The 514,126-nt window shown below is 39.8% G+C and overlaps 11 protein-coding genes across 17 annotated transcripts; 5 read left to right on the plus strand and 6 right to left on the minus strand.

Moving 5' to 3' along the window:
* Positions 1-588: 588 nt before the first annotated feature.
* Positions 589-19,635, plus strand: LOC127582050 (torsin-1A-like). Its single transcript, XM_052037011.1, has 5 exons — positions 589-770; positions 10,264-10,529; positions 11,826-12,001; positions 14,586-14,713; positions 16,830-19,635. The coding sequence occupies exons 1-5, from the start codon at positions 620-622 to the stop codon at positions 17,072-17,074; spliced, it is 966 nt and encodes a 321-aa protein (XP_051892971.1). The 5' UTR covers positions 589-619; the 3' UTR covers positions 17,075-19,635.
* Positions 19,636-35,352: 15,717 nt separating this feature from the next.
* LOC127582276 (tetratricopeptide repeat protein 16-like) lies at positions 35,353-44,821 on the minus strand. Its single transcript, XM_052037447.1, has 4 exons — positions 44,644-44,821; positions 43,354-43,568; positions 40,954-41,201; positions 35,353-35,498 (listed from the first exon to the last, which is right to left on the minus strand). The coding sequence occupies exons 1-4, from the start codon at positions 44,794-44,796 to the stop codon at positions 35,353-35,355; spliced, it is 762 nt and encodes a 253-aa protein (XP_051893407.1). The 5' UTR covers positions 44,797-44,821.
* A 1,021-nt stretch (positions 44,822-45,842) lies between these two features.
* On the minus strand, positions 45,843-52,616 carry LOC127582281 (tetratricopeptide repeat protein 16-like). Its single transcript, XM_052037457.1, has 5 exons — positions 52,336-52,616; positions 49,508-49,689; positions 48,799-48,889; positions 47,897-48,040; positions 45,843-45,947 (listed from the first exon to the last, which is right to left on the minus strand). The coding sequence occupies exons 2-5, from the start codon at positions 49,675-49,677 to the stop codon at positions 45,843-45,845; spliced, it is 510 nt and encodes a 169-aa protein (XP_051893417.1). The 5' UTR covers positions 49,678-49,689; positions 52,336-52,616.
* On the plus strand, positions 52,189-71,073 carry LOC127582282 (carboxypeptidase D-like). The gene is made up of 10 exons (XM_052037458.1): positions 52,189-52,301; positions 53,040-53,148; positions 54,540-54,756; positions 55,150-55,247; positions 57,659-57,831; positions 59,613-59,797; positions 63,778-63,933; positions 65,339-65,491; positions 66,924-67,072; positions 70,957-71,073. The coding sequence occupies exons 1-10, from the start codon at positions 52,189-52,191 to the stop codon at positions 71,071-71,073; spliced, it is 1,470 nt and encodes a 489-aa protein (XP_051893418.1).
* A 16,440-nt stretch (positions 71,074-87,513) lies between these two features.
* On the minus strand, positions 87,514-103,301 carry spaca9 (sperm acrosome associated 9). The gene is made up of 3 exons (XM_052037459.1): positions 103,158-103,301; positions 100,593-100,795; positions 87,514-87,847 (listed from the first exon to the last, which is right to left on the minus strand). Exons 1-3 carry the CDS (start codon positions 103,299-103,301, stop codon positions 87,514-87,516), a joined length of 681 nt encoding a protein of 226 aa, XP_051893419.1.
* Positions 103,302-114,563: 11,262 nt separating this feature from the next.
* On the plus strand, positions 114,564-227,303 carry ak8 (adenylate kinase 8). Of its 3 annotated transcripts, none has more exons than XM_052037060.1 (13): positions 114,564-114,765; positions 118,584-118,668; positions 121,403-121,452; positions 124,483-124,596; positions 129,072-129,140; positions 156,046-156,127; positions 162,535-162,606; positions 164,202-164,402; positions 166,941-167,072; positions 181,557-181,646; positions 189,990-190,131; positions 213,289-213,369; positions 227,001-227,303. In XM_052037060.1, exons 1-13 carry the CDS (start codon positions 114,682-114,684, stop codon positions 227,245-227,247), a joined length of 1,449 nt encoding a protein of 482 aa, XP_051893020.1. In that variant the 5' UTR covers positions 114,564-114,681; the 3' UTR covers positions 227,248-227,303. The 3 variants fall into 3 exon arrangements, with proteins under 3 accessions (XP_051893020.1, XP_051893021.1, XP_051893022.1); XM_052037061.1 differs by lacking the exon at positions 227,001-227,303 and adding an exon at positions 217,353-217,478; XM_052037062.1 differs by lacking the exons at positions 114,564-114,765; positions 118,584-118,668; positions 121,403-121,452; positions 156,046-156,127.
* Positions 227,304-237,397: 10,094 nt separating this feature from the next.
* On the minus strand, positions 237,398-256,057 carry gtf3c4 (general transcription factor IIIC, polypeptide 4). The gene is made up of 5 exons (XM_052037074.1): positions 255,673-256,057; positions 250,040-251,854; positions 241,360-241,490; positions 240,436-240,524; positions 237,398-239,111 (listed from the first exon to the last, which is right to left on the minus strand). The coding sequence occupies exons 1-5, from the start codon at positions 255,946-255,948 to the stop codon at positions 239,047-239,049; spliced, it is 2,376 nt and encodes a 791-aa protein (XP_051893034.1). The 5' UTR covers positions 255,949-256,057; the 3' UTR covers positions 237,398-239,046.
* Positions 256,058-256,122: 65 nt separating this feature from the next.
* ddx31 (DEAD (Asp-Glu-Ala-Asp) box polypeptide 31) lies at positions 256,123-342,171 on the plus strand. The gene is made up of 20 exons (XM_052037075.1): positions 256,123-256,649; positions 261,287-261,552; positions 262,713-262,791; positions 264,022-264,065; positions 264,737-264,807; positions 266,722-266,786; positions 270,270-270,314; positions 271,954-271,995; positions 273,281-273,345; positions 273,480-273,599; positions 274,222-274,328; positions 275,036-275,268; positions 275,600-275,776; positions 277,307-277,366; positions 290,380-290,430; positions 296,382-296,521; positions 304,401-304,479; positions 314,438-314,546; positions 320,376-320,559; positions 341,785-342,171. Exons 1-20 carry the CDS (start codon positions 256,548-256,550, stop codon positions 341,939-341,941), a joined length of 2,196 nt encoding a protein of 731 aa, XP_051893035.1. The 5' UTR covers positions 256,123-256,547; the 3' UTR covers positions 341,942-342,171.
* An 8,725-nt stretch (positions 342,172-350,896) lies between these two features.
* Positions 350,897-362,480, minus strand: barhl1a (BarH-like homeobox 1a). Its single transcript, XM_052037094.1, has 3 exons — positions 361,755-362,480; positions 357,148-357,370; positions 350,897-352,628 (listed from the first exon to the last, which is right to left on the minus strand). The coding sequence occupies exons 1-3, from the start codon at positions 362,203-362,205 to the stop codon at positions 352,337-352,339; spliced, it is 966 nt and encodes a 321-aa protein (XP_051893054.1). The 5' UTR covers positions 362,206-362,480; the 3' UTR covers positions 350,897-352,336.
* Positions 362,481-378,421: 15,941 nt separating this feature from the next.
* cfap77 (cilia and flagella associated protein 77) lies at positions 378,422-488,588 on the minus strand. Its single transcript, XM_052037239.1, has 7 exons — positions 488,463-488,588; positions 487,953-488,174; positions 425,522-425,621; positions 422,595-422,814; positions 400,357-400,462; positions 399,139-399,240; positions 378,422-379,639 (listed from the first exon to the last, which is right to left on the minus strand). The coding sequence occupies exons 2-7, from the start codon at positions 488,034-488,036 to the stop codon at positions 379,517-379,519; spliced, it is 735 nt and encodes a 244-aa protein (XP_051893199.1). The 5' UTR covers positions 488,037-488,174; positions 488,463-488,588; the 3' UTR covers positions 378,422-379,516.
* Positions 488,589-488,661: 73 nt separating this feature from the next.
* Positions 488,662-506,018, plus strand: LOC127582064 (transcription termination factor 1-like). 5 transcript variants are annotated; one of them, XM_052037041.1, is made up of 10 exons: positions 488,662-488,699; positions 489,573-491,472; positions 493,599-493,784; positions 494,062-494,140; positions 497,074-497,204; positions 498,052-498,280; positions 500,836-500,922; positions 502,028-502,093; positions 502,462-502,547; positions 505,362-506,018. In XM_052037041.1, the coding sequence occupies exons 2-10, from the start codon at positions 489,639-489,641 to the stop codon at positions 505,586-505,588; spliced, it is 2,925 nt and encodes a 974-aa protein (XP_051893001.1). In that variant the 5' UTR covers positions 488,662-488,699; positions 489,573-489,638; the 3' UTR covers positions 505,589-506,018. The 5 variants fall into 5 exon arrangements, with proteins under 5 accessions (XP_051893001.1, XP_051893002.1, XP_051892998.1 ...); XM_052037042.1 differs by having other exon boundaries at positions 488,699-488,932; positions 489,568-491,472; XM_052037038.1 differs by having other exon boundaries at positions 488,699-488,932.
* The last annotated feature ends 8,108 nt before the right edge of the window (positions 506,019-514,126 follow it).

The following is a 514,126-nucleotide window of genomic DNA, read 5'->3' on the forward strand; positions in this document are numbered from 1 at the left end:
GGAGGGGGGTGAGGAAGGAAGGGGGAGGGAGGGAGGGGGTGACGAGGAAGGGAGGGGAGAGGGAGGGGGTGGGGAGTGGGAGAGCGCTGGGAGGGGGGATGGGGAGAGTGCCGGTAGGGGAGGGGAGGTGGGGGAGAGGGAGGTGCCAGGAGGGGGGGGTGAGGAGGGAAGGGGAGGGAAGGGGGAGGGAGGGAAGGGGAGGTGGGGAGAGAGAGGGAGGTGCCAGGAGGGAGGGGGTGAGGAGCGAGGGAGGGGAGAGGAGGGGGTGGGGAGTGGGAGGGGGAGGGGGGAGAGGGGAGAGGGGAGGGGGAGGGGGGAGGGGAGAGGGGGAGGGGAGAGGGGGGAGGGGGGAGAGGGGGGGAGGGAGGGGGAGGGGGGAGGGAGGGGAGGGAGGGGAGGGGGGAGGGGGAGGGAGGGAGGGGAGGGGGGAGGGGAGGGGAGGGGGAGGGGAGGGGGGGAGGGAGGGGAGGGGAGGAGGGAGGGGCGGGGCGCCGGGTACAACCCACCCCCAAGTTCCGCATTCTTGTCATTTTGCTACATTACGATTATGACGTCGTAGAAAGCGACAGCCCGCGGTTGCGCATGCGTATTGGGCGGCGCGAAGTCAACTTGCAGGGCGATGGAGTTGGGGAAATGGGCGCTGGGTCTCTGGGGCTTTTGCTTCCCTTTTGTTCCCGGTTTCCTCTGCTGGGAGATCACCTTTCCCTTCCGATCCATGTACTGTCAGCTGTCGGACTCCTGCGCCTGCGCCTTCCAGGCTCAGCTGGACAGTAAGTAACCTTTTAAGTTCCAAGGGCTTGTGACCGAGAGGGACACCGTCAGCCACTGACAGCTGCTGGAGGGACATCTGGAACGTAAATACTTTGGTCCTTCAGTTATTACATTTTATTTATGTGAAAATGTAATGATTTTTAGAGACGTATTTTTACAAAATGTGATGAAGCAGTTTAATCTTCTCTTTAGTGAAAATAAGTACTTATGCCACTCTCAAGAAAACCATTCTTTGGGGGGCTTAGTTTGGCAGAAACTTAAATCTGATATATAAATAATATGACCGTAAGAACAGTTTAAAGGCTGATTATTCATAGGTGAGTGACTTGTCTCTTGATTCCCTAGAGGTTTTCCACCATCTTCAAGGAAAAGTTAGGAATGTGATGAAATAGGCTCCATTTACCTGGATGGGTATTGCACTAACAGTGTTCAAGGAGCTCAACAATGTTTGGACCATAACACTCCATCCATCACCTCAGACTCCGTTATTAACACCAAGGCTGTCCTGCGTACCGTCTACAAGATGCACTGCGGCAATTCACTAAACTTCTCAGAACGCCTCACAAATCTGTCACTTCTACCTTTGACAGTGTGGTCAGGGCTGTGGAATGCTCCTCCTGCAAGATGTGGGAAGTCAGGGAACCTCACGGTCTCCCTGATGCACCCACTTGCAGCTCCTGACAGACCAGGTGAAGGAACTGGACCTGGAGTTGGTTGTACTCAGGATCATCTGGGAATCTGAGAACATCATTGATGAGAGTTTTAGTGAGATGGTCACATCTCAGATGCAGGCTACAGATAGATGGGTGACCACCAGGAGAAGTAAGTGGAGTAGGCAGACAGAACAGGGTTCCCTTGTGGCCATTCCCCTCACTAACAGGTATACCCCTTTGGATACTGTTGGGAGGGATGACCTTTCAGAGGCCAGCACCAGAAGCCGGGTCAGTGACACTGTGTCGGCTCTGAGGCAAAGAAGGCAAGGGTGAAGTCAGGCAGAGTGATAGTGGTGGGGGACTCAATAGTAAGGGGCGCATATAAGTGTTTCTGTGGCCACATTCAAGACTCCAGGATGGTGTGTTGCCTTCCTGGTGCCAGGGTCAAGTGTGTCTCACAGCAGGTGTAGGACATCCTGAGAGGGGAGGGTGAGCGGCCAGAGGTCGTGGTCCGTATAGATACCAAAGACATAGGCAGGAATAGGGATGAGGTCCTGCAAAATGATTTTAGGGAACTAGGTAGAAAGTTAAAAAGCAGGACTTCCAGGGTTGTAATCTCAGGATTACCGCCCATGCCATGAGTTAGTGAGTTGAGAAATAGACACATAGTACAGTTCAATACATGGCTAAGGAGCTGGTGCAGGAAGGAGGGCCTCAGATTTATGGATCATTGGGCTCTCTTCCAGGGCAGGTAGGAACCTGTACGAACAAGATGGTTTGCATTGGAACTGGAGGGGGACCAATATCCTCGCCGGGAGGTTTGCTAGTGCTACTCAGGTGGGTTTAAACTAGAGTGGCGGGGGGATGGCCACAGCAGCAGGGCAACAGGTGGTAGGGTTGAGGGCAAGAAAACTGGTATGACAAGTAAGATTGACAGGAAGGGACAGGTTAATAGACATGGTGGGACTGATGGGCTAAAGTTGTTTATTTCAATGCTAGGAGTACTATGGATAAGGAGAATGAACTTAGAGCTCAGATCAGTACATGGAATTATGATGTTGTTGCCGTTACAGGCACCTGGATGTGTGAGGGACAAGACTGGCTGCTCAACGTTCCTGGGTTTAGCTGTTTTAGAGGGGGGACAAAAGAGGTGGAGGGGCTGCACTACTGGTAAGGGACAATGTCACAGCAGTACTGAGAGAGGACATACTGGAGGGTTCATCCACAGGGGCAATTTGGGTAGAGCTCAGAAATAGGATAGGCAATTACGCTGATGGGATTATACCATGGGCCTCCCAACAGCCACTGAGAGGTGGAGGAACAGTATGTAGACAGATTATGGAAAGGTGCAGAAACAACAGGTTGGTCATAGTGGGGGACTTTAACTTCCCTAGTATTTATTGGAACTTCCTTAATACAAGAAGCTGAGATGGGGTGGGATTTCTTCAGTGCATCCAAGAGGGGTTCTTGAAACAGTCTGTGGAGAGTCCAACTGGAGGAGAACACATACTGGACCTAGTTTTGGGAAATGAGCCAGTCCAGGTGACAGACCTGATAGTGGGTGAACATTCTGGGAATAGTGACCACAACTCAGTATGTTTTAAGATAGTTATGAGTAAAAATAAAATTGGATCTTGTGGGAAGGTACTAAACTGGGGGAGGGCAAACTACGGCAGGATAAGACAGGAGCCAAGGGGCAGTGATTGGGAGCAGCTGCTGCCTGAAGAGTCCACATCTGACATGTGGAAGTTGTTTAAGGAACAGCTAATCAGAGTTCAGGATTGGCTTGTGGTAAGGACAAGGATGGTAAACTAAGGGAACCTTGGGTGACCTGAGGGGTTCTAAACTTAATCAGGAAGAAAAAGGAAGCATACATAAGGTTCAGGAAGCTAAAAACCAGACTTGGCCCTTGTGAAATAGCAGGGAAGTGCTCAAGCAGGCGATTAGGAAGGCCATGAAATGTCCTTGGCAGGCAAGGTCAAGGATAATCCCAAGGCATGTTATACTTGTATTAAGAAAAAGAGGATAATTAACGAGAGGGTAGGTCCATTGAGGGATAAAGGAGAGAATTTATGCTTGGAATCAGAGCAAGTGGCTAAGGTACTAAATGAATACTTTGCATCGGTATTTACCAAGGACAAGAAATTGGACAGTGAAAACAGAGTGGGGCATGCTAATGTGCTGGGACATTTTGAGATTAAGGAGGAGGTAGTGCTGGGTTTTCTGAAAAAGTATTAAGGTGGATAAATCCCCAGGGCTTGATGGCATATATCCCAGAATATTGAAAGACACAAGTGAAGAGATTGCTGGGGCTTTGACCAGGATCTTTGTGTCCTCACTAGCAACAGGCGAGGTCCCGGAGGACTGGAGAGTAGCAAATGTTGTGCCTTTGTTCAAGAAGGGAAATAGGGATAATCCAGGTAATTATGGGCCAGTGAGCCTCACGTCAGTGTTAGGGAAGATATTGGAGAGGATACTGAGGGATAGGATTGATGCACATTTGGAAAGGCATGGCCTGCTTAGGGACAGTCAGCATGGCTTTGTGTGGGGCAGGTCATGTCTTACAAACTTGATTGAGGATCTTAAGGAGGTGACAAAGGTGCTTGATGAGGGTAAGGCATTGGGTGTTATCTACATGGACTTTACCAAGGCATTTGACAAGGTCCCTCATGGTAGATTGATTCAGAAGATAAAGATGCATGGGATCCAGGGTAAATTGCAAGTTTGGATTCGGAACTGGCTTGCCCATAGAAGACAGGGAGTAGGGGTGGGAGGCTGGAGGTCTGTGACCAGTGGTGTTCAGCAAGGATTGGTGCTGGGACCCCTGTTGTTCATTATATATATGTATCAATGATTTGGATGAAAATGTAGATGGGTGGATTAGCAAGTTTGCAGATGACACCAAGGCTGGTGAAGTTGTGGATGGTGTAAAGGGCTATAAAAGAATACAGCGGGATATAGATCAGTTACAGATATGGGCAGAGGAGTGACAGGTGGAGTTTAATCCGGGCAAGTGTGAGGTATAGCACTTTGGGAGGTCAAATGAAAGGAGAAAGTATACAGTTAATGGCAGGCCCCTTAGTAGCATTGAGATATCTTGGGGTCCTGGTCCATATTCACTGAAAGTGGCCATACAAGTGGATAAGGTGTTAAAGAAGGCATATGGCATGCTTGCCTTCATTGGGAGGGGTGTTGAGTATTAGAGTAAGGAAGTCATGCTGCAGCTGTATAAAAGATTAGTCAGACCACACTTGGAATATTGTGTGCAGTTCTGGTCGCCCCAGTATAGGAAGGATGTGGAGACTGTGGAAAAGGTGCAGAAGTGGTTTACCAGGATGCTGCCTGGATTAGGGGGTATGAGCTATAAGAACAGGTTGAACAAACTTGGGTTGTTCTTCACAGCGTCAGAGGCTGAGGGGAGACCTGATAGAGGTTTTTAAAATGATGAGCGGCATAGCTAGGGTAGACAGTCAGAATCTGTTCCCCAAGGTAGAAATGTCAAACACCAGAGGACATGCTTTTAAGGTTAGAGGCGGGAAGTTGGGGACTTTAAAGGTGACGTGAGGGGCAAGTTATTCAAGCAGAGAGTGGTGGGTGCCTGGAATGGGTTACCAGGGATAGTAGTGGAATCAGACAGTTTGGTGGAGCTTAAGAGGCTTTTAGGTAGACACATGGAGAGATATGGATGATACACAGGAGGAGGACATTTAGTATAAATCAGCATCAAGGTCGGCACAACATTGTGGGCCGAATGGCCTGTCTGGTGCTGTACTAACACCAAGAATAGCTGGTGCATGGGACTGTCACCCACGTCACACACCATCGTGACTTTTGGGAATATTGGCTGCTCCTTCAATAACCTGCAGGAAATTCCTACAACTCCCTTCCTAAGAGCATTTTGAAAGTAGTTTTGCCACCAGAACTGGAATGGTTCAAAGATTAAATCCACCACCATCTTCTGAAGATCAGTAGGGATGGGCGATGAATGCTGGCCTTGTTTGCAATGCTTAAATAAATAATAATTGTAAGTATTTGCATGCAAATTTATTTTCCAAGGATGCTTTGATAGTTTCTATGCAGGGACCAGATTTATTAGATTTTATTTCAGACATTGAACCCCAAGCTGAATTATCTCATCTATTCTAAATTCTGTATATACATTTTCTCCTTAACAATTTTGACCCATTTCAGCCAGACTTGAAGCCCTGCTACTGAAACCCATTGTCATTCTTTGGTTACCTCTGAAGACAGCCTGATGCAGGGTCTCGTCCTGAAACGTTGACCTATACCTTTTGCCTCCACAAATGCTGCTTGACCTGCAGAGTTCTTCCAGTGCTTTGTCTTTAATTACCTCTCAGTGGCATTTTGGTAAAACGTAGAACATAGAACGGTACAGCCCAGAATGTTGTGCTGACCTTTAAACCTCGCCTAAGACTATCTAACCCCTTCCTCCCACATATCCCTCTATTTTAAATTCCTCCATATGCTTATCTAGTAATCTCTTGAATTTGACCAATGTACCTGCCTCCACCACCGCCCCAGGCAGCACATTCCATGCCCCAACCACTCTCTGGGTAAAAAACTTTCCTCTGAGATCTCCCTTGAACTTCCCACCCATTACTTTAAAGCCATGTCCTCTTGTATTGAGTATTGATGCCCTGGGAAAGAGGCGCTGTCTGTCCACTCTATCTATTCCTCTTAATATTTTGTATACTTCTTTCATGTCTCCTCTCATCCTCCTTCTCTCCAAAGAGTAAAGCCCTAGCTCCCTTAGTCTCTCCTCATAATGCATACTCTCTAAACCAGGCAGCATCCTGGTAAATCTCCTCTGCACCCTTTCCAACGCTTCCACATCCTTCCTATAATGAGGCGACCAGAACTGGACACTACTCCAAGTGTGGTCTAACCAGAGTTTTATAGAGCTGCATCATTACCTCGCGGCTCTTAAACTCGATCCCTCGACTTATGAAAGCCAACACCCCATAAAGAGGTCTCAAATCTGCCACTTTCCCTAAACTGCAATTATACAAAATAACTTTAAACTGGTGCCTCCACAATGGTATTTGATAATGAATTAAGGAACGGCATTAGTATATCCATGCCAGGATGGTCTGTGTTTTGAAGAACTCGCACGTGACGATGTTATTGAACTTTTCAATAGTAGATGTCAGAGGACTGGAAGAAATAGTATTAAAACAAATAAAAAGTGAATGTTTATAATCAATTAAACTTGCATAGATAGTAGAGGCCTGGTATGAGTTCATGTCTGTGAGAAGGACGCTTCCCTTTATAAGTTTCCACACTAGGTCACAACTTGTTTGTGCTCAACAACTATTTCTAGCAATGTCAGCATAGCCCAGAAAACTGTTTGAAATTCTTTAGAGGAGTTATTACTGGAGCAAGGTCAGGGGCCTCGGTGTAGTAAAGTTCAGCTTATTAAAAGGTGGAGTTGGTGTCATTAACCCCTTTTGTTTAATTAACTGCATTCAGAAATTAGCTGGATACCTAAGAGCAAGATGGATGTCCTGGGTCAGGACCCTGGGCTGCGAGACATCCATGGGCAACCCATCCTCTTGCAATTGGATGGGTGAATTAGTTTGTCTAAATCTGAGATTGATTAGTCTTTCCAGGCTGTGAAATTGACCACAAAAGCAGGTATACAGACCAGAAGCTAAGGGAAGAAGGGAATTGGGTAGTAAGTCAATTTAGAGCTACTCAAGATGAATCTCAGGTGAGCCTATGCTCACACTTTCACTGGTCTGAAAGCATGACCAAGATTCTGTCAGCTGCCAACATTGAGCTGCCCTACTGCATGTTAACCACCTGACTCCGCATGTTGTGGATCATTTGTCCACCTTATGTAATTGTATTCCGATATTTATGGTAGCTGTTATACACTATCCACAGTCCTGAAATATGTAACATGATATTGTTGAACCTTGTTGGAATTGAAATCTATCAGAGGAACATGCTGTAGCAGTAACCATGGTCAACTGATTTCAAATCTCCTTGATTCAGTTGATAACATACAACCATGGAGTGGCAGTGGTAGAGGATTAGATAATAAGTGGAAGGGGTACCAGTCACGCTGAGTGCTTTGTTCTGAATACTGTCTGGAGTTCTGAGTGCTCTTGTTGGTATTCCATCAAATTCCTGGCTTGAGCAGTAGTTGGTGATTTCATTTTAAGGTTAACACTGTAGATCCAATTAAACTGCTGGTCAATGCCTAACATCAATACATTAATGGTGAGAAGTTCAGTCATTCTGGTGCTGTTTAAGGTCAGGAATAGTTAGCAGTAAAGCTTGGGTTGTTTACCAGCCAGTACTTATGTAGTACAAAATTTCATTACCTTAAAACAACTTTGCATTGATTAATGAACTGGCTTAGAGCACTGCTTTGAAGAAATCTTGTAGCGATGAATTGGAGCTCCAATGATTGGCAGTCTGGCAACCACAAGATTTACCTCTGACGTCACTTCAGCTTTCGGCAACTTTGTCCTTTGTCTCTTATTGACCTTGGGAATGATACGTATCCTTGGTACTATACTCGTCAAATATTTTGATCTTGAGAACAGCTATTTCCCTATTCTAGAATTCAGCTCTTGCTGAGTCGTTTCTGAATCTGAGCCAGGGTAAATTCCAGAGGCTGTCAGGGAGATTGGTGAGTGGCTGTTACTCACTTTTACTGATGATTGAGAGAACACAAATGGAATGGTAATTTGCTGGGCTAAATTTATTACTTATTTGTTCATAAGGCGTTCCTAGGCACCTTATCACATTGTCCTTTTGTTGCTAATGTCATAGCTTCACTAGAACAGCTCAGCCTGGAGAATGAGTAACTGTTGTGTAGGTCCCAGGCGAGATGTTGTCAGGGCTTGCAGTCTGCGCTGTGTCTACTTAATGCCTGGCGTGCAAAATTAATAGGGTGGGCATTCTGATCTGGCTAGCTGGGGAAACTGAGAAGGAGGTCAAGATATTTAGCATGTTTGTCTGAAAACCATGGATTCTTGGCCATGATAGAAGATATTCAGGGAGTTCCTGCCTCCTATTGTTTCTTTGGTTGTTGCACTATTCTTGGCTGGCTCCTTCCTTGCGTTGATTCATTCACTACCTGGTGCAAGGCCAGTCCTTCTGGACTTGGCTATCTCAGTGGTGGTATCACGAGCTGTTCTTTGTGGTGGGCATTCTTTACCCTTGCTTCTCCTGCTTTCTCCAAATGATGACCAACGTGAAGTAGACTGATTCGTCAGCCATATTGGGGGTGTCGGGTGGGGGCAGTATTATTTGTGCTGAATCCACAGGGGTTTGTGGGATCCAAAATCAATTTTGAGCTGTCCAGGGCCAAGCTGACAATAGATCAGTGCACCCTTGCCTCTCAGGGGGACCAGGGAGACAACAGGGGTGCTGATCAGAAAACAGCATCCTGTAGATTGGACTGCATGACCACTCTCCCAAACTGGGATCCAGTCCAAAATATCAGTGCAGAGAGAACAACAGGGCAGAAATTTCATAAGCCTTGCCTTGTTGAAACTTGATGCAACGTTGATTCACTGATGTTAATCCAGTTTGTTCCTCATATTTGTCAATAGCAGCAATTACTTACAACTAATGTGTTTGCAAGATCTACTTGGTGGCAATTCAAATCTGGTCACAAGGAGTGGGAGTGGAGTTGTGTGCAGGCCAGACTCGGTGGGAGCTATGGCTCTTCTCCCTTCAGAACATTAGAACATTTCACTCTCATTTTCCAGACATGGGGTCAGAAAGTCCTCTGACGTGTTCATGTGGTGTTTTCAAGCAAAGGGGAGTTTAGAAGCCTTGTAGTTAATGTGTGTTCTTTGATGTCTGCACAACTTGGCCAAACCATTTCCTTCGTTACATGTTATTCTACTGTAGAAGTATAGAATCTAGGCAGTGTGCTCCCAGCTGACCTTTACACAGTACACTTCCAGCACAGTATACTGCACAGTGATTAGAAACAATAAACCTTGTCCCCAATCCCAAGGGCATTGAAACTGATTATAACAAAATTCTTCAGCATAGATCTGAATTAAACCTGGACTCTGCAACTACTCACTAGATAAGCTGCCTGAGCCAGATGGAAATTTTGTTTTGTTCAAAATAATCTTTGTGTCTGTAAATTCTTCAACCTCTGAGGTTTATTAGGATAATGATGAAATGGTATAAATACAGTTTCTTGTGAAATGCACTCATTCTAATACACCACAACGCATCTTCATGAATGTAAAAATGAGGAAAAGTAGCTTTTTTTTATGGACAAAATAATGGAGAGTAACAATGGAATGTAGTACAGTAGCATAACCACTGTCTCAGACCTTCAGTGACTCAGGTTCATTTCTGACCTCCGGTGCTATTTGTATGGAGTTTGCACATTCTCCCTGTGACTGTATGGGTTTCTTCTAGGTGCTCGGGTTTCCTCCCACGTCCCAAAGACGTGCTGCTCAGTAGATTAATTGGCTACTGTAAATTGCCTCTAGTGTGTAGGTAAGTGGTAGAATTGGGGAAGTTGACTGGAACGTAGGGAAAGTAAAATGGATTTAGTGGGGGCTTAAGTGTAAGTGGGTGCTCGATGGTCAGTGTGGACGTGGTGGGACACAGGGCCTGGTTCTTTACTGTATGGCTCGTGTTTGGAGGTTTGGGATCCTGTAACTCCATCCATGGCTGTGCCAGATGTACACAATCCAAATTCACTGTTAATTTTTCACCAGATGTGTTTTCTTTGAGTAAATAAATTGTTAATAGTGACATGGATTAGCAAAATATATTAAAAAAAAATGGCCTCACGATTTAACATCCTTTGTGAACCCTTCTTCCCTCCTAGATCTGGAACTTGATCTGTATCGTCATGTATATGGGCAGCATTTAGCCAGAGAGGTGATTGTCAGTGCCATTAGACAGTTTACAGAAAACCATGCACCAGTGAAGCCACTTGTGTTATCGTTCCATGGCTGGTCGGGGACTGGGAAAAGCTACGTCACCTCATTGTTGATGAGGAATTTGTACCGGGAAGGAATGAAAAGTTCTTACGTGCACCAGTTTGTACCCACCTTACACTTTCCTCATGCCAGCCAGGTCCATACGTACAAGGTAAGGCATTTCTTGCATGCAAGGATTGTAATACATTTATTACCGGTCATTACAGCCAAAGTAGTCAGATTCTTGGGATGGTAATCTTTGGTGTGATATTGGCAGTGTCCCTCTGTATTTCCTACTCTCATGCTGCAGTAGACTCTGTACCAGTGAGAAGTGAAAATTGTGTTGTATGGGTCCAAGTAATTAATTTGTCTGGCTGCTGTCCCAGTCCTGCACTGTGCTGCTTAAGGCCCTGTTGTCTTGGAGGCTCAGGACAACGTGATCTAACCTCCCCCGCAGTGCTTCAAAAGAAGCATTGCACAACGAATAACATCATCCTGAGCGCGATTGTGTTGGTGAACAAAGCTCATCGACACTAAGTTGAATTTCAGGAGTGGCTGGAAACAACCTAGAAATGTCATTTCCATGTCTTGCTACAGAAAAGGGAAAATCAGTTTCCTATTGCTGAAAAATACTCCAGACACATTGGTGTTAATGGTGATGTGTTTTCTTGCTAATTCCTTGCTTGGCTTCCCCTGAACTTTGTAACTAGTGGTAGGTGTAAACCTCGAAGCTGCCTTTGTCATTCAATGTGATCGTGGCCAGTCGGGCCTGGAGCAAAGGGGAGTCGATCACTGCTTTGGATACAGTCAATGGTTTTGCCGAAACAGCTCCCTGGGTTGGAGAATTCCAAGGGTTCCTGATAGAAGAATTTCCTCCTCATCTCTGCCAAACTGATCATCCCTTATTCTGAAACAATGCCCCCTGGTTCTAGACTCCTGCATGAGGGGCAACAACATGTTTCAGCATCTACCTTCAACTTCAACCAGCTCATGCTTTCCCTCTGTAGAGTTTGGTAATTATCAATTGACAATCAAGCTTTAAATTTGCTTGATTACTGTTTCTGTTGCAATCTAAGTGCAACATCACTGTGAAAGTCCAGTCCCACATGGACTGCATGTAGTGCCAATGGTATAGCATTCCAGAGTGGAGATGTTTGGGTAATCTCCCTGTCAATCAAATAATGACCATACTGCAATAAGTATCTGAGATTGATTTTATGTGCATATTTTATATGTAACTATCCTTCACTTACTGCATTCCCTTACTTTGCTTCAATGGGAGAATTTTCTGTAGTTTCTGTCCTTTTTGTTCTTTAAGCTGACTTGGTTTTCTGAGAAACTTGACCCAGTTTACTGTATGTTCAGCTGTTTGCAGTGAGTCATGTTCCCTGCCCCAGCTCTTGCTCATTGGCTGGTGCAATGTCGTTAATAAATGCTTTGCTTCATTTTATACTCCTTGTCCTTTCAGGAGCGGTTGAAAACTTGGATCAGCGGTAACCTGAGTGACTGCAGTAGATCAGTGTTTATATTTGATGAAATGGATAAAATGCACCCTGGTTTAATTGACGCTATCAAACCCTTCTTAGGACACTCACATGTTCTGTATGGAACAAATTATCGGAAGGCAATATTTATTTTTATAAGGTTAGTAATGTGAGCTTACAGTAACCTAATATTGACAATATTCTAAGGCACAGATGAAAGCAATTAACCTTTTTATTACCTTTAAGGGATCAATCTGGTCGTTCCTTAACCTTCCCATTCCTAAAGAAAGAGCACCATCTTTTCCTAGTGTTTATTTCCTCTGGAATAATTCCTATAAACATTTTATGCACCTTCACCAGTGCTTCTCCATTACTTTTTTATGGTATTTAGCAGAACTGTGCATGGTATCCGTTATAACAGCTGCTGCATAATGTGTAAACCCTGCAGCGGATGCAGGCAAAAGGTGGGTAACTATAGGCCAGTTAGCTTAATGTCTGTAGTCGGGAAAATGCTTGAAGCTATCATTAAGGAAGAAATAGCAAGACATCTGGATAGAAGTGGTTCCACCAGGCAGACGCAGCATGGATTCAGGAAGGGCAGGTCCTGTTTGACAAACTTACTGGAGTCCTTTGAGGATATAATGAGCACAGTGGATAGAGGGGAACAGGTGGATGTTGTATCCTTGGATTTCCAGAAGGAATTTGACAAGGTGCTGCATAAAAGACTTATCCATAAGAAAAGGCTGCATGGAGTCGAGGGTAACGATTAAGCATGGATAGGGGATTGGTTAACCAATAGAAGGCAGAGAGTTGGGGTAAATGGGTGTTTCTCTGGTTGGCAATCAGTGGTGAGCAGGGTGCCGCAGGGGGCGGTGCTGGGCCTGCAACTGTTCGCGATATACATTAACCATTTGGAAGAGGGGACTGAGTGTAGCGTATCGTTTGCTGATGACACTAAATTGAGTGGAAAAGCAAATTGTGCAGAGGATGCGGAGAGATATAGATAGGTTAAGTGAGTGGGCGAGGGTCTGGCAGATGGAGTACAATGTTGGTAAATGTGAGGTCATCCATTTTGGAAGGTAAAATAGAAGATCAGATTATTATTTAAATGGTGGAAGACTGCAGCATGCTGTTGTGCAGAGGGACTTAGGAGTGCTGGTGCATGAATCGCAAAAGGTTGGCCTGCAGATGCAACAGGTTATCAAGAAGGCAAATGGAATGTTGGCCTTCATTGTGGAGGGATTGAATTAAGAGCAGGGAGGTTACGCTGCAACTGTAGAGGGTACTGGTGAGGCTGCACCCGGAGTACTGCGTGCAGTTCTGGTCTCCTCACTTGAAAAGATATACTGACTTTGGAGGCGGTGCAGAGGAGGTTCACCAGGTTGATTCCAGAGGTGAGGGGGTTAGCCTATGAGGAGAGATTGTTGCCTGGGACTATACTTGCTGGAATTCAGAAGAATGAGAGGGGATCTTATAGAAACATATAAAATTATAATAAATAAGATAGAGGCGGGAAAGTTGTCTCCACTGGTAGGTGAGACTAGAACTAGGGGACATAGCCTCAAGGTTTGGGGGAATAGATTTAGGACGGAGATGAGGAGAAACTGCTTTTCCCAGAGAGCAGTGAATCTGTGGTATTCTCTGCCCAGGGAGGCAGTAGAGGCTACCTCATTAAATATATTTAAGACACAGTTAGATAGATTTTTGCACAGTGGGGGAATTAAGGGTTATGGGGAAAAGGCAGGTAGGTCGATCTGAGTCCACAGCCAGATCAGCCATGATTTATTGAATGGCGGAGCAGGCTCGACAGACTTGATGGCCTCCTCCTGCTCCTGTTTCTTAGGTTCTTAATGTTCTTGTGTTTATATGCTGATGTATTGCTGCAGTACTTTGGAATTCCTTGGTGGTGAGACCAAGAGCTCAGACTTGCTTGACCACATCCCAATCCCTTCACCACAAGGGAGAAAGGCAAACTGGAGGAAGATTCCACGCTTTTCCCAACTCGTGGCTTGCAGGGCATTTCTGAGAGTTAACCATAAATTGGTGAAAAATAACTTCCGTGTGTAGCACCTCTCACATCCCGGGGACATGTCAAAGTGGTTTACATCTTGAAGTCTTGTTATTCACCCACTGTACCGCAGAAAACATGGCATTGAACAGCACCCTCCGGGTGATGACGTCCAGATAATCCGCGCCGTTCCTGATGTTGGTTGTAGGATGAGTACAGGCCAAGCATCTGAGGAGAACTTCCCCATTCTTACCGTTTGTTGTCTTGGTGGTGGAAAGATGGGAGGAAATAGACAATCAAGAACAGATAGGATGCAAGATAAAACACAACCAATATTAAAAACTAATGATTGTTGATGTATTCCTATGATAATTCAAGATATTGTCTTCATAAACTGAATGCATTTGCAAATTGCCAGGTCAGATACTGAATATGATTTTAAATATTACATTTGAAACATGAACCTGGTTGCAGAGGATTGGAGACTTCTCAGGGTCATGGGGTACTTCAGCGCTCTTTCACCTCCATTCTGTCTTTTTGGGCTCATTCACTCTTCATTTACCAAATATCTCGGAGAACCTGTTCAATGAGATTGTGATTTATGACCGAGGGCCACGTATCTGGCCTTTTCCCCATATCCCTTAACACCCCGATTAATGAAGCTGACTTCTTTGCCATGAAAAGCTGATGAGAGAGTGCACTCGCCTCACTGTGTGTGATTGTGTCTTGTAACCAGCAATGCAGGAGGTGAGCAGATCAATCAGGTGGCGCTGGAGTTTTGGAAGAATCGCAAGGACCGGGAAGAAATTCAGTTGGAAGATTTGGAGTCCAACATCTCCAGAGCCGTTTTCAACAACAAAAATAGTAAGTCTTTACATAAAAGGGCATTTGACCTCCTTGAGCTCTATCATTAACTCTGAGAAAGTCACATGGTCATACGGATACAGGTCTTCGGTCCACTGCCTGTGCTGGCCTTCAAGCACACATTTACACTAATCCCACACTAACCCATTTTATTCCTCCTGCATACTCATTAACTTCCTTTGGGGAAGAGAGTTCCAAAGATCAATGATCCATTGAGGAGAGAAATTTGGCTTCATCTGTGTTAAGTGTGTGATCCTTTATTTTCAAACAGTGAGCCTTAGTTCTCCCACAAGGTAAAACTTTCTCTCTATCTCCACCCTGTGAAGACCCCTCAAGATATAGTGACGTCTTCTAAATTACAGCAGATATAAGCCTAGCCTGTCCTATCAGAATGTTTACCAGACTGATACCTGGAATAGGCAAGTTGTCCATGGGATAGAATGTGGGGGAGAAATGGGTAGAATAAAGGAAATATCTCTGATGGGTGGGACCAAATGAGTTAATGTTGCAATTAGAATCGGAGTTTGCTGCTATAATCTGTGATGTTTGTTTAAAAAGGCAAGATTTTGGGACGTGCCCATCAGGACAGACCATACTCATAGAAATAGAACAATTGATCCAAAATAATGAGGGTAGAAATGGCCAGTTCTGATACTGACAGAAAGGAATGAGTTACCTAAAGATGGAGAATTCCTTATTGAGTCCGGAAGGCTGTGACGTGCCCAGATGGAAGCTGAGATGCTGTTTCTTAAACTTGCAGTGGTCCTTGTTGTAAACCACAAGATCAACCCTCCTCCACCTCTGCTCCTGAAAACCAACTTGTTTTTGCCCTTTCTCTGTTCTGATGAAGGGTCCTGGACCAGAAACATTAACTGTTTCTCTCTCCACGGTCGCTGCCTGATCTGCTGAATCTTTCCGGCATTTTCTCATTTTATTTTAGATTTCCAGCGGTTGCTGTTTTTTTTGTGATTTCCTTTTTAATATAAATATTTAATCAAATTTGTCATTTCTGCTTTCACACTCTCATAACTGTCTGAATTTAAGTTTAATAAAATACAAGTATTTGTCCTATTTTCTCCCTCAAACCAAATGTAAAATTCAATCATGTTCCAATTGCTACTATCTAGGCATATCTCCATGATGATGTCGTTAACTAATCCTATTTCATTGCACAATACCAGGTTGAGTCTAGGTCCAGTACAGTATAGTATATACAGTATTGTATAGCCTGCTGTCTGGTTGGCACCAGCATGTGTTGTTTTCTGAAAAAACTAGCCCGAAAATATTCTATGAACTTGTCGATCTGATTTCTCTGGTGTATATGTAGGTAAATATCCCCCCATGATTATCACCGTACCTTTTTAACAATCTCCCATCGTTTCTTCCTTTGCATGTCATTACTGTGCATCATTCCACAAGTGAATATTTCTTTTTACTTGGATGGTGATGGGAAAAATACTTCTACAACCTGATTTCCTGCTCACAGATTTTTCTATTCACAAAGACCATCATTTATTAACTGAGCCATTCATTCACGTTTTCCTAGCTTCCTGTCCTTCCTAAATGTCACGAAAACTTTGGTATCCATGTCCCAATTTAGATATCTTTATTGGTCACATGTACATCAAAACACACAGTGAAATGCATCTTTTGCGTAGTGTGCTGGGGGCAGCCCGCAAGTGTCGCTATGCTTCCGGCGCCAACATAGCATGCCCACAACTTCCTAACCTGTACATCTTTGGAATGTGGGAGGAAACCGTAGCACCCGGAGGAAACCCACGCAGACACAGGGAGAACATACAAACTCCTTACGGACAGCGGCGGGAATTGAATCTGGGTCGCTGGCGCTGTAAAGCATTACGCTGACCGCTACACTCATGGTTCTCGAATCATATTTATTGTCACTTGCACTGTCAGATCAATTGGTTTGTTTCAAGTGCTGTGTGTATTTAGGTACAAAGCCTTTGGTTTCGACCTTTTTCTTTAACCTGTAGCTTTTCTACTATTTTACGCTTGAAACATGACTGATTTACTCATAGACGCTGTAATTGGTGTAATGGATTTCTTTTCAGTCTTGTTGTTGGCTACTTTAATATGTACCTGTGTTTGTTTCCAGGTGGGTTCTGGAACTCTGACATAATAAACGAAGAGCTTGTCGATTATTTTGTACCATTTCTACCCCTGAAACAGAAACATGTCAAGGAATGTGTGAGGAGTGAGATGTCTTCCAGGGGAATAGAACTCAGAAATGAAATAATCGCAGAAGTGGTGAACTCTATGAACTTTATCCCAGAGGATGAGAGATTATTTTCTAAAACTGGCTGCAAGACTGTATCTGCCAAGTTGGACTTTAGCTTGTAAGGAATGTTGTTTGAGGGTTCGTGGGAGTCCATTTGTATTTCAGTGAGCGCCTTTGTTTCCTGGCCAATTAAAAAGGGAAGACCAGGTAACACTTGCTAGACTAAATAATTTGCTGATTTATGTTTAACTTTTGAATTAATGTCCTGTTTTAAGGACTTAATTTCTTAGTTTCAAAGGAAGATAATTTAATTTACGGGACTTTTTAAAAAAATAATTATTTAATATATCAAATTGTTTAATTGATTCAGGATAAGAAATTAAAATTGGAATATCTTGTGTCATTAAAAATCTGGGGTGCAATTTACGTGAAATGTATCCTGAATCAGGTTTTCGGGAATGGATGATGAAAGGTGGACTCACCCCTGTCCCCAGGATGTTCTGATGTGCTGTCCAATAAATGAGATGCATTTAAGATGAAGTTAGGCAGGCAGACGTGGCTGTCAGGTCATCTAGAGCCTTGATTGCCTGCATTAAGCAAAATGGCACTGCTCTTCAGGAGGACAGACTGAATACACATCCAGATAAACAGTTAAAGAGAGAAGCGCATCTGCTGTAAATCTGAAACAAACTGGGCTTCCTGAGGAATTTAGTTTAAATCTTTGTGTAAGAGTCTATTTGTATATCAGTGAGACTGTATGGGGGAGAATCTATTCACTGTAGCTGGTTTAAGTAATTTGATTTATTCCTAGCGTTAAGATTGATGTCCTGTTTTGGAGACATCATTTATTGCTCCAGAAGGTAGCTAGAACACGACAAACAAAGTTGAAAGCAAACATCAGGCCATTCAACATCTGGACAAGCAGCAGGCTAGTTTTGCATGTCATCTTGACCAGATAACCTTTCCCTCAGAAATGGTGGTTGAATTGTACCACATTAAGGTGGCATGAGATGTTGTAGGTGCACTTGGACAGGCTGGGAGATGCTTGGATGCAGAGCCGTTCCCTCTGACTTGTACTGCCCAAATCTCACAATGGACAGAGGCTGTGATCTCTGGCCATTGCCACAAGATTGTGGGCGTCCCAGGGTAGGAACAGTCCCACTGACTCGGTGACTCAGCCCACTGCTCCAGAATCCATTTCTCAAGTCACTAGAAGGGAAGTGTATTCTCCTGGAGGGCAGGTAGGAAAGGTGGAAGGTACGAGGTTTGATTTAGCATTGCTTAAAAATTGAGAATCTGGCAGCCAGATCATTGAGCATAGAAAAACCCGCAGGCTGCACAGAGACTATTTAATAACCTGAGCGTTGAAATAATTTGAGCATTTTGGGCAGGTGTAATTACTTTTATGTGGTCAGTCATCTGTGTCCATGCTGAAAGTGGATGTGGAGATCGAATATGAAGGATTTCTATCCTGTAAATTGAGGAAATCTGACGTCTGCTAATGGATGTCAGATCTTTAATTGCCCAGTGGCTTCTAACCATCTGTACCACTGAGGTGTAATCTGGAAAGTGTTTTCATGTGTTTCACACTGCTGATTGAGGGGGGCAGAGTTCCTTACTTTGACTGGGTGTGGGGTACGATGTAGAGACTGGTCGGGGCTTCCCTGGCACTTCACAAAAGGGATTGAAAGCTGAGCAGGAATAATGGGAGAGACTGGAAGAGGGAAGGATTGAAGAGTGTGGTTTTGGGAGGCCTTTTGAAGATCGAGCAGCATCGTGCGAACCACTCCCACAGAACTTGCTGCCTTTCCAAGAAACTGTAAAACAAATTGTCACGTGTTGTTTTTTTCTCCACTCAACCAGTAAAAACGGGAAGATCCAGTTGTGTATTTGTGTCTGACTGCTCTGTAAGGCATTGTGATGCTTTGACTGAAATTGGTCATAACACATACTCCCAGCCATTAGTTCTCAATCAGATGGACTTTATATTGTAAAATGTGAAATAAAAACATGTTTCCACCCAGTATTGGCACACCAAGAGTGCGGCTCACACTGGCAGTTCAAGGTGCTTATTTTAAAATTGCAATTTTGTTGAAATAATGATCTTCAGTATATTTGTGTGGGCACCCTAACCTTAGGCAATGGCACATGATAGTGCACACCCCTGAATTCTGGCTGAAGAGGATTCTCCTTCCACTTCTCTCTTGGCTTCTTCATGGAGTGGATATGTTTTCTCTTGCCACAACATGGCAGGCAGAATCTTTCCCAACCAAAACCAGTCAGATTAATTTTCCTTTAAAGTAGTGATGAAAGCATTTGGTGACGAGTGCAGTAAATTATGTAATAATCTCAATGTGATTATTCAGAATTGGTGCTCATGACTCAGATCCAAACCTGGATGTCTGCTTTTTTTGCAAATTGACGACTTCTGTGCCATAAAATAGTAAAAAATCAAATCTGAATGTATATTCACTCTGGTATGTTGTATGTTTGTAATCTCTGAAACAGTTCTGTTTAATACTTTCATGTTTCAAATTCTTTATATTTTGAATGGGCCTATGCTAACAGCAGAAAGCAGTAAAAGCTGAGCATCTTCTGACCTAGTATTAACATGTTTACAACATTTATAAGTAATTTTTAAATTATCAGTGTGCAATACATTTTTTATAAAATTATTCAAATGGAAGTTTGTTTTATTTTTATTCAGAACCATGTACAAGAATTTGTACAATTTTTAACTCTACAAGTTGAAGGGGGACCTTACAGAAGGTTATAAAATCATGAGGGGCGTAGATAATGTGGATGGTCAGTCTTTTTCCTAGGGTCTAAAACTAGAGAACGTAGCTTTAAGGTGAGAGGGGAAAGATTTAAAAGAAACCTGAGGGGCAACTTTTTCGTACACAAGCTGTAGAGGCGAGTACAATTACAATGTTTAAAAGACATTTAGACAGGTACATGGGTAGAAAAGGTTTAGAGGCCAAAGCAGGCAAATGGGACTAGCTGGGATAGATATCTTGGTTGGTATGGATGAGTTGGGCCAAAGTTATTCCATTCTGTATAACTTTATAACTCTAATCTTGTTTCACAACTGGAGTGAGAATCTGGACTGGAATTTTTGGAGTCGTTAGTTCTTGGTTCCCTTTGTGGTCTGGCACATGAATGGGGGAAGATATGATAATGGCTTAAGTCTCAGCAGGTCAGGCAGCATCTGTGGAGAGAGAAAGAGTCAATGCTTCAGGTCAATAACCCCTCATCAGAACTGGGAAAATGAGAAAACAAGCATGTTTTAGTTGCAGAGAGTGGGAGGGTGGAGAGAACAAAAGGATTGTCCACGAGATGGTGGAGACCAAGATTGACCAGGTAACATTACTTCTGGTGCCAGAGGGTAGAGAGGGAACAGAAGGAAAAGAACTGGAGATGCAGAATAATTTTGTTGGAAATCTGAAACAAAATTTGTTTGTTGTATCATGCAGTTCTGGCCACCCCACTACAGGAAGGTTGCTCTGGCAGACAGGGTGAAAGAGAATCCCAAGGGTTTCTATAGCTATATTAAGTGCAAAAGGGTAGCGAGGGACAAAATTGGTTCTCTTGAAGATCAGCATGGTTATTTATGCATGGAGCCGAGAGAGATAGGGGAGATAGTAAATGAATTTTTTTGCATCCATATTTACTCTAGAGACACACAGAGACTATAGAACTGAGGCAAAAGAGTGGTGAGGTCATGGACTGTAATATGGAAGAGGAGGTTCTGGCTGTCTTGAGGCAAATTAAGGTGGATAAATCCCCAGGACCTTGTGGGAGGCTAGTGCAGAAATTGCAGGGGCTCTGGCAGAGATATTTAAAATGTCCTAAGCCATGGGTGAGGTGCCAGAGGACTGGAAGGTAGCTCATGTTCTTCCATTTTTCAAGAAAGGCTCTATGAACAAGCTGGCAAATTGTAGGCTGGTGAGCTTGACATCAGTCGTGGGTAAATTATTGGAAGGCATTCCAAGGGACAGGATATATAAGTGTTTGGATAGACAGGGCCTGATTAGGGATAGTCGACATAGCTTTGTGTGTGGTAGGTCATGTCCAGCCAATCTTATAGAGTTTTTCGAGGAGGTAATCAAGAAAGTCGATGAGCGAAAGGCAGGGGATGTTGTCTGCATGGACTTTAGCAAGGCCTTTGACAAAGTCCTGCATGGGAAGCTGGTCCAGAAGGTTAAGTGGCTTGGCATTCAGGATGAAGTAGCCAATTGGATTCAACATTGGCTTAGCGGGAGAAGCCAGAGACTGGTAGTGGATGGTTGTCTCTCTGACTGGAGGCCTGTGACTAACGGTGTGCCGCAGGGATCGGTGCTGGGGCCCATTGTTGTTTATCATCTACATTAATGATTTAGATGATAATGTGGTAAACTAGATCAGCAAGTTTGTAAACGACACCAAGACTGGGGGCGTAGTGGACAGTGAGGAAGGCCATCAAAGCTTGCAAAGTGATCTTGACCAGCGAGGAAAGTCGGCTGAAAAATGGCAGATGGAATTTAATGCAGACAAGTGTGAGGTGTTGCACTTTGGGAGGACAAACCAACGTAGGACTTGCACAGTGAATGGTAGGGTTCTGAGGTGTGTGGTAGGACAGAGGGAGTTGCGAATACAGATCTATAGTTCCTTGAAAGTGGCATCACAGGTAGATAAGGTCATAAAGAGGGCTTTTGTCACATTGGCCTTCGTAAATCAGGGCACTGAGTACAGGAGTTGGGACGTTTATGTTGAAGTTGTACAAGATGTTGGTGAGGCTGTTCTGGTCGCCTACCCACAGGAAAGATGTCAATAAGCTTGAAAGAGTGCAGAGAAAATTTACATGGATGTTGCCAGGACTTGTGGACCTGAGTTATAGGGAAAGGTTGAATAGGTTAGGACTTTATTCCCTGGAGTGCAGGAGGATGAGGGGAGATCTTTTAGAGGTATACAAAATTATGAGGGGTATAGATGCATGCAGGCTTTTTCCCCCTCAGGTTGGGTGAGACTAGAACTAGAGGACATAGGTTTAGGATGAAAGGTGAAATATACAAGGGGAATCTGAGGGGAAACTTCTTCGCACAGAGGGTGGTGCGAGTGTGGAACAAGCTGCCAGTGGAAGTGGTAGATACAGGTTTCATTGTACCACTTAAGAGAAGTTTGGATAGGTACATGGATGGGAGGGGTTTGGAGGGATATGGTCCTGGTGCAGGTAGATGGGACTAGGCAGAAGATTGGGTCGGCATGGACTAGATGGGCTGAAGGGCCTGTTTTCTGCTGTAGTACTCTATGACACTATGTGGCGGCTTTGGAGAGGGTTCAGAGGAGGTTTATCAGGATACTGTCCAGATTATGTGGTATTAACTATAAGGAGAGATTGAACAAACTTGGATTGTTTTTTCTGGAGCTTTGGAGGCTGAGGGACCAGATAGAAGTTCATAAGATTACGAGAGGCGCAGATAAAGTAGACGTCAGAATCTTTTACCCAGGGTAGAAATGTCGAATACTATAGGGCATAGCTTTAAGGTGAGAGGGGGAAAGTTTAAAGGGGATGCGTGGGACATGTTTTTGTTTACACAGAGAGAAGTAGGTGTCTGGAACTGACTGGCAGGGGTAGTGGTGGAAGCAAATACAATATTGGCGTTCAAGAGACTTAGATAAGCACACGAATATGCAGAGAACGGAGGGATATGGACCATGTGCAGGCAGAAGGGATTAGTTTCATTTGGCATCATGCTCGGTCGAAGGGCCTGTTCCTGTGCTGTACTGTTCTATGTAAAAGGGAAAAAAAGGAAGTCTCTGCATCTCACATTCCAACGTCCTTTTGTTTTCTCCCACTAATTGCTGGCACTGATTGGTACCTGGACAATGTTGGTCTCCAGCCCAAGACATTCCCTCCATCCTCCCTGCATTCTCTCCATCCTCCCTGCATTCTCTCCATCCTCCCGTTCTCTGCAACTTAAAACATGCTTGGTTTCTCTCGCTTCCAGTTCAGTTGAAGGTTTGTTGATGTGAATTGTTAACTGTTTCTCTCTCCATGAACGCTGCCTGACCTGCCAAGAGTTCCTGGCGTTTTTTGTTTTTGTGTCAGATTTCTAGCATCTGCAGTTTTTTTACTTCAGTAGCTGAAAGAGTCGACCTGCTGACACACAGTGTATTAATGAACATTAATAAACTGCCCCACTGTTTGCACAACTTGGAAGGGAGGACTGGTATGTCCAAAGCACTTTTTGCATCTTTCACAGGAAGTCCCAAGACACTCCAGAGCAAGCAGCGTACTTTTTGAATTGTGGTGATTGTTGAAGGAAATGTGGCTGCCAATTCGCAAACAGCAAGCTTCTGCCAACAGGGCCATGAAATTCTGCCGCTGATTATTTGGTTCCTCAGCACAGTATTGAATGATTAGGCTAGTTTGGAGAGGGTAGGGAAACCCTTCTGAAGATAAGTATTGCCAATCTGTAATAGAGGCAGGTGGGAAATTGGGGGTGCTGGGACTGGATTTGTTTGGGAACAGGAATATACCAACCTCTACTGAGCATGGAACCTTGCATTTTATGACCATCCATAATAAAGACTTGTAGATCCTTGTGATCTTGTTAGAAGATCTGCTTCATGTTTCTTGTTTTGCTGCTAACCAGTCTGTTGCTTTCAGACTTAAAAGGAAATTTGCTGCAACTTATAAACAGCTTTTTAAACTTAAGACTCCAGGTCAACGGCTGACTTATTTAACATAAAGTTACAGAGTGGAAGAAATGTGACAGAAACGGCAGCAAATTCTCGTAATAGTTTCTCCAGGGAAAAAAATGCAGTTAGTGGAGGATAGTTATATACTAATGAAGTGCATAAAATCAACCTGTCACTGTAAAGACACCAACTTTGATTGACAATGGAATTATCTCCACTTCGGTGGGGAATAGCATGAACACTGTAACAGATAAGCCTTTACCTGCAACAGATAACAGATATTGTGAGTTGAATGTCCCAGCAATACAAATGCACTCAATATTCAATGTTTATCCAAAATGTATTTTCCTGCAATTGCAGAGAGATTTATCATTTATCATTGGATACTGGACTTCTGTAGCTGTTTGGAGAATTTCTTTGGGAGGACAGTTTTGAAATTAAGGAACTATAGAATTAATTTGCGAGTTTACACTGCACACCAGCCAGTGCTAGAGGTAGATTAAATAGCCACTTTCATTAAGTTGTATAACTGAGTTAAGCTTGGGTGTGTTTAAATCTTGGTTAGTTGAAACATTCCCTATGCCACTTGTCTTACTACTTATTTTAATACATTGCACTGTTTGGTCAGTAGTGTAATTCTGTGAATGTTAAACGCACACTTAGTTTGTGTTGGGAACATTTTATGTTACCATTCTATTAAGTGGGCAAAACTGAATTGACTGGAATCAGGAGAAGGTGCTCAAGTCCCTCCTGCATAAAGGGAGCCAAATTTCCTCCATTTGTATGGTTTTCCTTGAGATGCATCTTCTGAAGTCTGGGAGGCATTTTCTGTCAGCTTTAGTACCATCCTAAGTCTTGGTCTGTTGACCAGTAGGGGTTTCCTCTTGTGAAGGGATTTCTTGATTTCTTGAGTTATCTACATTAAAGGAAATTGTAACATATGTTAACAGTAGATACAAGCCACTGATCCTGCACATTAAAACTTCTGTCCATTTGGAAATGCAGGATCTAAAAATCCACTTATATATCCAGCCAGTTTTCCAAGGACCAGCTGGCTCTGCATTATCTCTCGAGCTGATGTCAGCCTTTCAGTGTTGGCTTCAATGGAACTCCCCACTAGCTGAACTTACATGGAGAAGTGGACCAAATCCAGATGTTGATGGGGAACTGTGAAGATCATTACAACTACCTCCTCTCCTGATATCCTCTATCCAGACAGGCTTCAACGGACGGCCATTGGGACCCAAATAGGGGGCCCAGATTTATTGCCACAGCTGAGATACACTGGCTGAATGTGGACCAGCAACTGAACACAACATCTTCTGATCTGGGTGCAGCAGAGCAGAAGAGGGCACCATTTGACCTCTTGGGTCTCCTCCAACTTTTTCAAAAGGTAACACAGATCCCATCTCCCAGCTCTTTTACTTTATCCTCCCAATTTTTCCTCCAGTTGTTATCCAGTTCCCTTTTGAAAGTTGTCATTGAGTCTTTAGTCATCACCCTATCAAGCAGTGCTTTCCAAATCCTAACATAATGACGCATAAAAACATTTCTTCCTGTGTCACGTCTGGATCTTTAGTCAATCACCTTCAATCCGTACACTATCATGACTGATTTTTCAATATATGGACACTATTTCTCTTAACTTGCCCCATAAAATCCTTAGGCTTTAGATGATTTTACCTTAAAGGAAACAGGAACAGGAGTAGGCCACTCAGCACCTCAAGTTTGCCCACAATTCAGTATGATCATATCGCCTTGGATATCCTGGTAGGGGCAGGCACGGTAGTGTGGCGGTTAGTGTAACTGTTCTACAGCGCCAGCAACCAGAGTTCAATTCCGGCCGCTGTCTGTAAGGAGTTTGTACGTTCTCCCTGTGACTGCGTGGGTTTCCTCCGAGTGCTCTGGTTTCCTCGCACATTCCAAAGACATATGGGTTAGGAAATTGTGGGCGTGCTATGTTGGCGCCGGAAGTGTGGCGACACTTGCGGGCAGCCCCCAGAACACTCTACGCGAACAAGCATTTCACTGTGTGTTTCAATATACATTTGACTAACAATCTTAATCTATAAAGAATCTCTTTTGCCCCCTCTCCAGTTCTTCACATTCTTTCTAATGCCTGGTGCTGGGAAATGGAACCACACATTGGCTACTATACTCTAGCATTGTTCTCACAGTTAATAAGCTTTTCTTGGAAAATTATAACGTTTGTACAATTGGTAAGAATGTTTCTCAAAGAAAAATTGTCCAAATTGTAATTTTTACCATATTTCTCCGGGCTATAATTTCTTCATAAAGGTCTTTTTCGTTTATGCAGGGCTCAAAGCCACAGGCTGCTTTCAGTCTCTCTCTGTCTGTGTCAATTATCTCATTGCTCCGGGCTTTTGGTTGTTTTCGAAAAGGATGTCTGCAAGGTAAACAGAAGTGCAAATTAATTTACTTCATCTCCAATTTAATTATGGTTTAGTTAGTAGTAATTGTCTTTTGGCTTTCTATTTCATACCATATGAATTAACCTTCAGTGATCAAGTTTGGACATACTGTATGTTAACAATGAAGTTTGAACTTCAGTCTGTTCTAAATGAGCAAATCTAAATGAAAATAGTGTAAAATATGCATTTTTGTCTCAGAATATTGTGAGCTTAACAACCTATTGCGTGAAAAAATTTAAAAGGATTCGAACTTGCATTGCAACCCAAACTAAATGACACACTTTCCTATCAAATACCCCATGTGATTTTCCCTACAGTTCTGGGTGTTGCTCAATTATAATCTGTTTTAGTACTTATAGTAAAATAAATCTCTGCAATTGCTTCCTAATCTGCAAAATTAGCTACTCAAACTCAAAATGAGATACCAGCATTGACATTATGGATCGAATGGCCTCCTGTATTGTAAATGTTCTGCAAACTTGACTATTCAATCCAAGCACTGGTATTTCACAGAGGACACACAAGAGACGGCAGATGTTGGAATCTGGAGCAACAGACAAAAAGCTGGAGGCACTCAATGGGTCAGGCAGCATCCGTGGAGGGAAATGGACAGTTGACGTTTGGGGTCGAGATAATGATCTGTTTTAGTGATGGTGTTTGAGGGAGATACATTAGCTAAGGCACTCCTGCGCTCATCCCACAGTGCTGCTGGATCCTATATATTCACCTGCGATGGCACATGATGTCTTGGTTTAACGCCTCTGCTTTGAAAGACTTGCTGAGATGTTTAATCTCAGCTCCCTGGAGTGGGCCTGAAAGATCATTATCACATTGGTGTTTGTGGGAGCTTGCTGTGCACAAATTGGTTGCCATTGGGTGAAAGGCACTTCACTGGAAGTGAAGTGTTTGGGACATTCCTTTTATTTGGTGTCAGACTTGCCCCCAGAACACTGCGATACATCCAAATGGACATCTCAATGTGGAATTGAGAAACTGTTGCATTGAACGTGCATTAATAACGAGGCCTGTCTGGGTTTCTTGGATCCCATTATCCATTCAAAAATTGCAGGGAATAATCCCAAAGTCAAGGAGTGGTAGGAGTCATACAGCACAGAAACAAGTCCTTCAGCCAACCAATAAACTTGCTAGCTCATTATCCTTCATATATTTTGAATTTGATTAAATTGATTATTCCTGCAGATCTTTCTTAAGTGAAATTATATAATCATAGTCAAATAAGATGGAAGTTTCTTATGATTCACAAATGGCTGTGGCACAGAAGGAGTCAATTTAGACCATCATCTATGCTGACTCCACTTTGAAGAATCCCATCAGTCCATTTTTCTCCTGCTTTTCCTCATAACCTTACAAATTATTCTCTCTCAAGTACCTATCCAATTCCCTTCGGAAAGCCCTGATTGATTGTTTCCACTAGTCCTACAGGCAGAGTTCCTAATTGTAACAACTCACTGAATAATTAATTCAACATGCTGAAGAGATTAGATAAAACTGCTTCAAGTGAAATAATTCTTCTAGGTAAACAAGTGACTCAGCATGGCAAAAAAAATCCTGTTTTCTGCTTCTCCCCATGTTGTCTCTGTTCAGATACCAATTATGAAACTGAACACTATAGCATTGCCTTCAACTTCTTCCAAGGTAGCAAATCTAGTTTTAAAGTCCATTGTTGTGTGGGAATTCTGAGCTTGGTGGCACATTCATTGAGAAACCTGATCCATGATCTAAGATTGCTCCCATTGCACAGCTAACTGAGGAAGGTGCAAGATGATAGTCAGGAACTCCAGTTAACAGCTGTGAACATCTGCCAGTTGTGTGGATTGTTCCTTTGAGGAGAAATAAAATGCTGGAAGCAATCACAATGTCAGGCAGCATGTGTGGAACAAGAAACACTGTTAACGTTTCAAGTCAAAGGGCCTTCATCAGAACTGGGAAAGTGAGCAAATGAGTGAGATTTAGTTTGCAGGTGGAGTGGGGATGGAGAGGGCGAAGGGAATACCTCTGATCGGGAGTGGCCAAGAGTTGTCCAGGTAAACCTAATGCTTATGGAGCCGTCTGGTTAACAGAATAAGGAGGACAATTAGATAGAGAAAACAAACGAAAGGGATATGTTGAAACTGTGAAATCAGACTGTAGCAAAAAAACAAACTGCTGAAGAAACTCAGTGGATCATGCAGCATCTGTGGAGGAAAACGGACAGTCAATATTTCAAGATAAGATCTCTTTATTAGTCACATGTACATCAAAACACACAGTGAAATACATCTTTTTGCATAGTGTTCTGGGGGCAGCCCGCAAGTGTCGCCACACTTCCGGCGCCAACATAGCATGCCCACAACTTCCTAACCCGTACGTCTTTGGAATGTGGGAGGAAACCGGAGCACCCGGAGGAAACCCACGCAGACATGGGGAGGACGTACAAACTCCTTACAGACAGCGGCCGGATTTGAACCCAGGTCGCTGGCGCTGTAAAGCGTTACGCTAATCGCTACGCTACCATGTCGGACCAACCTGAAATGTCGACTGTCCATTTCTGTCCATGGATGCTACGTGACCCACTGAGTTCCTCCTACACTTTGGTTTTTTGCTCCAGATTCCAGCACTTGCAGTCTCTTGTGTTTCCGAACCTAAGGCCTAGAGGTGGATGATCTTACAGCAGAACAGGCCAGTTCTGATACAAAATGAAAACATTGTTGAATTCATTGTAGAATCCTGGCTGCAGTGTCCCTTGGCAGAAGCTGAGCTGTTGCTCCCTTTGGCTTATGTTGGAACTCTTTGGAAGTGCAGTAGACCACAGAGTGATAAAATGACAGGCAGCTGGAAACTCAGGTTATCCTGGCAGATTGAACAGGGGTGTTCTGTAAAACAGTCACCAAATCTGTGTTTGGTATCTCCATTGTAAAGAATACTCTGTTCTTTTATCTCATCCCTCCCCACCATCCAGGGACTGAAGCAGCCCTCCCACACGAAGCAGTGATTCACTTGCATTTCCAACCTGTATAATGCATTCAGTGCTCACATTCTGGTCTCCTTTACAATGGAGAAACCAATACAGATTGGGTGACTGCTTTGCAAATTACTTCAGTTTAGACTGCAAAGGCCACCCTGACCTCCAATTTGGCTGTCACTTTAATTCTCCATCCCACTCCCGCTCTGATCTCTCTGTCTGTGGCCTCCTATTGCAGTTCCAATGAAGATGAACATAAGCTTGCCGAGCAGCAAGTCATCTTCTGCAGGCACATGGCAGACATCAGGACTTAATGTTGAATTCAACAACTGCAGATAACTCCCTTTTTCTGTTTATATCAGACGTGGCCAGCTCTGCTGTAAGGTTTTCCATCTGTAATGTTATTTCAGTTTTTTTTCTCTCCATAGATATGTCTGACGTGCTGGACATACAGTATGCAGCATTCTCTTTTTGGTTTCAGCAATGGGTCAGATCTGCATCTCATAACCTTAACTTGTCTGTTTTACTTTCTCTCATTAATCCATTAACCTGATAGCTCTGTAAGCTTCAGCTTCACCTAGGTAACCCTGCCATCACCCTATTAGAGGCATTCCCCTTGTCTTATCCAACCCAATCAAATTATCCAACATAATAAGATACAAGATATTTATTTATTAGTCACATGTACATTGAAACACACAGTGAAATGCATCTTTTTGCGTTACTGAGAATGTGCTGGGGGCAGCCCGCAAGTGTCGCCACGCTCTGGCGCCAACATAGCATGCCCACAACTTCCTAATCCGTACGTCTTTGGAATGTGGGAGGAAACCAGAGCACCCGGAGGAAACCCACACAGTCACAGGTCGTACGTACAAACTCCTTACGGACAGTGGCGGGAATTGAACCCGAGTCGCTGGTGCTGTAATAGCATTACGCTAACTGCTATGCTACCGTGCCGCCTTCAAAGAGCCCACCCACCCCAGTCATTTTCTCTTCTCCCCCTTCCATCTGGCAGAAGATACAAAAGCCTGAAATCACGTACCACCAGACTCAAGGACAGCTTCTATCCCGCTGTTATAAGACTATTCAACGGTCCCCTAGTTACAATAAGATGGACTCTTGACCTTACAATCTACCTCGTTATGGGATTGCACCTTATTGTCTGACTGCACTGCACTTTCTCTGTAACTGTAAACTTGCATTCTGTTGTTGTTTTCCCTTGTACTACCTCAATCCACTGTTGTAATGAAATGATCTGTATGGAGGGTATGCAAGACAAGTTTTTCACTGTACCACGGTACATGTGACAATAATAAACCAATTTACCTTCCCCTACCCCCTTACAACCCAAATCTGAGTGGTTTTCTCACTTTTCCAGTTCTGCTGAAGGGTCTAAGACCTGAAATGTTTCTCTTTCCACAGATGCTGCCTGATCAGCACATTCTGCTTTCATTTCACATTTCCAGCATCTATAGTTTTTTGATTTTCAATTTCTTTGATGAGAATACTGCAGGGGACATTGCAAACTAAGCTTGGCTGGTTTTCAAACTACAAAAGATTGCAGGGTAAATGAAGAAATGAAAAACTTGAGGAGGTTCCCAGCTTTGAGATTATAGTTTGAACGAATTTGAATGGAGATGAGTCCGATGCACTGCAGGAACATAAGGAACTTATCTGGAACTTTGAAATAACATCGGTCTACTTGTAATTATTCTAAAAGCCAGCAGCTTACCTCTGCTGAAGCACTTTCGAGATTAAAGGTGCAGCAGCTTGGAGGCTCACATTTAACTTTGATCTTGCAGATTCCACAATCTTACTGGCCATAATCTCATCCATGGATTTTCCAGGGAATAGATGTGTTAGAAGAGGAATAATCTAAACAGAAGGAAGCAGAGAGGAATTAATGAACTTACTGTCAGAACGTCACAGGAATAGATTCAAATAAAGGAACAATTTTGACCTTCTTACTTAAAAGTGCGTACATTTAGGAGTACAGAGAAGATCCACCAGACTAGTTCCTGGGATGGCAAATCTGTCACGAGGAGAAACAGAGTAGGCTAGGCCGCTATTTAGATTTTAGAATAAGAGGTTACCTCATTAAAACATACACAACTCCTGGACAGGTTGATATGGATACTAACTTTTTAAAAAAGCTAGTAAATAAATTATAATCTTTTTGGCGATTTCAATGAGATATTATTGAATGATAAGAAGTGTGTAAGTGTATTCTGGGTCTGTGGGTTCTGAGCTGGATTATGAGGCCAATGTGGAACCCACAGACTCTTCCACAGATGGGGCAGGAGGTGGCTGACGAGGTGGGTGGGTGGGTACAGTAAATCTCCAATAATCCGACACACCAGGGACATGGTAGTGCTGGATTTGAAGATTTTCTGGACTATTGGATGTTATTTCTGTTACTAGCTCGACATCCTTTTAAATCACCTTTTTTTTGGATGTTACACACAGTATTTTACAGGGAACCAGGTAAGAAGAGATGAAGCACTGGAAACAGGGCCCAGGTAAGTGGAAAGGGGGCTCGGGAACTCAGACACAGGTGAATGGAAAGGTGGAAACCAGGGCCCTGGTGTGTTAGAGGGAGCACAGGAACCTGGGCCCCAGTGTGTGGAAAGGCAGTGTGGCAAACATTACCTGGTGAGCCAGATTCCAAATGATCAAGATTTGCAAATAGTTGGAGAGCGGATTATGTAGTTTGTGAGGTGCTATACCTCTTCCACTGCTTATGCAGGGATTTTGCATGCTCCCAATGCATGGCCTGGAAGTTCTCAATACCATCCCAAATACTGTCATGGGACAGACGTTCCCAGGAGTCAGCGCGGATGTTGCATTTCATCAAGGAGGCTTTAAGCACATCTTTGAAGCTTTTTCTACGTCAACATACAGAGCGCTGGGGAACTCAGCAGGTCAAGCAGCATTTGATACCAAGTTCCTCCAGCACTTTGTGTGTTGCTCCAGGGTCCAGCATCTGCGGTCTCCTTTTTCTATGTCAGCCTGGTAATCTCCCCCCAGGACAGAGCTCGGAATACAGTTCCTATTTCGGGAGTCCAATGTCTACCCGGTGAGGCCAACTGAGAGGAACCAAGTCCTTGGTGCTGTGGGTGATGACCTGGGAGAGGATGCTGACGTTGGTTCACTCATCCTTTGAGTGGATCTAGAGGATTTTTGCGGAGAAAGCATTGGTGATATTTTTCCAGTGCCTTCGGATGCTTGCTGTCGGTAGTCCGTGTCTCAGAAACACGCAAGAGTTCAAGTATCGCTGCATGAGATTTGTGCCAGGTCTGAGGTCTACATCTTCGCCACATCCCTCTCTCATGAACCCTCAGGATCTTACATGTTTTAATCAAGTTGCTTCTCACTCTTCTAAATACCAGCTGATTTGTGTAGCCTGAAACTCATTAGACAACTCACCCTTTCCAGGAATCAGTCCAGTAACCCTCCTTTGAATTGCTTCCCATGAACATAGAACACTACAGCACAGTACAGGCCCTTTGGCCCACAATGTTGTGCTGACATTTTATCCTGCTCTAAGATCTACTAACCCTTCCCTCCCACATAGCCCCCTATTTTTCTATCATTCACGGGTCTATCTAAGAGTCTCTTAAATATCCCTAATGTATCTTCCCCCAAAACCTCTGCAAGCAGTGCGTTCCACGCACCCACCACTCTATGTGTAAAAAAACTTACCCCTGACATAATGAAACCATGCTATACATATGGGTCTGCAGTTCACTATCTGTCTGAAGGCTGGGGGAACACTCAGGAGCGCAGTACTGCACTGGAGCATCCACTAGGAGACTGTTCCCTGGTCCTGTAGTAAGGCTGGAGCCTCTAACCTACTGATTCAGAGCTGAGGACGCTCAAGAATGGGGAAGCTCTCCTGATGCACTGTGGCAATATTCATTCCTCAATCAACCTCATTAAAGAAACCAATTATCTGGTGGCCATCACATTGCGACTTGTGGAGGATCTTTCTGTTGCCGCACTCTCTGGATTACAACGGTGTCCACTCTTCAAATAAAAGTGTAGTCCATTGGCCCTCAGAAGCTTAGGGGACACCCACGAGCCATGAAATTGCACAGAGAGACATCTAAGGCAATGTTAACAAGCTACTTAATGATTTGGTTTAGAGTAAATGGGATGTATTAGATCTGACCTGAATTCTTACCTGTTTGTTTCTTATGTCCAACAATAAAGACATGACTGCATCTTCCTGTGAACCAGAGACGTGCCTCAGTACCTCACGTGTTTTAGCCCTATGAAGATAGTACTGAGACATGTATGGATTGCCCTCAATGGCAGTCGTAAATCGCTCCTCAGCCTGCTGATACTTCCTGGCCCAAAATAAACAAAGGGGAATCTAATCAGTTTAACACAAGATGCCCAATCTGCTGATCTTTATTCTTGTTCTCATACACAATGAAACATTTGTCAGAGTGAGAAGACGGGGGGGTTTATTGTTCAGTATGGGGCAAGCAACATCTGATTTTAAACGGCACAGTTTGTAGTTTCTCAGTGATGTGTGCAGATCTAATTGTTGGATTCGTGTCAGGTTTTCTGTTGTGTGTGTATTGCTGAATGTGAGGCAGCTCATGTTCCTAGAGGTGGGACCTCAACTCGTAGGAAGCCTTTTTACTGTTTCTTCCTACCACAAAGTCAGCTGTTGCTCCGTAGTGAGCATTCTTGCCTCAGAGTGAGGAGCACGCGGGTTCAAATCCCACTCCTGAGCATTTAGACTGATGGGCCAGTGTGGTACTGAGGGAGTGCTGCACTGTCAGAGATGCCATCCATTGGATGAGAAATTAAAATTGAGGCCTCGTGTGCTCTCTGAAGTGGATGTAAAAGATCCCACCACTAAAGCAGTCCGGTTGGAAACCGATGGTGAATTTTTCGCCACTGCAGATGCAGGAAGCTCCTGGGTCGGGAAGAGCAGAGACGGAAAGAAAGGCAGGGATAGTTCTTCTTAGAGTCCCACACAATGATTATTCTTGAACCAACGTACCTTAAAAATATCAGATTATGGGCAGCCCACTGGTACAGCTGTACAGCTGCTGTCTTACAACTCCTATGAACCGGATTCAATCCTGACCTCGGGTGCTCTCTGTGTGCACTGTGAGTGCATGGGATTCCTTTGCTGCTGGGTCGGTTAATTGCCCCTAGTGTAGGTGAGCGGTAAAATCTGGGGGGAAGTCTTTGGGAATGATGGGAGAACTAGCAGGGGAATGGGATTGAAGGGATTGTTCTGAGTGCCAACGTAGGCTTGATGGGCCAAATGGCCTCCTTCCATGTCGTAAGGAAATGAAGAAAATATGGGTTTTTATTATATTGTGATTTGTGGGAATTCCCATGTACAATAGCTATCATTTCCTACATTAGGACAGTGACTACACATCAATTTTACTATGCTGATTGCAAAGCACTTTGGGATATTCTGAAATGAATGTAAATTTACATTTGCATATATTTTTGAGAAGTTCTAATCACTTACTCAAAAATATCTGGTATTCTCTAAGAACTTCTACTGAAGTCTGTAGAAATCTGACCTGTGTTAGAGCCAGACAGTTTATCACTTCATCTCTGGTAAACTTCCTGCAAAAGTGTGACATCAGTGGCTAACCTAATTGTTGGAGGCCTCGGACAAAACATGTGTGACTGGACAGATGGTGTGTAACAGAGACGGAGTGTGACGCAAAAGCACCCAAAATGTTTAGGCCAAGGCAATACAGAGGTCCTTTCTCCACGAGCTCCCACCACTGCAGCAGAAGTGAATCAGAGAGAGTAGTGAGTGGTGGGGATCAGGAGGGTCATTTTGATGGTGAGGTCACCAGGGGTCAGGTGGTTGATTTTGGCTGGTTAATGAACAGGTTGGGGAAAGTCAGGCAGTTGATTGGGGAGACTGAGGGGATCAGGGAGAGGATGTGGGGCAATTCATAATGACAGAAAGTCAAGGAAGTCACTGACCTGGAGGGAAACAGACAGCTGGCAGCCCAGGTTAGGCTCTTCACTTAATGCTGAAACTGGCCTCAACCCACCCATTAAACCCAGCTCCAATGTTCTTGCAAGCATTGTATGTGTGCACCGGAAGCCATGGACTCTATGGTCTCCTTGCACTGGTGTGTCACCCGAACGGTAGTGATGCCAACAATATCTGCTCCAACCTGAAAATGTTCCTCCGAGCCCCAAAGTATGGGCTCTCCTGCCTTTTACTGATAGATTTACATTACAAGGAGATCAAAACTGCACATTGGTCTTACTAACTCCATGTCACCCGGTCGCCTGATTGCCACAATCGGCAACAGTAAACAATACCTTACCTATTCTGGTGGTCCAAAAGTCCCTTCTCATTGTTTATTGCCGCAATCCGAATCTGAATGCGCCAGTCCTCAGGATCCAACTCCTGAGCTTGTTCATAATCTAACAGTGCAAAGTCCAGATTACATTGCTTGAGGAAACAATCTGAAGCAAATTGAACCAGACACCTCATTAAGAAAAGTACTTTGACATAATCGAATTACATTTACCTTTAGATGCATGTAGTAATAAAAACTCTACTTCACACATTCCTTATATTGTCAAGAATAAACAAAGAAGATGGACTCACTCTACGTAACTGTTAGTGTAATACATTTTGACTAGTTTTATAACTTGTGGGGAGAAAACACTGAATCTCCTCTCAATGGTTAATAGTGGGAACCTTATTAGCCAATATGGAAGGAAAAGAGCTGATGATGACATGCTATCAGTGTGACACCATCTGTGGCTACCAGACATTTATGACCAGTGATTACATGGACTTTCTCTCTTCTCCCCCCTCCCAGCAGGCAGAAGATACACAAGCCTGAAAGCGCGTACCACCAGGCTCAAGGACAGCTTCTATTCCGCTGTTATAAGACTATTGAACAGTTCCCTTGTACAATAATGATGGACTCTTGACTTCACAATCTATCTCATCATGGTCTTTCACCTTATTCCACTGCACTTTCTCTGTAACTGTAACACTTTATTCTGCATTCTGTTATTGTTTTCCCTTGTACTACCTCAATGCACTGATGTGATGAAATGACTGGTATGGGTGGCATGCAAAACAAAGTTTTTCATTGTACTTCGGTACATGTGACAATAATAAACCAACCTACCAAAATCAGGTGTGTTTCACAGTTACATTGTGTTAGCAGGTAGAAACATGCCTGATCACCTAAGAAAAACAAGGTAACATGCCTTAATGACTACCGCCTGGTGGCTCTGACATCCACCGTCATGAAGTGCTTCAAGAGGCTGGTCATGGCATGCATTAACTCCAGCCTCCCAGACAACCTCAACACACTGCAATTCGCCTTCTGCCAAAACAGGTCTACGGTGGACGCCATCTCCCTGGCCCTACACTCATCTCTGGAGCATCTGGACAGTAAAGACACCTACGTTAGACTATTGCTTATTGACTACAGCTCTGCCTTCAATGTTATAATTCCAAACAAACTCATCTCCAAGCTCCTAGACCTGGGACTCAACACCTCCCTTTGCAACTGGATCCTTGACTTTCTGACCAACAGACCGCAATCAGTGAGGATGGGCAGCAACACCTCCAGCACGATTATTCTCAACACCGGTGCCCCACAAGGCTACGTCCTCAGCCCCCTGCTCTACTCCCTGTACACTCACGACTATGTAGCCAGATTCTGCTCTAAGTCCATCTACAAGTTTGCAGATGATACCACCATAGTGGGCCATATCTCAAATAACAATGAGTCAGAGCACAGGAAGGAGATAGAGAACCTAGTGACATGGTGTCATGACAGCAACATTTCCCACAATATCAGCAAAACAAAAGAGCTGGTCATTGACTTCAGGAAAGGGGCGGTGTATGTGCTCCTGTTTCCATCAACAGTGCTAAGGTCGAGAAGGTTGAGAGCTTCAAGTTCCTAGAAGTGAACATCACCAATACCCTGTCCTGATCTAACCATGTAGATGCCACGGCCAAGAAAGCTCACCAGCACCTCTACTTCCTCAGGAGGCTAAAGAAATTTGGCATGTCCCCTTTGACCCTCACCAATTTTTATTGATGCACCATGGAAAGCATCCTATCCAGATGCATCACGGCTTGGTATGGCAACTGCTCTGCCCGAGACTGCAAGAAACTGCAGAGAGTTGTGGACACAGCTCAGCACATCACAAAAACCAGCCTCTCCTCCATGGACCCTGACTGCACTTCTCACTCCCTCGGTAAAGCAGCCAACATAATCAAACACCCCACCCATGCCAGACATTCTCTCTTCTCCCCTCTTCCATCGGGCAGAAAATACAAAAGCCTGAAAGCATATACCACCAAGTTCAAGGACAGCTTCTATCCTGCTGTTGTAAGACTATTGAATGGTCCCCTAGTATGATAAGATGGACTCTTGACCTCACAATCTACCTCGTATTGGCATTGCACCTTATTGTCTACCTGCACTGCACTTGCTCCGTAACTGTAACATTTTATTCTGCATTCTGTTATTGTTTTATCTTGTACTACCTCAATGAACAGTTGTAATGAAATGATCTGTATGGATGGTATGCAAGACAAGTTTTTCACTGTACCTTGGTACATGTGACAATAATAAACCAGTTTACCAATTTACGAGAGATTAATGAGCAGCCGTTACCACAGACAATTGATCATTGTCTCTTTAATCATTTAGCTCTCATGAAAGAATTATAGTTCTTAAAATAACATTATACTTCAATCATGAAGTCACATTACTGTGCCTTCAGACTTCCTGAAAGAAACACAAGGGGGAGAAATTCATCTTGTGTTCCCATTTCTAAAAGCATGCGAGAGTATCATCCTCAGGTTCCCATTCAGATCCATGGACTTCAATGGGACCAGGTGTGAGGAACTAAGTGCAATTGGCAGCCATGTCTTTGGCTTTATGCTAATGACCTAAGATGGATTTCTGTCCCTTGATATTTGAAGTGACTGGTTTGGATCCTAGGGTTAAGTAGCACGGAGCTTGGTGTCACATATGTGTTGATATGAGGCAGATAATACCCACTTAGTGACTTTGCCTTTCCATTGTTCAAACATACAAATAATATTGCCCCCTTTACCTTACAGCTTTGAACACATAGTCATACAGCACGGAAACAGGCCCTTCGGCCCAACTCATCCATGCCACCCACAATGTCTGTCTCGATCTTCCACTGGATTTCCCCTAATTTTGTGCAACCTAATGTAAAGAACCGTACCTACTCTGACCACCTCACAATGATCTTCTCTCACCCCTCAACTCAATCAACTCTGTGAATCTCTGATGTATCCTTCCCGTTCCTTCGATAACCTTCAGGAGAAGGCATGGATTTGTATAAGATTATCATTCACTTTTTACTTTTTGATTCTACATGACTATTTATAAAATAGTTGCCTAGAAATTCATTCATTCCTAGTTGGTAGAGCTAAATGCACCGATTGTAATGACAACATCTTGTGCTCTGCCTCTGAAATTCAGTTCTATTATATTCTGTTATATTGCCTGTCATAATACTCCCTAAACTCATCAATAGTATCAAACACTTACTAAAGATACAAACCTGCACAAGAACACAAGAAAATGGACCCCTTCCCCCTCAAGGCTGCCCCTTCATTCAATATGATCATGGCTGATCTATGCTGACCTCAATTCTCTTCTGTGCCATTCCCTATTGCCCTCAATTCCCCAATCTTTCAAAAATGTATCTACCCCCATCTCAAATACTTGTAATGATCTAGTCTTCACAACCCGGAGGGGTAGAGACTTCCAGAGATTCACCACCCACTGTGAAAAGAAATTTCCACACACCTTAAATGACTGGCCACTTATCTTTTAGCTAAGTCCCCTCATTTGAGACTTTCCCACTAGTGCAATGGTATTGGTATTGGTTTATTATTGTCACTTGTACCAAGGCACAGTGAAAAACTTGTCTTACATACCGTTCGTACAGATCAAATCATTACACAGTGCATGAGTCAATGCACGAGTTAAGGGTGTCATAAGCAAAATCAGGTTGGCTTTGAATAGATTAAAGGAAATTCAGAAAAAGCTTTGTGCCTTTTTCTATTGTTCAGATAATAATTGTATGTCTGTCTAAAACATTTCTCCTTGTATTTTTGTGTAAGCTGTTCTGCACTGTCACAGAACTAACCATTGTAGCAAAATTGTTTTCAGCTGTGCAGTAACAGCTTTGAGTTACCAGGGATGACGTTCTTTGTCTTTGGATGGTGCTGATAGAATAGAAAGTGACAAACTGACATTTTGACTGAATTGGTGTTTGCATTCTGTTATTTCCAGAAACTAATTGGAAACAGCAAAAACAGATGCCAGGAATGTGAAAATACTCAGCAGGTCAGGCAGCATCTGTGATGCTGCTTGAAAGGTCATTGGTTCCAGGTCAAATATTGGCGTCCTGATTGTAATTCCAAGGCATGGAATCTGATGAGATGTCATCAACCTGGAACTTGAGGCAGATCCTTTGTTGCCCCAAAGGTTGCTGGCTGTCTGTCCTGGGCCCTACTGTTTGTTCCATTGTGGCCCCAGCCATGGTCCTCCACTGGAACCTGGTTCCCTGAACTCCTGCGTAGCCTAGCTATCCCAGCAGAGGCAGCTGGCTGCACTCACAGACAGCCAGTGCAGCACTCTCGTCCTTCACCTCTCCCTGCAGTACTTGGGTCTGGTCAAAGTCATCAGTGTAGTTGAATGGCCTTCACAAACATTAAACATTTTGTTTACATTTATAAAGCACAGCTGCACACCAAAAAGTTAATTAAAATCATTGAAGCTAACTTAAATAAATAATAAAATCACAACTACCTATCTTTCTCCAAAGATATTCACTCATTATAATGGGGACTGTCGTGCTTGTGTCAGGTTGAACCTGGTGCAGGAAAAAGGGCAGATCTCCCAGCCTAGGAGCTGGGATGTCTGTGGAAGATTGTGCTGCCAGGAGTCCACTTGAGCAGCACAGGGGCAACCAGCTGTGCAGACAGCTAGACAGAGGGTGCCACTGCTGATTCAGACAGATTTCTTTATTCTTTATTAGTCACATGTACATCGAAACACACAGTGAAATGCATCTTTTGCGTAGAGTGCTCTGGGGGGCAGCCTGCAAGTGTTGCCACGCTTCCGGCGCCAACATAGCGTGCCCACAACTTCCTAACCCGTGCGTCTTTGGAATGTGGGAGGAAACCGGAGCACCCAGAGGAAATCCACACAGGCACGGGGAGAACGTACAAACTCCTTACAGACAGCGGCCAGAATTGAACCCAGGTCGCTGGCGCTGTGATAGCGTTACGCTAACCGCTACACTGCCACGCCTGCCCAGATGCGGGTGTTGGAAACTAGAACTTCTGCAGGGGTCTCTTGGTAGCTCTTGGCATTGGTTCCTGTGTTGGGGCAGAAGACCTGCCATATTAACTGTGTTTCTCTATCCACAAATGCTGCTTGAACTGCTGAGTATTCCCAGCATTATCTGTTTTATTGAAAAGAACAGATTAATTGCAAGTGGATGAGAAGAGATGGCACTTAAACGCAGGATTAAGGGTGGGACAGTGGCGCAGCTGCTGCTTCACAGCTCCAGCAACCCTGGTTCAATCCTGACCTTTGGTGCTGTCTGTGTGGAGTTTGCATGTTCTTCCTGTGACTGTGTGAGTTTCCTCCCCCATCCCATAGACTGTGGGTGGTAACACTCAGGTGGTAGGTGAGCAGTAGAATTGTGGATCCAAGGGCCTGCTTTCTGACTCTATAACTATGAATTTATGACTATGAAGACTAAAAAGTTCATTAATTAACTGGACAGGCTGGTATATTCTCAAGCAGGTCTTGGGACCCTTGCAGCTTCAGACACCCTCTCTTACCTCAAATGTCAGTTGACATTATACGATGGAAGAAATTACTCTTACCCCCACGGTTAATGTACAGTCCTTTTTCCTGCTTCTCTTCCTTAATACTCTGGTTTAAAAGAAGGATCGCCTCCTCATAAAACCCTTTATGGTAGCAGTGCACGGCAAAATCATTGTAGGTCAGAAGGAGCTGTCTCTGAGTCTCCAGGTAGGTCTCACTTTGCTTCATGTTGCTTACTTTATCCAAGACATGCAGGTAGTCATCAATGGCTGCATTAAAGTTCTTGACTCTTCTACACAGGGTCCCCCTGTAGATTGAAAGTAGAGTAGAAATATGACGTTTGTGGTGAAGGGTTTAGAGTTTAAAAGAATAAATAATCAACAATGAGTGCATTGATTTAATATGGGCATGGGATTTGCATTCTCTCCCTGTGTTATAGAGTCACAGAGCTATACAGCACAGAGAGGAGTTCTATGTTATAAGATCCTTGGCTTTATAAACTCAATTCCCATCGGAATGTTATTAAAAAATTCACCTTAATGATGTACTCCAACAATTCCTACTAGGATGGAGAGATCATAAAGTTACAAAATCACATTGCTACAAGTAAAAAGGTAAAATTCTGGAAATACTCAGAAGGTCGGGCAACATCTGAGGGGACAGAACAGTGCTACCCCTTCAGGTCAACGACCTTTCAATTGATCTCAGAAGAAGGTAAGGTGGGAAGGGTTGATATCAGTGTGGAGGAGTCCTGCATTAAGGCTTGGGCTCCAGATGGGTCGTCCGTGGCTGGCAGATGGCATCAATGAGTGACCCAACCTGCAAGTCCTTTACAAACCAAATAAAAAGGGTTGGTGGAGGAATGCGGTGAAGGAAAAACATTGGCTTCTGCTTTTCATTCCAGAGCTTTGGCACTCTTGCCCATTTTCAGTTTTCAATTAACTGAAAGCTTGAAAATGCATTGCCTGACCTGCTGAGTTCCTCCAGCATTTTGTGTGTGTTGCTTGGAAAGAAATGACTGCTTGCACCATGTCAACGACCTAAGTGATAATACACATTATTCAATGATCCACTGTTGGATGGATCAGGAAGGTCACTAACTGCTCTCTCGGTGGGTCATGGGCAGCATTACTGTTTGCCCCCTAACCTCCTACCCCTGAACCCCATTCACTCCCCCTGCTTCAAGTATGATGGATTAGGAGAATGAATGTTATCAGTAATCATCACTAAATATTAATCAGTGAGAATTGGAGGGTTATTGAACAGTAATTTCAAATTGCAGTGAAACTGAGAATTGTACAGGAGCAAAAAGATTTGAGAACCTGAATACACAAATCATTCAACACTAGCTGACAGTTACAGAGCTTTCAAACAGACTAATGAAGTGTTAACCTTTATCTCTACAGAAGAGCAGGCACTGGGGGCAAATTAAAAATAGAAGGAAAGTATGCTTCAATTGTGCAGACCTTGCTCAAAATCCATTACATTCAGTTCTGGCTTTTGTGTTTCAAGGAGATTCCTAAGGATCATTGATAACAAAGTGCTAAGTTCTGAGGACAGGTTGCATTAACTTATCTTGTATTCTCTTGTGTATGAAGTACCACAGATGGCATGACTGAGGTGGTTAAAATACTAAAAAGGATTTGAAATAGAATGAAACTGTGCAAATCAAGAATGGGGAGTACAAGAGGATCAGGAGGAGAAGGCTCAGCTTCTCACACTCGCCCTGCCATTCAATGGGATTGTGGCTGATCTACACACCACACTGCGTATCTGCTTTAGCCCAGCGTGCCTTGATACAATACATCCACCAGTCTCAATCTTTGATGCACCGATTGCTCCATCATTATTGGTCTCCAGAGAGTGAGCATTTCAGATTCCCCTTAAGTGAAACGTTGTTCCTTGATTTCCCTCCTAAATGGCTTGGCTTTGACTGTAAGACTAATATAGAACTGTGGAATAGTACAGTGTGGAAGGATGCCTTTTGGCCCAATAAGTCTGCACAAACTCCTTCAAACAGAATTACTCTTTGCAAGAGCCAGCAGGGACTTGACGAGCTGAATAGCCTCCTGTGGTGCTGTGTTATTCTATGAAAATAATCTTAAAGATTGAACCAGAATATATCGGGAGAAAAATAAGGAACCTTCCATTCACACAGGAATCTGGATTTACCTTCCTGGCATTTATCTCATTGACCTTATGATGGATGTCATAACTTATAGTTTAAACTTGTAAAGGTGCACACAAACTATCTATGCTGGAAGTAATTGGTAGGTCAGAGAGAACCGAATTAATATTCAGGCTGATGATCTTTCATCAGAACTTGAGTTCCGAAACATTAACTCTGTTCTCCTCTCCACAGCTGCTGCCTGACCTGCAGAATATTTCCAGGACTATTTGTTCTGTTCCAGCATCTGCAGGGTTTTGATCTTGTCTTATCTGCAGTTTGTTGGCCTTACCTGAAAATGTAATAGTCAAGTTCAATGGGATTATTGTCTATTGCCTTGTTAATGAAATGGAGTGCACCCTTCATATTGCCTTCCAGAGCCTTGTTCACTGCTCGAGCTTTTGCCTCTTCAGCTCTTTGCCTCAGTGTACTCATTAATGATACTGCCTCTGGATGGGAGGGATCCATGGTCAGAGCATGACTGACATCCCGGTAACAACTAACCACCTGTTGATGGAGCAGAAAGAAAATGAACAATAAATATTGCCATGAACATAATTCAAAAATATAGGGCATACCCCCAGTCTCTATGCTGAGGATAGACACGGAGGATTACATTAGGAACAGGAATAGGTTATTCAGCCTTTTCAGCCTGTTCCTAACTCCATTCATCTATCCTGGCTCCATAGGCCTCAATACTGCTGGCTTGCAAAAATATATCAACCTCAGATTTTAAATAGTGGAACTATTATCCAGTGTGGGGGAGAATTCCGCACTTCTACCAGCAGCAGGTCAGAGGTTGAGTGTCCAACCATTCCTGACTCACATCCCCAGAAAGCACCACTGTCTGCATGGTTCATCAGGGTTGTGACGGTATACTCTCTGCGGGCTGGACGAATATAACTCCAACCTTCAGGCCAGCCGCAACAGAGCAGATAATTGATTGGTAACCAATACTCCATCACTAGCACACCGTGGCTGCAGTGTGCACCACCTACAAAATGCTCTGCAGTTACTCACCTAGGCTACTTTAACAGCATCTCCCAAACCTGTGAGTCAACCTGCTGGATGTACATTTGGGAACATCACGACCTTCGAGTTCCCCTTCAAGTTGCAAACCATCTTACCTCAGAAAACATCCTTGCCCTTTTTGTCACTGAGTCTATATCCTGGAAGTGGTTACTTTCAGTAGATGGACTCATGACACTGGCTCACTTGCATCTTCTCGAGGGAATTAGGGATGGACAATGAATACAAGCCTTTCTAACAACACTCAGATGCCACGAGAGAAGAAAAGAACCCTTATATCAGCATTACCCTTCAAATTCTTTCATTGCTCTCAATTTCCTTTGAATATTGCACTCCCTTTAATGTGGTTGGCCATTCATTGTTGGGAGATGTTTGAGAAAAGAAATTGCAAGATTATATACAAAATCTAGATCAATTGGTTAATCCAACAGCTGATTCGTATGAGGTTTTAGATTGCACCAATCAACTCTACAACTTATTTCCTTAAAAAAAACAAGGGTTGTAAATATAAAATGCTGACTAATAACATGAACCATTAAAGCACTGCACTTACATTGAAAAAGTGGTCTTGCAGTCTCGCCCGAAGGATGTAGAGCTCTGGATTGGAAGTCACCTCCTCAAGTTGCTTGTTGACATATTGGAGGCAATCCTCAAGCCTTCCCAATGCAAGCAGGGTGGCAATACTGGAAAACAATTTGCGGCCCATAATTAACCAAATTTGCTGTGCTCATTTTTGCCACAGTTTAATACGTGGCTGTCATTAAGTTTGGAAAGTTTTGGAGCTGTACCCATCCAGGTTTGTGGAGAACATTCCACCATACGACACATCTTGTAGATGGTAGAATGGTATCGAGGATGTGAATGACTCACTCTTGGTCAGTCACCTCTGACTTGATGGTGGTAGAAGTGTGGATTATTCCTCTACAGATCAGAAGATAATAGTTCAGTAGATTTATTTAAAATCAAAAGACAATACATTTTTGCCAGCCAAGAATATAAAGGGTATTAGATTACAGTCTAAGCTACAGGACCTTATTGTGAAGGTTTTCTCTTACAAGAAAGAGATCAGGAGTAGATTGATAATAGAATATTGTGGATTTAAGGCCACACTTTCAATGTAAGAAATCTGGTACCTCTGCAATGACAGTACGCATTGGGGAAGTACAGTATATGACGCAGTCTGAACATCATTATACAGATAGCTCAGTCTAATCAAATCCACAACAGATTGACATACATTATAGCAACATCTTTGACACTTAACTACCCTCAGAAGTAACCTAGCAAGTCACAGTGCATGAGCAAATAAGGCACGGGCATCAAATGCTGGCTTGCCAGCGCTAACCACAGCTTTCTGGTCTTGTCAATTGCAGGCAGCAAAGCCACATAGTACGGCTATAGTTGCTGCTTTAAAAGTACGTGCACCAGAACATGTAGAGAAATGGCTATAATTCTCAACCTAACAGGAGAAAAAATAATAGAGCCCTGTTCACCTCCACATTCCTTTTCATGATTTGCTGATCTATCAAAATACGAGTTAATATTTGTCTCAATACAACAGGTGCAAACAGCTGCATTTAAAGCTGTGACAAAATGATTCACCTTATTTGGTTTATAGTGACTAAGCTAGTCAGTTTCTATCTCATGTCCATATGGCAGTGGTAGTAATGTCACTATGGCTTTTGACCAAGACCAGCTGTGCTGAGCAGGGCACTTTGAGCCTGATTAAGGGAACAGGATCAAGATGATGAATCACCTTCGCATGTGGTAGTGTTGATTTGCAGGTCTCAGTTCTGAAGCCAGTGCAAAAATTTCCAAGGCCTCGCCATACATTTTGACTTCAAACAGGTATTGACCCTAAAGAACAAAAAAAAGTCAGTCCTCATGGATTAGAACCCCATTGTGAACCTTGCGGAATAAAATGGATAGAAAGTAATGCATTTACTTCAGTGTTCAATATCTACGGTCAGTGATGCAATGACTTTGAAAGTCTACATCCTACCATTTCACCAACTAAAATCACAAGTGCGAGGTAGAACGATCAGTTTTAAAAGTCTTGTAATATCATTCCATTCGTGGTATAAATGTTAATTTTCTTATCTCTTAGTACATAATTTCAATGTGTAATTTGACAGCAAGGGGATTTGATGCCATTCTGAAGCCAGAAGAACATTGAACCATAGTTATAGAGCACAGAAAAGGCTCTGCGACCTTGCACTAATCCCATTTTATTCTCCTCAGATTCTCATCCTCAGATTGTACCACCTACCTGCATGCTAGGGGCAATTTACAGTGGCCAATTAACCCATTAAACCATTTTTGGGATGTGGGGGGAAACCAGAGCATCGCAAGGAAATGGTCAAAGGGAGAATGTGTAAATTCCAGAGAGACAGCACCGGAGATCAGGATTGAACCTGGGTCACTGGAGCTGTGAGGCAGCAGCTGTACCAGATCCACCACGGTTCTGGTCCATGCCGTGCAATGAAAATCGTAAATATAAGAAAAAGAAGCAGGAGTAGATCATGTCACCCATCAGTCCTGCTCCACCATTCAATAAGGTCGATCCTTGACCTCATGTTCACCATTCCAGCCAATCCCCATGACCTTTGACTTGTTATCAATCTCAGTCTTAAATATATTCAACCTCGGTATAGAGAACTCAAGAGTTTCTCAAGAATCTGACTGAAGATATTTCTCTTAATTTCAGTCCTAAATGGATGACCCTGTATCCTGAGATTATGCCTCCACGTTCTAGATTCTCTACTAAGTGCCTGCCTGATCCTCTGAGTTTCAATGAGTCAGTAAACTATTTTCATCGAATCATAAAATGGTTATAGCATAGAAGGAGGTTAATCAGCCAATCATATCCACCAGAGCAACTCACTACTTCTACTCCATTGGCCCCTTCTCTGTAGCCTTGCAAATATTCCTCACCACACATTCATCCAATTCCCTCTTGGAGGCCACCATGAAACCTGCCTCTACCACAACTGCAGGCAGTTCATTCCAGGTTGCAACCACACATTGCATAAAAATGATTTTCTTCTTGTCACTATCAATTCTCTTCCATTTTGTTTTATGTCTCTGTTCCTCGACCCTTCTGCTAATGGGAACACCCTCCCCCGTCCATTCTGTCCAGTCTTCCCCTCATTTTATAAACTTCCATTAGGTCTCCCCTTATCCTCGTCTTCTCCAAAGAAAACAGCCGCAGCCTCTCCAATCTATCGCTGTAACTTAAGTTCTTCAGGCTACAAACTATTCTTGCAAATCTCCTCTGGACTCTCTTCAGTCCCCTGATATCCTCCCTATCATGAGGTGACCAGAATTGAACAGCATTTCAGCTGAGACTGGAGCACAATAAGATGAGATCTAGTACGGTAAAATGGACTCTTGACCTCACAATCTATCTCGTTATGACCTTGCACCTTATTGTCTACCTGCACTGCACTTTCTCTGTAGCTGTTACACTTTATTCTGCATTCTGTTATTGTTTTACCTTTTACTCCCTCGATGCACTGTGTAATGAATTGATCTGTATGAACAGTATGCAAGACAAGCTTTTCACTGTACCTCAGTACAAGCGACAATAGTAAACCAATTCCAATTCCAATCCCAGCAGTATTGAATTTTTACATTCAGTACCAATTACAATACACAGTGTTGGCAGCTTGGAAATAGTTCATTCAAACCAATAGGTCTGTACTGGTGTTTATGGAATCTTCTTTCACCCTACTCCGTCTTATCTTTACTCCAATTTACACAGGAAGCCATTAAACAGAACATAAACAAAAGAAGCATGAACACACTTGTATGTACAAGGTGTGGCTTATCTGTGACACGAGTTCTTCATCTGAAGGATCCAAGTTGCTGGCCATTCTGTAGTTCAGGACAGAAGACTGGAAATCCCCGATCAAGAGATATGCCTCAGCTCTTCTCAAATAAAACTTCTTCTGCAACAAATGAGGGATTTAAAAAAAAATCAGATTGTAAGCAACCAGTTAGTATTTCCCCAGATTTACAATGAACATTATTTAGTTGATATATGTATGCTGGTATGTTGAATCGAAATAAAGAGAATATAGACAAATATATCTGGAGAACAGTTAGTCCTCATATCTCCATGATATTATGTTATTACTGTTTTCATACTTAACCAATTTCAATTTATTATAACTAAGCACATCATGCAAGAAAAGGCCAATTACCCCATGAAACCACTTCTGGCACAAAGTGCTAGCTACCAAACCACTGACTACAGGCTACCAATACCGGTACGTAAAACGCTTCCCCCAATCTCTAATTTCACTTGAAATACAAGTGAGATGGAGCCAGAGTGCGGCGACTCGTTGCAAGCTGCTCTCTGCGGATCCACTTATTACCTCTATTAGAATCGTTCTACTCTCTTAAATCTAAAATCTAGGGCTCTAAGAATTACTAATAATGTTCAACCTCAATGCACTGTTGTAATGAAACGATCTGTATGGATGGCATGCAAAACAGAATTTTTCACTGTACCTCACTACATTTGACAATAATAAACCAATTTAAATTTAAATTTAAATTTATTTTGACCCTGCCTGGTTTTCTCACTGTGGATATGAGTCAAAACGGCTTCTTCAATCAACATCTTCATTGCCTTATATTGGAGCCCTGGATCATGCCTCTGACCTTGACCCCCACCACACCAAGGAGAAATTAATCTTCTTACCCTCTGAGGATCCAAAGTAAGGGCTTTATTAAATGAAATTATTGCTTCCTCTATTTGTCCCATGTTAAGGAGAATCTTTCCTCGCTTATAGCTGTAGAAATAAGGTGTCAATAGTGAATCAACATCTGAGATACAGAACCTTAAATATCAAGTGCAATCACCTTTTGTAAACTATGATGCCTTTCACATCTGGAATATCCTAATAAAGTCCTCTAAAGTGTGGCATTTTGAAGGCCAGCAGTGAGAGACACTGCTGTGTTTAAGAACTAGCTCATAAAGGGGAGCTATGATATTTCTAATGGTCTCTGAAGTCTCCTGGAACATGCACGTGATTACTGGTGGTAGTCAGAGATGAACATTGCAGAGTATTCCCTCCCGATTTGGCCAAGAGCTTTTCCTCTTGTTTTTTATGAGGAGTATTTGGCATCAGGTGCAACGTGACAGAATGGGGAAAGATAGTCTTTCTCTCTTCATTCTTTTTGTAAGTCACTCTAACATACTAGTGACTGACAATGCTCTCCAAAATAGAGCTCACTCTTTTCTAATGAAACTGCCTCGAAATTGTGAGTGGTATAAATCAATACCAACACTGTAACAATTTAAATTTGCTGAGCTATTATATCAGTAAGCGAAGAACTAAAGAAGCACATAATATTTTCAGCAATCTAAAACCTTCTCTATGAATGACCTCGTCTGCCATTATACTCACTGTTCTTTAGCCCGATTATTTATGATGTCTGACATGACATAATTTTTCTTCTGTATGGCATCCAGATGGAAGATCTTGCTGGATCCAAAGAGATTTTGTCGTGACTTCTCTGTGGCTGCCGCCAGTTGTTCTTCAGATAAAGCTGTGGGAAACACACCAGCTTCCAACATGATTGTATCCCCCTGGAGAATGAGAACATTTAACCGTCAAGAGCCTTGGAGCAGCCAAGGGAAATAGAGCACTGAAAGGGCACTCTTGAGCTATTGAAACAATTGACAAGGTACTTGGATCCACAGTGCATTTGCACAAACTACAAGGGCCTTCCTACAGCTGCTCATTGTGCAGAATGCTGCAGACCAGGGAAATTGCAAATTGCTGAGATTGTTACACATAGGCGTTGGTTTGCTAGGAAAGGGGAAGGAATTCTACAGCTTGTCGCTCTTCAATAAATGAGCTGGGAATTACTGCACAGGAGGAGACTTCCACTGTCAGCAACTGTGTCACCAAAAGATAAACAGCTACCCAAAGCTGAACTGCAAGCATTTGCTGTCACTACAGGCAGCAACTTCTGGAGCCGGGCGTGGAGTTAAACTGACTTTGTAGTCGGTGGGTTTTGCCTAGCCTGCCTTAGTGAGCAGGGAGCCACTATGATCACCCTCTACTGGCTGGTTTTACCTCAAGTGGCAAATTGGACCTAGAAACCAGCTCCTGATCAGGAGGTCCTACATACCACAGGGCCTGAAATAAAATCAGAAAATGCTGGAAAGATTCAGCAGGTCAGGCAGCATCTGTGGAAAAAGAAATAGTTAATGTTTCAGGTCAGTGGCAGAGAAGGTGGGAGAGGGAGGGGTAGAACAAAGGGAATATCTCTGATGGGGTGAGACCAAATTTTCAAATTGATTGCGGGAAAAGCTTTAATCCACCAAATCATTTAAAGCTTTGTTTCCCTCCTTACCTCAACCAAGCTTTGGCTCTGATTTCCTTCCCTCTGTTCCTCCTCCTTGGCTTGCTCCATTATTCTATAGGGTCGACTAGATTCTACGTAACTTGCCCTTTATTGCATGTGAGGTGTGCAGATCCTGTAACAAAGTCTTGATCACCGAGAAAACAATAGAGTTCTAAACTTCCATTATCATCCATGTGTCAATGTGTTCCCTGACTTCACTCTTAATGGCTTGGGCACTGATTTAATGATTATGCCCTCATGTTCTGGATTATCCCATCAGTGGAAGTTCAGTCAATTACAAAGGTTTATTTATTTTTCAGTAACAGTCACTCATTAGAATCTACATTAAGTACTTGCTTCTAAATTTGTGCATCCAACACTAACGAAAGCATTTTTAAAATTAAAAACTGTATTTCTAATCATCCATAATGTGGAAATTAGCTGAAATACAGAAATAAGATTTATAAAGATTGCAGTGCCCAACTGGTTTATAAATGTAACAAAAAATAGGTGATCCTATCACAAAATATTTGCTCTTATAGAGTTTTATTATTACAATCCAAACATAAATTAAACATTTTATGTCCAACATCACAACTTTGATTACTCTTCAAACATACTTCATTGGCTGTAACCCCTCTTGGATAGTTTAGAACAGTAAAAGAGATGAATAAATTCAAGTTCTTTTAAAAAATATTTTTGTCCTATGGTAAGAAGTTGGGGCCTGCAGCAGCTTTTAAAAACAGAAAGGTTAAGGGCTGCTAATCCAGCACAGAGTATACAGTAATACAGAGTATATAGAGTAATACAGCACAGAAACAGGCCCTTCAGCCCAACTCACCCATGCTGACCAAGATGCCCGCCTAAGCTAGTTCCATTTGTCTGCATTTGGCCCACATCCCTTTAAACCTTTCCTCTCCATGCACGTGTCCAAATGTTCTTTAAATGTTGTTATTGTATCCGCCTCAACCACTTCCTCTGGCAACTTGTTCAGTATATGCACCACCCTCTGTGTGAAGAAGTTACCTCTCAGGTACCTTCTTAAATCATTCCTCTCTCACCTTCAATCTATGCCCTCTAGTTTTTGATTCCCTTTCCCTGGGAAAAAAGACTTCATTGTCTTCAGCATGCATGGATGTCTACAGGTTGTTCAATGTTTTACTGTGTACACTTTGTTCCTCTTTTTAAGAAAAGATGATTAGTATTGGGACAGTCAGGAAAGAGTCACTGGACATATTCCTGTGAAAAGAGGGTTGTCCTCTCAGGAGTAGCTAAAGACGTTGGATCTGCATTCTTTGGAGTTTAAAAGAGTGAGCGGTGATCGTATTGCAACACACAAGATCCTAAGGGAGTATAACAGAGTGGATGTGGAGATGCTTCCACTGGTGGGAGAGTCTCAGATGAAGGGACATTGCTCCAAGATAAGGGAGCAGCCATTTAAAACTAAGATGCAAAGGAATGTCAGAGTGTGGTGAATCTCTAGATTTCTCTACCGCAAAGAGTTGTCGAGTTGTGGATCACTGGAGGCACTTACAGTGGAGGGAGACATACTTTTGAAAGATCGGGGGACTGAGGGCGATGGGGAGCTGGCACAGAAGAGGAGTTGAGACCTGGAGTAGATCAGCCATGATCATATTGAATGGCGGGGCCAGGTGGCCCACACCTGCTTCTAGTTCCTTGTGTTTAAATTCACCGGACTGACGTCTCATTTCTAAGGGACGAGCACTCCACTACAATGGAGTTACCGGAGACTGCAGGTACTGGGATCTCCTATGATGTCGGCCTTGGTTTTTGTTTTGTGCTCAACTGTTTCGAGTGGGGTTTGAAACTTCACGGCGACAACGCGATGTACGGAACTGCCGCCAGTTGACCTCAGCCTTACCCAGTCTACATTTTCCAACTGATGCCACAAGCTGCTCGCCGCTCCCCGCCCGCGTCCACTTGCGGTTGCATTGTATCCGTTTACAGCGTCCTGTTGCTACCGGTAACCAGCATTCGGGGAGGCCAAGAGAAACCTGGGCGGGAATAAACGGCAACATGCGATGACGCCCAGAACGGAGGCAAACACCAAGTCACTGTGGAGAGAACTCATCAATTCACATCAGTGCTCAACCAGTTCCCTCCACACATGAGGATAACCAGCAACGTGTACTTGATGTTTACTCCCTGCACCTGCATTACTGAATTAAGTTATTAACAATGTGATTTGTTTGCTATTGTAGTTTCTAATTCATTTTTAAAATGCAGTAATTATAACAGAGCAAACGACAGTTGAACGGATTTCTATCATTTTAGGTAACTATTAATTAAAACTAACACAGGAATGGGGCTTTTAGTGCAGTATTTCACCTATGTGTTGAGTGAGCTGTTATTTCACATGGGAACGTTTAGGTATATGTGACTAATATGGATATCTTACGTGGAATAAACAAACTCAGCGAGTGTTCACAGTCGTTCGCTTTGCAACAAGAAAAGCCAAAGATGATTGGTCCTCTCAACCAAGGAAAGCCTTACCTTCCCGTCTATGATTGCTTAATAGCAACGTCAATCGTTATGTTATTTCCCCACCTCCCTCCCGTTCTGCAGCAACTGCAGAGCTGCAGCTGGTTGTCCCGACCGTCCGATAACTTTGCGGACCGAGCGTCACTGTGACGCCGGGGGACCGCAGTATGGAAGCGGGGCGCAGCGCCGCACCGTGTGGCTGGCTGCAGCCCAGAGAGAGCTTGTCATGGGCCTCTCGGGCTTTCCTCACTTCAGATCAAGAGACGGCTTAATTTGTGAATCACATATCACTTGAAAAAAAAATTTCACTTGTTTACACTTCCTAACAATCTTAAATACACCCTCACACCCACCTCCACGTCTATTGGTGTTTGATGCCCTCACTTTCACCTGGATCCACCTCTCACCCGCCAGCTCTTGCTACACACCCCCTCCCCATCCCATATTTTTATACTGGCTATCTCCCCTTTCCAGTCCTGATGAGGGGTCTCGACCCGAAACATTGACTGTCCATTTCCCTCCGTAGATGCTGCCTGACCCGCTGAATTCCTCCAGCATTTTGTGTGTGTTGCTGCAGAGTTTTCCTAGTTCTGATGAAGGATCTCGGATCTGACACGTTAACTGTGTACACCTTTCCTCAGGACGCTGCATGACCTTTTCAGAGCACTGTTGGTGTACACGGCCCCCAATGGTAGTTTGAGGTGATATAGACCAAGCTACTAGTGTAGCGGTTAGCGTAACGCTATTACAGCGCCAGCGACCCGGGTTCAATTCCTGCCGCTGTCTGTAAGGAGTTTGTACGTTCTCCCCGTGTATCTGCGTGGGTTTCCTCCAGGTGCTCTGGTTTCTTCCCACATTCCAAAACAAAAGACCTACAGGTTAGGAACTGTGGGCATGCTATGTTGGCGCCGGAAGAGTGGCGACACTTGTGGGCTGCCCCCAGCACATCCTCAGTCACGCAAAGAGACGCATTTCACTGTGTGTTTCGATGTACATGTGACTAATAAATAAATATCTTACTAGTTCAAAGATTCCACAAACTTTAATATTCCCATTATTTTCTTTCCCCCTTGTTTATTATTCTTTGCGTGGGGTGAGACAGCCCCCAAACAAACTTTTTTTTGCGTAGAATCTCTCCCTCAGTGACATTGTGAGATTCTCCTTCAGTGACATCACGAACGTGGACAATGGGCTGTTGGCAACTACAGCTTTAGAGTCTTGTTACGCTGCCACAGGAGCTGCGAAACCCCGGGCTTCGCTGAAGGAGAATGTCACGTTTATTTTAAATATATGATTACCTGGAATGGTTTTACTGAAAGATTCAGCGCGGAACATTTGTGAGCAGCCAGTCTCTAACCAGTACCTTTAAATGAAAAATGAGAGCTACACGATACCAACACAAGTCCAACTATTTGATGATGATTAGAATAATGAGGCGATTCAGATGTGTATAGTCCATTTAAATGTCGACAACATTTAATTATAGACAGGTGAATTCTGTAAATTTGAAGTATCTTAGGAAGCTGCAAGGAAAAGGAAAAATAACAATGGAATATAAACGTGTCCTCTCTCTTTCTCTTACAGGCTGTATTCACTCCTGGCTCTGTATTTATGACTTCCAGACCAGGAGTGTGCTGGATGTATGTGGTCTGTTGCCTTTTATTTATGCTTCACCAATACTCTTACGCTAGTTTGGACTTCAAGTACCATCACACGTCTTTGCTGGAGAAGTTTCTCCATGATGTGCACATGAATTTTTCAAGTATCACTCATCTTTACAGCATTGGAAAGTCTGTGGAAGGTGACGCATTCATATACCTAGTGAGATGTATAATGTGCAGCTTTGAATGGGCAATGCTAGTGAGTGGGTGTACACCTGAAATCCGAACTACTTTGGTGACATTAGGTTATAGATAAGTAGAAAATAGAGTTTCAGCATATTATATACACTGTCAAGATGGTGATGAATGATAACCAACTAGCCATTCATATTATATGAACAGATACAATTTCATACACAGATAACGCAGTAACCTATCCTTAGTTCAAACAGTGGAATGTAACTGTGTATTCAAATTATATTTTAATCTTACTTTGCTTTTGCAATTCAGTGTCAATTAAAATCCTCCTGCTAGATCAGTGGTGCGGAATCGCTTTTCTATTTTACTTCTCTATATAAATTCTTGTCCATTAGGACGGGAACTGTTGGTTATTGCAATTGGAGAAAACCCGAAGGAACATCGAGTTGGCGTTCCTGAATTTAAATACATCGGAAATATCCATGGAAATGAGGTAGACTGTAATTCGTATTGAATGAGAAAGTATATCTGCTAATTGATGGGAGATGGATTGGTTCTAGATTCCTTCCACCAGATTGAAATCTTTTACCAATTTAGGCCACAGTTGTGCCTTTTAAAGAAAACCATTGGTTGGCACTGGAGTTTAAATGTGAGTACGTCTGGAAACAATGAAGCTTATTTGGATGGATCTTGACTTCCAAGTATACTTCATGGCTATCAGACAGCTTAATAGCACCTGATTATCAAAGTAAGAGTAAATTGACAGCATTTTAAATGTAAAGGGTTGTGTTGCTGTTGAATTATAGGATGGTTGTGGCACAGAATGCGACCATTCAGCCTATTGATATATTGGCTCCAAGTTGAGCCATCCCATCAGTCCCATTCCCCTGCTTTTCCTCTTCAGTCTTACAAATAATTCTTTCTCAAGTGCGTACCTAATTCCCTTCGGAAAGCACAAATTGGTTCTGTTACCATTACCCTTACATAAGGTGAGATCCAGATCCTAACTAACTACTTTCTCAGTATAAAATGCTTTTCATCATGTCCCTTGGTATGTTCTCCTCATATGTTAAATCTATATTCCTTGGTCCTTGTTATTGGAACAGCTTCTGTTTTTTCCATCTGAACTGTTCATGATCTCTTACAAATCTCCTGTCAACCTTGCTTGTGTGAGAATCACCCCAGTTCTCCAGTTGAACCTTGCAGCTGAATATCTCAACCCTGTAAGCATACTAATTAAACTTCTCTGTACCTTCTCTAAGGCCCTCAAATACTTGCTAAAGTTAGGTGACCAGAATTGGACACAATACCAGAATAAAAGAAAAGATCTTCTGTCTGAAAAGCAGAAGCTTTCTGAGCTTTATCTTTTTTAATGCTGGAATTGCCTATGATCAATTCTTCACCATCATTACCCACTAATTGTTTCAAAATTAGGTCAATAACAGTCCGTCTTCTTCCCTCCACCTTCTTCCTCATTTCCCCAATACCTCAATTTAACCGCACACAAGATGTATGCATTGTATGTTGTAGGTGATTAACGTAATACCGCATTATTATTTCTTGAATCATATTGACCTAACAAAGTATTTTGACTTGGTGAAGAACAATTGAATGGAACTTTGATTCACAAAAAGCTTTCTTGTTAGTAATATACAGTACGTTGCCATAGTTGTCTAATCTCATAGTGCCACTACTTCCACCACTAGCCCAAACCCCAGTTCTCATATCTGCTCTTGGCTTCAAGTTAAATAATGCTGTGAGCTTGCATAAACTTAATTTACTCCTTCTTGGGCGGTCCCCCAGGATGAAGGATGACATATTCCCTTGCAGTCGATTTAATTAAGGGATTGAAAATTAAAATATCATTCCTCTGATGGAGAATCCAAAACAAGGAGATGCAAATAGATTATTTACTGGCCATTCCTCCATATTCTTTGAAGCCATTAGTTAATAAAAGCCTACCAATCTAATTCTTTAGAAAATCAAATTTTCTTCTTTTTACTTTCCAATGACATTTGGACATTGCTGCCAAGAAATAGTCATCAATGCACATCCTTGAATGTGTCTGAACTAAATAACATGCTAGGTCATTTCAGAGGGCAGTTTACTTTTAATCACATTGAGTGTGGAGTCACATGAAGACCAGACCAGATTTCCTTCCTAGAAAGTTATTATTGAACTAGATGGACATTCCCTATGCATTGGAATACTATTGTCCAGCTACCATAGCAGGTCCCAAACTTGAGCATCACGAGCAGAGGGGTGGGCAGACAAATACTGTTCAGTAAGTGAACCACTGCACCCCACCAAGGACAGCCTTTTAAAGAAGAGAGTTCAAGCCTTCAATGACCTGTGTGGCCAAAGCCCAGGATCATTTCATTCCTTGAATGTTAATTAATGGCAGGTTCCTTGGTTCTGGATTTCTTTCCATCAGCAGAAACTCTTCCCCTATTTTATCAAAATCCTTTATCATTTCAGCTCAAACTTGTACAGTTTAAACTGAAGGGAAATCCAGGGCTTGCATAGGAATGAATCCTTTTCAAGGGATATGTTAAACACACACACGCATATGCATGTGCTCCTAAATTACATGATGATTTTTGCCTCTGATGTATTCCGAGGAAAAGCAAATCAAGTTTATGAATCCTAGGCTGGCCAGTCACTCCTTGAACCTGCTCCCAGGTTATACTTTCATACGTAATATCTGATGTAAAATATTGTAGATTTACTGTGAGGACAACTTGCTGTTAAGGTAAACCTTTTGTCATGGGTGGTTGCAACAGGGGTAGTTCAGTAATCACTTTAATGAAATCAAAGAAAAGAAATAGTTGTCTGCATTGAAAATGACACTGGAACTTGGGGGATATGTTGCTTTTCACGTGCTTAATGCTCTGATTTGTGTAGCCTGTTAGCAGGGAGATTCTGCTCCATTTGATCGATTACCTGGTTACAAGCTATGGACATGACCCAAATGTCACCGACCTGATCAACAGCATGAGAATCCACATTCTACCCTCGATGAACCCAGATGGGTTTGAAATTTCGCATGTTGGCAAGTGCACAGGCACACATGGACGGTAATGTTTTATTAAATGTTCCAGCATCTTTATTCCTATAACTTGTTTTATTTTCATTCTTTCTTGACTATTTCCCGTGTTCAGACTCCATGCTGTCAAATAATCAACAAGGTCACAAGATGTTTGTTTGCATGTTAGTGGGATTTTGTTTTGTTTCCTAAAATTTTGACTCAGTTCATTTATTTCCAGTGACTTTATTAATGGAACAGATTTACTGCACAGATATTAAGGGCTTCCTTTGAAATTGTGCCCATGTTTGTTGGTAACCTGTCCCTCTCTTTCAGAGAAATTTTGGCAACCATTGCTACATGGTTAAGTGGATGTGTCTGTGACTAAACAGTTAAATGGGTTTGAGAAGGGTTTAAACATTGGATGCTGTGGAGGAAAGGTTTAATCTATTGATTCCAGATATCTGATGAGGAAAGATTTAGAACATAGAACAGTACGGCACAGGAACAGGCCCTTCAGCCCATGACGTCTGTGCCAGCCATGATGTCAATTTAAACTGAACATTTGCCTGTACGTGGTCCATATCTCTCAATTCCCTGCCTGTTCATGTGTCTGTCTAAATGCCTCTTAAAAGTCTTTTGATCTGTAAGAATTAGAGGTGATTTTATTGCAAACATAAAATATGGTGAAGGTACTTGATGAAGGTTGATACTGAGGGAATGGTGGGGGAATCAAGAACTATGGGCCATGATCTCAGGATAAAGGGATACCCATTTAATTCAGAGGTGAGGAGGAATTTTTTTTCTCTTAAAAGGATTGTAAATCTTTGGAATTCTCTATCCCAGACAGCTGCAGAGGTCGAATCATTAAGTGTATATAAGGCTGAAATAGATGGAACTCTGGGCTTTGGGGGAATGGAGGATTGTGGGGAACAAGCAAAAAAATGGAGTTAAGACCAGGATTAGATCAGCCACAACCTTATTGAGTGCTGGAGGAATCTCCGGGGGCTGTACGGCCCACTTCTGCTTCTATTTCTTATGTTGTATGTGACAGACGGTTGCAGGTAAGAATATAGACTATAACATTTAGGATTGCAGTCAGGACATTTAGCTCCTATTCTGTTGGTTTGTGTGTCGAGGGATCCATTTATATTTTTCTCCCACACTACCTCATAGCATTGATTTTTATGATTTATCTGTTTGTGCCTGGTTCAGAGGTAAACATTAATCATGAGAGTTGGTTTGTCTTTGACTCTTTACAAAGTCCCCTAAGAACTATAACTCATTGCTTGGATGGATGTTTACAAATTAAATTTAGTCCTTATGCACTGAGTAGCTGCACAAAGTCCTGATATGCTGCTATATTGAATGAACTGCCTTAGAGCAATGAAGCCTGATGAAATAAGGCTAGCATTTTCCAAGCTGAAGGGAGTACACGTCATGCAGAGACCAGCTGATGTTATATTCAACAAGGTGTAAGTTACTAATGGGCTTCTTCACTGTGTAGTATGTTAAAGTGGTAAGTGGTCACAGGGTAAAAAATGGAGGTTCTTCACAAGCCCCATTGACTGTCAAGAGATACAATAAATAGTTAATGGTGTGAGCTTGGGATTCAGTAGTCCACTGAGTTTAATTCTGGAACAAAACTGAATTTTCCAATTCAATGGATTAATCAGGTCTGATTGTAAAATCAGCTCTATTTAGCACATTCTTTCATTATCTGTATTCTCTCCTTGTGCACATACATACATATATCTGTAAATATAGATAAGGTATGTAGACCAGTACGGAAAAGGAATACAATACCATCCCTGTGTTTTGTGTATTTTACAGATATAACAATAATAACATGGATTTAAACAGAAATTTTCCTGACCCTTTTGGAAGAAGTGTTTCACCTCTTGAGCCAGAAACAGAGGCAGTGATACGATGGATACACAGTGAGCCTTTTGTGTTGTCTGCTAGTTTACATGGAGGAGCCATAGTGACAGCTTACCCCTATGATAATAACAATCAAGGTACAATTTTCAGGTTTAAAGAGTCTGAGTTGGTCTAAAGTTGGTCTATATCCCCCAGTGCACTGAATGCAATTTGCCTTAGGTTCTTGATTTGATTTTGACTGACTTGTGAAAATTAATTGAATTGTTATTTGTTGCAAAAATTAATTCAATTATTATTTGTGTCGAATGTATTTGTTCTCAATGAACTCTAACTGACTTGTAGTTTGCTTCTAGCCATTAATGAGAAGTGTGCATCACTGGCATTGGTCACTCTGGAGAAGGTGGTGAGCCATCTTCTTGAAACATCGCAATCCATTTCTTGAAAGTGCTTTCACACTGCTCTTAGATGGGGAGTTCCAAGATTATGACCTAGCAACGATGAGTTGTATTGGTATTGGTTTATTATTGTCACTTGTACCGAGGTACAGTGAAAAACTTGTCTTGCATACCGATCGTACAGGTCAATTCATTATACAGTGCAGTTACATAGAGTTAGTACAGAGTGCATTGATGTAGTACAGGTAAAAACAATAACAGTACAGAGTAAAGTGTCACAGCTACAGAGAAAGTGCAGTGCAGGTAGACAATACGGTGCAAGGTCACAACAAGTGATATATTTCTGCGTGTAGTATGTTACTTAGAACCTGAAGTTGATGGTGTTCCCAAGCACCTATCGCCCTTATCATTCCAGATGGTGGAAGAGGTGCAGTCTGAGAGTCCCCTAGTCCCCAAATTTGAGAGGTGCAGTTGCAGAATCCTTGGAGAATTGTTGCAATGCATTTTCAAGATGGCACATGCTGCTGTCGTAGTTTTATTTGACTTAGTTAACTGTGGGTTAGCTGGAAACAATAACACTTCTAGGAGGTGAGACGCAGAGCCCCCTTCTGTCAATACCAATTGATAAAGCTAGCAATTTATAAACTCCCTCAGTGGACGTAGTTACTGATGCTATCAAACTGAATTACCAGTGGAGTAATGTAAGCTTCCATATAATGGTGGCCACAGCAACATAAATTTGACCACACAAATGGTTAAAGCTGAATGGGTTAATTTTCCCTTTGGATGTAGGCAGAAGCTGCTGTGTGTGTAGCATCCACCCAGTAAGCTCCCTGCACTGATCTACAAGTTAATGCCTTGCCACGAGAAAAGTTTAAGCCTATTATGGCATTGTAGGTCATGGATATAGTAATTACAATGGGATTGAAATGACTTGCCCCATTGCTGCATGAAAGGCCAAGTCTAGAAGCTCATTTAAAGAACTTGAATGATAAAGCAAACCGAGACAACTTTTGCACCCGAGGCGAGTTAGCTGTGAGCAGTGACAAGCTGTGGGATTCTATAAGAAGCACTTTTAATAACCTGAGGCGCCCTATGGGTAAGAGTACAGATCCAAACACCAACCCGCTGCCCAAAGTCCCTTGGCAAAGCTGAATACTTTAACATGGGCATTTGAAAAGGAGCCTGTCAGTTTGTCTGATGTTGAAGCCATGCATATCTTGGCAGTGAAAAGAGTGCAGACGGTGATGAATCACCACGGGATACCCAGCAGAGGAAGCCAGAGATAACAACCTTCTGTACACGGAAGGAAAAGCTGACAGTGTCAAGAGACGATTGTAAGATTTTGTGGATGTGCTGATCAGGAGCCTGAATGAAAGGCTTGATCGTGTGTCAATTCTGAACAGTTTGGGTAATTTTGAACTCCTGTTCAGAAGCTGTCTCACATCTAACTAAGCCTAGACCCCAGTGACACACACGGCAGAATGTCCAAAATGAACATCATTTTTGTTTGCAGCTGACGTTCCAGTGATCACAATGTAGCCGGACTGCTTGAAGTTTTGCCTGACTTGGAGCTGACAGTCCCTCTGAAGATGCCATAATGTTTGGCAAAGTGTGTTGAAAAAATATATCCTCATGTTAACAAACCAGCAAGAGACGGGAAAAGCAAGTGCCAGCACCATTGTGAATGTAACAGTGACACTTCACAAAGGAATACGATTTCTCAAATGCTAAAAGCAAGAAAAGAGACAATTTGTCCAGGCGTGAACAGTTGCTGATTTGTGCATGACTTTCAGGCTGAGGATGGGGGTGCTGCAGACCTGGCAATAAACATCCAATTCAGTGGCAACTCTAAAATATGTAGAATTGTGGAACGCTACAGCCTAGAATGAGGGTTTCTGGCCCATTGTAATTAAGCTGCCTCTTTGATTTCAGTGTCTATTGGAATTAAATCCCAATCCTTTGTTCTTAACCATCCTTTATTGTTCCTTTCCCATTGTCTTGGAATTCCTTACTCTAACATCAAGTGGGACCAACTTCATCACTCGGACTAACAGTTCAAGAAGGCACCTCACCACCTAAAGGGCAAACAGGGATGGGCAATAAATCCTGGCCACTTGTCATGAATAAAACAAAAATCAACCTTCCCTGCCTGCTCGCCATTCCAAAAGAATCTGGCTGATTTGCACCTCAATCCCATTTACTCACCTAAACTCCGTGTTCTGATCTGCAATGGCTCCATGCTGAACTGCACATGAATCCCCCTGCCCCTGTCACAAGTGGGTCCAAGCAATAGACAAATCCACTGTGTCTTTGGTTTATCTATTTGTTGTAATAAACCTCACGCCTACCAGTATGACGACATGTAGGAGGTGGAGTGAGGGAGGGGGAGGCTCAGGAAGAGGATGTAGCAGAAGTGTGTGTGTTTGTGTGCAGCTACAGTGTGTGCAGTTGTCCGTGCATCTCCAATTGTCTTAGATCTCATTGTTATTGGAAAAAGACCTCAAGACATTGTGGTAGCTGTGTGCAAAGGCCACTTCATGTTAAAAGAAACCTCGCATGTGCATTTTCCACTCTTAAGTGGAATAAAATCATCTTTAACCCTAAGGAACTGTCACTCATTCACCAAAAATTCCTCACATCCTTAAGATAGACCAGAGACATGTCTCTTTGCAACATTCCGGAGTACATAATCCACACTGTATGACTGAGGCTGTACTGCTACAGGGGTTATTTATTTTTGGATGAGACAATGCATTTAAGCCACCTCTTGCTCTTCAGTGGATCCAAAATATCCAAGGCAGACAGTCAAGTCCACTTCATATACCAACATTTACTGATTACCCAATATAGTTATCTAATCACATATCTCGGTGTTTGGGGCAGATTTTTGTGTGCAGGTTTGCTGTTGCATTTAAGTTACAACAGTGACCCTGCCGCCAGTATTTCTGGGTAGGAATTGTTTTGGCATTTCCATACATAAAGGCACAAGGTCTGATATGTGAGCTCATAATCTACCTTGTTTGATCTTGCACCATATTGTCTACCTGCAATGCACTTCCTCTGTAGCTGTGACACTTTACTCTGTATTCTGTTATTGTTTTTATCCTGTACTACCTCAATGCATTCTGTACTAACTCAATGTGTAATGAATTGATCTGTACAAACGGTATGCGGGTATTTTCACTGTACCTCAGTACAAGTGACAATAATAAACCAATACCAATACCAATGTGAGCATCAAATGGAATGTTGATAAATTACTTTCTTATTGAGGAGGGAATCTGAATCTGATTTGATCTTCATCCAATGGTCAAGCTCCATTGTTGGGTGTTGTAACCTTTGAAGATTTACATCCAACCCTCACATGTAGCAATTATCATGTTCCAGGTGATAATTGCTACATTATGGTCAACATGGACACAATGGGCCCAATGGCCTTTTTCTGTGTCATTTTCTTTGATAGATGCTATTTGCTTGAAATGAACTGACTGGCTTGTTCCTACACTGGATGGTTTTATCAGTGAAGCCCTTTTGTGTAGCTGAGCCATTTTTGTCTGTGCGAAGATATTATTTGTTTTGGGTGAATTTGTGTGTCTGTTTTTCTTTTGACAAAATCCAATTAGCTTCCTTTCTGAGGAAGTTCTGTCGGAAGTTTAATTTTCACTATGGAGGAAGGTCTGAAATGAATATTAAATAGTTTTTTTCATTATTCCCCACAGGTAGCAATAACTACAGTCGGAGTCCTGATGATGATGTGTTTAAATACTTGGCAAAAGTGTATTCCTTTAACCACAAGACTATGTACAAAGGAAATTTATGTAAAATGAAATTCATGGACGGGGTGACGAATGGGGCTAAGTGGTACAACATAGCAGGCAAGACATTTACATAGAACACCAGCTCGTAGGTGCAGTTGTGGAACATAGCTGTTCACTCACTGCAGGTTTCTGAACATTTCCGGTCATGGCATTTTGAAATTTTACAGTTTGTCTTCAAGTATGGTGAATTAGCACACCTCTTGAATCATACCACATGTTGCTGGAGTTGAGGAATCGAGATTAGAGATGTTTAGAAAGCCAATATCAATCATGGTAACCATAAAATGACTGGATTGCCGTAAACACCTGTTAGGTCACTTAATTTTTTTTGGGAAGATAGTCTGCTCTGGCTTATATTGAATTCGAAACCTACGGCAATTGGGTTGACACTAAAAACAGTCCAAAATGGCCCAACTAGTCACTCAGTTCAAAGAGAAACAAAGATGGGCAACAGATGCCAGTGTTGTCAGTGAACTCCATCTCCATGAATGAATGAGAAGGTGCTTTGGACAATGGAATTATAAAAAATAAAATCCAGTTTGAGAGGTGCATTCTTTACATTATTCTGAGTTTATTTTCGGTCTGCTTTCACCTTTTTGTTTTTTTAACTATTTTTTTTCTCTCTCCCTGGCTTTTGTGGCAACCAGATGCTACTGACCAGTGCTAGCCTGGGAATGGATATGTGGCCACCCATCGAGCCTGTAATTGTACAACAGTTGTAGGGAGGGTCTCTGGGTGTTTAGTGACCTGCCCTTTGAGGGAATACGTGGCTAAAATCCTAAACTCGCTGATGAATGGCTACAACATTAATTTCACTAGTGTCGTTCTATTCAGCATTTGGTACCTACCTATTATTGCCCCTGGTCTTTCCAATATCTTGGTTATGGCCCAGTGCTGCTGATTTGGTGCTTGAGACCTGTGCAAGAATTATCAGTGAACTGGTAATTCAATTATCTCCAAATTAAAATGATGCATTGTTAGGGTGAGATGAAGCAAAATCTTCTTCTGTGTTTTACTAAGTAGTTCTATGGGCATTTTGTGCACTAAAGCCCACAGCATTGTTGCCAGCTCAGGAACCTTGCACAAAGACCACAGCAATAACAAGCGTGGAACACAATGAGTTGGTCCTGAGCAAAGCAAGGAGTTCAAGATTGCACCCTTGTACTAAACATCTATGCTAAATTTGGAGTATCTGATGCACTCGTTCAGTCTAAAGAGAGAAAAAGGCAATCCCTCATTTCAATAGCATGAAAAAGAATTACCAGGTAAACTCAAATTCTGAGCTCACCAACTCCTTCATGCTAAAAAGTCAGTTACTTTGCAGCAAATCACATCGTATAACCTACTTGCATAGCTGGATTAGATATAGAAAAGAGCATGGTGCAAAGCAACTTGTGCATGAAGATTTATTTGTGCTGACTTCAGGTACGTCAGGCTGACAGTTTTCAATATCTATCACTAGGTGGAATGCAAGACTACAATTATGTGTGGGGCCAGTGCTTCGAGGTGACAATTGAACTGTCTTGTTGCAAGTACCCACCAGCTTCACAACTGCCACACCTCTGGGAACAGAACAAAGAAGCACTTATCGTCCTTGTCCAGCAAGCCCATCTAGGTACATGTTCGTCCATCATGTTATAATTCTCAAAGGCTGGAGGAAGCAGTTAATTGAAACCTGGTTTTCATTAATGTCTTCCAATAGGAAAATTCTCCTTATTTTTTTTGGGTGTGCAGGAATAACAATGGGTGTAAAATTGTGGCTAATTTGCTGGGATTATGATGCCTGCAGGTGAATTTGGGTGAGAATGCAAAAGAACAACTTCAATTAATATAGCATCGTTAGTGCAGTAAATCATCTCATGGTGCTGTAGAGGGGCCGAATCAGATTTGATCTCTGTGGTCTCCCACTAATGCTATGATATTTAGCAAATCAATCCGACTCACCTGGGAAGAAAATTAATTGTTTTGATCATCTGTTTTGTGCCGGTGACACTTTGTACACAGGCAGTAAACACAAAACCTACCTCAGTAACTGTAACTCTGGTTGGGAACTACTGTGGAATTTACTGCATCAAATGTAAATCGAATGCTTTTGTCCATTGATCAGCCCATAACTGGCGATGATTAATTGTTGGTGTAAAAATAAACGAGGGCACCATGGTCAGAACACAACAAAACCTCCCAGATGAAACTCCAGTTGTACAGCAACAAGCTTATGACAATGCTATAACAATCCAGCTAACATAATTGAATAGTGCACAGAAGAAATAAACACCGAGAGATTTGGGAATTGATTGGTGGGTTACATGAATTCTTACATAGTATCTCCTTTGTCAGTACCAAATGCTTTTGTTTAAAGAACTATTAAGGCTTGACATTTTTTGGTAGATTGAATTGTTGTTATAACTGGCAGGCTCATAAATTTATGTATAAGTTAGAGGCACTCTTATCTATTATATTACTTTTGGTTGTTAAAAGAACCAAATAACTGCAGATGCTAGAAATCTAAAATAGAAGCAGAAATGCTGGAAATACTCAGCAGCTTAGGAAATATCTGTGGAGAAAAAATGTCTCGGTTTGACAAATTTTTATCAGCCTGTAGAATTAGGACCATTTATTTTACAGAGGTTAATGTCTTTATCTTGAGAGGTACATGAATAGGAAAGGTTTAGAGGGATATGGGCCAAACACAGGGAAATGGGAGTAGCTTAGATGGGCATCTTGGTTGGCATGTTTCCGTGCTGTATGACTTTATGTCCCAGTACTTAGAGAATAACAATGCTAACTGAAATTTGTGACCTGTATTGCCGAATTTGGATAGTATAATAATTTGTTACAGATATTTTGTGACTTTCAGCAAAGAATAACAAATACAGTTTTTCCTTTTGTGCCATAATCATTTTTTTTACAAGTGTGGAAGCATTGGTTAAGAATATAAAAATCTGAAAGCAGAAACCTCCCGTTCTAATGGTTTACCCAATTGCGTTCAAATTTAAACAGTGGATTTCAATGTATAAAAAGTAATTTTATTCACCTTTACCTTCCAGGATTGAAGGGCAGAATTTTAGATGAGGATGGCAATCCTGTTTCCAAAGCAATTGTAAATGTATTTGGCAGGAATAATCTCATCCCATTCCAAACTAATAAACTGGGAGAATATTATAGGCTTCTGCTACCTGGGGAGTACACACTTAAGGTAAGGGTTTATGTTAACTTGTTTACCCATTAACCAGGAACTGTTGGAGGGGTTGGGGGGGGGGGGGGTACAGATTTAATTAGAAAGTTGCCACTGTCTCATTTTTGTTTAAAATGAAGCTTTGTTTGTGACTGAGTTGTTTGGATATAAAGGTGGAGGAGGGCAAAAATGCTGAAAATAGTTGGATTCTTCTTCCCCTCTTAGGCAATTCCTTGGATTTACTTCTACTGCAGTGGAGAGTGAAAGATGTGACAGTCCTTGCATGCGAGCTAACACACAGTCTTGATTGTGCAAGACTTTGGTCCATTTACAAGGTGGTCCATGCACACACATACAGGGGCTCACAGACAGATGACTGAGCACAGGCACCAACACACATAGTGTTGGCCACAACCACTTCATTAACCTTTCCCTCACCCACTTTCCCCTGTGACTCTCTCTCCTCCTTGGTTGAATCAACTAAGCTCTAAAACACTACGAAAAGCTGGCAGTGGTGGCGATTCTGGAAGCTGCCAATGTTTTAGCATCAGCAGCCTCTCAGTAAGTAGAAGGAGGAGTGGGCCATTCAGCCTCTCGTGCCCGCTCTGCCATTCAATAAGATCATGGCTCATCTTTTACCGCAGTGAATTTCTCCCCCTGACCCTGTGCCCCTTCAGTTCCACATTATATTCCATCTGCCATGACCTTGCCCATTCATATAGCCCTTCAATAGCCACTGAAGCCTCTCTGCATCCACCTCACAACCCAGTTTTGTATCATCCGCTAACTTGTTCTTGAATGTATCCAAGAACAGAGTCTCCACATTCTGTTGAGTAGAGAATTTCAAAGATTCACCACCTTCCAAGTGAAGAAATTCCTGACTGGCCGACCCTTTAGAATCATAGAGTCATAGAGGGATATAGTACAGAAACAGGCCCTTTGGCCCCCTGAGTCTGTGCTGTCCATCAATCACCCATTTACACCATGCTAATCCATAATTAATATTATTTTTTTTATTTTCCCCACATTTTCATCAACTTCCCTACTCACCTGCACACTGGAGGCAATTTACGGTGGTTAATTAATATATCAACCTGGATTCCTTTTGAGATGTGGGAGGAAACTGGAGCACCTGGAGGAAACCCACGTGATCTGAGGGAGAACATGCAAACACAACACAGATAGGACCTCAGATCAGGATTGAACCCAGGTCTCTGACGCTGTGAGGCTGCGCCACTGTGCTGCTCTTAGCCTATTTATTTCCTGTTCCCTGCTTTTGCTTTGAGACTGTGTCCCCTGGATCTAGCACCATGACTGGGGAAAACCTCATCCCTGCATCCGATCTGTTAAGCCCTATAAGAGCATTTCCACTAGATCATCCTTATTTTTCTAAATGTCAGGAGCCCAGTCTGTTTAATTCCCCCCTTACACAATGTGCCCTGCATCCTGGAAATCAATATGGTGACCCTTCACTGCACTCCCTCTGTCACAAGTATATCCTTTAAGTTGGGAGATTAACTGCATGCAACATTCGAGGCATGGTCTCACCAAAGTGCAGTTTAATTGTTGGAACATATCTCTACCCTTGTATTCAAATCCTCCTGTAATAAACACCAGCATAATATTTGCTTTCTTAATTGTTTATTATACTTGTACATTAACATTCAATGAGTCATGTACAAGGATTTCCAGGTCTCTATGAACACCAATACCTTTCAGTCTCATACAATTTACAAGATATTCCACTTTCCTGTGTTTTTTCTACCAAAGTGAATAACCTCAGATTTTTCCACCTTATATTCCATCTGCCATGACCTTGCCCATTCATATAGCCCTTCAATAGCCACTGAAGCCTCTCTGCATCCACCTCACAACACAGCTTTGTATCATCCACTAACTTGGCTGTATTGCATTTGGTCTCCTCATTTAGATCATTGATATAGGTTGTGAGTAGCTGAGGTCCCAGCAACAACTCCTGAGGCACTCCACTTGTCACAGGCTCCCAGCTGAAATGACCTGTTTATCCTGCCTCCCTGTTTTCTGTCCATTAACCAATCCTCAATCCGTGCCAGTATGTTATCCCCAATCCATTTGCTCTAATTCGGTTTAATAACCTCTCGCTTTGCACCTTTTCAAAGACCTTCTTAAGGTCCAAATGCACTTCATCCACTGGTTCCCCCTTATCTATTCTGCTAGTTTCGGTAATGGTGACCATGGAGCCCCTGGCTTGTTGTAAAACACCACCTCCTTCATTAATGTTCTTTAAGGAGGCATATCTGGTGACATTATTGAGTCAGGCATATCCATGACTCCAGACCAGTGGCACTATCTCCGAAATAGCCCAGCAATTCACACAGGTGAAGAACGGTTAGCTCTGGGCAACCATGCAGGTGTGGAAGTAATGCCTGGGAATGAAGAAAAGTAAAGCAAAAGCATCTAAGCAGAAGGCAAATGAGGGCTGTTATACTCACTGATGTACTGTTGTTTCTAAGCCTCCTGACTGAGGGGAGAAGTTCAATAGATAACTGCACAAATGATGTTTCTGTCACATAAAACCTTGAGTAACTACTTTGCATGAAGTTGCAATAATCGTTGATGAGCTGAGGCATCATATTGATTGGAACAGAAAAAATACAAAAATACACATGCAATACGAATGGCAAACAGTGAGGAACTATTAATGGTTTGCTTTTTGTGTTTGTTAAATCAATGAATTATTCCTTTAAATCTTAAAATAAAAAGGAAATCTTTGCTTTGGTTTCTTATCACTTTTATTTAATTTCTATTCTATAATGAAACCGGTTTAATTATCCAATGAAATGTTTTAATAATTTCAAAAATATTTTTGGAAAACAATTTGGTAATATTTTCATTTTTAGTTCCTTTTTATTTACCTAAAAACAATATTATATATTTGTAAAGCTCGGACACCAAATCTTTTTCTATTGTTATCCATACATATTGAACCAACTTTGAACTGGTAGGTTGAAGAAATGAGATGCAACGTCTCTGTGTTCCTTTCCTCGACTCAGAATATTGACTAAAGGGGCATGGGTGTAACTAGGGTCACTCTCCTGTATCGTCTCCAACATCTGGTTATGCAGCAGCCCTCCAAATGTGGGGGAATAGGACTCTGGCTTGTACTTGTCTTTAAGTCAGTTTATATGAGGTGGAAAGGCTAAAGGAAGGTAAATGGTAAAGTAATAGTCACTTTAAAATTAACAGGAAAAGATCAATAAGTTCAATTAAGCAAATATTCTATTCCTACACTTTTTTTGGAAATGGAATATGCTTGACAATTTTGTCATTCACTTTGATCTGAAGTACTGATGGGCCAAGGAAGGTCTCTGCACCATCCTTTCTCCTCTGGGTCTTGGTTTTGAAACATGATCAGACCAATGGGATAAAGTTTTCTTCTGCCTCTTGACTCTAGTGGCTCAATATCAAACCTATCGGAGGTAGATATGAGCCTTACAGCTCCAAATGCTCTCCAAAGTCCTAAGTTAGTAATTTATTCAGAAGATGTGGCAGAAGCCTGACATGGGAAATGAAAGTATCAGGTAAATTCAACAAAGAGAATTATTCTGATGTTGGCAATGAAAAACAATGTCAATGAACAGCAGCAATGCTTTATTTTTTACCTATAGCAAAACTCCTCTTGTGTTTTAAACTTAATGTTGGGTAGCCAGCTAAAAAAAATAATTTTCCAGTACTAACCTTTCTCTCTTGTATGGTTACAAAAATTAAGAGTTGTAAAAATCATTGATGTACCTTGACGTTCAAAGGTAACAAGAGTTTCTATTCTTAGAAAGCTTTTAAATTCATTTGTTGAGATTTGAGTAACTCTGAATAATATTTGCTTTACTAATTTTCAGTGAAGTATTACAATTCCTGTTTCTCGGCAGGTTGAAGCCAATGGATTTAACTCTTTGAACAAGACAGTGGATGTGTTTGATACCATAAGCAATTATTCGGCTGTAGTTTGTGATTTTGTGCTTACGAAACCAGATACAAGTACATGAAAATGGACAACCCCGATTTAGCTTAGAATATTGATTTAAGTTAGCGCTGACCGATCTTAAAAATTTTAATGCTTCACAAAGCTGGAGTTAGATCGGGGTCTCTAAAATGAAAAAGCAGCAAAGGGAAAAAAAGATGGCAATAATCTGCTAAATCTGGTAAATGTCACTAGAATAAAGTAATAATTTCTCCCTCTAGATTAAACAGAGAACTTTAGAAACAAATTTGTGGAGAATTCTATAACCATACAGGTGTATGTATAAAGTTTTGAGGGGATGCCTTCCCTCGTTTATCTAGAACAGAATACAAATTTCAATAAAAATGTTCAGAAAATGTTTTTCAAGGTACTTGCTTTACTGTAGTCACATGTTTAAAAAGTCAACAGCTTGAATTTAATTTTGCTCAATATTTGGATCTTTGGATTTTCTGCACACTGTGGTTTCAGATCTGTTCCTGGCTCCATCCAGCTCCTTTGTTACGGTCATTTGTGAATAATCTAATACCAATTGCTAGTCAGACCCTTGCACTTCATTCACAATTTTTCAGGACTTCCTAGCATATTTCTGGGCTAGAATTCTAAAATAATTTAGTTTGTGAAGACAGCTGAAGACACAAAAAAGAAAAACATCTCCCTTTAAAATGCCACTGAATGTGGCAGAATGCCACCAATCACCAGTGACGACAATAACTTGTATTTAAATAGCACACACAGCCCTAGGACACTTCAGGGGCATTATCAAACAAAATTGAGACACATAAGGAGATATGTGAACAGATGGCCTGAAGCTCGGTCATGGAGGTAGATTTTACTTTAAAGGCAAGAGAGGCGGATTTGCCTGCTGTAGCCACTGCTGCCACTGGGGAAGTAATGAAAATTGGAGAATGATAGTAGTTTAGAGGTGGAGGTGCACAGAAATCTCAGAAGATTTCTATGACTGGAGACGTTTATAGAAACATGGAGATGTAAGGTATGGAGGGATCTGAAAATAAGGATCAAAATTTTAAAATAAGGCAGGGCTTAACCAGGAGTTGTGGTTAGGGGTCAGCAGACACTGATTGTAATGGGTGAACTGAACTTGGTGATATTAAGTGTGGGCAATAGAGTTTGAGATGACCAGCTTTACAGAGGGTAGGAAGAGAGATGCTGGCCTGGAGTGTGTTGGAATTTTTAGCTCCAGAGCCAATAAAGACATGGGTGACCTTAGAGTTGGGGGGTGCTGGAAATTTTACAGAGATAGAAATTTACAGAGATAGAAATCAGAAATTTACAGAGACAGATAGAAATAGTGGTGGCATGGATTTATTCTCTGAAACTTATAGAACACAGAACAGTACAGCACAGTACGGGCCCTTCGGCCCATGATGTTGTGCCGAACTATATAAACCTACTCCATGATCAATCTAACCCTTCCCTCCTACCATAACCTTTCTTACATCCATGTGCCTATCTAAGAGTCTTTTAAATGTCTCTGTGGTATCAGCCTCCACCACCACCCCCGGCAGTGTGTTCCAGGCACCCACCACTCTCTGTGTATTAAAAAAAAACCTACCTCTGAAATCTCCCTTCCCCTACTCACCATCTAGTGTTAAATGTGACAACTTGGACATGAGTCATCAGGTTTCAAACAGTTGCCAGAACAAGGGATAAGTTGGTGACAGATGGAGTTTGTGATGTGTACTGAAGCCAATGGTTTTGGTTTCCTGATATTCATTTGGAGGAAATTTCTGCTCATCTGGTGGTGGATGTCAGGAAAACAGGTTGCTGAGACAGTGGAGGAGCCATGAGGTGGGTGGTGAGGTGGAGCTGGCTCTTGTTAAAGTGCATGTGAAAACTTCCATGGATTGGCAGATGATGTTGCTGAGACGCGTTTACCTAATGTATATGTTACAATGGAAAGTCCTAAAGGAGGTCTGGAATATTGGGAAGAGCAGAAGACCATGCAACCCCTTGGGTCTGTTCCAGCATTCAACTCCATGACGAGTCATCTGTTCCTCTATTCCATTTCCGTAGTTTTATTTCTTAATCCTTGATACACTAACCTTGGAGAAATCTACCTTGAATACTTTTTGGAACATAGAACACTACAATACAGTACAGGCCCTTCAGCCCACAATGTCGTGCCAACATTTTATCCTGCTCTAAGATCTACCTAACCCTTCCCTCCCATATTGCCCTCCATTTCTCTGTCATTCATGTGTCTATTTAAGAGTCTCTTAAATGTCCCTAGTGTAGCTGCCACCACAACCTCTGCTGGCAGTGTGTTCCACGCACCCACCACTATCTGTGTAAAAATCTTACCCCTGACGTCCCCCTTATATCTTCCTCCAATCATCTTAAAATTATGCCCCCTCGCGTTAGCCATTGTTGCCCTGGGAAAAAGTCTCTGACTGTCCACTCGATCTATGCCTCTTATCATCTTGTACACCTCTATCATGTCACCTCTCATCCTCCTTCTCTCCAAAGAGAAGAGCCCTAGCTCACTCAACCTGTCCTCATAAGACAAGCTCTCCAATCCAGGCAGCATCCTGGTAAATCTCCTCTGCACCCTCTTTTGCAGACATGGCAATGGTTTTGCGATTTTTTTTCTGATTGCTCCACCTGAAATTCCCTGAACTATCAAATCCTCAGACCTTATCAGACTGTCCTTTAGCCTCCAGCACACAAGAACATGAGTTAGATTCCCAAACCTCCTCATGACAGAGAAGGTGGCCATTCAGCCCATCAAGTCCATGCCAGCTCCCATTTCCCCATTATTTCTCTGTAACCTCTTCCCTCACCACTGCCCATTAACACCCCTGTGATTCTCCTACTATTCACCTGTGACACTTTACTCTGTACTGTTATTGTTTTTACCTGTACTACGTCAATGCACTCTGTACTAACTCAATGTAACTGCACTGTGTAATGACTTGACCTGTACGATTAGTTTGTAAGACAAGCTTTTCACTGTGCCTCGGTACAAATGACAATAATAAACCAATACCAATACCAAATACCTGCACACTAATGGCGATTAACGGTGTTCAATTTACCTAGCAACCTGCAAGTGTTTGGGATGTGGGAGGCAACCAGAGCAGCTGGTGGAAACACCACTCAGCCACAGGGAGAACGTGCAAACTCCACACAGACAGCACCAGAGGTCAGAATCGAACACAGGCCCCTGGCACTGTGAGACCACCGTGCTTCCTGCAGTGGCACTGTGCTGCTAGTTCATGGGACTTGTCCTCATAACTTAATTTGTTAACCTCTAGTGGCGTTCAATACTGAACTCAGTAGCCTGAGTGGTACTGCAAACCAAACTACAATTGCCTGTTTCTCCCTCAAGCCATCCTCAAGGATGGGAATGTTTGAACCTGAGCAAGCATAATACTGCCAATGGTATGGAGGTTTGACAGAGAAAAGTCACTCAGAAAATCTGAAGTTCAAGATGTAATATTTAAAGAGAATTCTTACAGTCACGTTTAGAGCCAGGGGGAATGTGAAGACTGCATGAGATTAGAAAATTCAGCTGCATGTTCCTTAAACAGGCCCACAAAGTGTATCAGAAGAATGCATGAATAACCAGATCCTTGGAGGAATGAGCCAATCACACGGGCTCACGTCTATTAGTTGTATTGAACAGACCCGACATTTAACAGGTCCGTTTCTGGGTACAAAGATTCAACACAGTTTTCCATATGTAAATGGGAAAGGCATGATGCAGCTGAACATGCCAGTTGGTGAAGGCAGTGGGGACAATGGTGTCATCCACATGAAGTGAATTATCCACAGAAATTCACGTCAAGTAAAATATCTGAGCTTAGCCTCTCATCCAGAATCAGAGCAGTCCGCTCAGCCCTAAATTGCTTCTGAAATATTCCTTTTAGCTCTTTGCCTTGAGGCTAGTGCAAATAAAGTGTATGGTGAAAGTGTATGTGAATTAGTCTGGAGTGTCAACAAGCTGCAGAAAATGTCAGAGAAAATAGTATTTAACATTACACCAAGAAGGTAAAGACGATCATTTCAAATTGTCGGAATATCTTTTTGTCTCAGATATTCCTGGGGTAGCTAGGAATTTTCTGCCAATAGCAATGGATATAGAACACAAAGAATAGTGCACAAATAGGATGGAGTGCTTTTGGATACATATTTTAGAGAGCAAATTCTGGGTGTATTATATTAGCAACAAACACATTTATATTAAAGTATATGCCCAATATTGATTAATAAAGGCAAGGGCATTTCTAAAATAAATGTATTATCGGTTTTGACATACGGTGGATAATAAAAGTTTAGGGAAAAATGTTTGTTAACATGTTTGATACTAATCGTACATCACGATTCCAAAGTAAAGTAAATTACAGTAAATTTGTTCGTTATGATATAGTAAAGTGAAATGAGACATCTGACTTTCATTCGTTTATTAAGGATGCCAAACAAACTAGATAATGTCAGAATACTAAGATTCCTTCAACACTTCCCTTGAAGTGACAAGAAGAGATGATGATACTCAGGTTTCTGGGAATGGAAATTGGACACATCGATCACTTAGCAAATGCAGCTTTTTGCATTTCACATCTGTAACAGAGTGAAGGAGCTTTAGGTTAAGATTTTGTACAGATTCTATCGCATACCTGACACTGTCTACAAGATGAACACAGTAACTATTTTTGTGGATTTATCTGGGAAATGAAATAAAGATGTTAAACCGACGTGAGAAAACGTATCATGCTGACTCATGCCATAACATATTTCTAAGTACGTCCATGTGTCATTGGGTCCATTGTCAGAGTTGAGATCACCTTAGGCTTTTTTTTTGTTGTGGAGCATAAACTTTACACACAAAATACCAACCTCAAGGATGCTTGTGTGGTTCAGTAAGTAATTGCTTTGATTAGTCCAGCATACAAACGTGTTCAGACCAAAGGCTGGGAAACACAGAAATTTCTCCGACAAGAAATAATAATTAGATAGATGCTAATTTCATCTCTTGGGTTTAGTTTGTTTTAGTGCTGTTAATTTAAGAGATTAACTTTGGTTAGCTGAACCTGAGAGGCACGGTATATATTCTTGCAGGAAGAACAGATCTCAGTACCTAAGGATAAGAAAACTAAATATTGAATACTATTATTTAAATACTGACCCAAATAGGTTGAGATGCTCTTTATACCTGATTAGCCACTTGTTAATTGGTCCATGTGAATCTTAACCATCGATTGTTGAGTTCCCCCTTGTAACATTATATTGGTTTCAAATTTACAATGTTAACTTTGTTCTTTTTTAACCTACTATGTCACTCTGGAAACCTGGCTTATTGCATTGGACAAGGTCATGTGATCTAGGATTTATGGATTCTTTCAACCATTTACTTAAAGCTTTCGCAATTCTGAAGCTGTGGTTGTGCTCCATGCGTTTTAATCACAAACTCTAACTACATGCAGTCTAAAGCACTTAAACTAATGCGTAAACTGTTGGTCCCAAAATGAACAAACCAGACAGGCTCTTACTACTATTGCATTTGAATTGATTTTGACATTTTATTATTCATGTTGCATCGCAAATCACTTTTAGATATTTATAGAGCAGTACTTAAACTATTAGAGGAACGATGTGCCTGAAAGGTTCGGCACTTCAGAAAGGCTTTCATTATTATAAATGGCTGAGAAGCTCTGGTTGAGAGGGTTATTGGTGACTCCAACCACCTCCTAGACTGGAAAAGTGATGGCATTTCTGGCAACTGTTCTTGTTGTTGTACCTTTTCCGATCAGTAGTGCGATAAAGTATTACGCCCACCTATTCCAACATTCTGCACAACTCATTAGATTCATACATCTCCTAAACGGTGGAGTTAATCAGCAACTGGGCAGCACAATGGCCAGGCTAGTAGGGCTGCTGCCTCATAGAGGCAGCAGTCCAGGTTCAGTCATGACCTCCAGTGCTGTGCGGAGTGTGAACACATGGGTTTCCTCTGGGCACTCCATTTTCCTCCCATGTCCCAAAGATAAGCGTGTTGTTGGTTTAATTGTCCACTAAATTGCGCCTAGTGTCCAGGTTACATGGTAGAATGCGGGGGGGGGGGGGGGGGGGGAGAATTGAAGGGACTGTGAGGAGAATAGGTTACAGTGAAAATTAGTGGAGGAATGGGATTGGTGTGAGCTGGCATGGGCTCAATGGGCTGAATAGCTTCAATCTATGTCATAAGGAAATACAAATCTCTATATTGTACTGAGACACAAAAAATTCTACAGATGCTGGAATCTGGAGCAATACACAAAAAGTGCTGGAGGAACTCGGCAGGTCAGGCAGCATCCACGGAGGGAAATAAACAGTTGACGTTTCGGGCCGAGACCCTTCACCAGGACTGGAAAGGAAGAGGGCAGAAGCCAGAATAAGAAGGTGGGGGGAGGGGGAGGAGCACACGCAGGCAGGGGAGAGGTGAGTTCGGGAGACAGGCGAGTCCAGGTGAGAGGGGGTAGGTAGGTGGGTGGTGGAGGGGGAGAAGATGTAATAAGCTGAGAGGTGATAGGTAGCAGAGGCCAAGGGCTGAAGAAGAAGGAATCCAGTAGGAGAGGGCAGTGGATCATGGAATAAAGGATGGAGGAGGATAGGAGAGGAGATGGGCAGGTCATCAAGGTGGGGGGAGGGAGTCACAGGAATGAGGGAAGACAAAGGAGAAGGGTGGGGGGGGGGGTAAGAAAAAGAAGGGGTGGGGTTACCAGGTTAGAAAACGCAATGTTGAAGCCATCAGGTTGGAGACTCCCAAGGCGGAATATGAGGTGTTCCTCCAACCTGCGTATTGTACTGCAGTGTTGAGCCTGACACCACACCACGTTTTTAGGGGTGGTTTTCATCCTCTCCTATTGCTGTGTTGGCTGCCACAGTGGATATTCTGCTGCAGCTTCAACTTCACAGAGTTCCATACTACCAGCTCGCAGTTAGAGCCTGTGTTCTGATACCTATGGCGTTGCAGGATATGTTTTGGTCACCAATATCACTAACAATGCCTCAGTGCTCACAACTTGACGAATCATCTGCATATGATATAATTCAAGTGTCCTCAGAGTTTGGGGTTTGTATGAAAATGTTTTGTTTCAGTCTGTGGTATTGCAGAATGTTGATCTGATTGTACATGGTTCCCAGAGGACCAAGCTTTTCTGTTGAAAGAAGAATATTGTGATAGGTTCAAAACAGTGCTGCCAATCAAACTAATGGTAGGAGTTTTTCATTTATTTGATTCTCAGGATATGGCAGTACCCATCCATCGATGCCCCTGAAAGGGTGATGGTGTGCCACCTTCTTGAACTGCTGCAGTCCTTCTGGTGAAGGTGCTCCTATGGTGCTGTGGGTAGGGAGCTCCAGGATTTAGACTCAGTGACGATGAAGGAACTGCAATGTTTTTCCTAGGTGGAAGGCGTGTAACTTAGAGGTGAAGCTGCAGGGGGTGTGTTCCTGTGTGTCTGGCTCCGATGTCCTTGGTGGTAGAGGTTCCAGGCTTTGAAGGGGCTATTGGAGAAGCCGAGGTGAACAACTGCAGTGCGTTTTGTAGATGAATAAATGAGCATACAAACTAGGATTAGGAGTAGCCCCCAAGCCTACTGCACCTTGACTGATCTGATTACAACCTCAACTCTGCGTTTCAATCTTTCATCTGCTTATCAAGAATCTATCCACCCTGTCTTAAAAATACTCAAAGGACGTTGCCTTTTGAGGAAGAAGATTTAAAGACTCACAACTGACTGTGGGAAAAGATTTTACCTCCTCTCTGTCATAATTGAGTGACTCCTTACTTTTAAACAGGGACCCCTCGTTCTAGCATCTCCCACAAGAGGAAACATCTCCTTCATGTTCTCCTTGAGATTGAGGATGGCTCGCTTCTGTTCCGGTTCTGCAGGTTCTGAGTACCTCATGAGGCCAATGTGAAAACTTGTATCTCAGCCTTAAAAATATTCAAAGACTGGCCCTTTGAGGAAGAGAATTCCAAAGAGTCACTGACTCTCTGAAAGAAAAAAAATGCCTCATTTCTGCCTTAACTGGGCTCCCCTTATTTTTAAACTGTTACCACTTGTTCTAGATTCTCCTACAGGAGCAAAAATATTCTCCATATCCACTCTGTCAGGTTTCAATCAAGTTGCCTTTCACTCTTCCATACAGTAAATGCCTAGCCTGTCCAAACTTCACTCTTTAGGCAACCCATCCATTCCATGTATCAGTCCAGTAAACTTCCTGTGAAGTGCTTCTAACACATTAACATCCTTCCTTAAATAAGGAGACCAAAACTCCATAGAGTACGCCTGGTGTGGTCTAATCGATGCTCTATGTAACTGAAACATAACCTTCCTACTCTTTTACTAAAATGGACTTTTTTCTTGTTCTAATTGTGTTTTTTATTTACAGTTCTTGTAAAAATTGTGCTTATGTTTAATATATGTTTTTCTTGTAAATGCTGCTTATCTGATGCCCTGTGCCTGTGATGCTGCTGCAAGTAAGTTTTTCATTGTACATGCACATATGACAATAAACTGACTTTGACTTTGAGTTCCTACAGCAATGATAACATTCTGTTAGCTTTCCTAATTACATGCCCTTTGTGAATCATGCACTAGGACTCCCAGGTCCCTCTGTGTCTCAGAGCTCCACAATCTCTTACTATTTAGGTAATATTTTCCTTTTACTTTTTCCTACCAAAGAGAGAGCACCTTTTTAACATTCTTATATCCAATTTCCAGCTTACTTTCCTACCTACCTTTGTATCATTAGCAAGTTTAACAACCATACCTTGAGTGCTTTCTTCCATGTCACTTACATAAACTGTAAAATGTCGAGACCTCAGCTCCGATCCCTGTGGCACACTAGTTACTATATTTTACCCACCAAAAACAGACCCCCTTATGCCTACTCTCTGTTCCTGTTAGCCAGCCAATATTCTATGGTACCTTATCAAGTGCCTTTTGGAAATCCAAGTATAGTCCATCCATTGGTTCTCCCCTATCTACAGCACCAGTTATTTCTGCAAATAACTCTAATAAATTGGTAAAACATGATTTCTCTTTCACAGAACCATGTTGTCTGCCTGATTACCTTGAATTTTACTAATCACCTTGCTAAATGTCTTTAATTACAGCTTCTAACATTTTCTCTATGATGGATGTTAAGCCAACAGACCTGTAGTTTCTTGTTTTCTGTCTACCTCTCTTTTTGAGTAAAGGACTTACACTTGCTATTTCACAATACTATGGAACCTTTTCTGAATCCAGAGGATATTTGAAAATATAAACCAAAGCATCTACTGTTTTTCCAGCCACTTCTTTCAAGACCCTAAGATGAAGTACAGCAGGACCCGGAGACTTGTCATCCCACAGCCCAACAACTTACTACTGCCCTTGTGAATGTAATTTTCCTGAGTTCCCCTTTCCCTTCCATTTCCCAGTTTACAGCTATTTCTGGGCTGTTACATGCATTCTTTTTTAGTGAAGATCAATGAAAAGTCCGCATTTAATTCATCTTCTATCTGTAGAGAGACAGCAGCAGAGCTAACATTTCCAGCAACCTTCTCTCTGCACAGGTACTTCCTGACTTAGAGTCATAGAGTTATACAGCACAGAAACATGTGTTGTATGACTCTATGACTTCAGCGTCTATGAAAAGAGCTGGTCATTGACTTCCGGAAGGGGGGCAGTGCACATTTTCCTGTTTACATCGATGGTGCTGAGGTTGAGAGGGTTGAGAGCTTCAAGTTCCTAGGAGTGAACATTACCAATAGCCTGGTCCAACCACGTTGACGCCATGGCCATGAAAGCTCACCAGCGCCTCTACTTCCTCAGGAGGCTCCCCTTCATGGACTCTGTTTACACTTCTCGCTGCCTCTGTAAAGCAGCCAGCATAATCAAAGACCCCACCCTCCCCGGACATTCTCTCTTCTTCCCCCTCCCACTGGGCAGAAGATACAAAACCCGAAAGCACATACCACCAGGCTCAAGGACAGCTTCTACCCTGCTGTTATAAGACTGTTGAACAGTTCCCTAGTATGTAAAGATGGACTCTTGACTTCACAATCTACCTCGTTATGACCTTGCACCTTATTGTCTGCCTGCACTGCACTTCCTCTGTAAGTGTAACACTTTATTCTGCACTCTGTTATTGTTTTACCTTGTACTACCTCAATGTACTGTTGTAATGAATTGATCTGTATGAACGGTATGCAAGACAAGTTTTTCACTGTACCTCACTGACCTTCACTTACCAATTTACCAGTTTAAATCTATACCCTCTAGTGTTAGTCACCTCTGCTAAGGGGGAAATTTTTTATACTATCTGCTCCAGCTATGCTCCTCATAATTTTGTATACCTCAGTCAGGACCCTCTCGGCCTCCTCCAATCCAAGGGAGGCAAACCCGACCTATCCAGTCCCTCCGCATGGCTGAAATCTCCATCCCAGGCAACGTTCTGCTGAATCTCCTCTGCACTTTCTCCAATCCAATCACATCCTTCCTATAGTGTGGTGACCAGAACGGCACACAGTACTCCAGCTATGGCCTAACCTGCTGAGTATTCTTCAACATTCCCTGCTTCTATTTCAGTTTTTCCAACAGGATACATAGAACATAGAACATTACAGCCCAGTAGTACAGGCCCTTCAGCCCACGATGTTGTGCCAACATTTTAACCTACTCTAAGATCAATCTAACCATTCTCTCCCACATACCCCTCCACTTTTCTGTCATCCATGTGCCTGTCTAAGAGTCTCTTAAATATCCCTAATGTATCTGCCTCTACCAGCACCCCTGGCAGCGTGTTCCACGCACCCACCACTCTCTGTGTAAAAAGCTTACCTCTGATCCCCCCTGTACTTTCCTCCAATCACCTTAAAATTATGACCCCTCGTGTTAGCCATTTCCGCCCTGGGAAAAAGTCTCTGACTGTCCACTTGATCTATGCCTCTTATCATCTTGTACACCTTTATCAGATCACATCTCATCCTCCTTTGCTCCAAAGAGAAAAGCCCTAGCTCGCTCAACCTATCCGCATAAGACATGCTCTCCAATCCAGGTAACATCCTGGTAAATCTCCTTTGCACCCTTTTAAAGCTTCCACATCCTTCCTATAGTGAGGTGACCAGAACTGAACACAATATTCTAAGTGTGATCCAACCAGAGTTTTATAGAGCTGCAATATTACCTCGCGGCTCTTGAACTTAATCCCCCGACTAATGAAGGCCAACACGCCATATGCCTTCTTAACAACCCTATCAACTTGACCCCAAGATCCCTCTGTTCCTCCACACTGCTAAGAATCCTGCCATTAACCCTGTATTCTGCCTTCAAATTCGACCTTCCAAATTGAATCACTTCACACTTTTCCTGGCTGAACTCCATCTGCCACTTCTCAACCCAGCTTTGCATCTCATCAATGTCCCATTGTAACCCTCGACAACCTTCTACTCTCTCCACATCACCACCAACCCTCATGTCATCTGCAAACTTACTAACCCACCCTTCCACTTCCTCATTCAAGTCATTTATAAAAATCACAAAGAGCAGGCGTCCCAGAATAGATCCCTGCAGAACACCACTGGTCACCGACCTCCAGGCAGAATACGCTCCATCCACAACCACCCTCTGCTTTCAATGGGCAAGCCAAATCCAAATCCACACAGCCAAGTTTCCCTTGATCCCATGCCTCTGAATGAGCCTATAATGGGGAACCTTATCAAACGCCTTACTAAAGCCCATATACACCATATCCACTGCTCTACCCTCATTAGTGTGTTTTGTCACATCCTCAAAGAATTCAATCAGGCTTGTGAGGCATGACCTGCCCCTCAAAAAGCCATGCTATGCCTAATCAGACTATGCTTCTCCAAATGCTCATAAATCATGTCCCAAAGAATCTTTTCCAATAATTTGCCCACCACTGAAGTAAGACTCACTGGTCTGTAATTCCCAAGGTTATCCCTACTCCCTTTCTTGAATAAAGGAATAACATTTGCCACCCTCCTATGATCTGGTACCATTCCTGTGGCCAGTGACAACAAAGGGCTCAGAAATCTCTTTCCTCGCTTCCAGCACATCCTCCTTCTTAACATCAAGATGTTCTCGCTCATCAGCCTGTTTTACGCTGTCCTCTCTCACAGGTGAATACTGAAGCAAAGTATTCATTAAGGACCTCCCCTACCTCCTCCAACTTCAGGCACATGTTTTCTCCTCTATCCCTAATCAGTCCTACCTTCACTCTAGTCATCCTCCTGATCTTCACATACGAGTAGAAAGCCTTGGGGTTTTCCTTAATCCGACTCGCCAAGGACTTCTCATGCCCCCTTCTAGCTCTCCTAAGTCCATTCTTAAGCTCCTTCCTGGCTACCTTGTAACTCTCTAGAGCACTGTCTGATCCTTGCTTGCTGAACCTTAAGTAAGCTTCTTTCTTCCTCTTCACTAGATATTCCACATCTCTTGTCAACCATGGTTCCTTCAGCGTACCATCCTTTTCCTGCCTCATTGGGACAAACCTATGCAGTGGGAAGGTTTTCCAATTAGCACAGGGCTGCAGTAATCAGTTTTCATCTTATCATGCAGGAAGAAAAGTATAAAAGGAAAATACATAAAAGGAAAATAGCATTACAGAGACGTGGCTGTCACAAGGGCAGGAATGGCTGTGAGATGTTCCGGGGTTTAGATGTTTCAAAAGGGACAGGGAGGGAGGTAAAAGAGGTGGGGGATTGGCATTGCTAATCAGGGATAGTATCACGGCTGCAGAAGGGGAAGACGTCCTGGAGGGACCGTCTACTGAGTCAGTGTGGGTGGAGGTCAGAAACAGGAAGGGAGCAATCACTCTATTGGGAGTATTCTATAGATCCCCCAATAGCAACAGAGACACTGAGGAACAGATCGGCAGGCAGATTTTGGAAAGGTGCAAAAATAACAGGGTTGTTGTCATGGGTGATTTCAACTTCCCTAATACTGATTGGCACTTCCTTAGTGCAAAAGGTTTAGATGGGGTGGAATTTGTTAGGTGTGTCCAGGAAGGATTCCTGATACAATATGTAGACATATAAGTGATCTCTAAACAACCTCCACATTTCCATTGTGCATTTCCCTGAGTATATCTGCTCCCAATTTACACTCCCAAGATCCTGCCTAATAGCATCATAGTTCCACCTCCCCCAATGAAGTACCTTCCCATACAGTCTGCTCCTATCCCTCTCCAAGGCAAGGGTAAAGGTCAGTGAGTTTTGGTCACTGTCTCCGAAATGCTCACCCACAGAGAGATCTGATACCTGACCAGGTTCATTGCCTAGTACCAGATCCAGAATGGCCTCTCCTCTAGTCGGCCTGTCTACATATTGTGTCAGGAATCCTTCCTGGACACACCTAACAAGTTCCACCCCATCTAAACCTTTTGCACTAAGGAAGTGCCAATCAATATTAGGGAAGTTGAAATCACCCATGACAACAACCCTGTTATCTGCCTGCCGATCTGTTCCTCAGTGTCTCTGTTGCTATTGGGGGATCTATAGAATACTCCTAATAGAGTGATTGCTCCCTTCCTGTTTCTGACCTCCACCCACACTGACTCAGTAGACGATCCCTCCAGGACATCTTCCCCTTCTGCAGCCGTGATACTATCCCTGATTAGCAATGCCAATCCCCCACCTCTTTTACCTCCCTCCCTGTCCCTTCTGAAACATCTAAACCCCGGAACACCTCACAGCCATTCCTGCCCTTGTGACAGCCACGTCTCTGTAATGCTATTTTCCTTTTATGTATTTTCCTTTTATACTTTTCTTCCTGCATGATAAGATGAAAACTGATTACTGCAGCCCTGTGCTAATTGGAAAACCTTCCCACTGTAGTGACAGGACTAATGATTTTTAGATTAGGGAATGTTTTACTGCAAACTATCTGGTCCCAGTTATAATCAATTTGACTTTATTAAAATTATTACAATTACTTACCACTTGTAAATTTTCCTCTCAATATAAGAGCTATCGGGACTCGCATTTCCTCTCCCCTCTCCTTTTGTTGTACTATTTGCTCATTTTATCACTGTTCCTTTTGATGATAGTGTGAAGTGATGGTTGGATTAGCTAGCTAATTAATAATCTGTTAGGCTACTGTATGAACACAATGTGAATGGTTACAATCACAGCTGGTAGGGTGATTTGTCTGATATGGTGGGAGGACCTTACAGGCTACAAAGATCTATATGATGGGGAAAGTTTGGGAGTGTTCATTCACATTCACTCAATATTTGACTGGATACTCAATCCCAAGGTTCGGAGCCTGAAGTCCAGTCTCCACTCACTGTGACTGTCCCAAGTAGGGTTTGAACATTCTTGACTTACCACTAAAGCTTACTATTTACATTTAACATCAAAGCCTGTACAGCACCAATAGGATCAGGAATAAAACTCTCCCTCAGTAATGTATCACATTTTATACACACGTACATCAAAATTAATAAGATCCAACATTTTCATGTTCCACATAAAAATCAAAAAACCTGCAGATGCTGGAAATCCAAAATAAAAACAGAAAATGCTAGAAACAACAGGTCAGGCAGCATCTGTGGAAGGAAAAGCAGAGTTAATATCTCAGTTCAAAGACCTTTCAAGAGAATGGTAGAAATTCAGTTCTGAGAAAGAGTCTTTGACCTGAAATGTTAATCTTGTTTCTTTCTCCACAGATGCTGCCTGACTGCTGAGCATTTTCTGTATTTATTTCAAGTCCCACAGATCCAGCCTGGGTATCTCGACAGTTTTGCTGTCAGGGTTCCACCTCAATGGGAAACGAGTAAATCTTCAGTAACACACAATACGCACCAAGTCTGAAATTCTATTCAAACCCTCGTTATACCTCTTACTCCAAAAGGGTTTATAATTTTAAGCCAAGCTTCACATTAGGTATTTCATACATTGAGAATATTTGAACAAAACCAAAGTATGATGCTTTCATTGTCATTTATTATGGTCCAAAAGTAATTTGTTTCAATTTACTATTGAACTAATTAAACATAATGCAACACACAGTCAAAATAACTGTACACTTATGTATTAAATATTTCATGATATTTTTAAGCAGCATATTGCGATGCAGTTACAGTGATAACTTTCTAACCAAGCAGTGCCACTGAAATCTACTGTTCTCTAAGGCACAAAGATAGTGACCTCACTCCAACATGGTAACTTTCCCCATATTTTGAATGAATCCATTTGAGGTAAAGGAAATAAATACAATTTGGAGAATGTGAGATGTGCCCAGTTGTTTCTGCAGGACTGGATCTGGTGAAAGGCCAGTAACATTTTAAGCAGAAAAGTAGGTGTCATTAACATGTCTCTAAACAAAAGTGATTTCTCCCCCTCTTTCCTGAAACTGGGAGATTTTGCTTCACAGGCTGCTTTTGCCTCCCACTCAAATGACCATGTGTGGGCTTAGAGACTGTGATAATAGGTCAGTCAGACATAAGGGCCAGCACAGCAGAACTTAGATCCCACCTTGGCAAATGCTCACAAACACAAGCTTTTCCACACAGGTCATTGGTTGCAATCTGAAGCAGGAACACTGCCTGGTTTTACTAAGTTTAGTGGAGAAACGAGCAATTACCATAGCTAACACTGCCTCAGGTATCATATCCCAGGTAAGTTGGCACAGTTCAGGGAATGAAGGAAGGACTCCTTGTATCAATGCAAGCCTAATAGGAAGGGAGAGAACTAGATATCAGCTGAGACTCAGTGGCTCTGAGATGGAAGATTGTGGGTTCAAGGTATACCTTTGGACAGTGGTTTCCAGACTGTTTTCAGGCAACCCACTTTAACAAATGGTTCACCCACATAATTCAATATTAACGAGTTGTCTGGTCTATGGTCTGGTGATTATTAAAGGAGTGAGGAGAGCAACCCATTTTTTAACATCCCACCCACGGATCATAGTCCCCACTTTGTAAACCAATGCCTAAGAGACACTGGGCACAAAATCTAAGATGGCACCTCTGTACAGTACGGAGAGAGGGCTGCACTATTGGAGAGCTAAGACTAAGGGCTTCCTCTGCTCTTTTAGGTGAATGATAGTTGAAGAAGAGCAAGGACATTGTCTATGATGTCCTGGGCACTATTTATCACAAAAAAATTAGATAATCACGTGTGCAATGCTGCTTGTCACACTCCCTGTTACAACAGTAACCACACCACAAATGTACTACATTAGCTGTACAATGCTTCAGAATGTCCTGTGGTCATAAAAGCATTATTTTAACTTGAAAAGTAAAGAGAACCATCATTTTATGAAAGACCTCTTTTGAAACGCTTGGAAAATATGTTGTACAGAAGTCCGTAACAACTCTTTCAATTTATTTAGACTGCTGGAAACACTTGTCCAGATTGGAAGGGCTGGGACTGGTTAATTATGGCATTAGGCCATCAGGGCTGCAGGCAAGCGCTAACCATGGTGAGAAGCTTGTGTATTACAAGGGCTCAGAGACCATTGGTTTTACCAGCTGGTACCCACGGTGGTTTGAACATTAATGGCTTATTTTTCTTTTTGATGGATGTTTTCCATTTCATGATTTCACAATCTTTCATCTGCAATGGAGCAGTTTGTGTGCTGCTCTCTTTGCTCTCTCTTGGTTCCTCTCTCTTGTCGCACTGAGCATACCTGTTATTTTTTGCAGCTTCATACTGGGCTAACTCGATGATGCCAATACCATCTTTTAAGTAATCTAGAGCAATTGGTAGGATGCTGATCACACCCCCATAGTGGTGCTTTGCTTCTTCACAGCTCAGGTGGTTCACTTCATCATGTGGATATCTGCATCACAGTAACACAGCAATGAAACAATGGCTTCAGTATACCATTGAACTTCAGACAGAACTACTCCCTCACAAAACTTCCGAACTGCTTTTCTTCAAAAAATTAGGATGAGATTATAGGTGGGAAGTGGGATGCAGTGTAATGTAACTCGTTTGTTCTAGCTTTGTGGCAGTTAGCTGTGGAATTATTCTGTTGCAGAGTTACTGCTAATACCCATAGATTTGAAGCCCTATGGTATGAATAAAAGATGGTCTCTTTAGGCACTCTGGTAAACTCATTGCTCTCATTTGAATCCACAATTTCTGCTTGTGCAGAATTTTAACCCAATGAAAGCAATGGATAGAGAGAACGAATTGGGCTGTGGGGACATTTTCTTCTCTTTCCAAACCAGTGCTGCAATGACACCTCTCTCCCTCTCTCTCTCTTGCTTTGGCTCTCTCTCCCGCTCGCACTCTTTCTTGCTCTCTCTCTCTCTCTCTCTCTCTCTCCCTTCCATGCAGCACAAAACCCCTCACATTCAGATGCCCACTTGGTCAATCAAACAATTGCTCCCTGAGATATCAAGTGGAAAAATTTCCTGTAATAGATATTAATGGGAAGGTCAATGTGATGGGTTCCATGGTTTGGGTCTCCTGGCCCTAATCGCCCTTTCATCAGGGAGCTGATGGGAACTGATGTATTCTCTCCCTGAATGTGTTAGTTCGTCGAGAACTTGCCAGCTAATCTCATCAAAAAGACCATTGGATGCCTCTAAATGGTCTCCTGATCTGAAAACCAAAGAGGCAAATAACACCCAAACCCCAATTGAGGGAGGTCGTCCACAGTCATTTGGGGGGATGCTGCATAAACTATATCAACAACTGAGCACTAAAGCAATTGGATGAATAATAATTAAGCATGGAAAAGATAGCCAAGGCTACTATTGAAGTACTCAGCCTAAATTGTAAGGAGATCATCTTTATCCATGGAGAATGCAGAAGATACTAGCATTTCAGGAACATTCCAAAAAATAACAAAGGCAAATGCCCTTCGATTCTGTGAGCTAATGTTATGGTTTGGTAGCTGCACACTTCTTTGAGAGATTCTTTGACTGTTATTATCTATAATATATGGTGTTTGGATTTTATGTGGGCGCTTTATTCTGTCTTGAGTTGGATTTCCTGCCTGCGTTGGTTGTCAATGCAGACAGCAACTGTCAGTATGCCTCATGCCCTTAATGTGCAGTGATGCTCACACAAGAGGATTAATGATTGTGATGCTGTTACTGCAAGTTCCCTGCAAGAAGCAATCTGCATTTAATAACTGGAGATTAAAATGCCCACTGATTTGATAAGAAAATGCCCCAAGAGGTTTGAAAACAAAGTCTGTTCATGTTCTCTGCAGCAGGGTTTATAAAATTATATACCTTTCTTGAAGGATGGGGAGTGAAAATACATTGTGGTAACAAAACCATCAAGTTTTTCAAATAAAGAAGTCACAACTGACATTTTGGAGATTTGAAATTGAATTTCTTTGTCTCACTAATCAGCTTTCCAATACTCAAATATCCATCCAGACATTCTATGTGGCTTGGAGAAGCACCATTAGCTGATAAAGAACAGGAAGCTTGCAGGCAGATAGTGCACATCATTCAAGATTATTATGGACTGCATGGACTGCTTTATTTGCAAAAATATTAAGTCACATTGCACACCTACCACCCAGTACTAGAGTCATAGAGTACTACAGCACAGAAACAGGCCCTTCGGCCCACCTAGTCCATGCCGACCTGATCTTTTGCCTAGTCCCATCTACCTGCACCCAGGCCATATCCCTCAAACCACTTCCCCACCCCCCATCCATGTACCTATCCAAACTTCTCTTAAATGTTACAACTGAACCTGCATCTACCACTTCCGCTGGCAGCTCATTCCACACTCGCACCACCTCTGAGTGAAGAAGTTTCTCCTCAGATTCCCCTTAAATACTTCACCTTTCACTCTAAACATATGACCTCTAGTTCTGGTCTCACCCAACCTGAGGGGAAAAAGCCTGCATGCATTCACCCTATCTATACACGTCTAACACATAACCTCCCAACTCTTCTACTCAATACCCTGATTTATGAAGGCCAATGTGCCAAAAGCTCTCTTTACAACCCTACCTACCTGTGACGCCACTTTCAAGGAATTATGGATCTGTATTCCCAGGCCCCTTTGTCCTACTGCACATCTCAGAGCCCTACCATTCACTATGTAAGTCTTACCTGGTTTGTTCTCCCAAAGTGCAACACCTCACACTTGTCTGCATTAAATGCCATCTGCCATTTTTCAGCCCATTTTCCTAGCTGGTCAAGATCACGCTGCAAGCTTTGATAGCCTTCCTTGCTGTTCAGGACACTTGTATTTATGTATCTCACATTGGGAATTTCACTAATTTCATGGGTGTGTCTATAATAAGGCCAGGTGGCCTATATGTTACTGGAAAGTAGTGTGCACATGAAGTGTTAAGTATATGTAAAAGGGAGAAGGGACTGCAGCTTTATATTGATTAAATGGAGAGGGATGGAAGGAGCTTTGCATTGGTTTAACCACTGAATGCTTCTTTGCTGTTTAGTGTAAGTAATTCTGCATCGTTTGGTGGGTACATTGTTCGTTTATACTCTCAGTGATGTTATAGCTTCTGCCTTGTTTAGGGAGCCCAACTCACATATTAGTTCAACAAAAACTGAAACTAATTATCTGCGGGGGATTTAAGAACTGGAGCCCCAGTGTTAACTGGAGATGGGTGGGGTGGAAGGAGGAGGATTTTTATCATTATCAATCCACCTCCACATAACTGACCGTGCAGTGCGAGGCATGAGTAACCTGAGCTTCTGGGTCTTCGTGATGTGCTACTAGTTAACTGCACCTCTGGAGTGGACAGAAAGCAATGGGATGTCAGGGGCCGAACTTGGGTGGCAGGATGTTGTCCTTTGGCTGACACCAGTGGAGTGTCACTGGTTACGGGAAAAACAATGTGGAGGGTGTTTCAGGAAAGTCCAACTAAAAGGAAGGAGTGTGGTGGTTGAGGGGGTGATGGGTCTAGTATACAACTTTCATCATGGGGTCCAGGAAGAGCACTCAACATCCTGACGTCAAGAGGAAAACTTTTTTAAAAACTTGCATCTGATTGGGCTGATTCTTCATTCTAGGCCAGTTGGTCGTTTCTGCTTCATGTACCTGATTCTTAGCCCTGGATTCTCTTCCCAACGACAGGAAAACCACAGGGACATCCCTCAATCAGGCCAGAGTTGAATGTGTAGTTGGGACTAGAAGTCACCACACTCACTCTGTGAATTTAGTGAATGTTTTCTTACTTTAATATGTTCTGATTTTACAAAGTCCCCAGTTCAGGAACAGGTTAACCTTTCAAAGGCAAGGGAGTACATTGGTCATATACTGAGACAGGCAAGGATTACTTCAATAGTGAGATAAGGAAAATGAGTTAAATCCAGAATATGCAATACGTGAAGTGAAGTTGCATTAATGGTGCTCTTCAGAGTACAGGGAGAACTCCCATGAGGTAGTAATGAAAGCACTCAGAAGATGGGTGAAAGAACAGGGCTGAATCCTTGGTGGCACTGATGGTGGAACTGGAGAGAGGAAGGAACTCTGAAGACTAATCCTCTCTGATGATGAATGCCTTATGGATCTACCAACGGGTAGCACCTGCTTGGCTTTTGCTGTTCGTATCTTTGCCATTCATTTATTCTTCCTGAGGCAATTCGAAATATCTCCTCTGGATGGCGCAGTTGTGGAGCCAAAGTCATGAATTTACTCAGAGGCTGTTACTGTTGGATTCCTCAGAACATTGATTCATGGCCCTTTGGTTCACTCAGTGACACTCTTGTTCGTGTCTGCGTCTTGTTGTATTGGTACTCTACCACGGTGGCCCAGTTCTGGACAGAATTCAGAGCCTTGTAAAGAGGAGATGCCCTCTGGCTTCAATGAGAGCCTCCTGAGACTGGTTGATCCGGGCTGAGGACTGGTGCAGTATAGATGCTATTGTGGAAGGTCTGAGAGCACTCGTGCATTATCTGCTGCTTGTGGTCACACATCAGATGCACGTATTGAACGGTTCCCTTATACGATTGAGATGGACTCTTGACCTCACAATCTACCTTGTTATGACCTTGCACCTTACTGTCTACCTGAAATGCACTTCCCTGTAGCTGTGACTATTTACTCTGTATTCTGTTACTGTTTTTACCCTGTACTAGCTCAATGCACTCTGTACTACCTCAATGCACTGTGTAATGAATTGATCTGTATGAACGGTGTGCAAGACATGTTTTTCACTGTACCTCGGCAGGTTTTCCTGGTGTGAGACAGGAGAATACCAGGGCAATGAATGCACAGAAAATGAAACCTCCCCCTTGAGGAAATTTGGTGATGTAGCCAATCTTGAGTGTGCTCACTCATTAATTGACAGCATCTTTGCAGGAGGTGGTTGAGTTGCAAGAAACCATCCATCATGTGCCTGATCACTCCAGGGTCAGCATGCTGACTGATGTTATCATTGACAGCGTTTTGGCCACAGGCTATGTTTTGCAGCTATGGGCGATATGTGTGTCCTGGTACTCCACTCCAATTCTTGCTCCAACAGAGGATGTAGGTCAGTGATGAGTGTCTGTCTGTACTTACCTTCTTCAGGTTAGAAGGTGACTGGACTAACAGAGTCACTGGTCCTCGCCAAAACGGCAACTTTCTGACCTCCTACTTGTTCGTGAAGCCAGACCATCCCCAGTGAAGCTGCTACCTCCAAGTAAAGAAGACACCTTGCCCGTGAAGCCATTCTTCATTAGTGAAGCTAGTCCACCAGTAAAACCATTACCTTGCTAGTGAAGTCAATCCTTCATGAGTGAAGCCATTCTCTCACCTGTGAAGCCATTCCCTCATCAGTGAAGCCATTACCATGCCAGTGAAGTCAGTCCCTCAAGAATGAAATTAGCCCATTCCCTCGCCAGTGAAGTCAGCCCCTCACAAGTGAGGTAAATCCCTCACCAGGAACCCCCCAAGAAGCAATGGGGTCTCTGGCTCAGTTTTGGACATGGAGTGGAGGTGGGGGGGGGGAACTATCCAACAACACCTCCAAATCCTTGACTTCTGCAGCCAAGCAAGACATGGGCAGCATGCACATTGGAACACCACCTCAGATGCAAACAAATATTGGCCTCAGCCCCTAGTGTGTGTCATACTATATGGGATTTTACAGTATAAATCATTTTTACATTATAAAGCCAGTTCCTCTCCAAGTTGCACACCATCCTGACCTGGAGATATATCACTATTCTTTCATCATTGCTGGGTGTAAATCCTGGAAATATCTACCCAACAGCATAGTGGGAGTAACTTCAGTAGAAGGACCGCAGTGGTTCAAGGCAGTGGCTCATAACAATCTCCTCATGAGTAATTAGGGATGAGCAATAAATTTCAAAATGAATTTAAAAAAAATGTAAGGTCTGAGAAGGCAAGGTGCACCAGCTCAGGGTGAAGAGATTGCACCTGAATCTGCTCAGTTTTTCTACATGGAAAGCTGGTCTGTGATCTCTCTGCTAGTTGCCTTTGAGATTTGCCCGTGGGCAGCTGTTAAATATGCTGCAGGTTCCTATGGCCATGGTGTGAGATCAATGACTGATGAATGTGAAAAATCTGTTGAGAAAACATTGTCTGATTCACAGAGCAGATTTTAGAACCACGGCTTGGTAAAAGAGGTTTTAAACAATGGCTGAGCTCTAACTTAACCAAATCAGAAACAACAGTCATAAAACAGCATAAATTGACAGAATATTCATTGGTCATGCAAGTGAGAAATCGTTCTATCGAGAGATGCAAGGTAATGTAAAATTATACAGAATTCCAAAAACAGCCAAAGAATTACCTAATTAAAAATCAAATTAGAGACTGAAATAGCCAAAAGATTATTTACCTGATTATCTGTCAAATTAAATACGCCATCTAGGACAAAGTTATCCATTTATGTCTATTGAACTAAATAATTAAAGTTTAACTAACTATCCACTCAGCTGCCTACACAAGGACTGAACATGACAAACCTATTTTCTGGGTGGGGTGTTGGGTGTTGCAGTCTGTCTTTAAGCCTTGCGTCATCAGTACCTGTACAAGGGTTGATCATGTGATCTCCTGCACATGTGAATGAGACCAGCAGGGAATGGGTTTTGCTGGTGGAGGGTAAAGGAGATAGGCCAGGCAAATCCCCTAGCAACCGTTACTTTCACATAAGCAGCAGCAAAAAAAAACCTGGCCACGTGATCAGCACTGAACTTATTTTCCTGATGCCCAAATCTTCTGAGGACTCTCAGTCCCTCCACTCCTTAGCCCTTTTATTTGAAGCTCTGGAGGTAGGTGCTACTGTTACTATTCCACAAGGTGTGGATGCCCCATTAGCCAGCGGAGAAAGGGTCACCATTTGCCCAGTATCTTGTAGTCAAGGAAGCTGAGCAGTGTAGGTGAAAGTCTATTCGCCATCAGCTCTGTAGCATCAAAATCATAGCCAAAATGAGACTCAGAATATCTCCAGCAGCCTTTGCAGAGATTTATTTCAGTGGATATGAGGATCCTCTTTCTTTCCCGACTGTGCAGCCATGTTTCTTTGGACTCCTTATGTGGCTGGACTTCTCAAGGTGCTGTTGAATGCTTTTGATGGATGAGGCGGTGATCAAGAATACATTAAAATATAATATTGCATTATGTTGTCTAATATATCACCTTGTAACGTGACAATTTGTATACCAGCCCTGAGGAGGAATAAACCCTTGGAGAACTGTAAGAAGCAATTGGACTGTCTGTTAAACATCTGTTGGCTACTAATTAGTGCCATTTATTCCTCACTTTTCCACCAATCAAAACAGCTATGTTTGCAAACAATTTTGCTTTATAAATATTATGCCTTGCCTAGAAATATATAATTTTACATATTTGATCCCATATAGTATGACACACACTAGGGACTGAGGCCAATATTTGTTTACATCTGAGGTGGTGTCACAAGATGATAGATAATTGGACCAAATAAGGCAGATTAATTCACCCCATAATTTAATTTTACACATATGGTCTTCACTTTTATATAATAGTTTATTTGATATACTGGGTTTCTTTCTAATGATATCTTAAAAATAGTGAACCTCTGCTGCAAGCGGTAAGATAGAATACGATGGGAAAGTGTAGGGAAATGTCGGCCAGGGATAGGATAGTGGAAGATAATGTAGGCTAGGATTAGTGTAGGGGAGGTGAGTATGTGATAGGATGGGGGAGGATAAGGTTAATTCTGTAATTTTTGACACTTTGCGATCCATATATACACAGACTCAGTTTCTGGGTGTTGCTAAAAGCCAGGTCAGATGGGTTAAACTCACAAAGAAACACTAAAGGAAGCAATCTGAAAGAAGCTTCTTTGTTTGTAATTATCATTTGATGTTGTAAATTAATAATTATATATATAACATATGCATCAGGAGCTTAGGTTTTCATGTAAATTTTTAAACCAAATCATATATTTCTCTGTGAGCTCCACTGAGTTCTTTTGATTTTTCCAGCCAAATTTCCTTTCCTCCTTCACTTGAAAATGAACAACATCAGGGGTTGTTTCTGTTTAAGCAGTTTCAGTAAAACCGATCTTTCTTATATTCCAAATACACGCTGTTGATGTCCTGTTTCCTCTGACCATAATATTTCTGTTCTATTCTCATAAATCTAGTTAGCTTGGTTTGTGAGAAATTTCCCCTCATTATAGCCAGAAGGGGTAGCACTTCTTAGGAGACACATGATGACATTTTGCTTGGGTGTTTCTCACAAAACCTTCTCCCAAAATCACATGGAGGAACCAGAGGATCAATACACCTCCCATGAACATTAAGTGACATGAAAAGAGGTTGCTAGACACTACTGATGCAAGATAGGGGTCGGACCAAATGGAAAGTACCAACTCTGTAACACACACATTAAAAGCTGAAGCATTGATAATGGAATTACCTAGTTGCTTTTCTAATTGCTGTTTTTGGGTTCTTGACTGGGATGAACTGGTCAGCCAGGTTCAAACTTCATAGGAATTAATTGCACTTTGAGGCACTTGGTTTGATTAAGGTAGTATGCAAATTTGTGTATCTACTTTAAGTCAACACCAGCTGAGGTACAGGAACCTCCCATGAGGAACCAGAGGATCAATGCACCTCCCATGAACATTAAGTGACATGAAAAGAGGTTGCTAGATGCCACTGATGCAAGATAGGGGTTGGACCAAATGGAAAGTACCAACTCTGCAACACATACATTAAAAGCTGAAGCATTTTATTTATGCAGATACAGATGAGAAAGAAGTAGGCGAGTTCCTGACTACTGAGGACCCTGCAGGTCCAGAGGTCCAGTGGTAAGATGAGTCTTTCTTTCAAATGTGGGCCAATGGGGCAACGCTAAATCTATACCAAAGAATCTCTAGTCTCACTGCACATAAAATTTTAAGATAGTCTGGTTAGACTGGAGAAATCTAATCAACAAAAAGCAAATGTTTTGCTCCCTTTCAGCACATCAGGTGTTTTCTCAAAATAGATATTTAAATTATATGTATGAACAATTAATGAAAGCTGGGAATTATTGACAAATTGAATAGTATGCTAAATTATTTAACATAGCTGGAAATGACATCTGCCCTATTTTTTGTCTAAGTTATTAATGTGAATACTATTTTACCGAAGTATGTACCATTGAATACAAAGGTTTACTGGAAGCTACAGAGCCTTTCAATCCAAGTTTCTTGTCTGGACACCTTCCATTGAAAGTTGCGCTGTTGCTAGCATGCTATGAGTGATAAGGGATTTGGGTTATGTGGAGAGAGCTGGCATTTTTTTAGAGATAGGAGAGAAGATTAAGGGAAGATTTTTTAAATTGGGATTAAATTCCAGAGGAGTATTGAGAGAGTAAGAAGAAACTGTTTCCACTGTCACTGAGGTTGATATCTAGTGAATACGGATTCAAGATGATTGTTGTTGTTCTTGGCCATTGTGAATTGTGTACAAACACGGCTGTATAAGCAGAAATACCTGACATTCAGCATTCATTAATATTAAAAGACTTTCCACTCAGTTAACAGGGAAGCTCTTTGGTAACAGCTAACAAGTTTGGCCGCAGCAGTAAGATCATTGAACAATGAGGCAACTCTGTAAGAATGTGCTGCCAACAGTAGTTTCTGATGGGAGCACCAAGACATGACTGCATAATCAAGACTGACACTCCAATGTAAATACAGGGCAGTAACATATAGCCAATGCTGCTATTTTTTGAAGAACTGATAAGAGCAGCCAGTTACCATGGTTTAAGAGGATGCTGAAGAATCCCCAGCAATATTCAAAGAAGAGGAGTGAGTCCTCCTAATATCCTACCCAACAATCCTCTCTTGGCCAATTCCATAGATTAATGACTCGTTGGATTCTGGGATCAGCTGTGTACATAATGACTTCCATATTTGCCCATATTAACAGTCATGGCATTTCAATGTAATTCAAACGTGAAATGTTTGTAAAGGAATGATAAGGTGCCAATATAAATGCAAATCTTTCACACTTTCCTTCAGCTTTCTCACAGCTACGCTGGGTGATGCTGTAAGAGATTTAAACCAGGATATTTACATACATTTTCAGGCAGATGGCAGGATTTTCAGTGCTAGTTGAACTAAAATGCATTTAAAATCTTTTATTTACTGAAGACTGCATTATATTTAAGCAATCTGAAATTGATCTACAACATATTTTCAATTGCTTGGTTTAGTTGATCTTTCATTATAGGGTTAAAAATATCCTTAAAAACTACATCAGCCACTAGACTATGTCCCTTCCACAAGGGAACAAGCCCAAGATTGCAATAGGACAATAGTTGAATGCCATTGGCGGTTATACTACAAGACAATGATGCAAAGATCAATCAGGAACCTATTAAGCACATTTCAAAGGTCAATGATAGCACGGTGTGTTTAGAATAAATGAAGCCTGAAACCAAGGAGAAACCTAAGGTCTTGGATGCTTCTTGCAAAACCTTCTCCCAAGATCACATGGAGGAACCAGAGGATCAATGCACCTCCCATGAAAATTAAGTGGCATGAAAAGAGGTTGGTAAACACTATTGGTTAGTGTGTCAACCATGAGTATGCAGGGAAGGGCATTAGTAGGGAATTAGACCATCTTCCTCCCCACCCCAATAATCATTAAACGCATTAGGTACAGGTGCTTTTATGCATATAGGCTATCTGTTTAAGTGCCTCTCTAAAAGCAGTCAAATTTAAATTCTCGCCTATACCCTGACTGGCAGCAAAACCCTGGCAATGTAACTGTGGTGGGCCAAAGATGTATTCTGCATGTCAAATGAATGGCATCGCAAAGTCCTATTTTTCAAAATATGAGGTTGAACTGAAGGCAGCAGAGAGTTAACTAAAACTTCCTAAAGTTAACCTGAAGTAAACATCTGTTGTACTCAGTGCTCATCCCAAAATCTGGGAAAACTTAGCTGAATATTTTAGTTGGAAACTTATTGTGAAGCATGAGAAGCAATGGCGAAAAAAAATGTGTTAAGAAGTTGTCCCACATAGGCTGGCAAATGTACACAAATGAACATTTAATGCATGCAACTGCCAATACACTTAACATATTCATCCATGATTCACTTCTATAAAAACTGTAGGGTCTGACTCATTCCATTGCTGAGCCTCATCATTTTTAAGTGATGTGTTCATAAAGTGGTGTGAATGGTAACATCACACATAAGAGCTGTGGAGGCAGGATGTCATCCACACATCCTATGATCTATTGTATAATAAATCATCTCACTGCAGTCTCTGTCACATTTCCAGTGTCACATGTTCTATACGCAAACTTCTGTGCTGCTCTTTCATCTGAATGACTCAAATTTTCTATTTGTTAAAAAAAATCAACAATGGCCTGAGAGGGAAAGGTGCTAAAGTGAATTGAAATGGGAAAGGGCAAGCAGAACTGAGCTGAGTATTGTATACGCCAAGGATGAGGAGTCCCTCTTTGCTGAGGCTGAGGAATGAAAGAAAGAGAATATTTTGGGGGAGAAAATTGAGAGAAACCTTTGAGAGATGGTGGACATCAAAGATTTCAGAGGAGAAATGAGAAGGAGGGAACAATATGAAGTTCTTGATGGAAAAAGTACCAAATTAGTTAAGAGCCACTTGTTAACACTGCAGGTTGAGAGGGGCATGAGGCAGGAAACACAGCCGGCTGAGAAAGCTTATTGAGGGGAAAGGTGGTGCCCTCCACAAGCTAAGTCAGGCACAAAATGTCAATCAAATCATGTCTGGTAAAGCTGTGGCTGAATGAAAACTTATTCAGAAATGAAAAAACATCTCTAAGACAGTGACTGCTGATACACCGGCAAAGAACAAGAGGGAAGAGGTGAATGGGTTGAGTGGCACAGGAAGAAAGTACCAAGTCCATTCTGGAAGGTAAGGTCAGCAAAGAAGATGGATGGGCCAGTTTGGTTTGCTGCTCATGAGGGTACTTCAATGCACCCACAGAGAATGTCATCAGTTGGTGTATAACTGGAGGTCCATGCAATGAGAATTCAAACCTTGGGCAGTGAGCAGGTTGGGAAAGAAGAGGAATTAATGATGGTTTGGGGTAGGAGGACAAGTTCACCAAGAAAGGAGAAATGAGAGGTGGTATGATTAAGAGGAAAGGGAGGGAAGGGGATATGGATGGGCAGGGGGATTAGGGTGCAGGTCCCTGGGCCCTCCAATAATCATCCACATGTACACATATGCCCCACAATATTAAGGATATGTGTATGTGCCCCTACAGCAGCCAACACATTCAAAGTCCTTTGAAAGGGAGGAGGTGGGAGAGAAGGTCCTGGGAAAGGCCAAGTGAGAAAATATGAGATGGAAATACTGAGCTTGAGTTCAGAGCAGCAAACAAAATGTGTATGGGGAGTATGTTTTTGTTGGACAAAAACTTACAAAGTATTACCAATAGTTTGGCGCTTCAACTGGCTGTCAGGTTTAATTTTCTGAAGCTTAAACTATGCCAAATATTTTTTGAAGAACAATATTCTTTATTGAAACCTGCCAAGTGTGGATAATTGTGAACAGAAGCAGTGGCTCAGTGGTGGCATCCTTATCTCTGAATCAGTGGACAGGATCTATGTGGGCAATCCAGTGCAAAGAGAGTGCTACACCATTGGGAGGTCCCTTCTTTTGAATGAGGCACTTACCCTGTCCAACTGCCTGGTTGGATGTCAAGATCCCATGGCACTATTTCAAAGGAAATGAGGGTGGCTCTTCTGGCCATATTCATGCTCAATCAACATCACCAAAACAGATTACCAGGTATCACAACACTGTTTGTGCAGCAGTTTGCAAATTGTCTGCTCTTTATCCTACTTGAAACCAGTGAGTACACTTGAAAAGTACTTCATTGACTGTAAAGAACTTTGTAACATCCAGAGTTAGTGAAAGACAGTCTATAAATGTGCATTTCCTTTCTATCAATGTATTAAGTGAAATTTCAATCAATAAGGTTTTGGGATACAACTTGTGATCTTTCAGCTTCAAGTGAAACTTTTAACTGTTTGAACTACTGGATCACACCAAGACAATCCTTTTGTTTAAAAAATCATGTATTGTTGTACTTAGGTTGGCTATATTGATGCAAGTTTTAAGCATAGTCTTTTATAGTAATATTTTTACTTCTTACGTGGCTCGGAGGTTTCTCATGTCATGGTTGCAGCTGAGAAGGACTTTGCACTTCTCCAGTACATCATCAGGTGAGCAGGATTTGGGATTTATATCCTGGAGTTGACTACAGAACTCAGTGAGATCTTTGCAAAGATCCAGAAACATGATCATGATTCGCTTGTCGGTTGTATTGCTACAGTGGTGGTCCAGATAATTCTGAACCTACAAAGAAAAGATGTAAAGTAAAAATCTAAGCCAATCTAATAGCATCTGTTAAAGATGACAAAACTAGGATAGATTATTCATAACTCATCTTCATATCATTATTCAAACAGCAATAACTAAATAACTAAGAAGTGCACTCTTAACAATGATATTTCCTGTCATATTCCTACTTTTCCTCAGTGTTAATATGTTATCAGATCTCTCAGGCTCATTCAGAAGGTGTGATAGCTTTGCTCTGTGCCTACAACCCGGTCCTAAAGCACCATCAATGTTACAGGAAAGGTTGACTGAAGATATACAAGAGGGGCAATTTTGTAGCCCCTTAATCAAATTAAATGATTGGTGTCACCAATAACTTTATAATTTAATGTGACTTGAGGGGTTTGCAAGTGTAAACTATGCTTGCTGTACTGTTGCTATGTGTTCCCTGACTGATTTTCATTTTATGGAGTTCCTAATTAAATAATATAAAACTTATTATGCATTTAATAATTATTCATCTTGGAAAAATTGCACATTTCCAGAAAAACAACTATTATCAATTTTGTGCCATTTTCCAGTTAAATATGAAATTTTATATATATATATATAATATGTGTGTGTGTGTGTGTGTGTGTTTGTGTGTGTGTGCGTGCGTGTATGTGTGTGTGTATATATTTGTTGAATTTGTTGCGTCAGTTGAACTGTTAGGTATCAAACCAGATGCAGAGCAAGCCATCCACATAGTAAATTTCCTTTAACTCTGTTCCAACTATGTGCTTGTGATATCATAACATTGTGTGCACTACTTCTAGCAAAGTCTGAAAAGTGGTGTACAAATAACACATTCATTGCTTTACTAGCATAGTGATGAAAGGAAATCTTCCCACTGTGATCTTGCTTCTTTGCAAAAGTTTAATGCACTTCTATTCTTTGGAGTATACACTCCTACTACAACAATCTGTCTGTTTCCATTTCCCCTATCAGAATTACTCTGTCCTCAATAGGTGAACTTGCAATAATACATGGGGTGCTGAATTAGAGGCATAGCTTTATTCCATGGGTGACTTAATAAACAGCCCCTAATACTTGCAGAAAGAAGGCAATTTTATTTTATCATTACAGATGATGTGAAAATGTTAATGACTTAGGAATGGGTATTCTATCACAATAATTACTGACTAAGTTATGAAGGTAAATGGTCCAAAGATTTTCTTTGCCACAAAGTGCAGTAATTAACAAAAGGATGCGGCTGAAATAGTGGAGAAAGTTGTAGTCTTGCACATCACAATCATTAATTTTGAATTAGAAATTGAATGGTCTCTGGTGTAATTACATCTTGGGCTACCGTTCAACAATTCAGGCAAAATAAATAAATATGATACTGGGATAGGTTAATGAAGCTTGTGATTTTTTTCTATGTCCATGGCTGTGCTACTTGTGATTCTTTAAGAGCACAAAATCAATTTTTAACAAAATTAACTCCAAAGCAAAAGATCTCATGCTCAAAATCAAACTGAATCAAGAAAAAAGTCTGTAAATGTAAGCTTGTAACCCTATTCAATTGGTACAGCGGCTCAACTTGTGGGCTGCTGCCTCACACCCCAGTGATTCAGGTTTGATCCTGACATCTGGTGCTGTCTGTGTGGAGTTTGCACATTCCCCCTGGTGCTCTGGTTTCCTCCCACATCCTAAAGACATGCTAGTGGGTTAAATGATCAGTGTAAATTACTCCTAGTATGCAGTGTGTAGATATAATCTGAGGGGAGTTGATGAGAATATGGGCAGAATAGATTACAGTGGACATTAATCAGTGGAATTCATTGCCACAGATGGCTGCGGAGGCTAAGCCATTAAGTATATTTAAAGCGGAGGTTGATAGGTTCTTGGTTAGTAAAGGTGTCAAAGGTTACGGGGAGAAGGCAGGAGAATGGGGTTGAGAGGGAAAAATAGATCAGCCATGATCGAATGGCGGAGCAGACTCAATGGGATGAATGGTCTAATTCTGCTCCTATGTCTTATGGTCTTATGGAATGAGATTGCTCTGAGAGCTGGCATCAACTTGATAGGCTGATAGGCCTCCTTCCGTGGCATAAAGAAATACGGCTAATGTGGTATAGTAATAACATAACAGATTCACCACATTGTAAAACTAGTTTATTTGGCTGTGATTTTGCTTCTGTGTCAGAAGCTTAAAGGTGAACATTCTAGACACTTGGTAGTTCTTTAATCTTTAGATCTAGATCAGATACAGGTCTAGATTTTTTAAAATTGACTTTCAGTGGAAATAACAGTAGGCAAAAATAGTCCTATTAATATAGTTCTGATGAAAGCAGAATCCACTTTTCAGGTTATCTATTAGGTAATCATCTATTATTACCTGAGCAAGAGTGGACACGGGTTGGGTCTTGTCATGGGCATTCTCCCGTGTGTGGTCCAAAGCTGTAATAAAGGTGAATTGTTGCTGCTTGAAGAGCAAGTATCGTTGATCCAGATCTCTTAGGGCAGCCTTCAGCTCATTCATTCCTTTTTAATGGATAGATAAGAGATCTCCATTTAAATCTGATAGAAATGCATGAGTCAAGTGATTCTTTTACCGATCCAGTGGTGTAAAAGGCAAGGGTCTAAATAAAAAGGACCACGAATAACTACATGAAAATGGAAACATTTCAATAATTTGATTGCAAATCTGTGAACTGCTCTCATCATTAAGCCTGGAAGTTGGACCAAAAATATCCCTCAGGACACATAATCCTGGTTTACTTTCAGCTGCTTCCAAGTGACACAGCTTCTAACTTTTATATTTATTTTCCTCACTCTTTTTACCTTCAACAGATATTAGGACTATTTTATTTTGTTGTTCTTTTATCAAGGTTAGGTCTTAATCAAGGAAGTCTCCATCCAGCAGCACCGTGGGAGTACCCTCATCCCAAGGATTACAGTGATTCAAGAAGGCAGCCCACCACTATCTTCTCATGGACAATTATAGAGACTGGCAACTCTCTAGTAATGCCCATATCTCAAAATTTACAATAGTATGAAAAATATTTATACCCCCTTATTCTAGTCCACCAGGGAAAATTCATCAAACAACCCATTCACTAATCTTCTGAAACACCCAGACTGCATCACCCCTCAATGTAACAGGTTCAATAGAATTTAAGTCAAGTTTACAAATTGTGTGCAACATTTAATCTCCAGTGTCAATTTGATAAAGTGATGCTGTACCCTCTCCAAGGTCATCAAATTCTTTCTGAGGTGTGCTGGCCAGAAATAAATGTGATGCTCAATAGGACTAACATATAACCATAATATAGCTTCCATCACCTTGTACTCCAACACTATGAGATGAAGTTCAATATCCATGATCTTTTTATAACTATTTTTGCCCACTCACTTCTCTTTGAGTCATAGAGTTGTACAGCATAGAAATAGGCCCTTCAGCCTACTGTGTCTATGCCGAGCATCATGCCTAACTGTACTAATCCAATTTACCTGCATTAATTCCATATTCCTCTGTGCCCTGCTCGTTCAAGTACCTGTCCAGTTACTTCTTTAATGTTGTTACTGTTCCTGCCTCTATCACCTCCTTTAGCAGCTCATTCCAGATACCAACTACCTTTGTACCCCTTAGATACCCTTTAAACCTTCTTTCTCTCACCTTAAATCTATGCCCTCTAGTTTTTGACACCCCTACAATGGGAAACAGTCTCTGTCTACCTACCCTATCTATGCCTCTCATAATGTTATCATGTCACCTCTCAGTCTCCTTTGCTCCAGGGAAAATGGACCTAGCCCATTCAATCTCTCCTATAAATCAAGCCCTCCAATTCAGCCAACATCCTTGTGAGTATTTTCTGCACCCTCTCTAGCTTAATCACGTCCTTCTTATAGTGTGGTGACCAGAACTACACACAACATTCCAAATGTGTCCTAACCAACTGTAAGCATGACATCCCACTTCTCGTACTCAGTGCCTCGGCCAGTGAAGGCAAGCGTGCCGTATGCCTTCCTCCCCGCCCTATCTACCTGTGTCCCCATTATCAGGGAACTATGTACTTGTACCCAAGGTCTTGCTGTTCAACAAGACTCTGCAGGGCCCTGCCATTCACTGTGTATGTCTTGACCAGGTTTAGCTTCCCAAAATGCCCTGTCCATTTCCTGTTTCACACATAGATCATCGTACTGATCCTTAAAGGGACGTACTATCTCCCTAGCTGCTCCTTTGCTCTTAATATACTTACAGAATTTTTTAGGATTCTCCTTTATCTTGTCTGCCAGGGATACCTCATGGCCCCCTTTTGACCTCCTCATTTCATTCTTAAGTGTACTCCCACACCCTTTATACTCCTAAAGGGACTTGTTTGATTCCAGCTGCCTATACCTGACATATGCCTCCTTCCTTCTCTATGCCTCCTTGCGTTTCTACACAAGCGTTTCTAATGAAGTATGTTTGTCGTTCTTCTGAAAGCATTTTACACTGTAACGTATCTTTTTCTTCAATTCCTGTTGTTAGTGCGAAATACTTGCTTAAGGTTCGAGTATTTTATTTACTTATTTATTTATTTCTTCTGTTCAAGCAATGCTCTCTTTCTGTGTTATGTACATGATTATTGAAGATATGACCCTCTGCCCCACATTTTCCACCAGAGATTCATAGTTCTTGTTGAAGCTGTGACTGGTGTTCAGGATCCAGGGAGGTTTTCTACTTTGGACTCCAATACACAAAAGCCCAGACTGGTGACCATTCACCAATTCCTACTCCCACAGCAGCACAGAACATCATGATAGCATTGGCTTTGATCACCTTCTTTAATAGCACAAACTGACAAAGCATTTCCAAAATAATCTTTAATGTTTATACTCCATTTATGCTTTGCGACTGTTATTGTAAATTCTGTTTTGGGATTTTCATTATGAACTATGGCCTCACAGTTCTACAGGAGGAAGTGTTCATGAGGCATCTCTTCCCCTCTGTAGTTCACACACAGGGGCTATTTTCACTTTGGGCTGCATGTTGACATTAACAGAAAAGGGAATTGAGTGGGGATGTGGAGAAGGTGGCAAATTGGCAAGTAGATGCTACCTGCCTTGATACATGCTTATGGCATCAAAGTATGAGATAGGTTTGGTGGAGCAACTGATCTTTTCCTGCTTGTCAGTTTTGAAAATTACTTCCAGGGCTTCTCTACAGATACAGAAACTGGTAACATTCTGATTCAAGTCGCATGGGATGCTTGACTTACAGGGTAGTGTAGTGTTTTCTTGCACACAATTCCAATCTTAAATAACCATTTTTTGAGTTTATAACATTGAAGTAAGCCATTCAGATAATATCAGAACATTACATTTCTAACAGCATTACATATAATATTAAGTTGTGTAAAGAATAAAATGGCATTGAATAAAGAAAATTAATTCAAATTTGTGGTTTTTGAAAGGCAGCTTTGAAAAGCAATATAGGGTTTGATTGCTGATTATTTTTCCTTAGTGGCACTTTGTACTCCTGCTTGATTCGTCCACCTTTAATCAACTGAGCTTTTGATTGGCAATTTAACAGCTAAATGGCACTTGATTATAAACGTTTGACCTAAGAAAGTGTGCTGCTTTGCAGATTCTTCTGGGGTCACTTTGGAATGTGTAAGGCTTTAGTAAAACGTTTTGGGAGGGATTTGTATTAGGTGAGAGGCTTTTAATTATATGCACAAAAATCCAGATTTCTACAAATATGTGACATTAGACTAAATATATGCCGAAATGAATCCCGATTGATTGTATGGTGTTGGCTCTGTAGTGAGTTATCTTTGTACTTTTGGTGGATATCCAGGTTTACAAGTCCGCTTTGAATAATATTAAATGTGAGTAAGAACTTATGCTAATATAACAATTCATTGTGCGGCTTGAGTGGTTCTGTATTCAAGTCATGACCAACCGCAAACTTAAAAGGAAGGGGAGTGAAATCCGGCCATTAACTTTGCACAATGCTGCTAACGGCATGACTGTACTGCACTGCTGTAAAGCTGCAAGTTCCAGATGCGGCAGTCTCTCACAGCGCGAACAATGAAGGTTTTATTGCAAATCCGCTTAAAAATTTCGCATTCAGAAATGACAGTGTCACCTGCTCAATTCTTGCAACATTTTATGATTGGATAGCAATGGTACAAAACTGAAGATAAAGGGGAGAACGGGCAACAAGTGATGACTTGCTAAATAATTTTACAACATGTCTTCTTCGGGATGAGACAAATCGTATTTACTTTCGTATTTAGAAAACTAATGTGGTTAAATATGGTAAAACACGATGACTTTGGAATTTACCCAAAGGTTGCTTACTGATACCAAGGCATGTAACGCGATGTTATAAATGTGCGCCACTACTTATGAAATAACTGGTGCGCGACAGTCTACCTGAAACTTTGAGGAAATGGATTCCGGATTGTTCCCAAATCCTTATTTCAGTCCGTTGTCTTTTTGTGTGTTCTGCCTGGATCCTTTCCCTCCCAACTTGCCAGGCTTGTTACGTTAAACGGATATAATTTCAGCTGTCACTATACTGCACTTAGTGACAATATCATTGTTTACCTCCATTACCTAGCAACCGGACTGCGCCACATCACGTACCCATATATAATATCTGGAGCATCCTCTGCGTTGTATAAGACAACAGTTGGTTTAAAAAATGGGCATTTTAATACTTTTACTGATTTTACATTTCACATATCTTTGTTTTTGTTTCCGCTCCTGTGGCTTTGCAAAGATGTCACCTTTTAAATATGCACCTTGATTTTCACTATGTTCAAGACTTGTGTATGATATCAGCAGGCCAGTGTTCTGATGATGCTGGTCTAATGACAAGATTTTGGCCCAGTGATGATAGAGAGCAATGGAATGTGTTTACATGAGATATTCGGAGGTGACGTTGTTCACCTTGACCTTGCTGTTCTTTTAGAGTCTGCTCAGGCTCTTTAGAGCCTAAAAGATTGGAGATACTGCCCATATATCAGAATGAATTCAATTCAATTGTGGTACCTCTGTTTCATCCCCACTTAAAATCTTTGTCGACAACTTCAACCTCCCTTTCAACTATCTCGCACATAGAAACACAGAAAAACTACAGCACAATGCAGACCCTTCAGCCCACAAAGCTGTGCCAAACATGTCCCTACCTTGGAAATTACTAGGCTTACCCATAGCCCTCTATTTTTCTCAGGTCCACGTACCTATCTAACAGTCTCTTAAAAGACCCTATCGTATCCGCCTCCACCACCATTTCCTGCAGCCCATTCCAAGCACACACCACTCTCTGAGTAAAAAAAACTTACCCTTGACATCTCCTCTATACCTATTCCCCAGTACCTTAAACCTGTGTCCTCTTGTGGCCACCATTTCAGCCCTGGGGAAAAGCCTCTGACTATCTACCCGATCAATACCTCTCATCATCTTATACACCTCTATCAGGTCCCCCATCTTCCTCTGTTTTTTCCTTTCTTAGCCTGTGCATTGTGAATTTTTATCTTTTGTACATCAAATCTACTAGCTCTCTCACTGTCAATTTTCTTCCATATCTGGAACACCCATCTCACTTTATAAATTACTGCACTGCATCTTTGGCCACTCCTATGTCATCATTGTGGCTCACGGCCTTTCTACTCAAAAGTCTAGGTTTCTGACAACATTTCTATCAACTTCATTACTGCAGTTTTTAGCCCAGGCCCTCGTCATACAGGCTTCCTATTACTTTGGGTTCCGGGGTTTATTGTGTGGTAGCTGCCTCCTCTTCCACCAATCCTCCCTAAATCTGAACACCCTCCCTTTCTGGAATCTCTTCCCTAAGATTATAAAACAAAATTCACCAAATCAGAGGAGGATAGAGCACAGTTGGAGATCATTCGGGCCACTCTGTTGGTGTCAGCTCCTTAGAAGACCTGTCAATTAATTGCATTCTCCTGTCCTTACACCATAGATTATTCCTGCAGATTTTCTCTGTAAATTTTTAAATTTAATGCTCATAATCAATTAGGCGTCTCAGCTATTTTATATAAAAGATTAATATTAAATTAAAATAGGGACTATGCACAATCTGATTTCTGCATTATAATTTTTCTGTGGTTGGGGAGGTTCTCCATAGAAACAGATTGCCAGGCATTTTTCTCTTTTTTAAACATGGTTAGTGGAAATGCAATTTCCTATAAAGTGTGGTGCCAAGATTGACATGTTGATCCAGTACTTTTCATATGTTCCAGCAGGTGTATTGTGGCTTTGCAGGAATTATTGTGAGGAGTATTTTTCCATAAAGCAATAGCATATTTTACTGCCAACTCTTGTTTTCTGCCCATTTGTACACAATCTATTTCAATGCAAAAGAAAACCTCTTCTTGACAAGATTCTTGAACCTGTGTACCAATAACATTCCAAAAACACTGCTTGATAACTTAACTGCAAACTAGATGTAACAAAACCCATCATTCAACTTCTTTCTGCTTTTCTGTTTTCAATATGTTAGATATTCTTTCTATGCATCACCTGCTTGTGCTATGTCTTCATTGTAATATAAAGTAGCTTTTATTTATTATTTTGTACTTTGATTACCCCTCAGTGTTAGAGGGCTGGACAGTGCCATCCTGTGGGGCCAGGTAATATTTTCCATATGTTACATGTTCTTTGGTGCGAGTGAATATTTTTAAAAAGTATTTCTCTCAAATTTAAAATAATGAAAATCTATTTATACTTAGCAGCATATATTCTGTTGAGTGCTAATAGGTTGCAGAAACAGAAAATGTACAATAAGATCGTGAGGTGAATGAGAATTCATAAAGAGAAAAGGCAAGTATCCTTTTTGGGAGGCACACTTTAGCAGAAAATGCAAGACTGCCCTCTTGAGATTTGGCCAAAACAAGTGAAATAACACCTTATGATTCTAAATTCTAGTTTTTTTAAAACTTTCTCCCAAATCTCTGCTGAGAACAGAATAAAAAAAATTAAACTTTGGCAATTCCAACCAGGTCCTTTCAGCTAAATCTTAAGTGAATATTGATGGATACGTGATGGTGAAATCCATCACACTGGTGTGATGCAGAAATGCGTAGATAAAGAAAGAAAATTACACCTTAGGATCTTGTCTGGAGATTTTATTTTTTCTAAGAGACAAGCAAGATTTTTTGCTTCCAATGTTGCTTCTGAAATTATTTGGCTGTGCATGCCAATTCTTGTGTGACACACAGTAAATGCACACAATTTTTACAATATTTCTAGCAGATGTCCTGTAGTTCACTCATAATGAGCCAGAGAATATGGTGGCTTGTAACAACAGGGTGTTATTGTAATGTCATACACAATGTATTACCTGGAGCTCTGAATTTTGGTGACTAAAAAGTAAAACTATAACTTTACCAGATAACATTCTTGGATTTTTGATAAGTTTCACAAGGTAAACAGTAAATAAAATGACTTTGATCATATTCAGGTATACACTCTGTTTCACCTTTAATCTTTTGATACATTCATAATATGATTAAAAAGCAGGCTAGTGATTGAATATATGGATTTGCAGAACTGATGTGAATGACCTGGGTTCTGGTAACATCATGGTATTGATTACTTTCACCTAAAAGGAAGAACTCACACTTGCACAGCAAGTTTCATATCCCTATCTGCCTTAAATGATTTGCATCCAGTATAGTCACCTGTACAAATATTATAGTTAAGTGTGGCAGCCAATTTGGACACACTAATCTCCTACAACAGAAATGAGATTAACTACACAGAAAATTGTTTCAGTTGTGTAAGGATGTTTTTTTTAACAATTTTGCTTGACTAGGAAGTATTAAGATTTCCTTTCCTTGTTTGTCCTTTTCCACAGAACTGCATTCTTTCAAATTTTTTTTATCATAAAATGTAAATAAAGCATCAGCTGTTTATAACTCAAGTTATGTTTATAAAATACTCACCTTATAAGCTTTTAAAATTCAACTTTTCTGAAAAGCTCATCATGGAAAACCTAAGGATAGTAAATACAAATTTTTACTTTGTGTCTAAAGGATCAACCATCATTATTTTTCACTTCTGTGAGCTCATAGAGAATAATTGGTTTTTAATTAAAACAAAATATAATCATAAAAACTTGCAGCTTTAATATTTAAAATAAGTCCAGAAATGATTTATGGGAGAATAATTAAAGTGTATGTGTGTGTGTATAACAGGTGATTAAAAGCTTGGTCTTTAGCAGGATTGACGGTGAGTCTGCAAGGACGAGAAACAAGCAGAGGAGTGGAGATGTTTACAGAGGAATTCGAGTGAACCTGGGCCAAATGGAGGAATGTACAGCTGTCAATGTTGGAGAAGCAGGAGAAGTGAACAGATGAATGATCAGTAGGATGGAGTGTTTGGGCAGGGATAGATGGATAAGTGGTTTATCAGACTGATAGAAATTACAGAGGCAGATTTGGGTGAGACTATGTAAGATTTCAGATGAGAATTTTTAACTCTGAAGCTGGTAGCTAGGTTTGGGAAGACAGAACCTGGTGTAGGTATAAAGGGGCAATAGTATAACTTGCACAAAAGCAACAAAGCATTTCAAATCTTTTGATGTACAGTGGAGGGTGAAATCCCAGCCAAGTGAGCAATGGAATAATTGAGTCTGGAGATGACAAAACAAAGCTGAGGGCTTCAGCAGCAGATACTGAGGTAGGTATGGAGGTGAGTGATATTATGGAGATGGAAGTGGGTATACGTTCCAGAGGAGAGGTTATGGGAGTCAAAGTTTCAGTTTGAGTCATGAAAAATACTTGGGTTTTAAACAGTCTCCTTCTGCCATTACAGTTGCTAGAGAGAGTAATGGAATTGGTGGTCAATGTATGATGTTTACGACGAGACTAAAATAATTATTTTATTTGTATTGATTTGAGGAAACTGCAGTTCATTCAAGACTAAATGCCAGTCAAGCAGTTTGTCAACAGTGACTGTAGAAATATTCAGAGAGGTATTGGACAGGTAAAGCTGGGTGTTATCAATTTGAAGCTGACTCAAATCCTACAGGTATTTTGTCAAGGGGCAGCAAGTGTCAGTCACTTATCTCCAGTTTCTTACTTCTTTTCCATGGGTATCTGTAGAACAACTATGAACAGGTAGAAACAATTTCAATTGAAACTCTAAATCACATAGTGTTTCTTCCAACCTTTAAGATTACGTTACTTATTAATTTAATGGATGTTTGCAAGAAGTCATCAGATGAATTTCCCTCGGTGGTATTTCCAAAATCAATGGTTTACATAAAACTGAATCCCCCTTCTTGCAGCTATGGTAAGAGCAGCTTTGGTCCTGTCTTCAGGAGTGGTATTTGTTGTTGCGAACAGGGAACTTTGGTAAAGATTAGAATGAGAAGAATTGGCATGATTTTGTATAGACAAAAATTTCAGGGTCGGACATCCTGTCAAAAATGTTCATTTTTCTCAATAGTTTGCAAATAAAAAATCCAAATTTGTGCTCCTGTCAAGTAGTACAACTTACGAGTGTTCTTGTTGAATTGTTAAGTTGCTAGAACATTCTATTGGTGATCACAGAAAGATAGAAAGATTTTTGTTTTTATAAGTTCACCAGTAATAGCACAGGAAGCAACCTCTAATTCAGTAAGTAGACAATTTTAACTAACTTTCCTGCAGAAAAAAAAAAGCTTTCTATCCTTCTCCAAACTACCTTTCACCATCTCCCTGTTTTGTGCTCCAAACCTCTGCCAATTCTTCTCCTATCTGCTGCTCTTCTCTGGTTAGCTGCCAACTCTTTCTGATGGGAAGGTGATGATATGCTTTTGAAGTGTTCATTTAAAAAAAACTTAAAAGAGCAGTTTACAGAGGTGAAGAGAGTGGGAATGGGGCTGAAAAAGAAAATAGCAGAAAATGTGTGGCAAGGGACAGATGAGAGGAAGGGAGACAAAATGGGAGACAGTGAGGGTTGTGAGGAGTGGACAGTGAAAAATGTAGGGGTAACAATAAGAGGATATGGTGAGTGAGGGAAAACATGGGGTGGGGACAAGTTAAGGAAGTGAAAGGGGGAACAGGAGAATAAACTCAAAAGGAACACGAGTAAAGGGTGGGAGAAAAAGGGAGAAGGTTTGAAAAGAGACAATAAAATAATTTTGTATCAGTAGGTGAACCCATCTCAGCTTTATGGTGCTGCAGGTCTCTTTACTAATTATTTTTGACAGACTCCAGAAGTTTAATCTTTGAGGATGTGATAAATAGAAATGGTACTTTGAGGATGTGAGGAGTAGAAAACAGTTCTTTCAGGATGTGATTAATTGAATAGTTAAGCGGAAATCAGTGGATGTGGTGCATTTAGATTTTTAGATATATATCTCCCATGGGAGGTTGGTCAACAAGATTAGAGCATATGGAATTGGGGCTGATATACTGACTGAGGATTGGTTAACATAGAAAATAAAGCATGGGAATGAACAAGTCTTTCTTAGACTGGCAGGCTGTGACTAGTGGGGTACCATAGACATTGGTGCTTGGGCCTCAGGTGTTCAGAATTTATATCAAAGGGGACTAAATGTCATATTTCCAAGTTTGCTGATGATACAAAATCAGGTGAGATTGTGAGTGGAGAGGCAAATATAAAGAGGCTTCAAGGGAATATCGATAAGCTAAGTGAGGTGGTGAGAACATGGCAGATGGAATATAATGTGAAAGATGTGAAGTCATCCACTTCAGAACAAAAAAAGCAGAGGATTTTTTAAATGGTGAGTGACCAGGAAATATTGATGTTCAAAGGGACCTGGTGGCTCGGAATATTACGTAGTTTTGGCCTCCTTACTCATAAAAGGACATGCTTGCCTTCGAGGGAGTGTATTGATTCACTAGACTGGTTCCTGGGGCAGATCTGCCACGTGAGGAGACATTGAGTAGGCTAACCCTGTGTCTTCTCGAGTTTAGGAGGAGACCTACTATCATTGAAACTTACAAAAATTTTAAAGAGCCTGGCAGGATTGATGCAGGGTGAACGTTTCCCCTGGCTGAGGAATCTGAAACCATTGATCACAGTCTTAGAATATGGGTTAGGCCATTTAGGACTGAGAAGAGAACATTTTCACACAGAATATAATTAATTTCTGGAATTATCTTCTTCGAAGGACTGTAAAGGCTCAGTCATTGAGTTCATTCAAAACAGATCAATAAGGCAATCAAGTGTCTTGGGGGTTAGTCCAGGAAAATGGATCCGAGTTAGAAGTTCAACCATTGAATTTCTATCAATGGCCGAGCAGATTTCAAGGGCCAGATGGCCTATTCCTGCTCGTAATATGAAACGTAAATCTCTTCATTTAAGTTATTTAACCCTCTCACTTTCTGTATAATTTCCTGAACGTTGAATAGTATCAAGGCTAAATAGTGGCAACCAGGAGCTGGGACATTTCCTGGGATTTGAAAGTTGGGGGAACTTTGGTGCGATGAGAAAGTTAGTCGCGGTTAATATTAAACATTGTCTCTATCTCTGCACCACCTCATTTGAAGGGACCTGACTCCTCTTGACAACAGCCTGGTGTCCAGAGTCATGGAAAGCCGAGTTAGCGCAACACACGCAGTCAGAAGCCGTCAGTCTGCAAATCGCTGAATAAACCGGTCACGGCGGCGAAATCCGTTGTCGTTGTCCTTTTAAACGCCGAGCGATTTGTTTGAAGTTTGGCGCCGCGGCCTTCCCGCTGACGTCACCCGATGGTTGACGTACCGCTCCGCTGACGGTTGCCGTGGTGACGCGGCCCCGCGGTTGCCATGGTGACGTGGCCTTCGGCTGCAGGGAACGCCACTGCGAAGCAGGGAAAACACAAATAACAAAGTAACTGGAGGGAAGCCGGCAGGTCAACTCCTTGACTGAAGGGTCTCGCCTTCACAATTACTTAAAGCGTAAAAGAAATGGACGCCACGAAGAAGCCGCTGCGGATTTCGCCAGAGCTCGGCGTTTATGCGGAGAAACACGGCGTGTTCCAGATGCTGCAGGTAAACAGCCCCAATACCCTAAATTCAACGCTATTAAAATATTATCCGTGTAGGAGCATTGCCTGAGATTATAATCTTCGCATTGTTCAGTTCATTGCGGGTAAATTGCAGCGGTTACCAAGGTGTTGCTTCAGTATTCTTTTAATTCCCATACAATTCCCTTGGAGGCATCACCGTGTGTTTGAATGGGTTGGTGATCTATCAATTTCTTATTATCATTGTCACCCAGTTTTAGAATTTTGCTGATGTTAGCATCTCTGAGAAAGTTTCATTAACTGGTGTCTCCTGCTCCTGCTTCAGAATGTCAGTATTAGGATTACTTATGAAGCTCATTGCTTCAACTAAAACTAGGAATTTAAAAACCCACAGGTGTCCGATGATAGTAGTTCTCATTAAATGGTTTCTCATCCAAGAATCATTTTTCCAAACCTAATCTAAACTTCAACTCCAAATCTTAACCCTAAGCAGTAAATCTGTCTACTCTCAAAGATCACCCTAAGTAGTAATTCCTTAACAGTAATTTCCAATCCTAATTGTAGCCATACAGTCCAAATCCAAACCTGGACCTATCCAGTGGTTCAGATTGGGTGTGTTGTCCTACTTGGGCCGCCTCACTCAGCTGTGGTTTTTTTTGGTACGTCGGTAGCTGTATCCGTGCTTCTTTTTGCACTCGTAAAGAACTTGAAAGTCATCATTGCTGCCAATTTCCATCCTGCTCACACTGTCAGTCCATTTTTGATTGTCCCCTTCCCTTTCATGACTTCTCAAGGGGTAGATTAGTGACCAGAATTCATTACATGTCCACGGACTCTCACGACTACCTTGACTGCATTTCCTCCCACTCTGCTTCCGATAAGGACTCTGTTCCATTCTCAAGATTTCTCTATCACATTATATCTGTTCTGATAACACATTCTTTGATGCCCTTTATATTATGTCTTTTATATCAAACCTATTTCTATCCACTACGGTTGACAGAACTGTTAACCTTGTCAGTGTAATTTTCTGCAATTCCATTCTTACCAGAACAAGAATAAGGTTTCCTGTATTTTCAACTCCTCTATGATTCTACCATTTCCAGCTGACTAGCCTTCACATTCAATGAATCATCCATTATTTCCACTATCTCCAAGGTGATGCCATTACCAGACACATCTATCCTTCTGCCATTCTTTCAGCATTCCAAAGGAACTGTTCCCCATATAAACCTTTTTTCACAACACCTGCAGGAGATGCAACACCAGTCTTTTTACCTCCTCTTCCCATCACTTGGGCACCCTAACACTTTATCCAAGTGAAGCAGCTATTTACGTACTTCATCCAACTTAGTAAAATGCATTCAATGATTTTCTCTTCATTGGGGAAACCAAACACAAATTGAATACCCTCAGTTTAGTTCATAAGGGTGACCGTGAGCTTCTATTTTGTCACTTTAATTACTCATCCAACTCCCACTCTGACTTCTCTGTGTTTGGCTTCCAATATTGTCTCAAAGATGCTTCATGTAACCTTATCGTCTAAATTGGCCCTTGGGACTCCAGAATGAATTCAGTAGTTTCAAGTAATCACTCATTTCAGACCTGTTTCTCACATTTCCAGTACTTCTGTTTCTCTATTCTTCTGCTATTTTCAAATTTCTAACCTCTACCACCTTCATTCACCCAACACCGTGTCACCAAATCTTTTTTTTTCTTTGCCCCTCCTCCCTTTCTCTTAAAGTTGTCTCATTTCTAACATTTTACAGTTTTGATGAAAGGTTGTCAACCCACAACTTCAACTGTTTCTTTCTTCACAGATTTTTCCTGACCCATTTTAGTATTTCCAGCATTTTCTGTTATTATTTCACATGTCCAGCAACCACAACATTTGTGTGATCCAGTTGAATTAATTAGGTTAATTGTGCCTGAATTTTTTTCTTTTAATTATGGTTCAATTAACTGGTCACGTGATTGTTTTGAAGAAAATATGAGAAGGAAATGGCTTTTGAGCCCATCAAATCTATCTGTTCCACACACTGGTATTAGAGGTAGCAATGAATCAGGATATGATCTTGTGCTTTGAAGTCATGAGATAACTGCAAATACTTCACAAATTGAACTAAAATGTGAGATCATTTTAGCTTAATATAAATATTGTAAATATAAAACCAAAGATTAATTGGTTTAATAATTGAGTTTGAATTAAGTAGGTAAATGTATCCTTAAATTCAAAGTTAATAAGATTTGTTACGGATTAGGTTACTATTGGTGAATGTCCCTTTAAGACATAGCACAGTTGTGAGTGTGTGGCATGATTACGACAACAACAGGAGATAAGGACATGATGACGTTTTTGGAGCAATCAGTCAGAGAGAGACAGGGAGAGAGACACCTGCCTGCTGGTCTCTGTATCGATGGATGGATGAAAAACAATAACTGTGTCTGTCACTACAATCCACGTATGGATTTTTGGAATAATTCAGTGGAGTCCACTTTGTTGTTAACCTGTAGAAGGAAACAGGTATTTGTGTGAACGGCCATGTCTAATGCCTTTTGGGGTGGCAGATACTTCGGAACAATGGAATGGAGGTCATCAGTGATTGAGGTGTCGTATGAGTTCCGTTGTGGAACATTTGGATTTCGTAATTACTCTCTATTTTCTCTCTACATTTCCTCTTCAGTCAACGGCGGTTTTGCAGAAGCCTTTGCTCACGTTTCATCTTATGGCTTGCTGAACTGAACTATTCCTGGACTTGGAGTTTGGGAATTTGCCACACACACACTTCGAGTTTAGTTTTTGGGGTTAATGTTTAAGATCTAACATTTTTTACTTCTAACATTCTAACATTTTTACTTTCATTTTTTTCTTATTACCATAAGTAGTTATTAATAAAATAGTTTTTAACACTTATACATGACTCGGTGTGTTTCTTTTGTTGCTGGTACGTGACAGATTGATTTATAGAAGTGTTAATACAATTGTGTAAAGAGCTGTCTATTATTTATTCATTCAAGGACGTAAACATTGCTTGGTTATCCCAGCTTTCCCCTTGATTGAAAGTCAACCACATTGGTGGGCCATGAGTCACAAATAGGCCAATCCAGAAAGGATGGCAGATGTTCTTCCTGAAAGGTATTGGTTTATTATTGTCACTTGTACCGAGGTACAGTGGAAAAACTTGTCTCTTGCATACCGTTTGTACAGATCAATTCATTACACAGTGCCTTAAGGTAGCACAGAGTAAAAACAACAACAGAAGACAGAGTAAAGTGTCACAACTACAGAGGAAGTGCAGTGCAGGTAGACAATAAGGTGCAAGGTCATAACAAGGTAGATTGTGAGGTCAAGAGTCCATCTCATCATATAAGGGAACCTTTCAATTAGTGAACCTGAAGGATTTTTTTGCTACAGGCAGGTAGTTTGGTGGTCAGAATTATACTAGCTCTATTTGTATTTACTGGGAGCCAGATTAAATTGTGTTTTCAATCATGTGAAGCAGCTGATAAAGTTTTTGCATTTGCAGCCAAATGAATAAATACATCAATCTAGCTCTTTGTGGTTAAGAAATAACATGATGCTGTAGTAAGAAGACTGTGGGCTTGGCCTTCAAGAAGAGGTGTACAAATGGGCTGAAGAGTTGTCTTCATTTGTTGATTCTGTGATCTTAGGATAGGTATGACTAGTTGAACCTTTGATTGCAAAAATGAGTTTGCAGTCTCTTTCAGACTGCCAGTGTACTTGTAACTAATTCTTTCATGTATATACAAAGTGTGTAAAGAGCATATGGGAGGGTTATAATCAGGATGACTAACCTTTTTTACTTTTTTTGTATCCTTCAGAGAATGTTGCAGTGCCTGCTGGTGGATAGACCACAGGATCCCATTCAGTATATGATCGACCATTTTAAAAAAGAAAATGATGAAGGTTAGGACAGTACTTTGCATCTCAGAAGAAATACATTTTTCTAAAATATCATCAAGGCTTTTTAAAAAAATTCACCGCAGTACTAATTGCATTGTCAAATTATCAAAGAAAATTAAGATTGTCATTGTTTCATTGCTTGGTATTGTGAATTTGATTAACAAGTTAATTGTTAAGGAATTTTAGAGAAGGGTAGTTTTGTTGAGGAAAAATAGAGGACAGTGTTTTATTACTTTATTACTCTATATTATTATACTTTATATTATTGTCCATCTAGATGTGCCTGCATTTGCCTTATCAATGCAGTTAAATACAGAGAATTGCCCATTATGGCTTTTCTTCCTTCTCCTACACTGCTATCTCTGGTATTCCCTTGGGATCTATCTCTAGCCCCTGCCTATCCAAAAACACAGCGTTACTTTCCACATGTAACCAGTGATATTCAACTGTGCCTCACCCTGCTTCTCTCTACTCCTTTGCTGCCTCTAAGTTGCTGGATTGTCGGTCTAACTTGCTGTCATTGGATGAGCACAAATTTCTTCCATTTAAATTTTGGGTAAGGCTAAAATCCATTTTCTTTGATTGTTGCTACAAGCTTCCTTCCTGAAATTATACTACCATTTCACATAAAGGACTAAAGCTTATAGACACAAAATTATTACTGACATACTTTAAAAATTGATTAAAATAAAATTATTCTTGTATATTTTATTCATGGTTGTGCTTCAATATCTTCCAGTGCTTTACTTCAAAACTGTTGATACATTACTTGCGTATACCTCTGCACCAGTAACAGCTGTGGACAAAATTTAGAGTCTGAAAATGTGGTTGCAGTCTTGTCAGTTAGAAATCTACAAGGGAAGTGGTCCAATTATAGAATGATTTTGTTTCCTTTTATTGAAAAATATGACCTAGGGCAAGCATAGTTTTTTTTGTATGGAATAAACATTACAATAGCCCAAGGCAGTGTTTCCCCCAAACAAGAGTTTGACCTTGTGTTAATAATAGAATAATTCTGCTTTTCACTGATCCCTTAACTGGAGAATATGAGTGTAAAGGCTTGAGTCACCTGAGGATTTATTCTTACATATGAGATTAGACAATCCTCAAAAGAGGCCTGTCTGCCAGAGAAAAATCTGCTTTGAAGTAGTTTGAAAGGAATTTGCTGATGATGGCGCTAGAGTTTGTTTTGTACTGATTGTATTGAGTTTAAATAATTCATTGGTTTTTTATGCATTGACTTTGAACAGAAAATAACACATTTGCATTTTGGATTTGGTTACATTATTCTTGAGGCACCTATATTGCATTAAAATAAATTCCAACACTATATTTTGTGAAACTTTTAAAACTCCTGTGTTGTCTTTAATGCTTCAAAGTTCTCTAGTTTGTGTTGTATGCAAATCATTTAACATTGGGGAATGCTGCTTCTCAGTGTTATTCTGAGGAGTACTTACTTCCATTATCTTTTATTTTATTAGTAAAACTGTGTAGGTAACCTAACAGTATTGTACACTGAAAGTTTCAAAATCAGTCAGAAATTGAATTTATCAAATTATTGGGCTGCATCCAGTTGACTTTACTGTTGAGCATTTAAATCTATTATGGGAAAACTCAAAATCACATTACAAAATCACCAGTTACTTTTGCATTCAACTTTGCAGATAAAAATCCCGCTGCTACCCCAAATAACATTTATTTTGCTTCAACATTTTACCTATGGTTTGTGGCATTTCCCATTGAAAAGTGCAGCTATTATCTATTTTTTTCAAATATGCTCTTTGTTGGATTAGAAAGAATGGATTTGAGAATTTGGAAAATTCGATGATCTCAAAGACTGGATGTGAAGAAATTAAATTTAAAATATGTAAAATATGATTCTTGCAATAACACAGAAAATTTAATATCCACCACAGAACAGGGATCCAGCTTCTGACTTTATTGGGGAAGTATGTGCAAATGCTTCTGGCAGATGTCAAGTCACCAGTTTAGTAGAATTTTCACAAAAATAGCAATTAGTATGTTACAATGGATTGCATCAGAAAGTGAGAATGAACAGAGGTAGAGAATGATAGAAAATATTCTGGCTTGAATCTTAATTAACTAGATTAAAAAAAAACTCCTAGAAGCTGGTTATCTGGTTTAATTTCAGACTTATTAGTTACTTCAAACAAAAATTCATTGACTTAAAATCAAACTTTATAGTGTGACTACTTAATATCTAATCTTGGTTTTAAATAAATAATTTGAACCTTTTTGAGGGAACTGTTTAAAAATCTATATAAAAACTGCACTTGCACTGATATAAGTATGTTCCTATTTTGTAGTGCCACTGGGAATTTTTAGTGTCAGCCTAGAGTTGAATGATCCTGGTGTGAAATGAAATTAGACTTTCTCATACAGAAGCTGCAGAACATTAGCATCAGTGCAAAGTAAAACTGCTTTGCTTCGATGCTGCTTTTGTAGTGTGAATTTGGGCATGGATAGGTTTTATTAAGCAAAATATCATTTCATAAGTTTAGGTCAGATATATGATAATAAATAGGAATGAGTATATTTATTTAAATCTATTTACCAAAAATTTGCATGATACACTCTAACTTGGCATAATTTTACACAAAAAACAAGCATTGGGGTAGAATTGTAATATTTGTCTTCAATTTTGATGTCTTTTGTTTAGTATAGTTTTTAAATGTATTAATTAGAATTAACTCTTTTTTTTCTAAATCCTGACTAGTTCCCCGGGTTTTTCTGCTGGGTCCGCCTGTTTCGGGGAAACTTTCTATTGTAAGTGCATTCTAAATTTAAACTATTTGTAAAGGTAGAAATTTTTATTAAAGTGTGAATGATTTTTTTTCAAATTTTGCTTATGGAGGACTAATGTTATTTTAAAATATGTCTGTGCTGCCTGATAAGTTTTGTATACTTCATGGCTCTATCAAAATGAATCTCTCAATCTACAGATATTTATCCTAACATTATCTTTAATTGATTATTTGATACATATTCATATAAGATTTGCTTTTAAGTTCTGTAAAACATGTTGATGTAACTTGATGTAGGCTTTTGCTTTTCTATCTCAGTTCTGAAAGATAAGACCTTCAATATTTTATTCAGTCTTCCTCAAATTGAATAGAGTACTGTTCTTACTAACTTCGTGATACTTCAGGTTACCTCAGGGAGATTTTCTCATTTCTTTGCTTTGATGTATTTTATTGATGCATTTAACACTCTCTGCAACCCTGTTAGGGTTGAAAGTTTAATTCAAATAATTTGTTTTTCTTTATTTGAAGTTTGCATCAATCATAACATTTTAGTATAAAGTTTATTGGCTTCAAAAAGTAAAATGAATGAAATGCTGCTTAAAATTGTCAGTATGCAGTTCATCACTAACCACTAAAATGACATAACATGATAGTTATGGTGTTCATCTAATATCCAGAGGCTGTGCATTGACTTGGACACATGAATTTGAATCTCACCATGGTATTTAGGAAACTCAAATTTGAATAACTTAAATATTTCTGGAAAAAGAACCTAGCAGTGTTTCAGTAATGATTACCCTTTTATCATAAAAATCCATTTATTCTGTAAATATCCTTTAGGCAATGAAATTGCCATCCTTACTTTGTCCAACAATGTTGTTGATTCTTAACTGCCCTCTGACATGGCCACAGAGTTCAGCTGCAATTAGGGATGGACAATAAATGGTGGCCTAGTCAATGATCCCAACATCCTGTGAATGCATAACTTAGTCTGTAATATTAGTCAGTAATAAGATCATTCTAATTATGCAGCAATTTAAATAAAATTGAAAAGATAGTGCTGAAAATTATGTTGATTGTTTCTGGTCTATAAAAGGGGTAAATTCAAGTTTCTGGTACAGTAGGGTGTTTTTTTTATTATTGTGCTTCAATTAAACAGTTAGTTTCCTTGTCCCAATTACCTTCCCATTTTCCTTTGGACCTTTCATGAGTTGATAATGGCTGGACATGTATGGCCTAATAGTATTTTGATGTTCTTAGAATTCTAACGGGCAGCACTCAATAAAGCAGATGTTAGTTCACTCTATAATGTTAAAATTCTTCTACGTTGCATGTGTTTGCTGCTCTGCTAGACAATTTAATTTCTCTGCTCTGTTTTGTTGTTCTTGCCATCTCCTGTCATTTTGTTATTCCTCTGCACCAACCAAGGGTTGATCTTAGTGACAGTTTTTGGCAGTAACCAGAAAAAATATGGTTTCCATTAGTTGTCAATGCAGTCACAAATGGGCAAAACCTGAAGATCACAATTTAAAAATGGTGGCATAATTAGGAAATAATTTCACATGTTCAAATATAAAATGCTTTACTACAAGTAGAAAATTATTCAATTAAATAAAAATAGTTTTAAGTCTTTCTTCAAGTTCAAAATAGGGATCCAGCAATTATCTTTTGAAAATTGGTGTTTGGGTCTCTTTTAATAATATAGCTAGGCTTCTACCATGTATTGGAGCAGTTCTTTTGATGGTATACCTGGGATAAGATCTGCAGGAGAGTGGAAGGGAAGAAGGACCATCACCGTTGGAAATTCTGTGCATCATTCTTGCTCTTTGTTGGTTTGTAGTGAGCCAAGTTTAAATTTTTAAAAAAAGAGGAAAGTTTGGTTTTGGTGATGGCTGTCACATAGGTCAATGTAATCCCACAAAAACTTGATGAGAGCAGGTCTAACATCCACTGTGGACATCACTAACTGATGTTGCTCATAGAGTTCTTAAAAAGGAATTTGGGCGAGTTTGAAACACATGGTATTACCATATAAATTCGTTAAATTTTTTTAAATTAGGAAAGCAGATGTGAGAAGAACCAATTTCTACCTCAGGAATGACAACTTCCATTAAAATTTAAATTTGACAACAATTTTAAAAATAACATATATTTAAAAAAAAGGAAAGGGTATGAAGAGTTGACTAATTGAATTAGTGGAGCTAATTTCAGTTGAAGTATTGGAGTTCGTTTAATGTGCTGCATTGTCTCTTTCTGTGTTGTTGTTTCTATGATTTGAGAATTCATTTTGTTCTTAGTTTCATGTGAAGAAGTTTACAACCAGATGCCTTAGCGTTTCTGGTGTCCATTCTCTTTCCTTTCACAGAAATATTTGCTATATTAGTCTTTTTCAACTCCTTCGTATTTCATCTAATGTCACAATACTCCTCAAGGCATCCATCTATATTCTCATTGTTCTGAATACTAATTGTCTAAATTTCCTCAAAGCAAAAGATTTCTGAAATAAAAATGATGAAAAGTTGTCAGCTTGAAATATTGATTCTACTATCTCTTACAGTTGTTGCCTGATCTGCTGAGTATGTCCAATATTTTCTGAATCAGAATCAGGTTTATTATCACTTGCGTATGTCAAGAAATTTGTAGCAAAACAACAAATCTAAATTTTCTTCCTGTGAAAACAAAAAAGTCAACTTTTATCTTTCATTCATAATTTTCTTTTAGATTTATACTTTGCACATTAATATCTGTTTCTATATTCTCTTTTTATTTTTGTTTTTGTGATGTTAAAGATTTGTTGAGAACTCAGGAATGGGGCACATTTCTCCTTGCATCTCCGTGGACAGTTTAAGGGCAATAACTCTGTGTCTTACTTATCCAAAGACATTAGTTATACAAATTATAAAGCACTTTTTAAAATCATTGCTTGTTTGGTACTTCTCAAATTGCTTGAGTATAGTATTGCCATAGTTGGTTCTTAAAACCTTGAAATGTAGTCTTAAACCTCCATTCGGCTTTGCTCTCAAATGTGAGATTTTGTATTTACTTTTACTAGGCCAAGTTGCTGTGTGACCAGATCAACACAAACCTCCTCACTTTGGATAATATGCTAGCTGGTGGAAAATCCGAGTCTGCAGATGAAATTCAGAAGTTAAAAGCCAAAGCTCAGGTATTGAAAATATTTACAATTTTGACAATGACAATTTTGTGATGTGTTGTTTGCAGGTATTTAAATTGGGTGTGTGGTCTGCTCCTTATTGCAGATAGCAGATGTATGAAATTGATGAACATAATATGGATTGACAGTGTAAATAGGATTATGTATATCATATGTACACTTAAATAAATTGCTATTTTTTGGTTTAATTTTATTTTAAAATTAATAACATTGTTTAAAAGTACTAGCAGCCCTCAAAGTCTAATCTGCACCTGTTATTTAGGTGTGGTACTATATTGGTTGGCTGTTTGACTTGGGATTGCTACAAGTAAGCACGATTTCATCCTTACTTAATCTGAAAACAGATATGCACTTCTGGCAGATGTTCTTCAGTCTTGCCTCCTCATTCCAGGAATACTGATGCCTATTCTAGAATTCTAACCACCAAACAAGTTTTTTTTTAATTGATTCTTGGGAGCATGGGAGTTGCAAGAAGGCCATGTTATTGACTGCCTAATTGCCCTGGGGAATATGATGTGAGTTCTGCACTCCATGTATTAATACTATACTGTTAGATACGGTGTTCCAGAATTTTGACCCAGTGATAATGAAGGAATTGTGATGTACTTCCAAGTTAGGATGGTGTATGATTTGGAGGGAACCTAGAGTTTTTTTTTCCCTATGCCCCTTTTATTCTTGTCCTTTTTAGGTTTAGAAGTCACAGATTTTGGGAGGTGCTGTTTTGGAAGGCTTAGCAAGTTGGTGCATTGCATTGCAACATGTAGGGAGACATGTGGAGCAGTAGTGTGTTTGTGATGGAGGGAGAGAATGTGTAGAAATGTGAATATAATATCACTTAGGCTATTTTATCATGGATGGCATTGACCTTATTTATGTGAGTTGCACCCATCTAGAGAAGCAGAAGGAACCCCATTAAACTCCTGTCTTATGCTTTACAGATATAGGGAAGACACAGGAGGTAGGCAATTTGCAGCAAAATATCCAGCTTGCTCGTGTTGCCATGGAGTTTATTTGGCAGGTCCAGTTCAATTTCTGGTCAATGGTGATTCCCATGATGTGAAATGTAGGGCATTTGTAGATGGTAATGTCATTGAATATGTAATTTTTAGACTTCTTGAAGATGTCTTTTTTTGGGTAGTCATGTAGCATAAATGTTACTTGTCACTTAATCAGCCTAAGCTTGAAAGTTTTCCAAGTTTTGAGTACGTGGGCATAAATTGCTTCATTATCTGAAGAATCATGAAAATGGAGTCAGATCAGCCCTATGTTTATCAATCCATTTTAAATCCCATCATATTGACAAGATCTAGAAACAGACATTCTCCTGGACAAACTGATTTTGTGTGTGTTTGTGATTAAGGGTGTTTTGTGATGTTGACATACTTGCTGCTTTTTTGATATTTTACATTCTATGAATCTTGGTTCATTTGGAGCAATTGAGTTTGGTCTTATTTCAGTTTTTCAATAATAAATGCTGTCCATTTAAATTAATTTAAGTAATGCAGTAGTGTGGAAATGGATGAAAAGTAGAGATACTCAGAGCTAATTAGAGGAATAAAATTCTGCTCAGGGGAGATGACAGCTCTGGAAAAATGATTGTAGAGCAACTCCTTAAAGAACAGCAGGAGCATTAATTATCTTCTTGGCATACTAGTTCTTGATTTGGAAAAAATCATAATTATGTCAGTCTATAATAATATCCTTTTCTGGGTTTTAAAGTTTTGGCTGGCCAATGCTTTTATAACTTTTTTTCTGACTATGGGGAGATGTGCTCACTCTGTCAAGAAATTAAATCAGATTTGATATAGGAAATGCTTTCACAAATACTGATCTGAAACAGAAAGAGAATGATTTTAAGCATTACTTATTTATGATTTATTTCAAAGCTTATTACAGCTACTACAACAACTTGCCTTTGCACTGTATCAAAAAATGGACACAGTGGCTTTCTTCACAAAGACATAAACTAAAAAAAATCACTTTAAGATAAGATAATATATCTTCATTTGTCACATGCATATCGAAACACACAGTGAAATGTATTATTTTGCGTAGAGTGTTCTGGGGGCAGCCTGCAAGTGTCTCCATGCTTCCAGCGCCAACATCGCATGCCCACAACTTCCTAACGTGTATCACCTTTGGAATGTGGGAGGAAACCAGAGCACCTGGAGCACAAAACAAACTGCTGGAGGAGCTTAGCAGGTTGAACAACATTTGTGTTCCTGATGCAGGGTCTCGACCTGAAACGTCAACTACCCCTTTGCCTCCACAGATGCTGCTCAACCTGCTTTCAGCAGTTTGTTTTTTGCTCCAGGTTAAAGCATCTGCAGTCTGTTGTGTCTCCACAGATGTTATTTGCACCGCAGTTGAGTTGCACTGTTTGTGGGCAAATTCATGGATCATGCAGTTATTGGTTTCATGGACATTTTCTGCAGCTAACTAGCTAGTGCTTCAGATTTACATTTAACTATTAAGTGGTTCAAAATAATTTAGTACAGCTGTCATTTGTTCAAATGAAATAAGTATAACATTAATCCTGTGGTACTGTACAGCTGCTTGTGTCTCAACTCGCATCAAGGTCCTTCACCTTGAGCAAGCTTACTTAAAGTGGCACATCAGTTTGACCATCCATATTTGAAATTCCTCCATAGCTTTATCCCTACCTATCTCCCTGTAATCTCTTAACCTACTACCCACCAAGATATCTGTGCTCCTCCAATTCTAGTCTCTTTATCATCTCCTATTTTAATCATTTCAACATTGGAAACCATGTATTCAGCTGCTAAAGCTCATTATAAAGCCCCATAAGGTCCTCCCTGAATTTCTCTACTTCTCCAAATATCTTTCCTCTTTAAGAAACTCCTTAAAACCTTTCTCTGTGACCAAGCTTTTATCATCTGCCCTAATACCTTCTTATATGGTTCAGTGTAAATATTTGTTTGAAACTGCTTATGTGAATTGCCTTGGACTGCTTTGCTATATCAAGGCCACTATGTAAATATGAGTTGTTCTTACTTTTATAAGAATGGTATTGGATAAATCCTGCTTATAGGAATGGTATACATATGTTTGGGAAAGTTGCAGGTGAATGTCAGCTTTTTCAAGAAATAATACTTCCAGTATTTGCTCTGCATTTTCCACAGGCATGTTTGGTCTCCCTGTACTTGAGGGTTGTGTGCATTATTGAATTTTCTTACATCTTCATAAATTGGAAGTACAGCAGAGCCAATTACTTCAGAAGTGCCATTAATTGCACAGTATAATAGGCCAATGGCCTCTTAGTAGCGTAAGCCATAAACTCACCAGTTCCTCCAGTGAAAGATGACATTTTAAAGATAAAATTAGAATTTTACTGGCTCCCTGAAACTTTAATTAACTTCCTTCACTGGTCAGTGTTGCACACAATGGAATGATAATCAGTTTCTCAAGATAATAAACTCAATTACTTTCAGATTATGAATGCACTTTGTTAAAATTTAATGACTTGAATTTACATGTTTTGTGACTGAGTATACAGGAATTAGTAATTTATCCTGGTATAGTTCATTAAGCATTAAAACAATTACATTAGCAAAAGAATGTAGTAGTGTAAAATCTGAATCATTTATTTCAGGTTTAAATGAAGAAATAAAATCAACAATTTTGAGTTGAGCAGCCCTGTGTTTTGATATTGATTGTGATCATATAATTTCCATGAAGTATTTAAATTTCATGGACATTTCATTAAAATTGAGAACAAATAATATTGCAGGTTGAGGGTTTGTGGGGAGGAGAAGAGTACAGGCAGGATAATAATCCAAGAGGCAATGCAATTAAAATGATTTCAATTCTAATATTTATTATAGGAATTTTACTTTGTTTAGTTAATGTATTGAATAAATAGGATAGATGATGATAATCAGAGGAGATAATTTTATATCCCACTTTCAGGTCTGACTATCACTCTGGTTAATTTGTTCTTTCACTGCATATAAATTGGATCTTACAGATATTTCTTGTGCATCCTCCATGTCCAGGAAATTACAAAACTGTGGCTGAAGATTGTAAATATGAATTGTAGCCAATTTGGACATATTTACTAACTTTTTTTCCCAGATATCCTAAAAGCACAAAACCAATTTTAATAGATCACTTGGTGCAGCAGGACTACACAAAATGAGTCTGTAACTTCTGTCAATGTTGCACTTCAAAGGGATGAAGCAGACACTAGCTGCTGCAGCAACCAGCACGATCCACCACAAACAGACAGTGAGACTAAAAGCAGTGAGTCCATACTCCCACTGCGATGGACCATGGGTCTCGGGCCAAACCACCACTGGGACCCAGTAACTGTCAAAAAAAGGTGCCTGCCGATTCTTTTCACTTTTCTCCTTCAGCCTAATCATGTAGGGGCTTTGGAATTCTTTTTGAACTTCGCTCTGAATATTCACCCTCTCATCTCTTTGCAATTCTCTTTTGCTTTGCAGGATATTCCCAATACACTATGGGCAAAGCTGATCCTAGAACGGCTGTCAAAAACGGACTGCATCAAACGGGTAGGAATCGCTCCTGTAGGAATAGTCAAAGAGCAATTACACAGCATGCACACGTACTTGGTATTCAGCAGTGGAATGAGTAGGGGATTGGTTCAGGCAGTGGCTGATTGCTCTGTTGAACAGCAGTGGGGGAGTTTGAAAGTTTATTAAGAGGATAAAGTGCAGGATGAGTGTGTGCATATGCTAATCTGATAGTTGAATGTTGATCAAAGACTAAACACAGAATCCAACTGATTGCCTGGAGCAGTATTCAGGGCTGGGATGGGCCATGTCACCCAGTAACCAGACAAACTAGTCAAATAGAAGCTATACAGTCAGTTTCTGTTTAGTGAGTAAGCTTTGCAGTACAATTTTATTTAATATATGTACTTGGTAGAATATACATTACAATACCAAAATATGCAAAAGAACACTCGTTTTAACAGTAACAAGAGTATTTAATAATATTATTTCACTTTCAGTTAGTTAACTTCAATATGAATTCTGTACTGAGTTTCTGTTTGTTATCTCGTATATGGATGTCCTTAAATATTTGTTACATCCTTACGATGACATTAAAACTGTGATCTTCACGTAGGATGGAACTTAATCCAGACAAGTGTAAAGTAATGCACTTTAGGACATCAAATTTTGTTAGGACGTATAAAGTAATTGGCAGTGGCATTAGGAACATTGAGACCTTGGGCTGCAAGTCCATAGGTTCCTGGAAGTGGCAACACAAGCAGCTAGGGTAGAGAAAAAGGCATTTGATATGCTTGGCTTCATGGGCCGAGGCATTGAGTTTAAGAGTTGGGACATCATGTCGCAGCTGTGCAAAACATTGATTAGACCACACTTGTTATGTAGCGTTCTGGCCGCCACACTACAGAAAGGATGTGGTACCAATAGTGTGCAAAAGAGATTCACCAGGGTGTTGCCTGGAAAGAAGGGCTGTAGTTAAATGGTGAGATTGGATAGGCTGGGTTTATTCCCACTGAAACGTAGGAGGCTGAGGGGTGACCTTATAGAGATTTACAGAATCTTTTTTCCAGGGCAGGGGAATCTAGAACCAGAGGGCACAGGTTTAAGGGAAGAGGGGAGAAGATCTAAGGGGTAAGTTTGTCATACAGAGGGTGGTGAATATTTAGATATAGCTGCCAGAGCAGGCAGTTGAGGTACATAAAATTACAATGTTTAACAGGCATTTGGACAGGTAATTGGATAGGAAAGGAGAAGAGGGATATGGGTCTAATGCTGGCAAATGGGATTAGGGTAGATAGTCCACCCTGTCAAGATTCCTCAGGATCTTAATATATTTCAACCAAGTCTGCTCTCACTCTTCTAAACTCGAGTAGATACAAGCTTAGCCTGTCCAATCTTTCCTCATGAGACATCCCACCCATTTCAGGCATTATCCAGTAAATTCTATCTGTACTGTTTCCAGTGCATTAACATCATTTAAAGGAGGATAAACATTGTAATTCTGTACTGCGTTTCAGTGGGAATAAACCCAGCCTATCCAATCTCTCCATTTAACGACAGCCCTCCTTTCCAGGCAACACCCTGGTGAATCTCTTTTTAAAGAAGAACAATATTGTACAATTGTACTCCTTATCTGGTCCCATCAATGCCTTGTATAACTGAAGCATAACCTCAGTTTCTTCATCCAAGTCATTTATATAAATCATAAAAAGTTAGTCAGAGCACCAATCCCACTGGCACCCTACCCATTATATCTTGCCAACCAGACAAGGACCCATTTTTGCTACTGTTTCTTGTTAGCCAGGCAATCTCCTATTCATGCCTATAAATAACCTCCTACATTATGAGCTTTTATTTTTTGCAATAACCTTTGATGTGGCAGCTTATCAAATACCTTCTGGAAATCTAAGTATCGTACATCCACTGGTTCTGCTTTATCCACATCAGAAGTTACTTCAAAGAATTCCAATAAATTGGTCAAACATGATTTCCCTTTCACATAACCATGTTAACTTTGTCTGATTACTTTGCATTACCACTTTCCCTCCCACCCACCCACCCACCTTGACGGTTCTTACCATCTCAATATGCATCTGAGTCAATGATCTCCATACTTCCAGGGTCTGCTGAACTGTCTGTGGAACTGTGCCAAGCATCTTAGCTCACTGATAATAAACAAATGAGGCAATTTCCCATGGTTGTGCAACTGATCTCTAATAGATTGTGTACTGATTTGGACTTGAATCAATTCCTTGTCCAGTTTGTTTAAAGGTGTGTAAGCTAATGTAACATGCAGTTTGGTTCAGGCTTCAGCTGTTCTAAAAATATATTCAGTATTGTTATTGGTCTGACAGTCCCCTTGGCTTTATTGTCAGCACTGTTTGGGTCCAGCTGTTACAAAGTTTGGAAAAAAAAGTCCAGCTTATTATTTTGCTGCTGAGATATTGGTGGTGTGGTTGGATAATGCAAAGTTCTGTAAGTTAAAAACAAGCAATTGAAAACCACAGACTCAAAAATCACATGCATTTGCTGCACGTGGTGTTACAGTGTAGTGTTAGTGGATGATGCATTCCCTCCTTTGCATTTACATTACAGTTGAAACGCAACACCAGAAGTGGAAATCCTGGTGTTCTAGGTTCTCAGTTTCTGTTCTGTTTAGAAATTGAGCAGAACTAGCAACATAATTCACATGTGCCTCCTGTGTATTAGGCAGCATTTCTAACATCTTATAGTGAATTCTGACTCAGCCTGATGTCTTTATTAGTAAGGGCAGTTGGTTTAATTTCTCTACATAAAGTTAATACGCACTATTATTAAATCTATAGTTCACAAAACTAATACTGTTATGTGTTCAGTAGAGAGCATGGTCGCTGACAAATATATGGACTAAGTTCTGTTGATTATCAAGTGGAGTTAAGCTCCAGCTAGCGCTCACGACCCTGTGACGTGAAGAAGTCAAAAGGTTACACCTACCGCCTCAATTGCCTTTTTTCCTCTTCCACAGCAGACTATACTACGGCTGCTATAATTATACCTATTTAAATGAAAAGCATGCTTTGTCTCTCCCAGTTATCTAGTCCTAATTATTTCTATCTCCCCTTTTTGTTTTTCTTAAGCACCCCTTTTATGCTTATCAATCTCTTTTCTGATTAACTCCCTATGGATGTATTAATTATTTCTTGGCAATCGTTTATTAGATGTATTAGTGCAAATTCTGTGGTCTCTGCTGATTTTCATCAATTCCCTGTTGCTAATTTGACCATATTCTTTCAGCATACAGTCTGAAGGTGTGAGCACTTTCAGTCTTAACCTCTTTTCAGTTTGTCTCCCATTTGTGGTTACAAGATTCTAACTTGTTGAACGTGAAAATCACGAGTTATTTTCTGTCCTTCCGGCAGGCCACACCTAAGAGAGGTGGTAGTCTAGTGAGTCAAAAGGACTAGCCCTGTGAAATCTCAATATTGTGTCTAGACTTCAAGAAGTCCCTTCACATCAGGTCAAATGCAGGTGGGAGAAGTACTACATGCATAACAGCAGGTGGGAGAAGTATAGAGAGTAGCATGGGGTCAGAATATACTCTGGATGGGGACTTCAGTCTATTACTGAGATTGACCTGGTATCTCCACCAATGATTGGCTAGCCAAAACCTGATCAATGTAGCTGCTATATTGGGTTTGCAGCTGTTGGTGGGTGAACCAAAAAGAGGAATAGATCTATTTAAAATAAAAAGAGAAAATGCAGCACATCCGACAGCCTCTGTGGGGAGATCAAAACAGAGTTAATATTTCAGGTCAGGATTAGGTAAACCTAGGAATAGAACATTTTAAGTTGCAGAGAAAGGGGAGGGATTTCTAGCCGCTGCAATTTTTTGCTTTTTGACATACCTACTTGATATTGTCTTTACCAGTCTACCTGTTATTAATACAGCTATATACAATGGTATAACCATCAAACAGTTCTTATAAAGATTAAGTTCCATCATGATGTGTAACGTCACAAGTTTGCAAAATGCTGATGCTACACATTACGATCACATCCAGCAATTCAAAATTAGGCACACATGATGCACCATGGGCCATCAGCAAGAACAAAATTGTGCTCTACAACCTCATGGTGTAGCATTTGTTTCACTTGACCATTATCAAACTATGCAACCAACTCTGATCTACCTAAAAAATAAACTGCCAACTGGGCAAAACTACAATGCAAGACTATACGCTAGCTAAGCGGAAGCATCGTGCATTAGCCAGAATTAAGCAATTCAGCAATTACCAGATCAAATCAAAACTATTCATTCATGGATGGTGTTGGATGATGAAACAGCTAATGGGAGATGCTGATCCCAGGAAAATCCCCATTCTCAACAATGCTGAAGCACAGCACGTCAGTGTCGGAGACAAGGCATTTGCAACTATTTTCAACCACTAAGCGCACTGAAGATTCATTATGATCTACTCCTGAGGTGGTTACAGTTGGGGAAACCATTCTTCAGCCAGTTTGATTCACTCATTAAAATTATAAGAGACGTAAATCGGGCAGATAGAATCTTTCTCCTATGGAAGGGGTATCAAAAACAAGAAGACATGGGTTTGAGGTGAGAGGAAGGAGTTTTAAAGGAGATTTGAGGTGAATATTTTTTACATAGACTAGATGATCTCTCATAGTGATGTATCTGATTCTACCTCCTCCTGCAGCACCAAGCTGTCGGAGGAAGTGGTGGAATCAAATGCAATCACCATGTTTAAGAGGCACTTAGACTGGCTCTCGAATAGGCAAGGCATAGAAGGATACGGACCTAATGTGGGAAAATTGGATTAGTGTAGATGGGCAAAAAGGTCAGCATGGACGTTGGAACTGAAGGGCCTGTTTCTGTGCTGTACAGCTCTTTGACTCAATACGATATTATGAGATGCAGGGATTGGTTATGGGATCCAACATGCTGAAGAGTTGCACTTGAACTAATCATACTAAATAAGTTATTTCAGTATAGCTACATTATCATCAACCAGACTGAGTAATATTGTCCAGGCATGCCTTGCCCACAGAAGCAGTTCAAATCTAATCCAGGTAATCATCACTACAGCAGCAATGATGCAGCATCAAATGGCCCTTGCTCACCTTTTACTACAAATTGCTGTTCATTTTCCACCAAGACCATTTAACTGCAAAATTTGTTACAGCCTTAGTTCAAACGCAGATTAAAAAGCTGATCTCTAGTGCTGAGATGCAGCTATTTCCAGTGGTGACTACACTAGACACCAAAGTAATATTTAACTAAATTTAGCATCAAGGAGTCTTAGTAATACTCAGCACTGGTTGTTGTCATATATTAATACAAAGGAAGATGGTTGTGGTAGTTGGAGTTGATCATTGCAGCCCTAGGATATTAGTACAGGAGTTGTTCAAGACACTGGCTTAGGCCAAGCCACCTTCAATTACTTCCCATGGGCATACATTCAGTAAGGAGATCGGGCTTGGCAAGTAACATCTGCGCAGCACATGTACCAGGCAATGACCATTTCCAACAAAAGCTGGTTTTAATACCTTCCATTAGCACCAATTATCAACATCTTGGGGATCACCAATGACTATAGACTTAACAAAAGTTATGTAGGTAATATAGTTATTCCAAGAATTGGTCATACATTTTTACATTAATTCTATTCTAACCCATTTTATTCTCCCCACATTTCCCCATCAACTGAGCCCCTCCCCCGCCCCCAAGAGTCTACCACTCACCTGACATAGGTGCTGCCTCAGGCAGGGCTGAGTATGCTGTGTTAAGTCAGAAGTCACCTGATATCCCAAAGATTTTCCTATTGACTGTAAGGCGTACCAGAATATAATTGAATTCCTTCCACTTGCCTGGATGAGTGTAGTTCCATTGGTATGTAAGAAGCTTGCAGGATGAACAACACACATGGTTGACAGCTGATTTACCAGCCCAAACCTTCATTTCTTCCACCACAGCAGAGCTTGGCTGCAGTGTATACAACTTCTACGAAATGCTCTGCAGCAACTAGCCAAGGCTGCTTCAATGTCACCTCCCAGACTGTTGACCTCTGCCATCCAGAAGAACAAGGCAGCAGGCATATAGGAACCCTCCTCCTGCAAGTTCCCCTCTGTCACAATAAATCCTGATGTGGAATCCGTAACAAGTCTTGATGCAGGGGATTGACCTGAAATGTGGACCATCCCTTTACCTCCACAGGTGTTGCTTGACCCACAGAGTTCTTCCAACAGTTTGATTTTTGCTGGAAATGTATCACTGTTCATTCATCATTGCTGGGCTTAAGTCCTGGAGTTTCGCACCCAGCATCACTCTGGTGGTACACTTATCACATAATCTGTGACGGTTCAAGAAAGTGGTCACCTTAAAGTAAATGAATTCAAGAGAATAATAGGCTATTCTGCACACCATATCTGTGCTGATGTTATGCTCCACATGAACCTCCTTCCACCTTATTTCTTCCCACCTATTAACACATGTTTCCTCCTCGTGTACATATCTAACAAAACCTTAAGTGCATTTATGGGATTTGCCTCAACTACTGTATGTGGTAGCAAGTTCCAAAGACTAACATTAATTTAAGCAGTGACAATGTTTCTAACACCAATTATTTCATGGTTGTGCAAACATCAGATCTACATGTTAAATTACATTCCTTTAGAAGTAAAGAACGTTTTTCAAATATTTGGAGTTCAAGGGAAATAAATGGCCCTCAGCCGATAAGAACTTGGGCCGCCTTAAGAGGGTTGAATGAGTTGGCCCACACACTCAGAGGCATCTGACATGTCGTGAGGTCTTGGAAGTCATATTGCTGAGGCCAAGGCCCCAGAACGCTTGATAGGAAGCAAGGCTTGTCGAGGGTTTTGACATTTATCATTGTTTTAAATAATTAAAAAGAAACAGTATTTAAAAAAACTTGAAAGCACCAAGTAAAGTAAATAAATAACTGAATGTCATTTTTCCCTGCTATTCTAAAGGGCTGGGAATCTCCATTCCGAAGGATGGGTTGACACTTGTATATACGGTTTGCCTGTTGTAGGATGGAAGAGCCTGATGTAGGATGGGAGTCTGATTCCACAGTTCAATCCTTGGGATTGCCATTGTGATTGAATCTGCTACTGGATTCCACATGGAATCCAATGATGGAACAGAATGACAGATCTTCCTGTATCTGTGGCACAGCAAATTCTAGATTTGTGACAGATCCACTTAAGTACGAAACTTGATTACTGAGTGGTTCCCTTTAGACTCCCATTATTATAGCCAATGAAAAGGACAAGTAACAATTTATGGAGAGTTATATGTGAATTGAGAGGTTCTAGTTAGGAAGCTGTCAAACCTGCTTTTTTTTCATTGGAAAAGCATATAGAGGGGAAGCCTAAGAATTATTTTTGGCAATGTGTTTTTCACTAAATGTTTGCAATTATTGGAAACAAATTTAATGAGGACATGCATGATTTTAAATTAATCAAATATAATAAAAATTCAGTTGAAGCTTTTTTAACAAATAAAATAAGACTTTATTTCCTTTTATCTCCTTGAGTTTTATTTGTTTTTACTGCTGTATAAATGACTTTAAAAGAGAATCAGTAAAGGTACTGTAACAAGACACTTTCCCTATAGAACCAGTTTTCACGAAGTAATAAGCTGCAGCCAGCAATTTGTTTAAAGCTAATCCCTTACAGTAGTGAAAACTTGTAAATTTGACACTTATAATGATTTTGGTATCCCATGATAAATTAAGGGAAAAAAACTGAGACTAAAGAAAGAACTTACAATAAGTGCCTGGAAAGCAGGAGAGAGCATAACAAGGGAGAATACAAAGAGATTAGGAGAGAAATCAGAAAATACTTTGGAATGCAAAAGGGAACTAAGAAACTAAATTATCAAGGAAAAAGAAAATATTCTTTGGGCAGATAAATATAAGAAGAAATGTTGGGAAGGGAATAGGGCCACTAGAGACAGCCAGCATAAAATCAAAGGTTAGATAGTGAAATAACAGAAACATTAAATAATTACTTTACTTCACTATTTATCAGGTAGACCGATCTGGTCAATGTAACAACAGGCGATGAAACTAAATGTGATGGCATGGCATTTAAAATAAAAAAAGAGACATATTAACTAACTTAATCAAACTCAAAGACAATAAAACCCATGGTCCAAATGGTTTATATCTACACATTATAAAATAATCTAGGGAAGTAATAGCAGATTACAAAAAAAAATAATTGTTAAGAAAAGATGCAGTGCCAGAGAACCAGTGAACAGCTAGTGTAATAACTATATTTAAGAAGGGAGATGAAACGTGTGTGGGGAATATAGAACAGTGATGGTAAAAATTATAGAAATACAAATGACATTAGAAGAACAGCGAGAAGCTTAAAATACATTAAGTAATCAGCATGAACATATGAATAAGAGCAGGGACACACCCATTGAGCCTGCTCTGCCATTTAAGCATGGCTGATCTGATTACCAACTCCGCAATGCCATCTATTCGTGTAATTTTTCACCTCCTTGCTTATCAAGATTCTATCTACTTCTGCCTTAGAAATACTCACAGACTCTGCTTACACCACCCTTTGAGGGAGAGAGTTCCAAAGACTCAGAAACTGCTGAGAGAAAAAAAGTCTTATCCCTGTCCTAAAATGGCATCCCCTTATTTTAAGAATAGTTTTAGATTCTCCCACAAGAGGAAGCATAGTCTCCACATCTGTCCTGTCAAGAACCCTCAGGCTCTTGTATCTGATATTGGTTTCCAAAAGGAAAGACTTGCTTGTCCAGTCTTTTTGAATTCTAGGAAGAGGTAATCAACTGATTAGAAAAGGAGATCACGGTTAATGTAATTTGTCTAGAATTGCAAAATCACATCATTAAGGTGTCACATAATATGTTAAGGAATAAGGTCAGAGCATGCAAAGTCAGGGGACGAATAAAAAAATGGATAACTATTTGGTTTCAATTCAGAAAGCAGGGAGTTTGGATAAAACATAAATATTCAGAGAAATGGAAGTGGAAAGTAGGATCCCACAGGGGCACCTGCTAGGACCCTGTTATAAATTCTCAAGTGCAATTAGGAATAGTCAATAAATGTTGGCCTTCCTAGCCATGACATTATCTCATGAGTGAACAAGAAGGAAGTGGCAATAATATACTTAGCTGATAATAACGTATTCAAGCTCCAGCTGAGAAAGATGGTGTACAGACTTAGGATAGTAGTTTGATGATAAATGGTCAAGAGAGGATTTTAAGGAGGCAGGATATGATGGCCTATAATTTAAAAGAGGTGTTGAATTAGCAGTGTGAAGATATTATGCTATCTACTTTACATTGCGTTGAGCTAGATGAATCATTCAGACATGCAATCACTGCACCAGTTTTCAAGGCTTTTCAAATTTGGCCCTCTGAGTTCAAGACCTTTGCAGGATTTCAGCACGTAACTGACTGACACTTCAATGCAATGTGATAGAATGCTGCCTTCTTCAATGAGGTTAATGCAAAACCCTTTTGCTTGTTCAGGCAAGCAGAAAGCACAATGTTTGTCTTACCCAGTATTTATCCCTACCCAACACAACCATACAGATCAGCTGGTCATCTACCTCATTGGTTGTAGGAAATTGCAGTTTGCTTATATATCAACATTTTGAAAGTAATTCTTTAGCTGAAAATCCATTTAGATCCTGAAAATGAAAGCACAATGTAAACACCAACTTGCATGTATATAGGGCCTCCAATGCAATGATATGAACCAATGTGCTGATTATAAATGCTAATCCTTTCGTTAGATTTTGTGACCTTAATCAAGCTGTTGCCCTAAGTGGATTTAAATTACTAGAGTACAGTTCTGATATTTTGCAGCATTATTGGTGTTCTGAGTGGTGAGGCTGTTCAGATGTTAAACTAATTAATTAACTTGTTTTAGTTTCAACTTTAAAGAATGACATTGTATTGAACCAAACAAATGAATGTGGCTAAATATGTTCCAATTATAAAACTATCCAATTACTTTTAGCTGCTTTGACTTTATTCCAATAAAGACGAGAGTTCCTGAAGTGTATTTTTCCCTCCCAATTGAGAAACTGAATGGTAGTTTTTTTTATTAGCTGCAGTCAATTTTGTTTATTTTTAATAAAACAATACAGAGTAATAGCTCAAAGGTAATGGCAATGCATTTTCTTTAATGCTCAGGAGCATCCTATAATAGATCTTTTAAATTTTAATTTTTAATTTCTCACCCTTGTTATCTCATCCCTCCATGGCCTCTTATCTCCCTATCTTGTTAATTTCCTCCAGTCCTATAACCTTCTGTGATCTTGATACTTCACTGGACTTATTATCCCAGAATTTAATTGCTCCACTATTGATAGCTATCCCTTCAGCTGCCAAGGCCCTAAGCACTGAACTTCCCTCACTAATCCTTTATGCTTCTCCACTTTCTTCCCTTAAGATGCTCTTTAAAACCTATCTCTAACTATCTTTGGTCAGATTTCTTTGTGGTTCTTTGTCAAATTTGCTAATAGTCTTGTGGAATGTGTAGAATTCTTATACTACGTTAATGGTGCTATATAAACACAACTTGTTGTTATTGCAAAAAAATTCTGAGGAATTGGATTTCCTTCTATTTTTGGTGTGCTAAACTTGTGTTGCATCTAGTGCTAATATCTAATCAGATCCCTTCCAAAGGTAGTGGTTGGTGAGAAAGACATTCTGGTGGGTTATATCCAAAAATGTACTAAAACATGACTTGTACACTTGCTCAATTTAGGGCAGCAGGAAACATTTTGCTCTGCGTCAGTGACAGAAAGGCATCCACTCTTAAAGATGAACTCTCTGTGGCAGCTAGACAGCAGTCATGGAGCCACGGAAGAAAGAGGCTGCAAGAGAGCGCCACAATGCACTCAGAAGGAGATAGAAGTACATGTGAATGAGAGAGAGAGGCTAGGACAAATGTCCTGTGTGCCAGGAGCTGTGGGAGACTCATCAAAGTTAACTGTAGAAGAGCCTGACTGGAGGTGACTGGGTTGATGTTATCTGGGAGCGAGAATCTCCCAATCATAAGACTGTCCAATTACTTTCAGCTGTTTTGTCTTTATTCCTTTAAAGACAAGAGTTCCTGAAGAGTTTATTTCCCTCCCAATAGAGAAACTGAATGGTAGGTATTTTTCATGACCTTGTTCAATATGGGAAGGTGAGCCCTAGACACACAAACACAAGCAGGATCACTGGTCTCGTAGCCAGAGCTCTGAACCATTCGTCCAGAGAAATCAGTTTGAACCCCAGCACAGAGGCTGGAAAGTTAAATTCAAGAACACAATTAAGTAAGGCTAAAATTAAAAAAGGAAATTAGTCTCATTAACAGTGGCCATGAAACTATTGAATTGTCCTAAAAACCACCTGGTTCACCTATGTCCTTCAGGTAAGGAAATCTACCGTCCTTACACTGTCTGGTATCTATGCAACTCCAGACTTGCCAATATGGTTGACTCTTAATTCCCAGTGCATAGCATTTCCTCTTCTTTTGTATGACTTTAGGACCAGAAACTGACATCACAGTTTCAATTTCAGGTCCACTAACTAGTTTAATGTCCTGCCCGAGAGCAAATGTAACTCCAAGATATCACCAGGGACAGGATGAAATTATATACCCTGTGGTTTGATTGGCATTTCCACCATTGCAACCAAGTGAAGTTTAAATGCTTCGTCACAGGCTGAAGCCTGGTTTTTGAGTCAGAAACAAGGGGCAGTTAAGAATAAGCAACAAATGCTGCCACTGCCGGTAATGTCCACATCTTGTGAACAAACAGAAATAAAAACACAAACTGTTATTCATGCCAACTGTGGCTCTATTCACATCTTCCAGTCTCACAGTGTAAGCAGCAGCTTTCCGGCAGTAGAATCACAATGAAACAGGAAAATTGTAAGCATGTAAATTTACTGGAAAATGTTATGATTTTCAAATTTTGTATTTTTAATTTTACATTGTCTGAAATGATTCTGCACACACTAACATTGTTGAAATACATCCTCATTTAGGGGAAATCCATTCCTCAAGATGCAAAGATAAGTGACTCTGGGCATGGCATTGTTGCATACTCTGCCACACCTCAGTTAGAAAAAATGATAAATGAGTGCTGCTAGCAGTGTCACTATTGAGACACCCATTAAATGCTGAAAAAAGTACTCCTTATTAGTTTGTGCATGCTCTGTGAATTTTGGAAGATGTTTGAGTAGCTTGCAGTTAGATCTGATGCCGCCTCACTAATTTTCCCAGTGTCGACGGAATGTTCCTTGACATCAGCATAAATGGAACATAATATGTGATGTACTTTTGGTCGTACACTAATTGTTCAACAATGATTGTAGGTTCCAACCTAAAGCTCCAATTTATTTCTCTACAGAAGAATTGCAGTGAGCAACAAGTGCATATCCGATACTGGAAAAATGACAGACACACTGACTGCACATGCAAGTGCTTGGTCCATTTGCCCATTATGGGTGTGAAAATCAATCCAATTTCGTGGATTTTTCACAAAGTCACGATGCAATTGAGAATAGACTATTAGAGATAATAAGACCTCCATACCAGCAAACATTGTCTTCTTATAATAAAAACTCAAATTGCAAGTTTAACATTTGTAGCTCCAATTGTACTAGTGCACCAAAGCACACAATATTAAGTGTTTGGAAAAGTCCACTTGGGAGGTTCTGTGTCAGAAAATTGTAAATTCAAGTCAGATTATTGCAGCCTGTTATTTCCATGTAGAATTGCCACATCGGTGGAGGTGCTGATTTTCAGATGAGACATTAAACTGCGGCTCCATCTGCTTTTTCAGGTGGAGTTGAATATCCAGATCAATATTTATCTCTCAATCAGCCAAATAAAACAAATTATCTGTAGTTTAGTAACTTGCTGCTTGTGGGAATTTGTTGTGTGCAAATTGGCTGGTGCATTTCCTACATTACAATGGTGATTACATTCATAGAATCATCGAGTTATGCAGCATGGAAACAGGCCTTTTGGACCAACTTATCCTCGTTGACCAATTTGTCTACCTGAGCTAGTTCCATATGCCTGCATTTGGCCCATATCCCTCTAAACCTTTCCTATCCATGTACCTGTCTAAATGTCTTTTAAGTTTTGTAATTGTACTCGCCTCTACAGCTTTCAATGGCAGCTCGTTCCATATACTCACTGCCCTCTGTGTGAAAAAGTTTTCCCTCGGGTCTCCTTTAACTCTTTCCCTTCTCATCTTAAACTTATGCTGTCAAGTTTTAGACAACCCTATCCTGGGAAAGTGACTGTAACCATTCACCTTTTCTATGCCCCTCATGATTTTATATACCCCTATAAGGTCACCCTTCAGCCTTCTTTGTTCCAGGATAAATGGTCCTAGCCTGTCCAGTGTCTCCTTATAACTCAAGCTGTCCAGTCCCAGTAACATCCTCGTGAATCTTTTCTGCACCCTTTCCAGCTTAATGATATCCTTTTTAGCTGGGCGACCAGAACTGAGGACAATAATTCAAGTGTGTTCTCACCAACGACTTGTACAGTTGTAACATAATGTCCCAACTCCCGTACTCAGTGCCCTGACTGATGAAGGCAAGCATGCCAAATGCCTTCTTCACCACCCTGTGTTGCCACTTTCAAGGAACTATGTACTTGTACCCTGTGGTCTCTCTTTTCTACAACATTCTCCAGGGTCTTAACATATCAGAAAGTTCTTCATTGTCTGTAACGCACTTTAGGGAAGTCCTGAGGTCACGAAAGCCACTAAGAGAAAGAAGGTCTTTCTTTGTTACTTCAATACGAGCATTGCTTTTAAAATTTGGTGATGATTGAAATGACAGTGATTAATTGAATAAAATGCCAACTGGTGTTTAATTGTTAAGAAGTTGGGATGGAGCTGTAAATTGTGGTAAAATGGGCAGCAGGCAATGCATGTAGCCTGATGAAGGCCCAGTGCCTACTGGAAATTGTACTTCTTGCCTTATTTTTATAATGCAGCTGAGCTACTACTTTGGACACTGGAAAATTGAGCTGGCTCTATTGTGGAGCTGACCTACACAATGAGAGAAAACAAGAAGGAGGAAAATCCACAAATCCATGGGGTAGATCTGATGTCAGGAGTAGCCACTTCTGCAAAGTACATTTTAAATATAGATTGACTTTTCTTCAGCAACCCCCATCTGGTGGAGGCTGCTGAAGAAAAATGAGCAGAAGTTTTACTTTTCCAGTAGAATCTGGAAACTTAATTTGCCTATTTATGCAAAAATTTCTGTTGAGACATTATTTTCCTCCAAACTATTACAAACTATGTAAAGCAGTCCTTGCCTCAAATGAGAAACTGCAGGAGACTGCCTTACAGTAGTTCATTTTGAAAATGGTGTAAAGTAACTATGTACTTGTGTTTAATGGAAGCAAAACAGAAGCTTATTCAAATTAATTCCTGATTTCAAAGGAATTATGTGGGCTTGCTTTCCCTAGGTACACCTGCAGCAGACACGTTATTTAGCTATGTCAATATTTTGTTGCCTTTACAAACTATTTATTTTGTCCCACAGGGTTTTGAAACCTTACCAGTCTTTCAGCTTGCTTTGTGGTGCTGAAAAATATTTTTTTTTCCCTAAATTTCATCCTCAAGGTTTTAAATAGATTGGAGGTAGAAATTTATCTTTGGTTCCCAGAACTAAATACACCATATAGCAGCAGCTAGATTTCCAAAATTCATCTCTGTTGATTAAAATGGAGTTTACTGGATTAAAGCAGACCTTCCTTCATATCACCCGTCCCTACCCCTTCCCCTTCCCCTCCTTCAGCCCTCTTGCTGCTGAAACCCTCATCCATACTTTATTACTTCCAGACTTTGCTGTTCTAGTGCTATCCTGGCTAAACTCCAGCCCTTGTGTCACAAACCAGCAACAAAAGAAACACACTGAGCATGATTCAGTGTTAAAAACTATTTTATTAATCACTACTTATGATAATACGTAAAATAAAAGTAAAAAAAAATGTTAGTATGTTAGAATTCAAGAATGTTAAACCTCGAACGTTAACCCCAAAGCTAAACTCTTCGTGTGTGTGTGTGTGACAAAGTCCAAAACTCCCAGTTCCGGAATGGTTCTTAAAGTTCAGTTCCGCAAGCCATAAGGTGAAACATGAGCAAGGGCTTCTTCAACAACCACCGTTGTCTGAAGATAAGATGTAGATGTAGAAAAACATAGAGAGAGTACATACGAAATCCAAATGTTCCACGATGGAACCCAAACGACACTTCAGTGTTTACTCGGTAGTGACTTCCTCACCCCGAAAAGCATCCGAACCGTGGTCGTCCACACACAAATACCTGTTTCCTTCTACAGGTCAGCAACAAAGTGAACTCCACCGGATTACTTCCAACTTCCATACATGGATTTCAGTGGTAAACACTGTTATTGTTTCTCATCCATCGATAGAGAAAAACAAGCAGGCTGGTGTCTCTCTCCCTTCTCTCTCTCTCTTTCTTCTTCTTCTAACTTCTTCAACAACGTCATTACGTCCTTTATCTTCTATTGACGTAAGCACGCCCCACACACACATACACACACACTCTCTATCTTAAAGGGACTTTCACTGAGTCCATAACACCTCCCACCTAAAAAAAAAATTTTTCCAAGAAAAATAACACTTGACACTTTCAATTTAACTCATCCAAACTCCACTGAATGTTTCGCACTGTCTTATTCCCCTGGTACCCATTGACTTCCTAGTCCAGTGTCACCACCGAACTCCACAACTTCACTGGCACCCATCTCTGCAATCATCCCCACCTCTAAGGACGACTCTGTATCCCATCAATTGTTGCCTCTCGTGCATTCCCAATTTCCTCCCTTAGCAGCTACACCTTCAACTGTTTCAACCCAAAAAACTCGAATTCTGTCCCTAAATTGTTGCTACTCCTTCAAGGTGCTCCTTAAAACAAATCTTTGATTGACCTTTTTTCATTGTCCTAATATTTACTTCACAAAATGGCAAATAATGTTTCTTTGAAGCACCTTGGGTTTAACAATGTTGAATATAATTGCTATTCAACTGCAAGGTTTGTTGCTGTAGAAAACCATCACTTTTATTGTGTTTTCTGAACTTCCCTCTGTTTTGAAGAATTTAACCTTAAGGGGCATGTGGAAGCTTATGAATAATGTTATTGCTATTCCAACTCAGCTGAAGTTTCTTGTAAAAATTGCTTAATGTGTTGGAAAAGCATTCAGAAAGTTTTTTCAACTAGAGTAATTTACGTGTGTGTTTGCAACCAATAATTATTTTCCAGAATTATATCCCCATTTTCAGAACATAATATTAAGCGATAATATTCTTAAAAAAAATTATATTTTGACATTGCTTTTCATGTTAGGTTGGTAATTATTTATTTGTTCTTTCTGGACTTTGCTCATAGACAATGCTTAATGTCTTGGCACTATCAATTTAACTCTAATTTCTGAGCTTTCTTTCCCTCCATTTGGTATTTTCAATTGGAAAAAGGGTAGAATGGGAATTGGAGCAAAAATTCATTTCACTCTGTGACGTGAAAATTAGGGCTTTAATACCCTTAGGTTCGTTCCTGAATGAATTAAATAATTCTTATCATTATTTTATATATTTTTTGTTATTGTTTTAATGTCATACCTCGTAATTATGGTTATCCAGCAATTTGTTGTGTTGGCAGATGTATATCCAAGTGTCTTTTTTTGTTTTATTTCTGATGTATGGATTATGCCCCAAATAAAACTGGTATATTCACAGCTTCTACCAACAAAGCAGGCCATGAGCATTGACCATATGCAAATTGCTTGTAATTATATTTCTTTTTTAATATACTTCGTCTGGTTTGCTTTTAGTGCCTAGTATGCAATTAACCCCGATAACTAAATTTGTGTTTGTGCAGTCAATTGTGAAATCCAGCAAGGATGAATTTTAGTACACCATTGTCTAATGTTGAGCTAGGTCAAGTCTGTGTGTTTAATGCTCGTCCATTTGACTCCCAGGGTAGCTCTTTTCCCTGTGACATCTGCTCAGTTGCCTGTCCCTCCTCAGTTCCTGTACGCATGCAGATGTTCTGTCCATAGATCAGTGCCGTGCTTAAGGAGCTCAGAGTACACAGGCTTTTGATGTCTGATAAAAAGAACCAACTCGCTGGAGGTAAGGAGAGAATGATCAGAATGTCAATTAACCTTGGCTAAACAAGCTGGTGATCATCTGTGATACATTGTTCAGTTTATAATCATGTACATGTTGACAATCATGGCACCACTATAAACCTCGTGTGTAAAGATTCTTTTCTCCTTGCTTTATCTGTAACACATGGTAGAGATATCTGATAACAATGAAATAGATAAAACATTGTACTAGTAGATGAAATGACTTTAACGTGGATAAAAACAGAAACATTTGATTTGACACATTGGATATATTTTTAACCCTGTGCAGCCAATGAGAATGATGTGTATGGTTAAAATTGTTGCAGAGTGCTGTTCGCCATTTTAAGTGTTATTTTTATTTTTAGTTGTCCAAGGTTGAACTTAACGAATGCATGTAAATTGAGCGAAAGCAAGACTCAAATACTACTTTAGCACAAAATCACATTGAGTCCTGATCAATATCCAACCCTAGCAAAGAGGTAGTACTTAAAGAGACATTCACTTATGTAATTGGGCCACAGGATCTCATGGCATTTTGCTGGTTAGAATGTGATGAGAAATTCCAGCTTCTGGATTGCTTTTTTCTCAAGTTCTTTGCCTTGCCTAACCATGCTAAACTCTATTTGCTGATCACAGGCACTTTTATTAGCAGTTTAATTTATAGAGGAAAAGTTGGTGGAGGAGGAGGGAGCAGCAGCATCTTCATTAGCGAGCATGAGCAGTAGCTCAACCTATTACAATTGTATTGAAGTAGGAATGCTCAGCATATAGGCTATACAGGCTGAGTCAGCTTCTAAGAATGGTGTACCAAAAGGCAATCTTGCTCTAACCAAGCTGTGACAGACTTGTTCCGCCCCTTGCAACAATACCTGCTGCCTGCTGGACATGGGTGCCTCTCTTCACAGTGGCTGTCAAAGTCACCACGGTCCTTGACCTATTTGCCACTTGCATATACCATTCTTGGGAATATCTTCATTAAATTCCAGTTTGCAGTCTACAACTAAGTACATCACCAGTGACCCCTTCCTTACTGACCCCATCAGTCAGCAAGAGAGAGCTAAATAATTTAAGCTTTTCTTTGTGTCCAGACCATCATTGACTGTCAAATGATTGATATCATGGCTGCATTATAAGCCAGCAGTGTTTCAGTTAGGAAGGACTACCACTCTATTATTGGCCATTCATAGAAGTAGGATTATGAATATATAAACAAGGCACCCGGGCCACATATTACTTTTATCAATAATATTTTGACTCCTAATCATACTGAAAAGCAAAATGCAAATTTAATTCTCACAAATTTAATTGAATTTTTTGGAGGTGACCAAGAGGATTGACAAGGGCAGGGCAGTAGATGTTGCCTATGTGAACTTTAGCAAGGCTTTTGACAAAGTCCACTTTGTAGACTGGTCTGGAAGGTGAGATCACGTGGGATCCAGGATGAGCTGGCCAGTTGGATATAAAATTGGCTTGATGGAAAGAGTTAGGTAGTAGTGGAGGGCTGTTTTTCAGATTGGATGCCTGTGACCAGTGGTGTGCTGCAGGGATTGTTTCTGGATCCTTGCTGTTTGTCATATACGTTAATGACTTAGATGAGAATATAGATGGCATGAAAATTGGTGATGTGGTGGACAGTGACGAAGGTTGTCTAAGGTTGCAGCAGGATCTAGATCAACTGGCAAAGTGGGCAAAAGAATGGAAGATGGAATTTAACTCAGACAAGTGCAAAGTGATGCATTTCAGGAAGTTAAACCACGGCAGGACTTACACAGTAAATGACAGTCCTGGGGAGTGTTGTAGAACAAAGAGGCCTAGAGATACAAGTAAATAGTTACCTGAAAATGGCGACACAGGAGGATAAAGTGGTGAAGAAGGCGTATGGCATCCTCTGATTTTCATCGGACGGGACTCATCGGAAGGGACATTGAGTGTAAGAGTAATATTGGTGAGACTTCACCTGGAATATCGTGTGTAGTTCTGGTCACCATACTGTAGCAAGGATGTGATTAAGTTAGAGAAGGTGCAGAAAAGATTCATAAGCATATTGCCTAAGCTGGAAGGCTTGAATTATGAGGAGAGGCTGGGACTGTTTTCCCAGAGTGAAGGATACTGAAGGGTACAGAGGTTTACAAAACAATGAGGGGCATGATAAGGTGGATGATAACAGTCTTTTTCCCAGGATAGGGGAGTCTAAAACTAGGTTTAAGGTGAGAGGGGAAAGGTTTAAAAGGCACCTGAGTGGCAACTTTTTCACACAGAGGGTGGTGGGTATGTGGAACGAGCTGCCAAAGAAGGTGGTGGGGGCGCGTACAATTACACCATTTAAAAGACATTTGGACAGGTTTGTGGATACAAAAGGTTTAGAGCGATATGGGCCAAATGCAGGCTCAGGAAGGCACTTTGGTTGGCATGGACAGGTTGGGCTGAAGGGTCTGCTTCTGTGCTTATCTCTCCATGACTCTAGTTTCCTGCACAGTAATTGTCTTCATTCTCGTCTTTGAATGACTGTCAATCCCTTTTTAAGAGCATGGCCACAATACCTCTGGAGATCACCATACTCTCCACAGTAGACTGTAGAATGATAATGCCATATAAAATGACATTGTGCTAAAAGTGGACCCCCTCCACTCCCTTACATTTACCCATAGTGCTATGCTAACTGCTTGTGAGAGCCATACAATGTTTTTTCTTTCAGAGACTTTGCCCCTGAACTCCTTATCTTTGTGCTGCTCAGCAGAACTTTCCTTTGGTCTTCCTTCTACCAGAACCTTGCTATGTTCACTCATGCTGTTGCTTCATCATGTGCACAACTACCTACATCACTCTCTGACCCACAGAGCATGCCCAATGCCTGTGTTGGTGCTTTAAATAGAGGGAGAACAGAGAGACAGACGGATAGAGTGCTCCATTTATTCTTCCCACCTCTCCCAGCTCAGTAACTTAAAACACACTTGTTTTCTCACTTTGATAAATCATCTGCTTCTCTTTCCACAGATGTGGCCTTAACTAATGAGTATCTCCAGCATTTCTCTTTTTATTACAGATTTCCAACCTCTGCGGTTTTTTGCTTTTCGAGTATTCAAAATACATTTGTCAAAGGGGAGAAAGAATGAAAGTGCAAAGGAGCTGAAAGGAAAACAAAACTTTTGAATGGTTAACCATATGATATAAGCAAGTAATAAGAGTAGATATTTTTAAACGCTCTTTTGCTTCTTTTGTAAACCAGTAAATAATTATTAAGGTAAGTTTTATGTAGTTTTCTAATATTTCCATTTGAGGGCAACCCTTAAGATATTCACAGACTCTTAGGGCACATCAATGCTTACTTGCAAGGTAGTGTCTGTTTTCTAGAAGAAAATGGGCAGTAATTGCTAAGCCAATGCATGTGTGTACAGTGATGACATCTAGAAACTTCATGACCCCTGGAACACACAAGGTGTTTTCTGCAAAACTGTAATTACTTCCACAGTTCTTATGAAGGGTCTTTGAACTGCAATGTTAACTCTATTATCCTTCCACAGATGATACCTGACCTGCTAAGTGTTTCCAACTTTTTCTGTTTTACTTCAGATTTCCAGCAGCTGCAGTTTGTTGATATTCACAATAAATAAGACATTTAGCCTGCCCCTGCTTCTATCTCTTATGCATCCTCTCCTTTCAGCTCCATCAAATTGTTTTTCTGCACCCCACCTGCATGCATCTGCTATTGGAATCCTCATCTGGAGGATTGAGCACAGTACATTTGCTCAATTGTGCAATTTTTAGTTAGCTTTAAAGATTCATCTATTTTATTAAAGCAGGAACATTTTCCAAAAGAATGTTAAAATTCCTCCAGAAAAGTTTGTTTTTATAAATACAATCTTATTGAAATATAACTTTAGACATTATACATAAAATTAAACATTTCAGAGAATATGCTAGCAAACCAAAAATAAGAAGATAGTAGTTAAATGTGTGGCTAAGGAGCTGGTGCAGGAGGGAAGGCTGCAGGTACCTGAATCATTGGGCTCTCTTCCAGGGCAGGTGGGACCTGTACGGAAGGAACTGGAAGGGCACCAACATCCAGCAAGAGTTTCCTACAGTGATTTGGGAGGATTTTATCTAGCTTGACAGGGGTGTGGAACCAGAGCAGTAGGTCATTGAGGGGAAGGTAGAAGTTTTGTCAAGTAAAGCTGAAAGGAAGGACAGGCAGGGCCTGGTTAATAAACATGATGGGGCTGATGGGCTGAAGTGTATTTATTTCAATGCAAGGAGTATTGCAGGTAAGGCCAGTAAACCTGGGGCCTGGATTAGTACATGGAACTACATGTTGTAGGCATTACAGAGACTTGGTTGAGAGAAGGGCAGGACTGGCAGCTCAATGTTTCAGATGTGATAGAGGGGAGTGTAAAAGAGTTGGGGCAGTTGCACTACTGAATGTCACAGTGGCACTTCGAAAAATCCAGTGAGCCAATATGGGTAGAGCTCTAGAATAAGAAATGACCAATCGCTATGATGGAGTTAACTTATAGGCTTCCCAATAGCCAGACAGAGGAACAGATTTGTAAGCAGATTATGGAAAGATGTAAAAGCAACGGGGTTGTTGTAGTGGGTGACTTTAATTGCCCCAATATTGACTGGGAGTGCCAGAATGCTTCAGGGTGGGGGTGGAGGACAGAATTTGTTAGGTGCATCCTGGAGGGTTTCTTGAAATGGCATATAGATAGTCCAACCAGAGAAGTGGCCATAATACACTTCAGCCCATCAGCCCCATCATGTTTATTAACCAGCTTTACTTGACCAAACTTCTACCTTCCCCTCAATCCTTCCACTTGCTGACCTACTGTTCTGGTTCTGCACCCCTGTCAAGCTAGATAAAACCCTCCCAAGTCACTGTAGGAAGCCTCCCAGCAAGAATATTGGTGCACCTCCATTTCCTTCTGTACAGGTCCCACCTGCCCTGGAAGAGAGCCCAATGATTCATGTACCTGAAGTCAAAGTCAAGTTTATTGTCATATGCACAAGTACATGTATGTACAGGTGCAATGAAAAACTTACTTGCAGCAGCATCACAGGCACATAGCATCACCTAAGCAGCATTTACAAGAAAAACATAAATTAGACATAACTTATGCACAATTTTTAGAAGAAGGAACACAATCAGAAAAAACAAAGTCCATTTTAGTGCAAAGTGGTCATAGTGTTGCTAAACTGTAGTGATTAGGGTTTTGCTGGTTGCTTCAAGAACCGAATGAACCATTCTATAACTTGTATTGTGAAATGAGCCTGGCCAGGTGGTCCATGTTTCAGTGGGAGAGCATTTTGGGAACGGTGATCATAACTCTGTAAGATTTCAGATAGTTATGGATATGTATAAGACTGGAAATCGTAAAATAGGGTTTAAGGGGTTACGGGGAGAAGGCAGAAAAACGGAGATGGAAAAAATATCAGCTATGATTGAATGGTGGAGCAGACTTGATGGGCTGAATGGCGTAATTGTGCTCCTATATGTTATGGTCTTATTGTCTAATTGGGGGAAGGCTAATTACAACAATATTAGGCAGGAGCTGAAGAGAGTAGATTGGAAGCGGCTTTATTGGGTATGTCTATAGCTGACGTGTGGGAGTCTTTTAAAGGCCAGCTCGTCAGAATTCAGGACTAACCTGTTCCTGTGACGAAGAAAGACGAGGATGGCAAGGATAGGGAACCTTGAATGACAAAGGATGTTGCAAAGTTAGTCAAAAAGTAAAAGGAAGCAAATGTAAGGTTTAGAAAGCTGAAATCAGAGTCTTTGAAGAATATAAACAAAGCAGGAGAGAACTTAAACAGGGAAATAAAAGGGGCCATGAAATGTCTTTGGCGAGTAGTATTAAAGAGAATCCCAAGGCATTTTTTTTTTACATATATTAAAAACAAGAGGGTAACTACAGAGAAGGGAGGATCACTCAAGCACAAAGGGGGGAATTTATGCCTGGAGCCAGAAGAAATGGGCATTGCAGTAAATGAGTACTTTGCATTGGTATTCACCAAGGAGACAGACATGAAGGATAGTGAGATCAGGAAAGGGTATGTTGATATTCTGCGGCATGTTGATATCAAGAAGGAGGAGGTGTTGGGGCTCTTGAAGAATATTAAGGTGGACAAGTCCCCAGGGCTTGATGGGATCTGTCCCAGGTTATTGAGAGAGGCAAGAGAGGAGATTGCTGGGGCCTTGATAGAGATCTTTGTATCCTGTTTAGTCACAGGCGAGGTCTCAGAGAATAGCCAATGTTGTTCCTTTGTTTAAGAAGGGCAATAAAAACAAATCAGGGAATTATAGGCCGGTGAGCCTTAAGTCCCATTTAAATTATTGGAGAAGGTTCTGAAAGATAGGATCTACTTGCACCTGAAAAAGCATAGACTTATTCCAAAAGTCACCATGGCTTTGTGCAGGGAGGTCATGCCTTACAAACTTGATTGAGTTTTTTAAGGAGGTAACAAGGATGATTGGTGAGGGCAGAGTAGTGGATGTTGTATACGTGGACTTTAGTAAAGCTTTTGACAAGGTCCCTCATGGTAGGCTGATCCAGAAGATTAAGGCACATGGAATCCACGGAGACTTGGTAGATTGTATTCAATATTGGTTTGGTCATAGAAGACAGAGAGTAGTGGTGTTGGGGTGTTATTTCTGACTGGAGGTTGTGACCAGTGGTGTTCTGCAAGGATTAGTCCTGGGCCCTCTGTTATATAAATAATTTGGATGAAAATGTAGGTAGACTGATTAGTAAGTTTGAAGATTTAGTGGATTTGTGGTGAATGAGGAAGGTTGTCAAAGGATTCAGCAGGATATAGACCAGCTGGAAATGTGGGCAAAAAAATGGTAGATGGAGTTTAATCCTGACAAGCGTGAGGTGTTGCACTTTGGGAGGTCAGATACAATAGGAAAGTGTACAGTAAAAGGCAGGACTTCTAGGAGCATTGATGTACAGAGGGATCTTGGGGTGTGACAGCTCCCTGAAAATGACAACATAAGTAGACACAGTGGTAAAGAAGTCGTCCGGCTTACTTGCCTTCATTGGCCAGAGTGTTGAGTATAAAAGTCAGGAGGTCATGTCCCTGTTGTATAAAACTTTGATTAGGCCACATTTGGAGTATTGTGTGCACTTCAAGTTGCCACGTTACAGTAAGGATGTAGAGGCTTTGGAGAGCATGTAGAAGAGGACCTTCAGGATGTTGCAGGATTAAAGAGTATTAACTATAAGGAGAGACCAGACAAACTTGGATTGTTTTCTCTGGAGCACCGGAGGCTGAGGGGCAACCTCAGACAGATAGTCAGAGTCTTTTACCTGGGGCGGAAATGTCAGTTACTAGATGGCATACCTTTAAGGTGAGAGGGGGAAAGTTTAAAGAAGATTACGAGGCAATTTTTTATAAAATAGAGAGTAGGTGCTTGGAACGTGCTACCAGGGTAAGTGGTGGAAACAGATACAGTAACAATGTTTAAGAGGCATTTAGACAGGCACATGAACAGGCAAGGAATGAAAGGACACAGAACATGTACAGGCAGATGGGATCAGTTTGAATTGGCATCATAGTTAGCACAGACATCGTGGGTCGAAGGGCCTGTTCTTCTGCTGTTCTGCTCTATGTTATAAAAAAATAGCTAGAAGATTCTGTTTATAGCCCAGACATTATGAAATGAATTGCCGTAAAGACTGTTATATAATCTGAGTATTTTTGGAAAGGATTGGGGGGTGGTGGGTAGTTGGTGTGACTTGTACACTAATATGTTTTTCTAATAAAAAGAGGCATAATAGAATTCAATTTACTTTTCACTGTATACATTTGAATTTTGCTAAATTTTACATGAAGCAACCAAACTGTAAATATTAACACAGCACATTTTTAATGGAATACATGGAGTTCCAATCTTGAATTGATTTTAATTTCATTATTGACCTGAAACCTGTAAGGGGAAAGCTAAATGTGCCTTAAACCCAAGAAATGTGTTTGCTGAAAACGGAAATCTCCAAAAGAGGAGCTGCTTTATATACTGGTGCAACTTGTGCATTGGGGATACTATACTGCATTTGTTGAATTGAATAGTTCCATGTAGAAGCAGCCCCTCCATTATTACATATGGATTAAATTAGCCACATGATACTGCTCATAAATAAATATGTTTCTTCCAAGTTTCTACCTTTTGAAAATCATTTATTCTAAGGAAGGAGTCTTGAGCATTACTAGATGAAGCAGCACTTGAATAAATTTAATTTTGTATGTTAAGCACACTAATGATACACAGCTTGCTTTTGTAATGAACTATATGGGCTAATTGGAACTTACATTAATAGGTTCTTTTATATCCTTATTTTTCTGTCACTTGTTCAGCAGGTTTCTTTGGTATTGTGAAAAAGCAATGTGATCTTTGTCTGTCATGGCTCTGGCGTTCAGAACATTGGAATTTTAATAAAGAGTGCTCTAGAGATAATATTTAGTCCTATAAATGTGGATTTTGAAAGAATGCAGTCTGATAATACATTTACATTTACTTTAACAAGGGCATGTGGGAAATGACTATTTTCAGCTCTGTTATAGTATGTAGTCCTAAGAGTAAGTGTTCCATTAGTAAGGTGCTCTCATTTGTAACTAACGAGCCTGAGCATTATGCTGATTGTTTTACTGCTGCCTTGACTCTTTAATCCTTTGCTTTTTCCTATTCATCAAACTTTAGTTGGATTTTCTTTGCTCTGCGTTATGTAATATAAACGATTTACATATTAGACTGATTCATTATGATGAATTTATGTTTTATTTGCATCTGAATCTTTAGTGGCAAAATCTGCAAGCAAAGATGCAAAAGCAATGAAGACATAAAATATCTTACAAAGTGGAGTTTGATTGTAAAAATATCCTGAAACTTGAAAAACTTTTGCCTAATTTCACCTGAGAATGTTAATATGTTAATCCAATCCACCTGTAAGTGGCTGTAGTGGTCTCTTTGTTCTTGCTTTTTGAAGCTTTTACCAGTGCTTGCTAAATTAAGTACAGTTGTCCAATGCATGAGCTTGGCATATGATTAATTATGTGAACTGACAACGATGACTTGCTTTTATATGGCAACCCTAACACACGAAATGCCCCAAAGCAGTTAACAGGAGTAGCATTCTGTCATTCTGCTCCGTCACTGATTATGTGTGGACTCCATGTCTCGTATCTGACACCAGCCAGGCATGGCATAAAATTGGCAATTCTGGATTTGAATGAAATTCTGGCCCTGTATATTACTGTAATTTAATATCTTAAAATTATCTCTCCGAGCTTTGTGTTTTTAATTAATTTTACTATTTTTAAAATAGTTTTTTTTAAACTATTTAAAGCAATCTTAATAGTTCTTAAATGCCTTTGAATGTCACCGACATTTCAAACTGTTGCAAAGCATTGACAGCTTTGATAGCCAGTGTGGTTCTGCTCTTGGCCAATGTCCTCTCAAAGGGTGCTCTGGGATAAAGCCTCAGTAATATACTATCTGAGTTCTACTTGCTGCTAGGGCCTTGCTTTCTCTTGCCAATGCCTCCTGGGTACAGGAGGGTTAGTTTGCTCAGCCCAGGAATGCTCAAATTTATAAATTTGGTTTGTTTACTGCCTTTTGTTTTTGCATTTGCTGCATAACTGAAGTATTGGAATATATACACGACATGGACTGCATTAGTTCAAGAAGGCAGTTCATTACCATCTTTGCAAGTGTAATTAGTGATGAGCAATAAATGATGACCTTGTATTTATGTTTTGTTATCTCAGGGCTGGGTGCTAGTGGGTTTCCCCAAAACGCGGGAACAAGCAATGGCAATACAAGAATTGGGAATTGCACCAGAACACGTTGGTAAGTCGTAAAGGATAGGAATATGAGCCTAAAGCAAAGTTCTAAGAAGCTGGTCTTGTAGAACAGCACAGTATCAGATCATTGCCACCCAGACAAAACCATTCAATTCAACATTTTTTCCAAATTATTTATTAGTCTTTAATAGCTTAGATGCAGGCTGTAACGTTCACCTTCCCCCATTCTTCTCTGTGAATGTTCCTTCCAAATATCTGTAAATTAACAAATTATTATTAAAGTGTAATACACTATTATGAAATCTCATTACTATTAGCTCTGATTCCTTATCTGTACACTTTTGTGATGGCATCATATCGTCTTTATTAGTTCCACATGAATTTTAGAATACAAATTAAATTCAGACCACTGGTTTCTTATCTATCTAGCTTACTGTACAGAACACTGAAAAATAATATTGGTCCTGCATTTGGCAGCAAATCCTTGCTGCTGAGCTGTTCTTTTTGAGTAAAGAAATGTTATTGTAAATATATCTTTCTATGGACACAGTGATAGAATGGAATCAGCATATTAGCAGTCATTTTGTTTTGATTAAGGAGTTTATTGATGAAAATAATAGTTACCGCTTTCTCCAATCAACAATCAGAAACACAATTACAAAAAAAAAGCAGTGAAATTGAATAAGATGGCTGACGCACAGGAAAAGAATGGAAACACTGTTTAGTTTTAAAGCTTGAAATTTCTTTTGGGATAGAAGACTTCCGTGTCTGCAATCAATTTTTGGGTGTGTAATTAGCCCAAAAGACCAAGAACACAAGAGCACAAGTAAATAGGAGCAGCAGCTGGCCACTGGGTCCCTCAAGCCTACCCTGCCATTCAATATGATCATGGCTGATCGATGCTGGCCTCAACTTCCCTTTTGTGCCAGTTCCCCATAACCCTCAATTCCTCAATGTTTCAAATATTTATCTACCCCCACAAATATATTTAATGATCTGGCCTCCACCACCTGCAGAGGCAGAGAACTCCAGAGATTCACTACTGTCTGAGAAAAGAATTTTCTACACGCCTCAGATTTAAATGACCAGCCCCATTTGGGAGACCTTCTAAGTAAGTCGCGAATTCTTTTGAAATTTACCTTTTCAAAGAAACAGTTAAGTTAGTTTCTAAATATTTTCCTTTGTGAAAATGCTGTTTGCATGTTTCCCTCGGCAGCAGAATGCTGAGGTTGCAACTACCACATAGTACCTGAAAGTGCACTCTCCACAGCAGCCACAGCACAGTAGCATAAGTCTACCATGGAAAGACGAGTCTGGGGGAGGCTGTGGGGGTGGTGAGCAGGGGAAACCTGTGGCCAAGCCCTAACCCTCACAATGAAATTGCCTGTGATGATTGAGACACTGTGAATGGCCACACACTACAGGTTTACCTGAAGTAATGATATTCATTTGGAATTTGCAATCTGCAGAGCAGCAAAAATTCTGCAGAGAGCGAAACATTCGTGTCCCAAAAATTCACATCAGCTTAATGACTTGCTGCGGAGTTTGTTGTTACTTTGAACAAAGAGTTAAAAATGAAAGTCATAAGTCACAATGATTCATAGAACCAATTTCCCTCAGAACAACAGAAATGAGCACTGCACATTTTGATGACACCATGTGTATAAATGACACCTGAAAAATTACAGATGTAATAAGGTGCTTCACCAATGGAAGTGCCTCAAGAGTGTGATAGAACGCTCTCCACTTGTTTGGATGAATGTAGCTCTAACAACTCTTAAGAATTCAGTGCCATTCAGAATAATGCATCTCATTTTGTACCCAATCCACTGCCCTAAATATTCATTCTCTGCACCACTGTCAAACGGTGACTGCAGTGTGTGCCATCTGCAGAATGCACTATGGTTTCTTGTCTAGGCTACTCCAACAGCACCTCCGGCCGAGAAGGACAAAGGCAGCAAACGCTTTGCGACACCACTACCTGCGGGTTCCCCTTCAAGTCACACAACCTTCAGCTTGGGAAAATATTTGCTGATCCTTCACTGTTGCAGGAACTGCTCTCCCAACAGCACCATGGAAGTACCATCACCTTCTCTAGCAATTAGGGATGAGCAATAAGTGCTGGCCTTGCCCAGCAGTACCTGATCCCAAAAAAATGTATAGGTTAAAAAAAAATTAGTCCAATATTTCCAGACCTTTTGCGACATTGTGTTTGATCTTCCTACAGGCAATGTGTTTAGTAACTATATACATTTCATTGCCTTCAGCTCAAACTAGTCAATGATAGAAATTATGTGAATTAATTTAGATATCTCTGATGTTTGAATTAAAATAATTTTTCATCTTTTTTGGGTAGTTTCTGTTGAGTAATTTATCAGAGATTGGGATGTTTTTTCTTTGTGTTCAACAAGACTATAGTGGGAGCTGGAATTTTTGATCTAATGCATGTCAGGCTTCAAAGAATCCCATATTACATTAATGCAATATTGCCATTTCCCACCTTGACTACCCTTATGGCTTGTTTGATTGTGACCGACTAGTTACTGCCAGTGCACTGAATTCGAAGCCAGTTTTGTGGAACTTGTGACTGTCGGAAATTGGCTTGAGACTGCTCAAACTGATTTCATTTTGGACCCTTAACAGCTGTCAGAGACTTTCATCCCATCTGTCTGGAGCTGAATTTAAAACCGGGCCAGTTTAAAACCAAGAGTATCATGCGGTCTGCTGGACAATGGCTTTGATTTAACCTCTGAAATTCTTTCTGCAGAATCATTTGTGTTTAGTTAAATGTAAACATCGTGTCCACTTAGTGATTAGGTGAAATTAAGTTTGGTGCTGTCCCTTGAGGTGATATTTCAAGGAATTCCTATATACAGATAGAGGAATAGGAATGAGGAAAGCTGAAAATCCACAGGGAAGTCAATATATGAAAAAATTAATGATCGCTAGGAAGTCTAAGCATGATCAGGGAACATTGAGTTATAAATATTGCATTGTAAGCTTGGATTAAATTGATTCCCTCCATGAATGCCAGTAAGAAAAAATTTCTTATAAAAGAAGGAACAAATCTATTCTTTCTCCTTGGTGTGTTTGCACTTCTACATTCAGTAAAAATGTACAACAAAAACAACTCGTACTGCAGTGGTGTACAGGTAAAGTCTGATGTATTAAAGTCTAAAGCATACCCTTAATCAGTTCAAATACCAATCCAAACAGATAGCTACTTATGTGGCTACATGAACTTCCCAGTGCTGCTGTAGCCATAAGATTTCATTTCTTCTCAATGGCATTACAAATATACAATTTATTATTGCATTTCAATTAGAGCAAAAATTAATCTGACATGAAAAACAATATTTAAAATTATTAATACCTAGAAATTCATCCACTGCTGTGGCACTAAATAAACTATGTAATCACATCAGTACATGGTGCTCAGTTTTGAAAATTCCATTAATTGACTTCAATGCAACACATTTTGGAGGCAGAATAAAATGTGCTGATATGACCATATAGTTAGTTGTCTGGTGCCAGCTATCAAGAATTAATTTCTTGGCATTTTTTATTCTAATTGTGAGCAAGATGCTGACCTTTGGCTCTTATTTCTTAACCCAGCAAATTTAACAATCGCAGTTGCCAGAAGAATAAGCGCTCTTCTTAACAATCTTGCAAAATTGAAATTTAATTAATTGCATAACAAATTTGGATGTTAACTTTACAGTATGCTGGTCTGAAGAAATAATATTTGTTGGGAAAGTTATGCAGTAGAAGCCAAGAAATGTTGAGAAAAATAACCAGTTTATTAGGGGTTGTTCTTATAAATCCCTAACTAGTTAAAGTTCATTTCTTTACAGATAAGTATTTCATGTAATCATCACAGTTCCAAGAATTCAAGGAGTTTAAAAAACATGTTTGACGACTCTATTATTGAATAAGAAGTTTCAAAGGAATACAAAGCTTTGCCCCATTCCTAATAAACAGAATAATAGATCTATCGATTTTTTTCCACTCAGTGGGTGAATTTAAAAAGAGGGGAATTCTTGTAGAACAGCTATAACACAAAACTCAATTACATGCTTGGTAAGAATACTTTTACAATATCCTGCCTCTATGGAAAATCATGGGGATGCACACTCCAAAATTATTGGTAACTTTTCCCAGTGGAAAAGGCTGCAATTTTGTTATGTATTTATTTTGCTACCCTTGGGTGTCTGAAAAACATTTTGATTTGCCTAAGGGAAATAACATATTTTCAAATTCAGGCATGCTTTTATTACCTTTTCTTTGTGTTTTAAACTATGTCCACTGCACTCATTAGTCCTGCTATAAAAATGGCAAGTAAAATAATGTTACAAAGCAAAATGTACCATGGACAATCCTCAAAAGCCACTCTGTTTTAGGAACTAAAAAAGAGTGGCATCTCCACTTTACGATTCACCACAACATTCAAGACAAACATATAATGACCCAAATCAACATCCAACAAGACATCCAACATCCAACCCTAGTTCGTTGCATCCAAACACTAAATTCCCTGCTGAATGTGGACCTTAATCCTGCCAACAATTATTAGTATTCAGATGTACTGAAGCATATGGGATGTCATCACATGAATCTACAAGTACTTTGTCATCTACATTTGTAAAGTAGCACGCATTTTATGCCCTGCAACCCGGAATATTGTGTGCAGTTCTGGTCACCATACTACAGGAAGGATTTAATTAAGCTAGAAAGGGTGCAGAAAAGATTGACAAGGATGTTGCCAGCACTGGTGGGCTCGAGTCATAAGGAGAGACTGGATAGGCTGGGACTGTTTTCCTGGAGTGAAGGAGGCTGAAAGCTGACCTTACAGAGCTCTATAAAATCATGAGAGGCATAGATAAGGTGGACGGTTACAGTCTTTGTTTCAGGGTAGAGGAGTCTAAAACTAGAGGGCATAGGTTTAAGGTGAGAGAAGAAAGATTTAAAGGGGACCTGAAGGGAAAGTTTTTCACACAGAGGGCAGTGAGTTGCCAGTGGTAGAGGCAGGTACAATTGCATTTAAAAGATATTTGGACAGGTTCGTGGACTAGAGAGAGATGGGCCAAATGCAAGCAAATGAGATGAGCTAGGGAAGGCACCTTGGTTGGGGCAAAGCTTTGTGTTCCTTTGAACCTTCTCATTCAATAACAGTCTTCACAGATGTTTATTACACCCATTGAATTCTTGGAACTGTGATGATTATGTGAAATACTTATCTGTATTGAAATTAAGTTGTACGAGTTTAGCTGAGGGGCCTGCTTCTGTATTGTATAACTCGAAAACTCTAAAACATGCTTGGTGAACTAACTTAGAAATAAAACGAGACAGTTGAAGGCAGTAATTCAATATAAGGTTTCTGTTGGTCTAATTCTGCTAAGATTGGTGGCATTATTCAAAGTTAATGAAAAGATAACTTTACTCAAGTGAAATGTAACTAATTGATTTGCTATGTTGTTTTGCTGAATTAGATAGGAGATGGCAATACTAGTTACCATAAAACCTAGCCAGGTTCAATTTAATGATAGCGTCAACGGAATCTGTTTAATTGTTTTTTTTGGTGCAAGTTCTCTTCACTCATTAAGTTTTATTTTTGATCCAATTACTGAGTTGTGCTTTGTTTGTCCAGAATGTAACACTGATAAGTTCTACTATTTATGTAGGACTTTTTCATTGGTCACACAAAGAAAGATGAGCACATTGAGATCTGTTGGCATAGCTCCTCTAGACAGTCTCAGCCTTGTTCTTCCAACTGCACTAAGCAGTAATGCTTCACTTATGGCAATAGTATAAGCATAATGATACCACACTCATTCCTTCTGTCTATATGTAAAGTTGAAGCATAATTACACAACTATTGTCAGTTTAGACTTTTCAAACTTAGCTTGCCCTAGATTCACCATATATGTTATGAGTACTTAAATTTTAATATGGTGAGTAATGTGTGCACTTGTATTCAGCACCTGAGGTGACTGCCATATTAGTGAAAGTTCCAGCATTGGCTTCAGGGTTCACAATTAAAACGTGTAAGGATCTATTGCTGTTTTTAATCATTTCATTGGCCCTGACAACATGTTTAAAGAATGGTTGCCACTATTCCAACTCAGAAGATGGAAGATGTTAAGGACAGTTACTCAGCAGACTTTAACTGCCTACTTGTATTCTGCTGAGTGCGTATCTTTAAAATTGGCCTAAAAACGAATGCTTACAATTTGTTAATATAAAATGATCTTGTGTTTGGCTGGTCCCTGTTCAATGGCATTCTACTTGTAACTGCTAGTCCTAGGAAGTTTGAGATTGAGTTCTTGTTCTTTATTAGGGACCAGCTCACTTTGAAGCTTGTGTGAGTGTTTGCTGTACTTTAAAGTGAGTTCAGTATAGGTTCTGCTCAATTAATGACCTTGTATAAATTAATAGCATCTCTTCCATCTATAGTCATACTTGATGCCCCTGATACCGTGCTAATTGAGAGAAATCTGGGGAAAAGGATTGACCCAGTCACCAAAGGTGAGATATATTTCATTGTAAACTCTTTCACAACTCTTGAACTTCTGCAACCAGGAACAAATTTTTCACTGTTTCTTCTCTTACCTTCTGTGTCTCATTTAAATTGCATTATTTTAACCTTAGAACCTGCAATTTTCTATGAGGAAACATTAATTGTTCTATTAAGCTTCAGATGCACTGTAGTTAATTGTTTGTCCAGAGGCATTTTTGCAAAAATATTACAAGGAATCTTAAAAGTGCTTTCATGTTATAGAAAGAAAATTTATAATGATGTCGTTACCCTAATTTGATGGAGGTGTCTTGTTCATTATGCCCTGGAGAAGACGAGACTTCTGACTCAGTAGTTAGCCATTTGATAAAGAAAGCAATTTGATAATTGAAAGGAAGCCTTAAAATCATCTTCAAATTATATTGAAATTAGTTCCTTGTACTCAATTTCCTTGGCATAAAAACAGATGTTACCACCAGTTAGTTTGCTGTCTATATTAAACCCTGCTTTAAACTGTTATCATTATGGGAATCACAAATGGACATTTTCTAATATATGGAGCTTAGTTTCAGTTTTTGATTCGGTGTAAATATCATTATCAAAAGCCCAGATTCCTTTTGTCCTGCCTAGCAATTGTTCAGCAATGAAGCTGCACGCTCAGGTACTTTTCTCTCCGTGGTCCTCACAGCTTCACACCAACCTTTTGGTTTGAACCCTTCAGTCTAATTTCTGTTCTGCCCAAGGTTTTGGTCAAGTAATTATATGTTTTATGACCAATGGCTGTGGTACTTTATTCATCCATTTCTCCTGTGAGTTCAATGCAGATGACCTCATCATCTTGCCTTGCTGTTTGTCCTGCAGGGCCTAGTGGTGAAACACCAATGCTCTTGCAATCCTGTCTGATCTATCATAGCCATGGGTTCACACTGGGAATAACTCAAGTTTCTATTCCTTATCTACTTGGCATCCCAGTATTGGTGATAGTCATAGTCTTATTGTCCATACATTTTATAAATGAGCACATTCTTCATTGTATACCAATTTATTTTGTTAGAAGGAATTTTGATTTATTATGATCCACCATTTCCCTAATCTTTAACTGTTCTTTTTATTCTTTTATGCAATTCTCTTTTTAACAGATTGTCAATGTGATATGACATTTGTGACATAACATGTTAACGTGCATTTGTCACCATTGTCATCAAAATTAAATTGAAATATTTTCCAAACTTGCACTGTAATTGGTCATTTCTGGATATGTAATTTTTTAATCACTGTCATTCCAAGGTGGCAATATAAAATATTTTGCTGTGATCCTTTAAGTATTTTAATAGTACTTTTTCTATTGTTCATTCATTTCAAATACTGTTTGTTTACACTGTCTCCATTATTAGCTGACTCAAGTTTAGGTTCTCTGTCACCAGTTCAGTTGTTCCAGGGAAATTATTGATGTTGGAAGAATAAGAAAAACGACTAAAGTATCTTGACAAGTCCATCAGCATTTATAACTAAAGGAGAGGGTTTTATATTCTTTTATGTATTTGTTAATAACTGATTTCAAATCTCATGCAAGCTTTGGATTTTCATCTCTGTTTCTGTACTTTAGAAATATATCATACAATTTTTAACTGGCCAACATCAACCAAGATACAGAATCGGCTAGAGAAACCTCCTGGGATAACTGAGGAAGAGACCGTAAAAAGATTATTAGAATACCGTCAAGTCAGTCATGGGGTACTGAACAGCTACAGTAAAAAATACCATATTATTAATGCTGATCAGCCTAGTGTTGATGTCCTTTCGCAGGGTAAGTAATATTACATCAATTACCTATTTGTAAGAAAAATTGCTAAGGTATCATGATAGCTGCCATTGTGGTCGCAAGAGATATCATGGGTGGATCTATTAGTTACAGATTACTTTATTTCTTGGAATTGATTTGAAATCCAATCCAGGCTAAGAAATAATTCCTTGAGGTATCAATGTAATACAGTCAGCTACACTGACTTCCAGTACCACTGATGACCATAAAAGTATAAAAATGGCTTGATTTTGAACAAAATACAGAAAATACATGATTGCCATAAATATATACCATTTCAAGAGTATTGCCTATTAAGATGCATCTCAGCCTGAAGACGCACACTCAGCATTTTAGGAACAGCTTCGTCCCCTCAGCCATCAGATTTTTGAACGGTCCATGAACACTACCTTGTTATTCCTCTTTTGCACTATTTATTTATTTCTGTAACTTATAGTAACGTTTATGTAAAATGACGTTTTGGTTCAGATGGATCCTTCTGCTTAGGACTACAGAGCTGTGATACTGGACATTCCCATCTATCACTCCTTTTATTTATTTAGTTCAGATAGGAATGTTTTAATTATTAGCAGCCAACTATCACTTCTTCCCACTCCCTTGTTAGTAATACCAATTAATAATTGAGGGTCAAGAATTAATCTATTAAAATAACACAGCTAAAAGTGCTAAGAACATAATTATGAGATGAATGATTCTGTCTGATTGTCACCAGTAGGCACGTTATAAAAATATATATTTTAAAATAACTATTGTTAACAAATTGACATTTTCCTAAAATAGATGAAGTTATAATTTAACTATGATAGAGTTCTTGTGCAAACTGAGCATATTAATTATGAAATAGAGGTAATTAAATTCAGAGTTGTACTTTATTCTTGTGTGGTGCCTGTGTCATATATCGCAGCTTAGGGTTGCATGCACAACCATGGATCAGATCTCAAACTTTCTAGTACTTTGGTTTATAACTGATGCCAAGAACTGCTTAATTATGGTTTATTTCAGTTTCTGCACAGTATATAAATCAGGAAAACATTACATTTGTTGTTAAACGTATATTTCTACCATTGGATAGGGAATTATAGCATGTTCAAGGAATGGATAGAATTCATTCTATCATAAGATTACTTTGAATTATGTGGATTCTATCATATTGTCAGCCTAGCATAACTGTTACAAGCTGGTTTCTGTTTTACAAGGATACAAAACTTTGTATTTAATAACTCAAAATCTCACAAACTATGCAACTCCAATAATCATAAGCATGGTCAGATAATTTATCTCTAGTCATGTATTGGACAATAGTGCGCAAGATCCACCAACATTGACCATATTTTCCAACCTAGAAAAAAATAATAGTAAATTGTAAAATTTTACAGAAAAATGGGGATATGTTGTCCATCCTCTCACCTTCTTATCCTCAAGCTCAAGATTCAAGAGTTGGAGCTATAATGGATGACTTGGTGTGATGGGGAACAGTGGAAGTCAAGAGAAGAATCAGGCCACTCTAGGGCCACAGTCCTTTGTTTCATTCAATAACATAATCAGTTAGACATTGGACATAAGTAAAGTAATAATAGGAAATGTAGTCTGAAAATAAAAGTATATATAATCTTTTCATTATGATGACTGTACTAATACTATACAGAAAACAAAGAAGTTAGCTGCACCACATAAAGTCTTCTGATCATGGTCCTTTTGTTTTGGAAATTGGTATCCATTACATATCGTAATGTTTGCAACCATATTATGGTACTGAACTTTATATTCCCATTCACCAATGGAAAAATCCCGACAAACAATAACATGAAAATCTGATGTTATTTCATAGATTTTAGTTCTGCTTTTCAGGATAAATTGTTGTAGTAATGAAGTGATAGGAGCATATGTTAATTCAATGTCCATGCAGGATAATTTTATATGTATTACAAAGTCTAACCAGTCAGAATCTGCATGAATTTTCCCTTTTGTTGTGATTAGTTTAACAGATTGTAGCCTTCAAAGTGCTGTGCTTCTGGATAGTCAGACCAGAATACACAACCAGAAAACATTAGGACTATTCAGTTTTTAGTATGATTTTAAACAAAACTCATTTTGATATTAATGGTTAATCCTGTTTTTTTAAATATCTGGCCATTGGTGTACTTTAATTTTGCAAAATAATTATTTTTATTTAAAACCATTACTAGCCACTGAATTGTGTATACGAATGTTTGTAATTTATTCAATGAAATTTATTCATAAATTTTAAGAAAATGTAAAATTCCATTTGAACCTTATTTTTTTAAAGCTTAATGCTTACTGTTCATGCACTGCAGGCTTTCTACATTTTGCAACTGTGAAAGCTAATCAGCAGGGAATCATTACATCTAATTACTCTGCAGATAATTACTACAAATGGGGCGGAGGGGAAGAGGAATCCCCTACAAATGGGGCTTAACAAGATTCATACTGCATGCGCTTCTTGACTCCTAGTATTATTAGTGTTCAGGGTCATTTCTGATTTTTTTTTATCATTCTCCACAGTTTTGAGCCATGTCCAAAGCCGGCATCGATCCGTTGCCCCCTACACACCAAGAATCATTCTCCATGGACCCCCCGGCAGTGGTAGAAGCCTGCAGGCAGCAATGATTGCTGAAAAATACAGGATTGTTAATGGTGAGTGTTAACTCAGTCAGACTTTTTGTCTTTATTGAACTCTTGTCTCTTCCTGTTTCTGTCTTGTATTATAGGTGTGCATTTAAAACTTTGCAATTTGGTCATAAGGACATAATAAGGTCATGGCCCACAGAAACCTATTTATACTACAATAATGCCTCCTGAGGCATCAAAACAGAACACTAAAGTATAGCTCCTAGGTCAGTGTTTCCATATTTCATTTTCAATGGCATGTTTTATATATAAGTGGTGACACAGAGAGAGAGGGTAGTGAAGAAGGCATTTGGTATGCTGGCCTTCATAGGCCAAGTCATTGAGTACAAAAATTGGGGCGTCATTTTGCAGCCGTATAAGACATTGGTTAGGCCACACTTGGAGTACTGTTGTTAAGATAAGATATCTTTATTAGTCACGTGTACATCAAAACACACAGTGAAATGCATCCTTTGCGTAGAGTGTTCTGGGGGCAGCCCGCAAGTGTCACCACGCTTCCAGCACCAACATAGCATGCCCAGAACTTCCTAACCCGTATGTCTTTGGAAAGTGAGAGGAAACCGGAGCACCTGGTCTGGTCGCCACACTATAGTAAGGATGTGGCAGCAATAGAGAGAATCACCAGGATATTGCCTGGAATGGAGGGCAGTAATTAAAAGGAGAGGTTGAATAAGCTGGGTTTATTCTTACTGAATGAAGGAGGTTGAGAGGTGATTTTACAGAGGTTTATAAAATGATGAGGGGCATCAATTAGATAGTTAGTGAGAGTCTTTTTCCCAGAACAGGGGAGTCTAGAACTTGAGGCATAGGTTTAAGGTGAAAGGGGAGAAACTTAAAGGAGATCTGAGGGGTAAGTTTCTCACACAGAGGGTGGTGGTTACTTGGAGCAAGCTGCTTGAGGAGGTGGTAGAAGCAAATACAATCACAATGTTTAAGAGGCATTTGGACAGGTGCTTAGATAAGAGGGTTAGAGCCCTAATGCAGACGTGTGATTAGAGTAGAAAGGCAGCACAGTTGCACGGTTGCGGTGGGCTGAAGGGTCTATTTCCCTGCTGTTCAATTCTTTGACTGTAGCCGTTCTGGTAGAATCACCATCCATCCTCTTCTCAGAATAAGAACGAAGGGCAATTACAACAGCAAGCATCCCACAAGTTAATTAAAATAAGCACAGCTTCTCAATTGGTATCTATAAAGATAGATAATAATGTTTCAGCTATGTTCATCAGATCAGTTCATCAGAGGGCACACAGACAGTACAAGCTTTTCATTTTACTGTTACTATCTGATTTGTTTTGTATTTTCAGATTCCTTTGAGAAAAATCTCAAGCTCTTGAACTTATTTTGATTATCAATATTTCTATTTTCCAAGGGTAATTGTCTTCCTCAGCCAGGAGAACAAATAACCCATTCCTCAAATTTTTTTCCCAAACACTTCTTCATTGTGACATGACAAGGCTGGCATTTACTCTGCAGCCCTAATTATCACGTAAACAGAGAAGGTGGTTAAGAATCAATCACATTGGTGAGTTTGGAGTCACATATGGGCCAGACTGGGTAAGGACAGCAGATTTCCTTCCCTAAAGGACATTAATGAGCCAGATGGGTTTTAATGACAATTCAATAGTTTCATTGTTAACATTACTGATACTAGCTTTTAATTCCATATTTATCCAGTTAGTTGAGCTTAAATTCCCCAGCTAATATGATGGAATTTGAACTCATGTTTTCCAAACAATGGTCTTCGGATACCAGTCCAGTAATTTCATTACATGACTTAATGCAACTGTATTTTGTACACTATGCTATGATACTTTCAAATGCTGTCAAGTTTGCTTATTCTATGTATTGTCACGTGGTGAACATACAGGAAGTACTCTTCATATGCCTTTGCACATTTTGGTTTTTCTTTTCTTGTGAAAATTGTATGGACCACTTTGCCATTATATTGCAGCAAGTACAGAGACAAAAGCTAATGAGATAATAAAATGGGGAAACATTTATTTTTCATGACTGCTGAAGTATGCATACAAATGTTGACTGTTTCTATTGGTTCTCACCAAATATATTTGGGAAGAAAAACTCTGAGTCACCCAAATAGAAATTGGGTCATAGGGCAGTTATTTCGTATAACATTCTTAACAATCCCAATGTCAATCTAAATGTCAGTTTGGAAAACAGAACAAGAATCCTCTGTTGCTACAGATGAATGTTAAAAATCCCTTGGCACTATTTTAAGAACAGAAAGAAGTTCTCTCTGTGATCTGCTGAACAGTGCTTTCTCAATCAGCACCACTGAAAAGAAATGAGTTATTTACCATATAAAAGTGGGGCATCTCACTGTGTTCATAATGAGGAATATTTTCTCCCCCTTCAGCTCAAAGATTCTATGCTGCAGCTGGAGCTGATAACAGTGTGGTGAGGTCAATATGACATCCGACACATTAATAATTGCCAGGATCAATAATCCCCTTAACCAATTAAATATAAGGATGGAGAATAAAAACATAGAAACAACAATGGAGTCAGAAAATCAAAGTACTGCAAATCTGAAAAACTGAACTTTAAAAACAAATTCCTATAAATATTCAACAAGTCAGACAGCAGCTACAGATAAAGAAACATTATTTCCATGGCAAACTGAACCAATTGCCTAGAAATTCATTCTCTGCCACTTGCCAAATGTGCAGCTACAAGACATATGCTGTTTCTGAAATTCAGTCTTTCGCCAAGTTGATGATCTTCCAGTGGCAGCTGATATTGGCCTCGACATGTGTCCATGGAAATCACGCATAGATCACAGAGTCCTCTGTTACATAGCTGCTCAGGGCGAACTTCAACAAGGGCCATTGCATCCTATTCCAGACCTTCTATGCAAACACACAGCCCATGAAGTCTGATGATTCAATGATGATACGATTTTTAACTTTATTTTATCTCCTTTCCATGTATATTTTCATTATAGTGCACATACTTGCTTATTCTGATTGCATTCTGTTAATGGTAATCTGATTTGAGTTAGAAATGTACCAGCTAATCAATTGGCAGCTTTTCACTTTGAAATTTTTTATTCATTTTCATTATCTAGGCTTTGCTGCCAAAACCAGCATTTATTGCCTGTCCTTGAGAAGGTGGTGTTGAGATGCCACCTTGAACTGCTGCAGTCTTTTTGGTAATGTTATGTACCAGCAACAATGGAAACACAACGAGCAATGTTTAAATGTTAGAATCTATTTATTGATAACTACTTGTAATAATAAGAGAAATAAAAACGTTAGATATCAGACATTGACCCCAAAATAACCCGAAGTGTGTGTGTGGCAAGTTCCCAAACCCCAAGTCTAGGAACAGTTCTCAAAGTTCAGTTCAGCAAGTCATGAAGCAAAACGAAGAGCAAAGGCTTCTGAAACCACATTAGAATGTAGAGAGAATATAGAGAGCAGAAGTTTATGAATTCCACAAATTTCATGATGGAAACAATACAACACCCCAATTGCTGAAGATCTCCGTTGCTTTTAGTTAAAAATATCTGGCACTCCAAGGACTCTCGATATGTGGCTGCCCACAGATATACCTGATTCCTGGTACAGGTTAATGACAAAGTGGACTCCACAGATTGCTCCAAAAATCCATGTATGGATTGTAAAGTGACAGTCACAACAATTGTGCTTCACTCGTAGATACTGGCATTCAGTGCTACCAACTCTCACGTCTCTCTGTCTATCTCTCTGTCTGTCTGTCTGTCTCTCTCTTTCTCTCCCTCTCTCTGTGTCTGCAGTTGCCAGCACTTCAGTGAATCCACCTTCAGACACTTGCATCATTCCTGTTATAGAAGCTTTTCGCTCCCACTCACAGCAGTCAGACAAAGCCACACACACTACCGTCCAGGTGCCTTAAAAAGACTCTCACCAAGTAGCAACCTGGCTTGTAACAGTAAAGGTACTCCCATAGTGATGTTGGGGAAGGGAGTTCCAGGATTTACACCCATCAGAGATGAAGGATCGGCAATATGTTTTCAAGTCAGGATGGTGTGAAGCTTGTGGGGGAATCTGCAGGTGTGCTATTCCCTTGCACATGCTGCCCTGGTAAAGGTCATTGGTTTGGGAGATGCTGTTAAGGTATCCTGGGGAAAGTAACATTTTGTAAATGTACACAATGCAGCTACTGTGTGCTGGTGGTGGAGTGAATGGAACATAGAACACTATAGCACAGGAACAGGCCCTTTGGCCCACAATGCCAAACATGATGCCAAATTAAATCTCTTCTACCTGCACATGATCCATATCCCTTCAAACCTTGCATCTTCATGTGTCTACTAAAAGCCTCTTAAACGCCATTATTGTATCTGCTTCCATCACTATCCCTGGTAACCTGTTCCAGGTACCTATGTTATGGACTCAGTGAAAGTCCCTTTAAGATAGAGAGTGTGTGTGTATGTGTGTGTGGGGCGTGCTTACGTCAATAGAAGATAAAGGACGTAATGACGTTGTTGAAGAAGTCAGAAGAAGAAGAAAGAGAGAGAGAGAAGGGAGAGAGACACCAGCCTGCTTGTTTTCTCTATCGATGGATGAGAAACAATAACTGTGTTTGCCATTGAAATCCATGTATGGAAGTTGGAAGTAATCCGGTGGAGTTCACTTTGTTGCTGACCTGTAGAAGGAAACAGGTATTTGTATGTGGACGACCACGGTTCGGATGCTTTTCGGGGTGAGGAAGTCACTACCGAGTAAACACTGAAGTGTCGTTTGGGTTCCATCGTGGAACATTTGGATTTTGTATGTACTCTCTCTATGTTTTTCTACATCTACATCTTATCTTCAGACAACGGTGGTTGTTGAAGAAGCCCTTGCTCATGTTTCACCTTATGGCTTGCGGAACTGAACTTTAAGAACCATTCTGGAACTGGGAGTTTTGGACTTTGTCACACACACACACGAAGAGTTTAGTTTTGGGGTTAACGTTCGAGGTTTAACATTCTTGAATTCTAACATACTAACATTTTTACTTTTATTTTACGTATTATCATAAGTAGTGATTAATAAAATAGTTTTTAACACTGAATCATGCTCAGTGTGTTTCTTTTGTTGCTGGTTCGTGACAAAATTGGGGGCTCGTCCGGGATTGTTCCCAAGGTTAACGAGTGTCATCTGGGATCGTTCCCCAGATTGACAAGATTTATTCGGGATTCAATCCAAAGATTTTTGAGGGAGGTCTGATAAATTCTTTTTAATTGGCTTGTGTGTGTGGAAACCAGCAGCAATGGATATTAAGGCATTTTTGGAGTCACCAACCCAAAAGGGATTGGAGGTGGCGAAAAAGGATGATTTGATAAAGATTGCTACAAGGCTAAACCTTACAGAAGTAAAGCAGTCTATGAGAAAGGCAGATATTCAGAGACTGATAGCTGGCCATTATGTGGAAAAGAAGGTGTTTGAGAAGGAAGTGTTAAAACAGTTTCCTGGCAGTGAAATAGCAATTTCTGAGGCACAGGTGCAGCTGGCAAAGATAGAGGCTGAACGAGAACAAACCCAGTTAAAGATAGAGGCTGATCTAGCAATGAAGCAGATGGAATTGAAGAGGATGGAGCTGGATAACGAGGAGAAAAAGAGGCAGCATGAGTTACAAATGAAGCGTAGGAGTTCGGAATCTGATTCTGATGATGATTTTTCAGCCAGCAGGGAGGTTCGATTAGTCCCTCCGTTTGAAGAAGATCAGGTTGATCAGTATTTCCAACATTTTGAAAAGGTTGCTGTGAGTTCAAACTGGCCAAGGAAAGGATGGGCTCTTATGGTACAGAGTGTGATTAAAGGTAAAGCTCAAAAAGCTTATTCTGCTTTGTCTGTTGAGGATGCAGCTGATTATACCAAGGTAAAACAAGCTATATTGAAGGCCTATGAATTGGTCCCTGAGGCTTATAGACAAAAATTCAGAGACTTGAGGAAATCTGCAGATCAGACTTATATGGAATTTGCCAATGGAAAGAGAATATGTTTTGAACGATGGTGCCTGGCTAAAAATGTAGATGGGGATTACGATAAATTGACAGAATTGATACTAGTGGAAGACTTTAAAAGATGTGTTCCAGCTGAATTAACAACATATTTAAATGAAAAGGCAGTGGAAACTTTACAAGAAACTTCTAGGTTGGCAGATGATTATGCTTTAACCCATAAATCCAAATGGGGACAACCTAAAACCTTTCAAAAGAGTTACAAAGACAATCCAGGTAAACCAGAGATTAAATTGGGAGGTAATCAAAAAGGAAAGGATGAAAAGAAGCCAGGGCTGGAGAAACCTGTTGAGCGTACTTGTTATTACTGTAGGAAACCTGGCCACGTGATATCTAATTGTGCCCTTTTGAAGAAAAAGAAGGAAGCTGGGCCCAATGCTTGCTTTCAGGCAATTAAAAATCAAAAAGGTTTAGGAGATGCTGTTAAAGACCAGTCTTTGCAAGAGGGAAAAGCAGAAAAGTTGGAGGAGGTGAGAAAAGAATTCCGTTCTTATGTATCAGAGGGTTTTGTTTCACTGAATGATGAGTCACCCCAGGTGCCAGTGAAAATTCTTAGAGATACTGGGGCTAGTCAATCTCTCTTGCTGGACAGTGTTTTAAATTTTGGTGAAGAAAGTGACACTGGTGAAGTAAATCTAGTACGAGGCGTTACAGGTGAGACCATGTCTGTCCCTTTTCACAGGGTGATTTTAAAGTCAAAGTTCGTAGAAGGACCAGTCGAGATAGGGATAAGACCTAGTTTGCCAGTGGAAGGAGTTTCTTTGTTATTGGGAAATGACCTTGCAAATGGAGAAAGTGATCCTGTGGTACGGTTAACAACCAAACCAAGGATTGATGAGTCTGAGGATGATTCAGATGTTTACCCATCATGTGCGGTGACTCGAGCTAGAGCTAGAGAATTAGCCAAGACAGACAGTCCGGTGCAGTCTGATGTAGTTCCTTGTGACAGTCCTAAACAGGAAGAAAATTTTGATGCCTTATCTGAGACTTTTCTGTCTTCACTGGAGGATCAACATCCTTACAGTGAGCCTGAATTTAAAGATTTGTCTTTGTCGAGGAAGGATTTTATGGTGGAACAGACAAAGGACCCTGAGTTGACAGAATTGAAAGAAAAAGCACTCTCATGTGAGGAGATTGAGAAAGTGCCAACTGGATACTATGTCAAAAATGGAGTGTTAATGAGGAAATGGAGACCTCCTCATGTTCCTGTTACTGAGGAATGGGAAGTTATTCATCAGGTTGTTGTTCCAAAAGTTTATAGGGATGAGATTTTAAACCTGGCCCATAGTATGCCTTTGGGTGGTCATTTTGGTGTGAATAAAACTGTAGGGAAGATCTTGAAGCAATTCTATTGGCCTGGTTTGAGAAAAGATGTGGTGATGTTTTGTCGAACCTGCCACACATGTCAGATGGTAGGTAAACCAAATCAAAAACCCCCTGTGGCTCCTTTGAAACCAATTCCTGCTTTTGGTGAACCCTTTTCGAAGGTGATTGTGGACTGTGTTGGCCCATTACCAAAGTCTAAGACTGGAAATCAGTATTTGTTAACCATCATGTGTGCCACTTCTAGATTTCCAGAGGCAATACCCCTTAGAAATATTAAGGCCAAGACGGTGTCAAAGGCTCTTGTAAAATTTTTTACCTTGTTTGGTTTGCCAAAAGAAATCCAATCTGATCAAGGTAGTAATTTTATGTCAAAAATTTTTCAACAAATAGTCTATGAGCTGGGAGCAAAGCAGATTGTATCATCTGCATATCACCCAGAATCTCAAGGAGCTCTGGAGAGATTTCATTCTACTCTCAAAAATATGCTGAAGACTTATTGCTTTGAAAACACCAAGGATTGGGACGAAGGTATCCATTTACTTTTGTTTGCCGTTAGAGAATCGATCCAGGAGTCAATCGGATTTAGTCCGTTTGAGCTTGTGTTTGGACATAGGGTGAGAGGACCTTTGGAGTTGTTAAGAGAGCAATGGGTTAATGAGGAAGTTCACTTGAGTCTGTTGGACTATGTCCAAAAATTTAAAACTCGGTTGGAGAGAGTCTGCCAGCTAGCGAGAGAGAATCTGAAAACAAGCCAGATAAGAATGAAGACATATTTTGATAGACGTGCTCAGCCTAGGACATTCGCAGTGGGGCAAAAGGTGTTGGTATTTTTCCCTAGCCAAAATAATCCCTTGCAAGCTCGTTTTTCTGGACCCTATGTTATTGAATCTCGAGTGACTGATCTAACATATATAATCAAAACACCAGATAGACGCAAGAAAACACAACTCTGTCATGTAAACATGCTAAAACCTTATTATGAGAGGGATTCAGTTGTGGCCTTGGTGGATGGTGAAAAGGTTGTTTCTAGAATGCCTGATGTTGATGTTGAGGAAGGCCAATTTAGACCAAATATTGTTCCATCGAAACTGAAAAACCAAAATATCATGGAGAACCTTGAAACGAAGTTGGACCATTTACAAGTTTCACAAAAACAACAGATGAGAGAATTAATTTTAAAATTTAAAAATCTGTTCCCAGATGTTCCAAACAGAACATCGATAATTACCCATGATGTTGATGTTGGGGATGCAAAACCAATCAAACAACACCCATATCGAATGAATGTGGAAAAAAGTAAACTTGTTGATCAGGAAATCAAATACATGTTGGAAAATGATATTATTAGACATTCTACTTCAAATTGGAGTTCGCCCTGTGTTATTGTACCTAAACCTGATGGAACTGTTAGATTTTGCACAGATTACAGGAAAGTGAATGCTGTAACAAAGTCAGATGCTTACCCTATTCCTAGAGTGGATGATTGCATAGACAGAGTGGGAAAGGCAAAATTTCTTACAAAGATTGACCTATTAAAAGGGTACTGGTGTGTTCCATTAACAGATAGAGGAAGGGAAATTTCAGCCTTTGTAACCCCTTCTGGATTGTATGAATACAATGTTTTGCCATTTGGAATGAAAAATGCTCCGGCAACATTTCAAAGAATGATTAATTCAGTGATTCATGGGTTAAAACATACAGATGCCTACATTGACGACTTAGTGACTGGGAATGATACTTGGGAGGATCACATCTCTGCGTTAGAAAGGTTGTTTGAAAGACTTTCCAAGGCTAACCTTACAGTTAACTTGGCTAAAAGTGAATTTGGCCATGCCACTGTGACGTATCTTGGTTATGTTGTAGGTCAAGGCAAGCAAGCTCCTGTTCAGGCAAAAGTTCAAGCAATATCTGAGTTCCCTATTCCCACAGGTACGAGGACTGTTAGAAGATTTTTGGGAATGGTTGGATATTATCGAAAATTTTGTAAAAATTTTGCTGATATTGCTCTTCCCCTAACTAATCTTCAGAAGAAGGGAGTAAAGTTTGTTTGGACAGATTCTTGTCAAGAAGCATTTGAGAAGCTGAAAGCCATTTTATGCTACCATCCTGTGCTCAGAACACCTGACTTTGAAAAGCCATTTTCATTAGCAGTAGATGCCAGTGATGAAGCTGCAGGAGCTGTGTTGTTGCAGAAGGGTGACCATGATGATATTGACCATCCTGTAGCTTACTTTTCAAAGAAATTTAATGAGCATCAAAAGAATTATTCCACCATAGAGAAAGAATTACTGTCGCTTGTTTTAGCCTTGCAACATTTCAGTGTGTATGTTTGCACCGCTCAGAAACCATTGACTGTGTATACAGATCATAACCCATTGGTGTTTCTGAGCCGAGTAAAAAACAAGAACAGAAGGCTGTTAAACTGGAGTTTAATTTTGCAAGAGTTTGATCTCATGATAACTCACATTAAAGGCAAAGATAATGTGATTGCTGATTGTCTTTCCCGATGTTAAATGGGAAACATGTATCTGTACTAATCTGATAGTCTGTAGTTGTGTAGCATGATAATTATTAACATTACTAACTATGCGCGGTTAAAATTTTCTTGGGAAAATTTTTTTTTAGGTGGGAGGTGTTATGGACTCAGTGAAAGTCCCTTTAAGATAGAGAGTGTGTGTGTATGTGTGTGTGGGGCGTGCTTACGTCAATAGAAGATAAAGGACGTAATGACGTTGTTGAAGAAGTCAGAAGAAGAAGAAAGAGAGAGAGAGAAGGGAGAGAGACACCAGCCTGCTTGTTTTCTCTATCGATGGATGAGAAACAATAACTGTGTTTGCCATTGAAATCCATGTATGGAAGTTGGAAGTAATCCGGTGGAGTTCACTTTGTTGCTGACCTGTAGAAGGAAACAGGTATTTGTATGTGGACGACCACGGTTCGGATGCTTTTCGGGGTGAGGAAGTCACTACCGAGTAAACACTGAAGTGTCGTTTGGGTTCCATCGTGGAACATTTGGATTTTGTATGTACTCTCTCTATGTTTTTCTACATCTACATCTTATCTTCAGACAACGGTGGTTGTTGAAGAAGCCCTTGCTCATGTTTCACCTTATGGCTTGCGGAACTGAACTTTAAGAACCATTCTGGAACTGGGAGTTTTGGACTTTGTCACACACACACACGAAGAGTTTAGTTTTGGGGTTAACGTTCGAGGTTTAACATTCTTGAATTCTAACATACTAACATTTTTACTTTTATTTTACGTATTATCATAAGTAGTGATTAATAAAATAGTTTTTAACACTGAATCATGCTCAGTGTGTTTCTTTTGTTGCTGGTTCGTGACACCTACCACTCTCTGTGCTTTCAAAAAAAAATTAAGGGAAATATGCAGGAGAAAGATGGAGAAAAAACTTTTTCTCTCCGTCTTTCTCCTGCATATCTCCCTTAAACTTTTCCCTTCTCCCCTTAAATGCATGTCCTCAAATAAATGCATGTTTAAATGAATGCTTAAATGCATGTATGTTGGAATGAATGTTTCTGGTGGTTGATTGGGTGCTGATCCTGGATGGCTGAGTTTCTGGTCAGTGGTGACCGGGGACTCTATAGAGCTAATGCCATTGAAAGTCAAGGGTGGATGGTTAGAATCACTGTTATTGGAAATGTTCATTGCCTGGCATTTTTGTGCTATAAATGTTCCTTACCACTTCACCCATTCCTGAATGTGGTCTAGTTTTTGCTCCATATAGAAAAAAGTTACTTCATTTGCTGAGGAGTTGGGAATGGAATTGAACATTGTGTAATCATTAGCAAACATCCCCACTTCTGACATTGTGATAGAAGGTAGGTCATTGATGAAACAGCTGAAGATGATTGGGCTTAAGACACTGCCAGGAGGAATTGCTGCAGTGACGTTCTGGAACAGGGTATTAAAATAAGGAACGAGCTGTTTCGTACCAGCCCAAATCATTTTTTCAGTCCAGATCTGTATTGAAGGTGCAAGAAGGGCATTTGTATTTTTTTGTGAGATGATACGTAAAGGAATGAGTAATCCTGATTCTTTGATGAGCTGTTTGAAACAAATGTATAAATGGGGCTTTAAAATTTGTGTACTTACTTCTGGGAAAAATAACTGAGTTAATTGTGCATGTTGTTAATCTTGTATATAAATAGCAGCATTTTGCAGTGAGAAAGAAATATGGTGTGTATTGCAAATGGCTCAACATTGCTGAACAGATTATGCCATTAGCTTCACAAACACTGGAACTTGTCAGCAGCTTGCCTCTGAGTTTCAGGAAACTGCTGCATTTTCACAGTTAAAACATAATCTTACCTGCTAAAGTTTAGTCTTACGCATTTTCCTTAGTTGCTAGTTGGGGTGGTATCTGGTTTTATCTGCAGATGTTTTGCATTAAGAATAAAAAGGAAGCTTTCTGAAGATTCTCCATTTACCTGTTGAATTTTCTTTTCCTTTTGCAACTTTTTTTCCCCCTCTTTCCCCTTCACAATAACAGCCTCTAACATCAGCATTATCTAATTAAATGCTAATGCCCACCAGAAGTCAAATATTTAAATTAAGTTAGTTTTCATGTCATAAATGTGGCCATTTGACACAAGACATAATTAAAGCAATTAACTGCTTGCCAGTGATTACAAATAGTTACATTGCTCTTCACAACTTCAGTGAATAGTCTGTTGCACCAGAGATTTTTTGGACTTTTTTTTAATGAATGGGTGGCACATTATGTCTGAATAAACACATTAGCATGGTATTTCTCAGATGGAGCTAGAGGGTTGAAATTACAGAATGCTTCAATTTTATTTGCAGATCGGGGAAATGGCTTCCTTGAATAATGTTGGGGACAATTTTAGGGGAAATTCTAAAGTAAAAGAGGTTAACAATGAATGAAATTGACTTTAAAAACATTCTGCTCCTTCTGTTTCTCTCAAAACCTACTAGTTCATTGCTGTGTCTAATTCAAATGAAATTATTCATCTTTTGGAGGATGCATGAACTTTTATTTTACTGCTTTTGTTGCTTGACCTTAGAAAATACTTCTAACTATTTACCTGTACTGGAGAAAATGCTGTGGAACCTTCATTGCCAATGAAAATTGGTTTTGTTTCCTAAGACGAGGTATTTTTGAGAACATACTTTTGATAGAATTGATATAAAATGAGAGTTAACTCTGGGATATTTTGTAAAGCCAAAATACTGTTACCTAATTTTCTCTTGTACATGCTGCCTGCTTTGCTACATTTGTTTATGTAGGCTTATTTTTGTTTTACAAATCAGTATGCATTTGCAGTTGGTAGTATTACAGTAGTGACTGTATATTCCTCTCATGAAATTTGATTCCACTGATTTTACTGGAACTAAATTTCAGAAGTAGCATAAAGTACATATATACAATTTTAGAGTTCCCCATTGGGGATAAATTTCTAAGGAAGTTTCTCCTATTTAATCTGTTATTCTAGCCATAGAACATTTGGATGGGACCTTGAAAATCAAAATCCTGCAGATGCTGGAAATCTGAAATAAGAACAAAAAATGCTGGAGACACTCAGTAGGTGTTTAGTAAAAGAGCTATTGTGCTTAATGCAGAAACCTACTCAAAGCATACTCAGACTGTCGAAAGAAAAACAGAGTTAATGTTTCAGATTAATGATCCTTCATCAAATTAGAGGGTCTTCAAGATGAAACATTAACTCTGTTTCCCTTTTCACAGACACTGCCTGACCTGTTGATTGGACATTGGTTAATTTATCATTTGTATGATATCAATCATAGATGTATCTTTTCCTGCACTCCACCTGCAGCGGCATTTCAAAAAGAAGACATTATTCTTCTTCCTCTAGCCTCCCCCTTTTGCCCAGGACCTGGTCACTAAAATTATTCTTTGAAGTTATATCATCAGCAGTTTTCTCTTGGATTCTCACCGTTTACACCAGGTAACATTTAAGGTTAATGTTACCAATAACATTTAGATGCTTAACACTTGTAAGATTGATTCAATTATATAATGATTTATATCCTCATTCTAAGCCTCGACAGGTGTGCCAAAAGAAAATACCTGATCATTGGTTTGTACTTCTTTGTATTAGAAAAATAGGAGCTTTGAGTATGTTTCTGTATTAAGCACAATAGCTCTTTTACTAAACATCACAATGTGATGGATCAAGTTGGACTGCAGTTGTGTGGGACCATTACTCTGCTGATCATTACTCTGCTGCTTATTAAGTATACATAAAGTTACTTTTTAATAATGAATACCCACTGGATTTACACTTAGCAGATGTGCTATCCATTTTTTAAAAAAAAAGATTTAGTAAATTTTGAATAATGAATGTAATGGAAATAAAGTTTGCATTTATGTAACACCTTTTATAGCCTTAGGATATTGCAAATCATAGCGCAATCAATTAACTACTTTTGAAGTGTTGTAATGGAGGTAAGTACAGCATTCAGTAGTACAGTTGTTAGTTGGTTTTGGTATAGATTGAGGCATATATCTCGATTGAGTCTTCAGAAGAACTCCCTTGCTACTTGGAGAGCATCTTGAGATATTTTTATATTCATTTTAACAGTCAGATAGGTTCTTGGTTTAATGTCTTAATTGAAAGTGAAGGTACATCCGACATTCCGGCGTTCTCTCAGTGCTGTAGTAAAGTGCCAGCCCAGATCATGTATTCAATTTCAGCCATGAGTTTTGATTCTGGAATCTATGTGAAAGTGGCTCCACAATTTTATGAGTATACACACAGGCTGAATATTTCTTAAGCTAGAAGTCATTAGAATAAAAACGTGCCATTTGAAAGTCTTATTTTTGACTTGCTGTCTTAATAATTAAGTAGCAGTACTTTGAAAAGTTTCAACAGACCAGTGGTACGTCAGCCACGTTCAACAGGCATTAAATACTGATCATGTGCATATTGTGATCAAACAAACTTTGCACCAATCAACAAGGAAGTTTTTTACTTGAAAGTTTACAAATAAAGATATTCCACTAAAAATGATTCATATAGTTATTTGGTGTTTCAATCGATATTCATTTATTAAGCATGCAGTTGTGTATGATCTGTTGCCTGATTTTCTACTTCTGGAACTTTGGATGCAATCATGCTCTTAATTAAAAAGAATACTTGTTTTTTTTACAGTTTCCTGTGGACAGTTACTAAGGGAGGCTGTCGCTGCTGAGACAAGACTTGGTGAAACCATTAAACCTTATGTTGAAAGTAGGCAGCCAGGTAAGGTTCCTGACCCCCCTACTGCTTGTATTCTGATATTGAACAAAGGGCAAGATTCAGACACCACCAGAGCTTTTCTCCCTCGTCATTAACAGGGAGTTCAGGAGACATTGAACAACTGAATATCTCAGAGTGAGATCCATAGGGACTTCCCCTGCACTTCCCTCTAGCCCTTGCTTAGAGCATGTTTGTACTAGCTGAAGGCAGAGAAGGGTTACTGAATAATTTACTAACTGATTAATAGACTCACATGGGTATAATTAGGACAGGCATAGGCAGCAGCTACAGTAACCAGTATAGTGCTTAAGGGAGCTGGAGGCTGCTTTAGCTTCGCCTGAAAGAAAGTTTCTGGGGCGCTGCTGTTTGAAGATGAGTCAGGAGGAGAGCAGAGCCCCTGCTCTTTTGAAGTGGAAATAGGACAGTTTGAATCTGTCGAGTTTAATTTTTCAGAGGTGCAATGGACCCTGTGGTGCAACACATTTTTCTTTTTTGTCAAAAAAAAGTTTTTTAGTGTTATTTTCCATACATAAAGTTTATTCTTCAAATATATGAAACAAAGTTTAAAAACGTCATCAGTAGCTAACAGAGTAAATTTATTTTAAGGTACTTTTAAATTCCATTTTATATTTTTTTCACCCCTCTTCTCCAACAGCACTTCTGGTCCATAAGCTAATTTATTAAAGACGAGATATTTAAGTGGAATGAGATAAGTATTTGTATAATACCTTTTCAATAAAGCATTTTCAATATTTTAATTCATTTCACCATCCCAAATTAGTTTTAGTAAATAAATTTTATTCGTATATACATAATTGAATAATATATAAATCTGTGGTGCCATATATCACTTCATTTTTGAATTAAATTTGCTTTCAAAGCTAAATCTTTAAAGGACGATTGTTTCAGGTGACCCCGAGTTATGGGGGTGGTGGGGGGGTGTGGTTACATTCCTAGATAATGGTCCGTATCGCGATTTTTCCATAATGCAAAGCTGTGTCATCTGCACTTCCATCAAGAAATGCAAGTTGGAAAAAAGATAAATTTTGTGTTTATTTATTTACTATTTTTCACATAAATTTCGTAAGAGCACATTTTTATTCTGTATCCCAGATTTTTTAGTAGTGATTTGTGTATTTCTTAAGGGCGAATTTCCACTACCCAAACTGCTATAACATGGGGGTTGCCTGTATGTAGATTATCAGTGTATTGTAGGTAACCCTGATATATAGGGGCAATAACTAATTTTATCCACATCCTTTGCAAGTCAAGTATCTTAAGGATCATATACATTCCCTAGGTGTGTCCTTACTATGTGACCCGTACTGCTTAAACAAACATGGTTAATTCACAAATAGTAGCTGAAAGAAATATTAATCCAATAATATCCAATATGTTAGTTGATCATCTTTAGCTCTTAATTAGTATTCATTACTGGGATGTTTTCGGCTGAACAGAATGATGCAAACCTAGGTCACCATTTGCAGCTGCCAAAGAAAAGTTCCCTAAACTCAGTCCTGTTGTAACCAGTGAATAATCTTTCCTATTTGTCAAATCAGGTCAGTGATGAGTCCTAACATTTAAATGAATCAGATTTGAATCTGTATTGGCAGTTCTCTTATCTACAACAACATTTTAAAGCTAATGTTTAAGGACAACTTATACTGTACTTATGAATACCACAGTGTAACAGATTACATTGTGAAAGTCAACTTGATAGGTTTGTTTTTTCTTGTCTGGGTATTTGAGATGATGGTGGAGGGAGAAAAATGAGCTGGCAGGTTACTGTACGATTAACTCTGATGGGAGAAGGATCTAAAGGGAGAAAGTAAAAAGAACATTTAAAGTTAAAATGTTCCCCAAAAATGATCATATTCCATTCAAAAGCTGTCATTCCTCATGCTTAATTGATAGTTTTAACAAAAGGAAAAGAAACACAACTTCAGGTAATGTATATATTTTATATAAGGTTTTACTTCAATTTCATTTTAAATAAATCAAATATTATACAGCTGATTTTCATTTGTTTTACTTTAAAATCGATGAGTGCTTTTTCAACTTCCCTCTCATAATCCAACAAATGGTAATCCCTTTCATTAGACTCGGTGTAATTCTCTACTCATCAGAGTGATGAAACTACTTAATTTATACCAGTAATTAATATGCTGCAAACCATTGTGTGATCACCAATCAATGGGGAGATCTTGACTTTGTGATAGTTTAAAATATGTATTAGTGACTTAGTGAAACTGTATTTTTATCTTTAATGACTGTTTTCATAATGGCAACTCCAAATTACAGTATTAATACCAAATCACAAAGTATTGGCTATATTGCAGTGTTAGTCTGATTTCAAATCCCATGCTAGTCTGAGAATTTAAAATCGGTCTTAAAAAATGACTGAAATAAAGAGCAAGAATTAACAAATGATTTAAAAAAAGCTGCCAGATTGTTGTATGAACATAACAGTTTCATAAATTTCTTTAGGAAGGAAATCTATTATCCCATCCAGTCTGACATGCAAGTGATTGCAGTTCCACGTCAATGTAGTCGATGATCAACTGCGTTTTGAATTGGCCAAATATTTACATAGTTGTACCAAACTGCAAGCCAGAAAAGAAAAAATCAAATCATACAAGTCACTTGACTGCAACCTCGGCACTGAATCAGAATATGACCTAAGCATTGGTAGCTATGACCACTGTACTATCATTGTGGAGACCAAGTTATGTCCTTGCACTGAGGAACTCCTCCATCACATAACTGTTGCCACTATGCTAAATTGGATAGATTAAGATCAGCCTGGGCATACGCATATCAACATGGGCCAACAACAACAAACAAGTTAAGTACCACCACGATCTGTAACCACATGCTGTGGCAAAAAACCCTCACTTTTCTATCAAGTAAAAACAAAACATGCTGTAAATGCTTAAGCGATCAGGCAGTTTATTGACCAGGTGGGTACAACTATGAGCACAAAGCAGTCCACTTGATTGACACTTTACACACAGCCTTCCACACCCCTCACACCTCACACCTCACATCTACACCTTACATAACAGCTGCAATGTTTTTGCAGTATATTACAAGAAATCATTACAGAGTACCATGCAGAATAAATACTCCATCCAAACTGCACTCCATTTAAACTTGTCTCAGTTTACCACCCAGCCTTCCCAACTCCTGATAATATTTTAGATGACTTCTATCTATTCACAAAATATTTCAATTTCTAATTCAAGAGAAGAAAAATCATAAGTGACAAAGTGAAATGCCACGCGTCATTATTTATGGCCACATTAATAGAGGTTTGAAGCATCAGTGGGAGCTCAAACCCATTTAATTTGGAATGAAGTAAGATTGAGCAGATTATTAATTGTTGATCATTCTTCCTGACCCAAATTCATTCTGTATTTCCTATCGTGTATATTCTGCCTTTTGATTGCTTGTTTCCTCTCTCCCTCTTTCACAATTTTGCTAAGTTGCCCTTTTAGATGCCATACTTACACGTGAGATCTAACAAAAGCAGTATAAACCTCTCAAAATGCCATTTATTCAGTATTATGGCAAATCTCTTTCATTTGCACTCTATCAGGATTGAGGATAACTTATTTGCATTCAGTTCTGAGGCAGCTCATTGTGGGATCTGCAGACTGCCAAGATGGGGCAGGAGGTACCTGAAGGGGTGGGTAACCAGTTTGAGAGCTGGTGCGGTCCTTCCAACATTTACTCATGGCTTCTGTGTACTCCCAACAAAAAGTCATGGTTCTGAATATTGTCCCGAATAGTCCTGTCCATTCTGAGCTGCCATGGGCCAGGGATTGCCATGAGTTGGTTGGGCTGTAATAGTTAGCCGCTCTGAAAAAACCCTTGAATCTTTTCCTCTGTCCACCTGCTAATCTCTTCCCTTGATGGAATTTAAAATAGAATGCCTGGTTTGAGAGTCTGGTGTTGTGTGTGGGAATGATGTAGCCTGCCCTACAGAGCCAACCGAATGTAAGTCGAAGTTGAGTTTATTGTCATACGCGCAAGTACATGTATGCATAGGTGCAATGAAAAACTTATTTGCAGCAGCATCACTACAGGCACATTATCATCAGATACACAACATTCACAAGAAAAACATAAACCAGACACAAATAATACAGAAATATACAAGAAAGAACACAATTAGAACAAAAAAAAACAAAAAATGTAATTGATATCTCAAGGCTTGGGATGTTGGCTTGGGAAGGAATGCTATCATTGGTTTGTTTATGCTGCCAGTGGATTTGGACGATTTTTGCAAAGGCAGGTTTGGTGGTATCCTTCCAGTTCTTTGACATGTCTGCTGTAAGTAGTTCATTTTTCAGAAGTACAGGAGGGCAGGGATCATGACTTCATGGTAGACCATGGGTCTGAGAGCTTGATGTTCAAACACTCTTCCTCTCAGATGGCCAAAGGCTGTGCTAGCACAGAAGGCAATGGTGACTTTCATTGTTGATGTCTGCCTTCATTGAGAGGTGGCTCCCATTTTATGGGAGGTGGCCCATGTTTTCCAGAATCTATTAGGAGAAGGGCATTGTACAGTTTAGGCAGTTTAGTAGAGGTCTCCCATCTTGCAAATGTTAAATATAAGGTCCATTCCCTTGTACGCTTCAGTGAAAGATTCAATGACTGAGCTGAGCCTCTGAACATGCACATAGCCAATTGCCTATTTACTGTAGCTTAGTGACTGAAGTTGGAGTGACTTTGGCTTTGGAGTGAACGCGATATTGGTTGAACAGTTTTTCATTTGTCCTACAGATTAACTGCACTCCATCTGGAGTTTGATGGAGGCAGTGCAGAATTGTATTGGGGAGAATTGAGAACAATGTTGCAGCCTTGATTGACACCAGTCTAGAATGAGATTGGGACTGTCGTGGACCTGTTGATAAGACCAGAGCTTTGCTGCCATCACAAACAAGGTGTAAGATGGAGATGAATGTTTGTGGCAGGCAAATTTGAGAAGGTTTCTCCACAGTGCCCCATGATTGATTGAGTCAAATATTTTTGTGATGTCAGAAAAAGCCATGTATTATGGTTAATGCTGCATTTCTCTTGGAGTAAGTAAAGCAGAAATCACAGTATTTCATTTATGCATGTGGAGAAATTCTCTTATTAGTAATTAATCCTAGTCTTGCACCCAAAATATAATAATTCACTTGAAGCATAATGGAATAGTTCTCTGTAACACATTCAGCAGGGCAAGAGTTGATGACTAAATGAAAATACCTATTTTACTGATTTGTTGGGCTATTCTACTGACCTGTAAATGTTGCTGTTAAAAGCATTCCCCAGCAGATGGCAGGCAGTACCAGAAATCTTTTGTATAGCGTTGTTGGTGAAAACTTCAGAGCTGTTTTTGTTTTCAGCATTGATGAGCACAATTTCCTCTTGAATCACTGTGAATTAGGGGCAGGAGGATCAATTCCAATATGCACATAGAACACTATTAGCAACCTCCAATTATCGGTGATATTTTTCAGAGAGTTGATATTATAGTCTGGAATTGTAAATAATTAAAATGCGAGTGGTACTGCACTGGGTAGCGAGAATTTGTTTTGACTTTCACATTATCTTCTTTCAACTGCCTTCACACCAGCTGCTTTTAAACCTGAACCAGTGTTTTTGGTGGCTGCTTTCTCACTACCGGTTTAAGTCTCTTTTCAGCGTTCCAGCACATAATCTACACTGACCGGTGTTAGGGGAGTGTTTCATTGTTGGAGGGGCTGTCTAGTGAGCATAGACACCACATGGAATGTATGCACTTCTAATGGTCAGGTCAACATTAATTCTTTAATTATTGAATTAATTTGAAAACTAATTTGTCGTTTATCTCATTGTTTGTGGGAACATGTCATATGTAAGTTAGCACATGAGCTTACAAATCAAGAATAACTGAACTTTGAAAGTGAATCTTTGTAAAGTGTTGAGTTGCTCTGACATTGTGAAAGGCTCTATACAAATCTAAATGTTTGAACAAGTTACTTCTTTTAATGTGTACCAGGAGAATATCCTTTTTTGAATGTGCCGTGTGTGTGTTGTTTATTTATTTGTTTTTATAATATCTATTTTTAATCAAAAGACATGTTAAAAAAGTGGAAAAGATTTAAAGTAGAAAACAATGGAGATGAATGCTGTGGCACCATTTTTTACTTTCCCTATTTTTATCATGGTCTATCACTCTGCATGAAAAATGCAGATATGTTCAGCAACCTTCTCCTCTCGCCCTGCTCTCCACCCTGAAAACTAATCTTTATCTTTTAATTTTCATGTCAGATGCTGATGTGCTTATGCCAGTTTCAAAGGTGAGGTATCATTTGCTTTGACCTTAGTAAACATCAGCTCAAAGAATGGTACAATCCTCACCTCACAATGCACATGTTAAAGGGAGCTTGAAAGATGGGTCTTCTTGGGATGAATTATTAGCCATAACTGTGCAGGTTAGCTGGGACACCATATACACTAACTCATCAGAGGGAACGATCACAAGCTAGCTTTACCACAGAGGATATAGGTGCTGACACCAGGAAATCCTTGGTGCATTTAAGCCTGCCAGTGAACCTGCATGCAGAGGCTTGGAGCACAAGGGTAATTCAGCTTGAATGTCCCAAGGTAACTTGCAGAACAAGGAGACAGCTCTGTTCACCATAAAGCAAGTGGTCAGCTCTGTGAACACAGCGGAAGCATTCATCATGATGGAGCCTATACTAACAGGTTCTGTGGAGGCATAATTAAGTTGTTATCAGTTTGGGGGTCAGTTTTGATATTCTCATACAGGGATATAAGAATATTAAGGTACAGTATGGGAGAACTAGCAGCCAATACAGTTCTTCTTTTCCTGCTTCCTATCTTCTTTCTCCTGTACTTTTATTGCTCAGGATGTGGTAAAAGTTGAGGCTTTATTATTGCCAACTTGTACAGCATGCAGCACAACCAGATATTTATTTATTTATTAGTCACACATACATCGAAACACACAGTGAAATGCGTCTTTTTGCGTTACTGGGGGGCAGCCCACAAGTGTCGCCACTCTTCCGGCGCCAACATAGCATGCCCACAGCTCAGGATGTAGTACCTATTGAGGTGCCTAATCCATCATGACAAAGGCACAGAATGATCACATGATATCAGTACTCAAGTTGAATACTCAAGCACTTGTTTTATACTTGTAAAAGGTTATGATTTTAGGCCCTTTTTGAAACACATGTTCCACTGTTTTAATTAACTAAATTGAGAAGCTGGATTGCATGTGTCATTATATCATTAGAAATTGAGCTTGAATTAAATGTGATCATATAAATTGTTTATATTTAAATTTATGATCACTTTGATAAAACCATAGACTGTCAAACTCCCCTGGAAAATATGGTATGCCACTGAGATGAACTTAAATTACAATGGTCTGTAAAGATAAGTAATAAAGGAAACAACAATGACCTCAAGGACAGCATTGGCAGATAACTATTCATGAATCTTTTGAAATTTCATTCATCAAGTGCTAATAGCCCCAATCTAAACCAATTCCACAATCCTTATGATTATTTTAAGTTTAAACCTCTTTCTTTCTATTCTAAAAGCAACTCTGCTATTGAATAAAATAAATGACTTGCATTTTCATAGCACCTTTCACTTGCTTATCAGAATGCCCAATGGGCTATTCACCAATGAAGCATGTTTGAATTGTAGGCACTGCTGTGATGTAGGTAACATATCAATCAATAGCACACTCTCATAAACTGCAACATGATAATGATCAGGTAATCTATTTTTTCCACTCACTGCATTACATGCAAAATAGATTACATGATTATTAAAACAATGAGTTGCAAAAGAAAATGCAAATAGACAATGGAAAGGAGAGCTTAAGGAAATATTTTCATAATAGACTGCAACACTACATGGTAGAATTAAATTCCAATAGAAGGAAATATAAAGAAGTGTGGTATATGTGTCATGATACCTGAAACCATCAACCCGAAATAGAGCATGTATTATTAGTTCTATAAGATATCATTGTGTGAATCTGAAATATAAATGGACTGGGGAGAATGTACTTCATATGCAAATGTCAACTTTGACCCAAACACTAAGTGTGAAATTGGCATCAGACTAGAAATTGTCTTTGATTCAATTCCCTCCTATGTAAATGACATGTGCCATCCAGGATAAAGATTTGAGGCATAATCTCAAGAGGTGAGGTGGAAAGATTAGCAAAATTATTGTTTTTGTTTCACAAACTCAGAAATGTAACCATAGTAAACTGTAATACTGTATAACACACAACATTGTAATCATGTAATTCCATTTTTTGGGCTCTAGTTCCAGATGTTATGGTCATGAAATGTATGGCTCAAAGGCTGAGTAAACTGGACTGTTCCACTTGGGGCTGGGTGATGCATGGATTTCCTCAAGATTTGGTCCAAGCTGAAATGTTAAAAGATGCAGGGTTCTTAGCAAATAGGTAAGCCTTCATTTAATACATTTATTGCAGTATATTGAGGTTTGCATTAATAATATTGTAACCAACACATTACAACTAAAATTATACAATTCTGTCTTCAAAATGCCTTGTGATGTAACTACGCTCCTCACTATGGAATCAGTAGAAAATCAATGATTGGCAATATGCTGTCCTGGTCCTTCTACATAGCATTTGGGTCTTGTGAGAGTAGGGAAAACAATAAACCATTTCAAACAAACAGATTAAAGAGTCCTTAATGAGCCACACTGTACTAAATCCCAGTATACCAAGAAGTGTATTTTTGATTATTTGGTTCAATTTCAAATGCTGCAAAGAAGGCAAAACAAAGAGATGGAAAGAAAGAGGGATTTGAGATAGAAAGAATAAAGTTGTAAAATTTTCAATTTCAGACATTAAGGCCAAGCACATCACTTACGTTTGAATGGACGTTCCAACTTTTTCCTTTGTGTTTAAGGGATAATTATCCAGAAGTTACTTTCTGATTTACTCCCTGTATTTATGTCCTCACTGTTATTATTACAATAGAACCCAGGCTATTCTATTTTAAAAATATTTATTTGATCAAATTCTGCCATGGAAGTAAATTAGGACATAATTCCCAAGGGGATAGATCCATGTCCTTTTGCACTAGGGCTTAAGATGTTGGAGGGGAAGAGGCGTTGAATGCAGTTATTTTTAAGTAAATCTTGAATAGGCAGTCTCCAATTTTAGTTTTGGTTTTTATCCTAATCAACTCATAAGGTCTGGTATTGAAGAGGAAAAAACTATCAATGTACTTAAGGTATTAACACTTCATGTTGGTCCACTGCTTACAAAAGACATTCTTAGAGTTGTTCTGTTAAGAAAATGACAAACATGTCATCCAGTTACATTAGTTATGATGCTTGAGGTGCTTTTCTTTTCTCAAAATGGTGCCTTCTGTTAGATTTGCTCCACTAAATTTAATGCATCCAATAATATGCCCTGATTTTACGGTGTGGGAACCATCAACCACTGTATCCCTCCAAAGTAGCCAGAAAAAGAAACTTGCTGGGTCAAAGCCTTTTGGACATGAGCAGTGAGCTCCTGCGTGGCACTGGGACCTCGTACAAGGGTGTACTAGAATAAGCCCTGCCCATGAAGCTGCTGAGAAAACCCTAAACAGACAGTGACATCACACTTCAGTTTTACCTGGTAAAACTGTCAAACTTTTTCAATGCTTCTTAGTGCTTGAGGCATTCAAAATCATTATAATATGAAACAAAATTAAAATATTTTAAATAATTAAGGTGTCTAAAATTTAAGAAATAAAATTACTTAAAACATATAATGAATAAAAATATGATGAGAAAGAGTCTGAAAACAAGGTAATTTACCCTATTTTTCTTCCTCTTAAAAAAAAGCTGTGATACCGATCCATGGTGACATATGACCAAGTACAGAGCATGGGTTTATAGTTTAAAATTTTCCTCTCTTTCTCATTCTCTTTTATGTTCTCTTTCTACCTATGTGTGAATAAGTGATAGCAAGTAGTCCAGAGGATTGTTGAAATCATAAGCAAACCTGATATTTACTAATTCTGAATACTGATTAGGATTGCTGAGATTGTGGACTTCAGTACTGGCACTAAGGCCCTTTTGACTGGTACCGAATTTTAAAGTTTTGGATCTGCCTTTTAGAACAGAAGGAAATGACTGAATTTTTAACTGTTGAACACTTTGTTTAATCATCCAAGGCCTGGTAATCTTCTTGATCTGCATTTGCTTCGAGATTAGCCTGAAATGCTCATTCCCATTTAATGAATAGAGCTGGAATAGGATGGCTGCAGACACCTTGAAGGTTCTGTTTTCCCCTGACAAGTAGGATTGTATCAATGTGTTATTCAACTGCAGAAGGAAGTGTAATCGAGTTTGATCCAATCACCCACAAATGTGAGGTCACACTGCATTGAAATGAGAAGCAGGAACCCAAACAATTTAGCCTCTCAAACCCTGAGACTCTAATGGCAGTTGTTGTGTTTGAAAATCAATAAAACTGCAGATCATAGAAATCTGAAATTAAAAACAGAAAATGCTGGAAACGCTCAGCAGCTCATGCAGCATCTGAGGAGAGAAAAACTGTTAATGTTCAAAATCTGAACTAAATTTTTAACTGTTGAACACTTGCTAATCATCCAGGACAGGGAAACTTCATGATCTGCATTTGATTCAAGCTCAGCTCCATGCTGTATCGGCTCCATGGGCCGGCACGGTAGTGTGGTGGTTAGTGTAATGCTATTACAGCGCCAACGACCCAGGTTCAATTCTGGCTGCTGTCTGTAAGGAATTTGTATGTTCTCCCCGTGTCTGTGTGGGTTTCCTCCGGGTGCTCCAGTTTCCTCCCACATTCCAAAGACGTACAGGTTAGGAAGTTGTGGGCATGCTATGTTGGCACCAGAAGTGTGGTGACACTTGCAGGCTGCCCCCAGAACACTATGCAAAAGATGCATTTCACTATGTGTTTCGATGTACATGTGACTAATAAAGATATCTTATCTTATCTTGTTGAAGGATCTAACAAAGGGTCTCGGATCTGATACATTAACTGTTTCTTTTTCCATAGATGCTGCCTGACTGCTGAGCGTTTCCAGCATTTTCTATTTTTATTTCAGTTGTAGTGTCCATTCTGCTACCTAGGCTGAGATGAGATTCTTCGGCACAGTCCAGGGAACCAGGTCTGCATAGCGTGGCTGCTCACTGAATAAATTCAATGATAGTCCCAACAGATAAAATGTATTCATTTTTTTCCTCATTTTATACAGATCTATTTCTCTAAACGAGTGATTCTTAATGAGGCTGGTACTGAGAAAGGGAGAAATTTAATCCAGTTTCCTTGCACAAAGCTGACTTTTTTTTCCTCTGTACTGCCATATCATTAATTTTCACTGAAGCATGATTAAATTAATAGAATTAAAACATTGGTAACGGGCAGAATACTGAATAGTAAGAATGGGAAATCTGTGCCCACTATTTTACTAGTCAGACTAAATGTGAGCTCTGTTCAGGGAACTTTTCAGAAGGTTGTTAACTGCTTGAGTACAGGTAAATGAATTCATCAGTCTGCTGTATTTGCACATACTTCAGTATTCTCCAGTGCTGATCCCCATATGGATTACTGAGAACACACAACAGATTAATAGAAGAATCAATGGGAAAATGGAGTTGAAATCTCTGGCACAATCCTGGGGCCAGTAAGGTTAATAACCACATTACCAGCTACTCGGTCTTTAGACATTTCAAGTGGTAGGTGTTGCTCTACATACCACAGCCCTATCTTACTCCTCATTAATTGTTCTAATACAGCTGTTCCTGTCCTCTATCCTTGCCATTTACAAGAAGTTTGTTGGGCATGCAGTGGAATATTCATCACTCTTTAGTTCTGTGTGCAGAGAAAGCACTTTCATTAGGTGTGATTTTAGAGGATTATTGTTCTGTATCTGCAATGAAATAGAAAACGAACAAGCCAGGAACTTGGTTGTGAAATTGTGTCCATTAGAGACAGGGGATTCTGGAATTTCAAATAAGCATTTCATGTAAATTCTCAGCCTTCTCTGTGTGTTTTCTAATTATATTCACCATACATTGCTGGCTTTGTCCAACTCAAATTTTATCGAATGTGCAATTCTACTTGTGCCTGTTTCTTGACATGCAGTCTTGGGGTTGAAGTTACTCTGAGGTTTTTGATTTAAGCACATTTGAGTCAAGTTCTGTTTCACATTATTTTAATGATGTTATTTTAAGAGGATAATGAACTTTAAAATGCCATTTATAATATAAAATAAATGTGAGGTGAATTTTTACTCCAGGATTTTCACAATGGCATGATAATAACCTATGTGTCAGCATAGAGCCATTGGTAATGTTTGCTTAGGCAGATGATTGTAGGTTCAAGTATAAAACCTTAGTTGTGCATTATAAGTGAGTGCTGTACTGTCAAAGGTGCCACCTTTCCAATATGATGCTAAACCACCACACTGCCTGCTGAGGTGGACATATAAGATACTGTAGAACAAACCAAAAAAAAGCATGGTGTTTTCCTTCTCTCTTGGTCTGTATTCTTCTCCAAGCAACATTTCTCCCCAATTAAAACAATGATCTCGTCATTCATCCTCTCATGTTTTTGTTTGTGGGACCCTGTGCACAAATTGGTTGCCATACACATGTGAAGATTGGCCACAGAGTGTTTTGGGATATCCTGAGACAATAAGATCCCATACAAACAAAATTCTTAAACCAAACAAGTAAACCTGTAATAGAATTTTGTAGCATTTTCTGGAACTGGCAGTAAATCTTACAAAGACAAACTACCTCCCCAAATTCCATAATACTCCTTGTTACAGTTAATGTCAAAGCTTTAACTTCTAACCTCTCTAATTGAAGCTAATTTTTTGCTGCTTCATGACATTCATGTGAAATTGCAGATGTGAGGAAACATTTCTTTATACTGCAAAATGAAATACCTGTCATTGTGGTGTCAGAAAATTGATCTCTGAATTAATTGTTTTACTTAAAATTTCCTTGATTGTACAACACAGGAAGAGAACATTTGGCTTCTGAGGTCTGTTTTGGTGTTTTTGGCTCCAGATGAGCCTATTCCTATGTGTCCATGTAACCACATTAGCAAAACCTATTCCTTAATACTGCTGTGTTTATCTAGGTTCCTCATAAATGCATGTATGCCATTCACACTCTCTACTCCTTGAAGCCCTTCTGAATTCCCTGCTGGATTTATTGATGACCCTTCTTATTTTGTGGATTCCCCACAAGTGGAAACATTTTCTCAATGTTTATCCTGTCAAATCCTTTCGTAATCTTAAGACCTAATGCAGGTCACCCCTCAGGCTTTTTCAAGAGAGATTGATGAGCTGTACAAAAATAAATTTTGATTTTTTAAAACTAATTTTGACACAGACAATAGCAAATTGTATTAAGACTGTACGTGAAACCATATTGGATACACATCAGGAAAACCTGCAATTCTAGCCATTGAGTAATGCATTCAACATTTGTGTTCAGAGCACTAGTTACATCTGGAATATGATCCCTAAAACATGTAAAAATACAAGAATTACATTTAATTAAATCTGAAGATGTCTTGTGATGCCCTGATTATTATTGTGGGATTTATGTCAGGAAGAAGTTTGCATCTATGTGAACAAATCTACTTCAGGCAGCTGCTGATAGTAGTCACACATAGAAGCTGCCAATAAAATCAAAGTGGATTGTAATTGTATTTGTTATTGTAAACGGTCAAAGCTGTGCAACTACGTCTTCTGGAACAATGGAAAGAATAATATTTATGAAAACCAAATGTGTCCCCAAACTAAGAGTAAAAAGGAATCTTGCATAATATATTACAGGGTACTGCATTTAAAGTTATGCTTTTTTAAAAAGTCCCACACTACACTGCAGAATTAATAATCACACATTATGTGTGTTTAGTGTGTATTCTACAGACAGCTGCCCCTCTCGGTTGTAGCCTTGGGATGTAGTCCCTGTTTTCTATTAACAATAATTAGCCTTGTAAGACGAATGGAAGGAGCCTTCTCTAATTGCCCCATTTGAGGGTCCAATTATATGCTATTAACGTTGTGGGTTAATCTGATGATGAGAGCATTCATTTGCATAACATTAAGTTAATTGAGCTGGAAGTAGCACTGGATACTGTTAATGATATTGGGATACAGTTTCTGAATGGATAATGATGACCCAAGATGAGGGATTCACCTGACATTTTCATTAATTAACAGCTATCTGATTACCTGAAGTAGCACAATGCACAGTGGAAAACTGCATAACTACAGGCAGTTTAGAAATGAACTCATTGCATAGCAGCTCTTATTATAGAGATAACAGTTTCTTTGCCTGAGGGCTTAAATGTGAAATCAAAAGTGAATCAAATTATGTTGTGCTTCGGTTTTGTAATCAAGCTTTGATATTTTGATGCTAATGAGAAGTTGTTTTAGTAATCTAAATCAAAAGTGTTGTGCCACTTTCCAGATGGGGGAATTGTTAGTGCTTACAGCATTTCTTTGCACTGAGTTCTGTAATAAAAAAAAGGAAAACATTTTATTGTTTTATTTACATTGATTTTCATTTACAGTTCTCATTAGTCTGCTCACACAGCCTTTCAAAAATTGCTAACTTAGTAATGAGTCATTGTTAAGCCCCTAAGGAACTATTCTCAACAGCCATGTTTTACCTGTCCAAATGTTGCTGTAGCTTCTATGTGTGCAATAATACAGCAAGCTCTACCTTGCCAATGCTTTTCATAGTACTTGTGCTATCTGACCGATTGACTCGCATCCATTTTTTGATGAACCTTGGGATAATTCTTTAACCCCTGGCACAAATGTTGTAAGGTTGGCACTGACTCCAATTCCTCTCTTACTACATTATCTCAATTGATTGCAACTATGGTGTCCTGTTCAACTGTTTCCATTACAAACTTGACAACTACAGTAATTGCATAAAATCTAAAGCACAGAAATAAGGCCATTTAGCCAAATGCTCCATGCCAGCGCTAGTGTTCCACTTGGGTCTTTTTCTATCCCTTCTCATCAAACTTTTAATGGCATCTATCCTTCTGCAGCCTTTGATTACATTATCAAGTGCTCATCCAGGTACTTTATAAATGTGATGAGTGTTTATGGTTCCAGATCCCCACCACTTGTTAGATGAGAAAAAGATTATTACAACTACCTCCTAATTTGTATACCAATTGATTTAAACCTATGCTGCCCGGCTATTGGCCTCTCTGCTTCAGAAACAGGTCCTTCATATTCACCTTGTCCAGATCTCTCAGTATGACACTCCACAAATTAACCTGCCCTTAGTCTTTGATCCAAAGAAAATTACCCTAGTCCTATTCATATAAAATCACCCTACTCTATTCATATCTAAAATTCACCATCTGTGGAAACATCCATGCAAGTCTCCTCGCACTGAGTAATGTTATCATATCCTTTCTGTAGTGGTAGGTAGAACTGTGCCTTATTCTAATTTGGCCCAACTGGAGTAAATTGTAATCTATGCCTGAGAAAATTTAAAGACAAGAATCTTTTATGTCTTTAATTTCCTTATCTATCAGCCCCACTAATTTCATGGCTTTGTAATACTCTCCAGGATCTTTCTTTTCCTCAATAGTTCTTAGTAGCATTTATAATCATTTAGTATTACTATCATTTATTGCATAATCCCTGCTTTGCTTGCCTTCCCCAGTGCTCAAGCTCTCAACCCCCTGGTCTGAATTCCATTTACCACATTTGTGCCCATCTAAGCAGTCCAATGATACCTTCAACTTTCTTGTTCACTACCAGTTTTGGTATCTTCACCAAACTTCTCGTCAATAGCTTCTATATTTGTCATTAATACATACTGCAAAAGGCAAAGGATCTATCAGTGAGTCCTGCAGAAACTAATAGTATACAAACTCCCAAATTATCAAAACTGCTTTTTCCCACTGAGCTGAGTTTTAATTTGCCAATTTATCCTTGGATCTCAGAGAGAATTTACTTTTTTGATTGATCTGGGGCATGACAGAATTTTTCAAGTACTTTGCTAGAATTTATGATTAATACATAAAATGTACTACCTTCATTGTCACCTTCACAGTGTTGTTTGTCATTGATTTACCTGTGTCTCCATAAATGCCGAATTGGGCATTGTGCCAAAAGCTAAAAAGGATTAGTAAATAATAATCAGAGTTTGCACTACTTTCTCCTTTTGATTCTTTAATGAGCTGAGGATACATTTTATCTGGTTTATCAATTTTTAAAAATGTTTTGTGTTTAATATTTCTAATTCTTCATGCTGTTCCTCCTTAATTTCAATGTCCATATCATCCCCTGTTCTTGAAGATAGTTGTTAAGTATTTAGAACTTCATATGTATCTTCTGCTTCCACAACTAGCCTACCATTTTGATTTCAATAGGACCTACACTTTCCTTGCCTTCTTATAAAACAACTTCAGGTTTTCTTTGATTCTGCCGGCCAATATCTTTTTATGAACCCCCTATGCCTTTGTAGCTGATTTTTAATATCATCATAGCACCTTCTATACACTTCAAGGTTTAAGCAATGTTGAGCTCTTGGAGAAGGCCATTCCCACACTGACGTGTCAACCCTCAGCCATCTCCACTGCCAGGGTGAGGCCAATTGCGAAGAACAGCACACTCGTATTCTGCCTGGGTAGAATGAATTTTCCAATTCCAGGCAACTTGTGCTCCTTTCTCTCTCCTTCTGGTTCCACCCCCCCCCCCCCCCCATCATCCAGTTTTATTCTCCTCCCCCATCTGGTCCCATCTGCCCATCATCCCTCCCTTATCTGATTCCACTTATCACCTTCCTTATCAGATTTTGGAGCCTCCTGTGTGTCCTCTTATCACCTGTTTCTACCTACACCTCCTTTCCCTCCCCCCCCCCCATCTGGATCCTTCTGCCCCCTTTTTTCTCTTATCTTTCTCCACCTATCACCCACCAGCCACTGTCTCCCAACTCTGCCTCTTCCCCTTCCCCACTGCTCCATCTGTCCATCGTCTCCATCCTCATCTGGTTCCACTTATCACCTGCCAGCCCCTGCCTCACCCCCTCCTTCCCACCTTTTTATATTGACTATCTCCCCTCTACACTCTCAGTCCTGATGGAAGGTCTTGACCCAAAACATCAACAATCCCTTTGCCTCCACAGCTGCTACTCAACCCGTGGAGTTTCTCCAGCAGTTTTTTTTGCTCTAAGCCAGCTGATTTTTTTTAAGGTACTGTATGTTACCTAAATGGACTTCCAGAAGGTCTTATATAGATGATTAGTAGCAAAAGGAAAATATATTTGGTTTGGAAATTTATTGAACACTATGAAACAAAAGTTGGGATTAAAGAGACTGAAGGGATGAGATGTGTGATGTACCCCAGGGATTGGTTCCGGGGTCTTAACTATTCATAATATTTATTACAACTCGGAAGAGGTGATAGAGTTGTGTATCATCCTGGGGAAATCAGGTAAAAAAATCTGACCTCTTTAATTTAACTCCCAAAATTGGGTATAGCAACGCTGCATTAAACTAGCCTAAACATTTACTGATATCAAGAGGGAACATACCAAGTTTTTCATTTCAAAAATGAAAGAGACTATGTTTGAAGTCTGGTGAAGGCACTTGGCAGATATTTGTGGACAGCAAGATCCAACAAACAACACTATGATGAGAGATCAGATAGTGTGATTTTTGATGGTTTTGATTGTGGGAGAAGTATTAGCAAGAACAGGAGTAGGCCATCTGGTCCATCATGCCTGGACCACCATTCAATAAGATCACGGCTGATCCTTTACCTCAGCACCATAACGCATAGGGTCAGACAGCACAGAAACAGGCCCTTCAGCCCACCATGCTCGCGCCAAGCAACATGCAGGCTCCGTAAGCTTCTGTACCTTGGCTGCTCAAGTACTCACCTAGATAATTGTTGAATGTTGTGAGAGTACCTGCCTCCAGCACATCCTCAGGCAGACCGTTCCAGATTCTTTAAAAAAAAGTTCTTTGTCAGATCCCCTCTACAGTCTTCCGCCTTACCCTAAAGGTATGACCTCAAGTCTTATATACCTCTGCCATGGAGGAAAGTTTCCTACTGTCTACCTTATATATGCTCCTTGTAATTATGTACGTCTATCAGGTCACTCTTAGCCTGCTGACTCTAAGGAAAACAAGCTTAGCCGATCAAGTCTCTCCTCATAACTGAAGCATACCATCCCAGGCAACATCCTGACAAATCTCCTCTGTACTCTCTCTGCGTCCCATGATTCCCTTAATATTGAAGATCTCCTTGCTCTTTGAATGGTGTTGAGGGATTTTTATCATCCAACAAAACTGCGAGAACAGGTATTTAGGGCTTTGAGGTGACCATCTCATTCATAAGACAAGTTATCATCTGTGAACACTGTACTGGAGTAGTAGCACAGACTAAGTACTCAAGTCTTGGACTTATGGCCTTTGAGACCAGATTGCTACAAAGTAAAATAAAAAGTACCTAGAAATGTGAGGTGCACATTGGAAATGACAGAAGATTTCATATAGCGCAAGTGTAGGAGAAAATTTTCATAATTTAATCAGTAAAATTGAAATAACTTTTATGAAGGAAAAGCTTTGTCTGTCTTAATAAAGCTTTCTTGCATTGATAATTAAAAACCTCTGTCTAGTAATCCTTGAGGCTTTTCTGACAAGAATTAAATAGGCAAAATGACATGGGCATACATGTCAGCAAATTAATACCAGGAACAAAATCTGAAATATGAAGATCAAATCCCCAGATAATTTATAGTCCTGTAATAAATGTCTGAAAGCAGAACAAGCAAGCCGTACTGTGTTTTCAGCTCCTTGTAGCAAAACAATCCTCTGAGAGAATTTAAACCCATGAGGCTAATATTATCAACCCCGCACTGTGAACAGGTTATTTTCAAGAAATAACCTGTAACTTAGTGGGAATCCTGGCTGATGTTTTTAAAGATCTGAGTTTATTTTCCTGCATTTGTAAAATGCTTTGTTTTCTGGTTAGCCCACTGAATGCTATTTAGTATTTGCTTCCGGATTATTACTAACATTGGCTACCTTCAGCTGAGGTCAGCATTGGAGCATTCTTTCATGCATTGTAAACTTGATCCTGATGAAATTTTGAGTAGTTTCCATTTCCAAGTATTAGGCCAGTTAATTTATAAGTAGGGTTTAAATGCATTTATTGAATAACTGACATCCTCCATCAGCCGTGTCTGCTCCATTACCATAAACCGTGTTGCAGGATGTCAGGAATAGTGATAGATTTGCTTCACTTTGTGTGTTCGATATCAAACAAATTATTTTGTACCATCAAAGTGAAATGCATGCATATAATACAATGCTTTGATAAACCTAATTATTTCATTCAATGCAGTAGGCAGCATAGTGGCGCAACTTGTAGAGCCGCTCCCTCGAAGTGCCAGAGACCCCAGTTCAATTCTGACCTCAGGCCCTGTCTGAATGGAGTTTGCACTCTATCCTGTGACTGCATGGGTTTCTTCTAGGTGCTACAGTCTCCTCCCAAATTCCAAAAATGTACAGGTTAATAGGTTAATTGGATGCTGAAAATTGCCCTAGTGTACAGTGAATGGTAGAATCTGGGAAAGTTGATGAAAACGTGGGGAGAATAAAAAAGGATTTCCATACGATATGAACAGACCTTTTTCGAATCCCCTTCAATAACCTTTGAATATAGAGGAGTGGAGCTGACGACATAAGAATGTGTTTTTTTTTAATCGAAGATATATTAGTCCAGTTTTTTTTTCTTCGAAGTTTTTGGTTTGCTTTTGTTTAATATTATATATTTTTTTTGATTTGGGGGTTTTCTCTTCATATAATTAAATTTCCTTTCAATTATTTTCTTTCCCATCATCTACACTTAGCAAGAGAGCGGGAGGTCTAGATTATATATTTTACTCCTTGTGAGTATAAGTATTAACTGTCATTATTGTTATCCTGCTCTCTTTGTATCATATGTATAATTATTAATATTATGTACATCAATTTGAATTAATTTGAAATTCAATAAAAAGATTGAAAAAGAAAAGAATAAAAAAGGGATTTGTGTAGGATTAATGTAAATGGGTGGTTGCTGGTCGGCACAAACTCAGTGGGCCAGCGGGCCCGTTTCTGTGCTGTATCTCTTGTTACGTACCAGCAGCAATAGAAACGCAACGAGCAAGGTTTCAACGTTAAAACCTATTTATTAATAACTACTTGGAATAAAAAACATTAGATATCGGACATTGACCGAAATAAACCGAAGTGTGTGTGGCTAGTTCCCAAACCACCAAGTCAAGGGACAGTTCTCAAAGTTTTATGATGGCAAACCAGTTCAGTTCAGCAAGTCACGAAGCAAAACAATGAGCAAAGGCTTCTGAAAACCACACTAGAGCGTAGAGAGAAGGAGTTTATGAATTTCACAAGTTCCATGTTGGAACAATGCCTCAATCGCCGAAGATCTCCATTGCTTTGTTCCAAAATATCTGCCACACCAAGGACACTCGATACGTGGCCGCCCACAGATATACCTGAGTCCCAGTACAGGTTAGTGACAAAGTGAACTCCACAGATTGCTCCAAAAATCCATGTATGGTTTGCAAAGTGACAGTCACACAACTAATGGGCTTCACCCATAGATACGGATGCTGGCAGTCAGTGCTGCCAACTCTCACATCTCTCTCCCTCTCTCTCTCTCTTTATCTATGGCTGGGTTTGGAAATTAGCTCTCAGACACGTCTGTAGTTGCCAGCACTTCAATGAATCAGCCTTCAGACACCTGCAGCGTTCCAGTTATCCCAGTCATAGAAGCTGTCTGCTTCCACTCGCAGCAGTCAGACAAAGCCACACGCTACCGTTCAGGTGCCTTAAAGGGACACTCACCAAGTAGCAACCTGGGCTTGTAACACTCTCCATGACTCTTTGGCAATATTTCTAAGATAAAACTCTCAGAAAGTTTCTCCAGAGGAAACAGTTGTCTTGGGTAAAATGAATAAAACCAACTGTCATTGAGTTGGTTTATTTTATTGCCAAGAAAGTTCAAACATAAACAAAATTACAAAAAAAACCTGCTGAAATAAAATTAATTGTTTAAGTGTTTGGTCTTATTTTGCGACGTCCATAATATTTGTAAATAACTGTTGTCGCTACTGTCCGTGTTCGAAATGAACCATGGTGCACTTGTGGAGTCAACTAAAGTTGATACCATTCATTTCAAGGTACTGATTTGACATAAGCTTTTCTAGGAAGCATTTTTTTGAGTGCTAATATCTGTAAAATGTAACAGGCAATTAACTCATAAATAAATTAGGGATTGTACCTAGAATCTGAACCAAACATACCAGGGATTGTTTTGCAAAGGCAGATTTTTACAAAAGTTTTTATGATTCCCACCATGAACAACACCAGTGTAACAAGTTTATATTCAGATTCAGATCAGTTTATTGTCATATATATCAGAGTACATTGAAATTCCTTGCTTGCGTGAAGCTCACAGAGTGAACAGTATACATGTTAATAATAAATACAGCAATGAGCACAAAGATAGTAGTGCAATCTGAAATAGTGCAAAAAGAAATGCTAATATGACAATAATGGAATGCACCTTTTTTTGGGTAGAAAAAGATATATTTTCAATTTTGCCTTTTGTAGAATCTGTCTACTTTCTTTCCATTACTTTACATAGAGGGGAAATACATCAGATTCTGCTAGAGATGTGCAATAAACCCTGCTAGATATTCCTCACTGTGAATCACTAGAGGTGGTAGGGGTGGAAACCTACAGCTACATTTTTGCTCTTTTTAACTTTTGGATTTTTGTTTCATCATTTTTGGGATCTGGGCACCACTGGCAAGGCCAGCATTTATTGCCCATCCTTAACTGCCCTTCAGGTGAACTCTCTACCTGATTCACTGCACTCCTCCTGTTGAAGGTACTCCCCCACTGTGGTGTTGGGTAGGGAGTTGCAAGTCTTAGACACAGTGACTACAGGAATGTTTCCAACTTGTGGAGGGGAACCTGCAGATGGCGGTATTCCCATGTAACTGCTATCCTGGTCCTTCTTGGTAGTAAAGGTTTCTAGTTCGAGGTGCTTTCAGAGCCACTTGGTCCACACTGCAGCCACTGTTCACCATTGGTGGAGGGAATGAACCTTTAGGGTGCCAGTCAAATGGGCTGCTTTGTCTCAAATGGTGTCAAATTTTCTGAGACTGTTGGTGTTGCAGTCAACCAAGAAGATGGAGAATATTCTATCACACTCCTGACTTGTACTTTGTAGTTGGTGGAAAGTCCTTGCAGTATCAGGAGGTGAGTCACTGCAGGAAATCCAGGTTCTGATCTGCTCTTGTAGCCATGGTGGCTGGTCCAGTTGAGTTTGTGGTCATTGGTGACCCCAATATTGTTGATGACGGTCGAAGCAATGGCAATGCCGTTGAATGTCAAAGTTAATTAGACTCTCTCTTGTTGGAAATGGTCATGGCCTGGCACAAATGTGGCATGAAGATCACTTGCCACTTCTTTTCAACATGCCTGAATGTTTTCTAGGTCTTGCTGCATGCAGACATGGGCTGCTTCATTTGCTAGGAATTGGGAATAGAGTTGAACATTATGTGATTGAATATCCCCATTTCTGATCTTATGATGGAAGGAAGTCATTGATGAAACAGCTGAAGGTGATTGGGCTTAGGAGGGACTGCTGCAGTGATATCCTGGAGCTGGGATGTTTGACTTGTGACAACCACAACCATTTCCTTTGGCGAATTAATGTTCATTAGCTTCAGCCATATCTGTACTCTTGGTTTTATATTATGCAGTGTGAGAAAGTTGGTCAGTTTGCTAGTGTTTTGTGCTTTGCATCAGTCTGTTAGTTGCCACAGCCAGATTGCTCATGTATGGCAGGTTGGCTTCCTGTTATTTCATTCCTCTCCTTCCACAATGATATACAAATCCAAGTTCTTTCCTTGATTCTTTGCCTGCCTGGACCTTCCCAAGCGGGCACATAAAGTGTGTTATTTTTATCGATCATATTCTAAACTCACGTCTTCAGCCATACACCACTCACACCCAGTTAACTACGTAATTTTCATTGTAATGTGCATTATCAATGCTTACAGTGCTCTGGGCATTCCTCGAATGCTGTACATCTTGTATTTTAAGATAATACTTAATATCCTGCCTGTTAATTTGCTTCATTACCATTAGTCTTTGCTCCTTCACTTTCCTTCTCTGTGCGGAAATGATGACTCACTATTGCTTGTGTATAAAAATATTTTATACCGCAAAATGAATTTGACCTCTTTAACAGGGAGTTTCATAATTTATAATAATTCCATGATTATTTTCCAGCGAGGGATAAAAATCTACTTCTAGATCTCTCATTGCTATGTCAATACCTTCATTCAGAGTTGCAGGGAATTTTCAGTTATTTTAAAAAAGGGAAGCAGCTATCCTCTATTTAAACAACTGTAAAATAAACAGGTAAATTGGTTTATTAGTGTCACATGTACTGAGATAAAGTGAAAAATCTTGTTTTGCATGCCATGCATACAGATCATTTCATTACAACGGTGCATTGAGTTAGTACAAAGTAAAACAGAATGCAGAATAAAGTGTTACCATTACAGAGAAAGTGCAGTGCAAGCAGACAATGAGGTGCAAGGCCATAACGAGGTACATTGTGAGATCAAGAGTCCATCTTATCGTACTAGGGGACCATTCAATAGTCTTATAACAGTGGGATAGAAGCTGTCCTTGAGCCAGGTGGTACGTGCTTTCAGGCTTTTGTATCTTCTGCCCAGTGGAACGGGGAGAAGAGAGAATGTCCGGGGTGGGTGAAGTCTTTGATTATACTGGCTGCTTTACTGAGGCAGCGAGAAGTATAGACAGAGTATATATGGAGGGGAGGGGAGGCTAGTTTCTGCGATGTGCTGAGCTGTGTCCTCTCACAGTCTAAAATTATAACAGTGTGTCTAAAATTATAACATTGATGATGCTTCTAAAGTAAGTAGGTGTGAAATGCCTTGGAATGTCCTGAGGTTGTGAAAGGTCCTATTTAAGTACAAGTCCTTTTGATGTGAACATTGTACAAAGGCGGAAATTAATTATTGCCCTTAAGGATAGTCACAATGATTAGGTTAAAGGCATGCACCATAATTGCTATTTCCTGTTTATACTTTGTCTGACCATTAGAAATTGATTGTAAACATTAATTAACAGTAGCACAATTTTACTTTAATGTGGCATAGTTTTCCTGAAAGAAGCCTTGTTTAAACAATTCCTAATAAATTTATTAAACAGCATGTCCAGTGCTATTGATGCACATGTTGCTATGACTTAGATTTTGCTATTTTTCATTGGAAGGATCTGAACATCTGAAGGGGCATGAAAATGTATTTCTAAAAATTGGTAGTCCAGAAAATTTACAGAATTTCATTCTAATGGACAGAATGAGTACATGAATTAAAATGAAAAGTAGGAATAAGGGAGACTGTGACTAGTAGCCACTGAATCTGGCTGGTGTTGTAGGGACTTCACCTGGGTGGCGTAGAGCTGCTGCCTCATGGCTCCAGCAACCCCTGTTCGATCCTGACCTCTGGTGCTATCTTTGTGGAGTTTGCACATTCCCCCTGTGACCGTGGGTTTCAGGATATTAGAAATGAGATTCACACAGTGCAGAAGTAGGCCACGCCAACCATCAAACACCCATTTACACTAATCTTAAACCAATCTTATTTCATTCTCCCCACATTGCCATCAATTCCCCCCCCCCCCCCCCAATTCTACCACCCACCTATACAACTAGGGGTAATTTGCAGTGGCCATTTAACCCACATATGCTAGGGATGTGAGAGGAAACTAGAGCACCCAGGGAAACCCACATAGTCAGAGGGAGAATGTGCAAACTCCATTCAGACGACACTGGAGGTCAGGATTGAACCCAGGTTGCTGGACTGTGAGGCAGCAGCTTTACCAGTTGTGCCACTGTGTCACCCCAAATGCTTTGGTATATGCCTTGTGGATTGACAGATGATGCTTATTTCAGTAAGTTCACCATGAATTTAACTTTCTCAGGAACAACTTGCATTCATTTATAATGACGGCAAAACTGTCAACGTTCATCTTTGTTAAACCATAAAGCTGACAGCAAAGTCTAGAACATGCATGTGTGCAGGTACAGTGAAATGCAGAAATTGCAGTCAGTGACTACCTGCTCCTCAAAGCCCGCACTGTTGTGCATCCCTCTCCACTGTAATCTTGAATAATTTGCTTAGTTAATAAATTAAAGTCATTATTAACTATTCTTGTTGTAAGATGCTCTAAAATTGCTATGTTTTATTGCACTAGGTTTAAATTAATTTTTAATGATGTACTAAGCCATCATTACTGCTTAGCAAACTCTCTGACCCTATGAATTAATTTTGAGGGTAGATTATAATTCCTTCAGATAAATATTTCAAAATGATTTAAAATGATACTTGAAGGTATTTTTAGCTTCTTAATCTCATGTATGTTGTAATTTTTATTCGTGCAGTGTAAAATATTTAAAATGTGACTTTAAAAATAGTGCTTTTTACTTTCTGATTTGCCGTCTGTGGGGAATTCAAATACGCGATTGGCTGTTCAATGACATCAGTGTTGCTGGAAACCAGAAATCATGGAGAACTGATGACTGACAGCAACCAATGTAGGAAAAGAGGAAAAAGCAATTGCAATCATTGTGGGAAGGTTTGTGGTTGATAGCAAACATCGTTACTTTGCAGTTGACTGCGAAATACAGGTTTGAACACAAAATGGTATCAATAGCAATTGTTATAAATAGGTCTGCACAAGAACATAGGACAGGACAGCACAGGAACAGGCCCTTCGGCTTATGATGTTGTGCCGAACTAATTAAGCTAATGATGCCTAATTACACTAATCCCTTCTGCCTGCACGTGGTCCATATCCCTCCATTCTCTGCCTATTCATAGGCCTAAGAGCCCCTTAAATGCCTCTATCATATCTGCCTCCACCACCACCCTCGGCAGCGCATTCCAGGTTCCCACCATTCTTGGCGCCACACATCTCCTTGCCCCGCACATCTCCTTTGAACTTTCCCCCTCTCACCTTAAATTCATGCCCTCTAGTATTAGAAATTTGATCCTGGAAAAATGATGCTGGCTGTCTACTCTATCCATGCCTCTCATAATTTTATAAACTTCTATCAGGTCTCCCCTCAGCCTCTCCCTCTCCAGAGAAAACAACACTAGTTTGTCCAACCTCTCCTTATAGCACCAGCCCTCTACTCCAGGCAGCATCCTGGTAAACCTCTTCTGCACCCTCTCCAAAGCCTCCATAATTTTCATATAATGGGGTGACCAGGATTGAATGCAATACTCCAGATGCGGCCTAACCAGTGTTTTATAAAGCTGCATGTTATACGCCTTCTTTACCACCCTATCAACTTGTGCAGCCACTTTCAGGGAGCTATTGACTTGGACCCCAAGATCTCTCTGTACATCAATTCTGTTAAGATATTATTAACTGTGTACTTTCCCTTTACATATGATCTCCCAAAGTGCAATACCTCACACTTGCCCGGATTAAGCTCTATCTGCCATTTCTCCGCCCATATCTGCAACTGATCTATATCCATAGTGTGCAGGGGGTTACCACATTTCTGAAAATAGTCATGGAAAAAAATTAAAAGAGGATATAGATGCACATGTTTGCCTGATAATATTGAGGATGTGCCCCTCCAAATGCCGGTAATTTTATATTCCTACGCAAGCCCTGATTATCCACCAAATGAAAGTACTCAGGTAATTTTTTGTGCTCTGCAGTTGCATTAGTCCAGGATAATTTCTCTGATGCCAGCAGTCTGCACGCTTTAAACAATCACAGTTCTAGAGATTCATCCTAAAAATGTATATTTTTTGTTCAAGAATAAAGATGTTAAGCACATTAACAGTTGTTCACTAAACAGTCCTTCGATGATATTTCAAGCGAATCAAATAAACGTAGAATTGGATTTTGGAAATTGCAAGGGAATAATATGCTGATCACAATTTTGATTCCAATCAATCCACCTTTGATATGACTGAAAGGATACAGAGGGTATTGGAACCTATTGGGTTTATAAGTTGTAATCTATGAACAAGAATCTGCTTAATGATACTCATAGACAAGATGGAGTAACATTGATATCATGAAATATCGAACAACTCTGTAGGACTTATGGAGAGGTTTCCTCAATGCTCATCATCCTTCATTTAATCTGCACTAATAATTATGTCAAACGTGGCTAGATTTTAAATTTTAGGATACTTGCTTTCTTTAAATGACCATTCCCAAGGATTTGAACATTTTGTAAGATATTTTCTCTCTTATTTGTAACAATGTGTCAATGTGTTGTATTTATTCTTGCATTATTAGCATGAGAACATTTCACAATATCTGCAAAAAGAACATGTTGGGTTGGCAAGGTATATGGCATGATTATAGCATAAAGTGAAACACTATGTGTTGTAAACTGCTCAATCTACTGCTTCCCTCAGACTGCAGGCAATTTTGGGAATTAATGGAGCAACAATTTTAAGGATCACTATTGGGTTTGAGTTGTGCCATTCTAGATACTGTTGATTTTTCATCACAAAACTGCCAAAATATCCTTTAAAACTATTGACCCTCATTTACTTCTGCTTTGACTAAGGCTATCCTCAAAGTGGCTCTTTATTCCTCTTACAAATTCCAATTGCTTATTTTACTAAACTATAATTTTGAACTTTGTCTACAGTTAAGTAATGGATAATCCACACTTCCCTCATTGGAGCATCTGAATGATTAATATTTGTTTAATAAGTAAAGTAATTGTTAGATATCCCATGACAAACTAATTTTGATAGAACAAAACATAGTTAAACTCAAATAAGCAAAATAACTATGCTGTTTTAGTGCTTAATAATCCTTTTCTGGTGAATGTTCTGTTCCTGGTTTCTAATCTGAAGTTTCACATGCTCATATAACAAGGTTTTGGTAGCTTAAGAGCAAAAACTATTAAAAGAGGAAAAGATATAGGAAAAGATTGTACGTTAATGTTTCTAAAGGGAAAAAGAAAATGATCCTCTAGTTTTAGGATAAAATCTCTTTTCACGTAAGTACTAACCCATCACCTTCAGCTACACAGGTGAGGGATCAGCTTCCTGTTGTAATCATCACAAAATATTTAGTTCCATTGACTTTAATGGAGTCAAATGTTGGTGGCCAGTATTTTTCCCTCCGTTTAGTGCTATTGATCAAAGACAAATTTCACCCCCATAGATTTTTAACTCCACGTGTCCAAGCTATGCTTTATAAAATATTCCCTAATTGAAAGATTTTAACAAGAAATTTTTACTTTATTGCCCAAATCTCTGGAGTGTAATAAGTAAGGTTGTTTTGCCTCTGCAACTGATGTGGAATTGATCCTTTGAAGGTATGCTGACTAGGGGCAAGCCTCCCTATTTCTCTCTTCTCTCTCTTCTCTACTAGATCTTCATCTTTGCTAACTATCATTTGTAGTATTAAAAGAAATGAAGATTGATCCATTAGTGAAAACAATGTACTACAGGAGCAAAGAGATTGCTACAACATGAAGAGAGTGCTACAATATAATTACGCCATTAAAAAGGTTAGTTTAACTTTTAGTAAATGCAGAGTATTACAATTAAATACTCTGCGAAAACTATAGGTTAAACGATAAAGATGTGTCGTACAAAATAATTTTGATACCATCATTGAGCTATTGTAGATGATAATGAAAGACTGCATGGTGTATACTTTGACGATGTGAAAGCCAAGTCTGGTGACACCTTCTAGCTAGAAATGGTTATGTAAATTTTGAAGTGATGGAACAGCCCAGTATCAGAGCAGTTGTGATATTCATTTTATATGGCTGTTGTCAGAGATTCATAATAATTTCTGTGGCTGGTGCTTGAATTGTTCATCCACGTGCATGGTGGAACTTGTCAGCTCTCAGCCAGAATCCTAAGGGGAATATCTCATCACAGAAGAAAAATGGCATTAAATAATTTTTGCCCCACAGCAAGTGTGCCTCATGTCAGTGGAGGAAGGAGCTGTGGGTCAGCCCAGACAGATGGGATGAAAGTTTCTTCTCCCTCTGGTAAGCGCTAAGGGTCCTTACCGAAATACATTCTGGCATGCAATCACTTCTGAGAAGCAGCAGGTCTATAACGTAAAACTGTCCACATTTGAGTTCTAATTGGGCAATCTCACTCAAAGAGACTGCAAGGGTAGCTGGCGAGGGCAATGGAAGTGTATTGTTGAAGACTCTGCTTCCTTTTCTGAGCTGAGAGCTAAATCGCATTTGCTGGGGCTCCAGAGTGCTTTCCACTACGATATCACATCTGGAAATGATTGATGTTGTCACTGGATACAAAGAGGACAAGTTTTATTTTCTGCTTCTGGTCACTCTCCACAATGACCACACAAAAGCAAATAAGATTGGAGGAGACTACCGTACATTCTACAGCTGAAAGAGGAGCTGAGTAAGCAAGATGGAAGAAGAAATTAAAGAAAAATGAGCTCCAAAGTAGATCTAAAGAGATAAGTAGGCTACTCTTTCAGCCTTCTACGCACACAACTAAAAACTGATTCAATTCCGGATGGTTTTAACTACACAAAAGCTTGGCTTAGCTTCTACATGTTACAGGATCAACAAGAAAGTAAACAATTGAAGTCTTTGAGAATGATGAAATATGCATGGCTATCTGTGACAGGCAGATAAAGTAAAGCAATTAGGCACGTAATCCGAGTGGTAGGCAGCAGCAGCCCCAAGCTCTCTATTAGTTAATGTAGTTTGTACCTCCTCATCCCATCAAATCAGCTAACACTTCCACTAATTGGTTCATGAATTATACAGTTCCCATTATAATTTAATCACCAATAAACATTTTGGGCCGGTGTAGAATGTATCTCTCATTAATTCGTTAATTTAAGCAGATGGAAGGGTGATCGGATGAACGGGTGGCATACATTGCCTAAGGCAAAATAAAAAGTGGACAAATAAAATCTAAAATAAAGGGAGGAGGAAACCTTTCAGGATTTCAGTTGTCAGAAACCTAATCTTCAAGCTGACAGCCGCCTTCCTCTCTGACACTGAAATTGAGTGACAGATTCATATCAGCGCTTGTCAAATGCCTAAACATCAGGCTGGTTGGTAAACAGAGCACAATGTAAATTAATTCTCATCTTACAACCCTTTCTCTGTTCCATGAATATTTCAGCACAAGCAGCATAAATATTAATACTAATAGCTTTGCTCAGTAGTTATTATTTCTGTTTTATGACAAATATTCATAAAATATTCAGGACCTTTTAGAACATTTACACAGTTGAATGTGAGATTGCCAGCTTCCAGGGAAGTTTGAACATATTGGGGTGCTCTTGATGTTTTTTCTAAATTAATTTATAATGAATGGCTAAATACATAATCTATTTTGAGCGGTGATTCACGAAAATATATGTTGGGGTTTCTTGCTAAATTCTCTCAACAGGTTGCCTGTGTTTTTTTAATTTTATTTTTAATTGGATTCATGAGTTTTATATCTGATGTTGTAATTTGCTTGAAGTGCTTGCTAATTTAGCAGTTAATGGCAGCCAAATACAGTGTCTCTTCTGCCCCTGGAGAGATTTTATTCACAACTGGGGTAGATTTGTCACAATCAATTATGACTTAAACAAGAAACAGCCAGCGGGGGCTTTGCTAGAGGAACTCAATCTCTGAGACAAGACCAGCATAGCTGGTATCTGAGCATCACTCGATACACCAACTGTCTGAAAGGAGCAAACAAATAATGCTGAATGTGATATTTAGATTTTCCAAAATAGCCTATATGGTATACAAGTTATTACACTTCTTATAGCATGTTTTGTGCACTGTTGACTGACTGGATTAAAAATGATATACATCTTTTATGACTTGAATTTTTGTTGCTGTACATAAATTTAAATCAACTTATTTTAGTGTTGAGGACCTTATGTGTTGGATAGGTATTTAAAATTAAAGAAAAGATAAATATACAAACAGGAATGTAACATATTTTATTCATAGTGCTCCATATATTTTGGGTAGATCATCTAGGGAGTATGGGGTCTGCGTGTCTTTAAGACATTTTTCAATCAACATCGGCAGCTTTCCTGGCGTTCCATGTGGTGATGGGCCTTTCTGCTTATCATTTGCTGCATTGGCACCTAAACTGAATATTTCAACTTGTTCTATCTTTAGACCATTCTCTATATTTTGAATTAATATAAAGCTCTCTTGCAATACTGACATTGCCATATCGGCAAATGTCAATTTCAAAAACAGGTTGAAGATTTCAGTGGATATCATCCTTCATTTCAGTAGATGCAGAGATATTGTACACAGCTATCAGCCATGTATTTGTAATTAGAGTTTTCAGTGGACTAATTCTGCATTGCAATAAGTCTTTGGCTTGTTTTGACCATTGTACGTTGTGATGAATTTCAGTCTGTTTCTGAGCATGAACCTTGCACACAGTTAGACTATTTACTTTCTGTATCTGATTTGCTGTTTTTTCATAGAGTTTTTTTCATGGAAGTTCCTGATGATGCTGTCATAGAGCGTCTTTCAATGAGAATGGTTGATCCAACCACAGGTAAAAGGTCAGTGTTTCATTTATGAAAACAATCAGTTGGGTAAGCCATTTTTATATAATGCCTCATATATTCAGCCTTAAGATCCATGTTATGCAGGTTTATTATTTAAACAAACAAGTAAAAAGTGGAAAGAAACCTATTCCCTCTTACTATTGTAAACTCCAGCACATATCATCTTGCCTGTCCAGACTTTCCCTCTAAGGTAAGCCACCTATTTCCATCTATTGGTCTCATCAGCTTCTCTGAACTGCTTCCAATATATTAGCATCCTTCTTTAAATAAGGAAGCTAATACACTACTCCAGCTGTGGTCTCACCAATGCCCTGCATAACTGAAGCATTACCTCCCAAATTTTGTATTCAATCATTGTCATGATAAGCAATAATATTCTGGTAGCCTTTCTAATTACTTGTTGTACCTGCATACTACCTTATTGCGAATCCCTAGGACATCCAGATACTTCTGTATCTCAGAGTTCTGCAGTCTCCCGTCATTTAGATATGTTCCTTTTTTATTATCTTTCCTGCAAAAATGGACAATTTCTTAGTTTGCCAAATTAAACTCCATTTGCCATATCTTTGCCCACTCACTGATCTATATCCTTTGCAACATCCTTATATCCTTTCCCCTACTTAATCTCCTACCTATTTTTTGTCATCACCAAATTTAGCAACTATACCTTCAATGCCCAGCTAAATTATTTAAATAAATTGTAAAAAAGAGGAGACCCCAGTACTGATCTGTATAGCATACCATTCATTATATCTTGCGACCCAGACAAAGACCCACTTATGCCTACTTTGTCAGCTAGTCAGTTTTTGTTCCATGCCACTATGGTACCTTTTACACCATAAGATTTTATGTTCCACAATAACATTAAATGCAGCACCTTATTAAATGGCTTCTGAAAGTATGTATTATACAGTCACACGTTCCCCTTTATCCACAGTTTATGTTGCTTCAAACAACCATAAATTGGTCAATTATGATTTCCCTTTCTCAATATCATTTTGACTGTGCCTAATTACCTTGAAATTTTCTAAATTCTGCCATAATATCTTTAATAACAGCTTCTGGCAGATGTCAAGCTAACTGATCTGTAGTTTCCTCCTTTCTGTCTCCCTTTTTAAATAAAGAAGTTATGTTTGCTGTTTTCAAATTTAATTGAATCTTCCTTGAACCTAATGAATTTTGGAAAATTAAATCAGCGCATCAACTATTTCTCTTGTCGCTTCCTTTAAGACCCTAGAATGAAATCCATCAGGATCTGGGGACTTGCCTTGCTACAGCTCCTGTACTTCTGTGGTGATTGTAATGTTTCAGAGTTCCTCCATCCCTTCCATTTCCAAAATTAGAGCTATTTCTGGGATGTTACTTGCATCCTCACAGAGTTGTACTTGCTACAGAAACATCACATTGTCTCCAAATTTTTATTCTCTAGTTACTAATCCATAAACATCATTGGAGATAATGATGGATGCACCCTTCAAAATGTTGAAAATCACATTATCTTTGCTCTTGACCTACTGGGCTCCGTTGAATGCAACTCACTTTAGGTATCTTGTCATAACAACATACTCTTTGCAAAAGAGTTGTTAAATAGGCCTATATAACAACATACTCATATTTCTATTATTATTCTCATGTATCAATGGATTTGTTTTCCCAAAATGAGACAGGTTTTCCAACTGTGGTCCAGTTGGCTATGTGAAAATTGAGATTATGGAGATTGTTTTCCCTTGAAGGCTTTCCAAACAGCAGATCCAGCCACTGGGTGTGATGGAAGGAGGAGGAGGAGCCAAGGCAGCTACAGCTCTTTTATGAGACCAGCTTGCTGTGCATTCACTCCATTCATCAGCCAAGTGCTTGCCCTTTAACTATGAGTGTTTCAATTTCCAGGTCAATATAAAAATACCTTCCTTCTATCTCTTCCAGAAGGTCCATGCTCACCTCACAGATGCTGTAACTGAAACCCTCAGTGTTTCTACTCTCCATAGCCCCTGCTCTTTAGAATCATCAAATTCAGTCTACATAAACCCCATGTCTTATGAGGATAGGTTGAGCGAGCTGGGGCTTTTCTCTTTGGAGAGGAGGAGGAGGAGGATGAGAGGTGACTTGATAGAGATGTACAAGATGATATGAGGCATAGAATGAGTGGACAGTCAGAGACTTTTTCCCAGGGCGACAATGGCTAACGTGAGGGGGCAAAATTTTAAGGTTATTGGAGGAAGGTACGAGGGGGATGTCAGGGGTAAGTTTTTTACACAGAAAGTGGTGGGTGCGTGGAACGCACTGCCGGCAGAGATTGTGGGGGCAGATACATTAGGGACATTTAAGAGACTCTTAGATAGACACATGAAAGATAGAGAAATGGAGGGCTATGTGAGAGGGAAGGGTTAGATAGATCTTAGCAGGATAAAATGTTGGCACAACATTGTAGGCCGAAGGGCCTGTACTGTGCTGTAGTGTTCTATGTTCTAAACTACAGCTCACCTGCTTTTTGTGTTGATTGTTTTTTCAGTATGTGGGTGGGAATGCCAACATTTATTGGCTGTCCCTAGTCCAACAGCACCCTATTCTGCATTCTGTCCCACATGCCCTCAGCCACCGTGCTTCCTCCCATCAATTGTTGTTTTCACAAGTGCAGGGAATTTAAAATCGATCACTCAGATAAAATTCAGTCCAAATCCTTGCTGCTGTGTACCCCTAAAATCCCTATTCTTTCCCTCTGATCACCTTGTGTGATTATCTTCCTCAATTCTACCTGCAATGCCAAAGCCTTTATTCAGTTTAGAGTTTCTTTTGTAGACCCACCCCAAATCTTTAATCCTATTTACTAATCACTCTTTCCAAAAAGTCTCCTTATAAAATCATGTTGAGCCTTGGCTTAATAACCCTCTTATTGCTGCAACCTTATTCTCCTCTGTGAAGCGCCCTGAATTGTTCATTTCACAATGTTAAAGACATTTAGTACAGTGAGATTATTTTTGAAGGAAGCATTTGAATCACTTTATCAGAACACTTTTGCAATAGTTTCTTTTTAAGTGATCTCTTTCCATAAACATCATAAATGCAAATCAGTAGACCCATCATCTAATACTGCGTTTAATTTTTCTTTGCAATGGAGGTGCTAAAAATTTAATGAAATGTTCCCCTAAGTAGTACAGGGGCAAAGTGTTATTTGGATTCGATTAATGGACATAATCTAACGAACCAGTCTTTGTGTGAGTTAACCAGTGGTTAGTACAGACATCAACAGTGGTGCGGACAATCTCAAATACAGACACAAGGGAAAGGAAAGGAGTTTAATTTAGAAAAGCACCTAATCACATCTCAAAATGCTTCATATACATTAGTTTCCTTTCAAGTATTGTAATTGTTATATAGGCCTATTTAGCAGCTCTTTTGCAAAGAGCAAAGCTCCACCAACGACAATAAGTGTTTATTATTGGCTGAGGGAGGGCACAAGCCACAATGTTAGGCAACTCCCTGCTCTTCAGTGAGTTGCCTAATATTGTGGCTAGTAATGTGGAGACTGAGAGAAGGGAAAGGAGCCAAAACCGATTAACTCATTCACATGTGTGATGAAGGATTCTGTAAGTTGTGTGGACCTGGCATGAGCTTTGACCTGCCAGGAACCTTGTCTGTGATTCAGAAGACTATCACCAAATCAGGCTACGACAATCAAAAGAGTTCTCTGAACCTGAAGGCACTAACCAAGTCATCAGCAAAGCAAAAAGAGACAAAAAAGCTAAAATAAAGAAAAGATCATTAATAAGTCAGCAGGAAGCAATAAGTTGATGGTTATTCAGTGTTGGTGTCCTTGCTGTTCCTAAATTACTTGAAGTTGTAATATTCTCCCTGTGACTGTATTGGGCCTTATAATCAAATGTAAACGAGCACTATAATCAAATGTAAACGAGCACTCTTTGTGCCTTATAAAGACAGATATAAACATGAATTATTCCAGCAAAACCTGGTCCTTACAGGAGCCTGAAGGCACGTACCACCAGACTTAAGGACAGCTTCTACCCCACTGTGATAAGACTATTCAACGGTTCCCTTCTACAATGAGATGGACTCTGACCTCACGATCTACCTTGCTGTGACCTCGCACCTTATTGCACTGCACTTTCTCTGTAGCTGTGACACTTTACTCTGTACGGTTATTGTTTTTCCCTGTACTACATCAATGCACTCTGTACTGACTCAATGTAACTGCACTGTGTAATGAATTGACCTGTACGATCGGTTTGTAAGACAAGCTTTTCACTGTACCTCGGTACAAGTGACAATAATAAACCAATACCAATACAACAGGTAAGATAATAATTATATACTCACCTTTAAGTCAATTATTCCGGATTTACTTTGGTCACATTCTTAAATCTCTTCTGCTGATGATCACTTTTGTAGTCTGTTTGGAAATGTCCTAATTGGTGATCAAAGGGAACATTTCCACTCCCAGTCAAGTTAAGTTCTTTCTTTTTTGCCTCATCCTTAAGCAGAAGCGGCAAAGCTGAATGCATCCAATTACCTGTGGTTAGTATTTTGAACCGTTTTTCCTAGCTTCCTGTAAATCTTTGACCTTAGCCAAATGGAGAAGTCCAAATTACCCAACCAGCTTGTCTGTCCTGAAGGATGTGTAGCTGCACGTGATGGCAAATATGGCTGAGCTTCAAAAGCTTCATGGAGTCGCAGAGCATGGAAACAGGCCCTTCGGCCCATCACGTCCACACTGACCAGATGGCACCCATTTGCATTAATCCCATCTTCCAGCACTTGGCCCACAGCCTTCTCTGCCTGGGCGATTCAAGTAATCATCTGGACACTTCTTAAATGACTCTCTACTACAGCACAGAGATCTCAGAGGGTTGAAGGGGGTTACAAAGATAAGGAGGGACAATGCCATAAAGTGATTTGAACACCAGGATGAGAATTCTCCTATCTTCAGTGAGCACTCACAGACAGTGGAGGGGGGCACAAGGCGCTCAGACTTAAATACAGATATTCTGCGACTGAGCCAACATTGCATCTGCAGAAGAGTGACAGAGAAGTGAAAGGAATTCAGTCACACCAGAAGATCGCTCACTAAGCAATCTGGCAACATAAGATTAACTTGCAGCCCCATATATCAAGGAACATGTTACCTGTTAAATTGTTCCATTCTTTTTCTTTGCCAGCATTTAACCCATAAACATGATACTCTTTCATTGCATAGCTAGTAGGTTACACCTAGCTGCAATGCCTTGACATACTCCACCTTCACATTTCAGGTTATTGTAACAATCCAGCTGCATGATGTTTCGTCACTTGCTGATATTCAAGAATGTTGGGCATGTGTCTGTCATTCTGCATCTCAAGTCTTCCATTTTGCTTTGTCAGCAAGTTGCTATGTCAAGGCCCTAAACACATCTACAGAAAGGTGTTTCCGTTAAAGTTTAGAGAAGAAAGGCAAATCTCTCGTGATATACCCAAAAAACAATGGCAGGCAGACCTCCCTTCAGTCATTGCTCATTTCTCTCAGTGGAGATTTACTGCCTTCAACAGGAGGTGGTGGAAACAATGAAAAGCAGAGAAAGAAAGAAATGGGAAAATAAAAAAGAATATAAAAATATAGTTGTGAATGCAGAAATACGTCTTCACCATTCCAAACAAATCAGGGAATGTATTTTAAAGAACATATTTTAAAGATTAGGTTATGTTGATAGTGGGCTCACCAGGTGTAGGCAGTAATTGTATGCAGTGTGTTGGGAGGGAGGGAGGGAGGGAGGACTTGTGGATGTACGTGCATGTTCACTCACTCACTCAGCTCAAAATGACACACAGCTCACATAACGCGCGCGTGCGCGCGCACACACACCCCCCCCCCCCCCCCCCCCACCTACACACCTCACCCTAGCTCATTCCACAATACACTCGGTTAGGATTAAAATTGTATTTTCTCGTTGACTCCCAACTTTTGAGTTTTGATGCTTTTCCCTTTTAATGGGATGAAATCCAGACGTGTAGTTCAGACCAGATAATAGCCTCCTCGAGCCCTGAGACGAGTCTTTGGTAACTGATCAGTTTCCTTGAGTGAACTTAAAGTTTGTGAAGCATCAAATCGGAAACGGCTGCTGCTGGAGTTTTTCTGGCTCTCTACCCAAGGCAAGGCAGGTAGTGGAGAAAATCAGGGCAAAGATTTCTGCTGCAAATGCTTAGTATACAGATGAATTTGATGCACAAAACCAGTTCATGGCAACCATGGCAAAAATTGACAGTGTAGCAAGTAGGTCTGATGAAGTGAATTTTAGTTTTGTTCAGTTTCTAATTTCAATCAGGTGACTAGCTCCATTTGTTGACTAGCAGCTTCATTCATAGAACATCTAAAAATGCAGGGAATGAAACATTGAACAAAGCTTTGTTAAACACACAAAATGCTGGAGGAGCTCAGCAGGTCAGGGAGCATCTACGGAGGGAAATAAACAGACGAGGTTTCGAGTCTTAAGTGTTCATTTCCCTCCATAGATGCTGCCTGACCTGCTGACTTCCTCCAGCATTTTGTGTGTGTTGCTCCAGATTCCAGTATCTGCAGAATCTCTTGTGTCTCAGTCAAGCTTGGTTGTTTTCTAGATTGTAGTCAGATGCAGAACAAAATGCAAAAATACAAGTGTTGCTTTATTTTAGTTGATGCCTCCTTGTAATGTGAGTCTTCGACATAGGGGACTTGAGGAGTAATGGGGATAGGTTCTTGGGTTAGCCAGTGAACCACAGCTATCTTGAGCTTTAATTTTAGTTAGTCTTCCAGATCTAAACCAGTGCTAATGCCCCACATGAGCCTCCTCCTGTGTTCCATCCTCTAACACCATTAGCATATCCTTCTATTCCTTTCTCCAACATGCTTATACAGCCAATTGATAAGCTTGAAGTTGTGATATGTAGACTTTACACTGACAGAATAGTAGGTTCTGTGAATTTTCAATTTGTTTTAACATGGTAAGTTTCCCAATCATGGCTCTCAGGCTTGACAGTAGATTTAACCACTCCTTTGACATTCAAAGGCACTACTAACACAGCACCCCCACCCCCATTGTTAACATCTTAACTGGACCAACCATATCAATACCATGGCTACATATCTCAGAAATTATGTAGCTTGCAGCTAGTGACACACCTGCAAACTCTGCAAATCCTTTCCACTGTCCATAAGGCGCAAATCAAGAATAAAGAGGGATATTTTCCACTTGCTCGGAGGCGTGCAGCTCCACCAACACTTAAGCAGCTTGGTACCATCCAGGAGAAAACAACCTGGTTGATTGGCATCCCATCTCCCACCCCAAACATTCATTCCTTCCACAATCCCCAAAATGGCTACTGGGCGTACCAGTTACAAGATGCACTAAAAGCAACTTGCCGACGTTTCTTTGCCAGTGCCTCCCTAATCTGCAGCAGTCATAGGGGAATGTCTTCATGGGCATAAACGTGGAGATGTGCAGCAGTCATAGGGGAATGTCTCAACATTGCAAGTTTTCCGTCAAGTGGTACACTGTCCTCACTATCAAAAACATTGGTGTTCCTTCATTCTTGTTTAAAATTCTGGAACTCCCTTCCTAATAGTACCGTGGGAGTAATTTGCCGCAGGAACAGTGGTAGTTCAAAGCAACCCACCAAGAACTTCTCAGGGGAATTAAATCCCGGCCTTAATAATGATACCTAAATCTCCCACAATATTATTGTTGATATTTTGCAACCTTTGGAGATGGGCCGGAGGTGAAGGCATTTGGAGAACACACATCCAGAAAATTGTCTCCAAATGCCTTCACCTCCGGCCCATCTCCACCACTTAACTTAAGAATCTCAGACATTTACCCCTGTTCGTTCACCATATCCTACCCCAGATCTCTAGATACCTCACTCTAACCCTTCAGAATTCCAAAGCTCATCACCCATCTTCCACCCCTCCTAGATTTTCAGGTCCCTTTGGAATCAGTTCGAGGTGCTGAGGCCATCCAAAGTGCCCAGGCTGTGTAATCACTTTTCAATATTCCCTCCATCAACTTCCTTTCAGAACTCTGTCATCCAGCAATCCCAAAGCCTCTTACCCTACTGGCCCTATTCTGCTGGTCTTTGACCCAAAACCATGCCTCATCCCAAGCACCCAATCCAACAGTTGCAGTACATCAGTCCTAATGCTCAGAAACTCCTCTCCCCAGTACTCCCACATTACTCTGTCTCTCACACACAATTTCATTAAATAAGTATTCACCATACAAATGTTATTTCTACATTCTAGGATTCTGCTATCCTTGATCCTGTAGTGGCAAGCTAAACTTTAAAGTTTGTGAATCATTTTGCCATTGAATCTGCCCTGTGCCATTAGTGAGATTCTGAGTAAAAATCATAAGCTAGAGGGCAGGGGATATACTGCACTGGTCATACAAGTTGAATCAGTAATCTTCTAAATGAAGTTCAAAGAAAGTACACAGCTTGCAGGTGCAGTGGTATTCTACAGATAGCAGGCAACACAGAAAATAAAACTGAATAATTCATTACATACGATTTTCCTTGCTTCAGGGACATAATAAAATTAGGTATTCAATTGTTAATTTAAAATGTTGCCTTGCAGAACAGGACACACAAACTGTTTCACAAAGGTCTAGACAACAAATTAATAAAGTGTTGAAGTCTATGACAGTACAAACCATTAGAGCTTCAACTTACTGTTTCATCCTGCAGGTTTTATTGTGGCATTTATGTCACTATTAGAACAGCCTGGAACAGCATAGGCTTTTCCTGTAGTGATGACTAATCGAGATGTCTCCTGTGGTGTCATGAGACAATCGCATTCAGTTGATAATTGACCGTGTTGATGCTCAGGAACTGTGTCATGTTGTACACTTTAATGATACAAGTTATTTGCAAGCAAGCTAACAAATGTAAAGTACAGGGTGTTTAAAAATAGAAGAGTTTCTACTGAATTGTGATACAGTTGAACATGCAAAGGAACTAATAGAAGACTTAACAGGGTCTTTCAGTCACTCCTGTTTTATGCCTTAAGGCTGATGGTAAGAGGCATCTTGAAAACAGACATCTTGTGCAGAACTCACACTGATAAAGGCATTACTCATTTTGAACTTGTTACCCCTTGTAAACACAGAGGTGGTGCCCAGCTGAGATCAGTATAAACTAGGGACCAAGCCTGGCAGACCAGCTTGTAACTAAATTCTATGGTCAAAAGTTAAATGTAGGTCCTGACAGGGAGTGCCAAGATAGTAATGATCTGTTCATGTGCGGTTACACAGAGATTACATCTCTTTTGGTGGCCTTGGGCTGGGGTGTGGAAATCAGCTGCTAATTGAAGCAGCAGAAGCAGCAGGCTTGATGAACCAAAGCCTTGTATGCTTTCTATTGAATCTTCCATACAAAAGCTCATCCCATGGTCTGGAATGGGAAGTGTATCTATGGGGAAGTGAGTCCAGGTGTATTGGTATGGGGTTGAAAGTATCATGTTAGTGGTTCATTATGGTATGTGTCCCCTCAACTGGAAATTATAAAGCATAATACATGCAAGAAGTGCCATTGCAAACCACTGATGTGTATTATCGATTGCATTCTTAGCACATACAGTTCAGCACCACATGCTTCCTGTTTGTTTTTAATGTCAACATATTGTTGACATATTGCTCTGCCTCATCAATGTATGGGGCACAGGATATCTTCACAATGAGGCTGTAATCTTTCACGTTCTCATTTCGTTATCTCACACATGCCACTGTGGGCAAGGAACACCTACACTTTGACATCTAAAATCATTTGTCAAGCAGCTTCAGTGGAGGCTGTCAGGGAGATTGCTTGTATTTGATATGTGAAATATAAAAAAGAAGAAAGTAACTTTAAAATGAGGAGGCTGTGCATTTAGCAAGAAAAAAGGGTTTTTATTTTCCACAGGCATTTTCTGACCTCACTGTATTACAGTTGATATCATCATATCCAGATTTCATTCCCACACAAAGTTGGTTACAGGCAGTCCCCAGGTTACGACATGGTTCCGTTCCTGAGAAATATTCGTGACCCGAATTCTGCATAAGTTGGAAATAAACACAACAGTGTGTGGGAGAGGATCACAGAACCAGCAGTGACAGGATAGAGAGCAGGCACGGGGAGAGCGAGCAGGCACGGGGAGAGCGGCTGCCAGCTGGGCTCACTGACTCGGTGAGCGAGTGAGTTTGCTCAGTGCTCCCAGCCCAGCTCAGCTCAACTCAGTCCCAGATTGTTGTAGGTCGGAGTGAGGGTGGGGGGCTGTGGGGAGAGAAGACATGCGAAAATGCCACATACCGACCCGGCAGAAGATGCCTGCAGCCCTGCAGCAGCCGAGAAATCCATCCCATCCATCCCACCAGTCTCCCAAACGCTTGTCCGTATGAACAGGGTGTCTGTAAACCAGCCGTTCACAACCTGTACAAGCAGATTTCCCAATATTCCTGAAACAGACTGCATGTTCAGTATCATTGCTGTCTGTGGGAACTTGCTGTGCATGAAATGCTGCTATGCTTCTAGGTTACTCTTATGAGGACACTTCCAAAGTGTTTTAACTAGTGCTGCTCCCGAGGGTTCAAACTCATGTGGCAGGAGGTGGAGAGACTGAGGAGCAGGTTGAGGTTAAGGCAAGTAAGTCTAAACCAGGCAGGGTCAGGATAATGAACATGGCAGGAGCAATGGTCTGAAGTGCATTTATTTTAATGCAAGGTGTACAACAGAGCCTGGATTAGTACACAGAACTATGATATTGTAGCCATTGCGGAAATTGTTTGAGGTAAGGGCAGGACTGGTAGCTCAACATTCCAGGGTGTGAATGTTTTAGGTGTGACAGAGAGGTGGTGGAGTTGCATTACTGATTTGGGAGAATGTCACTGCTGCACTTAGACATGTGATCTTGAAGGGAGCACCTGGCAGGGCAATATGGGTCAGGAATTATTTTTCAGGAGTAAGAAAGGTGCATTCACGGGAAAGTCATAGAGGTGTACAGCACGGAAACAGGCCCTTCGGCCCAACTGTTTCATGCAGAACAAGATGCCCATCTAAGCTAGTCCCACTTGCCTGCGTTTGCCCCATGTCCTTCTGGACCTTTCCTATCCATGTACCTGTCCAAATGTCTTTTAAATGTTGTTATTGTAGCTGCCTCAACCAGTTCCTTTGGCAGCTTGTTCCATATACACACCACCCTCCGTGTGAAAAAGTTGCCTCTCAGATTCCTATTCTGTCCTTTCCCTCTCACCTTAAACCTATGCCCTTTAGTTCTTGATTTCCCGACCAAAGAAAAAAGACCGCATGCATTCACGCTATCTACAACCCTCATGATTTTATACACCTCTGTAAGGTCACCACTCAGTCTCCTATGCTCTAAGTAATAAAATTCCAGCCTGCCCAACCTCTCCTTATAACCCAGTTCCTTGAGTCCTAACAACATCCTCATAAATCTTTTCTGCACCCTTTCCAGCTTAACAGCAGCTTTCCTGTAGCAGGGTAACTAAAACTGAACACAATATTCCAAGTGTGGCCCTTATAATAGTTACACTATAGTCCTCCCATTAGCTGCATGTCTCTGTGCTTACCCTATAAAACCCTTAAAACCTTTCTTCTGGATATCACTCAGTATTCCCCTTTCTAGAGGAAGGAACCTCAACTTGTTCAATACTTCCTCATAGTTGAACTGAGAAGTTCTGCCTATAAATCTCTGTTCGCACCTCTTCCAGTGTCTTTACCCTCTCTTCATGATGTGGAGACCAAAACCATGCACTGTTTTCTGATCAATGTTCGATAAAAGCTTAATCTAACTTCTCCGCTTTTCACTAGAAATTAAAATAAAGCTTTATTTATTTTCAGTTTATCAAGCTGTGCTGCTACTCTTAGGGACTCGTGTATTCTCCGATCTTTACACGGTTATTTTCCATGAATGAAGTTGCTCTTCTAGTCTCCCAACCACAATGTACTATTTCAAATATCCATGTCGTTTGTTTCCCATTATAAGTCCATCCTAATAATATTATCATCTTCCTGAACTTTGCCACAGTCCTACAGCGGGAATCAACTCCTCCCTCCACCCCATCTCCTTCCATACAGCAAAACCAGCTAAAGCTGAAATTGTGCTTCTGATCTTGTCCAAATTATTTATGCAAATGGTGAATGTGATCCCTGCAACAAACAGTATGTAAAACCACTTCACACCATTTGTCAATAACCATTAATGTCAATTTTCCATTCAATAGCCAGCTTGGTATCCTTTCTGCTACTCGCTCCCTAACAACATGCTATGTTGAAGGACTTTGGAAATCCAAATATATTATTTCTATTATATTATCTTCATCTATCTTTACTGTTTTTTCAAAAAAATCTACCAGATTGTTCAGGCATGGATGTTTCTAAATGTCTTTCTATTATACCTTTCAGTAAATATTCCATTATCTTTCCTACCACTAGCATTAAGGCGACTGGTCCCTGGTTCCCTAGATTTGCTTTCTTTTCAGAGGTGAATGCTTTCAATTTTTGTACAAATAAATTACTCTTTTGCAGGCTATTGATAATTACAATATAGAAGGTTTAATTAGTATGTGAAATCGGGGAAATAAACTAAGTTCCCCCAAATCCCTGCGCATGAGCCTTGCAGTAGGTTGGATTGTAAATGACACCCACTTTTTCATCACATTAAAATATCCCTCAGTTTGAATGTTCAGCCACATGGGTGCAGTGAGATATGTGGACGGCGGATGCTCCGATTTTTCTCATAGTTTCAAAATGTTCGATAAGTTCCTGCAGTGTTTCTTAATTGGGCTAAATGTTTAATGCAAAAAGTTTATTTCAAAAGCATCAATTAACGCGGGCTTTCTAATTGCAATATCTACTGGTAATGACCTCTCTGTGACATCCGTTATGTTTTTTCTTTAGGTTTGATTTATCTTTATGTTTAATTAAACCAACTCCAATTACACCACCTGATAAATTATTTAGAGTGATGCTAATTTTTTTGTCAAATGTAATTAACAAAACAATAATATACATTATCAGCCTAGTTCTACTTTCTATGGCACAGCTCAGCATGATGCTCAAGAAATTATGATATTTATTACATCATTAATTAGTCATTACAAGTATTATCTCAATTTAAATTGTTGTCATGTGCTTGAGCATAAATATCGGCAATAGATCTGGTTATTATCTTTAATGTGTTATGCATAATTTTAATATCCTCAAAGTCGTTTGAATATTGTAGGACACTGTTAAGATTTATCCCAACTGATTTCTCTGTATTATGGTAGCACTTGATATTTTCAGCACTTTTCCTAATATTAACTGGTATGGTGACATAACATTGATTTTCTCCTTGTCTGGGAAATACACAATAAGATTATTACATTTTCAAAGTGAAATATTTTCAGATTTTTGCAGAAAGGATATTTATGGAAATCTATGTTTTGAGGGTGAATACAGAATGCATTAGATTAAAAACTATTTTTACTAAGTTCTGATAGGGAGCAGATTCTTAAAATAGTCATAATAATCTTGGCAGCCACAATTACTGCAAATCATAATGCTATTAATTTATATAACTAAAAGCATAAAGTTCTGCGTTATCATTCCCCTGCAATCTTGTTTTCTAGATATCACTCCATCTACAAACCAGCACCGAACAGTGAAGTTTACAGTCGCTGCAAAGTAAATCCTAAGGATTTTGAGGAAAATGTGCAGAAAGCACTGGAAGTGTATCATGCCAATATTTCTGAGTTGGAGGAATTCTACAAACCTGTCATTCGTGTCAATGCAGACCAGGATCCTCACACAGTCTTTGAATACATTGAGAGCTGTATTGTCAAACCCTTGCCAAAGCAAACTAATGCCTTTATTTGAATGATATTTTGGATAAGTCAGTTGCTGTGATGTCTTTACTACAGTTTGTAGTCATCATTTTTAAATCTCACTGAAAGTCATTTATTGAACAATAAAATGACTTGCCCCAAAATATACATTGCTTTCCAATGTTCAATCAGATGTTACCCTACATTAAATTCAAACAGTTTATGCATCAATCTTTAGAAATTACAGCACTCAGGGATAACATTTAAATAACTCAAATGAAAAAGTTATTGACTTGAATGTTGCAGTGCCCATTACATTAATGTTATGTGTAATACTCCTATCGAGCCAGTCCAACTAAGCCAATGATCAAAGTGGTCTGTGATCTTCCAGTCATCCATTACAGGTAGCTAAGCTAAGGTTGAGTATTGGACCCAACAGACTGCATCCCTGCAAAGTACAAATTGCAGTCGCCACCTCTAATCTTGATAAACAACTCCTGGGGTCTGTAACCAACAGATTTCTATCTTTTCGGTTTTAACATTATTTTTTGTGATTCAGAATCATATGTTTCTATATACATTAAAAATGTTAGCCAGGATTGTAATACACTGAATCAAAATTTTCTTTGTATAAAAACACTTGCAGAACCAGATAACTAACTAGTTGGTTTATTAGATGGAAATCAAATTACAGTCATAAACAAACCCAACCAAAGCTGAACTTGTCCTGGAAAACTTGGGATTTTGATACCCAAGGTGAAACATTCACTGGGTTGATATAAATACAGTTGCCTGTGGATACTGCTTTATTTGTCCCTATCTCACTTGTAGATTAAGATGTTTTACAATAAGAGAGAATACTTTGTACTGTGACAGGATATGGAGCTAAAATTTCTTGCACTTTTAAAGCACATGTTATCATGGTGTAGTGAATGGAAGCTGCCCCAGTTCCATGCAAGGTTTAGAATTTCCAATCCACATGAAACTCAGTGCATGGTGTGTGAAATACAGGAACTGCAGGATACTGCAGGTTAACTGCAAATTTGTATAAGAAGACAAAACTTAACGTGTGATCTCCCACTGTTGTGAAAATTGTTAAAATGAGGTTTTGAACAGGAACACAGCCACTTCAAGCAGTGGATGAATTCAGCTGCTTTGTGTAGCTGATGGGGGAAGTTAGTGCATGCAACAAACCTCCAGCAACGATACATTATGTCATGCAACCTGTGCAAGGATCAGTGATTGCAACCTGCTCCCCAAAGAAAGGGGAAGGCCTTAACTCTAATATGGAGGACATGAGGAATACTTTAAGAATCCAGGGGACTTCCTGACCTTGGTGCAGGTAGGGATAGGCCCAAGAAGAAGGTAATATGCAGGGGAATCTAGCCTCCGACACACATGCTAAATACAAATGAGCTTTCGCTCTCAGTGTTATTCTTCTTGCATTCACTTCCACTGAATTATGTGGATCCAGATGCTCAGGAGGTGAATACAAGTGAAGCTGACAGGCGTGCCTGTGCTTAGAGCTGGTGACCAAAGCTGAATTTCTCATGATATCACAGTGAAACCCTGCTTCTGGGGAACATCCTTGGAAAACCAGTTACCTACATTCATTTCCAGGATTCCTGCTGTTAGTAATGTTACTGCTAACTTTTCATCACAATTTGTGCTGAATAAAAGTATCAGCTACCTTAGACAAGCTTGCATTTCCAATACTAAACACTTAGCCCTCTCCAAAAAGCCTTTTTAAGATCTTGGTGCCCAGTGAACAAAAGAATGGGATACCACCTGGTTGATGGGAAACATTCATTAGAAATAAAACTCGATCACACAACATAGAACATTACAGCACAGTACAGGCCCTTCGGCCCACGATGTTGTGCCGACATTTTATCCTGCTCTATGATCTATCTCACCCTTCCCTCCCACATAGCCCTCCATTTTTCTATCATTCATGTGCCTATCTAAGAGTCTCTTAAACGCCCCTAATGTATCTGCCCCCACAACCTCTGCAGGCAGTGCGTTCCACACACCCACCACTCTCTGTGTAAAAAACTTACCTCTGACATCCCCCTTATATCTTCCTCCAATCACCTTAAAATTATGCCCCCTCATGTTAGCCATTTTCGCTCTGGGAAAAAGTCTCTGACTGTCCACTCGATCTATGCCTGTTATCATCTTGTACACCTCTATCAAGTCATCTCTCAATCCTCCTTGTCTCCAAAGAGAAAAGCCCCAGCTCACTTAACCTGTCCTCATAAGACACGCTCTCCAATCCAGGCAACATCCTGGTAAATCTCTGCACCCTCTCCAAAGCTTCCACATCCTATAATGAGGCGACCTGAACGGAACACAATATCAAAAGTACTAATTCATCTTCATTCTCTTTAATCCACCAGATAAGCTTAGGCACAGTAAAATCCTGTTAAAAAGTTCTCTCCTGTAATTTGGACCACTTCGCTAAACCCTGCCAACACACCAGGGACACTGCAGAGAGGGCCCACTATGCACCCCTGGCACATGGGGACACTGCAGGGCCCACGGTGCACCCTCAGCACACGGGGACACTGCAGAGAGGGCCCACGGTGCACCCCTGGCACATGGGAACACTGCAGGGCCCATGGTGTACCCCCAGCACACTGGGACACAGCAGAGAGGGCCCACGGTGCACCTCCGCCAGAAAAAAATACCCATTTCAGGACTTAAACATCTGCATATGTATAACTGTGAATATTTATCATATGGTCACATTTAAGTTTCCCCACTGAACAAATAACAGAAAAATGCTTGATAATGCTGAAACATCGCAAACCACTGCCGTGTTTATTTCCAGATCCGCAGCTTCTAGCTGCAGGGCTATTGATCAAACCCCAACACAGACATAGTTGCAAAACACTAATAAACAGGGACCCAGAGTACTGTGCCGATACAATATCTGCCTGCCCTCATTGTACAAATGCACTGGATTTATATCTGATCGACTATCAAGTCAAATTCTCTGGGTCACGCGAAGATAGCACGCCTCTGTTTTCTGCTCAAATATTTGCCAGTTGCACACATTAATAATTAGTGATAAAGCAAGAAACACTGCCATATATACCTGGACGATCCTTTGGCCTGTTACATCCCGCATCACTCTCTGCCAATCCTGGTATTAACACAGCATATCCTTCTCACTGGGATTCAGTCCAAGACCACATAATAATTATTAATATTTAGGCTTCATAATCCTGAGCACTACCAGAATTAGCCTGTGGAAGGCCAAGGGCAACAATGGGGAAATGTTTTGAAGGAGGTCAAGGCGATCATTGAGTAAACGGATTATTTATTTGTTCATCCATTCTGTCTCAACACGAGTGGGCTTGAGGACAATATATGGTCATTTGGCAACAATATTTGTAGCCCTGGTGTTACCCTGAATCCAGCAAATGGCCGAACTCACTGTTCCAGTTGGGAGATTTGCAGGTGAGGAGATCAAGGTGATTTTTAGTTCTTTTTCGGGCTGGAACCAGGCAGTGATTCACCTCCATCCCTCCTCATAATCCAGCTGCTACTCTTTGCGGTCGGGTTTTCACACACTTGTCCCAGGTGCCCCGCTGTTTCATTCAAGGTTTCTCCTTGTAATAAATGGATGAATTCAAGAGTTTGCGATCTGAACCTGCGCGATCACTGGCTGCTAAATCTTACACTTGTAATTTTATGTTCAATAATTATTAGTTGCTTTCATTAGCTCTACTAAGGTACATGCACAACAACGTGACAAGGGTAGGGAGTATCAGAGAAATAGGAAATAAATGACATGTATTAGTTATTTAAATGTATGCTGCTTTTATCGATGGAGCTGCCGCCTTCACTGACGCTGCTGGGTCAGCTGATGATAAAATACATTAAGTAAATATACTAATTATGCAATCTGCTATTCTCTTAATGACAGCACATTTGTAGTAAAGCTGTTTTATGCAGTCTCCATTTTTCTTCACTTTGGCGAGTACACAGATGAATGCAAACAAGGAGCTGGGCTCTCTCAGACTGCTCCTTTCCATGTTGTACAAGCAGACTCGGGTCAGTCAGTGACCTTCAGGGATCCACTGGGAGCAGGCACTGAGAACAAGCATTGAGTCGTGTGGCAGCAGAACAAGTTAATACTCTTGTTTAACGATCCCTTGGAAATGGAGAACAACAGAGATTGCTCTTCGTTATAGCTGTGTACCAAGTCAGCCTAATTACTGTTCTGGGTATTAAAGGCAGACAATCCATGGCAATGCTTAATTTCTGAAACAGTGGTGCTTTCCTGTGCACAGAAGGGTAATTAATGATGGTAATACACAAGGATACTTTTAGACTGTTACAAATGCTGCTTTATGTTCCAAATACATATTTGAAAATTAAAACCCAAATCAAAAATTAAAGAACAAACTGCATTTTAGAAGGTCCTCAGGAGGTTAAAAAACTACCGAACAGGCTGGTTGTGTGCGGACATCTCTCCCTAAGAGGGTTCTGCAATCCACTTGGTCCTTAAAAAATAAAATACAATAAATCTGAGTTTCTTGTGAAAACAATCCACAATTGCATTTCTGTTCTATGTACTTTTCTCTTATTGCCGTACACATTCTCTCTAGGTGATGCATTGTATACAGCCTGGTAGTGCATGGATGCTTGTTAGGAGATAGTACTGCAGGGCATATTTCTGAGAAATGAATGATGAATTTTTTTTCCAATTTAAAGGTGCATTGTTGTTAAAATTCAATAGCAGGAATTCCCAGGCAGTGGGCAGCTAGTTCAGAATAATTACATTCACAGAGAAGATCTCTACCGCAGGAACAATATCAATGGCAACAGGAGTTTTGAAAGAACAATTAAAGGGAAGCATTACAGTGTCAATGTCATTCTTATTGCTATTTAAATGTGTGGTCTCTGTAGGAATCACTGGAAAATATGCCTGTACATAACCACTTCTGTTGAAGTCTAATAAAATGTTCTAATTAATTTGGCTCATAAATGTTATGCCACATCTTTGAGAAACAGCACAATTGAACAAGTGCTAAAACCAGCAACAAAAGAAACACTTTGAGTCATGTATAAGTGTTTAAAACTATTTTGTTAATAACTACTTATGATAATAAGAAAAATAAAAGTAAAAATGTTAGAATGTTAGAAGTAAAAATGTTAAATCTTAAGCATTAACCCCAAAAACTAAACTCGAAGTGTGTGTGTGGCAAATTCCCAAACTCCACGTCCAGGAATAATTCTCAAAGTTCAGTTCAGCAAGCCGTAAGGTGAAACGTGAGCAAAGGCTTCTTCAACAACCACCGTTGACTGAAGATAAGACGTAGATGTAGAGAGAAAATAGAGAGTAATTACGAAATCCAAATGTTCCACGATGAAACCCATACACCTCAGTGTCTACTCAGCAGTGACCACTCCACTGCATCTGCCTCACCCCGAAAGGCTCTCGAATCGTGGCCGTCCACACAAATACCTGTTTCCTTCTACAGGTCAACAACAAAGTGAACCCCACTGCTTTGTTCCAAAGTATCTGCCACCCCGAAAGGCATCCGAGATGTGGCCGTCCACACAAATACCTTCTTCCCTCTGCAGGTTAACGACAAAGTGGACTCCACCGGATTACTCCAAAAATCCATACGTGGATTGTAGTGACAGACACAGTTATTGTTTTTCATCCATCGATAGAGACTAGCAGGCTGCTCTCTCTCTCTCTCTCTCTCCTCTGATTCTGACTGACTGCTTCAAAAATGTCATTACGTCCTTTATCTTCTGTTGTCGTAACCACGCAAACACACACACACACACACCACTATGCTCTATCTTAAAGGGACATTCACCAATAGTAACCTAGTCCATAACATGTGGCACCCACAAAAGTAAAATGCCTCTTTTTCGTAATTCCAGATACTTTCATCTCTTGCTCTTTTCTTTCAATCTTTTGCTCCTCTCCCATTCCGAACACACTTTCTCTGCATCAGTCCCAAGCTTTTGCAAGCAGACTAAACTAATTTGTGTACATACTAATGTAATTTGTACTTCATTGGATGCTGAAACCTCTGGTGCCACATTATCCGTTTCCAAGCTTGTGTTTCTCATACTTGTATAACGTTGGAGCTGACATATTTCCCTAATTCACGATTCAGTCACATGCAGTGGAATGACTTATCATTTGATTCCTCACTCTACCCAGCTTTGTTCCAAACCTCTGAGCAGAATCTTCCCCAACACATTAAATGAACACAATACAACTCTCTCTCATCCCTACATATCTGGATTTGCCGTTTCCTCTCAGTAGGATCCAGTCACTGCACCCTTGATTCAGCCCATCATCTGAACTGGTTGTCGGGCATGGAAGAGGGGTAAGGGTAAAATAAGTTGTATTTACAAAGAGAAAGTTTAAATAAAACTTACCATGGTAACAACAGCCCAAGTCTTGCAATTTCTCCCTTCCAAATGCTCAGATATTCATAAGAACTCTCTCTCTCTCCCTTTCAGCGTACAGCGTTATTGCCCCATTCCTTCCACTTTGTTAGGGAATGGAGTGTAGGGTAGTCAGGGTGGTCATCATTATTTTTATTCACTTTGTCTTGCATCTTATTTCTGAAGCTCACCACAATCTTGTTTATGTTTTGATGGATCCAGTAGCCCAGAGCTGAAGGAACGTTGAGATTCCACCGTTGGTTCATGCAATTTTTCAGTGTATTCTAATTCCTAGATCAGGTCAAGTCTGATGCCTCCTACTTTAGGGCTTATTTTGGTCCATACGTATAAGAAGGGATCACTTATAATGCTCAACCCACACCACCTTAAGCAGAAACTGGACTAAAATTGAATAAAATGCAATTCTGGAATGGCTTCTAATGTAGAGCCAGGGGGTGCAGTGCATTGGGGATAACCCTTCCAATACTAACCGGATTTGGAGCATTATTTTGGTCATTTTTCAATGCCAGAATTGCCAACTTTTGGATAAAACAGTGGATTAAGAAAATCCATGACACTATTTTGAAGAGCAGGAGAGTCTCAATGTCCTTGTCAATTTATCCCACCATCAACACCACTAAAACAGATGACCTGATCATCTCACTCTGCTGTTTTTTCAGGACCACTGGATTTCCTACATGTGGGAGGGAAATTACTGGAGAAAATTCTTAAGGACAGGATTTACTCAGATTTGGAAAAGCACGGACTTATTAGGATTAGTCAGCATGACTTTTCACAAATTTTTGACAAGGTGACAAGGATGATTGATGAGGGTAGGGCAGTGGATGTTGTATACATGGACTTTAGTAAAGCATTTGACAAGGTTCCTCAGGGTTGGCTGTCCTGAAGACTAGATCCAAAATTGACTTGGTCATAGACAAGAGGTTAGTGGTGGAGGGTTGTCGTTCTGACTGGAGGTCTACAGGGATCAGTGCTGGAACCTTTGTTGTTTGCATATATTAATGATTTGGAATGAAAGTGTACGTGGTCTGATTAGTAAGTTTGCAGCTGACAGAAAAGGAGAAGTGGGAAGCTTTTAATAGTGAAAGAGGGTGGTGGATACAGTCTACATGGACTTCAGCAGTGGTAGGCTGCTCCGGAAGGTTAAATCACATGGGATCCAGGTGATTTGGTTTGGTGGAAGGAGTCAGAGGGTGGTAGTGGAGGGCTGTTTTTCAGATTGGAGGCCTGTGTCCAGTGGTGTGCTGCTGTTTGTCACGTAGAGGCAGGGGAAGTGGTAGACGTGGGTAAAGTTACAACATTTAAGAGATGTTTGGATATGTTCACGGACAGGAAAGGTTTAGAGGGCTATGCAGGGAAATGGGATAGCTCAGGACAGCACTTTGGTCGGGATGGATGAGTTGGGCTGAAGGGCCTGTTTCCGTGCTGTATAACTCCTTTGTTCGGCCACATTTGGAGTAATGTGTGCAGTTCTGGTCGCCCCATACAGGAAGGATGTGGAGGCTTTGGAGAGGGTTGCCTGGATTAGAGAGTATTAGCTCTAAGGAGAGGTTAGACAAACTTGGATTATTTTCTCTGGTGTCAGAGGCTGAGAGGTGACCTGATATAAGTTTATAAAATTATGTGACTGTAGTCACAGGATGCAAATGTCAAATACAAGAGAGCATGGGTTTAGGGTGAGGGGGTAAAGTGTAAGGGAGATGCGAGAGGCAAGTTTTTTTGTTACACAGAGAGTGGTGGGTGCCTGGAATGCACTGCCAGGGGAGGTGGTGGAAGCAGATGCAATTGCAACGTTTAAGAGGCAGTGAGATACATGAACAGGCAGGGGGATAGAGGGATACGGACCACGTGCAGGCAGATGGGATTAGGTTGGTATCATGGTCGGAGCAGGCATGGTGGGCTGAAGGGTCCGTTCCTGTGATGTACTGTTCCACGTTCCATTGTAACTGTGACTGTCCTCCAGAAAGCAGCTCACTCTGAAAGCATTTTGGGACTTAAATGACAAAAAGGTGTTGTAGTTTTGGGTGTAAATGTGAAACACGGGGTAATTGCTAGATTCGTCCTGATAGCTAATGTCAGTGGGTATTAACCATGTAACCTAATGCATTTACCTTGTGAATGCTGCCATTGAGATTCCACTCAAGGAAGATGACAATATCACTGATGAATGTTGTCACAATTGTTTTCTTTCCTAGTATCAAGGATGGTGAATGAGTTTAGCACATGAATGCAGATGCAAACATAGCAGCAACTATTAACTGCCTGGCCAAAGAGATTTTTTTTCCTTTCTTGTCAGATACAGCAATTTGTCTGAATTGGCACCTCTGGTGATGTTCCCCATTACCCCCACTCACCCACCCTCCTGTGGGGTTATACTCCAAGCTGGGGTTGGACAAGGTATCTTCAGATACCTTCTATGTGTGGCCACCGTTCATGTATGACCTTGGATAATGAGCGCCAGCAGGTTAACCCAGAACAAGAAATATGTACATTCCCTCTGTGCCAAAAAATTCTGCCACAGACTTCTCTAAAATTATCTTGAGCTGTCTAATCATTATCATCATGGCAGGGAAAAGGAAAGTGTAATTGAAGGGCAGTTTCAAGGTGAGCTCTCTAAAATAGCAACCAATGTTAGTGACTGTTACGGACTCACTGAAAGTCCCTTATAAGATAGAGTGTGTGTATGTGTGTGTGGGGCGTGCTTACGTCAATAGAAGATAAAGGACGTAATGACATTGTTGAAAAAGGTAGAAGGAGAGAGAGAGAGAAGGGAGAGAGAGAGACACCAGCCTGCTTGTTTTCTCTATCGATGGATGAGAAACAATAACTGTGTTTGCCACTGAAATCCATGTATGGAAGTTGGAAGTAATCCGGTGGAGTTCACTTCGTTGCTGACCTGTAGAAGGAAACAGGTATTTGTGTGGACGACCACGATTCGGATGCTTTTCGGGGTGAGGAAGTCACTACCGAGTAAACACTGGAGTGTCGTTTGGGTTCCATCGTGGAACATTTGGATTTCATATTTACTCTCTCTATGTTTCTCTACGTCTACGTCTTATCTTCAGACAACGGTGGTTGTTGTTTCACCCTTATGGCTTGCGGAACTGAACTTTAAGAACCATTCCGGAACTGCCACACACACACACGCGACAAGTTTAGTTTTGGAGTTAACGTTCAAGGTTTAACATTTTTGAATTCTAACATACTAACATTTTTACTTTTATTTTACGTATTATCATTAGTGATTAATAAAATAGTTTTTAACATTGAATCATGCTCAGTGTGTTTCTTTTGTTGCTGGTTTGTGACAGTGACCAAGTATCTCCTTTGAAATTAAATGTTCAAATGAAGAGACCGTGCACATTCTATTACTTTAGAAAAATCCAAATAACAACTGGTCCTGGATATAGAATATACCTTAAAAGAATGGTGACCACAGAGGTACCAAGACTGAGAATTGCAATCTTGAAATCAAATGCTGGGTTAGCACCAGCAGGCAACGAATATCAATCTGATCAGGTGAATACACAGGGAAAGACACTGGATTATAATTTCCTAAAAATAATCTTTTTGTTCCAAACCATTGTTCCTTCACCCTCCATGTTACTGCAAGGAATTCAAATGTTAGAGAAGTCTATGGTAGAATTTTTTGGCACAGAGGGAATGTACATTTCTTTTGTTTACTCAGTTGGAGAAACAATCAAGATTTATCCTCAATACAAAATAGGTGAGCAAAAGTACATGGCTCCGCTTAACCTTAGGCTAACATGAAGAACCAATAGCAGATTCCTTATTTCCACTTCATTCCTTTGAGACAGAGAGATTAAGGCTGTTTTTGTTTCTAAAATGTGTAATGTGATTAAATTTAAAATGGGACCCAAGGCACATCAAAGTAACAAATACACATTGATGCAGTTGAACATGTTGTGGAGACAGAGGTTTTCTAAAATGAGCTTCATTCTCAGAAATCTTCCAGTTTTTGGTTGGTTTGTTCTTACAGAGAGGCCACATTTGGAAGTGGGCCAACTTTAGAGCGGAATGAGTAACAGTTATCCATTCAGGAGGTATGGCTTCTGAAATCCATGAATCTATTAATGATATAATGAGAGCAGACGGGGTAAGAAGTCATTTACAGAAGTAATACCCATCAATCCTTTGTCCTTCCAAAAAGGAAGGCTGTGCAAGTCACATTTTTCTCTTCAAAATGAGTGGCATTGTTTGACATCATGAAAAACAGCAATATCATTATTGCCATAATTTTAAGAAAAAATACAGGATGCCCAAGACTTTCACTTATATTTTACAAGTGGATACATTTTATCCAAACAGTAACAGATTTATTGAGAAAACAAATTTTTATCATACAAAAAGTAGTTTAAGAAGTCTTAAATTGCGTTCATAAAGGTACGCAATGGCTGCAATCTTGAAATCAAGTGCTGGGTTTGATTTCGAAAAAGCTATCAAATAAAAATTAAAATAAAAAACTTTAAAATATGAAAACATACATTAATTGAAGACAGACGAACAAAGTCTAATGGACCCTTCCAAGCTAGTGACCAACTGGCCTCAGTGTCAGGTACAGATCCTCTGAAGGCAAATAGTGTGTTGTGTTTCATTTTTCCCAGGCTAACCTTTAAACACAGGCTCACTTTACTGCTACTTGTCAAATTCTAGCACAAACCCCTTGCCACACCATCCTACCCCACCCCGGTCCTCAATTGCAGTTCCAAAGCCTGATATTTGTGCCATTCCTCAATAATCAGAAGAGACTTGTACTGGAACTTGCAACCTTGGATTGAGGACAATTTCCAACACGCATCACATTTTACTCAAAACCTCTAATGGCAAAATAGTATAAAAAGCTTCCTTTTTGTATTGTTCCCAAAGACAGTTTCTAGATCTGGTGTAACAGTTCCTGCAGATACAAAAGCAAGTGTTTTTCAGAAAATTGTAATAGATGAACTCAGTTATTTTAATTAAGTGAAAACTTGATCCAAACAGACAAACTTCACCCATTCAATTTTACTTCAGATACTTTCTTTGTTGTTCATTTACTGACCTGTACTTGAAATTGTCTCAATCTACTGCACTTTTCTCTGACTGCAGCAATAATTTACATACATCTTCTACTCCTGAAGAATAACACAAGTGGATGAGAAAGGCTGTGTCCTTTGCCAGTGCCCCTGAAATTCATGAACATGGTGGAAAGATGCCAAGAATCCTCCACTTTTTCCTTCAGTGCCCCAAAGAGCACGAAGCTGCATCTCCAAATGCCTTCGGATAGAAGACAATGCCACTATCGAATAAGCCAATACTCTCAAGAGGAGGGGAGGTATTTTAAGCATTATCTTCTCGATGCAATTTAAGACACTGATCTCCCTTTGTCCACTAATGTGAAACCTTGTCAGAAGAGAGGAGAGTCACAGTATGTACAAGGACTCTGAAGCAGGCGCTTTATCCAGTCAGGATCTGGAATGAGAAACAACATTTCCAATAGGTCAATTAAAATAACATTACAAGGCCAAATAAATATGTCTAAATGGTATGAAATAAAAAAACCTTTCAATTAAAAATAAAGTGGTCTTGTAAGATTGTGGTTACTGAATCCAAGTTATAATGACAGGTCCAGTTTCCCCAACGCACCACCTCTCACTGCCAACATGACAGCACAATTGGAACATTCAAAAATAGTAGGGTATTGTGTATTTTGCAAATTATACACTTTGTTAGAAAGATTAGACAATTTTATAAAATGCCACAGCATGCACAAAACTGATCAGCGAAATTCAGTTAAAGAAAATGCCTTCACTTAACACCTTGTCTCTCAAAAATGATTTAAAAAATATCATATACCTGCACCAATGCTTTATTTACAAACCATAAACTGCACCAAAATTTGCAGTTTGCTTTTTTAAAAATGTATGGAGAAGTGTAGAACTGCATCAACAAGGCAAAATCACAGTGGCCTTTAAGTGCTTGAATCAAGTTTACCATGAAAAGAAAAAGCCATGGTAAAGTGCATCCTATCTGCTAACTAAATAGGAACAGGAATTCGAGCAATCACACTTGTGGACACAAGGATTGTGTGCACAAACCCTCTGCAGTCTGGAGCACACAATCTAACTTGGCAGACCAACATTGAACCTGTGCTTTAATTCTGCATGAGATACTGAAGTGGAACAGATGCCAGTATCCAGCAGAACAGCTGGCAAACCAAAATTCTTCATCTTAAATGAGATGATAAACAAATTTATTGTTAGTGCTTTTTTTTATTGTAGCATCTGCTGGTAAATCAGCTGTCAAGTATTTATTAATGTATTAATTGTAGTTCAAGAGGTACTTTGCAACGTGATCAAAATTGTTAAATCTTAGATAGCAGTGAACTGTATTGCCAGGTTGTGCAATTCTATTGGCAAATTTATTTCCTTCATTTCCTTGTGACAGAAACAAGTTTTAAAAGAGCAATTAGCTTTCTTAAAGTTCAATGAATCGAAATGACCTAAATATCCATTGCCAGTTCCAAGTTTCTCACTGAAAGATGTCTGCACAGCAATTTGCTGATGAAAAGGGTCCAATGTTAGCAACTTCAGCAACGTGATGCACCCACATGGACATGTACAAATATAAACAGATTATTGCCATTTTTCAGCAGATTTAGAAGATGCAACCTGTTGCCAACCACAGACTGATACCTAGCAACACAATATTCAAGCTCACCTCTTATTTTCTCAAATTTCATAAAAGTAAGGCAGGAAAGTGAGCTGGTTTGAACTTTTCTTTACAGGTAGCTTACCCGAGGGCAACTGTTGTCGAGCAATGCTGTCTTGTAGCAGACATCTGCGATAGGTCAGACTCTGGCAAGCATGGTATGTCAAAACACATCTGCATGGAGAAGAGAAATGGGTAGGACTGTGCTTTACTAATACAACATTTACATCGTTATACCTTCAGTTACATCATTATTCCACCTACAGTATGTATACAAGTCACTGCCACTATTTTCATAAGGAAGAAATGTGTGGATGCAATTGCTATTGCCAAAATCTAAACCCAAACTATTTTCAGCGAACAATAAGTAAAGTAAAATTTAAGTTGCTTCTAAAGGCTGCAAAATGAAGCACTATCTTCAAAATCTTTGCACATTGTTACAGGATAGGCACATATTTTATTGGCATGAAAAAGAGTGCAGAGGAGATTTATGAGGATATTGCAAGGACTGAGTTATGGAGAGAGGTTAAGACGTTTTTCATTAGAGTGTAGGAAAACGAGGGGTGATCTTAAAGAGATCAATAAAATTATGAGCATAGACTGGGTGAATGAGGAGTCTTTTTCCCAGGGTTGGGGAAATCAAGAACTAGAGGGCATAGATTTAAGGTGAGATTTAACAGGAACCTGAGGGGCAACTTTTTCACCCAGAGGGTGGTCTGTGTATGGAACAAGCTGCCAGAGGAAGTGGTTGAGGCAGGTACTAGGATAGGTACATGAATAAGAAAGGTTTAGAGGGATATGGGCCAAACGCAGGCAAATGGGACTAGCTTAGAGATGGGAATCTTGGTCGGTGTGGACCAGTTGGGCCAAAGGGCCTGTTTCCGTGCTGTATGAATACAACAATGCAAAATACACATGTAACTTACGCATGAGATTCATGACCATCAGCTTTTCCCTCCCTTACAGGATGCACACCATGTATCTAATGCCTGGCTGGGGCAGCGATTACCTGTGCCAACTGTGTCCATTGGGGCAGACCGCCTTGCGCCGATCAGTAAACGGTAGAACCTCTTTACAGAGAGAGCAGTGCTCAGGAAACGTCTGCTTGGTCAATTTCTTCAAATTATGAGAAATCAAAACCTACATCCAATTGGGAAACAGAGGGAGAGATGTCAGGCAGTTAGCACAAGAATAAAACCCTTTACAGTATAATGTTTAATTTTTAAAAAAAATATCACTTCACACATCAGTAACCAGTAGCAATAAATTAATTTTCAGTACCAGCAAAAACAAGCTGATGTGATCTTTATGCAAAAGTAAAATACTGCAGATCTGAAATAAAACCAAATACTTGAAACATTCGGGCAGTCAGGCAGCATCCATGGAGAGACAAAAGGTTGATGCCCTTGTTATCAGAATTAATCATATTAAGTTGCATAATAGGGGGGACAGGTGCAGAGAATAAAGGGCATGTCTGGAATGGCATGGAGACCAAGAGAGACTGAATAACACAAGTGGAAGTAGTGCCAGCTGAGAGAGGGTGGTGAAGGGTTGCTATTCGCAGCTGATCTGAAAAACAAAAAATGAGAACAGAGGGGAAAATGCTGGACCTGCAAGATGCTAAACAGTGCAGTTGCAGGAAATCTGAAATAAAAAGAGAATGCTGGAAATACCCTGCAGGCAGCATCCTTGGAGAGAAAATCAGTGTTAATGTTACAGGCCAAGTTTTATGGGTAGTGACTTTCCATTTTGTGTATGTTGCCGCTCTGGGTACAAATTGTATTAGTTTTAAGTCTCTTTTATGCTTGAGATTCTGATCAAATTCATTTGATGAGGGCAAAACTCGGGCAGCATCTTAGCCTAACTTGCTTCAACACACATCCTTTGATTTGGGTGGGAATAGTAATAGTGGAATTTGATTAATATGACTAAAAACAAGGCGATTGCAAAAATAAACATATTGCAGAGCTTCATTCACTACCTGCATGGAAATAGATTTTTAAAACTGACCAAATGATAAAAAAGAACCACTTACTAACTGGTGTAAAGGAGTCGGTTTCATCATAAATTTAATTTTTTTTTTAAAAACGTTTGACTATTTGATATTTCTTAATTGTGATTAATTCAGTCGGAAGCATGGTCAGGTTGTGGACATAACTATGCTTTCTTTACAAAAAAGCAATGCAAAAGATCACAGACACTCAATAGATGCTGGATTTAATTTGCACATGAAATCTTCTGACCTTTTGCACTGATTTGGCCCATTCCAGGAAAATCATAGAAAAATTGAATAGCACTTTCAAGCACCCATGTTTAAATGATTATAGTCATAAATTTCAGAAGATTAGCATTTTGTTTATTGCAGTTGGCTCTAATGAGCCTGAAATACTGCCCTGCTACTATCTTGTACAACTCTTTTTCCACTAGGGAAATATATCTTACATAAAAGGAACCACAATGTTATAATAGTGTATTAAGTACACAGCAAAATAACACATCTACCTGCTAAGTATTGATAAAGCAATGTGCATATCATCCTTAACCAGATGAGAGAAATCCATTGGCTAACATTAACAGATAAGGTGATGGAGGCTTAACTACACAACCAAGAGAATTAAACCTGCAAGATTACTTAGTTATTGCCATCTCATTTCAACACCCTCAACAACCTTCCATTTCACGTTATTTTTGACCTCCTCTCGTTAAATAATTGAGATTTAAAATAATTCAGGGAATCAGTAATTTTACAGTTAAATGGAAACAACAAAAGGTTTCCAAACCCAGTTTTTAATCTATCTTTTGTAAAGTTAGAAAATCTCATACAAAGTGGAACCAACACAAGACTGTGGTGTGAGGAGCTTAGAGCGAGAAAGGGCAAACTGAATACTTAATTTTGCCACTGGTATGGAGTCATGTAGGGGATACCATTTCCATTTTGCTGCCTTAAAAGTGATTAAGTGGCATACTTTAAAACCAGGTGAATTTGCACAAGATTAGAAGCCATAGATAGACACCAATAATTTTATGACGGGTATAGACAATGGAAGCCAATCACCTCACTGCAATTCCTAGTCATTGAGAATAAGGGAAAAACCACAAGAGGTGGTGGCTAGTTTTGTGGACAAACCAAATGGCCAATCATGAAGAGCAAAGTGGTCAAAAGGACACAAAGAAACAGAAGCACAGAAATTTAAACAGGGGAAAGAAATGCAAAAACTGGAAGTTTTAAGTTAAAATTCAGGACACCATTTGTTTTAAATTAAATGTTACCTAGAAAGCAAAGGCAATGTGGAAGCCTAGGGGGCCAAGTTATTTTTTTTTCTGAATTTTGAAGGTGAAATGCAATGTTTGCTTACAACTGTTACCTCAAGGTGCTTTTTGTTATAAAATTAAAGCCAGTTTACGTCAGAGTATATTTCAGGGTTTTCCAGTACACCTAAAGCATTACAGAGGCTGTGGGATACCCAGTCTGGACCACAAGGGATTCCTATTGCACATCACCAGATTACGCTGTTCTTTAATTAAATATTGGGAATCACAGGCTTGAACCTGCATGCCTGATGCTTGTCACATTTATACAGTGCCTGGAGATCCCTGCCCAGAGATATATAGCAAAGCAGGGATCACTGCTGCCCAGTAGACCATGAGGGTCTTGATCTTCAAATACTCTTATCCTCCATCAACCAAAGGCTGTGCTGGCACATTAAAGGTGGTGGTGAATTTCATCATCTATGTCAGTTTTCACCAACTGGTGGCTCTTGAGATATGGGAATTCCCATTTTCCAGGATCTTCTGTGAACATTTACCGGCTGAGGGCAGGTGGTAGAGGACCTTAGTCTTTTCCCATGCAAGGGCCACCATCTCATATGGCTCAGTCTGAACTTGCACAAATGCAAGTGTTGTCTGCACATACTGCAACTCAAGTATTGAGGTTTGGGGTGATCTTGACATCTTAAGTCATTGGAAAAATTACTATCAACACCGTTTCTACAAAATCCTCCAAATTCACTGAAGGATAAGCAAATCATCAGCTTCCTTTCCTAGGCCAACACCCCCTGCATTTATGGCCTAGTTACTCTCAGTCAGCTGTGTTGGGCAGCTTGTCATTCGGATGCCTGACACCAGACTCCCAAGTCAGGCACACCATTCCAAGATCTGCCGTGGGAGGAGATTACCAGGCAGACAGAAGATTCAAGGATGTGCTCAAACTTCCCTGAAGAACAGTAACATCCCCACTGACTTCTGGCAACCTCTGGCCTGCGAATGTTTAAAGTGGAGAAGGAGCCTTCGGGATGGCATTGAGAATCTCAGGGCCATAGATGGGGAATGCAGAAGCCTTGCACAAACTGCACACTGCCGATCCTGTCAGTCACCTGCTGCCCCATCTTTGGGGGGAGTCTACAGTTCCCACATTGGCCACGTCAAAACCACAGAAGTGGAGTGGAAGCAGGTCATCGACAATCACGAGGGAGTACCCAAGAGAAACAGCACAGAAGCAACTAGTGTTAGTGGACAAAACTAAATGCAAAACTCAAACCTGTACAATGGTTTACAAGGTAGAGGGGAGATAGAACAAAGGAGGTAAAGATTTATCAGTGTTCACGTCAGCGAATATAGGCAAGAATATAGGCAAGAATATAGGCAAGAATATAGGCAAGAATATAGGCAAGAAGGGGCTTCAACATGACAAGGTGACAAGCAAATCTATAAATTTACACCTTGGCAAATTTAATAATGTTTGTGTTATTTATATTCATGGTCTTGAATACACTGCATATTCTGCTCAACTAATATCAGACACAGTGGCATGCAAAAGTTTGGACACCCCTGGTCAAAATTTCTGTTACTGTGAATAGCTAAGCAAGTAAAAGATGACCTATTTTCCAAAAGGCATTAAGTTAAAGATGACACATTCCTTTAATATTTTAAGATTATTTTTTTATTTCCATCTTTTACAGTTTCAAAATAACAAAAAAGGGAAAGGGCCCAAAGCAAAAGTTTGGGCACACTGCATGGTCAGTACTTAGTAACACCCCCTTTTGGCAAGTATCACAGCTTGTAAACGCTTTCTGTAGCCAGCTAAGAGTCTTTCAATTCTTGTTTGGGGGATTTTCGCCCATTCTTCGTTGCAAAAGGCTTCTAGTTCTATGAGATTCTTGGGCCATTTTGCATGCACTGCTCTTTTGAGGTCTATCCACAGATTTTCGATGATGTTTAGGTTGTGGGACTGTGAGGAACATGGAAAAACCTTCAGCTTGTGCCTCTTGAGGTAGTCCATTGTGGATTTTGAGATGTGTTTAGGATCGTTATCCTGTTGTAGAAGCCATCCTCTTTTCATCCTCAGCTTTTTTTTTTACAGATGGTATGATGTTTGCTTCCAGAATTTGCTGGTATTTAATTGAATTCATTCTTCCCTCTAACAGTGAAATGTTCCCCGTGCCACTGGCTGCAACACAAGCCCAAAGCATGATCGATCCACTCCCATGAACAGTTGGAGAGGTGTTCTTTTCATGAAATTCTGCACCCTTTTTTCTCCAAACATACCTTTGCTCATTGCGGCCAAAAAGTTCTATTTTAACTTCATCAGTCCACAGGATTTGTTTCCAAAATGCATCAGGCTTGTTTAGATGTTCCTTTGCAAACTTCTGATGCTGAATTTTGTGGTGAGGATGCAGGAAAGTTTGGAGAAAAAAAGTGTGCAGAATTTCATGAAAAGAACATCTCTCCAACAGTTAAGCACGGGGGTGGATCGATCATGCTTTGGGCTTGTGTTGCAGCCAGTGGCACAGGGAACATTTCACTGGTAGAGGGAAGAATGAATTCAATTCAATACCAGCAAATTCTGGAAGCAAACATCATACCATCTGTAAAAAAGCTGAAGATGAAAAGAGGATGGCTTCTACAACAGGACAACGATCCTAAACACCTTAAAATCCACAATGGACTACCTCAAGAGACACAAGCTGAAGGTTTTGCCATGGCCCTCACAGTCCCACAACCTAAAAATTGAAAATCTGTGGATAGACCTCAAAAGAGCAGTGCATGCAAGACGGCCCAAGAATCTCATAGAACTAGAAGCCTTTTGCAATGAAGAATGGGCGAAAAACCCCCAAACAAGAATTGAAAGACTCTCAGCTGGCTACAGAAAGCGTTTACAAGCTGTGATACTTGCCAAAGGGGGTGTTACTAAGTACTGACCATGCAGTGTGCCCAAACTTTTGCTTTGGGCCCTTTCCCTTTTTTGTTATTTTGAAACTGTAAAAGATAAAAATAAAAAAGTAATCTTGCTTAAAATATTAAAGAAATGTGTCATCTTTAACTTCATGCCTTTTGGAAATCAGGTCATCTTTTACTCACTTAGCTATTCACAGTAACAGAAATTTTGACCAGGGGTGCCCAAACTTTTGCATGCCACTGTATTTAATGGCACTAGTCACAAGTGAAATCAAATATATAGTATAATGACTAGGATCTTCATAGATGATGTCTAACTTCTTATACAGTGGCAGTGAAGCTGCTTTGAGCCAATAAAATCTATTGCTATTAATTAAACTTTAGAGCTGTGTGAAATATCCCAAGCTTCAGACATAGGGGCAAAATACTGGTGCTGGAGAACCTGTTCGTCCATCGAAGGGACGGCATTGGTTTCTCTCTTACCTCACTACCTAGAGCAGAGAGGTGTGCATTAGACAATTTAATGTAACCATTCAGTGGGATGGACAGGTAGTTGCACTTGAATTTTTATAGATTTGTATACAATCTCTTTTAATAAAATAAATACTTCAGCATCTTGGAAGGCTAAATAGTCCAGTTAATGCACAACAGCAATTAAAGACAAAATGCACTATAACTAAGTCAGAAGAGGTGATCAAATTACAGTATTCTGGCCAGATTGCTCCTTGATTATTGTGTAATATCCTGGCTCCTTGGAGACAGTGCAGAGAAGAACTTAATGCTGCCTTTGTACAAGAGGTTGAGTAAAGATTTGACAATTTCAGTCCAGAAGAGGCTGGTGCTTCGTTACTCAGCTAAAATGTTTAAAAGAATGATTTAATTTTCTGGTGCAGGATAAGAGCCCCATTTTCAAAAACTGGCAAACAGCTGTGCACATATAATACATGTTGGAAGACAGAAATTAGAGCAGATGCTTTCATTTTGAACGTCCATTCTTTTCTGGAGTGCTTAGAAAAGAGTGACTTCTCCATTCTTAATTCAATTCTCTACCACTACGACACCACTGGCAACTGTCCACTATCACTGGAAGTGTCATATGCAAATTCCGCAACTGGCAAGGCATTTGTAACTCCTGATGAATCACTCCACTGATCTGAATTAGCCTCAGTTTCTGTCATTTCAATTAAATCAACAATGTGCAACATGTTTGAGGAAAAGCCCAAATGAGAATTCAAATCACTCCAAGGATCGCTTGTGCAAAATTCCTGACAGGTCCTCCTGAATGTGATTCCAACTGCACTCTGACATTGGACCCTATGGATTTCAGCAAAGGAGCGCCACCTACCTGCAGTTTTCCAGCAGATGGACTGGGAAATCTGGGTGCTGAACGTGCAACAGGTTAACCTGGCATAGGTTCAACGGCTCCATTCATTGTAATGGAGAGGAACGGCTGCGAGGAAGATAGGCAAGTTTCAGGTAATTTATTTTTCTGAACTAACACATGTATATAATAGTTAAATGTATTCATTTACTTTTGTGTTTGTAGGAGATAGGGGAGCGGCCAGCTTGCCATCTCCAAGGGCAGATGTGGCTCATGGGCTCCACTCTATTGAATTAAGCGCTTTCTTTGCACAATTATACTTAAACACCAAATGCCCAACAATGTCTCTAGCTTCTCACATCCTCCTCCAGCTGCAAGGATGGTGATAGCTCATCCTCTACCATCTTCTTTCTTTAACTCTCCACTGAAGCTTTAATTGCTTACAAGGCATTTCAAGTAGCTGAACATTCATATTGAGGATAAAAAGCTTCAAGTTACAAATACATTCCATTTGCGATATTGCTCAAGTTTCAGAGGTATCACTTACATACAGCTGAAAGTAAAACAAATTATGGAAGTGATGAAACTGTTCATGTATTAACACTTCCACAGATATAGTTCAGGCAAAATTTTTTAAAAAGTTTTTCTTATTGCAATTTACTGACAATATTTTGAGTACTCCCTACACCAGAAAAATAAATCCTGGAGAATTTAATTGTTACAAAAGATTCACAAGATCAAATGAACAGTTAAATCAGTCATATATGCATGATCCACGTGCTGCATGTGTGGGGCCCTTGAACTTCTTTGAAGCAATTTTCAATTGGCTAATTTGATGCGTCTTGGCATTGCAATGTGGTGGCAGCTACGAAAGCAGCGATACTAACAAATAGGCTTCTTTCAACACCTGCTTCTCAGGATAACAGCAATGCTGATGAAGGCACATTTAATTTTCCACTGCCAATTTGAAGGAGAAAAAGAAAAACTATATAATGCATTCAGTATCCTTTACAGAATCCGAAGTTGCTTTATAACCAATTCAGGATTTTTGAACTTCTGTCCCTGCGACAATATAGGAAATATTCGCCTCCTTCTTCTTGGGCACTTGCTCAGGACTGAGGGTGACTTAGCAACGTGTACACAGCACGTTCTAACAAACAGGACTGTGAAAATGACCTGTTTTTTTTCCCCACTAGAAACTGTGACAAGGGAAATTTTCATTTAAATGAACATCAACTTGGGAATATTGCCAAGAACATCAGGAGGAACTGTCCATTTCTCCAATACATCTTTGATGTGCATTTGCATCACCTCCAGGTCTACAGACCTGATATTGGAAGGTGGGATTAGGCTGGTAACTCTGACTGGTATGGACACCGCAGGTTGAATGGCCTCCTCCTGCACCTTAAAGTTCCCTGTGATTCTACAATCTTAATGGGATCTTAATTCTACCTAAGAAAACCTATGTTTATCACCTCTAAAAGACAGCATTTTTGACAATGAGTACCCTCTCACAAATGCACTGGAGATAGCCTCAATAATTCCACTCAGATCTCTGGAGATGAGCCTTGAACTCCAAAGCAAACATACACAAGATGGCAGTGAGCCCTCTTTTAGTGGCATTATTACAAAAGAACCCAAACTCACAATTTGTTATGGTGAGATTCAAATTTGCAATCTCTGGCTAACTTAGTGCTGTAACCATTACAGTCCCACTCTCAGAGGAGCCCCAGTCTATGTTGGCACTCAGGCATATTTGAACAGCAGCCAGCATGGGGAGACCCACTTTGATATTTATGTTCAAAATTACTTTAAATTTTAACTTAAAAGTTCAAGAAACTGCAAAATAACATGGAGTACAATTATTGAGAACACAAAACATAACGGTGGAGATTTAAAACCCAGAAGTGGCATTTTAACACTCGACAAGGACCAATAATATGACAGCTGTTTGCAGATGTTCTTTGGGTAGTGTCCAGCAGCCTTGGTGACACCCCATTAGGAATAAAAATTAGCTTATTTATTTTTCCCAAGTGAGGTAACTTGAGAATCACAGGCAGCAGAATTCCAATGAACTGAGTGGTCATCATAATATCTTTAACTTCACGTAACATTTAATGTACATGGAGACTGGGAGTGGAGAACAAGAGAATTAAGGGGGGAAAAATATCACAGCTATTTAAATGAGCCCTACCTTAGCTGTCCTATCATCATAGCTGGGATCAGAGGTCAAAAAGTCACAAATACCCCGGGTTGGGATACTGGTATTCTCAGTAATCCAGGTGTGGAGGTACACTTCACCGAGGACTCTTTTCATGTGTTCACGGGTTAAGTGGAGCTCCACATCTTCAATCCTATTTTGAATCTCATTCAATTTCCTCAAAATCCTCTCTCTAATCTCTTCTTCAGACTTGCCTACTTTTGCATCCTCTGGCAAATCTTCCACTCGACTCCCAATCACTCTGCTTGATTGACCTTCTTTTGCACTTGTCTCTGCCTCATCAGGCTGCCGACTATTCTCATTTAACAATACAGAATTATCACAAAGCCGAATCTTTGACTCAGGATGATTTGGTCTCCAAAGTGTTTCAGCTGGAGTCTTCTGCAAGGTCTGATACAAAATCTTTAAGAGAAAAAGTCTTAGCCTCCATAGATAGCTAGATGGATTTGTCTGGAGTTTGTGGTCTAAAGCTTCATTGAGTTCTGGAGGAATACGCTTCTCTGTCAATATTCGCCAGCGTACAAGGTCAAGCAAGTCCACTTGTTTGAATAAATTGTGGATGGAAGATTCCAAAACTTTAGACGCTGCTTCTTCTGGAGTTTTTAACGTAATAAACTGCACCTGGTACGTGCGGCTGGCTGGATGGAGGCCATTATTTAAACCTTCTGCTGTCACGAGAGCTAAGTAAGCATCATTGGGGCTGAGACAGATCCCATGAAGCCTCACTGAGCCAATAGATTCTGGCAATTTGATTAAAACATGATCAAACTTCACTGCTACATCTGTGAAGACAGGCGTCAACTTTCGGATGGTTCCATCGACAGAGCAGGTGTAGAAACTCCCAGTTTGCTTGTTCGCAGTCAGAGAGACAATGGGAAGTGTATGGAGGCCAGTGACATGAGAATTGTGAACATTCAGTCCTGCTTTGGATATCAACAGCAGACACCAGAAAACATACGTTCCTCTGGCTGCTACAACCAAACTGCAGCTACATTTCTGATACGGGTGGGAGAGAGATATGCATTTAATATTGTGCACAGGTAACTGATCCATCTCTTGCCAAAGAATGACTGGTTGTCTGAGAGTGAAGTACCCTTTCACTGCTTTTAAGTTGACTGGCAGAATCTTAACAGGTCCTTTGGAGCTGCCAACAATCAAGCCACTCATTTTACGACTCCCATGCTCATATTCCCACCATGACAGAACACTTGGGTCATTAATGCCCGATTCAATAGTACTGCATGCAATGATAGAATCTTTGCCATGAAATGGGATCAAAAACTGCCAGATAACGACATCACCATTTTCAAGTAGAACTGCCAACAGAACAGTGCCCACATCTTCACACTCATTGTTGGCTTTTACACGTTGGGTATTGCAAATACTGGACCATTCCATTCTGACAGGAGTTTGCATATAATGTCTCCTTTGGAATTCCGAGAAATTCTTCAATTCCCCATCCAAGTCTGCATCCAAATGCCCGTATTTGTTCTCATACAGCATCTCACCGTACACTTCTGTAATATCTAAAGCTGGTGTCCACTGTAACCTATTCACATTCACCTGAATGGACAGTCTATTATCCAGTGTTAAAGATGCCAATAGACACCTTCCATTTAGGTCACAACCCAAGGGAGACCAACTGGTAAATTTAAACCCTCGTAATGGTGACAAAGCACCTCCTTCAGGATTAAAGATCCTGTCCATCATCAGTGAGTGACTTAGTGTTGGATCTCTTTTATTCAAGAACTTCTCCTTGCATTCATTTACTTCTGCTTGAGAGCCAACCTGAAAACAGAAAATATAAAAATTAGCATTTTTATATCAGTATGTGGTTGAAATTAAAGTTACAATACTTACTTGATTTTAAGCAAATAACATATGGACATTTAACCTCTGTCAAATATTGATTAAAAAATAGTTGTTCTAAACAAGAGATTCATTTCAAGTTTTAAGTGAAAGTGCCAAAATTGGGATTGGGAAAGTGCCAAAATTGGGATTTCCCCCTAACCCACTAATGTAGAGAAAATGAAAATAAAAAAAAACTAAAAGATACTAGAAATCTGAAACTAAGGCAGAAAATGCTGGAGAAACTCAGCAAGCCAGTTTTGCAACAATGACTTTTCTCTTTCCACAGATTTTGCCCAACTTGCTAAGTTTTCTTTCAACATTTTCTGCTTTTGAATGTAGAGAAAACGTCTGGGTAAATTTCAGCCAGAAAGGGTTTATTTTGCCAGTAAAGTGGCAGAGATCATTTCATAGCACACTGTATAGGAAATGAAACAATGCCTAACAGAACACAGAAAAGAAATGAAATAGTTGAACATTTGGGTACTTAGGAAAGCTTTTGAAAGAGGGTAACAAAACAAATAACCATAGAAGGAAGATCCGAAGAAGACAGATGCAGAGATATAATTCAAATCTAGTTTGGACTGATAAGATAAAACATTTCCTGACTTACAGTTCAAGGGTTCTTCATGTAATTAGCTTTAATCACATTCCCTGTAAACATGGGCTTTCAACACAAAACTGTCAATTAACACCAAATTAGATGCAATTGCTCTTTCAATACCCTTAGAAATTAAACATGGTGTAAAATGGAAAATAACGCAATTAATGTTGCTTTGATTCAGACAGTAACTGGGCTTTTTTGACATCTCATCCACATTACACGCAAACTCAAACCTTTACATGCTTGATAACACATCCTCTGTTAATATGATTACCCCAGCATCTAAGGCTGCTAAACCTTTGAATAAACCTAGATTTTCTACCCACTTGTCTACAGAGTCCACTCTGTCACTTACCCACATTCCTCCAAAAGGGAACTTCTTGTTTGAGGTTTGAACAAGAGTGGACATTGTTAATCTCAAAACCATCATACTGCAAAACAAAGGTTTAGGGATCCATTCACATTGCTTGACAAATCTGTTTACATCCACAAATTCATAAAGACAGTGATGGCCATGCAAAAGAATTAAAACAGCTTTCCATTTGTGCAGATTTGAGTTTAGCACATCAAGTATAAAGGAGTAAAAGCTGGCATGCCCAAATAACCCCTTTGAAGACCAGCAATATCAATTCTGTAGAGTGCTAGGAATAAGCATTCAGTCTCCAAGAGCCTATTAATAATTCTCTGATTTTGAACTTTCAAGAAAATTAAATTCAGAAGATACAAAAGCTTGAAAAGACACTCCACCAGACTCAAGGACAGCTTCTATCCCACTGTTAGAAGATTATTGAACGGATCTCTTGTACAATAAAGATGAACTCTTGACCTTACAATCTACCTCATCACGGCCTTTGCACCTTATTGTCTACCTGCACAGCAATTTCTCTGCAACAATAACAATATATTCTGCATTGTTATTACTTTTCCCTTTGTACTTCCTCAATGTACTTGTTTTGAAATGATCTGCATGGATGACATGCAAAACAAAATTTTTCATTGTATCTTTGTACATGACAATAATAAACCAACTACCAAATCAAAAGCTAATCCCCGTCCAAGGTAAACTGGTAAAATGTGCACTGTACAACTTGAAGCTCCCAGAATGTCTTTTAGATATCCCAAACCAGCTAAAATTAAACAATCTTAACTAAATCTAAAAGTTAGTTGACATTGAATTTCTACCCAAGTGTAACTGAGATTTACAGAGATGGAAACCAAGATTTAAAAAAAATTTAACACTTCATGCAATAATGAGAGAACACTGCACTAGTTGAAGTGCTTGCTTTGGAATTTGACATTAAACCAAACCTACACCTAACTTCGCACCTGAAATCCCAGGACACGATTCCAAAGAACAACAGAGGAGCTCTCCGAGGTGCCCTAAACAATGTTGGCGAGAAACCAAATTTCCTGCTCATAAGCACTTTGTTGCACCGGGGGAACGTGTTCTGTGCAAACCTACCGCTCCGTCTCCTACATCGTAACAATTCAAGACGTCCTGCAATAGTGACTAAATGCAAATTTCACTTCAATGAAGCACTTTGTTTTAAAGCCTAAAGCATCGCAACAAGCAATCTGCTGGAGTCACTCAGCGGGTCGAGCAGCATCTGCGGGGGCGGGGGGTAAGGAATTTCGGGTCACAGTCCAACTCCTGCCCCTTCAACCCGCCGAGTTCCCTCAGAAGACTGTGTGTTGCTTCAGATTCCAGCATCTGCGGTCTCTGGTGTCTCTATAAAGCATCACAAATGTTTCCTTCAGGTGGTGAGTTGGGAACTCCTGGGGGTGCAGCGAGGCGGTGAGGAGTGTGAGGGAGGTGAGGGAGGAGGCGAGGAAGGGTGACGGGGTACCTTGAGGGAGCATCTCCGGCTGGCGGCTGTGAGGATTGTTCCGAGGTTTAGGACTGTGATGATGGTGAGGGAGGGAGGAGGTAAGGGAGGCAGGCAGTACCTTGAGGGAGCAGCTCCGGCTGGGGACGGTGAGGAGGCAGGCTGTACCTTGTGGGAGCAGCTCCGGCTGGGGACGGTGAGGAGGGTGAGGGAGGTGAAGAGGGTGAGGGAGGCAGGTGGTGAGGAGTGTGAGGGAGGCTGAGGGACGGAGACGGTGAAGTGGTACCTTGAGAGAGCAGCTCCAGTTTGGGGCGGTGAGGGAGGTGAGGAGGGTGAGGGAGACAGACAGGTGGTGAGGCAGTACCTTGAGGGAAAGCTCCTGCTGGGGGGCGGTGAGGCAGTACCTTGAAGGAGCAGCTCCAGCTGGGAGCGGTGAGGAGGGTGAGGGAGGGTGAGGGAGGGCGAGGGAGGCGGTACCTTGAGGGAGCAGCTCCGGCTGGGGGCGGTGAGGAGGGTGAGGGAGGGCGAGGGAGGCGGTACCTTGAGGGAGCAGCTCCGGCTGGGGGCGGTGAGGAGGGTGAGGGAGGGCGAGGGAGGCGGGCGGTGAGGCGGTACCTTGAGGGAGCAGCTCCGGCTGGGGGCGGTGAGGAGGGTGAGGGGAGGTGAGGGAGGAGTGAGGAGGGTGAGGGGAGGTGAGGGAGGGGTGAGGGAGGAGTGAGGGGAGGTGAGGGAGGAGTGAGGGGAGGTGAGGGAGGAGTGAGGGGAGGTGAGGGAGGAGTGAGGGGAGGTGAGGGAGGAGTGAGGGGAGGTGAGGGAGGAGTGAGGGGAGGTGAGGGAGGAGTGAGGGGAGGTGAGGGAGGAGTGAGGGGAGGTGAGGGAGGAGTGAGGGGAGGTGAGGGAGGAGTGAGGGGAGGTGAGGGAGGAGTGAGGGGAGGTGAGGGAGGAGTGAGGGGAGGTGAGGGAGGAGTGAGGGGAGGTGAGGGAGGAGTGAGGGGAGGTGAGGGAGGAGTGAGGGGAGGTGAGGGAGGAGTGAGGGAGGTGAGGGAGGAGTGAGGGGAGGTGAGGGAGGAGTGAGGGGAGGTGAGGGAGGAGTGAGGGGAGGTGAGGGAGGAGTGAGGGGAGGTGAGGGAGGAGTGAGGGGAGGTGAGGGAGGAGTGAGGGGAGGTGAGGGAGGAGTGAGGGGAGGTGAGGGAGGAGTGAGGAGGGCGAAGGAGGCGGGCGGTGAGGCGGTACCTTGAGGGAGCAGCTCCGGCTGGGGGCGGTGAGGAGGGTGAGGGGAGGTGAGGGAGGGGTGAGGAGGGCGAGGGAGGCGGGCGGTGAGGCGGTACCTTGAGGGAGCAGCTCCGGCTGGGGGCGGGCACCGACGTGCGGTGGATCACCATGTCCAGCCCGTTGTTGTGGATGTCGCAGATCTGCTCCAACACGTAGATGTTTTTGCCGGTGGTGATGGAGAGCCGGTTGTCCTCGGACCAGCCCAGCGGCTCGGGGCCGCTCACCGGGTACTGCAGCTTGACGCTGGGCTCCCGCTTGCTGGTCAGCACGGCCGGGCCGCCGCTGTTCTTCCTCCGCCCGGAGGCCGCCGCCACCGCCGCCGACGCCGCCATCTTCAACACCCCCAGCTCGGCGGCCGGCAGTGACGCCACAGCGCCGAGCCCGCCACACCGAAAAGACCCCGACCCAGAGCATCCACTCAGATCGCCTGACGTCACCAGGGCAACGGGAAACCGAAATCCAGCGCCACCCGCGTCAAAAATTACGATAAAACAACGTGCGCGTGGGAACAAACTGGAAGGAAAAATCACAGGATTGTTCACCCGCCTGCTTATATTTTTATTGGGATTGGTTTATTTTGTTTGTGAATTAAAGTTGTGATTAGAAGAGGGCAGGCGGCTGCTGACGGCGGCCCTCCCGCCCGGTCTCCCCCTCGGACCCGGCGGCCCTCCCGCCCGGTCTCCCCCTCGGACCCGGCGGCCCTCCCGCCCGGTCTCTCCCCTCGGACCCGGCGGCCCTCCCGCCCGGTCTCCCCCTCGGACCCGGCGGCCCTCCCGCCCGGTCTCCCCCTCGGACCCGGCGGCCCTCCCGCCCGGTCTCCCCCTCGGACCCGGCGGCCCTCCAGCCCGGTCTCTTCCTCCCCCACCCGGCGGTGTATTTGGGGAGCTGGGGTTCCTGGCGTTTGTCCCGGGTCGGTGAGGCTCCGGTAGACATGGCTGATAGAGGATTAATGATAAATATTACCACCGACACCTCCATCAGAGGGAATCCGAAGAACTATCAGCGCAAGGCTTTCAGAAATCCAGAAAGTGAGGTAAGATAACTATATGAATTGCTACTTACATTTACTAAATTCCTTTATTCACAATTAGTAATGCATATTGCTGAAAATGTGTAACTGTTGTGACCTTCGCTATAGCTAAATAGGAAAAGTGTAAGGTTCCCTTTAAAAATAGAGTACATCATGTGGCATGACCTTGATACGTTGTTGTACTGGGGGCTGGTGTTTTAGTTATTGTCCTCGATAGGGAATGTTATATTTATCGCTCTTCCTTGGAATAGTTCCCTATATTTACAGAAACACCAAGAAACCAGTGATACCCTGACACAAGAGACTGTAGATGCTGGGAATTTGGAATTGGTTTATTATTTTTGTCACTTGTACCGAGGTGTGAGGAATATGGAGAATGGCGTTCTTCAACTAGAGCAGTGATGATGGTCATGGACACGTTGGCTTGGTCAGGGAGTTTGAAAGGTTTGGCTACGTGGAACAAATGAAAATGTTTCTGAGCACAAACAATATTGTTGTGGTCTCAGGAGAGAAATTGGAACACAAAACTGTGGAGGTAGTGTGCCAGTGGTAGGACCGTGGTATGTGAGGCATTGGTGAGTGCACAAACTACTGACAAGATCTCATGTGAGAACATTGTGAAGACGTGCACTCGCTTTAAACATAGCAGGGTCTGGTTCCTGTGCTCCCATGAAACTTACCAGGTTCACGGGAAGATTTATTTAACAATATTTTTGTGTAACATCTTTAAAAAAGTGAATTAAGAGAATAATCAAAGACCCCACCCACACAGGACATTGTCTCTTCTCTCCTCTTCCATCGGGCAGAAGATACAGGAGCCTGAAGGCACGTACCACCAGACTTAAGGACAGCTTCTACCCCACTGTGATAAGACTATTGAACAGTTCCCTTATACGATGAGATGGACTATGACCTCACGATCTACCTTGTTGTGACCTTGCACCTTATTGCACTGCACTTTCTCTGTAGCTGTGACACTTTACTGTTATTGTTTTTACCTGTACTACATCAATGCACTCTGTACTAATTCAATGTAACTGCACTGTGTAATGAATTGACCTGTACGATCGGTTTGTAAGACAAGCTTTTCACTGTACCTCGGTACAAGTGACAATAATAAACCAATACCAATAGAAAAAACAAACTACTGGAGGAACTCAGGAGGTCAGGCAGAATTTGTAGAGGGAAATGGGCAGTCGATGTTTTAGGTTGAGACCCTTCATCTGGACTGAAGGAGTAGAGGGGAGATAGTTAGTATGGAGGGGGAGGAATGGGGCAAGAACTGGCACGTGATAGGTGGATCCAAGTGAGGAGGGGTAATTAACAGATGGAGTCAGGTGGGGAAGGGTGGAAATGGTGACAGAGGCTGGGAGGTGATAGGTAGAGGCAATAAAGGGCTGCAGATCATGGAACCTGATAGGAAGGTGGAGCATGGAACCAAATAAGTGAGGTAGGGTGGGCAGATGGAAACTGTTGGTGGGAGGATGAGGGGAGGGAGGGTGGGAGGATGAGGGGAGGGAGGGTGGGAGGGAGTATGAGGGGAGGGAGGGTGGGAGGGAGGATGAGGGGAGGGAGGGTGGGAGGGAGGATGAGGGGAGGGAGGGTGGGAGGGAGGATGAGGGGAGACCCACACTGGCTATCTCCACTCCTTCAATCCCAATGAAGGGCCTCAACCCAAAATGTCGACTGTCCATTTCCTCTACGGATGCTGCCTGACCTGCTGAGTTCCTCTAGCAGTTTGTTTTTTGATCCGAATTCCAGCATCTGCAGTCGCTTGTGTTTCTGAATTAAGAGCGTGTTGGAGTATTAATTGGAATGATATCCAGCAGTCCACCACCAAAGTCCCGAGTGTGTTAGACTAACATAGCTTTATTATGCCTATTTATAAGGGTCACCACATGTACATGTGATAAATTCAATGTAGCTCCGTTGGTAAGCTACAGTGCCATTGGACATGGTACATGGATATACTCTGGGGAGATTCTTGGAGAAATATTGTGTACAATCCAGTCCAATGGCATGGAGAGGAAGCTGCTAAGGATGGCAGCCTGGTGCACGAGGTGACCACTATTGTCGGGGAAGGACTGGCCATGGATACTGTAGTTTGACAGTCTGGCGAGCCATGGTGTTAGTATGGTATCTGTGCTTTTGGTGCATTAAGAGTGTTTATTCTTTGACTCCCACAAGCATGTTGGGTATATCGCTCATATTTGCAGTCATCTGGGACCCAAGCCAATTTATTGTCAGGTGTGGCCAGTTGCATACCCCTAAGCAAGTGAAAGGGGAAAATTGAAAACCTGTAGATGCTGGAAATCTGGAAAAAAAAATGGAAATACTGGAATCGCTCAGCAGGTCAGGTAGCATCTATGGAAAGAGAAATGACTAACATTTCATACCCGGCAAAAAGACAAAACAAGTTGGTTTTATATAATATCGAACCCTTATGGAGACAGTGGAATGAGCTGTCATTAGGCAAAATTGCCTGAAAAGGGGTCAAAAATTGGATTCTGAAGTTACGATAAGCCATTATGCTTGATATATGGGAATTGAAGGCATTGGCTGGAAACCTTATGCACCAGCTTGGGACTGAAGATCTATGAAGTCCTGCTTGGTGTTATCAGACTATAGTTGGCTGCAGTCCTGATACAAACAAGGAGGTGGCTCGCTCATCTATAGGATGCACATTGATTTTTTTTTCAGTTGGGGTCAGATTATTTCCTCCTGGTTGACAGCCACTTGAGGTGTTTGAAAGTGTTGTTGCTTGGATCCTGCAGCTCTACAGGGCAGACTGTTGAGGTCAGTTTTAGTCACCACCTCTTCTAACAATGGTCCACAGTATGTCATTTTTCATCGCTCCATTGGGATTTGTCATATCTTAATGTTTCCCTGCCATCCAGCATCTAACAGGGAGGATGAACGAGTAGCTCACACAGTGAAGGAAACAATGAAGTTGCAGTTACTGAGCAAGAGACTTAAGTGGCCCATAAATCAAGGGTTTTTATGAGTATACCCTGACTGAGCTTAGTGCAGACCACCTTGAAAGGACAGGTGGAAGAATAGGAAAGCATTTGGAAGTAATGACACAACTCAAGTTTGGGAGAGATCCTATGGGAGTGCTCTGAACACCAGGTCATGATGGATTGTGAAGATGGAACATGGGACATGTTGGAACTGCTGAGATTCAGAAACTGCATGGTGAACCAGTGGAAGAGTTCACCTAGACCAATTAACGTGACACCAAGAAGATGGAGATCAAAAACTTGAGATTTGGGATATGTGTTGACTTGAGTTGAAGGACGATTTCTCTGATCCAGTGGACAGGACATGGGTTGGGAGGAACAGGAGATCCGGCGCCAAGACAATGACTACAGGAGGAGGTGATCTGGCAGAACTGAAGCACTGGTGGTGGACATTTCAGAGTACCTTTTGCAATTGAGAAGATCAGAGCGGGCAGAAAGACCAGAAGGTCTACTGAGTTTATAATTGCTTGAATTTATAACTGTTATATAGATGTAAATAATTAACCTATTTTATGACTTAAATTCAAACAGAAAATTTTGAAGGCATTCAACAGGTCAGGCAGCATATGTGGAAAGAGAAACAAAGTTAATTTGTTTGTTTCAAGGCCCTTTGTCTGAACTATAGTATAACTTCATGGATCTGAATAGTGGACGGATTGTATGTTTTAAAGAAAAGCTGTGTAGTTTTCATAACTGAGTATACCATGCAGTCTGACCTTGATACATTGTTATGTCATACAGTGATGTTATAGTTGAGAGTTAGTGCTTTCAATAAAGGACTGTCTGTTCATAATTTTATCTATTTCTGATCTTCTGTGCTTGCAGCTCACGGGTACTGCAAATGACTTTAAGTGAGTTTGTTGTATGCCATATGTAGTATAATTTTGGCCTCAACATTGTTATGGTACTTATTGCCTCCACAATAAGGCTCCTTGATGCAATTCCTGTTGCATCTAGTTGTATTTTAGCAGATTTTATGACTTTTGTTTCTGCCTCTGCTTTGAAGTCTGTTCCACTTGCTCCCTAAAAAAAGAATGGTGATCCTTACCATATACCAGTTTAAACCTGTATCCCTTGTTCAATTTAATATAACCTGATAAAATTCTTCCACATCCCTCTCTTATCTACGTTTTGCAACTACATATATTTGTGATATTATTGGTAGGAATGACTGTGCGCACACTCTATCATGTGACATTTACTGAGCAAGGGACCTACTGATACCAGCACCACACTATTTAGGATAGATTTGGAACAGAACTAGCAGGGGAAGACTAAACTTCTGTGGTTTGTCTTCCACCACGACCAGTGACTTGAAGGCCCAGTATATCAGTTACTGTACTATTGTTATCAGTCTAGGTGCTATGAGGAATATAAAAGGGCATGTTGTTGGTAGCAGCACCAAATATACCCAAGGATGATATTCCAGCCAGGAATGTTTAACTTCTAGTCACATTGTTGATTAAAGTAGTAAATCAAGAAAAAGAGGTTTATCATATCTGTGAGCTGGCAGTAGTGTAGGAAAGTGTGCTGATTGTATGACAACGCAAAGTCTTTCATTTCCTATTGTGTCATTTCATTTCTAAGATTTGATGTTTTCTCTACTGATTTTATACACAGGCACAGCCTAATAGAGGAAAACGTCGATTACAGCAAAACTCCAGAAGTGGCTCTTCTATAAAACCAGCAAAGCAGTCAACTTCTACAGTGAGCAAAGTACACAGAGATGCTGAGAAGCAACCTCAATATGAGCAAGTGCCCAGCTTGGCTCCAAAGAAAAGAAAAATTGTGGAAGAGCCGGGGGACAAAGGAGAGCAAAAGATGACGGATCCTGTCAAAACCTCCTCTTTGTTTAGAAACAACCCCAAGATCCCAGAGATTCATAAGTAAGAGCTGAGGTTAAAACAGTAAAGTTCTTTACAAAATTTATGTTCTGCACTTCGTCTTCTCCCTCTAAAACATATTCACACATCGATTCTTGACCTTTTTAGTTTGCAAAGTCAGACAGACCAAGGCCTCCCTACCTGATCAGCAAACAAGTTTTTCCTGGAAATAATGTAGCAGTAGCTAGAGGGAAGGGGAATAGGAAAGAACATGGTCGTTGGATTATGACTCCCCAGTGGCTGAAAAGTCTGCAGCCAGACACTGTTGCTTGTACAGTTCGAAAAGTGAAAGACCATTGGACAGGTACTGGACACACATGCAAGGATGAATAAGGAGAGGAGGGATAAACTTGGTGGGTTTTTTTTCTGTTTTTCCTTCCATCTCTGTGATGCCTATTAGTCCAATGAACATTCCCTGGCTGAGATGATGCAGTGGTGAATAAAATAGAAATATGCAATAGTGGGAAGAAGAATCTGAAACAAAAACATAATTCAGTGTTTGTAAGGCAAAATGGAAAGAAGATGCGTGTTTAACAGAGAAACATGAGTTTTACTTACCAAGTGAAAAAAGTTTCAACACATAATTTTTATGAGGTTGGTCAATCTAAAATAAAAACAGAAAATGTTGGAAACATTCAGCAGGTCGAGCAGCATCTATGGAGAAAGAGACCAAGTTAATGATTCAGGTTGAAGAGCCATCATCAGAATAGGAACAGTGAGGAGAAAAAAAGTTAGCTTTAAGTTGCAGAGAGGGTGAGGAAGGGATGGATGGGGCAAAGAGAATATTTGTGATAGGCTGAAGCTAGGGTTACCCAAGTGAGCTGCCAGGTTAAATTCTTGAAGGCAGTGAGAGTGAGGGAATGAACACAAAGGGACATATTAAAGCTGTGACATGCAGGTCAGAACTGTTAATGAAATCAAAATTATAGAGCTGGAAATGTTCAGCGCATCAGGCTGTATCTGTGGAGAGAGAAAAACTGAGTTAATATTACAGATGGAAAACTTGCAGCAGAACTGTCCGATACAAGCAGAAAATTTGGACATAAGTTGGATCATTTAAAACCAATTAATTGGGAATTATTTGCCTCTGAAGACCATTGTGTGGATATCATAGTATTTTATAAGTTTTCTGATTTTCCTCATTGTTCATATTCTATTTTCAGGCAAGCAGTGAAAACATTGAAAGAATCGATTTTTACAACAAACCATTTCAACGAGCTTGTTGAGCTCCACCCACATCTGGTCAGTAAAAGGATTCTCCAGCTTTTTTATTTATCCGTAGGCATCAATGTAGCAATGGACAAAAATTGGACTGTTTGTTATCTGTGCAGTTACTTAAATCAGTTGGTACTGGACCTAAGCAAGAAACTGCAATTCCGATTTAGAGGTTTTAGTTTATAATTTTACAGCAGATGAAGAGCAATCAAACATGGGTGTGATAATTTTGATATCAGTCTCATCCTAGGTCTCAATTTGAATTTTTTTTTAGTTATAATTTTGTTCAGTTTGGGAGTGTTTTTTTCATTCATTAATGTTTGTCAGAATTGGGTATTCTCTTTACTAATGGAAATGCAACAACTTGTGATTGTGAGGCGTAGCTAAATCAAAATATGTCATAGTAATAACTTAATTATTTCTTCAATAAATTTTCTTTCACATACTCTTGAACATTTTTGTTTCATCCCATTTTTTTCCTCCAGGTCACCAGTGTCATGGAAAGCACCTGTGTATCACACACATACATCTAATGATTATTGTGAAAGGCACGTGACATTTCTTAAAACAAAATGAATGAAAATGTATTCTGCATGGTTGGCATTTATTGTCAGTATAAAACCCTATATAAATGAACTTATAGGTAGAATAAACTAATTTTCAGGTAGACTTTTAGAAGAGTTTTTTTTCATTTCATACTAGAAAAATTCAAGCTGTGAAAGTAAACAACTGGCCTGGTAATATAACAGACGTGAACTTTTTTTAAACTGATAGATGTGTATTCCTCCTTCAGAACATCTCATTGACGAGCAGCACTTGGTACCATTTATTTCCAGCAGCTGCTTTATTTGGAGGTTTGCATTCAGTGATAAGATATCTTTATTAGTCACATGTACATGGAAACGCACAGTGAAATACATCTTTTGCGTAGTGTTCTGGGGGCAGCCTGTGTCGCCAACATAGCATGCCCACAACTTCCTAACCTGTACGTCTTTTGGAATATGGGAGGAAACCGGAGCACCCAGAGGAAACCCATGCAGACACAGGGAGAACATACAGACTCCTTACAGACAGTGGCCAGAATTGAACCCGAGTCGCTGGCACTGTAATAGCATTATGCTAACCGCTACGCTACTGTGCCTGCCTTAATTGGTTTGTGTGATGTTTATGGACAGAATATTAGAGGGTCATTTCCAACACTCTGAAAAATTCATCTTCCTCTTTGGTCAAAGACACTTTTTCTACCTTATTATTCAGGTCTCCACACTCAGTAACGTCCTGAAGCTTTCTAACATGACCAGGTAAGCAGCAGATTTCTCCATAACTCCAACTCTTTTTGTTTTTAACCATGTTTGTTTCCTGCAGTAGACATACAAATGTGTTCATTCAATATCACCCATGGGCTCCAGGTGCTTTTGTTTGTTTCTAGAGGCTTTCTTGAAAAGTCCTCGAGCTGGAAAGTTGACTCTGTTCATGTCACAACAGATGCCTCCAGCATTTTCTGTTTTTATTAATGAAATATACAAATGCTTTGTCTTTGTCAAAATCTCATATTACTAATAATGTCAGACAAGATTTTTAATAAACTTGAGTACATATAGACACAGATTTACATTATCAATTAAATTGGTTTCTGTTTTGGCTAGAACATTGTAGCTATAACTTTATCCAACATTAATTGCTCACTGTATGAAGCACTTTGTGATGTTTCATTCACTTCGTTAGATGCTTATTAAATGCAAAAGTTTTCTAAACTAATTAAAAAGAAATTCTGACAGACAGTCAGGATCAAAAGCTGTGCTTTGAACATTTTCTGTTTTTAGTTCAGATATTTAGCTTTTACAGTTTTTTCCTTCTCATCTCTCTGCCTAATCTCAATGACTGTAGATATTAAATTGACAGTGTGTTATTTGTCCTGGGTTTATTTCAATATTAGTTCTCATTCATAATCAACATTTTTCTATTGTTGAAGCATTCAGAAGCAAGCGATTCCAGTACTACTAAATGGGAAAGATGCTCTGATACAGTCGCAAACTGGCTCAGGTACTTAGTACAGTATATGTGGTATGTTTTATTACATGAGCAGTACATAATAAAGAACATAGAACAGCAAATAAAGAACATAGAACGGTACAGCACAGGAACAGGCCCTTTGGCCCATCATGTCTAAACTGACCATGAAGCCAATCTAACTAATCCATCTGCCTCCATTTCCTGCCTGTTCATATGCTTGTCTAAATGCCTCTAAAACAGTGCTATTGTACCTGCTACTACCGCTCCCCTGGCAGCACATTCCAAGCACCTACCACTCTCCGTGTAAGGAAAAAATACTTGCCTCGCAAATTTCCTTTAAACTTTCCCCGTCTCACTTTACACCTGTGCCTCTAGTATTTGACATTTCCATCCTGGGAAAAAGACTCTGACTATCTATCCCATCTATGCCTCTCATAATTTTATATACTTCTATCAGGTCACCCCTCAGTCTCTAACACTTCAGAGGAAACAATCCAAGTTTGCTCAAGCTAATACTCACTAATCCAGACAACATCCTTGTGAACCTCTTCTGCACCCTCTCCAAAACCTTCACATCCTTCCTGCAATGTGATAACAAGAACAGAACACAATAATCCATATGTGGCCAAGCTAAAGTTTTATACGGCTGCAACATGACTTCCCAACAAGCATGCTGTATGCCTTCTTTACCATCCTTGTGTTGTCATTTTGAGGAGCTATGGACTTGCACCCCAAAATCCCTCAGTACGTCAATGGTCCTCCCATTTACGATATACTTACCTCTTGCATTTGACCTCCCAAAGTGCAACACCTCACACTTGTCCAGCTTAAACTCCATCTGCCATTTCTTCACTCAAATTTTCAGCTGATCGACATCCTGCTGTATCCTTTGACAACCTTCCTCATTATCCACAACTCCACCAATTTTTATGTCGGTAAGCTTCAAATCAAAGGCTACGTACTGTAAGCTGAAACGAGGGAAGAAGTCAAGAATGCTAAGGCAAAGGAAAGATTGTGTTCTGTTTGGACTGAGAGTGTTATAGAAATGCTGTAAAAAGAGCTGAACATTATTCCTTCACAGGCTATCTCCATTTGGCATGACAGTGAATTGATTATTATGAAGTAATATTTCTAATGTATCATTTGTGTCAAAACTAACAATTGATTCATATCCTTACTAAGCTCTCCTGTGAAATTACACCTGTTTGATATGCATATCTTTCATTGAATACCGTGACATTTTGTTGGTAATATAAAAATAATGACAGTATTGTAAACAGCAAGCATGCTAAATGTCACCCAGAACATACTTTGAAAATATAGTCCAGAAGCTGCAAGTCAAAAGTGGAGTTTGTGCAATATTACAGGCTACTTGTTAAACCATTGTATATTCTTTCATGATTAACTTCAAAAAGTTTGAGGCTGCATATTTATTTGAATTATGAATGATTAACGTGTGTTGTGCATTAATGAGAACTTAACTACTGTTGTTAGTTGAAGCTTCCAGCATGTGATCAACTGCCATCACTAGGATTTTCTTGCAAACTTCTTTCACCAGTTCAACAGATGGGCAATCATTTTTTTCTTTCTGGGGGCTGTTTTGAGTCGGGAAGCATTGCATAACTATACAAGCTGAGCTCTTGGCGCGGAGAAGTCCTAATAAATCATGAAAGACTAACAAAAAAATTGTCAGTTAATTAATTTCTGTATGATAAGCTCCTTATGTATTTTTTGGTTTTTAAACATTTTGTTTTACAAAGGTTATTGGAGTTGAATCAATTCATCTAACAATAATAATAGGTTTTGCTAAATTAGTATGCAGCAACAGCTGATTATTGGAAAAAAGATTTTTTTTGTGAGATTGTGGAAGGTTGGATTTAGGGGTAGGACTGTATGGTAAAACAAGTCTTGCTTGCCCAGTCTCATTTTGTTGTTTATATCCAGGCAAAACATTAGCATATGGTGTTCCTCTGGTCCAGTCCTTGCAGTCTGTTCAGCCTAAAATACAGGTAAATTATACTTTAACCAATGATCATTAAATATTTGAGTGATCTTTACATTTTGTACAGCACCTACAGTTTTATATCAGAGGTCTGCAAGGCATCTTGTTGGTTACAGGTCACAACTGTAACTACCAACACTCTGGAAGTAAAACACATGAAGGACAGGCAAAATACTGCTGACGTTTCTTTATTATTCTTGGATGGGATGTAGGTGCCACAGGCAATAGGATTATTGTCACCACTATCCTTTCATGCCACGAATTCTGCTAACTATTGCATGGAATAATATATCCTAAGCTTCCTGCAATCTTTCTAATAATTTCCAATTCTCTGCCCAATTTCCGTTCCCCTCCGCCAGTTATTGCCCTCTCTACAAGTCGAAGGGCTTCTTCCTGTTTATCTTGTCTAGATCTCTCATAATTTTACACCCCAATTAAACCTAACCCCAAATCTCCTTTGTTCCAGTGAAACCTTCCCTTGTCTAACCAGCTTGTCCCCAAAACCGTAATTCTCTAGCTCTGATAACATTGTTGTAAATAACATCCCCATGCTTTCTTGTGCTATCACATCCTTCAGGTAGCAAGATGACCAGAACGGTATGCAGTGTTCTAACTTTGACCTGGCTAGTGTCTTATGCAATTCTATCCTCACCATCTTGCTCATGTGATCTCTGCCTTAAGCAATAAAGGCAAGTATCTTGTATGCTTTCTTAACCAGCGCATTTACTATTCCTGCTACCTTTTAGGGGTCTGCGGTCATGCATTCCAAGATCCCTCCATTCCTCTATACTACTAGTTCATTGAGATATACAAGTCCAAATCATTAATACATGCCATGACAAGCAAAAGTCTTTATATGAAATACAGTGCAGTTGCCAGCATTAAAATAAAAAAAACAATCTTTTAATTGCTGTGGTTCATTTTGTGGGTCTGTGTACAGAAGTGAAAGAAATTAACCAGGTCCTGCAGTTATTATAATTGAATTTGAGAAGAGCAAACATGAAATAAATACTAAGCAAGCTTCCATACTGCTATTGAAATTTTCTATACACTGCAGTAATATAGTTGATCTGGCTCCAAATTCCAAGATTATAATTCTCTAACCATAAAGCCCAAACTTTAAACCGGTTTTTATTTCATATGTCATTCCAGTAATTTAGTGAAGCTGCTACACTGGTGTGAGGCAGTAAAAGTGTATGAGAGCTGATGTGACAAGCTGAACTGTTGAAACAGTAAAATGGGTTGAAATTTTAACCAAGCTATACTGCCTCTGCTTTATTTGTTCCTTCCTGCATTTCATGTAGCAATGTGTTACATATCAAATTAAATTTATTTATTATATTTTGAAAAGTAGATCTTTCTTATTGTACTGTTGCTCTAGGCTTTTATGAGTAGGGAGATCATCCACTGCTGCAGAACATTCATCTCATGCAAATTTATTTTAACAAGCTACATATTTTTCCATATATATGTAAACATTTCAAAAAATGCATTTTTTCGTTCTCCATGTAATTAAAATTGACATATTCCCAGGGTCCAGTATCAATTGAATTAGAGCAGATGTCGTGAATATAGTAACGAGACCTGATATAGTAAATGACGATAAAACATAATGATGTGTTAATACTTGTTGGATATTTCTGAACGTTATATTTTACAAAGTATTTAATGAAAATTGCTGAATTGTTGTACATGCCCCTCTAGTTTCCTGATGTCCTTTGTGGAAGGAAACCTATCACCCCTACCTAAATGTGACTGTAGATCCATACATGTGGCTAGCAACCACTCAGTTGTACCATTACCGCTATGTTCAAACAGAGAAAGAATAAAACTGGATAGACCACCTGGCATCAACCTGCTTGCCAAATTCCAACATTGGTAAAGTTGCTCCCAGCCCAGTCAACTTCCTCACAAATATCTGGAGTCTTGTGTCTACATTGGGAGAATTGCCCCACAGAGTAGTCAGGCAACAGTCTGACATTGTCTGCAAAATCTGATTCTGTGACTGTGCCAGATTCCATGTTCACAATCCCTACACTCGCCTTGTTCCACCAGGATGGGTCCACCAAAGGTGTACTAGTGGGACAAAGGTGAGTGTTCTCAACATTGACTTCAGCCCTTGTCCTCAACATTGAATCCAGACCCAATGAAGTCTCATGGTACAAGATAAGAAATGGACAAGGAAATCTTCTCCTGATTATTTCCTTTGTCTTCCCTCAGCTGATGAATCAGTACTCCTCCATGTTAAACCAAATTTGATAAAAGCACTGAAATTAGCAGGGATACAGACTGTACTTTGGGTGGGGGACTTCCACATCAATCACCAAGAGTGGCTTGGTAGCACCATTACAGACTGAACATGCCAAGTCCTGAAGGACATAGCTGACAGACTAGATCTGAAGTGAACCATCATGAAAGATAAACCTACTTAATCATGTCCTTGTGTATCTGCCAGTAGTAGATTGACCCAAGATACCCTTGGCATTCAATGGCATCAATGTCACTGAATCCCCATCATCAATAGGGTTCCCATTGACTGGAAATTCAGCTGAACCAGTCACATAAATATTGTGGCTACAAGAGCGGGTCAGAGATGGGTATCTGGTAGCAACTGACTACCAAGGCCTTTCTGCCATCTAGCAGGCACAAGCCTGTGATGGAATATTTTTCACTGGTCTGCATGAGTGCAGCACCAGCAGCTATTGAGAAGCTTGTCATCTTCCATGGCAAAGCAGCCTGCATGATTGGCAGCCCATCAAGTACCCTAAACATCCATTGCCTCCATCAGAGGAGCTGCAGTGTATACTATGCACAAAATGTGCTGCAGTTTCTCACCCAGGCTCTGCTGGCTACACCTCCCAAACCCGCAACCTCTACCAACAAGAAGAGAAAAGATAGCAGTTGGATGGGAGCACCATCACCAGCAGGTCCCCCTCCATCTTCCTGGCCTAGAATTATATTGCTGATCCTTCCTTGTCACTAGGTCTAAATCCTGGAACTCCTTGCCCTATAGCTCTGTAGAAATCCTTCTCCAGCTGGTAGTACTCACCACCATTTTCTCATGGGCAATTAGGAAGTTCCCAGTGATACTCTGAGCCTGAAAATGAATAAATATTCTTAAAAAATGGAGTGATCTGGTTTACTATTTGTATGTCAGTTCTGATTGCTGTTAAACATCCATCACATTTTATTTTGGGTCATAATATAAATTGGAGGTTGATGGTAAACCTTCCTTGAATACCTTTTTATTTTGAGGATCTGTTTGCTGTTTTATTTTCCCTCCCCAACTGAGGGAATTTCGATAAAATTTCTTCAGGAAGTAACTTTACCCAATCGTGAATTGTGTTCCTCTTGGTAAAATATTTGATACTTGGAGCTCCTATACATGCAATCAATGAATACTTCTGGAAAAGAGAATTATCCAGTCATCACAGTGACCACCAAAAATTACTTTTTTTTTAAAACATTCTCTCTTGTTTCCATCTCATAGCGCACTGATGGACCATATGCAATTGTCATTGTCCCGACCAGAGAGGTAAGTTTTCTTGCAACAGTGGTTTTATTTAACTTTGTGTTTCGGGGTTAGATTTTAACTTTTTGCATTTTTTGTTATCCTCAGTCTGCCTTAAGTCCTGCTAGTTGAGGTGAAGGATGCACCAATGGTATCAAAGTTGGCTGCATCTAGCAGAAGGTCTGAATCCTAACCTCAGCAGCTCCCAAATTGTACCACTGTGCAGTCTCACTTCTTGGATCGATCATAAAGCTGTGACAGCATGGAGGGAGGCTATTCAGCCCAATGAGCCTATGCTGCTTGTATGGAAGAGCAATCCAATTAGTCCAACTCCCTTGGTCTTGCCTTCATAGCCCTGAAAGTTTGTTCTTTTTAATTACTGAATGTTGCAATGGACTTTCCCTCCACTTCTGTACCTAGCAGTGCATTCTGGGCCCTAACCACTTGCTGGGTAATTTTTAAAAAAGGTGTTTTCTCGTGTCACTCTTTTTGGATCTTTTGCCAATCACCTTCATTCTGTCTCCCCTAATTTTGACACCTCAGCTAATGGGAACAGTTTATCTCTCTATCTACCCTTCATGATTTTAAATACTTCAGTCAAGTTCTCTCACAACCTCTTTTCAAAGGACTTCTCCAGTCTGTCCATTATAATTAAAGTCCCTTATCCCTAGAATCATTTTGGTAAATCTGCAACTTTCCGCAAGATTTTACAGAGTGGCACCCAGAACTGGATACAGTACTCCAATTTTGACCCAGCTAGTGTTTTGTACAGAAATATAGGGCTTCCCTACTCTTGTACTCTATGCCTCTGTTTATTAAGCCCAAGGGTACCATATGCTTTTTTTTAAACCACACTCATAACCTGCACTGCTGCTTTCAATTAACTTTGGACAGATATCCCTTGATCTGTGTTCTTGATCCTCTATTAGAATTATGCAGTCTACATTGCCTGTCCTCATTTTTCCTACAAAATGTAACACTTCACTTTACTTAATATTAAAATTTACCTGCCACCTTTTTGCCCATTCCTACCAACTTTTCTGTATGTGCTTGAAGTCAGGTATTAATCTCCTCACAGTTCTCTTTGCCTCCAAGTTTTGTGTCATTTGCAAATTTGGATATGGTGTTGACACAAATCCAAATTACTAATATGTATTACGAAAACCAGTGATCCTGGCACTGACCCCAGGGGAACTTCAATGTACTTACCCCTCCAGTCCAGAAAGCAGCTTTTCTCTACTATTGGTTCTTGTTACTGAGTCAATTTTCTATCCACACTGCTACACCCCCTCTAATTCCATAGCCTGCAATCTTGTGATTCTGTGGCCTCAGTCTACCTGAATGAAATCACCTATTAATGTGAGGTAGTGGGCATTTTAGAGTTGTGAACCTGCATTCATCAAGAAGTGACCTCAGATCTGCATTGGGCCTCCACAACCAGCAGAGAGGGGATTTGATCATGTCCTACCATATCATTCCATGTCGAAGTGCAGTGTGCGAATACAGTAAGAGTAACTGATGCTATAATTGCAAAGCTTGTTGAAAGTTCTTTGTTTGACATTCAGCAAGAGCGTTCAATCTAGTCTTTTAATAAGTTTAAAGTGAAGAGACAATTTGCATATTCTGAGACATTAAACCTCAGCAATTTGTTTACTCTCTTTAGCTGGCCCTGCAAAGCTTTGATACTGTGCAGAAACTGATCAAGGTAAAAGAATCTCACTGGGAATAAGGACTTGTAATTATTTCCATACTAACTTTGTTGGAAATTTTCTTCTAAACTTCATGCATGCCATGATCAAATTGTATGATAATTAACAGAGAATGCTTTAGAAAGTTTTAGAGTTGGAAGGAGCCAGGAAAGAGAAGCATCTATCATTCAGATGTTGTAATTTGTTTTCCTTGTTTATCTCTGTACAGTCCATGTGTGCCCACTTTTAAAATTTTATTAAAGATTGTAAACTGACTACTTTTGAATTCGGCCACAACTGAAATCTGATTGGCTGATGCTACAGGTAAATCATGGTGCTGAAGTGAATAATAGGCAAAGTATATCTATCCTCTGCACCTTTTGTGTTATTTTTCTTGTATAGTCATCAGCCCTATACTTGGTTACACAGGTTTGTCTTTGTAAATGCATTGTTCTCCATAGCTGTTATCATCATGGTAACTATAATTCACAATACCATTCTTTATGGGTGTTTGTATTATACTTACAATGTGAGTTCATTTTCAAATAGAGGAAATTTAGTGCAGGCTCCATTCCGGTTATCTTCTAACATTGGTGTACTATGCAAAACTATTGTATGTCCCCCGATATATTTATCAATTAAACTATTGTCCAATGTGGCACCTAGCCATACAGATTGTCAAAGTTTTGGGCTTAATTTTTATGCATTTGTCTTGGCTTCATTATTTTCCAGTGCTTCAAAATGGAAAGTTTTCATGTGTTAACTTAAGATGAATCCCTCTACAGTCTTTTCCCTTGAGGGAAGAGAACTAAGTTCTTTATCTTCTCCTGATATTTAGCTTATGCTTCTGGTGTTATCCCTTCGCTCTTTTTTGTATTCTCTCCAGCACCTTTAATATTTACATAATATAGTGATCAAAATTATATCGCATTTAAGCAATGTTTGTTGAACTCAGCAGGTCAGGCAGCATCTATGGAGGGAAATGGACAGTTGCAGTTTCAGGTCCATTCCAAACTCAAAACATCGACTGTCCATTTCCTTCCATTGATGCTGCCTGACCTGCTGAGTTCCTCCAACATTTTGTGTGTGTTGCTCCAGATTCCAGCATCTGCAGAATCTCTTGTGTCTCTGTGTAACCAATGTTTGTGCAAACTTATCATTTTTTTCTTTCCTATTGTGATCTTTACCACTATTTACAAAACCAGTGCCAATTAAATGAACCAAAACATATTGTACAGGTTATATTCTTACCTGACAACTCTGTTGAAAAACCATATTGTTTGTTTTTCCCCCACTTAATAGCCATTTATGTGGATTGTACCAGGAGTGCTGATGGGAGGAGAAAAGCGCAAATCTGAGAAAGCCAGGTACATCTAGCTGTGTTGGTATGCAAATAAAATAAAACAAAACAAGCATCAGTTTGTCAAGTAAAGGTGTTGATGGAGAAATTATTATAAATAATTGGATGGGTAATCCAAAGATTTGTGCTTTCTTGTTCCAGGTTACGTAAAGGTATAAATATTCTTGTATCGACTCCAGGGCGATTGGTGGACCATATAAAAAATACAAAGAATATTTGTTTTGCCCGTGTACAATGGCTAGTTATTGATGAAGCTGACAGGTAAATGATCTGGTATGTCTCTTCCCTTAAGTAGAGAAATTTTTTGCACTTGTGGCCGAGGGAAGGTGGAGCTTTTGCGTTAAACTAAAATAGGATTTGAAAGTCTTTGTTATCATCATTGCGTACAATTTCTTTACTGAAATGGGTTTTAAGAGACTTGATCCAGCCCTTTGCTAGTATAACCTGTTACAAGTAATTCTTTAGGGTTATATTTTTAACAGTGTTTGAATCCTTCTATGCAATGCAATATTAACATATAGCAGGCATGATCTGCCTTTTAATGTTTGCCCTGGTGAGGTTGTGCATCTCTTAAGTTTTCTAAAATATACTTTTGTAGGTATGTTTTGCAACCACTAGATGTCTCTATTGTATTTTACTGCGCAATATTTTCAGAAAACCCTTTTTATGGAGGGGTGCTGTGGTAACTAATTATGTCATTTGAAGTAAGTGAGTTGCAAACTAATTTTCACACATCATACTTTCTATCTATCTCGTAGTCTGGTGTTTTAGGAGTGCCATTTGGCTTGATCTAGTATTGTTATTTAACATCCTCGTGAAACCTCAAAAAAATATTTGCATAAGAAAAAGAATAATTGTTATGTGTTGTTCTCTCTGTCAACAGATTGCTGGACCTGGGTTTTGAGAAGGATATCACTGTGATTCTGAATGCTCTAAATGCAGCAAATGTGAAGAGGCAAAACGTTCTTCTCTCTGCCACCCTAACAGATGGTGAGATTTTGGTTCTTGCTATAAAAGTTTTTAGAAAGAATTGTGTGTCATGCTGCTGTTCCATGGCCATTACAGCATCAATGTGCAGCACTAGTACTAGCTCCGGTTCTACTTGAAATTTAAATGCTGCCCGTGCGATATGAATTTTGCTTCCTTCATTGTTGCTGAGTTAAATCCTAGAACTCCCTACCTACCTTGCAGGAGGGACTTTGTCATACTTGTTGCAGCATTTCAAGTAAAAGGCAATTAGCTACAGGCGATAAATGCTGGGCTTGTTAGCAAACCCCATATCCCCAGAATGAATATGGGCAGATGGACTGTACTTTTCTGGTTTGGTATTTCCATACACATTGCCATTATGGGATACATCATCAATGTTGTACAGTAAAATCTATTAAAATGTCATATAGCTTTACAAGCTCTGGCATTTAGCACTACTGAATTGATCTGAGACATTTCTGTTGTGATTTAAGAAGAGCCATGTTAAACTGAATTGAAGTTTAAAAGTAAATCAAATGAAATATTCTGTTTTGTAGGCTTTCTGTAGACTGTTGTCACTGTTAAGATTTTTTTTCCAGTCACTATGCAAAACCCAAATTCTGGAATAACATTTGGAAGAGTTTATGAAATTGTGCACATTATAACACTTTAAAACAAAGGCAAAATGTTAGCAAACACCTTCTAAATGGTCTGTGTTTCTATCCTAGGAGTGAATCGATTAGCTGGAATCAGTTTAAAAGAGCCAGTTAATATTAACGTCACTGAAACTGACCAGTCCAAGCCTGCATTTGCAATAAAGAAACTGAGCACCGAGCAAGGGAATATCAACAAAGATTCCAATAGATATTCAATTCCCGAAAAGCTTCAACAGTTTATGGTGCTGGTTCCCAGCAAACTGCGACTGGTCACGCTTTCAGCATTCATTCTCCAAGAATTCAAAGTAAGATTTGTTTCAAAATGTGCTGGTGTTCTGATTATGTTATTAGAATGGTAATGCAGAGGTTTGGGCTCATAATCCAGAGTACATATTCCATCATGATCGTTTGAGAATCTGAAGTAATTAGAAAGACATTAAAATTCCATTCAGATTTCCAATTTTGTCCAGCTTAATGCCAACTGTGTTAAAATTTGATTCCAAAGCCATTTTCTTTTAAGAACAAAAGGTTATTCTTGACATTCCTCATGCAAAACTTTTGCCTGTCACAACTAATGGAAACTGCTCTTGCTCCCCACCGTGTTTGATTTCTAACAATTCATTTTGTTCTTTTTAGATTGAAGAGAAACAGAAAATGATCATATTTTTCTCCAGTTGCGAGTCTGTGGAATTTCACTACAACCTTTTCACAAACGCCCTTACTTCATATTCTGACAGCAAGGAGCAAAAACAATTACCTTTCTCAGCTTGTAAGATGCTGTTTCTGCGATTGCATGGGAACATGGAACAGGAGGTGAGTGTGCTGCTATTTATGTGTTGAGGCTTGAAGGAACTGACACCTGACATTAGGAAATGATTTAACTTTTGCCTCCTTTGATTCCCCACTATCCAACACCATTCAATAACCCTGGCAGTTTCCACAACCTCTGCCTGTGCTACTCTTGAAACAGCTGCTCAGAGCCATGCAGAAGTACCATGGTTGCTTCTAATATTTATCACCCAGACTGCATGGGTGAGATCAGAAACTCTCTGTGTGGGGAACTGCAGGGAAGAAGCATCATGGTAAAGCGTGTGATGTGCATCAGCAGGCCGCCAGACAGCCATTGGATCTCACTTAAATGGTTGCAGAAAATCCCCAGTTATTGAGATTTGCTGCTTGTTGGCTAGACCGTTAGAGGGAAAACCTCAGAGTATTGCAGAGCTCTATCTCTGGCAGGTGAAGGAAATCATTGTGAGAGGAAGGGATGTGGAATTATCCAGTCCCACAAAATAAGAAGCTTTCCATTTAAATTGCCAAAGTTGCTTTCATCCGTGTAAAAAGCTGCAGTATGGCTTTAAATCTGTTTAAATTGTGTGACATTTGAGACACTTTTCTACTTTCACCGTGCTCTGAGTATGAAAACTTTTGGTAGCATATATAACATTATCATTTGGGAAATCTGAAATAGTTGATCATGAATGTGGGTGAGCATGGACATTTACTTGTTTTATTTTAAAAGTGGAAATGTAATCAGCATTTAAAATCAGGAAAACACTCCAGACCTCCGTTGCTTGAACTACACTACTCCAGCTCTGTGATTGACGGAGTTGATGTGGTAGGGAGAACAGAGGAAAATTATTTCTTTTCTTCAGGTAACAGAGATCTGGCCTGACAGATTTGATGCCCATTGCAGCTATTGTAGTTCATGAGTCAGAGCAGGCCGGGTATGTAGGCCGCACACACCCTGACCAGCTGTTATCTAGCAAAGATTAAGTGGATGTGTGTCAGGGGAGGAATTTTAATGTTTATTACCCTGAGTATAATTAGTGCATTATGTCTTCAAATTAGAGCTTCAATGGAGCTAAATAGCATACCCCATATGGTACTGCTGAGCGGATGTACTGCTGCATTTCAGATACAGTGAGATTCCTCATGCTGTCATTTTCTACTGTCACTTGCTGCTTACTGATACTTATTTCTCAGTTGCCCAATTTCTTCGGTGTATCCCCATTACCAGAAGAATGTAGTTGTCATTTCATTTCACTGGCTACTTTGTTCCACATATTTTCATGCATAGTAAAAATGTATGATTTTCTTTAATCCCACTAGTCAGATGGGGATGGGAATGAGAGCCATGTTCCCATAATCTGTTGGGCGATTTGGTACGTGATAGTGATTTTAATTTAGAAAGTTGGTTCATTTGTATAAATTAATGAGAAGATCGCGATGAATCAAAGTCTCTGTCCCTGTTAAAGCTGAACTATGGTGATCAGCTTAGGAATGCACTATATGCCATATTGCACACTGGTTGTGGTAATACTATCTGTTTCTGTCACCTTGCAGGCAAGGAAGCAAACTTTTCTGGAGTTTACACAATCAAATATGGGTGTCCTTCTTTGCACTGTGAGTACACATTTGAAAGGGGAATCTAGGACCCAATCAGGGCAGGAATCTTCATGGAAAAGAGTATCGGGAAAGTGGAACTCCACAAACAAATCAGTAGATAATAGTGCATTTAATACTTTAAGATTCGAGATCATCTGTGCTTGCATGGATTAAATAGAATCAAGATGAGTAAATGGTGCTTAGGATCAACCATGACCTTACTGGATGCCAAAACAGGTTTGAATGCAGAGTAACCTACTCCTTTCCTGAAAGCAATGAAGAAACTCTTAACTAACGAGGAAGGTGAAAATTATTCTTCTAGCGACCCAAAACATCTTCCTTCACCCTTAAGTAGATCTGTATGGTATTCTCAAACATTTGTTCAATGTTTTTTTTCCTTCAGTTTTTTTTTTACTCTCAAAGTATTGGAAGTTGATTGCAGCTTTCAAAGTAATACAAGTCCTTTTAGTAAATAATTAGAAAGAAAACATCGAACACATTGGCTTATGTAGAGGATATGGATGCATGGAACAAAATTGCCCACAGCTACCATCAAATTTGGCAAAGCTCTCAAAAGGCTTTAAAAAAAAAACATGTTCTGTGAAGGAAATGGGAAAGGTCATACTAATCGGACAGTACAGGGGAGTGGTATTTTGTCACAAAATGTAGTTCATTAAGTGTGAAATGTTTTGAGACACGATTCCTCCTATATCTTTCAGATATGCAAGCTTTATGTAGAATTAATAACAGACGAACTATTCAGCCTGCAAAAATTGGTCTGTGCCATAGTTTATGCATAATGTATTGGTTTATTATTGTCACTTGTACCGAGGTACAGTGAAAAGCTTGTCTTACAAACCGATTGTGCAGGTCAATTCATTACACAGTGCAGTTACATTGAGTTAGTACAGAGTGCATTGAGGTAGTACAGGTGAAAACAACAACGGTACAGAGTAAAGTGTCACAGCTACAGAGAAAGTGCAGTGCAATAAGGTGCGAGGTCACAACAAGGTAGATCGTGAGGTCAGAGTCCATCTCATTGTATAAGGGAACCGTTCAATAGTCTTATCACAGTGGGGTAGAAGCTGTCCTTAAGTCTGGTGGTACGTGCCTTCAGGCTCCTGTATCTTCTGCCCGATGGAAGAGGAGAGAAGAGAGAATATCCCAGGTGGGTGGGGTCTTTGATTATGCTGGCTGTTTCACCAAGACAACGAGGGGTAAAGACAGTCCAATGAGGGGAGGCTGGTGTCCGTAATGCGCTGGGCTGCGTCCACAACTCTCTGCAGTTTCTTGCAGTCCTGGGCAGAGCAGTTGCCGTACTAAGCTGTGATACATCCAGATGGGATGCTTTCTATGGTGCATCTGTAAAAGCTGGCGAGAGTCAAAGGGGACAAACCAAATTTCTTTTGCCTCCTGAGGAAGTAGAGGCACTGGTAAGCTTTCTTGGCTGTGGCTTCTACTTGATTTGACCAGGACAGGCTGTTGGTGATGTTCACTCCCAGGAACTTGAAGCTCTCAACCCTCTCGACCTCAGCACCATTGATGTAGACAGGTGTATGTACACCACCCCCTTTCCTGAAGTCAATGACCGGCTCTTTTGTTTTGTTGACATTGAGGGAAAGGTTGTTGTCATGACAGCATGCCACTAAGCTCTCTTATCTCCTTCCTGCACTCCGACTCATTGCTGTTTGAGATACGGCCTACAATGGTGGTATCGTCTGCAAACTTGTAGATGGAGTTAGAGCAGAATCTGGCCACACAGTCATGAGTGTATAGGGAGCAGAGTAGAGGGCTGAGGACGCAGCCTTGTGGGGCACCAGTGTTGAGAATAATTGTGCCAGAGGTATTGCTGCCTATCCTCACTGCGGTCTGTTTGTTAGAAAGTCAAGGATCCAGTTACAGAGGGAGGTGTTGAGTCCTAGGTCTCAGAGTTTGGTGACAAGCTTACTGGGAATTATTGTATTGAAGGCAGAGCCGTAGTCGATAAACAATAGTCTAACGTGGGTGTCTTTACTGTCCAGATGCTCTAGAGTTGAGTGTAGGGCCAGGGAGATGGCATCCGCTGTAGACCTGTTTCAGCAATAGGCGCAATGGGTCCAGGTTGTCTGGTAGGCTAGAGTTGATGCGTGCCATGACCAGCCTCTCGAAGCACTTCATGGTGGTGGATGTCAGAGCCACTGGTCGGTAGTCATTGAGGCATGTTACCTTGCTTTTCTTTGGTACCGGGATGATGGTGGTCTTAAAGCAGGTGGGAATGTGATAGGTCTCCTCCCACCCTATTTCATCTATTGCTGTCAGCATATTCTTCCCTTCCTTTCTCCCTTGGTTACTTTTTTTGATTCATTTTAAGTACATCCATGCAATTTCCCTCAAGTTGTACAGTTGACAACAAGTTCCATATTCTCATCTTCATATTCTTCTTCTGGTTGCTTACAACATAAAGGGAGACCACTTAGCCTATAAGTCTCTGCCAGCTCTCAAAATATTCCCACCAATCCTATTCCTCTACTTATCCATTTTGACCTGTCCTCTCTCACAAGCCCATCAACTTCTCTCTGACTCTCCTGTCACCTACACAAGGAGCAACTTACAGCTGCCAGTAACTTAACCAGCATGTCTTTGGGATGTGGGAGAAAACTGGATCACGTGGGGGAAAACCATGCATTCACAGGGGAAAATGGGCAAACTCCACATTAATAGCACTGGAGGTCAGAATCGAGCCCAGGTCACTGGAACTCTGCTGCTGCACGATTAGCTGCTGCACCATTTTGCCACCCACACTCTGCATATAGAAAATTCCTTTTCCTTTTTACTTTTTCATTTGTGGCAAACACTGACAAAGGTACATCTAGTTTGTTAAGAATATGGTGAGGTCCATAATTTTTAAGTGCCACAGCACAAGGTAATGAGGGGATTTATAGGATATAGAACATTACAGCACAGTACAGGCCCTTTGGCCCACAATGTTGTGCCGATTGTTTAACCTACTCTAAGATCAATCTAACCATTCCCTCCCACATACCCCTCCATTTTTCTATCGTCCATGTGCCTAAGAGTCTCTTAAATGTCCCTAATGTATCTGCCTCTACTAGCACCCCTGGCAGTGCGTTCCATGCACCCACCACTCTCTGAGTAAAAAAAAAACTTACCTCTGATATCCCCCCTGTACCTCCCTCCAATCACCTTAAAAATTATGCCCCTTCATGTTAGCCATTTCTGCCCTGGGAAAAAGTCTCTGACTGTCCACACGATCTATGCCTCTTTATCATCTAGTACACCTCTATCAGGTCATCTCTCATCCTCCTTTGCTCCAAAGAGAAAAGCCCTAGCTCACTCAACCTATCCTCATAAGACATGCTCTCCAATCCAGGCAGCATCCTGGTAAAAAGGGTGAGGTCACATGTTGGTGTGACTGGGCTGATTCCTTTCCCTAAAGAAACATGATGAACCAATCTTAGGTATTACAACAAACTTCAATTTTTCCCTACCCCATGAATTACCAGATTTATTGAAAAGCAAAATATAGCTTTTGTAGGAAATCGGAAATAAAAACAAAATTCTGAAAATGCTCACCAGGTCAGGCAGCTGTGAAATGTTCAAAACAAATTTTAAATTGCAGAGAGCAGGGGCAGGCAGATGTAACATCTAGGTTCAGATGTGTGAAGACTGGAGGAAAGATGGAGTTTATCCTTCTGTCTCTCCTTTCTCCCCCCACCTCTATACTCAACCCTTCTGCAAATTAAATTGCTTAATTTCTAATTTTTCCCAGTTCTGATCAAAGGTCATCAACCTGAAGTGTAAACTTTGTTTTTCTCTCTTTGCAGGTGACACCTAACCTGTTGACTATTTCCAGCATTTTCCGTTTTTATACCATATGTATTGAATTTTGTTTTATGGTTTGCAATGCATTGGTATCACTGTCAAGCCAGCACTTATTGTCAGTGCTTAACTGCCTATCATTGACATCTTTGGATCTCAACATAGGATAGTAAGGGTGCATTTACCCTGCAGATACCAGTGTGATTCCACTGGCTGTAGATTGGATTGCAGTCAGGTAGAAGCCTATTGCACTGGTTGCCTGCTGCTTTTATTAGAATACTTGTTAAAAAGAAAATAAAAGGTAGTAGAAAAAGGAGAACCTTAGAGCGTGGGTAAGTACATGGAACTACAACGTTGTGGCCATTACAGAGACTTGGCCGTCACAAGGGCAGGAATGGGTGCTGGATATTCCGGGAGTTAGGTATTTCAAAAAGGACAGGAACAGAGGTAAAAGAGGTGGGGGAGTGGCTTTGCTGATCAGGGACAGTGTCACAGCTGTAGAAAGGGAGGATGTTCCTGGAGGGATCGTCTACTGAGTAAGTGTGGGTGGAAGTCAGAAACAGGAAGGGAGCGATCACACTATCGGTAGTATTCTACAGACTCCCCAATAGCAGCAGAGACACTGAGGAGCAGATCAGGAGGCAGATTTTGGAGAGATGCAAAAATAACAGGCTTGTTGTCATGGGTGATTTCAACTTCCCTAATATTGATTGGCACCTCCTTAGAGTAAAGGGGATAGAAGGGGCAGAGTTTGTTAGGTGTGTCCAGGAAGGATTCCTGACACAGTATGTGGACAGGCTGATCAGAGGAGAGGCCATACTACTAGGCAATGAGCCTGATCAGGTTTCAGATCTCTCAGTGGGAGAGCATTTTGGAGACAGTGACCATCACTCCTTGACCTTTACCATAGCCTTGGAGAGGGATAGGAGTAGATGATATGGGAAAGTATTTAATTGGGGGAGGGGGAATTATGATGCTATTAGGCAGGACCTTGGGAGTGTAAATTGGGTACAGATTTTCTTGGGGAAGTGCACAACGGAAATGTGGAGGTTGGTTAGGGAGTACTTGCATGGGGTTCTGGATAGGTTTGTCCCATTAAGGCAGGGTAAGGATGGTAGAGTGAAGGAACCATGGTCGACGAGATGTAGAATATCTTGTCAAGAGGAGGAAAGAAGCTTACCTTAGGTTTAGAAAGCAAGGATCAGACAGGGCTCTGGAGAGTTGCAAGGTAGCCAGGATGGAGCTTAAGAATGGACTTAGGAGGGGGCGTGAGAAGGCCTTGGCGAGTAGGATTAAGGAAAACCCCATGGTGTTCTACACGTATGTGACAGATAGGAGGATGACTAGAGTGAGGGTAGGACCGATCAAGGATAAAAGAGGAAACGTGCCTGGAATCGGAAGAGGTAGGGGAGGTCCTTAATGAATACTTTGCTTCAGTACTCACCAGTGAGAGAGACCTTGAAGTTTGTGAGGATGGCATACAACAGGCTGACATGCTCGGGCATGTCGATGTGAGGAAAGAGGATATGCTGGAACTTTTGAAAAACATTAGGATAGGTAAGTCACCGGGGCTGGATGGGATATATCCAAGGTTATTACCGGAAGCAAGGGAAGAGATTGCTGCGCCTTTGGCGATGATCTTTGCGTCCTCACTGGCCACGGTAGTGCCAGATGATTGGAGTCTGGCGAATGTTGTTCCTTTGTTCAAGAAAGGGAGTAGAGATAACCCTGGGAATTACAGACCAGTGGTGGGCAAATTACTGGAGAAGATTCTCAGAGACAGGATTTATGGGCATTTGGAGAAGCATAGGCTGATTAGGGACAGTCAGCATGGCTTTGTGAGGGGCAGGTCATGCTTCACGAGCCTGATTGAATTCTTTGAGGATGTGACAAAGCACATTGATGAAGGTAGAGCAGTGGATGTGCTGTATATGGATTTTAGTAAGGCATTTGATAAGGTTCCTCATGGAAGGCTCATTCAGAAAGTCACGAGGCATGGGATCCAGGGAAACTTGGCTGTGTAGATTCAGAATTGGCTCGCCCATAGAAGACAGAGGGTGGTTGTAGATGGAGCGTATTCTGACTGGAGGTCGGTGACCAGTGGTGTTCTGCGGGGATCTGTTCTGGGACCCCTTCTCTTTGTGATTTTTTTTTTTATAAGTGACTTGGATAAGTATGTGGAAGGGTGCGTTAGTAAGTTTGCAGATGACACGAAGGTTGGTGGTGGTGTGGACAGTGTAGAAGATTGCTGTAGGTTACAACAGGACATTGATAGGATGCAGAGCTAGGCTGAGAAGTGGCAGGTGGAGTTCAACCCGGAAGAGTGAAGTGATACACTTTGGAAGATAGAATTTGAAGACAGAATACAAGGTTAATGGCAGGACTCTTAGCATTGTGGAGGAACAGAGGGATCTTGGGGTCCACGTCCATAGATCCCTCAAAGTTGCCGCGCAGGTTGATAGGGCTGTTAAGAAGGCATATGGTGTGTTGGCCTTCATTAGTCGGAGTATTGAGTTCAAGAGCCGCGAGGTAGTGTTGCAGCTCTATAAAACTCTGGTTAGACCACACTTGGAGTATTGTGTTCAGTTCTGGTCATTATAGGAAGGATATGGAAGCTTTAGAGAGGGTGCTGAGGAGATTACCAGGATGCTGCCTGGATTGGAGACCATGTCTTATGAGGACAGGTTGAGCGAGCTAGGGCTTTTCTCTTTGGAGTGAAGCACGATGAGAGGTGACTTGATAGAGGTGTACAAGATGATAAGAGGCATAAATCGAGTGGACAGTCAGAGACGTTTTCCCAGGGTGAAAATGGCTAACATGGGGGTGGGGGGTGGCATAATTTTAAGGTGATTGGAGGAAGGTATAAGGGGGATGTCAGGGGTAGGTTTTATGCACAGAGTGGTGGGTGCGTGGAACGCACTACCTGCAGAGGTGGTGGAGGCAGATACATAAGGGACATTTAAGAGACTCTTAGGTAGGCACATGGATGATAGAAAAATGCAGATCTATGTAGGAGGGAAGGGTTAATAGATCTTAGAGCAGGATAAAATGTTGGCATAACGTCGTGGGCCGAAGGGCCTGTACTGTGCTGTTACGTTCTCCTGATCTTTTCAATTTTGAAGTCATAGAAAGTGCCTAGAGAATTTGCGAATATCTCTAAAATTATATAAATTAGGGTTGATAGTGCAGTAGATTTACTTGCCATGTGATGCTGAACCAAAGCACTTCAGTTTTGAACTATTTTCCTTAAGGATTTAGAGTTGGAACTAAATTCTGACAATTTGTATACACGTGCTGATGTTATCTGCAAGACCTCATTGCTAGGTGGCCTGGTTTATGGCTTCAGTTGAAATATTGAAATCAAAGGAAAGGGTACATGTGTAGGCCTCAGCAGTACAAAGCCCTGTTCCCTGTAGACTTTTACTCTTTCGGCCATTCCCTACAATTTGCAGCCATTTAATCAGCTCACTACCACATGCAATTGTGACAACACAAACCTGCTGCTTCTATTGCTGCTATAGGAATAATTGCACTTAGATTTAGTATAGTATTTTAGTTTAATTGTTGTAATTTTGCATTGAAGCAATTTTTCACAAAGATGGATAGATTGGCAGGGAACCTTAAATAGAAGAAATATAGCTGCAAGTATGATTGAAGAGTAATGAAAATACACAGAAGATCCATCAGTATCCAAAAAGATAAGACATGCTCACATTTTCAGACACAAGCTTGCATCAGAAATTTTTAAGTAAAATCTGAACTACTCCTAAAGCAAAGTTTAATTTATGAAGATAACAGTAGTTAACTGAACTTTAATAGTTAAGTATGTGAAAAGAAATTGACTGAAGTATTTATTTACCCTGATGTGGTTATACAGTGTGCTAAGAAACTTTATCTCTGCTTTGACTACACTGACAGCAGCAGGAAAGTAAGCAGGGAATTGCCACATTCACTACTTGGTTAATAAACTGGCAAAGCAGATTACCCAGTTATTCTAGAACTCATCCAGCTTACTATTTTGTGATTAAAAATAATAATTATCCACATCATCTTATTCCTGCTGTCTGATATCAGCTGACCGTTGTGATTGACACACCTCTGACACCCTTCCGTCTATAGTCATATTCAAATGTTCCTATAATACAAAGGAGGCCATTCAGCCCATCATATATCAGCTGGCTATCATAAAAATTCCATCAATCCCATTCCCCCCTTTATTTTCCAGTGGTCTATTCCATCTCACATACCCTTTTGACTCCTGCCACCTAATTCTTTTGCCACCCATCCCCACTAGGGTAGTTTACAGTAGCCAATTAACCTACTGGCATGTCTTTGGGACATGGGAGGAAACTGGAGCACCCAGGGAAAACCCAAGCATTAACAGGGAGAATGTGTAAATTCCACACAGACCACAGTGGAAGTCGAGACCAAACCTTGATCACTGGAGTTGTGAGGCAGCAGCTCGACCTGCTGCACCGCTATGTCACCATTATTGTGCATTGATTCAGAAAATCATGAAGTTTGTCCTCTCAAAAGACATGGGTCTTTACTGAAGAAGTGATATAAGCAGTTGTTCAAAATATCCCAACCACACTCTCTGGAAAATTACAAATAAATTATAGAAAATCATGAAGTTTGTCCTCTCAAAAGACATGGGTCTTTACTGAAGAAGTGATATAAGCAGTTGTTCAAAATATCCCAACCACACTCTCTGGAAAATTACAAATAAATTATTAGTTCTTTCCAAATTTTCAGGTAAATATAAAAGATAAAATAGCTGCCAAAATTGTTTATTAAAAATGTTAATCTTGTGTGTTTAAATGAGCAAAAAAGCAGGATCTTTTAAAATAAGGGTACAGAAACACCCTCCCATTGCCCTGCTAGTACATAGGCCATTCGCTTCCTGCAGCCAGGCGGGAGAGTAACTGACTTGTTCCCAAGTCAATAGCTGTGCAAATAATCTGCTTGCTATGAGACACATGATGGCAACCTGGTGACCTACCCTTATGGGAAGGTTGCAGGCCTTTGCTCAGCATCTCCCGACACAGCATGGCTTACATCAAAAACTCAGCGGAGTAATGAGATTTTATTTGCATGTCTCCTCCATAGCACAGTACTGTTACAAGTTGTAAATTTAAGAATATCCTTGCATTCACTTTATTCCATTCTGTTCCTGCTCTATGACTTGTTTTGAACTGACTGTGCTCGTATAATAAAGAGACAGGTGTGTTTTGTCCACTTAGAGCTAAAAATGACCAAGCTGCTGCTGTCAGGTATTAATCTGAGCTGTGTGTTGGATTGTTTTGGCTCTCCTTGCTACTGCTCAGACTGCAGAAGGTGGCATTCTGCACTCCAAAGGTGGCAGATGCTGATCTCTAAACGTGTGAATCTTGACTATTTCCACTCACAGAAAAAGTGTAAATTACAGCTATCGGGAGTAATTAGCGCTGATAAACCCTTCCGAGCTCATCCTGTTTGTAATGACGCACTCCTGAACTGCTCTTTCATGGCAAGCTGTCACCAAAGAAAAATAACCAAGCAAAGAACACCAGGTTTTACTGGGTAGGGTTTTACTTTTCCTTCCATGCCTAATCTGAGTAGTACATTTCAAGTTTCAACCAAGGTAATATCTTTGTGTTGCAATAATTTTCAAGTATTGAGTAAACAGGTTCTATCCAAAAATAAAGGAAAATGTACAATTTAGAAACAAAAGCTAGGCAGAGCTAACCCTCTGCACAATGTGCCATGATATATTTATCATTCCAGCTGTAACATACACAGTAACGATTCAAATGTGGGAATTTATTTTCCAAGAGATTCTAAAATTTGCATTAATGTACACACTTTGAATAACTTCCTGTTGTGTAGTTGTTGATCTGTAGGGTTTCATTTATTCATAGACTTCCCTTTACTGGGCACTAGAAAAATTACAAACAATATCTGAATGTGAAATGGTGTCCGGCCACTTACACATTTCCTTAGCCAGATAAAATATGAAAGGTAAAATAAAACCATGTTACAAAAAGTGTCTGTGCATGTGCACTCATATGTCCACTGTAGGGTGTTGCAAATATGTTAACATTTCACCATATGTTTTAATAATATTGATGAGAGAATGTCTGAAGTAGAATACTTGGTGTATTAGGTCAGTTTTATAGCTTGAAGTTTAACAACATTATCTTTTTATTACAGGAATTTGTTTTGGGTTATAACCCTTAAATTAGATCTTTATTTTAAACTTGTGCTCATACATTATAATTGTGTTCATGGCATGCTCGGATATGAGTACCTGTCCGCAATTCCCCATGTGGTGAGTTTGATCTGGATTGCACCAGCAAGGGCCATTAAATTATAACCACTGAATAACATTGTGACCAGAACAGATGACCCAAGTAAACTTTCAGCATGAGCTTAATCCAGCTTGGTGCATGTCACATCAATTAACCTCTGACAACACTCTGTGCTGGTTCCTGCCAGACTGTCCCTTTCCATCCAACAGCAATCAGTTAATGCACAAAAATTTTAAATTACTGAAGATCCATTTCTAAAATAACCATTTAGTTCACCACCTGAGCCAATTTCTTCAGTCCACTCTCATTCTGACACTATAACAGTTGTATGGTGAGAAACCTATTGACACACTGATTTTCTCCTGTAACAGCACAACACGCACACTGTTCACTTTGTGGACTCAAGAGATTTTTCTCACAAAAACAGCAAGAGTGACTCGGTAGCACCGCTACTGACCAAGCAGACTGCATCCTGAAGGATGTAACTGCCAGACTGGGCTTGTGGCCAAGGGAAGGTGAGAGTAACTGCCCTTGCAGGCAAGGGCACCATTTTGACTGAGTATTACAGAGCTCTGGTTGAATTTTTGATGCAAGACAGGGTTAAAACTCTCCACTGGCTGAAGTCATACCAAACATAGGAAGATGGTTGTGGTTGTTGGAGACCAGTCATCTCATCCCCAGGATTTCACTGCTGGAGTTCTTCGAGGCAATGTCCCAAGCACAGCTATCTTCAGCTGTGTCAATGGCCTTTCTTTCATTGTAAGGTCAGGTGTGGATATTCCCTGACGATTGTACAGTGTTCAGTTCAATTCACAACTCCTCAGAAAATGAAGCAATCTGTTCCCACGTGCAATAAGAACAGCACAATCTTTGGGCTCGATCTGACAAGAGGCCAATTACTGCACAATTGCTAGGTGCTGACTTTCCTACATGAGACAGACTAACCACCTCCCATTCATTTTCAATAAGATTACCATCATTGAATCTCCACTATTAATATTCCAATGGTTGCCATTGACCAGGAACTTATCTGAGCCCGTCACATAAATACTGTAGATACAAGAACAGGTCAGAGTTTGTCTTAATTTCTCAGAGCTTTTCCATCATTTACAAGGCAAAAGTCAAAAAATGAGACAATACTGTTCACTTGCCCACTTCAGTAGAGCACCAAACATCCACAAAATGCTCAAAACCATCCAGGACAAAACAGCACAAATGATAAACACCCCGTTCGATGTTTAAACATTCACTTCCATTGCTGCTAATGCATCACGGTGACACCATACGGCTTCTACAGTTTACACCGTAACAATGTGCCAAGTCTTCTTTGACAGCACCTTCCAAACTTGTGATATCTATGGCCTAGAAGCTCAAGGGGAGCCGATATATGGGAAGACTATCTCCAAGTTTCTTTGCAAGTCATAAATCCTACTGATTTGGAGATAATTCACTCTTCTTTCATCGTTTTTGATCCAAAATCCTGGAATTCCCTAATAAGCACCTTCAAGAAAGCAGCTTATCACTATCTTCTCAAAGGAATGGATGATAAAATGGTTGCCTTACCAACAACACTTAAATCCTGTGAATGAATAATGATAACGTCTCAAATAGATATATCTAATTGTCTATGCCTTAGCTTGGTAGGTTGCAGTTGGGCCATTGCTGATAGTGCCAGGGGAGGTGCATAAGCAGTATAGTTCATCAACATGTATATTGAACTAAATGCTTATTTAAGTTAATTGTTTGCTATTAGTTTGGAGCCCATCTCTAACAATACAAGGTCTTATTACATGCTCTTTCTTGGTGGGGAAAATGTCATGAATGTAGATATCCTACCTTTCCATTTCTTTCTTTCACCAGCCTGTGTCCCCACCCACTACCAATAGCCCAGTTAGTGACCTTAAACCAATAAAGTTCATTATCTCTTGAACTGTATCCACTTCCATTTGTCCTGTGCAGTCCTAGTGACTTGTTTCAAGCAAAATTGTTGGGATAATGAAGATTATGGCTGAGTCCGCAAATAACCAAATTGTTGTTTCATTAAGCAAAGGGACATTTAAGAACTTTCCCTTTCATGGTTTTAATTCTTTTTATTTTATGCAGCTCTTCATATAGTTTGCATATTTGACCTGCAATATTCATATTTAATGGACCTTGCAATAGTTAAACTTCAATTTGCTGCTGTACATTTACAAATAACCTTTAATGATGCACTAATTGTTTGTTTAAACCTCTGCAGATTCCCTATTTTTGTACATTTTGATGAAAAAATAATTCCCAGCTTGAGGTTAAAAAGCTTCAGTTCATTTTGGATTTATTCCTAGAAATGCTTTGTCGAATTGCCTCAGTCAAGCCTGCTTGCATTAAAGTGTTACACACATTTTTAATTACATATATTATTGCCTCTGTAATTGTTCATTTGGACCTTGTTCTTTTTGGTAATGGTACAGGTTTAGGAAAGGTCATTCATATGAATTGTGTGCACCTTGTGCTGAAGAGCTAACCTAAGATGCCAGTTTCCTCTGGTTTCAAACAGTTGTAGGCACTTCTGACAGCTTTAACTCCCTCTTACTCCTTCACTGATAGCAGGGTACAATCTGCCGCCTAGACAACAGGGGCCACTACCCTGCTGCTGGCTTTCTGCAAAAGGCAATAATGACTTTTGGCAGGATGGTGGGATGACAGTGGCAAAATGGTGGCCCCTCCTAGTGAATCGTTAGGTTTCCCCCTCTCCATTAGCTTGCTCGCTTTGCAAGCTTCTGCACCAAATAAATGAGTCATTTGAATCCAACTGACAAGCTGGCACCGATTGCCCTGCGGTCCATCTGTACTTTCAGGCATCATGTAGTCCACCAAGTGGCATGCTGGGGTCTTGCCTCAGCACCATGTAATCTTCTATTCTGTCTCTTTTTCCTCCGAAAGGACGTAGCAGCACGTGGGCTGGACCTGCCAGAAGTCACGTGGATTGTTCAGGTAAGCATCAGTTCTTCAGTGGCAATCAGCCTTCCTAGATAAAATGATTTGTAAGTATTGTGCATGTTGCAAATGGTCCTTGATCTGCTCTATCAATTTATATATTAGTCGTTCTTTTGTTTTCCGTGGCATTTTACTAAGAACATTTATTTGTTCCAGTTATTAATTCTAAATAATTAAAATTCCAAATAATGATCGTGGCACGATGCTGCCTCAGTTTCAGGGATCCGGGTTCAATCCTGACCTTAGGTGCAGCCTGTGCAGAGTTTGCATGTTATCTCGGTAACCACAAGGGTTTTCTCCAGGTGCTCTGCTTTCCTCCCATATCCCAAAGTATAGTTGGTAGGTTAACTGGCTACTCCAAATTGCTCCTTAGTGTAGGAGTCAAAGAGGAGTGGTTAAGAATATGTACAGGAAAATAAGGAGAGTGGGAATAGGACTAATAGGATTTCTGTCTGGGAACTGACATGGAACTGATGGGCTGAACAGCCTCCTGTGTCATCATAAGTATAAGATAAGAAACCTACAAAATTTGAAGAATTGACTCATGGTTGGGTGGGCTTGAAGTGGGAAGCATGGGCCTTTTTGCTTTACCATTCCACTTCTGATTCACAGATTTTTTAATAGAAATAGTTTAAAATTACTTCAGTCTGTGTCAGCTGGGCTAAATTATATCTTTATAGAACAAGTCAAACTTTATAATCGGTTTATAGTTGATGTTGGCTCTCGAGTGCGTGACAGTCGGAGTACTGTCACCAGCAAATTTTTTTGGATGTTTCATGGAGGCCCCAGTGATTCAAGTAGTTCAAGTGACCATTTTTGTTTCTCAATTACAGGCAGGGAATGGCAGAGGAAACCAGACCTTTGCTGCAAGCCTCCTGCCTGACAGTGCAGGGCAGTAATAGAGAGGTGCTAGGGAGAGGGTCAGAGGTTGCATCATGAGGGAGTAGTTGGAGATTGCAGAAGTGTTGTCAGAGATCAGGGGTTGGAGCAAATTGGATGCCGTGATTGACTACTTTCAAGATTGTAAAAATCTTATCTGACCAGAACAGAATGCCCATGTAATCTAACACTCACAGCTTAATCATGAATATTTGCACATTTGTTAAAGGCAAATATTGTTTGGCTAGATTATTGTTTTATTGAAGAAGTAATGGATGATAAGATAAGATATCTTTATTAATCATGTACATCGAAACACACAGTGAAATGCATCTTTTGCATAGAATGTTCTGGGGCAGCCCACAAGTGTCGCCACGCTTCTGGCACCAACATAGCATGCCCACAACTTCCTAACCCGTATGTCTTTGGAATGTGGTAGGAAACCAGAGCACCCGGAGGAAACCCACGCAGACACGGGGAGAAAGTACAAACTTCTTACAGACTGCAGCCGGAATTCAACCTGGGTTGCTGGTGCTGTAATAGCTTATGCTAACTGCTACACTGAAAGTTAAAGGAAATGCTTTGAATGTATATGGATTTTCAGAAGGTCTAAGATAAAATGTTTTATACAAGGTTTGTTAGAGTATTTGAATCCACTTTTGTTCTTTGTACAAGAAGCACCATATCAAAATTGTCTGGCACAAAAGTTGCTGGTTATGTAAACAGTGAAGATGATTGTAAAAGACTTGAAGAAAACATTGAAGTTCATATGATGGGCTGACAGGTGGCAGATAAAATTTAATGTGAAGAAGTACAAAATAGATGGCAAAACCTTCCCTGATATTACCAGATTATAATCTAAACAGTGGGATATGAATGAGCAGAGAGACATTGAAGATTCAGAGATGTGACACCACATGGTTTAATATTTTCAGGTTAGAGTCATGGAGAGATGCAGCACGGAAACAGGCCTTTCAATCACCGAGTCTGCGCTGGCCATCAACCATCCATTTTACACTTTTTACTCTTCAACCCACCCCGATTCCATCACTCACATCCACTCTAGGGGCAACTTACAGTGGCCAATTAACCACCAACCCTGCATGGTTTTGGAATGTGGGAGGAAACCTGGGAACCAAAGGAGACCCACACAGTCACAAGGAGAACCTGCAAGCTCCATACTGACAGCGCCTGAGGTCAGGATTGAAATGGGGTCTCTGGCACTGTGAGGCAGTGACTCTACTAACTGCACCACTGTGCAGGCTTAAGTTGGAGAATAGGATTTAAGAGTGAAGAGGTCACGATAAAGGAAAAGAGGATATTTAACCTGAAAATGATGAAATGGGTTAGAAGAAATTACTTTGTACTTATAGTTGATGGAATATGAAATGATTTGCCACATATAACAGTTGAGGTAGAAACCACTGGGTCCTTTGAGAGCAAAGCAAGTACATAGATATGGGAGAGATGCAGGTCAGTGGAATTGATTTTTGATTGTTCTAATGTAAAGCTGTCATTGACACAAAGGATTGAATGGCCTCCTCCTGTGTTGCAAGCTTCTGTGCTTCCTAATACAGTAAGGGTGAAGAATTGTTGTACTTCCCTGCAGAGTATTTAGATTTGTAAGGGTTGGCTGAGTTTTAAATGCAACGAAAAAGAAATTGAGTTTGGAGTTGATTTAATTTATTTAATATTCCTTTTAATCAAAGTGATAGTTATATTTGCCTACAAGTGTAACCTATAAATATTAGTTGTTAACTATAATATTTGTATCTTCCCAATGAGCTGGATGGTGAGCATCCTACAGCACGATGTCATAGTGGGAGTGGTAATGAACTCCAGAACTGTATCTCCCAAGAAACCTGGTGCCTTCCTGCTCCCTGCCATGTAAATGAGTCTGCATCATATTGTGTGTAGATGCTGGTGAAATATTTTTGAAGAACTGAACACTATAATTGGACTGTAACTGCAGTCCAGGGCACGGGCTAGAATACCCCTTACAGAGTACCATGTGGCCTCGTGGGTGGAAGTATAGGAACTTTCCATAGGCTTTGGAGCACTGTCCGTTGAAGGTGACCTTCAGGGAGTAATTATTTGCCTTCACAAATAAGCAGTTATAACTACAACAGCTTGACAGCTTGGCCGGGATGTCAAAACCTGTCCGAGGTGTAAGATGCGTGGGCTATTTTGGGTCTGTTAAACTGGCTTCAGCCACAGTTTAACTGTGACATCGCTGTCTCTTGTTTCCATGGAGATAAATGGTAATCCTGCAACCTTGATATGTTTGTGCATTTTTTTTTCTATGACGATCACTTTTTTTAATTTTATGTCTTATTAGCAGTCTTGCAAACCTTGTGAGGGATGTATTTTAAACCCATTTTGAAATATTTCCAATCTTTCTTGACCACTGAGCCCTCAAAACTGTGTTGCACTTGCACCAGTCTTACTTGCTCATTATTCCCGTGCTCTTGGGTTCAGTAACAGGATTTCACTGTACTTTGTCATTAAGAACAATATTACTTCCATTTAATTGTGTTTTCACCTCTGTGTGTTTTAATAATGAAGGTCATCTATATATTCCTCTTTTCAATTGAAATTGGTGACCACAGTATTTTACAAGTAACTTAAGTGGGATTTATGTGAATGAAATGGAATGGAAAAGTAATGCATTCTTTTCACATTGCAAGAACAGGCTAGACAAGCTGAAGGTGCATCTAAGTCATGTATATTCTCCCATGCATTTGTGGACAGATGATTTTCACATTATATTGATGCTCATGTTAATAAGATTAGCAGTAGTCCATTTATTACTGATGTTCTTGAGCTCCTGTTCGATCAGTTATTTGCACAGAAGCCGAAATAGGAGCGAGGAGCTTCTCAAGTTGGTTGTAGTGACCTCCAAGCTTCATAATTTAAACCATCGATGTCTACATAAGAATAAATGACAAAGATAAAGTGCTGCTTTTCCAAGCTTGAATGAATACTGCATCCACCTAGGGCTTCATGTCAAACAAGGAGTCCTCTCTCCACCTATACCTACCTTTCATCAATTCTTGCCACCATTGCCCCTTCATCAACAGTTAAAGTATTATTATTTCCTGGCTCCACAGCATCTTAAGATATGATAGATTACAGCATCTGCTTTACTGAGGAATAATAGTTGCTCTCAGGTGGGTGTTATTTTTCACCCTATTAGGATAACTAGATAAACTAAGATGGAGAACGGGGCGAATTGGGTGACTCTTCTATATTCCCTTATGTCATTGAAGGAGACCACTCAACCCATAGGGCCATGCCAGCTCTCAGAGCAATCCCATTCCCCTTGCAACCTATTCTAATTCTCATGCCCATCAACTCATAGTTTACAGTAGCCAATTACCCTACTGACCAGCACATCTTTGGGATATGGGAGGAAACCAGAGCACCCGAGGACAACCCACATGGTCACAGGGAGAACGTGCAAATTCCAGGCAGCTCTGGAGGTCAGGATAGAACTGGAAGGTGTGAGACAGTAGAACTGTCTGTTGTGCCATTCAAATGACCAGCCCTGGTACAATGGGTTGGATGGCCTCCTTGGCTGTATGATATATTTATGTAACAGTGTGCATCCAATAGAAAGTATGATAAGTAAATAAGCTTTTTTCTGTGCAGATCTCCGAGTTTCAACACTTTCCAGACTGTCTCTACTGCTTTCTGTGTGGAATTGCTTTTAAGCTATGTGATTCATCCTTTGTTTTCGGTGATACACTAACCTTTATGGCTCTTTATTTTAACTGGGGATTTGCCAAGTCATTTGAATTTTTCAAGACTCCTTGCCTGAGGATTTTGTTTACTTCAGCCTATTGATGGATGCGGATCAAAGAAGCACAGAATGACCATGACCTAATTGAATGGCAGAATTGGCTTTGGGTGCTTATGATGTTAATAATGTTTTTATCAAATGTTTTGTATTTCTCCAAGTTTTTTTTCCAAATGTACAAGGAGCAAAACAAGCTCCTTTCAATTCTAGAGTTATTGCACACAGAAGAATTATAGCAAAATTCCAATAACCCACTATCCAATTACTTGGAAATCCTGATGGTTCAGCAACAGCTTCAATGGATGCTGATGCACACGCTTGCCTCGATGCATTTGAGACCCAGGTTCCCCTCAACCACCCCACCCCCCTGCCGGGTTCCCTTGCTTACCTCAATGCACCAGGGCCCTGGATTCCCACAATCCCTTCAACACAACAGGGACAGGGGTTCTTGCAATCTTCTCATCACATGGATCCCTTGTTCCTACACTCTCCTTATACTCACCAGGTCTCTGGTTTCCATGCTCCCTTTCAACACATCAGGGTTCAGGGTTCTCATGCTCCCTTCTACATACCGGGGGCCCCATTTGCCAAGCTGCCTTCAAACTCACCTGCTTCTGTTTCCATGCTCCCTTTAAACTTCGCTGGAAAATTTATTATCCTACTGTATCATCTTTTAAAAAAAAATTGGAAGTGTTTTGAAGTAATTAAAGTAATTTTGAAGTAATTTCCAGAGGCCTAGAAAATCTGCCAATCCGACATTACCAAAATTCCAAACTTGCCAGATTAATGAAGCTTTACTGTACTATCCATGCATAATGAGCATAGGAATTGTTCAAACAGGCTGTTGCTTAAGGAGCGTTGTTGCTTAAGAAGCATTGTTGTGATTGTCACCTAATTTTACCATTTCCTTTGGAAATATCCGCATTTTCAAAAACCACTGCCAGTGGGAACCTGTTGCTTTCATTTAGATTCCCATCTGTGGCAGAAGGGGACCATATCTTTTTAAATCACCTAGCCCCATTGATACACCAGTGCCAATTTTCTGCCAGGAATGGCAGGAAGCAATTATTGAAGAAGACTAAAGAAAATTTTCCCGAACAGTACAGGCCCTTGGACCCACTATGTTGTACCGAACTATATGTGTTACATATATAACTCATGTTTCAAAGCACAAAGGAAAATCTAACCTTATTAAGTGACCTCATTGAAGTGAATGGAACACTTATTTTTTTTAAAAAATCAGTTTTATTTTTCTTCTTGACTGTTACAGTATAATGCTCCAACCTCACCTGCTGAATATGTTCACCGAGTGGGTCGGACGGCCCGGATTGGATCCTGTGGAAACAGTCTTCTTTTTCTCACTCCCTCTGAAGCAGAATATGTGAATACCCTTGTATCTCACCAAATCAGGTGAGTCATGTCAAAAGGGAACAAAGACAATATTTTCCGAAGTTACTCAGAGCTTTATTTAGTTTTCAATGCTACATTATTGGTGTGGGAAGTTGTGGGGTGCTTTTCCTCCAGCTACTTTAGCATTATAATGCCATACTCACTGACCCATCTACTTCCGATGATTAAAACAGGAGATTTTTGGATTGCACAGTGTAAAATTTAGTTTGAAAACCATGTTGAACAGTTCAAACACAACTCTGATCAACTGCCTTTGTCTGTTGAAACCCACCAAGTATATTACACACCCAGGAACAGCTTTATCACAACTAAAATAATATGCTCTTGTATATTAATGAATCATTTCAGGTCTTTAGAGGTTGCCTCACAGTTATGAAAGCGATCTCAAGTTAGTCTGGTTTGTTGTGCTGAATTTGAGTTTTGGTTAATTTTTAAAGTAGATGCTATATTAAGGAATTGTCTTGCTTTGATTTTGAACTATGCATATCAAATTAGTCAAACACCATCTATGGTAAGGAAAGTGGTTATCTTTTCAGATCAATAACTTTTCATCACTCACAGCCCTGGCTCAGTTGGTGACACTCCTGCACCTAAGTTTGCTGGATGTGCATTAAGCTACCACTCTAGAGACATGAACACACAAATTTAGGCTGATAGTTTGGTGCAGTACTGAGGGAGTTGAAGGGGTGGTCTTTAAGATGAGATGTTAAATTGAGGCATCCATTTATTCTGTTGGGTAGATGTAAAAGATTTCATGATGTACTTTGAAGTATTCTAGAAGCTTGCTTGTTATTTCTTACATAACAGCAGTGGGCGCACATAAAAATGGTTCTTTGGTGTAAGGTAGCTAAGTGTATGGAGGGATTGGAAAAAATGAATGCAATGTTGAGATTTAAATGAGGCACTGCTAAACGGAGTCAATGTAGGTCAGCAAGCAAAGGGCTGTTGGATAAACCACACATGTTCCAAGTTAGAATACAGACAGCAAAGATTTAGATGACCTCCAATTTGTGTAGAATTGATAAGGGTGTTTGGCCAAGTGCATTGAAGTCATCAGCTTTAGAAATATCAAAGGCATGGATTAATGTTTCAGCAGTAAATTAACTGAGGCAAGAGCAACATTGGGCTACTTTATTGCAGTGAAAGTAGATGCTTTTTGACAGAGTGGGTATGTGACAGGAGATTTATCTTGAAGTCACCAAGATTGCAATCTGTTTGGTTCAGTTTCAACCGTTGCCAAAGAGAATGTCTAGGGAGTTGAAATAAAAACATAAAATACTTGTAGTACTCAGCAGGTTGGGCAACATATGTAGAGAAAGATAAAGTTAACATTTCAGGGTGATGACCTTTCCTTAGTTCTCCGGCTATAAATGAGTGGATAAGAAAGGACTCAAACATGTGCTATCTCACCCTACTAAGTGGAGAGGCATTAGAAATGGGTGGTATGGTTAAAGTTGTCAAAGGCTTCAGACAGGTTGAGAAGGACAAGCAGTAGAGCATCACAGTCGCGTAGGATGTCATGAGTGATTTTTTGATTAGAAATGTTGTAGTACTGTGGCCAGACAAAACCAATTTTGGAAGGATTCAGGCATGAAGTTGCAGCAAAGTTCGGCAGAGATGTGAGGGGCAACTGCATGTTCTTGCGCTTTGGTAAAGGATAGGAGGTTGGAGATGGGGTGGTTGCTCACTAGATAAGAGGAGTGAAGTGTTTATTACTTTTTGGAAAAATTGATAAGAGTACAGTTGAAGAAGAGGGGGCTATACATAAAAGAGAGTGCCATTAACAATAGGAGCCAAGAAGGGAAGAGGGTTGTCAGTACTTTAAAGAGATTGGTAAATTGCTTTATTATTGTCACATGTATGGGGGTACAATGAAAAACTTTGTTTTGCATGCCATGCATACGGGTCATTTCATGAGATTTCATCAATGCATTGAGGTAGTACAAGGGAAAACAATATCAGAATGCAGAATAAAGTGTTACAGTTCCCGAGAAAGTGCAGTGCAGGCAGACAATAAGGTGCAAGGCCATAGCGAGGTAGATTGAGAGGTTCAAGAGTCCATCTTATCATACTAGGGGGCCATTCAATAGTCTTCTAACAGTGGGGTAGAAGCTGTCCTTAAGCCTGGTGGTATGTGCTTTCAGGCTTTTGTATCTTCTGCTTGATGGGAAGGTGGAGAAGAGAGAATGTCCAGGGTGGATGGAGTCTTTGATTATGTTGGCTGCTTTACCAAGACAGTGAAGTGTAGACAGAGCCCATGTAGAGGAGGCTGGTTTCCTTGATGTGCTGAACTGTGTCCGCAACTCTCTGCAGTTTCTTGCGGTCTTGGGCAGAGCAGTTGCCAAACCAAGCCGTGATGCATCTGGATAGCATACTTTCTATGGCACTATTGCACTAGCTTTTGGAAAAAGGGGTTGAGGAGAATGGGGGGATTAGTTTAAAACCATGGAACCAAGACTGCAAAAGGATGGGTGAAAGATGAGCAATGTTTAATAGCACATGGGATGAATTGATTACAGAGGATTGAAACAGCAGAGATGACTAAAGGTTTTGGGAGTGGACGGGCTTTGGCAGTGTAATGGAACTGCAGGTTTCCAATCTTTGTGATGGCGAGTATGTAGGATTGGAAGTTTGAATGAAATGTCTCAATTGCAAACTTTGGTTCAGGCAGAGGAAATACTCATGGAATATTTGGTGTGAAGACATTTCCTGGAGGTTCATTGAAGTCAATGGAATAACTTTCAGAGGCAGACTACAAAACACTGCTGGTGTTACATAATTGATTATGGCAATATTACAACGCAAAGATAGGGGCTTTAGTCTTCCAAAGTTTAATTGAAGGAACTGGCAGCTTATTGACAACAAGTCTTAACAATGCAGAGGCAGCAGAGCAGCCAAGTCATCAGCATATATTTGGAAGCATACTCCATATTTAGTAACATGTAGAAAGAGGCTGAGAAAAGATTTCGAGGAATTCCAAAGTTAACAATTTGAGGCTTGAAGATGTGTTGGCTATGATCAAATTGCTAAAATTTCAACCAAGTAATGCAATCATTATGAGCTAACAATGGAAGAAAGATATTGGAAGGGAAAAGTACAGTTAACCATGTCAACTGCTACAGTGAGACCAAAGAGAACAAGGCAAGATCATAGGCACAGAGGATGTCATTAATGACTTTGGGTATGTCATTTTATTGCTGTGGCAGAAACAGAAGCTCAATTAAAGAGATTCAAAGATGGAAATTCAAACCAAGATTTGTGTGGATTTGGAAAATAACAACTAGTTCAAACTAATTCTCCAATTGGTTTGGAAAATAAAATATTGTAACAGGTATGTGGTTTACAGGAGTGTGAGAAGGTATCGAGGGTGGATATAAGAGTGGTACCAAACCAAAACAACTTGGGTTCAATTTGAAACTTTAACATGAATGTGAATTGAATGAGAAATCTCTATTACAAAATAATTGACCTTGCTTGTAAGTCTATTTCTGTTCTTTAAATAGAAAACTGTTGTATTTTTATTTGCTCCCAGTGAACTTCATTGAGCAGCATATTTTGCAGTCTGTCAATCTCTGGTTTTAATTGGAACAAGATGTGTAGAGCTAGAGAGAGAGATAATACACAACAATGTCACCGGCTTTACTGTGTTCAACAGCACAGGTTTAATATAATGCGGCTTCCAGAAATTTAAGTTTATTCTGAAACTGTACAAAATTATGCCTATTAAAAAGCAGTGAGCAAGCATTTTACTGAAAGGCACCAAACTCAACAGTTACTTATTTATATCCCTACTTTCTCAGGAGCCTTGATGAGTACTGGTCAGTCTGTTGTCCCAAGTACTTCCATTTGCAAAGATTGTGCAAGTTGCAAACCCCTTAAAAAACACTGTTTGTGTCCTCTGTACTAGGAAAGAAAAACTGCATACTGGGTTATTGGCCCAAATCTTAAATTAAATTGTCAGAGCTGTCTCCATAATGCTCTGTTTATAATACTGGACAGCAATTTATTTTGACGGCGTGTGTTGCACCATGCTGCAAGCTGCCTTTATGGATCATTGGTGCAATTCATCAGCTCTCACTGTCCGCTCATTCATTCACTGAGTCAGTGTGTAGGATTCCTAACATGGATCTGAAGCTCAGCTGTTGTGGGCTTGCTGCCTAGCTTATCTATACATACAATTCTTAACTCATCGTAACTTAAATTGAGGGAAACCAAATAAAAGTGTAATGAAACGTGCAATGAGAAAAGAGTAAAGAGAAGTTCCTTAAAATCTGATTTAAGTTTTGAAAGGGGATTTTATGTTTTACCATATATTGAATGCTCCTAGTTTATCCTGTGGCGTGTTGTTTTAAATGTCCTTTGACAAAGAACCAAGTTGTGAACAGATCCATTACCTTGATTTAACTGGTAGACTTTCAAGCCAAAGAACCCTGCTTATAAGGTATTTTTCTCCCATTACCACTCTTGATCTCACCAGTAGTGGTCACATTATCTGTTTCTACATAATACCCAGGGTGCCCTTGCCGCCTCCTCTGTCGGAAAGTTCTTGGCTTCTGTTCAGTTTCTCCTTGTTGTGGTAACACACTGTGTCGAAGGTTGTGGATATTAATTTATTATATCACTCTGTAGCATGCTGCTGTGGTCTCTTATATTTTCTATTCTGTGTCCTGTGTTCAGGCAACTGATGCATTGGGTGTAAACTTTTATCTCTTAGAAGTCATGAATCAAAACATGAAACATTATGACATCTTGTGGTTGCAAGTTGCACATTGTATATTTTTTCAATGTGCTTTCTTTTTAAAGAATAACACACAAAGTAATTGATTCCCTATACAAATAAATAAAAATGGAATAAATGTTTATTACCAGTTAATACTGACAAGTATATCTACAGTAGCTGGCTTTTGTCTTTAGTGTTCAGCCTCGGATAACACTTCTTAAATCTTGATTTAAAAAAAAGACCAGGTTGCCCATTCTGCAACACATTGCTAAAGTTTACAAGCAATTATCTCAGCACTCAACACTATAAGTAGCATTTATTTGGCTGGCCTGAAATTTCATGGAACCTACACTCTGCCAAGCTTCTTGGGAATGCTCTTATTTCCCAATTAGTTTGCTGTGTAGCTGCAGCTTAGGTGCAAAATTCCACTAGATGCTTTTGACTATTTCATGAAGAAGACCAAATCTGTTGCGTGTGCCACAGAAGTTGAAGACTGTTGCACTATTTAAAATATCTATGATTCAAGTGCTTGGTTTCAACTTTGACCAGCTGGCACAATACTTGATAATTAAGGGGAAAAGTGATTAGTTTTTTTGACCTAACTGTGTCTTTGTTGGAATAGAATTGCTTAGCCTGCCTGAGGTGAGAGAAGGGAATGGAAGAGCTGGACAGCTGCATAAACATTGCAATGCTGGTATCCATAACTTGGAGAAAGGGGGAGCAGGGGAGGTTGTTCCTAGTTCAGGGCAGCAGTATTGTGCAAACCTTGAACTGTCTGTAGCAAAGGTTTTTGAGAATAATCATTATAGCAACAACTTAAAAACAAGATAAAGTGACCCAAAACGAGATAAAAACAACCCAAAAACAAAGCAAATCTGTAATTGGAATGCTTTATGAACTAAAGAATATTTGTTAGGGGGAGACATTTATCTATGGTCATCTGTATTAAACACGTGAAAATATTAGCCTGGTAAATTTTAGCAATGTGTCATAGAATAAGGATCTTTGGCGTCTTTGATCAACATTAAAGCCATGCAAGAGTGGACTTAGTTTCCCATGTTCAGTTCCAGTTCAAGTTGAGTGTGGCAGTGAGTGTAGCATTCACTAATACAATCCTATGCATTCAGTGTTAACAGATAAAGGTCGATATCTACCCTTGGCTTTTGAATATTTTTTTTGTTCTTGGAAAAGGGGAAGTCACATGTCAGTTGGCAAAAGTGAAGGTAAATTGGAGCTTGGAGCAGTGGATCTGCGTGGGCAGTTTGTCCAACATTGAGCCAGTATCTGCTAAAATAAATAAATAATGTGAATGACTATAGGAACACTATTTTAAGCATTTCTTTCTAATTTAAAAAAAACTAGTTAAAGTGTATGGAGGGTATTCAGACCATCACCAACCATACATAGAGCAAAAGAAAAATCATGTGGTAATAACTAGTTGATGCCACATTCAAGTTACAAATGCCCATCCTCAGAAGATGTGAGGAGGTTCTGAGGTGGGTTAAAAGCTGTAGGGTTTTCAGACACTTGGGAAGCTTATATAATGTAAAGCAGTGACTTGGATTTGATGGTTGTACTTGGAATTTTGTTGATATCCTTTTTATCCAGATTGACCTGAGTGTAAGCACTTACTACTCAGATGAGGTTTTTATTGCAGTGAAGTACATGAATCAGCAGAGCCTGTACTGAATAATCTGGACTCCTGCCTTGATTTCATATTTCCTCCAATCAGAAAGAAGGATGAGCAAGTTAATAGAATAGACCACCTGCTATCCCCCTACTGTCAGTGCCATTGGCTTCCTGCCTCAGGCTACACTTATTGCTGGTCAGGATGGCCTATGACCATTTTTAATTAGCAATTCTAATCAAAATTACAATATTTTTTCACAGCCGTTGTGAAACTGCATGCATTATTCTGCGTTTTTTTTTCCCCTAGTGTTGGGTGGAATTTTAATTTTCTGTTTATACCAGCTCTGAGCTTGCAATGTGTTGAAAACTGCTGCAGTATGGTCTTGTGCTGTGCTGTGCTTTCCCCTCCCCCTTTTTGCTGTATCGCGTACATCATGCTCTGTTTGTGAACTGCTCACAGAAGCTCCACAGCCAGCCTTGCAATTTCTCAGCTCTATGATTGCTCATTCACTGATTCATTAAGACAAGTGTGGCTTCAGCCTGGCACGGGCACTTGGATGATGGCTACCTGCTGTGATTCAGTTCAAATATCTTGGAGACTAGTGCCTGGCAGGTTGCCAGAAGAGAATGGCATGGAAACATCAGAGATATCACTATTACCCCCTCCTCCCCACCATTTTAATCCATGATGTTTTCATTAACCTTTCACAACAATTGTCATACAGTACATTTCACTTAAATGTACCCCTGACACATACCTAGTCAGTAAAAGAGGAAATGTGGATTTGGAACAGACTGAAACAGGACATTAAATAACTTAAACCTGAAGGATAAAAGGGACAATCTGCAAAGTTATAATTAATGGGAAAATAACCACCAGAAAGCAGATAAATAAAAATGCTCATTTAAATGGGAAGTTGAAAACAACTTGCAGCAGAAGCTGGGAATCTGAAATAAAACAGAAAATGCTGGAAATACTCAGCAGGTCAGGCATCCATGAAGTTAGAAACAGAGTTAATGTTTCAGGTCAATGATCAGAACTGATTAAATAGGAAATATAGATATGATTGTGGAAAAGAATGAGGGGTGATGGGTAGCAGAAAAGCAACAGACATTGCATTCTTTATATTTCCATGATTGCAACTCCAGAGGGCAATTAAGTTCACTCTGAGATTGGAATCATGTGGAGGCTGGTATGATAAAGAGTCCTTCCACTGCAGGACATTAGTGAACCAACACAGAACTGTTCTGATGCTCAGTCACACAAATTGCCAAATTTATTGATTTTCAGTTTCATACCTTGCTGTGACATCTAAACAGGCAGGTTGCTCGCCTAGTACAATAACCACTAGGCTACCATACTTAGGTTTATAATAGTACCTGGCAACTCTAGTCTATGGAATCTCATATTCATGAAACATTGTTTCCTTTTCATCACAAATGCTCCCAGGTAACTTTATTGTGGCAGTGCTGATTTACCATTAACTATGGGTGGAAAAGATGAGTGAATTATTTCTCCTCTTCCTTCAGTGTCTCTGAAATAAAAATGGAGAATATACTTTCTACACTGTTGATGCAGCGCGTGCAAAGAAAAATATCTGGAAATAAGGTTTGTGACTTTTCTTTCTCTTTACTTTAAAATATTGTATTCAAGTACTGGTGTTAACAGTGATGAAATTTCCTGAATAAGTGAAGATAGTTTCCGACAATCTTTTCAAACCTTCCCTGGATAGCAAAACTGGTAGGCTACCACTAGAATGCTGACTTGATCAGTGATATTTCTTGGGGTAATGAAAATCTTGATGTAAGCCAACCTCAACATATTAATTAGCTTTCCTAATAGCTTTATGGCAACTAAGCTGCTGTGTATGAATAATGAGAGCAGGAGATGAATGAGTTTTGTGCTTATTATTTTGTAGTCTGTTGTAGGGCTTGTCCTGGGTCACAGAATCCAGAAATCCCTTTTAAAAAGGAAAATGAATGGCCCATTTCCACTTCCTCCTGCAGATTACCGTGGATAGTCTCTAGGAAATATATTGCCAACTATAAAGGGAATTGTCTTTGCAACTTTGTGGACCTTGGTGCTTTAGTGTTGTATTACAATGCTTAATTATGTCTTACTATATTCTTAAGAAATGGAAATATGGTTGATAAATGATTAATGATAAGTTTAGTTAGTATTTACAGTGACTTTCTCTGCTTTTCACAGATCTCCTAATCTAGCTTTCTTTGTTTAGAAACCTATTAGTTTTGAAAATTTCAGTTTTCTTGGGTCATCTCAATTTTCCACATAAGCAAATGACAGGCTTATGAATAAAATCAGGAATAGAGAGTTGAAGTTGATGTTCGAAATGATTCTTTACATTGGTCCAAATCTTCCGTAGACCCACTTGGTCCTTGCCTCCTCACTAAACTCATCCTTGCCTGAAGCAGCACCACCAGCCCTGCCGCCCAAGCACAGACTTGCTCAAGTAAGCCAGCTCTCAGCTGGTTGGTGAGGCCCAGAGCAGCTGGAATCTTTCCAAATAAATATACAAGAATTGCTTTGACAGCTGTTTAAGCCACACCCCTCATTTTACCCACTATCAAAGAGATTGAATCTTTGTAAATACCTCTGGCATTTGCAAACATTATAAGACATTTAAAAGCTTTTAAAAATTAAACTTCTTAAAATTCCTGAATAAAAAAAACTTATAACTTCAAAAAACATTTAAAGATAATTAAATATATTTAAGTCTGATTTTTAAAAAGTAAATTAACCGTAGGGTTACCTTCTCCCTCACAGATGTTCTTATCTGTTCAAATAAATGGTCTCACTGTTCCTTTTCTAGGTCTAACCTGACACAGGAGCAATGGGTAGATTTCACATCTAAAATGCTAGGAAATCTGTGGATGTACCTGCTGCATCACTGGACTCCATGAGGAGTCAAAGTACAACAGGAAAAAGCCTGCAATCAGCTGTGCAGGAGTTTGGGACCTCCACTTTAGCACAGAAGTCCAAACTTCACTCGAGAAGTAAATGCCGGCATTTCTGAGGATAGTTTAAGCTACCGCAACTTAGTGTACAAGGGAAGTTGCTGACTACATTGGAAGTATCACAATACAACTACCCAGTCTATCACACCATCATATAGGAGCATAATTATCCAAAAAAAACATAGCTCACTGACTGATTAACTTGTACTCTGATACATTGACAGGATTGGAGCTGCCTCTTGAATAAATTGTGAGGATGCTTTAATTACATAAAACTCCATCGTCTGCAACAAACGGTGTGTTTGCAGCCTAACTGATCAATGCTGGATTTGATACTGCATTTGAACCTTTTCCCTCCCATAGCATTGCACTCTTCAGTTAACTGTACCAATGTGTTCTTTGCCCCTCATTTTTAAAATCATTGTTTTTTTTTATTTATTTAGTTACTGGATGTCAATGCCAGCAGTTATTTTCTTTCTCTAATTGCCCTTGAACTGCCACCTTGAACCATTGCAGTCAGATTATATGAAGGTAGTGTAGGGTGAGGAACTTCAGGATTTTAGCAGTATACTTCCAAGTATGGACGATATTTTAGAGGGGGAGTAAGAGGTGGTGCTTTTGTCTTGTAGATGAAGAGCACGTTTGAAAGGTGTGCTCAAAGAAGCTCAAAGTTGCTTCATTATACCTCAGTCATAGAATCATAGAGAGATACAACACAGAAACCTGCCCTTCAACCCACCAAGTCTGCACCATCAATCACCCATTTACACCAATCCTACATTAATCTCATTTTTCTTATCCTTCCACACTATCATCAGCTCCTCTCCCTAGATTCAATCACTCACCCACACACACTGGGCAATTTACAGTGGCCAATCGACTGACCAACATGCATGTCTTTGGGATGTGGGAGGAAACCCACACAGTCACAGGGCAAATGTGCACAGTCCACACACACACCACCCAAGGTCAGGATTGAACCCGGGTTTCTGGCACTGTTAGGCAGCAGCTCTACTAGCTGTGTCTCTGCCACCCAGGATCACTACAGCTGAGTTGCACGGTTGATGTTAAAGGCCATTGATCAGTGCCAATTGTCTTTCACTCACTGGTATCAAGATAACTGAGTATTATAGCTTATCCCATCCAAAAAAAAATGGGTGATGTTCGATTGCACTCCCAAATTATACCTAGTAGATAGTGGAAAGACTTTGAGGAGTTTGGGTCTTTCTACAAAAATAACCTCTAATTCTGACTTGTTCTCATTGCCAGAGTGTTTATGTGGCTAATCCAGTTAAGCTTCTAGTTAATAGTGACCACCAGGATATTGATAGCAGGGTTTTCAATGATTGTAAATCCATTTAAGGTCACATGGAGGTAGTTAGACGTGCTGTTGTGCGAGATGGTGATTGATTAGCATTCACATGTTACTCAGTAGCCAGGCACTGGATAATGTCTAAATTTTGTTACATCTGGGTATTGCCTACTTCATTATCAGAGATATTGCAACTGAAATTGAGCAATATGCAATAGTCATTGAACTTTTTCATTTCTGACATCCTTACCTGGGCTCCCCATATATCCAGCTATGCGATTTGCCTCAACTACTACTTGTGGCAACAGGTTCCACATCCTTACAACTGATTTCCACACTGAATTTATTGTTAAGAATCTGATATTGATGATCCTAGTTTTGATCTTGTGCTGCACGATTGCAAATACATTCTCGGTATCTAATTGCATAATAGCTGTTAATGGGTAAGCTTGCAACTGGTAATGTTCTCAAAATGGCTTGAATTAATCTCTGATTTCAGCAACTATACAGTCTAATCTAGTTATTAGAGAACTAGATTAGACTATACCTTTGGTGAAAGCAGAGATTAAATGGATATGTTTGTTTCCTTGGCTTCAGTACTTTAGTCATTGCGGTTTGAATGAACACAGTTATACGCATCTTATTGCACCAGTCCACTGTACTGTCATGTTATTAGGATAATGTTATTCTTTGAACGCCACCAAACATGAGCTTTAAGTTCAAGAACTTCTGACTGTTAAATATAGAGTTTCCAGTACACACCACACTCAGTTGGTCCACAAAATGGTGGGTGGGCAGCAAGGCTGGTATCCGCCTCTTAATTCACATCTTGCCTGATTCCAATCCTGTACCCTGCCCTCCGACAAATATCACAGATGTGACTGGAAGCTCAGTATGAGAGGATTTTTGAGCACAAATCCTCCTCCTCCTTTGCCATTTTATTTTTGCCTTCTCAAAAACACAATTACAGTGTTGCCAGGATGGAGAAACAGGCTGAACACACAGGCGTGCTCGGCGGGAATCTCTTTGGCTGACATCACTCGATTATGTCCGCTTCATTGTTTCCCACAGCAAATGGCTCACCTTCAGGACACTACAGAGGAGCAATTAAAAGGCGATTATTTTTAAAAACCAATTTGTAGGGAAATCATAATACCAGGAACATATCTAAGGATACATACATTAAGTACTTGCCCTTAGAGTAGGGTTTTCCATTAAGTAGCTCCTATTCATAAAAGTATGCTTTTATCTACTTTTTATCATTACCATTTTTTTCATGTGTTATGTGACGCATTTTTTTTCTGATGACTATATAACTGACACAATTCCCCAATTACTGGGGGGGGGGGGGGGGGGGGGGGGCGGGGGGGAGGGTGGTGAAGAATAAACTTTAGCAATTGCTTTTTAATTGTCCATACATTCCAAATACAAGACATGGACTTGTACCACAACTCATTTGAATTACATTTTCTGGATTTACTTTTTCTATAGTATTAAGTATACAATAGTATAGTATTAAGTGGTAATAACACAAAAAGGCAGGTCTGTCCATTGAATACACTTGTTTACATGATGATTAACTTGGTTTTTGAAGAGTGAAAACCAGCAAAGACAGATCGGATTTGGATTAGAGAGGGCATTGAAAGGTTTGGGGTAAAGGCTGACCAAATATTTCATCCATTATGATACTCCTACACTGCTGGACTGGTGGAAGTACCATTCTGGAAAGCAACAAACGGCGCTTAAACAATGTTGCAAGAGAAATGAGAAACCATGCAAATAAGTGCATTTTGAAGTCAGCCAAAATATTTGCAGGATTTCTACTTCAGCCAATTGACTTCAGTATTCATAAATTTTGTTCTGCTAGCAGAAGACCTGGCTTGGAAAGAGTAAAGGTCACAGATAGGGTCATAATACCATAATGCCAGTTCTACAACTCTTTATGCATTCCCGGTAGGAAACTTTGGTCAATTGATGAAACCCAATTAAACTTTTTTCATAGTGCACCTTCTCATTATTATTTGAGTGTTCATATTGTATTTCCTGTAACAATGATGAAGCCTATTTGATATATAATTGAATTAAATGAGTGGAATAAATATTCAGCTCCAATTTAAGTAATTTCTAACTAGCTTCAGAGTTTGCAAATTTATTGAATTGGACTTTAAAGATTTACTTTTGTTGAGATAAAATTCAAATATTGTGTTAGGCAACTTTACTTTCTACTATTTTTGTTATTTTAAAAAACAAATAATCAATAGGAAAAGGTAATTTTTGAGCCTTGGTAAATGTGGAAGAATTGATTAGGTTGCTTTGCTCCAGCATAATCATCTTCCATACTTCTGAATTATTTATTGCAATGTTCTGTCTATTCTACTCAGTAGGAAAAATCCATTTTAAAATTGCAAAACCTAGTCTTCACTTGAAGTCAAACATGTGATTAACAGTGTTTTCGAAAAATGTATTTAATTGCAACTCGCGCTTTCTGCATTGGAAAGTTGATATGTGTATTACTTTAATTACTCAAGCTTTCCTGAGAAATTAAGCTTCAGACAGTAATTCCTGGACTGTCATCTCTCGTCTCCCCAGCATTTAATGTGCACTGCTGGAGCTCAGTATCTAGAGCAGCTGGGCTAGGCCTGCTACATTAAGCAGATATCAGATGATTTTCTTTGTAATTGAATGCTGTATTGATTAATGAATTGACAAATTGATTATTTAGATGCATTAAACCATCAAAGTGTTATCACTTCGTGGTTAAGCATGCAATGAGTTGCCAGCCTGATAACTCAAAGTAAAACTACATTTCAATAGCTGGTGTGTTTACTGAAGCACTGTTTGCACTTTCCTGAAGAAGCTAGCATATCATAGATGACCAAATTGAATGCATGCATTTCATTATAAATTTGTTTTTAATGTATTTTAATTATTACCATGTCATTTTTAAAAGAATCATAATGGTGGAGCTGAGACCATTCAGCCTATTAAGTTGATGCTGGCTCTCCATACCCCTGTAAATTATTGTTATTAAATTGCCACACGCTCTTTTAATTGAACAAATGAAGAGAGATTCAGAATAAATGAGCATATGAGAGAAACTAGGTTGATAATATGTGTGGCTGACTACAGAATGTTCAGAGGGGAAGTAAAAAAGAAAGTAAGAGAGGTGAATAGACAGGCAACAAATATTCATGGGAATCCAGAAATATCCTACAGGAATGTAATTGGTAAAGTATTGTGAAAGGAGAGGTGGGGCCAATAAGAGGTAAGAAAGGAGATCTGATCATGGAGGTAGAGGGCAGAGCTGAGGTACTAAGCAAATACTTTACATGATTCTTTCCCAAAGAAGAAACGTTGTGGGAGTCTCAGCAAAGGAAGACTTCGATGGGCTTTAATAGAGGAGGTAATAGGGTTTCTCCAGTTAAAGTACACAAGTCACCTGGACCAGATGGGTTGATGAGGAAGTAAGGGAGGAAATTGCAGGCCACAGTCTTCCAAATCTATTAGATTCAGGCTGGTTCCTGAGGACTGGAAAATTACAAAGGTTACATCTTCGTTCAAACAAAAAAAGATGTAGGGATAAACCCAGTAATTACCGATGAGTCGGTTTAACCTTGGTGACGGGGAAGGTTCTGGAAACTAATCAGGGACAGAATTAGCAGACAGTTGGACAAATGTGGGTTGATTAGAGAAAATGAGTGTGGATTTATTCAAGGCAAATCATGTCTAACTAACTTAATAGAGTTTATAAGTAACAGAATGGGTCAATGAGGAAATGATATGGTATATATGGACTTCCATAGTGGTACTGATGCATTTTTTAAGTCTACGGTATTCTGCATTATTTGGATAACTTTCCCCATTAAGCATAATGATATGACTTGTACCAAAAGCACCAATAAAATTTTGGTAAGGGAACTTTTAAGTAATGGCATTACCACAAGTAATGGGTTTATCCAATCTCATGACTAAGTTTAATGATGAAAAGTTCTCATTTCTTAAATCATCGTTTAGCAAGAATGAACAATTATAGAGTGTACAGTACCTATAAGGGTGAATGTTTCTGCACTATTTAAGATATTCTCACTAGATCTAAAATAGACCCAAGGTGATTATATGGCAGATAGTGTGCTCTTACAGCTTCTGTTGCAATTATATTGGAAGTACATTTTTATTTTGAATCATGTAAATATTCAGCTTAAACAATTTTATGTATTAGAAAAGGCCATATCGTCCCCTGAGCCTAACCGGCTTGTAAGTCAGCACTTTTACTGTAATGTAAGATTTCATTTTTTGCCTTTGCTGTCCTTTCTGGCAGATCATTCTACATTTCTCTCACATTTTACTGTCAAATTCTTAATAATGCAGTTTCCACATTATTTCTTACAAATTTACATGCTTCAGTCCTTCTGGTTAATAGTAAACATGACCAACATGACAAAGAACATTAATTTACTAATGTTACAGTGCTGTTGATTTGGAAGGTTCCAGTTGCAATCTTTCCTGCATAGTTTATTCATCTCTTAGCTGAGGAATGACAAGTCTCTCTCACACGGGAGGATGAGCCGTTAGGGTGCCTCCTTGCACCACTTTCTAATTGGCGAATGGAAAGTTCCATGCAGAGTACTCAAGCGTGCTTACCATGCTCTGTGCACTGGCTCCTGGTGAGACTTGTTTACACCCAGTGAAAATTTAACTTTAGACATTAAAAACAGAAAATGCTAGAAATCAACAGTGCTTTTGGAGAAAGAAACGGTCAATATTTCAAGTCAAGATCTTTGATCAGAAGGTCTATTTTGCTTTTGCATTAACACTCATTTCACTTCTTTTTTTAAAAAAAAGAACAAAATTCGGGTTAAACTGGTTGCAGTATTTTGCAAACCCAGTTGATATAAAATTATGTTATCTAAATGTAGGAAATGCAATTTCCCCACAGTAGGAATGGGAAACTGGAAATGAAGAACCATTCCTTGTAGATGTTGCATCTCTCCCACAAGCATTCTTACCTGCTTTACACCCGCTCTATTAGTACATGGACAGCAGTAGAGTATTATACTTTCAATACAATTGAATTAAGTTTGAGTGGTTCAAAAAGTAAAATACTTCCCATTTTGTTGAAATAGCAAGTATGAATAATGTGTGCTGTGTTCATTTGTTATTGTTGCTATACCACTAAGCTGCTACTTCTGGTTGTATTCAGTTCCAATCACCATTACACTGCTTTTTGAAAGACAAGGCAGTTCCCCAGAGGTGTAAAATAAACTTTATGAATATTATTTATGGCATTCTCACATGCCTACCTGCCATACCTTGAGGACTGGGCACTCATTTGGTCGAAACAAGAATTAAAAGTAATTACCAGGGAATAGGAGGATGTAATTGCATTTTGTTCAGAATGCAGCTAATCATACTTCTCATGACGTGAAAAGCAGTCTTATGGCCCAACAAGCCTATGCCAGCTTTCAGAGCAATCCCAAAAATCATTCTCCCTACTTATTGTACCGTATTCTCTCTCACATGCTCCTTTACCCCTCCTTACTCTTCTAATGCCCACTTACACTGAGGTAATTTACAGTGGCCAATTAATCTACAAATCTACACATCTTCAGGATGTGGCATTCTTTCAGAAAGAATATGCAAACTTCACAGCCAGTACTGGAAGTCAGGATCAAATCCAGTCACTGGATCTGTGAAGTAGTAACGCTGTGCTGTTACTTTGCCTGAAATGTGCTGATTTGTAACTGATTTAATGGTTTCATGGGTACTGAGTCGTCTCTGTTACTTTATCATATCTCAGCCTAGAATTTGCCACACTTAGCTACCAAAGAGGGCTTCACAGCCAAACCTTATTCTGAGCTTGGACATACACTTGCATTCCAATTGATCAGAAACAGGCCTGTACTTCTTTATCTCCTCTCTACTTCAGTAGCATTGAGTCAAGTTGTACATAAAACTGCACCAGGCAGCGCCTATGCCAATGGTTCAACAACAGTCTGTGCCCATCTTGTACCTTCCATTTTACTGCAATAGGCTTCATCACTCGACCTGCCATTTTTTAATTCCAAAATGAAAACAATTTTAATTCCTTAAATAAAGAATTATAGGGGGAAGTGAAAGAACATCCATTTTGAATTCATGGTCTCAAATTATGGCATTGATAAGCTGTTGTGGAAAATTATTGACTGAAGTGAATGCTTACTATAACTTGGCCACAATGTGCTTTGTAAGTCATGATGTAGATGTGATTGATGGATGTCCTGTGTTGTACCTTGCACTAAAGGTGATTGTGCCATTGTCAGACTCATTAAAATCAGAATGGTTATTGTTGCTACCCAGTCTTATAGTGTGTGTGTTAAATCCCACTCTATATCCCAGACAAATATCACTTGCAAGTCTGTAATTAGACCCAATTTCTGCTGGAGTCCACAGCAAGCTCTTGGCTCTTGATGGAGACCATCCTCAATATAAAAGTGGTTATTAGAATTCTCAGAGCTCTCCATCCATCAGCCCCACTGATCTATTCGAAGACGTGTAACACATTGTATACAATATCTGATTCAGGGTTCAGCAGCTGAATCTGTGTTTGCTCAGTGCTCATAGGGATTTCCACTCTTATTTGGTACTGGCCGCTGAGTTCAATCTCATGCCGGCAACTGTTACACTTTCTCATTAATTTTAAACAGTAAAAAGGAAAGAAAAAACATACCTTCCATTATTAAAAACTTTATTCCTTTAATAACATGATGCTAGGTCCTCAGGGAAAGGTCAATCATCCTTTAAAAAGTAATTTGACATTCATATTAAAAGCCAAGAAATTGTTAGAGTGCTAGGTAGAATCTATCGCAGTCCACAAATAACACCAAGCTGTCTTATTCAATGTGATCTTTAGCTACATTATATTATTTCTTTTCAGTAATATTGAAAGGATTAACCCTCATGCCCCTTTGTGATTATTCTGTAATTTTCTTGTTATTAAATCTGTTATAAACCCATCCATTATTTCTCACTGAAACGCTCGTTGTTTAGTTAACCCTTCAAGGACTGCTATGTTGTTTGTCAATTAGAATGAAAGGCTAACACTAATTATAATTTTGTTTTAAATGTTCACAGAGTACTGACTGAAGAGATCTGGGGCTCCTCTGTAGATTTACTTCAGAAATGAGTGCTTATTATTACCAAAGATGTTGCAAGATAGATAACCCAGATGTATTCTGCAAGTTTCAAAAATAAATGAACTTAAATAGTTAATGAGCTTTTTTTTTCCCACATGCACATACAGTTGGATGGTGCTTTTCTGCAAGAAGTAAGGGAATCAGCAACAGCCTTGCAAAAAGTGTATGAGACCTTCGTGCATTCAACCAAAGAAAACCTTCTGCAAGCCAAGAAAGGTCAGCTTACATCTACTGCTTTTTGGTTATAACCCTGCGAACCCATAGGCAGTTTTCATTAGCAAATGAGAGTTGCAGTCTTTTTTATATAACTGGAGACTTTGACTGGGTTGTTATTGAAAAAACTGAGACTTTCTTTAATACACAAATAAAACAAATGTAACAAATAATACATAATTTTCATAGCATTCTAAATTAAACTGAAGAGGGAATAATAGATATTGCAGTAAATTCACATCAGCACCAAATACCTAATTAGTAAATTTAGATTGATCTGATGAAATCATTGGATCCAGTCATTATTTGCTTAAAAGTCTTGTGGATTTTTCTCAAGCTTCTTTTTTTTAAATACTGAACAAACTATTTGGTTTATTGTTAAACAAATTACTCAACTGACAGTTTTCTGATCTGAAGTACCTCATAATATACACAAACATCCTGTTGGATTATGCCTTAGTTATAATCTTCTGGCATATTATGATCAAAATCTGCAGACTTTGTTACTAACCAGTGTATGCCTCTATTGCACCTGTATTTGCAGGTAGGTCAAGCAAGGTTATCTTGGTTTTTAATATACAATAACTGTGGAAAGTGATGTTGTCATTTTTTAAAATTTTCTTTTTTGTGTCAGATAGAGGGGATGCCAGCTCCCTCCTCCACCTCACCGCCCCCCTACCCACCTCCACATCGAAGTTTTCCGTGTAAAATCTCTGAAACAAACTTGATCTTAGTTGAAGATATGAAAATAGAGGAGAAAATAAAACCAACAAGGAGGCAGAAAATAAAACCAACAAGGAGGCAAAAAGTTTCAATTGATAATCACAGGCAAATAAGCAATATTATTAATGGGATGCTGCACTGGTTGGTATCGGTCAATTCTTCTCAATATCCAGGCTACTGAGATCACAGCTGGGGCTTCAACCTTTTACCATTTTATAACAATGACTTGGGTGAAGGCACGGTTGCTAAATTTGTTGATGACGTTGTGATAGCTAGTGAAGTAAGTTGTGAAGAGGACATTATGGATCTACAAAGAGATATAGGAAGATTAGGTGAATGGACAAAGATCTGGTGAATGGAATGTATGGTTTGAAAATTTGGCAGGCAAAATTAAAAAGCATATTAGAAACATAGAAAACCTACAGCACGATACAGGCCCTTCGGCCCACAAAGTTGTGCCGAACGTGTCCCTACCTTAGAAATTACTAGGCTTACCCATAGCCCTCTATTTTTCTAAGCTCCATGTACCTATCCAAAAGTCTCTTAAAAGACCTTATCGTATCCGCCTCCACCACCGTTGCCGGCAGCCCATTCCACGCACTCACCACTCTGAGTAAAAAAACTTACCCCTGACATCTCCTCTGTACCTACTCCCTAGCACCTTAAACCTGTGTCGTCTTGTGGCAACCACTTCAGCCCTGGGGAAAAGTCTCTGACTATCCACACGATCAATGCCTCTCATCATCTTATACACCTCTATCAGGTCCCCCCTCATCCTCCGTTGCTCCAAGGAGAAAAGGCCTAGCTCACTCAACCTGTTATTTAAATGGTAAGAAATTGCTCAGGGTTATGAGTGTATTAGTCCATGATTCACAGAAGGCTTATATGCAGGGAAAGCAAGTAATTAAGAAAGATAGCAGTATGTTGTTGTTTATTGCTGGGGAAATTGAATACAAAAGTAGGGAGCCTATGCTACAGTCATATGCTACATTGGTGAGAATGCACCTGGACTACTGTGTACAGCATTGGTCTCATTTGAGAAAGGATGCTAACATGCAGGAAGCAGTCCAAAGAAGGATTACTAGACGAGAACCTGGAAGGGGTGGGTTGTCTCATGAGGAAAGGATAGGCAGGCTAGACTTGTATCAAGAGTGAAGGGACTTAATTGAATATATAAAATCTTGAAAGGTCCTCACAGTGGATGTGGAGAGGATGATTCCTCTTGTGGGAGAATCTAGAACTAGAGAGTAAGCCAATTTAAGACAGATGAGGTGATTTTTTTTTCTGTCCCTCAAAGGGCTGTGATTCTTCAGACTCTCAAAGGGCAGTGGAAGCAGAGTCTTTGAATATTTTTAGGCAGAGGTAAATAGGTACAATGAGCAAGGGAGTGAAGGGTTACCACGGGTAGATAAGAATACATAGTACACTAAAGTGACAATTTAAGGAAGATGCAGAATAGTTAAAGGGATATACTAATCAGCAAAACCTAAGAAAGACACTTCAAGTTTAAAAACAAAACCTGCAGAAACTCAAAATCTGAAGTAAAAACAGAAAATGCTGGAAACGCTCCACAGGTCAGGCAGCATCTGTGGAATCAGAAACAGAATTAACGTTTCACTCTTCTTCTTCCCTCTGCCACCTGACAGTTGTGGGCAGCAGCTAGAAAGCAAACGCTAATTGCAACTCTTGCCCCCATGACTGAACCCCTCCCCAAAAACTCCACTCAGTGTTCAGGGCACAGAAGCCAAGTCTAGAAATCCTTCTGCTGCCTAGGCTGCTCAGCCATACAGACAAGGGTTGAGACTGCAGACCTTCCTAGTCTGAATGGTTCATTTCTGCATTAAGCAATGTATTTGTTAATTTATTTACTAAAGGTGCTTTTGTTTAAGTTAAAATAATGGTAACTTAAACCAGGTCCTTGCAGTCATTTAGTGCAAAGTGAGGAATTGTTGAATTCACAGTAAATTTGATGTCTCTTCTGTCTCTTCTTGTAAAATCTGACTGGAAAATTGTTCATTTCTCATCCTTACCATCCCTTGCCTTAACGAGTGCATGTGTGCGATAAAAAGGTGAATGAATTATTTAAGTGCTTCAAAGGCAATGCAGCTTTAACTCAGATGGTATTGATCTGAAATAAGCACACTTTTCCTTGTAAACAGAGCTTTAAAATATTCCCTGGGTCCTGTCAGCCACAAATCCATAAAATGACACATTTTATTACTGTTCATAAACACTGATGTGCTGCTACTCTCGCTCAATTCTACTTAAACTTTGTGCAAACAGGTATTCATCTGAAGTTCTGCACAGCAGAAAATGCCTTTGGCTACAGTCAATCTTTTTTTGTTAATTGTGTTTTCTCAGTCTACCATTTAGACCTGATATTAAACAAGCTGTTTCATACTAGTTTATAGTTCTTTCTTACTATAATTCTCTCTTAAGCAGTGATCCAATTCACATTTTAGAGGTTACTGAATTCCCTGTATGCTTTGTTTTTGATATTCTGGATGTTTGTATTTTTCTAATGGTTTGGACTTGTATTGTGTTTAATAAAACTGGAAATCTCCGAGTGGTTAGACCGCACTTGGAGTATTGTGTGCAGTTCTGATCATCACCCTATAGGAAGGATGCGGTTGTGCTGGAGAGAGTGCAGAAGAGATTCACCAGGGTGTTGCCTGGATTGGAGCACTTTAGTCATGGGGAGAGATTGGATAGGCTGGGTTTGTTTTCCCAAGAGTGAAGGAGGTTGAGGGGTGCCCTTGTGGAGATATATAATATCTATCTCTCTATCTCTATCTCTATCTCTAAAAAATATAAAATATGATGGATAGTCAAAATCATTTTTCCCATGATAAGGGTATCAAAAACAAGAGGGCATAGGTTTAAGGTGAGAGGAAGGAGTTTTAAAGGGGATTTGAGGGGAAAGTTTTTTTTTTACACAGACAGTATTTGATATCAGGAGCTCAGATACAGTCACTATGTTTAAGAGTCATTTAGACGAGCAGTTAAATAGGCAAAGCATAGAAGGATACGGACCTTGTGTGGGCAAATGGGATCAGTGTAGATGAGCAAAAAAAAATCAGTATGGACACAGTGGGCCGAAGTCCCATTTCTGTGCAAGATAGCTCTATGACTGTAAGTACAGTGTATATTTTCATTCAGTACACATCTCTACCTTTCAGAAGGAACTCAAAGGCAGGTATATTATAGTCCTTCCTCTTAAGATATTTCCCTATCACCTCCAACTGTGTTTGGTGTGGGTGATATTTACACTCGTGAATTGAGAGATTTCCTGTCTGGGCGGTTGCATATTCTAACACTTAATCTTGGATACAACAAGAACAAGAGTTTTCCTCCACTCTAGCATAACATTTATGTAAGTAAATCAAACCAGGGATTCACGTAATGCTCTAGTATACATGTTCCCCTTTGCACAGGTAGCCTGGCCAAGTAAGGTCATTGAATTATACGCAAGGTGGTCTAGAGTCAGATAGGCTCACTTGGTACCACACTTACCTCTGATTAGATTAGATTGATGCTTCAGTCCAATACCAAGTTGGAAATGGTGTCTTTCAGATGAAACTTTAAATCACGACACCAGCTCGTATTTCATACTTCCATATTGCAGAGAAGATGACCATTTTGGCCATCAAGTCCATTGAGGCTCACAGAAAAATCCCATTCCCCCACTAAATTTTCCCTGTAACCTGTTGTCCCCACATTCCCATCTACTCCCTTCAGATTCTACACCCACCTGCACTAGGAGCAAGTTACAATGGCCAATTAACCTACCAGCCCCCATGTCTTTGGCATGTGGGAGGAAACCCGAGCATCCAGGGGAAAAACTACACAACTACAGGGAGAACGTGCAAACTCCACACAGACAGCCCCAGAGGTCAGGATTGAACCTTGGGTGTGGAGCTGTGAACATAAGAAATAAAACCAGAAGGAGGACCTATATGCCTGCTGCATCATTCATCAAGATCATGGCTGATATTCTGTCTCGACACCATCCTTTTGCACCTTCCCCATGTTCCCTTAGCAGAAATCAATAGATTTCTGGATATTTTGTATGAACTCTGACTGAGCCTCCTCAGTCTTTAGGAGAACAGAACTCCAAAGGTTCACTTGCATAAAGATATTTCTCTCTCCAGTCCCTAAACAGCCTACCCCTTATTATGACACCGTGATCCATGATTCTACACTGCTCAGCCAGGGGAAAATCCAAGACTTCCAGCCCATAAACCCAGATGTGGCTTAAATCCAGATGCTGGAGCAAGAAAAAATTTTGTTCTTACCTATTGGTTGTAACTGGTGTCATTTTCCTCCAGCAACTCACTTTTTGTAGATTGCTTAACAATATTTGGTGCTCCTTTGCTTCTTGATTCCAATAACTATTCAAGATTTATGACTTTTCTGCTTGTGGAGTTTAAACACTGTATCCTATGGGTAGTTCTGCAAAGGATTACAGTCCTTGCGTTGTTGGGGGCAAAGTGAGAAGGCTCCCCATTGATCTTTGACTGCAGGGCATGCCAAAAGGAAACTTTTTGAAAATGGAAGTAATTTTATTTTTTTTTTAATCTACTGCAAAGAAACATACAGCTGGATTTCTATTCACTTTGTTTTCCCAGCCATTACCACACCACTTTGGTGTTCAGTAAGTTCTCTTGTGGAATTAGAGTCCAGGCTAATTAAGAGCTACTTGATCTCTTACATTTGATATTCTTGCTGCTGTTGGGAATCCAGACCATACAGGTTAAACAGGGATAATGACAGGGACTTTTTAGACTCAGACGTGCAGATAAAATTTATTCCCCATATTAAAGTCCTACATTCTGTCCTTTTTTTAAAATATTATTACAAATTACATGCCCTCATTTATAGTGTAGATTGTCTTATGTAGTTCAGAATGGTGATACTGTAGACTTTTTAAAAGCAATATATTTATCTATTTACAGCCCAGTAATACCTAATATCTGATGGAATGATATTTCACTTTTAAGAAAATTAATTTTCATTACTAGGGAAGTTGTATGGTAAAAACAAAATAACATTTATCAAGGTATCAAAATGTGACTGATTCCTAATCATATTTTTAAAAACATTCTTCAGCTTTGCAATCATTCATTCGAGCATATACCACATATCCAGCAAATCTAAAGCAGATATTTCACGTGAAGTCCCTTCACCTTGGACACGCTGCCAAAAGCTTTGGACTCAGAGATGCACCACAGAAGCTGAGTGGCACAATAATGGCCAATGAGCAGAAGAAGAATCTTAAACGAAGAATGAAGAGGTAAGGGGCCTTGACTGCTTCAGTTAATTGTCGTGTTGTGATTCAGACGTTTCCAGTTGCCTAAAATAAAGCAGGGCCAGAGCCATAAACATGGTTGCAAATAAAGCGCCTGATTGCTTTAAAGGATAGTATTTTAGATCTACACAGGAAAGTAAGGCATTGTTTCAGTATTGTGATTGTTGCATGATCATTGGAATCTTTCAGTTTTGAACTATTTAGTTTTCCATTTATCTCTGTTATTCAAATGAAATTGTTACCCCATTCCAAAGATTAATTTCAATGTGCTCTAAATATGCAGTACTGTGTAATTATCGTAGTTTTAACATAGTCTGGTTGATAATTTTGCGTGCTTACTACTCTCCAGAATAAATCGAATCATGAGACGTTTCTTTGTTTTGCATTCTGCAGCTGTATTGTAACATTACATGCCTCTGGCTGAAGAGAGTAAAAACACTCTGGACTTCTGTTCTCTGATGTTGCTTCGGCAGAAGTACCAATTGCTCACATAAATGGGGTTTTAGTTGAGTTTCTACTAAAAGTCAGGAAAATTCTCTTCCAAGATACTCTGCTAACAATGACTGAACAGAGTACATAGAGGATATTCTCCCTTGTGTACATTTAAGATGGGTCGATATTCCTGCCCTTGGGCTAGGTGAAGGTTTGATTATCATCTTCTCTGTTATATCCAGCCACCCATATTCTACAGAAGAGAGCTGTGGCACTTGTGAGTGGAGTCCTTTTCTATAAGGATCCAGAATACTTGGTACATGCCTGTGTTAGCTGGAGTGCACTTATTCTGACTTGCATGTATGCCATAGATGTTTTATGCACAAGTTTATGCCAGGTATGTTGATTCATTAGCTGCTGCAGTAAACACTCTGCTTGCTTGCAAGCAGTTGAGATTCTTGTTCCCTCTCTGATAAGCCTTTCAGATCCATTATAGATTTTTTTTAATTTTTCAGTAGTAGATGTTGAAGTAAATAAATGTATTGCTGCCTGTCTCTTCCAACAGGAAAAGGAATAAGTACCAAGAGTTAGATAGTGCAGGGAAATATTCATTTCTGGGTTACTTGCATTCAAGTTCAATCTAGATATACTTGATCAAAATCATCATCTTGTTATTAGTCTGAAACATTGCTGTTACTAAGCATGGCTCCGCATTTTGGCACAGGCATGTACTATACTGGCATTCATTCAGAGAATTTACAAAGACACAGTTTCTTACTGGTACAATGGTGAATGTTTCACTGTAGCTGGGATTAAAACCAATAATAGAGTTTGCATCTGTCGATATTAATAACTGATGCCAAATGCCCAAATGAAAACGCTTCATGTTCCCATCACCTGCCTTGAATGACAAAAATCAACAGAAAAGAACTACTTCACAAAGTGACAACCAAAATTGTGGTTAGGTGTACCTCAGAACAGGTACACTGTTCATGAACCCTTACCTAATGTATTTTAATCAAAAGAAATTGGAAACTGTTTTTGTAATTTTTCTGTAATTTTTTTGCAATTAATAACTAGTGATTCACACTTGGAGTATTGTGTGTAGTTCTGGTCACCATAATACAAGGATGTGATTAAACTAGAGAGAGTACAGAAAGGATTCAGAAGGATGTTGCCTGATTTGGAAGGCTTGAGTTATAAGGAGAGATTCAATAGGTTGGGACTATTTTCCCTGGAGCAAAGGAAGCTAAGGGGTGACCTTATAGAGGTCTGTAAAATTATGGGAGGCATAGATAGGGTAGATAGTCACAGTGTTTTTCCCAGGGTAGAGGAGTCTAAAACAAAAGGATATAGATTGAAGGTGAGAGTGGAAAGATTTAAAGTGGACCTGAGGGGTGTGTTTTTCACACAGAGTGATGGGACCTTGTTCAAAGGCTTTGTTCTTCAAGAGAAAAACTCAATCATGAAGCTAGGGCTGTTAGCCTTTTCAAATTGTGCAATGGGATCTTTCGCATCACCTGAACACTCATCTTTCATTAAGCATGACACCTCTAAAAGTAAAACGTAACAAGATCTTGAACCACTCCCTCTACATTGGACTGAAGTGTCATCACAGATTGAATCCTGAGATCTGGAAGAGAAATTTGAGTCCTTACGTTGGTTATAAAGTCAGAAGGATGCTTATACTGAGCAGAAATCATACAATTCCGATTTGAAAAAAGTTATGAGAGTTAAATTTTTTTAGGAGTATTTTATCCAGATCTTTCTCAAATGTACACAAAGGTTTGCCTCACTGCCATGCTGTGGAAATACAATTGGGCTCAGTGAATTCACAAACTAAAGAGAGCTAGCAACAAAAATACCTCTCCAAGGAGCATATCACACCACAGATCAAAGGAGATCTTTCATACTGGGTAAGTACTTCTGAAGAAAACCCAAGCTGGTTCTGAACATGCTGGTGCAGAATACTAATTATTTCTATCACCTGAAGAGGGGTGAGAAGAGAGAATCACCTGTGTTCCATCAGTTTGATAACCTGTTTACTGGCTCCAGCTCGGAAACTTTGACTGCCATGACAACCTCTTTACTGGCTATGACAATCGCAGACAATTAGCTCTTGTCTGTCATGAGCCGTTGTCATGTATTGGATTTACTCATGGGCCACCAGCCATAACTCTGTTTTAAGCCAGTGCAATTCCTGCCTAAAATGCATATTGAGAAGATATAATGTAAAAACATTTCAAGACACTAGTTGGTCTCCCATGGTGTTGCACAGGAGGTGTCTCAACCAAGTGTACACTTCGTATAGAGTAGGTTTGAGAAGCAGTGCATAATTGGTACACGATACACATTTTAAAATTGTACAATTTATTCTTACCTTTTTCATTATTTTAGTATTAGTTGGCTCCATGTGAACTGTCAAGTCATAATTCACTTTCCCATTTTAAAGTCATCCTTGCTTGGAAGCTGAGAGTAAAATTGTTTGGAGTATAGAAATCCAATGGAATACAGTTTTGTTAAAGGCACAAAGTGGATCATGACCGTTAGTGGAGGAGGATGTAACTAATAGCATGGCATCTTTTATGTGAGTTATTTCTATTATAACTGTGGGCATCTGATGGTAAAAAAGTGGCAATGTGACAAAATTATCACAACGCTGTAGAGGCCAGAACATGCGCACAATGAGAGATGATTAATAATTTTGGATAGATTTGCTGAAATTGTAATGTTACTAGCTTGTTTCCCTGTAGTGTTCACTATCTAAAAATGATGTAAATATCACAATAATGGATTTCATTTTTAATTGACTTCCATCTTTTTGGCCTCTAGGCAACAAGTTGGTGAGGTGAATGGAGGAATAGAGTTTATTCTCCAAAGCTGCAATGCATCAGTTTCACCCTGTGCATCGGCGTGAATGTTGGTTTCTTTGTTTTCATTTTGCTTTGCTGTGTATAACCTCTGCTGTTCAAATTTTGTTGCATTATTTGAAGCTCTAAACTAATCATTTTTCAATGTCATTGCATAGAGAGAAGGCACAGTGTTGCCTTTGATGGTTAGAAAGCAGGATATAATTTGCTCATTGTGTGCAGATGTATTTCAATCCCCAATTCAGGGCATGCCTTCTGTCCACGTGCTCATATCATGTACTAATATAGTCTTAGAAAAAGTTACACTATTTGTTTAGTGGAGCAAACTGCTGTATTCCAGATATAAGGCCTTGGCATCAAGGCAGCATTTGAACAAATACAGCATCAAGAAATACCGGTACCTGTAACCGAGAGGCATCTGGTGAAGTGAAATGAACCTTTAGGTGGCATACTGGTGAGATCTAATGAACATGTGTGCCCATGCTGCCTGCACCACACCCCCTCCCCCCTTAACTTCACCCACCATCCAAGGAACAGGCTTTGACAGGAGGTAAAGCTGAGGCAGGGTTTTTGTCCTTTTGTCTCTTGTTAAAAGCTGTAGGCATTTTGTATACAGAGATGTCTAAAATGGCTGTAAAATTAAAGTAGTTAATTGAAAACAAGTGCTGTAAAGTCTGAGTTTCCCCATTGAAGTGAATGTAGTCTCTGATCCTTTTCCTGTCCTAACTGGCAAAGGATTGAAGAGGTTGATTCCTCAGTTTATTGCAGAGTAATCTCAGGAAATACTGGGTTCATTTACTGAAGTCCACATAAAATGCAGCAACAGAGCAGAATCGTAGCTGGCATGGCTTCTGTCACTCAGTATGCCCACACTTACAATGGATCTGCAAGTTCCAGAACTTGGTTGAGTGGGAACTGTTGAACAACTGGTAGTTTGTCGGCACAACGTTGTGGGCCGAAGGGCCTGTACTGTGCTGTAGTGTTCTATGTTCTATGAGTACAGAGTTTCTTTGCAGTACAGGCACAAAACCAAAGGTCTCTAGTGCCACCTCTAGTAGGGTGGTTTAATTATATGACATGTTTACATTGGCAATCTTCATTATAAATGCAGGAATCCTTAATGGAATTGTACACAAAGATAAAAGATTTTTAACATCAGTGGTATAAGATGTTCACTGCTCGATTTTCTTTTTCTTGTGTTGATTTATTGTTGTAATTACTGTTCTAGCACATTGGTCTTTTCCAGGTCAGTAATTTATAAAGGATTCAATGCAGATATTGACTTTGCAGATATTGAATTGTTTATTATAATTCATAAAAGACTGTCAGATACCCAGAGGAAAAATGTTACCATTGTTGAAGAAAACACTTTTATATGAAGGAGGCACTGAGTCATGATATGGTGTACCCATCCCTAGACAGGCAGAAATCTGAGCTAACAAAATATTTGGGTGCCTTCAAAGCCATTGTTTGAAAGCCTTTATTCTCAGTATATATTCTGTAGGATCTTTTATGCAGTCAAAGTATAGAGATTCTGTGAACATTAAAATGTGCTCACATAATAAATGCAGGTAAATGTTTATACTTTTTTTTAAATGCCATATATTCTGTCCTTATATAATATTTGATTAAGTAATACATTTCTCATATTCCTACCATTGTACCATGTATTGTGTGGCAAAGCGAATAGATCATGAATTGCTGAGGTCTGATCTTAGCTGCATTTTCAGAACACAGCCAAGGGCACTAAATAGAATTACCAACTTTTCCTGAGTTTAGTCCTGATCACTGTTTATGGAATCGTGTGCATTGATAGGTATTAACTGTTATCAGACTTGGCCACCAAAGTCAAATTGTCCACAACAGCGAAAGAATCGTACAGCACGGAAACAGGCCCTTCATTCCACGGAGTCCACCATGGACATCAAGCACTCTTTTACACTGATCCCATTCTATCCTCTCCACATTGCCAAAATCTCCCCTAGATTCTACCACTCAACTACACTAGGGGCAATTTACAACAGCCAATTAACCTGCCAACCCACACATCTTTGGGATGTGGGAGGAAACCCGTGCAGTCGCAGGAAGAATGTGTAATTCCCCAGGTCAGGATTGAACCAGGGTTGCTGGAACTGCTGTGTACCACTAAGTAGTAATCTTTTCCTAGAGATGGAGAGATCCACTTGCCTATCACCTCCGTTACTAATGATCTAAACAGTTCTCAGTCCATCAACACCTCAAATATTAAATGCTTCAGCTAACATTTAAACATCTGTTGCTCTTTTGAGGGGACAGAGAGTGGGAAGAATCTCCAGAAAATGATCATCTGTAGTGGGGTGAAGTTGTTCACAGGAAACCAGAATCAAGAATAGAGTAGGGAGAAAGAACTGGAATCTTGTAGGAGGATGTTCTTTGATTGATGTATACCATTGTGGCAACAGCTGTGATAAATTGGGACTGTTCTTGCAGGAACCTACATGGGTTAGGATTTAATGTATCTATTTGGGTGGAAGTCACACTAAATTTTGTTTACTTGTTTACAGTTAATTTTGAGATCTATTTGGGAAGGGACCTGATTTGGCATTAGGGCTACAGGCAATGAATAATGTCATAGTAAACTAAAATAAAATTGCTAAACAGTATACCTTGGAAAAGCCATCAATTTAAAAACAGTTTAGAACTAGCTCTGCTGCAGTTGTTCCAGTCACCACCTTAATAAACAGTGCGTGGAAAATGACTGATTATTGTGATTCTTGAAACTGCTGAGGAGTACTAAATTCAGAGATTGCAGATGCTCACTACCACTGAAAGGTAACACATATGGGGAAAATACTCGAGTCATAGAGAGATGCAGCATGGAGACTGAGGCTGTGCTGACCATCAAACACCCTTTTTACACTAATCTGAGATCAATCCCATTTTTTTTATTCTCCCCACATTCTCATCTACTCCCTCCAGATTCTACCACTCACCTATACACTAGGGGTAACTTATAGTGGCCAATTAACTGGAAGTGGTTGAGGCAGGTACAATAGTATCATTTAAGGAACACTTGGATAGGTATATGGAGGGGCAGGGCTTGGAGGGATATGGGCCAAACGCAGGAAATTGGGACTAGTTGGGTGGGCACTGTGGTCGGTATGGACTGGTTGGTCCGAAGGGCCTGTATCCATGCTGTATTTCTCTATGCCTCTATGTAGGTAAGGATGTAACACTGAAAGAGGACTATGGAAGGATTAACAATTAGAATGTTATATTTGAGATGTTGAGGGACTGAGAACCATGTAGGCAAATGGAGTTCATTGAGATAGATTATGGGCAGCAGTGCTTTGAATGGGCTGAAGTGATAGTTAGAGTATGAGAGGTCCATCAGCCATGCATTGCAATAGTCTAGTCCAGTGATGATACCGATGTGCGAGAGGGATTCAGCAGCAGATGAGTCGAATCAGTATGATACTAAAGGTAGAAATAGGTTATTGTGATGGAGAGGACATGGTCATAAAATGACCAGGCATTCAAGTAGCATTAAAGGGTTGCAAATAATCTGATTTCAGCCTAAGTCAGATGCTGGGAAGGAGGTGGAAATTCGACTGGGAGTTAAAAATGATTTTGAATTGAATATTTAACTGGAGTAAATCGTAGCAGATCTGAGATTGGTTAAGGACAAGCAGTGACCATCTAGAGTCACTTTGGGAAACTAAGAACTGGTAAAAGTGATGAAGCCTAGTATTTATGGGTATATAAGATCGACCTTGTATCTGTGGGTGAAGTTGCACCGAGGCAGCCTGGAAGTGAGAACAGGAGAGATATTAATGTATCCTTGGGTAGACTCAAAGTCACACTGTAGAGGGACGAAGAGAACTTATTACTGGAGTTACTCTGGTTACAGCAGGAAATAAGCAAAGATACTCTTGCAGCACTTCACAAATGAAGAGAGCCATGGTATGATTAATTTCTTCAAATGCAGAGGGGATACAGTCTTTGTGACTAAGTTAGAGCCATTTCAGGACAATGGGAAACATTTGAAACTTTTTCAACTAATTCTTATATTTGAGCTGAGCTGGCAAACCCAGCATTAATTGCTTATCCCCAGTTGCCTTGAAAAACTTGCACTTAGGCAGGAGACTGGAGAGACCCATGTTGAGACCCATGAAATTATGCCCAGCTTGAACCATTGGCCTCAATATTTAATCAGGACTGGGAAAAGACTGGGATGAAAGAATTCTGGATGGGGAACTAGGAAGTTTGGGTTTCCCAGCCACCCTGCTGAGATTAACTGCATGATATCTTTTAACCATTCTCGGAAGGTTTTCTGCCCAACAGGCAGCCAGATTGACAGGCTAGCTTCCTGTTGGGCATGTAAACGAATGCCAGAGAAGTAGGAGATTACCCTAGGTTTGGGGGGGGGGGAGAAAGGGGTAGCGGTGATTGATGGGAAGTCAGGGGTTCCTTGGATGTTTGAGTAAGGTTTAATTGAAGATCATGGTGGAGGGTGGAGTTTTAAGGCCACAGTAGCAGTGGTGAGAAGCCCGAGGTCACTGGGGAGTGTGGGGAATTGGGGTAAGGGGTTGTGTCGGGAGAGTCAGAGGTGGCAAGGATTATTTCAGGAGAGGCAAGAGTTGTGTTGGGGGAGACTGAGGTGGCAAGGGTTTATTGGGAGAATCAGTGATCGGGAGGATTATATTGAGAGAGACAATGATTGAATTGGGGGAGCTGGAGATTGCAAGGGTTGTGTGGGAGGTCTCAAAGACAGCAAGGGTTGTGACGGGGGAATCTGATGTGATGGGGGATTATTAAGTTGAATTATGAGCATCTTCTGTCATAGTTGAAGATTGTAATACATCAAACTTCTTGCCTTGGGCAGCATTTGGAGATTATTTCCAATAAAGGGGAGAATAGAAATCCCTATCTTTATAAATGTAACCCCATCCCAGATGCAGTCCTTCATGTTTATTCAACTATAGCTTCTAACTCCCAGGTATGGCACCAAATCAAGGCTGGAATTCAAAGAACATTATCCACAAAAAGACAAAACTCTTGTGTAGCCCCAATTGCTGCTCTGTCCTCCTTGTCAAACAGAGTAATGTTAATTAAAAGGATCTATTTTTAAACTGTCTGTTTACTGACGATAACTACCTTTATTATTCTCTGTAATGCCTGTAGTAATGTGTCAGATCACAGCTTGTGCTGCAATTAATAGAATAGACAACAATTTAAACTTGACCCGATTGAAAGCACTCACTTGTCTCTGTCTGTGTCAGGGGATTGCTTTAGAGCGGGGGGTAGGGTTAGTAGCTGGTGCAGTAAACAGCTGCTACTTAGTACAATAAACAATAAGAGGTTTGTGTAAACTGAGCACCTGTTAGACAAGGATGCTCCTGTCAGCTGGCAAGTTGGGCTTCCTTCTTTTGAGTGAAACCTTCTATTGTCATTTGGTTCTGTTGGGTTCCCTTCTAATGTAGACACATGATGGCCAATCTCTTTTTGTTACTCAGACTACGTTTGAGTTATATTGTAATCAGTTATTTTCCTGTATTGCTGTGACTGTTGCTTTGGAAGTAGACCAGTACATACACTAACTGGAGGCTTGATTTGTTAAGGATTTATGTTTTCTTTTTCCCTTTTATGTCTTTAGTGTAGTTATTTGATGTGATTCTTGTTACATCAGGGCTGCTTTGGAAACCTAGTGTGTAAATGATGCTGTTCTAATGATTTAATGGCCCGCGTAGATTTGACCTATTGATTTATATTTCAACACAGTTTCGAAGTTTTAAATGAAATAGTGATTTTAATTTTGAAAACTGTTAGTTTGGTTAGTAGTTTGTTTCTGTGTTCTCTCCCTCCTCCCTCACACTTACCTACTTGTGAAGGAGGTTTATACTCTGACTTCAGCCTCTTATCCAAAGCCCCTTCCCTCTTCCTACCTTTGCACCATTGCTACTGAGGCCTTTGGTCACTTGGGTTCAACACTGGAATCCTTTCTGTCTATCTCACCATCTCCGTCTTGTGCTTTGGAAACAGGAACTAGGCAAGAGACTCTGGGTTACCTATCGGTGCATACTTAATTAGCTCAACCAGACTTGTAATATTCTGTAGAAAGTTATTGTGACCTTCTCAATGCTGTTGTGAACCAGCTGTTCAATAAAATTTTTCTTTTTTTTGTTCACTTTTCACACTGATTCGGATTCATCTAATCTTTAGCCTTAGCTGACTGTTCTCCTTGAGCTTACCTCCCACAAATAAAATGACTATCTTAATTATGGTCTTTAAACATTTAATTTTGAGCTGTCTGGTCACATTGTCAGGGGGTGCCTGTCATTCAATGTTAAGACAACAAGTACATTTAAAACTCTACCAGTGTTTGGTTGGATATCGTGATTCTTTCAGGTATTTCACTAATTCTTGATTGGTCTGGTAGGAGGAGTTTCAGAGTAAAATTTGCTTCACTTGGTTTGCACCTCCTACCCGCTGAATTTAGAATAAGATGTGGAGAAGTAGGTGGTCCAAATTGTATTGAACGAAAACTTGTAGCAAAGAGCTAGCAAGACACACAAATCGGTGATCAAAAGTGGACGGCAAGAACAAAAGAAATGTGGCTTAGGGTGGTTGCTCCTAGTGTAAGCGACCAACTGGCTCCCATTCAGCTGATCAGATTGTATTTAGCTTCTCATACTGCTGTCTGTTTGTGAATGGTGCGCCCTCTGTTGCACAGATCCCCAAGGGGTTATTCTATAATCTTTACAACAGGAACAGTGGGGAACCGTTTTCTCATGTAGCTGCCTTTCTTTCAAGTTTCATGGCTGTTATGCTTTGACTGGCAGCAGTTTTGGGACCTGGATTTATTGACTTAGTATCAATTCAAGTTTTTCTTCTTTAAGTACAGGGATAAATTTTCTAACATTTCCCATTGCAGCCACCCAGCCACCATGCTACATCTTTTTGCTAAGAAATAACACCTATAGCAAAGCCTCGGTATTTGTGCTTGCACTATCTTTAAAAGTTCTATGCACTATGAAAGAAATTAAACCAATAAGATTGCCAGCATCTACTAAACAGTATTAATATAATTAGATTATCATCTATCATTCTGCTATATCTTGTGTTGTATTTTGAGAAAATTATTTTCTTAATTGCTGGCATACACTAAATTTGGCAATAGACATCAAAGATTGATTGTGAGATTTACTTTTGCATTGGATGAGTTGTGGGAATTCAGACCTTGACCTTATGACAAAGCAGTGACCAACCCAATGACACGGGCCACAGGGGAAGTATGCCTCTCGTCTGTCCATCATAAAACAGTGTTGATGACAGCCATGCAGACTCCGCAGCTTTTACTGCCCAGTTATCCCATAATCTCATTTAAGAGTGAAAGCGTAGCAGAGTAAGGCAGTATCATGCTTTGGTAGTGGCCCATGACTTAATTTTATTTTTCAAGGGTGAGGGAGCTGCATCTTCTGAGAAAGTTCCCATCAGGCGTTTTCCATTTTTTTTGATTTTCCACAACAATGTATATGATGGTACATCATTGTGAAGGTAATATGTTAAGTTACAAACCAGTAACATAATACTCTTTACAGAAGTAATATCCCGGCAATAGCTGAAATTCTTAAGTATTTTCTCCTTGGTATGTGGATACAGAGAAACATTTGGAAAAAAAAGAACGCTGTGTAATATCTACACTCTGCCTTTTGATGTCACTCATGCATATATTTATAGATTCTGCTAGTGGCATCTACTGGTGGTAAAAGAACAGTACTTACTCCTATCATTCCCCATGTTTTCAGGCCAGCACCTGACTCTCGTTCTTGAATGATGAAACAATCTTCAGGTAATTTTCATCATAGACTCTGACAATCATTTTGCTTTCTTTTCCATGTGTAATTGGGATGCATTAAGTCTTTACATGATGTTCGAACTGGAAAGGTGGTGAGAATTTTATTTTAATCAAGAGGCTTAGGAAAAGAGCCAGGACCCACAGCTAGAATAAGAGAAGTAACTTGAGCTGTGAAAGTAATGTGCAAAGTTTAGGCTTGAAAAGCCTGGTCTCTGTAGTGAATGGACTTGCAGTTTTGTTGCAGTGTGGTAGGTAACACTGCAACTGGAAAATCTGCTGTGCCATGAACATGCCAGTTAAAAGATCTGTAATGTTATTAAAACAACAGACAATTATTTTGCACAGCTGTGTAACCAGTGATGCCACTGGAAGAAATAGTATCTGTAAAGATGGACAATGTATTGATTCAGTACCTTGATCAATAAATTGCCTGCCTTTACATATTGCATTTTGAGAACCTAACCTATCCTATGAATAAACAACAAAAAAACAAATTATCCCCAATGGATGATTGTAACGGTGACAACAATTAGACTAAATGCAGTTTCACCAATTTCAAAAGGTGACATCACCTTGATTCCTTAATTGTCTTTTAAGTTTAATTCACTTGCAGCATTTACCAATGTGTCTGTAATGCTGAGGAGAAAGTACTGACAGGGACCAGACTTCCCTAGAGAACAGACTAGGGCAAGAGGCTGTATTCTGTTGCTTGACCCTTACCGGCAGATGGCCATCAGGAATCAAATACCCATGTGCTGGGAGATAGGGAGAGGATTTAGCAGGGTGATTATTCAGAGATGAATAGAGTGATTAACTGATAAAGAGCATGTGAGACAGGGTTGGGGGCTTTGATCCTCAGTAATAATGCACTGACTGTTGTTAGTGCAGTGGGATGCTCCATAACAAGAAGGGACACCAATGTATTACAGGATTACACAGTTTGCTGTTGCCTTTAACCCTGTGATGGCCAGTAACTACTTATTTTCTGAACAAAATTCTAACCTGATTTGTGTAGGATTTTAATTGTGCTTGTTTGGCTTTTGAAGGGAGGATTTTTCAGTCAAACCATCCACTGAGGTGGGGCGGTGGTGAAGACCTCAAACTGTACACTGAAATGGTTTACTGCTATGAAATGTCAGTGAATCCTCTCCCATGAGTGACCTTTGTCTCTCGTGAGTGAAAGAGCAATTAGAATGTGCTGTTTTGCAAGGTTAAGTTGTTCTATGGGCATTGTCAGCTTTTTAAAGTGGTTGTTTAGCATTTTGCTTTAATAGTGTTATGTGGTATTGTTGTTTCCTTTCCAGTGTATTTATCCATTCACCTCCAAGGATAGATGCATGTTGTGGAAGCGGTAGTTCAGCGAGTGAAAACACCCATCTTTCTACCCCCTTGAATTAATAGATTGCCTGTCTTTACATTTTTCATTTTAATGAGGTTTACTACCATGAGAACAAGCAATTAAAATCAAATTTATAGAGTTATACAACACAGAAACAGGCCCTTTGGCCCACCACATCCATGCTGAACCTTTTGCCCACCTACACTAATTCCGTTTGCCTCCATTAGGTCCATATACTTCTGTGCCTTGCCTATTTAAGTGCCTGTCTAAATATCTCTAAAACATAGTGATTGTATCTGATTCCATCACCTATCCTGATAGTGCGTTCCAGATATCAACCAATCTGTGTAAAAAAAAAACACGTTCCCTTCAGATACCCTTTAAAACTCCTTCCTCTCACTTTAAACCTATGCCCTCTTGCTTCTCTGATATCCCAACCCCTATCCCCATTGATTGTAATGATGGCAACAAATAAAATAATCCCTACGTATGTATTTGAGAAACAGCTGCCATGTTTTCAGATGAGATGGCTGGGGCAGTGGATTTGAGTGCAAGAGTAGAGAAACCTTACTCAAATTGTAGACGGCCCCAGTGAGACTGTGTCTAGAATATCATCCACAGGTCTCATCTCCCTCCCTACAGAAGGTATCTCTGCAATACCAGATTAATTCCTGGGATGCTGGTTTTGTCATATGAAGAGCAATCAAGCAGACTGGGCCAATGTGGTCTTGTGTTTAGATGCATCAGAGTTCTTAAGGGGCTAGATATAATGGATGCAGGGATAATGTTTCCCCTGGCTCAGGGGTCACAATTTTAAAATTAAGAGGTGGGCCATTCAGGACAAAGATGAGAAGAAATTCCTTAGCCCAGAGGAGAGTGAATCTTTGGAATTTTCTGCCCAGAAGGGCTGTGGAAGCAAAATTGCTGAGAATATTCAGTATTGAGATTGATGGATTTTAGTTATTGAAGGAACAAAAAGATGGGGATTATTGCAGGAAAATAGCTGAGGTCAGAGATCAGCCATGATTTTATCAGACAGCAGAGCTGGCATGAGGGGCTGAATGGCTTAAACTTCTATTTCATCTGTTCTTATGTGAGGGGAACCAATCTTGGTGAATATGAGCACCTCCTGGTGACTGGATGCATTGCAGCATCGTTAACTTGTGTATCCTGTTGAGCTTGGCACCACCGGAACAATGAAGTGTTTGGAAAGTAACAAAGTATCTGGACTTGAGTAGATTCATAACTATGGGGTTCTATAAATGAGTTACTTCATTGACATTTAGTCAAGATGCCAGAATTAACATGTGGATTTGAGGTGTCAATCAGTTGGTAGATAGGAGCCAATTTTCAGCTAATCAGGGAATTATTTTCAGTATGGTTCCCACTTTTAAAATGGAAGGGGGAGGCAGGTAGTTACAGTGATTGCACTAATCTAAGGTACACTGTATTTCAATGTACTGCCTATCTTTACTGACTTGCAGCAGAAGTCTTGAGATTGTTGTATGAGAAATCAAAGTATAATACAGGCCATGCTTTATTTACTAGATTGACAAATGGAATTCTGGAGAAGACTGAGGTCATGCATGTGGGGAGATGTGACAGGGCAAGGGAATACTGGGGCAATACTGTGGGGTGTGGGAGAAGAGAAGGACCTTGGACTGAATGTCCACACATCCTTAAACATAACAGGATAGATCAAAGAGTTGCTTAAAAGGGCATGCAGGCTGCTCCCTTATCCAAGACATAGAATGTAAGCAGAGAAAACTGTGTACAATAGTTGGATGACAGCTTGAGTTCTACATACGCCATATTACAGCAATTGCACTGGAGGGAGTGCAAAGGAGGCTTATAAGTTTTGGCCAAGACCATAAAATTGTGGCAATGAGAAAGGATTGGGTAAGTTAGGGTTGTTTCCTTTGGAACTGCGGAGGCTGGCAGGCGTACTTCATTGGGCGTATAACATAATAAGAGGCATACATGAAATAAATAGGAAGAACCTATTTCCCCTAACAGACGTGACAAAAACCAAAGCATACAGGTGTAAAATAATTCATAGAGAAAACTGAAGAGAGATCAGGAAACAAAAACATCACTCAGCAGGTTGTGAGGGTCTGGACCTCCCTGCCTAAAAGGGGGTAGAAACAGAAATATCCATAACGTTTAAGAAGTACTTGGACGTATGCTTGAAGGGCTGTGACCGGCAGGGCTATGGACCTAGTGCAAAAAGGTAGGATTAGCCTGTGTAGCTTGTTCTTCAATGGCACAGTTGATTGGCAGCCTCCTGAGTCGTATGTTTTCAATGATTCTATGAATTATATTTGGTGTAATGTACTTTCAAAATGAATTTGGAATTGATTTTTTTAGGAAACATTAAACATATTTTAACTCCTCTAATCAACTGCATCGGAAAACTTATTTTGTTGCAGTTAAATGTATTGAGTTGATGTTCTGGTTTCTATCTGCAGATATAATGGAGTCAGAATGTTAATGAGAAATGCCATCAGCCATTGCCTTCGAGCTAACTGAGAGTTTTGAGTTTTGAGAGCCAACTGAATGAGCTGCAGTGGACTTGATAGGTTGTGTTAGGGTTTAATTGCCAATGAGCTGGATCATGCTAATTGTGGCCTGTGATTCCAAAGGAAACTGAAGGCATTCAGCCATTCAAGTAGGAATAAATCCTGGACCAATGACCATGTAGAACCATAGAACACTACAGCACAGAAAAGCAGGCCATTCGGCCCTTCTAGTCTGTGCCGAAACGTTATTCCGCTAGTCCCATTGACCTGCACCCAGTTCATAACCCTCCAGACCTCTCCCGTCCATGTATCTATCCAATTTATTCTTAAAACTTAAGAGTGAGCCCACATTTACTACATCAGATGGCAGCCCGTTCCATACTCCCACCACTCTTTGAGTGAAGAGGTTCCCCCTAATGTTCCTTCTAAACCTTTCCCCTTTCACCCTAAAGCCATGTCCTCTCGTACTTATCTCTCCTAATCTAGGTGGAAAGAGCCTACTCACATCTATACCCCTCATAATTTTGTAAACCTCTATCAAATCTCCCCTCATTCTTCTGCGCTCCAAGGAATAAAGTCCTAACCTGTTCAATCTTTCCTTGTAACTCAACTCCTGAAGACCCGGCAACATTCTAGTAAATCTCCTCTGCACTCTTTCAATCTTACTGATATCCTTCTTATAGTTAGGTGACCAGAACTGCACACAATACTCCAAATTTGGCCTCATCAATGTCTTATATAACCTCACCATAACATCCCAGCTCCCATACTCAATACTTTGATTTATGAATGCCAGGATGCCAAAAGCCTTTTTTTACAACCCTGTCTCCCTGTGACGTCACTTTCAGGGAATTATGTATCTGAACTCCCAGATCCCTTTGTTCCTCTGTACTCCTCAGTCCCCTACCATTTACCGTGTATGTCCTACCTTGATTTGTCCTTCCAAAGTGCAACACCTCACACTTGTCTGCATTAAATTCCATCTGCCATTTTCTGGTCCATTCTTCCAGTTGGTTCAGATCCCTCTGCAAGCTTTGAAAGCCTTCCTCGCTGTCCACTACGCCTCCAATCTTAGTGTCGTCAGCAAACTTGCTGATCCAATTTATCACATTATCATCCAGATCATTGATATAGACAACAAACAACAATGGCCCCAGCACAGATCCCTGAGGCACACCACTAGTCACAGGCCTCCAGTCTGAGAAACAATCATCCACTACCACTCTCTGTCTTCTCCCACACAGCCAATTTTGAATCCAGTTTACAACCTTTCCATGGATACCTAGTTTCTGAACCTTCTGAAATAACCTCCCATGTGGGACCTTGTCAATGGCCTTACTAAAGTCCATCTAGACAACATCCACAGCCTTTCCTTCATCTACTTTCTAGGTAACCTCCTCAAAAAAAACTCTACAAGATTCGATAAACACGATCTACCACGCACAAAACCATGCTGACTATCCTTAATTATCCCTTGGTTATCCAAATAGTTGTATATCCGATCTCTTGGAACACCTTCCAATAATTTACCTACTACTGATGTCAGGCTCACTGGCCTGTAATTACCTGCTTTACTTTTAGATCCTTTTTTTTAAACAACGGAACAACATGATCTACCCTCCAGTCCACCAGCACTGCACCCATGGCTAAGGACATTTTAAATGTATCTGCCAGGGCCCCTGCAATATCTACACTAGTCTCTCTCAATGAGGAAATATTTTATCAGGCCCGGGAGATTTAGCTACCTTTATTCGCTGTAAGGCAGCAAGCACCTCCTCCTCTTTAATCTCTATATGTTCCATGACACTATTTGCTTGTTTCCCTTCCTTCCTTCCATATCCACTATGCCAGTTTCCTGAGTAAATACTGATGCAAAAAAATCTATTTAGGATCTCCAAGTCTGCAAGTCCAGGACTTCTGGCAGATGCTGAATGTGTCAGTGTGCATGTAATGATGCAAACTGAAAGCTCAGTTCATACTGTTCATGAATTATGTTGTTCAAACCTTGATGGTAATTTGTGCACTTAAGGAACAATGGGAGAGTATTAGGATATTTGTGAACAGTGGAAGTTGTTGGACCTACCAAACCTTTCTCTTTTTGTCCTTGCCCAACCACCTCCTCACATTTGCCCACAACTTTTTCTCACCCTTCCCCACTCCAGCTTTGCGTATTGTGACAGAAATTAATGTTAACTAAGTGAGCAAGTTAACAGAAAAATGACTTCCACAGAAAGCTGTTGTGTCGTTATTCTCAAATGACCCAACCACGGGGAAGGCAGAACTGTGGAGAGGATTTACCTTCATACATTGTTCAAACTAATTACCTGGAAGGTCCGTAAATAGTTGGAGATGAAATGAAAATAGAAAATGCTGAAAATGTTCAGCAGGTAAAGTATCCTCCACAGAGAGAAATATCTCATGCCTTTGACATTATTGTTTAAAAATCCTTCAAAGAATTTAGAGAATTGCCTATTTTGCACTAATTAATAATTCTCAACTTGCCCTGTCTCCTTGCAGATATATTGCAAACTGGTATTGTACCAAATACTGGCCAACATATGCATACATGTGCAATTGAAATAGTGGGTGCTTGGTCAATTAGTCCCACAGTGGGTTTGTCTGGCACTGAGCACTCTTGAACTAGTGCCACCATCTCTGTACAGTTTTCCCAGTTTACTTTTGCTTTTTTTTCCCCACTGCCTTGCCTGAAGTTGTGTGATTCCCATTGATTAAAGGGAAAGGGAAGATGTTAGACAGTTTTTTTAGAATTGAAGTGGAAATCCGATGACCCTCAAAAAAAAAATGTGGAGATAAATCAGTGTCATTTAGCAATTGCATTAAACTCTCTAATAATGCAAAAGTAATACAAGAGCATAATTTGTTTCCTCTTTCAAGATACACATCCCCACTCTTTGCCTATAGTAGAGTGCTAATGACCTGTTTGTCAGAGATGTCTGTGGCCTAATTGCAGGTGTGTGTATGTGAATTTGATGAGGTCTGTCAGTGCTCTACACTCTCACAGCCACTAATTACTGACCTGGACCTTTCTAATAAGGTGATTAAGCAACCAATCATTTGCCAGCTTGTCACCTGGGCTATTGCTCAGAATACAAGAGGAACAACACACAGGAACAAGGCTATAATTGAGTCCCAGTGAATCACATTAAGGTGCTCATCAAGTGTATTTTCATGTATTATTTCAAAATGAAAGGGTATACGAGGTGCACTGTACACTTCCATCACTCTTACTTGATTTATCATATGGAAGTTACTTCTTTAGATGTTATAATGTAAGTGATTACAAAAATAGAGCAAATCGTAATGTACAAAGTGGAGCAGCTAAATACCAATCACACAGGTCTCATACCCAGGCATTCTACAACTGTTGTCATTGATTGGACTGGTCAGACTGCTGATGGCATAATGTGTTTGCACAGTTTCATATTCCACAAAGGTTGAGCTGGTCAGTTACAAGTACACATCCCAGCAGATGGTGATGAGGGAGTGTCCACTGTAGTATTTCTAAGCTACAGGTTCAGTGGAAAAGGAGATGTCTCAAGTATTACTGAAGTGTCCAGGTATTATTCAGTGCATGGACTCATGAAGTGTAATATTAAGATTTTTTTTTATACAAAAAATATTGCATTGAGTAAATGTTGAGGCAAGAAACTTCATGAATAGTTTTACTTGCTGTTTAAGAATGCACTATACCCTGTTTGGACATCTGATCATTCTGAGCTGAGGACATTTTATTTACAGGAATATTTTCCCTAGTTTCTTATACAAGATGTCTGTTGCTGAAGGAACCTTGGCCACATTCCACAAATGTTTTGCTTTTTCAGTAAAAGCCATGTCGCATGTCCTCTAACATTGATCTCCCACTGAAGGAATCCCATCTCTTTTAGTTTACAAAGAAGGCCTTTATTCCTTCAGTGACTCAATGTGATGGGTCAGAGAGCTAAGCTGTGCCTACACCATTCTTTATCTGTTGCTATCAGGGTAACTATTGATTAAGAACTAACCTCTTTTATGTGTCAGATCACTAACCAGAATGTTTAAGGGGACTTGATGTCCTTGCTGTGCTGCAGAATGTTCTCGCACTGTTACAGTTCAAAGGCTTTATTTTGCAATCTTTCTTGTGAGTTAAAAAGGCTAAATCAGATATTAAGGAGATCCAGGACTATATAAAGCAAGCACAGGGATTTCAGAATATCTTTCAGAAGTGGTAATGTATACACATAACACTCCTACCTCCAGTGAAGTCCACATAACCTAGATAGGCTTGTGCTGTTTCATTCCCCACCTTTGAAGAAGCTCAGTTCGTTAATTTAAAAATAAACTGAAATTTCTTACAGCCAATCTTCCATAATAAAATTAAAAATAAGCATTGCAATGCATGGACCAAGGAACTCATGGGAAATGTCCCTACACTATGCAGAACCATCCACATACCAAGGAATCATTTCCTTAGAGCAAATATTATTCTTTAAAGCCTTCAAATTACAGCATGTTCTCCCTACCAAGTCCCATTCTCCCCCTCCACTCTAAAGCACCACTGCTTTCCAATGTTTCTACTGCTTCCTTCTAAAATAAATTTCCCAAATGTATTTATTTTTTAAGATGGATAAATTATGGATGCCAGCAAAATTCTTATGTTCCACCCTGAACTTTGCTTAATTTGAAGATTGATTCCAGAAGTTTGCTCCACCCATATTTGTATCTCTTATGGGACAAAATATAAGCGAGTGGAATTTTTTTTTCTAATCTTTAAGGTGGTTGTGCATAAATATCTAATGTAGGTTTGGGACTGGAGCTCTGGGTATGTGTATGATGTATTGAAGTACAAATATGCATTAGACAATTTTACAACTTAAAAATTTGCTGTATTTTTAAGTATGAACATACAAATTAGGAGTAGGAAGAAGCCACTCAGCTCCTGTAGTCTGCTCAGCTATTCAATATGATCATGACTAATCCAACTGTAACCCCAACTCCATATTCTTACCTATACTCTTCATAATCTTTCACCCCTTGCTTATCTACCTCAATCTTGTAAAAATTCAAAGACTCAGCTTTTGCTGTCCTTAAGCATGACAATATCAGTCTTGTGACCCTCTAAGTAGAAAAAAAATTCACTTCATCTCTGTCTTAAATGGCAACCCCTTATTTTTAAACAATGGCCCTGTCTAGATTCTCCCACAACAGGAAACAGTCTCTGCACATTCACCATTTCAACACCTCTCAAGATTTGGTACATTTCAATCAAGTCTCCTCTCAAGCTTCTAAATTCCCTCAGGTACAGACCTTGCCACTCCAACCTTTCCTGCCCATTTGTCTACTTTACCTGCTCTGAACTGCTTCCAACACATTTTTGTTAAATAAAGCAACAAATACTTTACACAATACTCCAGATGTGGTGTCAACAATACATCTGACACACCTCCCTCCCTATCACAATACATGCTAACATTCTGTTAACTTTCCTTATTACCTGCTCTACCTGCTGTGTCCTAACCTTTTGTAAATCATGCACTAGGGTACCCAGATTTCTTTGCATCTCAGGATTCTGAAATCTCTCGCCATTGGGATGATAAGATTTTTTTTTACTTTTCCTGCCAAAATGGACAGTCTCACATTTCCCACATAATCCTGCATTTGCAAGATCTTTCTTCACCCTCTCACTTAACCTATCTATATCACTTTGTCCCACCAACTTCACAACTTAATTTTCTAACTAGCTTTGTCATGAGCAAATTTAATAAATGTATCTTCAGTGCCTACAGGGATAAGTGTATCAACCTCAACTTGTACTTATATGTAAATTGTAAAAGTCAGGGTCCATGCACTTATCCCATAACCACATCACTTGCTACACCTTGTCAGTCAAATAGCATTTATGTCTACTTTGTTTTGTTATCTTCATCCACACTTAAAAAAAATTGTCTTTTGCACCTATTTTCCACAATAACTTTTTGATGTCGCATGTTATCAGTGCCTTCTAGAAATTCTCGGCACACGTTACTGGTAAATTGGTCAAATATGATTCTGTGTCAGATTGGAAGTTGGTGTATATTTTTTATTGCTGTGATCTTCAAGTAACCCAACAATATTTACAGCTTGCTGCACCAAGCTGGCCTTGTCTTTTAAGCATTTTATTCTCTAAACTTGCACTTAGTAAAGAATTGCTACTTAACAGCTTTCTCTCTTCCTCAGGTCTGGCTTGGGCAGGAATCTTTCCGCTAAGGCCCAAGTAGCTTTGAAATTACAATCTGAATATTCAAGTGGACTTGGAGAAAAATTTTATAAGGTAAAGAAGAAGCAAAAACCTTTTAAAAAGTCGCAGACCCCAGTCAGAAAACACCTGAAGTGAACCACAAACACATGCAGACACTCTGTCAAAGGCTATGCTATTAATCCCGGTCAAGTGCCCTCATTATGAAGTTAGCAGCACTGAGCAGGATGCAGCAAGTTACAGAACTGCCCTGATGGACAGGGCAAACCAACTGATGATGTCTGCTGGAATTGTGTTTTTATGACATTAAATGAATTGTTTGTAACTTATATTTGCATAAAAGAAAATAAAATAGTTACAGATTTGAATTAATGCGAATTAAAATCAATTTCAGAGGTTTTTTTGCAGGTCTTGAAACAAGAACCTGCTCCAGCCCCATACTAAGTCAGATATAAACATCGTCCCAAAGATGGACAATTAGTACTCTAACCAATTGTGACCCGCAGGTGTACTTCTGAGAAAATGGACTTCATCCTGTATTCTGCTCTGAATGTAAACAGGGGCAGACCTCCTGTGTTGCTGCAGAACACCTACCAAGGAAAATGTCATGAAATGGAATGAGATCACAGTTCCATTTTCCCTTTATGCCCTCTCTGACCTTATTGTGTCCCCCACTTATTCTCTTGGCTCTATCCCTACTAAGCTAAACAACCAACCTCCCTTCCTGGCCCTGATGTAAGTTGTCACAGTTAATAGTTCTTCTCAAAAAAAAGAGTAATCCTGGATTTCTGAGTGCTTTCTAGCATCCCTTACCTCTCCCATCTACTTGAATCTTTTATACATTTTCCCAATCCAGACCTATCATTCCCAGAACTCCTGTTTGAATCATCCCTATTGTGTTTCTGTCCCTGCTACAATATGGAAGCATGTGTTATCAAAGTTAATCATCCTTTGAGAATGCTGAGAAGGGACTGATTACTACAGCCACAATGTTCCTGCAGTCTTTGCCCTGACTGGCCATGCCATTCTCCAGTGCCTGTCCATCATCACCCAACTGGGTGGGTCTGCAGTCGACTGGTACCATTCTTCTCAATCCAGGATCTTCGATTGGCCTGGACCCCTCCCAGTCTCCAATCTACATGCAAGGCAAAAGAATCAGATTCAAATGTACAATGGCGTCCTCCAGCTCCACGTCACCGCCACTTCCTTCAACCCCTCCACAGTCTCTAAAACCTCAAATTACTTACCCCGCATCCAGTAATGGATGAACAGAAATTTCCTCTAACCAAATGTAAAGAAAACCAAAGCCGTTGTCATCAATACCCTCCAGTAGCTGTGTTCCCCCTAGTTGCTGTTTCCATCCCTCTGTATGGCAAGTGTCAATCTTTGTGTCTTATTTGACCTTGAGGTGAGATTTGGGTCACATATCCAAACCATCACATAAATCACCTGTGACCAGCCCAATAGTATCACCTACCTCCTATTGAAATCCTTACCCGTGTCTTTGTTACCTGTGTCTCTGATTATTCCATTACATACCTGTCCAACTTCCCTCAGTCTACAAATGACATAATCCAAGGTTCTGTTGTCCAAAGGCCACTCACCACCCACCCCACCCCTCCCCCCGTGTCCTCACTAATGTGCATTGACTGCTCATTAACTCACAGCTGAATTTCAAAATTCATCCTCCTCTAGCTGTAATCTTTTCCACTCTTATAACCTTCTGCGATCTCTGCAGTCCTCCAGTTCTGGCCTCTTGGTCATCCCCAAATATAAACCCTTCCATTACTGGTAACTTTGTCTTTAGCTACCTAAGCTTTAACTTCTGGAGTTTCCTCCCTAAACCCCCACCCCTTCTCTTCTAGTGCGTTCCTTAAAACCTACTTCTGGTTACCTTCCCAAAAACCAGTGCCAGGTTTTATGTGGTAACACTTAGCAATGTTCTGTTACATTAATTGCACTATATAAGTATAAGTAGTTTTTGCAATCTATCAAAAAGAATGACAAATTTTACCCTGCCCACTGGATAACAGATAGCTGGCAGATTCAGGAAACTAACCAAAGCCATGTGTGTAGAGGCCAGATCATCGGGGGTAGTCAAAAAGATCAGGGGATTGAAGGCTTTGGGCAATGAGCACAGAATGGGGCAGAGCAGTGATGTCAATGTGGAACGGTGGGGCAGGCTTGAAGATCTGATTGGCCTGCTCCTAAGTTCTTTTCTCAATCCATTCAGCTGGTTATCAGGTTGCACCCCAAACATCAGCCATCTCTCTGCCTCCACAGATGCTGCTTAAAACTGCTGAGTTCCTCCAGCAGTTTGCATTTTTGCTATCAGATAGCAAAGTCTCGTGTTTGTCAAACCTGTGTCTGAGCTGCAGAGTCATGATTTTTGCTTGTTTGTTAACAAGCTGGTACATAGCTTACTGCTTTGAGCCTAAAACAGGTATGTATGTGATAGTGACTTCTACCTCTGAGATGATGCTGGTGATCAACTTCTCTGTTTCAGCTGTACAATGTGCTTCACTTGTATTTTAATACATCCCCCCCCCCCCCAAGCAGGCTGAAGTTCCTTTAACCAGGCCAAAAAAAAAACAGAACTAAAGATATGCCAACACGTGGAATATTGTCAATCATGTTTACTTAATTGGAGTCAGAATTCAATAAACAACATTGTGTTAGGAAATTAAAGCATGAGAGGGGATGGGAAGAAGCTGTATGGACTGCTTTTGTTCACACTCGGGGTTGCCTTTGTATATACAATAAACAGAGGGTGTTTTCAATTTTCATTTGCTGCGGTTTTTATTAATACCAAAATAAATTTAATTGATGCAATTGTTGCCAGAGGATAAAAGAGAAGAAATAAGCTGCAAATCTTTTGATCCATTTCAGTTGTAGGCCAGTTTTAAGTATTGGATTTTCAAAGATCTGGTCTTTTATGACATTTAGGTTTTCCTCAGCTGCACCATCTGATGTTATATACGTTACTTTTTTTTGAACTCATTAAAAACAAAGAAAGGCGAATTAATCTTCAGGTTTTAATTATAGGTTATTTGCAAACCTCATCCAGCAGAGAGGGTTTTTTTTTGCTCTTTGAGATAGGTTATAAATTTAATTTTAAAAAAACTTTGTTGTGCCCTTATTTCATTTCATTATTAAGCAATGAGATTATAAGAAACCTCTCATTATCCCCTGGGTTTAAGTCAATCCTTGCAGAATCCTCTCGTTTTGTTGTGCTGCTTTTTTGTTCTGCGTGTCTGAGAGTCTCTGTCCGTCACTTCATTAACCCTGAGTCCTGTTCAAGGCCGGTGGGATTTGCCAGACCCTTTCACACGCTAACAAGCAAAGATAAACAGCCAACTTTCTGCAAATAAATAAATACAAATAAAATAAATCGTAAACTTCGTGAATTAATCAGCTGCCGTGCACTTTGCCCTAACTCCATCTCACACACTCAGGCAACTTTCCCCCTCGCCCTTGGAGATCTGTGGCAGTCTCCTGGCACCGATGTAAAACTAGACCCCCCCCCCCCCCCCCCGGGTAAAAGAATGGGGTATTTTCTTTCAGAATTGTAGATGTAGATTCTGAAGTTTGCAAGATATTTGAAAGGGTCCAAAGTAAACTACCCGGGTTAGATTATTTTTCATTGTATTTTTGGAAGCCATTATCAACGTTTCCTTTAGAGACCAGTTTTATTCAGCATAACATCAAAGCCGCCATCAGTATATTCAAATTAACGCTGAAAAGTGACTGTTGAGAAGACATAATTAGAAAGATTAACATAAAGAGCGGGCCGTGGTGCTCTGTTACATAATTCACCCAGGGTTTGGGTCTGCAAGTAACAGGGAAATGTGGCCGGATTATCAGTTTGTGCTTTTTCGCAAACTGACACTGTCTTGGGCAGGGGGTGTGGCGGGATCTGATGTCCGTGGGAGAGGGGAAATGCCATTCTAAATCACAAGGCCAAAGCGGGAGCAGTTTCACCTCGTCTTGACCGGCCCCAGCCTTGATGCTTGTCCTGATGTGATATTAGTACACAGGTATAACAAGGGTGGGGGGTGTTCCCAACCCCTGCGTGTTTTGGTGGTGACGGTGGGTATCGGCCGAGGGATCCCACCACTCCAGGTTGAACGACGCACGCTGGACGTGGACGGCTGTGACATTTATTTGCTCTCGTCTCCATAACGTATAGAATGTCAGAACTATGTGTAAAAAAAAAGCCCCGAAAGCGAGGGAAAATCGAGAGAGTCCAATTATTGAAGCTGTCTACCTATTGAGCAGACCCTGTGTATCTACATTCTCCTCCCCGCCAATGGATGATTCTTCATATTAATGAGCTTTCCGATTTGAAATGTTCATTTGTTTTCCTCCCGGTGCCAATTCCTTTTGTTCCAAGTAACTGTAACTTTGCTTGGAAGGGAGCGGGGGTGTCACAAATTGTAACAATTCACTGTGTGGGGAAGTGTTGGCATTATCACAGGCCTATCCAGTTGGACAGCACCGCCAGTGGTCACGGAAACTGACGACGCAGGAGGCTATTCGGCCCATTGTGTCCATACCGACCAATAAAGAGGCGGCTTTCCCAATCCCATTTCTGAGCTGTTGATGTCTGGCCTTGGAGTTCAGGGTGTTCCAAAAAGTAGGTTTCTGCATCTATTACTATTTTCAGGCAGAAAGTTTTCGTCACCTCCCGCCACCAAGGGGGGGGGGGGGGGGGGGGGGGGGGAGAAATCTCCTCTAATCTCTCTACAATTTGCTTTAAACAAATACCTATTGATTGTTATCCCACCGGGCTAAAAGAAACAAGGCTTCACCATCAGCTCCAACCTTCTTATACTTTTATACATCTCAATTAAGCCTCTACTCATCCTCTCCTGTGGCAAAGACAACAATCCCAGCCTAATAAAATCTTATTCAGAACTAAATGTCTCCGTTCCTGGCAACTTCCTCTGAAATGTCCAATTCGTTGCAACTACCACCTTCCGCGAACGCGGTGACCAGAAATGCATGCAGTACTTTCCAATTTACTTTCCTTGTTCCTATACTCTATGCAATAGGTCAAAAAAAAGCAAAGATATTTAGCTCCTGTACTCCTTAACCACTCACCCTGACTCCCACTATCTGAAGAGATCTGGAGGGGTGTCTACACTTCTCGGTATGCTGCCTTGTATGTCATGCCCCCCGGCCTTGATGCCCTTATCAAATGGTCCTCTGCGAACTAAGCTCCATTCGCCTCTTTTCTGGCCATCTGACCAGTTTATTGACCTTGGCTTCCTGCAGCCTGCAACTTTCTCCCAATCGAAGAGTTGGCAATTTCTCTACAAGAAGAAAACCTCTTAAGGATAGAGACTTGACTAATTCATTTTGCAGACCACATCAAATTGTGTGTGCATTTTAAGTATCTATGACACGAGTACTTAGAAATAAGCATTGCTCCACTGTGTAGAGCCGGTATCTTTGGCGGTGTGACTTATTCGAAGCCAGGTAGAAGCGAAATATATTTTCACGGTTTAAATAAATAATTAAATGGCGGGATGAAAGGCTGGAGAGAAAGTCGCTCCTTCAATATCACCTTGTTGTAGCAGTAAAATGCAGTCTTAGCGCCCGGTTTTATGCACCCACCCAGTATGTGATATTTAAACAGTGATTCTCTCTCCTGATATCTCCCTCTCCTTTTTTGCCTTTACTGACCTATCAGCAGCAGATCGCTAGTCTGAGCTGCATTCGGTGCTGACACGTTCGGATCAGTGGCTTCCTACTGTAGTATAGATTCTACTATTAATGATATTTGTATAATCTCATTGCTCATCAGCGGTGATCAAACCACCGAATTAGAAAGTGGCACTTTAAAAAATTATGTATCTGAAGTACCCTGGTTAATTTTAATGTTTAAAGTCTTTTTTCGTTTTTTAAAGAAATTTATTTTCATGACTGTGTTTTGAATATAGAGCAAATATTAAAAAGATGAATCATTTAAACACTCTGCAGAACAGCAATGGAAAGTAAAGTAGCAACTTTGAAAATTGCACTTTTTTGCATTTTCTATTCCCCCCACCCCCAACTTTGAAATGAGAAAGCTAGAACCGGAGATTATGCAGCGGGATATTTGTGTTGGAAATATAAGGGAATCTGTCTAAAATTCCTCCCTCCGTCTCTCTCGTGTTAGTGGCGGTGTCGATCTATTCATTTTAACCGGGCGAACAGAGCGGGAATGGAATTTCGGTCGACTGGGGTGGTATCATTGAGTCGGTTCAGGACTCTGTCCTAATTTAAGTCACATTGGTTCAAATTTGAGCCTCCGCTTTGTGGTTGAAGCGGATTGTATCGAGTGTATCTGTTGTAAGTGGGCACAATGCTGGTAACTCTTCGCGGACACATTAATATTGGTAACATGAAGTGGCCTCTCCGCTCCTGACTGACATTTAATGGATACATTTCCACATGAACTATGCTTAAAGTCTGAAAACCCCTGAATCATACCAGTCTGAATTTTGTACCCGCTGATGTTCACAGCTGAGGGATTTGCGAGGCGGGAGTAATCTACAGAAATATTCTACCTGGGTGATCAGATTTATTCGTTCACGGGACAAGGGCGTCGCTGCAAAACCCACATTTATTGTCCAATTGGCCCCTGAACGCAGAGGTTTGTTAGGCCAATTTAGCATTGATTGGGGGGATGGGGTAGTCACACATAGGCTGCACCAGGTGAGAATGGCCTGAAGGACAATAGTGAACGTGCTTATATCGAAAATTAAGTAGTTTCATGTTCACCATCTCTGATATTACGTTTTTTAAGCCAAATGATTTAATTAATTAAAATTAATTTCCCCAGCGTCCGTGGTGAGACTCGGGCTCATGTGTATGGACTAACAGCCCGTGCTTCTGTATGCTAGTCCACTAACTTGATCACTATATTACTTAAGAACCATCTAATTGCCTTTACATAAACTTAGTACATTAGCCAGTGTAAAAGAGTTGCCAAAATGTGCTGTAAAGGACGGCAAGTTGTTTCAGATCAATGAAGTATTCAGTTGTAAAGGTCGACGCTTTGTCGGGTTTTTAAACTTCTTTCTGGCTCTCGCAACTGATAAACTACATCCTTTGAATTCTCCAGGTATAACGTACTCTATGTGCTTTAATCAAAAATGAACCCTCCAAATCTTGCAACAAATCAATGTTTTGAAGGTAAAGCGGTAATGATGGGGTTTGGTTCGATATGCAAGTCAAAGCCATCAGAGGAAGGGCCAGATTTTCACAAGTTTCTCCCACTGTGATGAACATGGACAGTAAATGGGGGGGGGGGGGAGAGGGGGGGAGGGGGGGAACAGCGATGATTTTATGATATAAACAAACGACCAGCCAAGACCACATTTTGCTCCTAATTTTAACTATTTGGAAAGAAAGGAGTATTCCGTTGGTGGAACTCTGAATTTCCAAAACCTCATTTGAAAAAAGAAGTTCCTATTTAGGGACTGCGTTTTAGATTTGATGGTAAAGCATTTCATCAACCAGATTATTATTTTAAAATCAAATAGAATTTCACTTATATTGCAATTCATTCACTTTTCACATTCGGCATACTCTTACAGATGTGTGATATTTAATACACTTTTTTTATATTTTGGGGTCCAAATGCGGTAACAAATTACAAGTAGCGCCCTGATCTTTGTTAAACTGCGACTTTAAGAACACGGAACAACAATTTTAAAGTGATTTAATTCCGATCTAAAATATAATCAAATAAAAGTGACAAAGGTTGAGTGCGCGCGCGCGCACACACACACACATAAACACACACACACATACATACATGCACACACACACACATACATACATACATACACACATACATACATACACACACAATCACACACGTACATACACACACACATAAGCACACACACATACACACACACAACCACACACACAATCATGCACATACACAAATACACACACACATACACACAATCATACACATACACAAATACACACACAGTCACACACACACACACACAATGAAATATTGTCAACTGGGTTCAACTAAACCAGCATTAATGCTCTTCGGGTTGGAAGAAACATCGATCAAGCTTTTATCGATAGAAACTACTTACACCAAAACACTGAAGTTAGTTTGAGTGAGGTGGTCATCAGCTCTCAAATACTCCCAAAAGCAATTTGTTTCTTTTCGGTTGCACTATTCCTCGGTGATTACACCACAGCGAGATATCATCCGCTTTTGTGACTCGGGTGATCCCATCAAGTTTTAACACTATTATTGCCGATCTCTACTTGCTACAAATATCCCCTCTGCTTCCCACAGTTGTTTCAGTGTGACCTCTGGAGCAGCAAAAACCTTTCATTAAGACAACTTCCAATCTAAAGGACCGTTAACTGCTTTTCTCAAATTGTACTGTCTAGAAAGAAACAGGTAAAACCCAACTGTTGTCAGAAATTGACCAAATCTCATGATCAACATTTACAACGAACATTCTTAACCATCTGATAATTATATAATCTTTAAATGAAAGCTGGGATAATATAATCTAATGTGAGCTTCCCGGCGATTCAACAACTCAAAATCGCACTTGGCTGACTAAATTTGATTCAAATTGCTGGCCTTACAAGCTAAGACTCCAAATGGGGGCAGAAATAATGACATTAATTGTGTATACCGTTTGGTTGTTCAGATGAATCCACAACACCTCAGGGCGCTGCCCCGCTTTCACCCGGTTAGTTACGCACCAGGGGTTCCCTGGCGATGAGACGTAATTCTTCACAACCCCCAATTCCCGGATCCAGTGCACCTATTAACAGTATTTACAGAACAACATGGCAAAAAGATCATCTGCTCATCTTCTTGGAACAGAAGGACCAAAACGTGGTAAACAAATTAAAATAACAAAGGACGGAGTGTAAAACAGAGCTGGCCTGTCACACTGGGGCTCTTGGGAGGAGACTTGGGTACCGGCTCGTGTCCCCTTTCAACGGGCGTCATGATATCCACTGGGCAGTTTGTTGTTCAACGGCTGCATGTTGAATCCTGGTCACTAACAATTCAAAGGTTTATAGAATTTAAAGTACACACCTGAATTTTGCCAGTAAACTTTTTTTTAATAAATAAGAGCGAATCCTTTATTGACTGAAATATAATTTTAAAAAATGGAGCTGTGTTGAACATTCTTCCATAATTTGTCTTTCAATATATTACAAATGACAGGTGTAAACAGAAATACGGCTATTCCAGAAATGCCAGCAAGGAAATGTATCGACATGTTGAAATTCTCCATTGACAAACTATCGGTATAAAAATAATAACGTTTCCAAACTCTTGAAACAGAATATCAGACATTGAATCTCGGCCTCTTGTTCTCTCCTTGATGCTGCATTCAGCTCCGATTAAATGGAATACTGACGTGTGACTGACGCGTTGCTGACAGCTACAGGAATTCACATTTAAGCACACCGCTCTAAAGGACAGTCATTCCACTTAAACTGTATTCAAACTTTTCTTTTGTAACAATTATTGTACAGCCAGTTTGCAAGGCGTGCTGTAAAAATGATATAATTAGAGCTGCAAATATTTTAAGATCTGTCATTGAAATGGAGGAGTATTCACAAAACAGGAATTAAAAAATAAAAGTTCTGAGACAATACAACAGTTAAGGGGTGTAGATAGAAAATGGGTTGATTGAGTTTTAGAATTGTTCCAAACACTTTTTTCTTTTAAACCCCGCAATGACGACTTGTTGAGTTTGGGTACATGAAACCGAACGGGCTCTGGGTTTTTTTCCGGCCGAATGTCGATTCTTTTTTTTTCTTTGTGTCCTGCTGGGAACTGAGGGCGCCGGGGAATGCCAGGATCCGCTATCCATCTGTCAGGCTCCCGAAGCCGGGGTGCCGCTCTCAGGCTGCCGCGATAACAGCTGCCGGCTCCAACTCCAACGCAGTATTCAATAAATAATCGTATCTGTAATACAGGGCGAGGTGTAGGGGGTAGCGCTAGGGAAAGGGTTTAGTCATCTCTCCGTCTTCAATCTACACCCATATAAAATCAAAACACAACAGGAAACTACAAAATGTGCGCACAGATAAAACAATACACTCACGTGGTATTTACAATATAATACAGAGAATTCGTCGATCATTGTAACTTACTTTTAAAATAAATAAATTGTACAATTTAAATGCTCAATAGCAACAAAAAGTATTTTAAATAGTGCAACATCACCAGTTACTGATTTCATACCATGAAGTTGATTTCCGTTTTGTAAAAAACTATAAATTTTTAAAAAGAAAAATAATAAACTATAGATGTTAAGGATGAATTAAAACATTTTTAAATTAAGACAATGTTTGCATCACAGTTAAAAACCTCTCACTTTTTACACAAAAAAGTTTTAAAATAAAGACCATAAATACAGTAGAATACAATCTTTCTTAAAAATCGTTTCACTTTTTTTAAATACTGGAGCTTTTTTTTAAATTATTTTGAATTTAGTTGTTGCTTCCACTAAAGTCCAAGCGGGGCCGAGCGGCTCATCGAGGCTGCGGCGGCCGAGGGAGGACGCCTGCGAGACCGGGAAGAGGCGGAGGTTGCTCGCCCCCCGCTGCCAGTCCGTGGATGAGCACTCGAGGGACGATGGGTCGTTGGATAACGGGGTGAGGAGCGGCGGGACCCCGGTACATGTACATAGCAGTCGGGTCTAGGTTGGAAACGACGTTAGGGTGGTAGAAATAAGGTGATGGAAACATACGCTGCAGAGCTGAATAGTTTCCGGCCTCTGCCAAGAGTTCCAGCCCCACCGCTGTCTGTCTTTTCCATTTCGTCCTGTTGGGGAAGGGAACAGAATTAATTCAATTGATCCGGGTTAAATTTGGTCTAATCTTAACACTGAAAATTGCAGCGTGCTTCCGCAGAGTATTGCTCAGAACAAAACTCTAAACTGATTCCCAGTTCACTGTGTGGATCAGTCGGCCTCGACCTCAACCGAATGAAACAATCTGGATCACAACCCGGGTAAGCTGCCTGTTAGACCGCTTAAGGTTCTGTTCCCGGCAGCGGAAGGTGGTTCCGTGGGCTTGGGAAGCGGTTCAGGAGCTAAGTAATTAGCCCCGTCTTTGCGCTTGTGTCGTGAAGCCAAGATTGTACTGGCTATTAGAATGTGCATGTATTTATAAATATTGTATATTAAAACATATTATGTAATGTGTGATTAAACGGCTTGTGTATGTGTGTGTTATATCTTAAAGAAGTAGCTGGATCTTTTACTCCAGGATCTCACACAGGGTTTCGGCGTCGCTATCATTTGGAGAAGGTCTGTAAGTGATTCGATAAACTCTGATAATGTTAACTGAGATAATTCCTACAAACTTCCGATCCGGAGCTGAGTGAGGATCGGTCTGATCTCACTGAGGGAAGGGAAATCGATATGGGATCGCAAGCTCCTTTCCTAACACCCCACCGGCTTTTCCCAAGGATTGTATAAAGAAATACAGGAGGGGCACTCTCGTTCCTGAGAGGTGACCGTCTCTCTGATCTTCCACTGTTGTTTAAGTACAGTCTTAAATTTCTTTCAGTTTCTTAATTTCGCGTTCGGGTGCTTTACGGTGTGACTACCGTTCTATTTACTCGCAGTCGAGAATGTTAATAGAATTGAAGGGGAGAATAACAGGAGTGAAAGGGTACAGAGCAATGTAGAGACCGGAACGTGCTGAGGCTGAACTCATTCATTTACACTGGGTTTCATCATCCACATGCAGAACAGTCTTTACGTTTAATGCCGCTTCAATCCAGGAATATTTGCAACAAGTTCTGTCTCCTATTCTGAGCTTCCTCACAGATCTGTCGCGTTCAGGTCGATTAGCACCGCCCTTCCCAATAAACCAAACCTGGCCCCATCCTCTCCCTGATTTTGTTCAGCGTGACAACCAGAAGTAGCATTATTTTTTTAATCTGCTTTGGTGGAAATACTTTGTTTAAGGAGGGTGGGGGGGGGGATGTTTTGTACATAGAATTTTGTTCTTGATTCCCTGTAATGAGCTGTCAGGTCTCACAAAGAGAGGTTTGTCAATCACTCTAATTTTTAAAGGCGGGATGTCCCTTGAAGGATTCTAAATCTGTCACCAACCAATCGATCGATTATTTTTTAATTATGTTCTACTTCTCATCGTCTACAGTTTAAGGATGTCTTAATGGATGGAGACTGAATGTGTCAGGCCATAGATCTCAAAGTAGACTCGGGTCTCTGGTAGGTCCCTGTCAATGAATGTCAAACGCTGGAAGGTGGTGTTGACAGAAGTTATACTGAACCCGTCTCCTTCTCTCTAGAAAAGGTATGGGTGAGCATCCCTCTCGACCTATCTCTGTATCACCCGGGGGTGTTAGGTTAGTATTGCGTGCCGGACCCTAAACTGATCCGTGCCCATTGCCCGGAAAGAATCATTTCCAAATGGTTGCAGTTACCGAACGAATCCTTGGAGAACGGGTGAAGAAGGCTCAGGGGGTAGTGCTCAAAGTTACCGCCAATATTACACGCGGGGGGAGGGCAATGGAGGTACCTGAGGCACTTTTTACACTGTCCAATACCAGAAAAACAATCCCCCTTCCTTCCACTAGGTAAAGCACGTTACCTCGGGGGTCGGATGAAGGGTGTCGATGCATTTTGTGGAATCACATATGGACACTTCTTCCTGTACCGCACCTGTGCCATAAAATTCGAAAGTCTCGGCCAGAATTGTTGTAAAGGGCTGTTCATCCACAGAAAGGGGGGCAATTGAGACTTGTGAATTCGTGCAAGGATTGATCTGTGCAATAATATGAAATTAACAACTTTATGTGGTGTGTGGAGTTCGAATTCACACCCAGAGTTCCGCAAACTTCTGGTCTGAGAGCGAAGGTTTGGGTGCAGGGAGAAGGTTTTGTGATTTTTTTTCTTAAGGATACATCTCTATAAACTTTGGTTTTAACATGATTACAAATGATTACTTGAAATGATTGTTTTTATACAAGCCGGGGAGAAGTAGGCATCTAATTGTGGCGAAAAGATATTAACGAATCCACGGTAAAGTTGTTGAATCCTTTACTTTCATATATGACAGGCAAGTCTTAATGTATGTGGCGGTATTTCTTACAAACCGCATGTGTATGTGTCGCGAGTGTGTGTAATGTGGACACAAAATATACACATTAACACATAAAACCAGACACACACACACACACACACACACACTGTCGTTCACCCTCTCGTGTTATTATAAATAACGCAGAAACTACAACGTAAACTCTGTTTCAAGTGTGGCCCTTCCTCTTAGCAGAATTCTCATCCCAGTTAGTTTGACAGCTTTATGTAACTGTTCGCCCCAGGTTGCTTAAATATAATTGCTTATCTTCCTGATATTGTTGATCTACCTTATCTCCAGACAGGGTTCACCAGCCCCTCCTTTAAACCCAGATTGGAAAGTAGTTTGAGTGAGTTTTAGGAGTAATTGCAGCTCCTGGTGTGGACAGCCCTCCCCCCTCTCTCCCCCACCCCCCTCCCCCACCCTCCACCCAACCCCTGCCTGAATCTGTATTGTGTGGTCTCCTCTGGGACTGAACCAAAGCGATTTCTTAACTGAGATGGATAGTGAATGTTTAGAAAGTCCTTAACACCCAAACTACACGACAAATTCAACTTGATAACTGTTGCTTAAATGTAGGTTCTCGGTCTAGGTACATACACGTCTTTTGCTACTAACCTTGGGCAGTAGAGAGAACGCGGGGGCCGTGTGAGGGTGTCTCAGTGACAGGTGGCTGCTTAATCCAAAAGCAAACTCGCGTGATTAAAAAAGCTGCTATTTCTAATTATTTTCCGAACTGTGTAGGTGTTAACAGGACGATAGGAAATTGGATATTGCAACGTGTTGTACCTACAGTCAGACCCTACTCTTCAGGCACTGATTATTCTTTTATCCAAAAGGAAGACTTCTTTCTTACTTTTGGTTCAATTAGAACCAACTTAATGCAGGCGAAAGCAGGTGGTGCAGGAATGGGCAGGGAACGTGCACAATAAATGTTGCATTTCATATAAAATCCAACGAAATCTCTCGTGCATTTGGTTTGGTTGTGGACACACATTCTTTGGGGAAAGGGTTCTAGCTAATGCTCGTCCATCCAGATGTTGATGACACTGGATCATCTTGCCTCTGGGGCTGGTTAAATTGAGGTAAACATTCGGTTTGGTGGCCTCCTCTCTAAGGTGCAGTTTTCGAGATAGTTTGGATGGAGCTGATGTTCTTTGTTTTGATTTTAAATCAGTATAGAATTTTTTTTATCCGGATTATTTATTTAAATTTATTTTGGCAGATTCCTCCCCCGCGTGTTACCCCTGGGGCATTTGCTGCGTGGCGCACATCTGCAATAGTTTTCAGGAAAGATGACTGTGTGGCGCCTTCTGTCAATGCTCTCGCTTTTTCAGTTGTATTACCCTGTACCTCGCGTTGTCTTGAGACTGAGCAATTTTGACCTTCTAGTTCTTTTAAAACAGTTTAGAATGGTTTACTATTCGATTGATTCTGACATTAAAACAATCTCCTCATTAAATCATGGATAGAGAGAATGTCCATCCTTTCAAGCTCATACTTTCCTTCAGATCAGATTTTTTTGTTGCATTTCTATTTACTGTCCCTGGTAAACGTTTAGTCATGTGTTTATTGAGCGTAGTTCCATCCACTATCCTGCCGCCTCAGGCCGCGGTATCTAGAGGTTAGAGCTGTCCCTACGCGGGAGGGGTTTTCCACCTGTTTTTTTTAAATCCCATTCGCCTCCAAACAAGACCTGGTCATCAGCCGGGCACCCAAGAGTTGGCTCACACTTTCCTGACCCCACCTCATGCAACTGGTAACATTAGAGCACCCTCAAGCCTCACTCCCCGACCGTTCTCCCTCCCCGCCCCATCTCCTCCCCACCACTCCCCCTCCCTCCCCATGTCAGTACTTCACCCCAAGTTCCTATCCCTCAGTCCGACTTGCTGAGATGCCGGTTAGATTAGTAACGCTATCTCAGTGGAGCCGCTGTGATTCACAATCGCCCGTGCAAATTCCTGACCCGTTCGGACTTTCTTTGTGGGTGTGTGAGGGACAATTCTCATTTTGAGACGGTGTACTTCTGTAACCTGTGTGCTTGCTCCCAGGCTCTGTGAGTGGTTGAGGGCGGCGCTAGTCACTTTCGGCCGGAGGTGGGCTGATTTTCACCCCCATCTAAATCAAATGCCTCCTCGTGTGCTCTTGTGGTCAGAGTGCTAGTTTATGGCCACCGCCTGGTGTGTTTATTTCTTATTACTAGTTAGTTGTGGTTCTGCTGGTCTCACCTCCTGTTTTGGTACCAGGTTTTGACCTGGGTGTCTGTCAGGTTCAGCGAAGCCGCCAGTTCCATCCTGTCTTGCACACTGAGATACTTCTGCCGCTCGAAGCTCCTCTCCAACTGAGCAAGCTGGTGATCAGTGAAGGCAGTGCGGGCCTTCCGGGGTTTCTTCAAGCGGACGGGCGGGCTCTCCCGGCTACTCGAGATCTCTCTCTCCGCCTCCTCTTTGACTGCACACGGGAAAATGGACGGAGAGTTACAGAGCACATTCACAATGCTGACCCACCGCTAATATTGCCGAGTTCAGCCGCTACCCCATGCCCGCAGCTCATTCCATTGCAAGCTCCCAGTTTGTGGTCGAAGAACCCGGAGAAGCTTTCCCTCTCCTCTTGGGACTTTGCTCGTACACACTCTGCACACAACGTTATGTTGTCAAACTTCGACCATCCCTAGCAATAAATCATGTCCAGGAATAATAATAAATATTGGGAGAAAGCCCGAGATTGTCGGCTTCCCTTAAAGTGATCGCATATTCTTGGCTGCTCTGCATTCAAGATGTGGGGGGTTCGTTCTGGACTCACAGCTGGGAGTCTGGTTAATTCTTCCAACAGCTATACCAGGCCGGCACCCTTTCTATCCTCCTCCCCAAGCGGTAAGGTGGACTCGCTCCCATTATCCACAACCCTACATTCTAATTACTGGAGAATTCACACCTCTGCTGCTCTGTGTGTGTGTTTGTGTGTGTGTGTGTGTGTGTGTGTGTGTGTGTGTTTGTGTGTGTGTGTGTGTGTGTGTGTGTGTGGGTGCATGCCCCAGTCTCTCCCGCGCTCTCTATCTCTCTAAGAGCTTGTAACTCCTGCAAGGAAATGTTTTTTTTCTGCCTATTATTATGAGATGACACATTAATTAAAAAAAAGGTTGTTTGAGTTAAAAGGACGCGAGGATCGCTGAGCAGCGGATCTAGGCCATTCAGGAGGCGTCAGTGATATTTTTGTTCCCGAGTTAATAGCTGGAGTCGTGCTGTGCCTGCAGGTTTGATAGGAAGAGCACGTCTAGTAGGTCTTTGTTTGCGTTTACCGAGTGGGGTTTGTTGTTAAGAGGGAAGGGACGAAAGAGCAGAAAGGAGGGAAGATACTCGGATCTAATTCCACGGGCCAGGAAGGAAATAATCCATTTAATTGAGTCACCAGGGAAGCCCTCGGAGCCGACTGAAGCAGCAAGCCGGCCGATTAGAGACTCAGTCTTCGAACTACCTCTTACAAAAAAAAACTGATCACAGGATTACCTTGCAAATTTACACCGATTGCTTGAAGCTGACTGTGTCAATTAGGCGCAGAAAACTGGGGGATGCTGTACACGGCAGCTCCATCTAACTCGTGTTTTACAAATTAGATCCCACCCCGCCCCTTCAGAAACGAACAAAGCCGATTAACGCCAGAATCCTTCGAAATAAAACTGATCATGGGATTATTCCGCAAATTAAAGTGAAACCTTAACAGGGCGGGTTAGCAAACATTATAATGTGGTGTTCCGTCCTTAGACTCGGAGGTGAACTGCAAAATATTCCGCTTAAATCCTAACTCTACTTTCTAGCTGGAAGCGACTGGTAATATCTGTAGCTGTGGTCTCTGTCGTTTCGTCCTTCGGGGGATCTATGGCTAGTAATGCGTTTACCAGGACGTAATAAGACTTCTAATGCCCGTGAACATACAAACACAGCCAGATGCAAGCATTTCTCCCCCCAAACTGACTGCGACACTAAACAATGCTTTGCCGGCACTAACTGTCTACGCTGACACAGTTCCCACACAGCGAAAGTTCTACACACTTAGGGGCAATCAGAATGAGTGCACACAGAAAGAGCCTGTCTAATTCACGGTGTGCACGGGGCTCCAGCAGAGGTGAGTCCACAGTGAAAGGGCCTTTTCTCATCACCACCACAATTATCAGTCAATGTGTTCTCGGTGCGCGGGAAAAAACACCGACAATGCGAGACCACCGCAGGCAGATATATAGGGTTAAAGAAAGCAGCCTCTCCAAACTTCAAGTAACTCTTATTGGATTTCACCAAGGGAAGTGCCCGCTCTAGGGCCTGATTCTTAAGGTCTCATTTACCGGATTGATTGATTTAGCGACCACGGATAAAGGCGTGAATATCGTCCAGAGACAATAAAACTCATGTTGTCTGTGAACATGCAAGTATGTTCAGATACCAATATATTCGTTTTATTTATTTTATGAATGTACCAGAATTCCAAAAAAATCTAGATTTTATTCAATTAATTTAAAATAAAATCACACACAGAGTCTTTCTGTGTGCAATGTATCAGCTCACGAACTGGTAAGAACACGACATATGAACATATGGGCGTAACATCAACTGCCGTGATCCCAGTAAAAATTGTGAAATTGTAACTTAATTGCACTGGTTATCCGGAACCTGGCCATGGGACCGATTCCACAATAAACATTTCGTTTCAGTATGAAGCAGAAGGCGATGTGGCTGGACAAGTCAGCTGGTTACATTTACTTAACAGTCCAAAGGTTCCCTTTCAAAGCTTTCGAAACACCTGGATTATTAGCAGATTTTCATCTTTTTAGAACAGTTAATTTTAAAATATGAAATGAGAAAATAAACAGGAAAATATACTTTTGAAAGCTAATCAAAGATTTAAATTTTTCGTCCCCAAATAAATATATATGTAATACTCTCGTTTCAAAGAGTTTAATTTTCGAGTTGTATTTAAAAAAAAAGACAAGAAACTTCAATCAAAGTTTAGACTGTAGTTCCCTGACTTCAAGGGTCGACTCTACGATGATTAAAAATCGTCTTACATCTGAAAACCGGGCACCAAACTAAATCTGCAGCTACGGAAATTGAATTATAGTTTCCCGGGAACAGCTACATTTTCTTCTGCTGTTGAGATTGACATTGGAAACTTTGCCGTTTTCTTGCCAGTCTCTTTTTGTCATTTTACAACGAGTTCCGGTCCAGTATAACTTACTGGTCTAATGTGATTCTTTTGATTTATGTTAAGTTGCACCAACCTTGACAGGCTATCGTTTCAGAATGACACTCGTTTATTCACGTCTTTCAGCTGATTGAATGTTACTGATGCTGTTTAAAGTCTTGTGCGCTGGGGAGCAGGTGAGACTCAATCTTCTCTATTTTTTAAAGTTTGCTATCTGTACTTTTTATAACTCTCCCTCCCACACAGACACATCTTTATTTATTGATGGCGGGTTTGCAGTAAACTCAAAATCATTCCAGCGCTGATAAATAAGTTCTGACGGTTGAGAGTATCTGTCTGGTGTCAATGCTCTCTCAAGTTCTATAATGCCTCACACCTCCCATATACCAGTTTGTCTGAGTAATTCTTTCTGAGGTTATTCCCCTTTACCAGTGTTTTTACTGTATCTGCTCACTTTGGACCGGTAAGATTTTAATATGGGAAATATCTGTTTTTACCCGAAGTCGTCAATACCCGATATCCTCACTTAACTCTGCTTTTGTGTTAAAAAATCAATATAAATGTCTAAAATAACTTCTAGCTCCTTAGTTTATCTTTAGTCTGTAGCTCACGGGTTCCCAATCGCAGAATAACATCGTCTCCGTGCAATAGAATTTCGCGTTTTATTTTTGGACAGAACTTTGTTTGACTGACATTTGATTTAGTTCAAAACAACGGGGAAATGATCAACTTTGCTAATACAATGCCGCACAAGCGCGACTACCTGTGTTTATTTTAAGGACTTGTTTTAAATCTCCCCATTCTATTAAGAGCTGTCACACGCTTTTTACATAATCCAGGAAACGGCGCATTGATGAACAAAAAAAATTGCGCCCTTAAATGACCATATCATATATAAATGCTATTTCCTGAAAGTAACAATTTACATTTTCAGACCATCAACTCCAAATAAAATAAAATTGTTAGTTTAAATTCACGTATTATCTGGAAGATGTTACTATACCTGTGCCTTGGCAGACAACCCATTTAGGAACATTTGCTTATTAAAGCAATGTGGAGGAAATTGTCAACTATTTTCCCGCATCGTAATATTTTAAATTATTTTTTTACTAAGTGATTCGGATGTAAGCTATTGCTGCAGTCTCCTCCGGCAGCGCACACTCTCGGGGTCAGACTGCCTGTACAGTGATCATCGGCGGATTGACTCTTCACTGCTGACTTTGACCTGAAATTGTGAAGTTGGTGGTAGAAGGGAATGGAACAAAAGGTTCGGATATCGCGGATACCAAACTCGACGTGGCTTCAGTGTGAAAGGCGGTTGTTCGGTGTTCAGTCACGGGAATGAATCAAGTTCTGCCTCGCTCTTGTGTAAAAATAAAATCGCATCTTAAATACCTAAAGGCTCTGCCAGAGAAGTAAGAAAACAAACGCGCTCAAAATGGATAACATTCTAACTCAGTCCTCTGCTGATGTCCAGACTGTGGTGCTTTTGAATTTATAGGAACAAGCGATAGTCTTATTCTGAAGTTCCCTACACTCTGAGCTTTTAGTGGCTACATATTCTATCTTATGTCCCTACATATTCCCAGAAATCCTGTCCTGTCATTTGTTATTTGCTGAGCCTGACCTGCTTTCGGCTTACCTTTATATTCCGTGTCTGAGGAAGAATTCTCTCTTTTGTCCAGTTTCTCTCTGAATTCCTCGCCCTGTTTATGCGCCGTTTCCTGGGGAGCCTGACCGCTGCTGGAGTACGGGGCACAGGCCGCCAAAGGTTTGCACTCGCCCAGTATGTCTCTGATGAGGAAGGAGGAGGTGGCAGTTCTGGGCTGGGGAACGGCACACAGCTGCCCCGGATGCGGCTGAGACTCGAGCCCGCCAGCGGCGCCCGGCAGGGGCGGAGGCGTCTCGCCGCACTCGGTCCCGGGCGAGGAAGGGGAATCCTGCTCGCTGCCCATGTCCGACACTGGGCTCAGGCCGCCTTTCATCTCCGAGGGTGATCTGCAGTCGCCTATCAACGAGTCTCCTTTGGCCAGGACCGGGCTGACTGGCCTGTGGGATAAGATCGAGTCAATCCCAAAACTGGAGCCTTCCATCCCTCACTTTAAATGGTCATTTGGAACAAAGTTGACTGAAACTAGGTGGTGAAATCCTCCCGCTTCCAAACAGCTATCCGGAGCAACGAACCCTTCACTGAAATTTCCAAAAGAAAGTTGGTGCAAAATCTGGATCTCTTTGTGGCTTGAAACTGTGTCTAGGTTCTAGTTCAGAGGACGTTTGGATGGCCAATGCGTTTCAGCACCGTGGACAGGGGCAGCCCGTTCCTCGAAGGGCAGCTCTCCGCACACCAGACTTCCACCTCCCCCTGACACTTTTGGACTACAATGTACTTCTGTCACTTTGCAAGGGATTTTTTCATCTCTTTTTTTAATGCGTCTGTAACACGTGCCTGAGCGAAGGCGTCTCTGATTGGGGCTTCTCCCTGACATCACAGTGACTACAGAATCGACCCCTGTTAGTCGAAATGAGAAGAATCAGAAATGAGTGACGCCAAGAACAGTCTATTTGCCGGAAGTTTCCGCAGACTGTTCAGATAATTATGGATGGAGGGATGGGTGCCATGTGCAGGGAGACTTCGCCTCAGCAAGATTTTGCTTCAGTTTACCGCAGTTTCGTGGGGAATAAGGAGTTTTAATGAAGTTGCTGGGTACGGAATGCACCAGTAGTACAGCCTGCGGCTGGGCTTCAGGGAGTTCGGTGTCCTTAAGTGATTTCTTGATGAGTTCGGGATAAGTATTCAAACAATATCGCTGCAGGTGTCGGCGGCGGTTGGCACCGTGCGGCATTCACGGGTGAAAATAGCAAATATTGCGCTGACATTTGAGGCACAACTCCCTACACTTTCCAGCCAATTCCAGTGGTCATTACAGTTAAAGGGCCGGTGTATTTTAAGGGCTTAACCCGACTTTACGTAATTATTCCTCCCATCTCGACCAAGATAAATTAATATTTTAATCAGGAAATAAAGCGAAATTACGAAAAGATACACGATGACATACTTCTGCATTTCAAAATACATTAATGACAGAAACAACTATTTTATGATGATACGTTATTCACGGCGATGAACGTCTTCTGCGACTCTGGTGAGGTAAAACTGAGTCCATATAATACCTGTAGGGACACGATGCCTCCGATTCCGTTTTAATAACCGCGCGGAACAGTATTCCAGACGGCCCCGTCTATAACCGGGGGGGGGGGGGGGGTTGACATTGTGGCATCTTGGCTGCACCAACTCTCTCTCTCTCTCTCTCTCTCTCTCTCTCTCTCTCTCTCTCTCTCTCTCTCTCACACACACACACACACACACACACACACACACACACACACACACACACACACACAGACACACACACACACGCACTGCCTGTTACACCTATAAACAGTGTATGATCAGGTAGGGAGAGTCTGAAATGTAAATGTTCGAGATTGGTTCCAGTGCACTGGCGGTTGTTACACTTGGACTAATTGTCATTGATTACAGATATGGTGGTTCTCAAACACGCCACTTTAAGCAAATCTCACTGCATGGAACAGAATCTTACTAGTTACAAGCAGATCAACATTTTGAAATCCGTCATTTTGTCAGCTTTCTCCTCCCAGCACAGCCGTTGTTTTCAGTAAAACTTATTGCTTTCTCTCGGCCTTCGTGTCTGTGCGTCTGCCTGATTGCCAGATTGTAAATCGCTTTGTTTAACCCTGTTTCCCCCTCTTTCTGAAGGTTCGTTGTGATTTTTAAAATCGCTCTCTCTCTCTCCCTGTCTGATTTCTTATTTATTTTGCTGTCTTTCAAATAATCAGTAAAGTCTTTCCCTTTAGAAACTTGCCACTATTCCCACCGTAGCTCCAGATTGTTTTACCAGGGACATAACAGGGGAGACGGCTGGCAACAGGTACTTCAACTGGTAGAAGGAGCACTTGCCTGGGGGACGAGCTGGTCCTCAGTACATTCACCCGAAGAGTTAGCTGGACACAGTTACATTCACTAGGCGAGTTCCTAGTACCAGGGAGTTAGTTAATATCAAGTACACTCACCCAGTGAATTAATTTGTGTCTGACATATTCAGCAGTAACTTTCCCTGGGATCCCTCAAACCCAAGGAGAGAGATTAGGGGCCAGGACTGTGCGCGGTCGGAGATGGATGTAATCTGTATTGTCTTTACGCATTCCAGGAAAATCAGTTTATACGGTCTGAGTGCGAGCACGGGGCGCGCTCACGGTAAAGGAGAGAACTTCCGAGCGTAAAGACCACGGTGGGTAAGGCAGAAATTCTGGAACAGTTCTGTGTCCCGACCCCTTACCCTATAGATTCAGACTCAACTGGTTTAGGTCTGTATGTGTACCCGCTGTTCTGTCCTTTGCAATACGTTCGGAAGCAAAGTATGGCAGGATTGTTCAGGAACACCCAAACTATCCACGAGTATGCAAATAAGGATAACATTTATATAATTGTCTGATATTTTCTCCATTTCTATTTTACCCCAAATTCCACCGTTGATAACGTCCGTTGTTTCCGTCTACTTTGTCCGCCTGTATACACAAACGATCATGGATGTTTAATATGTACACTATGTATGTGAATATACAAGGCGTACATTTCTCGCGTTTGGATAATGCATTACTTTATTTACAAATTACAAACGTCTTGTTTCTCTGCCCCTCGACCTCCGTCATTACTCGGCGGGTTTACCTTATTTTACAAGTGTGTTTCGTGTAGTTACACTCACTGTTACCGGTCATTACACAACCTCACATCTAATTCGCGTACAATAAACCGTGACTGAATTTGTTAAGAGTTTGCACGAACTCGCCCGGTGGTCGCGCTGATATCAAAGTTTGGAAGGTCGCCGCTCTGGCGCACTGTCCCATTCAAATAAAGAAATACTTGTTATTTGCTTCGATTCTAAGCGAACAGCAAATGGTCAAAGTAGAATAGCCTCGTCCACCGCCCCCTCCCAACACAGCAGAAGTAAACTGACAAAGTTGCAGAAATTAGAAGTGTTTATATTTTCTGGATCACCTTCACACACCGATTCCCCCTGTCAAACCGTTGTGGCTCAACCTCGCTCCCACGTATAAGAAGCGGCTTTTAACCTTCGTGTTACAACAATCCTTTATGTGAACGATCCCATGAACGGCAGTCCGTGGATCCAACGTGCCGGTTAGAAGAGGCCGTTCGGCCTATTCTATCTGTGCTGGTTTAGAAATAACTGTTTAGGCTAATCCCAGTTCCCAGTTCGTTCTGTAGCCCCCGGGGTTACTGTACATCAAGAGCTCGTTAGATAGAGTCTGCCTCAATCCCGCTGTGAGCTGGAGACCGCACAGGTTGACCTCTCCCCTCAAATTCCCTTCCGAGCCTTTTACTTTGTCGGTTACTCATTCTTTAATATCACTGAAAATGTTGAAAGCACTTTAGGGAACTCGCGTGACAGCGAACTTTAGTGTTTGGATGAGTAAAGTTGCGAATGAGGAAGATTGAGGTTACATTTTCCGAGTGTCATTAAATGCACGGTCTCACTCTGCTGCTGAGCGCCGATGCGAAGCTTCCGATGGTCGAACTGCCAGGAGCATTCGAGAGCCTTAATCTCAAATAATACCAACAGAGAGGCTATACTGGACAGACAGACACCGATCAGCCACCGCCCGCCACGTGTAGACCAGGTGTGAAGTGGGTGGGATATCGGGGGGTGTTGGAGTGAGTGTGCGGGGGGGGGGGGCATAAGTAAAAGGTTTTGCAGCGAGTTGCTGGAATCCGGAAAGCATCACCTGAAGGGAATGGGAAGAAATTCCACTGAAAGTTTTAAAGGAATTGGCAATATGTTTGAAGAAGAGACTTGCAGAACGTAGAGTGGAGTGCGACTAATCGGAGAGTTAACCAGCACCGGTGCGATAGACCGAATGGCCACCTCACTGCTGCATGGTTCTATGATTTCACTGACACAGAATCTTTACTTAAGTGAATTTCCAAAAAAAAACGAACGGGATGATGTGTTTTTACACTGCGCCCCCCGGCAGACTCGATCAACCGATCAGGTGAATGCAAACTGCCGCTGACCTTGGGCTTCAGGCGCTACCTGGAGAGTGGAGAGTCCCACCTGTTGGAGAAGCGGTTGGTGGGCGGGCAGTCCCCGGACCGGACTGAGCTCCAGGGCGAAGGATCTCCGACAGACTCGGCAGCTGAGTGGTTAGGTAATTGCACACCATAAATCTGTTTATTCCAGTTTGATGGTATTGGTGGAAAATAGATCATGTAATAGATCATTTATTCCAGAATGAAGATAGTTTTCATGGAATAATATTATGTCACCTATATGCATTTGGTAAACAGGCAGCAAATAGGGGAGGAGAGAGAATATTGTTGTAACCAATTCACCCCTATACCCATATTGTAGAGAATGCAACACTCCAGGCTGGTGACAGTTCGCCCGTATCCTTCTCCATTCCTACAAGCTCGGAGGTGAGTGGTCAAGGAAAAATCATCAAGAACCACTCCCCCCCCCCCAGCAACCCCATCCCCAAATTAATGAACGTTTTAGCGGAGTGGAGGGGGGACCCAGGGACTGCTCCGGCGAGGCGATGGCCAGGGCGCTGGTAACACCGAGCACCAGTGTTCTTGAACCTTTTGGTAATGCTCGAACGGACAGCCAGCCTATTTTATCGCCAAGGCAGGAGCCAAACGGTGGTTAGTTGTCTTACTGTTGGTAACACACCAATATTTTTGGACTGGGGCGGGCAACCTTTGAGCATCTACCGCACTCTTGGAGCAAAGTGACCAGGCACCTCGACAAGGCCATCTCACCGCTCACTCAGTTGGGCTTTTTGCTTTTAGCGTCTGAACCGAGCGCATTTCGCGTTGAAAAAGACACCATTGCATTCTCTAAATACGCAACAAACATCCACGGTCAAACATCCTGGGGCAGCATTGAGACTCCAGACTGGAGCAGACTGTTCCAGACTCCACGCTGCTTGAGACTCCAGAGCGGTGTTAAATCTGCTCTGTATACAGTGTGCCGGGGTTGGGGGAAAGTGACCCGGGTGACAGAGAGTTCAAAAGAACCACTTAATAAAATGGTTAACCATTAGGATTCCATCTACCTTTTCTATCTTTTAGCTGTTTGAAAGTGATTCATCGGTGGCACGAGTTCACTTCTGGAGCAACACACACAAAGTGCTGGAGGAACTCAGCAGGTCAGGCAGCATCTATGGAGGGAAACCCGTGGTCTCGGCCCGAAACGTCGACTGTTTATTTATGCTGCCTGACCTACTGAGTTCGTCCAGCACTTCACGTGTGTTGCTCTTCAAGTTCCTGGGAGTGAACATCACCAACAGCCTGTCCTGATCAAATCACATAGATGCCACAGCCAAGAAAGCTCACCAGAACCTCTACTTCCTCAGGAGGCGAAAGAAATTTGGTTTGTCCCCTTTGACGCTCACCAACTTTTACAGATGCACCATAGAAAGCATCCCATCTGGATGTATCACGGCTTGGTATGGCAACTGCTCTGCCCAGGACCCCAAGAAACTGCAGAGAGTTGTGGACACAGCCCAGCGCATTACGGACACCAGCCTCCCCTCCTTGGACTCTCGCTGTCTTGGTGAAGCAGCCAGCATAATCAAAGACCCCACCCACCCGGGACATTCTCTCTTCTCTCCTCTTCCATCGGGTAGAAGATACAGGAGCTTGAAGGCACGTACCACCAGACTTAAGGACAGCTTCTACCCCACTGTGATAAGACTATTGAACAGTTCCCTTATACAATGAGATGGACTATGATCTCACGATCTACCTTGTTGTGACCTCGCATCTTATTGCACTGCACTTTCTCTGTAGCTGGGATACTTTACTCTGTACTGTTACTGTTTTTACCTGTACTACATTAATGCACTCTGTACTAACCCAATGTAACTGCACTGTGTAATGAATTGACCTGTACGATCGCTTTGTAAGACAAGTTTTTCACTGTACCTCGGTACAAGTGACAATAATAAACCAATACCAATCCAGATTCCAGCATGTACCGAATCTCCTGTGTCTCACTTCTGGAGTTAGGTTGTGATGAAGTACCCGAGAAAAGTAATCTGAGCAGCCGACAAGTGTTCCATGGGAGACAGTTAAATGGTCAGCCATAGACCACAGGCTCTTTAAACTTTAAGAACGTGGTACAAGCAGGAGGAGTTACTTCACAAGAATACGTTATGTGTGTACCAGGCGGAACCCGAGTCAAGGAAAGAGGAGCTTACTTAAAGTAAAAAAAAGCGACGTTGCAACTTTGTGTAAAAGTAAATGAGATAAACAGACGCATCATCCGAAGGACTTGTATGCACTCCGGGGAAAGGGTTGCCGTCAGCGACGTGCTTCGGAAGTGGTGGGGTAAATGGGAGAATCGTAGAATTATGCAGGAGGCTGATCGACCCATTGTAATGGTGCTAGCCCTTTGAATGAACAATCTAATTACCATCGAGCCGGTCTCCCAGTTCCGACGAGGTAGCTGATTGATTCGCGGCGAGTAATTTCATTATATTCAATCCGATTTTTAGCTTTAAAGCAGGGTCTGTATGGGCATTCATAAGAGTTTGTATTATTAACGAAGATCTAAGATGGCTTAAGTTTGCACTGAATGACTTACATTGTCATTTAGTAGGAAGGGAGGAATTCCACTGATAATGCAGAACAAGATACTGTGCAATGTCCTGTTCTCGCTGCTTATGAATTAATGAGCGGATCACACGAGTCATTTATGAAAGTTATTGTGAATGACATTTTATTTTGAAACGTGTTGATCCAATCCCATGACTTACATTTCATTGGGGCTTCGGTAACTAGGAGCTCAAAAGGATGTCGTTTACTAATCCTCATACCTATTGGGACTGGACTTCAGGGTGGGGATGGTGGTGGGATGGGGGAGGGGCGGGAAAAGGGATGTTCCTAAATTTATGAAACAGACATTTCACATTGTCTACAACAGCGTTACTTATTATTGATCCACCCTTGTTGCGGTGTGTGCGAGGGAGGGGCGGCTTGTGGGAATGCTGAGGCAGGGAGAGGCACCACAATTACACGATATGTTTTTGGCGACTTTTTAGAGCACCTTTTTGATAAAGCAACCTTGTGGACCAGAACTTCACCGCGAGATTTCACAATTACTCCCTTTGCTGAGCTGGATGACGGGGCATGTCACTTCGACCTCGCGGTGTATACCTTTTGTTTTGCAAACCGTTTTCCTTGTGAGAGGTTTTAAAAATCCACACAAGAAACCCACAATTCTGACACACCCTATGTCCCTCATTAAGGACAAGTCCAGCCCCACCCAATTGAAGATACTGAAGGAAAAATAGGGAGTCAGAACAACAGTCAGGTGAAGGTAGCAGTCATTGGGCCAATTTCACTGCAAACTGGAAAGGCAAAACCCATTTGTTATAGCAGAAAATATTCCTATAAAGTGAAGAATAAGTTAACGATTGTTGAAGTTCCCTTCTCCTCGTCGCCTTCCACCACATCAGGGGGGCTTCCATTGCCGGGACCTACACAGCGAATGGCGGTAGGTTGGGCGGTCAGAGGGACTCTCGGGGTCTGGCAGCCGGGGAAAGGGATTTGGGTACTTTCTGTTTGTGTTGCTATGGTATGTGGCCCTGGGATGGACTTCCGAGAGGGGGACTTTAACTGTGGAGAGGAATATCAAACTGCTCACCCGAATTGCAAGTTATCACATTAAAGAAAATGTTTCAGCAGCACATGTGGGAGATGTAACATCCTCATCGGGACCACGCTTTGCTCCCAATGTTCGCAATGTCAGTCTTACAATCCACACCAGCAACACCCGCGCAGAACTTTTATCCTGAACTCTTTAACGAAGGTCGGTGTCTGGCACAAGTGGACCGGGCGTACGGAAACCCGGCTCACCGTGGGACACGGATCTAGGTGTTTAAGTAAGTTCTTGGCTGTTTTAGCGAACAGTTCCAGGGTCATTTGGAAACGACATCTTTTGATATCCTTAGGTGAGATGACCAAGTTTTAATTCCAGGCGAGAAGCGGGCAGGTTGTGCAGGGTTACTGATCGCTGGGCTGAGTCATAAAAGCAGTCACACAGCAAATACGCAAATAGCTGGTACTGGAGAGGGACGGGGAGGTCGTGCGTGAGGGCAGCTGATGGATAAACAGGGAAAACGGGATCAACTGGGCGCCAGGCCGATGTCAGAAAAACAAATCCCGAGAGTCCCGTTAGGAATAAAAGGCTCAGGATAAACAATGAAAGCAATCCCACTCAAATGATAATATTTCTCTGTTGGTACAGTTGGGGCAGTATCCGGAAAGTTGCCAGTACTGATGTAGCTACGAGAGACTATCAAATCACCAGAACTTCTCGAACCACTCATTCTATATATAACATTTTACTGTGGATCCTGCGGGAATGGGGAAATACTCCAGATTATGTGCATTTCAACTGAAATAAATCAAACCTTAAATTTCCACACTATAATCACTTCGCCATCTTTTGTGAAAAAATGTGATTATTAGCTACTTTCTAATTGATGAGAATCTTTTGGATGTATTTCTTATAATGGAGATATTTTCTGTATTGGTCCATTCGCCACTTGATGTGATTGGAGTGGTTCTGTTTTTATCCAACAGTGCTAGTGATAACACCGACAGACGTCGATTTTAGCGAATGAAAAGGTCAGGCAGATGCGTTAAAATAGAGTTGGGACCGGTTTCTTTGAACAGAATTTGTCTACCTTTTCGTTAGTACATGTATCTGGGGAGTAGGAAATGGGCAAGAACAGGGGATCATCTATCTAATCTGTATCACAAAAACTTGGAGCCTATATTTTGTTGTAGGCAAAAGAGTTCCAACATAATCAATGTGTAGCAATGGGTTAATGCTGGACAGCAGAGTTGTTTACTGGGGATGTGGCATGTGACGCTTCTCGGGGATTCCAATGGTTGATGCTTGCTTATACCAGTTGAAAGTGAAATAAAACAATCACGTTATACAGATTTTTATGGAAGCGCGTCAGGTGAAAGGACCACTCTTTCCACAGATGTTGTCTGACTGCCTGAGCCTTTTCAGATTCTATTTCAGATTTACATCATCTGCAGGTTTTTTTTTTAAAAATCATTCTGGTTCTAAACGACTCTCTTATTCTAGAGTTTCTCAGCTGTCTGAATCCCGCCCGCATTGCAGCAGGTTTCCTAACACACGCCATGAAAACATTGGAGATAAATAAGTTTACTGATGATATGAAAAAAATAGCCGCCTAGTTGGCAGTGAGGAGGAAAACTTTAGGCTGCAGAAAGATATCGATGGCCTGATCAGTTGGGCAAAACAAAAAAATGGCAAATGAAATGTGTTGTGGAGAAATGTGAGGATTGCATTTGGGAGAGGAACAAGGGGACGTGTAGTAACTGGGAGGGTATTGAGTGGTGTGAAGGAAAATAAATAGAATGTATGTTCATTGGTTCTTAAAGATCTGTCAATGTGGTGCGACTACAAAGGCATGTTGAATTGTTTCCTTTATTAGCCAAGCCATAGAATATAAGAGTTGAGAGATTGCAGTGGAATAGGATACAACACAAGACAGACCACAGCCTGAGGAATGCATACAGTTGTGATCGCTCTGGAGAGGATGCTGAGGATACTTACCAGCACTGGAAAATTTTAGCTTTGAGGAAGGGGTTCTTGGGGTTCTTTGGCACAGAGGCTGAGAAAGACTTGAGGGGTAGGCAAGGTACATGGGCCCAGAAGGTCTAAGTAGGAAGGACCTAATTTCTTTAGCATAGGGATCAAAAACCAAGGGGGTGTAGATTAAAATAATTATAGAAGGATTAGAGGAGACCAGGGAACAAAGTCACCCAGAGTGTAATGTGGCCCAGAATGTAACTGTCCAAAAGAGTCAGAGAGGCGGAAATCCTCAGCACACATAAAGTATTTGGATGTGCTCTTTAAGAGCTGTAACCCTTGGGGCAGTGAGCCAAGTGCTAACTGGTATAGGCACAATCTATGATTAGATCCCGTGGATATTTTCATTTCATCTGCTTCACTTGAATACTGTTGGCACAAATTAAGTTCATAACATGTGTAATAAGATCTTAAAATTTTGGACTTTAATCTTGGACCTGGGATTACCCATGTTTAGTTTTGAAATAGTAATTTAAAGGCCTGGACTTAAAGTAAAAGGTTGGAATTCAAATCCCAATATGACCTTTTGTGAAGTTGAATTCAATTTAAAAACAAAATGGGGCCACTTGGCCACAACCAAGGCATTAGGACAGGGCCAGATGCAGGCATGGAAAATCTAGCCAACTCTACAATGTCCTGCTCTGGGGACGGGTGCCAGAAATTGGAGAGTTGCCCTGCAGACCAGTCAAATTAGTCACATTCATATTTGCAGCAATCAGGCAGCACTCAGTCTTTCTTCATCCCCATCCCTCGATATGACCGGTCATACTAACAAGACTTACTCAGCAAAGACAGCAGCACAGTTTAGGGAGAGATCCTGGGACTCAACGTTTGTTCTTAATTTCATTGTTTCAGATTTTCAGGTCAAATAATAAATCCCCTCCCTTAACCATTGATTCAGTATTTTGTTTTGTTCAGTACCACTTGGAGGAAGCAGAGGATAGCAATGGGACTATGTGAGGGACTTCCCTGTTTATCACCAAATGTGACTGGATAGTCTTGCCATTGACTGAGCTGGTCCAGTCCTGAGGGAGCTAATTGCTAAGTTGTGACAGATGACTAGATAACTGACTCAAGAATCAACCTACTTGACCTAGTCCTGTTGTAGATATCTCCGAACACGATAGCATTGGCTGGAATGAGAACTGCACTGTCCTTGGGATGACCAAGTGGATTCTCTCCATTTTGGCATGTGCTGTTACCACAATGTACACTCACATGTGGCAAGATCTGGACAACATCTAGATTTGGTTTGAAAAGTGGAGAGTAATACTTGGCCCCACCAGTGCCCAGCAAAACAATGTCATTCCCTTGACATTCAACGGCATTACCATCACAGACACCTAACAACATTGAAGACAATGGGCCACTCCATTGATACATCAATCACAAACCCGAACATCCTCCTTCTCTACTACCCATGATACAGTCTACACTATTTACAGGATACAGTGCAGCACATCACTGAGGCTTGGCAAGACCTCCAAAACCAATGAATTCCATCATCAGGAGAGGACACAGGGGGAATATCTTCACTTCCAGGATCCCTTCCAGCTCACTCAGCACCCTGATTAGGACGTGCATCACAGATCATTCATAATCCTGGAATTAAATTTTGGATCTTCCTATAAATGGCACTGTGATAACACATTGACTACGTGGACTGCAGCAGTTTAAAAGGGTTTCCATCAGGTCTTCAGGACATCTTGGGACAGGCAATAACCACAGGCATCCTTTCAAAACCTACGACCTAAGAATGTGTAAATAATAAAAAAAAATGTTGCTTGTGATGCTATTGGACTCTGGGGAGTAATTGATTTTTCTGGTGGAACTGACAATGAAAATATATCCAGCAAATCCTGTGATATAATAAAATGTGCATCCACTCAGATAGGAACAGTCTGGTTCAGCTAAAAATCTTTTACATTTGCTCCTGGGATAATTGCTAACAACAGCCATGAAAAGTCAGAATACATTGATAGTAATTGCTGATGCTGCAGGAGATTATAATTTGTTTGAACATTTAGAATTATTTGGATTGTGATGTCAGCAAATTTTTCGGAAAAAGATCACCAATTCTAAGAAAGTTCATTTAATTACACTTTTGTCTTCACAGCTACATAACTTGCAATGAGATTCTAAAGAAATTTCCATCCATGACCTGCAATGGACAGTGAGTTCTAAACATGGTCACAACAACAATACCACCATGACAGCAATTATTTGTTCTATACATGTGATAGTTTCTGATCTCATTGGCACTGTGACAGAGATGTCAAGCACAAACCTGGAATATGTTCTGGGAATTGTTGGGAAATTACTCTGGGCCATTTGTACCTTCCAAAAAGCAACACAGCTCTACAATGGTAGAAGCCTATGAGCAAACTGCATTCCTAACTTTGCACGAGAGAGACTGAAGCTGGAAAAAAGAATGTTTCTAAAAAATAATATGGCACAGGAGATTTTTCTTTAACAACTTTCATTCAAGCTCTAAACAGAATTTTAAAATATGTGAAATGAAGTTATTGCACAAGTCATCTGTATAACTCTAAATACTGGGCTGCCAGCCAGTATTTGCAGCATATCTCAAATGTGTTGCATTATGATTTATCAATATGACAGAAAACTAATGTCAATTTCAGGTCACTATGCACTCTCACAGTTAGTAACCAGCCTTATATTTTTATTAATGATCTGGATTCAGCTGTTGATATTAAAAGGGGGGGAAATTATTTGAAAAGAAATGGGTTGTGTTGAATTTTCATCAGGTCATAACTTGGGGTCTTGTCCAACTTCTCAATGTAACAAATTTTCCTAAGTTCATTGCCTCTTGATCCCTTCAGGTAAAGTAACATCCTCTTAGGGTGTCTGGGACAGCACATTTCTGAAGTGTCCTCCTGTTTGGGAGCATGACCTTCTGTTTGGATCAGTGCCAACTAGTCGGGTAAGCAGAGAAGTAATCTGGACATATTGGCGAAGTGAAGGTGCACTTTCACCGTGTGGAGAAGCTACCGTCCATCCTGGGTGTTATTAAATGATTGTGTATCATCAATTGTGCTACTTCTCTGTGAGAATCCCTTTAAAAATATGAATCAGTTTTTGGGTTTGCTGTTGTAAATTACAGCCATAAAGCATCCCTCATGAGTATGTGTGGTGGTTATTGGATAAAATAGCTGTTAGATTGTTTGAACATTTGACACAGCTCAGCAGTCAACTTGAACCAGGCTGCACACCAAGGCTTTGTGACACAGCTACTGAGCATGGAAATATGGGGTTGGCTTGTCTAACTTTTTCTTTAAACTGTGTTGTCTTTTACCACATCTGCTGCTGTTTTTATGTTGAACTTGCAGTGTTGGCCATATCCCCTATTCTGTGGCTCTGCACCAATCTCATGCCACAGCCAGGAAACAGTATCCCACCTAATCTGACCAGCTGAAAGTCAAACACAAAATGTCCTTTATTTTCTTTGATGTTGATTTAAACATTTGATACTCACCCTGGAATTGAGGGGGATCAGCAGTTAACCTCCTCTCGCATTGCTCCGGTGTCTTTTAGCTGGAAGCTGTGTGAAAGCAGGACTGAAGAACTGTGGGTACCAAACTGTCCATTTTATTGTGCCAAATTATAAACCTGGCGTCAGAAGTGTATCAGTTGAAGTAAAGAATTATTTGGATTACTTAAAAAAGTCTTCTGACTGGGAGAAACTTTTATCTACGGCAACCGTGACTGAAGAACAGACCCCCGACATTTTCCTCTTCTTAGGCAGCACCTCAGGATTGAGGATGAGGATAACTTTCTTTCATTCGTGTTCTTTGAAATTTTGAGGTGATTGATTCAGGCAATATGGGAACCTCAAATCTACTACAGATGGGGCAGGGGATGTCCATGGGTCAGGTGAGTGGGTAGTTTGTGAAGTGGTGCACGCCTTCCATCATTTACTGTGGACTTCAATGTACTCCTGGCCAATGGACTCAAGGTTCTAAGTCCATCCCAACTGCTCCTTCTCCACTGTGAATGATCATGGGCCAGGGATGCTTCAGTGAGAATGTTATGTATTTTCAAGGAGACTTTGAATCTTTCCCACCTGGTAATCTTTTCCCATGAAAGAACTCAGAACAGACTGTCAGCATCAGGTGTCTGTTGTTGTATATGTGCCTGATGTGGCCTGCCCAACAGACTGACTGTGTGTAATTAGGACCTCAATGCTGGGCATGTTGGCCTAGGAGAGGACACTGAAATTGATTCACTTACCTGTCCAGTGGATTTCGAGGAGACAGTACTGGTGGCATCTCGTCAGTGTGTTGAGGTGCCTGTTGTAGATAGTCCAAATCTCAAACACTTATAGAAAGACAGGGATCACTGCTGCCCAGTAGACCACAAGTCGTGCTGGGTTTGAGATCTGGATCTTCACATATCCTTTCTTTCAGTCCACCAAAGGCTGTGTTGGTGCACTGATGGTGATGGCGATGGTGAGTGTCATCATCAATGTCTGCCTTTGCTGAGAGGTGTTTCCCTGGGAAATGGTACATACTTCCCAATGTCTTGCCAGGAAAAAATGATTCTCAGAGGGTGGTGTTGCACGGGAGGAACACATTGATACAGGAACTAGTTTTGTGGATGTTGAGAGGAAGGTCCATCCTCTCATATGCTTCAGTGAACAAGTCAATGACGCTTTGAGTTCAGCTTCCAAACACATGCAAACACGTGTGTTGTCTGTGCTCTAGAGCTCAACTACCTTAGTTCTGGAATGGAAGCAATGAAGCTTGAACAGTTTCCCATTTGTTCTGTAAATTAATTCTGCTCCAGTGGGAAGCTTTTTGGAAGGGAGGTATGGCATTGTGGTGAGGAAGATTTTAAAAATTGTTGGCTTAATGACAAAACATTCTTTGACGTTGGTCTACATGGGGATTGGCTCTGTTGTAAACCTGATGGTTAGGATCATGGTTTGCATATATTCATGAAGCAGCTTAATTTGAGAAGGATATTCCACAATTTATCCCAGGTGACAGAGTCAAAGGCTTCATTGAGGTCAAAGCACAAGCATAGTGTGGTGTGGCTCCTTGCATTTTCCCTGGAATTGTTGCACAGTGAAGATAAAGTCCACTGTGCCTCAGGATGGACAGAATCCATGCTACAACTTGAAGAGCAGCTCTCCGGCCACTGGGACATGACAGTTGAGGAGGACCCTGATGAGGATGTTTCTTGTGACACAAATGAGCAGAGTAAGATATTCCAGGGGACCTCAGAGATGCTGTCATCATGACCATCTTCAAGAGAGGTGACAAACTGACTCTGTAGTTGCCAGTCAATTTGTCACCTCTCTTGAAGATGGTCATGATGACAGCATCTCTGAGGTCCCCTGGAATATCTTCCGCTGCTCAGATGTGGGTGATGACACTGTGGATTTATGACTGAAACTATCCACTGCCCATATTAGGATTTCTGTTTCTGAGGATTTTTTTTAAGTTGGAGTATGGCTCTGTCCACGTCTCATCAGTCAGGAGTGGCAGCTGGGTTGGGTCAAATAGGCTGCTGCAGGATGAAGTCAAAGGCACACATGTCAAGGACAGAGTTGCAGTTGAGGAGGTCTTGGCAGTGTTCCTGTCGGTGAATGCTGACTGCATCTCTGTCTTTCAAGGGTACACCTCCACTCTTGGCTCTCAGTGGGGTGGATCATGTGTTTGGGACATAGATGGACCTGCACATGCACACGTCAAGTCTAGCTGCTGGGTTACAGGTTACAGGCTTTCTGCTGGACCTTGGCCTTCAGGTGCTGCTATTGCTGCTTCTTTTCCCTTGTGTGGCAGAACTTCGAATCCAGGAACACCTTGTATTTGAGTTAATTAACTCCTGGTTCTCATTGTCAAACCTAATTGTTCTTGGGAGAGAAGCCAAGAATCTCTTCACAAGTGTGAATTGTGGTGGGCTCTAGGCAGTTCAGAACAAGGTACCGGGTACACCTCCTTCTGTGTGTTCCTAGAGAGCTTCAGCTTTGTGTTTCTTGTAGCAACGTTTCTGTTGGGGCTGACATTTTGAGGCCAGGTTGAGGGAGACTACAGAGTGGATTAGGAGGTGGTCTGTACAGCAGTCATCAGTACCATAGCATGGGCAATGCAGACATCTTTGCAGTCTCTCACTTAACAGGTGCCAGTATCTGGACTGGGGTGTTGCCATGGGGTCTTGTACTTTTCTCTTTGATGACAAGAGCATGCTTGAAGCAATTTGCCAGAAGAAGGACTCCACTGGATTAGCTTTCCCTTACCAGAGGGTTGCTTCTTTTTCCGCCCTGTTGATCAAGTTCAAGGGGGATCAGGATAACTAGAGACCAGATTCTACTGCATGCATGTTAATCTGCTGTAAGTGTACACAAGGGTTTGATACATTGAAGGTGAAATGTCAGGGTCCAGAGCTCTTTCTTAGTCATGCATAAATAAAATAGGTTGAACAGTGTAGAGATAAAGCTTTTGTCTGATGATCTGCATTAACTAGGTTTTAGGCTTTAGGACAGAATATCAAAATATGCCAGCAGAGAGCAACACCAAACTAAAATTGATGCAACACCATACCTGTAAAATGTGATTGCTTGTCATATCTGTTTTAGCTTTTTATATTTTTATTTAACACTTACACTGTACACAAATAATGATTAAGCCATTAGAAACAAAACCATTATATCCAGGGGTAAGACAGTACACCTGAAACAATATCACTGCTATACATCTTCAGTCTGAATACAACCAACCCACAGTCTGGGCTCCGACCGTAAAGTATCAGAAAAAATTATGGAGGAGTTGGAACTGAACTGGACTGAACATTCAGTGCAGTACCTTCCATACCCACCAGCTGGGCTAGCTGCTGTTGCACTGGCTATGTCATTGTTTGTAGGCACGGAATGGGTCCAATCATTGGCTCAGATCATAAGTGCATTGGATCAATCAACAAACAATATTGGGAGCATTTTAAGCTGTTACCTAACATGGTTTAATTGATTTCAGCAAATCATCCTAATGTTTCTGGAAAGGTGGGCACAATCTGGGAATCTTGAACAAAGTTTTTACTTCTTTACCTCCCTTCAGCAAAGATGCAGAATTTCAGCATTTGCAGTGTGGCCAGAGTCAGACTTACCTATTGAATGACCTTACATTTGGCTCATACCTATGACATGTTAAGGTGGAAGCATTGATTCCCTGCCACTTCTCCCCCTGCCTAGGCTGTCCATGGGTCCAAATTCACTTTACTCTGAGTGATATCTGAATTGAATTTTTTAGTTTTTAAAATATGGTTAGGAGATGTTGTCTTTCCTCAGAGTATTGATTATTGTTTAATTTACTAAATATAGACTTGTTAAGTCTTCTTCCTCCAGTATTTTACTGGAATGTTGTATTGATTAGAGTTTCTTAGTGGCCCAGTGCACCAGAACTTCTGTTTGTTTCACAATGGGCATATTCTCTTGAGCAACTACTGCTTCGAGAAGTAAAGTCCATTCTGTATGGAGGAGCTATCTACTGATAGGAACTTACAAACAAACCCAATGTAATCAGATAACTAAAGAATGAATTTAATGCTGACTATGTATTAAGATCATTACATGTTTCAAGTATTTGTAATGTGCACAAGTTATAATCTATTTATTTGCAAGCTGAAGAAAATAGTTGGTTTAGGGATGGATTTAGTCAAAGGCATAGACACCTTGCCCATTGGGACCGCTCCTTGCTGCAGAATCCAGCCAGTTAGCTTTGAAAGCTGCCTGACGAGCTTCAGCACTCCGGAATGTATCAAGGTGAGGTCCAATCTGTACAAAAAAAAGAGCAAAAGATATATCAAAGACAATGGTGTGTTTGGTCAGTTTAAAAAGGTACACTGCCTGAAGAAATGATCTTCAATTTACTGCTTGATAATTAAACAATAGTTTCCATGACCTGCAGGCCCTTCAAACAATTTATACAAACAGTTTCAATTTCATAATTTCACATTTGTCTGATTTTGAATTTTCAAGCCAAACTATTTTAGTTAACATAAATTATTGGTAGCATTGATTCAGATAACACAATCACCAGCTTTATAGCTGCTTACTTTAGATTCACAAAGCCTTTTAATTAAGACCAAGTGAAAAATCAAGTTGAACTCTTCCCTTTAAAACGTTGATGCTATTTCTTCTGAATTCTATGCTTTTTCTCTGTTCTCCATTTTTAAAGCTATAAGTTGTGAGATGTTTCTCAGGTTTTTCATTTCTCCATTCATAACAGGAAATGAAAATGTGATAGTAATTCAATGAAATGATACCGATTTCACCAAAAATCATGTTGCAAGGAAATGGAAAGAATGAAAAACAAAGAGGTTGGTTTGACTGTAAGTCTGTAAGACTGTTAGTCTACATCTTTCCATTGAAGGGGCTAGAAGACTAAATAATGCATTCAAATAGAAAACTGGAATAAATTACACAAAATTGAAAAGAGCATTAAATAAGTTTCACACTTTTGTGAGAAGAATAATGCCACAATGACCACAGGAGAGATCATTTTAAGGTAACAAAACAATTTGAAGTGTTGCACCCAGGATGTTATTCTAACAAAGTACTGCAGCAGTGTCCTGGGATGGCAACGTTTGGCTTCCAAAAATACAACCATCTTATGCTCTGCCCACGACCACAAGAAACTGCAAAGAGTTGCGGAAACCAGCCTCCCCTCCATGGACTCTCTTTACACTTCTCGCTGCCTCGGTAAAGCAACCGACATAATCAAAGACCTCACCCACCCTGGACATTCTCTCTTCTTCCCCTTCTTATCGGGCAGTAGATACAAAAGCCTGAAAGCACGGACCACCAGGCTCAAGGAGAGCTTCTTCCCTGCTATTATAGGACTATTGAACGGTCCCCTAGTACAATAAGATGGACTCTTGAGCTCACAATCTACCTCATTATGGTCTTGCACCTTATTGTCTGGCTGTACTGCACTTTCTCTGTAACATTTTATTCTGCATTCTGTTGTTGTTTTCCCTTGTACTACCCCAATGCACTGTTGCAATGAAATGATCTGTATGGATGGCATGCAAAAGAAAGTTTTACACTGTACCTCGGTACACGTGACAATAATAAACCAATTTACCAATTTATTCAGGCCGATGAACGACTGTCCACCAGCTCTAATGCTCCCGGTATTCTGTGGATTCCCCAGTGAAATACTCCAGCTGAATGGTGCCTTCATTGCCAAGGGAAATTATTTTCAACGCCCTTCTGCAATAATGCTCTTGGAACCAAAATATGGTCCTGGAGAACTGAGTCTTGATGAAAGGAAATCACCTGTGGAAACTCTCATTGTGACTTCTTCCTAATGTTGTTGATAAGCCAGTAAATGACCAGGTTAGACTTTTGGTAGTTTACCTATGTGGATATTCTTCCACTTAGTCACATAGATCCCAAGGTCAGAATGGTGCTGCACTATTTTTTTGTTATGCATCATTTTGCCAAGACCTATAGGTTGTGTGTATTCAGGGACTGAACTGTTACTCTCTGTGAGAAAGAGTGAAATGAATTGTCCACTTCAGGAAGAAGCCAAAATGTACATCATCTGTCCAAGTGTAAAACAGTGCAGATGCTGCAAGTCTGAAATTAAAACAGAAATGCTGGAAGTACATACCAGGACAAGCATCAGCTGTGGAAAGAAACACGTTAATGTTTCAGATCAATGATTGTTCATCAGGATTCATCTAACGCTGCTGACAATAACACTTGAAAAATCCTTGATCTTGTAAAGAATTAATAAAATGTACAGGACACAAACAGCCCTATCATCTCAATTGTTTTTTGCTGGAGTTTATGTTTAATGCAGGCCTCCTCTGTATTTTGCCAGAAATACTCATTGAATTTATTATTCATATATATTTATGATACTAATTTTGACTCCCCACGGCTAGAAACAATTTATTTACATCTACTGTATCGAACCTCTTCATAATTTAAAAGATCTCTAATGGGTTACATCCCTTAATCTTCCCTTTTCATGAGAAGAATGCCCAGCCTGATGGTTATAACTGATTTATAATTGATTAATAATATGTAAAACAGTTGACAAAGAGTTTTACAGCTTGGAATGAATGCTTGAAGAACCAGAACAGTGAGGCAACTTTTATCTTTCAGTTGCTGGTATTTCTTTTTCTTAATTTTGCAAATCTCTGGAAAATCTGAATAACTATAATCTCCAAAGCACAGAAGTATCATTCTCCTGTTTCCAATATTTAGTGTGGAATTCCAATGAATCCATGATTATAATAAGTGTAAGAAAGCTAGAAGTTTCCATCCACCCTTGACAATTCAAGGAATTCAGAAACTATCCATGAGACTATAGACAAGAGTTTAGAAAACTTTAGATCTCCGTTGCTAAAATTCTGGAATTTGTGTTTTTATCCTTGCAAATTTAAAAACCCTTGTCACATTTAAAAATACTTGGCTCAGCACATGAAGTGTTACAGTCAACAGGATACGGACTAACAGCTGGAAAGTAGGATAAGTCTATAGTCTATCAGAGTCTATGGTTGATATGGAAAAGATGGAATAAATAGCCACCTTCCATGTAATAAATTTCCAAATTCTATGAAAAAGAAATTATACCAATTCAATGTTTCACCATTTGTAATAAACAGTAAAGAACATGGAGAAGAAAGGTTAAGTTAGTCTCAGTAGAATTTTCATAAATAAGTGTTGTCAGTGGATGATTAAAAATAAAAGCATCCAAGGTGAATATCCAGAATTGAGAGAAAGAAAGAATACACAGTGAAATTTTTAAAAATGTAATGCAAAAATTTGCAGTTGATGGATATCTGAAATAAAGTAGAAAACGCTTGAAATACACAGCAGTTAACATTTCAGGTTGAAGACCCACATTTAGAACTCTCTCTTTCCCTGTTCTGACAAAGGGTCTTTAATCTGAAATATTAACTCTCTTTCCACAGATGCTGCCTGACCTGCTGAGTGTTTCCAGCAATTTTCTGCATTTATATAATGTTGCACAATCTCTGGATGCTCTACGACGCTTTATAGCCAAATACAGTTCTTTTTAACTGAAGTCATTGTTGCAATGTTGGAGTTAATTTAGAATGGAATGAGGAAACTTATCTGAAATATAACGTATTCAATAAAATTTGGACCAAGTTACTGAGATACTCCAAATTGGCTCTCACTCATTTTCCGGTCCTTTGTGTGACATCGTCCAAATGATGCTGCTAGAACAATTGTCCTCGGCTATTCAGGTTGCAGCAGTAACAGGGCTGACAGATTGAATAGCCAGCAAGAAGACATTACACCTTGTTTGCAATCACTAATTGCATTCTTCTGTTGTGTTCCCACCACCCACCCACCAAAGGCAGAAGGAGTGCAGTCACAGACTGCTGATAATCCAGCATGGTCCATCATACAGAAAAACAAACAAAAGGAAAAATTATCAACAATTCTCAAGAGCTGCTGACAACTTGTTAAAAATAATCACACCCACAAAACCTATTATAGTTACAGTCTTGTTCAGCAAGTGGTCCAGATTTGTGTCAGAAAACGTCACAAATACAGAGCCACTCTTATCACCAGTATTCCCTGCTGTGTACACCATCTGCCACTATGTGTTGTTAGTTTTATAATATATCCACAAAAAACTAAAACTATAAGTTCCATTTCTAGGTGGACTATAGCACAGATATATTTGTTTCTTTTACTTCACTCTTCTCCACCCTTGCATGAAAAAGCAGCTTTCGGACAAGCACTTCTTAAAAAAAACTGATGGAGAGACTGCAACAGTTACTTTTTTGATATAGAAATGCTCTGTAAAAATATGCACAAGGAGCCTGGATGCAAATTACTTAGAAACACATCACTCTGCTACTTGACAGAATATAATGAGAATCACTAAATCTTTTATAAGGTCAACACTCCTCTTCCCAAGCAGCTGTCAAACAAAGAAATTCAGCAAAACCAAACTTCCATCGCCTCATTAAACTCAGCAGCCACGGACGACATGTTCCGCCATCAATACAAGTTGTTTTGTGTCAGTAATTTGCAGTAAAAGTCTGATCGAGGGCCTGTGGAGACTGGGGAATCGTTAGCGCTCCAGGAGCGGCTCTGCTCCTAATTGGAAGCATTGGGCATTATCAACTGAGGATTTTCCTGGATCCCTGACAGCTACCGGTGCTGGAATGATTGCCCACTTGTCAGTGTAAAAGACCATTAAAAACAAACAATTTTTCTTTAATTGGAGGCTTGCGCTCAGAGCCCAGGTGAGAAGCCTCATCACTTTCTTTGGGCCTATTGATGATTATGGCTTACTTCAAAATCTGTCTAACAAAATTGAAAGGTTTTTCTTCTCACACTGGAAAGTGTTTTCAATATGACTACAAAAAGCTTGGCAGGTGATTTATATTTTTTTCCTACAGCCTGCAAGGCCTTGATTAACTATCTGTATGTTCATACCATGACTAGAATTGTTAGGCTTCAAAACCGATCAGTGTTATTGAGGTGTGCACACCAAACTGAGCCAGTTTGATTCCATAGCTGGTTTCAGGAGCCAAATGGAGGATTACTGAATTGACCCTAAGTCTAAAACACGGCCCTTGGGTAGAAGGTCTCTTCAGTTGGCTTGTGCTCCTTGACACCTATTGCCTTCCTAGTGAGTCAAACAAGTGAAGAATGTATCGTTCTGACTGAAGTGCTGAACGTCCTAACCTTAATCATTCCGGTGAAATTACTAGGAGGGAACCAAAAACTTGGGGTGAAAATTAAATGATGCTGGTTCCAAATTGACAGAGATGTGGAGGGCACTTGTTTACATCCAACCAGACTCAGTTCCCTGCAGCTGATTTTTTTGGACCAATGCTGGCCACCTTAGAAAATAAATGAGTGACTTTGGTGCCAAGGTGCAAAGGTATGTTAAAATGCTATCACTTTGAGAAAATTATGCAAAAGGCAGTTAAACAGATTTACTGTCACCAAAAAGAGATTGACACCAAAAATTAGATGCCTAAGACACCAGCTGCTATTGCTAGAGTGTGCTTTGTAAATTCCATAATTGGAAAACTAACAAGTAACAGGCAGTTTCAGTTAAGTGGTGTACAAGCATGAATGTTTATGACTGGGGTAAAGATGCTGGTTTTACAATTCATGATTATAACCCCTTTTAAGCACAATGAAAGTGCTGCTGGATCAGTGCAGAACCACATTAGTGGCGCATACATTCTGGTTGTCTTATTTCAAGCTGACAATTGGCACCTCATTCCAAGTGCAAGCTTGTTAGCAGCATGCAAAGAAAATCAAGGTTTTCGATGAAATTGGAAAGTGCCACTTTCAATCAGAAAATGTGAGAGACAATCAGCAGGTCAGGCAGCATTTGTGTAGAGAGAAGCAGAGAATAAGCAGAGTTTCAGGTTATTAATTCTGTTTGTCTCTGCCCGGATGCTGCATGATCTGCTGAGTACCTCCAGCATTTTCCGTTTTTATTTCAGATTCCCAGCATCTGCAGTGTTTTGATTGATTGGATAAGAATCTGATCAGATTATTTACAGGGCAGGAATGAAAGTTAGAACCAATTAGATCAGGCAGGGGCTATAACAGCAACCAATCAGATTTAATGACAGCTATCATCTATCATTGTTTGTTGGACAAGAAGTTGAGAAATAGAGCTCTAAGTCAAATTTATAGCTTCTAAATGTTATTTGATAGATATCTATTATTTCTAAGAACTAAAACTGCAACTTCAGTAGATTTCTTTTATTTTATTAAAGTGCTCCAGTGCACGAGGTTGGCACAGTTGCACAGATTAGTAGAGTTACTAACTCACAGTGCGAGAGATCTAGGTTCAATCCTGACCTCGGGTGCTGTCTGTGTGGAGTTTGCATGCTCTTCCATATGGGATTCCTCTGGGTGCTCCAGTTTCCTCACAAATCCCAAAGATATGCAAGTTGGTAACTGACTGCTGTACTAAGTGTGGTTACACACACTAAGTGTGTAAATGAGTGGTAGAATCTGGGCTAAATTGATGAGAATGTGGGGAGAATAACAAAAAGGATTAAAGTAGGATTAGTGTAGATCAGTAGTCGGTGGTCGGCATGGACTTGGTGGGCTGAAGAACCTATTTCTGTGGTGTATCCCTCTATGACTCAGTGTCCAAGTGAAGAAGAAATGAGATAGAAACCCGTTGCATCAAATCTCCAACAGTATTACGGCACTTTGGAATTTAAAGAGCTTAAGATCAGAAGAAGCAAATCTACATCTGAAATAGGTTCAGGCCCAGCACGTCACCTCAGATAGTGTAGGAGGGTTAATTCCTAACCTGCTTCTAACTTTCCTCTGACTTTTTCTGTGTGGTATTGATGTGAAAGAATACTTCAATAAAAGGTAGTGGCAAGAGTGTCAGAACCCTTTGCAGACCACAGAGTTTGTGCAGATCCCAGATATACCTGGAAGATCATAGCACCAGAGGACTACAAAATGTTAGAAATATTTCCATCTTCCCTCTTTACTCCTAGTAGACCCTAAGGTCTTCTCACGCTACTGCTGGTGGGGAGAACTGCAGTTCTCTCTACTGAGGCATACTTTTATACTCTTGTTTTTAATCTCCACTCCTTTAAAAACAGGATGGTGGCAGTAATGTATTGTGATCTTGGATCAAGAAATTTCAGCAAAAAATGCTGTTTGCAGGCACAATACAAACCCAGGTACATTATACTTGAAGACCTCCCTAGCATCAATGTCAAGGTTAATTTTCCTTCCTTTGTGTGAGGAAGATGATGCTTCTTGCTATGATGGTATCAATTACCTTTCACCTGAGTATTCTCAGTTCTGCATTTGTGGAATCACTGTAGTTTAGGAATAAGGGAAGTAAAGTGATGAGTTGAGTGGCGATAAATTTAACTTAATTTATTAGAAATCACATCAGGATTTCTCTTTGTAGGGTTTCATCATTTAATGTGAATCGGAGACCACTAGACTCTTTGTGAGGTTATTGTAGAATTTAGTAGTCTTCCATTATCTGTTCTTAGCTTGTTTACATACTCATGATGGAGGTCATATTGTATTTTTATCATACAATAACTAGGAAGATAGATCATATACATTTTACTAGAATGGCCTATGCCCATGCTGAAATGTGAACACCAAATGGTAAAAATGATAATTAATAAGGGCATAATATCATATTGATGACAGGTAGTTAGACAGATGCGACCATAAATTTTAGCTCCCTACGAACCATGCAAACCATGTTTTGAGCACTTTAATATTTTAATGATTGCCGTCGCTATTTTCAGTATAATAGAGACTAGAAATTACTGCTGGTAATAATAGAAGATGAACATTTAATGCATTTGCATGATATTCTCTGTCCATTATTTTAAAGACCAATTTATTTTAAATGTGATTAGCAAGCACTTAAATGTCCGTTTGCTGTTTAAGAGGGAATGTCATCATTAAGGTATCCTCTTCTAAAAGCATCTTTATTTTAATCTTAGAAATATTTTAAAGTGCCACACATACAAGGACTTATTTTGAAGTGTAGGGATTATGATGTGCAGGTAAATGCAGTTTATCACATACAGTAAAATTACATAAACAGCCATTGGTGAAGTTTTTAAGGAAGGAATGTTGCTCAAACACAACTACTCTGTTTTCAATTAGGCAATTCATTTTCTTATTACTCATTATCTTATTATTATAGGCAAGAGTTTGATTTAACATCCTTCCTGAAGGACAGTACCATAACACTGCACCAGATGAGCTTATAGATTATATGTTGAGATTCCTTTGTAGGTAACATTCTGATTCAAAGGCAACAATATTCTGGACAAAGGCAAATAGATATTGACTTTCTTATGGTTTGTTCCGTGGATACTGATGCATTTTCTATGTAACTAATTAAAAATTTTAAGGGCACAAAATTCTCTAACACTTAGAAAGGCATGTTGAAGTGGTGTGCATAGGTAGCCTTGCCAGTTTTGTGTGAGGCCCCAACTTTATCCTGCCTCGCACAGGAATCCAGCCCCCTCCCACCTATCTCCCTCACATGCCTATCAACTCCTGATTTTCCTGCCACCTACAAACACTGGTTCTTTAATTTAAATTAGCTAATTAACCTACCAAACAATGTTTTTCAGGTGAAAGGGAAACTGGACGGATGACTTCAATTCAGCATTAGAGACTGCTAGTATTATTTTGAACTTCACAAAGATTTAAGTGTAAAATTGTAGAAATGTAGTGGCTGCTTTTAATCACAGTACAGTTTCAACATTTCCATGTCTAACTTTGTTTCTGAGAAGAACAACCAAAGGTAGCTAGTGGTCTCAAAAGCACAGAGAGTATCCTTTGGTAACTTCTGTTTGTTACTGAGGCTTCATCCCCGCCAAATATAAATTTAAAATATGCAGTCTCAAGGTTTAGAAATGGGAGCAAGTTACCAGGAAAGAACAAACTCCTCACCATACCTGGGTAAATTAGCATGATCTTGATTCCTTTTGATTCCCTTCATGACAAAAATAGAATGTAGTTCCTTGAAGCATTAACTTGAAATGACGTTACCTTTGAATGAAAGGGAGCAAGGCTAACCATCCCCACTTTCCTATAAATGGTCTGCATGCTAAATCAAGTCATCTGAGGTGAAGCTGTCTTTCCAATAACTCCTTCAAGTTCCTTGGCTACGTATCAATAGTGGTTTTGGCTGTGTTACCATGAACATAATTGTCATAATATTTGAATGGAAAAAACAAAGTTGTTTAATTTAACAATCATTTTACAAGCTAGCAAGTAAACTGAACAAGAGAGAAGAAGGAGAAACAATCAACAATGAACTACAAACTCATCACTTGAAGGAAACTTCAATGATGCAAAGAATGGTTTCCTTTGATGTAGCTGTTTTAATTGTATCTAATTGCTTTTAAGTATTTCAAGTGCTTTTAAGAATATTATTTCTAATATATGTTTAATTTTTAATTCTTCTTGATGTTTTTTGAAGGTTTGTGAATGGTGGCCAAGCTGCAGTCATTCAGAATTCTGGTTAGATCATATATGGAGTGCTGTGTACAGTTCTGAGAAATAGACCTAAAAGAAGAATTTATTGGCCTCAGAAGGAGTGCAGTACAGATTCACCAAAATCTTACATGTGTGCCTTTTGTTTGATTCTGAAGAGAGATAAACTAAGCTTGTATTCCCTGGAATATAAAAGGTTATAGTTTCGGTTTTTAGGATTTTGAAAGGAATTGATGGAGTAGGTAGAGAGAAACATCTACTGCTGGTGGAATATTCCAAGGCAATGAGGCATGACCTTAGAAACAGAGCAAGGACTTTTAAGTGAGAAATTATAAAACAATTTTTCAGGCATATGTTGGAAGTCTTTAAATATCTCCCACAAAAAGCAGCACAATTAATAATTTTAAATCTGAGATCAGTAGATTTGTGAGATGTCATTCACAAACAATCAAGTTGTTTGACAACTTTGAGTGCTATTTCAGTTTGGGGGTGTGATTTCACCTTGTGCCAAAGCATTGTTTTGGGATTTATGATCAAAAGGCTGTGTGTTGCATGGGATCTTGCTGATCCATATCTAGCTTTGCTGAGAATGTTTTCTCCCCAGCACCTCTGGCTTAAAGCAGTTTGCTGCTCTGAGGAAATTCCAGGCCATTCTAATTTCAACAATCACTTTCGAAAAGAAACCACCCTTGAAAACAGATAAAGGCCATTCAACCCCGACTCTTTGCTGTCATTCTGTGGGAATATGGCCAATCTGTTTTAATTCCATCCATCCACCTCTGCACAATATCCTTTACCAAAACACTTGAACAGCAAAAATCTACTCCCCAAATCTGAAGTTATTAACTGAGCTAACAGATCATATTGAGGGAAAGAGTCAGATATTTCCAAGTTACACCTGAAACATTGTTTTCCAGCTTCTCTCCTTATTGTCCTGGCTCTGATCTCAAGGTTACATCCTATTGTCCTGGACACCTCTACCAGCAGGAAACGTTTCTCTGGATCTATTCCTTCAATTCCTTTCAAACACCAGTTGTAACCTTTTATACCCTAGGGAATAGAAACTTAGTTTATCTCTCCTTGCAACCCAGCTTTGGTAAGATTTTGTTGTATCTGTATTGTATCCACTAAGGCCAATAAATCCATTTATAAGGTTCATTTCCCAGAACCATGTGCATTATAATCAGAGCCTTGTATAGCTATAGTTTATAACTGGAGGGCTAAAGGCTAGGGGAATCAATCTGCTCCTGAACTTGGAATATATTAAGATTTACATAAGCTTCATACTTGGGCCCACATCTATCTATTTTGCATTTGGTATATCAAAGCAGCTTTGGTCGCAGAACCAAGAATTACCCGTTGAAGCCAATTTGCTTGGTATAACCAGTCTTGGTCATTGATACTCTTGGCTATTTTTCCTTGACACCCTTGGGAAATACCTTGGGATTTTTCTTATGCTAAAGGCAGTCCGTAAACACAAGTTGCAATTACCAACAATTACACTGAAAATACAACAGCCCTCCAATTGATTGGCTGCTGTGTTCTGAATTCTTAACCATTCCTGCATAACATTATTCCCTTTTCCTTGAGCTACCCATCTTAATCTCGTGTTGACATGGTCCCTGCTACAACTGTCTGGGTAAATCCTTCTACTCTTCATTCTAATACTTTTTGGATGATTTAATCTTAGATTTCTGTTCTCTTGTTCTAGATGCCCCATTTATTGAAAACATTCTTGTCAGAAATTCACCCTTGCTTAGTGCTGCCAAATGCATTCCACTCTGCTTTTGAAATTACAATCCATTGACCAGCTGCCATTGTTACATAGCATATTTAGCAAGTGGGGATGAAGTTCTAGGCATCCATTTCTATCCAACCTGCTGCATCCCTCTTAGTTTTAAACATTTCAATCAATTCATCCATAACTGCTTCTATTCTAGGGAAAAGAGTGCCAATTTTACAATTTTGCAATTCTTCATACTAAATAGCAAGCTGATTAATGTTTAATTATTGCATTAGTATGAAGATTAATTAACCTTCATACTAATGCAAGCTGATGTTTTCTCTATTGTCTCAATGTGCTGCTGTGAAGCTCAAAAGTCCACACGGTGCCCCATGATTTTCTTGTTGTTTGTGAATTTTGACACCACTCCCTTTAACACCATATTCATGTCATTGACCTTCCACATGAATTGTGCTTCTGCAACAGAATCTTGTGAGACACTGCTACCCATTTCCAAAGGCACTGAAAAGCTATCTGTAACTATCACTAAATTCTTCCATACCTCCAATTCGATTTTCAACTCTTCCCTATAAATGTTAATTGTTGTTGCTGTTTAGACATGGCAATCAACATCCATTATGTCCCTACTGTCCTTTTGCAGCAGATTAGTACAGGTTATTACACCCTAATTTAACTAATTAGTGATGTTGTCTCATGTAGACTTTTACTGATAATCACAGGCATTTCAAGTGGTTTCATTCTTTAAAGGGACAAGTTAAACCTTCAATAAAATATTTTGTCTCTAAGCTAGTAATGGGATTAAGTCATCAGAAAATCATAATCACATCTCAATGGGAATTTTAGTGATCATCTACTGATGTAAATCTTAATTTTAACTAAGCTACCACTAAGAAGTTCTAGTTTAATGAAAAAGGCAATTGTCTTCTCTTATTGAATCTAATTGTTTCAATAAAAAATATTTAATTTCTGGTTGTTAAACATTAAAATAATCCTGTAAAATACTTTGTCAGAAGAAGGATGTATAAAAAATAAATAGCTCTCAGCATATTTATGGGTAAACTGGTAGCAGTTGACCTGCTAAATTGTGCGTGTAAGCATGGAACAGAAATCTATCTGGCTTTGTTTAACAGTGTCACCATTAATTAAATCACAGGCTAATTACACCAACATGGAGGAAGCAATGCCTTGCAAGTAGGGAAAAGGATCAGTTTTGTAATAATCTTTTTGTCTTATACTCAAGATGAATGAGAAGTACAATAACGAGTACATCCATTATTATAGGAGCTTTTACAACTGCTTAGAGGTGACCAACTGGAGTTTTCCTTCAAGAAAACCACAAAAATAAATTCATTCTTATGAAGGGTCTTGGACCTGAAACACTAGTTCTGTTCCTCTTCCCACAGGTGTGGCCTGACCTGACCTACTGAGCATTTCCAGAATTTTCTCTTTCTATTTTATATTTCCAACACCTGCAGGTATTGTTTAATTTTCACATATATTTCTTTTAATGATGCAAGAAAATGTAATTATTAATGGCTTCCAGTTAGAAATCTTTGAAAATCTATTTGATTTTTATTGTTTAATTTGTAAGCATAAATTTATTTTTGTAGACTGAGAGGTGATCTCAAAACCCCTCAAAGTGCTCTACAAAACAATGTCAAGAAAACTGATGCAGAGACACAATATTGGGGTACATGGTCAGAAGTTTAGTCAGAGGGGATTAAAAAAACACTTTAAAGGAGGAAGGAAACACAGAGAGATGTAGAAGTTTAGGGAGTTAGTTCCACAGTTTAAGATCTGAGTGATGGCATTTATGGTTGCCAGTGGTGTGCAGATGCAACTCAGGGGTGAAACCAGAATTAGAGGAGTGGAGATATCTCAGAAGGTCATAGAGTCATAGAGGAATACAGCACAAAACAGGCCCGTTTCCTACCAAGTTCATGTCAACCATTAACCACCCATATTACACCAAACCTACATTAATCCCGTTTTTTTTCTGCTCAGCAACTCCTCCCAGATTCTACCACTCACCTACACACCAGAAACAACTTAGAGTGGCCAATTAACCTACAATCCCACACATCTTTGGAATTGGGAGGAAACTAGAGCACCCAGAGGAAACCCATGTGGCCACAGGGGGAACGTGCAAACTCCACGCAAACAGCACCCAAGCTCAGGATTGAACCCAGTTCTCTGGCACTGTGTGTCAGCAGCACTACTAGCTGCACCACCTTGCCAGTGATTTGGTTGGAAGAGGTTACAGAGGAGCAAAACTATGGAGGGATTTGAAAACAAGAAAGTGAATCATAAAAGTGAGGTGCTGCTTATCCAAAAGCCAATTTTGTTCAGCAAGCAATGGGCTGATAGGTGTATGTTAGGAAATGACCTCAAATTCACAAAGAGTAGAATGAGGAAGCCTGGCCAGGAACATGCTGGAAGAGTCAAGTCCCAAGCTAGCAAAGGCATGGATGAGGGTTTCAGCAGCAGATGAGTTGAGACCAGGGCAAAGTTTGATCTGTGGATATTGCAGTCCAGAACTCAAATCAGGCTCAGATAAGACACTAAGATTGTAAGCAGACTGGTTCAGTTGTTAAAAATTGCCAGGGGAGAGATGGAAGAAGTGGCGAGGGAAAAGGTGTTTATGATGAGGGTTGAAGATGAAGATTTTCAATTTCCAAATATTTAGTCAGAGGAAATTTCTGCCTATCCATCAATGGAAGCCAGGCAAACACCAATATCTAGAAAGAGTGGTGGGTTCAAGAAGGGTCAGTGGAGATGGCGAGGGGCTAAAGCTGGGGTTTATCGGCATGCACATAGAAACTGACACCATCTTTTTGGATGAGAGCATGCAGATGAATGATAGGAAGCTATGGCAGATCCTTGGGGTAACAGTGCAGATGTGGAAAGAGAAAACATTGGTGGTGATTCTGAAGTTTCTGACTGGATAGATAAAAAATAGCAGGCAAAGCAGTTCCAGCTAACTAGATGGTGGTGGGAAGGACATTGAAGAAGGTTGGAGTGGTCAACCTTGTCAAAGATTGCACACAGATTGAGAAGGACAAGGGAGGGCAGATAATCTTTTGTCACAATCACACAGGAATTCTTTAGTGACATTGAAAAACCTATAATGTGGTAGGCATGGAAACCTGATTGTAGGGATTCAAATGAGGAGTTTCAGGTAAAGTAAGAATGAATTTTGCAGGGTACAACGCATCCAAGGACTTTGGAGGGCAGGGGTTGTAATTAGGTCAGCAGTTTGCAGGCACAGAAATGGCAGGGGTTAGTATTTTGACAGGGGTGATGTTGGCAGATTTAAACAATAGGAGAAAAGAATAGGGAGATAACAGCAAGAACCATGACAAATAAAAGCTAATGCAGAGCAAGGAAGGGAAGTGAGCTCTTCATCAGTTTATTGGGAATGGAATCAAGGGCGCAGGACATGTTTCTCATGTACATAATGAGTTACCAGAGTTCGAGGGGAGATGGGAGAGAAACTAGTGAAATGCGCACGATTGGAGGTAGAGCTGGGTGGGAACATTAACACTTCGGGTAAGGAAAAAGAAGCAGCAGATGATCTCAATATTGATGACAAAGTCTACCGTGCTCTGCATTCTTTTTGCCATACATAAGGGTTGAGCAGACAGGAGAAAGGAGTTTAACGTGACAGACTACAGAAGTGAAAAGAAGCCTGGGGTTATCTCTGCAGTTCAAGGTGAGACTGGAGTAGTGAGCAGTTTTGCCAGTTGACAGCAGGGCCTTAAACAGCTTTATGTGGTCCAGCTGGATCTGGTAGTGAATGGGTCTGTTTTATTCATTCACGTCTGTGTTCCTTAGGCTTAAAACAGCTAAGCTGAAAGCAGTACTGGGAGATGGCCAAACTGAAGGTGAGTAATATTTTTAACAGGGATAAGGGCATAAGAAATAAGGGTTTGGTAGAGCAGATCAGCAATTGCAGAAATGTTGTCATTTTCATTAAAACACAGTGCAGTCACACCACATTTAAGCCTGATTCTTAAAGGCACCTAATGTATATAAATTCATTCTTCATTTGTTTATGGCTAGAATTGTTATCATCTACCTTATTTCCAGGAAGGACCTAAGATACCATCATTAAGAAAGGCAGATGGTTATATCCCAGCAGTTTGAGTTTCAGAAATGCAGGAGAAGAGATGGAGAGGGTGAGGGATTGACTACGGTATGTAAGCTGCCCCCTTCAGATCTCCAGCGATTCACACAATCTGCTGAACACTGAAGGGTCGTGTTCTTTCCTTGACATTACCTGGTAGAACAGCCTTGGGCTGACAGGCAACTTATAAAATGATTACTGACATATGCTAATGGGACACATACTTACAGGGTGTCCTAGGAATTGAAAAATGTAATATGCAGAGAAATTTCGGATGGGGCTTGGACACAGCTTGTTTCCTTCAAAGCATATTCCAATGACAACAATTTTGAAGATCCTTTTTATTTTTGAGTTTCCCCTGTCTATTTTCTTCCCATTCTAATCCTTTTAAATTTGTACAACGAATACTTGCAGCAGATTTAAACAAATTCAGCCTGTAATATACTGTGCTAGGTTCAAAACTGCTTTTGTTTTATATTATGGAGCAACACTACCAAATTAATTTAATTTTTCTACTTAAGATACAATTTTATGAATTTTGCAGTAAGGTAAATCACTGTACCAGGTGTAGCTGTTTCCATATGCAGAATTACAAGCAAGTGTTGTGCTCCTTGAATGATTAGGTGAACTATTTTGGTCCCATTTGTTCCTCTGTCTTTCTGCCCTTCCCTCCCCACCCCCATCATTTCACTCCATTAAGGACATTAAGTGTGGGCAAATGTGACTTGAATTAATAATCCAAGTATTTTCAAGTAGCAGGCACTAAGACCTTGAGAAAACTTAATATGGCTGGAAAACCGATTTGTACCCTCAGTACCTGGGCATTGCTTGCTTCACCCTTGATCACTCCAGAATCATTCATATTATGTGAACATCGTTTTTATCGTAAATGAAGAATAACCTAACAGTTCCTTCTTTCTACACACTGAAACATTACACATATAAAGAACATTATGTGCTAAGGATTAATTTAAGGCTGTAATCTAATACTGGGTTTTAAAGCATCATTCTAAAGCACTGCATGCTGTTTATAGTATTATCTGATAGGTCTGAAATTTGTATTCACAACTTATGATTACAATGATTATTACATTATTTTAGTGGCCGATGCAGTACAATTATCAGGCACAATACTATAATAGTAAAGTTTTTGGGCTAATGAGGTGAGTCAAGAGAAAAATCTCTGTCCCTACCTTTGATTGCAATTCACCATCAAAAAGCAAGGCAGTAAACTAAACATACAATAAGGTTAGAACTCCCTGAACGTCCATACACTATACAGAATCAACAAACTTTTATCTTCTATTCTCCTACATGAATTAATGAGTTAATTTGTAATATAAAGCAGAAAATTCCCCATATCATGACATGGCTGTGTATCCATCACACTCAGTAACAATAAATGCAGAGCACTCAGCATAAAACAAGTGAAAAACCAGGAGATCTGTCTTCCTTATATTTCTTTCAAAGTTAAAGGTGAAGAATATACTGTTTTTCTTAATGCTTAGTGTTAACTTGATGCATGTTGTTATAATTTTAAAAATATTTATTAAAAATAATAGCACATTCTAAGAACTTTGTCATATTGCCATTCAACCAGTGCACTCACTGCATTCCTGTGATGTCCCTTCACTCATCCTTTCTCAGAACAACCGATGGCTATTTTTTAACTTTTATTACTCCTTATGTTGATTAAAACCTAATATAAACCTGATAAGAAGTTAAATCAAGCAGTACTTCTGCTGTCTCAAATGGAAATTGCTGTTCCTGCCACAGTCAAAGGCACATTTAAATATGTCACATGCCTTTAAAACAAAGATGTTGGTTCTTATCCCTGATGTACAATGCAAACATATCACAATTGATATGATGGACTGAGCAATGTAAAAATGAAATACAACCAGATTAAATTTAACTTGGGAAATTTATTTAAATGCTAGGGAAATTTAAATTTCTTTTAGGATCTGTTGATATCACCAGATACCATAATTTTCTTTTGCTGCAGTATGATGTAGATTTTTTAAAAAATGTTAAACAAGATTTGTTAATTTTAAAAGTAAGCTGAGTACTTGATGGAGTGACCTCCAGAGATTTGTAAAATCATTTCTCATCAGCTGCGTAAATAGTACCTGTACCACGATGAAACTATTTTGACCTAGAAATGATATTGCATAATTTTCCACAGCATTTTGTGGGAGAAAATTGACTTTACACAGATATTAATGAGCACTTTTGAATTGCTTCACATCACTCTGGAAATTTGACCAACTATTTCCTAGCATGAATCATACTTGCACAACTGATGCCTTTCCCTATGTATTGCTCTTTTTAAGCCCTCTGATCCCCTCACCACTGCACGCACCCAGACTCTCTGATCCCGTGTGGTCATGACCTCTGTCAACCATTCCTCAGATGATGCAGCCCCCCCCTCCCCCCAAATGAGTGATCCTGATAGAGCTCTGATAGAGCCTTAAATCTGATGTTCAGCCACCTAACCTGGTCATCAGATCCTAGGCCCAGATCTTTGGTGAAGATCTTGGATCCAGCACCCAACCTAGCCTTGATCCTTGTAGAGGATTCCTGACCCCTGGTGCCATTTCCATGATGAAGCTTTCTTCCCACTGCCTTTTCCTTGCAGATCCACCCCAGGCACTGATCCTCATCTTGAAGCCCTCTTTTGCACTCATGCCTCCCCAAACCCATCCTCAATCCCAGGCCAGAGATCCTGCTGGAATTTGTAATGTGGGGCCCTACAATTTGCATGCACTGCTCTTTCTAAGGTTACCTTGGCTAACCTGGCATAATCGATTAAGGCCTTAATTTTCCCTTCCTCTACGTGCATAATTCAAAAACTTGCTGTGTGTTTTGGTTTAAATCATCAAACATTTCTGTATCCATTAAGGCTCAGATGAAACTCCCTCATTGATTGAATACTGAGTAAGAGTAAACTTAATGGAATATAATTGAAAAAAACTTAAATGAAAATCAAAAAAACTGCAGATGTTGGAAATCTGTAACGAAAACATAAACATTTGGAAATACCCAGCACATCAGGCTGCATCTGTGGAAAAAGTAGCAGAATTAATGTTTCAGGTTAATGATCTTTGTTGGAACTTCATTTGTGTTTATGTATAAGGCAACACGTGTAAGCTGAGCCCAAGAGCAGCTGGGAGGTTGAGCCTGTAGTCATTAATTTTAGTAAGCTGTGTGATATTTTTACCCAAAGAATCATGTGTGAGTAATGTAAAATAATACAGCGATGAATGAACCGCAGTGACATTAAGATTGCAGAGGAATCTTGATAAACACAAAAAGCCCACTTTCATAGACTGTTAAGAATAACATAAACAATATTAACAATAACAGATTCTTTAAACTAGTTCAAAGAATCAATTTACAGCATCTTCATTTAAACATGTATAAATAAACTACTGGATATACTCAGAAGGTCAGACAGCACCTGCAGGAAAAGAAACAGATTTAATATTCCAGATTGAAGCCTTTTGTCATTATTGGGACCTCTTCACTATAAATAAGTGGTGATTTATGGAAAACTTAATACTCAGGATTCAAGTATTGGTATTGGTTTATTATTGTCACTTGTACCGAGGTACAGTGAAAAACTTGTCTTACAAACCGATCTTACAGGTCAATTCATTACACAGTGCAGTTACATTAAGTTAGTACAGAGTGCATTGATGTAGTACAGATAAAAAAAAACAATAACAGCACAGAGTAAAGTGTCACAGCTACAGAGAAAGTGCAGTGCAATAAAGTGCAAGGTCACAACAAGGTAGATCGTGAGGTCATGAGGTCATAGGTCATAGTCCATCTCATTGTATAAGGGAGCTGGTCAATAGTCTTATCACTGTGGGGTAGAAGCTGTCCTTAAGTCTGGTGGTACGTGCCCTCAGGCTCTTGTATCTTCTACCCGATGGAAGAGGAGAGAAGAGAGAATGTTCCGGGTGGGTGGGGTCTTTGATTATGCTGGCTGCTACACCAAGACAACAAGAGGTAAAGACAGAGTCCAAGGAGGGGAGACTGGTGTCCGTAATGCACTGGGCTGTGTCCACAACTCTCTGCAGCTTCTTGCGATCTTGGGCAGAGCAGTTGCCATACCAAGCCGTGATATATCCTGATAGGGTGCTTTCTATGGTGCATCGGTAAAAGTTGGTGAGAGTCAAAGGGGACAAACCAAATTTCTTTAGCCTCCTGAGGAAGTAGAGGTGCTGGTGAGCACGAAAACTGGATTATTACTGAACATATTACTGCAGTCCCTATGACTGGAGTTATCACCTCATCTTTCTTGGTTGTTGCAGCAATTAGAACTGTATATTAATTCATTCTCTAGCTCAATGCTTCTACAAAGAAAGACTGAGCAACATGCATAGCAACTTTTAAAACAAATATAAAAATCAACCATCTCACCTTTCTGTAACGCAGTGGGTGCACAATCGGTGGAGGATCCACCTGTGGTATGGCTTTGCTCAAGAATGCTGCACGTGTTTGATAATTCTTTACAAAGTGGGCCTACAAACACAAAACCTAGATGCATGAAACTACTAGAATTAGAAATTTCACCATCAGACCAAGCCTAACAGTCGTAGGCACCATGAATTGTTTGTTCAATGTAGAACAATATGCAACTATTGATTTACAAATTCAATCTCATAAAGTGAATCACTATCTTCTCATTTGACATTTCTACAAGATATGTGTACAGGCGACCACTGTGTTATGGCCACTTGGGTAACAGAAATTCACCCTTATAGAATTCACAAATCACTACCCAAAAATTTGAGATCAAGTAAAATTCACTCTCACGGAATTTATGCGATAGAAGTAAATAAAGAAACACAATTTTGTTTTTCAATTCATGTTCCTTCACACAAGCAGATAATGTGACTTCACGCCAAGGACCATTTTCTAGGAATGCAAACCCACCTCCCACATAACACAGGGTCGCCTGTATTTTTATTAAAATGTTTTATCATAGTATAACAGCTGTAACCACATTTTTACATATACTAAATCAATGGAATTTTTCGGTTTGCAAGAATTTCCGTTTTTGACATATAGTTACAATGAGGATCTACTGGAGCATATGAATATTAATTTGATGGTATAATGATGATATCTTATGATTATGATTTTATTGTAACTGATATAAGCAAGAGGAGAAACATTTTGGACACGACCTCATCATAATAAATAACAATATTCTGCCCACAAAATAACACTTACTAAATATCAGAAGTAATTCACTGTATCAAGTTCCTTTAGATGTTTGATATGAAAGGTTTTATAAATGCAAGCATTTATTAATCCCTTCAGTTTTTTTGACTGTGATAAGCAGAAACATTGTTTAAAATGCCCGGTTCTTTACAACTCTTTACCAAGTAAACCAAATATAAAATGAATTGCTGTTAAGCTGATTTAAAACTGACTTTATAATTGAGAGTTAGAATGAGAGTTTCCCAATCAACATATTAGGCATGGCAACCAGTGAAAATTATTTTACATGAATGGCAAAAAGAATGTGATTTAGTACTCCTAAATTTGGCTTGCTTTAACTGTGTATCATTCCCACTCTTGATGAGAGATGTTATTTATATATGTATTTATACTGTAAGGCTGCAAACAAACCTGATGAGTCTTTTTTTTCTTCTTCATTACATCTATTGCTTTCTGTTCCTCTATCCACTTTTGCTGAAATTTATGTTCCAGCAGGTCAAACATAGGGGTTGAAGGCCTACGAAAAAGTTGTTATAAATCAATTGACAAATATTCCACTGATTTTATATAACTGTGGTAAAAGTGAGGTTGGAATCTGGTTACTTCCTAGAACATAATGAAAAGACAACTCATTAGATTTTGCACCCATTGTCCACTATTGGAAAAATTATGTTCCATCTTATGATGCTACATAACATTATATACAACAATCTTCTTCTCATGTAACAACACTCAATACACACCAAATCACTGTTCATTTGCTGGGTCTAAATCTAAATCTTGGGACTCCCTTCTCAAGGAAATACCTTCACCAGACGAACTACAGCAATCCAAGCAGGCAGCTCATCACCACCTTCTCCAACAATTAGGGATTAGCAATAAATGATGGTTTTGCCAGTGATGCCCAGAACCAAAAGATGAATAAATTAAAAAAAAATTCACAAGTAATTCATTGTGTTAAGCTCCGAGATGTTTGAAATGAGACGTTCTATATATTTATTTACCTCTTCAGTGCTACTAGTTGTGTTCATTAATAACATTGCTTAAAACATATGATACCTCCTTTACTCCATTAAATGTTGTTGTTGAGCTGATGTAAAATGACTTTATTATAGGTAACTGGAACTGATACAAGCCAAGGGGTTTAGATAACATAAATGATGAGACAGCAGGTTCAGCTGCCTTTGGTCCCTAAAGTCCTGAGATTAAGCTATGCCTTGGAATCACCTCCTGCGACTTTCAACTGATTTTATATTCAAACTGTTTATTTTTTATGTGTATGTATATTAGATGGGGGAAGGGTGGTCAAAAGATGGTGGGGTTAGGTGGGAGGGGGTGCATTATACCTTTGATCTGATACTTTGACACAAAAGCATTGTTTTGTGTGGACAAATACTTATTTTTTCCTCCATTTCCTTACTGCAGTGTACCACCAGTACAAGAAAATTACTCAGTATATTATGATTCCTGTTGGTTTACTAAGAAATACTATGACATATATTACTGGGATGTACACAGTATGATATGGATTATATTGAGGATTGAGAATATTAGATATCTGGGAATGACTCTGAGGTGGTAATTGCATCAAGAGGCCTGGATGAAGGAAAAATTGCTGGAGCATATCTTTAATGATTTATAACTGGCAACATAACCAGAAGTGAGATTATTTGGTATAAGCTACTTAAGAGTCACCCTTATGGTTCTAAAATAATAGTGATTTAATAGGGGACTGTTTCCAAGCTGAGATTGGGCTGTACGTTTGGCAGTGGTCATGTAGGTAGTAGATAGGTCTGTTGGATGATTTGGTACAAAGATATTTTATGCAGTTAAAACTTGCTCACCGAAGGAGCAATGATTCTGGTATAATCATGACAGATTCACTGAGTGATAATCTGTGGTCGATTACTAGAAACACCGAAGTATATATCACATTGGTGCTCTCAGGCATCAGCTCCTATCACTGAAACTGAACAATTAGATTTACAGTCATCAGAAACTCCACTGCATAGGAGTTACTTGGGAGATTTATTTGCTGTATTTCTCAAAAAACGTAAATACAGAGTTAAAACCTTTTTGTAAATGCAGGACCAAAAAAAGGAGCTAGTATATACAGAATAAACATAAAAAGCTAATTAATGCTTTAAAAATGTTTCATGGTTCAGTACGCTTCTGTAATTGTGCTGTTTTATTCACTAGTAAAGATTTGTAGAAAATCTTTCTTGCAGATGTATATTAGAAAAATATATGCGCATATTTTGCAAAATGTAAGGGATTCAAGGAATTAATGTGTTTTTCTTATTTGAATTGTGAGGAGTCACCATTATTGCTGCCAACATGTTCATAATATAATCACTAATAAGTATTCACCTTTAGTACCTGAATGGAGAAACTCAAAATCTATCCATGGTCCATTCTATCCGACACACAGCTGGGAGAGTGTGCAATGTTGTAACACTGTCCCTCTGGGGCCAGGTACACAATGCAGGTTTCCACCTGCACACTGCACGCTTCTATTCAGTTAATTGTTCCCTCCTGGCCCAGTCTGTCTGTACTAACAAGGACAGTAGCAGGATGGTAATTGAAGTACTTAGCAATACACACATGAACAGGATACTGTGACTAATTAGGGGAGGAGGGCCATTGGGCCTTTTAATTGTTTGTGGTTTATGGGAAAATCTTAAAACGAAGAAGGTTAAAATATTCATTAGGGGTGTGCAATAATGTATCATTCAGTTGTGTTTTCCATAAAGATCTCTGTGCACTATTAAAGCAGTTATTATGATGTAGCACATGTACTGTGGATCTACTGATATCGACCGCTTGTGACATCAGATAGATATTCCTTTTGTCAAGAAGGAAATTTCAGACTACAGATGTTCAGTACATGAGAATATTCTTGTTATATTAACAGCGGGAATAAAATCAAAGATGATGGTAGAGGATAGATTCTGCCTACAGTGACTTTAACAATCAAATCTAAGTTGGGACAAAGTCAAATTTTTGTTTGAAAGCATTGAAGATGTTAACACTCTTCAGAAATAATACATTTGGTAATCATGGAGACTGGTTTTGTTAAACAATATATTTCATGTTCCTGTTTAACATGTTCAGACAAAAACACAGTTATACATATATTTGCAGCACAAGACTAAGGCAATAGAGTCTTGCCCAAGGTATTATCTTTTGCATGAGATTCTAAACCAAGACCCCATTTCCCACTGCAAGTGGACTTAAAAGTTCCCATGACAAAATTCAAAGGAGATCTTTCCCAGTGTGTGCATCAGCATTTATCCCACGTTCAATATCACTGAAAACTGACTACTTGCTCTTCTATCTTATTGGTGTTGTGGGATCTTCCTGTGTACAAATTTGCCACATTTGCTGGCATAACACTGTGACTGCACTAACTTAAAAGGATTGTGTAGGTTTTTTAAGATGTCCTGATGATATAAAATTTGCTGTAGAACATATGGGTCCTTCCTTTTCATCACAATGGATGAAAAAGATTAATGCCTGAAAATTCATCCCTGGCTTGTAGCACCAAATGAACAAACAGCAGAGTCAGTGCATTGGACTCAGAATGCAATTTCAGCAGCAGAGTGAAATGGAATTTCGGAGGAAGAGCACAGCATGCAGATACTACTTTATAGTGCACAATCAGGGATGAACTTCTAAGCATAAACCTTTATGTTTAGAAGACTCCATGTGTCACTTTCATTACACACTGATAATACGATGATACATTACGGAGTCACATGCATGAATGGGTGGAGGGTAGAATATGTAACAATAATCGTAATTCACACACGACATTGCTCAAGTGTATGAAATGTTCATGAGGGACTTTATTACAAGGAGAAAAAGTTAGAATGTACAGCAAGCACGAGGGGATGGAGAGAATTGGGATAAAGGAGGCTTGGTCAAAAAGGAAGATTTTCAGGTTATTTTTTATGGCAGGATAGCGGGACAAGTAGGGAGTGGGGATGGGGGAGGGTGCTAGGTGATACATTGGTAAGGCAGAAACGACTGGAAAGAAAACTTCAGAGGTCAAGACTTGAGTGGCCAAATGAACACCCATCTTTGTTGAAATGGAGGGAGGAGGGATGAAGAAACATCGAATGGTAAAGAAGCAGAAGGCTGTACAAAGACTGAAGGAAGGAGAAACAAAATCACTAATACTGCATGTGGTGAAGCCATGAAATGATTTGGAAGCAAGGATTCTGGAACTAGGCACACCAAGGTACGGCAAGCTATAATCGGGCTGATTCGGCATGAGTGAGAAGGTGGGTGGCAGCAATTCAGATATATTTGGGCTTGTAGCAAGTTATAATTGGACACTAAACGGTGACATTGGAGCTGTGAAACTTGGAGGTGGTGAAGGCATGGAAGGAGTTTCAATAAGAGAAGTTAAAAGAAAAATGTGGTAAATATTGCAGAGGTGAAGGTTAGCAGTTTCAACAACAAAAATATTGTGGAGAATGATGCTGGGCTCAGGGCTGTGTCATATGTGTTGGTTATGTATTGCCTGACATGCCAGTTGCTAGGTTGGTGGAATCAAGCCCAAAGGCACCAAAAGGATGTCAGATACTAACGCGAATAGAAATAGTCTTGCCATTGTACAGCTGGAGGAAATTTTAATTAATCAAGTTCTTGAAATCCATCGGGTTCTTTGATTGCTGTAATCACCTTGTGTCAATGGATCAGGTGATGACATCAATCTGGGTACTGTCTGCATTTATGTGGAAGAGGACGGTATACTTCCAGATTACACCACTGACACTTTAACAAATACTACATTCTTTAAGATTTATCTATACCATTCCTTTAGTTGTCCATCAAAAAAGGTGTATATTTTATGATTTAATAGAACTGATAGTCTTAGATTTGCTGCCCTGTTGTAGTCTACTTGGTGATGTTAAATCAGTTCACAGCATAGCATTTCAAATCAGACAATAGGAAAGCAATAGTGGATTATGATAATTCCAGTGCTTTGCTGTAAGTTTCCCTAAGTTTGTTTTCAATGTAATCTTTCTTAAATCACTAAGATTTTCCAAGAAATTTGATTGCAATGCACAAAAACCTTTCTGATGATTAAAATAAAATTCTATAATATGGGAATGTTCAATATTGGGTCAAAGTTTGATCTTCTCAGTAACAAAAAGATTCTGCAGAGAGCTATTGAAATACTTAACTGTCAATGTGTAGTGTACCAGTGTTGATAATAATTTCATATACTGAGCAATTTTACTTCTATCTAATTGCATTTGCTATCAGTGAATTAAGTGGGGGATTTTTATCCGATGGAGTGAAAATAAGATGTTCCAACCATCTTTTGCTGCTCCATGGATGACCTTCCTTCCATCTTATAAGACGTGAATGTTTGCCAATGATTGTACAATGTTCAATTCCATTTTAAACTCCTCAGAAAACACAACAGTTCATGTCTGCATGGAGCAAGAGCTAGACTAATAAATGGCAATGACTATCACCAACATGCGGAAGACTAATCATGCATCCTTTAAAGGCATTTCCATCACCAAGTTCCCTTCCGTCAAAATCCCAGGAGACACCATTGATCAGAAATTTCAATGGATAACCTATATAAATTCTGTGGCCACAAGAGCAAGTCAGAATTTGAGTATTCAGTGGAAAGTTATTCACCTCCTGACTCCCACAAACTTTCAAACCTTTCCTCATTTGCAGGCACAACCAAGGAATGTGATGGAATATTCTTTACTTGACTGGAGGGGCACTGCTCCAACAACACCCAAGAAGCTCAATCCATCCAGGAGAAAACAGTCCATTGGATTTATATTCCATTCATCATCCTACTATCACCTCTTCCACCACTGGTACACTCAGACCATAGAGTGTATCTTTTACAAAAAATGCAATACAGTTACTCACCAAGGCTAGTCCAACAGCACGTCTCAAATCTGCAGCCTAGAACAATAAAAAGGAGAAGGGCAGAAAACGCTTGAGAATACCACCACCTGCAGGTACCCCTCCAAATTCCACACTATCCCGATTTGGAAATATATCACTGCTCCTTTTCTTTGCTGGATCTGAATCCTGGAACTCCCTACCCAAAAACACTGTCAGAATATTTTCATTAGGAGGACAGTGGTAGTTCAAGAAAGGAGTTCAGCGCCACCTTCTCAAGGCAGTTAGGAATGGGCAACAAAGGTTGGTCCTGCCAGTAACACCAACATGCCAAAAACAAATAAAATATTAAAAAATGAGAATGACCAAAGCTGTTGCAATTTATTTGGATGATAATTCACACCTTATGAAGACGTGTCAAGACTCTACATTTTCAGCATTGCTATCTATTTATACCTAATGACACATACAGTGAATTGAATAATATTATGTATTTAATTATTTGTTCTTCCTACAGTAGTTATTAAGTACTTACTGAAGTGGAATTGATTGTCGTGCATTGTTAGTCTATCAATGCCTATTTAAGAGCAAGGATTTGACAGAAATAGCATTCAATGTCACATTAGACAGAATCCTCCTGTACTTACTCTTTTAAACTCTAAGTGTGAATCTATACAGCAGAGTGGAGAAACACTGCCATTTCTCAGGTGTCTATGATTTAGCTGCTGTTTTCTGTCGCAATCTCTGTCGTATGCAAGCGGTTGCTTGTAAGTGCAAGCGCGTGAGTGTTGCCGGGAGCTGATTGGAAGATCCCGTGGGGCTGAGACCCTGGCTCATCCTCATTAGTGTTGACCTTGGTAAGAGAAAGAGGCGGCTGATGGATAGAGTGTGCAGTGGACAAGTCCCCTGGGAGCCACTATCTTATCTATTATTGTACTCTTCCCACCTCCCTGACCCTCCCAGTTCTGTACACCGCAGGCATCAGGGAGGGAATAAATCTGTGTCTGATCCTGAAAAAAAAAGGACAGAATAAAAATGTCCTTTTTTATGAGGGTCAAAGACAAAATGTAGGAAATAGAATACCATATGCAAAAAATTAATAACAGGTAGTCTGAAGCCATTTTTAAATACCATACTATTATTTTTTATTCAACCTATTATTTTGTTTTTGCACTTAAAGGATCCAATTTGAGAGATTTTAGAAAGCCATATGTGGTTTGTAACCATTTGGAACTGCCTAAGCTCCAAATGCAGTGACATCATCCAGATCATACTGAATATAGCAGACTACCCATCAACTTAGCTGTCATCATAACAAGGTTTGGGTTACATGAGGGGTTGCCAGTCAAAGGAAATCACCAGCATAAATGCTGCTAGTTAATGTCTTCTTTGTTTTGAGCACAGTTACAAAGCTTCATTTTCCAAAGAGGAAACAGGTGACCTCAAAATTATGTATATCAATAATATAAATGCTTCTTTAAAATTATATTTCAACCCTTAGATTTTTTCTGAACAGTTTCAAAAAACAGAATTTGAATAAAATAGGATTATACTTCCAATAGCTCAGTGATTTAAATGTAGTTTAGCTATATAAGACAGGAAAATCACAGGTTGGACCTTTAGGAATATCTTAACCCATGATAATAGGCAGAGTTTGTACTAGGTGAGAGGGTTAAATCCTCAAAGGAAGGTCAATTTGTTGGAAAACCAAGTAACTGCAGATGTTGGAAAGCCAAAATAAAAACAGAAGATGCTAGAAATCTTCATCAAGTCAAGCAGCATCTGTGGGGAGATAAACAGAGTTAACATTTCAGATTCTTGGTCTTTCAGCAGATGAAATTTAATCAGATGATCTGAACATCAGCTTTGTTTCTCTCCCCGTCAATGCTGCCAACTGCTGAGTACTTCAGTGTTCTCTATTTTGATTTTACAATGTGTTTGGAAGCCCAGTGACCCAGTGACTGCAAGATTTTACCCTCTAAAGGGGTGGTTTGGCAATTAACAAACTTTGAATTTCACTTGGAAGCTATTTAACAACAGCTTATGAATTTTATGCAGGAAATATATTTCAAGAACTTCCTGAAGTTTGCCGGTAAATTCATGGCAACAGTGCAGGGCCCATAACGAGGGCTAAAGAGTTGACAATAAATACTACTGCCTCACGGCTGATCTCTTGAATGACATTCTAAAACACTTGGAGACGCAAGAGCCTACAGATGTTGGAATGTGGTGCAACAAACAATCTGCTGGAGGAAGTCAGCGGGTCATGCAGCATCTGTGGGAGGAAAGGAATTGTTGACTTTTTGGGCTGTCAGGTCCTGATGCAGGGTTTCGACCCACAATGTTGACAATTCCTTTCCTCCCACAGATGCAGCAGAACTTGCTGAGTTCCTCCAGCAGATTGTTTGTTGATCCTAAAACACTTCCTTCACATGAGTTATCTTAGTTGTTTTTTCCTCGAGAGACTGTGGAGAAAGTTTGGATAGGATTTGCGCCAACTTTGCTTTTGGTTCAAATATTTTTTGACCTGCCCACTTGCTAAATATAGTTAGTAGTTCTCTATGGAGACATCTGTGTATGTGTTGCTCCAGCAATAATTTGGAGAACCCACAGACGGACTGTGATGGACATCCACAACCCCAGGAACAGGATACACAAGAGACTGCAGATACTGGGATCTGGAGTTAAAAACAAACTGCTGGAGGAACTCAACGGGTCAGGTAGTTGGTAAGTGAAGTCCAGATGAAGGGTCTTGACCCAGACCTTCAACTGCCCATTTCCCTCTACTGATGCTGCCCAAACCGCTGAGTTCCACCAGCAGTTTGTTTTTTGCCCCAGGAACAGGAGCAGCCCGCAGCTTATCTCCTCACAGCTGGACATACAAAGGGAATCATGAGTGAGAAAAGATAAACTTGAACTTTCAAAGGTAAGCTATTTTACAGTTTTCATTATACACCTGATCACTCTTCACATGCTGGTGTCATCAAATCTAGATGAGCAATTTGACTGGAAGATTTAGAATTCTGAAAATGTGAGATCCCCATCTCTCCATCCTCCAGGGAATGCATTCAATCCAGATCTGTTTTCTCTGCATGTTGATTGGCCAAGGGCTAGAGAACCACCTGCAGTTTTCAGTCTCCCCCGGCATCCTGTGCTCTTCTCTTCGATAAGGAAGGGAAGAAGAAATCCATGAATGAGAATTATGGCATATGTTGAGGTGGATGGAGTATATTTGTTGCTGGTGGCTTTGAGGGGGAGGCATGATGTTGCACAAAGATTTGGGGGAATGTCAGTCATGATTGAACAAATGGGGATGTGAGGAAGTGCAAAGACAGATAACAACTGAAATAACCTGAAAGGCCAGTAGGTATGAAAGAAAATACGCTGGAGTTAAGAGGGATTCAAGTAACATGTATATCGAGGTAGTGAATGTGCTACTATGCCTGCCTTTTCTAATCTAATGAGCTAATTAAATTGTTTGCAGCACTGAATCCAGGAGAAGGAGACCACATTCCTACTGTTGACTTCCGCATCGACTTCCCATTAAGTTTTCTTGGTGTTAGTTTTAGGGCCTTACAGCAGTAACATCCAGCAATGCATCAAAGAAACTGGGAGTAGTCTTTGCATGGCCACTCTGCACCATCTAGTCTGCTGTGCAGGCAACTCGAAAGGTTGTCAAATATAATGCTTTCAGTGTGAAATGGTGGGGTTAAAACTGAAAAGAAGACAGAAAATTCTGGAAAAACTCAACAGGTTAGACAGTACCTGCGGATAGAGAAACAGAGTTTATGTTTCAAGTCAGAGACCTTTTGTCAGAACTGGGAAGGAGTGAAAATAAAAGGTAATTTTATCCTGCATTGAAGGTGGTAGGATGGATGGATAGAACAAAGAGAATATTTGTGACAGGGTGAGACCAAGTCAAATGGGTTAATGAGACAATTAGAGGGTGACTAAGGAGACACAAGAGACTGTAGATGCTGGAATCTGGAGCAACAATCTGCTGGAGTAACATCTGTAGGAGGAAAGGATTTGTTGATGTTTCAGGTTGAAGACCTGGTGCAGAGTTTTGACCTGAAATGTCGACAATTCCTTTCGTTCCACTGATGCTGCTCAACCCGCTGGGTTCCTCCAGCAGATCGTTTGTTGCTAGAGAGTGATTATGCTTCTGTATCTGTGTTATGTGTTGCTAATAGCTGGCTTGTGAGGCATGAACAGCAGGGTAGGCAGTGCAAATGAAGAGAGAAAAACTGAACCAAAATCACAGATCATTAACTTACAACAGGAATAGCCAGTTCTGATACAGACAGAAAAATAAGTTACCTGAAGTTGGAAAATTCAATATTGAGTTGGGAAGGCTGCAATGGACCCAGATGGAAGAATAGGTGTCATGCCTCAAGCTTGCATTGTGCTTCACTGTAACAGCGCAAGAGGGCATAGTCAGATTATCAGAGTGAGAGAGGGGTGGAGAATTAAAGTGGTGGGCAATCAGAGGTTTAGGGTCACTTTTATGACTGAACACAGATGGTCCTCAAAGTGATCACCCAATCTGTGTTTAGTTTCTGCAATGCAGAGGAAACCACATTGTGAACATTGAAATGTGATACATTAGATTGGAAGAAGTGCTAGTGAATCACTGACTCATTTGGAAGGACAATTTGGGTCCTTAGATGGTGGAGCTGGTGGAGGTTGTAAGGGATATTCAACCTCCGTAAAAGATTCCAACACCAGACACAAATTTCCGGCCCCTTCGCTTTCAGCATTTTCAACATTCCCCTCTATGGTCCACTCTTCTGTCCCCACCAACTACTCTCTATCTTATGGCACTTTCCAATGTAATGGCAGGAGATACAACACCTGTCTTTTCACCTCTTCCCATCCGACTATCCTAAGACCCTAACAATTTTTTCTGGTGAAGCAGAGATTCACTTGCACCGCTTCCAATCTTGTACACTACATTCGGTGTTCAGAATGTGGTTTCTTCTACGACGGAGAATGGGTGATTGTTCATTCTGCAGGAGTGACCCTGAGTTTCAAGTTGTCTGCTACTTTAATTCTCCATCTCTGACCCATCTGTCTGTCGTCTCTCGCACTTTAGCAAAAAGGCCCAATGCCAGTTTGGCAAACAACACCTCATCTTCTGCCTGGGCACATTACAGCCCTCTGGACTCAATATTGAATTCTCCATCTTTAGGTAACTAATTTTCCCCCATCTGTTTCAGAACTGGCCATTTGCATTGGAGCTGGGGAACTGGTCGTTTTGAATGTGAGTTCTTCTCTCTCCATTAGTACTTCCAAATTGGCTGTATATGTCCCACAACCCCACTATCATCAGCACATAATACAGACAAAGAAGCATAATTACCCTCCAACTGACCTATTAACCCACATGAATTAGTCTCATCCTACCACAGATTTTCTCTTTGTGCCATCCATCTTTGCCGTCAAGTTCTGTGCAAGTTAAAATACCTTTTTTATCTCTCTTTCCCAGTTCTGACAAAGGGTCTCTGACCTGACATGTTAACTCTGTTTCTCTTTCCTCAGATGCTGCCTGACCTGCTAAGTGTTTCTGTATTTGTGGTTTTTATTTCAGATTTCTAGCATCTGTGTTAATTTTTGATCTTTGGGGCTGAAACTGAATTGTGCTTGTCATCATTGTTACCCAGTCAGGCTAATCAGAAGGGAAACATAATAGTGATATATTAATGTCATAGCAGAGTTAAAAGCTGCTATAGCAAGAACAATGTCATCAAAATCCATCTCTCACCTGCTGGCAGGCACATTACTCCTGGTACATTGGAGAGCTAAAATTCTTTTGCCGTGGTTTTTATGATGCAACTCCTTTGGTTGCCAAGCAGCATTACCAATGAAGTCAAGTCGACATTTTTCTTATTTTTTGGAGGCTGTTGCCATCATCTGCAAAGGAAGTCCTCTTCTCTATGGGTACTTAATTATTCATAATCCCATTGTCACCTGGGGATATTTGGACTTAAACTTTCATACATTTTAGTCTGACTTTAAAGAGCTGGTAAAAAAATGGTTCTTATCCATTCTCATTCTGCCTCCACACTCATTAGGCTGGTTACTCTTCTGATTAATTTTATGACTTTCAGCTCAGTGTTATCTCCACTGCAAATGATGGATGTGGGAGGACATCACGACCATAATGGGTAGATAAGCCTTGAATACATAACTAAAGAAAGGCAATTCTTGATAGTACATCCATGGCTGATCTGACCCAGGCCTCATTTCCTCTTCTGTGCCAGTTCCTGATCTTTCAAAAATCTATCTCAGAGGGTTGTGGAGGCAGGATCATTGGGAATACTTAAAGAGGAAATAGATAAATTTTTTTCTCCCATGCTCCCATTTTCTTATGTTCTTATAAAAGAGTATTTAGAAATCTTTCCTCCAACCATTGATTTTTTCTTTTATTGAAACAATTTTCCCCCTAAAAGCAGGTATTATTGCAAGATTTTCAAACTTCATTGATAAAAGTATGGGCTAAGATGTCAACTCTGATCTAGAAAACATAGTTTAGGTGATTAAAGCCTAAATGTAATGTGAACATTATGCAAGGAGGAGTTTCTAGTTTAAACAAAGAATGTTAGAAGAAGTTCTGGATAAAAAGGACCATACAACCCCCACCACTGTAACATTTTTGAAAATGTTTGCAGGCTCTGTACTGTCATCTATTTTAAATTATACAGCTGGATCTCCAGTGGTGGGGCAGGGTGGGTTTTCTCCTGCCGGTCCAGTACAACCTCAGCAGTAGGATCTGCAGAAACATCACTGAAAATATGGTAGGTGAGCATGAGAACTCCTGTGAAAATCCACCTCATCATTTAGAAAGCAAAGCTCTACAAGTCGAGTGTAATGCAATTCTGATAAAGTATGCTACAAACAATTCTTTTAACATCTATTTTTCTCAATTGTTTTTGTAACTAAGTCCAAATAATCATATATTAATACTTGAAGGCATTTACTGTTTAGTATAGTTCATTATTAATTATTAAACCACAAAGGTTACACAAAAGCGTAATGTATGTGCTCTGTGTTTATCTGTTTAATAGAGTAAGCTTGCAGCACAAATGACAGTTAATAAAAGGAATGAATAATTACAATCTGCTAAATCATTCTAGTATTTAGTCCCAGGACAGGAAAAAAAAATGCTGGTGGATGCAATTCTGCTTCTCCTGTTGCCTCTGCATAGGATCAAGGAATCAAGGGATATGGGATAATGCAGGAAAATGGAGCTGAGGTAGAAGATCAGCCATGATCTTGATGAATGAGGGAGCAGGCTCAAAGGGCCAGGTGGCTTACTCTTGCTCCTAATTCTTATGTTCTTGTGTTCTTATGTATAGGACAAGTACATCATGTTTGCATAAGTCAGAATCAACTTTCAGTGACCTTCTCAGTAGCCTTTCTTCTCTCTCAGAAGGCCTATCCTGGCAGTGGACTTCTCCAACCAATCTTTCCACAAATCTCATGACCAAAGTGTGCTTTAAGAGTGCCAGTGAAGTGGTTTTGTTATCTTTTCACACTCTCTGAAATTGAGCATCCCACTGTCTAGTGATTCATGCCAAGTGCTAACAAATGAAAAAAACTCGGACCTTCAAAATGGCAGTCCAGCAACAACAAACACAAATTCTCATTTATGAAATACCTTTAACATGGAAAATTTCCCAAAACAAGTCAAAATGGGGGGAATAACCAAATGTTTAATTATATTTCAAGTTCCATCAAAACTTAAATGAGAGGGTGAGGAATTAGGAAAGGGATTCCAATGAGCACCTTATCATCAGTGTAAGGCTGCTTTGGTCACTTCTATTGATCCTTTTACCTGCTACAGCTTGAACTTTGTTTCTGCCTCAAAGTTGCCACAAATTAATTGATCACAATTGACACCAACTTATACTTTAGCTGAACTTTATGCAATCACTAATAGATGCTCAAACAGACTGAGTAGTTGCAGAAAACATAAATTTTCTGCTCCCCCCCATGAAATGAAACAAAATTATACGTTAATTTTATGAATTATCTGCATGCCCTTTACATGGCAATTCTATGTAGATGCCTTTTTATTTAACCATAATGATTTGGTTATTGCTAATATTTAACCATATGCATTGGAATAAAAAATAGACCTTAGGTATAAATGAACATGCGGTAAGTGAAGTATTCAAAGATTTTGAAAAATTGTTTTGAGATACTGATAAATGCACAAACACAAACCACTTCTATGGCTAATAAAGACTAATAAATTCTCGGTTAAGGAATAAAGGAATATTATTTTATTTTGGTACCAGGTTTTGATTCAAATGGATTGTGTGTCACTTGAGTGGCGGGGGGAGCACCTGGCAAGTACTGCACTGAAACCAGTGGCCAAGGTTCAAAGGAAGACAGCCAAGCTCAGTTTTGGCCCCAAGGCAGAAGAGTCTGCCTCTGTTAACCTTTGCTGACTGAGGAAGATCGAGCTTGATGTCAGAACTAATTATCTTTTGGCTTGCATCATGTGCCATGTTACACGTTATGAGTCATACTCCTCTCAAATATTCATTCACTATGATGACTTCCATCTACTTCCTTCTTACCAGGCATTCAGTATGATAAAAGCAAAGAGTTTCTCTATTCAGAACAAAACATGTTAAGCAACATTCTGTGTATACAAATGCTAAAGCAATTAGGCACTAATATTCCTGATCTGTTACTACATTAAACAATACATGTACATTTATGCACATATTCACAGTTATTCAAGGTTTAGTGGCAATTAGCTTACAAAAAAAATAGCAAGTGTAAATATAACTTACCTGTACATTGGCAATCAGTTTTTAAAGAAAATCTACTGTGCTGAGCTTGGATTACTATTTCTTTGAGAAGGTAAAGCCATCTTCCACTAACTGTGAACTTGGATTTTATTCAATATTATCCTACTCAACAGGTACAACATTGTGGAATTTTCATGTTATTTGTCTTCTTCTTGTCCCCCTAAACACTATAACCCTGGCAGGAGGTAGGTAGGCACAAATTCCAGCCCTTTGCTAATCACATTCTGTAAATGCCAACTAGGAGGTTTGAGAGCAGATTGGAATGCCTCCCTGTGGTGAACACCTGGTTTGTACTTGATGCATCCCCTTCAGCATTGCTGATATCTACAGGTCACTTTGTGGGGAGTTGCAGGAGCCAAACTAGTCGGCAAGATATTACAATGTAGCTCTGGTATTCAGTACCAGCAGGCCCCATGTTTTTCCTGTCCAGAATTTAAATTACAATTTAAAGCAATCAGATATGGTTATCAAATTATTCCCTGAAATTTATAACATCACAGTTGTTATATATTCCAGTTATAATCCTCGATTATTGAAATAAAAACTATATATTCCAGTTATAATCCTCAATTATTGAAACAGATATTCTTTCCATTCCACAGAGGAAAACCTTTCAATATACACAGTCCAGGTTCAGGTGACTTTTCCAAACTTTGCTTGATCAATCTATTTCTGAGTAAAATCCACACTCATTTGTCTTTACAAACAACATGGAGGGATTACTACCTAACTAAGACCACTGTAGTATACCAGTCTATTTTGATAAATATCAGTTGCTAATAAAGTCGATAATAGTCATTAAAAGTTAAAAAAATATACACCACAATGGGGGAAATATTCAAAACAAGTAATACAAAGATGACAATAAGATGCAATGACATATCATAACGAGTCAGAAGGGAAACAACAGATGGGAACACTGGAGAGAACACGACAAAGTTGAATGAGGTGATCTTGACCTCCAATAAGCTGATGTAGATCTCCGTATACTTCAGTGATGGAGTATAGCTGCATTGCATTACTATGCAATGAAGAAGTAAATGGTCTGTTTCTGGGGTAGCTAACAGTCCCCCCACTACTCGATCAGTATGTTTCTTCCCCTAAACTGGAGTTGTATAGGAATGGAAAACCTAGATGGCAGGCTTGCTTGGTTGCCAGAACTATTTTCATCTTGCTGAATACTTAAATGTAGTTTTCCAGATTAATTTTAACTTGGTCCTCAATGTTCTTACCTAGTGCTGAATTGTTCCCTGCTTGAGCATATGTGTCAATTTGATTGAACTGCTTGGGTATAAATTTAGCCTAACAAGCACTAGAAGTCAAGTTGGACCCAATGTGTCTTGCAATACAGTTTCTCACCTGAACTGCCAACCACTTCGGCTTCCTTTCATGAAATACGTGAACCTTTCCCAAAGTGAGCACATGTCACACTCCACATTTGAAATACTATTAGAAACTAATGAGTAGATAAAAATATCCAAAAGTGCAAACAATCTGGCTCAGGGTGAGACGATGTTTGGAATAAAGGATGGATTCATGGCCAATAATAATAAATTTATCCCTATCACTGTATAACTGCAGGAATTTGTGAGTTCACCAAAGACTGAAGTCTAACAACATGGAGGCATTGGCTGCATTGAGAGGAGTAGTGGACTGATGAAGCTAAGGTTGATTTTCTTCTTAGATCGTAAGGTGTTGAAGATATAAATGTATGAAATGCATCACACATTAATCTGCATCTGAAAGAAATACGATCTGGCTTTGTCCCTTCCCTTGAATGTGATTCTAAGACATTTTTCTAACATAATATCTCAAGCCTTTCCCTTCCTGAAGCTACTTACTTTGTAATTTAAAGTAGTTAAATCAATGTCCTTTCAATCCTGCCAATTCCCCACCTACCCCAGAAAAAGCTGTAAATCCGGAGAGGAGTAGTTCTGTCTTCTGCGCAAAGATAGCACAACATATCCACATTGCAAAAGAGGAGGTGCTTGTGGCCTAATTAAGTGTATCCTAGGACATTGTGGGAAGCCAGTGAAGAAATTGCTTGGGTCCTGGTGGAGACATTTGTATTGTTAGCCATGGCATGGTACCAGAAGATTGCAGGGTAGCTAGTGCTGTGCCATTATTTAAGAAGGGCTGCAAGGACAAGTCAGGTGAGCCTAAGATCAATGATGGGAAAGTTACTGGAGGAGACACCGAGAGACAGGATCTACTTGCATTTAGAAAGGCAGGAGCTGATGAGGGATAGTCAGCAGGGCTTTGTGTGTGAGAGATCTTGTCTCAAGAATTTGATGGAGCTTTATGATGAGGTAGCCAAAGAGGACTGATGAGAGCAGGGCAGTAGCCGTGTGCTACATGGACTTCAGCAAGGCCTTTGATGAGGTCTTGCATGGTAGGCCGGTCCAGAAGATTATGAGATGGGATCCAGTGATCCAGGGTGAGCTAGCCAATTGGATATAAAATAGGCTTGGTGGTAGGAGTCAGAGGGTGGTAGTGGACAGTTGTTTTTCAGACTGGAGGCCTGCGATCAGTGGTGTGCCGCAATGAACAGTGCTGCATCCACTGTTGGTTGTCATGTATATTACTGATTTGGATGAGAATGTAGTTGGCATGGTTAGTTAGTTTGTTGATGACACCAAAATTGGTGGTACAGTGGACAGTGGAGAAGGTTATCTAAGATAACAACAGGAGCTTGATCAACTGGGAAAGTGGGCTAGGAAATGGCAGATGGAATTTAACTCAGACAGATGTGAAATGTTGCAATTTGGAAAGCTATACCAAGGCAGGACTTACACAGTAAATGGCAGGGCCCTGGAGAGTGTTGTGAAACAGAGAAACCAAGGGATACAAGTACATAGTTCCCTAAAAGTGGCGACACAGGTAGAAAGGATGGTGAAGGAGGCATCTGGCATGCTTGCCTTTATCAGCCAAGGCATTGTGTACAAGACTTGGGACGTCATGTTACAGCTATACAAGATGTTGGTGAGACCGCACTTAGAGTATTGTGTGCAGTTCTGGTCACCTAGCTATAGGAAGGATGTCATTAAGCTGGAAAGGGCACAGAAAATATCCATAAGGATGTTACCGGGGTTGAAGGGCTTGAGTTATAAGAACAGATTGGATAGACTGGGGACTTTTTTCCCTGGAGCATATGAGAATGAGGGGTGACCCTATAGAGGTATATAAAATCATGAGGGCCACAGATAAAGTGAATGCTCACAGTCTTTTTCCAAGGGTAGGGGAGTCTAAAACTAGAGAACATAGGTTTAAGGTGATAGGGGAAAGATTTAAAGGGGAAATGAGGGCCAACTTTTTCACAAAGAGGGTGGTGTGTATATGGAATGAGCTGCCAGAGGAAGTGGTAATGATGGGTAAAATTACAACACTTAAAAGACATTTAGACAGGTACATGGATAGGAAGGGTTTAGAGGGATATGGGCCAAATGCTGGCAAATGGGACTAGCTCAGGTAGTCAACTTGATTGGCACACTATTTATTTATTTTTGTAACTTACAGTAATTTTTATGTCTTGCACTGTACTGCTGCCACAAAACAACAAATTTCATGACATATGTCAGTGATGATAAACCTGATTCTGATTCTGATTCAGTAAAATATAGGTTTAGAAATTGCTCCTTGCCAGTCCTGTGGTGCTAAAACAGCATTGTGAGTTCCCCCATTACTATTACTGAAAGTCTAACAAAGAGCCAGAGTTTCATCTGTGGGATTCACATAATAGCATTGCCATGTTTCCTGGGGTAAAGTTGCACTGAATCTGATACAGTGAATTTCAGTGTAGCATTTTCTATTGATATGTTGCAAGTTCTCACTTTTGTCAGCATGTGGCCCAGGAGGTGCAGTCTTTGCTGTCAACTCAAAAGGATCCACTAATAAAAGTACAGACTTTCCATGTCTGAATGAATGGATGCTGCAATGGGAGGAGGAGAGTGGGAGTGTGCTTCTCAGGGGTCAGAGGGCACAGACAGGCTAGTGAAGAACAATGTCCACAGGAGGCATAATCTTTGTACAAAGGGGCTAAGGAGACCATCCAGAGCAAAAGCCATTCACTCCTGGCAGAAAGTTACTAGAGACACTTCTGTAAAGACATGGCAACAGTATTCCTGCACTTTGGGAAAGCCTACAATGCAAACAAATGTGTGTGCCTGCTTCTATGAGTTGAGGGAAAAGTAGATAACGTATTTTCTCCTTGTACGTGGAGCTCAGGTGACACTCATAATATAGCAGTGAACATGAAAATCTAAGATAAGGCAGCAGCTGTCTGGAGTGATCCTGAGGCTAGGAGATTGATCCTGACCCTGATGAGCAAAGCAATCAAGGCACACATATGAATTTGTATTTTAGGTCATAGGAAGTTACTGATGTGAGTGAGAACAAAGAACGCAGTTTGACCCTTTGGACAGCATCGTTTCAGGAGAAACATGGTTAATAAAACTTAGTTGTTCTGTAAGTAAATAAAAACTGTCATTTTTCAGACCAGTGAGGTGGAAAATCTCACTGTACATGGATTTTGCTTGTTACACTATTCCTGACATTGTTCAGGAGTGATTTATGCCAGAAAAAAAATTGCTAGGGAGAACAAAAGTCTTGCTGAGAAATAATTTCTTGGTGGGTGCTAAAGCATATAGACATTTGTGAAAAATTGATCGAGTTTGGTTTAAGCTGATTTTCAACAGCAAAACACCTTTATTTTGGACATGCAAACACATTTCTAGCCCTATTTTAAAACAGTCAATACAACTTTTTTTTTCTCTTATGTACGGCAGTATATTAGTTAGCTCCAAGATATTTGAAAATGCACTAACTTGTCAAAATTATACATTTTCCAAAACCCTCCAGGTAAATAAAATATGTCCCTTTACAGCTGGCTTCTCCTTAATGTCAACATCTATCACTAATGTAATAAATTGAATATTCATATACCTCAAGGTTAAATTTTGTTAAGACATTCACCTGGACTTTTAATTAGTTCTTTATACATGTAGATCTGAACCCCAGGTTTTCAGCCAGATTTGTGAAACTGATAATGAGTTTTTGGTAATATTCAACACTAGCTTGTATATAAATGATTGTCAGCATGGGAAATAAGAGTCCTGGGTATGTCCATATGAGTGAAGTTTAATATTCTACATTTTAAGTTTTAACCCGATGACATGTATACTTTTATTTGTACAGATTCTGACTGGTAGTTACGATTTGCATTGTTGTAAGTAGAGGTTGCTTGGAGGAATGTGGGAACACTGTGATGGGGAAGCTCAAAGATAATCATAAGGGGGATCAGAGAGAGATAAGAAGGGAAACTAGAATCGATCAAGGGTCAAGGAGGGGCAGATCAGGAAAGGGTGCTGCAGAAGTTGGAGTTCAGGGGCAGAGATGGGGAAATCAGGTTAGTGCTGAGATCAGGGAGAGATGGAGGTGGCAATCTTAAGGGCAGTCAGTGCTGGTGGGGGGGTTGGGGATTGTGGAGACTGGTTGTGGAGGCTTAATGTTTACAGGATAGTCACCAGTAGACGGTTGGTGCTCATAGAGCTGGGTGATCATGGAGCTGGTAGATTAGCAGATTAGCTTGGTCAAGGTGAGGGAAGCACTCCAGCTCCCTTGCTCCATAATCAGGACACTTTAATGCCATTTTACCTTTTAGACAACATGGGTTATAAGTAGAAATCCAACTAAAATGATAGTCATCACCTCCTTAACTGTTTCAACAATTTATCCATCTTCTGGCAGCAGATTGGCTGCCTGACCTTAACCTGCTTCTTATAATTTTAACTTTACACTTGGCACAAACTCACGTATATCCGGGGCTAAACTTACTATCAGATGGTTACAAAAATTAAGTGAGGTATGAATAAATGACAAGAGACCAATAGATCTTTGAAAACAATTGGATTATACACCTTCAAAATCTGGCAAAAATAGAAAGTTACAAAATAAGCAGAGTGAATTATTGCAAGCTCAGATTTGAAATCAAAAGCTCAGAATTAGAGAGCACAAATATATGATTAAAACTTTCCCTTTGTGTGAAATCGCAATAGTAGCTATGGTGTCTGAAAAATAAAGAAAAGAATACCTGTCTAGAATGAGCCCTATGGCAGCAGAAATGGATAAAATCCAGCTGAGGCAATGTGAAAATTGAAATGAACAGTGGCCAAAATGCTGCTGGCAATACTGACATTAGCATGTTAATATGAAATTCCACTGTTCATTGTTTTAACAGAAGCAATAATCCATTTAAAAGTATGAGATATTAAAAACCATTATTTAAATGTAATCTGGTCCCTTACCACCATTTACAAGCCGGCCACGACTCAGGTGGTCAGCATTCCTGCCAGCAACAACCAAGAGCCTTGTGCATATATTTAAATAGAGGTCCCATCAAATACTTAGAACTTGGATGGAATTCTGTGCTTTTACTGGGCAAGGACCTGCTACACAAATTCTGCCTCGTGGAATTGAGTACAGCAGCCAAAAATCATAATGTGCTTGTAAAAGTACATTATATGGCCATTCCATGATGTGTGAAGGAAGTTGTAACAGCTGGGGCTAGGGACAGGAATGGGAGAAGGAATAGGGAGTTGGGGATGTAGAGGGAAGAGAGGAAATAAGAGGCCCAGTCAGAGCCTTGGAGGCTGTGGATGCAACAATGTAGGCCTGATAAGGGCAACAGATTTAGTTGGCCAGAGATCAGCGATATAAGAGTGTTGGGTGGAGACTGAGGCCTTTATCAGCAATCTTGGGAGGCCCATGCTGATTTGGGAATGGGAAGTTAGGTGACTGAAGCCAGGGGCAATCAGATAGTTTGGGCAATTGTGAAAGGTGACATTGATAGGTGGTGGGGGAGGGTGGGCAGTGCAGTGGTTGGTAGTGTATTGGGAGAGTAGTGGAACTAAAGGATAAAAGGTACGTCATGGGGTTTACTTTAGTAGGGTCACAGATCAGCTTTGGCAATACAAATGCCACAGTGGTGCGATAGCTTGTGTTCGAGTTATCTGGGTTCAAGCCTAGCCTTCAGTGCTGTCTGTGTGGAGTTTGCATGTCCTCTCTGTGAATGGGTTTCCTCTGGGTAGTCTAGTTTCCTCATACATTCCAAAGATGTGCTGTTTGGGAAGGGTGGTAGGAGAATTGGGGGATGGGGAGTTGATGGGCATGTGAGAGGGAAAATGTTACAGGGAAATAAGTGGGGGAATGGGATTGATAGGGTTCATCAGAGAGCTGGCATAGACTCGATTAGCTGAATGGCCTCCTGCTATGCCATGGAATGTTCTGGTAGGGAGTAAAGAGTCCTTTCTTGGAACAATGTGGATTAATTTATTTGAGAACTCCAGAAAGATAATTGCATGGGGAATCACATCATTTGAAGTAGGTTTGATACAGAAATTGTATCAGATTTACATATCAAATTGTATTGTGCAACTGCGCTTCTAACAGCCCAGTTAAATTTCAAGAGTAAGGTAAATTGAGACAGAAATCACAATTCATTCCAGGTAATGCAAATTGGTTAACACAAAAATAAACTGCAATACATGATTGAATTTCTATGCTAGTGCATCTAAAGCATGGTCCTCAACAGAACGAAGGATGGCTGCTTTTAGATGCCATAGGCTTTTAAAAATCTGTTTTCACTGAGGCAGGAGTAGCTTGAATACAGCTTCTAGCTGTGGTCTTGCCCTCTGCCTGCCTCTTGTAGTCCTCAGTTCATACAACTGCATTGCTCCACTTCAATGGATGCTTTTGCAAGCAGAAACTTGTACATAATTGCTCTACTCAGAGTAAACCAATTTTCAACAGCTTTCCATCGTTTGCTTTTTGAGTTGTGTGATGTTCCACATTAATGAGGGCACATCATTAACATCAGGGAAGAAGAAAATAGACCATGGACAATTATTAATTGAAATAGGAATATATTTTTCAATGTCTTACCGTGTGGGCATTCCATAAGTTATATCAGGAAGCACGCCGTCTTTCTTTTCTGCTTTATTTGCTAAAGTTCCAATGTCATGTGTTGCCCTAAACTGGTAGATCTCTCGTGGAGTAACCAGTCCAGCTTTAATTGCTGCTTTATTTAGTGCAGCAAAGTTACGCCTCAGTTTTTGCAGCTTTGCCTGGGCTTTGGGTTGGATACTTCGCCAATGACCAATAGCTGAGAGAATGTAAAAAAAACATTGAATACTTATCTTAAAATCTTTACATGGACTAAAGCATAGATTTTATTTCCTGACCTGTCATTAAATGAATGAATCGATACCATTCCCAATTTCAACATTCTTGCTTTGTTCATTTTTTTCTCTCTATTTCTCACTTCTTTCATTCTTCAGTGTTATGCAACCAAATGGAATGTGATAGCAAACATTTTCAAGTAGTTTCACGTCACTCCAAAAATTCAACCGGGTGCTTCTTAATGTGAGTCACCGTTGCACCCTTGACCTGATTTCCATGCCAAGGGCACACTGAATGATGTGTGCAATGCACTGCAGGAGAACTTGGATTAAGTGTCATAGGACCACCCATCATCAGGCATCCACAGGACAGAACAGTCTTTCCAGCACAGCACAGATTACTTACCTTTATCCTTCAGCTCCCACTTCTACACTGCACCATTGCTGCAGAGCCACACTCTGATCTCCAGTTCACTCCCTGATTCTTTGATTGCTGCATTTAAGCTACAATTCCCATTCTGAAAATGCTGAGTCCTGGCACCCCCTCTGTAATCCAAGCCCCAATTTCCCTGCCTAATGCAAATCTGCAATCCACTCTGTAAAGCTACCTCCAACCTCCCTCTGCGATGCTGATTCCCCAGTTGCCTTCTTAAAGCCAGACCCTGATCCCTCTCATAAAAGAATTCCCTCTTCTGAAAGGCTAATTCTTGATTTCCCTTCTTAATGTTGATTCTTGGTCCCCCTCCATAATGTCCGTTGCTCTTTGTAATACTGTTCTCTGATTCCACTCTGTAATGCTGATTCCCAATACAGCATCCCTTCCCAACTGCTGATCCTGATTCATCCCTCAACTCCATTCTGAAAATGTCCAAAGCCTGGTCATAATGACCAAGGCCTTGAGTATGATGAAGATTCAGAAGTCAATTCATAGAGCAAAAAAATGGGCCTAATGTTCATTGTGTAAAGTATGGGACTAATGAGCCTTGGCCATTCTAGGGAAGGTCAACCCCCAGCCCATGAATGAAGACTGCCAGTTTCTGGAGTGCTAAAGTAGAAATGTTAAAGAGAAATTAGATTCAAGCAAATGTTCATTTTGCGAAATTCACAGTAGACAGTACTTTGAATAATAGATGTTTAAGTTGAATTGTTCTTTTCAATGCTCTGACACCTACTTTTTGTCTTCAGAGAACATGGGGATTATATAATCACGGGCATGAAGGAGGAAGATTGTGCAATGGAAAAGATTAACACAGAGAGAGTACTATCACCTTTAAAAGTGGACGAATTGCCAGGCCATGATAAAATGTATGCCAGACTCTTAAAAGAAGAAAGAGATGGAACAGCATGAGCTATAATTACAATTTTCCAATGCTCTTTCCCTACAGGCATGGCACTGCAGGTCTGGGGCTCTGGCTGTTGTGGTACATTTGTTTAAAAATGGTAAAGAGGAATAGACTAAATTACAGGCCACCATCTGACAATGGTGGTGGGCAAATTGTTAGGAAAATAATTATGAAAGGTGGCATAAATCAGCATTTAAAGAGGTAAAGGTTAATAAATGATAGTTGGCATGTGCTTGCTAAGGGCAGGTTATGTCTGACTAACATAAATGAATTTTTTGAGCAGATAGCAAAGAATGCCAATGAGCGTAGCATATTTGATGTAGCATACGGACTTTAGCAAGGCATTTGACAGTCTCACATGGTAAGTTAATCGAGAAAATAAAGGCTCATAGAATGCAAAGGAAAGCAGTGAGCTGGATTAAAAAATGTCTCAATAGCAGAAAGCAAAAGGTAATGGTCAAGAGGAATTTTACTTACAAGAGGGTATGCAGTGGAGTTCTGTGGGATTCATCATTAGGTTTGTTGTCTTTTGTGGCATGTATAATTGATATAGACAAGTGTAGGGGTGCCAAAAAAAGAGATTACTTTGCTGAATATATGAAAGTGTGGTTAATAGTGAGTAGTGAACAAGTACTATGTTACAGGAGGATATTGATAGACTGGTGAAGCAAGTATGAAAGTGGCAACAGAAAAACAACAGGGAAAGTGTGAGGTAATGCATTTGAAGAAGGCAAACAAAGGAACACACAATACGTGAAAATAAAAAAAAATGCAGATGCTGAAAATCTGAAATAAAAACAGAAAATGCCAGAAATACACAGCAGGTCAGACAACATGTGTGGAAAGAGAAACAAGAGTTCACATTATAGTGTCAGAAGAGACAGGCTGGCTAGGGTTCTTTTCTTTATAACAAATGAGACTTGGGGAGATTTAATTGAACTGTATAAAATGATGAGAGGCCTTGACATGGTAAATTGTAAGGATCTATTTCCCCTACCAGAAAGGTCAACAATCAGGGGTAGTAGGATAAGAAGTGCATTGAGAAAAAATTATTTCACTCACTGAGTTGTAGCAATTTGAAACTCACTACCTGAAAGCCTGACAGAGAAAAAAAAAACTCTCACAAGATTTAAAAAGCATCTGGATGAGCATTTGAACAGCATTACATACAGGGCTATGGACCAAAAACTGGGAAATGGGATTAATCTCAAAATCCATTTTTGGCTGACATGGACACAATGCTCTGAATGAATTCTTTCAATTTGGTAATTTTCTATAATTCTATGATGATACTAAAATTAGCAATAAGTCTTTTGTAGCATAAAACTCAAAAACTGTGCCTCATTACCTGCAGGAACTCCGCCATCAAAGACTCTATTGTATGTCCCGTACACATAATTCGGTCCCGGTAGTGTAATACCATTTCTTTTTGGCTTGCCAAGTTCTGACTAAAACAGACAATAAATAGCATTATCTAGATAATAAGGAAGTCCTTGAAGTCTGCATTTTATCACTCTAGTATTCAAATATAAAAGCTCTGAATAAGGGATATAGCCTCCTGGAGAACACAAAGCTTCAACCTAGAATAAGTGGCTGCCTGTCCTTTCCTAAAGTCTTGATTGAATAACATCTACCTGGAGCCACGTTGTTTATAGTTCACCAAAAAGTTAAGCGAATTGATTTAATTTTGTGAACATAAGCGAGTTTATTCCATTTATAATTGTGCTAAATCCCACACCAGCCCTACTGAAGCTGAGTGACTGAAGTAACTTGTTATGCATCTCCTGTGACACTGAGTTATGTGGTGACTTTTTCTGTCAGTGCAAGAGATATTGATATGGTTCCAATTTGTTGTGTGATTTGTTCTGCTTGGTTAATATGATAGTATTATCTCCTCCACAGCCATGCCATGCATCGTGTGTGCATATCTGAAACAGGCAGATGCTTAAGTCACACACAAAATGCTGGAGGAGTTCAGTAAACCAGGCTGCATCTGTGGAGGAAAATGTCAACGTCTCAGGTCGAGACCCTTCATCTGGTCTGAAAGATAGAGGGAAGATAGCCAGTATGAAATGGTGGAGGGAAGGGGTGGAGCAAAAGCTGGCAGGTAATTGGTGGATCCAGGTGAGCAGGGGATGTTGATAGGTAGATGAGGGAGAGGAGAGTGGGAATGCCGCCGGAAGCTGGGACAAGATAGGAGGACAAAGGGCTGAAGATGATACAATCTATTAGGAGAAGAAGATGGAGCATGGAATAAAGGGAGGAAGATGGGGGGGGGGGGGGGGCAGAGGAGAGTAGTAGGGGAGGGAAACCAGTTGGAGGAGTGTGAGGGAGGATGGCAGATGGAAAGGATGGAGGGGGGGAAAGAGGCATGGTGATGAGGGCCAGGTAGATCAGGAGGGGAGAGGAAAAGGACAGAGAGGGAGCAGTTGGAGAATTGGAGGTTGTTGGTTGCCCAGGAGGAATATGAGGTGCTGTTCCTCTAGTTTGCATTTAGCGTCAACCTGGCAACCGAGAAGGACTGAGGTCAGACATGTCGGTATGGGAATGGGAGGGAGAATTAAAATGGCTGGCAACCAGGAGATCCAGAAAGCCATGGTGGACGGAGTGAAGGTGCTCGATGAAGTAGTCGCCTAGTCTGTGCCCAGTCTCACCGATGTAGAGGAGGCCACAACAGGAGCAGTGGATGCAATAAATAATGCCGGGGGATTTGCATGTGAAAGACTGCCTGACCTGGAAGGGCTGTTTCGGGCCCTGGATGGTGGTGAGAGAAGATGTGCAGGGGCAGGTGTTATACCTCTTTCAGTTACAGGGGAGAGTGTTTGGGGAGGGAGGGGGAATCGGTGGGGAGGGATGAGCGGACCAGGAAGCGATCCCTGGGAAAAGCGGAAAGGGGAGGGGAGGGGAAGATATGGCTAGTGGTGGAATCTCATTGTAGATGGTGGAAATTGCGTAGAGTGATATGCTGGATGTGTAGGCTGAAGGGGTGGTAGGTGAGGACCAGGGGAACTCTATCCCTGTTCTTCCTGCGGGGGGGGGGGGGGGGCTGGGGTAAGGGCAGAAGTGTGGGAAATAGAGATGTGGGTGAGGGCTCCATAAACAACATTGGAGGGGGGGGAAAGCCCTGTTTCCTGAACAAGGTGGACATCTCACATGTTCTGGAGTGGAAGGCCTCATCCTGAGAACAGATGCGGCGGGACAGGGAAACTGAGAAGCAGGAATGGTGTCCTCCCAACTGATAGAGTGGGAGGAGGTGTAATCAAGGTAGCTGTGGGAGTCAGTGGGTTTGTAGTAGATGTCAGTGGTAAATTTCATTGTGCTAATTTTGAAAATTGCACTGCTAGCATACTGAAAAGCTAGCACAGCCTCATTAAATATTTGAATGATTTGTGGGGTGAAGTTAATAGTAAATATTTAGTGTTAGAATTACTATACTTTTAATACTGAATGTCCTATGAAAACATCATCTACAGGTGGAGAAAGCAATTTCAAGAACAAATGGATATTTTCATAATGGTATTTTTCATAAAGGGCAGGTTTATATGTGAGCTTTCAATGGATTGCACTCAACACGTTTTACAGATCTTGGTAAAGTTTCCTCACTAATATACATGAAAATAGAATCTCTTAAAACATTATTGGCCAGTGCTTCATTAAATCTGCATTCCTGCTATGAGTAACTGTAAAGAAAGTACACAATTTTATTACAAGACCGTTAAATTTTGTAGAATCTAGTACCTCAAAGCTTAAATGTACATTATTTTAATATTATGCTCTTTATGAATATAAAAATACTTTTGAAAGTCTATTGGAGTCCAGAATGCAGTCTGTGAGAGCATTGGCAAAATAATGGATCATTAGTGCACCCCTATGCTATTGTCAAGGAATTGCACAAGGAAATCATTGCACGAAAGAAACTACTTACAAGTTTCAATCCCAATTATATAAACTATTTTCTGAAGCTATTCAATTTTATAATTCATTTTTAGATGGAGTTAATCTTTGATCAATGACTAGTTAATTAATCTTAATAAAAACTAAGAAAAAGACTAATAAATCAAAACATTTATATAACCAATGCATTGAATTATCATTATTCACTAGCTGTTGTAGCGAGAGAATAGCTACATCCCTTCAAATACTGAGACATAGTTTGTAGTATCAAAAGTTTCCCAAAAATGCTAACTTAATACCTTCATTTTCAAAAATTCCTTAAAATATTCTCTTTGCAGTTGATTTGTGTGGCTGATAATAACTTGCTAATTATTTTACCTAACATTGTACACAGTTTTCCTTTACAATGTCGTAGCAGTAACTGATGTCAGAAGGTAATTCATGATGCTTAGAGAAATATCAGTGAATTTCAGAATCAAATTTAGTATATATTTGTATTCATGTTTACTTATAATATTAAGGGATTGATTCACTTGAATCAATGACAGCTCAGAGATTATAACATGTAGCCTTTGGACAGCGAGACAAGTTACCGCTGTTGTACAGAACTGCTGAATCAAGGAAACAAAGACCATCCTTTTTATTTAGTTTTAAAATGAATTCCCTCTGTGAACATTTTGGCTTTTCAGTATTTGAGGGATTAACTGACCTCCCGACTGCATCTATATTTCTTTAACCTGTCTCCATGGTGAAGTCATTCTGGGAATAAAGTTGCCAGAAGAAAAAGAGCCGATTGGATGTTCTTTCAGCCAATACTGCTAGTGTTCATTTGCATATCATCTGATCTGGGTGCTCTGAAGAGCTGAGGAATGCCTAAAAGTGGAGGTTGTTCTTTTTTTCATTTGAACAAAACAAGTCTCATTTTCTCTCCTGTAAAAATCTGGCCAAGAGTGCTCTTTGGAGAAGAAACCTGACAAAATACATAACAACAATGCAGCAAATCTCCACTTAGCTCTTGAGTGCCAAGGTACCATTTCTGGCAATACATTTCAAAATAGTGAAGGATTAGAGTTTACTGCTTTTTTGTGTAAAGCAGCACTCTTTTAACTCAGTGATTCTGTGGGAAATAGATTTAGAATATGAAAGTGATGCTAACCATCCTTTCATCTCTCTAAAGTTTGTCTAAACCCAACCTTAGCAAATAATAGTTATGTCTCTTATCATTCAAGTTTAATGTGATTTGTCTGAATTAACCTGCAATTCATTCAATAATCATCCAAATGTAAACTCCTCATACTTAGCTTCCCTGCTCTTGTTTCCACAGATTCCTGTTTAAAAACCAATCTAATCTCCTCTGATCTAAGCCGTAAATGCTACACACTACAAATGTAATTTTAATGGAGGGACTCTGGGTGGGCAACTTATGATGTAGAAGAGAGAAATTGATCGCAACTTGATTTGAAATTAGATAAATCATCAGCACTACATGCAATAGTTTCTGGTCTCCAGCAGGCTGATATCTTTGCCGAGCCCTGCACTAGCATCTTGTGAGCAGATGAGGGCAAAGGGTAACATTGCAATACACCAAACATCCCTTAGGGGGCAACTGGGAAAATGGATGTAACCACTTGAAGGAAATAGTCTCATGGGGCAGAAAATTGCTTTGTGGTCTTGTAATTTCTTTTTCTATGTATTTCGGTTTTTTTAAAGGCTTGCCTTGAGCACAAAAAATGATGAAAAGCTCAGCAGGTGACATGAACTGGTTCTCATGTTCCTGAATTAGTTGATTCTGGCTTTGACCCCTAGTCCAGAGACATGAGTGTAAAATCTAGGTTGACAATTCAATGCAGTAATGGCGGCAGTTTGTCAGAGAAGCCAGTGTTATGAGGCAGCATTAAAACTGAGGTCTCATCTACTTTTCAGACAAATGTAACATATTCCATGGCATAATTTTGATGACGAGAAGTATAGTTCATCCTGTGTTTTGGTCAATGCTTATTTCACAATTGGTACTACTAAAACAGATTATCTGATTGTTATCACATTGCTGTCTATGGAATCTTGTGTGCAAACATGTCTTTCCTTTCAGTACAACAAAAGTCATCATTAACTGTAAAGCACTTTGGGCCACCATAAGGTTGTTAAAGAAACTATGAAGATACTCTGATAATAATAATATTATCAGAGTATCTTCATAGTTTCTTCATAAAGATCCTCTAAATGGAAATAGATGCAATGTTCATGAGATAGTTGCAAGATAGCTGTCCTGTTGATATCCTCCCTGCATGGTATCAGTTCATATGGCAGAGAAAAACAAACATTAAGGAACCTGCTGATCTTAATAACTATGCTTTTCTTTTTCAAGTGAGGTGTATTAAGATTGCTTACATTTTTAAAAATTAAAACAAATATGATTTGTCGAGTCTAGTGTTATAGTACATTATAAAGCAAGCTGTGTTCAATGAAAATATAGGATACAATTTTGGACTAACAATAGAAGAAGCTATGCAATTGCAGAATTACAAGAAGTTTTTGACAGGGAATTCAAGCAATTTAACTTGAGCCATATGTGTGTGAAATTAGTTTGGTTTCTTTCAGTCCAATTCTCAGTGGTAGTATATCTATAACAAATGTGATTTATTTGTCATTCAAAGAGACTACATGGCTAGACATCGAAATGGAAAAGTCTTACTGGTGATCCAAGCTACAATGTCAGAGTTGATGCAGAAGAAATTCAACTTTGTTGTTGTTCTAAAGCTCATTGTATAAGAAGTACCATATTTTATTCTGTTATTTGTTTCGATACACAGTGTCTATCACCAAATTCACGTTAGCTCTGCAATGGTGTAACAATTGGTGAAATTAGGTAAAAGAATGCCTAATTCCCTACCTGGTCGATATGCCAGAATTAATACAGCATAAGTCACTTCAAAGTGGACAATGGGGATATATTGTCTGCACTTGCAACAATATTTTTAAATGATTTCATTTTAAGCAACTTTCCAATTGTGTACTATTAGCAAACTAATTTTTTTAATCATAAGACCTAATGATCCAAATTAAGAATTAGCCACCAATAAACTATGCATTCAGATTTTTTGAACTAGCTTTTTCATGGCCCTCTTCTGCATAACAATTCACTTCCATTTCCTTGCAGAAATCTCAGAGATTATAATTTCCTTCAGTGCTATATCTATTATGTTGAATAAGTGCTCAGTACTTCAATACTATATGTATCTTTGTTAAAACCTGTTACTGCCAAATCCAATCCAAACTAGCAAAACATAATACAGCTATTGTTATTTTCAGGTGTAAAGATGAACAGAATCATTCTGGAAGAAAATTTCTCAAATCTTGTGACATGTTTTTTAAACCCACATTGTCCGTGCCTCAACCCAACACCATGCTTCTTGTTTTTTGAATTTTGATACCCCATTTGGTAGTTTGGATCTGAGATTGAGCTGTTTGGCTTGAGTGTAGACATCTTGCTGACAGCTGTCCCTATAGCAGACAGCTTCATCAAACCTCATTAAGTCATCATCTTTCTGCCTTGCTTCCCACCTCCCAGCTCTTAATTTTGCCCACAGTTTTCCTTCGTGTTTCTTTTTGTCTTGTTTTTACTATATTTTCATGCCTTTTGTTTAAATTATAACAAACGTAGGAACTATATACTTTGCCATTTCCCCTATTTATCCATTAAGTCAATTTTAAGGTTTTTATTTAACATTGGGTTGAAATAGCCTCTTAAATCAGGAAACGTAAAATGTATTTCTAACCATGTTGAAATAAGTTCAAGAATGTACTTTCCAGAAAAGAAGGATTTAACTTGGATTATGGAAACATTACTTTTATATGCTTATCTTGAATATTAGAAGCAATGACGAATTGATTATTCTTGGCAATGGGCAACTCAAGGGAATGCCATGACAGGGAATCTTTGCAGAATGCCTGCTCTCAAGCTACAGTAAATCAGTGACCATAAGCTGTAAGCAGAATAGCATGGATGATCGACACACACTCAAAAATGTAAGTATGTCAATATTTGCAATTATAGAACAATGCAGTGAATAATGTAAATCAACTACTTTTAAAGATATTGCAAATATTGCAGTACATAGTTCCCCTGATGATCTATGGCTTTGTCAGCTTTTCTGCCTTAAAAGTGCTGTATCTACAAACTGACTCACTAAAAATTCTAAGAAACTTCAATTTCTGCTGTGTAAGTAGAAAGAGGGCCAGTACAGCAAGTATACGAGAGTGGGCAAAAAGGAGAGTTGTAGCTCTCATGAGAAGTGGGATTTGGACTTGCAGAGTTCTGCAAGTTGTTTTCTATATTATTTCCACTTTTCATCCTCCTTAACCTGACCCAAATGAACATCATATATACTTCTAAAAGTATAGATGATGCAGCCATTTCAACCAAGCATCAAGGAATAGATTCATTGCTTCTCACTGGGAGTGAGGAAAAAATCCAGTCATCACTACATCCCTGACAATTAGAAGTTGAGCAATTGTTTACCACCCAAATGGAGAATACTATATAAGAATAAAAACAGAAAATGCTGGAAGATGCTGCAAAAATACTCAACTGGTCAGACAACATCTGTAGAGACAGGAGATGAGTTAATATTTTAAGTTGATGTATGTTTTTCAAAAGTAAGCAAAGTCAAGAAACTTGCAAGTTTTCAGTTGCAGAGAAGGGGGAGAGGGTTGATGAGAGCAAAAAGGAATTTCTGTGATAGGGTGAAGACCAAGAAAGACATTGAAGCAAATGGTAACGCTGTCAACTGAGAGAGGGTGACAGCTTGTTGGTTGCAAATGATCTGTCTGGAGGTGATGTAAATAGACGATGTCCTTACTTATTTCCTTCTATTACTTTTTTTTCTTATGTACATCTCCTTCAGACAGGTCATTTGTAATTAACATCAAAAATCCTCTCTCAGCTCACGGCACCACTATTACCCCCACACTCCCTTTGTTCTCTCCACCTCTCCCCTTTTCTGTAACTGAAAGTGTGCTTGTTTCCTAACTTAGACTAATTCTAAATGGTCATCAACCTAAAATATTAAATCTGTTTCTCTCTCCATTGATGCTGCCTGACATAGAACATAGAACATAATAGCACAGGAACAGACAAGCTTGTTACATGCCTTATTCACCACCCTATCTACTGACCTGCTGAGTAATTCCAGTGTTTCATCATTTTTATTTCGGACTGCCTGCATCTGCGGTTATTTGCTTTTCAATTATCATCAATAACTACTAACAAAGAGAGCAACGAAATTATGGTTTGTTTAAATCAAGATGTTATGGCGAAATCTGTCCAATTAATTGGAATTCTTTTGATCAACCATGTGTTAGAACTTTCTTCTGCAACTCCAAACTGGATAGACAATATTGTGGCTATTTTGCGCTTGTCGACCTTGTGTAAATAGTGAATTTGTTACTATTTTCATAAGACAGTATTGAACATAGTTCTGTTAAATCTCCAATTTAACAAATATATGAACTTGAGGGATATAGCCAACAAATAAATAAAGGTGATGTCTTATTTGCACCAGGCCAATTCCACTTATTTGAAAATACTTTGCATCACCTTTTGCTGATACCCAGGTTGTGCTAGACAAGGTCAAATTATTGGTCAAAATCTTACTTATTAATCTAAATACAAGTCATAGTGCAATAGCAATGCCATTAACAACATTCTAGTAATAGGCTTCTAACTTTGGACTTAAACTGCAGAATGAAGAGTGGCAAGGGGGGAAACAAAGAAGAAAAATCTATTTCAAATTGGGCATGATAACTTTACAAATTTTCGGTTGTATTTATTAAAATAGGCTTGTCTCCATGACATTTATTAAATGTTTACCTTAGGCATCAATTTCTTAAAAGATTTGGAAATGGATAGAAAGTTGCCTAACTTCATAATTAAAAAAAAGATCAAAACCTGTTAAAAGTGTTAGGATGTAGTGGCAATTCTAGATTTAGAAGCCAGAAGTTCCACTCAAAAGTGCATAGTTTGTCTCTTCATGTAGAAGAAGATAAACTCAGTTGTGTCAGATATCCTCAATGATTTATATTCATTAAGTTAGTCACACAATCTTATTTTTATATTTTTTGGAAAACATTGCTACTTTGCAAATATGCTGAACTTACTGAGATGTACTGTGAGAGCTTTGATTCTACATCTATTTTAGAGGGATCAGATACAGAATTACTACAAGTGGTAATAAGTTGGGAACAAGGAGATGGATAGTTATGGTCTCTGCAAGATAATGGAAAAATCATAAATGTACCAACGATCTGAATTTCGATCCATTCTGCAGGCTAGTTTCTTATTATTATTTGGGGACAAAAAAACACGAGAAATTATTGGACATTTTTCAGACGGAATTGAAGGAACATGGAAAAACACAAGTATTAAAGAGACAGTGACCATCTTATTGGACAGCATGAACTTGACAACTTCATGTCACACATCATTCTGCAGCTTAGATCACAAGTAGAAGCCTATTACTAGGTTGTTGCCAGTGCTTTGAAGGAGATAGTGACAGTTGTAAAGGTAAAGGGGAGTTTGTATCAAGTCACTTAGAAAACAAGAATAAGAATAAGCAGACTCAGCATGGACTTATGAAAGGGAAATTTGAGTTTGAGTAATGTACTGGATTTTATTGAGGATGTACCTATTAAAGTAGATGAGTAGACCAGTGAATGCAGTGTCTTGGGATTTTCAGAAGTCCTACACACAGGTTCCATAGAGAAAGTGGGTGAATAAATTTAGAGCACATGCAACTGGGGTAATATACCAGCATAGCTGAAGAGTTGGTGAACAGATAGAAAACAAAGAGCAGGAATAAACAGGTCCCTTTCAGGTTCACCTTGGGGTACCAAAAGGATTGATGCTTGAGCCCCATCTATTCACAATCAATACTAATGATTTGGCTGAGAGGAACAAATATAACATTTCTAAGTTTGCTGACAATTGAAGCTAAGTGGGAGTGCAAGTAGCGATGAGGCTATGAGGCTGCAAATATCTTCAAGGGGATATAGAAAACTAAGAAATTGGGCAACAGCATGGCAGATGGAGTACAATGTGGAAAAATTAGAGGTTATCCACTTTGTAGAAAAATGAGAAATACTGAGTATTTTTTAAAGGGTGAGAGACTGGGAAAGGTTGATGGTCAAAGAGATTATCGGGTCCTTGCACACATCACTAATGTGCAGGTACAGCAGGTAATTAGGAACGCAAATGGTACATTGGACTTATATGCAAGAGCACGTGAGTACAAGAGTAAAGATGTCTTAATAAGATATTATATGGACTTGGTGAGACCACACCAGGAGTATTGTGTATAATTTTGGACTCATGACTTAAAAAGGGATATACTTGTATAGAGGGAATGCAGTGTAGATTCACCTGACTGTTTCCTGGGTTAGGGTTAAGTCACTCATATAAGGACAGATTGAGTAAGATAGACCTCTGTTCGCTGGAGTTTCGAAGAATGAGGTGATCCCATTGAAGGATAGAGAATTCATCGTGGGCTTGATAGGGCAGATGCAGGTTGGATATTTCTCCTAACCAAGGAGTCCACAATTAGGAGGCAAAATCTCAAAATAAGGAGTAGTCTATTTAGGTCAGAAAAAGGAGAAATTTCTTTATTCAGATGGCATTGTATTTCTGGAATTCTCTACCCAAAGGGCTCAGAAGACCCAGTCACTGATTGCATTCAAAACAAAGATTGATAGATTCCTGGATATTACAGAAATCAAGGAATATGGGGATAGAGGAAGAAAAGCAGCCATGGTTTTATTGAATGGAGGAGCAGGCTCAAGGGGCCAAAATGGCCTAATCCAATTCTTACTTTTTACATCCTTATGTACCTTTCGTTATGTTGTCATGAAACTAATCTGTAATGAATGTGCTCACTTTTTCAGGTTGAAAATCATAAATCTAGGGCTTTTAAATTATCGTTAAGAATTCGTGTACATTTTCAGAAAATAAGTGGAATCTTTCTCCAAAAGACAATGGGTTGACTTAAATTTTCAAGTCTAAATATGACTGATTTGCCCAGAAAGTGGACCATTTGTCATATTTTTACGCAGAAAATATGCATAAAAATATCTTGCACATATTTTAACAGAATTGCACACATATCCTGTTGGTCCTGTCCATCAAGAAGATGCAAGGGAAGGTGGGGGAGCATGTAGTCAGACAGAAGGAAGACACACACAGCTGCTTTTGCTGCCAGGGAGAGTGTACTTCAAGACTCCAATCCCTAGCAACAATGATATGGCAGCTGTGATTTCTGCAGGCAACTGACAGTAAGAGTTGTCTAGGTAGTGTTTTAGCGCACCGAGACAGGGGTAAAATACTAACTATTTTAGGATGCCAAAATCCTAACTATCTTAGAATGCCTAGTTTAGGATGCTATTAATGGCTGAAATCCAAGTTTTGAGGCAATAGATTTTTACTAGAAAAGGGTGTTGGGAATGTGGAGGATAGAAAGTATATAGACCTCAGATGGAGATCACCCATAATCTAATAGAATAGTGGAACAGTTTCAATGGGCTGAATGGCCAATTCCTATTAATGTATAAGCTGACAACATCAGGGAATGCAGAAATTCACTATACATTAGAATGAAATGTAATACTGTCCAATTATAACTTAACCTGTGTAGAGTTACGTGAATATCTTGGGAGAATGCACTCAGTTCAAATCATCATGAGCCAAAATAAATGCTGTCTCTATGGAGGTTTCATAAAACCTTTGTTTATTTATTGAAGTTATAGCAGTGTGTGTGGTGTTTGTTTTAAAAGATATTCTTGGTCTCTTCTGTTAAAGCAAATTCAATATTTCGTCCTCAAAATAGTTTGTCATGAATGTCCAATAAAAGTAAAATGAATTGATATTTAGGTGAGCCATGCTAAACAACTCAGTTCCTCTGTTTCACCTCTATTTCTCCTCTTTGGATTAAGTATATAATTGTCACAATTTGTTCAGGATTTTCCAGCTGCTTCATTTACAGTCTTTCAAGTTGTAGTTACTGTATTCAGCTGTTGATGTTGATGATTTCGTGTGAAGAATGTTAATTCCATAACCATTTTCACAAAGAATGGAAATATCATAACTGACTAATAATTTGACCATGTCTAACACATAACGTACGACTCAGGAAAAGGTGATGTAAAGTATTTTCAAGCAATGGAATTGGCTTAGTTTAAACAGGGTTTTACCTTTATTTATTTGTTGGCTAAATCTCTACATACCAGTTTCTTCTTTTCTCCTCTTCTGAGTCACAAATTTATTCCTGTCTACAAGTCTTTCTTATTCCTCTTCCTCAGAGTATCATATACAAAGCCTAGTTTTGATTAGAAGCTTTCCTGGAAGCTGGTTCATAAAGCTTTTTCTGCAAGGCACTTTGTATAATGTTCAGCTTTGTGCATGTTCTCAAGGCTGATGCATGGCATTGAGCAGCTGCCTGTGATCAATCCAACAATTTGCAGAGATCATTACCAAAATGTTCAAATTGTTAAGCAGTCTCATTGTCTAAAATATTACAAAAAAAATGTTAATTTCATACAAATGAATTTTGTTCATGTGATATAATTGTCTTTTATTGTTTCCTATCTTCCTAGAGCTTTTTAGCTTATCCATAATGGTTCTAAATTCCCAATGTCATATTTATCTCTTTTATCTTAACCGTATTTTGTTCATGCTATCTCACTTCCTTCCTGTCTCCTTTTTTTTAGTTCCCTTTCACTCTCACAACCAGTTTCCTGTTCTCTGCATTGACCTCCACTGCCAGTTTTCATTATACCCTCTTGTACAGTTAAGCTGCCCATCATGCAGTTATTATTTCTGTTGATTTACTGTGCTGCCTGATGAAGTGATTGCAGTGACAAGGCCTGATTTCCCCTGGTGACGGCTTTAAACCAGTCTCTCATTTGCATTTACATGATCTTGCTGTGCTGCTTATGAGATCTGGATATTTATTTTCCACTTAGCTGATGTTTGATTACACTTCAATAATGCACCGCGCTACAAACTGCCGAGATGCATCTCATCCAGGCGACTGGGCTCTGCGCAGGGACTTGAACACTCCCTCATATTTGGGATGATGAAAAGAGAAGCTTCACGAAAAATAAAATGTTTCTTGAATCAAAATTTGAAATGTGCAGCAGAAAATTTAACTCTTTGTATCCTAAATTACCCAGATATTTGGCAGAATGTGAATGTTTGTCGCCATTGTCCACTAATTACAGAAATAATATGCAAAGCTTACTTAAAATCTTTTTAAAAATGCAATAAAATGGCAATGCCAAGTACCCAAAATGGCTTGCTGGGTAAATGTGCCATACATGCCAATAATACCTTAGTTTTATCTTCGATCTCAATTTGCTTGCATATCCATTATGGCAATGAGCAACTAAATGATTAGTTTCATCAACCAGGCTAGAAAAGGGAAAATCTACTAATCCAAGATGCCACCAAGAAAAAGCAACTAATTAAAATGTTCCAGTTTTTGAACAATAGGTCCACATTTCACTTAACTTAATTTCAAAATGAGTATTTTCAAAAATACCAGGTTTTTAGACACTTGAGTTTGGAAGTTCGACCTGAACTTTATATTATGGAAGAATAAGCCTAAAGCAAAATGGGGGTGGGGGGATGGTTGGGAAGGGGTAGTTATGTTTTAAAAAGGACGAGATCAGTAAAGTAATGAGGAATAATTTTAGGTCAGAATTCAAGATCTATAATTAGTTTGGGTGGAGATTAAGGGAAAGCAATCATGGTGGGAGTAGTCTATTCTTTAGGATCGAGTATAAGTCAAGAAGTAAGGAGGACCTAAAGACAAATATCATAATTTCCATGGACGTCTTTAACCTTACATTGATTGGACAAATGGGATTGGCAAGGGTAGCCTTGAGTATGAGTTCACAGAGTGGATTTGGGGCACTTTCTTAGAATAATACTTTGCAGAATCAACACAGGGAATGGGCTATTTTGGATCTGGAAGTGTGTAATGAAACAAGATTAATTAATTATCTCATTGTAAAGGAACCTCTGGGGAAGAATGATCATACATGATAAAATTTCATGTTCAGTTTGAGAGTGAGAAACTTGGATCTGAAATTAGTGCCTTAAGCTTAATTAAAAGGCAATTTCAAAAAAAGACTTGAAGGCAGAGCTAACTAAAATGATCTGGGAGAATAGATTCAAATGTAAGGTAGTAGATAAGCAGTGGCAGACACCTAAGGAGATATTTCATAATTCTCAACAAACATTGTCCATTGTGAAATAATGACACTACATGAAGGACAATATATTATCCATGATTGACTTAGGATATTAAGGCTGGCATTAAATTTAGACATTGGGAAAATTTTAGAAATGAGAAAAGGATGATTAAAAACAGAGAGATCTTAAATTGAGTTAGTTAACGAGAAACATACAGACAATAAGAGCTTTTACAAGTATGTAAAAAAAGTAGCTCAGGTAAACGTTGGTATTTCAAAGGCTTGCATTTCATTTTCCCTAGCCGCAGACCAACAAACTTGGAGAGTCTGCAGGAATTGGAGAATTCCCCATGGTGCAGGGTGCCACTGAGTATACTTGCGTCATTTTGCAAACACTACGTGTCAATTCTGTCCTAAAGTGGAATCGAGCAGGATTACACACCTTCACCATCCAGTCGCTGCCTGTGTGCCACACTTCATTTTCTTTCTGGACAGTTTTCTTTCAAGTGGACAATGCATTTGAATGTTTTAAACAAAATTAATCTAATTATTATTACATGTTTCTATTGCTGTTTCAATGAATAGTGCAGATAGATGCCCAGTTTATGGCTGCACTTATGATGCTTTTTTTTCCTGTAGCAGTCTATCCTGCCAGTTAAATTTGAGGCATTGTAGCAAAGCAATAGGTGTCAAGGCTGATAGCTCTGGTGTGCAGATGATGCATGTGTGACAGTATGCAAATGATAGAAGCCATGCTGCCTATGAAAGGTAAAAGAGCAGACTACTGGTATGTGAAACAAAGCTTCCACTGCCTCTATTGCTCTGGAGGGGCACTGTGATACTTGGCAGAGCAGGTATCAAGAGTCATGTTGGTCTGCTGGGTGTTCTACAACATCACCATCATTTGGGCACAGCCCTTGTTACCAACTATTCAGGAAGCAAGTGAAGAGCTGGAAAAGGGCAAGAAAGGGGAAGAGAAGAAATGGCTTCAGTATCCACCTTCCTGCCTGGCCGTCTGTAAAGGCCTCATCTGAATACAATTCCAGTAACTAAAAACCTTATTCCCCAATAGTTCCACTTCTTATCTCATAACTGATTCACAGAATCTGCTGGATTACAATGCAAAAATAAAAACTGCACAAAATAAACATTCCAAACAGAACTTTATATAGATAATGCCATTGTCCAACCTATCACCTGGTACATTTCATAAGTCCCCGTTGTCCATGTGCTTTTGCTTGCCCTAGCATTCCAATGCAGTTGTTGCTGTTTCTGTAGTTCAATGTTGCTGATCTTCAGTACAGGAAATTCCACATAGTTTTGGAAGTTTGGCTGTCTTACAGGAAACCCACAGGGACACCAGGAGATTCAGAGGAGTGGGTCTCCCTCCCCCAGTGAGGACAGCAGGCTTCTGTTCCGTGAACCTACTGCCCCCAGGGCAGAGCCTCAGTGATTCTGGTACTAACCAGTTGTTAAATCCTACAAGCCACTTTGGCCCCTCATCCACAGCCATAATGGCAACAGTCATGAACTTAAACTGCAGAATTTATTTGCTTGTAGATGCTTCTTGCTCTCTTATGAAAGCTGTAATATTGGCACAGGATTTATGTGTGACCTCAATCTGCATCAAGGTCTTGACGCTTGGCATGAACATCCACAACTATCAACTACCCCTGCCTTCAGAGACTGAGTTTTAAAGGCCTCTTGCCCCCTGCAGATTTAGGATAAATTGGCTACTTTTAACTCCTCCAGCAAAGCCTCCAGTGCATTGTCTGAAAGCTTTTCACCTGTGTTGTGCCATTTTTCAGTTTTCCAGGTTGGCTTCATTTAAGCCAGCACTTGCACCTTCTCTTTAAGAAGTACAAGTTAGCCTAAGAGATAGTGGCTGTTTTTAAATGGTGCTAACCATTCATGATATTGACCCCTGCTGAAGTGTCCAGTGAATGAACAGTGTGGTTAGTCGTAGGTAGAAGCCACAATCATTAGCATGCAAGCCAGCACAATATTGGCTTGTTGCCTGCATTACACCAAATGGTTATAGATTAATTGTGTGATGCATTTTCTGTTCCAATTTTTGGAGACTGTGGAATTTAGTTAACCCTCTAAGTAGACTGATTACTTCAAATAGAAAAGCAAGGTATGAAGGAGAAAATATGCCTAACCACTTGTTAAATAGAATTCAATTATAAAAGAATTTGGCTGGATTGTGCTTGATTCAACCCTTCACCTACTCTCATATCTTCCTCCCACCCACACGATTTTCATGCAGGCACACATAAATACTCAGCCTGTGGAGCCAATCAAGCTGGAGTCCTTGATGCTCAGCCATCCTGACCATGAACTGTGACTAGGCCTCAGGTGGCAGATTCTGAGGCACTGCTCATGGAAAAAATTGATGGCATTTTGACAGCTCATTGCTGTCATAGAACTTTGAACTTAAAAAGTTCAAATAGATTAAAATTATTACAATTATGTAATGCATGATTTGAACTTTAAGAATTTAATCTAAGAATCTAACTGCATCTTTCATAATATTACTGGCATTTACTCACTATTCTCAGCTATAAATAACTAATTTTATTTATCTGCTCAGTAAGAAAGTTTCTATGTATCTCCATAACTTCTTGCTAGACAATTTTGTCTTATTCAAAATCAAACGTAATATATTCTAATTAAGACTTTATAAATATTATGAACAGTAGTAATCTCTGAACAAATACTCCATTGAATCTTGCTGTCACAGCTATCGATTTAGTATATCTATTTTAATTTTCCATTATTCAGCCAAATTATTATCGGATTTACAACAGCCTCTTGTATTCCACAACACCTTAAGCCTCTTGATTGAAACCTTATGCAAGTTTTCTTGCTAGTCATTGCCTTCAACCACATACCATTCATTACATTCATTCATATTCTAATCAATTTATTTAAAATGCATTTACCTGTATCAAAGTTTCCTTCTATTGAATCCATAATGGGACCTTTGTATTTTATTGCTCTGGATCTCGAGGTAATATTTTCATAATTTATATGATCATTCTTTAAACACCTTTTTAACCGTTATAGCAATCTTGATTCCCTAACGATCAGGAACCACCTGTCTCTCCATATTGAACATGCAGCAAATAATTGATGCTGTTTCAGATCTCAGTTCTGAGGTGAGTTTATGTAGATTTAGATTGTTGATAGAATTCTTTGAGAAAAACATTTTCTAATTATTTAGTGGGTAAATATAATACCCAGAATAATTCTGGGTCATGCAGAGTAAAAAAGGCTTCAGGAATCACTGCTCATGGATTAAATATGTCAGGGTAATCACTCATGTCCAACAATTGTTCTTAGAACTCTGGGCCAGAAGGAAAAAAGGGAATCAGCCATGTTTCTGACTCCTGATCTTTGTTCACTGATAACTTCCATAAAATGTGTAAGCAAATATTTTTATGATATCACCTATGAAAGAAGAAGTTGTTGATACTTGTTGTTAGATTCACACTAAGGACAGTTACTTGGTTGAGTTAATGAATGGATGTTGATGTCTGTGGAGCTGTCCCAGTTTAAGTTAACACTGATCTGCTCTCCTGTTACCCAGCCCAACTTGTTCACTTTCAGGTGATCAGAATACAGAGACAGTATGGTACATTTCTATACTCAAGGCAGGTACTGAATTCCTAGGTTTTGATCAGTATATTAAGTAGACTTTGGGGCCATTTCCACATGAAGAGGGGAAACAAAAATCAAAGACCGGCCCCCTAAACCAGTTCTTATACTATCTCAGCACAGGTTCAGTGTACAGCATTGACAGGGGCATGGGATTATACACCCTGGTCAATTCCTTAGTTATAAATGGAACTTGGGATGGAAGGACTCACAAAGGTGAAAAAATTGCATTTCCAAAGTAATATCATAAAAATAAAATTTCCAGTGAATACAGGATTACATTATAGCTTGTAGAAGTTATAAAATTATAATCACAAAATGCTGATAATAGAAGCTTTCTTAAAATAAATATAACAATAAACAAAATATTATAGTTACTGAAAAATAATGTTGCTTTAATATATTTTGCTTTCAAATAATTAGTCGTTGAAGCAGTTAGTTAATTTGTTACCCAAACGCCTCCAGTTCTCTCTCGAGTTGAGAATGCACACCTCAGTTATTTTAACACTTCAGCTGTTTATTTAAGCACTAACCTGCATTATGAACCAATAATCCACAAGAGCCTGAAATAATTTATGGAGTGTTTAATTTATAGAGCAAGGGTAATTGCAAGCACACTACATGCTCGGCTAATTATTTGGCATTAACAACTTGAGGGGAAAAATCCCCGTTTCCTTTGTCCAAGGTGTAACCCATTATCACCTCAGAGGATCTATTTTTAAAGCAGTGACTCATAGCTTGAGGTTGAGCTTTACTATCATTGATTTATTTGGAGCACCACATCCTCCAGTTGATAATCTCATTTTAACTATTAACCAGTTCCCCTGCAACAAATACAATGCCATGAATTTATGTAGAGTACTCCACAGGGGGATCAATTCTTTTAAAAAAGTTTGGAGGCAAAAAGGGGTATTAGGAAGGGTGACTAAGGTTGCACCACAGCCTGGTATGGAGGCTCCAATGCACAGGATCGCAAGAGACTGCAGAGGGTTGTAGACTCAGCCGGCTCCATCATGGGCACAACCCTCTCCACCATTGAGAACATCTTCAAGAAGGCAACATCCATCACTAAGGACTCAACCATCGGGTACACGCCCTCTTCTCGTTACTACCATCGGGGAGGAGGTACAGTAGCCTGAAGATCCACACTCAATTTAGGAACAGCTTCTTCCCCTCCACCATCAGATTTCTGAACAGTCCATGAACTCTATTTCATTATTCCTTTTTTTTGCACTGTTTATTTATTTTGTAATTTATAGTAATTTTATGTCTTTGCACTGTACTGCTGCACAAAACAACAAATTTCACGACATTTAAGTCAGTGATAATAAATCTAATTCTGGTTCTAAAAGCTGCATCCTGTCTGGGTTTTAAGTTGGATCTTAGAGCGAGATGGAGGAATGTAGGAAAAAAATTAGAGAATGTAGTCAATGCATTTGAAGGTATAGAAAATGATGGTGAGGCAAAGGGAGATGCTGTACAGGAAAGGAGAATCTAATGACTGTTTAAACAATGGCACCAATTAAATTCACACTTCAATCATTTAGGAAATACACAGACTTTTTATCCATATTTATAGCGCTTTAGAACTGAAACCATTTCCCATGTTAGGGTTTTTCACCCCTCCTTTGAGTCATGCCTGCCTTCAGTTTGTCATAAAAATCCATCTGGTTTGCTTATGTTTTTCAGAGAAGAAAATCTGCTGCTCTTATCTGATCTGCCAAATGCACCTTCATATCTGCTGACCGATTCTTAAATGACCTCTGAAATGGGCTAGTCTAAATAAGTGGGGAAGGACAATCGCACACCCTACGAACTAATATGAAAAAAAATAACAGAGCTGGAGGTAGCCTTGCTTGGTAAAATAGCAGATGTAATGGCCAGGCCAGCTTACAGTCAAACACAACTCCAAGGTTTCATGCAGTCTATTCCAGTTAGAGTTACTGGAAGTAGAATGGTGTTAGTAGCAAGGGAACAGAGTTTGTGGCGGCTACCAAACATGATAGCTTCAGTCTTCCCAATATTTAGAGTGAGAGAGTTTCTGCTTATCCAGTACTGAATGTTGCACAAGCGGGGTGAGGCACACATAATCTGCTAATACAAGTGACATCTTTGGAGACTAGGAGCAGCTTATCTGTCTTGCTTTTCAGCCACAGATTCATATAGTGAAGGAAAACAAAAAAGGGACAGCTGGAAAATATTTGTCACAAAAAAATCCATAGAAATGAGCTGCTTCCAAAACATTACTCAAGATGTTGCATATTTGTGATTCACTGCATTTTTAAGTGCAGTGAGCGGTCTTTATAATTTAACCCTGAAATGATGGGATTAACACTTGTTCCAAAATAATAAATGTAATCAGATTTTCTTGTTTTAACTCACAGAATTCTAGGCTGTAAAAATATATATATTTTATGGTTTTGTATATTTGTGTAATTGGACAATATTCAGCATTTGAAACTGACAGGTAAGCATTTGTGGTGCTGCTGTTAAGTGACAGAAAACACACAGATTTTGAAAGCTGCAAAAGACATCTCGGATCAAATGCTCCCTTTCTCATTATGAATAAGGGGGAAATTCTGCCCTCGGTACTCAAAAAGTAGACATGCTGTATTTTGATTGCATGTCAAAAATGCTTTCCATGCCAGTTGCTATAATTTTAATATACACTTCCAATTTCTCCATGTTTCCTTTCTTTAAGCGTTACATGCACACTAGATTTGCCTGGATTAAAAGTACACTAAAGCACTTTTGTTTCGCTTATTAAATAATATAATGCATGTTGCTCAGCCTACAATATATAGTATTACCATGTATAGAATATATCTATAACTCTTCAATAAAATTCTTTAAAATATTTTCTACAGAATGAATGAGGAATGGATTGGAATAGTCTTTTCAGCACCAGTTTTAAATTGATGAAAATTTACTCCCAAGTGCAGTGTACCATATCAAATTCATTTGAACACCATCAATCCTCTTCTTGATTGTTGAGGATACTAGAAAACAATTCACATAAACTGGCAAATGTACTCAGAACAGACAAACAAAGCACACAATTAAATTAAAAAATAAAAAAAACTTCAAATCATTGGTCTGAGATTGGAAAAGGGACATTGTTGTAGCATATTGTAGAAAAGCATATTTACTCTGCCTCTACACTGTCTGATGTTTAAGGACTTTTGATTAAACCAAGACTCTATTTTCTTATTTAAAATAACTCACACCGAAAGAATCGTAGGAATATACAACATAAAAGATGCCACTTTGTCCATCATGCCTTTGCCAGCATTTTGAAAGATCATCCAATTATTACCATTTTAGGTAGTTATCTAATTACTTCTTAAAAGTTATTGAACCTCTTTTTGCCACCCTTTCAGTTATTCCATTCCAGACCATATCAACCCGCTATGTAAAATATAGTTTCCTTATGTTGCCTCTTTTTTGTAAAATGCCTTGAATCTGTGTCCGCTGCCCAATTTATCAAAATCCTTCTTGATTCTGAACACCACCACCAAATATCCCCCTAATCTTATCTACTTAAGGGAAACGATCATGGTTTCTCTGGTCACTCTTTTAGTCCTTCAGTCTATGTAATATTCTTGTAAATCTCCTCTTCAACCTTTATATGACTTTGAATCCATCTGTCTTAAGGTGTGGTCCCCAGGGCTTGCCACATACTCCAGATGGGGCTTAACTAGTGATTTATAAGGCTTATAACAGCCTTCTTGTTTTTGTACTTGTGCATATGTTTGTAAAGCTAAGCATCCCATTTGACTTTTTTAACAGTCGGCTGCTTTCAAAGATTTGTGTTCATACATACCACCCCTTGTCCCACCCAATGTGATTGTTCTTGCACGCACTTTACAACTGTTCCATGTACCTCTCCACATTTTCCCATTAAACTGGATCACCTCCCATTTATGTGTTAAAGCTCATCTGCAAATATGTCAGTCCATTTTTGCCTATCTGCGTATGTCCTCTTGAAGTTAACTCCAACTCTCCTGTTTACTACATCTGAGCTTTTAGTCATCTGCACCTTTTGAAGTTAAGACTAGTTATTTCAAAAATGGCCACTGGAAAAAAACAATTACAGACTTTCCCTCCAGTATGACTGGAACACCACTCTCAACTCTTGGCTATGAGTGCATTTACTTTAATCTATTGCTTCCTTTAATGTCATTGGCTTCATTGGCCCTGATTTTAACAGGAAAGCAGAAACCATGTATGCAAGCCTTGAATCGAGGGCAGCAGTGAGGCACATCCTGTTTTAGTGGCCACATCATGTTTCCACATTATTGGAAATTGTCTGGCCTATTGTAACAGTTGTAGGTCATGTAAGTGCTCACCCACATGATATAATGCTTGGTGGTAATTTGAATAAGCCTGGTAAAGTGAGGTGGCACTGACTTAGTTAAAATATACCATTGAAATTTGCAACAGTATGGGTGCTGGAGAGTTAAGGTCATCTCCAGGAACTTTGATACCTTCTTGAATGTTCAGATTAGGCTGCAGAATGTGACAAAGTTAAATGTCCACTATTGGCCATGAAAGATGCACTTTTACAATCATCAGGTCCATGCCAACTCCCAACAGAGTAATCCCATCAGTACCATGGCTCTTCTTATTTACCTATATTCTTTCTCTCTCACATGCTCATCAACTCCTCTTTGATTCTTTTTGGTATTGCCTACACTAAGGGTTTATTTACAGTAGCCCAATAACTTACCAGCATGTTTTGGGAAGTGGGAGGAACCCAGAGCATCAGATAGAAACCTACAAGGTCACAGGGAAAACTAGCAGACTCCACACAGATGGCACTGAGGATCGAATTCAGGTCCCTGGAGCTGCAAGGCAGCAATGCTAATTGCTACACCTCCATGCTGCCCTCTACCGCTCCTTATCACACTCTTACTGCAATCACCTGCTTCCTCCCTTCACTGTTGCCAAACATATTGTGTCTTGTCATCTGCTCTCAGTTGTTCATCTAATACTATCTATTATCACATTTCTTCATTTCAAAATCAAGCCACTAGTGCATACACATGATATCCACACACTCCTGGTTTTTACTTCTTTCCCCTTTCACTTTATGCACCTCACTCAAAAGTGACCTATATCTTTACCAGCTGTCTATCTCCCTGTTAATTCATGTTCTCTTAGAAAAGGAACTATTTTGTTCCTTTTCTAAGAGGAGAACATGAATTAACAGGGAGCGGAAGAGTACAGAGAACCAAGCAATTCTATGACCCTATCCAAGGTGCAAGAAGCAGCACTGAAGATTAGTAGGCAAAACTGTCAGGACTGAAGGTTGGTGGTTCCACTGAACAGGTCACTGTTTCTTACTTGTGTTCCTTCATCTACCACAGGCATCTACCTGCACTTTTACCCAGTATAGTTAAGTGTTAAATGTGCTCCTATCCACTTCTCATTGCCATTCTAACTCTTCACTCTTTCTTTATCTCTCTTGGTCCTTCGTACAGTCAGGAACTTATTGTGTATTTGTGATTCATATTGAGATAGCATCTTGGGTGAAAACAAACCTCACATGAAATCCTAATATCATACACATGGTCCAGTTTAGCCCCTACTCACTCTATTCTAACCCAGTAGTGTATGTTAAAATTAGGGCTACTGTTTCAAACCATAATTTAACAGAGGCATGGGTTCAAAAGAGTAAAACACAAATTTGGGCTGATATTTTGAAGTTCTTTTTCATAAAGGGTGACAATACACAGAATGAGCTTTTGGATGCTGGAGACAAGAAACATGCTGTTATTTAAGGAACAACTGGATGAAGGATTGCAGGGTCCGAACGATAAATTTAAGGCAGTGATAAATAATGTACTTCATCTTTATCTCGCATGTATGGTAGCTATCATAAATGAAAACATTCAGTTTCATAGAACAATTGTTTTGATAAATAAAAGTATTCACAAACAAAAGATTTGCTTTTTATCGTTCATAGAATCATAGGCATTGCTAAATGAGAACAGGCCACTGTGCAACCAGCATCTTCTACAGTCCTAAAATTTACAAGAGACAACTTCATTATTGACTGATCATTAGCAATCAGTCTCCATAAAAGTATACAGGGACAGAGCTTCTTGAGAAAAAACACCGTGATGGAGGACTACATAAGTCCCTTATCCAGTCTTGCTTTAAATTACTCAACCTGTTTTTAAATATTATGTTCGGAATGAAATCTATCTAACATATTTAAATTGAATAATGTTAACTGGTTCCACCATTTTCCAACATAGTTTACAACAAAGATTTCCCACATGCAAAAGCATTTCCACATATTAGCTTTGAATTTACCCTTCCTCATAGTCAAGCCATGTTTTGGGTTGTATTGATCAGTAAAAGTAAAATAATTTGTTATAGTCTACATAATCCAATCCCTTTAGAATCCTGAAAACAGCAAACAAATCAAGTCTTAGTGCTTTCCGGTGAATGTATACCCAACTGGCATAACTACTCCTGTCCAATCCTGTCCATCCCTCAATCCCACTATTCATAGTGGTTAATCTCTTCTGTATTCTTTCGATAACTTTGATAGTCTTTTAAAATTGTGGCAACCAGAACTTATCTACATTTCTAGTGTATTTATCAATCGATACATAAAGGAAGGTACTTATTGGCTCTTAAAAAATCTTGAGCTCAGTGTAACACTTTGCAATTGATATTTTACCTTTTTCTTCTATCATTCCTGTAGAATATATATAAAGTTCAACTCAACTCACAATCTAGTTTGGAACAACAATATTTGTTACCCAACACAGTTATTCATTGATAGTGTTCCTAGTTCCAACCAAACTCTGGGGAAATTAGTACCATCTAGTGGAGATTTGATATCTGATAGTGAAGAGTGAGAGAGCAAAATATATTAATACAAGGGGCTTCTTTAAAAAATACTCTCCTGACAATTAGAAGCCAGGAATCTGGTTATCTGATTAGCCTCTCAATTTTGAGATATGCAAATGTGTGTAGAATGGTGACATTAAAATGACTCTGTTTTAAAAGTGCTATTTGAAAAGTAATTATGGTGACATAAAAAAATCACTTAAGTTGGAAACAATTTAATAAAATTTCTAAAATCTATTAGTAGACAGGTATATTGTTAAGTTTATTTTTAGTCATTATGGGAAGAAGCCAATATTAAATATCAAAATACAAGATATTTGCTAGCTGTCCAAGATCTTAAACATCAGTGTCATCCAAATATTTTCTATTCCAGAAACAATAGTCTTCAGCTTTTACACAATTCTCTGTTTCAAATTTATAACAAAGACTTCATTTTTTGATAACTCTTTCACAGTGTTAGAAGTACCGATTGAGTTAAAGTTTACACTTACATGTTTGCCTTTATATAGTGTGTTTTCAAGGCAGCTTTCTCTGCTTATACAGATAATTAGAAAAGACTTGCATATATAGACCATGTACAACATAATCTTCTTCATTTCAGATTGCCTTACAATTGATTTCTGTCAATATCTCTTTACCGACAAACTAGCGTTGGCTAGTATTTTTCTCATGAGATTTTAATTTTGGGTATATTTGATATGAAGGAGTCAAATATTAATTTCACCACTTTTTGGTACGCTAAGCAGGCAGTGTAATAGGACCAATGCTCAATTGGTTTCCCCACCTCATCCATGCCAACCATGATACCTATCTACACTAATCCGATTGGCCTATATCAGGCCAGTATCCCTCCTTTCCTATCCAAGTACCTCCCCAAATGCCTTTCAAACATTATAATTGTACCTACTTCTACCACCTCCTCTGGCAGCTTATTCCTTATAACCACCACCCTCTGGGCAAAAAATTTGCCCCTCAGATCTTCTTTAAATTTCTCCTCTCTCACTTTAAACTTATGCCCTCTAGTTTTAGACTTCCCTAGACTAGGAAAAAGACCCTATCTACCCTGTCTATGCCCCCCAGAATCTTATAAACCTCTATAAGCTCACCTTTCAGCCTCCTATGCTCCAGTGAGAACAAACACAGCCTATCCAATCTCTCATTGTAACTTAAGCCCTCCATTCCAGGCAACAACCTGGTGAGTCTCTTTTGAACTCTTTCTAATGTAACCACATCCTTCCTGTAGTGTGGCAACCAGAACTGTACACAATACTCCAAGTATGGCCTAACCACTGTTTTGCCCAGCTGCAACATGATATCCTAACTCTTTCAATCTGTGCCTCAGCCCAAGTAAACAAGTATGCTAAATATTTTCTTCACTATCGTATCTACCTGTATTGCCATTTTCAAGGAACTATGAACATGCACCTAAAGGTCTCTCTGTTCAATCAACATTCCTAAGACCCTGCTGTTTACTGTAAATGACGTCCCAAAATACATTACCTTGTCTGGATTAAATTTCATCTGCCACCGGTCTGCCCAACTTTCGGGTTTATATATGTCCCTCTGTACCCTTAGACAATCTTCTTTGCTATCTATGACTCTACCAGTTTTCATGCCATAAGCAAACTTACTAATCAGACCATTCTCATTGAAGTCATTATGTATCAAACAACAAAGGTCCCAGTACCGATCCCTATGGTACACCACTGATTATAGTCTACCAGTCAGAAAAGTAACCCTCCATTACTATCTTCTGCCTCCTATTACCAAGCCAATTTTGGATCCAGTTTGCTCACACACCCTTCCCATGTGCTTTAACCTTCTGGACCAGTCTGCCATGCAGAAACTTGTCAAAAGCCTTGCTAAAGTTCATGTATACCACATCTACCGCCCTTAGCTACCTCCTCAAAAATCCCAATCATATTTGTGAGACAGGACAAAACTATGCTGACTCCCTCTAATCAGTCCCTGCCTTTCTAAGTGAACATAAGTCCTCTGCCTTAGAATTTTTTCCAATAATTTCCCTATTACTGACATAAGGCTCATCGGCGTGTAGACTCCTGGCTTATCCATGCTGCCCTTTTTGAATAAGGGAACAAAATTTTCTATCCTTCGGTCTTCTGGTAATGTCACCCAAGGCTAACAAAGATGCAAAAATCTCCATCAGAGTTCCAGCAATCTCTTCCCTTGCTTCCCATAGAATTCTGGAATAGATCTTATCAGGCCCTGGAGATTTATCCACCTGAATGTGTGCCAATATCTTGAATATTTCTTCCTTCCTGATGCAAATATGTCCCAGAATATCAGTGTACTCCTCTCCTAACTCTCTATTCTCCACATCCTTCTCCCTAGTGAATACTGGTGAGAAGTATGCATTCCCATCTTCCCATCCCATGAGTATGACCCCACTCATATTCCCTGGCTCCACACATAGATTTCCTTGTTGGTGTCTAAGCGGATCTAGTCTTTCTCTAGCTACCCTCTTGCTTCTAATATAAAAAGTTTCGGGATTCTCCTTTATCCTGCTTACCAAAGTCATTTCATGTCTCCCTTTTGCCCTCCTAACTTCTTTCTTATGTTCTCTCCTATATCCACTTTAGACTTCAAAGGACTCATTTGATACCAATTTCCTTTATCTGACATATGCTTCCTTTTTTTCCTAATCAAACCTTCAATTTCTTTTGTTAACCAAGGTTCCCCAAATTTACCATCTTTGTTTGTTACCCTTACAGAAAGATGCTGACACTGAATATATGTAAATTTACAGATTTGGGAGGTCTAATTCTATCAGTTAATTTAATAATTTTCTGAAACAGTTCCCTTTAACTCAGTTTTAATGTAAAGTCATGATCTGGATCAGTAAATATAAAACAAAAGGGCTCCATTTTTTCATAAAATGCAATGGAACACACAAATCGTAGATAAGATTGATCTTTAAAACATCACTTAGCACTTAAGGTCATATGATATTCAACTGATGTCTACAGATACTACTAATACTGAAATTAACAATAATTCATGATTACTGAGAGATCAAGGAATAGTTTTCTAAAGTGGACTGGGAAAATAGGCTATGGGAAAGTAAGTGGATGAGCAGTAGCAGATATTTAAACAACTATTTCATCAAATTTATTCCAATTGGAAAGAAAGACTCAATGCAAAAGATAGACCATCTGTGGTTAACATAGGAGGATAAGGAAAATATTAAGTCAAAATTTAAAGCATACGGAGTGGCAATGGCTGGCGGTAGATCAGAGGGCTGGGAATTTTTCAGCAACTAGCAGCAGAGGACTGAAAAGCATATGAAGAATAATATTGTTTATAAGAATAAACTGACAAGTAATACTAAATCAAATAACAGGAGCGTCCCATGGATATATAAAAAGGAAAAAATAATTGTAGGCCCCCTGGAGAATGAGACTAGGGAATTAATAATGGGAAACAAATAAATAGCAAATAATTTAAGCTTATACTTTGTATCAGTCTTCACAATGGAGGACATGCGAACATCCCAAAGCTAAAAGATTGGTTAGCTTCAAACAGGAGGGAAGAACCTGTAACAATCCCTATCATGAGGGACAAAATATTGGGAAAACTAATGGGGTCAAAGGTAGACAAGTCACCCAGACCCAATGACCTGCAACCAAGGTTTTAAAGAAAGTGGCTGCAATATAGTAGAACCATTGGTTTATCTTTTACAAGACTCACTGATTTTCTGGTGGGTACCAGCAGATTGCAAAACCATGAGTATGATGCCTATGTTCAAGAAGAAAGTGAGGAAAAAAGTAAGAAATTATAGGCCAATTAGCTTAACATCAGTTGTTGGGAAGTTGCTGGAGTCTATAATCAAAGAAGAAGTAGCTAGTCATTTCGATAAGTTTACAACAATCAAACCAAGCCAACATGGTATGAATAAAAAGAAAACATATTTTACAAATTTGTTTTAGCTCTTTGCGGATATAACACGTGTAGTTGATAGAGGGGAATCTGCAGGTATGACGTATTTGGATTTCCAAGAGGCATTTGATAAGGTGCAACATTAAAGGCTAGTTCACAAGATAAGAGGTCACGGTATTTGGGGGAGGATGTCAACATGGATTGAAATTGGTTACAACATCAAGGATAGAGAATCAGAATAAATGGGTCTTTTTCAGACTCACAAGATGTAACTATTGGAGAGCCAAAGGATCAGTCCTTGCCCTTAATTATTTACCATGTATATTAATGACTTGGAGAAGGCAACAGAGTATAAGGTATCCAAGTTTGCTGATGACAAAAAAAAGGTAGGAGAACACGCTGCAATGAGGTCACCAGGACTTTGCAAGAGGATACGATAGGTTGAGTGAGTGGGCAAAAACTTGGTAAATGCAGTTTAATGTGGGACAATGTGAGGTCATGCAATTTAGTAGGAAGAATCAAAAGGCAGAGGATCAAAATGGAGAAAATCTGCAAGTCAGTGGACTACAGAAGTATCTCGGTGTTCATGTGCATGAAACTCAAAAGGTTAGCATGCATGTACAGCAAGTAATTAAAAGAAATGGCATATTGGCCATTATTTCTTGGGGGTTGAATTTTAAAAATAGAGGAGTATTGTTATAATTGTGCAGAATGTTGGTGAGGCTGCAGCCAGAGTATTGTGTACAGTTTTGGTGCCCTTATTTAAGAAGGCATTTTCTAGTTTTGGAGGAAATGCAGAGGAGATTCAGTGCAATAATTCCTGGAATGAAAGGGTTGTCCTATCACAAACAACTCAAAAAATCTGTTCTGATGAAGGATTGCAGACCAAAAACGTTGACTGTTTCTCTTTCCGCAGACGCTGCCTGACCTGCATTCTCTGGAGTTTAGAAGAATGAGTGGTGATTTTATTGAATCCTAAGGGGGCAAGGCAAGTTGTTGAGACGTTTCCACTAATTGGAGAGTATGAAACAAGGGACACTGATACAAGGGGCTAGTTATTTAAGACTGAGGTATGTAGGAATTTCTCCTCACAGAGGGTAGTGAATCTCTGGAGTTCTGTACCCCAGGGGTTTGTGGATGCTAGATTATAGGGTTAAATAGATACATTTTTGAAAGATTGGAGACTTGAAGGGTGCATGGAACTGGTACAGAAGAAACCTGTGGCAGATCAGCCAATGATCATATTGAATGGTGAAGCAGGTTTGAAGAGCCAGGTGGCCAGCTCCCACTCCTATTTTCTTGTGTGTATTCTTGTGTGTGCTATCTGATAAATAATTAGAACTTGTAGTTTTACATGCTGAGTTAATGTTCCAAGGCAAGTTACAACAGATTTTGAAAATTAACCCCTGAAATTGTTCTGATCATCAAAGTGGTGATATGTGGGGAAATCTGCTCCAGTTATGCCAGAGGCAGGCAGAGCAATGCACTGTGAATCCTAGGCTTTTGGGGTATTTGCACAAAAGATTCACTTTTATTCTAAAGTTGCATGAGAAATGCAAACCTTATTCCTCAATCTCCATCCATAATGAGAACCCTTGATATAGTTCCTGTAGGGAGCCATGGTTTCAAACAGTCGGGATTCCATTGGGGTAGATTTACTCTTGAATCAAGGATAAGGGATAGAGGCAGGTTATCAGAGGTAGGGTCAAGGACAGGAATCATTGTGGTCAGGTGCCTTATGAAGTAAGGAGGAGAAGGTACCTGGGACATGTATGACATCGGGACCATTCAGGCAGACTTGATATACTGTATCACCTGGATTTCCTGACAGCAATGATGAACTCTTTAACTAATGTAGCTCCCGTATTTCAAGCACTATGTCATTCTCAAATCACATATTCACACTGGTATATCACGATTGTCAATCTACATGGAACACATGCAGTGCAATATGTGATAGATTATCTCGTCCCTTTAAAAGGAAATATTTGGGTAGATGATGAAGGTAGCTTTTCAAGAGAATAGTTAAGAAATAACAAAAGGGGACTAGGAAGGGAATTCTAGAGTTTAGGGTCTTGGCAATTGAAGGTACCATTGGTGGGATGATTAAATTTGCTCAAGAGGCCAAATCTGGAGGAACACAAGTATCTTTCAGGATGTTAGAGCTGGAGAAGATTACAGAATACAGTGGTGAGGCAAGTGGGATTTGAAAATTAAGATTTTGAAAGCAAAACAATATATGATCAGGATCCAATTTAGGTCACTGAGCACAAGTCATAGATTAATGGGATTTTGTGCAAGATAGAACATAAACAGATGATTTCAAGTCTCTGGAGGGTAGAATGGGTGAAGCTGACCAGCAGAACAGTGGAATAGTCAAATTTAGAGTTAATGAATTATGGAAGATGGTTTCTATAGATGAGCTGCACCATGGAAGAGTCAGGTGATCTTACAGTTGGAAATTGCTAGACATAAAGATAATGCAGATATGCAGCTGTAAGATTATTTCAGGGTCAAATATCACACTTGGGTTTGCAATGAAGATGGATATATAGATAAATGGTTGTGTATAAAATGCTTGAGGCACATTTATTGTTCTTCAGATGATACTTAGAAATTCCTGCTAGAGAGAGACCACTAACTTTCTGTTGGCGTCAGAGGGCTTTCCTGTAAAGAGAAAATAACTCAGCTGAGAATCTACCTAAGACCAATTAGCCTGTAAACATTAAGGTATGTCCAAGGAAGATCTTATTGCTTACAAAGTCAGTATTAACTTCTCTTCTCCAATTGTCCTTGAACTGAACAGCTTATTAGACCATTTGAGAGGGCATCAACATTACTGTGAATCTGGGGTCACCTATAAGCCAGACAGGGTAACTGTGGCAAATCTCCTTCCTTCCCTAAAAGACAGAATGAAACTGGCCGGTTTTTATGACAATCGGTAGTTCCATGGTCATTATGACTAATAATAGAATTTTCTTTACTTCAGATATATTTAATTAACTGAATTTAAATTCCCCAGCTTTAATAGTAGGATAAAAACTCATGGCTCTTTATCATTAATCCAGGCCTCTGGATTACTAGTCCACTATGAGAGCTACTATGCATGACCTCTTTCTTATTTGAAGGGACACCATGGGAGATTCACTAGTATGGAAAATATTCAGTGGAGGAATTTATTCATTGCTCTGTAATGATTCAGAAACAATGGGAAAAGTGTACCTTTGCAGTACTCTTCATTTATTTTGCCTGTTTACTAATGCTTTTACCTTTTATATGCATTTAAACCATTGAAATGGCACCTGCATATACAGTAACGTATCACTAAAGCACAATTAGCAAGTATAATTATAAAATGTATTGAGAGTTATATCCTGTTTCACTTCAACTAATTGATATTGATTATTTAAAAATAGCTGAAGCAACATTTTTAGTTGAGCTTTACAGTGATCAAAGCAAGCGGATAAAAATGGGATACCACAGTTCTGACGTGAACATAAAACTGATTGATCACTAGTGAAAAGATAATCGCTAACCCAGCAATCTATCCAAGAGTTTAAGAGATAAGTAACACAATAGAAACTATTCCTTTAGATGCCTTGTTCCACAAAATGAAACAAGAGTTAAATCTTGATTCTAATCTCATCCTTACACTTGTTCTGGGAATGAAAAGGAGCAAGGATTTATTCTACACACCATCAAAGCCAAACAGCAGGAAGACAAACCCCTTTTAGACAGCACAACTGCTGCTGACAGCTATCAGGGGATAGCCTACACACTGACACTGATGAGAATAATTAAAACGTTATTGATGATCTTGTTGTGTTTTGAAAGTGGCATTTCATTAACTGCTTCTTGCCACATGAACATTCAGCACTCAGCTGAAGAGAAGGTCTTACAAAGAGACGGAAGGGCTATGCTGGGGAACTACTTCACATGCTGAATTAGAGATGTGATGAAAGCACCATCATCCATTTCAAGGGGGTCACAACCTATTTTATCACCCTTAGTTTTCTAAAAGTTATACTGCACAAATTATGCAACTTATCTTCCTTTTATTCCTAATTTTGATATAAAACTACCACGAAAGAAGGCAAAATGACTTCATTCAGCATATAAAATAGTGTATGGAAAAGAAGAAATTACAGAGGCTCACTGAGTCACTTGTTGATGGATTATTTTCACATGTATATAGTTTCTTTGTCAGGACTTCAAATCTTGTAAATCTTGGTGTATAAATTTGTTTACCATTCCCTTGGGAGAATGGAATATGCAAAGATTAACCTTTTAAATGTAATAAGTTTGGATTTACTGAAACAAAGTTGGTATTACATGTATTATGAATATTCAACTTTTGATTTTTGCTACAATACCATTAATTCTTTGTGGTACCTGTCTTCAATAAATGAAGCTATTTTTCACTACAATGAACAGCTATCACTCTGATGTATAGGAAAGCACTGTACCAAAAGTCTCATCATGCACTTCACTTAGTCTTTTCAATTTACAAACTTTTGCTTAACAAAATATTTTCCAGGAATTCATTCCTTAGGTTGGTTGCATATAATAATTAACGTCAATGCCACACATCAATCCTTTGATAAAAATGGAAATTGTAAGTTTTGTGCTGCTCACTTTTCTGCCCCGATCAATAAAAGTTTCACTGGAACATTGAAGGAAATGGTGTTCATATTCTTGCAGTATACAGGTAGTTTCCTTTCCCCTATTCAAATTCTTAGTTATATGCCTATGTACTTAATAAAAAGGGAGAAAATATGAAAATCTATCAGAAAAATGGCATTCTTACTATATTATTCATTCCACTGATACCAATTCTCAAGTTTCAAGTTGATTTAAGGCACTCTTTAAAGTTTCAATTTACTTACAAGAGGAAATCATCCATATGTATTATATTTCAGCAATGTATTTCTGCTTTAAAACTTAACACCATAAACATACCATAGTAATCTGCTTGAGAACATTATAAGTCTCTCTCCACAAATGCTGTCTGATCTGCTGAGCATTTCCAGCATGTTTTATTTTATTTTGGATTTCCATCATCTGTGATATTTTGGTTTCAGATAAAGTTGAAAAGCTTATTCAAACTCCATGATGTGGATATATACATTTTTAAAAGATTTTTCTTTGTGACCTTTCTTAGATTATAGAGCATTTGATGGCTCTGGGCTTGTACTTGATGGAGTTAAGAAGGATGAGAAGGATCTCATTGAAACCTATCAAATATCGAAAGGTCTGGATAGACTGGACATTCTTCAACCAGAGGGTGGTGAATCTGTGGAATTCATTGCCACAGAGGGCTGTGGAGGCCAAGTCACTGGGCGTACTTAAGGCAAAGATCGATAGTTTCTTGTTCGGTAAAAGGGGTTAAGCGTTACAGGGAGAAGGTGGGAGAATGGGGTTGAAAAAAAGAATCAGCCATAATTAAATGCTTGAGCAGAATCGATGGGCCGAATGGCCTAATTCTGCTCCTATGTCTTATGGTCTAAAACAATGTCTGTATTTAGGCTCTTGAATATCATGGTCTTAACATTTGGGTATGAAATAGCTACTGAATCACACGTAATCTACAGTTTGACTTGGAGGCAGTAACTGCTGCCATTGATATAATTTCCTCTGTGAATAAATATTAGTAAAGTAGTGTACAGAGGACTGGACTGCAGATCTAAAGAAAATCAAAAAAAGAAGATACTGGAAATTTGAAACAAAAACAGAAATCCTAGAAACCCCCAATAAGTCAGGTAACATCTGTGGAAAGAGAAACAGAGTTAACATTTCAGGTTGAAGACCCTTCATCAGAACTGATTCAAAGCCATAAACTAATATTCAACCACAGCAGCGAGGCAACAGTAACAGTCACCATGGAACTACTGGATTGTAGTAAAATCCCAAATGGCTCATTTATGTCCTTTGAGGAAGTAGAAACACTCACAGGACACCACAGATTGTGAAAGCAAAGACAGTAGTTTATGAATCTGAACAATAATGAAATATGTCATTATACTTCATTGAGGTGCCAGTGTTCAGTGACAACACTCTTGTCTCTAAGTCCAAAGGTCTTGGGTTCAAATCTCAATACAGAGGTTTGAGTATGTAATCTAGACTGACATTTCAGCAGATAACTGAGGGAATACTGAACTCTCAAGTATATGCTCTCTCAGATGAAACATTAAACTGAGGACCTGTTTTCTCTCCCAGGACATTAAATATCCCTTGGTGTTATTGGAAGGGGATCTCTCCAGTTTCTGACTGGGATATATTCTATAACAAACATATAAAACAGATCAGGTGGTAATTTATTCAATGTGATATTTGGCACCTTGCTGTTCACCTTGCCTGCAATATTTTCCTCAAACAGTGGCTACATTTCAAAAGTAACATTGGTTGTAGATTGTTTTGATGTCCTCAGGTACTGAATGAGGCTATATAAATGCAAGAAGTGTTTTTCCTCTTTCTCAATACATCTATTTGTAATAATCTGTAGTGTAGAACCTATATTATTTTACACTTTTCATTTATTGTGTGTTTTCCATCACTAGCTGAACATGTTTGAAATAACATGGGTAACGGATAATAAAATGAAAGTAATGGAAGATCTGAATTCATATGGCATAAGTTCCTGGATGTGTTTTTTTTCCCCAGATGCAATTCAGAAGATGTATTTTGCTACACATATATCACCAGGCAGAACACAAAATAAATATTGATTGCATAAATGAGTTTCTCTAACATGGCCATGCTTTAGATTTCCACCATCTGTGAAATTACACAAGTGCCAGGCAATGACAATATCTAAGAAGAGAAAATCTAGCTATCACCCCCTGGCATTACCATCACTAAATCCTGCACTATCAATATCCTGGGTTTACCATTGACCAGAAACCGAACTGGAGTAGCCATGTACACAATGTGGCTATGACTGCAGGTCAGGAGCTAGAAATCCTGCAGTGAATAACTCACCTCCTAACTCCCCACAGGCTATCCACTGTCTACAAAGTTCAAGTCAGGAGTGGGAGAGAAAACAGGTCTTCAGTTTAATGTTTCATCTGAGAGAGCATATCCTTGAGAGTTCAGTATTCCCTCAGTTATCTGCTGAAACATCAGTCTAGATTACATACTCAAACTTCTGCATTGAGATTTGAACCCAAGACCTTTGGACTCAGAGACAAGAGTGTTGTCACTGAACACTGGCACCTCAATGAAGTATAATAACATATTTCATTACTTGCCTGGATGAGAGCAGGTGCAACAACACTCAAGGAGCTCAGCATTGTACAGGACATAGCAGCTTGCTTAATAGGCACCCAATCCACAACCATTCACTCACTCCTCCACTGACACACAGTAGCAGCATGTTGTACCATCTACACCACTGCAGCAACTCACCAAGACACCTTAGACAGTACCTCCAAAACCCACGACCTCTAGCAGCTAGAAGGACAAGGGCAGCAAAAGTAAGGGAACACCACCAGAAGGAAATTATCCTCCAAGCCACGCACCATCCTAACTTGGAAATATATTGCTGTTTCTTCACTGTTGCTGGGTCAAAATCCTGGAACTCCCTCCCTAAATGCATTGTTGGTGTACCCACACCTTAAGAACTGCAGCTGTTCAAGAAGGCGACTCACCACCACCTTCTCAAGGGAACTAGGGATGAGCAATTAAATGTTGGCTTAGCCTGCAGAACTCATATCCCATGAATGAATAAAACAAAACATCTGTTGTTATTAATTATCCATAATTTCTAGTTCATTTAAATGTTTTGTGCCTAAATATACATCTCATTCTATTTTGACTTTAACTTTCAATTGTTGACCACTATTTTTTTCACCGGTTACGTCATTGTTTAATTTGCTCTCCCTTCTGTTTTCCCCTTTTTATTTTTCTTAAATGTTTTATTTTATACTTTTCTATCACCCACTAACTGAAATTAGATTGTGAATCCTTCCTCTTTCACCGAGTACCAGTTCTCTGCATCACAGTGGCATAGCTGGTGGAGCTGCTGCCTCTCAGCTGCAGTGACCTGGGTTCAATACTGACACTTAGCACTGTGAAATTTGCACGTTCTTCCTGTGAATGTGTAGGTTTCCTCTGGGTGCTCCAGTTTCTTCCCATGTGTTGGTAGGTTAATTGGCCATTGTAAATTGTCCCTAGTGTGTAGGTGAATGGTGGAATCTGGGGAGAGCTGATGAGAATATGAGGAAAATAAATAAAATGAGATCAGTCTAGGATTAGTGTAGGTGGGTGTTTCAACGGTCAGTGCAGACTCAGTGGGCTGAAGAGCCTGTTTCCATGCGGTGTGATCCTGGGGCTCTACTACAATTTCTTCATAATATTCACAACAGTTTCTAAGACTAAACTTTCCTTTATGGAACAATTCTTGTGTTTAAACATTTAAATAATATTTGTTTTCATGTATTTGAACTGTGACAATTTAAGATAAGTAAAAGATTGTGGAAAAGAAAATTCAGTTGAGAAGTAGCAGTCACATATGAATTATGAGAGTAGATGAGGATCAGAGCCTCCATGATGTGCTCAGCGTTTTCTCTAACTAGTTAAATATGGACCTTGGTCAAGATTACAGCTTGCTAAATTTTTACTGACACCTTACTCTGACTTTGCAGGCTGTTCAGGATCTGCAGTTGCAAGGAGAGATGGACCACATTTACCACAAATAAATGCAATAACATATTTAAATATTATGCTAATTATGCCTCTTTACTTTCTGCGTCCTCACCTTGTTGCCACTTATTTGTCATAGAGAGGCTTTATAATTTACCTAAAACTGGCAGTTTTTTACCAAAAAAACAATACTTTTAACTTTTAATTGTTTAATGAAGCACTTTTCTACATACGGATATATTTCCCATTTTTCCGCTCTTCCTTCCCTGCGCCACTTTTCCTTCTCTACTGCAATTTTGTTCTCCCCATCCCCCTCCTACCTCAGTTTGAAATAAGCTGTTTCTTGCTAAATGGCAGAGAGAGTGTAAAATATGGCTGAGAAGCATGCAGAGGGATCCCAGTAGTCCTGCCCTGATGGCACTCACACAGACACAGAAAACAAACACCATCAGTAACCTGTCGAAGATGGTGCACAGGCGAGTTTTTTGCTCCCTGCCGGGGCCGTTAGTTAGAATCTACTTTTCCAACCCTTAGCACAGTCATTTCTGAAGCTATATTATGGTGATTTATAAACCCCATTCTGTGTGGAAAACTAATAGATCAACGATGCAAAGGAAAAGACAGTAGCAGCTGGGGTATTTATTGAAAGATAAAATAAAAACAGCAAGTGATAGACCACTTTATGACATATTTGAACCATTTCTAGCTAAACCAGATAGAAATCTATAAAAAACACTCTTCTGTCTTCTGCACCAGGATTCCTATGAGAGCTTTCAGAGTTGGTTAACTTTTACATAACTATTATTTTATTCCATCCTGTGTAAAGAGGTATGTTTTAAATGTTCAAATCCAATTTTAGTTATACATTAGCATTCCATCCCCATTTGAACACATACAAAAATATGCACAAATCCTGAGGACAGCCGGAGCTCACACGTGTTATTGTTTAGATCCTCTATCTATCTAAGTCCGCAAGGTATCTCACAAATGGAAAAGGGATGATCTGCCAATATTGCATGTTGTGAAGTGCTCCTTACTCAGTGCACTGTCCTTCTTGTACTAAATAGTACTTTTTTTGTTTTGAGGCAATCCAATATTGTTTGGGATAAAAATCTGAGGAAAACCAAAACTCACATTTCTTTTCAACTTTTATATTTAACTGATGCGCTCACCTTGTTTACTGCCATTGCACATAATCCTCGTTGCTTGACATTTAGCTAACTTCACATTATTTATTGAATACTTAGGATCTACGTTTTTCTTATGCATGTGTAGTACTTTGAAATTTTTATAATTCCTTCTTTGTGTGCTGTTACTATGAACAAAGCAATATTTATTGTACAGCTTTAGTTGCCCAGAGAAGATATGTGGTAGTCCTTCTTAAAACACTACATTTGTATGGTGAAGGAAATTAGAGCTAGGGATGAAGGAATAACGTATTTCCCCATATCTGAATGGCATGCAAGTTAGAGGAGAACTCGTAGGTGACGCAGTGCATACTATAGACAGTGTGCAAACTGTCTTGGTAATTGTCGTGTCCTCTTGGAACATAGTGAATGAAATGATGCTTTGGGTTTGGTTTAATGCTACTGAGTTTCCTGAGTGTTGTTCCAGCCAGAGGTATTTCACAATCAATGCTCAAGTTCATACAGGCAACCCCCATGTTATGAAGGCATTGCATATCGAGCAACCCTATTTCCCATTGAATCCGATGTTATAAGTGGAAATGTGTTTCTACAGGGTGTTTTTCTCTCAACAGTTTCCAAAGCAAATAAAGGGGCCAACAGTTGCGTTTGGAGGCACAAGCAAGTACAGACGCTGTAATCTGGAGCAAAAAATAAACTGAAGGTTGAAAGTAATGGTGATAGGTATATCAAATATAGGTAAGATAATTTAGTGATATAACGCACAACAACTAACAGTTGGCATAACAAATATAAGTAAGATAGTTTAATGATATAACTCGCAACAAAATGAGCCTACCATGCAACATTATCTGTGCATGTGCCAAGAAATGCAAGCTGAAAGAAAAGACTAAATTTGTTGTTTCTTCCACATCTCACTTATTTAATATTTTTCCCCACGTAAATTCTGTAAGAGCAAATTTTATTCCGTACCTTAGATTTTTGGGTAGTGATTTGTGAATTCCATAAGGGTGAATTCCCGTAACCTGAATGGTTGTTACATTGGGGTCACCTGTACCAGATAAGGTTGACCAAGGTGGCATCACCCCTTTCATTTGAATAGGGTTCCTGAACTTGATTTTTAAAATGTGCAATAAAGTGGTTTATTTATTTTTGATTAATTTCAAGTATTTTAAGTAAATATATTATTTCTACCTTTTTAAAATAACTTTCATAATAAAATAATATTTAAATCATTTGGACTCTTTTTAAATGCCTTTATCAGAAAAACAGTTAAAAGGGCCTTTTACAGCAGCAATTTGTCAAAAGGCTATTAGGACACTGCAGGCATGGGGCCTCAGGATCATCACAACTTACAGCTCATTCTGCCTTGCAGGACAGCTGTGGAATCCAGATCTCCAGATGATTTAATTTCAGCTGCAAAAGGCAAGCGTGGCTACAAAAAAAGCACAGGGGTAGGAGGAAGCAGCATGGACATGGATGGTATGCTGGACTGAGCATGATTTGGCCCAATACTTTTCTTTTTGTTGTTTGCTGGTCTTGAACTAATTTCATTCCTAGGGTATAATCTGAATCCACCTTTTTGATTGTAATAAATTGCTTCCTGTGAAGATCTTTGGCAAAGGCCTTTGGAAGTTTAGGCACACCAAATTGCTAGACTTTTTACAATTCACCTGAGGTTACTTTCTTAGAGAACTCAGAGTTTGGTCATACATACTCTTTTACATGTGAATCCATGTTAGTTACCATTTACTAGGTTATTATGTAACTGATTTGGTTTAGGTTCACTCCTTTTTATTTGATTCTATTATTTCACATGGTGGAAGTGAGATTGGAGCATATGGTGCTTCCGACATGTTATTACTATTTCTTGGAATATAAGTTATGAGTAACAACTCCTTCATAAAACTTGTCAATATCACACAGATCTCCTCCCTATTTTCTTCTCTGCCGTATACAATATATCTATTAAATTGTTTGTATTAAGTCATGTTAAACTGCATTGGGTATTCATCTCACTTTTATCAAAGTTATGGATTTTACTTTGGTTAATTTAATTTGTATTGTTCATACCTTCACTTGGAGGAAGTAAACTCCCACATTACTTTATGGCCATCTGTGTTTTTTATAATTACTCCACCCATTGTTTCCTTTAACAGCTTCACTTAGAATCTAGCTGGTACCTTGAATTTGGTTGGAATTGCAGCCTTTCATAAGGAATTTTATTTGAAGAGCTTTTTTAGAAAATCTAGGTAAATGATCTCATGAATTTTCATGTGGCTGTCGCTTCCTCAAATGAAATAAAGGTGGTTAGTCAGCCAGGATACTGCTCCTTTGTATTGGTTGCTATTTACCAGACTTCAGCCAAATGGAAGAGGTCATTTTTTTTGTTTCTGATGCTTAACTTGACTATTTTGAAAAACAGAAAAATCTACATTTATCTAAGACATTTCGTGACCTCAAAACATTTCAAAGTGCTTTACAGCACTTAAACTTAATCAATGTTGTAAGGTAGGAAAATACAGAAGCCAATATTTTATCAGATTAAATGGAAAGGTCTACAGTTCCAAGAATTAGATATATCCTCTTTCTTGATTATGGATATGACTGAACTTTATTTCCAATCTAATGCGAATACATTAGCAGAGTATGACTTCCTCATGATAACCTTCAACAACTCACAGCTCTTTCTTCCCAGCCTGTCTTGATATCATGTGATGGATATCATTTATCTCAGGATTTGTTCAATTTGAGCCCTCTAAGTCTGCCTAGCACATCTATTATTGGCCCATTTTGCTATAACCTTTACAAATGACTATTTCAAGAAATTAATCATGGCTGTATAAGCAACTTTGCTTATCCTCAGTTTCATGCCTTCTCCAACTTCCTCTTGTTGCCATATTACTGTATCTGCAGTTAAACTAATCATTTTTAATACCTCTCTGAGCAGCAGCTTGATAGATAAACTGAAGTTTCCTAGGTATCTTGAATGAATATCTTCAGTTTTCTCTGAAGCCCTTAAAATATATTCACCTTATTTTGGAGTGCATTGTTAATCTTCTTAGGATCACTATTGACTACATGTTAGATTTCTGTTGGAACAAAATATTCACTCACTCCAAACACCATATATAGGAAGAGAAAGTAAAATTTATTCACAGTTATATATGTGTGAAGTATGAAGAAGGTTGATCTACCAGAAAATATCCTAATAAAAAAAAGCTGAAACTGTTTTTCTTGATTTTTTTTGGGGTACTGCTAGTTTGTATAAAACATGCGATTGGATCCAGAAACAACCATAACAAGTTTATGGGTTATACGAAATCAATAATGTTATGTAATTTGATCACAAATAAAAAAATACGGAAAAAGTTGCAAGTAGGAAAGATTCTCCATTGTCTAATGCACTCTCTACGCATTCCATTGATTTGATTTTGCATTTCTGAAATTAAGTGACAACATTTTAAAATGAAGTTTTGAGGGAGTTCTACAAAGGAAAATGAAAGTTTGAATCCATGCTGCTGGACTTCTTGGATTCAAGCAAGTTGTCAAAGTGCTTCTGCAGCCTGTGTGATCATTGCACATTTAAAAAGTCTTGTCTGGAATATAAATAATTCCAGTAGTACTTTATTTATCCTGTTAGGAACCAACACTAGCACTGTAATATAGTAGATGGAGTATGATTTTATGACAGCATTGATTCTGCACAACACAATTTATTCATTTGGTCATTTACGTCAGTGCTTTATGTGGGATGTTGCAGTGTGAAAATTGGCTACCTTATTTGCTCAAGTTACCGTGGTAACTTATTTTTAAAAGTACTTTGTTGACTGTGAAGCATCTGGGTAGCTTAGGTTGCAAATGTCACAATATCAGATATGTCTTTTTTTTAATCCAGTGCAGTATGGAAGCAGTGCTGCATTGTTAGATGTACCAGTCTTGGATGAAAAATTAAACCAAGGCTCTGTCTGCTCCCACAGGTAGATCTAAAAGATCCCATAGTACTATTTGAAGGACCAAGGGAGTGCTCCCCGTGTGCTAGCTGGCCATTATTTGCCTCCTCAAGCACCATCACTAAAACAGACTATCCAATCATCATTACATTGTTGTTCGTGGGAGCAAACTGGGTGCAGATTGCCTGTCACATTTCCTACATTACATTAGTAACTGTACTTCAAAATAGTTCTTTGATTGTAAAACATTGTATCTATAACATGCCTTTAAAGCCTCAGTGTTGCAATAGCAAGCCTCCTAATGTGGAAGGCAATATGCAAGTCTTTTAAACTCAAACCCTTTTTCTCACTCAATTTTTCTATCAGTATTACTGGTTCAGACTTTTTACTCTCTCAAGAACACCAATCTATCTTATTGGCAATCTGTGAGTAAGAAAGGTTACTTCTTTAGCTTTTTATTAAGGTTAATATTTCTGTTATACAACTGAATTACCCCACTGGGTTACTCATCATGGATTGAATACTCCTTAATAACTGATGGATATTTGCAATAAAAGAAAATTTGCAGCCAATAAATACATATGATGACCATAATCAATGTAAGCTCTTCAGGCAGTTACAGACTTATTCTATTCAATACTGATGATAGCACACTATTTAGCCATCCCCTGTCCTCTGTCAATGCCTACCTGATATTGCTCACACTTCAGACAAAGATATAGCCACCTTGAGAGAACAAAATTGCCTTCAATCACATTATTTGGGTTATTAAAGGAAATGAGAAACAAATTTAAGGAAAGTGTGATCTCCTTAGAATACTCTTCATAATAACTTGTACATACAGTATAGCATTATTTAATGTTTGCATGGCTTCTGAGATTGTGAAGAGTTTTATATAAAGTTTTTATTTTTTTCTCTCTGGGAAAATCATATAACCAGTTCAGCAGTTCAATACAAGTGTGCAGTAGGCTAGCTTCTTGCAACGAGGCTGGAGGGGCATACCCTATTAATGGTTTTGGAAATGTACAAGATTGACTTAACTTCATGCTATATTCAAAGGAATCACTCAATGTTTGACAATTTTTCACAATATCACGAGTTACCAATTTGTGTGCATCAGTTTGATTATCAAATCGTAGGTTATTGGGACGAGGTGCTGAAACACTTCCCATCACTCATTTCTGAGTACTGATATACATGAGCAGAACACCACTATAACTCTCAGAGTCAGAGTCCTGAGCAGACAAGACATTTTCTGCTTCCACCTTACTAATAGGGACAGTTTAAACTATATTAATATCACTGTGGTCCATAATCAGAACTGATATCATATTGTCCAAAAACCTCAAAGGTCAATCATATTTATTTACCAACAGTAGCAAACACTATCTTGAACTTAGTAGTGAAAGCTAAAAAAAAGATAAAATTTGCACCATGGAAACTGTGTAGCTAATGTTTTGAGAATGGAGAGAATGAAACAAATGGGAAGGAGTAAAATAATTCAGGAAGTTGTAGGGGAGTACAATATCCAAGAATAAGAATTTGACAATTCTTTTTTAAAAAAGTGATGCTTTCTATATCCTTTCCTTTGTTTTACGTTTCATTAACCCACAGAGTGGACATTGAATATTGCTTTAATTATTAGTGATGTAAAACATCATTTAAACTTGATACTCCTTCGCTGGCAGGAAGATCAGCCTGCCAGCTTACAACTAATCACCAAATCATTACATGGAAAAACAAATGCAGCACACAGCTTTGAAGTTTAAGAACTAAAAAAGAAAAACACAAGAGAAATGCAGATCTGAAGTTGAAATTCCCTGGAGTGTGTCGTGCTCCTGTGCTTTTTGCCTTTGTTCTGTTCAAAAATATTAACCTCATTCGTTGATTAAGGCTCCCATTTGATTATTGTTTTCATTTAAATGCTGTAATCTAATTTTCAGCGTCAGGGAGCAGGAAGCGAATAAATTATCTGACAAAAGAAAGATGTTTCTTGTGAAGCCTATTTCCCTCTTCCAGTTCATTGGGGAAGTTGATGAAGTTTCAATGAAGTAGAATTAGAGGATAAAGGCTAGAGTATTGACCGTGTCCCTGCTGTATGAAAATTCAATGGGTCCAATATCTGCAGAAAATGGGGGGCACCTAAATGCCATAATCTTCAATCAAATCTAACATCGACACCGACAAAGTTTGGTAATGAGAGCTTCAATGAAGCATGCTGGCTCAAGAATTAATCCTCTTTATTCAGGCAGGCTTCAGCTTTGAAGCATATTATAGCTCAGTCCTGTCAATCTAAATGCTAAATACGGTGGGGATTGTACTTTTCATTGGTGCCTAATCTGATAACCATTTTATCAGTATGATCAGATGGACTGGGTGAGACTGATGCAGAGAAAGTTTTATAATAACTCTGTTTTGTGCCAATTTGGTTATAAACTTCAAAACTGAATAGCTGATTTTTTATTGAACATAAACTTTACAGACCGTATACACATAACATACCTATTTCTTTAAGAAAAAATGAAACATCTAAACCTGATAGAAATGTGGATAAAATATTTTTCTTTAGCATGCTAAATTAGCTCCAACCAATAGTAATAAGATGAACAATCCTGCAATAACATTCTATTCAAATAAAATATAGGCCACAAAAAATGTGGTCCCTGGTGTAGGAAAAACACAATCACATGTAATGGTGCAGATCTTGGTGAAGTTTGCAAGTTTCGTGTGAGGACACCTCATTTGGACTAACAGGTGAGTATGCCACCACAGGTACATCTTACAGGTGCTGTCATACATTCCAACATCTGGTCACTACTGGGTTTGATAAACTGCCAAGGCCTGCAAAACCCCATGTAGTTCCACCCTTATCCACTGTCTAATCCTATTTTCTTTACAATTCTCTATCTTCAGGATGTCAGATAGCTTACTCATCCTTAATAACACCTTGTCCTCCCAAAATAGCCATTAAGATGTGTTCACATTAGCTATAAAGTTAGTACTATAATCAATCAACATTAAAATCCATATTCAGGATTCAACATTATTCCAAAGCAAAGTAAAATGAGACTTTCTGGAGGAGGGATTTCTATCTTGGTCTTCAGTCAAATTGTATTCTACTGACATAAAATCATACGGAGGGGCCAAATGAGTTTATAGTATTTATATAATAGATACAGCATTTCATTCTAGATTGCTATAATTATAGTCTTGCTTTTCTGCTCTTGCTAGGATCAGTTATTTTTACAGCTCAAATTGTATTCACTCCAATTCCATTAAAGATTAATGAAATGGTGCATCACAATGGCTATAAATTTTGGAACTTCTGTATTAACACATAATTTCTGAAAAGAATTAACAGAATTTTCGGACCACATCAAAGTTCTAGAAACATTCACCATGTCATCTCTTGTCTATGGAAAGAGCAGACCGGCACATTAATACAGAGGGAAACTGATATAGAGAGGAATTGTGATATTGCATCGTAATTTGACCAATGTATTTTCCTAACTCCTTCCTCTGAAAGTATAATATACCAATCCAAAAAGCAGCCATTCCTAAATATAAACATCTGTTCTCTCTGAAGTTTTTGAATTATTTTGATATGAGTCTTAATGGAAGGTATGTTATAAAATATTCATGCTTATTGGGTTCTGACAGTGTTTTTATCATAAGTCTATAATGAAGTATATTCATGACATTGATATAAAAGATGTCATTTGTATACATCAGATTCTCAGAAAGTAAGTAAGCGGGTATTTTACATTTATACAAGTCTAAGGCAAACTTCTTGCTTTAGAACTTAAGTTAACTTCATGCCACAAAACTGGCCCTTTTTATTCCAGATTTCTATTGGATACCATTTATCATCAGGTTTCAATAGAGAATTGGTTATAATTTTACAACCAATGGGAAAACACAACTATGATGTGAATGGGGCTATGGGAATATTAAACCAATATTCTACACTATTATCCCATTTGGCATGGGAGTACAGAAGGAAGAATAGAAAATATCTAAAGCTATATGCACCTGCTTGATTCTTAAGTACCCTCTGAAATGGCCTAACAAGTCACAATGGCCTATCATGGGCAAGCAGAGATGGGCAATAAATGCCGCCCTTGCCAGCAACACCCAGTTCCTGAAAAATGTATTTAAAAATACAATAAAAACACATTCTTTGGCTCTTCATTTCATAGCATTTGGAGATCTCATACACCCTTAAATCAGTTTTTCCTCTTAAATCCATACTTCATTTCCTTTCTCGAAGTTACTATTGTGCCATGTCATACAAAATTAACAGACTGAGGCTTGTACTTAGTTTTCATAGTTTGAAACAATGGAATAAAATTGAATTCTCCATTGAAACAGCCCACAAGTACAAAGCAGGTATGGCTATTTTTTAACTATAAACTGTAAATGGACATTATTTGAGTGCTATAAAGTTGTAAAGTTAGAGATCCACTGGAGTGATTTTTTTCTTATCCCTCATTTTCGAGGTTATGGACTGTTTTCCTTAAATTGTAAACCTGGTCAGGAAGCAGTCTACCATATACTTTATGCCTTTTTGCTTAAGCACAATTTAATAAAGTGACAGGAACCTCAAAAAAAGCTTGCACTTGACTAGAAAGTTCTTTTGGAATAAAAAACAATTCTTAATCATGTTCAGCAGTGAACAGTTACACAATGACTACACTTCCAAAGTACTTTGCAGGCTATGAAATGCCATAAGGTTGTGAAAGACACTCCATAATGCAAGGTTAGTTCTTTTATGAATGCTCTTGAACTTCTCAGAGGCTCATATAATCCTGAATTGCATATGCAATATACTGTGATGAATTCATTATTTTTCTCTCAGTAACAGACTTTTTATCCATTTTCATAACCAGGATATCCTGAAGGAACATCATTAGTTCGAGATCATGGGAAGAGCTCCCCCTACTGAGTGTCACTATCTCTTGAAGCAGATTATGCTGAGCTCAACATGTATAAAAACAGGAGGGTCATGAACTGGTCTGCAGGTCAACACGTCTTTTCAGCAGTTTTTAAAACTATCAAATTCAATCTTCTTGAAAATGGCAGACCAATTCTTCTTTCTCTGGTATGCTTAAGAATGGCCTGAATGGCATGTGCTTGGAATATATTTATTAACATTTGTTAATTTAAATTGAGAAATTCTGTAAAGACGTGAACAGAAATATCAAGGTGTCTTAAAATACTTCCTTAATGGTTCAAAGTTAAAAAACATTATCTGGCATTTTACTGATCACAGGTTAGCGTAATGCCTTACAGTGCCAGTGACCCGGGTTCAATTCCGGCCGCTGTCTGTAAGGAGTTTGTACGTTCTCCCCGTGTCTGCGTGGGTTTCCTCTGGGTGCTCCGGTTTCCTCCCACATTCTAAAGATGTACGGGTTAGGAAGTTGTGGGCATGCTATGTTGGTGCTGGAAGCGTGGTGACACTTGCAGGCTGCCCCCAGAACACTATGCAAAAGATGCATTTCACTGTGTGTTTCGATGTACATGTGACTAATAAAGATATCTTATCTTATCTTATGAGTCAGTTACTATTTGTGACTTTTTTGGTAAACTCATGTTCAAGGTTTTCTAATCAGATTTTAAGTTATAATAATGATTCATGGGTTATGTAAGGCCTTTGATAAAATGGAATATCAAAAGCCACTTATCTTTGAATGTAGGAGAATAAATTTCCTTATGGTGTGAAAACTACTTCTCAAAACGTTCCATAGTTTAAAAAATAGATGTACAATCCATTTTAATAGAAACATAGAATGAAACTACACCAAGGGTGGCCATTCAGCCCATTATACTTATGCACCAATTTTATTCTGAAATTTCGGACCATTCTCTGCTGTCCTGCTCAGCTAATATTGTTTTCAGTTCAAACATTTACCAAACTTTTATAACAATCTAAGTTTAATTTATCATCTAACTGTAAAGGTGATCAATAACAAATTAAGGATTAAGACCATATTTAACCAAAGGTCTGTGAAAAAAGTCAGGCATTCATTAAAAAACCTGAAAATTTACCCTGAATTTTATGGATATTACATCATATACTCTAAGGCAGTGTTTAAAGAGGAGGGACCAAAGTGTGTGCTTTTCAATGCAGAATTCTTTGAAACTCTGTAGATTAAAGTTAGTTTTATCCAGAATGTATACAAAACTATTGACTAAGGACTTGTGGGAATGCATTTGCATCTTACTCTGCAGCTCCTGTGCATTTTCCCATTATATGATGTTATTTGGGTTTCTGCTAATGATCACATAATGAATTACTGGTCCTTATTGTGCTATCAAGTAGAGAAAGCCTGTAGTGATCAGATTATCCTGGGATTCAATGAAGATTTATAAATTGCTTTTATGAAAGGATTGCTCTGTTGGTTATTTTCAATTCCAGCTTAATATTTTGCTACTTAGAGTATCATTCATTGTGTCGTATTAGATGATAATTTGCTTCAACAGATAAAACCGGAGTATGAAGTGGTAATAATGTTGGAAAGTGGGGTACTTTATGCAATCAATTCAGCTGTCTGCCTGCAGAATGCTTATATTCCAAACTGGCAGCATAATTATCGCATGCATTCTCCTTGGTGTACAGCAGTGACTTCTTATTCAACAGTCTACTGCTGATTAGAGGTTATGTCACTTGCAGCAAAACCCTTGAGAACTTTGAAAGTCATGCAATTATGTGCCCTGCTAATATCTCTTTGTAAGGTTAGAAGTATGCAAAGAGATGAGCACTATATGTTCAGATCTTGAATTCCTGTGCACTGTTCTTCAGTACATCTGTAGAGATCGTGTGGAACTCACAAACTTTGTTATGACGAAAAGCTGTCGTATGTAAGAAAATTCTGTGCCTAATTTTGATAGTTGTGAATCTTCTGCTTTTGGTTAAAGAGTGGTCAGAATTCAAAGACAATAGGTTTTATATCAACTGGTTCTTCAAGAGCAGATTATTGACATCTACCCAAAAAGTTACTTTGTTTGCTTTACAGAATGATATCTACAAAAATATATGCTATTTCTTCATGTATATTTGGTACTGGCACAACAACAGAACAACAAAGGATTTGTTACCAGGGAGTGTCAGATTATTTAATTTATTACATGTCAATTTGACTAGCTTATAAATGTGAGTTATTTGGCTTTGCCACCATTCAGTACTTTTGAATTCAGAGGTTCTGGTGTACTGGACCCAAAGCCATATTTTCATTCCTGCCTTTAATTATTTATAATGAATTTGCATTGAGTACAAATTTGTGACATAAGCAAATGATCAGGTGATGAAATAGAGCATTTGCAATTATGTCCTGCATTAGAAAGTGATATAAAGAAATTAATTTTATGTGTAAATTTTGACCAGAACCTATTGCTAACCAAAAAAATGGTTAGGTGACTTCTCTTTGTGTAAGATGGTAGACTTGACTTGTTTTGAATCAAAGAAATATATGTCTTTGATAGCTAGGTAGCCAAGGAAAATTTTTAATTGTTGCTGGTTGTAGAGATCTGCCCATTTGTTATATATTCATTTCATTTCCCTGTGTAGTTATGTACACTGTCATATCAAGGGCAGCCTCAGTCACCTCTGCCTTGATGCACAGCTGAATGAGTGTTGTATGCAACAATCAGATGTAAGGAGCAGTTAATACTGATTATCAGACTGCAACAAGGTGACAAATAATTGTTTGAAATTGCTGAACAATTGGATAGAAACTGCCAACTACTGCTTTACAGTCGTAAAAATTACATTAGGAAAGCTTGTTAGGCACTATCAGTGTTTAACCTAATTGTGACTGACAACTGTTTTTGAGCGTGAAAGATGACTTTGTCCTAATTAATTCTTCAAAGTAATGAGGAAGTATAATCAGAGCTTTAAACTTTGTATCACTGCTTCTTTAGAGAATCCAGTCTAGAACATGACTAAGTGAACAGGAGTTAACGTAAATATTTTATAAATGAATATTCAAGTTCAAGGATTTACAGAAATAATTCATAATTTGTAACAAAGATACAATAGAAAAAGTGGTCCAACCATGGGTTGAAGGAGTATTAAATCTAAGGAACATACTTATAAAGTTGCCAAAAAAAACAATAGAATCCAGTGAAAGATGACCAAGAAATTAATTTTAAAAAGGGAAAAACAGAAAAGTAGAGTATGCTGGAGAAAAACAAAAACAGACTATGAGAGCTTCTGTAGATATGTAAAAGGGAAAATGCTAGAGAGGACAAATGTAGCCCCTAATAAACATACAGGAGAATTTATAATGGAGAATAAGGAAACAGAAGAGAATTTTATACATGTATATCTTCAGAGAATCATAGAGTCATAGAGCACAGAAATGGGCCTTATTGGCTCACCTTGTCCATGCTATGATGCTTATCTACGCTAATCCCACTTGTCCTCATTAGGCCCGAATCCCTCTGCACTTTTCCTATCCAAGTACCTGACCAAGCACCTTTTAAATGGTGTAATCGTGTCTGCCTCCACCACCTCCTCTGGCAGCTCATTCCAGATATTCCCCACACTCTGTGTGGAAAGACGTACTCCTCAGATCTCCTTTAAACTTCTCCCCTCTCACCTTGGAAGGTACAAAAACATTCCCAGAAATACTAGATAACCAGGGTTTTAGTGCAAATGGGAAAATTTTTAAAAAATTATTAGTAAAAAACTACAATTACAAAAGTTAAAGAGCCTGAGAACTGATAAATCCAAACAACCTGATGATCTATAACCCAGAATTTTGGAAGAGATACTACAGATATACTGGATGCTCTGGTTATCACCTTTCAAAACTCTTTGGTTCTGGGATGGTTCCTGCAGATTGGAGGACAGAAAAGGTGACTCCACTATTTAAGAAAAAAGGGAGAGAGAAAACAGGGAACTACCAACTTGTTTCCCAAGCACTGATGAGTAGAAAAATGTTGGAATCTAAAATAAAGGATGTAATATCAAGACACTTCAAAAGAAATGGATGGATTTATGATTGGAAAATCATGTTTGGCTATTGGAGTTCTTTGAGGATCTAGTAGAGTAAATGAGAAAAAAACAGTGAATATGGTGTGTTTGGATTGTTAGGAGGCTAAGATCCAACACATGTATATCCAAGAAATGAGAATTGGTTAATAGACAGAAAGCAGAGTGGGAATAAATGAGTCTTTCTCAGATTACTGGGTTGTGATTAGTGGGATACCGCAGTGATCTCCCCAACTATTCAGACCTATATCAATGATTTAGCTGAAGGGACCAAATATCATATTTCTAAGTTTGATCCAAGTGATGATGCAAAACTAAGTGGGATTGTGGGTGATGAGAAAATGTAAAGAGATTTCATGAGGATATACACAAGTTAAGTGACTGGGAAACAACATGACAGATGTGCAATGTGAGAAAGCATGAGGTTATCCACATCAATAAGAAAACAGGAAAGTTGTACTTTTAAATGATTGATTGGGAAATGTTGATTTTCAGTGGGACTTGGGTGACCTTGCACATAAAGCTAACATGTAGGTTCAATGGGCAATTAGGAAGGCACATGCTATGTTGGCCTTTATTGCAAGAGGATGTCAGTACAGGAGCAAAGATGTCTTACTATAATTATATAGGGCTTTGGTGAGATGACACATGGGTGTACTATGTGTACTATGTACAGTTTTGGTCTCCTTACTTAAATGAAGATGTTTTTGCTATGGAGGGAAGGCAGCAGAGATTCATCTGACCAGTTCCTAGGATGGCTGGTCTGTGATATGGGGAAAGATTGAATAGGATAGGACTGTATATGCTGCAGTTTAGAAGATTGAAAGGTGACATAATTGAAACATACAAAATACTTAGAAGGCTCGACACTGTAGATGTAGGAAGGATATTTCCCACAGCCAAGGGATCAAGAACTAAGTGTCAAAATGAATATAGACCATGTAGAACTGAAGTGAGGAGAAAAATCTTTACACACAGAGTGGTGAATCTTTGGAATTCTCTCTCCTGGAGTGCAGTGGAGCTCAGTCATTGATTGTATTCAAAATTGAAAATGCTAGATTTCTAGATATAAAAAGAATCAAGGGGTATGGGGATAGGGCAGTAAAATGGTATTTGAGGTAGAAGATCAGCCATGATCTTGCTGAGTACAGAGCAGTCTTGAGGGGCTGAATAGCCTACTCCTGCTCCTAATTCTTATGCTCGTAAGTTATTTTCACTTGCAACTTTTTCCTCAAAAGCATGCATTCCAAATTGCAAGGATTCTCAAAGTTTACAAACACATTATTTTTGCAACAATTTCAAGGTATTGGTGAAAAATCAGCTTATCATGATAAATCTTGCTGTTCATATTAATTTCTATTCTAAAATGCAGAATTTCTTAGGGTCAGTAAGAAAAAAAGTAATAATTTAAGTTTCAAAATACTTGCTCAGCTTCAGCTCTTAGATTACTTACTTATATGTATAATCTTCGTAATAAATAATTTCAAGAATTAAAATTTTTTTCAATAAGTCGTCCTCAGCTTTACATTCTCAAATACTCCCTCACCTCTTTTCATTTCCTTTATGTCAGTTGTGGCTCAATTGGTAACACCTTCACCTCTGAAGCAAACACCATGAGTTGAAGTCCTGATCCTTTGGATTTAAGTGCAAATATCTAGCCTGACCCTTCAGTCCAGTAAGAAAGAGGTACTGCACCATCATTGATGTTTTCTTTCAAATAAGGTTTAATGGGGGTCTTCTCTGTCTTCTCAATTGAATGTAAAATAATTCCATTGCACTATAGCTATGTCTTGGCTATGTTTATCTCTCATTCAATATTGTTGAAAAGCAGGATATCTGGTCATAATCACATTGCTGTTAATAGGAGCCTGTTTAGTCAGATAGTTGTGTGTTACGTTAGATGACATTGCCTGACCTCACATCCTAGTTCTTTCCTTGTTCCATCATCAATATAGAAGATACAAGTAACATTCCAGAAAGAGACACAAGTCAGAAATTTGAAGAAAGAGAAGAGTTCAGGAAAGTTATAATTATCAGCAAAATGGTGCTGAGCAAGTTGTTGGAGCTCCTGGTCCTGATGGATTTAAACCTTCATTTATAAAAGAAGCCACTAGGAAGATAGTTGATGTATTGGTTTTAATTTTCCAAAATTCACTGCATATGGGGTATCTCTTCATTATGTTGGTAAATAGCAATGTAACTCCTTTATTCAAAAAGAGAGATAGAAAACAGTAACCTGTCGAGCATCTGTTAGAGGGAAAAAATTTATTGTTAAATACATTCTAGCAAGGCACTTAGAAAAATTCAAGATAATCAGGCAAAGTCAATTCAGTTTTATGAAAGGGAAATCCTATTTGATGAATTTATTCGAGTTCTTTGAAGAAGTAACATATACTGTAAATATAGGGGATAAAGGGGATCCAGTGGATGTACTAGGATTTCTAGAAAGCATTTGATAATATGCTGCATTAAAGATTATTGCAGAAAATAAAAGCTCAGGGTGTAGGTGGTAACATATTGACATGGATTGAAGACTGGCTGGCGAACAGAAAACAGAAAACCAAAAATGGATCTTTCCCTTGTTGTCAAGGTATAACTAGCGGCATTCCTCAAGGATTGCTGTTGTGGCCTTAAATGTTAAAAAAAAATGACTTGGATAAAGGAACTTAAGGTATGGTTGATAAATTTGCTGATAGCACAATATAAAATCTTAGAATGGTTATAACACAAAAGATGGCCATGTGGCCCATAATGTCCATGCCAGCCCTCTACCAGAGCAACTCACTTGTTCTATCCATTTGGCTCCTTTCTGTAGCCTTACAAACTTTACTTTGTCATATAATTAACCAGTTCCCTTTTGAAGGCCACAGTGGAACCTGCCTCTACTCCTAGAGTCAATGCATCCCAGATTCGAACCACAAGCTGCATAAAAATGTTTTTTCTTGTGTCACTCTTAATTCTTTTCCTCTTTATTTTATACCTGTAACACTAATACTCAACCATTCCACCAAAGAAATAGCCATCCACTATCCACTTTGTACCAACCGCTCATTATTTTATATATTTCTATCAAATCTCCCCTCAGTTTTCTCTTTGCTAAAGAAAATAGTCTTAGCCTCTCTGATCAAAATTAAAACATTGAAGATATTGGAAATCTGAAATTTAAAAAAATGCTGGAAACATCAGCAGGTCTGGCAGCATCTGTGTAAAGAGAAATAGAGTTAGTGTTTAGGGTGAAAGATTCTTCATTTGAACCTCAGCTCTCTAATCTATCCTTGTAAATGTAGTCCCAAGAAATATTCTCAAAGATCTTTTCTGAAACCCCTCCAACACCCTCACATCCCTTTTTTAACATGGCGGCCAGAATTAATCATAATACTGCAGATGATGCCAGACGAGTGTTTCATAAAAATTGAGTATATCTTCTCTCCTTTTATACTCTGTCTAAGCCCAACATTGTGGATGCCTTATTCATTGCTTTCTCGACCTGCCCTACCATTTTCAATGATTAACACATACATACCCTGAAGTCCTTTTCCTCCTGAACTCCTTGTAGAAAATAAGTTGTGAAGATGAAAATAAGGAGGCCACAAAGGAATATAGATAGATTTTGTCTTCTTATTCACTGGCAGTTCCTTGGGATCAACTTGGTTGCTCTGAGATATATTGTGTGTTCTTAAGTGACTGATGGGAGCAATGTGGGAATCGCAGACTCTTCCACAATAGGGCAAAAGGTGCCTGACAAGGTTGGTGATGGATAGCTTGTGAGGATGTGTACTGCTTCTATCACTTACGCAGGGATTCTCTGCGCACCTAGTGCATAGACTTGAAGTCTTCAATGTCATCCTGAACGCTCTTTCTTCACTTTGTCCAGATTTGGATGAGACACTCCAGGGGTCAATGTGAATATTGCATTCTCAAGGAAGCTTCAAGCACCTCCTTGAACCTTTAGCATCAGAACTCAGAAAAGAGTTTTTGTTTCCAGATTCTGGTATCGGGCTTGCAAGTTGCATGGCCCGCGTATGCAACTGACAGTGTGTAACTAATACCCCAATAGTGGGGATATTGGCCTGGGAGAGGACATTGTCATTGTTCCACTTATTTTATCTTTCCAGAGAAGATGGCAGATTTTGCAGAGACAGTATTGGTGATATCTTTCCAGTGCCTTGGGTGTCTGCTCTAGGTAGTCCAGGTCTGTTTACTCAACATTCTGCTGATGTCAGAGATGATACAGTTTATTCTACTGATGTCTCCTTTCCTGCACCAAGTTGCATTCACTCATCCTGTCCTTCTGACTTACACAGGGCCTTGATCCTCGAACAACTCCCTTTTAAAATTGTCTTAATTATCCATAAATCCATTTCTATTTCTATGTTTTCCAGCCTCACAAAACATTGCCCCAACAAACCATTGCCAGCCACTAGCCAATTCCCCACCCCACCCCACACAACCTTTTTCAGAATCAAGTCTCTTTTCTGACTGTGGTCCACTGCATAACTGGTTGTCTTTGCTCATCATTTTTGGTGTGTCTTTTATATATTTTCCTTAAATCTCTCAGCCTCCATATCTCCTTTTGTAAAAAAAATCCCACAAATCTCACCATTTTGACCAAGCTTTTATTCTTTGCTTATATTTTTGTTTGATTATGCCTTTGTAATGCTTCAGTTTTTTTAATATTAAAGACACTGTACACATTGATTTTTATAGTGTTGCTGCACTGATGGAATCTACTCATTTTACTTCCTTAGTTTGTCATATTGTCAGGTATCCTTTCCTGGTACCATATATGCCACAGCCTTATTAGTTGAATATATTCATCTTAATCCCTCTGAATTCTCCACTCTAATGATTTTGTCAGTATTTTTATTTTATTCTGTAGTCACACTCTGGCTGTTTTTTTATTTTAATGTACTTCTTCATAAAATCCAATGATGGTAGGCAGCCTGAGAGACCTGGCAGTATTATTTGCCCCTTTCTCAGGAAGGCCAGAAGCGTATGCAGTATCTTGTACTATTTCCATTAAGTATATCAGATTTATTATTCAGCCTAAGCACACTATGTCCCAGACTATTTTATGCATAAAATCACATCTCCATTCATAGCAAGTGAACATGCTTATGGCAGCTACCCTATTATTTATTTATTTATTCATATGCCATTTGAAAAAGAACCAAGTTATAACTGCATGCTGAGTTTGGTAAATCATTCATCGTATTTAGTTATTTTATGTATCGTGTTGGTGCTTCCTCTATAAGAGCATAGTGGTAGTGGTTGATTGTCTAATGAATAGCTAGCACCTTACTACATTCACATTAAGGCAAGTCTTTCTTTTTGCAATCCTGTGATAAGGCAAAAGAAATAATATTCTTACTTTAAATGGTAAAATTATCATTTGTAAACTTGTAAAATTATCTGTACATTTCTTAATAAAGACTCATGCAATTTAAATATTTTCCTTAGATAATTACAGAGACTTTTAATAAAGACTTAACAACTCAATAAAAATTCATGAATACTTTAAGTCAAGACAGGTCTAGTTTAATGTTTATTGAGCGCATCAGGGTGTCAGCATTAGTCTTCCCAATGAAACAGCTGGACCTCACTTTGTAAACTATGAAACGTTAAGTCATTGCATTAAGTGAATCAAATTTAATTTCCTTCAGCAATGACACATTGTGTAAGCTTACTGTTAATGCTGTAAGTTTAGTGATTTCAAATGTCTTCTGAAAATACACTGCACATCTGAATGCTAAGCACCCATGTAAGTGGAAAATCCGAAAACAATCGGCATAATAATAAATTATTCTGCACATAAACCTACAAATCCTGCAATAGTATTGTGGGATCAGTGTGAGTCAATTGTTTAGATTAACTCTAAGATGTTCCCTGTGATTATGTAATTGTGTTTTAATGTGGCTGATGAATGCTAATGCTTGAAATGTGAAAATACTGTATATAGCAATTTTACTCTGATACTCTTTGTTCACTATGAAGTAAAATTAAAAACTGATGTTCTAGGTTACTTGAATTGATATTGAGGTTGATACTTGCAAAAAGGCTTCTACTAAGCTTTTGTCTTTCCAGTTTTACCCTAAGTTCATAAACTGCAAGGAGTGCTGAAGCTTATATAAATTATTCTGAAAGTAAGGAAAAGAGGGCTCACTGGGATTAATCTAAGAAAATAAAGACAAGAGTTAAATGAGTCTTCAGAACTCAAAGGATGCACCTAAGGAAAGCCACAGCAGCACCTGGGGAAAGCTTCAACATCAATCAGAAAGAGGACTGTCAAAAACAGAAATCATAAAAAACACAAGTAGACCTAAAACTGAGCAAAACATGACTGTATCCTAAAAGGTATTCATAGTACATCGAAAAAGTGCACTCTGCAAACAAAGCTATTTCAAAAATTAGGGACTATAGAGATGAGCTACATCTAATCCCCAGTGTTGTATATCTGAGTTATGAGGAAAGCTTTTCCACCAAGAAATGAATCACTAGACAGCTGGTCTTATAAGACTGTTAATGGTGCAGAAAATTAATCTGGAAAATTACTGTAAATTCAAGTGCCGAAGTAGAACTTGGGGACATGACATCAAACTAATGAAAGGTGATTTTATAATTAATATCTAGTGGTTCTTAACACAACATCCAATCGACAATTAAAATGTATAAAAAATTTTAGTTGCAATTATACTGCATTTTCAGATAGTAAAACATTCCAAGGCACTTTTCATGTGCATTATCAGCCAAGAACTGACAGTGTACTAGATGAAGTGATAAAGGGGCAGGCAATACAGCCAGAGGAACATTCTTAAAGGAGTGGGAAAGGTACAAAGAGCAGCTGGCCCCTGCACAGTTGAAGGAAATGATCAAAATGAAGGGCCAGAACTGGGGAATTGCAGAGATTTCAAGGGTTGTAGGTGAACAAAGGTAGTGTAATTGAGATAAAATTCTTGGAATTATTTATGTAACAATTTTGTGTTACAAGGGATTCAAAAATTCGGAACTCTCTGGATAGATGAATTAGTAACCTAAAGTAGGTGGATTCACCCATAATTCTTACGTGGTCAATGCAAAAGTAAAACCTTATTAATAAATTAAGACAGTGCAAATTTGTTAAAATGTAATAATGTGTTTATGATTGATCATCAGGATCTCTCCCTGGCCTGGAACTAGAATAAGGCTTGTAAAGGCACAATAATAGGTGCAGTGTGTAGCGAGCAACAAATATTTTGTGGACCCACTGCAGTGAAATTGAGTATCGTATGAGGCTCAATGTGATTATAAATACTGAATAAACTTTACATTTTGAAAGGCCTTTACTATGTGTGCTCTGTTATTGTGACATTCAGATAAATTTGGGTCAAGTGCACACCATCAGCTGCAACTACACTTGCCCAAACTTCACCTGAGCTTAGCAATTCAGTTGGACAGACATGTGGAAGGAAAATTACAGATTTTGTGGAAGGTGCAGTGAGCCCACAATTTTCCTTTGCAAATAATTTTTCACTGAAATTGAATTATGTAGGGCATAAGAATGCATGCTTCACAATCCAATTTTAGCAATAATCTCTTGTTTACACATCTAAAAAATGGAAAGGATACCCCAATATCTGCAAACTTGGAGTCACAATCAAAAATTAAAAGGTTCTTCCAATGCTCTCTACCTTGCTGGCCTACTCTAGATAAAGCAAACGTGATTTGCTGGTTTGCGTCTTAAAAATGAAAGGTAACCAGCACTTCACTGAAACCTCTTGTGTCTCATTCACTTGTATACCAGATAATTAACTATTCAATTATTGTTGAGGTTGTTTATATTTCTGTTGATGACAGTTCTATTGTCAGAGGAATTCACTTTGTTACAATATTTATGTATTTAAAATACCAGGGAGAGGTTATGTTAATCTGTCAGAGGTATTTTCATAAGATGTATTTAAAATTGAGGGAGAAAGAAATGGGAAAAGGATATGTTGATAGATTTGGGCAAAGCAAAGTTGTAAGCAGCTTGTTTGGAGCATAAATTCTGCCATGGACAAAGGGACTGAATGTGCTTAAATATTCCATGAAATTCCAAGAGAACAGTTATTCGTGGTGCAATGAATGGTGACATGATCATATTTCTGTGTTACCTCCCTACCTTGCTTGATCATGTTTTACCAAGAAAAACAGAGAAAAGAAAAACACATATACATATTTGTAACACATCTGAGGATGTGTATGCTGGAACATAAATTGCCCCTGTCAGCTAATATGGCTATAATTTTAAGCTCGATGTAGATTAAGATATACCTGGAAAAGTCTTCTGGGTTTGGAATTCAGTAGTTTCAAATGTTCATCCATAATCCTCACTACAGGAAACCTTCAAGATTGTAGCTATATTCATTCAGGATAGAGACTAAAATACTGAAAATCACATTTTTAAAAATCCTCTGTCTTTAACATAGAATTACATATAAAAGTTTAGCACAGAAAATGCCATTTGGCCCAAATAGTCTGGGTCGGTGTCAATGCTTCACAAGAACTTCTTTATTGATTACAACCTATCAACATTTTCTATTTATATTCATTATAAGGAAAGACAAAGTTATGTAAAATACTTATACTTGTTTTTAATGATAGATTTTGCTCAGCGGGAAACTAGAATTGAAAGCTTAGTTCACTAGAGAGTAAGACTATTCTCAGTTGAATAACCCTTAGTAATCAAGTCTACCTTTCAAGTTGCATAAACTTTGGCAAATCCCTTCTATGTATTCTCCATTTTACCATATTGAAACATGTAGCTAATAAATCAAAAGTTAAGAATGTTCCATTTTACTTTTCCACTATTTCATTGTCTTGTTAAAGACAGTGATTCCAATTACAAATAAAATGTTGGAGAGAATTAATTAAAAACAGGTTGGCAAGCATCAAATTTAAGCTGTTGCACTGGTGCCCCCAAGTGGAAAATAAAAAACCTACAGTGTACTGTAGGACTTCCTGGAACAAAGTATAAAATTGGGTGATGCTAATTTGGAAATTATAATATTTTCATATTATATAATGAATAGTAAAAGTATGTTTCAAACTATAGCAACTAACATTCAGCGAGGCAACCAGTAAATGGAAATTATCAAAGTTAAAATCAATTGCAGTATACTGGGATATCACGTTCCCAGCATGCTTGGAACTGAATTCTCCAGTTTTCATTTCATTTTACTTTTCTCTTGTCAGATATGTGATTAAAATTCAGTCTTCACTGGAGAGTTTGGTGTATTCTGAGCCTTATGTTTTACTGATATTCTTTTGTGGGCAGGCAACAGGTAACACATTTCTGACTTGAGTGTTCCTTTCCTTTTTTGATTACCTAGTTTTTATTTTCTCTTTTTTTTCCTTTTACATTCCTCCTGTTCTTCTCAGATGTTTGACTTTTTACCCTCCAGTTCTTTGATCAATTGGACAGTTATCATGAGAGAGCCTTGTCACTTGAGTGTCAACGTATTATTTTTTCAATGCACTGGTATAGCCATGTCCCATCTTGCTCTTGCCCATAGTACACACACATTAATTATCAGGAAGGGGTGAAGCATGGCCAATGTTCATTTGAACGTGAGGGTACTGCAGCATTCAAATGTTTGCCCAGTTACAATTAAATAATTGAGGACATACTGGAGATAGTTTAGCTACTCACTCTCTTAACAAATTGATCCATCAAGAGAGAAACTAAGATATGTTTATTTGTTTCTTTTTATTCTTTGTTTGCTTAGAATTTAAAAAAAAGATTTTTTGGAAGTTATTTTTTAAAATTATTTAACTTTTTAATACAGCACTTTGCATGCATTGTTCCTAAATGAGGTGAAAGGCCAGGATGGTCATTCCTCATGCAGTGCTCCGGCTGATCCATATAGTGAGAATAAACAGCTGATCCAAACTGACTAACTTTCTGTTTCCCTTTGTGGAAAATGAAGAAACATTTTTTATAAAATATCTACGTAAAATTTACATGTCAGCTTTAGTAAATAGATGACTTTTTTCCTATAACCATTTTAAATAGAAATTGAAATAACATTGCAATGTTTCTTCATAGCAAGTCTTCACATGAGTCATCTGCAGCTAGCATTTGGCTAATTGCTATCAATTAGAATGACATACCACTCTGGAGTGTGATATGAAATCCTTCACACCATATGCTTTCACCAAAAGTAGAACTACTTCTGTTTATGTAAAAGATTCTATGATGCTTAATGAAAAGCAAGGGAACTCTCCCCGTCCCCGGCCAACGTTAATCTCTTAAACAATCTCACTAAAACAAATTATATGTTCATGTATCTCATTGCTGTCTGTGGGATTTAGCCATAGCAAATTGGCTGTAATGAAACCTTCCATTACAATAGTGACTACGCTTCAAAAGTACACCATTGCATGTGAAGTTTTTCTGGGATGCCTGGCGCTCTTGGAAGATCTCGTTGAGACATCAAGATACTGAATGGGTTTTCAGGGTAGATGCCAACAGGCTGCTTCTTCCAGTTAAAGAGTCTAGAAACTCAACATAATGAGTTGTTTATTGAAGATTAAGATGAGAAGAATTTTCTTCATGCAGAGGATTGCAAATTTTTAGAATGTTGTATCTGAGAGGTCTGTGGATGCTTTGTTGAGAAAATTCAAAGCTAAGATTGATAGATTTTTGGACACAAAGGGGATGTGTGCATAGTCCAAGCCAATAAGGCACAGGATCAGCTATGATTTCAAAGAATGGTGGAGCAGGCTTAAAATGGCCACATGGCTAACCCTGGCTACTATTTCTATGTTTTTGTATAATGCAAGTGCTTCCCCCTTTCCTATTGAAAAAAAACAAATGTTCTTGCTATTTTAAAATTAATTGGGTGTTTAATGCTTACTGTTTGGAACTGAAAAATGATGATGAGTTCTGCACAGCAGCCAATGCTAAAAAAATATTGTTTTCAATGGAATTCTATAGTCAAGTTTTTGTACTTTCTAAGATCCACTGGTGAGATTTAAAGACATGTTCAAAATGCACCCAGTGAATTAAATATTTAATCATCAATTAAGAGGTTTCTTAGCTAAGGATAAACAAGATTAGTATAGAATCACGAAAGAAATACACAAAAGCTTTATCCTGTCCTCCATAATTTTAATAATCAGTAAAGTCTGTACAATATCATTTCTATTGTTAATTACATTATTATTCTACATCCGGTGGAGAATAATGATATTGCTCTGTTTAATCCATCCATTAATAAAAACTTCAGTAATTTATGCATGACTTTGTAAATAATAAATTTTGGAATAAACTAGAGTGTCTGTCTGCTCTTCCACATTTTAACCCTCCCTAAATCATCATATTCGTAAAATCTTTTCCAAGTATCTATGTGCATAATACACTGCGCTGTTTTTTTATTGCATTCCTCGGAACTTTTTCACTAAATGTTAGCGGATTTTTGCATTTTGTTTTGCCTCGGCTGCCAGGATTGTGAATCCTCAAGTCCTTACCTTTATTAAAAGAGGATTAATCAACATGGAATCCCTGGTCTCCCCAACACGATCTGTCTCCGACCATAATGAAGCAGGTAACATCTCTGTGTCGGAGCTGTGCTATTCCGCAATGGTGATGAATTCTGGATTCTCACTCTCCCTGGGGCTGGTTGGGTGACTGACCAAATGAGGGGCGAGCACACACCAACTTTGTTGTCAGATACAGGCTGGGTAAGTGCACTGTGGAAAGAAAAAAAGATCTGTGAGCATTGGTGATAAATCAAAATATTCCAACTGTCCGATTACAATTAAGCAGGTCACTAAACAGATTTAGTTTTAAAAGTTTCGCTGTAGTAAATGGAAATGTCAAACAATCGAGTAAACAATACTGCACTTTCATAACTAGAAATAGTGACAATAATAAACCAATACCAATACTTTAAAGCGTTTGAACTTTGATCACTGTTTTCCTGGCAACTTCTTCACATTAAGTCAATTAGCTTTTTCATGTTATTTTAATTGTTTTACCTTAAACCATTGCCAGAAAACAAACAAACGTGAACATCCCGTATCTCTTTTTTCGGAGGCTCCAGAAATCATCCGTCGCGCAGATGGTTCCCCTAAAACATGAATACTTCTGCTGTTGGGAATCCGTTGCCCCGGCAACCGTATCCAATGCCTAGTCCGTTGCCAGGGCTTGGCGACCTCTCACCTTTCTGTGGACTGGCGGCGACTTCCGTTTCCGTTGCGAGAGGAGTCCGGCGGGTAACGTGGCTTTCGGGCGCTTAAACGTTTTAAAAATAAAGGAGATGAGGAGTTCAATGGGGAAAACCTGAATTGGGAAGGTTTCGTTTGCACCTCTCCGACGAGGACCAGGGAATAAAGGGGTTGTTTAAGACGGGTCATTGTTTGAATGCGGGCCTAACGGGCCAGCATTCTCGACGCATGTTCTGGAGGCCTCATCGCCTGGGAGTGACTGGGGGACACAAGCCCCTTGGGTGAGGGAAATACATCTCGTCCTAGCAGCCGCTGGTGGCTGATTTTGTGTTACATTGACGCCAAGATGAGTTTTCAGCCACAAACCAGGGAGAATTCCGGCTCTTAGTTGATGCCACTAAATCGGAACCGCTGCCACTTTCTCTAAAACAATCGGCAGCCGTGTGATGAATGCTGGCTTTGGAAAGCACACTCGCATAGTGAGAATTAATTGTTAACAAAATATTTCTTCACTATCTCTATTTATTTAGTGAACTAATGGGTAGGACGGAAGAGCAATTGGGTGAGGGTACAGCTTGGAGAAATGATCAAGGTACTGCACTGAAAAGTGCACATCCACAGTGAGATGTGGGAAGAGTGGCCACTTGGATAATGCATTTGGGTATCCATAGTGTTGTGTATGAGTAGGAGGGAACAAATGAGTGCTGGTGACTACATATTTGTACAGCATTTATAATGCATTCAGAATAATCTGGAGATGAGTGATTGAGCAGAATTAAAGCATCAGGGTCTGGTCAGTATTGCTGTTGAACTGGTTTTACTCCATGTAAAAAGAATATAAGTATTGCATATTTCTTAAGATAGAATGGTTGAAAATGTTGCTTTTGCTTAAATGAATGTTTTTTTCATGTTTGAGTGCAGGACAGTACAATTGAGGAAAGTGCAGTATGATCCATGATGTAGTACATAGAGTGAAAAAACATAGATATGGTGACAACACAACGAAAACTTTCTTCTCATTTTCCGGAAGATAATCCAGAGACTTCTACTGCAGAGGATCACCATGAGGTGCAGAGTCCCAAGTTACATGGACACAGGAAACAAAAAAAGAAAAAATATACCATGTCATTAGGTGAATGTGAAAATTTAGAAACTGTTAAAGTGGACTCTGAAAAAGACTTAAGTCTGTTTGTAAATGAAGATGTAAGACCAAAGAAGAAAAGGAAACGTGAAAAGGAAAGGAATGGTTCTAGATCAGAGGGACAATGTGATGCTGCAGACGTACAAAATCTCAGGTTAACGGACCATACTGAAAAGAAAGAGAAGAAGAAAAAGAAAGACAAATGCGTCTCATTAGGAAGGTTTGATAGTTCAGTTATGGTGGACTCTGACCTGATCCTGAATAATCCACTTGTCGGTGATGATGAAAAGGAACAGAAGAAACAAAGAAAAGAGAAACATTTTTCCAGATCAGGGGCTGCATGTGACAGTTTACAGCTGGAAAATCATAAGTCATTTGGTGAGCAAAGAAAGACAAAGCACCATTCCAGGTCAGTGGGAGGTGATTATGCATCACAGCTATGTGCACTAGAGATTAGGGAAGAGAAGCAAAACCCCAAGTTGGTGGGCAGTGAAGTCAAACAAGAGAATAACAAAAATCGCCATTCTTGCTTGGCAGAAGAGGGAGATATTTCTAAGTTTAGGGTAGAGACTGCCAAAGAAAAGGATTGTGGTGTTTTATTGAAAGGTGATGATATTTTGGGGATTCCTGCACAAGAGACTCTACAATCAGTGCAAGATCCCAAGTCTGTGGATGGCAAAGGTGGGAAGAAGAAAAGGAAGCATTGTTCTGATCCAGCAGAGAGCAGTGAAGTGTCTGATTATACAACAGTAAAGATTATACAACAGATAGAGAATTCGGTAGGGAAGGCTGGCAATCAAAAGGAAAAAGAACGCTATTCTCAGTCAGCAGAAGGTGGTTCAGAGACCATTACAGGGAATCCTTGCAAAGAGGGTGAAATTTTAGAAACTGCTGATATTGATATGGACATTTCACCCAAAAAGCACAAGAAAAAGAAAAAGAAAAAGAAAATGCAGTGCAACACCTCCCTCAATGATGTTGAAGTTTTACAGAAGTCTGTGAAGAAATGTAAAGAAAGTGGAGTGTTGCCATTTGAAACTGTTGTGGAAAAGAATTACTGTGCAAACTCAGACAATCATGAAAAGTCATTAAAGAAACATAAAGTAAAATGCAATGCAAGTGGGATTTCACAGAACACGGCAAAAGGCCACTCTATGACTATGCAAGAGACTGACTCCGCAGGGATTGTTGCAGAACAGACTGAGCAAGCAATCCATAATTCCAGTACAGTTTGCCAAGAAGCTGTCAAAATCTCCAAAAAGTTAAAGCAAAAGAAAGGCACTTTAGTTAAATGCAAATCTAGCAAAACAAAGAACGTGAGGCAGGATGGGCCTGTGCACTGCTCTGCATTGAGCAGAGAGAACACATTACAGGTGGTCTTTACCCCTGAAACCATTGCAAAACCAAACAAGATTTTGAAAACTCAGAAGAAACAGGAAAAGAAATGGCAGGAGCGACAACATGTGATTGTGTCTGATGATAATATTGACAACACATCTGTTAAGCAGTCCCAAGAAGAGGACATGCCTTTTGGCGAAGATGCAGCCATTCAGATGTCTAAATCCAAGCTGGCTGAGCTACTCAAAGATTTTGTTCCAAGTGTGGAAAAGCTGACAACTGGGACACTGCACAGCATGTATAAATATGATCTTCCACGTTTTGAAAAATTTAAAGAAGAAGGTAGAGCTGATCATCAGAATTTTTGTTTATTCATTTAACACTAATTTATTGTTGAGCAATTCCTTGCATATTTTACTTGCAAAATTTTTCAGCTTTCATATTCAAATTCAAGGGATTATGCAAATTGAGATTTTAAGTAAGTTATTGTATTTGAAAAGCAACTGACAGTGGTGAGCTGTATAAGAAATTGCTTAAGAAGTTGCAATTTATGTAACTTCATGGAGCAAATTTTCTGCTCTAGTGTTCAGCGAACTGAAGATTTTTTTAATGAAATGTGTGTGTGCGTGTTGTGCAGGAGAATCCTGTGGTTCATGTCTGAAATGGGTATTTTTGTGCACTTCTGTGTAATCTGAGTTTCTGCGATCTGACAATATTGAGTGGGGATCCAAGGAGATTGAAGCAAACCATCATTAATCACATCCAGGGTCTTGCTGGTTATAAAACAATATGAGCTTTACTCACGAATCTTGGACATTTAAATTGTGACTTCCACATATCCTAACTGCCCATAAAAGTCTAAGATATAAATCGGGATCGAGCCATAGAGCTCCAAGAACCCGCTCCATCATTCAGTACAATCATTTGCGCCTGTGCCTCAAGTCAAATTGTCGGCTGAACCTCTAATCCTCAATTTCTGTTTGTATCCAAAATCAAATCACCTGCTGCTGTGTAAGGTAAATAATTCCAAAGATTCACAATCCTTTGCTCACAGCCTTGCAAAGAAACTGTTACAACAGCCCACACTGCAATTGTCTTCTTACCTTGGGTCTTGCTAGAATGGACAAGATTTATTTTTAGAAAATCACTGCATGAGTATGCAACTTCACATTGTTTTACAAATTTGAAAATAAATTTTAATAGAGTATCAATAGGAATTAGTGCCATTTGGTGTGCACAGAGCAGCTGCTTTGGAGGTCCTAGGTGAGCCGTTTATAACACACCATAGAGAAACTCGTTGTCTGCAACATGCAAATGGACAAGCTAAATTCCATTCTGCTTTAAATGATAACGGACAGGATTTATCATTTAACTAAAACTTAATATTACATTTCTTAACTTAGCCTAGTCATGGATATTTTGTTATCATGTATATCTGTTACCAGAGAGGAAGCTGTATATGTGTAGGTTAAAGGAGAGAAAAAAATATTTACAAGAACTTGGTATTGAAAACAAGTACTCATTATTATGATTTTATAAGGTTCTTACCAGCCTTAGACTGTACATTGAAGTTTTGCCTATGGACATGATTTTAAAGAGTCTTTGCACTACCTTTTGCTTTTAAATCTTGTATTGGAGAATATATCTTTTTGAGTTCAGGACTGAATTGCTTTCAAAATTAAGATTTAAGATTTCTTTATTAGTCACGTACATCAAAACACACAGTGAAATGCATCTTTGCATAGAATTTTTTGGGGGCAGCCTGCAAGTGTTGCCATGTTTCCGGTGCCAACCTATGTTGTGGGCATGCTAACCCATATGTCTTTGGAATGTGGGAGGAAACCCATGCAGTCACAGGGAAAACATACGAACTCCTTACAGACAGTGGCCGGGATTGAACCCAGGTCGCTGGCGCTGTAATAACATTACACTGACTGCTACACTACTGTGCTGTTGTAGCAGCTAATTATCAGAAGGTAAAATCTGTGACAGGTCAATCTATATTTATTGGCGGGAAGTGAAATATGAGCCAGGAGTGGTCGTTGCTCCTCTTATAATAGGACTGTCTATATAAGTTGACAGATTTCATCTGACAACACTGTTTCTTCACTGTTGTGTATGTGTGTGCCGAGACAATATGCTCCAAACAGAGCAGTACTTGAATCAAGAGCATCTGATACTGAACTGAATGTTAGCAACTCAAGCATTTTACTCTTGATTTGTTCTAATTGTGCTTCATTTTATTTTTCTATTCTACTAGCTTGTCGTATTTTGAGCAAAAATATTTTATCTGTTAAACTTGATCAGGAGTGCTTGACTATTGCAGAGGAAATTGCTGGTTATGTCTGTGCTGCTGAATCCTCTATGTCCCCATAGCTGGGGTTAAGAGATGAATCAAAATAACTACTATATTTTTGTTTTCTGTTTTTAATATCAAATCTGGTAACTTCTGTTTTTTACGTGTGTAGGAATTCCAATCCGACAAGGCAGATTCACAAAGGAAGAAAATGAGCAATTGAAGAAAAACGTAAAAGAATTAATGGAGTTAACTGGAATTCAAACTGAGTGGGAGTTTTTCCATGTTCCTGAGTCCTTTGATGAGATGATGAGAATAAAACAACTAAAACAGAATAATTTATTCTGTACTAAATTAGGTATATTCATAGTTCTGTTTTATCCCTCTATAATTGAGTGTACCAGGGTGGATTTCAAATTTTTGACTTTGCATTAGATTAACTGACACCCTCCTACAACTGTCAAACCTCAGGTTTTTCTTTACTAATTGTACCTTGCATCTTTCTACCGTTAATAGATTTTGCAAATCTGGTTTTCTGTCTGCCTGTTAGTTTCTCTTTTGTTAAGCCACAATTTCCATATTTTCTTTCATTCATTGTTAATGATACATCAATGTTGTATTGAAACTCCTCTTAGCTGAAGGTATTCCAAGACCATGGAAGTGTGTTTATCAGCGAGCTAAGAAGATGTTTGATCCTAATCGATGTAAAGGCAGGTAGGTAATATGGAATATTCTGTATATAGCATTTTAATTATTTGGATGGATGTTTGTTCTAAATGGATAACAGCTCTGCGATAACAAAAAATTGCGGGGGATTGTAAAATTTAATTCAGGGCTGGATTCAATTCAGGGTTTCTCCTTGTTTTATGACTCTGTTTTCTGATTACCACTTTTCATCTGAGTTTTAGGCATTTCCAATCATTTTATGAAGAACTAAATTCATTCTAGCTTTCCTTTGCATCATGGATCTCAATTTATCATTTAATTGGAAATCTAGAGAGTTAGGAAGATGTGCTAATATGTTCAAATGAATTAAATAGGAAGGAGGCTCGTGGATGCATAAGTGGCAGTGTCCAGGTGAACCAGATGATCTGACTTTGTGTGGGGAAACTCTATTGTGTTTTGTAATGCCTTCTACCATACCTCACCAGTGGTTTAGGTGCTATTTCTGCAGGTTCTGGATCAGGACAGAGGGTCTCGACCTGAAACGTCAACTGTTTATTTCCCTCTATAGATGCTACCTGACTTGCTGAGTTCCTCCAGCATTTTGTGTGTGTCCCTCAAACATTCCGACTTGGGTGATTAAGTGTCAAGTACCATTCACACCGCAAACATGGCAGGCAATGACCATTTCTGATGAGAGAATCTAACCACATAATCTTGACATTTGGCAGAGCTAACATCACTGAATCCCCACCGTCTACACCCTCAGGCAGAGATTAGAGTTGACCTGAAACCTGATTGAATCAGCCACACGAATATGGTGGCTTCAAGAGCAGGTCATGGGCTTGATATTCTGTGGGGAGTGACTCACCCCTCCCTGCACCTCAAAGACATCCACATGGCATGGGTCAGAAGCACGATGGAACACGCCAACTTGCCTGAATGAGTATGGCTCCAACAACATTCATGAAGCTCACTCTAATCCAGGACAAGGCAAGATTCTCCTGCCTGGTGGGCATCTCATCCACCACCCTAAAGATTCATCATCTCCACATCAGAATATGGCTGCAATGCATGCCACCCATTGGAAAAAGTCCAAACCTCAATGCCTACCTCCAAGAGGGTTAAGGGTAGCAAGTGCACTGGAATACTATCTGCAGGTTCCCCTCCAATAAGTTCACCATCCTGACTTGGAAACATATGTCACTGCTCAATTATTGTCACTAATGCATGTTTCATCATTCAAAGTTGGGTTTATTGTCATTTGCACGAGTACATGTATGTACAGGTGCAATGAAAAGTGTAGTGATTAGGGTTTACCAGTTGGTTCAAGAACCAAATGGTTGAAGGGAAGTAGCTGTTCTTGAACCTGGTGGTGTGGGACTTCAGGCTTCTGTACCTCCTGCCCGATGGGAGCTGTGAAAAGATGGCATGGCCCAGATGGTGGGGATCTTTGATAGATGTTGTCTTCTTGAAAGATACCTCGGTATCTCTTTCTTGCATAAACCCCAAAATTCTTGGTTCCATAAATATGTAAAAATCTATTAATCTCTTGGCTTGAATATAGTGTCTTTTCAGTTTTCTTGAGTAGGGAATTCCAAAGATTAGTCACCCTGTTATATTTAAAGAAGGTGGTTTACCGATACCTTCTTGAGCACAGTTATGGATGGGTAATAAATGCTGGCCTTTCCTGTGGTGCCTGCATCCAATAAAATAAGTTATAATTGATTTTGCACAACACTTGCAGTTTTTTAATATGTGGCTCAATTATGCATGATGTTCACCATCTGTACTATTTGCACCTCTTTCATCAAGTCATAAATAAGAAATGCTGTCATGAAGTGAAAGTTACTGAATTGTGCTTTGTGCCTACGTGCACAGGTATTGCTACTGATCGGAGCATTGCATTGACTTTTCTTGCAAGTGGTTCTGCAAACTTGGGCTATAGTTGATAGAACTATTAAAAGAAAAAATGGATAGTGTCTTCAGAAAAGATGGTTCATGGTGGTGTTTTGAGATTTTTTTGATCAGTTCAGAATATTATAGGAAACGCTTGCTGGTCAGTGTATTCCACCGTTTGTATAAAGCAGTCTAAAACATTATGCACGAATAGCATTTGTTTTTCAATTTCTGGCTACCCTTTTCAAATACAGATTAAAATTGTTAAAATTTGTGCTAAGTTTGATTATGCAGTCTTTTTTAAAGGTCATTCCTTTTTTAGGGCTTTCCTTTTTAAATGATTGCCATCCAATTCTTGGAAAAGGCATTTTCCTCAGCATTCTTTATTCTGTCCAAAGTCTAGCCTGGTTGTAATTATGAGTTCAATCATTCTGTAATACAAATGATGCAAACACTTGTGCTTAGCTGAGTTCTTGCTCTTGGCGCCTGCTGACCACATTTATACTGTGTTTTGCATAGCCTTAGTGAGTCTTCCAAGATTATCTGTTGATGCTGGCCATGCTCTCCCTGTAGTTCTGCAAGTATCTTCCTTCCATATACTAATATATAGCTCCCATTTGAAGGTCATGAATAAATCTGCCTCCATGACTACTGGCAATCAGCCCTGTCAGTTTCAAAGATTTGTTTACTTAGATCTTTAACAATGATTATTACAAAATGACATGAGGGAAGAAAATACACTGAGTGGTTAGGGCTTGGAATGCACTACCACAGAGGGACAATGGTAATGTTCAGAAGAGAGATGGATAAGTATTGGAAGGGCAAGAATATATGGTGAGAGGACAGGAATGTGTAGGGCTATGGGAGTGGGACTAGATGATGCAAACTGAATGGGCCAAATGCCCTCCTCCTGTCCTATAAACATTGTGAATTAATCCATACTTATACAAAATAATACAGCTAATTCTGTCCCTGATTATTTCTGGAAGTTGCTCCACCCCAGAGTTTATATAGTTTGGTGTATAGTTGCTGTGTTTAACCTTGCATTATTTTAAGTTTGATAAAGAAATATTATTTCTTATTAGATACACAGAAGAAGAATTGGAGAAACTGAATAACTTGCGTAAAATTCATGGGAATCACTGGATAAAAATTGCTAAACTCATGGATCGAAGTGATACATCTGTTTTAAATCGGGCAAGATTATTAAAGAAATGTAGGTTAATTACAACTATGTTTATTATTTCATATAAATATGTAGACACTTTTTCAATAACCTTAGCCTTTAAATTACATGTTATTGGAATGTAATAAATGTTTTATGGTTTAGGGTCTTTGTGTAATTCCAGGCACTATGTTTACCAAATGTCTATACTTAAGATTAATGAGTTAAAATAATTAAATGTGTTCGTTTTCTCTAAAGTAATAACTCTTGCCTCCGAATCAGAAATCCATTGCCCCACTCTACAGTAAACAATTTTGGTTGACAATTTGAAGTAATACTACTGGAGTGCTCAGTTGTCAGAGCAGATTATTTTTGGATGGTGTGTCAAAATGAGATTCTCTTGGGTGTATTCCATCAAAAGATTCATAGGAAAGTGGGCTTTTGTATTGTCCCAACCAATAATTATTAAGCAACACTAACAAAACCAGATTATTTCATGATTTATCAAGTTATTTGTAGTTCATTGTTATGTTCAAATTGATTAACATTATTCCACACATTACATCAGTAGCTATACTACTTTAAGCACTTAATTACTTGTGAAGCATTTTGGGATACCTTATGGTTGTGAAAGTGTTATTTTAACGTATTTATGTAGGGTTCACACCACGAAATCAATCTAGGAGTCTATATTCCAAGGGAACTGCTTCTCACCATTATCTCATCCGTTCAGCCTATTTTACTTGGACTACTGTCGTTTTTAAGCTACAAATAAGTCCACAAATTCAGAAAGACTACGTTTGGTGAATTGAAGTTCTGATTGTGTATGGTTTCTTGTTGAGTTAACCTTGTAAGGCCAAAAGGAAAACTTCCTTAAGTCAGTTTTTTTTAAAAACAGCCTTGAAAACTGGAGTCTGGAGTAAAAAGGAAGTGAGGGAATTGATGAAAATAATGGAAAAAATAATGAAAGAAAGGATACAAGAATTACCTCATGATCTAACAATGACAAATTCTGATTCAAATGTGTCTGATTCAATCTTCCGTGAACATTTATACAAGAACCTTCCTTGGGGTGCAATTGCAGAGCAAATGGAGCATCGGAACTGGTTGCAGTGTAGGCAGAAATGGTAAGTTAATGTCTATCTCATTCATATAGTAAAGATTTTTACTCTTTTTGAATTTTGGAAGAATTCTGGCTGTAAAAGTTATAAGAAAGTTTTTCAATTAAATACACTGGTGAGTTATAGCACAAAAACACAAGGTTAACAATTTTCTTTTAGTATTTCTGAACATCCTCAGTGTTTCTTGTGTCTGTCATCTTAGTATTTCTTCTGCTATGACATGGTTGGAAAAATCCCAGCCAGAAGATGCATTGTAGTGTTATGTCAGCTATTTTCTTCTGAATGACGCTCTAGTCGGTATCCTTTCGTATCCACTCTTCTGCTGGATATGAAGCAGTCTTTGAACCATGAAGATTTACAAGACCACAAGACAAAGGAGCAGAAATAGGTCATTCGACCCATCGAGTCTGCTCCATGAGCTAAACTAAACTAAACTATTCCTATCTAGCCCCAATTTCCGGCCTTTTTCCCATATCCCTTGATATCTTGACTAATTAGATACCTATCGATCTCCTCCTTAAACGCCCCCAATGATCGGGCCTCCACAGCTGTATGTAGCAAAGAATTCCATAAATTCACTACCCTCTGGCTAAAGAAATATCTCATTTCTGTTTTAAACTGGTACCCTCTAATTCTAAGACTGTGCCCTCTAGTCCTGGACTCACCCACCAAGGGAAACAGCTTAGCCACATCTACTCTGTCCAGTCCTTTCAACATTCGAAATGTTTCTATAAGGTCCCCTCTCATTCTTCTGTACTCCAGTGAGTACAGTCCAAGAGCCGACAAATGCTCATCATATGTAAATCTAATTTACAAGTATCTGGTTGGCTTTACTGGGTTAATTTTGCAGCTTTGGTACTCAGTTTTTTGACGCATTTTGTCAGGAGGATAAATGGAGGGAAGTTGATTCCAGTAAAAGATGGTTCAAGGAGTTGGCAGTACAGATTTTAAAGTATTGAATAAAAAGTACAAGAGGGATGTGAGGAAGAACTTATTTACACAGAGCAGTTATAAACTGGAAATTGCTGCATATAAAGGAAGTGGAAGTAGTCACTCAGATTCTTCAGTGGGAAGTTGGGCAGGCATTTAAGTAAATTGCAGGCTCATTTGGGAAATAAAACAGGAAATGATACTGATGGGATTGCTCTGCTGCGAGCTGGCTGAATAATAAACAATGGACCAAATGGCCTTTATGCTCTTGCTATTCTAGTATTCTTTGAGTCAAAAACTTGGTAATTAGTGCCTTATTTATTTCAGCCTATTTTTTTAACTGGCTGAATTTTCTTTGCAATTTTGAAGCACTACAGAATTACAATGAGCTGAACTTGCCTGAAAATGTTGGCAGTTTCCAGCTGAATTGTAGGCTTTTCTCCATCTAAGTGCCACCAAGTTCTGAGTCCCATGCCAATGCAGAAATCCCAAATGTTGCCCACTCATTTGCCCATGCTGCAAAGTTTGACTTGTAGATGCCAACAGCTATGTGCAATTTTGCAATACCTCTGCCAGGTGCTCAGCCTGCATCTTCTGTGAAAGAGAGCTATGTGGTTCCTATGTAAGTATTAGGTAATTTACATTTCCTGCATTGTTTAAATGTGTATAATTGTTTATAAATTTAAACTTTTTTTATGGTTTTTGCATTGTTCTGAATGTTTTGTGAGTGCCAGAATTTTTGACAGGTTTTACAGCTGCCCATGGCCAGGAAATAATGGAACAGACTGTCCAAGTTTACTTCAGTTGTTTCATGGGTGGGAGGTGTCATCTTCTTTTCTTCCTCTCTCTCACCATGCCAAGACCCTGCTACCATGTGCCTCACCTTTTACAGTTGAGTCACTGTCAGAGAGCAAATTCACAGTGACAGATCAGCAAAAGGCAAGTTCATTCTTTCCATATAGGTCAGTGTCAGGTTGCTTACTCTTGGCAGCAAGTCCTAGCCCAAGAACTTCTCAATACAGGTGTTTCTTGCATTCAATATATGAATTTTTATGGTAGTATCTTTGACTCCAGTGTATGTGGCCTTGAATTACAAATCTGAATGTAATTAATAGAAGTGACTAAGTTGAATACTTAGTGGCCATTAGTTAAATCTTGGATTGTCAGCAATGCAAAAAAAAACCTTAACAATGTGGATGAGATAAAAGTTAGTGCCTAAAATGAAAGTGCATTATGTGTTATGAAGGGCAGAGATGTTATAACACAATAAATGCAAAATAGTGTGTGGTTAGAAGATGAGAATCCTTGGCATGTGCCAAAGTGTGATGATGATTAAGGATAAAGCAAGGTTGTTATGCCAAAACTCGAAAGTACAGGATGTGGTTGGTGGATCTTCCGGTATGTTCAAGCCAGTCATGCCTGGTTTGAATGTTTCAAGAAACGAGCATACCTACACAATATTCCTATAGCAGGGGAGGTAGCAAATTCAGAAGTTCCCAAGGACCTGAAATGAATTTGCCTTTGCATTAATATGTCTGCTGATTCATTAAGTAACTAAACTTAAATAATCAGCATCTTTCCAGGTAACCAAAATAGCTGTGGTAGTTTTAATTACTTTTATTCCTTGATAGGTTGGGTATCTTGACTGCAAAAATGTCTGGCAGGACGATGGCTTTGAAAACTAACTGTTACCAGAACAATATCAATCTCATCAAAAGGTAAGATGTCCAGTTAAGATATTTGAGGCAATAAAGCATTTTATTGGTAATATTTTTATAATAAAACATAATATAGTAATATGGTCAATTGTTGTTATACCCAGCAAGGCAATTTAAGGGTGATAATTTTAATCTGAGGATGCTTTTGTTCATACCATGTTAAGATTCTAAAGGCAAAAATATTAAGATTTTATTCATCAGGTTTTGGAATACTGCTGAGTTATATTTTGGCCACACCTTTGTGGTATTAGATATTATAGACACTTGCATAGGCTGATGGCCACAACTGAGAGCAAAGCTTGTACTAGATCTAGATATTGTCTAATTTATTTAGACCTTGGGCCTGGTCCTACCTCATAGACATCATGGCCAAGGAAGCTCATCAGTGCCTCTACTTCCTCAGGAGGCTAAAGAAATTTGGACCTTTGACCTGCACTGATTTTTTTATTGATGCACCATAGAAAGCATTCTTTCTGGATGCATCACAGCTTGGTATGGGAACTGCTCTGGCAGTGACTGCAAGAAACTGCAGTTGCGGACACAGCTCAGCACATCACAGAAACCAGCCTTCCCTCTATGGACTCTGTCTACCATCATAATCAAAGATCCCACCCACTCCAGACATCCAGACAGTCTCTCTTCTTCCCCTCCCCCTCTTCCCCCCCCCCCCCCCCCCCCCCCCCCAATCAGGCAGAATATACAAAAGCCTGGAAGCACATACCACCAGGCTCAAGAACAGCTTCTCTTCCACAGTTATAAGACTATTGAACGGTCCCATAGTCCAATAAGATGGACTTTTCACAATCTACCTCATCGTAGCCTTGCACCTTAGTGTCTGCCTACACAGCACCTTCTCTGTAAATGTAACACTTTATTCTGCATTCTGTTATTGTTTTCCCTTGTACTACCTCAATGCACTGTGTAATGAAATGATCTGTATGAATGGCATGCAAGACAAAGTTTATCACTGTAACTTGGTACCTGTGAAAATAATAAACCAAGTTACCAATTTAATTTACTTATAAAAGAGACATTTTTAGTGTAATTTTGTCAAAGATATTACCAATTGAAACTAGGTGTAAACCATGTCCATTGTATTTTGCAGATTGTACCTGCTGGGTGTTGATGACATTGGTGAGGTGGACTGGGAGGAACTTTGCAGTGCTGTAGGGTAAACAACCTTGCCTTCATTTCCATTTCAAAAAAGGCAGTGACATAAAGATAATAACAACAACTGGATTTTGTACCCAAAAACTAAGAGGAGGACTAAATACGTGACCCCTTATCCTGAGTCTATGCTTCTTAACATTAAATTCTCCAGCATTTAATTTAATTAGACTCTGATTAAGAACTTAAAAGCTTTGAAAATACAAACTTATTTCTGTTTGAAGGGCTTCTGATTCTTACAATTTTCTTGCCTGAATTTCACAAAATTATGTGAAACAAACAATTTATTTCCAGTCAGTTGAACGTGTGTTGGCATTTATTTCAGTAAAATTATTTTCATTAAGAGCAAATCGTATCTTATTATTTTTCTAGAGATGTTCCACCTCTAGCCATTCAAAGGATGTTCTATAGATTAAAAACCCGCTATGTACCTAACTGGTCCAGGAAATCCTTTGGAGGTCAGTGTCCTATCCAATTACTGCTATTATTGTATTTGTTTTTTTTAATATTCTTCCCACAATTCTTGATAGTTAGTTCATCAAGGCAGTGATCATTGAGTCATTGGAACCCATTTGAACTATGGTTTGTTTCCTTAGTTGATCTCTGCTAAGGATGTAGTTGGGTATTATAATTGGTCTAACCATAATTGTTTATAAAATTGGAAAAGAACTCTTCATGCATTTGTTATTACTCATGACCTTCATTCATTGCCAGATGAATATGTTGCAACTAGCAATATATGCTGATACACTAACCCTCAAATTTTAAGAGTTTGTTTTATAGTTCTGAATATATTTATTTTGTTCCTTATTTTGGCTTATAATTCTTAAAGAAGTCCCATGAATTTCACAACATAGGATTGGAAAAATGGGAAAATAGAGCTGTAACATTCACATTTTTTCAACACTATTGTGAAACATTGCTGTTACACAATCTGCTGCTCTTCATTCAGTAACTGAAATTATTTAGCATTAATTGGAAATGGCAGTGGTAGCCACAGTACCCAAAGAAATTTCCATATCAGGAAAGCTGTGATAGAAGTTGATCAAATATGCTTAAGATGTGTGTTCAGTGGATTGGACTTGCTAGTGATTCCTATTTTCACAATTGCATATTCCCTGATATTATAGTTGTCCTTTATAATGTTTATATCCATATGTTAATATTTCATTTGCTAGGTAAACTGTACAGCTTAACTAGGGCTCTGTAAAGCCCAATTAACAGGCTTAACCAGTGAGTGGGCATTTATTCTCTCTATAATGTTCAGTGTACCCACCAAATACAAATTGTGGGGCCAGGTCCATTCACGAAAGCAACTGTTCAATCACGTAAACAGCATACAAGGCCTTGACTGTTGACATCTTTTGGGGGAATGATGGAGGACAAAGCAATCGGCTTGATGAATGGCTTGATCCTTATGGTTTTTGCATTGATCATAGTAAGCCGTAGTGTACAATCTGTGCAAGTAGATGCAGTGCTAAAATTCTAGAAATAGTGTTGAGCAGAAGCAGATATACTAGTCTCTAAATCTAATATTTAAAAAAAAGAACTTTGGCAGTTTACCAAGCTCGTTCTGACAGAGAATTCAAATTCCTTTTTTTAGGATAATTAATTTGATTTTGCAGCAAAATCTAGTTTTAGTATACTGATAGATTTGCTATTAAAACATAGCTCTGGTATCTGTCAGAGATCCAATATATGTGTCAAAGAAAGCTGGGTCTTATCCTATCAAGTGTAAATAAATTTTTATAAATAACCAATGTTTAGTTGGTATCAAAACAATTTCTCTAGCATTGAAAATTTACTTTTACTAATTAAGTGACTCATTCCATCAGATTATGATATTGACAATTTTTTAAAAGAAAAATAATTTTCTTTTGATTTAGAATCAAACTCTGAATGTCATTTTTCTTTTGCCCCCTCTTTAGCTTTCTATTTAAGATTTGATATTGAATTAAATAATTTACATGTAGTTTTTAATTCAGATGGTGAATAGCTCAGTAAAAATGCTGTAGGAGACACACAAGTCTGCAGATGCTGGAATCTGAAGCAATACACAAAAAGTGCTGGAGGAATTTAGCAAGTCAGGCAGCATCCATGGAGGGAAAAAGGAAAACTTCTTCAGGATAGGCCTCCCTGGAAGAGACTTCACTGGGAAAACTTCTTCAGTGTTTCCCTCCACGGATGCTGCCTGACCTGCTGAGTTCCTCCAGCACTTTTTGTGTATTGTGTCTGGAGTAAAAATGCTTTATTCTGATTTGTTGAAATGTTCCCTGTTGCTTGTCTGCTCTCACGTCCCAGATGTACTGTATAGAGGATAATGCTGAAATGTCATCTCATACTGAGAGCATACTGTAAGCTGCTCTCTAATATTGGGCAGTTGTAAACCTAATGAACAGCAAGTGTCAATCATTTAGTGCTGATGGCAAAATTGGACTATGTAGGTTTACTGGTGGCCAAAAAATTACTCGTACTTAGTAAATACAATAAAACCAGTGCTTCCCAAATACACAATTTTTAATGAGCAGCAATACTTGCTATGCTCCAGCTTCCTTGATAACAAGCTCCTGAAAACTATATATTGGTTTCTGAAGTTTAGTATCCTACATTTCCTCCTTTCAAAATGAATGTGGTTTATTGGAAAGTGAATCTCATTTTGGATTTTCAACCCATTTTATTGAAAAAAAAATGATTTATTGAGGCTATACAGCTGGAAAAGGCAGGAACTATTATCCTAACTACTTGTAGTCCCATGTTGATATTTATTCAATACGTTTCCTAATACTACATGAATAAAAAGATGAGTGGAATTGAAAACTAGTTGGGGAAAAGTTCTTAACCATGTGGATTTGGATTCATCAAAGTATTTATGTGTCTCTAACTTGATCTGCATGTTCAGGAGTTTTAGTTGGTTTTGTGTACAAGCTAGATAATAAATTTACCTGAACTGAATTCTGAATGAGAAAGCTTTTAAGGTCTATAATATAGTGTTGCATTGTGCTGCATGGTTTTAGTAAACTGCTGAACTACCATCTGCTGATTTGCAAATTCAGTTGTCTAAGCAGCTGGAACATTACCTTGTTTTGCATCATGCCCAGAGACTATGTGATAATGTTACTATTTGATTTCTGTTAAATGCAGAGAATGCCTAAACTTTGAAAACCCATAGCTGAAATTTCATTAATGAATATTAAACCCCTGGCCCTTGATAACTTAAGTCTCGAACAATACTAAAGAATGAAAGGTAAAATGTAACTTTTTTTTTAATATAGCTGTTGTAGAATTCCTGCATGACTACATAATTCCAAAAATGGAAAAGGTGCTTTGCACAAAAAGCCAAATGGAAGACATTTATCAGCCACAACAGCACATGTTCCAATTAAGTGATATATTTAATGAAAATGATAACAGTGATGCTGAAGATGAAGATGATGAAAATGAGATGATACATCTGTTGAAAGAACAATCAGTGCAAACTCCAATTAAAGAAACTAAATGAAAATGTTATCCTGCATAACAAGAATTTCTCTATTGTCTGCTGTGATTGGAACTGATGCTATTCTGTCTGAAGCACTGAGGATGCAATAGTAGTGGATGCTGTCTGTTGAGCTGTATTAGTGTATTGTTTTTATATGGATGTTATGTGAACTTCCAGCCTCCTGTATTTTTTGAAAAAATTCTCCAGTTTTATTATTCGACCGTTTATCAAAGATAAATTTATATCAAATGATTACTGTTGGAAAAGTTAAATATTTCAGAAAATGTGTGGAAATATAAAACACAACCCCTACTGATTGTGAAGATGAACAATTCAATCTTGAGTTAGAAGCATCACACAGGTAATTGAATTCTGACAGGTCTGTTTAAACATTTTAAATTTTTTAATTGTCAAATATTAATAAATTATTATTCAACATGATTATTTCAAATCCTCAGACAGATCTCAGAAATGTCAATGCAGTATGACTATTCAACTTCTCAATCTAATGTTTTATATGAAATAATTCATCACTATTTAAGATTTACTGGTTTATGTTCACTTGAGGAACACTGAGGATTTGATAAGAAATCTAGGATATCATAATGACAAAATTGTTCTTTGTAACAGTGTTCATTATATAAAACATCACAAATGATCAAAAGGATTCTGGAAAAAGTGGCATTAGAATGATATCACTGTTATGTAGGAGTACACAGCAGTAGTCTTGCAGACAACAAAGATTCACACGTATGGAGCCAGATGAATGTTCAGTTAGTATTTTGGTGATATTTTGAAGGCTGGATACAAAGGGAATTTCACAAAAAAGTGCTGGAAGTACTCAAAAGGTCCCACAGCATCTGTGGAGAATACAACAGTTAATGTTTTGCATTGTTAACCCTTCATCAAAACTACACTTTCTTGCCCTTTTATGAGAAATACTATGGCATGTTGTACATCAATCAAAGAAGGCCATGAGATTTAATAATATGCTAACCATTAAGTGATAGTTACCAGGAATGTAGTTTTTCAGATAAATTGTTAAATTATTGCTTTCTCAGTGTTGCACTGGGGAGTCATTCTAGATTATCTACTTACGTGCTTACAATGTGAAGGGAAAAACTACTTGATTAAGTTTAATGTGCTGATTTTTATTTTGTGCAAACTGGTAGCAAGTTAAGGGGCATTATGGGGGAAAAAATCACTAATGTTGAAGGATCAAGGCAGGATAAAGATGCAGAGGAGCTCCTTTATCTTTCAGGTGCCTGTCTTTTCAGTTGCTTTTCTCCAGTGAGATTTTTGTTTTGCTGCTCTGACAAGCTCTTCACTGTATTCTAGACTTAACAGTGTAAAAGTACATTCTACCTACTTCTCTATGCCAGGTATCTTCCCAGCAATGGGCTTGTTTTAATATTAGAATATAGAACATAGAACAGTACAGTACAGCACAGGAACAGTTAATGATGCCTAATTAAACTAATCTCTTCTGTCTGCGCGTGGCCCATATCCCTCCACTGTCATGTGCCTACCTAAGAGCCTCTTAAACATCACCATCATATCTGCTTCCACCATCACCACCACCCCTGGCAATGCATTCCAGGCACCTAACAGTCTGTGTTTTTAAAAACAAAACCTGCCTTGCATATCTCCTTCAGACCCCAGAAAAAGCTACCAGCTGTATATTCTATCCATGCCTCTCATAATTTTATAAACTTCTATCAAGTCTCCCCTCAGCTGCTCCAGAGCAAACAACCCAAGTTTGTCCAACCTCTCCTTATAGTACCTGCCCTCTAATCCAGGTACCATCCTGGTAAACCTCTTCTGCACCTTCAAAGCCTCCACATCCTTCTTATAATGGAGTGACCAGAATTGAAAGCAGTACTCCAGATGTGGCTTTTATAAAGCTGTAACAACTTCCTGACTCTTGAACTCAATGCCTTGACTAATAAAGGTGAGCATTGCCACACGACTCTTTACCACCCTATCAACTTGTGTGACCATTTTCAGGGAGCTATGGGCTGAGAGCCCAAGATCCCGCTCACATCAGTGCTGTTAAGGGTCCTGTCATTAACTGTGCACTGCTTATGAAACACTGTCTATATCTTGGACTTGTTTTGAATGTTTTAATCATTTTATTTCATACAGCTAGAACAAGCAACAGCAGAAAAAGTGCAACATAAAGTTATATATTGAGATTTGATAAGCAATCAATGACATTTGCTGGCTAAGTGGATTGCAAATTCAGGACAGGTATTTGGGGATTGCTATATGGCTGATTGATTGAACCTCATTGCATAAGCAATTCAGAGATTCTGTGAAACTCCATTTGTTCATTAATTAGGCACACCTTCCATATCTTGTCCAAATCCTTGCCAGTGGGTTTGACAATGATATCGGTGTTGAACCTTTCACATGAAGCAGTGATTCACTTGCTCTAGCATAATGTATCCAGTGCTCACAATGTAATCGCTGCATTTCAAGAAACCAAGCAGATTGTGTGATTACTTGTGAACCACCTGCAGTCAGAAGGGGGTGACCCTGAGCTTCTAGTTACCTATCACTTTAATTCTCCATCCCACTCCCATTCTGACCTAACAGCTGTGACCTCCTGCACTGTACTAATGATGCTAATGTAAGCTTGAGGAACAGCACCTCATCTTCTGTCAGGGCGCATGCAGTCTTCCAGACTCAATCTCAATTTTTCTGTTTATATCAGAGCTGGCTGGTTCCACTTTGGATTATACATCTATAATGATAATTGAGTTTCTCTCTCTGCACTAACATTGTCTGACCTGCTGCGCACTTCCTGCAGCTCTAACCTGCATTACACAACTTTTATGTGTTTCTTTGTTTGTTTTCTCTCTTTCTCTAACTGCCCTCACAAATCTAACAACCTGATGGCTTCTTCAACGGCTTATCACCATGGCCTCACCCAATCAATGATATTTCCTAAACATCTCCATCCCCCACTTTTTCTACAACTTCTCTCATTTCCCATTCTGACGAAGGGTTTCCAGCCTGAAATGTTATGTCTATTTCTCTTTCTGTAGATGATGAGTGTTCTCATCACTTTCTATTTCTGTACCATGTGCATTTCATTGCAACTGGAATGCACGGTGGTCCGATCTTTGATGCTGCAGTCCAGATTCTACACCACTGGCTTTCAACAGCCAGAGCAAATGAAAAGTTGAAGAGCAAGTGACCAGAATGTTGTTCCTGACTATGGTCTTATTCCTTGGTGGCTCCCATGCAGGGAACAATAGTCAATAATACTGGCAGCCTTGAAAGTGCAGTTGGTTTTGGAGCACCACTTAGCACCTCATGGTGACATTCATCTGTATGTCACGTATCAGCTGTTAACTAAAAGGTCTTAGAAAAGATTACAGGATTTGTTCACTTTGTATAAAAGCAACTAAATTTTCATCTGAACAGGTTCAGTTTAGGAGTTTGTCCAAGTGGAAAATTTATGCTTAACGTGGCCTCCACCGATACGGTTCAGAAACTATAATTCAACATTAAGCTAAAGGTAAGCCTTGCCCAAATGTAAAATGTGCTGGAGTTCCAGCAGCAGGAGACAAATAAATAGCAAGAAAATGATGAAATCAAACAATGCATGAAAAACCTTGCAAGAAAAATCAAAAGTAACATCAAGAATCTTCACACGTGTGAAGAAAGAGTGGTAAAAGGAAAGCTGAGCCTGTTACTGATGCCCGATTCCCTGAATATCCAAAAGGGCTATTGAATCCTGTCCAGGATATACTCCGTGACTAAACCTCCACATGCCCTCTTGGGTAGAACATTACAAAGATTTGCCATCCTCTGAATCTGAGAGGATCCCAAAGGAACTGTTGGGCAATCAAATATTCCATTTGCCATGACCAAGTTATTCACTGTCCATCTCCCTCCGAAGCCTCTGCATCATCCTGATACCTCACACTGCCATACAGATTTGTATTGGCAACAGCCTTGGATATTTTACATTTCCTTCCTCCATTCCAAATCACTGATATGGAGCATTAGGTACATCCTCCCAACCTGAAAATGACCTATTTGCTCTTACCCTGCGTTTTGTCCATTGACAGATCCTCAGTCTGTGCCAGTATATTACCCCCAATCCCACATGGTCTAACTTTGTTCAATGATCCTTTGTGCAGCATAAAATATCTCATCCTTAGATTCCTCCTTATCTAATCTGCTGGTTACAGCCTCAAATCTAACTCATTGGTCAAATGTAATTTCCCTTTCATAAATGAAGATAAAAAAAACCACAGATACAAAATGCTGAAAAAATTCAGTAGGTCAGGCAACATCTGTGGAAAGAAAAATAGTTAATGTTTCAGATCTGGGACCCTTCATCAGAACTGAGAAAGAAAGAAGCAAATTCTGGGTATCAGAGAAAGGGTGGAGGGGAGAATGATGGATGGAACAATGGCAATTTCTCTCCTAGGGTGAAATAATGCAGCAGTTATCATTAAGCTGCTTTGTATAATGTGTTGCCACTGTGAGGTGTTGGATAATCTGATTATACAAAAATAAAAGATAAAGAGAACAGCAGCAAAAATGGCCAGTATTCCTACACACAGAAAGAAAAAGTGTATTATCTAAAATTGGAGAATTCCTTTAGAAGGAATCCAGTCCTGAGCCCTGTGTAAACCCAATTGCAAATAACCTTGCTGTCACGTAAAGCCCAAGCGAAGACTGAACTCTCCTTTAGACCCATAGGGTGGTGTCGTGGATTACCGAGATTCGAGAATGACCAGGAGACGCAGAAGATTCCTCAAGAAGTTAAACCTTTATTTGCAAACAAAGGCTGTGACGGTCAGAGAGCTAGTCACTGATCGCCCCGGATCACAGCTCACGGCCCCCCTTTATAGTACAAGAGTTTGTGACTTCAAGCATCCAAGCACAAATAGCAGAAATAAAAAAAAGAACCAAATGGCCGAAAAATAGAACCAAATGGCCACACAAGGTATAATTAGGCATCCTGCCTGGCGGACAAGACGTAAGATTTCACCATATCAAAAGACATTAACCTATACAGATAGCCCTTGGTTATCGACAGAACATTAGTTACCCAGAAGAACATCCTCAATTAGCTTTCACATTTTTCCCACAATCCCTAGTTATCTAGCCATCTTGGGTACAGGACAGATTATGAGTGGACGTGTGTACAGCCTTTATTTGTCATATATTCTATATTCCCCCTTTGAGACCTAACAGTCTCACATAGAGAGCTCAAAGGGCACGACACCCAGAGACTAAAGCCAATCATCCCAAAAATGGGTATAATGTACTTTTTCATGCACGGGCCCCATGAGTTCACTCTCTATTTCCTGGGCCAGAGGGCCAAAAACCCATCCCTCCATAACAGAGACAGGGGAAAAAGACCCCGAGGTCCTCACAGACTATTTTCAACACAAGCATAGTGGTCTTCTGCAGTGCTATCATAATCATTCGGCATGTCGCCCCAACTCAGATCATAGAAGTATGTCGTTGCAATTTCCTTCTCCGGGGGGTTCGACTCAGCCAGTGCCAGAAGCATCGGAAACTGTTTTGCCGTGGCCCGCACTAAAAGGGACTTGAAACATGGAAGGAAGCAGCACAACACACTTGTAAAAATAAGCAGTACAATACCCACGACCATTGCAATTTCGATTAGCCAGGCCCCCCAACCGCCTAGTTTGCTGTCCAGCCAATCAAAGAACTGATGTCCAAACCCCACACTCTGACCTCCTTCCTCAAATTTTTCAGTTTATTCATCGCTTTAGCAAAGGATCCCTCTGGGCTGGTGTTATTTGGTATAAAGGTACAACAACGTTCTCCAAACAGTACACAGACACCTCCTTTTTCTGCCAGCAACCAGTCTAAAGCCTGTCTGTTTTGCCATGCCATTTTGCTGGTTGTGTCCAGTTGCTGTCCCAGTGCGGAGAGGGCGTCCTCAGTGTAATTGATAAATCGTTGTTGATTATAATAAATATAATTTATCCATTGGGTGTTTTTACTGGCCCCAATAACAATACCAATACCAGAGATGATCGATTCCCATCCAGCTGCAATCTCGTTCCTTGCCTTAAATTCATTGGGGATACCCCTAGGCTGGCCTATACTATCAATGCAAACTGCTGGGTCGGATGTGTATTCTCTCTTGCTACGTTGTAATGTCTGCTGTGGTGGAGTGTCCATTTCTAAACTTGGAGACAAAGCAAGTGGCTGCAGTAGCATGACGCGAGTGCAAGTGCCGTCCCATTCAAGCGGAAGTGTCGGTCTCAACCCCTCCCCCAGACTGCACAGCCACCAGGTGTCAGCCAATGGGATATTCTGGACATCCAGTGCGCCATTAGGTGGCGGGGTACCAACCGTGTGTTTTGCTTTCACACCCCAAGTAATACTGCAGAGGCCTGTAAAGTTACCAACAGGGACAGTTCCCTTTCGCCTGAAGCATTCGAACTTCAACCTCTCTATTAGGTGTACCCTATCAACTGGAAGCGTCTGATAACTATGGATGGTTGCCCAGGGCCTACTGTAATTACATTTTTTAGCGACTGAGGCGTGGTCATAAGTGGAGGACCCCTGGTACAACATGCAATAGAAAGGACAGTATGGTACTGCCTCAGTACACGACTGGTGGCACTTACTTTTAATCACACAGTGGTTTTTTGGTACACAGGTCAAATTCACAGTACACCATCACTCACATGACTCCCTATGTTCTTTTACCCATTGCTTGCAGGTGGAGGAATCATGTGGCATAGGCACTATATAATGTATTGGTCTTGCCCTGGCACAGAGGTAGCAGTTTGTTCTGGTCATCATTGCTGCTGTATAATTTGCCCATTGGTACCAGTAATTATGCGTGCCTGTAGCCATGGTAAGGAAGCAAATTTTGCACTTCTTTCAGCCCTCCCTCTTAGGTCTCGCAAAACCATGGTACTACCATGCCAGGTCTGCCAACTCTGCCAGATTGATGGTTTCCAAATCTGCACAGGAGTGGCCAAGCGTGTCCTCACAGGGGGTGGGACCGGTCGTCCCCAGATAATCCCCATCCCCACTATCTGGAGAAAGGTTGTGCTCCACAGGCTCATCACTATCATTCTCAGAACTGTCAGTGTGTCCGAAAATCTCACTTACTAGCTGGTTAAAGTCTTGCGGCGGGGTAGTGATTCTCTGCTCTTCCTGCTCGTCTTCCACTACCTTTTCCTCACTCTCACTTACCGCAGGCACAGCATCAGGCTGTACCTGTGGAACAGCCTTGGTGCAGTGGTTAAGATGATACCAGGTGGACCGTCCTTACACTTGAACTGCAGTGGGTGATGCCTTGGTTACTGTAAAGGGCCCTTCCCTTCTTGGCTCATTCCACTTTCATCGGAATGCCCGCACATAAACCTGGTCTCCAGGTTTAACAGGTCCTTCTTCCCGATCTGTCTTTGGCTCCTTTAGCTTTTCCTGCGCATAGATAGACTTATGCATCATAGTTAGTTGTCGCATATACTGTTTTATTTCCATTTCTAATTGTTCCAAACTGGGTCCTTTGTATGGGCCTCTCCATTTGGGCACTGGCATGGGTCTGCCAGTGAGCATCTCATGTGGTGTCAAGCACGTTATACGATTAGTCTGCATGCGATACCTCATCATTACCGAAAAACAAACTGCCTCCGGTGGAACATTAGTCAATAGCGTATGCAGGTTTGGGACTACAGCTGGCCAATCTTCCACTACCTCATTTACTGCTCGCAGATCATGTACCAGTCTCCACTCGGACTTATCTGCTTTCAAGACAGGTAACAGTGGAGTATTACAGGGGCTACTAGTCTTCTCAAGCACTCCTATCTCAAGCAGTCCCTGTATTGTTGGCACTATTCCCTCTTCTGCTTCTGGTTTCAAGGGATATTGTGGTCTTTTAGGTGGAATTGCTCCCTGTTTTAATTTTATTTCTCCTGGGCTTGCTGATCTTACTCTTCCTACATCTGTATCATGTTGTGACCATAAAATGGCTGGTAGTGCCTCCAGCCTTTTGTCCTTCTGCTGGCCCTCTTCTTCTACTAGCAATGTCATATGTCGTTGAGGGGTCACTTCAATCTCCTTGGGGTTTCCTACCATTTCTATATCTACTACTACTTTGATATAGTTATTGTTCCCAGACTTCCAGACCCTTGATGTCACTGTCTGCCAATCAATAATTGTTTCCTCTTGCTTCACCATGGGCGCCAAATCTTTGGACTGGTATCCCTCATTCACTAACAACGTTACATGAGGTGCAGCTCCTGGCACCCTGTACCATTTTTCCAGAAATGCATTTTGTTTTATTTGTAAGGCTGCTCCCTGTTTGCCTATTATTATTGCCTCACTTTTTAAGTGCTGCTGGGTATCTACTTCGTTGCGCCATTGTCTCTCTCTCTCTTTACACTGGGTCTCATCAAAAATCACTGTACAATGCAACTCAGTCCTGGGTGGCTTGGGCCTAGGTAGTATTGCCAGAGCGCCCTCTTTCCATTTTCTCCAAGTTTCCCAGACCTGATCTTCTATGTCTCCTATCCAATATACATTTGCTCCTCTAGCTTC

The sequence above is a fragment of the Pristis pectinata genome, chromosome 23 (assembly GCF_009764475.1).
Source record: "Pristis pectinata isolate sPriPec2 chromosome 23, sPriPec2.1.pri, whole genome shotgun sequence".
In the NCBI taxonomy this organism is placed as follows: Eukaryota; Metazoa; Chordata; class Chondrichthyes; order Rhinopristiformes; family Pristidae; genus Pristis; species Pristis pectinata.

What these genes read in the sequence shown, in the direction of transcription:
- LOC127582050 (XM_052037011.1), top strand. Translation starts at nt 620, where the DNA reads ATGGAGTTGGGGAAATGGGCGCTGGGTCTCTGGGGCTTTTGCTTCCCT. An exon ending in CTTCCAGGCTCAGCTGGACA is followed by an intron (nt 771 to 10,263) that starts GTAAGTAACCTT and finishes CTTCCCTCCTAG; the next exon opens with ATCTGGAACTTGATCTGTAT. An exon ending in CGTTTTCAACAACAAAAATA is followed by an intron (nt 14,714 to 16,829) that starts GTAAGTCTTTAC and finishes GTTTGTTTCCAG; the next exon opens with GTGGGTTCTGGAACTCTGAC.
- LOC127582276 (XM_052037447.1), bottom strand. Translation starts at nt 44,796, where the DNA reads ATGGGCCGCAAATTGTTTTCCAGTATTGCCACCCTGCTTGCATTGGGA. An exon ending in CTTGACTATTACATTTTCAG is followed by an intron (nt 41,202 to 43,353) that starts GTAAGGCCAACA and finishes TTCAATCTACAG; the next exon opens with GGGGACCCTGTGTAGAAGAG. An exon ending in ACTGTACATTAACCGTGGGG is followed by an intron (nt 35,499 to 40,953) that starts GTAAGAGTAATT and finishes AATTTGCTTCAG; the next exon opens with ATTGTTTCCTCAAGCAATGT.
- LOC127582281 (XM_052037457.1), bottom strand. Translation starts at nt 49,677, where the DNA reads ATGTTGGAAGCTGGTGTGTTTCCCACAGCTTTATCTGAAGAACAACTG. An exon ending in TTACTTTGGATCCTCAGAGG is followed by an intron (nt 48,041 to 48,798) that starts GTAAGAAGATTA and finishes CATTTGTTGCAG; the next exon opens with AAGAAGTTTTATTTGAGAAG. An exon ending in GCCACACCTTGTACATACAA is followed by an intron (nt 45,948 to 47,896) that starts GTGTGTTCATGC and finishes TTTGTTCTTTAG; the next exon opens with GGTCAATACCTGTTTGAAGT.
- LOC127582282 (XM_052037458.1), top strand. Translation starts at nt 52,189, where the DNA reads ATGGAGTTACCGGAGACTGCAGGTACTGGGATCTCCTATGATGTCGGC. An exon ending in GCGGGGCGCAGCGCCGCACC is followed by an intron (nt 53,149 to 54,539) that starts GTGTGGCTGGCT and finishes TTTCTCTTACAG; the next exon opens with GCTGTATTCACTCCTGGCTC. An exon ending in TGCACAGGCACACATGGACG is followed by an intron (nt 57,832 to 59,612) that starts GTAATGTTTTAT and finishes TGTATTTTACAG; the next exon opens with ATATAACAATAATAACATGG.
- spaca9 (XM_052037459.1), bottom strand. Translation starts at nt 103,301, where the DNA reads ATGAATGAGCTGAAGGCTGCCCTAAGAGATCTGGATCAACGATACTTG. An exon ending in CCGTGTCCACTCTTGCTCAG is followed by an intron (nt 100,796 to 103,157) that starts GTAATAATAGAT and finishes TTTTCTTTGTAG; the next exon opens with GTTCAGAATTATCTGGACCA. An exon ending in ATGAGAAACCTCCGAGCCAC is followed by an intron (nt 87,848 to 100,592) that starts GTAAGAAGTAAA and finishes ACTGTGATGCAG; the next exon opens with ATATCCACATGATGAAGTGA.
- ak8 (XM_052037060.1), top strand. Translation starts at nt 114,682, where the DNA reads ATGGACGCCACGAAGAAGCCGCTGCGGATTTCGCCAGAGCTCGGCGTT. An exon ending in TTTCGGGGAAACTTTCTATT is followed by an intron (nt 121,453 to 124,482) that starts GTAAGTGCATTC and finishes TACTTTTACTAG; the next exon opens with GCCAAGTTGCTGTGTGACCA. An exon ending in TGTTGAAAGTAGGCAGCCAG is followed by an intron (nt 181,647 to 189,989) that starts GTAAGGTTCCTG and finishes TTTGGGCTCTAG; the next exon opens with TTCCAGATGTTATGGTCATG.
- gtf3c4 (XM_052037074.1), bottom strand. Translation starts at nt 255,948, where the DNA reads ATGGCGGCGTCGGCGGCGGTGGCGGCGGCCTCCGGGCGGAGGAAGAAC. An exon ending in ATGATGATAGGACAGCTAAG is followed by an intron (nt 241,491 to 250,039) that starts GTAGGGCTCATT and finishes AATTGGATGTAG; the next exon opens with GTTTTGATTTCTCATAATTT. An exon ending in AATGGACACAGTTGGCACAG is followed by an intron (nt 240,525 to 241,359) that starts GTAATCGCTGCC and finishes TTCTCCATGCAG; the next exon opens with ATGTGTTTTGACATACCATG.
- ddx31 (XM_052037075.1), top strand. Translation starts at nt 256,548, where the DNA reads ATGGCTGATAGAGGATTAATGATAAATATTACCACCGACACCTCCATC. An exon ending in TCATTGTCCCGACCAGAGAG is followed by an intron (nt 270,315 to 271,953) that starts GTAAGTTTTCTT and finishes TACTCTCTTTAG; the next exon opens with CTGGCCCTGCAAAGCTTTGA. An exon ending in CTGTGCAGAAACTGATCAAG is followed by an intron (nt 271,996 to 273,280) that starts GTAAAAGAATCT and finishes CCCACTTAATAG; the next exon opens with CCATTTATGTGGATTGTACC.
- barhl1a (XM_052037094.1), bottom strand. Translation starts at nt 362,205, where the DNA reads ATGGAAGGCTCCAGTTTTGGGATTGACTCGATCTTATCCCACAGGCCA. An exon ending in CTCAGACACGGAATATAAAG is followed by an intron (nt 357,371 to 361,754) that starts GTAAGCCGAAAG and finishes TCCCGTGTGCAG; the next exon opens with TCAAAGAGGAGGCGGAGAGA. An exon ending in ACCTGGTACCAAAACAGGAG is followed by an intron (nt 352,629 to 357,147) that starts GTGAGACCAGCA and finishes CTTCCCCAACAG; the next exon opens with GACGAAATGGAAAAGACAGA.
- cfap77 (XM_052037239.1), bottom strand. Translation starts at nt 488,036, where the DNA reads ATGTTACCTGCTTCATTATGGTCGGAGACAGATCGTGTTGGGGAGACC. An exon ending in TGATGGCGGAGTTCCTGCAG is followed by an intron (nt 422,815 to 425,521) that starts GTAATGAGGCAC and finishes ACATTCTCTCAG; the next exon opens with CTATTGGTCATTGGCGAAGT. An exon ending in AGAAAAAAAAGACTCATCAG is followed by an intron (nt 399,241 to 400,356) that starts GTTTGTTTGCAG and finishes TTGTGTTTGTAG; the next exon opens with GCCCACTTTGTAAAGAATTA.
- LOC127582064 (XM_052037041.1), top strand. Translation starts at nt 489,639, where the DNA reads ATGGTGACAACACAACGAAAACTTTCTTCTCATTTTCCGGAAGATAAT. An exon ending in GGCAAGATTATTAAAGAAAT is followed by an intron (nt 497,205 to 498,051) that starts GTAGGTTAATTA and finishes TTTTAAAAACAG; the next exon opens with CCTTGAAAACTGGAGTCTGG. An exon ending in AATATCAATCTCATCAAAAG is followed by an intron (nt 500,923 to 502,027) that starts GTAAGATGTCCA and finishes TGTATTTTGCAG; the next exon opens with ATTGTACCTGCTGGGTGTTG.